Raw genomic sequence first — 538,170 nt, 5'->3', positions numbered from 1 at the left:
CACTCAATTCTGTACTTGCCTGGAGTGATGACTATTTAAGTCTTCCTCTAAACATACTGCCCTGGCCTCTTCCTTCTGTCTTACCACCCACTATTCACCCCTGGAAGCACTTATTACCCTAAATTTTAATTAGTAATCTATAGTTTCTCGGACCACTAGACTGTGAGCTCTGTAAGTGTAAGGATTGAATTTTATTCGCATCTATACTCTCAGAGCCCAGTACAGTACAGGGCACACAGTAATTGTTCAATACATTTCCCAGTTGAATTGAGCTATTACATGACATTGGGAAATGCTAGCTAAGGAAACAAAAAAGGAATGGGAGTTAAGGAGGAAAATTAGGTTAGAGTTGCAGGTGCCCAGTAACTAGAACAGGCCAGAAATTTTTTAGGGTAGAGCCATCAGTATATACGCCTATAAGGACATAAACAACAGAAGAAAAGGGTTTTCAGTAATGTCAATTGCTCCAGAGGACCAAAGCCAGAAAAAAACTATTTGGATTAGACAAACAAGAAAGGCCTTTCAAGAGAGAAGTTTCAAGTGGAATGTAGAAGATGCATAAGAGGGAAAAAGGTGAGGGAAAAATGGTCAACCAATGTTTCTCACTTACAAGGGGTCAACCAGTGTTTCTCATACTTAATATACATCACAGTCTGATGAGAGCTTGTTCAAAATGTATATTCCAAGGCTCTACTCCCAGAAATTCTGATTCAACCCAGCTGGAGGTACAGGTCTAGGGATCTGCATTTTATTTATATTTTTAATTTTTGTATTTATGTATGTATGTATGTATGTATATATTTGAGAGCGTGGGGGAGATGCAGAGAGAGAGAGGAGAGAGAGAGAGAGAGAGAGAGAGAGAGAGAGAGAGAGAGAGAATGCCAAGCAGGGTCCATGCTCAGTGCAGAGCCTGATGTGGAACTTAAACTCAATAACCATAAGATCATGACCTGAGCAAAAATCAAGAGTTGGATGCTTAACCAACTGAGCCACCCAGACACCCCAGGATCTGCATTTTAAAAAGAATTCTCATGCAGTTAGTCACTTTGAGAAATACTTAAATGTTGTAGTTAGATACTGAATATACACTACATTTTGGGGGCTCCTGGGTGACTCAGTCAGTTAAGTGTCTGCCTTTGGCTCAGGTTATGATCTCTCATGGCTCATGGGTTCAAGCCCACATCGGGCTCTATGCTGAGAGCACAGAGCCTGCTTGGGATTCTCTCTCTCCTCTCTCTCCTCTCTTCTCTCTTTGCTCCTATCCTGCTTGTGCTCTCTCTCTCAAGATAAACAAATAAACTTAAAAAACTTTAAACTACATTCTGGAGAATATCAAGATGAAAGAAAGGAATAATGTGGGTAGCATATAATTTGAAGGGTGTTAGATTAAAAATGTCAAGAGATGAGTATCAGTGAGATTCAACTACTAGGAGATGCACATGCACACACACACACACACACACACACACACAATCCATAGGGTAAACAGAGGGAAGGTGGATATAAACAGGAATAGATCAAGAGCAGTCTGGCATCAACAAACATGAGCTAGAGCCCTGCAAGTCTGGACAGAAACCTGTGTCGGTTCTCATTGCCTCTGGTCCTAGTAGTGTGGGTGTCCTGCAAAAGCTGGAGCCTTCCTCATGAGCTCCGTACATACACCTGGCCCAGGAATCAGAGTGCAGAAGGAAGGTACAGGGGAAGGTAGAACAATTGCAGACCGGTCTGCTGCCTCACAGCCACTGGGTGAGTCACTAGATAAATGACAACGTGTGTGAGCTAAAACATGACTGCTGCTTCACTTCTACCCTCCAAATCTCCCACAAGAATCTCCCTATGGCCCACCCTAACTAGATATATACAAGAAAGGGAATTCTGGGGAATGTTACTCATCCTAGCCAAGTCAACACATTCAAAACCACCACAAGGTGTCGTGTGTGTGTGTGTGTGTGTGTGTGTGCGCGTGCGCGCGCACACGTTAAAAAAAGACAAGGATCACCAGATGGAAAAGTTGAAGGGTCAATTAAGAGGGACAGTTGACAGAAAAATATCCCAACAAAAGAAGGAAGGAAACAGGCCTCAGTTTTGATGTTTGAAAGGAGGGACATTCTTTCCTTTAGCATAAATAGAAAGAAGCAGAGTAAAGAAGAGAAGGACAGGGGTGGAGTGGATGTGTAATTTGCATCAAAACACACTTGTTGGAAGAAAGGGAAATGAGACAGATCACTTGAGGCCACACTTAAGGGAAGGTGGCCTCTCTCAAAGACAAAAAACTAACTTATCTCACACATTTATTCTGAAGGTCCTCACAAAAGGAAACATCCAAGAGCAACCAACTAAAAGATAATCTACAGTCTTCTCATTGTGAATATGGGATGGATTGATGCTCTTCCAAAACCCAAAATTGTGACATAATTTTAAAATATGGTTATTAAGCACCTGCTTGTTCATCACTATGAATTTAAGGACATTTACAGAGGTCACATCTTAGCATATGGTCTGCTTCTTCCTCGTTGAAGTTGTTGGCAGCAAAGCTGCTCACAGCTTGGTGTGCTGTGCTAGCACCAGCATGACAATTTAAGGAATGGCACGCTGTGCCAGCCAGTCCATCTGAGATTTCTGGCAGAGCGAGGCCCTAAGGGGAACTTGGTAGGAAGACAGAGTTGTTCTTTAAAACTTAAAATCACAAGTTAAGGATGTACCCAAATACATACAAAACCCTAACCTGAGTCTACCATGAATGAACAACCTAAACTACCTTCCGCTAGTTTATATTTTCAGTTTTACTTCTTCTTGGGGCAGTCAACCTTAGTTGACTTTCTTTCAAAATAGAACAATTCCTCTTTATGTTAACTTTAATTCTTCTGGTTTCAATCTTCAAAGAAGCCCCCAGTTCTTAAAGGCAAGGTTTGATAAGTATTACCAGTTCAGACTATTCTTACTTGATTTTATGAACTTTAGGTCATGTCTCCATGGCCCTTCATTTTCTATACTAAAAATGTTTTAGTTTTCTCCTGTAACAGAATCCATGTGGAGAGAAGAATTAGACTTGAATTCCAGTTTTTCTACTTGCTTGGGTGAATTAATCTCTGAATCTGTTTCTTCTATAGATGTGGATACTAACAAATACCTCACATAATAAGTATTATAAGGATTAAATAAAATAATACACGTCATAGTCAGGGTATAGACCAAATTGCTATAACAAAGAAACCATGAAATATAGGGGCTTAAATAAGATAAAAATAGTTTTCTTATATAATATTCCAGAAGCAGTGGCTCATAGGTACCCCTGCATGCCCAAAATATGGATTCCATTTTTGAATGGGTCATCTCCCAGCCAGTGGTGTGGAGGAAAGATAATGGTGGCAGAGTGCTTGCTTTTAAGAAAGCTTCCTTTTAATCTGTGACCCAAAAACCATACACATCACTATTGTTTATATACCATCAGCCAGAATGCAGTCATGTGGCCACATCCAACAGCAAAGGAGGCTGGGAAATGTCATTTCTATTTAGATGGACATACACCCAGTTAAAATTGTGGGGGAAGTTGTTTATTATTAAAAGGAAGAAGGATAGAATGAACACTTTATATTAGCTACACTCTCACATAGATTACATATATAATCACAAAAATTACATAGATTGCTATTATGGTAAAAAAAAATCACCTAGCATCTTATTTCTTTTTTTTATTTTTAAAAAGTTCTATTTATTTATTTTGAGAGAGAGAGAACACGCACGAATGGGAGAGGGACAGAGAGGGAGAGAAAGAATACCAGGCTCTGCACTGACAGTGCATAGCCCAACATGGGACTCGAACTCATGAACCATGAGATCATGACTTGAGCCAAAATCAAGAGTCAGACATTTAACCTACTGAGCCACCTAGCCACCCCCTGACATTTTATTTCTGGTCCCCCTTACCACTAATAAAGAATTCCACACAGCCAGCACCTCCAAGGACTAAAAGATGAGGGTTTTTTTTTAAGGCAGAGAATTATGTCTTATTCACCTCCACAGCTTCCAAGCCTAACATAGAAATATTCTTAATAAATGTTTATCAAAATAGATAATCACTCCAAGAGCCCTTATCTGGGTTAAACCCCTTTAGCAACATGTGGATTGCAGACTTTCCATTTTTAATGAGTAGTACTATATCATATATATGACACTGTTGGCTTTACATACCATATGACCCAATTGGTTACATGCTGAAGCACTTCAGTATATTCTTACTGTTTGATATTTTTGAGGAGAAAGGAGTAAAACTCTTTTAAAAAGACTCTCAAAGCATGCTCAGGTTCTCTCAAGTTGACTATTTAAATCAAACACATGAGGAACTTGTGAAGATGGCAGAGTAGGAGGATCCTAAGCTTCCCCCATCCTATGTTTACAACTAGATATCACTCACATCCATGTAAGTAAACTAGAAAGGGACCCAAAGATTGTCAGAACAAACTCCACAACTAAATGTAGACAAGAAGTCACATCTAAGAGCATAGGAAGGGCAGAAATGGTGGTTGAGAGCTCCTTGCAGGAGGGAGGGAGCTGCAGGTGTAGAGAGGGGAAAGTATCAGGAAGCCCAAACTGGGAAGATGGATCCCCAAAATGTCTGGCCTTGAAAACCAGAGAGGCTGAATTTTATGAGTCTGTATAAGCAGTGGGGACTTGGAGCCTGGAACTTTAAAAGTTAGCTGACTCAGCACAGGCAAGCTGGAGAGGAAGTGATAGCTGGGTTACTGCCCTTAAAGTAACAACAACCCACTGAGAGGCAACATAGAAGTGACAGTTTACAAAATGCCTGGGGCAAATAGGAGTGAGATCTATTTACACAAATTTCTGAGCATGTTGGGGGATTTCTCTGGGAACAAAAAACTGGCAAGCATCATTTTCCTCCCCTGCCCCCCAGCATAGATCCACCTGTGGGGGTGGTGCTGCACAGACACTTACTACCTAACCCACTAGCAGTGCACCCCACTCAGGAGTTCTCATGAGGACTAGACCACTCTAAGTCTGCTGGCCTCAGTTCTCGGCACAGACCAAATTTTCTTAACTCAGCACATGGCCCTGCCCAGCCACCATAGGCACAGACACTGCACCACACAGCCACTCCATGACTCACCCCTGGGGGGTTACCATGCTTGGGGGATCCAATCTAGGACTAGTGGCTTAGTACAAATTTTGCTAACACCATTGTCCCATCTCTGAACCCTCCTGCAGTCATGCCCCTTTAGAGCTGGCCTGTGAGGGTCTCATTAACACCACAGAGACCAAGCACAGCTCACAACAGGTAGAGTCAAGGCAGACATCTGGACTGAAAGAAAAAGTGATTCAGACACAACAGCAAGATACAAACAACACACATAGGAGACTCCCCTGAAGTGCCAGGTTCTGGTAAACAGTGGGCACTGCACTGTAGGTCACTATAAGACCTCTTCTTCATAAAGCCAAGAGCAGAAGATGTAGCTGACTTTCCTAATACAGAGAAATAGACACAGAGTGATACACAAAATGGGGAGATAGAGGAATATGTTCCAAATGAAAGAACAGGAGAAAAATCACAGTAGGAGATCTAAGTGAAACAGAAACAAGTAATGGGCCTGATAGAGAATTTAAAGTAAGGATCATAAAGACACTCACTAGACTTCAGAAAAGTGTGGAGGACATCAGTGAGAACCTAGATCAAGAGATAAAAACTAATACATCAGAGATGAAAAACTCAATAAATGAAACTAAGAATACAATATATGAAATAAATAGTAGGCTACGGGAAGCAGAGGAATGTATCAGTGATCTGGAGGACAGAGCAATGGAAAGCAATCAAACTGAACAGCTGAGAAATAAACAAATACTACATAATGAGAATAGACTTAGAGATTCAGTAACACTATCAAGCATAATAACAGTCACATTATAGGGACCCCAGAAGTAGAAAAGAGAGTAAGGAGGCCATAAAATGTATTTAAAGAAATAATAGCTAAAAACTTCCTGAATCTGGGAGGGGAAACACAGATCCAGATTCAGGAGGCACAGAAATCTCCAAACAAATTCAACCCAAGGAGATCCACACCAAGACACAAAGTAATTAAAATGGCAAATAAATAAATAAATAAATAAATAAATAAATAGTGATAAAGAAAGAATTTTAAAGTTTGCAAGAGACGGGTGCCTGTGTGGCTCAGTCGGTTAAGCATCCGACTTCGGCTCAGGTCATGATCTCGCAGTCCATGAGTTCGAGCCCCATGTTGGGCTCTGTGCTGACAGCTCAGAGCCTGGAGCCTGTTTCAGATTCTGTGTCTCCCTCTTTCTCTCTCCTCCCCCACTCATGCTCTGTCTCTCTCTTCTCAAAAATAAGTAAACGTTAAAAAAATTTGTTTAAAAGTTGCAAGAGAAAAGAAGACCATTACATACAAAGGAAACCCCATAAGGCTATGAGCTAATTTTTCAGCAGAAACCTTGTAGGCCAGAAGGGGTTGGCATGATGTATTCAAAGTGCAGAAAGGGAAAAATCTGCAGCCAAGAATACTCTGTCCAGCAAGGCTATCATTCAGAATAGAAGGAGAGGTAAAGAGTTTCCCAGATAAACAAAAGTTAAAAGAATTCATGACCACTAACCCAGCCCTACAAGCAGTGTTAAGGGGGACTCTGTGAGTAGAAACAAAAACCACAAATAAGAGTAAAAAAAACAAAAACCAAGAAGTACACACACAAAAAAGATGTATCTATAAAAATCAGTCAAGAGAAGCACAAAATAAAAAGATTTAAAATATGTTACCAAAATGTGGAGGGGAGAGGAGGAAAGAATGAGTTCAAAATTAGGCAACCATCAGCTTACTAATGACTGCTATAAGCAGAAGATAGTATATATAAACTGAATGATAACCACAAATCAAAAAAAAACAGTAACAGATATGCAAAAAATAAAGAGTAAGGAATCTGAGTATATCACTAAAGAAAACCAGCAAACAATAAAAGAAAGAAAGAGAAGGAAGGATCAGAGAAAAACTATAAAAACAACTACAAAATAAGTAACAAAATGGCAATAAATACATTTATATCAATAATTACTTTGAATGCAAATGGACTAAATGCTCCAATCAAAAGACATAGTGTGACAGAGTGGATAAAACAAAACAAAACAAAACAAAACAAAACAAAACAAAACAAAAAAATGCCATCTATATTCTGCCTACAAGGAAGTCATTTCAGACTTAAAGACATCTGCAGATTGAAAGTGAAGGGATGGAGAAATGTTTATCATGCTTATGGATGTCAAAAGGAAGCCAGAGTGGCAATATTTATATTGGACAAAATGGATTTTAAAACAAAGTCTGTAAAAAGAGACAAAGATTGACACTATATAATAATGAAGGGGACAACATAACAGGGGATATAACAATTGTAAATATATATGTACCCAATATGAGAGCACCTAAGTACATGAAACAGTTAATAACAAACATAAAGGAATGCATTTGTTGTGATGAGCACTGGGTGATGTAAGGAATTGATAAATCTCCATATTGTACACCTGAAATTAATGCTACACTGTATGCTAACTATACTAGAATTAAAATTTTTTAAAAATTTAAAATGTGGTATATCAAATAAATACATAAATATCAAACGTGATACCATTGACTTAAAAAATGCTTATCATCCATTTTCTTGGCAGTCAGAGAAAACTAGTGCAGAAGTAGCCATTGGGAACCATAGCCTGGTACGCTATGTGGTATATATTTTGTACACCATATTTCTTTGTAATTAGTCCCAGAATGAGACTGTTTTGCCTGAGGTTGGGCAAACCAAGTGAAAGTTTTCACACTCTCTCACATCTCATATTCTCCAACTTATCTATGGTTGCACGAGGTGAATAGTCAAGGAAAAACTGACTTAACAGCCAACAGGAAAGAAAACTAGCTGAAGAAGAGAAAGGAATGTAACAGATTGGGTATCTATCCTGTGTCTGACACTGTGCTAAAGTCATTTAAACACATTATCTAATTTAGTTCTGATAACAACCCTAAATGAGATAGGCATTGTTATAGGAAACTTCTTTTAGGGTCAAAGAAGTTGAATAACTTATAAAAGATCACTGTTGCACCTTGGTCCCCAGAAAGCAGACTCTGAGATGAAGATTTGTGTTCAGAGAATTTGTATTCTGAAGATCAATACCTGGAGGAGAAGGGAAGAAAGCAGCGTTGGGCTTCAATAGAGTCTCAGCGAGGCCTCAGCTAATCCCATAGGGAGTTCTAGAGCTGTAATGGCCATTAAGAGTTGTCCTAAGTTGGGATGTGTGGGCCAGGATTTTACACGTCCATGAAAACCAGTTGGACACAATCTACAGCACTAGCAGCAGCTGAGGAAAATAAATTCTTCAGTACCGAATAGAGATCCGAGCAACACATGACAGCATCTGCTACAGTCAACCAACCTGGAAGTAACAAAAGCCAGAATGTGAATATAGCTCTGAAACCAAAGCCCATGCACTCTTCCACTGCACTTGCCCCAATAGGCAGTCAGCTGGTTGGGTATCTATATGTTTTACCATTTTACAAAATTTATAAAGGAAAATAATTTATAGCTGGTTCTGGATATATAGCCTTGGTGTCTTGAGATCATGAGAATTTTCCATATTTTATGTAGATAATTCAACCTTGGTTCTATTATTATTTTTTATGATTAACACTTCTTCTAAGGTTATCCACAAAAATTTCCTTACATCTTAAGTAGATTCAACCAAAACACTAAGTATGGTAAAAACTTAAAACATATTCTATCTAGGTGAATTCGTTAGGTAACTTCCAAATGCTTCATCATAGAATTCTCATAGAATTCAGGAATAATTGAGTGACACAAATTGAGCATAATTTGTGTCAGATGTGTGGCATTCATTTTTAAATATATTTGATCACCTAAGGTTAAGGATGGATATTGATTCAGAACTCCCAGGGGAAAAAGATATACAAAAAACTCAGAAAGTCTTAATGAAATTCATAAGCCTCTCACTTTAATATGAAAGTCTGAAAAGTATAGCTACAATTTATCAGCCATGTTTTTCAATTTGACAGTTACATGACTGAGGCTAAGTAAAACCCATGGCAGATATAGCATTTATCCTGGTGCACCTGGGTGGCTCAGTCAGTTGAGCCTCCGACTTCAGCTCAGGTCATGATCTCACAGTTCATGGGTTTGAGCCCCGCATCAGGCTCTGTGCTGACAGCTCAGAGCCTGGAGCCTGCTTCGGATTCTGTGTCTCCCTCTCTCTCCGCCTCTTCCCTGCTTGCACTCTGTCTCTCTCTCTCATAAATAAACATTTTGAAAAATTAACAAAAAATATATAGGATTCATCCATTCAACAAATATTTCCAGAGGACTTATGGTATGCAAGGATCAGCACTATATACTCTAAGCACCCTGGCCATGACTTAGCTCTTCCAGAGAAATCTGATCGGCTTTCTAGCTGAGTGATCAGAGTGATCATCTTCTTGCTGCCTTGTTTTAGAAGAAACAGCCACTCTATGTAACAAGTGAAACCAAATATCCTTGTCAAATATTTTCCTTTATATATATGTGTACTTATATATAAGCACACATGTATATAAGCACATATATAAACCTAATGTTCAATAGTAATCTTTTATAAGTTATTTAACTTCTTTGACCTTAAAATAAGTTTCCTATAACTATAACCTTAAAAGAAGTTTCCTGTAACTGTGAATAACTACAGTTACACACACACACACACACACACACACACACACAGAATACAAACTATCTGGACAGTATGAAGTTCTGCAATGTACGTTTAAGAAAATTTAAAAAATGGACATTTTTGTTATTTTCTCCATTCAAGCCACAAGAGAAAGAGCAAGTTAGGTATTGCAAGTTGTACACTAAAAAAAGTTAAGGATAAGGATTAAGTCTATCTGGAAAAAATTTTCATTTGTATATGGCATTATATTATAATTTAGGCCTTTCCTCCACCATATTATCCTTTTCCCAGGCACTGAAATGTTCTCTTGCCTCTAGTGTGGTTCCGGAACCAGCAGACATCAGCATCACTTGGGAACTTGTTAGAAATGCAAATTATTGGATCCCTCCTCAGATCTACTAAATGAGAACCTTTGGAAGTAGTCCAACAACCTGTGTATTAATAAACCCTCCAGGTGATTCTGATACGTGCTTGTTTCAGAGCCATGGTTGTAAGATTATACATTAAACTGTGTTTCTAATTTCCACTCAATAGATGTTTATTTGGGGTCATGTAATAAGTGCTATACATTTTTCAGCCTTTGTTAATGGCACTTGTGCATCGTGTACAGTGATTCATGTAATATATATATATATATATATATATATCACTGTACACGATGCACAAGTGCCATTAACAATATATATATATTTACATGACATTATGTATTATATATGCTGGACACAACTGTGTTTTACAAGCTCCCCCAGGAGATTCTGCATGCTCAAATCTGAGAGCACTGCTCTAACTTATTATCCATTAGTCTTACCCTAAAAAGAAACCTTGTATGATCCATAGCAATAAATATAAATGTTGCATTTGTCTTTAAAGAACAAGAGGCAAAGATCTAAGAATTCTTGGCAGCACAGAGCATCTTTTTGCATTTCCAAGCAATACAGTGCATCAGCCAGAGTAGCAAATTCTGCATAAAAACACTTGGGTTTGAGTTTCTGTTCTTTTACCTCTTGGCTATAGCTTCTTAAGAAATCACTGAATATTCAAAATGATTTGTTTCCTCATCTATAAAAGGAGGTCCTTTCCTTGTGGATCTTTACAATGACTTCTACCTCTTTAAGTTCTGTGATTCAAAGCATCTCAGTCAATATGTATATTGTTATCATTTTGGAAATACCCATATTACCACTTTTTCCATTTCATTCTATTACTCAAAAGCATATCAAGACTGTATTATAACTCAATAATTAGAATATAACCCAATCAAAAAGTAAGCAAAGGATCTGAATAGATATTCCTCTAAAGAAGATATACACATGGCAAATAAGCACACAAAAAGATGCCATCAGCCAAATGCAACTCAAAACCACAATGATACTACTTCACACCATTAGAATGACTATAATAAAAATGATAATAGCAAGTGTTGGTGAAAAGGTAGAGAAATCAGAACCCTGATACACTGCTGGTGGGAATGCAAAATAGCGCAGCTGTTTTGAAAAACAGTTTGGTGGTTCTTCAAAATGTTAAACATCGACTTCCCGTGTGACCCAACAATTCTACTCTTAGATATATACCAAGAGAATTGAAAACATAGGTCTATGCAAGAAGCTATGTACAGATGTTCACAAATCATCACAGCATTATGCATAATAGCCAAAGAAGTAGAAACAACCCAAACATTTACCAATGATGAATGGATAAAGTGTGGTATGTCCACATACTGGAATATTCTTCAACAATAAAAAGCAATTAAGTATGAATACATGTTATAATATGGATGAACCTCAAAACATTAAACTAATTGAAAGAAGATAGTCACAAAAGACTACATAGTGTATGATTTCTTTCATTTGAAATGTTCAGCATAGGCATATCCATAAAAATCCATGAAAAGAGAAAATGGATTCATAGATACCTAGAGCTGGAAAGACTGAAGGGAAATGGGAGCATGGGGGTGGGATGGGGGGGCAGTAGGGACTGTTAAAGGGGAAACAGCTTCTTTGCGGATAATGCAAATGTTCTGAAATTGATTGTGGTGATGTTTGCACAGCTCCATGAATAAACTGAAAACAATGAGTTGTGCACTTTAAATGAGTGGGTTGTATGATATATGAATTATATCTCAATAAACTTGTTAAAAAAAGTAAAAGCATATCAGAACCTCCTCTCCTTCTCCATTTCTCCCCCAGTCATAACAGATGACAACCAACGAGATACTAAACTAATGCATTTATGACTATGGTAGTCTGGAATGGAGTGCCATCCTACTGTATCTCATTCATTATTTTAATATTCAAGAAGTTTGGATGCAGTGTAGATTGGCCAACACACGATTCTATGTTACCTTAAAAATTTTTTTTAATGTTTATTTATTTTTGAGAGAGAGAGACAGAGTGCAAGTGGGGGAGGGGCAGAGAGAGAGAGGGAGACACAGAATCTGAAGTAGGCTCCAGGCTCTGAGCTCTCAGCACAGAGCCCGGTGCGAGGCTGGAACTCACAAGCTGTGAGATCATCACCTGAGCTGAAGTTGGATGCTTAACCGAATGAGTCACCCAGAAGCCTCCACAATTCTTTGTTACTTTTGTTCAAACCCAAATGCCTAACAAAAAGCATTTACCAAGATGAATGCTAGAAGCTGCTCTTTTTATTATTATTATTATTATTATTATTATTATGATCATCATTATCATATTGGAAATGACCACCACAAACTAATGACATGCTTTGAATTGGGCACAAACAGGATATCCAGAGAATGAGCAAAATTTCTCAATTCTTTCTTTAGTCCTTGAATTCATTCATTCATTCATTCATTCAGTGTGAATTCTCAAAGTGAATGTGAGGGGTTTGTATAAAGGAAACTTTATCTCTTCTGAAGCTCACTAGCTTTTTAAGTCACAGACACATACAAATGGTGCTTTGAAAACTTTTGCTAAATTATACACATGAACATAACAATCTAGGAAGCAAGCTCCCAAAAACCTGCAATGATGAGGCTAGTTACAAACATAAATTGGGCCTTACAGAGCATGCTGAATAGGCGATTATTTCCTACCTGTTCTATTTCCTCAAGTTCAAGGTAGACCAAAAGACATTCCTTGTATAAGTCTCCATGACTAATTTTTCCTTAATCAAATCAGGACTGCAAATGTCCTTTTCTAATAGCACAGGACCAGAGAACATGATTTTCATTATAGAAAGGACTGTGTATACAAGAGGATATTTTAGAAATCTGGGCCAAATGGTATTTTAAGACATTAAGAGCTAGTAAGAATTTGTGTTATGTTTAACTGCATGTTACAGTAAAACAAAATCTTTAAGATGTAGGAATATAAATAGTTGATTGCTGCTAGTTAATTATGGCTTAGGCTATCAGACTGATTTTAAAAATCACATCTTTAGAAACTGCTTTTTCTATGATTGTTAGCATTTTGAGGGAATGAAGGGCTACTTTAAGAAGCTGCAACGTATAGATCTTATTCTCATGAAAATGTAAGTGGGCATAAATTTTTGCATACAGCTTCATGAGCATACCCCAGGGCAGTTCCACAGATAGCAGTTTAAGATTCCAAGAAAACTTGGAAGAAGAAAAAAAAACAAACTAAAGATACCATGACACACCCATGGCTGTCCTGAAAAAAAGTCTGACAACACCAAATGGCAACAAGGATATGGAAAAACTATAATTCTCATACACTTTGGGAAATTATTTGGCAGTTTCTTAAAAAGTTACACATGCGTCTGTACTGTGACCAGCAATGTCACTCTGAGGTATTTGCCCAAAAGAAGTGAAAACGTGTCTGCTCAAGGTCTTGTATAAGACTTTCCTTAGCCTTATTCTTAACAGCCAAAATCTAGAAACAATTCAAATGGCCATTAATAGGAATATAAATAAATTGTGGCATATTTATACAATGGAATTCTATGCAGAAAACAATAAAATAATGTGCTACTTACATCTGCCATAATATACAGCTAAATTTCAAAAACATTATGCTGAATGGAAGAAGCCAAGCACAAGAAAGTATGAAGTTCTACAACAGGCGAAATGAACATACTTCAGTAGAAATCAGAACAATAGCTGCCTCTGAAGGGTGTGATAGACTAGAAGAAGCCTCATGGGATTTTTCTGGCATGCTATAAATTTTCTACGTCTTGATGGAAGTATGGATTACACAGGTGTATCCACTTGTCAAAATTCGTTGAACTGTGTACTTAATATCTATGTGTTTTGCTTTTTACAAAATATGTCAATAAAACATTTTGTAGAAAACAGATAAATTGGAAATCTATAAGTATCAGTATAGTAAGAGAATTTAGATTTTTACCTATATATTCAAGCAAGTATTAATATAATTACTGGAAGAGATGGAGTTGCTTCTTTAAATCGTATAGACATTACATATGAATGTGAAGCTGTAGATAGAAAGGATGACACCTCTAGAAGAAATATGACTTTGTACTTTTATACGGCTTATTTAGCATTTTTCCTACATCTTTTGTTTGAGTCTCATGGAAACTCTGTGAGAAGCAAGTATGATTGCTACCCCCTTATGTGCAGATGAGGAAAGTGAGGGTTCCACCAAGGCCACAGAGTCCATTTGTGGCAGAACTAAGACCAGAACCCTTATTTTCTTCTTTTTTTTAAGTTTATTAATTTATTTTTGGAGAGAGACAGAGACAGCACGAGTGTGGGAGGGGCAGAGAGAGAGGGGGAGAGAGAATCCCAAGCAGGCTCCTTACTACCATTGCAGAGCCCCACACAGGGCTCGAACTCACGAAGCTGTGAGATCATGACCTGAGATGAAATCGAGCCAGATGCTTCACTGACTGAGCCACCCAGGTGCCCTAGAACCCTTATTTTCTAAAGGAAGTTTAGTGCTTATTTTACCTCTATTCCTTTAGAGAAAGGAAAATTACAATAGCCAGAGAAACACATAAGTTTAGATTCCAGAACATGAATTTTATTTAGTGAATTAAAAATCCAAAGTATCTGATACATACCCTTTAGAGCCTCTAGAGCCCTCCTGTATTTAGGTCTCAATAATACTTTGCTCACTGGAAAAGCATGGCTGGACCATACCAACAACACTCTGGGTTAGTTTGAGCTTCTCTGTTACTCAGCATCAAGCTTCAGTAGTAATTTTAAGGATACATGTAATTAAGAGCATGGGCAAAGCCAGGAGAGGTCCAGGACATGGATGGTAGCTGCCCAGATCCTTTTGTCCTGCATCAGACATGTACTCTCTAGCCCAGAGCAATAATAGGGCCTCCAAAGAGATTTGTGGATTACCTCACACAGCAAGGAGATTTTAGGTTATGAATCATCTCCATTTTATACCCAGATCATTATGTGACTGACATGAAATCCACCAAGGAGCCATGCCAATCCATAGACTCTAAATTAGTTTACCATAAGCAATCCTAATCCAGGGTCATTCCTGCTTAAAGCATTCCATATGTGGATACTCTCCTCCTAGTCAATCTCAATTTATTTACCAGGAGACCAATTATCAGCATGTTTATCAGGAGATTACATCAGATCACTTGCTTTCTTTGTCTCCCAAAAGTGTCCTCCTGGTAGCAGGAGAGAAATACTTGTAGGCCAGCTGATTAATTTTCTCCTCCTCAGGACTGAAATCCAAGTGCTACCTCATGGACCACAATCTAACCCTGCCACACCTTAGTTCTCTGATTCTCTATTAGGAGGCTTCTCTTGAGCAAACTGGAGGGCATGGAGCTAGTGAGGCACCTTTGAGCAGAGCCATCTCAAGGACCAGGTAATTGGGTCATGATGGTGGCAGTGATTTAGGGAATAGTGTGAAGAGGGAAAAAGTGCCACCTAAACAAAGAAATTAAATATTGGGGTCCATTTATTGAAGGCTCACTACTACAAGGTTAGAAGGGAGTATCACCTTGGGGCACCTGGGTGGCTCTGTCAGTTAAGCATCCGACTTCAGCTCAGGTCATGATCTCACACCCTGTGAGTTCAAGCCCCGCGTCGGGCTCTGTGCTGACAGAGCCTGGAGCCTGTTTCAGATTCTGTGTCTCCCTCTCTCCCTGCCCCTCCCCTGCTCATGCTCTGCCTCTCTCTGTCTCAAAAATAAATAAAAACATGTAAAAAATGTTTTTAAATTAAAAAAAGAAGGGAGTATTACCTTGATTTTACTGATGTAGAGCTGAGGCTCAGAGAGGTTAACTAACTTGCCCAAGGTCACACAACAAGTGGGGGACAAAATCAAGATTTAAACACAAAATAGTTTGAGACCAAATTTCAACCTCAAAGTGCTCCCCACCCCCTTCTTCACCGTGCTTATGATGCTAGAGCTTGCAATCTGCAAACCACATTTTGGTTTTTCCAGCTGCTCATTGCTAGGCATTGCCACCAGGGACACTAAAGGAAGACTGCAAGGCTGATGGAGAGAGAAGGGATATGCTTTCTCCTGTTTACTTCCTGTTCCTAAAAGCGTCACACCCGAAACGCCTCTTCACCTCAACATTAGCAGGGTCCTCCTAGAGTAGCAGCTAAATCCAGTTTTTAGTTTCACAGATGCTTGTAAAACCAGCCTCAGAAACCCCTGCAACAGCCAGCTCCTCCTCAAAGCTCTGAGTCCCAGACTCCAGGACCATTTTCTGAGTTTCCAAGTTTTAATAATTCTAACCTCTTCTATCTCTTCCCTCAAACCTAGGGGTGGTAGCTGCATCCTGCAATTGCTACCTCTCTGATATCTCTGTATACTCTTTTTGCTCTTTTCAATTATGTAGCTAACAGTCCTTTAAATTCCCTCAGCTCAAATACCTAGTATGATGTCTATCATCTACCATACATTCTTGCTCTCCACTGCCCATTCATGTCTTCCATTTGTCTCCATATGGCAAAGTGGGTAGGAGTGTCCCTCTCGCTTACACATATCCTGCTTATGTTAGCTTTAACTTTAGTGGGGATGTAAGGGTCCTAGGAAGGAAACTGAAGTTTATGTAACCAGTGCCCTCTACACCTTTTCAGTCAAGTCCAAGCCAATGAGTATGCTTAATTTGATATATATTATTTTTCACCCCTTTACTGAAGTATAATTTATGGAAAATGAACTGCATCCCTTCAAGAGGTACAATTTGCATTTTGAGACATGTATGCGTCTGGAAACCATTGACACTTCAAGATACAGAACATTTCCTTCCCCTACCCAAGTTTTCCCCATCTCCCTTTTCAGTCAGTCCCTCCCTCTACTCAGACAATCAACCAACCAATTTACTTCTGTTGCTATAAATTCATTTTCATTTTCTAGGAGTTTATATCAATGTAATCATATAATATGTAGTCTTTTTTCTCTGGCTTCTTTCACTCAATGTAATGATTTTGAGATTTATCCATGTTGTTGTATTTATCAGTCATTCAATTCTTTTTATTGCTGAAAAAAGCCGGTTGTATGAATGGACTATAGTTTGTTCATTCATTCAAATGTTGATTAACATTTGGGTAATTTCCAGTCTGGGGTTATCATGACTAAAGCCACTATGAATATTTATGTATAAATCTCTCTGTGGTAAATACCTAGGAGGAAAGATGTTACTTTTAAATTTAGGTGTAACATACAAAAAGTGCACAAATCATAAATATACATATTGATCATTGCTTATATTCATATGCACCTGTGCAACACAATCCAGATTAAGATTTAGAACATTTTTAATACTTAGAAGGTGCCCCTTCCTAGTCAGCAGACTCCTGCAGAGATCATTACTATTCTTTTTTTTTAATGATTAATAGAAGATTTATTTAAACAATAATACATAAAGTCATCATTGCCAGACTTAATATGAAATGTTAAATGTTCAATCCAATTTTCTTTCCTGGATCAGTTTTTCTTTCCTATCTCTGTCAGTTTTGAAAACATAATACCAGAAGAAGAGGGGCCCAATTCCAAACAGAGCTCCTAAGAATAAGGTCTTGGGAGTAGGTCTGTAATTCGGATAGATATTTGCTGATCTTGCATAGGTCCCACGATTCAAGGCAGGATCTTCGATGAGCCCTCAGCGGCTGGGGTCATTGTATTGAAGCAGGTACTCCCGTTTAAGTCGGGTTCTTGTGGTCAAACGCTTGGCTTGTTCCTTCCAGAGATATGTTGTATTCGGCTGGGTCGAGGGTGGAGGATAGGGTGGCCAGGCGCGATGGCTGGTACTTGGGGAAAGACATCTTGGCAATCCAGCACACAAGTGCCGATCATCACTATTCTGACTTCTGTCTCCATTGATTAGTTTTGCTTGTTTTGGGACATCATATAAAGGGAATTATAAAGTGTATATGCATCCTTTTGTGTCTGGCTTCTCTTGCTCAACAACTTTCTATGAGATTCACTCATGGTGTTCTGCGGGATTGGAGTCCATTCTTTTTATTGTAGTGCCATTGCATTGTATAAATTGTGTACATTGCATTGTATAAATACACCACATTTACTTATCCATTCCCTTGTTGATGGACATAAGAGTTGTTCCCAGGTTTCTTTTCTTACAGCTACTATGGACATTCTTGCCCATGACTTTGGTGAACATATAATCGCATTTTTCTTGACCCAATAATGGAATTATGGGCCCACATAAAGGCCATGTTTAGCTTTTCACAGTGGTTTTATCTATTTACATACCTACCACCAATGTATGACAATTCCAATTACTTCATATCCTCATCAATACTTAGTATTGAAGGTCTTTTTAATTTTAGTCATTCTGGGAGATGTGCTGTGTGATCTCATTTTGGTTTTAATTTATATTTCCCTGATGAAAAATTATGTTGGGAACTTTTCATACACTTAATGGTCATTTGAATATACTCTTTGGTGAAGTATCTGTTCAAGGTTTTTTCCATTTTTAATTACATTGTCTTTTTATTATTGATTTGTAGGATTTTTTACATGTGCTGAATATAAACCTTTTGAAATATCTCCTTCTTGTCTGTGGCTTGCATTCTCACTTTTCAGTGTTTTTGATGAATATAATTTTTCTTATTTTAATGAAGTCTAATTTATCAACCATAGCTTTTATGATAATTGCTATTTGTATCTTTACAAAATCTTTGCCTAACCCAAGGTTATTTAATACTAATTTAAGATAATTTACTTATGTGAAATTTCAGGGTTTCAGGGGCCAGGGTTTACATTTTGTCTAATGAATTTTAAATTTTGTGCCCTAGTAGACAGTACTGACATTCACGAGAGAGTGAGGGGGAGTCTCACAAAATAAGGAATAAGGATAGAGACAGAGTTCAAAAGAGAAGGAAAGGTATGAAGGGAGAAGGGGATGAGTGAAAAGACATGATGGAAAGAAACAGGAGGGAAAGAGAAAGAGGGTGAGGAAAACAAGGGACACCTCCCCAGCCTGAGCAAGGAGTGCTTTCAGGAATCTGAGGACTCAGCCCAGGAAGGGAAAAGCCAAGTAGGCAGACCAAAAGTCCCTCCTCCCGTCCTCCCAAGCCTTCCTTCCCTCTCTGTGCTCAGGCCAGCAAGCACTTACCCTTGAAAAGCATTTTTTTAAAGCACTGCCTGCAGGGCACCTGGGTAGCTCAATCCGTTAAGCATCTGACTCAATTTCGGCTCATGTCATGATCTCATGGTTTGTGAGTTCAAGCCCTGTATCAGGCTCTGCACTGACTACAGAGCCTGCTTGGGATTCTGTCTCTCTCTCTCTCTCTCTTTCTCTCTCTCTCTCTCAAAAAAAAACAAAAACAAAAACAAAAAAATTTTTTAAAACATTGGCTGATTTTATTATAAGAAATCTTTATTTCCCAAGAACAAGCTAAGACATCACTAATTAACATGTACCTGAAGACACATCTAGGTTATCACCAATATCTAGAAGTTAACCCTGACAAAATGTGTAGTACTTGTAAATGTGGGTTTTAGAGCCACATAAACCTAGGTGCCATTACTTACCCACTCCTGTCCTTGGGTAAGTTAATCAGCTTCTGTGAAGCTCAGTTTCTTCATGTATAAAATAAGTATTCATTCATTCATTCATTCATTCATTCATCAAATAATTTGTTGAGTACCTGTTATGTGCCAGGGACTGTTTTAAGCACAGTGAGTTTATACATAAAGTGAAAAAATTCTTTACCCTCATGAAGCTTTCCTTCTAACAGGGAAAGCAGACACTAAACAAGATGAAATAGTATAATGCCTCATATGTTATATAGTGATAAGTAGGGAGTAGTGAAAAGTGATAATATTCTGGGTGTATTTTGAAGGTAGAAGCAACATAATTTATTTCTGGACCCAGTGTGTAGTACAAAAGAGACATAAGGAATGTTAGGAGAAGTTAAGAAGGACACTAAGATTTGTGGCCTGAGCAATTGGAAGAATGGAGTTAACCATTACCCAAGATGGAGAAAATTGCAGGAGATACTGGATGAGCTCACTTTGGGGTACTTTACATTTTAGATGCTCTTAGACATCCAGAAGATCTCAAGTTGGCAGTTGTATGTACAAGTTCAGAGAAGAAGCGCAGATACATTTGGAAGTCATCAATGAATTAATAGTATTCAGAGTCATAAAACTGGATGAGATCATCCAAAGAGTGATTATGAAGAAAGAATATATAAATGTTGTTCCATTCATAGGGTTGTTGGTGGTAATGTGTGTGTCGTGTGTGTGTGTGTGTGTGTGGCGTGTGTGTGTGTGTGTGGTTTAGTTGGATTAATGCTAAGAGTTTTATTTATTGAGTTTTTTGTGTATGCCAGATAATAAGATAAGAGCTTAGATCCCTTAACTGATTTAATTTTCTAGGAAACAGGTGATAGTGTTTTCTCCACTTTTAAGATTATTTTCTGAGAAAGTTTATATTTACCCAATGTCATAGGATTAGTAAGTGATAAAACCAAGATTTGAAACCAGAACCCATGTTCTTAACCTATATACTCTCTACCATGTTCTTAACCTATATACTCTATATAAAAATTTAATGTCTGTTGGTCTGTTGGTCATTCTACTACATGATAAGCACTTAATTAAATGCCTCTCCCCACCACTATATACCAGCTTGTACCTTGGACGATAACTGGTTTGACCATGGCTTTGAGATCCTCATTTTCAAATGTGCATATTAATAATCATAATGACTCCTCTACCCAACTAATAGAGCCATTATGAAGGCCAAATGAGGTAATGTCTAAAAATGTGGATCACAGATGGCTCCATACTTGTTAGAGCGCATTATCACTATCATTTCAAAAGAAGCCTGAGTTTTGTGATTATGATAGAATCAGATCAATGAGTTCTGCTCATGAAATATGCACTCCAACTACTCAGAAGTATTGTACTTTAGAGAAATGTTATTCTTTGTCTGAGATGTTTGACCTTGACTTGGGACTAATATTTCAACATCTGACTGCTCATAAACTGGAACATAAACTGAAATACTTACTTGCAGAAATAAAAATAGAAAATTCCCATGATGGCAAGAATTTTTTTAAATCAAGGCTTTGGATTTTTTTTTCAGTTATACTACTGGAATTTCTCAACATTCAATTATCTTTGTAAGTTTATGGACTAACATGCCTATTAGTTGGGTGAGAAGTATTTGTATCGCTCATTAGAAAATGTTTAGGAAACATTAGAAAATGTTTCTATACATATTCTCATAGCTGGAGGAAATTTGACCCAGTACTCAAAATTCCCAGTCTGTGCTTTTTAAGGAGTAAATAAACAGATGGACAAAGTTCTGACACACTGGCAAAACCTTTACATAATAGGCTTTTCAAATGCTCAGCCTAAATAGTTTTCTTCTCTTCATAGCATCTGCCCATAGATATGACAGAGTGTAAGACTCAAACAGGGAACCTCTCTGGTTATGGGTTACTTTCGTGACCACCAATCAGCAGAGTCTTGTCAGAAACTCCAGAAACTTTTCAGTCAAAACAATACAAGATAGAAAAAACAGAGCTACAATCAACTAAAATCTACTGACCTCTGATTATACACTGATCTTTGTACCCTATATTCTAAGGAGATTTAAAATTAAATAAATAAAAGTTTGCCCCCTCCTCTAGCAGGCACAATCTATGATCAAAACCACACATAGATGAAAAGCAATTTTAAATAATTATAAACATTTGAACAAAAATCAACAATATAAGAATGACCATGATTTTTAATATGTGAAGGGGACTCAAAATGAGGAAAAAGTATTAATGGAATGAGTCATCATGAAAGAGTTCATGGAGGTTGACTAGAGGTAGTTGTATCCATTTGAAACATTTTATTTCCTACCAGATAATTTATTATTTTCTTCAGCCATAGATATTGGATGATCTTTAATAGTATTTAACTGCTCTGTGACTCAGTTTCCCCATACAGCAAACAGAAAAACCATGCTCTTCATCTCTTATATAATTCCCAGTGATATTTGGAAAACACCAAGAAGTATCTCATTTTCTTATTGCAGGTATATTTGAGATAAAATGCAGATAAATTATATTATATGTCAAGGAAACTTATATCTATGATAATTAAAAGTTGACACAGTAAGCCAACTTATCTCTGCAGCCTAAACTTAAGGTAGATAAAAATAAAAATCTTATGACAAAGTAGATTCACACAGAATTGTGAATGAAGCTTACAGGTTTTTAAACATTTCAGTCAGCATTTTTAATGACCAGGAGTGGGATGTTGAGAAATAAATCAGTAAGGCGCTTTTGGCAAATGAATAAGTGTTTTTTGTCTTTCGTGGGGGATTTTTGAGAATTAAGTTTTTGAAAAATCAGGTCAAAATTAATTAACTCTATTGCCACCGAGAGCATCTGAACAATTTATTTTCCCTGTGTTAATTGGACACCAGAGATTTCTTTAGTCAATTCCTAAATAAAAGATGTACAAGGAATTCTTCCATCTAATTCAAACTCTGAGAACAGGCCCAGGAAATCTTTGTTAAATAAGTGAATCAGTAAATCAATCAATCATTAAAAATAGACATTTATATACTGAAAATGATCCTGCTCTTTTGGGAAGGAATGATCTGTAATTATTATTATATTTTTCAAGTATTTTTCTATCTAAAGTTGAAGTTACAGGATTCTAGAATTCTCTTTAAGGTAGTTACCTGGGTGCCAAGTTATCAAACAGAACTATGTAAAGTAAGCAAGCTCAAGACCTATCAATATTCTTTGTTCTACCCATAAACTGAAAACTATAGAAATTCCTGACAAGAAACAGGAATTTACCATGGGTTTTAACAAGTTGTTCCAGCTAAAACAGAACGAGACAAAAAGTTTGTGCTAGAGGCAGCTGGGAAGCAAGCAGAACTGATAGACCCCTTGGAATAGGGCTCACCACTAAAGTCCCCTCAAAGAGGTTCATATTCACAGGTGAATAGATAAATAGAACCACACCTAATAACCTGCTGGTGAGTACAGTTCCGACACAATGGAAAGAAATGGACTTGAGATGAAGAAACTACTTCCAGGAGTCACTTCCACCTGTAGCTCAAGGCAGAGGAAAGAAGATACTATGCTACCTGGCTGAGGCTCAAGATAGTTCTGTGTGGGGAGGAAGGCCTATTGTAACAGGCTTCACAGACCAGTGCAACTTCTTCGAGGAGGCCAGGGCCAGAGAATGCAGGTCTAGGGTCTAAACCCAAGGCAGGTTCCTACTAAAGTTTGTTAAGGGAATTAAAATATGCCCCCGACATAGTGGTAACCTATGGGGGGAAGCCCTGGGTAGACACCAATACCCAAAAGCTTACTTGAGAGCCCTTCTCAGCACCCTCAGATAAAGTTCAAACTCAGCATAACAAACACAAAAACCTCATGATCATTTCCTGAAAAACAGGTCTTTCACCTTTTATTGCTCCCTAACTCAGCAAGTGGCATGCCCAGCTCTACAGTCTTCTAATTCAGAAAGCTAGGCCTCCCTCTCTCCCACCCTCCACATCCAAGTCTTCTTAAACATGGCCACTCCTCTCCATGTCCTCCATGTTGTAGTTCAAGCCACTATCATTTTTATGTGTGTGCATTTATAAGTAGCCTTCTAAAGAATATCCCCTGAACCACTTTTGTCCCCTATAATCCATTCTGTACCCACAGCCAGAATGGGCATCTTTTCAAAATGCAAATCTGATCATGTCATACCACTTAGTCAAAACCCTCTAAAGGCTTCTCATTACTTTGGGGATAAAGAGAGAAACTCTTCAGGGCTCCTGGGTGGCTCAGTCAGTTAATTGTCTGACTCTTGATTTCAGCTCAGGTCATGATCTCACAGTTCATGGGATCAAGCCCCACATTGGGCTCTGCACTGACAGCATGAAGCCTGCTTGGGATTATCTTTCTCCCTCTCTCTCTGCCCCTCCCCTGTTTGCACGCTCTCTCTCTCAAAACAAACTTTAAAAAATCTATTCAGGGCATCTGGGTGTCTCAGTCAGTTCAATGTCCAACTTCATCTCAGGTCATGATCTCACAGCTCGTGGGTTGGAGCCCCATGTCAGGCTCTGTGCTGAGAGCTCACAGCCTGAAGCCTGCTTCGGATTCTGCGTCTCCCTCTCTCTCTCTGCCCCTCCTCCACTCACACTCTGTCTCTTTCTCTCAAAAATAAACAAACATTAAACAAATTTTTTTTAATCTGTTTAAAAAAAGAGGGAAACCCTTCAACACAGTCTATAAAGCCTGCAATGCTCTGGCTTCTGCCCACTTCTCCAGCCTTTTCTAGTTACACATTGTTCCTCAACAATTGAGCCACTGCTTCCTTCTCTCAAGCCTTTCACACTCACTAAATTCCATCTTACCAAAAGGCCTTTCCATCTTGGAATTCCATCTCATCCTTTCAGGCTTCAGTTCAAATGGCTTCTCCCCAAGAAAGCTTTCCTGACTTCCCTGGCCAGGTTAAGTCTCCCTTGTCTAGGTTCTCATTATATCAGGAGTCCTTCTCATGTAACTCTTCTCATGCCTACAATTTTACATTGACTCACACAATTTGTATTATTACTACTAGTATGCTCCCTAGACTCCAAATGCCCAGAGTATCCAGTGAGAGACTGTTTTTGTCACCACTGGACCTCAAGCTCCCAGCAAATAGCAAATAGGCCACATATTGCTTAAAACCTAAATGAATGAATGGCACATAAATGGAAGCCAAAAAGACCCAGAGACCATCTGAGTATCTATCTTCCTGTTTCTGGTCTCCTTTATGTGTGACCAAGAATAATTCTAAAACAAAGCGTATTTTGTTACAACTTGCTCCCCTAGCCCAAAACCCCTTGATGAATGAAGATTTGACTGTAGGAGGGTGAGGTCCTTGTTATAATTCCATCAAGAGACAAGGCTTTGGTCACTGCCAAGCTAGCATCTTTAAATCTTGTTGATAAAATAAAGAATTTTGCACCCCAATGTTTATAGCAGCACTACTGACAATAGCCAAAGTATGGAAAGAGCCCAAATGTCTATCAAAAGTTGAATGGATAAAGATGTGATGTATTCACACACACACACACACACACACACACACACACACACACACACATGCACACACAGTGGAGTATTACTCAGCAATCAAAAAGAATGAAATCTTGCCAGGGTGCCTGGGCGGCTCAGTCAGTTGAGTGTCCGACTTTGGCTCAGGTCATGACCTCAGGGTTTGTGGGTTCGAATCCCACATCAGGCTCTGTGATGACACCTTAGAGCCTAGAGCCTGCTTCAGATTCTGTGTCTTCCCCTCTCTCTCTGCCCATCCCCCACTCACGGTGTGTGTCTCAAAAATGAATAAACGTTAATAAAATGTTTTTAATAAAAAAATGAATGCAATCTTGCCATTTGCAACGATGTGGATGGAACTAGAATGTATTATGCTAAGCAAAATTAGTTAGAGAAAGATAAATATATGACTTCACTCATGGAATTTAAGATACAAAACAGATGAACATAAGGGAAGGGAAGCAAAAATAACATAAAAACAGGGAGGGATACAAAACATGAGAGACTCTTAAATACAGAGAACAAACTGAGGGTTGCTGGAGGGGGTGTGGCTGGCAGATGGGCTAAATGGGCAAAGGGCATTAAGGAAGACACTTGTTTGGATGAGTACTGTGTGTTATACATAAGGGATGAATCACTGGATTCTACTCCTGCAATCATTATTGCACTATATGATAACTAACTTGGATGTAAATTAAAAAAAAAAAAAAAAAAAAAGAATTTTTTTTTACCTGTAATGTAAGTGCAACTTTAATGAAGGTCATTTTTGAAATGTGTAGAGTACAAAAATTGTTAAACCTAGGACAATGGAAAAATATTTTCATAATAATGTTTATCAAGGTTCTTTTTTTTTTAAGTTTATTTATTTTTGAGAAAGAGGGCACTAGTTGGGGAGGGGCAGAGAGAGGGAGACAGAGGATCCAAAGTGGGCTCTGCACACTCACAAACCATGATACCATGACCTGAGCCAAACTGGATGTTTAACCAATTGAGGCAAACAGGTGCCCCTATTCATCAAGGTTCTGATTCAAGATGGTGACTTAGCCAGATCCTAAACTCACCTCTTCCCATTGACACCCCAAATTTACAGCTATCTACAGAAAAAAATTCCTCCAAAAAAAACCCTCTAGAAACTGTGAATAGCCCTTTCATATTGAGCAAATGAGATGAAAACCACATTGAAGCAGGTAGAAGCCGAGACACAATCGCCATAAACCCTGCCCCCACAACCCAAAGGGAACTCAAAACCTGAAGAGGAAAGGGTTTGTACCCCACATCAGGTTCCCCAACTTTAAAAATTTTTTTTATTTTTACATTTATTTATTTTTTGAGAGATAGAGAGGGAGGGAGACACAGAATCGGAAGCAGGCTCCAGGCGCCAAGCTGTCAGCACAGAGCCCAATGCAGGGCTCGAACCCACGAGAACTATGAGATCATGACCTGGGCCAAAGTCAGACGCTTAACTGACTGAGCCACCCAGGTGCCCCCAGGTACCCCAACTTTTAAGACTGACACCTGAAAGATGAGCCTCCAAACATCTGGCTTTGAAGACCAACAAGGCTTGTGTCCTTAAGACCCACAGGACTGTGGTGAACTGAGGAATGTCTCTTACAGAGCCCACATGTAGACTCACCCACCCCAAGGCCCCACACAGAAGCAGCCCTTTGAAAAGTGCCCAGACTTTATGTGAAAGATTCATTTCCTAACTTTAAAGCACTGGGCAGGGGCCTGATAGGATACTCTCCAAGATCAGAGGCCAGTGGGCACTATTTTCATGTTCTCCCTCTGCCTTGCTAAAGCTAACAGGCACCATCTTTTTTTATACCTTTCCTTCAGGGGCCACCTTTATGCTCCATCTGGTGGACCGATACCATATGTCCTCTTCCTCTGCCTTGGTAAAGCCAAGGGTCATCAGCTTTTTTAAAAAATTTCCTTTTCCCCTTTTTCTTTTTTTTTCCTTTCCTCCCCACCCCCAATTTTTTAGGTAGATGCCATCTTTGCACTCTCCTTCTGCCACACTTCAGAGTGCCAGTATCTTCCAGATATACACAACTGGTCCCTGGGGTTTACATCTGGTGACCCAGCTTTTGCAGCTGCCACACAGGGGCTATCCCTTGATTGCCTGGATCTGGAGGACAGGGGGCTTACATTTCTGGGCCCCATGGGGCTTATACTCATGGGTCACACAGAATTGTAACCAATGAGGAAGGCACTCATAAACAGCTACCCGCCCAGGGCTGAATAAGAGACAACAGACTAAGGAGCTCAATTTTTCTGTGAAAGAAGCCAATTGGCTCATCATCATAGCTGCAGCATGAAGGGCAGCTTTTAATTAAACACACATCTAAGGGCTGACTCTAAACTTTTCCTGAGATCTCTGAGGTCTCAGGTCACTTATAAAGCTAGTAGGAAGGTTAAAAGACAAAAGTACTAAAAATAACTATGATTACAATAATTAGTTAAGGGATACACAAGATAAAAATGTATAAAATGTGCCATCAAAAACAAAGCATGGTGGAGGGAGTAAAAATGGTGAGCTTTAGAATGGATCAAACTTAAGTTGTTATCAACCGAAGATAGACTGTCTATAAATAAGTTGCTATATATGAGCCACTTGGTAACCACAAAGCAAAAACCTACAGTAAATACACAAAAGTTAAAGAGAAAGAAATAAAAGCATAACACTAAAGAAAATCATCAAACTATAAAAGGAGTAAGAAAAAAAAGAAAGGCACAGAGAGAAACTACAAAAATAGCTAGAAAACAATTAACAAAATGGCAGTAAGCATACACCTATCAATAACTACTTTAATGTAAATGGACTCCATTCTCCAATCTAAAGACATAAAGTGGCTGAAATGATTTTAAAAAAAGACCCATCTATATGCAGCCTATAAGAGACTCACTTCAGATGTAAGGACACACAGAATGAACGTGAAGTGATGGGGAAAGATATTACATGCAAAAGGAAACCAAAACAAAAGCTGGGGTAGCTATAATTACAGCAGACAAATAGATTTTGAAACAAAGAGTGTAATAAGGAGACAAAGAAGGGTATCACATAATGGTAAAGGGGTCAATCCAACATTTGTAAATATCTGTGCACCACCCATTAGAAACACCTAAATGCACAAAGGAAATATTAATAGAACTAAAGGGAGAAATAGCAATACAGTAGTAAGGGGCTTTAATACCCCATGCACATGAATGGATAGATCATACTGACAAAAGTCAATCAGAAATCATCAGCTTTTTTTTTAATGTTTTTTTCTTTATTTTTGAGAGAGTGCAAGCAGGGGAGAGGCAGAGAGAAGGAGACAGAGGATCCAAAGCAGGCTCTGTGCTGACAGAAGAGAGCTAGTTCTGGGCTCAAATTCATGAACTGTGAGATCCATGACCTGAGCTGAAGTCCAATGCTCAACCAACTGAACCGTCCAGGTGCCGTGAAAACATCAGCTTTAAATGACACATTAGACCAGATGGACTTAACAAATATATACAGAACATTCCATCCAAAAACAGCAGAATGCACATTCTTCTCAAGTCCACATGGAACATTATCCAGAACAGATCCTATGTTAGGCTACAAAATAAATCTTAACAAATTTAAAAAGACTCACTTCAAGCATCTTTTCTGACAACATGGGTATGAAACTAGAAAACAATTTCCAGAAGAAAACAGGAAAATTCACAAATATGTGTGGACTAAACAACATGCTATTATCAAACAACCAGTGGGTCAATGAAGAAATCAAAAGTGAAAGCAAAGAATACCCTGAGACAAACAAGAAGGGAAATACAACATGCTAGACTTATGGGACACAGAAAAAGCAGTTCTAGGAGGAAAGTTCATAGTGATCTGATGTACCTCAAGAAACAAGAAAAATCTCAAACAACCTAACTTTACACCTAAAATAACTAGAAAAAGAACAATGCCCAAAGTTAGTAGAAGGCAGGAACTAACAAAGACCAGGGCAGAAATAAATTAAATATATACTAAAAGGACAATAGAAAAGATCAATAAAATCAAGACCTGGTTTTTTGAAAAGATAAATTTACAAACCTTTAGCTAGACTCACCAAGAAATAGAGAGAGCTGAAATAAACAAAATCAGAAATTAAAGGGGAATTTCCAACTGATGCCACAGCAATACAAAGGATCATGAGAGACTACTACAAACATTTATATGCCAACAAATTGGACAATCTAGAAGAAATGGGTAAATTCCTAGAGACATACAACCTTCCAAGACTGAACCACGATAAACAGAAAAGCAGAATAGACCAAACTAGTAAGGAGATGGTATCAGTAATTTAAAAATTTCCTACAAACCAAAGTCCAGAACCAGACAGCTTCACTGGTAAATTCTATCAAACATTCAAAGAATAATGAACACCAATCCTTTTCAAATTCTTTCAAAAAAGAGGAGAGAAAACTTCCAAACTCATTTTATGAGGCATTACCTTGACATCAAAACGAGACAAAGACACCACAAGAAAGGTAAATTACAGGCCAGTATCTCTGGTGAGTACAGATGCAAAAATCTTCAAAAAAATATTAGCCAACTGAATTCAAGAAAACTTTAAAAGGATCATATGTCATAATCAAGTGGGATTTATTTCAGAGATGCAAGGATGGTTCAACATCCACAAATCAATCAATGTGATACACATAATAAACAACATGAAAGATAAAAAATTATATAATCATCTCCATATAAGCAGAAAAAGCATCTGACAAAATTCAACATTCATTCTTTATAAAATATATCCATAAAGTGAGTATAAAGGGAACATACCTCAACATAATAAAGACCATATATGAAAGGCTCACAGCTAACATCTACTCAAAAGCTGGAAGTTTTACCTCTAAGATCAGAAACAAGATAAGTATGTCCATTCTTGTCAGTTTTATTCAACATAGTACTGGAAGTCCTAGCAAGAAAAGGAAATAAAAGGCATCCAAATTGGAAAAGAAGTAAAAGTGTTACTATCTGCATATGACATGATACTATATATATAAAACCCTAAAGAATCCACCAAAAAACTAGTAGAACTAATAAATGAATTCAGTAAAGCTGCAAGATACAAATAAATATACAGAAATCTGTTGCATTTCTATACACTAATAACAAACTATCAGAAACAGAAATTAAGAAAGCAATCCCATTTAAAATGGTATCAGAAAGAATAAAAACCTAAGAATAAATTTAACCAAGGAGGTGAAAGACCAGTAAACTGAAAATTATAAGACATGGATAAATGAAACTAAAATAAAGACAAAAATGGAAAAATATCTCATGCCCATAGACTGAAATAATTAATATTGTCAATATGTCCATATGACCCAAAGCAAGCTACAGAGTGAATGCAATTCTTATCAAAATTCCAATGGCATTTTTCACATTTTCACAATGGCAATTTCACAAATTCTAAAATATGTATGGAACCAACAAAATATCCTAAATATCCAAAGTAAGCTTGAGGAAAAAAGAGCAAATCCAGAACAAAGGCATCACACTTCTTGATTTCAAACTATATTACAAATCTATAGTAATCAAAACAGTATGGTATTGACATTAAAACATTCACATAGATCAATGAAACAGAATAAAGAACCCAGATATAAACTCATGCATACATGGTCAACTAATTTATGACAAAGGGCCAAGAATATGCAATGGGGAAAGGACAGTCTTTTTGATAAATAATGTGAGGAGGAGCACATTGTGGCATAGTCAGTTAAGCATCTGACTCTCAGTTTCAGCTCAGGTCATGATCTCATGACAGTGAGATCAAGCCCCACATTAGGCTTCATACTGAGCGTGGAGCCTACTTAGGATTCTCTCTCTCCCTCTCTCTCTGCCCCTTTCTCACTCATGCACATGTTCTCTCTTACTCAAAATAAATAAACATTTTTTTAAAACAGCATGGGGAAAACTGGATGGCTACATGCAAAAGAATGAAACTAGATCACTGTCTTACACCATTCACAAAAATTAATTCAAAGTAGATTAATTACTTGAATATAAGACCCAAAATCAAAAAGCTCCCAGAGGGGTGCCTGGGTGGCTCAGTAGGTTAAGTGTCCGACTTCAACTCAGGTCATGATCTCACAGTTCTTGGGTTCGAGCCCCACGTCGGGCTCTTTGCTGACAGCTCAGGAGCCTGGACCCTGCTTAGATTCTGTGTCTCTCTCTCTCTCTCTGCCCCTCCTCTGCTCACACTCTGTCTCTCTCTCTCTCAAAAATAAATAAACATTAAAAAAATTTTTTTTAACAAAAAGCTCCCAGAAAAAAATACGTGGTAAGCTCCTTGACATTGTTATTGGTGATGTTTTTTTTTTTTTATTTCACACCAGAAGCATAGGCAACAAAAACAAAAATAAACAAGTGGGACTTCATGAAACTGAAAAGTTTCTGCACAGCAAAGGAAATCATCAACAAACTGAAAAGGCAATCTACTGAATGAGAGATTATATTTGTGAATCACATATCTGAATTGGGGTCAATAAAATATATAAAAATATTTTTTAAAAACTCATACAACTCAATAGGAAAAAAACAATTTGATTAAAAAACAGGCAGAGGATCTGAATAGACACTTTTCCAGAGAAGACATACATATGGCTAAGAGGTACATGAAGACATGCTCAACATCACTAATAATCTGGGAAATACAAATCAAAACCACAACAAGATATCACCTTAAACCTGTTAGAATGGCTAGTATCAAAAAGACAAGAAATGACAGTGTCAGAGAATATGTGGAGAAAAGGGAACTCTTGTGCACTGTATTTAGAAATGTAAATTGGTGGGGCACCTGGGTGGCTCAGTCAGTTAAGTGTCTGACTTTGGTTTAGGTCATAATCTCACAATTTGTAAGTTCAAGCCCCGTATTGGGCTCTGTGCTGATAGCTGAGACCCTAAGCCTGCTTTGGTTTCTGTGTCTCCCTGTCTCTCTGCCCCTCTCCCACTCATGCTCTGTCTCTCTCTCTCTCTCTCTCAATCTCTCTGTCTCTCAAAAATGAATAAACATGTAAAAATTAAAAACAAAAAAGAAATGTAAATTGGTGCAGCCAATATGGAAAACAGCATGGATGTTCCTCAAAAAGTTAAAAATAGAACTGCTCAACGATCCAGCAATTGTACTACTAGGTATTTACCCAAAGAATACAAAAACACTAATTTAAAGGGATTCATGCAGCACAATATTTATAGCAGCATTATCTACAATAGTAGATAGAATTTAGAATCACGATAATAAGAATACTAGCTAGGGTCGAAAATAGATTAGAATCTCTTTCTGAGGAGATAAAAGAAGTAAAAGCTAGTCAGGATGAAACAAAAAATGCTATAATTGAACTGCAATCTCAAATGGATGACATGGTGGCAAGGAGGGATGAGGCAGAGCAGCAAATCAGCAGTATACAGGATTAATTTATGGAGAATAATGAAGCAAAAAGAAAAAAAGAGGGAGATTAAGGCAAAAGAGCACAATTTAAGAATTAGAAAAATCAGTGACTCATTAAAAATAACAACATCAGAATCATAGGGGGTCCCAGAAGATGAAGAGAGAGAAATAGGGGTAGAAGGGTTATGTGAGCAAATCATAGTGGAAAACTTTCCTAACCTGGGAAAAGACACAAACATCAAAATCTAGGAAGCACAGAGGACTCCCATTAGATTCAACAAAATCAACCATCAACAAGGCATATCACAAAATACTCAGGCAATGAGAGAATCATGAAAGCAGCAAAAGAACAAAAGTCCTTAAGCTACAAGGGAAGACAGATCAGGTTTGCATCAGACCTATCCACAGAAACATGGCAGGCTGGAAAGGAGTGGCAGGATATATTCAATGTGCTGAATCGGAAAAATATGCAGCCAAGAATTCTTTATCCACCAAGGCTATCATTCAAAATAGAAGGAGAGATTAAGAGTTTCCCAGACAAAAAGATATTTGCAAATGACATATAGGACAAAGGGCTAGTATCCAAAATCTATAAAGAGCTCACCAAACTCCACACCTGAAAAACAAATAATCCAGTGAAGAAATGGGCAGAAAACATGAATAGACACTTCTCTAAAGAAGACATTCGGATGGCCAACAGGCACATGAAAAGATGCTCAACGTCACTCCTCATCAGGGAAATACAAATCAAAACCACACTCAGATATCACCTCACGCCAGTCAGAGTGGCCAAAATGAACAAATCAGGAGACTATAGATGCTGGAGAGGATGTGGAGAAACGGGAACCCTCTTGCACTGTTGGTGGGAATGCAAAGTGGTGCAGCCACTCTGGAAAACAGTGTGGAGGTTCCTCAAAAAATTAAAAATAGACCTACCCTATGACCCAGCAGTAGCACTGCTAGGAATTTACCCAAGGGATACAGGAGTACTGATGCATAGGGGCACTTGTACCCCAATGTTTATAGCAGCACTCTCAACAATAGCCAAATGATGGAAAGAGCCTAAATGTTCATCAACTGATGAATGGATAAAGAAATTGTGGTTTATATACACAATGGAGTACTACACGGCAATGAGAAAGAATGAAATATGGCCCTTTGTAGCAACGTGGATGGAACTGGAGAGTGTTATGCTAAGTGAAATAAGCCATACAGAGAAAGACAGATACCATATGGTTTCACTCTTATGTGGATCCTGAGAAACTTAACAGGAACCCATGGGGGAGGGGAAGGAAAAAAAAAAAAGAGGTTAGAGTGGGAGAGAGCCAAAGCATAAGAGACTCTTAAAAACTGAGAACAAACTGAGGGTTGATGGGGGGTGGGAGGGAGGGGAGGGTGGGTGATGGGTATTGAGGAGGGCACCTTTTGGGATGAGCACTGGGTATTGTATGGAAACCAAATTGACAATAAATTTCATGTATTTAAAAAAAAAAGTTTCCCAGACCAAAAAAAAAAAAAAATTAAAGGAGTTTGTGACCACTAAACTAGCCCTGCATGAAATTTTAACAGGGATTCTCTGAGGGGAGAAAAGATGGAAAAAAAAAAAAAGACCAAAAGCAACAAAGACTAGCAATGATGCTACCAGAAAATCCAATTCTACAATAAATTCTTATCTTTTCGTACTCACTCTAAACATCAATGGACTAAATGGTCCAATCAAAAGACATAGGGTAACAGAAGGGATAAGAAAACAAGATCCATCTATATGCTGTTATAAGAGACCCACTTTAGACCTAAAGACACCTTCAGATTGAAAATAAGGGGATGGAGAATCATCTATCATGCTAATCATTAAGAAAAGAAAGCTGGAGTAGCCATACTTATATCAGATAATCTAGACATTAAAATAAAGACAAGACATGAAGAAGGGCATTATATCATAATTAAGGGGTCTATCCACCAAGAAGACCTAACAATTGTAAACATTTACACTCCAAATGTGAAAGCACCCAAATATATAAATCAATTAATCACAAACAAAGAAACTCATTGATAATAACACCATAATAGTAGGGGACTTCAACACCCCATTTACAACAGTGGACAATCATCTAAACAGAAAATCAACAAGGTAACAGTGGCTTTGAACGACACAATGGAGCAGTGGCTTTGAATGACACGATGGAGCAGATGGACTTAACAGGTATATTCAGAACATTTCATCCTAAAGCAGCAGAATATGCATTCTTCTCCAGTGCACATGGAACGTTCTCCAGAATATCACATACTGGGACACAAATCAGACCTCAACAAGTACAAAAAGATGGAGATCTTACAGTGCATATTTTCAGACCACAACGCTATGAAACTTGAAATTAACCACAAGAAAAAATTTGGAGAGGTAAATACTTGGAGACTAAAGAACACCTATTAAAGAATGAATGGCCTAACCCAGAAGTTAAAAAGGAAATTTAAAAATTCATGGAAGCCAATGAAAATGATAATACCACAGCCCAAAACCTCTGGGACACAGCAAAAGCAGTCATAAGAGGAAAGTATACAGCAATCCAGGCCTTCCTAAAGAAGGAAGAAAGGTCTCAGATACACAACCTAACCTTACACCTTAAAGAGCTGGAAAAAGAACAGCAAATAAAACCCAATACCAGCAACAGACAGGAAATAATAACAATTAGAGCAGAAATCAATACTATTGAAACAAACAAACAAACAAAAAAACAGTAGAACAGATCAATGAAACCAGAAGCTGGTTCTTTGAAAGAATTAACAAAATTGATAAACCACTAGCCAGTTTGATCAAAAAGAAAAAGGAAAGGACCCAAATAAATAAAATCAAGAGTGAAAGAGGAGAGATCACAACCAACACAGCAGAAATACAAATAGTAATAAGAGAATATTATGAGCAATTATATGCCAATAAATTGGGCTATCTGGAAGAAAAGGACAAATTCCTAGAAACATATAAACTACCAAAACTAAAACAGAAAGAAATAGAAAATTTGAACAGACTCATAACCCATAAAGAAATCGAATTAGTAATCAAAAATCTCCCCCAAACACAAGAGTCCAGGGCCAGATGGCTTTCCAGGGGAATTCTACCAAACATTTAAGGAAGAATTAACACCTATTAACTCTTTCTATGAAGCCAGCATTACCTTGATTCCAAAACCAGACAAAGACTCTACTAAAAAGGAAAACTATAAACCAATTTTCCTGATGAACATGGATGTAAAAATCCTCAACAAGGTATTAGCCAACCGGATCCAACAATACATTAAAAAAATTACTCACCACAACCAAGTGGGATTTATACCTGAGATGCAGGGCTGGTTCAATATCTGCAAAACAATCAATGTGATTCATCACATGAATAAAAGTAAGGACAAGAACCACATGATCCTCTCAATAGATGCAGAGAAAGCATTTGATGAAATACAGCATCCTTTCCTAATAAAAACTCTCAGGAAAGTAGGGATAGAAGGATCATACCTCTATATCATAAAAGCCATGTATGAAAGACCCAACACTAATATCATCCTCAATGGGGAAAAACTGAGAGCTTTCCCCCTAAGGTCAGGAACAAGACAAAGATACCCACTCTTGCCACTGTTATTCAACATAGTATTGGAAGTCTTAGCCTCAGCAATCAGACAACACAAAGAAATAAAAAGGTATCCAAATCGGCCAGGAGGAGGTCAAACTTTCACTCTTCGCAGATGACATGATACTGTATATGGAAAACCCAAAACTTTCCACCAAAAAGCTACTAGAACTGACCCATGAATTTAGCAAAGTCTCAGGTTATAAAATCAAGGCACAGAAATCGGTTGCATTTCTATACACTAACAATAAAGCAACAGAAAGAAAAATCAAGGAATCGATCCCATTTTCAATTGCACCCAAACCCATAAAATACCTAGGAATAAATCTAACCAAAGAGATGAAAAATCTATACACTAAAAACTAAGGAATTAACATAATATATATATAATATATATAGAATTAAAATATATATTATATATATAGAATATATACAGACTACATAGAATATATATATATAGAATATGTATATAGAATTATATATATAGAAAGAAAGATGAATGGATAAAGAAAACGTGATATACACACACAGGAATATTATGCGGTTGTAAAGACAAGAATGAAATCTTGCCATTTGCAACAACATGGATGCAACTTGAAGGCACTATGCTATGTGAAGTAAGTCAAAGAAAGACACACACTGTATGATCTTACTTCTATGCTGAACCTAAATACAAAACCAAGTTCATAGATACAGAGAACAGACTGGTGGTTGCCACAGGTAGGGTGTGGGAAATGGGTGATGGTTGTCAAATGGTACAAACTTCCAGTTTTAAAATGAATAAGTCATGAAGATATAATGTACAGCATGGTGACTACACCAATAATGAAGCAGCAGAAAAAGAAATCAAGGAATTGATCCCATTCACAATTGCACCAAAACCATAAAATACCTAGGAATAAACCTTATCAAACAGGTAAAAGATCTGTACTCTGAACACTAGAGAAGACATATGAAAGGAATTGAAATGACACAAAGAAATGGAAAACCATTCTATCTATGCTCATGGATCAGAAGAACAAGTATTGTCTCTACTACCAAAAGCAATCTACACATTCAATGCAATCCCCATCAAAATTACACCAGCATTTTTCACAGAGCTAAAACAAACAATCCTAAAATATGTATGGAACCACAAAAGACCCCAAACAGCCAAAGCAATCTTGAAAAAGAAAAGCAGGGGCGCCTGGGTGGCGCAGTCGGTTAAGTGTCCGACTTCAGCCAGGTCACGATCTCGCGGTCCTTGAGTTCGAGCCCCGCGTCAGGCTCTGGGCTGATGGCTCGGAGCCTGGAGCCTGTTTCCGATTCTGTGTCTCCCTCTCTCTCTGCCCCTCCCCCGTTCATGCTCTGTCTCTCTCTGTCCCAAAAATAAATAAACGTTGAAAAAAATAATAATAAAAAAAAATAGAACTACCCAGCAATTGCACTACTAGGCATTACCAAAGGATACAAAAGCACTGATTCAAATGGGCACATGCACCCCAATGTTTATAGCAGCATTATCACCAATTGTCAAATTATGGAAGGAGCCCAAATGTCCATCAACTGATGAATGTATAAAGAAGATGTGGGGTGTGTGTGTGTGGGTGTGTGTGTGTATCTATATCTATATCTATATCTATCTATATCTATATCTATATCTATATCTATATCTATACCTATACCTATATCTATATCTATCTATATATAATGGAATACTAGTTATAAAAAATAATGAAATGTTACCATTTGTAATGACGTGGATCGAGCTAGAGTATATTATGCTCTCTATATATGTAGCATAATACAAAATAAGTCAGCCAGAGAAAAATACTATATGATTTCATTCATATGTGGAATTTAAGAAGCAAAACAGATGAACATAGGGGAAAAAAAAAAGAGAGAGAGAGAGAGAGAGAGAGAGAGAGAGAAACCGTAAAAGAGACTCTTAACTATAGAGAACGAACAGAGGGTTGCTGGAAGGGTGGTGGGTGGGGGGATGGGCTACCTGGGTGATGGGCATTAAGGAGGGCACTTGGTGGGATGAGCACTGGGTGTTATATGTAAGTGATGAATCACTAAATTCTAGTCCTGAAATTAATATCACATTATATGTTAACTCACTCAAATTTAAATAAAACTTGAAACAAACAACAAATAAAAACTGTATTTATTACATACTTGAAAGTTCCTAAGAGAATAAATCTTAAAATTTTTCAACACAAGAAAAAAATCCATAACTATGGATGATGATAGATGTTAACTAGACTTATTGTGGTGATCATGTCACAAAATATGCAAATTTTGAATCATTACATTGTATCTGAAACTACATCTGAAACTAATATAATGTTATATAGGTCAATTATACCGCAATAAAAGGAATTAAAAAAAAATTTTTTTTTAACATTTATTTATTTTTAAGACAGAGACAGAGCTTGAGGCGGGGAGCGGCAGAGAGAGAGAGGAAGACACAGAATCCAAAGCAGGCTCCAGGCTCTGAGCTGTCAGCAGAGAGCCTGACACGGGGCTCGAACTCACAGACCACGAGATCATGACCTGAGCCAAAGTTGGCCGCTTACCTGGCTGAGCCACCCAGGCGCCCCTAAAAGGAATATTTTTTAAATGGTGTTTATCATTTGAGGCTAGAAATTTTTTTAAAAAGGTATTTTTGAAGACCTTACTAATGCGATAATATAGAAGAACGTTTTAGAAAAGAGAATTTTTATTCTTTTTTAAGATTTTATTCTTAAGTAATCTCTATACCCAAAGTGGGGCTTGAACTTACAACCCCAAGATCAAGAGTCACATGCTCCACCACCTAAGCTAGCCAGGCACTACAGAAAAATAATTTTTAAATCCAATGTAATATCTATACATATTTTCTGTTGGAGAAGAAACTCTCCTTCAAAGGTTTCCATATTAAGAACTCATTAAAAATAGAACAGGTATAGAGTCATATATTCTAGCTGCTTTAGTTGACCTCTATTCATGTTTTGGAGCAGGGCTTTTTTTATTTAAAAAATTTTTTTATTTATATCTGAGAGAGAGAGAGAGAGCACAAACAGGGGAGGAACAGAGGGAGAGGGAGACAGAATCCAAAGCAGGCTTCAGGCTCCAAGCTGTCAGCACAAAGCCCAACGTGGGGCTCAAACTCATGAGCCATGAGATAATGATGTGAGCCAAAGTTGGATGCTTAACAGACTGAGCCACCCAGGTACCCCCAAACCAAAATTTTTAATAGAAGTTCTCACATTGTTATTTTCAAATAATCCACGCTAAATATTCATAATATGCTTCCATACTACTGTAATTCTAAAGACAATGTTTGTTCAGTGAAGTCTGTTCCTTATGTGTTTTTAGAAATTCCAAAAGGTTTTGTTTTAAAGCACCAAACCTAAGGAAAAATAGACAAACAAGTTTTTGTAGGCAAAACACACATACACTCAAATGTGTGCACGCACGCATGCACAAACACACACACACACATCCTCAGTTTTACTACATCATTAATAATACCAATATAATTCATTTATTGAATGTTTATTATGTGCCAGTCCTGTGTTTAACACTTCATGGATACTATCTCCTACCACCCAGTACAACTTTGTGAGACCAACTATATTTCTGTTACTATTTTATCATCCCTTTTATAACTGAAAAAATTCTAAAGCTTCATAGGGTTAAACAAATTGCTCAATATTATACATATCCATTAAGGGTAATAATACTAACCTTGGTTAAATAAAGCATTAGTCTTAAATGGAACAATTACTACAGGAAAAAACTAAACTGTTAATTATTGATTGAATTTAACGTGAGTTGAGGGTTTGGCTTTACCATACCCACATATGCATGGTGACCTAAAACACGGACTCAAAGAAGGAAATAACTGTAGAACAAATCAGATGTTGACTAATATATCATCCTTTCTATCCCAAATAAAGATTTCTATTTATTTCATACATATATGTATGTATGTATGTATGTGTGTGTGTATGTGTGTATATATATATATATATATATATATATATATATATATAATTAAAAAGCTCAAAAAAGTAATCCTGTAGAAAATATCAATTAATAGTTTGCTGTGAATAAATGTTTGACTTGGTCTGTGATTAATGTTCTAGAAATGATTAGAGCTGGATCCAATGGAGTGGTCTTTCCTGGTTGCTGTATTTCAAGGAGCACAAATCTCCTTCAGCATGAAATCTCCTTCAACATGAACTTCAACATGAATAGACATAATCATCAGGAAACTGGGTGACAGTCACCACTCTGAATAATCATTGTCATCCTGCTTGTGTTTCTATTTCTCACTGGAGTTTTAGTTAAATTCTTAAGCAGTTTCATGTTTGGATATTTTATCTTTTCTTGTTTAACAAGAAGCTCCATTCAGAGGCAAAAATTGCAAAGTAATTACCATGTAGCGGTCACATTATTTCAATATTTGTCAGGGACCATCTTTATCCCCACAGAGCATATGTGCCCTCATTCCACCCTACGGCTCTATGCCAGCAAGACCCTTGATGCTGCTCTCGACACAGTCAACACCAATCTTTCCTTTAAGCATCATAGAGCATATTGCCAAAAACTAATTCTGCAGCACCGACTCTACCGACCTAAGTGAGACACATGTCAAGTTAATACCAAAGCTTGTTAGAATAGGAGCAGCATTTCTTCACTCTAATCATTAGTTAAGCAATCCCACTTCTGATTTTATAATTCCTTTTGGGAGTTGTGATGCATACTTCAAAATCTCCTGAGCGCTGTTGGAATATTTCTTTTTGACCTAGAAAGGGGAAACTATAATAGATTCCCTGCTGAGTTAAATCCCCAAAAAAAGAACTGTTTGGTAAATGTAGTTATTTAACAACATCTCTATTTCCATTTTCATTAAGAAAAATGTGACAAAATGAAAACACCAAGTTTTACCTTTGCCCAGTGCTTCTACAGATGGAACTCTTTCTTAGCATAGGTTCAGAGAGCTCTGAACCTGGCACCAGAAACTGAATTCTAGAGGTCCAGCACTTTACCATCAGCCCTTGCAACCTGCTAAGAAGCTCAATACTCTTCCTCCAGAGCCAAGCTTATTCACTTCTGAAATGGGCTTACACTTAAAAAGCCTACACCAAATCATTGGTACAGTCACTGGTTCAAGTTTTCAAAACACACACAATAGACACTTAATTCAGTAAAACAGAATAAGTGACTCCAAGTATAGGAACTGAAGTTTACTCTGGGAACATCTAATTAAAATACTTTAATGTTCTGTAGAAGAGTGTGACAGGAAAAAATGGGCAACTTTGCTGAGCTGGGCCCACCAAGTTAAATATATTGACTGTACATCAAAAATCCCATCTTCAAAAAAACAATTGGGCCCCTGGGTGGCTCAGTTGGTTAAGTGTCTGACTCTTGGTTTTGGCTCAGGTCATGATCTCATGGTTTGTAAGATCGAGCCCTGTGTTGGTTCAGCACTGAAGGCACAGACCCTGCTTGGGATTCTCTCTCACTCTGCCCCTCCCCGCCCCCTCTCAAAATAAATATATAAACATTTTTTAAATCCTGTATTCAAGGGGCACCTGGGTGGCTCAGTCAGTTAAGCATCCAACTCTTGATTTCAGTTCAGGTCAGGTTCTCTCCTCAGTTCATAGGTTTGAGCCCCACCTGAGGCTCTGTGCTGACAGCAGGGAACCTGCTTCGGATTCTCTCTCTCCCTTTGTCTCTGCCCGTCCTCTGCTAGGGCAATAAACAAACAAACAAACAAACTTTAAAAAATCCTATATTGCGGCTCCTGGGTGTCTCAGTCGGTTGAGCATCTGACTTCGGCTCAGGTCATGATCTCACAGTTCTGTGAGCTCGGGCCCCAAAACAGGCTCTGTGCTGACAGCTCGGAGCCTGGAGCCTGCTTCAGATTCTGTGTCTCCTGCTCTCTCTGCCCCTAACCTACTCGCATTCTGTCTCTGTCTCGCTCAAAAATAAATAGACATTAAAAAGAAATCCTGTATTCAATATCTTACTTTCTGATTAATTTTCAGAAATATTCTCAAAAAGCTTCAGACTCCCTTGTCTTCCAGGATGTCCATATAGATACTCATGTGCACATGAAATATGTTTGTAAGGGAAGTAACTAAATGAATAGCATCTAGTTGGGTCCGTTTTTTACTGATAACTACTAGAACTACATTTTGTCCAAACAACAGTCCATCTAACTTAAAATAAATCTAGGTAATAACAAGCTTTCCGCATAGCCTACAGAAAGGAGTTCATTCTGCAAAGGTCAGGGGATCAGTTCCATTTGTCATGCTCTGCAGTAGTTAACAAGAGTGTAGATAGCATGTTTATCACTGTAACACTAGAATGTTTTTTTTTTTTTAATTCATCATTTCAACTACTTAGTTTGCCACAACAAAGCACTGGTTTAAAGCACAGCATTGAGCTTTCCTTCTGATTTAAAAGCCGTATGCATCTCTGACAGTTCTGAGCAATGCTTTTTATGGCTTTGTTTACCTTGTTCTAAAATGAAATGACAATTCATTTTTCACAAATAAGTTGAAGAGTCTTCGCAGCAGATATTTTTTCCTCTGAAGTAAATTTAAAAGAGGTTTTCAGAGGTAGACATTTTTCTTAAGCAGCAAATGGAAAATACTTCCAAAAAATTTGCTTTCTGACATCTGGGAGTGAGCCTTATAAAGCAGAATCCATTCTATAAGCAAAGGGCAAACTGTCTGAAAGTCATAATTTGCACCTCTTTCTTTAAGTAGGCTCTACACCCTACCATGGGGCTTGAACTCACAACCCCAAGATCAAGAGCCCCATGTTCTTACCAACTGAGCCAGCCAGGCACCCCTTTGCATCTCTTTTCAGACACATTATCTTCTACATGTTGAGTTTGGTAGTTTCTTTCCTATTATATTAGAACATAATAAAATCATTGCTTTAGAACGAGAAAACAAGTGGCTCTTGGACAAGTGAATCTTAAGCTAAAAAGTACAAATTTTTCAATGCCCTATTTTTTCATTTTGAGGTAGCTGTACTTTTAAAAATTTACTTACTGGAACACCTGGATGGCTCAGTTGGTTGAGCACCGGATCTGGGTTTTGGCTCAGGTCATGATCTCACAGCTTTGTGGGTTCAAGCCCCATGTCAGGCTCTGCATTGGCAGTGTGGGGCCCACTTGGGATTCTCTCTCAACCTCTCTTCTCTGCTCCTCCCCAACTTGCACTGTCTCTCAAAATAAACACATTTTAAAAAAAAACTTAAAAATTTACTTACTAACTTCCTTTACTCAATATAGAGTTATGGAAAACTCCAGAGTAGAAGCAAAAGATTTTAGGTCTCATCTAGGCTCTAGCTTTAGTTTTTAGGAAATACTAGTTCTTGAGAAAATACTAAAACTCCTTAGTCCTCAGTTCTTACAACAATAAAACTAGACAAGATAGTCTTCCAATCTTCCAGGTCTGTAACTCCATGAGACTATAATTACATAATATAAAGGAGGCAATTGGATATAAATAAGATGGTTTGAATCCATAATGAATATCAGTGAATTCTGGTATTACCTAACAAGGGGAGTAGCTGCACATGGTAAGACATCAGAAAGCAGAGCTGTGTCTGATGCAAACCATGTCTTTAGAATGCATTCTCTTCATTAAGACTTTTCTTTCTTCCTCAATTTTCCTAGGGTATTACATATAATGGTAATTGAATCTTCTACCAACGACACATCTTTCCTTTTAGGGAGCTGTTTATCTTAAATATAATAAATTTACTTTTGTCATAAAAGTGAAATGATACATGCATTTTTATGACATTTTTATCTCCTACAAATATATGAAAAAAAGAAAATGGGTCTCTACTTAGCACACAATATGCAAGCTAAAATAGCTTATAGGCGTAATACTTTGCATTTAATTATCCTGTGCAATCATCCAGAACTCACATAAATTTTTAGTATTAACTCATAAGGTATGTAGTGTTAGCTGTATTTTATACATGGGGAAACAAGCAGAAGATAAACATGGGACCTATTCATGTATACCTAGTAATCTCTGAATGTGTCAAATATGAAAGTCCTTACTTTGCCATCCCAGTGAAAGCCACTATGCTTAGCTCACTCCTACTACCTTCCCCCGCCTCTGAAATTTAAAAAAAAAATTTTTTAATGTTTATTTATTTTAGAGAAGGAGAGAGAGACACAAAGTACATGCAGGGGTGGGGCAGACACACACACACACACACACACACACACACACACACACACACACAGAATCTGAAGCAGGAGCTGTCAGCACAGAGCCTGACGTGGGGCTTGAACTAATGAACCACAAGACCATGACCTGAGACTAAGTCGGACACCCAACAACTGAGCCACCCAGGTGCCCCTGAAATTTTTTAATTGGTATATTCCTAAATATCTTTATAGTACTGACAATAATTTTGGCTAGAATCACTAACAATATCAAAAATCATAAGCAAAATTCTCAAGTAAAAACTGACAATAATATGAGCATACAGTAAAATAAAACAAAAGATTAACAGGTTTAATACATACATTTCTGTTACAAACTGATAGAAAATAAAGGTAGAGGCTGTATAGATAAATCATAAATAAGTGAGCATAGAATATGAATTGAGTATTCAAAATTAAGGAAAACAAGTCTAATCTATTTTTTACTGGGTTTTTTAAAATTTAAATCCAAGTTAGTTAACATGTAGTGTAATAATGGTTTCAGGAGTAGAATTTAGTGATTCATCACTTATTTGTAACACCCAGTGCTCATCCCAACAAGTGCCCTCCTTAATGCCCATCACCCATTTAGCCCATCCCCCTACTCAATGCTCAAACTCGTTTTAAGAGTAAACCTATCACGATGAGCACTGAGTAATGTATAGAATTGACAAATCACTATATTGTACACCTGAAATTAACATAACACTGCACGTTAACTATACTGGAATTAAAATAAGGAAACTTAAAATTTAAAAAAAACATTCAAACTCATTAATAAAAAAATACAAATTGACACTATCTTCCTTAACATGTCAAAGGAAAAGATTTACAGTACTCCATGAGAGGCTATGGTGAGATAGCTATCCTCATATGCTGTCGGAGGGGATTTAAGTTGTCACATTCTTTCCCAGAAAGCATTTTGGGAATATAATATGCATTAAGAGTCTTAAAGATATTCTGTACTGCTGGGCCCAGTAATTCCCCTTCTAGGAATGCACGCAAAGAAAGATTACCAAAATGCACATAGATATGCAAAAAGCCTACCTTTTCCATTACAAATATTATTTATAACAGAAAAAAAGAGAACAACCTAAATGTTCAAACATAAGTAGTTAAATAAATTATGGAACACCCACAATACAGAAAATTATATAGCCCCTAACATTATTCATAAAGTATTTTGAATGATCTATGAAAAGTTGATGAAATACAAGGAGGGGGACAAGTTAAAACGTAAATATACAGTGTGACCTCAAGTGTGTTAATAAAGGGAAACAAACCACAAGAGACTCTTAACAATAGAGAACAAACTGAGAGTTGATGGAGGGAGGTGAATGGCAGAGGGGCTAGATGGGTGATGGGTAGTAAGGAGAGCACTTGTTGTGACGTGGGTGCTGTTTGTAAGTGATGAGTCACTGAATTCTACTCCTGAAACCAATATTGCACTGTATATTAACTAAAATATAAATAAATAAATAAATAAATAAGACCTAAAAAAAGATAGATCATACACCACAACATAAAAATAAAACCATAAACCTTTCCAAGAAACATAGGAGAATATTTTCACAACCTGAGAGTGGACAAAGATTTCTTAGGCAGAATGCAAAAGGTGATATCTACTGAAGAAAATGTTGATGAATTAGACTTCATCAAAATTTAAAACTTGTGCTCATCAAAAGATAATATTAAGAAAACAAATAGGCAAATAACTATAAATCCTATCATTGACAAAGAACTTATATCTAGAACATATAATGAATTATGACAACAACAAAATAATAATAGTAAATGATTAAAAAAGGCAAATATACAGAAGATACTTCACAAAGGAAAATATACAAATGGCCAATGAGTACATGAGAAAAGTGTTCCACATTATTAATCATTAGGGATGTGTAAACCAAAATCCCAATGAGATACCACTACATATACACGAGAATGGCTAAAATTAAAAAGACTGAAAACACCAAATGCTGACAAAGATGGAGGGCAACCAGACTCTTAAGCATCCCTAGTAGGAACATAAAATGGTAACAACCACTTTGGGAAAAGGTTTGGCAGTTTCTTATGAAGTGAAACACACACTTACTCTTTAACTCAGCGATTCCATGCCTAAGCATTTATCTGAGAAAAATCAAAACTTATGTCCATAAAAAGGCTTGTATAAGAATGCACATAGCAGCTCTATTCACAATAGCCAAAAATGGGTATCAACTCAAATGTCCATCATCATGAGAACAGATAAACTGTGCTATATTCATGCAATCAAATCCTACTGAACAATGAGAAGGAATGAACTACATATTCACACAACACCGATGAGTCTCACAGACATAATATTGAGCAAAAAACCCCCAAAAGACAACATTCTGAATTATTTCATTTATATGAATTTCCTAAGCAGACAAAATAAATATAAGGTTAAAAAAATCAAGGGCACTTGGTGGTTCAGTTGGTTAAGCATCCAATTCTTGGTTTCAGCTCAGGTGATGATCTCATGGGATTCTCTTGGGATCCTTTGTCACTTCTCTCTGCCCCTCTCCCACTCACACTGTCTCTGTCTCTCTCAAAAATAAATAAGTTTTAAAAAAAAATAAAACCGCTGGGGCGCCTGCCTGGCTCAGTCAGTTGAGTGTCCAACTCTTGATTTCGGCTCAAGTCATGATCCCGGGGTCATGGGAATGAGCCCTACATCGGGCTCCATACTAAGGAGCCTGCTTAAGATTATCTCTCCCTCTGCTGCTCTCCCCTGCTTGCATTTTCTCTCTCCAAAATAAAAAAAATTAAATTAAATTAAAATTAAAAAAAATCAAAATAGTGGTTGTCTCAACAGTAGGAAGAAGAGCATCAGGGATAGTCTGGAAAGAAAGATGAGGAAATTTTCTGGGTAGATAAGAATGTTCTCTGTCATTCTAGGGTATGTGTTGGTCTGCTAGGGCTGTCATGAGAAAATACCATACATTGGGAGGCTTAAACAACAAAAATGTATTTCTCACAGTTCTGGGAGCTGAAGTCCAAGATCAAGGTGCTTGCCAGTTAGGTCTCATTCTGAAGCCTCTTCTCTTGGCTTATAGGTGGCTACCATCTGGCTGTGTGCTCATACGGCCCTTCCTTTTTGTGTGCAAAGAGACATCTCTGTGTCTCTTCCTCTTACTGTATAAGGACACCCTGTCAGATTAAGGCCCCAGCCTGATGCTCTCACTTAACCTTTACTATCTCCTCATGGGCCCCGTCTCCAAATACAGTTACATTGGGGGTTAGGGCTTCAAACTGAATCTTAAGGAAACACAATTCAGTCCATAACAGTACAGTTACATGAGCGGATCTACTTGCCAACATTGTACAGTTAGATTTTTCTTTTCAACGTTTGTAAATTCTACCTCAAAAATTTTGTGAAAAAAATTGTAAATTGAGGGTTGGTGAGTAGGTAATCCAATGAAATAATAATTACACAAAATAATAATTAGAATGTTGAACAATTTTGAACTTTGATGATATTTTCATGGGATTCATTACTTTGCATATATAAATATTCCATTTACTGTACATATGTTTTAAATTTTTATAATAAAAAGTCTAGTAAACAAAGGAATATATGTCAATGGAAGATACTTTATAGAGATGATGATTCTGTGACATTCTGCTGAACTGAGCTCCATTTTAGCCATGCTTGCATAATGGTTCCTGGGCAGGTCATCTGGGCTTGATTTACTCATCCAGAGAATACATTCATTAGATAGACTTACTGAGTGTTCATTAGGTGTGAGACATTAGACACTATGGTGGGTTTTGCTGACATTATCACTAAAGTGTTATTCAGCATTTAAATTCTATAACCATTTTGTGTCATAAATGCAGCTCATCCTCTCTTTTGTTATATATAATTCTCATTGCTTTTTAACCTTTCTATCTTGTGTTTAGTGTTCCCTCTTGTAGAAATGAGATTTAATAGGCCAGGACAGCAGTCATCCTTCAGCAGATTTATTTCCTACCAAACTCTTTTGGTCTAGTGGGTTTTCTAGAAGACTAATAGGTTCAAGAAAATAGATGACATTATGGAGACTTTTATAAAAGGACTGGACTCTACCTGAAGGAGTTAAGATTCTAGTAGAAATAAGCAAAAACAACTAAATGAATAAATATGACAATAGATGATTCTAAAGGCAGATTAAATTCAGTATTTGTGAAGATCAGTAAAAGTTTTCAGTATAAAATATCCAGAATGAAGAACAGGGAGCATTTAAAAAAATGGAAAATGCAGGGGTGCCTGGGTGGCTCAGTCGGTTAAGCATCTGACTTCGGCTCAGGTCATGATCTCGCAGTTCTCGTGGGTTCAAGCCCCACATCGGGCTCTGTACTGACAGCTCAGAGCCTGGAGCCTGTTTCAGATTCTGTGTCTCCCTCTCTCTCTGCCCCTTCCCCGCTCGTGCTCTCTGTCTCTCAAAAATAAATAAACATTAAAAATTTTTTTTTTAAAAATGGGGTGCCTGGGTGGCTCAGTCGGTTAAGTGTCTGACTTCAGCTCAGGTCATAATCTCACAGTTCATGAGTTTGAGCCCCACGTCGGGCTCTGTGTTGACAGCCCAGAGCCTGGAACTTGCTTCAGATTCTGTGTCTCCCTCTCTCTCTGCCCCTTCCCTGCTCACACTCTGTCTCTCTCTGTCTCTCAACAATAAATAAATGTTTAAAAAAATGTTTTAATGGACAATGCAGAAAACAGATAAAAGACATATAAGATAAGGTCAAAAGGTCAAATATATATTTAATCAAAGAACCAGAATAAAAAGAGAGAGAGAAAGAGATTTGGAAACAAACAAACAAACAACATTTGATTTGTTTAAAACAATATTTGAATCAAAGAATGACTGGCTGGGAATTTATAAAACTGATCACCATCAAGATTTAGGCTCAAGAAACTCTAAAATCCCAAGCAGTGTGCAAAAAAAACCACAGCCAAACTGCTGAAAGTGAAAAATAAAGAGAAAATAAAAAATCAGCCATGTGGGGCAGACACAGGGTAGGCATTATCTTCAAAGGCTCAGTAATGAGTCTTATATTTGACTACCAAACATATGCAATGAAAGTAGAAATCAATGGAAAGAAACAAAATTTAAGATGCTGAAAGAAAAAGCTTCCAGCCCATCATCCAATAAATACAGTATACTCAATAAACTATATAAAAATATAATGCAATAAAAATATCCTTCAAAAAAGAGAATGAAATAAAGATGTCTTAAGACAAACAAAAATGGAGAAATCTGTCACCAGCAGACCTTCCCTAAAAGAAAACACTAAAGGGAGTTTTTCAAGAGAATAAAAATGACCCCAGATGGAAGCAGAGAATGTAGCAAGGGATGAAGAGCAACAGAAAGGGTAAATGTGGCATAAATATGAATAAATATCGGGGTGCCTGGGTGGCTCAGTGGGTTAAGCATCGGACTTCAGCTCAGGTCATGACCTCACTGTATGTAAGTTTGAGCCCTGCGTCAGGCTCTGTGTTGACAGCTCAGAGCCTGGAGCGTGCTTCAGATTCTGTGTCTCCCTCTATCTCTGCCCCTCCCCACTTGTACTCTGTCTCTCTATCTCTCTCTCAAAAAATAAATAAACATTAAAAAAATATATGAATAAATATCCACTATATAAAAATAATTCAGAGGATTTTAAATATACATATAAATAAAATGCATATCAAAAACACAAAAGTTGAAGGAGAGTAAATGAAGTTTATGTTTTCAAATACTTGCATTATCTGAGAAGTGCTCAAAGTTCTAATTCATGATAAACTTTAATAAACCAACAATGGGGCGCCTGGGTGGCGCAGTCGGTTAAGCGTCCGACTTCAGCCAGGTCACGATCTCGCGCTCCGTGAGTTCGAGCCCCGCGTCAGGCTCTGGGCTGATGGCTCAGAGCCTGGAGCCTGTTTCCCATTCTGTGTCTCCCTCTCTCTCTGCCCCTCCCCCGTTCATGCTCTGTCTCTCTCTGTCCCAAAAATAAATAAACGTTGAAAAAAAAAATTTAAAAAAAAAAAATAAATAAACCAACAATACATGTTGAAATGTTTAGAGCAACCACTAAAAGATTAATACATAAATATACATCTAACAAGCTCATATGGAGAGATGGAATAAGTTTAAAATACAGTACCTGATTAATGCAAATAAAGGTAAGATAGGTATATATTTCCCCTTTTAAATAGAAGTAGAACTCCAGCATCTGCTGGATATAGGTCTTTGGTTTATTTTGATGAAAAAAGAAAACTAAGAGGAAAAATTTTTTAATTAAGTCATGAGTATTGACAAAAAATATTGTCAATTTATACGTGGCATTTGAATCTATTATGTTTAAGTCTATGAAGTTGCTAAAGAAAAATTACCCAGGATAGAAACTTTGTGATAGAGTTCAATAATGTATAGAAATTACTTCTACGAAAAGAAATTTCAAAAACACAGGTAGTTCTGGGGAAGCCAATTCACTCTAAGAAGCTGAAATATTCAGTATAATTTAATGTAGAGGTAAGAGTGACAAAAATCACTTTTTAGGAGATGATGGGAACCTGAAATTTTATTGAAGAAGGATCTAATTTACTCAAAGGATGTTTGTTCATAATCTAAGGAAATAGTATTTGATAGATGTGGTTTTGTCCCTTGAGACCTTACTGCAGCAATGTTCTGTGAAACCATAACAGAATTAAAAATTTTTATACTCTTAGAAATTGCATCTCCTAAACTAGAGTTCAGAGGAGATGCCTTTACATGAATATATTATAACAAAATATTATACAGAGAATTATATGTTTGTATGCGCGCGCACGCGCACACACACACACGAATAGAAGTAACTGACATCACAGACACTCCACGTATAAAATTTCAAGATAATCGGGAGCTTCGGAGTTGGTGAACGCATGGAGATTTCGGGAGAGTGGTGTGCCTAGCAAAGGCATGGAAACTGCATTGTTTCCCACATACCTTGCCTTTTGCATCTCTATCACCTCGCTATTCCTGAGTTATATACTTTTATAATAAACCACTGATCTAGAATCACAAAGAGAATACTTTGATATGGGAAAAAAAAATCTCAGAAAATTTGTCATTTTTGTAAGAGACTTATCTCCTGAATATTTCTCCAAGCTACCCAGACACTAGTCCAATCTAAATAGGGAGGCATCTTAAGAAATTCCTCACAAACATCCCCAAAAATCATAAAATAAGGGTCTATGATTTTTGCCTATGTAAACAAATAATGTTCAAATCTTTCCACTGACCAAAGAATGAAAATCTTACCAAAAAATAGTTTCAGAGAGATTGGAGCAGGAAACAGATTCAGTAGAACTCTCAGATTGTGTATTCCTTGTATTACATGAATACAGTTATTTAAAATAAAATGTTGGTTAATGGGGAGGCTGGGTGAACAGTTCAGTCATTCAAGCATTTGACTCTTGATTTGGACTCAGGTCATGATCTCACAGTTCACAGGTTCGAGCCCCACATGGGGATCTGCTCTGACAGTGCAGAGCCTGCTTGGAATTCTCTCTCTCCCTTTGTCTCTGCTCCTCCCCCATTCATTCTCTTTCTCCTGCTCTCTCTCTCAAAATAAATAAACAAAAGGGGCACCTGGATGGCTCAGTCAGCTGAGTATCCAGCTCTTGGTCTCATCTCAGGTCATGATCTCATGGTTCGGAGATCCTGCCCATACCAGGATTCTGTCTTGGGATTCTCTCTCTTGGGATTGTCTTTCTTCCTCTCTCTCTGTCCCTCCCTCCTCTCACACTCTCTCTCTCAAAATAAATAAACATTTTTTTTAAATAGTGAATTTATAAAAAAATAAATAAAAACATTTTTAAAAATAAATTTAAAAATGTTAGTTAAAAAGAAGAAAAAAATAATAAAATTAAATGTTGATATTATTTTTAATGTTTTTTTAATATATGAAATTTATTGTCAAATTGGTTTCCATACAACACCGAGTGCTCATCCCAAAAGATGTCCTTTTCAATACCCATCACCCACCCTCCCCTCCCTCCCACCCCCCATCAACCCTCAGTTTGTTCTCAGTTTTTAAGAGTCTCTTATGCTTTGGCTCATATTTTTTTAATATTTTATTTATTTTTGAGAGAGAGAAATACAGAGTGTGATCAGGGGAGGGGCAGAGAGAGAGGGAGACACAGAATCTGAAGCAGGTTCCAGGCTCTGAGCTGTCAGCACAGAGCCTGATGCAGGGCTCGAACCCATGGACCATGAGATCATGACCTGAGCTGAAGTCAGAGTCTTAACCAGCTGAGCCATCCAGGTGCCCCTAAAATGTTGGTATTATTATAACATGAAAAAATTTCAAGATAATTGAAATTTCTTGATGAAGGGCCACGAATATCTTTTTTAAGAAAACATATTAACTACTTAGCATCGAAATTTTAAAAAATTTATTACATACTTACTAATATATTTAAACTAACAAAAAACAACATAATATATGCTTTTAATGACAATTAAGGAACCATTATGGACATTGACTATTATACTATCCTGCAATGCTCTCAGGGACTACAGGAGTGCTAAAATAAACGCTTTAAAAAAAACTTGACAGTTGTTGGAGGGGGGCTGGTGGTTACACAAGTTGGCAGAGCAGCACAGAAGTTCTCAGTTTGTCTTATCCCTGAAATGCAGCTAGATCAGCACCATTTTGCACACCTGAGAAATTGATCAGAGGATTAACACAACAATCTGCATAATTTGAGCCACAGAACTTGGCAGGTATGCAGTGCAGAGAGGTGAACTGGGAGGTGGAGGGTAGGGAGCTGTTTTTGCAGAGAGAGGACAGAGAAAGTGGGGGGACAGTGTGGCACACTGGGAGAATAAAAGGAAAAGCACTCCCTCGAAAATAGCTGGAGAGAAAGAGAAAGAGTGAAAACACTCACAAGGGACTAAACAAGAAATCTGTTCCCCAAAACCACTGACAGGGAGAAAAGAGAGGGTTTCAATACCATTAGGATTCTATAAGCAGGGGAGGACAGAGTTGGAAGTTCTGGAGCTCAGTGCCTGGCAGTGCTCTGGTGAGGAAGTAGGGTGAACCACCAGAGGCAGCCAGCGGGGTCTGTGGCATCCATGTGCCACAAGGGAAGAAGTGGTTCCCCTGCTTGGAGAGTATTTGGTAGAGGCCATACAGCCTTCCCACAGGCAAAGGTCCCAGCAGACCCCAGAGAGGAGCCATATTTGCTGGTATTGGGACAAAGATTCCAGATTGCCGTGAAACATGGCACCATCTGTGTGTTGCGATGTGCCATAATCTCTGAACCTCTGCCACTGTGCAATCGCAAGAACGTTTTCTGGGGCAAGCTGGTACCCAGCCACTGCTCAATGAGACCCTATACTAGAGGGTTGGTGTGGGTCCAAGCCACGGGGTTCTCTGAAGTGAGGAATTTTGTAATGCAGACCCATCTGAGAAAAAACTCCGGAGCAAGGTGTCGCCTGGCAGGCTGATGGCATGGACACAGACAGGGTAGAGGCGGGGAGTAGACAGAAGCCTGAGACAAAGGAGGGGTGCTTGATTGTGGGTCGGTGAGAGTGCAAAGTTCCAGTGCCAGAGACCAGGAAGCTGGGTAAAGCCATTTCCACCTCTCCTGCACATGCGCGCGCACACACACACACACACACACACGCATTATTGTCACACTGATCCACCTCAGTAAGCCAAGCGGCGCCACCTAGTGGAGAACTGAGCCATTATACCAAGCCCCACCCAACTGTGCCCTCCAAGCACATCTGCTAGACCAGCACAAGTCTCTCTGCCTGCTCAGTGTATGGGCTATAGAGTGCTTCATAGTTTGAGTTCTAAGGGAAACTGGATGTAACTTCATTCAGGTTTCATTCTGTTTGCTGGTTCCTATATTCGGTTTTTTTTTCTTCAGTCTTTAAATTGTTTTTTCTTTTTTTTTCATCCTTTCTTTTCTTTTTCTTAGATACAGAAAGAAAAACTTTTATTTTCAATTTTTATTTTGTTTTTAATTTTTAAAAATTTTTTACTATGTGGTTTTGTAAATTTTTTATTCTATTTCACTTTCTTTATTTCATTTTATTCTATTTTATTATATACTTTTTTCTAATTTTTAAATTTTTTAATACCTTTTGAATGAATCAGAAAAAAAGAGGGAAACAAAGGCAAAAAGAGCATGATACAAGACTTAGAGAATTCATTGACTTATTAAAAAGTAATAACATCCATATCATAGAAGTCCCAGAAGATGAAAAGAGAGAAAAAGGAGAAGGTTTATATGAACAAATTATAGCAGAAAACTTTTGTAATCTGGGGAAGGCCACAGACATCAAAATCCAATCACAGAGAACTTCCATTAGATTCAACAAAAACTGACCATCAACAAGGCCTATCATAGGCAAATTCACCAAATACACAGAGAAGGCAAGAATTATGAAAGCAGCAAGGGAAAAAAAAAGTCCTTAACCTACGAGGGAAGACATATCAGGTTCACAACAGACGTATCCACAGAAACATGGCAGGCCAGAAAAGAGTGGCAGGATATATTCAATGTGCTGAATTGGAAAAATATGCAGCCAAGAATTCTTTATCCAGCAAGGCTGTCATTCAAAATAGAAGGAGATATAAAGAGTTTCCCAGACAAAAAAAATTAAAGGAGTTTGTGACCACTAAACCAGCCCTCCAAGAAATTTTAAGGGGGGCTCTTTGAGTGGAGAAAACATGAAACAAAACAAAACAAAAAGACCAAAAGCAACAAAGACTGGAAAGGACCAGAGAACATCACCAGAAACTGCAACTCCATAGGTAACACAATGGCACGAACTTCGTATCATTCAGTACTCACTCTAAATGTCAATGGACTAAACACTCCAATCAAAAGACGTAGTGTATCAGAATGGATAAGAAAACAAGACCCATCTCTATGCTGCTTACAAGACATCCATTTTTTACCTAATTACACCTACAGATTAAAAGTAAGGGGATGGAGAATCATCTATCATGCTAATGGTCACCAAAAGAAAGCTGATGTAGCCATACTTCTATCAGATAACTACATTTTAAAATAAAGACTGTAATAAGAAATGAAGAAGGGTATTATATCATAGTCATGGGGTCTATCCATCAAAAGAGCTAACAATTATAAATATTTATACCCTCAATGTGGAAGCATCAGTTAATCACAGACATAAAGAAACTCATTGATAATAATACCATAGTAGTAGGGGACTTCAATACTCTACTCAAAGCAATAGACAGATAATCTAAGTATAAAATAGACAAGGAAACAATGGCTTTGAGTGACACACTGGACCAAATGGACTTAGCAGATATATTCAGAACATTTCATCCTAAAGCAGCAGAATACACATTCTTCTTGAGCGCACATGGAATGTTCTCCAGGATAGATCACATACTGGGACACAAAGTAGCCCGCAACAAGTACAAAAAGAATGAGATCATACCTTGCATATTTTCAGACAACAACACTATGAAACTTAAAATCAACCACAAGAAAAATTTGGGAAAGACCATGAATAATTGGAGTCTAAAGAACATCCTACTAAAGAATGAATGGGTTAACCAAGAAATTCAAGAGGAAACTAGAAAGCACATGGAAGCCAATGAAAATGAAAACACGACAGCCCAAAACTTCTGGGATACAGCAAAGGCAGTCATAAAAGGGAAGTATATAGCAATCCAGGACTTCTTAAAGAAGTAAGGAAAGTCTCAAATATACAACCTAACCTTACACCTTAAAGATCTGGAAAAAGAACAGCAAATAAAACCCAAACCAGCAGAAGATGGGAAATAATAAAGATTAGAGCAGAAATCAATGCTATTGAAATAAATAAATTTAAAAAAAAACAGTAGAACAGACCAATGAAACCAGATGTTTCTTGGAAAGAATTAACAAAACTGATAAACCTCTAGCCAGATTTATCAAAAAGAAAAAGGAAAGGACCCAATAAATAACATCAAGAATGAACGAGGAGAGATCGCAACCAACACTGCAGAAATACAAACAATAGCAAGAGAATATTACAAGCAATTATATGCCAATAAATTGAGCAATCTGGAAGAAATGGACAAATTCATAGAAACATAAACTACCAAAACTGAAACAGGAAGAAATAGAATATTTGAACAGACCCATAACCAGTAAAGAAATTGAATCAGTAATCAAAAATCTCCCAACAAACAAGAGTCCAGGTCTGGATGGCTTTCCAGGGGAATTCTACCAAACATTTAAGGAAGAGTTAACACCTATTCTTTTGAAGCTGTTCCAAAAAATAGAAATGGAAGGAAAACTTCCAAACTCATTCTACAAGGCCAGCATTACCTTGATTCTAAAACCAGACAAAGACCCCACTAAAAAGAACGACAGACCAATTTTCCTGATTAACAAGGATGCAAAAATTCTCAACAAGACACTAGCAAGCCGGATCCAATAATACATTAAAAGAACTATTCACCACAACCAAGTGGGATTTATACCTGAGATGCAGGGCTGGTTCAATATCTGCAAAACAATCAATGTGACACATCACATCAATAAAAGAAAGGACAAGAATCACATGATCCTCTCAATAAATGCAGAGAGAGCATTTGACAAAATACAGCATTCTTTCTTGATAAAAACCCTAAGAAAGTAGGGATATAAGATCATACCTCAAGATCATAAAAGCCATATATGAACGACCCAGCGCTAATATCATCTTCATTTGGGGAAAACTGAGCTTTCCCCTTAAGGTCAGGAACATGACAGGGATGTCCACTCTCACCACTGTCATTCGACATAGTGTTGGAAGTTCTAACCTCAGCATCCAGACAACACAAAGAAATAAAAGGCATCCAAATCAGTAAGGAGGAAGTCAAACTTTCACTCTTCGCAGATGACATGATATTCTATGTGGAAAACCCAAAGACTCCACCAAAAACCTGCTAGAACTGATCCACGAATTCAGCAAAGTCTCAGAGATAAAACCAATGTACAGAAATCAGTTGCATTTCTATACACCAATAATGAAGCAGCAGAAAGAGAAATCAAGGAATCAATCCCATTTACAATTGCATCAAATCATAAAGTACCTAGGAATAAACCTAACCAAAGAGGTGAAAAACCTACACATTGAATACTATAGAAAGCTTATGAAAGAAATTGAAGAAGACACACCAAAAAAATGGAAAAACATCCCATGCTCATGGATTGGAAGAACAAATATTGTTAAAATGTCAATACTACCCAAAGCAATCTACATATTCAATGCAATTCCTATCAAAATAACACGTGTTCTTTTTTTTTAATATGAAATTTTCGTCAAATTGGTTTCCATACAACACCCAGTGCTCATCCCAACAAACACCAGTGTTCTTCACAGAGCTATAACATAAAATTCTAAAACATGTATGGAACCAGAAATGATCCAAATAGCCAAAGCAATCCTGAAAAAGAAAACCAAAGCAGGAGGCATCACAATTCCAGACTTCAAGCTGTATTACAAAGCTGTAATCATCAAGACAGTATGGGACTGGCACAAAAACAGACACATAGATCAATGGAACAGAATACAGAACCCAGGAATGAACCCACAAACATATGGCCAACTAGTCTTTGGCAAAGCAGGAAAGAATATCCAGTGGAATAAAGACAGTCTCTTCAGCAAGTGGTGTTGGGAAAACTGGACAGCGACATGCAGAAGAATGAACCTGGACCACTTTCTTACACCATACACAAAAATAAACTCAAAATGGATGAAAGGCCTAAATGTAAGACAGGAAACTATCAAAATCCTCGAGGAGAAAGCAGGCAAAAACCTCTTTGACCTTGGCTGCAGCAACTTACTCAACACATCTCCAGAGTCAAGGGAAACAATAGCAAAAGCAAAGTATTGGGACCTCATCAAGATAAAAAAACAAAGAATCCAGTGAAGAAATGGGAAGAAGACATGAATAGACACTTTTCCAAAGAAGACATCCAGATGGCTAACAGACACTGGAAAAAATGCTCAACATCATTCATCATCAGGGAAATACAAATCAAAACCACAATGAGATACCACCTCACCCCTGTCAGAATGGCTAAAATTGACAACTCGGGCAACAACAGATGTGTGTGAAGATGCAGAGAAAGAGGATCTCTTTTGCACTGCTGATGGGAATGCAAACTGGTGAAGCCACTTTGGAAAACAGTATGGAGGTTCCTCAAAAAGGTAAAAATAGAACTACCCTATGATCCAGCAATTGCACTACTAGGTATTTATCCAAGGGATACAGATGTGGTGTTTCGAAGGGGCACATGCACCCCAATATTTATAGCAGTGCTATCGATAATAGCCAATGTGTATATATACACATACACACACTGTGGAGTATTAATTGGCAATCAAAAAGAATGAAATCTTTTGCCATTTGCAACAACGTGGATGGAACCAGAGGATATCATGTTAAGTGAAATTAGTCAGAGAAAGACAAATATCATATGACTGCATCATATGTAGAATTTAAGATAAAAACAGATGAACATAAGGGAAGGGAAGCAAAAATAATATAAAAACAGGGATGGGGACAAAACATAAGAGACTCTTTAAATATAGAAACAAACAGTGTTGCTGGAGGGGTTCTGGGAGGGGGGATGGGCTAAATGGGTAAGGGGCATTAAGGAAGACACTTGTTGGGATGAATACTGGGAGTTATACATAGGGGATAAATCACTAGAATCTACTCCTGAAATCATCATTGCACTATATGCTAACTAACTTGGATGTAATAAAAAAATAATTAATAATAAATAAATAAATGTAAAATAAAATAAAATTGGAAATGAATATCCAACATAATAATACATAGGATCTTCATAGAGACCTTAGATGCTTTCCTGTGAGTCAAGTGAATGTTGGCCATGCAAAGCTTAAGGACTTTGGAGACACCACTTTCCTCCTTTTGCATTTATGTTGTTTGTGTGGTATTCCCCATAGCTGAGGTTTCTCTATAAATGAATTTTTCGGAAGTGACAATTACATGTTTGGTTTTTTTTATTAACAATGCATATAATGTCAGAACCTACTTCTGTCTGAACTTCAGCCCTTTAATTCTTTTAGGAAATTGGTTCATTTAGTTCCCAGATGCAAGGGGGTGCAGAGGTGAAGGAGAAAGGAGCTACCACTGACTGAGAAAGGGAACGTGCTAGATAAAGCTCGGTCACCACTGTGAAACCAAATTTAATTCTTATAGCCAGTCTATGAAGCAATTTCATTTTATTATTAAGGAAAAAAAAAAGACTAACAGAAAAAAGGTTCAGAGAGGTAAAGTAACTTGTCAAAAGTCACACTGCTAGAAAATGGCAGAGCTGGGATTCAAACCCTGGCATGGCTCATTACCTCCTATTATTCCTTCCACTAAGCCAAAGCTTTGGAAAGTCTCAGGGATTAACTGGAAAAGACTAATGCTGGAGCGTGTACTATGGTGAAAACATAGCTCCATTATTCTGGGCAATATTATTGTGGCTCGAAAACCACAAAGATGAAAAAGATAGCATAAAAATCTAAAATCCTCTAATGAAAAAGTGAATAATCCTAAGTAATGAATAGTATATAATGGAGAAAGACAAGAATGGATTTTAAGTGAATCTGAAGTTTCTTCTTAGGTGGTATTTTTAAACTTCTCTAAAGGGAAATTATGACCCAGCAATTGCAGTACTAGGCATTTATCCAAGGGATACAGGTGTGCTGTTGTGAAGGGACACATGCACCCCCATGTTTATAGTAGCACTATCAACAATAGCCAAAGTATGGAAGGAGCCCAAATGTCCATCAATGGATGACTGGATAAAGAAAATGTGGTGTGTGTGTGTGTGTGTGTGTGTGTGTGTGTGTGTGTGTATATATATATATATATATATATATATATATATATATATATAATGGAATATTACTCGGCAATCAAAAAGAATGAAATCTTGCTATTTGCAACTACATGGATGGCACTGAAAGGTATGATGCTAAGTAAAATTAGTCAGAGAAAGACAAAAATCATATGACTTCTCTCATATGAGGACTTTAAGAGACAAAACAGATGAACATAAGGGAAGGGAAATAAAAATAATATAAAAACAGGGAGGGGACAAAATAAAAGAGACTCATAAATATGGAGAACAAACTGAGGGTTGCTGGAGGGGTTGTGGGAGGGGGGATGGGCTAAATGGGTAAGGGGCATTAAGGAATCTACTCCTGAAATCATTGCTTCACTATATGCTAATTTGGATGTAAATTTTAAAAAATTAAAAATAAAGTTAAGTCATTTAAAAAAAGGTATAAAAAAATAAAGGGAAATTATGGATAACCACCAAGGATAAAAGTTAACCCATAGAACGCGTAGGATAAGGCAAGGGCAGTGAACCTGAATCTCTGGAAACTTCCTAGTGACTGAGAATCATGTAAATTTGCATAACTGGCTTTGTGAAAGTGGTGAGACCTTATTGGTAGGTCACAAATGTTACTTAATTGCCTGATTTGAAGATTAAATGGTGTAAGAAAAAAGACTGTGGCTGCTACCCTTTGCTGGAAAAGATTAGAAGATGGGCTTTCCCCAGGTAGATTTGAATTGCAAATAAGCATCCAGCGGAAGTACACTTGACAAAAGGTAATACAAAAATGGACAGAGAGGAGTTCAAGAGTGAAAGGGTGGATTTAAATGTCATTTGTACACAGAATGCAGCTGACCTTGTAGCTGAGGATGGGGCCACTCAAAACCTAAATACACTGGAAGAAAAGCCAAAGACAGTTTTGTGGAGACTCCGTGAGTCCAATAGGAGTGCAGAAAACATTAATTACAGGTAATAAAAAGTGATTAGGCAAGCTATTCCCTATTTGCTATAGTCTGTAATTTTGTGCTACCAAATAATGATGTGTCAAGACAAAAATTGTATTCTCTTCTGGTTATGTTTCTTCCTCCATGAAAAACAATGCTTTCTGCCATCCTCAGGGGAGTGTGTTTTGTGGATTTTGGTTTGATTTGGTTCAATTTGATTTGTGAATCTGTTGCCATCTTAAAAACTGATATATGGAAGACATCTCAGATGCTGCTAAAAAGAAGTCTGACATTTCCTGCTTCTTGACCTCAGAATCTAACAGACCATCTTCTTGGAATAATTTGATTGGCTCAAAATGGAACAGCCACAAAAGCAGTCAAGAGATACTGTTTTTAGGACAGTGGTGATGTGTGCATAAGGATGCAGATACGCCAGTGCTTTCTCTGTCACAGAGAGGCCGAGTCTTGGTCTGTCAATCCAAGTAGGCTTCAGAGAATGAATATATCTGTCAGGCTTGTCAAACTTCCTTTGCGCGACCCTACTAAGTTACTTAAAGAAGAGAATTAAGCTAAATTAGGTAGTGTGTTTCTGGATTCCCTGAGGAACAAAATATAATGAATTCCAATACTTCTAGACTACTCATTTGGCTGTCCACAGCTGCTATGAGGTGAATTTCTATCATCTTCATTTTCAAAAAAAAAAAAAATTATGTTTATTTACTTTTGAGAGCAAGGAAGACACAGCACAAGCAGGGGAGGGGCAGAGAGAGAGGGAGACACAGAATTCAAAGCAGGCTCCAGGTTCTGCACTGTCAGCACAGAGCCTGACATGGGGCTCAAACCCACAGACCGCGAGATCATGACCAGAGCCTAAGTCGGATGCTTAACCGACTGACCACCCAGGCACCCCATATCATCTTCATTTTCAAATGAGGAAACAGAAGTGCGAGAAGTCAAATAATTTGCACAAGATCTTGCTAGAATCTAAACAATGGAAACTATATAACAACTTGTTCCCTTTCCCCTCTTCCAGATCCCCTCCCTGCTGGAGCATGTTTCAGACCAGTGGGATGTGCCCACTTTGACCTGTGGCTATAGGTGTCCTCTTTTTTTCTTTTTAAGAGTGAATTTTATTTATTAAAATAAATAAGACATACAGAAAAGTACACCAATCTTAAGTGTAAATCTTGGCTAATTTTTATAAAGTGAATAACTCATGTTATTGCCTTCCAGATCAAAGAAGAGATCAAAGATAGAACACAACCAGTACCCAAGAAGCTCCCAGTCTCTCTCTCTCTCTCTCTCTCTCTCTCTCTCTCTCTCTCTCTCTCTCTCACCAAAGGAAGCTACTGTACCCTCCCATCATCAGTTACTTTTGCCTGCTTTGGAACATACTATAAATGGCATCATGAAACATTATCTCCTTTGTGTCTGCTTCTTTTGTCCAATATTTGGGAAATGTAACCATGTTACTACCTGTTGACATAATTTATTCATTTCATTATTGTGTAGTATTTGTCTGTGACCATATACCACCATATATTTGTCCATTTTACTGTTGATGGGAACTTGGGTAGAAGAGTAATAGTACTCTTCACATTCTCGTATGTGGCTTTCGTGCATTTGTGTAAGGATTATGCCTAGGACTAGGATAGGTAGGATATGCAGCTTTAAGAGATACTATGAACAATTTTCCAAAGTGTTTATGTTAATTTATATTCTCAGTGCACAGAGTTGCAGTTTCTCCAAATTTTTATCCTTCTGACACTTAGAAATCATCTTTTTTCTTTTTCCTCTAGCTATGTGGATGAGTATATAGAGGAATCTTTTTTTCCAGATTTATTGAGATATAACTGACAAATAACATTGTGTAAGTTTAAGGTGTACAATGTGATGATATGATATATATATATATATATATATATATATATATATATATAGTGAAACGACTACCACAAGAAGGTTAGTATATACACACCCATCACCTCATATAGTTACCATTTCTGTGTGTGTGGTAAGAACATTTAAGATCTATTCTCTTAGAAAATTTCAAGTATACAATATTCTTAACCATAGTCACAGGGCTGTACATGCTGTGCATCAGATCCCCAGAACTTACTCATGTTATAACAAAGTTTGTCCCCTTTGACCAACATCTCCCCATTTCCTCTACCTCCCTACCCCTGGTAACCACTATTCTACTCTCTGCTTCTATCAATTTGACTTTTTTAGATTCTGCATATAAGTGAGATCATGCAGTATTTGTCTTTCTTCGTCTAGGTTATTTCTCTTAGTATAATGCCCTCAGGGTTCATCTGTGTTGTCACAAATGGCAGGACTTCCTTTTAAGGCTGCATAATATTCCACAGGGTATGTATACCACAGTTTCTTTATTCATTCATCCACCAGCATCCATCCATTTAGGTTGTTTCCATGTTGTGGCTATTACGAATAACACTGCAATGAACACAAGGTGCAGATTATCTCTTTGAGATGGTGACTTCATTTCTTGCAGGTGTATACCCACAAGTGGGATTGCTGGTACTTCTATTAATTTTTTGAGGAAACTCCATACCATTTTCCATAATGCCACCAACAGTGGGGCAAAAGGTTTCCCTTTTCTCCCTACCCTTGCCAACACCTATTACCTCTTGTCTTTATGATAATAGCTATTTTAACAAGTGTGAGGTGGTATCTCATTGTGGTCTTGATTTACATTTCTCTATGATTAGTGGTATTGAATACTTTTTTGTGTACCTGTTGACCATTTGTATGTCTTTGGAAAATTACCTATTCAGGTCCTTTGCCCATTTAAAAATTAGATTATTTGATGCTTTTAATATTGAGTTGTCTAAGTTCCATGTATATGTAGTTCTTTATATATTCTGGATACTAACCCCTTATCAGATATACAATTTGTAAATATTTTCCCTCATTCCCTAGGGTGTTAATTTATTTTGAGAGAAACAGAGCACATGCAAGTGAGGGGAGGAGCAGAGAGAGAGAGAGACAGACAGACAGACAGAGACAGAGAATCCTAAGCAAGCTCCACACTATGCTCATAGAGCCCAACGCAGGGCTCAATCTTACAAACTATGAGATCATGACCTGAGCCGAAATCAAGAGTCAGATGCTTAACTGACTGAGTCACCCAGGTGCCTATTTCCCTTTTCATTTTGTTGGTTTTGTTTTGTTTTGTTCTTGCTGTACAGAAGCATTTTCATTTAATGTAATCCCACTTGTTCATTTTTTATTTTGTTGCTTGTGATTTTGGTGTCATATCCAAAAAAATCACTGCCAAGACCAATGTCAAGGAGCTTTTTCTCTGTTTTCTTTGAATCTTCCTTTTTTCTCAAGTCTAGCTAAAATTTTGTCAATGCTGTTTATCTTTTCAAAAACCAGCCGGCCATTCATTTTGTTGATCTTTTCTATTGTTTTTCCATTCTATTTCATTTATTTCCACTCTACTCTATTATTGCCTTCTGTAGTTATCTTCTTCATGGAGACCAACAGGCCACAAATATGAGCAGAGGTGATATCTAAGATTTTACAACCCAAAGATGGATGTGTTCCTAGATAATCTGAGTTAATATGCTGAAAGCATGGCTCTATAGATGACATGTTACAATGGCATCTGAATTATTTTTATTCTGCACTTACCATAAATAGTATTCTGTGTGCTGAGATGAAACAATAACCATCTTATCTAATATTGTTTCTTGAGAAAATATGCTTCAAATACTAAATATCAGATTATTAAATTAATCATTGGAATACAACTCACAGATTGAGGCAATAACTCAAATAACTCCCATCAGTTTTATAAGAGTTAGTAAAATTTCATAACCATGAATAAATCATATCTAAAAGATAAACTCTTATATATTTTAAACTCTGAAAGTTAAAACCTGCTGTTTTTATTCACATATTACTTGTGAAGAAACAAAAATTTCTTCTTACAACTACCGATCTCAGCTGACTCTCCTCAGTGCCTGACTTAAGTCAGAAAAGGCACATCCTTTTTCACATTTACATTTATACAGTAGAGAAAACACTTCATTTCTCCTTTGTGGGAGCTGATTAAATCTGGCTCCTTGCCTGCTTCCTGCCATGTGGGTCATGGGTGTGGGTAAGAAGTGACAGTCACTAATGACAGCCTAAAGTGGACATTGGCTGCCAGATTTGAAATGGGTGGCTCAATTTAAAAAAAAAATTAAGGTTATATTCAACTTCAAAAGAACAAAAAAGGTTATATTCAACTTCACAGCTGAATGTGAGTAGGAGGGGGGAAGAAAAATGCTGAACTTGAGAAACAAAGGGACATTTTTCAGCAAGCAAGAAATAAATGGTTTCCTGCACCTCCGAGGCTGCTTCTGCTCTGGAAAAACAGAATCGCTTTATTTGTTAAATAAGTGTCCAAAATGTGCGATCTGTTTTAGGACCACTAGTAAATATATTTGCTATCATATTCTTAAGAAAACCCATTGCAACTCTTTTTAGAGCATGTCTTTCTACATACCCATATGTTTATTTAATCCAAGGTAAAAAGCCCAGGGCAACCCTATCTTCAGAGAACACACATCATGAAGAATGGATACTCCATACATAAAATATTCTTACCCAACTTCCCTGCCCACTACATCTGTGTTGCCTTTGTTTCACCTTTGTACTCATCCAGGCATTAAACTCCTCTCCTTCCCCAATTTCTTAAAAAAAAATAAAAAATAAAAAATTCAATCACAGCCACCTTTTTTGTAAATTTTGTAGATTTATTGAAGATTTAGGACATTTTGGAGAGATCCCGCACAACATTCCACCATCTCACTAAACTCTTCTTTCTCCTTTTTCCATTTTCTTCAGTCTCCTCCCCTTCCCTGTTCAAACTAATTCCGTATGCCCCTCTACCAGTCAGGATGGGCTAACATGTGCTGTGGTACAAAACAACCCCAAACCATGCACACAATACAAACATTTACACAGAAATGAGGCCTTCACTGGTGCACTTTGATAGCACCCATAGGATAATCTAACCCTAAACTCCACATATATATCTTTTACAATGTATTCAGATACTAAAAATATCATAAAATGCCAAGGAGGACCTTACAATTCCCAAAAAGGGCAGTTAACTTTATTTTGGCCTAATGGTTACTAAATTCATATTTGTTGCAGGGTCACATGGGGACTTAAAAAAATTTAGATGCCAGGGCCTGGTCCACAGTAGATTTGATGTGGGGTTCAAGACTCTACATTTTTAACAAGCTCCCCAGGTACTTCTGAAAATTTTCCAGGTTTGAAAATTGCCCCTGTAGTTCAGGGGTCAGCAAACTACAGCCCTCAAGCCAAATATGCCCTGCCATCTGTTTTTGTAAACCAAGTGGAATTGGAATGCAGACATGCCCATTCATTGATGTCTGTGTATGGCTTTTTTCATGCTATAATGGCAGAGTTGAGTAATTGAGACAGGGATCAAATGGCCCACAGAGAGTTAAATATTTACTATCTGGTCCTTTACAGAAAAAAACTTTGCCAAACTATGCTCTTGTCTGTTTCAGGACTAATTTCCAGACAAGTGTTATTGTGATGGGAACTAAGTAAGGCAATGTAGATGATCACTATTGATAACAACACTTGGACTAAATTCTTTAAAATGGTATCTTCAAAAAAATAAAATGTTATCTTCATATGAGGATTCTTTTTTGTATATACAAATTACCAGCCAAATTAATTTTTCCTGAGTTATACTGCCCCCTAATGGTAGAAATGTTAAATCACAGATGCTTAATCAGATTAGATGTTGCCCATTGTTTACTAATCTTGAAATCCGAGTCATACATATAGACTTTGTAGCAAGGGACTTCAGGAATCAGAATTCCTGATTCTGATTATGAATGGTATAATGGAGCAGGACTAAATGGCCTGGGAGAACATTGGCAGTTTTAATGAGAATTAGAATCCCTTCCTTCTGTAAAGTTGCTTGCTCTCCAAGCACTATTACCCCATGCAGCATTTCCAATCAGATTTTTGGGGGGATATAGTGACCACTTGGAATGCCATGTCTATTTCTAAAAGTGAAGCACAATAATAACAATATGGTCAAAATCGCATGTGCACTCACTATGATGAACTGAGATTAAAGGAAAGAAACCTTCAATAGGAAGCTAGATATATGCAAACATATGCCAAGACAGTTACCAAGGTGGATTGCACACATGTTGGAAATAATGAGACAGCAGAGGATGAAGCCATTGGTATTCCCCCTTGACTGCTGATTAAAATCCTCTGAGGAGCTTTTAAAAAATAATGATGGCCAGATCCCCACCTCTGGAGATTTTGATCTAATTGTTCTGGGGAGAGACCCAGGCAGCAGTATTTTTTTTTTTTTAAGTTCTCCAAGTGATGGTGATGTGCAACCAACATTAAAAACATTGTTCTATAGTAGCTTCTCAAATTTTAAGGTATATACAAATCACCTGAAGATCTTCTTACTCTGCATGTGATTCAGTACATCTGTGACGGTACCAGAGCCTCTGACTCCTAACAAGCTGTAAGGTGATGCTGATGCTCCTGTCCGTAGATCACACTTTGAGTAGCAAGGAATTAGGTCATCCCTAGCCACAATTTTTATGCAATTTCACTGGTTCTGAGAGCTTAAACTACATAAGTGTCACCTGGGAGCTAATGAAACCTGCAAATTTGCAAGCTCCAGTCTCAGAAATTAAAATTCAGTGGATCTTAATTTTTAACAGGTGTCCCAAATGATTCTGAGATTCATAGTCTGAGAACCAAATACACAGTCACCACCACAAATGCTATTTATTCTACAAATCACATTTTTAAAAAGGTGGTAGCATTAATTTTACAAGCTACTTTCACCAAATGCGGGGAAATCTTTCTCCCAGATGTGAGAAGAAATTACCTCAAATTCAGTGGCTTAAACTAACAACAATTTTATTATATCTCATGATTTTGTTGGATTAGGAATTTGGGTAGAGATCATCTGAGTGATTCTTCTGTTCTCCCCGTGGTGTTAACTAAAGTCACTTAGTAGTATCCAGCTAGCAAATAGTCTGGTCCAGAGAGTCCAAGATGGTTTCACTTCCCATGATTGTTGCCTGGAATGTCCACACATAACCTTTCCAGTCTGGCAGTCCCATGTGAGGTAGTAGGTTTCCTTACATAGTGGCTGAAGTCTCCCAGACAGACTGTTCCACGACACAGGAAGTGGAAGCTGCCATTCTCGCAAGTCCCAGACTCAGAAACTCGCACAGTGTCATATCTGCTGTAGTCTACTGGTTAAAGCAGTCACAGAGCCCAACCAGATTCAAGGGGAGGAGTCATAAACAGGTGGGAGTCATGGTTGTGCAACCCATGAAGAACCCCAAGTGCTCAACACAAAAGGGCTCTGTGCTTGTGGTTTAATGCTCTGTTGCCATCTTGAGATTCTTTACAATTTTTGAACAAAGGGCAACACGTTTTCATTTTACACTGGGTCCCACAAATTATATAGCCTGTCCTCATAAACTTCACTTTACAATAAAAGGAGTAATTAAAAATTTTGTAGCCATCTTTCATTAGTCATAAGCTGTTTGCCGGAGACTTTATTCCTCACCATACGTCTGTATTCAAAGTTATACTTTCTTAAATTATTTTTAAAATTTTTTTAATGTTTATATATTTTGGAGAGGGAGAGAGAGCAAGCAGGGGGAGGGGAGGAGAGAGAAGGGACACAGAATCCAAAGTAGGCTCTAGGCTCCCTGACATGGGCTTCAAACTCATGAACAGTCAGATCATGACCTCAGACAAAGTCGGATGCTTAACCGACTGAGCCACCCAGGCACCCCCAAAGTTATCCTTTCAAAATTCAAACTGAGGTATGTAGGTTAAATTCAGCATAAAGAAGAAAAACAAATTATGATGTTGAAAATTAGACTTAACATTAGACTAAATTCTGTGATGTTTTACAATTAAGAAATATGTTGAAAACCAACCACGCTATTATGCTGAGTACCTGCTAGTACTCTAGATCTGATCACCTCTGGGCTCACCCAGTTAGGTGGCTTAGGCATTAACCAACAGTTATCCAAGGTCAGTATGCATGCAGTATACACAGTGTCCTTGATGAGAAAGGCAGCTAGTAATTACTATATGGGGAAAGGAAAAGTCTCCATGATCTCAGCAAACTTGGATTTGTGTTTTGGGGCATCTGCCGAAACTATTTAAAGGTTATCAAGGAAGGCAGAGACAACTCGCATGCTTTTTGAGAACTCAGCCACATTTAACATCTCTTTGGGTCATCAGTCATTTGTGCTACATTATGTTTCCAGCAGGAGCTCAATAAGGGTTGCTGGGATGAATTTAAGCAACAAATGGCATACCAACAATAACAAAAACAACTACTGAAAGACCAAGATTGATAGACACAATGAATGAAGAACAAGGTCAGGAAAAGTTAAGTGTAGCACTTTGCACATGGGGGGCAAGGATTACGGAGTTGAAACTACTGATATGATCAACTCAAAAGGTATAATTATCCAGGGCAAGTTTCTGAGGGAAATAAGGTAGATGTTGAAAGAGATGGAACTTGGCAGACAGTACTGAAAGGAAACAGAAACCCTATTGGCTTGAGGAGAAGAAAATTAGCCCGACTAGGATAGAGTAACGTGGGTAGAGGGATGTTACTGGATAGATGAGAAGTGAAGAAAGGAGAGACTCATTGCTTCAGGCACTCAGTACCAGGATGCAGAATCTGAATTCACTCCACAAGCTGTGGGAAGTTTACTGCAGTTTGTTTGTTACTGGTTTAAAGGGGATGGGTGATGGCTTTTTATTTTATATGCAAGAATAATAATGGAAGTCTTCAACTGAGCTACATTCCAAAGAAGGTGCAAGATTAAGATGCAGAATTTTTCAGAGGAGGTGGTCAGAAACCTAGTGAATGATCCTTAAAGCACGGATCCACATTGAGGGTACCAGGATTGGAAATTAGAGATCAGAAGGGACTTTAAAAGGAGAGAGTTCCTGAGGTACTGGGATGGTAGCAATGATTCCCTTAATCTCAGGAGACAACTTGAAGACTTAATATGTGTCTCCTGGAGTTTGAAGAACCGTAATGGCCTGGTGTCTGATTCCCTCCTGATGAAAATCTAAAGGGTAAGAGAAAGGATGACCAGCTACTTTGGTGGAGAATTGGCTTGCACTCCCAGAGTTCTTCAGGGAAAAGATTGCGTTTCCTACTGTGGTAGATGTTGTGATGACTGAAAGACTTGTTCCTCCAGCCACTGGAAATGATACCTGCAGAGAGCCCTCAACTATGACTCTCCATGGGGATTGCTTTGGCTGGAGAGAGCTTGCTGATGACTGGCTGGTATGAGGGTATAAAGTCCCAGCCCTGCACCCCAATTTAGGACCACTCTACAGGGCCATTCCAGCATCAGAACTCTCTGAGGACTGACTGAGGCCTCCACTGAGATGCAGCAAAGCTCAACTTCTGCTGCTGTGCAAACGTGCTTCTTTCCCTTACTTTCCATAGGTGTTGATCCCAAGGACACTCCCTAATAGCTGTCTCCATCTCAGAGTCAGCTTCCCAGGAAACCTGACCTGTAACACCTGTGGATCAGATGTGGGCCTCTGGGTCAAGTGAACCAGTGGATTATCTTGGATCTGAACAAACATCAGCAGAGAGGATGTTTAATGTATCACTGGATTCCAGCTGGGGAAAGAGTGGGCAACAGCTTGAATAGAGCCACACCAGCCTGGGTCAAGGTTTTTAATTATGAGGGGGAGAGGGGTCTTTGAAAAACCTAACAAAAGTACCCGTGAGGAAAAAAGGCCAACTTTTAACAGTTTACCAAGTCCAAAGAGTACCAACATACAGTTCACAGGAGTGTCAGTCAAATACTTTCTTGTCCTCTCTCCCAGGCCTCCCAACCTGGAGAGGTTAGAAGCCCGAGTTAGCAGGCGCAGGGGCAAGAACCCAAGATAGGGTAAAAGACGTCAACCCTACCCCTTCCCTGACTTTATTTAAAACAGTTCCCCCATCTTCTGAAAATTTTCATATCACCTAGAGCCCACCCTTGCCCCAAATACCGTAATACTCTTATCTTTCCCTTTATTTGGTGATATGCCCCACAGCTCCTTTGATGTGCAGTCTCTAAAATCCGTACAAAAAGTCAAAAAACCTCACCTTGTCTAAAGATTGTCCCTGGTGGTCTCAGGCTGTAAAGTCTAAAAGCTTTTTCTTGTGTGGTACTATGTCTTGCTGGCCATTCCAACTACTTGCATACCGTGAAACACAGAGTGACAGGTACACAGCAGGCGCTCAGTACGTTTCTCAGATTTCCCAACTGCCTTTGGAGAGGAGTGCTGGGTCTCCCACGGCGGCAGAACAGGAACAGCAGCCGCTAAGGTAGAGCAACCCGGGACCCTGCCAGCTGTGAGGCACGCCCTCGTCAGGGGGCCCGGGACCGAGAAGACCCTGCTGAGAGGAGCCATGCACGCGCTGCTCCGTATCCCCCGATAGGTCCCGCACGCGCGGCCGTCCATCTTTCTTTCTGCCCCGCCCCGCCCTCCTGCCACGCCCCATCCATCCCGCCCCGCCCGCCTTGAGCTCTGCCCCGCCCCGTCCTGCTGCCCCTCCCCACCCGTATCACACCGCCCGCCCCGCACGCCTTGCGCTCCGCCCCTCCCCGTCCTTCTGCCACGCCCCATCCCGTTCGCCCCGCCCCTTCGCCCTGACCTGCCCCTTCTTGCTGCCCCGCCCCGTCTCTTTTGCCGCGTCCCGCCCCCTTCTGGTACCCCGCTGGCTGGTAGGGGCGGCCTCAGGCGTAATGGGGACCGCCTCGTCGCTTGTGAGCCCCGCTGGCGGGGAAGTGATAGAGGACACGTATGGGGCGGGCGGCGGCGAGGCCTGCGAGATCCCGGTGGAGGTGAAGCCCAAGGCCCGCCTGCTGCGCAGCTCGTTCCGCCGCGGCGCTGCAGCAGCGGCGGCAGGGGCCGGGCCCGGGTCGCTGCCCCGTGGAGCGGGCGGCGGCGGGCTGCTGGGAGCTAGCTTCAAGTCTACCGGCTCGTCCGTGCCGGAGCTGGAGTACGCGGCGGCCGAGTACGAGCGGCTGAAGAAGGAATACGAGATCTTCCGGGTCAGCAAGAATCAGGAGTTGTTGTCTATGGGCCGCCGCGAGGCCAAGCTGGACACGGAGAACAAGCGGCTGCGGGCGGAGCTGCAGGTAACGCCCGGCCCGCGTGCGCGGCGGGGGCAGTCGGGACGTTCCCCCCCACACACACACCCCGCCCCGCCCGCGCCCTGCCAGGCTGGGCTTTGGACGCCTAACTCCGTCCTTCGTCCATCCTGCCCCCTCTCTAAACCAAGTAGTTTTGAAAGTTGGCTAGGAACCGCTCTGCATTTTAATTTGAGAGACACATTCTCTTGGGGTCTAAACTGATTTCCTTAACTAATCCGCCCCTTTTCTATTTCTGGTTCATTCATTCAGACACCTTGAAACAATTAGCCTGAAAGTGTCCTGAAGCAGCAAATGCCAATCTGCAGGGGGCTCCAGGGAAGTAGGTTAACCCAGGGCTCACAGACACACAAAAGATTTTGGTGACATCTGTTGAAGCCAACTCATCAAATTCCCTAGGAGTTTTTAACTGCACTCCCCGCCCCCTTAAATATATCTCTCAGTTTCTTCGTGTGGAGCTCTTGAGTTTTAATGATCTTGAAGTGAATTTTTCTGGAAACCTGATTTTCACCATCCTAACTGCTTTGATTGAAAACATTCCCTAGGTGTAGTCAAATGCTCTTAATGCACTTGACTAATTTACTCAGAAAAACAATTATTGCATGGTCTCCCTCTAGTAGATGTGTTTTGACTCATTAAAATGGTATGTAAAGCAAGAGGTTGCTTTTCTGTGAGCAAAGTTGTCAGACTTTGTGTCATCTGTTTTAGGCCTCTCTGAGGGTTGTGGTTTTACTCTTTTTTTTTTTTTTTTTTTAACTGTGGAAGAAACTTCTAGACAGCCCAAGTGTTTCTGGGCTCATCACAGTAGGAATTGAATAAATACCTCACACTGATTTTTCTGAGAAGAGCCTTCTTCAGGGGCACCTGGGTGGCTCAGTTGGGTAAGCGGCCAGCTTTGGCTTTGGTCATGTTCTCAAGGTTCATGAGTTCCAGCCTGGCATCCAGCTCAATGCTGACAGCTCAGAGCCTGGAGCCTGTTTTCAGATTCTGTGTCTACCTCTGCCTCTCTCTCTTCCTCGCCGCCCCCAAACATAAACAAACATTAAAAAAAAAAAAAAAAATCCTCCTTCCTTCTAGACTAGGCACCTTTCCTAGTAGCTGTTGTAAAATTAGACTGTTATCTGGGAAGAATTACTTACCAGTCTATCTGTTGACTGCCCAGTTTTCCTACTGGGCAGTCTTAATGCTCTTGCATTGTATAAAATGGACTTAACGCATTTCAGATACCTGATTTCATGCATCGAAGCTATTGTCTAATGGACGCTGCACATTGGAAATGGCTGTGAGATGGGGGGTAGAAAAGAAGGCTGGACCAACCAGGGCAGAGTGCAGTAAGGGCTGACAAATGCCAGTCTCAGGTTCCTCCTGTTACCATATGTAGTAGTTCTGAAAGTTGAGTAGAATTCACTATGCATTTTAGTATTATCTTGAGGTCTAAACTGATTCCTTAACTAACCCACCCATTTTTTTATGCAGCCTTTTTGATTCCTTTCTCATATATCTAGGCATTAAAAAAAAACCTCTTCCATATTTATTTAACCCATTCAGTCATACACTTACTGGGGGCCTTCAATGTGACAGGCACCAAGGGGGCTCTGGGGATAGCAAAATGAGAAAGACATGGAGCCAGGAAGTGCATGGTCACACAGAATTAATTATCCTTCAAGTTAAGACTTACAAACTATATACTTTTTTTTTTAATTTTTTTTAACGTTTTATTTATTTTTGAGACAGAGAGAGACAGAGCATGAACGGGGGAGGGGCAGAGAGAGAGGGAGACACAGAATCGGAAACAGACTCCGGGATCTGAGCCATCAGCCCAGAGCCTGACGCGGGGCTGGAACTCACGGACCGCGAGATCGTGACCTGAGCTGAGGTCGGACGCCCAACCGACTGAGCCACCCAGGCGCCCCATATACTTTTTGTTATTTTACAGATGGGAATACTGTGCCATAGGGAAAATTAAGAGTTTGACACAGTATTTCAATTTCAATTCACAGTACTAATTTCCATTAAAAGCTTAACATTGAAGTGTCTTCATTTATTATAGTTAAGCATGTTTGCATTTTTTTTCATGATTCATTATGTGTTTGAATAAAATGGCAATATGTAGTCCTTGATAACTGGTAAAATAGTAAGTAGATTGGTACAGTTCTAAGGTATGCATGTAATATATATGTAAGATATTGAAAAATTTGAGAGGAATATTATTTTTGTTAGAAATAACAAGGTCAGTTATTTCAGGCGCTTCAAAAAACGTATCAGAAGATACTTCGGGAAAAGGAAAGTGCTTTAGAAGCAAAATACCAAGCAATGGAGAGAGCAGCAACATTTGAACATGACAGAGATAAAGTGAAAAGGCAATTCAAGGTAAATGCCTTATGTTTTTACCTGCAGAGTGATGCAGAATAACAACATATTTTAAAAGTTTCTATAATGCTGCATGAATAAGTAGATGTAGTCCTGAAGGTTCTAAGAACTAGAGTAGAGCACTTTTTACATTTTTGAGATGGACCTAGTAAACGTGAGATCATTTCAAGGAAAAAATAAAAAAGTGAGCACTGCAACAGGGATTTGGGGAAAAGACAGTCTTTCCACATGGGGGTAAGGCATTTGGAAATATTTGGGGATGTTTTGTATGGCAGGGCATTACTGGCATCTAGTGGGAGGGAGACAAATTTGCTAAACGTCAGCAGTGCAGAAAACAGCCCCACGGCACAGACAGGCCTCCTGCCCAAATTCCAGTGGGTTCCAGTTACAAAACAGTAGAGTTACTTTAGTTATTCATCCTACAGGTCAGGACCGAACTGAATATTGGTTTCATGAGTGAAAGATTTTTTGGTTAAGAGTTGATGACACAATCTTTTGATTATGGGAGAGGTTTCAAAATTAACATCTGTCTTTTAAAGATTTTTAGGGAGACCAAGGAGAATGAAATTCAGGACTTACTGAGGGCTAAGCGAGAGTTGGAAAGTAAACTTCAGAGGCTCCAGGCTCAGGGAATCCAAGTATTTGATCCTGGAGAGTCTGATTCAGATGACAACTGTACAGATGTTACTGGTAAATTTACTTCCTATTTATAATATTTTAAGTTTTCACTGTAGGTGTAATGATATTGTAGAGCCAACGTTGAATCCTTTTAGTTGTGAGTGGTTGCTGTTATAAATAGAATTGCACTTTCTGCCTCTTTCTCAGGTGTTATGACAGCAATTTTCCATGAAGTCCATGACATTGTTAAGAGCCATGTTTTCTTCTGACTTGCATTGCCAACCTCACCCCATAGATTTTTTCTCTCTGGTCTCAGCTCCTTCAAGGTCTCACCATGATATCGCCATTTTGGCTGGGGGAAGAGGGAAGGGAATTCATTCCTCTCCTTGAAAGCACAATCTGAAAGGGGCCCCTGGGTGGCTCAGTTGGTTAAGCGTCCAATTCCTGATTTGGGCCCAGTCTTGATCTCCTGGTTTGTGGGTTCGAGCCCTGCATCTAGCAGCAGTGCTGGTAGTGTGGAGCCTGCTTGGGATTCTCTCTCAAAGTAAAGAAATAAACTTAAAAAAAAAAAGGAAGGAAGAAAGAAAGAAAAAGAAAGAGAAAGAAAGAAAGAAAGAAAGAAAGAAAGAAAGAAAGAAAGAAAGAAAGAAAAGAAAGAAAGAAGAAAGAAAGAAGCACAATCTGATACCGCATTGGCCAGCACTACACTCAGGAAGATTGAAGAGTGTAATCATTAGTAGGAGAGTCATGTATCCACGTAAAGTTGGAAACTCTGTTACTAAAGGAAGAAGGGGAGAATGGATATTGGAGGATAGTTGGTAGTCTCTGTTACATTATTTTTCCACGTAATGATAAATTCTTTGCAACCATCCATTAGAATATCTGCATGATATTCCACTAAATGTTTCCAGGACAGTCCTGTAAGCTATTCAAAAAGTTTATATTCTATAATTAAACATATAAAATATGTTTTTCTAGAAATAAAGCTTGGAGCCATAGAAGGCAAGGGTCTACCATGTTCTAAGAAAATAATAATAAACTGTGACTGATACTGAAAAATGAAAAATATTCTATTGGTAAATGCAGTAGAAAAATGTAGTCACTCTCTCATTTACAGGAACCTGCATTTTATTCTTACAAACTGATTTGGGAGTGAAATATGGCAACTTGACAATTCCCTCTTAGTTTACATTTTAGAGCCATTGGAATCTGACCAGCATTCTGGGATTTTTATTACTAACTTTTGAAGGGGAAAAAAATGAAGTGATTCTTAATGGCTTTGAGTGACTAAGAGGATCCTCTTGTTGACCCCACATTAGTCTTAGTGGTTATTTCAGTGTTGACATGTTTTAAAATGTGCAGTGTTTCAAAACTATTATATCGTAATTACCTTGGCAAGTTAATAAGAACAAGTTAGTATTTCCTCCTAGGTCTTTCTTCATATTTTGATTTGAACATAAAGAAAGGATACTGAGGGAACATCATTCATTTCACATTCAAAGACCTACAAATAATGATCTCATTTTTGCCAGATATTGAGTCCAAATACTAGTGTATGCATATTTAGTCAAAGATGCTGTGTTCATAAGCACCAACTGATTCAGACATTAATTTTATTTCTCTGGAAGTTTAAAAAGGGGGCACTCTTTACATCCTTAGCTTACATCCTAATGAATTACCAATGATAATTACAGGTGTGCTAGTAATAGTCTTCCTTTTAAATTCTTTCCTTCAAATTTTACACTGATGCCTTAACTATATGGTTAGAAATCTTGTTTAGAATTTTTGTATGGGGATATTTTTAACTTCTCACAGTTGTTACAGTTCCTTTGGTTACTATATCGTTTATTTCTTTTCATCTTTCTCTCTTTAGTCCCCTCTTTGAGTTTGAGATGACAACCAGAATTATGCTAACCAGCACCTTAGAAGTTGCCAAAAGTTGGTGACAAAGTACTTTCAAAATCATTAAAGATTGAATATTTGGGTATTTGTTGTATATAATATTATAGTTGTTTTTTTTTAATTAGAAATCCTGTGTAGTACATGTGATAAGTTTTTGAACATTCAGTAATTTGGTTTTCACAAGATAAAATCTCTTGCATTTATAGCTGCTGGAACCCAGTGTGAATACTGGACTGGAGGAGCTTTGGGAAGTGAACCTTCCATAGGGAGTATGATCCAGCTTCAGCAGTCCTTCAGGGGTCCTGAGTTTGCCCATAGTTCTATAGATGTGGAAGGACCCTTTGCAAATGTCAACAGAGGTAACACAAGCCATTTGCCAATTACTTTGGCTAATGGTAATGACTGTTCCTATGCTGTAATCTTGTGTGCTGGGAAAACAACCATCAACCAGGCATGAGATTTTTATTCTGGGTGTCTTCCACTGTCAAACCAGCATGTACTTACCAGTGCTGTCACTGAGCAGGGCTAAGTAAGTTCTGTAATTCACATCAGGATCAGATGGTGTTCCCTGGCCAGACTGACAAATCAGGTTCTAAAAACTTCGCTTCTGGTCTGAATTCTCAGGGGTTTCAGTTGATCACTGAGAGTGTAATATAGATTAACTGAGAAACAGTAGTTTTTAGTCTTTCCCTCTGTGTTTTTGATGCTTTTAAAGGTTAGAGAAGGCTGCAGAATAGAGTACAAAGTTATGCAATGTAGTATCCTTAGTCAGAAGAATATTTTCATTATTTTTATAAAATTTGGTGTCCAAAACAGCTCTGAGATCTGTTCAGAATTTCAATGCCAGTGCAGATCTGAGATGTTATAAGTAGCTCTATTTTTTTTTCTTAAACTATAAGATTATCAGCAAAATGAAAAGTGTTTAATTATGCCTTTTGAATTAGCCAAATATGTCTTAAAATGTTCTTTTTCACTAAATAGCATTTCATTTTATGCCATTCTTAAAGTTTCTTTTTGACTTAATATACCTCAAGAATAATAAGTAGGTAAAAGTATAGGCCAGCCTGCAAATGTAGGCCCTCCTACAGTTGCAAACTAATTAAACAGCTCAAGTAACGTAGGTTCATGATATTGACTGGAACCACTGGTACCTCAGCAAGGACCCTGGGTGACATTGATTACTTTATGCCCAAGGATAGAATTTGAGGTTAAAGAACTGTTTGCCTTCTAATATATTATTCCAGAAGGTGTGTCATTATTAACGAGTAAGATCAGATTGCATTCTATGTTGCCTGTTGTGTTTTTGCAGACTTTTAAAAGACTTTTAAACATGTTGTCAAATGTTTTTTGATGATTTTTTTTCATGAACTCATGATAAATTTTATTTTTAGATGACTGGGATGTTGCTGTAGCTAGTTTATTACAAGTTACTCCATTGTTTTCACATTCTCTGTGGAGTAACACTGTCAGATGTTACCTCATTTATACAGATGAAACCCAGCCTGAAGTGGATCTTTTCCTTAAGGTGAGGATATTTATAAATTCTTTATTCACTGATTTAAAATACAAGTTAATATTGTGTCCTATTTATGACACTACTACATCTAAACCAAGCAGTTTACTACCTATCAGATTATATGTCTTAAAGAGCAAGAAGAATTTGGGCTTTTTTTAAGAGAAAATCTTGCTCAGTTTTATCAGTGTATTCAAATAAAGGCTTTGGAACTTAATTCTTATGAATGCTTTATTGTACATTGTGCACAGCGTTTAAGACCCTTGTTGATAGCACCTGCTTTAGGTAATATCTGCCAGCCCTAGCCTTGAATCTGTTTCAGGTTATAACAAAATTTAATCTTTATCATGGTTTTTAATTTTTCAAGGCAGTCATTGGGGTTAAGCTGAGGGAGAGGGCAGGCATACTCCAGCCTGTGGGCCAGATCTGGCCTGCAGCCTGTCTTTATAGGACCGAAAGCTAAAATTGCTTTTTACCTTTTCACATGGTTGGAAAAAAAATGAAAAGATGAATGTTTTATGACATGTGAAAATTATATTAAATTCAAATTTTATTGTCTATAAATAAGGTTTTACTGGAACACAGCTAGTGTTCATTTACACACTATTAAGCTGAACACAGCTTATTCATTTACACACTGTCTATGTCTGCTTCATACTACAATGGCGGAATAAATCACGAGAGACTAAATGGACCCCAAGGACCTCTGCTAAAATATCGAGTCATTAAGCTATTACTAACTTGTAAGAGTACTTGCCGTTTACAGAAAAAGTTTGCCTATTACTGTTCTAACTGAATTTTAAATAAATCTGCATGTCACATGCTATACCTGCTATATTAACATTATTGATTAAAAGATTGTTGATTAATGAATTTATTTAGCTTTGCTTATTGATATTGTTCAACTTGGGTTGAGAGATAAAATATTTTGAAAACCAAAGTTTCTACTCACTAACTGAATATAGGTTATTACCAAACTGATGTTGAGGGAATTACTCATTTATTGCATAATAATGCTCATCATTACTTAGTAACTTCATTTGTTATAGACCAACATAATTTTTTTATTTATATCTGTTTGCTTTAATGTTCTAATATATCATGGTGGACACTTTTTACAATATAGATTCATGGATTTGGGTTTTCTACTCTTTATAACAATAAAGCAGAAATCATTTATAATAATAATAATAATAACAAAAATAAATACCAAAGGAAATTATCCCAATATTTTTCTTCCATTGTTTTAGGTTTTATTATGAAATAAATTATTTTCTGAGCTAGGAAACAGCCAAGTTACTAAGCTTATATATTTTTGTTTTAAGGGAAACTTGCCTTTTCTCTTAAAGATTTTCTTTAAAATATGATTATACTTTTAAGTTTTAAATTAAAAAAATCTTCAACATAACCTGTTCTAAAGCATGCTTTTTTATTTTAAGTAGTATGAAGCTGACTAGATCTTTAGTTATATAAGCTGTGCTTTTATTATGTTTTAATTTCTTGTGTTTTGTTTTGTTTTAATTTCTTTTTAGGACTATTCACCTAAACTTAAAAGAATGTGTGAGACAATGGGATATTTTTTCCACGCTGTATATTTTCCAATAGATCTTGAAAATCAATACCTTGCTGTTAGAAAATGGGAAATTGAGAAGAGTTCATTAGTTATTTTATTCATTCATTTAACCTTACCAAGGTAAGCTGAAAATTCTGTCCTTTATTACAGGAGTTGTATAGAATTGATCACTTCTTGGCCTTTTGACTAAGATCAAGTGTAGGAGTTGTATAGAATTGAGACTGCCACAAAAAGAATGAAATCTTACCATTTGCAACTACTTGGATGGAACTGGAGGGTATGATGCTAAGTGAAATTAGTCAGTCAGAGAAAGACAGAAATCATATGACTTCACTCATATGAGGACTTTAAGAGACAAAACAGATGAACATAAGGGAAGGGAAACAAAAATAATATAAAAAAAGGGAGGGGGACAAAACAGAAGAGACTCATAAATATGGAGAACAAACTAAGGGTTGCTGGAGGGATTGAGGGAGGGGGATGGGCTAAATGGGTAAGGGGCATTAAGGAATCTACTCCTGAAATCATTGCTTCACTATATGCTAACTAATTTGGATGTAAATTTTAAAAAATAACATTTTAAATAAATAATAAATAAATAAAAGAATTGAGATTGCCAAATGAACTTCAAAGATAAGTTCTAATTGCATCCTTATAATCAAAAACAATCCACAAAATTCAATAAATGTTTTGGCTTTTCATACAGAAACAAAGAATTAAGAACTTTACACTGTTTGCATTAACAGGTCCTAATGTTGGCATCATTAATGCAAAGATCATTTTAATCAGGGGTAGCTAACTATGGCCTTCAGGCCAAATCCAGTCAGCCACCTGCTTTTATAAATAAAATTTTATTGGAACATAGTTATATTCATTTATTTATGTATTTTTACAGCTGCTTTCATACTACAAGAGCAGAGTTAAGTACTGCGGTTACAACAAAGACTGTGTAGCTCATGAAGCCTAAAATGTATACTCACTGGCCCTAATAGAACAAGTTGGCAACTCCTGATTTCAATAATCTGCATTAACTTTCATTATTTTCTTTCTTCAGATACAAATTGAGAGCTACTTGAACACTTATATAGATGTTAAATCAAGTTTTTAATTCTCTGAGGAGCTTACTACTTAATTCCAGTAAAGTGAGCAATTTTCTTATAATGTGAATATAATTAACACCAATGAGTTAGTCTGCAAATAAGGATTTTTTTTTAACCAACTAGATACATAGATAGAAGACAAAATATATTTAATAAGAGGTTTTCTTCTACATTTGCTGTCTGATTGGATTTAACCCTTCCAGAGCATTTTTCCTTTCATTGAGGACCAACTCTGACCTCAACTGTGTGCAGAAGTATGTGGAGCCCTAGGCTTTACCAGAGACCCTGCAGTGTGATCCATCATTGCTCCTTAAGACTGCCCAGTGGCCAAGGAACCACTTGGTCAATGAGCCTCCACCCAAACAAGTTTTAAGGATTCTTTCCGCTTGATTCCCTTTTAGTTGGGGTTCTTTTCCTCCCTTGCCCCTTTTCTTTTCCTGTTATTTTTTTGTATTTATTAAGGATATATTCTGTTTTATTATTTAATATCTGGGTAGTATTTTATCTCAGGTGGTAATATGTCATTTGTTGTTTTTCTCTTATTCTCTAATCCTTTAAACCATCTTGTTTTTTCTTTACCTTTTATCCATGTTTAGTTAATAAAATATTGCACATTATTTTTACATTTTTAACGTTTATTTCTATCTTTCTCATATTAAATCCCTCTTAATCTTTTACTCTTCATCTTTTACCCTTTATCCTTCATTTCTTTCATGTTTTATTACTTTGCTTGGCAGATTTCAGCTTATCTTCTTTAACTAAAATTTTATTTATTTTACATTTTAAAAACTTTATTCTTAAAGAATAAGAATTTTAATTTCTAAAATTTAATCATTTCTTCACCTATGCTTTGCCTTTATTTTGCTTTAATTTTTCATATTCCATCTGCTGATTATTTTACTTCCTTAATGTTTATTTCATGGCTGTCAAGAAATATGGCAGTAATTGTAGGCTTCACACCGTAAACAAGGGTTCATAGAACTTTTATTTTTCTCAGGTTGTTCCTTCACCTCTCATGATGATTCCCCCATTCTTCTCAAAAGATGACTCTAGAATCATGTCCCCTGAGCAGTACCCAGTAGCCCCATATTCTTCCCTCGCACCAAAGAATTTGAAGTAAATCCCAGATGTCATATCATTTCATGTGAGCCCCACGTGTCAATTTTGTAGGGAGTGATTTTGAAATAGCAACATGTGCCTGAACGGTGGCCCATTCTTTAGTATTCACATGTACCACAGACTTTTTTCCCAAAGTAATAACAAAAGAACCAAAATCCAAAAATTATATAGAACATGGTCAGAATGATTTGAACAAGGAAAAATTCCTTGGTTTGGTTTGATTGGATTGGCACAGAGACGTATGATAGAACATTACTCTGTTTTGTATTGGGGCTAGTATTTTAATATATTATGTAAATTTTGAATCATGTAATAGCTCTCCCTTGCATACACACACTAATTTGCTTCTCTAGACAATCTTTCAATTAATGCTTTTTAGAAAGGGGAATTGGTTGTAATTTTCCTTGCCATGTAGAAAACACTGGTAGGTTATTTTAAGATTTTTCTAGAATTTAAATAGGAATAATAAAAACTGTCATTATGGTACCCTGTAGCAAAGTTAGAATTTTTTTTTTTAACCCTGTACTTCAACTAAGATTTTACTAGCCATCTGACCTCCCCCATCTGCCTCTGGATCTTTCTCATACTGTATCTTGGGTATAAAGATTCAGGTTGTTCATTGGATGAGCAAGGCTAACAGACTAGAGAAGAGAAAAATCTTGAAGCACTGGGTTTCATAATAATTGTATTTTAATTTGGAAATTATTTATTTCTAAGTGGAATTAGGTTTCCATTTATTTGCAAAGTCTCATGAGTCTGGTCCATTATTTTGAGCCATGTTTACAGTATTTTTTGAGAGGTTTTTTTGTTGTTGTTAGATTTGAAAAATTAAAGTTATGTATGCTTTGAGATTCAATTTAATGCAGAATTTATTGTACTTGTTCTGTCTGCTAATGAATGCATTATATTTTCTGGCTAAGCTGGAACAGAGCTATGAAACATCCATTTTTGGAAAGGTGCACTTGTTCTGTCCCTGGGCTTCTTCTGGCCCCTTGTCATTGCTTTAAACTGCCATTATTGACACTTAGGTTGATTGTTTGCTGCCATAGTGCAGTGTAGGACAAGAAATACTGATTTCCAATCTAGCCTTTTATTGGAAGACTGCGAAGAAGCTTTTCTGAAAAACCCTGAAGGCAAACCACGATTAATTTATCATCGCTTAGAGGATGGGAAAGTCAGTTCCAACTCCATCCAGCAATTGATTGATCAAGTTTCTAACCTGAACAAGACCAACAAAGCCAAGGTAAAATTCAGAAGGTTATTTTTTTAAGAACCTGGTTGCCCAAGGGAAGTGTTAGAGCAAAGGCCATGAGGTGGGAGTGAGTAAGGGGAGATTAATAGGACAGGTGACTGGGAGCTAAGGGTAAAGAACCTTGGAGATCACTATAGAAACCTTGTTTTTTTTACTGCGAGTGAGATTTTTTTTTTTTTTTAATCTGGGGGTTTTTACTGGAGTCATTGGAAGACTTTAAGCAGCAGCAGAAGAAATACGATTCTGACAAGGATGTTCTTGGGCTGCCGTGTAGTGGAGGAAGGCAGAGTTGGAGAGCTCTTGCAGTCACCAGGTGAAAGATGCTGGTGGCTTGGACCAGGGTGGAGGTAGAGGAAGTGATGAGAAACAGGAATCGGTAAATTTTGACAGTAGAGCCAATAGACTTAGTTGTCGACTATGAGAAAAAGAAAGGGATAAATAGCAATACACAGCTACAAAGGGTATGATCTATGAGTGGAAAAATCAGATTTTTTTCCTGTGCTTTTCTCCCCAAGTGCAGAGTCCTTTTGTCTACCGTTGACCAAGGATCAGTGTAAGAAAGAGCCTTTTCATAGCAACCTCTTCTAAGGGCATTGGGAAAAGCAAAGCAGTGAATAAGAGTATGAGAGATTTGACCATTCTTAGATGCATGGTGGGATAATATTTAGAATAGAGATTACAGGCTTTGCCTTACTGCACACTGAGATAACTTAAAAATTCTTACAGTTGTGTTAAGAATACAGTTAAGGGGCACCTGGCAGGCTCAGTCAGTAGAGCATGCAACTCTTGATCTCAGGGTTGTGAATTCAAGCCCCACAATGGGTATAAAGATTACTTAAAAATAAAGTCTTAAAAAAAAAAAAAGAATACAGTTGAAAACAACTTGGATTTTGATATTGTTTTTCTCTGTGCCCATTCAAGAAATAAGATCGAATGTGAACACAAGCATTTTTTTTACATCATTTAGTATTGAAAAAGCTTGAGCCCAATGTAATATTAAAGAGCCCAACACAAAATAGTGTATTTTGTTATAATCTCCAGAACCATTTCATTATTTGCTTTAATTACATTAGTATGAGCTTAGTCCACTAGATCCTAAGAGGAAAGATACTGACTTTTCTTTCAGATCTCTATTCTATTTGTAAATTGATTTTTAAAATTAATACACTAGAGGGATGAATTTATTTTATAAAATAGGAGTAAAATAAGATCTGTTTACCATGATTATAAATGGAAACATAGGATAAACTTCCATTCTGGTTCACTTGATGTGCTTTGTAAAACCATTGCCCTACTCTAATTTTATCCAATAATCATTTACTAGCAACACACATGTTCTTTATAGGTAGGGCATTCTTCTTTCAGAAAACTCAGAAGACTACTGTTTTACATAGCAGAATACCATTTTGCTTTTTTGTTTTATAGAATTATAGTCTTATTATAAAAATTGATTTTGATGTATTTTGAAGGTTATATATATTGAGTGGTATGGATGTATATAAGACAGAATTTGGATAAGTAAGTGAAAAAAGTGTATTTTTTGTTTTATTGCAACACTGTTCCCATTGTTCACAATAAATCCCCTTGTGTGACCTCCAACAGTTTGCATAACTTGCCTCTGTTTCCTCTTCTGTGAAATTGAGGTATTAACAATACCACCTGGTGGCTCAGTCAGTTAAGTGTCCAAGTCTTGATTTCAGCTCAGGTCATGATCTCACATGATTGAGCTCCATGTAGGGCTCTGCCCTAAGCATGGAGCCTGCTTGAGATTCTGTCCCTCCCTCTTCTTTGCCCCTCCCCCTCTTGGGCACACACTTTCTCTTAAAAAAAAAAAATTAAAAGTAATTGTGTCTGAAGATAGTGGACCACCATGGAGACCCTGAGTTTGTCTTATCCCTGAATTGCAGCTAGATCAGCACCAAACCCTTTTGAACACCTAGGAAATTGATCTGAGGATGTCCACTCTCACCACTGATATTCAACATAGTGTTGGAGGTCCTAGCCTCAGCAGTCAGACAACACAAAGAAATAAAAGGCATCCAAATCAGCAAGGAGGAAGTCAAACTTTCGCTCTTTGCAGACAGTGATACTCTATGTGGAAAACCCAAAAGACTCCACAAAAAACCTGGTAGAATTGATACACGAATTTAGCAAAGATGCAGGATATAAAATCACTGTGCAGAAATTGGTTGCATTTCTTTTTTTTAAGTTTGTTTATTTATTTTGGGAGAGACAGCACAAGTGGGGGAGGGGCAGAGGTAGAGGGCCACAGAGGATCTGAAGCGGGCTTTGTGCTAACATCAGCAGCCTGATGCCAACCTTGAACCCACGAACCATGAGATCATGACCTGAGCTGAAGTCAGACGCTCAGCCGACTGAGCCACCCAGGTGCCCCATGGTTGCATTTCTATACACCAATAATGAAGCAGCAGAAAGAGAAACCTAGGAATCAATCCCATTTACGATTGCACCAAAACCATAAAATACCTAGGAATAAACCTAACCAAAGGGTGAAAAATCTATACATTGAAAACTATAGAAAGTTTGTGAAAGAAATTAAAGAAGACACACACACACAAAAAATGGAAAAACATTCCGTGCTCGTGGATTGGAAGAACAAATATTGTTAAAATGTCAATACTACCCAAAGCAATCTACATATTCGATGCAATTCCTATCAAAATAACAAGCGTTCTTTGCAGAGCTAGAACAAACAATCCTAAAATTTGTATGGAACCAGAAAAGACCCCCTAATAGCTAAAGCAAGGATGTAGAGAAAAAGGAACCCTTTTGCACAAACTTGTGCAACCACTCTGGAAAACAGTAAGGAGGTTCCTCAAAAAATTAAAAATAGAAACTACCCTATGACCCAGCAATTGCACACTAGTAGGTAAATACCTTATCTAGAGGATACAGGAGTGCTGATTTGAAGGGGTACATGCACCCCAATATTTATAGCAGCAGTACTGACAGTAGCCCAAATGTCCATCAACTGATGAATGGATAAAGAAGATGTGGTATATATGTATATATATAATGGGATATTACTCCGTGATCAAAAAATTAAATCTTGCATCTGTTTGCAACAATGTGGATGGAGCTAGAGTGTATTATGCTAAGCAAAATAAGTCCGTCAGAGAAAGACAAAATACCCTATGATTTCACTCATATGTGGAATTTAAGATACAAAACAGATGAACATAAGGGAAGGGTAGCAAAAATAATATAAAAACAGGGAAACAAACCATAAGAGATTCTGAAGTACAGAGAACAATTTGAGAGTTGCTGGCAGGGTGTTGGGTGGGGGAAAGGGCTAAAGGGGTGAGGGGTAATGAGGTTGCAATGAGCACTGTGTTATGTGAGTGATGAATCGCTAAATTCTGTTCTTGAAAAAAAAATGTAATAGTGTCTCTCTCATTGGATTGTTGTGAGGACAGATGAACTAATATGTAAAGTACTTAGGATAATCCCTGACATATAACTTCTATAGAAATATTTACCATCACCACCTCCTCCTGTTATTGTTTTTTTCATGTTGTTGTTGAACTTTTTTCTTTTTTCCAGATCATTGATCACTCTGGAGATCCTACAGAAGGAGTATATAAAATTTATATTTATGTGGAAAAGATTATTAAACAGGTAAAAATATGCATTCCTTGTAAAATTTCATCTAAAATATTCTAAGGAGCGCCTGGCTTGCTTGCTCAGAAGAGCATGCAACTCTTGATCTCAGAATTGTGGGTTGGAGTCCCATGTTGGGTGTAGAGCCTAGTTAAAAAAATTTTTTCTTTCTAAGACTGTTTTCCATAAAGTTGGGTCTTCCAATGAAAACAACTTCTTTGTGTTTTTGAAAATTTTTTTTTTGCAACGTTTATTTATTTTTGGGACAGAGAGAGACAGAGCATGAACGGGGGAGGGGCAGAGAGAGAGGGAGACACAGAATAGGAAACAGGCTCCAGGCTCCGAGCCATCAGCCCAGAGCCCGACGCGGGGCTCGAACCCGCGGACCGCGAGATCGTGACCTGGCTGAAGTCGGACGCTTAACCGACTGCGCCACCCAGGCGCCCCTTATTTGTGTTTTTGAAAATAATACCTGGGGGTTGGGGGGGGGAGAAAATAATACCTGGGAAAGTGTCACTGTTTCTGGTGGTTGTCTATCCTGTGGTATTGTCATCGTATTACTAGTACTATGTATTTTTTTAAATTATTGTTTTAAGTTTATTTATTTATTTTGATAGAGAGAGCACATGAGCAGGGGAGGGGCAGAGAGAGAGAATCCCAAGCAGGCTCTGCACTGCCAGTACAGAGCGCAATGTAGAGCTCAAACCCACGAACTGCGAGATCATGACCTGAGCCAAAACCAAGAGTCAGATGCTTAATCGACTGAGCCACCCAGGCGCCCCAAGTACCATGTATCTTTATCTGTCATTTGTTTCACAAAGCTATTGGATGCCTCAATACCTGATAAGTGTAAAGTAGATTGGAAAAGTGCCATGTAAAAAGTATAAGTATTTGAGGGAAGATGTTTATCTTATTCAAGGTTTTGTGTGCACCTTGAACTTTTATAAATTAGAAAAACCTTTTTCAAATTTATCCACTACATTATCCCTACAACACAGAGGGGTGAAATCATATCTCTAAGAGTCTGAGGTCATGGATCATAGTAAGTGTCTCGGGCTGAAAGTGTCTGTGATATCTCAAGTATTATCTTGTAAATTTATGTGAGTTCTATATTCTGCTTAATGTTATACCTGTGTTTATTTTTAATATAAAAAATTATTTTAAATTATATATCCTCTAAAATGCTAGTAATGAGGGGCACCTGGGTGGCTCAGTTGGTTAAGTGTCCGACTTCAGCTCAGGTCATGATCTCTCAGTTCATGAGTTCGAACCCCACGTTGGGCTCTGTGCTGACAGCTCAGTCTAGAGACTGCTTCAGGTTCTATGTCTCTGTCTCTCTCTGCTCCTCCCCTGCTCATGCTCTCTCTCTCTCTCAAAAATAAATAAACATTAAAAATAAATAAATAAATAAATGCAATGCTAGTAATGATAATAAGAAGAAAAAGAACCCTTAAAGAACCCACACCCTTAAAGTAAAATGGGCGCAATAGAAAGAAGTACCATGTTTAGCCTGCAGTTGCCCATACCTGCGGACACCCCTGCAGGGTACCTGGGATTCTATTTGGGAAGTTAGGGATTAGATTACTTTTTCTAATTAATTTGTATTAAAAGTATGGAGATTTGTTATCAGAGAAAAAGAATGAGCTCGAGAATATAGTGATATGACTTCTGGCAACACATTTTGTACAGTGTTCTTTAGTATAAAAATTAACATCAATTTTTACCTTCTCAACAATCTTGTGAATTTTAGGACCACAGTTAAATAAAATTAATTTAGCAGAATAAATGGCAGCAAAGGAAAGTGGACATATTTGCCATCTTTACTGTTTGAGGAACAACATATTTTCAGTGATATAAAGACTATAAATCACAACACAAATATTTGATATCAAGAAACCCAATCTTAGGAATTAAATTCTTACAAAAATGTAAAGCAGCATATTTTTAAGCATTATCACAATTTTTAAAATTGTTTTCCAGATAGATATAAATGAATATTATGTAACATTTTTCAGAAAATCCCTGAGGAGTCAAATGCTCTGCTTTTTTTTTTTTTTTTTTTTTTTTTGTAGAGAGCATGCACTACCAGGGTGGAGGAGGGAGGGACAGAGGGAGAAAGAGAATCTTAAGAAGCCTCCACACTCAGTCTGGAGCCTGACACAGGGCTCAATCCCACAACCCTAAGATCATGACCTGAGCTGAAGTCAAGAGTCAGAGGCCCACTTGACTGAGCCATCCAGGTGTCCAGTTATTTTTTAATGTAAGCTCTGCACCCAGTGTGGGGCTTGAACCCATGACCCCAGAATCAAGAGTCATATGCTCTACTGACTGAGCCAGTTGGGGGCCCCAAATGCCCTTCTATTTTTAATAAAAGAGAAAGATCTTTGTGTTTATCATTTTAATATTTCTTTATTTTTAAACTCACGTTTTTTTATGGTTTTATATTTATTCTTGTTTGTAGTATACGAAGACCATAGGTTTGGACTTGTCCCCCTCAGTAAGTGAAGGCCACCTTAGGCCTGTGTGCTAACACTGCTACAAGATGTTTAAGTTCTTTATTCACTTTCGTGTGCTTGCTCTTGGTGTTCAGGACATCCTGGGCTTTGAGAACACAGACATGGAGACTAAGGATTTGGGCAGTGAAGATTCTATTCCAGAAGAAGATGATTTTGGTGATGTTCTGTGGGACATACATGATGAACAAGAACAAATGGAAACTTTCCAACAGGCTTCAAATTCAGCCCACGAATTGGGATTTGACAAAGTGAGCATTTGGAGTATTGTTCCAACAAAGATCAGTCACCACTTAAGACTCTATTATGATTGTGGTTTTACCTAAATATAGTCAAGGATAATTGTTAGTTTTTGTCCTCATGGCTTGATTATCCATATTGAGGCATATGCTTAACTTTGTATCATATGAAAGAAAAGTGAGGTTCAACTATATTTATGAACATCAAACATTTTTAGTTACAGATGAGGACTTATCAACTACATGTTCTTTATGCTACCATCTGAAGTTCACCAAACCAAGCTTAGGATAGCTAAGAAACTTGATAAAACTCGTAAGGCTCTCTATTCTTCCAAGGCTTGGAGGAATCAAAATGTCAAACATTCAGGAAACAGCACAGTAGTTAATGCAATAGGCTGATCAGTTCATTAGCATCCTCAGATATCTAAACAAATTAATGGAACTTGAAGTACACAATCTATGTCCAAATTCAAAAAAAAATAATAATATTTAAAAATTAGTGTAAGAATGAATGTTTTAAAGAATATTATCCTAGCTGTCACTATCAGCAGGATTTGCATAGAAATTTTATAATTGAGACTGTCTGTGTTTATGTCCTGTTTCCACCATTTCCTAACTCTGGATTGTGATCATTACTAAGCTATGACCTTTGACTTCCTTGTCTGTAAAATGAGATTTAGTAGTTTACCTACCTGACAGGGTTGTTGGGAGGACTCAGCCAGGTAAAGCACATCGACCACTTGGCACAGTACCTGGCACATGATGAATGTAACTATATAGCATATAAAAATATGCTATTTTGTAAGAGAGGTATTGCTATCATTATTTCATAATTGAAGAACCTAAAGTTTGTGTTCCAGTTTGCCTAAGAGAGCACACATGGAGTAGACTGCAGATCTGGGATTTGAACCTAGATCTTCTGGCTCCTAATCCTATGCTCTTTCTTCTATGGCAAGTAGTCTGAACTTGGGAACTATGGTTTTATAAATGGGCTTTCTGTGGGAACATGAACTAAGTTGTTAGGATTTACAGGGTTCTAAATCAATGAAGTCTTTTGCTTTTTGAGACGCACCATTGCTATCAGAATAATTTGAGTTCCTGGGGAATATATTCTGTGTTCATAATATGGCAAACAAAAATTGATTGAAAAACTATACCAAATAGTAACTTATTGTAGTTGTTAGGAATTTCTGCTTCCCTAAAGCTAACCACAAGCTACTTATTACAAATTCTTTTAATTCCTTATCTGCTGTCATTTAGACCACTGGTACATTTAATAACATCTCAACCCCCAAGATAACTTTGCCAAGTCCCCAGTAAATACTGAGGTATTTTGGTTTTCTGAGTGTGGCCTTTTTATCTCTGAACAACTTTTTAGTGTCTGGGGAAAGCCTGAGATAGATGGCTTCTTGGACTTTGCCGAGAGCTCACTTAATTTCAGAAAGATCTCAGGTAGGCAGTCTGTCCTAACCTGATTCTCCGTGGCAGGTTGGGAGACTCAGATAAAGGGCCCACGCAAAACTGCTCTTGTTCAGACCCATTTTGAGAAATCCCTGGAAACTGTGGGGGTGTGTAGGATGGTGTTCTTCTGACCAGCAGACTGAGGATGCCTGCTGACGCCCTCAAAGCCTTCTGTGATACTTTCTGTGGTTTAGGGAATACAGGATAAAACATTGGCCTTCCTGCAGCATTCTGCAAAATCTGAATGTTGTAAAACCCAATGGGGATCTTAAGTGTTGTCTCTCATCCGTTAATTTATAGCAGCACTATGTGTAGAAAAAATTGGGACTCATTCTTAGTTTACTATTTTGGGCATATTTAACCAGCCATAAAAATAAGCAATTATGAGGATGCTGTTGACTAAAAGTAGATTTCATTTTCTCATGCAGCTTCTCTCTAATGATTTCAGAGGATGATCAGAAGTTGACTCTAGTATTTATAAGAGGTGTATGCTTCCTTGCAATTTAAATTCATTTTTGTTTCTAGTATTACCAACGGCTTAATGATCTAGTGGCGGCACCAGCACCAATTCCACCCCTTCTTGTATCTGGAGGACCAGGTTCTGGAAAGTCCCTTCTTTTATCAAAATGGTATGATGCAGTCCAATTACATTGTTACCATTGTCATCATTCGAATTACTGAACTCATTCAACAAAATGTATTATTGCCTGCCTGCCTTCCTGCATGGTCTGTACTAAACATTAAAAAAAGCAAAAACGTATAAAATCATAGGTTCATGCCCCGAAGTGTGTACAATTTGGATGTTAGAATACAGAATGAGAAAGGAATTGGAAATTTGAGCATTTGTGATTGTTTATATTAATTATGTGGGTCACAGCCAAGCACGTGCTGTGTGAGGGAGTGGTCAGTGTGGAATAAGGTGAATTCTACAGGGGATGTGCCTTTGTTTTCAGTTATCAGCTTCATCTTAAAAGTTTCATTGGGATTTTAATATTTGAAATAAGACAAAGACAGACTGTTTAGAGTGAAATAAGTCATAAAGTACATCAAAATAAAGGATGACTTGGGGTGCCTGGGTGGCTCAGTCGGTTAAGCGTCCGACTTCAGCTCAGGTCACGATCTTGCGGTCTGTGAGTTCGAGCCCCGCGTCGGGCTCTGGGCTGATGGCTCAGAGCCCGGAGCCTGCTTCCGATTCTGTGTCTCCCTCTCTCTCTGCCCCTCCCCCGTTCATGCTCTGTCTCTCTCTGTCCCAAAAATAAATAAACGTTAAAAAAAAAAACAAAGGATGACTTGTATTATGAATGTAAAGTCATTCTTCAAATTAGGGACTAAGGGTTATAGACGCTTGATGAACTCTTTTTTACTTTCATTTTAGTTCCTATTAGTTAAAAACAATTAGAATATTTTCTTTCATAATTATGATTTACATTGAAGAATTAGCATGTGTTGTTTCCTTTTTACTGCCCTTTCATTTAGTGGAAAATAAAATTTTTTTTTTTTTCAAAAAAAATTTTTTTTTTCAACGTTTATTTATTTTTGGGACAGAGAGAGAGACAGAGCATGAACGGGGGAGGGGCAGAGAGAGAGGGAGACACAGAATCGGAAACAGGCTCCAGGCTCCGAGCCATCAGCCCAGAGCCTGACGCGGGGCTCGAACTCACGGACCGGGAGATCGTGACCTGGCTGAAGTCGGACGCTTAACCGACTGCGCCACCCAGGCGCCCCGGAAAATAAAATTTTTTTAGAAAATAATATTTTTCTACCTAGCAAAGAAACTTCCTTTTTTCCTCTAATATATTTTTAGTTAAAGGTTAATGCTCATTTCACTAATACTTGAACTTCAAGTGTACACTATGTTGGTTTCCATTATTTAATATCAATTTTTAATTAAAATGAACCTATAATTTTTAAAGGTTTATTTAAAACAATCTAAAAGTGGAATAAAGATGGAAATCTCCCATGTTTATTCAAAAGTGCTGATAGGTTATTGCTGAGAGCTAGGTAGCATTTGATGTTTAATGCATTGTGAATTCTTTTTTGTATTGATAACATATGAGTTTTATCAGTCTTATAAAAGGTCTTTTTCTTTCAGGATTCAGTTGCAACAGAAGAATTCCCCTAACACGCTAATTCTTTCTCATTTTGTGGGAAGGCCCATGTCAACCAGCTCAGAGCCTTCATTGATTATTAAACGGCTAACTCTAAAGGTATAATATGGCATGATTTGGAATTACCAGAATTTTTTTGATGTTTATTTATTTATTTTGAGAGAGAGAGGGAGAAAGAGAAACCCAGGCAGGCTCCATGCTATCAGCCCAGAGCCTGACATGCAGCTTGATCTCGTGAACAGAAGCATAAGGCCATAACCTGAGCCAAAATCAGGAGATGATACTCAACTGACTGAGCCACCCAGGCGCCCCACAGAACTATCAGAATTTTTATTTAGGATCAGAAATCGTTGGGGCCAAGTACCCAATAATTTTCAATTTTCAATATTACCCATTTGTTTTGGATTTGTAGAAAGTTAAAAATAGTACTTGATGCAGTTGGGTACTCTTGGTTACTCAAGTTTGGTTTAAAAAGTAGGGATAGAAATTTCCCACCAACTGTGATAACATGCAACTACTTTAATTTGTATGTGTTTTCATCTTGTAGTTGATGCAGCACTCTTGGTCAGTATCTGCTCTGACACTGGATCCTGCTAAGCTTCTAGAAGAATTTCCACGTTGGCTAGAAAAACTCTCTGCCCGTCATCAAGGCAGTATTATCATCATTATTGATTCTATAGATCAAGTTCAGGTACTGTTTTCACTTTGTAACCTAATGATACTCTCAGAAAGAAACAAAAATATCAGTAATGGCTATAGCAGGCATTTAAATATGTTTATGAGAAGAAAATGTTGATGTTGGTTCTGTTATTTCTGCTTAATTTCTAGGGAGGAAGCATGTGGATAAAAAATGTTCTGTATGCCAGTAGACACTAGTATTTTATTGGGAAAGACCAATTGAATTCACCAATTAACAAATTTGTTTGTTTTGACATACTTTTAGGGCCTGGACATTTCCTTAAGTGTCCAGAACTTGTGTCAGTAATAATAGTATTTTGCCACTTGTCTTTTAATATTCTGAGATAAATCATCCAAAAAAAAAAGATTTTATCCTCGATAATAATGAAAGATGTAATGAGAATTTCATTTTACTTGGGGAGCTATTATTGGGTTGTTTTGAAATATTTTGAATTAATAGAATGAATTTTGTTTTTATATTTTAAGCAAGTGGAAAAACACATGAAATGGCTGATAGATCCACTGCCAGTGAATGTAAGAGTAATTGTTTCAGTGAATGTGGAAACATGCCCTCCAGCATGGAGGTATGACCTAACTTTAGCTCTTTCAGATTACTGAAGTGTTTTAAGTACAAACAAGGAAAGGTTTTAAAAGATACGTGTTTGTGTTTTTATGTTTTTCATATAAGTGGCAGTGAGGATAGGGAGAAGTGGATGAATTCAAGAGAAAGATACAATCTATAGGATTTGGTAGGAGGCTAGATCTGGGATGTCAAGGAGGGGAAAGCTGAATGGCCCCCAAGTTTCTGACTTGGGAAATTAAGTAAATTGTGGCTCTGTGAACTGAAATGGGGAACAAAAAGGATGGGAAGGTTTGTGGAGGAAAGGTTAGAAGTTTCATTTTTGGACATGGTTGATTTGAGTTGCCAGGTGTAGCTCCAAGCAGGCAGTTAAATTTACAGATGAGAAAATTGAGAATGCATGTTGCATTGAGAATGCATGTTGCAGGATGATTAAATTCCAATTGGATTACGAGTAATTTGTGGACAAACGCTATCTTGTACTATCTTCATAGGCACGAATACAATACCTATGTTTAGTTTTATTAATAGTATAGAACATAGAGCTGGAAATGTTCTGCCACTTTGCTGCCTAATGTATACACTATTTAAAAGTCTTGTTGGGGTCGCCTGGGTGGTTCAGTCGGTTAAGCGTCCGACTTCAGCTCGGGTCATTATCTCATGGTTCATGAGCTCGAGCCCCACATCGGGCTCCATACTCACAGCTCAGAGCCTGGAGCCTGCTTTGGATTCTGTGTCTCCCTCTCTCTCTGTACCTCCTCTGCTTGCGCTCTGCCTCTCTTCTCTCTCTCTCAAAAATAAACATGAAAACAATAATAATAATTAAAAAATAGAAGTCTTTGTTGGGATTAATTGCTGAAACTAATGATACACATGTTAGAAAAGAATTAGATTAACTGAGATTAGTTTTGCTGGTATTACAAAGGCAATATAAAAAATTAACTCTTGGGCGCCTGGGTGGCTCAGTCGGTTAAGCATCCGACTTCGGCTCAGGTCATGATCTCGCGGTCCGTGAGTTCAAGCCCCACGTCGGGCTCTGTGCTGACAGCTCAGAGCCTGGAGCCTGTTTCAGATTCTGTGTCTTCCTCTCTCTCTGACCCTCCCCCGTTCATGCTGTCTCTCCCTGTCTCAAAAAAAAATAAATAAACGTTAACAAAAAAAAAAGTTAAAATCAATCTTCTAAAAAATAAAATAAAAATAAAAATAAATTAAAAAAATTAATTCTTGTAATGGATTTTGACTTGTGTTTGGGTAGATTACAGCTTTAGTTGTATTAGAAAAGAATTTCATTTTTTTTCCTTTAAATAAAAGGTTGTGGCCTACACTTCATCTTGATCCTCTAAATCCAAAAGATGCAAAATCTATTATAATTGCAGAATGCCACTCTATGGACATTAAATTGAGTAAAGAGCAGGTAAGTGTTTTTAATTTTACTGCACTTTTACTCTCTATCGACTGTCCTATAAGACACCTTATATGAGACTTAAAATTCAACGTAGGAACTCTCTATTGTGTTAAGAGAAATTGGAGTCTAATAATTGTTAAATGCATTTGCTCTTAAACTAACAAATATAGAAGGATCAATAAAAACCTTTTGGGGCTTAAGTTTTACTTTATTAACCAGGTGTTTTTAAAGGCAGAAGAACATATGCATTCCAACCGCATCTGCGGTCCCCCACCATATGGCAATGATGCCACTGATGGCAGGAGCCATGTCATTTCTGCCAGGGATATTTGTTGATGGCTCCATAGTAAAGACCGCTTAATTCCAGGGTGGTTTTGTTTTTGTTTGTCTGTTTTGTGTTTTGGTAAACTGGTACAGGAGAAGAAGCTAGAGCGACACTGTCGTTCTGCTACAACCTGCAATGCCCTTTATGTCACCCTTTTCGGCAAAGTGATGGCGCGGTAAGTGGTGGCGAGCTTACATGAACTGCATGTCTTGTGTTTGCCGCAGACTGCTTCCTTGTCTTGGGAAACCGAGAGCTGATCACTGCGACAATCTCTTGTGCCACTCATATCAGATTCTGTTGATTCTAACAGTGACACTAACACCCTGTGAGAATGTGACTCGCGACTGCAGATTGATGATAGCCCATGAATTATAATAACTTGTTGGATATAGTTGCCTAATTTTCATCACGCTTACCGTATCCCTACTGGGGGTTGCCACAGAAGGCCATCTTTGCTCTTATTTGGGGTCCATGAGTGTTTCTTGTCACTTCCTTGAGGCCCCTAGCTTTGGGAAAATGACAGGCAGCTGAGGCAAACAAATGTTATTTCAGGTATCCTTAAATATTAGTAGGTAGGTATGTAGGAATTTTTCATTGTCTGTGTTCTAAAATCCTGATAAACCTTTCATCCTAAAATGGATTCTTCTATATCAGATATTCATTAGTTGAAGCACCTGGGTGGCTCAGTCAGTTATGCGTCCGACTTTGGCTCAGGTCATGATCTCACAGCTCATGAGTTCAGGCCCCGTGTCAGGCTTTGTGCTGACAGCTCAGAGCCTGGAGCCTGCTTTGGATTCTGTGACTCCCTCTCTCTGCCCTTCCCCGGCTCATGCTCTGTTTCTCTCTCTCTCTCTCTCTCTCTCTCTCTCTCTCTCTCTCTCTCTCTCTGTCTTTGTCTCTGTCTCTATCTCTCAAACTTAAATAAACATTAAAAAAAAATTTTTAAAAACAGATATCCATGATATCCATTAGTCATTTCCCTTTAGGTAAGCCTTACAAAGTGTAACTACATTTCTTCTTCAGTACAGTCTCAACTTACTTCGACTCTTCACAACCAGAGGTAAAAAAGATGAATATGGTTCTGATGATCATCACAATAGATGGTAATCCCAGTATAACTCATATTCGAGACACTGAATCTAGTACTCTTGTCTCTCTCTTTTTTTTAATGTTTATTTGAGAGAGAGAAAGCATGGGTGGGAGAGGGGCAGCGAGAGAGGGTGAGAGAGAGAGGTTCGCAAGGAGGCTCCATGCTCCACAAGGAGCCCAGTGTGGTGCTCGAACTCACACACCATGAGATCATGACCTGAGCCAAAGTCAGATGCTTAACTGAGCCACCCAGGTGCACCTAGTACTCATGTCTCTTAATTCCACATTCCCATCTTGAGCACCAAATTGGAAACGAAAACATCTTCTAAAATTTTGAATTGCCCGTGATATTCCCACTGTTTTCAGTTTTGGCAGTCCATCTGGCCACTGTGAACATCAACAGCTTGCAGAAGTATGGTTCAAGAGTGTGAGTCCCTTTCCACACATTTCATAACATTTATTGAATTTAGCTATTTTAAGAGTGTTGACACAAGATGAACAAACCTTTTAGAATCTCTTAAAGTTTAACATTTATTTATTTTTGAGAGAGAGAGAACAAGTTGGGGAGGGACAGAGAGAGAGAGATAGAGGATCCAAAGCAGGCTCCTCGCTCTGAGCACAGAACCTGATGTGGGGCTCGAACTCATGAACCACTCACGAACCATGAGTCATAACCTGAGCCGAAATCAAGAGCCCGGCACTTAACCAACTGAGCCACCTAGGTGCCCGAAGAGAGTTTTATTCGAGCCCGCAGTAGGACACCTTCCCTAGGAAACATGATCTTCACAGGAAAGAAAGTGCTCTGAAGAATGAACAGTTTTTACAGGGTTATATACTGTTTTTGCATATTGTGAAAGCTCAAAAAATTATGGATTAACATAGGCAGGAATCATGAGTTTTAATGTCAGAATGCAGAGTGTAGGAGCATTGATTGACATCTTAAGGACAAGATGGCTTTCCTTTAGGCTACTTGTTTATAAGGCAAGGTACAATGAATATTTTGTGAGCCATAAATCAGGCTTTTGGTTTAAGCAAAGTTTATGTACAGTCATGCTGACTTAGAAATCTCAAATGGCTTCATGCTGACTTAGAAAGAAATCTCAAATTAGACCTTTAGAAGGTCTAATTATACTCTAGACCTTTTTTTTCTTCTTCTCTCTCTATATCTTCATATTGAAAAAAGAAACTATTGGTAAATATTGTGTAATATTTTATTTTTTATTTATTTTTTATTTTTTTTATTTTTTTTTTCAACGTTTATTTATTTTTGGGACAGAGAGAGACAGAGCATGAACGGGGGAGGGGCAGAGAGAGAGGGAGACACAGAATCGGAAGCAGGCTCCAGGCTCTGAGCCATCAGCCCAGAGCCTGACGCGGGGCTCGAACTCACGGACGCGAGATCGTGACCTGGCTGAAGTCGGACGCTTAACCGACTGCGCCACCCAGGCGCCCCTGTGTAATGTTTTAAAACCACCCTATTTTACGATTTTCTTAGCCTGATATTTTCTGAATCCTGGCTCTAAACAAATTTAATTTGCATCGCTAACTAATAACACTTACTTATAATTCTTTTCCTGCTTCCTGTATGTCGGTAGCCTGTCTTACTCATTTCTGTGTTCCATAATGTGCAGTAATTGCTTGACATATAGTAAGTCCCCAGCACATGTTTACTGCATCGAGTTAAACTGTATACTAAAATAAACTTGATGATGCTGGCAGCCCCATAAAACTACCATTTTCCTATATCATGTTTTATTGAATTTCTGTTAATCAGTTGAAGTATAAAAAATAGAGACCACGTTGTTTTTATCTACCCTAGATTTTTCACAGATGTTGGCTGTCTGTAAGAAATTAAACCTATTCTCAATTCCAACAGTGCTGGGAGAGCAGGCAATTTAGATAAAATCCTTCATCAGTGTTTCCAGTGTCAAGATACTATTTCATTATACAGACTTGCTCTGCGATCTATCCAGGAGTCCCTGGCAAATGATATGGATAAAGAACTCATGAAACAGGTAAAGGGTAATAAACTCATAGAAGTTTGCATTTATGTGTGAATTGAAGTAAATAGTAATTATTTTTAAATGTGTGCTTAAATATGTTTCAAGCATCTACAGGAATGCTGGCTACCATAGTGTGCTTGTGGCCAGAAGTGGTATCTCAAGAAACTTGCATTTTCCTCATGATCATTGAGATTTTTCATCTGTTCATGTTTATTAGTGATTCCTGTCTCCTTTTATGTGGTTTGCTGATCCAAGCCTTTTTACTTGAGTTTTAATTGAGTCGCTAAATACAAATCCTCTTTTTTGCAGAGTTTGTAAATTAATTCTTCTTCCTATTTGTTTCTTGTCTTAACTTTTTGGTATCATTCATTGTACAAAGTTTTATTTTGATGAAGTCAGATTTATCAACAGTTTATTTTATGGCCTATGCCTGTTATATCTTATTTTAAAAATCTTTTATTGTCAAAAAAAACTTGTTATCATAAAAATGTTCTCCTGTGTATTTTTTTTCCCTTTAAAATATTTTACAGTGTTGTTCTTCCTGTGTAAGTCCTTATCTTGAGGATTTATTTTTGTTTATTGTGTGAGGAAGGAATCTACTTTTTAATCTTTTATCATATGGTTAGCTAACTTTTCATTTTTTTTTTAATGTTTATTTTTTTTTTTTTTATTTTAAAAAAATTTTTTTTTTTTTCAACGTTTATTTATTTTTGGGACAGAGAGAGACAGAGCATGAACGGGGGAGGGGCAGAGAGAGAGGGAGACACAGAATCGGAAACGGGCTCCAGGCTCTGAGCCATCAGCCCAGAGCCTGACGCGGGGCTCGAACTCACGGACTGTGAGATCGTGACCTGGCTGATGTCGGACGCTTAACCGGCTGCGCCACCCAGGCGCCCCTTTAATGTTTATTTTTGAAAGAGAGAGGCAGAGCATGGGTGGGGGAGGGACAGAGAGAGAGGGAGACACAGAATCCAAAGCAGGCTCCAGGCTCCAAGCTGTCAGCACAGAGCCCCACGAGGGGCTCGAACTCTCAGACTGCGAAATCATGACCTGAGCTGAACTTGGACGCTTAACTGACTGAGCCATCCAGGCGCCCCTCATTTTTCTGAAGAGTACATCTTTTCTGCTAATTTGGATATCACACTCACAAATTAACATGACTTTGTTTTCTGAGCTCTTCTGTTCCAGTTTTCCTCATTCCTTGCCAATACCATGGTGTCTTAACTATTAGAGCTTTAAAGTAAGCTTTCATATATGGTTGGTCTGTGGGATGATGTTTTCTCATGCACCCCTTCACTGAGGGTACAGCTCTTGGATCCCTGGTGCTGGCAAGCTTTCTAGTTCCAACTCCTCCCCTTACTGGGTTTAAGGGCTCACCTTCCATCCCCACTGTGGGTGTGAAAACCCAAGCATTTGAGTTACTGCGAAGGTTGCCTGTCCTGGATCCCCACATCCCCCAGGGACAGCAGCTCCAGCCCTTAGCCCTCTGATGTTCTTTCCTATTCACTTCTGGCACCTGGGGGATTTCTTTTTCGTAGGTTCAGCTGTACTTTTAGAGATGTTTTGTTATATGTTGTCTTCTATTAACAGGCATCTATAGTAAAAGAACTATTTTCTTCTACCATTGTCCCAAAATTGGAACTTTGTCATTAGTTTTAATCTGTTTCCTGAGGCTTTAATTGTCCTCAAACTTTTTTCTGTGTGTTATTTTTGGCATGCTAGATTTACTATATACACTATCTTATTCTTGATTAATGGCTTTTGGAAAGTATGTTTTATTCTAAGAAATCTGTTTCTTTATTAAATCATTTGAACAATAAGTTTGAATAAGAAGTTAATAACCTTTTAATGGCTTTTTGTTACTTACAGAGGTGGCTTATGATCATTGTTAATTCACTTCTCTACCTAGATTCTCTGCCTCATAAATGTTAGTCACAATGGTGTGAGTGAATCAGAATTGATGGAACTCTACCCTGAGCTGTCCTGGGCTGTCTTGACCTCCCTCATTCACAGTTTACACAAAATGTGCTTGTTGACTTATGGTTGTGGCTTGCTCAAGTTTCAGCATCTACAGGTAGATGTTATTGTAATAAGGTTTTTTAACTATAAATGTCAACATCCCATGCTATTTTAAGTGTTTCCATTATAAGACAAAGTTGAAATTTTAAATTTGGCATTACAAAATTGCTTTTGCAATGATTTTAGGTTAAGTGTAAAATTTGGCTAATATTATTCTTACAAAGTACCTTTATGAAATGGCTATTACAACAGCCCCCCCTTATCTGTAGGAGACACATTCCAAGAACCCCAGAGAATGCCTAAAACCAGTATAGTACAGAGCCTTATATAAACTATGTTTTTTCCCTTACACGTGCCTACCCATGATAAAGTTTAATTTATAATTTAGGGACAGTATGAGATTAACAACAATAACTAATAATAAAACAAAACAATTATAACAATGTACTGTACTAAAAATTATGGGAATGTTGTCTCTTTCTCTCTCAAAATGTCTTATTATACTGCACTCACCCTTCTTGAGATTATAAAATGTCTACATGATGAGATGGAGTGAGGTGAATGGCATAGGCACTGGGACCTAACGTTGGGCTACTACTGACCTTCTGACCATAATATCAGAAGGGTGTCTGCTTTTAAACCCCATTTGGCCATGGGTAACTGAAATTGCAGAAAGTGAACCTGGGGATAAAGAGGAACTACAGTACTTTACAAAGTAGTTTCTTTCCAAAAGAGAAAAAATATATTTTTTTTTTCAATTTTATGTTCCGTTGATTGCTAGTGTAATTATTTACGCTTCAGGAGCTTGGACTCAGTAAGTCAGTATGCCTCAGTTCACAATCCAGCTCTTCACAGTTTAGCAGCTGTGTAACCTTGGGTAAATTCGGTAAGCTGTGGGTAGATTTTTCCAGCTTACTACAGGGTATGTGAAGAGAATTTGTTGAGATGGTCCTTGACCCTAATGAGGTCCTAGACATGATGTCTAGCACATAGTAGTGAATGTTTAGGAAATACTGACTAGTATAATTGTTATCATCTGCAATGCCATGGTTGATTTATGTGTATACAAATGCAAGTTAAGTCTTTCATATGAGTATGCTGCATTGTATTTGTAGGTGTGAAATGTTTGTGATCTCATAGGCTCATCTTTCTCTTTTATTGTGTATTGCTTAAATAAATTCCTTTTTAGTACTTTTTCACTCCACGTTTCTGCACTAACTAGAAATTTGAATTAAATTGTGTTTTAGGTGCCTCCAGGAGATTTTTATTCTCATGTCAGTTTATCACATAAATGTATGCTGAATTTTAAAATATTTTTATGTCATCTGTATTATACAACTATAAAATTGAAATAATTATAAATTCCTATTTATAAATTAATTTTTAGATATTCAGTGACTAACAGAAAATAGACTACAGTATTTTTTATTTTTTTTCCAGGCTTGGGAAACAGTGAGACTGGAATACATGGAAGATCCCACCATTATTTCTTCATACAGGCAAAAGCTAATCAACTATTTTACCATGCAGTTAAGGTATTATAAATATCCATATAGTTCTTCTGTAACACATTTTATCTTTGTGTCTTTATTTCTCTTCCTAAGCTTATAACTTAATGTATAAAAATTTAATTATTAAAAGGTAATAATAAGTTGGCTCAGTTGATTGAATGTCTGGCTTTTGATTTTGGCTCAGGTCATGATCTCACAGTTCATGGGATCAAGCCCTGCGTTGTACTCCACACTGAGCAGGGAGCCTGCTTGTGATCCTCTCTCTTTCCCTCTGCCCCTTTTCCCCCATTCATGTTCACTCACTCACTCTCTCTCTCTGAAATAAAAAAAAATTTTTTTAAATTATTACAAAAAACATTAAATATTCTCCCTATTCTGGTAATGTCAAAAGAACTATAAAGATTATTATGTAAGTCAGTCTTTTAATATTATGCTAAAGATTTAAATTGATTTACATGAAATCAGTGTAGGGTTATTTTATTATTATCATTTTATTCCAGTTTAGTAGTTTAAAAATGTGTGTCTGTGTATATCCATGTGTGTATATTTGGGTTGATTGAGAGTTTTTTAAATAGTTCAATTTTAAGAAAATACCTTGAGAGTTTGATTGATGGTCCTAATATCACTTTATTTATTTTCTTAGTTACATTGACAGAGTTTCTGATTTTGACATAATTTTCTCAGTATTAGATTATATTTAGGGGCACCTGGGTGGCTCAGGCAGTTGAGTGTCCAACTCAATTTTGGCTCAGGTCACAGTCGCAGAGTCATGGGATCTGGCCCCATGTCAGGCTCTTTGCTGAGCATGGAGCCTGCTTAAGATTCTCTCTCTCTCCCTCTGCCTCTCTCCTGCTCACATGTTCTCTCTCTCTCTCTCTCTCTCTCTCTCAAACTAAAAAAAAAAAAAAAAAATTTTTTTAATTACACTTAAAGAGTCAGAGAATACATTTTTATTCCTTCACCATTTGCCTTTTGAGGCAATATCATTGTTGGAAGGTATTATTGAGTGTTGTCTCTTCCCTTCTAACAGTCGGGACCGAGTGACTTGGAGAAGTGCAGATGAACTCCCTTGGCTTTTTCAGCAGCAGGGAAGTAAACAGAAGTTACATGATTGCCTTCTCAATCTCTTTGTGTCTCAAAACCTTTATAAAAGGTAAGAAACTTATTTGTAGAACATCTTTCCCCAGAAAAACAGATTTAAACAATTGATCGGTGTAACAAAGAAAAATGGCATTTTTAATTTAGCTTTAAGACCTTAAGCCATAAAACTCCTAGAAAACATAGTATGTAACTGCTTGACGCCAGTCTTGGTGGTGATTTCTTGAATCTGACATAAAAAGCAAAAGCATCAAAAACAAAATAAACCAGTGGAACTAAATCAAACTAAAAAAGCTTCTGCACCGCAAAGGAAATCATAAACAAAATGAAAAGGCAACCTACTGAATGAGAGAAAATATTTGCAAATCATACATATGCAAAGGAATTAACATTCAAAATATTTAAGAACTCGTACAACTCAATAACAACAAGAATCTGATTAAAACATGGGCAGAGGATCTGAATAGACATTTTTCAAAAAAAGAGATACATGTAGCCAACGGGCATATGAAAAGATGCTCAACATCAGTAATCATTGGGTGAATTCAAATTAAAACCACACTGAGCTATCACCTCACACCTATAGAATGACTGTTATCAAGAAGACAAAAGATAACAAATGCTGGCGAGGATATAGAGAAAAGGGAACCCTGGTGCACTGTTGGTGGGAATGTAAAATGATGCAGCCACTGTGGAAAACAGTATGAGGTTCCTCAAAAAATTAAAAATAGAACTGTGATATGATCTAGCAATTTCATTTCTGGGTATATATCTGAAGAAAACAAAAACAACAATTTGAAAAGATATGTGCACCATTGCAACATTATTTACAATAGCCAAGATATGGAAACAACCTAAGTGTCCATTGATAGATGAATGGATAAAGAAAATGTGTGTGTGTGTGTGTGTGTGTGCATTCATATACATATATACAATGGAATGTTACTCAGCCATAAAAAAGAATGAAATCTTGCCATCTGCAACAACACTGACAGATCTTTAGGGCATTTTGCTAAATGAAAGAAGTCAGAAAGACAAATACTGTGTGATCTCACTTATATCTGGAATCTACAAAAAAAAAAAAAAAAAACCCAAACATGCCCTTGATACAGAGAAGAAATTGGTGGTTGCCAGAGGCAGAGGGTAGGGAAGGGGTTAAAGTGGGTGAAAGGAGTCAAAAGGCACAGACTTTCAGTTATTAAATAACTAAGTCATGGGGAGGTAATGTACAGCATGACGACTATATAGTTAATAATACTATACTGCATCTTTAAAAGTTGCTAAAGAAGTAGGTCTTAAAAGTTCTCATGACAAGAAAAGAAATTCTGTAACCATGCAATAGGGACAGATGTTAATTAGACTTATTGTGGTGATCATTTTGCAATACCCCCTTTCCATGGGGGATATGTTCCAAGACCCCCAGTGGATGCCTGAAGTCACAGATAGTACCAAGCCCTATATATATTATGTTTTTTCCTGCACATACATACCTATGGTTAATTTTAATTTTAATTAAGTTTAATTTATAAGTTAGGCATAGTAAGATATTAACAGCAATAACTAATAATAAAATAGAACAATTATAACAGTTATACTATACTATACTACTATACTATACTAAAAGTTATGTGAATGTGGTCCCTCTCTCTCTCTCAAAATATCTTCCTGGACTGACTGACCCTTCTTGTGATGATGTGAGATGATACAATGCCCACATGATATGAGATGAAGTGAGGTGAATAGAGTAGGCTTGTGATGTAGCCTTAGGCTACTATTGACCTCCTGATGATATGTCAGAAGGAGGATCATCTACTTCTGGACTGTGGTTGATCACTGGTAACTGAAACTGCCGAAAGTGAAACTGGGGATAGGGGGAACTCTGTATATACATATTTCAAATCAGTAGCTGTACACCTGAAATTAATAGTTGTTTATCAGCTATGCCTTGAAAAATAAATAAATTACAAAAAAAAGATAATGCTGTAATAAAAGTGGGATTTAGAGAAGAAAGCAGCTGGCAAAGAGGAACATCTGAGCGGGCCTGGAAAGATGGATGAAATTGGATTCTGCTGTAGAATTTAGATGAGCAGAAAGAAGGCTGTGTGTATTATGGGCTGAGCTCTGCTGATAAGCACATTACATTAACCTAACAAGTACTTATTGTATCCCCAAGTGCTAGGGATAAAACATAGCACAATTAAAAATAATAATGAAAAAAAAACCTATAAAAACAAGTCCAGATTCAGTGGTACCTGAAATTTTAAAAAACTGGGAGAAATTTTAAGACAATTTGCAAATTGCCACGAGATCTTTTCCCAAGAGGTAAAGTAAAAATGAATATTGCGGTTTTTAAAAAATCAGAACTGAAATGATCTTGAGATACCTTTCTATCTTACCCTTGCATTTAAGCAGGTTTAAATCCAAACCACCCATGGAGGTGGTTCATGACATCTGCCTTTCATGGCCTTCAGGTATCTCAAAGTATAGCCCTGAAACCAGATTCTGGGCCGGCTCGCCACAAAATCCGACTGGTGTTAAATTTAAAGAAAGGATTACCCCTTTTCAGAAATTGTATTGTCTCTTCTGGTTATGTTTGAATTTGCCAGTGGCCAGACCACCTTTTCACGATCAAGCTTCTGACCTCTAAGCCTCATGGGAGTTTACGTTACTGTCTTACCTAGAAACTCAGACATTTCTCTTAACATAGCTACATAATTTGTTTTGCTCCTAAGTGAACTTTTCAAATTTCTTTGTTATACCTCCTAAATTATTTCTGATCTCCATTTCAACCTTTGAAATCATGATTCCTTTGAAATCAGATTTACTCTTTAGTTTGCCAGCTCTCCCATCCTACTAATGTCATCTCCAGATGAATACGCTTACTTTTGTATTTCTATTCTGACAGTTGCCTGTGTTTCATTAGTTTCTTTTGTTCTAATTTCCATCATTTAAAATAATGATCTGGGTGAATTTAGCAGTTGACTGCATATCACGAAATGTCTAGAAAGGATTCTGGTAGATTTCCACTGGTGAGTAACCATAATGATAGTAATGATAACAGCCGGCACTATGGAGTACTTGCTGTGTGCTATAATCTGCTTATAGTAACACCTTAGGCAGGTAGTGTCAGTGACCCCTTTCTGCAGATAAGGATGACAGAGTATAAGAGGTCAGACAACCTGCTCAAGACCACACAGCTAGGAAGCGGTGGACTCAGCAGGTTGGAGTCTACAGTTTTCCCTCTCTCTCTACTACACTTGCCTACTAATAAAGCGTCAGTAGCTTGTATGAATTCTGGCACTTTCACTCAACAGTGGGTTTTAATGTTTGATTTTCATTAAGTTACTGTTTTTGTTGAAACAGAGGACACTTTGCTGAATTGCTGAGTTATTGGCAGTTTGTTGGCAAAGACAAAAGCGCAATGGCAGCAGAGTACTTTGATTCATTGAAGCAGCACGAGAAAAACTGGGAAGGCGAGGAGAACATGATTTGCCTGGCGGATCTTTATGAAACCCTGGGGCGATTTCTCAGGGATCTAGGCCTCCTTAGTCAGGTATGCTCAGCAAGGAATCACAGACTGTGTGGGTTTTTCCTGTGTGCTCTTCTCTCCTCCCTAGGAGTTAGTGCAGCTTTCATTTGTTGTGCTGATCACATCGCAGCTCTTAACGGTATTTCACTCACTTTACCTGGCCTTGAACCCTTTTTTTTCCTAGGCTGTGGTGCCTTTGCAGAGGTCTCTAGAAATTCGAGAAACAGCTTTAGATCCAGATCACCCAAGAGTGGCTCAGTCCCTCCACCAACTAGCGAGTGTGTACGTGCAGTGGAAGAAGTTTGGCAATGCAGAACAGTTGTATAAACAAGCATTAGAAATCGCAGAAAATGCTTATGGCGCGGAGCATCCACATATTGCTCGTGAACTTGAGGCACTTGCAACTTTGTACCAGAAACAAAATAAGTAAGATTTAAATGAGTAATACTCTGGTTTTATGATGGGGAGTCACAGTTCTTGATGTACTTACGTGTTAAGCTTTGTTTTGTGGCTATGTACTTTTCCTTATCCTATATTCTTTTCAGTCCACCATGTTCAAATATTATTCTCAGTCTTGGGTGTTTGTGTCGTAAACAGAAAACTAGCACCACAAGATTCATCTCTATTTGAAGATGCGTGCAGGCTAGAGCATGGACTTTGGAGTTGTATAGTCGGGTTTCAATCTGGGCCCATTCATTGACTGGCTTTGTAATATTAAGTGCATTACTAACACAGGGCAGCAAACGATTGCCCACAGGCCAAATCCAAAAGGCCCCTTGTTTTGTAAATAAGGTTGTATTGGAACATAGGCACATTTTATGTGACTGCTTCCATAAACTTCCACACGGCTGCTTCCATGATTCACTAACAGATTTTTATATTTGTAACAGACCACATGGCCCATAAAACCTAAAATATTTACTATCTAGCCCTTTACAGAAAAAGTTTACCAGTCCCTGGTGTAATAAAAAGTCTCATATCTATTAGGCACCCACTGAATGTCATCGTTTCCTCTATCAGAAATCATTTTCTTTGCACCATCGTAAATGATACATATTGGAATTTTTTCTTTTAATTTCTAGAAGTATTGTTTCACACAATTTTTTTGTGAATTTCACATTTATATTTGACCAGAAATTAGCACGTACAGAAGAAGGTGGTAGAACAAACTAAAATTTTAGATTTTCATTTAGTTAGGTCATCCTTTAGAGATTTGAAGTGAGTTAAGTCCGTTAAAAATCTATTAAATGTCAGCTACTTGGAGAGCTAGGTTTGTTTTGTTAGATTATGTTTTATGAAGTTTTTTGTTAAAGATTTTTAATTCTGTGTGACTGTCATCTTTAGAAATTATGCTATATTTAAGAGCCAAAAACAAAACAAAAACTTTACACTAGGTAAGGAATGCTTTCATTTGCCTGAAATATGATAAATTGGACATGTGTTTCTTTTGTTTGACTTTATTTTTTTTTTTAAGATATGAACAAGCTGAACATTTTAGGAAAAAATCCTTTAAAATTCGTCAGAAAGCTACAAGGAGAAAAGGCAACTCGGTAATGAGAGATTTCTTTTGTGTTGTGCTTTGAAGCAGAAGAAAAGAGCATGTCTGAATATCATAATATAGATGCATACACCTCACCTATTTAAGAACTTTAGATATTAAAGTGACTTCTATAAAAGTACTAATTAACATTTTCCTTATATGTATAATACCTGTGTAAGTATTAGAATTACTGGAAAGTACAACTTAGCAGGCTTTTAAAAAGTGGAACTAGGGGCACCTGGGTGGCTCAGTCTGTTGTGTGTCTGACTTCGGTTCAGGTCACGATCTCACAGTTCATGAGTTCAAGCCTCCACATTGGGCTTGCTACTGTCAATGCAGAGCCCTCTTCAGATCTTCTGTCCCCTCTGTCTCTGCCCCTCCCCTGCTTGTGCTCTCTCTCTCAAAAAAAAAAAAAAAAGAAAAGTAACACTTAAAAAAAGTGGAACTATATATTACAGTATATTGCAGTATATACATATTTCATATCATCATGTTGTATACCTTAAACTCACACAATGTTTTATGGCAATTATATCTCAATAAACATTGAAAATAATTTTTTTTTACTTTTTTTAAAAGTGTAACTATAAAGTTCATTTGAAAGTTAGACTTTGGAAGATGGACTTAAAAGCTGCTTCTTTTCTTTAAAGGAAAAAAAAGATATTTTTAATATATTATGCTAAATGCAAATGCATAGAAATTCTTACCCTTGAGCACACACACAAAAAAATATTTTCATTTTTCTAAGCTGCTGATAAAATCTAAATATAGCCTGTTTATTTTAACTTCAAATGCTATGTACATTTTTAATTAAATATTTTTGACATATAACACTGTAAATTTAAGGTTGTACATGTTAATTTGATACATTATATATTGTAATATTATTGCTATTGTAGTGATAGCACCTCTATCCTATCACGTAATTATCATTTCTTTTTTGTGGTGGGAATAATTAAGATCTAATCTCTTAGCAAGTTTGATGATTATAATACAGGATTATTGTCTGTATTCACTATACTGTGCATTTGATTTCCAGGATTTATTTGTTTACTACTTGCAAGTGGTATATACGGTTTAAGTACCTGATGTTTAAGTGTTTAGCAGTGGGATTGGTAAATATCTGCAGGTTAACTTTGTGTCCTGACCTTTTTGAAACTTTGTGTTTATTTCAGTATGGATTCGCCCTTTTACGTAGACGAGCCCTACAGTTAGAAGAGCTCACGTTAGGTAAGGACACCCCTGACAATGCTCGGACCCTCAATGAACTGGGAGTTCTCTACTATCTTCAGAATAACCTGGAGTGAGTACCATGATGTTAATTATGAAAACAAGTGTCCGTTTTTTCTCTTAGATGAAAAGCTAGTTTATGTTTCTATCAAGTCAAGCTAGAATAAATTGATAGAAACCATGCCAGATTTCATGTACAGTATGTTCTGAACATAGCCACACTTAACAAAGACCATGGCATAGTCTCTACTGTTTCTGTCACTTTGTTTCTTTAGTAACTAAAAAGTTACTAAAAAGAGTATCTGTAGCATCCCTAGTATGTTTTATGTTTATGAAGTGTTTTGTGTCAGTATTGTATGTGAGACTTCACAAAAGAAACTGGCACCAAGGGATATTAAAGAATAGAATATAGATGGCTGCTAGTTTTGGTCTTCAGTTTATTTGTACTTAAAGGACTCAAAAAGGCATTAATATTTACACTCTGAAAAAAGAAGTGTTTTTGGACTAACTTGGATTTCAGAAAACTGTAACAAATTTGATACTTTGGATATGGGGAAAGTATAACAAATCCTTAGTCTCCTTCACAAGGGGTTCTTGAATTAAAAATTATTTAGTACTAACATCAAAGGAAGGAAGAATGAATACCAAAATCTTTTGAGTTAGGTCTAATAGTTTTAAAGGTATCAGAAGTTTGTCCTGGAAAATATTTATGGGTTTGATTTTTAGAAGTCAGGTGGAGAACTGAGGCAATCATTCCAGATACTTAAGGCCCTCACACTATCAGGAAATAATTTTTAATTTTTGGAAAAGCGCAGGAAGGGATGAGGGGTAGGAAAGAGGGGGAGAGGACTTTAACCGAATGCTTTTTATTAACTATCTTGGATTTAATAATTAAAATGCTTCAGTTCTCCACCTGACTTAGGGTTAAGGATTCTTACTTCTAGCAAATACGTTATTTAAACCATTTTGGGGTTTTATTCATAGAACAGCCGACCAGTTTCTGAAGCGGTCCTTAGAAATGAGAGAGCGAGTTCTAGGACCAGATCACCCAGACTGTGCCCAGTCTTTAAATAATCTGGCAGCTCTGTGCAATGAAAAGAAACAGTATGATAAAGCAGAAGAGCTTTACGAAAGAGCTTTAGACATTCGGAGACGAGCATTAGCTCCTGATCACCCTTCTTTGGCCTATACAGTGAAGCACCTTGCAATCTTATATAAGAAAATGGTAAGTAATCCTTGACATGCTTACATGTGTTTTATAACATACCAATTAAGCCATAATTACTGGCAGCAAAATAATTTGTCTCCTGATGGATAGATTATTTTCTCTGAGCTTTTCAATCATGATTAATTTTTTTTAACAAATAGCTGAGTAAAACATTAAAAAATATTATATCAGACTTAACTAAATTAAGATACCAGTCTGTTTTGTTAAAATACATTCCAAATACAAATGCATTTATCAGCATTCTAATTGGATGGAACTTACATTTCAGAAGTTCTAAAATTCAACCATGATTAAGTTTCCTGTGTTAAGCAGCCATAAACATAACAAATCACCCAGTTGTCAGAGGTGAAGGAGGAATCTTTGTAGGTGATTAAGTGACCATTTAAATTTCACTGTTTCTTTTCTTTGCCTGCAATGAAATGTAACCATTTTTTGCCATAGGAATCTAGCCTGAGATACTTGGGAGTTTTTGTAGCTGTTCCCCCCCCCCAAAAAAAAAAGCCAAAGAGGTCCACTTTCACTTTATTTAGTGCAGGTATAGAGCTGTGTATACAAGGTCTTTAGACCTTGTGGGACCCTTGCTGGTCAACCTGGCACTGAAGTTGATGATTTAGTAAGAACGATGATGCATTGTTGCTATTTCTGCGCAACTTTCAAGTGAAAAAGAAACAATTAGGAAAACCTGGAAGGGAGTTGGTGGAAAATGAGATTTTATTTTGATGCCAAATCTAAATTATATACAGTAGCAAACATATTTTCCCGGTATTTTTACGTCACCAGGAACTTAGTGGTAATGGGTGATCTTTCTAAAAGGGCTTTTTGAATTATCAGAGAAAATGTTTTTATATTCAGTGTGGCTTTACTTCATTAGATTTCAGTTATCTATCTATGAACTTAACCATTAAAGTGGGAGAAAATGCTTCTGAAATTTTTTTTCCCTCAAAATTACTTAATAGAAAATTTTATTTATGGAAAAAGCTCTGATCAGATAGTATTTATTGTTTTAATATTTTTGTTAGATTTCACTTTTGTTTCTTAGGGGAAACTTGACAAAGCTGTACCTCTGTATGAGCTAGCTGTTGAAATTCGACAGAAATCTTTTGGCCCAAAGCACCCTAGTGTAGCTACTGCCCTGGTGAACTTAGCTGTTCTCTATAGCCAAATGGTAAGTTCCTACATATTAACTCTTTATGAATGGTTTTAAGGTATGAAATATAGATAAATATGAATTAGCTGTGACACAGTAGCAGTAATTAAAGGAAATTTAAGATTGCTAATGCTTCCTTTAGGGACGCCTAGGTGGCTCAGTTGATTAAACATCTGACTCTTGATTTCAACTCAGGTCATAATCTCACAGTTTGTGAGTTCAAGCCCCACATTGGGCTCTGCGCTTACAGTGAGAAGCCTGCTAGGGATTCTCTCTCTCCCTCTCTCTCTGTCCCCTCTCCCACTCATGCACTCTCTGCCAAAATAAATAAACTTAAAAAAAAAAGATTACTAATGCTTTCTTTAGTACTTGGGAAATTATTGAAGTTATGTTTGTAAAAACAGTCCCTTCCTCTTAGCGTAAAACACCTACTGAGTGCTTAGTTCATTGCATAAGCTTGGTTTTTAAATTCTGGAGATTCTGTACATCTCTATATCTAATATTGTCTTTAAGCTGTGGCATTTGTCTATGATAGGTGAAAAGCTGGTGTTGTACCCACAGGGCAATAAATAGGTTTTTGCTTATATTTTTGGATTCAGGTCAATGGTCACCAAGACAGGTCTAAAACTTAGGTTTCTGACTTTCTAGTATACTACTTCTACCATTATGTTTAATAAATCTTTTCTATCCACATCCTGTGGGAGGTTATTAACCTTTTTAGAGGTGCTTACCCAAGTATATCAGCTTAGTCTAGAATATGTTAATAGTAAGTTCAGCAATTCCATGTGTTCAAGTGAGTGTTGTTACTTTTTTTTAATAAGAAAAAACATATCGAAGCCTTGCCATTATATGAAAGAGCATTAAAGATTTATGAAGACAGCCTGGGTCGGATGCATCCTCGAGTTGGAGAAACATTAAAAAATTTAGCTGTGCTTAGGTAAGAATTTTTTCAGCTTCCTGATAACAGCCAAACTCCATTTTAGAACAGCTTTGAGTCATCATAGAACAAAACAGAATATTTGGTGCTGATTGTTTTTCCTTGGACTCAAGGGGGTAAAGGGGCTGTTTGGGGTTGATTTACTTCAAGATACTAAAGTAAAGTAGTATCCAGAAGTGAAATGAAGGCTGCATAATCTCTGTTGTAGACGAATGTATCAGGTAAGTAGTGAAAGATGGTTTACATTTGCAGCTAACAAGCTCTGGGGGTAATATAGGCAATTTGCTGTCCTCAAAACTAATTTACCATTAAGTGCATGTTGATTTTGCTTTTTCTGTGTTTGTGTATCTCAAGATGCGGAGACTTCCCTTAGCAATTTCACTGCATCCATTACAACATGGTCTCTCTGGTGTCTATATGAGGCACTGAGATATACTTTAGCAGTTCAGATAGAAAGGAGAGTTTGGGTATTGTTTTACTAGTCAGCCTGAGCGCATGCACTGGAAATAGAAGGGAGAAAGGAATTATTCACAGCTTGTTATTCTGTATCCTGTAAGGTCATTTCAAGTTGTTAAGAGGTTATATTCTCATTTCAACAATTTTTTCTCACAAAGCTATGAAGAAGGGGATTTTGAAAAAGCTGCTGAACTATACAAAAGGGCGATGGAAATAAAAGAAGCAGAAACATCACTTTTGGGTGGAAAAGCTCCTTCCCGACATTCATCAAGTGGAGACACATTTAGCTTAAAAACAACCCATTCTCCTAATGTTTTCCTTCATCAGGGACCAAGGTAATGGAAATTACAATTCATTGCAAATGCACTTTTGGACAAAATAATTAAGAAACATTTGGAACATTAGAATTTAAAACATTAAAAAAATGTTAATTTATTTTTACTTTGTGTAATTTGATATTTGCATGAAATTGCATTGGACTACATTGAGGTTTCAGTCATGATTGTGTCAGTGTATGCTGTTTAAAATAACTGACTTTCCTATCGTATGGGACCAATGGATGTGGACACCTTAGAATCCTAAAATGATATGAAGAATTGATCATGAAGAGTGGACTGGTCTGTTCAACAAGAGCTGGAAGAGCAGTAAAGACAAGGAGTTCAATTCCATAATTCTTTCATCTCTCAGAGCTGCTCTGGCCTCACCATTCCTGGTCATGCTTTTCAGCAGTAGCCTGGCCTGATTCTCTACCTCGAAGAAGTTTCAAAGAATAAAGGGACAATGTTTATGAAAGGTTTGAATTATCTTCTGTAAAATGAACTGGTAACAGTTGTCTCTGCTACCTTTTTAAAAATTCTACCTTTTCCATGAGCAGACTGGGCCAGGCCTAGTCTACATTGTTCTGCTGTGTTACATGTACCTGCATAATCTGAAGCCATTAATGCAGTAACAAGTCAAGCTCTTACCATTCCTTGACCTTCCCCAAGATAGAGACATGACAGTCTCTTCTTTCTTAAATGGCCTAAATTGATCTCATTTATCTCAAACTCAGATTAGTCTGTTCTGTATTGAAAAATGAAATATTTTACAGGTTTTATAAATGTTGCCACATTTTGGTTAAAACCATTTATGTATTTATATATAATAAAATCTTTAATTTTAATACTTGTAAGATTCCAGCATATTAATTATAAAGGTGAAAGATGTAATAGCTATACTTCACTGTTTTAAAATAAAAGTGCAGGGCACCTGGGTGGCTCAGTTGGTTGAGTGTCTGACTCTTGATTTCAGCTTAGGTCATGATCTCCTCAGTTCATGAGTTCAAGCCCCACATTGGGTCCATGCACTGACATTGCAGAGCCTGCTTGGGATTCTCTTTCTCCCTGCCCCTCCTATGCACAGAGGGCTCTCTCTCTCTCTCTCTCTCTCTCAAACTTTTTTTTTTTTTTTAAGGGAAATTTAAAAATAAAAGTACAATTTCAAGTTTTCTTTTTACCACTCCATTTTATACCAAATTGAGTTTTGGTGACTTTATAAGGTTTTGGTTAATGTTCTTAAGGCTTGGCTATGCACAGGATGGTCCATGAACCAGAATCATCAGTACTAGCTGGGAGCTGATGAAAAATTAAGACTCTAGAGGTTCTCCTCAGACCTACTGAATCAAAATCTGCAGTTTGGCTAGATCCCCAGGTGATTCATATGCACCTAAGTTTGACAAGCAATGGTCTGATTCTAAGTCACCATAGCTGTGATTTAGAAGAAATTGGGCAGGATCTTATAATGAGCCTCTTTCTCCCCCTTTTGTGAGAAGTTCAAAAGGAAAAAAGATAAAACACGACCATAACACATCTTAATTAAATTCACAAATTACCATACACTCATTTCAGAATTAAGCTGTTAGAGTTTAAAATTTGATTATCTTGGGGCACCTGGATGGCTCAGTTGGTTAAGTGTCAGACTCCTGATTTCTACTCAGGTCATGGTCTCATGGTTCATGGTCTCAAGCCCTGTGTCAGGCTCTGTGCTGGGAGTATGGAGCCTGCTTGGGATTCTCTCTCTGCCTTTCCCTGCTCTTTCTCTCTCTCTCTCAAAATTAAATTTTTTTTAATCTATAAAAAAATAAAATGTAATTATCTAATAGCTAGTAATTTAAAACATTATAAGTAGTAATATTAAGTTTAATGCCTTAAAAAAACTACTTTGTGGGATACCTGAGTGGCTCAGTTGGCTAAGTGTCTGACTTCAGCTCATGTCATGATCTCAAGGTTTGTGGGTTCAAGCCCCATATTGGGGCCTGCTTCAGATTCTGTGTGTCCCTGCTCTCTGCCCCTCCCCTACTCACGGTCTCTCTCAAAAATGAATAAACATTAAAAAAATTTTTTTAAACTGCTTTTGGAAATAATCTGAGATTAATATTCTAGAAGAACCATGAAAAAAGTAAAAACCAGCAAAAGAATGATATGCATTTATTCTTTGTTCCTACATAATTTGGACTTGAAAACCTTAAGTGGAAACATAATTTATTAAAAGTGACTTGTGGTAAAAATTCATTAATTACAGTTGGGGCTTGAGGACTCCATATATTTCAAGAGATTTCAGTTTAAATATACTTTTGAAAGCTGTATTTTGATCTTACTACTTCTTGTACTGCCAATTCAAATGTTTCTATGTAAAATGCCTACTTAAGATAAAAATTTGCTGAAACAGACATCTATTTGAGGTTCTCAAATAGAACTATTATGTTTACATTGATATACACCTTCACAATGAAAAAGGTAGCTTTGAAACAACTCAATTATACATCTGAATTGGTAGGAACCAAATAATGGTGGTTATAGTTTTCATTAATACTTCACAGAAAAAAATATGGAAAAAATGTGATTGGGGAGGGTTAAATCTTAATATTCTTAAATGGTTACCACCTTTTTGTGTTGTGTCTGTAGGTATTCAAGGAGTATTTTTATGTGAGGAAACCATAATACATATTTTTTTTTACTAAATAAAACATACAAGTAGTACATAAATTAGCTCCCCATTAACAATGGGGAAGATAGCTGAATATAATTCTTTTACTATAATTTAAAGCCCTTGTGCTAAGGCAATTTTGGAAGTGTGTTTCCTTCTTTCACGTTTCTAGAAACAGTCGTTTTTAGAAATCTGATCAAACACTGGTTTTATTTAGTAATGTAAAACTCAGTGTTGATTAATTTCTCATTATCAGCTCCTGTAAGTTTTCATGGCAAACAGATTATCAAAAGAGCACTCCACATAGCAAAAGGTACCTGTTACCAGATTTTTTTCTGGTAAAGTAATCCAGTAACTATTTTTTAATGGAATATATTAAAGAATTATAACTTAGATCTAAGATTTGATGCAGTATAAAACACCAGCAGTATGAAATCCTATGTTAAGAGCAGAATAAAAGTATGTTCTTGCTATTATACTCTATCAAACTATACCATTTTTAAATTATAAGCAAAGCCTTCCCAAATCAGTGTACCAGAGGTTCCAAAGGAATGGGATTATTTTAGAAAGACTTTTCTTTTTTGAAATTCAAAACATCTTGAGTAACTAGAAAAAAACTATTTTACACATGAATTCACTGATTTTTTTTGAATTGCAAATGACCTACCAAGGCAACATAAATAAGTTTCAAAGCTAGAAGAACTATCCCCCTACTTTCCAAACTTCACTCTAAACATAAGAATTACTATATGATTCTAGAATCTCAAAACAAATATATTGAACATATTTGATATTTGGGGGTTTCTGAAATCAGTTTTTAGAACTTTATTTTACAAGGGAATACTGCATTTTTCATTTTGTACTAATGTTCTTCCCTAGAAATACAATTTAGATATTACTATCTTCAAAACAAAAAATCATCAAAATAGGTTAGCATAGCATAGTAACATCCTACTGATAATGGTTACACATGCACGCATATATATATATAATTTTTTTTTTTTTTTTTTTTGGTCTCCAAACCATTGGGAATTTATTTATCCAAGGCTCTCTGAACTTTCATTATTTGTATGCAACTCCAAAGAAAACCAGTTTATCAATTTATAACTTAGTGATCATAATCAGGGTAACTGATTCTCTCCCACTGAATAAGTACACATCAGTCATTACAGAGGTTTTTTACGTCTCTCTCATGCCCACAATACAGGATAACTAATTATCTAGAGAATCAAATTTAAATGAAGTATTCCGAAGGTAGCCCATACAATGGGTATAATCTAAAGGATCTTAGCTTAAATTCATTCCTTGCTGCTCAAAATAAAGTACAGTGACTCCAGATATATATGTTCCACAGATGCTATGATTCCTTTTCCTTGGTCAGTGCAGAAATATAATAACTTGTACTTCCTGAAAGTACCTTTTATCTGTTTATCCGTGAAGAAAGTTTCCTTTTATTTGCCTTTGTCTTGTTTTTAATATATAACTTACAGGTTTACAAACTTTTCCAATGACTACATTTCAGCTTGTATTTCATCAGGTAACATTTGAGAGGATATTTTTATTTTATAGGCTAATTATTTTAAATTCACTGTTGGCCAAGTTAATGGTAGTAGTTTTCTTGTAGAGAGTGATTCTAAACACAATGAGTGGAGGCCTGCTAGCTCTAACCAATAGGTGGTACCCCTGCCCTGTCTACATTTGAGAACCACATACTACTTTATTGTCCATGGCCTCAGACAACACACCACAAAGAATTACTGGAAAGAAAAGAAACATAGCATATTATTGGTCCATCCTTCCCATCCCTCTCCAAAGGCCAAAACATTTCAGTGGCTAAGTTTTCAAGTTTTCTTAACAGGAATGAAACAGAAGTTTTAGGAGAGTTATTGATTTAGTTGAAGGGAGAAAGTGATAAATGATACAGTACTTTCAAAAAGTGTAACAATTCTGTGAAGATTATGTATCAATGTTGCCCTAAGCTTTGTAAGTTTTTAAGTGATTTTTTTTTTAATTGCAAGGACATTTGCTTAAACTCAGGAAATAAAATGTAGGTCAGTCCATTGTCTACATATTCTTCATCTTGGCCATGAGGTCTTCCAAGCTTTCGCCAGAATCTTCCACAGTTACTTCAGCTACAGAATCTTCTTGCTATCAAATAAGGGAAACATAGCGAAAAAATAACCGTCTAAAATTCTTGATGCTTAGGAATATATAATAACTAAGTTTACTATGTTCAACTAGTTTATAAAGTAAACTTTCTTTAATAAATATACCTTCTAATTTTTAGGAGAGACAAAGTCTTTTACTTTCCCCACCAATATTTTGATTTACAAGGCAGTAATTTCAGTATTCTTAAGATCTCTACTGAAGTGGTATTTTTAAATGGCATTATGGCTAAAATTCTCAATATAAAAAATGATATCTTCATTTAATTAAAACCTACTTGCTCCATTAATGAGTCAATATCACTATTTTAGGTCTATGTTTCAAACAGGTGAAAATGTACTGTATATTTCCACATTAACACTGAATACCTCTCTCATACATCTTAACTGCTATAGCATAAAATATCCAAATTAGGAAATACTGTATTGGCATTATAAACTAGGATGAAGAGAAAGAAGGTAAGTAGACATTTTCTCTTATCTGACACTTATGGTAAATCAGCTTTTAGGTGTACCTTTTCAGGAATTGTATATGCCACTGTAATTCCTTCAGGTAAGTCAGGAACTGGACCTGAAGAATTCTTCAGTTCCTCTTCTGAAACCTCAGACACCAACTCAATACCTATAGAGTTAAATGTGATATTATAGTAGTTTTCAAGGAAATTTAATAAGCAGTAATTATTCAAAGTTTGTATAATTTAATTATATTTTCTCCCATAAGAGATTATGTTTCATGCTGCCATTTCAATTTATGAAAGAATTCCTACCCCACTCATTGTCTTCATGTATTATCTCTTCCTCTTCTTGAACAACCTCTGGTTTGGGCAGTGCTGCTACCTTTTTCTGTAGAAATCAAACAGTATCAAAGTATTCTTACTCATTCTCAGGCCTCTGAAGCATTAATCAAAAATTCAGACAGGCTTTTTATTTTACCAAAGTAAAAAAGGACTTCAAACAAATTTCTTCTCTTTGGTAGCATAGTGAATTTAATTTCTTACTAACATTTACCCCCTAGAGATACAATAAATAAAAATCCAGAATCCATTTATCTTATTTTTCAAATCTAAGTAATTGTTCTAAAATACTATCCAAACAGTATGACCTCTCATACATTCTGACCAAGTGATGTATACCTTGTATTCTTCCTGCTGCTTCCTGCAATTTCTGTCATCACACTGAGGATTTGGCTTCATGGACATAGTAGGGAAAAAGTCCTGCATTGCATTATATCCAAGGTAAAAACTAACAGTACCAAAATTTAACAAAAACCTAGAAAAGCAAATCAAAGTACACTTAGATAAAGAAACAAACCATAAAAGAACTGAATTTTTAAAAATTGATCTTTAAGTACTTAATGGTTTTTGTGATAAGCAACAGTATTTTAAGTACTGTTGTCAGATTAAAATGTGGAGAAGAATCCCTGAGACTGGTACTACATCTAACTACTTTTTAAAAGTTTTTATATATAACTTACTATAAGGTTAACAATCTTAAATGTACAGCTCAATGAAATTTTCCAAAAGTCTTTACCCATATAATTACTACCAGATCAAAATATAGAACATTTCCAATATGCCTTAAAGTTCCCTTGTGTTCCCTAACAGTTCTGATTCCTTTTAGAAGCTTATAAAGAGAGGAAAAATCACATACAAAATATAAACAACAAAAGGAAACACATTTGCACTGTGTACAAGACAAAAATTGAGCCAATGATATGAAGCAGACAATTCACAGAAAAATGTAAGTGCTCACCCCTTTTCATAAGTAACTGAAAATTAAAATGAAATACCCGTTTTTTACCTATCATACTGACAAAGATTAAAAAGTTTGATAACACCCAATGTTATGAACTGGTATGGGCAAAGCAGGTATTCCTACCCTGTGATAGAAATACACAATCCTTCTGAAGGAGAAATTTAGTAGTATCTGTCAAAATAAATATTGCATAAACTCAGAAATTCCACTTCTAAAAATTCATATCTACAAAAACCTAACTTAGAGATATATGTAAGGTGCTATTTGCAGCATTGTTAATAGCAGCAAAAAAATCTGTAAGTAGCTTAAATGTCCATCCATAGGGGGCTGGCTAAATAGGACACGTCCTTAAGAAAATAGTTTGTAGCTATGATTTTTTTTTTTTTTTTTGGAGCATACTATAAAATATTTTGTTTGGATAGGGCCTACTGAAGTTTGTACAAGCTATTGCTCTTACATAAAATAGCCCTCGACAGTTGCCTTGGAAGTTCTTAGGTATGCTTTTTGCAATTTCTCTGCTGGTAGCTGACACTTCTGATATCAGGATACCTCCCTGTATCATGTTGCAATTTGTTCTTATACCGGAAGGCATGGAAACATAACTAAGCTTATTAAAGTTGTAAAGTGAGAAAAAAATGGTCTGAGGAAAGGAACACCTAAAGGCTTTCTCCTTTTAATAAAATGTGAATTGACATTAATAAAACTCTTTTACATTCATTTTAGCTGCAAAGAAACCTTTGTCCTTTTTCACTATAGTTTAGATGGTGTGGTTGTGAATATCTTTTTTTTCAGAGAGCAGAGGTATTATCCTTTTAATGTTTAATCACATTCATATTATTTTTAGTAAGAGTTAAGTAATGTGTTTATGTTCTTTGGTCAAACCTGCAGAGATTTAAATCATTTGGTTAATATTTCATAAACAAACACACCAGTACTACTGTACCATTTAACAAGAGCTATTCTAAATGCACAGAGTAACACACATGTATGTATATTATTAATATGTATGTTTATATTTAAATTAGATATACTAATATATGTAAATTCAAAGTATATATATGTATTATACATATATAAAAACCATATGCTGGGTTTTAAGAAACTATATACTTACATGGTAATTCCAATATTTGAAATGCTTTATGAAATATATTTCTATCAAAAGCAAACAAAACTATTCAGAAAAATTCGCCCTCACTCACTTCAACACATTTTGTACCAAGATCCCAGCAACCACTCCCATAGTGGTAGGAAGACTGGCTGCACAAACACCTTCTCGTTTCAGAGTCTTTTCATCAATATTTGCAGCAACCACAAGTGGGGGAGCACACTACATGAAAAAGAAAGAAAATATATTTCAAAATGAAAGGGAAAAAGTAAGCAGGTTCAAAATAGTATTCCATCACGTTCAAAGTTTTTATTCCTTGAATTATAATACGTTTTCAATGCAAAGTACATTTTCAATACTTTAGTCAATAAGCCAAAATGAATCATGCATACCGCAAAACAAGCAGATTCTCCAGGAATTATGAGCTGTATATGCCCTGAAACTGCATTTTCACTGACCCCAGACTCCATCCATGTTTGTCCAAGTTCATTACAAGCCTTAGTAGAAACAGATGAAAACAACAAAAAAAGCAAGAATTAATTTATCAAAAGTTATTTCATGAAAAACTGGAGCTTAACTAAATGATTACCAAAGGGTGTTTTAAATTTTCAAAAGAGGAAAGTTATCAATAATGGAATTCCTTGGCAACTGCCATTCTCTATTTAAAAAGTAAACTGGGGACACCTTGATTCCTCAGTGGGTTGAGCATCCAACTCTTGGTTTCAGTTCAGGTCATGATTCCAGGGTCGTGGGATTGAGCTCCATCTCAGGCTTCATGCTGAGCACTGAATGGAGCCTTCTTAAGATATTCTCTCTCTTTCTCTCTCTCTTTCTCTCTCTCTCTCTCTCTCTCTCTCTCTCCCCCACCCCTTTGCCCACCCCACCTCCACTCTAAATTTTTTAAACATTTTTTTAAAAAGTAAACTGACAGCATTCAAGTAAACAGCCAATAAATATTTAATTAAATTGAGTGATTAAGTTTATTGTATTTCTGATTGTAAAAATTCATATTTCTAAAATAATTTCAGCAACAAAAAACTGCAAAATACCTTCTGAAAAGCTGAAACCACAGTAATTCCAAAGAATTGTTTTATTTCTGAGAAATAAGGTTTGTAAGCAATGTATACACATTTATATCTTAAAAAATAAAGTAAAATATTAAAACCAATGCTAACATAGAATAACACATTTTAAGATAGTCATTTATTTTAAAAATTGTACATCAGAAGTATCTACTATTTATAGTTTCCTCTATTGGCATAATAAAGAATAGGATACTGAAACATAAGCCACACCAGCAAAGCTAGAGAGGCCCCACAACTATTAGAATAAAACTTTTTTAAATGTCTATTTTATTTTCAGAGAGAGAGAGAGAGGACGAGCAAAGGAGGGGCAGAGGATGCTAAGCAGACTTCACTGTCAGCATGGAGTCTGACGTGGGGCTCAAACTCATACACCGCGAGATCATGACCTGAGCTGAAATCGAGAGTGGACACTCAACCAACTGAGCCACCTAGGCATACTAGAATAAATTTTAAAAGTAGGCTAAGAGAACATTAAAAATTAATGAAACACATTATAAAAGGGTTTAAATACAGAACTATACAAGAAAACAGATGAATGAGTATAACATCTTATACAATAGGAATACTCACTGTATTTATTGTCATTCGAGCTTCAAAATTGTCCACACAGCTAAGAACTAGGTCAACGGGTTTTCCCTCTTCTAATCCACCATTACTAGGTAAAGAAAATAAATTTTATTTGGGGAGGAAAAAGAAATCAGGACACAAAATACCCTCTAATTTGTTTAGTCATACATTTATGCTTTCAGTAAATGTTTGAGTACAGTTAAGGCATAGTATTTAATGTTAAAGATCCAGTATGTATTGAGTAACTAATACGTATATAACATCATGATACTACAGTGCTTCTCACAGAAGACACAAGAAGTATAAAGTCTGTTCACAAAAGTTACCATTTCCCCATCAGCTTTCATAGACTTTTATTCCTTTTTCACTCCAAATGTAAATGTAATAAAAATTGAATACAATTCAGTATCTCAGTGTTGTTACAATCTGGAGAAAACCACCTTCACATAGAAATATAATCTAGAACACAGAACTTATAGTTGAGGATCCCTTGTTATAACACCATAACAACAGAGTTTTTGATTTTTGGTTTTTGATTGTTGTTACTATTGTCTTTGGACAGTATTTACTTTTTACTGAGTTACTAACACACAAAAATTAACTACTTTAAAAACAAAAATATATACCAAATCTACCAACTCGCTGAATTAAACATCAGATTTTTTTTATTAAAAAACTTTTTTTTAATGTTTACTTATTTTTGAAAGACAGAACCCAAGCAGGGGAGGGGCAAAGAGAGAGCAAGACACAGAATCTGAAAGAGGCTCCAGGCTCTGAGCTGTCAGCACAGAACCCCACATGGGGCTCGAACTTATGAACCATGAGATCATGACCTGAGCCAAAGTCAGATGCTTAATTAACTGAGCCTCTCAGGTGCCCCAACATCAGTAGTTTTCTAATAATACTTGTTTAACTGAGCTGGACACTGTGCAAAATATTCATAGTAAAATTTTACCTTATTCTATCCATGAAATGTTGAAAGTTTTCTACTGTGGTTATATTGTAGTTGTGTACTTCAAAAAGAACATCTGGATTAATGTTCCTAAGAGGGAAAAAGGGAATGATTATAAAAACTACTAGTAGGAATATTAAGAGAAAACAGGAAAAAGAACTGAAAAAGCTAAAGATCATGCAACAGAGGTAAGAAAAATGGAATTCAAGCTATTCAAAGAAAATCTAAAGTCCTCTTCTACCTCTTGTGCCCCACCCCAAGGAGAAGACGACATTCAAAACATGTTGACTGCAGGATTACAGAAATGTTCCCACCATCTATGTGCTGGGAATTAAGCCTTTAACACCTAGGTGAGCTATAGCCTAGCCTGACAAAAGAACTTCTTTGTTCCTTATTTCAAAGAAACTTACTAGAATAAGGATTGGCAAAGTATGGCCCTGGGGCCAAGTATGACCTGCCACCTGTTTTTGTTTTTCCGAGGTCTGCAAGCTAAGAACGGTTTTTACATTTTTAAATGGTGGCAGGAGAAAAAGAACAGAACAATATTTCATAACATGCTAAAATTATACGGAATTTAAACTTAAGAGTCCATAAACAAAGTTTTATTGGAGCACAGCCATGTTCATTCATTTTTGTATTGCCTATAGCAGCTATCACACTACAACTACATGACATGAGGGCAGTTTCATAGTGGGCCCTCAAAGCCTAAAATATTTACTATCTAGCCCTATCTGAAAAAGGTTGCCAACACAATATCAAGAGGTAAGAGAATTGATGTGAAACCCGCATTTCTGTAAAGAAAAATTCATGCATTAGGTTAACTTATACAAAATATGCAAACTAAGATGTCACTAAAGATGTCTTTAATCACTATTCCATTTACCTCAAAGTATATTCTGCTGCTTGAACTTTACTTAATCCTGCTTGATGAGGTTGGAAGAAAAGTCTATTCATATTGGCCAGTTCCACCTTGTCATAGTCAAAGAGTAGCAACTAAAATGAAAATAGTGGTATTTTGATGAAAAACATACCAAGAAATAAACTACAAATAACAAAGAATAAATTAGTGGACTTTACATTTGATGGGTTTAACAGAAATAATACCAGCTAACCCTAAAATACTAGGTGCCATATATTAACTCATTTAATGCTCCCATGACTTAAGTATATGGGGACTTTAATTCTCCTTTATAAATGAAACAACTACAGCACATGTTCAAAAACCTCATTCAGCTAATATATGCAGAAATGCAATTCAAATTCAGGCATTCTCAATCCAGCATCTGCACCCTAACATTTACTGCCTCTCCAAATGATCCACTGAGAAATTAATGTTTATTCCATTTCACTCCAATTGTTTACTAAAGGCCAAGAACACATTCGATGAATGAAATTTTAAAATAAGATAAAAACAGGCGCCTGGGTGGCTCAGTCGGTTGAGTGTCTGACTTTGGCTCAGGTCATGATCTCACAGTCTGTGAGTTAGAGCCCAATGTCGGGCTCTGCGCTGACAGCTTAGAGCCTGGAGCCTGCTTCGGATTCTGTATCTCCCTCTTTCTCTGCCCCTCCCCTGCTCATGCTCTGTCAAAAATAAATAAAACATTAAAAAAATAAAATAAAATAAAATAAAATAAGGTAAAAACAAATGCCATAACTTAAAACTATAGTATAACATGACTCCTTTTGTGACTATGACACCATACATACCCACAGCTAAAACATTACTCCAAAGTATATTTAGGCATGACAACATTTCACATACATACATACACACACACACACACACACACACACACACACACACACACACACACACCTTTTTAAAGATCCCATTTCCTATCAGTAAGAACAGGTTGCACCCAAAGATTTCTAAGGACCCTTTCTTAATCTAAAATCCTGTGACTTCTTACTACAATTCTCAGCATCCTAAATTTAATAACAAAAACAAAAATGGGGAGAAGGGCAGGGCAAGCATAGATGCAAGGGCTACAGCAGTGGCTAAGGGGGACTGTGGCTTGTGGTGCAACTGTCCTATGCATGGCTAAAATTACAAAAAAAAAAAAAGAAGGGGGGGATCTTATTAACAACAAAATTAACTCATCCCGCAGAACATCTAGGTAACCCTTAGTATCTTGCTAGAAAATATAACACCTCTGTCCCCTGTGGTAATTTTCTGACCCGACTTAAGAGTCTCCAAAATAAAGTTTATTTTAGCTCATTCAACAATATTTATTCGGTCAGGCCAAGTATTAAATTTTACTCTTCAGCCTTGTAGCTGGTTTATAAGGTGCAGGAAATCCCAAATTTGGAGTTAGGAGGTGTGAGTTGTAGCTCTGTCACTAATAAACTCTTATCATGGATAAGTCACTCACATTTTAGGCCTGTATCTTCAATAAAGCAGCTAATCTAGATCTGATGGTCCAAGGCACCACAAAGTATTCCAGAAACTTTCAGGGGTGAGAAGTGGGCTCTAAGTCTCCAATTCTCCACTTCCCTACTTAACCCCACAAATTAGCTTCTTGTTTATCTGTTTTACATACTGAAAAAAGAGTTCTGAAACTTACGTACGTACATCCTTAACTTACAAACTTGAGTGTACACTGACATCATTTAAAAAATACTGATGTCTGGGTCCCATCCCCAGAAATTCTGATTCTATTCCAGTTTGAACGTCAAAATTTTGAACTTCCCAGGGGATTCCAATTACAGCAATATTTGATAACTACTGTTCTAGATCCTGGCTACTCAAAACGTGGCCTGTGCAAGCAGCATCAGCAGCACCTGGAGCTCGTCAGAAATACAGGAGCACTGTCCCAACTTTAACATGCATGTGGATCATCTGGAGATTTGTTAAAATAACAGATTCTGATTCATCACATCTGGAAGGGTCTGGAAGTCTTCTTTTCTAACAAACTCCCAGGTGATGCTGATGCTACTAATTTTTTTTTTAATATAAGAAATTTATTGTCAAATTGGTTTCCATACAACACCCAGTGCTCATCCCAAAAGGTGCTCTCCCCATCACCCACCCTCCCCTCCCTCCCACCCCCCATCAACCCTCAGTTTGTTCTCAGTTTTTAACAGTCTCTTATGCTTTGGCTCTCTCCCACTCTAACCTCTTTTTTTCTTTTTTTCCTTCCCCTCCCCCATGGGTTTCTGTTAAGTTTCTCAGGATCCACATAAGAGTGAAACCATATGGTATCTGTCTTTCTCTGTATGGCTTATTTCACTTAGCATCACACTCTCCAGTTCCATCCACGTTGCTACAAAAGGCCATATTTCATTCTTTCTCATTGCCACGTAGTATTCCATTGTGTACATAAACCACAATTTCTTTATCCATTCATCAGTTGATGGAGGCTCTTTCCATCATTTGGCTATTGTTGACAGTGCTGCTATAAACATTGGGGTACAAGTGCCCCTATGCATCAGTACTCCTGTATCCCTTGGATAAATTCCTAGCAGTGCTATTGCTGGGTCATAGGGTAGGTCTATTTTTAATTTTCTGAGGAACCTCCACACTGCTTTCCAGAGCGGCTGCACCAATTTGCATTCCCACCAACAGTGCAAGAGGGTTCCCGTTTCTCCACATCCTCGCCAACATCTATAGTCTCCTGATTTGTTCATTTTGGCCACTCTGACTGGCGTGAGGTGATATCTGAGTGTGGTTTTGATTTGTATTTCCCTGATGAGGAGCGACGTTGAACATCTTTTCATGTGCCTGTTGGCCATCCGGATGTCTTCTTTAGAGAAGTGTCTATTCATGTTTTCTGCCCATTTCTTCACTGGGTTATTTGTTTTTCGGGTATGGAGTTTGGTGAGCTCTTTATAGATTTTGGATACTAGCCCTTTGTCCGATATGTCATTTGCAAATATCTTTTCCCATTCCGTTGGTTGCCTTTTAGTTTTGTTGGTTGTTTCCTTTGCTGTGCAGAAGCTTTTTATCTTCATAAGGTCCCAGTAATTCACTTTTGCTTTTAATTCCCTTGCCTTTGGGGATGTGTCGAGTAAGAGATTGCTACGGCTGAGGTCAGAGAGGTCTTTTCCTGCTTTCTCCTCTAAGGTTTTGATGGTTTCCTGTCTCACATTCAGGTCCTTTATCCATTTTGAGTTTATTTTTGTGAATGGTGTCAGAAAGTGGTCTAGTTTCAACTGTCTGCATGTTGCTGTCCAGTTCTCCCAGCACCATTTGTTAAAGAGACTGTCTTTTTTCCATTGGATGTTCTTTCCTGCTTTGTCAAAGATGAGTTGGCCATACATTTGTGGGTCTAGTTCTGGGGTTTCTATTCTATTCCATTGGTCTATGTGTCTGTTTTTGTGCCAATACCATGCTGTCTTGATGATTACAGCTTTGCAGAAGAGGCTAAAGTCTGGGATTGTGATGCCTCCTGCTTTGGTCTTCTTCTTCAAAATTACTTTGGCTATTTGGGGCCTTTTGTGGTTCCATATGAATTTTAGGATTGCTTGTTCTAGTTTCGAGAAGAATGCTGATGCCATTTTGATTGGGATTGCATTGAATGTGTAGATAGCTTTGGGTAGTATTGACATTTTGACAATATTTATTCTTCCAATCCATGAGCATAGAATGTTTTTCCATTTCTTTAAATCTTCTTCAATTTCCTTCATAAGCTTTCTATAGTTTTCAGCATACAGATCTTTTACATCTTTGGTTAGATTTATTCCTAGGTATTTTATGCTTCTTGGTGCAATTGTGAATGGGATCAGTTTCTTTATTTGTCTTTCTGTTGCTTCGTTGTTAGTGTATAAGAATGCAACTGATTTCTGTACATTGATTTTGTATCCTGCAACTTTGCTGAATTCATGTATCAGTTCTAGCAGACTTTTGGTGGAGTCTATCGGATTTTCCATGTATAATATCATGTCATCTGCAAAAAGCGAAAGCTTGACTTCATCTTTGCCAATTTTGATGCCTTTGATTTCCTTTTGTTGTCTGATTGCTGATGCTAGAACTTCCAGCACTATGTTAAACAACAGCGGTGAGAGTGGGCATCCCTGTCGTGTTCCTGATCTCAGGGAAAAAGCTCTCAGTTTTTCCCCGTTGAGGATGATGTTAGCTGTGGGCTTTTCATAAATGGCTTTTATGATCTTTAAGTATGTTCCTTCTATCCCGACTTTCTCAAGGGTTTTTATTAAGAAAGGGTGGTGGATTTTGTCAAAGGCCTTTTCTGCATCGATTGACAGGATCATATGGTTCTTCTCTTTTTTTTTGTTAATGTGATGTATCACGTTGATTGATTTGCGAATGTTGAACCAGCCCTGCATCCCAGGAATGAATCCCACTTGGTCATGGTGAATAATTCTTTTTATATGCCGTTGAATTCGATTTGCTGGTATCTTATTGAGAATTTTTGCATCCATATTCATCAGGGATATTGGCCTGTAGTTCTCTTTTTTTACTGGGTCTCTGTCTGGTTTAGGAATCAAAGTAATACTGGCTTCATAGAATGAGTCTGGAAGTTTTCCTTCCCCTTCTATTTCTTGGAATAGCTTGAGAAGGATAGGTATTACCTGTGCTTTAAACGTCTGGTAGAACTCCCCTGGGAAGCCATCTGGTCCTGGACTCTTATTTGTTGGGAGATTTTTGATGACTGATTCAATTTCTTCGCTGGGTTATGGGTCTGTTCAAGCTTTCTATTTCCTCCTGATTGAGTTTTGGAAGAGTGTGGGTGTTTAGGAATTTGTCCATTTCTTCCAGGTTGTCCAATTTGTTGGCATATAATTTTTCATAGTATTCCCTGATAATTGTTTGTATCTCTGAGGGATTGGTTGTAAATAATTCCATTTTCATTCATGATTTTATCTATTTGGGTCATCTCCCTTTTCTTTTTGAGAAGCCTGGCTAGAGGTTTGTCAATTTTGTTTATTTTTTCAAAAAACCAACTCTTGGTTTCGTTGATCTGCTCTACAGTTTTTTTAGATTCTATATTGTTTATTTCTGCTCTGATCTTTATTATTTCTCTTCTTCTGCTGGGTTTAGGCTGCCTTTGCTGTTCTGCTTCTATTTCCTTTAGGTGTGCTGTTAGATTTTGTATTTGGGATTTTTCTTCTTTCTTGAGATAGGCCTGGATTGCAATGTATTTTCCTCTCAGGACTGCCTTCGCTGCGTCCCAAAGCGTTTGGATTGTTGTATTTCCATTTTCGTTTGTTTCCATATATTTTTTAATTTCTTCTCTAATTGCCTGGTTGACCCACTCATTCGTTAGTAGGGTGTTCTTTAACCTCCATGCTTTTGGAGGTTTTCCAGACTTTTTCCTGTGGTTGATTTCAAGCTTCATAGCATTGTGGTCTGAAAGTATGCATGGTATAATTTCAATTCTTGTAAACTTATGAAGGGCTGTTTTGTGACCCAGTATATGATCTATCTTGGAGAATGTTCCATGTGCACTCGAGAAGAAAGTATATTCTGTTGCTTTGGGATGCAGACTTCTAAATATATCTGTCAAGTCCATCTGATCCAATGTCTCATTCAGGGCCCTTGTTTCTTTATTGACCGTGTGTCTAGATGATCTATCCATTTCTGTAAGTGGGGTGTTAAAGTCCTCTGCAATTACCACATTCTTATCAATAAGGTTGCTTATGTTTATGAGTAATTGTTTTATATATTTGGGGGCTCCGGTATTCAGCGCATAGACATTTATAATTGTTAGCTCTTCCTGATGGATAGACCCTGTAATTATTATATAATGCCCTTCTTCATCTCTTATATCAGACAAACTAGACTTTAAATTAAAGGCTGTAACAAGTATGGCTACTCCAGCTTTCTTTTGGCTTCCAGTAGCATGATAAATAGTTCTCCATCCCCTCACTCTCAATCCAAAGGTGTCCTCAGGTCTAAAATGAGTCTCTTGTAGACAGCAAATAGATGGGTCTTGTTTTTTTATCCATTCTGATACCCTATGTCTTTTGGTTGGCGCATTTAATCCATTTACATTCGGTGTTATTATAGAAAGATACGGGTTTAGAGTCATTGTGATGTCTGTATGTTTTATGCTTGTAGTGATGTCTCTGGTACTTTGTCTCACAGGGTCCCCCTTAGGATCTCTTGTAGGGCTGGTTTAATGGTGACAAATTCCTTCAGTTTTTGTTTGTTTGGGAAGACCTTTATCTCTCCTATTCTAAATGACAGACTTGCTGGATAAAGGATTCTTGGCTGCTGATGCTACTAATTTGGACATCAGACTGAGTAGCAAGGATCTAGCAGTTCTTTTTTTTTTTTTTTTTAAGTTTGTTTATTACAAGAGAGAGAGAGCACAGCATGAGCCAGGGAGCCAGGGAGGGGCAGAGGGGTGGGCGGCGGGGGAGAGACAGAATCCCAAGCAGGCTCTGTGCTGTCAGCACACAGAGCCCAACTCAGGGCTCAATCTCACAAACTGTGAGATCATGACTTGAGCCAAAATCAAGAGTCAAATGCTAACTGAGCCACCCAGATGCGCCAAGGATCTAGCAATTCTTAAAGTCTGTCCTTCCCCTACCCCCACTAGGAACATCAGAATCACCTGGGAATTTGTTTGAAATTCCAATCGAAACCTAAAGAATCAAAACCACCAGGGTAGGGTCTGGCAATCTATGTTTTAAGAAGCCTTCCAAGTGATTCTGATGCACACTCAAACCTGAGAAACTCAATTTCTAGGATATCTATTATCCTAGGTCAATCAGCCAGGGTTCTTATGTCAGTTCTAAGCAATTGGTGGCTGGCTTTTGTAAACCTCTTGAAAAGCTTTAAAAGGTTAATAAACATTTTCAGTATTTTTGTATTGCCTTTTCTATATTGATAAATGAATGCCAACTTTGAAACTACTTTAAGAATTTGGGGCATGGCAGGGGGAGGGGGGCACCTAGGTGGCCCTATCAGGTAAGCATCTGACTCTTGATTTTGGCTCAAGTTCACAGTCTTATGGTTCTTGAGATCCAGCCCCACCTCACCTCTGCTCTGCACCTGACTACTCAAAGCTTGCTTGTGATTCTCTCTCTCCCCCTCTCTCTCTGCCCCTCCCCCTGCTCACTCGAATACTCCCTCTCTTTTTCTCTCTCAAATAAATTTGAATGCATACATAAACTTTAAAAAAATAATTTGGGGTATGGGATGGACCAACATATTAAAAAGCACTGATAAACTTCGTGGGGAAAATATTTGCTTTACCAAAATGACAAAGGGGTGAAAATTAATTGTGGAAAGTTTTGGTATTCAACCACTAGGAATGTAACATCATGGACTTTGGCTTTACAAATCTGAAATTGGTAGGTATACTAATTTCTAGTATAAGATTACCTCTTTTTCCTACCTACAACCTACATCAATTTTAGGAAAAAAGTAAAAAAAAGAAAGTATAAGTTAAAAAAAAATGTACAGGTTAAAAAAATCTAAAGGGATACCTAGCTGGCTCAGTCGGTAAACTGTGGAACTCCTAATTTCCGGGTTGTGAGTTCTAGCCCCATGTTGGGTGTAGACATTACTTAAAAATAAAATCTTAAATTAAAACAAAACAAACATACATACAAAAAACAACCTAGAGCATTTTCCAGTTCAATTTCAAGAGTAAGAGAGGTATTTATTTTATAACTGGAAGTTTTTCTATCTTAATCCTCCTCACCTATCTCACCCATCCTCCCAACCCACTTCCCCTCTGGCAACCACCAGTTCTCTGTATTTAACAGACTTTGTTTGTTTATTAGATTACACGTAGAAGTGAAATCATATAGTATTTGTCTTCCTCTGAATTATTTCACTTAGCATAATACCCTCTAGGTCCATCAATGTTGTCATAAATGGCAAGATTTCATAAGGCTAACATTCCATTTTACACTCACAGACCCTACATCTTCTTTATCCATTCATCTATCTAGGGACACTTGGGCTGGCTGCTTCCATATCTTGACTATTGTAAATAAGGCTGCTGTAAACACAGGGGTACATATATCTTTTCAAATTATTTTTCTTTGGGTAAAAATAAGACCTGGAGTTGAAAAGTACAGCATAGAGAATATAGTTAATAATATTGGAATAACATTGTATGGTGACAGCTGGTGACTATACTTATGATAAGCAATCAGTAATGTATAAAACTGTTGGATTACTATGTTGTACACCTGAAACTAATACAACCCTGTCAACTAAAAGGTTTAAAAGTATTTCTGAATAAGTTAATAAAAGGCCACTATTCTTAGGGGAAAAAAAGTAAGAAAGGTACATGCTTTCTAGTTCATCTTGTATAAAGCATGTTTAAAAAATATTTGTTAGGGGCGCCTGGGTGGCTCAGTTGGTTGAGCATCCAACTTCGTCTCAGGTCATGCTCTCGTGCTTGGTGAGTTCAAGCCTCTTACTGGGTTCTGTGCTGACAGCTCAGAGTCTGGAGCCTGCTTCGGATTCTGTGTCTCCTTCTCTCTCTGCCCGTCACCCACTCACACACTATCTCTCTCTCTCAAAAATAAATAAATAAAATTTGTTAGGAGGACCTGGGTGGCTCAGTCAGTTGAGCGTGCAACTCTTAATTTCAGCTCAGGTCATGATCTCATGGTTTTTAGGATCGAGCCCCACATGAAGCTCTGTGCTGACAGTATGGGGCTTACTTGGGATTCTCTCTGTCCCCCTCTCTCTCCCTGCCTTTCCCCTGTTCAGATGGTCACACGTGCTCTCTCTCTCAAAATAAATAACCTTAAAAAAAATTATGTTACATGTTTTTGTTTCACACGTTATTAACTGCCTTCTTCTCAAAGCTCTATATTTAAAACACTTAAGTCCAAATTGTAATCTATTACCCCAAACAAAAAATTCCTGAAGACAATTTAGATATTCCTTGTTTTATCAGCATTAATATCACCTTCCATTTGGGTGGTATTATGTCTTTTTTTTAAAGTTTATCTATTCTTTTTTTTGAGAGGAGAGAGAGAGTGAGCAGGGGAGGGGCAGAGAGACAGAGAAAGAGAGAGAGAGAATCCCAGGCAGGCTCCACATCGTCAGAGAGGATCCCAATGTGGAGCTCAAACCCACAAACTGTGAGATCATGACCTGAACTGAAATCAAGAGTCAGACACTTAACCGACTGAGCCACCCAGGTGCCCCTGGATATGGTTACGTCTTAACTCCTTTGGGTAGAAAGAACAATCCGAATAAATACACCACAAATCAATAAACCATTAGTAATGAGGAAAAAATTCCTAATTTGTACCTGATTCACTCCATAAGTGAGTAGTTCCCTACATGACAAGGAGAGAAATGTTTTTACCTTACCAATGCCACATCTTGTCAGCATTTCAGCAGTCACACTACCAACTCCACCAACACCTACTATTGCTATAGCAAAGGTACGGATTTTCTGTGAAATGCAAAATTATACATTTGTTGGTTAACTTTTCATCAAAAATGTCAGAAATTATTTTCATTTACTGAAATCATCTTCGAAAACTTGGAAAGGTTTATCATACCTCATAGTCATTTACAATCCCCATTCGTTTCAATGCCATCAGGCGGCTTAAAACAAAAAAATGTTTTAAATTACAATCTTTTAATATGTGATATAAACATACATCATCCCAGAAAAACACAAACTCAATCACTACTAATGCTTTAAAAGAAATCTTTCAGCCTGCCTTTACCAGGTGAGACTAAATCACCTGGGAAACTTTAAAAACACCCATGCCTGAAGATCCTTCCAAGTGTAGCCTGTGCAACAAGATATTTTAAAAATGCACCTCAGATGTTCTAATGGGCAGCCAAGGTCAAAAACAATTGACTTAAATGTTAAGTGTCTAGATGAGGCAGGTCAAAGTAAAATTTCAACATTTTCCCATGCTTTCTTAGCATATGTATTTAACATTTAACACTCAGATTAATGTTTAACATCAGTTGTATCTGCCCAAAACGGATGACGTCTACTTTTAGTAAGCACCTACTGTATGCCAAGGACTCTAAGAAGTACTTTACCTAGTTAGTCTGCTCTGTTATCTTGAGTTCAATATGTGTGTGTGTGTGTGTGTGTGTGTGTGTGTGTGTGTGTGTATTTAAACCCATATACATAAAATTCCCATTCGTTTACACTTTAAAGAGTCAAATACTTCTACCAGGCTTGCTAAAATTCTGCAAGCTCCTGGCCCCCACGTCCCTTTTCCTCTCCTTCCTCATTTTCAACTGTTACTAACACATCTCTAAATAGCATGCTAACGTTGTTACTTCTGGATTTTCAGTTTTAGGTATTATTTGAACATTTCACTCGTACCATTCGTCCCTACTAAACACATATTTCCCATGGTTGCTCAGCTACTAAGAGTTGGGATTTGAATCGAATCAATCTGGTTCTAGAGACCTTCCTCTTAATCCCCGCACTGTATCGAGCCAGCTGACAGTATTGGTAAAGTCAAACAGCTTTAAAACTAAAACTAATTGTGCTTTCCCACCACGCCCCCAATTTTGAAATTTTGAGAAGCCTTTATGAAACTCGAAGTCTATGCTTAGCGGGTTTTATATTTAATATCTTCTGAAAGTTATTACTATCAGTTTTATGCACAACGAGGCAGACTAAAAACAGAGGGAGGAGCGTTAGGAAACCGGCCGCGTGTCCTCAGCCGGCCCGTGAGCAGCACCATATGGCTGATTCGCTCGGGTTTTGTTTCTTAAGAATACCGAGTAGTACTGAGACTTGGCCCCGGGCGTTTGGGAACAGGACTCAAGAAGAGGAAGGTGGGCGGCGGTGTGAGCTGCACAGGAAGGGAGCGCCTCACTCCTGACCACCCGGAGCCCTTGACCTCGCCCCCTCGCCGGCCTCCCACCCGCAACGCAGATCACCTGTAAGGATTGGAGTCCACCACCTCCGGGCTCATCTTCTCGATGCGGACCCGGCCGCCGCCTCCGTCGCCGCCCCCCAAGGCCCGCCGACTCCTCTCCTGTGCCAGTTCCCGCTCCAGCTCCTCCACCCGCTGCTGCAGCCGCTCCACAGACTCGGCCATGGCTGGGACGCCGGCCGCCAACGTTCCCAGCCCCGGCCTTCGCCGTCGCCTCCGCCCCACGCTGCTAGGCCTGCTGGCCCCGCGAGGGGTAAGCGAGAAGGCACCTAGCCGCGGCCTTCCTAGCCCAGAACCCTGGGGAAGGGTTCCCACCGCCTCACGAACTACACGTCGCCGCCGCTCCCGGGGTCCGGCCGCTGTACCGCTTCCGGTGCGTTGCTGTCACCGCTCCCCCTCAGAAAAAAACCCGCTCCTCTTTGCTTCCTTCTTCGCCCGGTCCTAACAGACCCGGCCGCACCAGGGCCAGAGTTCTTAGCGACCGGAGCCGGCGGCCTCTGATGGTGCCTTTCCAGCCGGGCGGTTAGGAGAAACACCCAGGATCTTTTATTCCTGGGCCCAAGGTCTCGACGGGCCCATTTCTGAACCGGACCCAGTAGGTCTTTTCCGCCTGTCGGTTCGTGAAACTTGGAGGTAGAAGAGGCCTCTTCATATTAGGAGCGATTAACGTGGCTTTGCCTTCTTCAGAATAGCGGCCTCCAACTGCGAGGCTGACTGAAATTGTTAAATGCGAGCACATGGAGGTCATCTCCCACAACCCGACTAAAGCCTGAATGACCAGATTCAGGGACCAATATTGTTCAACCACGGTGCCCAGGGATGTGTGTGATTGGCAGGAGAGGCGGGGCCACCTCCACCCCGTCGCGTCGGGGCCACTCCCGCCCCGTCGCGTTGGGACCTCGCCCCCAAGCCGTGGAGTAGCATTCCTCAGGCCAGAGGTCTCAGCGCGGAAGACCTGTGGATTCTGCATCTAGGCGGCCGGCAGAGGCAGTCATGGAGGGCGGTGCTACCCTCGAGCCCGAGACCACCGAAGTGCTGCCCCAGCACAAGTTCGACACCGGGTCCCTGGAGGCCTATCTAAACCAGCACTTGCCTGGCTTTGGGGCCGAGCCAGAGGCCCACCTGACCGTTGCTCAATACAGGTATCGACGCCGGCCTTCTCCTCCAGCGGAAACAAATCTGTACAGTGTGCTTTTCTTTCTTTGGCCCACGGTGGGTTCGCAATTTCCCTCGTCCCCGCTTCTTTTCCTGCACCGACTCGCTCTGTAGGTGGGGGCTGCCGTCAGTGGTCCCCTGCATTTCATCCTGGGTATTTCCAATTCGAGGACAATAATGGAAGCACCACAACATTCGTGAGTCCAGCTATGAGAAGGAATCTTTGTTGAAGGATGCAATCCTGTAACTGGAAGATTCACTGAGGCAATTAAGGTTGGAAGCTTTGTGGGATAATATAAAGAGGTTTTCTCTCAACTTCTGTTATGTGACCGTTAGATCTTTTTTTTTTTTTTTTTTTTCTGAGAAGCAGGTGCAGTTCCGTTGTAATTGGCAATGTTCTCGAAGGTTGAGTTAATGGCACCAGCTGGTGGGCCTGAATTCTAATCCTAGATCTTACACTTAGCAAATCACAGCACTACTTTGGGCTTTAGTTCTTTTTGAAGTGAGGGAATGGAACTGGATGACGCTCCTGACAATACTGTTCTCCACCATGAATCTGGCTCTGGTCTGTTTTATAATAAACAAATTTTAAAAAAATTTATTCTAAAAGTAGTATTGTGATAAAGGCAGAACTATAGAAACAGTGCTGGCTTCCAGGAAATTCTATCTGCCACTTAATGACTGGGAATGTAAATGTTATATAAACTCCCTGAGAATTAGTTTCCTGATCTGCAATAAGTACTTGCTCCTTTTAATAATTAAATTGCATAATAGTAGGTGAAAGGTCTTAAACACTGTTTACAACACAAGGCTTCTAGGCTGTGAACCTAAGCTGTTTTTTATTACACTTACTTCAGCCTCCAGTATCTATTGGGATGTACCTTTTAATTCTATACCACAAAACTCTCTGATCCATCTCCTTTACCACTATTTTTATTTTCACATAAATCACTAGTCATGGAATACAAATGCCAGTGATAAGTGCCAGAGGCATATGATATTGCATATTGTTGCAGGGAGTATGGCTGGAGTCGCAAAAGATGAGTCCGCAAAGTGCAGTTAAGTGAAGGTCCTCATACTCGAGTCGGAATGAGGCCCTGACTCCAGAATGAAGCTTCTTTTTATTAGGATAATTGCGGAAGACTATGTGCATAAAGTCAGCTAAGCAAGTGTGTTCATCAATCTAATGGTTTAGCTTTTCAAGGTTGAATTTGAGGTTAATTGGTTTCTATAACACTAGGAAGGGTCAGGTGTGAAGGAGGATCTGACCCTGGACAACGTTAATGGCTCTAGGCAATCCTTACAAGCCACAGCACAGCCAGCTGTGTTCAGCTGTGTAAACATGCTAAGGCCTTATACCTTCTCCAGCCCTTCCCTTTTGAAGTCTTTTCCTTTGATACTTCTCTCCTGCATCTCCCACAGCATGTGATACTGACTATGTTTCTTTCTCCAGCTGGGTTCAGCTATATGAGTATAGGCAAAGAGTTGGACTTAAACTAGAATGGGTGGAGTATGGGGGCGGCAGTTGCCTGGGTGGCTCAGTTGGTTATGCAACTGACTTTTGATTTTGGCTCAGGTCAATGATCTTCCTGAGAACCAGCCCCACCAGTTTCATGTTTCACGCTTAGCAGGAATTTGCTTGGGATTTTATCTCTCCTCTCTCTCTGCCCCTCCTTCTCCCCACCCACCCTGTGCATTTACGCTCCCTCTCAGAATAAATAAACATTAAGGGGGAAAAAAACAGAATGGGGGAAGCCAAGCAAATAATCTGGAGAGGGGTTTAATAAGTATATTAAAGATGCATTCAAGAGGGTGGTTATGTAATTTACCATCAAATTTAAACGAGTGAAGGAAGGATGTAGGGGAAGAGAAGCTGAAGGATGCTAAAAGATAGTATGATTAATGAATGGTAGTTTCCAGGATTGAAGGATTGTTGGAATCAAAGTACCAACCAGCAGGAGTGAGTGAAAAGATAATGGTCAGAGATAGAAATGCTTAACGAGGATGGATTATGCAGTGCTTGAATTGGTGTGTAAGATGTGTCCCCTAGAGTAGGTGACTGAAGTAGTATAATGGAAAATATCACCGGAGTAGAAGAATTCAAGGAGCTGACACAGTCCTGAGTGTTAGAATGAACATCTGAGTAGATTTTGAAATTATTAATGAAGATAGGAGTAGTGTAAATAAGAGCAATAGTGAATCAATAGGCAATGAGGGGGAGTGATTTAAGAGCAGTTGGTTGCAACAAGAAAGGGTAGAGTGCAGTAGTCTCATAACATGAGATTCAAAGCTGGATTGAAGGGTTTAGGCAGGAGGGAGGGCAAAAAAGTTTGCAAGTGGCGATGAGTATCAAGAGGGACGTAGACTCCATCTCCAGGCCTACAGGATAGGTGATGTGGGGGAGGGGGGTGGAATCTACTGTGTAATAAGCCTGCAAAGGAAACAGGGGCCTCATGGAACATTCAAGCTTTAGTCACAGCAAGAAGGTGAAGTGTCCATTCAGAGAGTGAAGCTGTTTGTGATTATGCTGAAAGACAGTTCCAGGGGCAAAGAGAAAAGATATCAAGAGTTGGGGGAGGGGAGGGTGGGAGAAGAAGACAAAACAGGGCCTGTGCAGAGCCTTATGGGAATTAGAGTATAGTAGGTAAGTGGTGATATGGGAATCTGGGACTTTTGTTGATGACCTAAACAAGGATAAAGAGCATAAGGGGCATCTGCCTAGCTCAGTCAGTAGAGCATGAGACTGTTGATCTCATAATGGTGGGTTAAAGCCCCACATTGGGCATAGAGCTTACTTAAAAACAAAAAAACAAAACATGATGAGACCAGTCCTGGGGGGTTCATGACAGTAGTGATATAAGTGATGGGAAATAAGAAAAGTGAAGTGTTTGGGACTACAGAGGGGCAGTCTTATACTAAGTGCTCTGGGCTCCAACCCCCCCCCCCAACAAATGATGCCAATTTAAAAATAACTTTGTTCAGGGTGCCTGGATGGCTCAGCTAGTTAAGTGTCCAACTCTTGATTTTGGCTCAGGTCATGATCTCACTGTTGTGAGATCAAGCCCCATGTCATTTTTCCATGCTGGGCATGGAGCCTGCTTAAGATTCTCTTTCTTCCTCTCCCACCCTCTCTCTCTCTCTCAAAAACAAACAAACAAACAAACAAACAAACAAAAAAAACAAACTTTGTTCTCTAAAATGAATAGCACTTTCCATTTATTTCTCATATGAATAGAATGAACCTGTATTCTCTTCCCCTGTGTGTATTCAAGTATTCAAAATGTCTAGTAATAGCTCAAATATGATTTTTAAAAACTGTCACTGATCTCTCTACAAATTAGGATCTTTCAGACTTCATAACTCTGTGGAATGTGTTATGTTGTTTTGGTCAGCTTGGTCTATTTCTGCATTCATGGTTCCACAACAGGCATCTTCTGTTTGACTTCATCTTTGATTCTGCTTTGATGTGTCTCATCTTCCACCATGGCCTTACTGTTGAAAATATAGGATCAGAGCATGTCCTTAGGGGATATTTTGCCTCTCTGCTTCTAATCTCTAGCTTTGTACTTCTAAGCCTCTTGTACTGGATACTCAATGTTTTCCATGCTCAAACACCATGACAGTGGTCTTTTAATCTTTAATTTTCTTGATCTCTTATCTAGAGCAAATACATTTAAAATGCTGTTAGCATCTGGGGCGACTGGGTGGCGCAGTCAGTTAAGCGTCCGACTTCAGCCAGGTCACGATCTCGCGGTCCATGAGTTCGAGCCCCGCGTCAGGCTCTGGGCTGATGGCTCAGAGCCTGGAGCCTGTTTCCGATTCTGTGTCTCCCTCTCTCTCTGCCCTTCCCCCGTTCATGCTCCGTCTCTCTCTGTCCCAAAAAAATAAATAAACGTTGAAAAAAAAAATTTAAAATGCTGTTAGCATCAACATCAATAGTTACTTTAGGGGCACCTGGGTGGCTTAGTCGATTTGAATGTCTGACTTCAGCTCAGGTCATGATCTCATGGCTTGTGGGTTTGAGCCCCGTATTGGGCTCTGTGCTGACAGCTCAGAGCCTGGAGCCTGCTTCAGAGTCTGTGTCACCCTCTCTCTCTGCCCCTCCCCTGCTCGTGCTGTGTCTTTCTCAAAAATAATCATTTAAAAAATTAATGAAAAAAAGTTCAATTGTACAACTCTAAAGTGTGCAGGAGGGATGTTTATTAGTTCAAATTTTCCAAACTACTTGTTATCCTGTATCATTGCTCAATTTCATGAATCTGAATGAACACACTAAACTGATTGTCAGAGTAGATAGTGAAGGTCAAAGTCCATTTGGTATGATCTGTGGTATTGCACGTAATCAGAACAGTCATTACTCCACCAGTGGTTTCAATACCAAAGGAGATGGAATGATATCAAAGAGCAGTGAATTTTGAATAGTTTCAGATTTATCCCTGGACAAGAGACAAGATGGCTGCCTACATAGCTGCAAACATAAGTAACACCCTTGTCAGGATTGATGCTTTTTTCTAATTTCTTGCTTTTGAAAGAAAATTCCTATAGATATTTCTAAGTTTCTGAAGCTTGGGGATGCAGCTGAAACCACCCAGTAGGATGACCTTGTGGGCCTGAGACTTATCTAGCAAGATGTGAAGAAAGGCTTAAAGAACCTTTTCTCCTTCTCTATGGACAAATTAAGTTAACTTTCTAGCTTTGTTACTCTAGTAACTCCTTAAAGGTGGCATGTCAGCTGTGTTTCTAGGCAACATTACTTCCGGTAAAAATAATATGTAATTGATAAACTGTAATCTAAACTAGAAGTCCTGGAAATGAACTCTAAGTATCTGGTGGGGTACTTTGGGCTTCCCTAAGTGTACCAAGTTCTTGTACCTGCTCATGTCCCTTGCCAGGAAGCTGGGAGCTGTGTCCAGAAGAATGTTACTAGAGACAATAGCTCCTGTGGAACATGAGGCTTCTAAGCCAGGGTGGAACCTATGTGGTCCCATTTCTTAGAACCTGAGCCATCACCAAAGGGACACAGGGGTCACAGAGTAGATCCTAGAATGCTGCATGGATTACTGTGATGCCCCTGCTGTAGAAGTTCATCTGATGTTGCCCTGCTGCAAAACTGCATTTCCTGACTTCATATGCTTCCTCTTCTTCTTCTTTTTTTTAAGTTTATTTATTTATTTTGAGGGGGAAAGAGGGACAGAGAGAGAGGGAGAGAGAATCCCAAGCAAGCTCTGTGCTGTCAGCATTGAGCCCTTATGCAGGGCTCAAGCTCACAAACCATGTGATCATGACCTGAGCTAATATCAAGAGTCAGCCACTTAACGACAGCCACCCAGACACCCCTGACTTTGTATGTTTCCAAGTGAACTAGTGCAGAGGGTAGTCAATTAGGTTTTGTGAGACTGATTGTCTAATCAAAGTCTTCTCCAGCCGAGTGAATTTCCCTAACTGCATACTTAAATACGAAGATTCCATCTTTGTTAACTAAGATTTGGAATCAAAAATACCACCTCTTTGGTTATAGCAACACATTTCTTTCAGCACCAAATATCTTGTCCAACTCCTAAACAATAGCTATGGCTATTGGCTTATTGATGATTCTTATCATATTGGTACCATCAGTGTTTTCTGGATTATATGGCAACCTGATGTTTAGAGTGATTAAAGTTAGCCATTACTATGTGCACAGTGTTGGTGATGATCTTCCCAAAGTGGGCTTCTGCATTTTTGGGGGTTCTTTTTAGGAACCATGGTATATATGTACACAGAGGAGAAGATTTTAATTTGGTGAGATTTTAACAGAAATATGTATTTTTTAATTTATTTTTCTGTTGAAGTATAGTGTCACTGGGATTTTTTTGAGACAAAATTTATCTTACATAACATTTAAAATTTGAACTATTTTTAAATATACAACTTAGTGGGTTTTAGTATATTCACAATGTTTTGTCACCAGCACCTCTATTTCCAGAACATTTCCATCAACCTAGAAAGAAATCCTTACCTACCAATTCTGCCCTCCTCCCATCCCTTAGCAGCCACTAATCCACTTTCTGTCCCTATGGATTTACATACTCTGGACATTTCAAAGAAGTGGAATCATACAATACATGGTCTTTTGTAACTGGCTTTTTTTCACTTAGCGTCATGTTTTCAAAGCCCATTCTTGTTGCAGCATGTGTCAGAACTTTATTCCTTCTATGGCTAACAGTCCATTATATGGCTGTGTTACATTCTGTTTATACATCTGTCTATTAATGGACATTTGGGTTATTTCCATTTTGGGGCTGTTGTGAATAGTTCTGCTATGAACATTCACGGACAAGGTTTTATACAAATGTGTTTTCGGTTCCCTTAGATCTATACCTAGGAGTGGAATTGCTGGGTCATATGGTAACTCTATCTTCAATAAAAAGCTTTTTGTTTTTTCTTTTTTTTTTTTTTTTCCAACATTTATTTATTTTTGGGACAGAGAGAGACAGAGCATGAACGGGGGAGGGGCAGAGAGAGAGGGAGACACAGAATCGGAAACAGGCTCCAGGCTCCGAGCCATCAGCCCAGAGCCTGACGCGGGGCTCGAACTCACGGACCGCGAGATGGTGACCTGGCTGAAGTCGGACGCTTAACCGACTGCGCCACCCAGGCGGCCCTTGTTTTTTCTTTATATTTCACTTACGTCATTTACTATCTTGAAAGGCTGGTACTTCATATATGATTGCATCATCAAAAAATGCATCAATCAGACTTTTGGCATTAAAAAAAATGTTGTAAGTTTCATTGCAACTTGACTCTTTGTAGCATCACAAATAAATTTTCCCATGTCCCAATAATCAACATAGCTTGAGGTGATCCCATTCTTGACCACTGGCAATGATCTCTATTTTTCCATGTTAAAAGGCACCCACACAGGTTTAGATGGTGCCAAAATCAGTGTTCTTAGATATGATTCCTGGGAAGGATGGGTCTGGCTTGTAGAAGAAAGATGTAGACAATGGAGCTGCTACTGCATTCAATCTGGACTAGTTTTGTCCTTTGCAGATAGAAGCTAAAGGCCTAGGGAGAAACTTCAAAGATTTTTTTTTCACTTCCTATTACCTGTTACCTCAGAGACTGATTCTTTTAATTATTTGTTTAAGGCCTCTCTTTCATGCTTTTGGAATCTTCAAAAGCTGGGTAATTCTAAACTGCTATATTGTGAATGAAGGTGTAAATTGAATAGTTTTGATATCTGGAGGATATTTTTAGTCCATGTGAGAATTTTTGCTCTCCTTTCAGGGAAAGCCAATGCCCTGGTATCTATGAGTTCCTTGGGGCACTGTTGTATCTCCCTGGCCCAGATGTTCACCCTGGTCCAGACACTTCTCTCTTACCAGAATTCCCATTGTGGAGAGCTATACTTAGGTGCTAGCCTTGGTGAAGCATCTGGGGGTTATATCTCTAACAGCAGATGAGGGGCCATTTACCCACCTATTCCAGCATCCTTTAATTAATTTTCTGACTGATCACATACAATCTCTTTTCCCAGCCTTCATTTACTTAGATCTAGGCATTATTCTAGGGGTACTACTGATAAAATTCATGATTTACAGGCAGGGAGTGAGGTCCTCTCTTCTACCTATGTGGATTACAGATTCTCCAGCTGCCACTGTGTTATCATCTGCTTTATATCATCCAAAAACTAGTGTTTTGAGCTGCTGGTAGCACCTCTGTTGATTTCCCAGCACTGAAATTTATTTATTTTCATTTTGTGCTTCTTTTGACATCTTGGTAGCATTTGGGGAAGGAAAATATATCTTTGTAATAGGCCTTTTCTCTACTCTTACCCAGATCAGGACAGTCCAATCCAACCTTTTATCTCCAGAAGGGCTATCAAGCATATGTACTCAGAAAAAAACCATCTGGATCACTTCTTCCTAAAGCACATAAGGTATGGTGTACAAATGCAATAATTCTTTTTTAAGTTTACTTATTTTAGAAAGAGAGCAGGGGAGAGGCAGAGGGAGAGGGAGAGAGAGAATCCCAAGCAGGTTCCTGGCTGATGGCATGGAACCCAACGCAGGGCTCAAACTCATGAAATGTGAGATCATGACCTGAGCCAAAATCGAGAATCAGACATTCAACTGCCACCCAGGAACCCCCCCTTTTTTTAAATTTTAGAGTACATGAGCAGGGGAGAGGAGCGGGAATCGGGGGAGAGAGGGAGAGAGAGAGAAAGAGAGAGAGAATCCCAAGCAGGCTCCACACTTGGTGTGGAGTCCAACACCGGGTTCGATCCCATGACCCTGGGATCATGACCTAAGCCGAAATCAGGGGTTGGACACTCAACCAACTGAGCCATACAGACACCTCTACAAATGCAAGAATTCTTTGTTGACAAATAAATGCTTTTTATGCACACACACAAAAAAAACATTTTAAATTGCTTTTATTTATTTTTTATTTTTTAAAATGTTTATTTTTGAGAGAAAGCACTCACAAGTGGGGGAAGGGCAGAGAGAGAGGGAAAAAGAGAATCCGAAGCAAGGCCCAAGCTGTCAGCACAGAGCTCAGTGTGGGCTTCAAACTCATGAACTGTGAGATCGTGACCTGAGGCGAAGTCTGACATTTAACCCAACGAGTTACCCAGGCGCCCCTAAATTGCTTTAAAAGTCATCTCATGTTATTAAATAATAATGTATTTTATTTATCAGATGAAAATTTCACTTGAATTTTATCCCTTTTTGTTTTTAAAAAGGACTTGAGGAGGGGTACCTGGGTGGTTCAGTTGGCTAAGCATTGGACTTAAGCTCAGGTCATCATTCCAGCACCAGGGTGCTTACAAACACTTCTGTCACAGCCTATGGCTCTGCTGGCTTCTCTCACCTTGGTCATTGTTTAGTCATGTCCCTGCTCTAGTTAATCTTTATCAACTGCTGCTTTATTACAGCTGTCAAAGTGAGCTGCGTGGTTTCTCCTCCTTAGAAGTCATCAGTCACCGCTGAGTCTGGGGCCAGATGAGTCAGCATCACAGCTCTGCTGTGAGCCATGTCCTGAGGTCCTGAGTGATAGGCTCATATATCTGTCCTGGTTGAGGAGACCCTTTTATCATATTTGGGTTCCTGTTTCAGTGTTAGCTTACGTGTCTTTGCCTCCTTTCCCCATGGTTATCTTGAACTCCATGGCAGCCTTGGATACCAGGAAGGATTCCCATCCTCTGCTTTAGAAACAAATACCTCTTTAGATCTCCAGAAAAGCTAGTGCTTTTCCCTTCTACCAACACTCACTGGCCTCCCCCAGCACCATGTAGCTGACTGTGCTCAGAGCCTTAGAATAGAGACTTGCCTGAGCCCCCTTGAGAGACAGAAAAAGAGAGAAAGAGTAAACGAGAGCGAGCCAGTGAGCCGTGAATTGCTGAGAACATCTCTTCGTGAAATATTATGAAATTTGTGAAATATTGTGGTCAGGAACTGTTGCCTTCATATGAGCAGAGCCAGGATGAAGCCCCATTCATGTGCTATCCTTTAGCCTAATTAAATTTCTTTCTTTCTTTTTTTTTTTTTTTTTAGTGCTGGCCTAATTTATAATTGTAATAATTGCTATGACTACATGACTACTTTTAAGGAAAATATTACCCCCCAGGTCATTTGTTGATACTGTTTTAAAATTGATTTGTAGGGGTGCCTGGGTGGCTCAGTTGGTTAAGCGTCCGACTTTGGCTCAGGTCATGATTTCACGGTCTGTAAGTTCAAGCCCCATGTCAGGCTCTGGGCTAACAGCTCAGAGCCTGGAGCCTGCTTCGGATTCTATGTCTCCCTCTCTCTCTGCCTCTCCCCTACTCGTACTCTGTCTGTTTCTCTCTCTGTCTCTCTCTCTCTCTCTGTCCCTCTCAAAAATAAATAATAAACATTAAAAATTTAAAAAAAATTTACATATTTATTTTTGAGAGAGAGAGAGAGAGAGAGAGACATAGTGCAAGCAGGAGAGGGGCAGAGAGAAAGGGAGACACAGAATCTGAAGCAAGCTCCAGGCTCTGAGCTGTCAGCAGAGCCCAATGCAGGGCTTAAATCCACGAAATGTGAGATCATGACCCAAACTGACGAAGCCACTGACTGAGCCACCCAGGCAGCCTAATATTTAAAAATTTTCTAAATAAAATTGATTTCTAGCATTAATGTAAGGTCACAATCGTTATTAAATTTCTGTGTTTCTAGGGTACCTGGCTGGCTCAGTTGGAAGAGCACATGACTCTTTATCTTAGGGTCAGGAGTTCAAGCCCCACACTGGGCGTAAAGATTACTTAAAAAAAAATTAATTAAAACTTAAATTGGGGCACCTGGGTGGCTCAGTCAGTTGAGCCTCTGACTTCAGCTCAGGTCATGATCTTGCAGTTCGTGGGTTTGAGCCCCACATTAGGCTCTGTGCTGACAGCTCAGAGCCTGGAGCCCACTTTGGATTCTGTGTCTCCCTCTCTATCTCTCTCAGCTCCTCCCCTGCTCATATTCTGTCTTTCTCTCTCAAAAATAAACATCAAAAAAAATTTTTTTTAACTTAAATTTCTGTGTTTCTGATTTTTAATAATCCATCATCCTATTTAGATTGATAGAGAATTTGAAGTCCAGAAAGCTTTGTTTTCAATTGGATTCCCCGTTCCCAAGCCTTTACTGTACTGCAGTGATGCTTCTATCATTGGAACAGAATTTTACATGATGGAACATGTGCAGGTAAATTAACACTTAATCTTTATTGTTGCTTTTATTTTTAATCGTGAAAATTAGATGTTAATAAATAATAGTTTATTAGTTAACATTTTAGGTAATTTGCTTTGCAAGGGCTTAAACTTTCATTTGAATTTGAGCACAGGCAGTGTAGGAGGGATGAAATAGACTAGGAACAAATTTAGTAATTAGCAGGTGTTGACTTATTCTCAAATTTTCCTCTAGATGGCAATAAAGAGCTATATGTAGTGGCAATAACCAAACCCTCCAGATGGTGGACAGAAAAATACTACTCCAAAGAGAATATCAATCCCTTAAGAACAATAAATTCAAAGTGTTTAAAAAAAATTATTTTGTAAACTGTAACTTGAGAGTAGTTTTGTCCATTAAGTTCATTTTGGAATATCGTTGTATATTCCCTTTGGCATACATAATCTATTAAACATGTTTCCTAAGTGAATGTTTTTCTAGCATATTCTACAAAGAATTGTTTTTGTTGGAAAACTGTTATCCTGACTTTTTTTTGTGTGGACAATGGGGGATTATGACACTACAAGTAATTGGAGTGAAAAAATGTATTTTGTTTTAAATTATCTATTGTAATTGTTTCTATAGGGTCGAATCTTTCGTGATTTTACAATTCCTGGAGTTAGCCCAGCAGAACGCTCAGCCATATATGTGGCCATGATAGAAACCTTGGCTCGGTTACATTCCTTGAATGTACAGTCGTTGCAGCTGGAAGGATATGGTAGAGGTGCTGGGTACTGCAAAAGACAGGTAATGCGTCCACATGAAGAGCTCCTTTTCTCAAGTTCTTGGAAATAATATCCTTGATTAGTCAAAATAAAAACCCATTATACTTTCCCGAAACTTGGGTATAACTTTTAATATCAACCTTTCTATTGGCTTTTTGTTAGCAGAAAATAATTTTATATTTTTAGATCAGGTTTGTTCAGCCTAAGCTTCTGTAACTAACAACATGTACATGGATGCAAATTTAAAGCTTTTCTTCCTCTTCACTTAATTTATCAATATGTTTTCTATACAGTTTTCCTTTTGAAGTTAACATTTATTAAGCACAATTGTGTGTGTTTAATACTTCCTTAATACACTGTTAAATATCAAGAAAATAGAAATAAGTTCTTCCCCTAAAGGAACATTTTTTTTTGAGAGACCTATACATGAATCTCATTTATGTGAAACTTGAAAATAGAATAAAGGAGTATATAATCTAGTAGTAAATTGTTTGGTACCCATCATGAGAGCTGTTCTCTTTAGAGGGTGCATATCAGTGTGCCCTTACTTGGGTGGGGAAAGGTTTGTGGGAGAGATCTGTCTTGCACTGTGTATTTAAGTAAAGAGAAAATCTAGAGTGATAGGGAAGAGATGGTGAGCATTTCAAACCAAAGAGACAGCAAGATCAGATGTGTATGGGACTATTTGCCTATGTCTGTCTGTCTGTCTGTCTTTTTGAGGGGGGCTAAGGGAAGAGAGAAGGGAATAAGATTTAGAGAGTACTCACACTATGCCAGGCCCCATGGTAGGTAGGTTGCTTTTAAAATCTTCGTAATAATCCTAAGACATAGGTATTATTACCCTCATTTTGCACATGAGGAATCTAAGGCTACTGCGTATCAAATAATACGTGAATAAGTGGCTTAGGCATTATTTATACTTGAGTCTGTATGATTCCACAGATGAAGGTCTTTACTGCACTAAGTTGACCAGAGATACCTTGGGCAATGGAGAGAGAACTATGAGCTGATGAATAATATGGTTTCAATTGATGGAGGACTTTGAGTATAATTTGATTTGTTTGTATTTGATTCTAAGAACAATAAAAAGTCTTTGCACTCCTTATACCTGAAATATATTTAGAAGATTCTGTAGGTAATAAGAAAAAGTATTAAAATGAAAAGTAAAAGTCTCCCTTCTTCTCCCAGCCCCCGTATTTCCTTTTTCAGAGATTACTTGTTTCTTGTGACCCTTCCAGAAATCTGCTATACCTTTTATTTGTGTATATATGTGTTTGTGTACATTCTTTTATTCTTTCACAAAATAGTTGCAGAATAGAGGCTAGAACCCACATTTCTTGATCCCTGTGCCAGTATTTTTTTTCCTGATAAAAATCTAAGTTAGTAAAAGGGAACTAGATGGAAGAGAGATTTAAATGTTTTAGGTTCATGTGAACGTCACTTAGAGGGATTTGTCTGGAGCGTTGAGGAATGAAACCAAATTTGATATGATTGAATTTTGTTTAAATTTAGAACCTAAGTTCTATGTTCAACTTTACAATTTTTCTTATTTATATATCTTTAGGTATCAACCTGGATAGAGCAATATAAAGCTGTAGCTCATCAGGACATCCTTGCCATGAACCAGCTATTTCACTGGCTAATGAAAAACTTGCCAGATAATGACAATGAAGAAAATTTGATTCATGGAGACTACAAACCAGATAACATAGTTTTCCACCCTACAGAGGTATTTAAGCTGTATTTATAATAAATTAATTAGGTCTTAGCACTTTTGACTTGGGACACAAGTACTAGCTAGATATTCCCTTCAGAGCTCCAATGGAGGCCAACCCAACCCAACCTCACTCTTCCTCTTTGGTACTGTCTTCACCACTCAAAAGTTTCAGGAATGAGTCCTACAGATTTTATGGCATAGGTAACTGCCTACTTTTTTTTTTTTTTTTTTTTTTTTTTAGCGTTTCAAGTATTTTTATTTTTTTTTTATTTTTTTTTATATGAAGTTTATTGACAAATTGGTTTCCATACAACACCCAGTGCTCATCCCAAAAGGTGCCCTCCTCAATACCCATCACCCACCCTCCCCTCCCTCCCACCCCCCCCTCCCTCCCACCCCCCATCAACCCTCAGTTTGTTCTCAGTTTTTAACAGTCTCTTATGCTTTGGCTCTCTCCCACTCTAACGTCCTTTTTTTTTTTTTTTTTACCTTCCCCTCCCCCATGGGTTCCTGTTAAGTTTCTCAGGATCCACATAAGAGTGAAACCATATGGTATCTGTCTTTCTCTGTATGGCTTATTTCACTTAGCATCACACTCTCCAGTTCCATCCACGTTGCTACAAAAGGCCATATTTCATTTTTTCTCATTGCCACGTAGTATTCCATTGTGTATATAAACCACAATTTCTTTATCCATTCATCAGTTGATGGATATTTAGGCTCTTTCCATAATTTGGCTATTGTTGAGAGTGCTGCTATGAACATTGGGGTACAAGTGCCCCTATGCATCAGTACTCCTGTATCCCTTGGGTAGATTCCTAGCAGTGCTATTGCTGGGTCATAGGGTAGGTCTATTTTTAATTTTCTGAGGAACCTCCACACTGCTTTCCAGAGCGGCTGCACCAATTTGCATTCCCACCAACAGTGCAAGAGGGTTCCCGTTTCTCCACATCCTCGCCAGCATCTATAGTCTCCTGATTTGTTCATTTTGGCCACTCTGACTGGCGTGAGGTGATACCTGAGTGTGGTTTTGATTTGTATTTCCCTGATAAGGAGCGACGCTGAACATCTTTTCATGTGCCTGTTGGCCATCTGGATGTCTTCTTTAGAGAAGTGTCTATTCATGTTTTCTGCCCATTTCTTCACTGGGTTATTTGTTTTTCGGGTGTGGAGTTTGGTGAGCTCTTTATAGATTTTGGATACCAGCCCTTTGTCCGATATGTCATTTGCAAATATCTTTTCCCATTCCGTTGGTTGCCTTTTAGTTTTGTTGATTGTGTCCTTTGCTGTGCAGAAGCTTTTTATCTTCATGAGGTCCCAATAGTTCATTTTTGCTTTTAATTCCCTTGCCTTTGGGGATGTGTCAAGTAAGAAATTGCTACGGCTGAGGTCAGAGAGGTCTTTTCCTGTTTTCTCCTCTAGGGTTTTGATGGTTTCCTGTCTCACATTCAGGTCCTTTATCCATTTTGAGTTTATTTTTGTGAATGGTGTCAGAAAGTGGTCTAGTTTCAACCTTCTGCATGTTACTGTCCAGTTCTCCCAGCACCATTTGTTAAAGAGACTGTCTTTTTTCCATTGGATATTCTTTCCTGCTTTGTCAAAGATGAGTTGGCCATACGTTTGTGGGTCTAGTTCTGGGGTTTCTATTCTATTCCATTGGTCTATGTGTCTGTTTTTGCGCCAATACCATGCTGTCTTGATGATGACAGCTTTGTAGTAGAGGCTAAAGTCTGGGATTGTGATTCCTCCTGCTTTGGTCTTCTTCTTCAAAATTACTTTGGCTATTTGGGGCCTTTTGTGGTTCCATGTGAATTTTAGGATTGCTTGTTCTAGCTTCGAGAAGAATGCTGGTGCAATTTTGATTGGGATTGCATTGAATGTGTAGATAGCTTTGGGTAGTATTGACGTTTTGACAATATTCTTGAAAACCACTTCTTATAGGATTAAAGTTGTCAAACAGGTGTCAACTTCCTTTAGATAAGCAGAATATTCAGTAGTTCTTCCAACTATTTTTTAAAAAAGAAACAACTTCTAGAGGCACAGCATGAAGCTATTTCTCTGCAATACCAATTTGTGACATGTATCTTTTATTAGAGTTATATGGTATCTAGTAAAATTTCTTCTACTTTATACCCAATAATCTCATATTTATTAGTTAAATTTAATCAATTTCTGCCTCCTATTTAAATATTGTAGCTAATTTTTTATGGAAGTAACATATGGTTGGCAGAGTACAAGTCAACTAGCATTTATTTATTACCAACTATTTGCTCTGAAAGATGGAGTTGGAAACGCAGTACAGCTCTTAATGAGGTCGAAACACAACTGTAGAGAAAAATATATAACAGCAGAGAACAATATATATCCAAGTGCTAAAGTATGTCCTACAAAATGAACTGTAAGAGCAGTCAGAGGGAAAGATACACTGTGCCTGCATTGAAAGCTGTGAAATAGCTTAATAGTTTATCTTTTCCACCTCATTTTTTATTTTTATTTACTTATTTTTTAATGCCCTTCTTATTTATTTTCTTAAGTGAACTCTACCCCCAGTGTGGGGCTTGAACTCATGATCCCAAGATCAAGAGTTGCATGCTTTAGCCACTGAGCCAGCCTGGCACCCCTCCACCTCGCTTTTTTAGATTTCATAAGTAAATGGGAAAATATTAGATATGCTTTTTTTGTGAAGGCACTCCACAAATCAGAAAATCAATCCTTGGACTATAGCGAGCTGAATATGTGTATGTATGTGCTCACCTGTATATATTCCTAACACTATGATTGAAGGCTTTTTATTTTTTTCTTTGAGGATAAGGATTATGTCTTAATTTTTTTTTATCTTCGTCTCTAGAGTCTATATGGATGCTCAATAAATGGGGACATGCTACTCTATTACCTCCTTTAAAGCAATGACTGTAGCATTTATGAAGCAGGTGTTTATGTTTCTGAATCAATCTAAGTTGAAAGAATTGATTTTAATTAATCACTATTTCTATATCCTATGTTTCTGCTTAATTTTTATTCTCTGACAGTGTGACCTTAAAGCAAATAATTTAACCTCTCTTTGTGCTTCAGTTTTTATTTTAATTTGTTTTTATTGATGCCTAATTGATATTTAACATTATATTAGTTTAGGTGTACAATATAATGATTTGATACTTTCATATACTATGAAACAGTCACCACAATAAGTATTGTTTCTCCCTTCACCATATGTAGTCACATAATATACAATATAATGTTGTTGACTCTAGACTCTAGTACATTGTATCCTCATGACTTACTTATTTTATGGGGAAGTTTGTACCTCTTAGCCCCTTCTCCCATTTCACCCACACCATATACCTTCTTACCTCTGGCAACTATGAGTCTGCTCTCTACATGTTATGTATGAGTTTGGTTATATTTGTTTTGCTTGTTCGTTGGTTTTGTTTTTTTAGATTCCACATATAAGTGAAATCATATGGTATTTGTCTTCCTTTGTCTAACTCACTTCACTTAGCATTATACCCTCAAAGTCCATTCATGTTGTCACAAATGGCAAGCTTTCATTCTTTTTTATGGCTGAATAGCATTCCAATGTGTGTGTGTGTGTGTGTGTGTGTGTGTGTGTGTATCTCACATCTTTTTCCATTCACCAATGGATGCTTTAGTTGTTTTACTATCTTTGCTATTGTGAATAATACTGCAGTGAACGTAGGGGTGCATATATCTTTTCTAATTAACGTCTACATTTTCTTCATATAAATATACAGAAGTAGAGTTGCTGGATCATGTGGTAGTTCTCTTTTCTTTTAAGGAAATTTCATACTGTTTTTCATAGTGGCTGCATCGATCTGCATTCCCACCAGTGATGCACAAAGGTTGCCTTTTCTCCATATCCTCACTAGCACTTGCTATTTCCCATCTTTTTGAATATAGCCATTACGACAGGTGAGAGATGATATCTCATTGTGGTTTTGATTTGTATTTCCCTGATGATTAGTGTTGTTGAGCATTTTTTTCATGTGACTGTTGGCCATCTGCATGCCTTCTTTGGAAAAGTGTCTATTTAGATCTTCTGCCTGTCATTTAATCAGATTGTTTTTTTGTTATTGAATTATATGAGTTCTTTATCTATTTTGGCTATTAACCCCTTATGAATATATGACTTGCAGATGTCTCATTCAGGAGGTTGCCTTTTTATTTTATTGAGTTTCCTTTCAATTTTATTTTATTTAGTTTATTGAGTTTCCTTTCAATAAAGGAGGTTTGTAGAGGTTTGTAGAGCTGTGTAGAGGTTTTTAGTCTGATGTAGTTCCATTTGTTTATTTTTGCATTTGTTGCCTTTGCCTGGAATCAGTTACATATATGTATACATATATGTATATATATACTGCCAAGAGCAACGTCAAGTAGCCTACTGCCTATGTTTTCTTCTAGGAATTTTGTGGTTTCTGGTCTTATATTCAAGTCTTTAATCCAGTTTGATTTAATTTATGTATGGTGAAAGATAGAGGTTCAGTTTCATTCTTTTGCATGTGGCTGTCCAATTTTCCCCAATACCATTTATTAAAGAGACTGTCTTTTCCCCATTGTATATTCTTGCCTCCTTTGTCACAAATTAATTGACCATATGTGGGTGGGGTTTTTCCTGGGCTCTTTATTCTGTTTGATTTATCTTTATGTCTATTTTGTGCCAATACTGTTTTGATTATTATAGCATTGTAATTGAAATCAGGAAGCATGATGCTTCCAGCTTTATTCTTTCTCAAGGTGGCTTTGGCTATATGGGATCTCATGTGCTTCCATACAAATTTTAAGATTCTTTGTTCTTTTTCTGTGGAAAATTCTACTGGAATTTTGATAGGAATTGCACTGAATCTATAGATTGCTTTGGATAATATGGATATTTTAATAATATTCTTCAATCTATGAGCATGGGATATCTTTCCGTTTGTGTGTTCTTCAGTTTCTTTCATCAGTGTTGTATAGTTTTCATTATACAGATCTTTTACCTGCTTGGTTAAACTTAGTCCTAGGTATTTTATTCTTTTTGGTGCAGTTGTAAGTGGAACTGTTTTCTTAATTTTTCTTTCTGATAGTTTGTGGTTACAGCATAAAAACACAACAGTGTTGTATGTTGATTATGTATCCAGCAACTTTACTGAATTTGTTTATCGTAATACTTTTTTTTGGTGGAGTCTTGTAGAATTTGCTATGTGTAGAATCATATTGTCCACAAATGGTGACAGTTTCCCTTCTTCCTTTCCAATTTAGATGCATTTTAATTTCGGTTTCTCACGTAATTGCTCTGGACTTCCAATACTATGTTAAATGAAAGTATCAAGAGTGGGCATTCATGTCTTGTTCCTGATTGTTAGAGGAAAAGTTTTCAGCTTTTTACCATTGAGTATGTTTGCTGTGGGCTTATCATATGTGGGCCTTTTTAGGTTGAGGTACATTCACTATAATAGCTTTGTTGAGAGTTTTTATCGTAAATGGATATTGAATTTTGTCAAATGTTTTTTTCCACATCTACTTAGGTGATCACATGATTGTTAGCCTTCATTTTCTTAATGTGGTATGTAACATTGATTTATTTGCACATGTTGAAACATCCTTGCATCTCTGGAATAAATTCCACTTCATCATGTTGTATGATCTTTTCAATGTATTGTTGAATTTGTTTGCTAATATTTTGTTGAAGATCTTTGCATCTATGTTCATCGGGGATATTGGCCTGTAATTTTCTTGTTTTTCTGGTGTCTTGCCTCTCTTTGGTATCGAGGTAATGCTGGCTTATAAAATGAGTTTGGAAGCATTCCATTCTCTTCAGTTTTTTGGAAGAGTTTGAGAAGGATAGATATTAAATCTTAGTAAAAGTTGGATAGAATTCACCAGTAAAGCTGTCTGGTCCTGGACTCCTGCATCTGCAACTCTGTTTCCTTCCCTAAGTTAGGGAGATTTTCAGTCATTATTTCTTCAAATAAGTTTTCTGTTCCTTTCTCTCTCTCTCTTCTCTTGGACCCCTATAACACAAATGTCATTCCACTTGATGTTTCATAGGTCCCTTAAACTATTGTCACTGTTTAAATTTTTTTTCTTTTTGCTGTTAGATTTTGGTGAGTTTCACTCCCCCATTTTCTAGGTCACTGATCCTTTCTTCAGCTTCATCTAGTCTGTTGTTGAACCCCTCTTGTGTATCTTTCAGTTCCGTAGCTGCATTCTTCAGCTTTCTAATTTCTGTTCGGTACTTCCTTATATTTTCAATCTCTTTGTTGAAGCTCTTGCTGTGTTCATCTACTCTTCTGAAATCGGTAAGCATCTTTATGACCATTACTTTGAACTCTTTATCAGGTAAATTATTTATCTCCATTTCATTAAGATTTTTTCTGGAGTTTTATCTTGTTCTTTTGTTTGGAACCTATTCCCTTTACCTCATTTTGCTTGATTCTCTCTTTGTTTCTATGTATTAAGCACAACAGCTATCTCTCCAAGTCTTAAAGGAGAGGTCACAAGAAGGTAGAATGTATTTCAATCTGCTCTCTGTGCAGTCCCCTGAGGGTGGTAGCCTGCCAAGGACTGTCTCTCTGATCATTTCAGCCACCATGGGGCCCAGAAATGCAAACCCCCTGGCCACCAGAGCCAGGCACTCAAGAGGTATCCCTTCTGTGGACAGCATACACCTGCCAGCTTTGGTGGGGCCATAGGGAGGGTTGGGTCAGGACAGTACCATCCATTGGATTTACTGGGGTGAGGCCTCAAGGGAGCACCCAGCTGGGTAGCCTATTTGCTGAGGTCAGTGAGGCAGAGCCATTTGGTAGCACAGGGCCAGGGCAAGCAGCACTAGCAAGATAGAGAATGCAAAAATGGCACCTGCCATCATCTTTATCCCCAGAGAGAGTTCGAATAGACCCCTGCCTCTCCCACAGATGATTTAAGATTAGCCAGTAAATCTTTTCATATATGATCTAAGTTCTTTCCAACCTGCTGCTTTTGTGCTGGGATCCAAGATGGGTAAGTCTGTGCATGAGCCCTTTAAGAGTGGAGTCTCCATTTCCTGGAGGCTTTTGGTTCTTCTGGTGTTTTGGTTTTCAAAGCCAGACATTTTGGAGGCTCATCTCCCTGGTGCAGTTCACAAGGATGGGAATACCTCATATGGGGCTTGAACCCCACACTCCTCAGGGATATAGTCCATATTTGTGGGATCCCTCCTGCTTGTGGGTTGCCACACTGGAGTGTGGGGTTTTGGTGAGACTACATCTCTACCTCTCCTACCCATCTTGATGTACCCCCCCCCTTTTTTAATATTTTATTTTTAAGTTATCTCCACACCCAACATGGGGCTCAAACTCACAACCCCAAGATCAAGAGTTGCATGCTTCACTGACTGAGCCAGCCAGGTGCCCTTGATGTAGCCTTTTTATCCTTTATTGTGGTGGAGCTGTTCAGCTAGTTTTCAGGTCTTTTTCAGAGACAGTTGTTCTATATGGAGCTGAAGATATGGTGTTTGTGGAAGAGTTGAGTTCAAGGTTTTCCTATGCTACTATTTGAACCACTCGCTTAATTTTTTATTTTAAAATAATTATGGACTCACAAGAAGTTGTAAAATGAGTACAGAGGGGTCTTGTATACCTGTCATCCAAATTTCCCAAATGGATCTCACACAACTGTAGTAAATTTCAAAGCCAGGGAATTGACATTGTGTGCCTTTTAAGTTGGATAAAGAAATACCAAAATTTCAGGGTTGCTGGGAAGCTAAAATGAAATAATCAGTTTGGAGCAAGTAGCTAGTACCTGGCATAGCTGTGCTCAACTTGTTTCAATTCTTTTTTCTTTTCCATTTTTTTCCTCTATTTCTCTATTTTACTTTTCTAAAATTGCCTATCAAGCTCTATTCTTCATAAAACTAGTAAGGTAAAAGTAAGTATTTCATAATATGTACTAAAACTTAAGCAGTGGTTGTAAGGGATCAAAGTATAGGAGACTTATAAGTTGTACTTTTCTGTAATATGTAAGGTTTGAGGTTTTATCATTTTGTGTTTTTTCCAAAGAATAGCATGTTTTATTTATCTTTTTTTTTTAATTTTTTTTTTCAACGTTTATTTATTTTTGCGACAGAGAGAGACAGAGCATGAACGGGGGAGGGGCAGAGAGAGAGGGAGACACAGAATCGGAAACAGGTTCCAGGCTCTGAGCCGTCAGCCCAGAGCCCGACGCGGGGCTCGAACTCACGGACCGCGAGATCGTGACCTGGCTGAAGTCGGACGCTTAACCGACTGCGCCACCCAGGCGCCCCTAGCATGTTTTATTTTTGTCATCAGAAAACATAAGAAAGAAGACAAAAACAAATCTAAATGATAAACCTTCCAGGAATGTGTGTGGTAAGCCAGTAAAGGATTACTAAAAAGGGTATGGCAAAACCAAAGCTTATTACTCAGTTTTGCAATCCCTATTTTCCATTTACTTATATGTAAAGTATTTGAAGCATGTTTGAGCGAGTATTTCAGTAGTACAACATACTTACTGCAATGTTTAAAAGAAATCCAGTTTTCCTGAAAAATACTGTTAATTTTTTTTTTTTTTTTTTTTTTTTTTTTTAGAGAGAGAGAAAGAGTGCAAGCAGGGGAAAGATGCAGAGGGAGTAGAGAGTATCCTAAGCAGGCTCCACACTCAATGCAGAGCCCAACACAGGGCTTAATCCCACTACCCTGGGATCATGACCTGAGCTGAAATCAAGAGTCAGATGTTCAACCACCTAAGCCACCCAGGTGCCCCCTTGTTAATTTTTTAAACAAGATCTTACCTATTTGGCAGAGAAATGTTTAAGGAGTTTAGTGTGCATTTCAACTTGAAAAACAAGTATATTTAACTAAAACCAGATAAACCTTTTCATCCGTATTCATTAATTAGTAGTCAGATATATTTCAGATAACATTAACAGATAACTTCTTCTGAAGTCCTCTATCTTAAAGCCTTCTATATATTAATTTATGAAGAAAAAAGATTTGATATGCAAACAAAACTTGTATTTAATGGCTTTTTCTTTTTAATTTTCTCCGTTATCTCTTAAATGTTAGTGTAGTTGAGGAGAGGCATAGTTATAAAATTTAATTTTATTGCTAGAAAAGATGTGGCATTTGGGTTTTTTTCAACCCCTTTACATTACAGATATTTTAAAAATACTCTTTAGTAAGTGCTCAGTGGTAGTAAAGCCAGGTTTTGAACTCAGGCCTATAGACTTGCAATGTTGTATAATTTTTTCTACATCATACTGCTTTTCCCCCCTATTGGAAGTTGTCAACTTCATTGGTATAGAAATTGAAACCCCTTGGGTTGCCTGGGTGGCGCAGTCTGTTGGGCGTCTGACTTCAGCTCAGGTCATGATCTCGTGGTCCGTGAGTTCAAGCCCCGCGTCGGGCTCTGTGCTGACAGCTCAGAGCCTGGAGCCTGCTTCGGATTCTGTGTCTCCCTCTCTCTCTGCCCCTCTCCCATTCACACTCTGTCTGTCTGTCTGTCTGTCTGTCTCTCTCTCTCTCTCTCTCTCTCACTCAAAAGTAAAGATTAAAAAAAAAATTAAAAGTAAAAAAGAAATTGAAACCCCTTGTCTTTGACCACACCCTCTTTACCCTCTATTTCTCTCTCGTTTTTAATCTTTAATTTTTTTTTAACATTTATTTATTTTTGAGAGACAGAGCACAAGCAAAGGAGAGGGGGAAACACAGAATCTGTAGGCTCCAAGCTCTGAGCTGTCAGCACAGAGCCCAATGTGGGGCTTGAACTCAAAACTGTGAGATCATGAGCTGAAGTCACATGCTTAACCGACTGAGCTACCCAGGTGCCTCTGCCTATCTCTCTCTCTCTCTCTCTCTCTCTCTCTCTCTCTCTCTCTCTTTCTTTAAAAGAGAGAGAAAGCACACGAGTGGGGAGAGGGACAGAGGGAGAGAGAGAATCTTAAGCAGGCTTCATGCTTGACATGACCCTGGGATCGTGAGCTGAGCCCAAATCCAGAGTCAGACACTGAACTGACTGAGCCACCCAGGCACCCCTCTTATTTCTTTATACCTCCCCAAGATGCTACAAATTTGATTGCTCGCTCTTCAGAATCCATGAACCCCTTATGACTCTATTTGACTTCTTATCCTGCCTGGCCCATGTGGGCATGGATCAGTTATTTCAAAAACTATTTTCTTTATTATCAATTGAATTAATTCTTTGACTGTGGATATTTACAAGTAATATAAGAGTTATAAAGTTTCCTGACCTTATATTTTTTTAATCTTCCAGATTCTTCTCACCTCTTGACTTTATAATAGTCTCTAACCCTAATCTTGCATCATTTTATTTTTGCTTCAGAATAAAGTCATGAATCACGTTAACAGAATCTGGGACATATGTATGTTGCTTAATTTCATCTAGGCTGTAACCTCATCTTTTCATAAAATCTCTGACTTTTATACACGTTTTGTTTTTTTTTTTTTTTCAGATCTTTTCTGTTCTTTGCAAACTATGAAGTTGCTTTTCTCATTTAGATTCCCACTCTCAGTGTATTGTCTTGCCTTCTGCTTAGTTCATTTTTGTCCTTGTAGTCACTTTCTGGCACAAGCTGCTTTCTGGGGATCACAGGCTCCTTGAAGTCCTCTTTACATTGTTGAAGACATTTTAGCACTCTATACAGTCTTTCTCTTTTTTTAAGTTTATTTATATATTTTGAGAGACAGTGCACATGTGAGTTGGGGAGGGGCAGAGGTTGAGAGGGAGAGAATTCCAAGCTGGCTCTGCACTGCCAGCATAGAGTCCAGTGTGGGGCTCGAACTCAAAAACCATGAGATCATGACCTGAGCCAAAATCAAGAATCAGTCACTTAACAGACCAAGCCACCCAGGAGCCCCAACAAATATCTGTTTCATGCAGGTTGATGGGTCAGATTTTTCTTAAGCTTCATTGCCAAGAAAAGTGGTCACTCTGAAGCAGCTGATTTATTTTTAATCTGTATATGCTGTAAACATTTTGACTGGTCATGCTTCTCACTTTATTTTGCCCATTGAAAACTTGAAGCGATGTTTAACTGTCCACACTAACAAAATAACCTTACCTCTAGTTTCATCTTTTTATTTGAAATTCTATTAACATCTTCTTCCCTGCCTTCTTCATCTCCTGTGTGTAATGTTGGATCGCATGTGTTTCTTTTGTTTTGAAAAGGTAATACACACACACACACACACACACACACACACACACACATTTTAATAAAATCCAGTAGTACAGAAAGCACACTTGGAAAAATAAAACTCAGTGTAGAGGATAATCAGCAAAATGAAAAGAAATTTGTTGTGCTGAGGTTTCAGAAAAACTGTCAGAAGTCATTTTATTAGTAAGTTTGTTAGCAGGAAGATGAACTAGTAAATGTTCATTTTAACCACTAGGACTTAGACTGAGTTTGTTACAGCTCTGTACACAAACAGGTGTAGATGGTGTTCTCATAAACTATTGCTGCTTTACACTAATTTATAAAGTTTGATGAACCATCAACGTTTCTTACTAGCCATTGTTTTATAGCTTTGTGTAAATAACCTAAAAATGTTTTAGATAAATTTAACTACAGAGAAGATTCCCAGGCTTCATTGAAAAAAAGGTAAACATTTACAGCATAAGCAAGTATCTCATCTCCTTTCCCTGGATGGTAAGAGCATAGAAACAAATAAATTAATATACAGAAAAATGCACCCAATCCTTTTTTTTGTTTTCTTAACAAATCTAGCTCATATAGTAATTTACAATACACTATAACCACAACAATAAAAGGTCTTATTAAGTCAAATCATGGAGGAGGGGGTAATCAATTTTTCCTTTAGTTATAATAGAAATTTTTTGAATGCCCACTATATGCCAGGCTCTGTACTTATTGAATATTGGCCACCTATTATGTGACAGTTACTTTGCTAGGAACTGGTAAACACCACATGCTACTTGCCCTCATTTAATCTGCCCACTAAGTCTATGCAAGAGGTATATTATGGCTGAGAAAATTTGAGGCTCAGAGAGGTTAACTAGATGGTTCAGAGTCACACAGTCATTCAGTGGTGGAGGTATGATTTGAATATAGGTCTGTCTTATTCCAAAATTTGTGCCCTCCCACAAAGTTACAATATGAGTGTGCCAGAGGGGCAGGGGGAGTACAAGCACATACAAAGTCATATAAAGGCATGGAACCCAGTAACCTGCATTGCCTAGCTGAGCCTGCTGTTTTATCTGGCTTAGATAATCTTGTCTAGATGATTGGTGTAGCCTCCTCACTGGCCCCTCTATAGTCTATAGCAGCCAGAGTGACCCTCCTAAAATATGAACCGTATCATGTCACTCCTCTGTACAGAAACCTCCAGTGGAGGTTCCCCCCTCTATACCCCCATTCCTTTCCTCCTGCCTCCATACCTTGAAATAACCACAGCCATTGCCATTAGTTTGTTGTATATCCTTTCAACTTTGGGTATTGGTTTATAACCTTTTTATTTAAACAAAAATAGGATAAACTATATACATTCTACATATTCTGCAAATTGCTTTTTCTCTTATATTTACAGTTGAATAGCCTATTTTTTTATTAAGTTCATTTATTTTGAGGGAGACAGAGACAACACAAGTGGGGTAGGGGCAGAGAGCAGGAGACAGAATCACAAGCAGGATCCACACTGTCAGCACAGAGCCCGACACGGAGTTTGAACTCATGAAATCGTGAGATCATGATCTGAACTGAAACCAAGAGTCAGACACTTAACTGACTGAGCCACCCAAGCACCCCAAATAGCCTGTGTTACAAAGCAGAATGAGGAAAGTTTTCTGTTTTATTGGTTCCAAATTACATGACTATTTTATGATACTGCCATATAATTGTGAATTTTAGCTACATAAAACAAATAACATCTTTTAAACAATTATATTTTTGTATCTACAACATGAAATAACTCATTTTAAAAATTACTGTTGCCCTAAGAGTGTAATGTTTGCTGTGCAGAAAGATTTTTCACCAGAGCAAACTCTTTAACTATACATGACTTGGCATAGATGCTTGAATTATAAGTAATTATTACAGTTTCTTTAAGAAAAATTTTTTTGATGTTTGTTTATTTTTGAAAGAGTGTAGGTGGGGGAGGGGCAGAGACACAGAATCTGAATCAGGCTCCAGGCTCTGAGCTGTCAGTCCAGAGCCCGACGTGGGGCTCGAACTCGCAAACTGCGAGATGATGACCTGAGCCCAAGTCAGACTCTTAACTGACTGAGCCACTCAGACACCCCAGTAATTACTACAGTTTCTTCTTCACTGTAGTTAACTCCCAGTTGAGCAATTTCAACTGCTTTTGCCTCCACTCATTAGTAGAGATAGTAAGGGTATATAAAGTAAAATGTAGGAGAACTGAGGGCCAATAATGGAGCCAGAGGACTTGGCTCTACATGATCAAGGCTAATGAGTTATTTGATAAATGCAATGTGCCATTGTAGGTGAAGACTGCAAACTATGGCCTCAGATTTGCTTTTGATGAAAAACAGGATTTCATTTATTTCCTTGTTTTAGTTTTGTATTAAATATGTTAAAACCTTGGGGCGCCTGGGTGGCGCAGTCGGTTAAGCGTCCGACTTCAGCCAGGTCACGATCTCGCGGTCTGTGAGTTCGAGCCCCGCGTCGGGCTCTGGGCTGATGGCTCAGAGCCTGGAGCCTGTTTCCGATTCTGTGTCTCCCTGTCTCTCTGCCCCTCTCTGTCTCTCTCTGTCCCAAAAATAAAATAAAAAAACGTTGAAAAAAAAATTTTTTTTTTAAATAAATATGTTAAAACCTTTTCATTTTTAATTGCAGTCTCGAGTTATAGCTGTACTGGATTGGGAGCTTTCAACCATTGGTCATCCTTTGTCAGACTTAGCTCATCTCTCCGGGTTCTACTTTTGGCCAAGGACAGTTCCAATGCTAAATCAAAGTTCTTATTTTCAAGAAAACATAGGTATGAAACCATCACGTTGCCTAAATTGCTATTAATATAAAATTATATTTATTATTCTTCATAATTAAAAGGTAAGATTATATAGCAATTTTAGTTAAGAACTTTTAATTACTTTCTTGAAATGTTTCTAAATCATTTTGTTCTTGATTTTTCTGAACATAGCATTTCACTTTTAGCAATTTATGATACAATACAGCTTTTTTATATACATCATTCTTTTTAGAAGTCAACATTCAGAACATGTTTGTTATTCGAATTAATGGTTATTATATTCAGTTTTATATGCATATGCAATTTTATTACAGTTTGAAATATTCACCATGATATCTTTCATTAAATTTTACAGTATGTGCTATTTTTATAGGGATACCATCAATGGAAGAAATGATTTCAATATATTGCCGCTGCAGAGGAATTAATTCTATTCTTCCTAACTGGAATTTCTTTATTGCCCTGGCATATTTTAAAATGGCTAGCATAGCACAGGTAAAACTATTTTTAACCTGTGTTTCACTTTTATTTATTAATGTAATGTTCACAATATTTTCTGGTCTTCAGGAGTTTTATATTCTTTGTCCTTAGATCATTTTGCTTTTGATAATGACAAATACCAGATATGGTTGAATATGAATCCAGAATTTACAGAATAGGAACTTGGAAGGGAAAAAACCAAGTAGCAAAACGTGTTATCACTTTTGGGGGAGGGGAGGGGAGAAAGACATAAAGAGAAAAAGAGAAAGCCATGTGAAGATTCAGTATTACCTGAATATCCATTTTAAGAAAGAGCTAAAATTTTTAATGATGTTTGCTTCAAATATAAAACCATTTATTAACAAGGGCCATGATAAAGAAAGAAATAATTTTTGCATGTCCCAAAGCCTCGCATAGTACCTAGAATATAGTTGCCTCTTAATATGTGTTTTTGAGAGATTAGATGAGTAAAATTTTCCATTTTCTAACAAGGTCATATTTATGTGATTAATTTTGAGAGGAAATTGAGCATACATTTAGTTTTTTATATTATGGCTTCATCTGAAATGTATTCGTATTTATACTGATTTAGTTTCCATGTGCTTTGAATCTCGGGTGTTTATTTAAGAAACTGAGATGCTTTATCAGTGGCAAAGGGCTAGGGCTTGGTGGAATAAGTAAATAAGAGATTTCAGAAACAAAAAAGAATGGGAAAAGAATTAAGGTTTTTTTCCCCTTGTCTCCAGAGTCCATGCTATCCATGAACAACTGAAATGTCTTCCAGGATATAGTTGTATTACATTTCATCCTGTGTTTTAGAATCATGTTAATTACGTTGATTGGATGGGTTTCTCAAAATAGGGATTATGGTATGTTTTTTATATTTGTCAGCTTCCACGAATAGGCTTTGAATTTAAAATAGATTTTCTTTTCAAACAAAAGTTTGACGTGGGTTATGTTGAAATTAATATGTATGTCATACATTATATGTGGTAACCTTAGAGATGATCATAAACATTCTATTCTAACTATAAATATGAAATTGGAAATGATGGAAAAACTGTTAGGGTATATTATTGCATAAAGAATTACGTGAAGAAATAAAACTAAGGAGATTCAGTTGATTGTGTTTGGGTGGAAGAAGCAAGGGAGAGGAGAGTGTGCTATGTTGAAAGCATAGAGGATGGAGAAGAGAGGCACCTGGGTGGCTCAGTTGGTTAAGCGTCCCACTCTTGGTTTCGATTCAGGTCATGATCTCCTGGTTCCTGAGTTCAAACCCCATGTTGAGCTCTGCATTGACAGCAGAGCCTGCTTGGGATTCTCTCTCTCTCTCTCTCTCTCTCTCTCTCTCTCTCTCTCTCTGCCTCTCCCCTGCATGTGTGCTCTGTCTCTCTCTCTCTAAAAATAAATGAACTTTAAAAAAAAGAACATGGAGAAGAAAGAAAAACTAATTAGAATTCAACTAACACTGGTCAAGGAGACAGTTAAGTAATCTAGGAGTCCAAAAAAAATGAGGGAAAATTTTCTTAGAGATCATGTCATTGCCTTCTCTTTAGTTTAATAGTTGTTTTGTTTGTTTTTTTTTTAACTTTATTTTTGTGTCTGTAGATTTTCCTCCAGTATGAAGGGAAAATAGTGATCTTTAGAGGTGATATAATTTGCCAATTTGGTATCTTTGTTAGCTTCTGAACTCATTTTCAAGTTTGATTTCATTTCCAGTTATAATTCTGTTAGGATAAGAGTGTGTCAACCAAATTATGCATGTATAACTCTTTAATTTAAGAAGGTATAATTATCCTTGCGTGTAAATAAGTAGAATTGGTGATCTGATTTACATTTTGATACCTTGTGAGTTTAGGGACTCACATAGCTGGGAAACTGGAAAGACTGAATAGCTGAAGAACAGTTTTTAATGAATCTTAATTGCTCTATGTTAATTTATTTATAGGGAGTATATCGTAGATATCTTCAGGGAAATAATGCATCTGAGAATAGCTTTATGTTTGCCAAGATTGTGCAACCTCTGGCAGAAACTGGATTACAACTCTCAAAACGGTAAGCAAAATGAATTCCTTGGATACCTCAAATTAGAGCCTTTATTAGATATATGTAAACTTTGGGATAGGGACTGTTTTTATTGATTACACCAGGATTGCTGCTGCCAATCACAGTAGTTTTTTGGTAACTCTCTTATATGCCTGAAAATAAAAAGAACTTCAATATAAAAAAAAATTATAATCCATATTCATGATTAAAAGTAATTTTTTTTTGCCAACTTGAGTATATAAACTTTTAAAGAGATAAAACTCTCAAATGTTTCATTTCAATAATAAGTTACTTACATATACCTATTTAAAATTACATATTACAGGGACACCTGGGTGGCTCAGTTGTTTGAGCATCCGACTCTTGATTTTGGTTCAGGTCATGATCCCAGAGTCGTGGGATTGAGCTCCGTGTGGGGCTCTACACTGTGTGAAGCCTGCTTAGGATTCTCCCCAGCCCCTCTCCCCCACTCACACACTGTCTCTGAAAAATAAAATAAAGTAACATAAAAGATGATTTATTAACTTTAGCAGTATTGCTCTTTTCCATCATATTTCATGAAATTTTATTCAGTCACGTCATAAGTGTCTCTGAAATCCATATCTCCATCAGTGGAGCACTTTTCAAGGCATCTAATTCACTTGCCAACCATACACTCCCATCTAAGTGCTGTGATCTATAGTACTTACTGAGTGCGTGGATGATGGTGTCCCTGGAAATTCTGTCCAAGCCGTAAGTTCCCATGGCATAACATTAGGACAGTTATGTCTTACAATTCATTTATAGATGGATATTTGTGTTCTCCTCAACATAACAGCTGTGTTGCTCTTCATAAAGATCTTTAAAGTTCTTGTTTATAATGACAGCCAAAAGTTGTACTTGTGAGGAATATACTAAGAATAATTACTAAATTTGTTCAATTTCTTCACTTGCTTTTTTTTAGAGATTGTGATAAGTGGCTTTAATAAAGATTCAAAACTACCACTGATTAAGGTCAGGCCAGGCTTATGTTTTACCAAGTAGTGCTTTCAGCATTAGCGTTTAATGTTCAAAGTAAAGGGATTCTGCATTCATTCCATAATATGAAAAACTTAAGAAATTACAAAATATGGCTATTCCTGAGGTATATTTTGGGGGAGTTGGGGAAGTCTTCACATTATATTCAGAAGTATAGAATAATGATTTTGGACACCTTAACTTTTTTTTAATAAAGGACTTTTGGTACTACGCCACCACAGATTGATACTTCCCAGCAGTTTTTTGTACAGAGTAAGACAGGCCAGGAAGTTCTTATTAGGATGAAGCATTTCATGAAACAACACATCCTTCCAGCTGAAAAAGTAAGTACCATACAAACAAATAGAATGTATTTGTGCTCAAGGACTGTTGATGAAAGACGTCTGTTATCTCTGTTTCTAGGAGTACCATGGTATCCTATCCTATCCTTACCTCATTCCACTCTTCCCCTTAGCACTGAGCTACTGCAGAAGCTGATAAGCTTCTAAAATATGTCAAGGGAATGCTACAGATAAATGATTGGAATTAAAATTCAGTCAAAGGGAATTAACTGTTGTAAAGTTGAGATCCTAAATATATTAGAGTAAAACATTACTTTAGGGCCTTTGCCTAAGGCTTTTTTTTATCTTTATAGACTCCTTTGAGAATTAAGAAAACTGCAGAGTAAATAAGATGGACATAACCAGAAAATTTTGCATATCATTTCAATCTATTCACAGATATACTACCTCTCTCCCCATAAGTTACTATTTTAAGGTGTTAAGTAAATAACCGTAAGTTCACTGAGGGTAGAGAAGTAACATGGTACATTCAGTCATTTAGTTAACATGTAAGTATTAGGTACCCTAATAATGGGTTAGGCATCTGGAGAACTATTGAAAGAAAAAGAAAGAACAAGACAGAGCTAATGCTTCCACAGAGCTTACACTTTAGCACAAAAGAAAGATATTAAATAAGGAAGATAAATGCTGTGAAGAAAAGATAAAAGCTATTATGAAAATAGATAAGGCGGGTGGGGCCAGGTATGTGTGTGAGTTGAACACTGGTGTAGAAATTATAATGGTTTGATTCTAGTCCATTCCTTCTACAAGTTAGATGGTCATGGGCAAATAACTTTAATTCTCAGTACCTCAGTCTTTTCATCTGTGATGTGAATAGATATGAGTAGATATACAATAAATTCTCATTTTAATTTTCCATGATTCTGAGAAGTCTAGAGCTGGACTGACAAAATCAAATAGGAAACTGAAAAAGCCCAAAATTCTTTCAATAAAAATATTGAGTTGATATGTGTTTATAAGGCAGTTACTATTGTTGCTTGAATTACATAAATATTGTTGCTTGAATTACATTGTTAGTAAAGATCTGGCATGAGATTAATTTTGCTGACCAAGTAGGGTATAGTTTTTATTTTTTGTCTTTTGTTTTTTAAAGAAAATACTACTTAAATATGAGGAAGTTCTTTCTAAAATAGTCACCTCTTACATGTGTTCAGTGATTAAGATATCACTTTGGAAACTTTATGAACTAATTAGTACATATACAATTTTGAGTTTTAAAATTCTGAACTTTTGGGTGTTAAAAAGGAAATGCAACACTTTTGGTTCAAAATGGCAGTCTGAATTCAGCATTTATCTCCTTTCCCTCAAATAAAATCCCATTAACAATAAAGAAATTTGTTTAAAGAAATAGCATAAATTGCTAAAAGCTCAAAAACAGAAATGGGACACATCAGAGGACTAAAGGTTTTGAAAAGAGAATGGAAATTGGATTTGGAAAGCAGAATGGATCATACCAAAGAATAACCTTTAACAGAAAAAGCCACATCTTAAAATCATTTTGAAATAAGAGAAGGCTGTAGCACAGGCGGTAACTTTTTTCTTTTTTTTTTTTTTAATTTTTAATGGAGTCTCCTGTGATTGGCTGGTATGGAGAGCAAGAGTGAGAAGGAAAAGAGAAATCAAGTTGTTTGACTAATTAACCTGCAAGTGGGCCATGGGGTTAGGTCTCTAACACTCCTGAATAGTAGTGGCATTTGCTTCAAATGAAAGGCTGTAAGAGTACTTTAAAAAAGTAAATGATCAGCTTAGACTTATCATGGTGATCATTTCATAATGTGTATAAATGTCAAATCACTATGTTGTACATCAAAAGCTAATGTAATACTGCATGCTAACTATACTCCAATTTAAAAAAAGACAAAACAAAAAACAAAATGAGGAAATTGAGGCCAGAGAAATTCAGCAAGTTGCCTAAATCAAAGAGAGAAGGAAGCCAATGTGGAACAGTGTGGAAAACCTGGATCTTAGAGTTAGAGCATGGGTTTTGATTCAGACTTTGTCTAAATTCTACCTTCAGTAAAAAACTTACTTCAAACATTTGACAAACACTGAGCACCTCTGTATGCTGATCACTGTGCTAGATGGTGGGGACATGGTGATATTAAATCTTATTAAGCATGACAATATTAAGCAAAGTTGATAACTTCACAGTCAAATGCAAGAGGAAGACAAACAGTGAATCAACAGTAACAACACTAGTTAATATGCATTAAGAACTTACTCCTCTGCCAGATACTGTACCAACAACTCATGTACATGTACACTGACTCATGTATTACTCTGGCTTGAAAATGAGTCAGAGAACATTTAAGCTATGAGTAATACATTTAGAACTCGAAAGAAAGAAAGAAAGAAAGAAAGAAAGAAAGAAAGAAAGAAAGAAAGAAAGAAAGAAAGAAAGAAGGGAAGGGAGGAATGAAGGAAGGAAAAGAAAGGGATGGAGGGAGGAAGGAAGAGGAGGGAAGGAGGAAGGAAGAGAGGACAAACTGAAAAGAAAGACAAGAAAGAAAGAAAGAGAAAAAGAAAGAAGAAAGAAAAACTAAAAAGAAAGAAAGAAAGGAAGGAAATGAAAAAGACAATAACAGCAACAACAAATTATCCGTTTCAAAGAAGCCAGGGCTTCAACATGAGGGTTGGTCCTCTAGAGTCCTCCATTTTTGGCTTTTTTCTTTCTTTTTTTTAGTGGGGGTATGGTGTAGACCCCCAGCTTGCCTGTCAGTTTGCCTGATTCCTATCTACTCACCCTAAAATGAAGCATATTTGTTGACATGCTTGTGCTTGGAACCAGCTGATTATTCGAAAGAGAGGCCACAATTGGCAGAAGAAACCAAGTAGCCTTGCTCTTTCATTTATAGATGTGAATGGGAATCAAAGGAAACATGCAGCACAGAAAAGAAGTATCACAAATTGGCTTGTGATACATCTGCTGAACTTAATAGCATGCAGCTATGAAAATATTTACAAAGAATTTTCAATGTAAAAGAAAATGCTTTCTTATAAGTAAAAAGCAGTCTATAGCTTTAAAGGGAAGATTGTCAATATTTTGTGTGGCAAGGAAAGCAACAATCATTTTTTCGTTGCAGATTGTTCAGATCTAGAATACATCCACACATAATAATGTGAACTTTTTCTTCCATTAAAAATCTTAAACTGGGATGCCTGGTTGACACAGTCAGTGGAGCATGTGACTCTTGATTTCAGAGTTGTGGGTTTGAGTCCCATGTTGGGTGTAGAGATTGCTTGAAAATAAAATCTTTGAAAAAAAATCTTAAACTGACATCTGTAAAAATGTTTTATCCTGTAGAATGATTCTGAACAATACTAATCCCTGTCTGTGAACATTGACATTTGAAATGATATCTGGAGAAAAGTAATTAGCTTTCTCAAAATGGGAGGGAGAAAAGTCTATAAAATTCTATCCAATATTATTATAACTAAGTTTGTAAAAATTAAAAATCATGTCTAGAAAAAAAATGTCTAGAAAGCAAGATTATGTCACATAATGCACCAGTTTTTTAGCAATACACATCTTTAGTAAGACTCTTAATGAATTTTTCATAATACTTTTACATATTTTTCCAAATTTTTATAATGGGGAAAAAATAAGCTTCATTTAAACTATTCAAATGACCATGGAAATTCCTTGGATATCTTAAAGTGAGAACATAAGAACCCATTACTTATGAAAATGTTAAAAGGCAGTTCTTCCTAATTAATATGGATAAGGAGTCCTGAAAAATAGCATGTAAAACAGGAACTAGCAACATGTTCTTGAGAACACACTTTTAACGTAATGATAACATTAGCCATATTTTCCTACTCAGTGTAATAATGTACTGGTAAAGAACTATTGTTGCTTCTTTCTAATAGACTTAAGTTTAAAGTGAAAAGCATATTATATGGAAAATTATTTGTAGGCTCAGATTTAAGATTCTGAACCAACATACTTCAAAGCCGCATCTCAATCAGTGAATGAGGAAGTTAGATGTTAAAGGTGTTATTCGGGGAGAATTGATCAGGCACCAAACTTATTTTCTGCTTCCTTCTGTTTTTCATACTCTAAGAACTAAAGAGAACTTCATTCTGATGAGATATTTTAATTCTGACTCCTGCCATACCACAAATAGATTTTGCAGATCTCTTGAATGGATAGACTTTAGAAAAGGAATTTTTAAATCACACAAGTTTTTAAATAATTATATAAACATTGGCATATTTTAACTTCTCAGAACTGTAGTATCATAAACTGTAGTATCATAACTTCTCACAAACTGTAGTCAGAGATGAGGAATTTGTAAACGTATTGCATAATATATTTCTTATCAAACACAGTAACATTGACTATTTCCACGGCAATACGAGGGATGGAAATAATAAACAACCCTAAACAGGAAATCTCCAATTTAACTGACTTCCTGACACAAATGACAAATGCTGTTTATCCTATTGGCTTTGAAAGAGCTGTCCTTTGTCTTCTTGAAGTTTTCACTAAATACATCAGTACCCTGGGCTGCCATGCTTTAATAAAAAGAACATTTCTGGGGGTGCCTGGGTGGCTCAGTTGGTTAAGCGTCTGACTTCGGCTCAGGTCATGATCTTGCAGTCCGTGAGTTCGAGCCCCACGTTGGGCTCTCTGCTGACAGCTCAGAGCCTGGAACCTGTTTCAGATTCTGTGTCTTCCTCTCTCTCTGACCCTCCCCCGTTCACGCTCTGTCTCTCCCTGTCTCAAAAATAAATAAATGTTAAAAAAATAAAAAAAAAATTTCTGAATATTATATGACTGTAAAGTGATAGAACAATTTTAGAAAATGATTTTGTAATGTGGGCTTGTGACAATATTCATAGCCTTTAATCTAGTAATTGTACTAGCCTAAGTGTAAAAAAAATAAGTACAGAGATGAATAATAGCAAATATTGGAGAATGCCATCATAGACCGTATTTTAGTTCATCTTGATTCTTTTAGTTGCACAAATTAGAGATTATTGTTACTGTTTTATGTAGCTAGTTTTTTAAAACTTTTTTAAAGTTTACTTATTTATTTTGAGAGAGATAGAGACAGCATGAGTCGGGGAGGGGCAGAGGGAGAGGGAGAGAGAATCCCAGGCAGGATCTGCAGCACCATCAGCACAGAGCCTGACGTGGGCTCGAACCCATGAAACTGCGAGACCATGACCTGAGCCAAGACCAAGAGTAGGACACTTAACCAACTGAGCCACGCAGGTGCCCCATACATAGCTAGCTTTTAATTTAGATTTACCCATATATTTATCACTTTATTTACTGTGTCTTCTTGCAACTCAGATGTTTCTTTAACGATCAACTTTCTTTAATGAGAATCTGCTAGTAACCTTTTATTTGATAGTTCTTTTTATTCCTTTTTTTTTTTTTTTTTGCTCAGGAGAGGGAACTAACCATTCAGATTCCTTGTCTCTCTGTTTCTTTATTTCTAATGCCTTTATTTTGTCCTAATTCTTGAAAGATTGTTTTATTGGATATAGAATTCTAGGTTGACAGTTACTTTCTCTCAGCAAATGAAGGCGTTGTCCCACTGATTTCTGGCTTCATTTGTTGCTCTGGGAAGTCAGTTCTCAGTCTTACTTGTTTATCTGTGATCTGTCCTCCCCTCCTCTTTCTCCTCTTAAGAGCTTTTATTTTTCTTTGGTGTTGTATAGTTTGTGCTTTGGCTTTACTTTGTTTTCTGAATTTGAAGATTGGTATCTTTGATCAGTTCTAAAAACTCAGAAGTAAATTTTTCCAGTATCCCCTCTTGTTATACTCTTGATCTTGGGCCCTAGTTAGACTGATGTGAGAACATTTCTCTATTTCCATCATATCTCTTACTCATTCATATTTTCCTTCTATTGAATTTCTGTGCCTCATTCATAGAAAGGAGTAATTTCTTCATGCTTTTTCTTCCAAATTATTTTTTTTCTGCTATATCTAATCTACTTTTCAACCATCCATAGAACAGTGGTTCTCTCAAAAGTTGGAGAGTGTCAGAATTGCCAAAGCTAGTAAAGAATACAGAAGCCCTAGGCTCATTGAAGTAAAATAGGTCATGGATTCTTGTCTTTTCACCAAGTGCCCCAGGTGATTCTGATACCAATGGTGTTTGAGAACAACTGCCATTGAATTTTTAATTACCATGGTTTTTCTTTTCCCAAGTTGCATTTGGTTCTTTTCTTTTTTTTTTTTTTTTTGGTTCTTTTTCAAATTTGGCTTATTCTGATAACCCTTGTCATACTTTTAATTCCTTCCTTTATTCCTGAAATCTATTGGACACAAATACTTTATATTCTGTATCTGATCATTAGTTTGTAGTCTTTGGAGAGTGTGAGTCTGTTAAACTATTGGTTTTGCTAATTTTTGGTAATGGTGGCTTGAAACAAGTACTTTAACAACACTTGAAAACTCAGGCTTCTTTATTTCTGACCTTTGAGAAATTTCCTTATTTTTCTTCTGACACAGCTATTCATTACTACATGTATTTTTTAAATTATTTTAAATATTTTCTCTGGCATTTTTAGTTGTTCTGCTTTAAGAGGGGTTCTTGTGACCATCCAGTGTGCTGTGTTGCTAAAATTGGAACATTCAAATCTTAGTACAAGATTTTGTAAGGCTGTCATCTAATATTGAGGCAGCATAATTTTGTGAGCAGCAAACCTCTAGAATTTTTTATACTCCTATATCTGGCTTCAGAAAGAAATATTACTGATCAAATAGCAGCTTTAAAAACCTCTTCATCTAAATATGTTTACTTTGGATATTAGCAGCTTATGGCATTATTTACTTTGTATTAACTTTAGCTAATGAACTTTTTTCTTGTTATTACTTTAAGGAGGTAATTGAGTTCTATGTTCAAAATGAAAATTCAGTGGACAGATGGAAAAAACCTTTAGTGATTGATAAACTCAAGGTAAGAAAATAAGAAAACCTTTAATAATGGAAAATTTATATACAGGTTTTGTTTTTTTTTTTTTAATGCAGGTGTTTTTCATTTGTTTTTTGAGACCTCAGTTTGTTATTTGCTGTTGTTCTGTATGCAGTGAATAAATACATCAATAACGTTTTAAAAAGAAAATATAGAATATGTAGTATGCAAATTAGGCTACATAGTGTTTTGTGTATGGTATGTGATGAAGACAGAGACAGCCTCTTAGAGCTGTTCAAAGAAAAAATATGATCAACACCACTCACTACCATCTGTCACTCAATTGAGACAGAAGTCAAGCAAGACATTTGTCCCACCTGGGCTCAATCTAAATTTGATGTTTTTAAATCTTAACCACCACACACGTAAGAAACTGAACTGTGCAAAATAGTATGTGTGGCATAATTATGCTCAAATGTGGGAGATTCTGTAAGAATTCTGTAAGATTCTGTAATCATAATTCTGTGATTCAGTAAGAAGTACCCAAGAAAGCAAATTTAGTTTTTCAGCCAAATCTAGGGAAACTTGGAGGAAAAGGCATTTCTTTAATGCCTTTTGATTGTTGTTTTATAATGACTTAATAACTATTCGGTTTCACACACTGTAGGATAAATGAAATAAATAATTTCATAAGTGTTTTTAAATTGCAAAAAGTATAAATAACAATATCTTTTAAAAATAAACTATTTTAGTTCATGGTAAATTATGATCACACTGGCGTATTCATCACCTTGACAGGAAATGGCGAAAGCAGAAGGCCTCTGGAACTTGTTTTTGCCAGCTGTAAGCGGTCTCAGCCAGGTGGACTATGCCTTGATTGCTGAAGAAACAGGAAAATGCTTTTTTGCTCCAGATGTCTTTAACTGCCAAGCACCAGGTTACTGCATTATTTAAAAACAAAACTTTCTCAGATATTTTGAGGAGTGTTTGAAGTTTGTCTATTTTATGACAGGAAGTTTTTCTACACAAAATCATGGATTTATAAACTTGTCTGTAGTTTTACTTTTCACTTACTTTGATTTAAATATTAAAAAATGGATCCAGTGTCCTCATTGGATTATTCTTTGGTTAAATATCATTACATGAAGAGTATTAGTGAATAGAGATCACCACCAAAGGGATTGCAGTATAAGGATTGCAGTTTCATGATTGGGTATTGGATATTTCTATGGCTAGTTGGAATGGCTAGGGAGTTCTAACTCTTTTGGTTAGCCTGTCTCTCCATCTATTCACTAATTACTTAGTGTTCTAGATCCTTGGGATATATCAAGGAGAAAAATACACAAAAATTCCTGCCCTCATGGAGCTGATATCCTAATGGAGGGAAACAGAAATAAATAATAAATATAGGGGCACTTGGTGGCTCAGTCAGTTAGGCATCCAACTCTTGATTTTGGTTCAGGTCATGGTTTCACGGTTTATGGGATCGAGCCCTGTCAGGGTCTGAGCTGACAGTGCGGAGCCTGCTTGGGATTCTCTCTCTCCTTTCTTTTTGCCCCTCCCCTGCACTCTCTGTCTCTCTCAAAATAAATAAATAAACATTAAAATAATAATAATAATAGGGGCACCTGGGTGTCTCAGTCAGTTAAGCATCTGACTTCAGCCTAGGTCATGATCTCACAGTTTCTGAGTTTGAGCCCCACATTGGGCTCTGTGCTAACAGCTTGAGCCTGGAGCCTGCTTCAGATTCTGTGTCTCCCTCTCTCTCTCTCTGCCCCTCCCCCACTTGCACTCTGTGTGTGTGTGTGTGTGTGTGTGTGTCTCAAAAATAAATAAACATTAAAAATAAATAATATAATAAGTAAGTAAATTATGTAGTAAGATTGAAGATGAAAAGTGCTTTGGGAATAAAAAACTTAGGGTGGGGGGGAGTGCTGGAATGCTAGGGAACAAGAAATGCAAATTACAATTTAACATGGAATGGTCAGGATCAGCCTTACTGAGAAAATGACATTCGATAAAGACTTAAAGAAGATGAGAGAGTTAGCCATGCTGATATCTGGGAGAAGAATTTTCATAGCAGAGGAAACAGAAAATGCAAAGACCCTAAGACAAGAGTGTGATTGGTGTATAGCCAAGGAGGCCAGCGTAGTAGGGAGACTAGTAAGAGAAGATAGCAGAGAGGAAAGGGCATTATAGGGTAGGTAATGGCTTCTACCTTCTGTGAAATGGGAAGCCATGGGAGATTTGAGCAGAAGAGTGACAAGATTAACTTCAGCTTTAAAAGAATCACTTTGACTACTATGTTGAGAATTAACAAAACGAGGGAAGGAAGGAAGCAGGGAGTCTCTTGTAATAATCCTAGTTAGAGATGATGGGGATTTGTTTGTTCTGGTATCAGTGGAATAGAAGTGGAAAGATTCTAAATATATTTTGAAGGAAGAGCAAAGAGGATTTCCTGATTGGATATGAGGGAGTCAAGGATACCTCCAAAGGATGCCATTAAAAATTGGAAGGATAAGGAAAGAAGGCCAGTTTTTCTTTAAAAAGGTAATATGGAAGGTATAAACCCAGAATGTAGTCTGTAGAAGATGTTTTCAAACCTGAATTTGCCAAAAAACCGGCTAAGGAACTTAAAAAACAAATTCGCAGGCTCCATTCCTGAAGATTTGATTCAGTAGGTCTAGGGTAGACCCTGTAAATGTCTTTTGTTTTTTCCCCCCAAGTTACTTTAGTTATTCTGTTGCTACTAGTCAAGGAATAACATTTCACTTGTTGTAGAAGGATGATGGTATGATATCCTATGTTGTCACTGCACAAGTTAGACCTTGATACTGCCTATTGTGCTTATTGTATGGCCCTAGTGCTAAAGCTCTCTCAAAAAGGGTTAATGAAGGATGGAACTACCAAAAAGAAGAATACTGGATGTCTGAGAGAAAACACAATATGGTTGCATAGCACAGTGTTTGCACCCTGGACTTTAACTCTCATTTATTTCCAACTATTAAGATAGTTCATGGACTTCTGATGATGGTTGAACTTATCCCTGACATGGTAAGTGGAAGGAAATCCTCTTCAAAACACCAGTTTATCAAATTACTGCTGCACTACATTTTAATCTAATAATGAGGCTATTGTAAAAATCAAGAAATCTATCCTAGAATTTCTAAAGATTTCATCTCATTTGTGTGAAGCTATTATGTTATGCTACAAAGGGGGCATAATTTCATGGAAGGATTACTGGTAGTCTTTTATTTAGAACTTTTTTTATTGCTACTCATAGTAAGAAATATATTTCATATTGTGACCCAGTATGTAGCCTATGTAGTTTTATGTGTATATTCGTGGATGGATGGATTGTACAAGGCGGGGGGCGGGGGGGAAGACTGAAAAAGAGTTTCGTGAAATAATAGTTTCCCTTATTGCATGCAACATATTCAGATATTTTCCACTGAGTCTCATCTAATGTATTCTATTTTGATCTATTTCATTTTTTAAAGAATGTTAGCCATATTCCATTAAATTTATTTCATGACCTACTAATGGGTCATAATATGAAAAATAATGCCACAGAAGACTTCCTCTGTAGACACTGCTCTGCCACTATTTCTTCATTTGACCCGTGAACTCACTTTTCACTGGAAGGTCTTTTTTCTAGCATTAAAATTTCTAGTATTAAAGTTTCATGAGTCTATTAGTTGTATTATCTAAATGACATCACCGTTCTGCTGAAATTTTTAAATTGGCCAGGAAAATACATTTTCTTTGACCAAAGTTTGATCAGCAACTCTCCTTAGCAAACAAAGATGTGTAAAACTGTAAGTAGAACACTAGGCGTTTACCCTTTGTGGTGGAGCTATCTTCATGAAGCCCTTGGGGATTGGGTTTTGGAGCATTTCCAGAGCAGATGAAGAAGGGAATGTAACTGATGTCAGTTAAATACTTTGGGAGTTTTCTTAAGTATAAAAGATGAATTTCTACTCAAGCTTCTCAAATAGTTCTAAAACCTTATGGGAACCATATGTAGCTTTCCAATTTGTCTTTTGTTTTTTTGCCCTTCATTAAATCATACAGTATTATATATTGGGATATTGAAAATAGGAATTTTTTAGAAATGTTTATTGATTCATTTTGAGATAGAAAGAGCACCAGCGGGGGAGGTGCAGAGAGAGGGAAAGAGAGAGAATCCCAAGCAGGCTCTGTGCCATCAGTGCAGAGCCCCACATGGAGCTTGAACTCACAAACTATGAGATCATGACCCGAGCCGAAATCAAGAGTTGGACGATTAACCGACTGAGCACCCCAGGTGCCCCTGAAAATAGCAATTTTTAATTCTAAAGCTCTTACTAGAAAATTTAGGGGTCTTTGGGCTGATTTTGGGGCTGGTGATTTTTTTGTAGAAATAATTTATCTAGGCTTTTTCCCATCCTGTAAAATATAACTTTGTTTTGCCAGCTTCTCAGAATAAACTGATAATTTTTGGAAAGATCTAATTCAGTATTTACTTCATTTGAACTATAACAAGAAACAATTTAAAATAAGCAAAGAAAATGATGAGTTTCATTAATTATAACTGAGGACTCATTTTTTCCCTCATTCAAAAAGCTTTTAAGCTTTAACAAATTTTAAGAATTTGTTCATCTATACGAATTTTGGGCATTTTAGTATAACTTTGGCTCTGTTAGTAGTGTCTAACCAGAGTGCAAACATATTTTAAGAGACTTAACATGTTAAGAGGCTTAACTCAGTTTTCATAGGCATTTCAGTGACTATCCATAATGTCATTTTAAGAGGTGATATTGAAAAATGCTTCCTCAAAATTTTGAGTAATCAGTTTTCAAAGGAAGGGTTTCAGATAACATTTTTTGAAGTTTGATAGGAGTGAATATCAGAGGAAAGCCTCTAGAGCATTTTGCTCCATAGCAGACATGAAGTATTCTTTTTCTTATATGAGAATGATACTAGTGTATCAGTCACTGAACAACACCCTCTGATGTGTTGGAAAGGGTCTTTGAAGTTATCTGCCGTCACTTTCTATCAGGGATTCCGTGTTTAGCATTCTCGAGATTCGACCTGGTACTTTTCTAGATGGTAGGGGGCACACAGAAGTAAGAGCATTGGTAGAGGTAGAGACAATTACTCTGTGAGTTCAGAGGAAGGAGATATTTCTGACTGGGTAATCAGAGATTCTTCACAATGCAAGTGGCTCAGAAGCAGGAATTTACTTAGGAATGATGGGTAGATTTGTACTTGAGAGAAGGCTTGGCACAAGCAAATGTATGAAAGTTAGAAAGCACAGTGTATGCTTGAGGAACAGGAGTCTCAGTGCTGGATTCTCAATAGAACATGTAATGATAATGGTTTTCCAGGAGCCATCACCCCTAGCAGAGCATATTTGCAAGAGAGCCGGGAAAGATTAAGCCAGTAAATTGTTTCCCTTAGTCCTAATTGAGTCAGCCTTCATTAGAGCCATGCTTTATTGAGATGAAGCAGACAAGTGTGTGTAATTCACAAGTTGAATAAATGTGCGCCAAATGCCATATACTTATAATAACTATTTATGGAATATCTTCATTATAAATTATATTTACATTTCATGTTTCAAAATATTTTTGTTAGCAAATACTTAAAAGGTACATGTGTATGTTGTCAACATAAGTTTGGATTTCGTATTGATAAATTTTTAAATGTAAAAGAAATGTTTTTTCTTATGTATAGACACAGGGAACATGGAGGTGCTCCACCTATATGGAAGTGAAAAGCAGAAGCAGCAGTGGCTTGAGCCTCTTCTTCAAGGAAACATTACGTCCTGCTTCTGTATGACAGGTAAAAGCAAATCACGGTTCTTCCCTTGTGCAGAGAGTTATCCTGGAGCTATTATGGATGAGCTGAAGAAAGGAGGGAGGTGCCTCTGTGTTTCAGGCAAATTCACCCATGGCTAGAAATGTAAATATGATTGTTTTGAGTGCAGTTTCAAATTTTTGGATTTTTAAATGTGCAGAATAAAATTGCCCTCCCATTTGGGAGGATACCACAGCTGATGTTTTCTGGCTGTCTACTTTAGCCATTTAGCGCAGAGTAAACCTAACTTCATAATCTTTTGACTAGCATTTCAAAAATTGTTATCTCTGGATATTTAATATCTTTTTTGCCCTTATGATGAAATACTCATATTTGTGATAATTTTATGTTGATACAAAATATTTAACCCTGCCATAAACCTAGAAAAATAGAACATTCACCAATGCTAGTCACATTGTTCAAATTATGTTCATTAGGGAAGTAAAATTAGGGGCATGTTAATGAAAAAGGGTTTGGTACCATTTGTACATAGGAAACAGCAATAACGAATTCTTCAAAGGAAAAAGTCTTTCTATAGTTGAGTTTAGAATTAAACTATATGTCATCTGGCCATAATTCTGGCCAGATTTTAAACTCTTCTATAATATTGCATATGTTTATAATAGCAAAACTGATCTTCATTTAAAATCAGTAAGAGGCATTTATTGAACACCTGTAGTATGATGTGTTTTCTACAAAGCACTAATTGGAGGTTACAGAGCAAGTACACCGCTCCGTCTAAAGGAACTGGGTCTCTAGTTTTAGAAATAGAATACACAAAATATCTGAAGGACCCATTTTAAAAAGCAGGATATTAACAAGTGCACATTACTATGATTGAGGGCTAGCCTTTACATTCTGAAATGCCATATAATAAAGCAGTTGTGTAAGGGTGTCCCATGAAAAACTTTCTGAAGACATTGTGTTGAGCATGCAGAATAAATTGGTGAGATGGAATTCTCAAGGCATAGTTAGAAATTGTCTAAAATAGTAAATTATATGGAAATCTGACTTGTAAGTATTTAGTATATTTCCACTGTGGGAAATAAAGAACAACATTTTATTCTAGTTTTGATGTTTGGAGAACGGATTCCATGAGTTATCTCAAATCATGTACCAGTGAGGGAGCCAAGAACACAATTCAGATTGCTGATCCCAGTGTTCGAAATTCATTCTTCCAATGTACACTTTTTGAATACCTGCTATGTGTAGGTTATGGGAGGTCCAGGGTAGGATGGGGGGAAGGGAAGGAACATGCCTCTATCCTCAAAGAGTTCACATTTCCTTATTCAAAGTCTCTTTTGTAAGTAGATGATGTCTGCCTGCCCATAAATTCAACCTTTGCTTATTTATAGAGCCCGATGTAGCTTCAAGTGATGCCACAAATATTGAATGTAGCATCCAACAAGACGGAGATAGCTGTGTAATTAATGGCAAGAAATGGTGGAGCAGTGGTGAGTATTCAGATCCATCCTTTGTGCCAGGTGCTGTGCTAGAATAACGTGATACATAGTTATTAGTTTTGTGATCACAGTTCCTTAAATTCTGCCTTTAAAAGCATATTGAAATTTAGAAATATTTGCTAAAAAGAAAAGTAATTTTAAAATAACATATCTTGATTCGGTGATATTTAAGAGCAGAAAACATGTCTTTTTTTCAGTTTTACAATTCACAATTTTTTAAGGTTTATGAGAGAAAATTCATATCCACGCACACTATTTGTGATCATGGTAATTTCTATCAAAATTAAATTTTAATAGGGATATATTAAATGAAATATAATTTATAAATAATTGTATTTAAAGAGATAAGATGTACATGTTATTAGAAATCATTTATTGTGTCACGTTTCTTCATTGCTTAAAAATACAAGTGCTTAAGCAAAAAAATAAGAATCTACAAGAATACATGAGAAAATGTATTCTTAACCCTCGGTAATAGACTCACATAAATGGATGAGCCCTTTAGGAAGTCGTAAAGTTGGAACCTGGGTAAATATGATTATCTAAAGATTTCTTCTAGAGTATACATGTAAATCTAATAAGATAACCAAGTTATTATTAAAGAAAGTTGACATCATGGAAGCAAATTATGTGTTCAGAAATTTAGCAGGGATAAAAAGAAAAAGAAAAAGAAAAAAAAAGAAAAAAATTTACCAGGGATGTATTAAAAGGGCCATTAAAGCTTTTTATGTATTTTTTTATTGTTAAATTGTTATTCTGTCTGGGGTCTTACGAAATCACAAACTACGAAATGGGAAAAAAGGATTAAATTTTGCTGTATAGTTATTCAAGTACTGACATTATGCAGTGAAGTCATTCTTATATTAAAATTTAGATCATTTAAAATAATTATAAATGCTCCTTTATATAAGCCTCTGTATTAATCTGTTTCAGATGGCCTAATTTATAGCATAGTGTTTTCATTATTAATATCTGTTAATACTATTTTCCTATATTGTTAATGTTAAGTTCATGTTTTGTGCACTTGTGATTTCATTTCCTCTTCTTCCTGGCTGCTACATTCTCCCATCCTCCCCCACCTTTTGATTGTTATAAGTTGGCACCACAGTGTTTAACATTTAAGTTTCAGAATAAAGCAGATGTTTTCTCTGGGGAGAAGCATCATTCATGTGAATCGAAGCAAGAGACAGTTTTACATTTAAATGCTAAAAGTACTGGTTGGCTCTGTAGGATCTTCTGAGTCAAAAGGAATCTCGTCCACGTTTTGTCTTTGTCTTCTCCAGGACCCATATTTCTTGGCAACTTTCATGATGTAGTTTTTAAACGATGCTCCCATAAAAACATACAGGACTGGGTTGAGGCAGCTGTGAAAGAGTGCGATGCTCTCTGTGATTTGGATGGCAACATCCATGCGTTTGCTCATGTCACAGTCAGTGATCAGGGAGTAGATGATGTCTATGACTTGGCAGAACCTGACAATGTTATAAGGCAGCTGAGTGACAATGAAAACTATAACCACCGTGAGCAGAACTTTGAGGGGTCGAGATTTTTTAATGTTGGGCATCCTGATGAGTGTCCTTGCTGTGACAAAGTAGCATACTCCCATAATAAGAAAGGGTATTACAAATCCAATGCAGATTTCCAACATTTGAATTGATGCTTTCACTGATGTTCCTAGGTGATATGGAAAGATGGGAATGCACCTAGCCTTGTGATTTACTGTATAAAAAACCAGCTGTGGTATACTCAGCAAGATGGCAACCATCCAGACAAAGAAACAGATAAGCCAGCATCGTTTCCCCACTCCTGATTGACTTGGGGCTTTCGTTACTGCCCAATATCTGTCTATGCTGATACAAGCCAGAAACTGCATTCCAGAGACGAAATTGACAGTGTACAAGGCTGAAGTGACTTTGCACATGATTCTCCCTAAAACCCACCCATGAACTGCATTAACTGCCCAAAAAGGCAGAGTAAATAGAAGGAGTAAATCTGCCACTGCCAAATTCAGGATGTACACATCTGTTTTGGTTCTCTGTTTCTTGTAATAGGCATAAATCGCCACTACTATGGAATTGCCTGCAATTCCAATGATGAAAGCTATTGTGAAGAAGGCAGGCAGGAAGACTTTTGCAAATTTTCTGACTTCTTCTTTTATACAGATCACTTCATACTGACTATAGTCATGAGTGCCATTCACTTCATTTTCCTCATAATAGTAATCTGTTGACTGGTTGTGTTCCAAAGCCATGGCTCCAATCTAAATGTCAAAAGGAATACAGAATATTCATTTTAATATTGTTTAAAAGGAAACAATTTTTGATCTAGCATATATTCTTTTACTCAAGAATAGATTATTGGGGCACCTGGGTGGCTCTATCAGTTAGCATCCGACTCTTGATTTCGGCTCAAGTTATGATCTCACAGGCACAGGAGTCAGGCTCCATGCTGATTGTGGAACCTGCTTGTGATTCTCTCTGTCCCTCCCCACTTATGCATACACACTCACTCTCTCTCTCTCTCTCTCTCTCTCTCTCTCAAAAATAAATAAATACTAAAAACAACAACAAAAACTAGAGAATAGATTGTTGCCATAACATAGGTGAGACTGAATCTGCCACTCTTTGAAATTTGAAACCTTTTAATGGAAACCACTTAGGAATATATCCCCAAGGTTATTTTTTCATCCTTTGGTTTTACAAGTCTGTGTGTAAGAGCTAGGATTTAAACATGAAAGATAAAATTAATACCCTGAGGAATTTTCTTAGTCATTATACCCTAAATGAAAGTAATGACTTTTATGTAAAAATAGTTGGGTTTTTTTTTAAGGTTTTACCTTTTTTAAGTAATCTCTACACCCAATATGGGGCTTGAACCCACAACCCCAAGATCAAGAGTCACATCCTCTACCAACTGAGCCAGTCAGGTACCCACAAAGTAGTTTTTAACATATGAAAAATTAGATTTCAGCAAAAGGAATAACAATGTTATTATTTTTTACATATACAACTTTGTGATTCTTATGCAGGATATTGTCAGTAAATTAAATTGTTCATCTAAAATAAAATTATTTTCAGGGAGCCAGGTGGCTCAGTCAGTTGAGTGTCCGACTTCGGCTCAGGTCATGATCTCACCATTCATGGGTTTGAGCCCCACCTTGGGCTCTGAGCTGTCAGCACAGAGCTGCTTCGGAGTCTGCTTTGGATTCTGTGTCTCCCTCTCTCTCTGCCCCTCCCCCGCTCACACTTTGTGTCTGTGTGTGTCTCTCTCTCTCAAAAATAAATAAACATTAAAAAAGACAGAACATTGTTCAAAAAATTAAACATCAAAAAAATAAAATATTTTTCTGGGGTGCCTGGCTGGCTCCATCAGTTAAGCATCCAACTCTTGACTTCAGCTCAGGTTATGATACTACCGTTCGTGAGTTCGAGCCGTGTCAGGCTGCGCACTGACAGGCAGAGTCTGCTTGGGATTCTCTCTCTCTACCCCCCCTTTTCTCTACCCCTCCCCTGCTTATGTGCACACACATTTTCTCTGAATAATAAATTAAAAAAAAATTTTTTCTTACTGCCACCAGAGCTCTATCTCTAAAATGTCAATCTGTCACTCTTCTGCTTAGCTCTCCCCTAAAAGACACATTTCTTCACCTGAAAGATAGAATCCAAGCTCCTTAGCATTATGCCCAAGACTCCCTCCCTAATGTGGTCCTACCCATGGTTCCTGCTACATTTCTCTACTATGTGCCTTACGCTGTAGACAGTAATAGTACTCATCTGAAGCACTTTGCTGGCATACACATGCTGCAGCACATATCTTCATCATTACTCATTCTGTTCCTTTATCTGATAGACTCTTTCCTGCTCTTCCCTTAAAGGGCCACTTCCTCCTCAGTTAACCTGGATCTCGCCTTGCCAGAAGACTTTCCTGATCCAATAGCTATATCTACATACATACCTACATTCACTCTTAGAGAATGGACCCCATCCTTTGGAAAAGATGGGTTTCCTAGACTACCTTTTCCCTCTGTGCTTAAGTTCCCTAAGAGTGTGACTTATTGGGTTTATGTTTCTAATTAATACCTTGGAGAGTGCCTGGCACACACTAGGTGCTCAGTAAATATTTGTTAAACTGAAGGTTTTACCAGCAGAGGTATAAAGCTATTACTCTAGAATGGATAGATGATGTGCCAGGAATCTTCTTGTCTCATCACTAGTTATTTTACTATATTGGTTATTAACACCCTATAGAAGTAAGATAAGCTTGCACAGAATTCACAAGTTTTTAAAAGTATATAAAAATTACTTTCGGTGTTTTTATTTTAGTGCTGAGTTTTGTTTTGCTCCTTCCTTACCCGTTCTGTTTCCCTTTGATTGCTTTTGTACTTGGAAGAATCTCTAACATTCTTATGGAATCATTAATGAAACTACTATTTTTAAAACAGTGTACCAACTTGTACATTTTCAAAAGAATGTTCTTATTCTTACTAAGCCTTTTTGGATAGTAAAGCAAAGAAGGCCCCCCAAGGAAATATGCCACATAGAAGAACTTCTTTCGTTATGTAAAAACCAGGTGCTAACAATCTAAAATGACTAGTTTTATCCTTAAGGTTATTTGAAAAGTTACAATCTGGAAGACCATTCTGATCATCATTTTCTTATGTGTTAATTATTAACACAGTATGCACTTTGTTCTTTCTTTCTCATTCATCACAAATCTTGGACCTGGTGATAAGGAATAACATGCCCAAATAATACAAGACATTAAGGAAATATATTTTTAAATAAGAATCTTATTAAAAATATGAGTAAGTAAAACAAGGACTGGAAATTATTTGCAGACATGATCCTTTGGCAGATATATAGGAATACATTTTAGATGTCTTTATAATTATTACCAGAACAAAAAAAAAAGATAGCATTTATAAAACAAAGTAGAAAAAAAAGGTAGAGCAAAACTTATTTTCTCATTAACAAAGCTGTATAGGCAAGTAATGGTATTAAAATAATACCAGAAATAAAATATTTTCACCCTGCTATTTTCAGATTTAAGTTTTAAGATTAAAGTGTATAGCTGCTTTTAAATAGCTCTTTTTTGCACATATAAACGTTCAGACTTTTATGCATCAAGACTCCCTCTACATAGGTAAATATACAAAGTCTTTGGGCTTTAAAAAACAATCTTATCCAAGTTAGAATGAGAAAAAGAAAAAACTAACCTGTTTCAGTGGGCAGAGAGGAGCAGTCTTGAGTGAAGACTAAAATCAAATGACCTCTTTAACTCAAGCTACTTTTGTTTTCGTTTTACACCCCGCCTTTGTCTTGCATCCAAGAGGGCTTTCCTGAAATTTAACCTTGTGAGCACTTGATCTTTTACTTTTTGTATAACCATCCTGGAAGTCAAATCCAAGTTCTTAAGTGTCCTAAGATACAAACTTGAAAGAATTCCATCTTGTTTCAAAAACTACATAATTTTCAAAGTTTCCACTTAGATGAAGGGAACAAGAACGTGTCTGCAGCTGAGGAACCAATCGCCAAACTGAAAGAATTCACCCTGAGAGTCAAGGCAGCTAATGAGCGCTCATAGGTAGCATCTAGAGAAATAACTTGTAAAAGTTATTTTGTCTAGAAAAGAAAAATGACTTTACCTCAGAAAGTTATCTTTTTGAAGACTGAATTATTGCAGACTAAATTCTGAGTAGCAACTAGGCATTTATAGAACTTAATATTTTTATGCCACATCATTTAATATTTTACTTAAACTATTAAAGTACTCTTAGCTTTGCTATATTTCTTCTTTGTCCTTGACGCCAGAGTTAAGTCTTTCCCCATGACTTTAAACTCTCTTGCCTTCTTGTAACCTTTTTCTTCAAAGACCAGCATACAAACCTTCAAAATCCTTTTATCTGGGGACATTGTTTTTCCCATGCTAACAAACAAATGAAAATGAGAGAAGAAATGCATGCAGATTAAGCCCTTGGGGGTCTATTTGAGCTTGACTTTCCTTACATTTGCATTAATAATTCCCTTTATTTCCTTTCTCCTGCAAGACTAGATAGGCTCAGTCTCCACCTGCAGAAGTCCTTTTAGAGGAATGTCAATTTTTCTGCAAGCAGTTGATCAAAGTCTCTTGTTAATTCACAGAAAAGAGGCTCTAAGTCACTGGGCCTTCATCTTCCTTCATCTTCCCACAGTATAAGTCTGAGAGTACTGCCAGTTTCTCCTTGTAATCCACCACTCTTTTAGAAAGTCATTTGCATGCAGCTAAACCAGCTCGGGGATGCCCGCGCGCGCACACACACGCACACAGTGCCTGGATTTGTGGTGTTTGTCATTTTCCAATGTGTAAATACTCCCACCCTGGCCAATTTTAAGGTATCAATGTGAAGTCACTGAAGGCAAGGTTGCTAAGAGGGGAGCATTAATTATAAGCTCTCCTGAGCAGGCTCTAGCACACTTATTCAGAAAGAGGCATCTCTTCTTACCATGGCTGATCATTAGTCTCTTGCTGACAGACACTGCACTTAATGTTATCCTGCCTGTCTAGACTATCTGGTTTTTCTCCTCCTCTTACCTCTTGTTTTTTTGTTTTGTTTTTGTACAAATATAAATATTTATTTAAAATGAGAGATGCAGGGCGCCTGGGTGGCTCATTTGTGCAAGCATCTAACCTTGGCTCAGATCACGATCTCGCAGTTCATGAGTTTGAGCTCAGAATCGGCTCTCTGCTGTTTGCACAGAGCCTGCTTCAGATCCTCTGTCCCCTTCTCTCTGCCCCTCCCCTGCTTGTGCTCTCTCTCAAAAATAAACATTAAAAAAAATAGTTTTTGATGAGAAATATATCACAACAAGCTATAAAACTTAAGAGGCCAACAAACACCAAAACTTAAAGAAAAATCCTCAAGAAAATATTTTAGGGCTCCTGGATGGTTCAGTCGGTTAAGTGTCCAACTTCAGCTCAGATTATGATCTTACAGTTCCTGAGTTCCAGTCCCGTGTTGGGCTCTCTGCTGTTCTCATAGAGACTGCTTTAGATCCTCTGTCTCCCTCTCTCTCTCTCTCTGCCCATCCCCTGCATGTTCTTTCTCTCTCTCTCTCTACAATAAAATAAGCATTAAAAAAGAAAATGTATTAATAAACTGCCTGACACATCTCAATAGTACTATTTTTCCAGAATTTTTCAGCTACACATACTTTTCCTCCAACTTTAGATATAGTTGACAATTAAAAATTGTTTATATTTAAGGTGTACAAGTTGATAATTTGATACATGTATACATTGTAAAATATTGACCCCAATCAAGGAAATTAACATTGTCCATCACCTCACATAGTTACTTTTTTGGGGGTGATGGGTAAAAAACTTAAGATCTCCCCTCTTAGCAAATTTCAAGTATACAATATAATATTGTTAACTATAGTTACATGATTGTACCTTGGATGTCCAGAATTGACTTCTCTTGCATAACTGAAACTTTTTGCCCCTTGAACCGCATCTTCCCATATGCCCCTAGTTGCATACCCTTTGATCACTTCTTCAGTTTTGTAATTTTGTCATCTGTTTTCCATGAGAATAGAAATATACTTCACAGGCAGGTGAACTTGCTGTTTGTGTTACTACTGCAGGTTTTTGCCCTCATGAACATAAACGTTCATATCCATTCTATTTCGTGTGATTTCTTCCAAAAATGTATGGTGCATTTTGTTTTTTGTTTTATTTTTTAAATTTTTTCCAGTAAAGTTAACATAGTGTTATATTAGTTTCAGGTGTACAGTATAGTGATTCATCAATTCCATACATCACCTGATGCTTATAACAATTGCAATCCTTAATCCCCATCACCTATTTGACCCAACCCTCCCATCTCCCCTCTAGTAACCATCACTTTGTTCTCTATAATTAAGATTCTGTTTCTTTCTTTTTTTTTTTTTTTATTCTCAATTTATTTAACATACAGTGTAGTCTTGGCTTTAGGAGTAGAATCCAGTGATGCATCACTTACGTATAACACCCAGTGCTCATCCCAACAAGTGCCCTCCTTAATGCCCATCACCCATTTTTCTCACCCCCTTACTCCCATCACCTCTCAGTTCTCTGTATTTAAGAATCTCTTATGATTTGCCTCCTTCTCTGTTTTTATCTTATTTTTCCTTCTCTTCCCCTACGATCATCTGTTAAGTTTTTCAAATTTCACACGAGTGAAATCATATGATACCTATCTTTCTCTGACGTATTTCACTCAGTGTAATACCCTCCAGTTCCATCCATGTTGTTGCAAATGGCAAGATTTCATTCTTTTTCATCGCCGAGTAGTATTCCTTTGTAAGTATATACCACATCTTCTTAATGAATTCATCAGTTGATGGACATTTGGGCACTTTCCATAATTTGGCTGTTGTTGATAGCACTGCTATAAACACTGGGGTTCATGTGCCCCTTCAAATCGGTACTCATGTATCTAATTCCTGTTGGATAAATTCCTAGTAGTGCAATTGCTGGGTCATAGGGTAATTATACTTTTATTTTTTATTTGTTTAATTTATTTTCTTAATGTTTATTTTTGAGAGACAGGGAGAGACAGAGCATGAGTGGGGAAGGGCAGAGAAAGAGGGAGACACAGAATTCTAAGCAGGCTCCATGCTCTGAGCTGTTAGCACAGAGCCCAATGCAGGGCTCAAACCCACAAACCACAAGATCATGACCTGAGCCAAAATCAGTCACTTAACCTATTGAGCCACCCAGGTGCCCCAGGGTAATTCTGTTTTTAATTTTTTGAGAAACCTCCATACTGTTTTCCAGAGTGGCTGCACCAGTTTGCATTCCCACAAACATAAGATTCCGTTTCTTGATTTGCCTCTCCCTCTCTTTTTTTTTCTCTTTGCTCATTTTTTTAATTATTATATTATTTTCAAAAATTTTTTTATATTTATTCATTTTTGAAAGAGAGAGACAGAGCACAAGCAGGGGTGGGGCAGAGAGAAAGGGGGACACAGAATCTGAAGCAGGCTCCAGGCTCTGAGCTGTCAGCACAGAGCCCGACACAGGGTTTGAACTCACGAACCGCAAGATCATGGCCGAAGTCAGACGCTCAACAACTGAGCCACCCAGGTGCCCCATATTATTATTATTTAAAGTTTATTTATTTGAGAGAGTGAGTGTATGAGCCAGAGAGGGGTAGAGAGAGATGGAGACGGAATCCCAAGCAGGTTCCACATTGTCAGTACAGAACCCCACATGGGGTTCAAACTCACAAACTATGAGATCATGACCTGAGCCAAGATCAAGAGTTGGATGCTTAACCAACTGAGCCACCCAGATGCCCCTCATTTGTTTCATTTCTTAAATGCCACATTTGAGTGAAATCATATGGTATTTGTCTTTTTCCAAGTGATTTATTTCACTTACTGTTGTACTCTCTAGCTCCATCCATGTTGTTGCAAATGGCAAGCTTTCATTCTTTTTTATGGCTGAATAATATTCCACTGTATACATATATAGGACTTCTTTATCCATTCATCAATCAGTAGACACTTGGGCTGCTTTCATATCTTGGCTATTATAAATAATGCCGCTCTATTGGGGCACCTGGGTGGCTCAGTCGGTTGAGCGTCCGACTTCAGCTCAGGTCATGATCTCACAGTCTGTGAGTTCGAGCCCCGCATCGGGCTCTGTACTGATGGCTCAGAGCCTGGAGCCTGCTTCCAATTCTGTGTGTGTGTGTCTCTCTCTCTGCCCCTTCCCTGCTCATGCTCTGTCTCTCTCTGTCTCAAAAATAAATAAAAACATTAAGAAAAAAAATTAAAAAAAAAATAATGCCGTTATAAACACATAGGTACATGTATCCCTTTGAATTAGTGATTTTGTATTCTTTGGGTAAATAACCAGAAGTGCAGTTGCTGGACTGTATGATAGTTCTATTTTTAACTTTTTTGGGAACATCCATACTATTTTCCATAGCAACTCCATCAGTTTGCATTCCCATCAACAGTGCAAGAGGGTTCCTTTTTCTTCACATCCTCACCAGCACCTGTTGTTTTTTGTGGTGTTTTTAGTCATTGACAGGTATGACGTGATATCTCATTGTAGTTTTCATTTGCTTTTCCCTGATGGTAAGTGATGACAAACATTTTTCATGTGTCTGTTGGCCATCAGTATGTCTACTTTGAAGAAATTTCTGTTCAAGTTTTCTGCCCATTTTTAACTGGATTATTTGTTTTTTGGGTGTGAGGTTTCTTGTTTTGTTTTTTAAGTAGGCTCTGTACCCAGCACACAGCCCAACGTGGAGCTTGAACTCACAACCCTAAGACCAAGACCTTAGCTGAGATCAAGAGTTGGATCCTCAACCAACTGAGCCACCCAGGTGCCTGGGTGTTGAGTTTTATTAATTTTTTATAGATTTTGGATATTAACCCTTTATCAGATATGTCATTTGCAAATATCTTCTCCCGTTCTATAGGTTGCCTTTTAGTTTTGTTGATTGTTTCCTTCACTGTGTAAAAGCTTTTTAGTTTGAAATAGTCCCAATAGTTCATATTTGCTTTTTGTTTTCCTTGCCTCAGAAGACATCTAGAAAGAAGTTGGTATGGCCAAAGTCAAAGAAGTTACTGCCTGTGTTCTCTTCTAGGATTTTGATAGTTTCAGGTCTCACATTTTAGGTCTTTCATCCATTCTGAATTTCTTTTTGTGTATGGTATAAGAAAGTAGTCCAGTTTCATTCTTCTGCATATAGCTGTCAAGCTTTCCCAACATCATTTGTTGAAGAGACTGTCTTTTTTCCATTGGATATTCTTCCTGCTTTGTTGAAGATTAGTTGACCATATAGTTGTGGGTCCATTTTGGGGTTTTCTAGTCTGTTCCATTGATCTATGTGTCTGTTTTTGTGCCAATACTGTACTGTCTTGATGACTACAGCTTTGTAATATAGCTTGAAATCTGGAATTGTGATGCCTCTAGCTTTTTCTTTTCAAGATTGCTTTGGCTATTCAGGGTCTTTTGTAGTTCTGTACAAATTTTAGGATTGTTTTTTCGAGTTCTGTGAAAAATGCTGGTGGTATTTTGATAGGGATTGCATTGAATGTGTAGATTGCTTTGAGTAGTATAGACATTTTAACAATATTTGTTCTTCAATCCATGCGCATGCAATATTTTTCCATTTCTTTGTGTCCTCTTCAATTTCTCTCCTAAGTATTCTATAGTTTTCAGAGTACAGATCTTTTACCTCTTTGGTTAGGTTTATTCCTAGGTATCTTATTATTTTTGGTGCAATTGTAAATGGGATTGTTTTCTTAATTTCTCTTTCTGCTACTTCATTATTAGTGTATAGAAATGCAACAGACTTCTGCATATCAATTTTGTATCCTGCAACTTTACTGAATTAATTTATCAGTTTTGGTGGAAGCTGTAAGGGTTTTCTGTGTGTAATATCACGTCATCTGCAAATAGTGAAAGTTTTACTTCTTCCTTACCAATTTGGATGCCTTTTATTTCTTTTTGTTGTCTGATTGCTATGGCTAGCACTTCCAGTAATATGCTGAATAAAAGTGATAAGGATGGACATCCTTGTCTTTTTCCTGACCTTAGGGGGAAAGCTCTAGGTTTTTCCACATTGAGTATGATGTTTGCTGTGGGATTTTTATATATGACCTTTATTATGTTGAAATATGTTCCCTCTAAACCTACTTTGTTTGAATGTATGTTGTACTTTTGTCAAATGCTTTTCCTGCATCTATTGAAATGATCATATGGTTTTTATCCTTTCTCTTATTGATGTGATGTATCACAATTTTTTTGTGAATATTGAACCACCCTTGCATCCTGGGAATAAATCCCACTTGATTATGGTGAATGATTTTTTTTAACCTGTTGTTGAATTTGGTTTGCTAGTATTTTCTTTAGGATTTTAGCATCTATATTTATCAGAGATATTGACCTGTAGTTCTCTTTTTTTTTTTTTTTTTTTGTGGTATCTTTATTTGGCTTTGGTTTCAGGGTGATATTGGCCTCATAAAATGAATTTGGAAGTTTTCCTTCTTCTTTTTTTTGGAATAGTTTGTGTAGAATAGGTATTAACTCTTCTTTAACCGTTTGGAAGAATTTGCCTCTGAAGCCATCTGGTATTGGGCTTTGTTTGACTGATTCAGTCTCCTTGCTGGTAATCAGTCTGTTCAAGTTTTCTGTTTCTTCCTGCCTCAGTTTTGGTTGGTTATATGTTTCTAAGAATTTGTCCATTTCTTCTAGGTTGTCCAATTTGTTTGCATATAATTTTTCATAATATTCTCTTATAGTTGTTTGTATTTCTGTGATGTTTCTTGTTATTTCTCCTCTTCCATTTGTGATTTTGAGAACTTTTTCTTTTCTTTTCTTTTTTTTTTTTAATATTTTTAATGTTTATTTATTTTTGAGACAGAGAGAGACAGAGCACAAGCAGGGTAGGGACAGAGAGAGAGAAAGGGAGACACAGAATCCAAAGCAGGCTCCAGGCTCTGAGCTGTCAGTATAGGGCCCAATGCAGGGCTCAAACTCATGGACCATGAAATCATGACCTGAGCCAAAGTCGGATGTTTAACCGACTGAGCCATCCAGGTGCCCCATCTTTTCTTTCTTTTTTTAATGAGTCTAGTAGACGTTTATCAATTTTGTTGATCTTTTGAAAGAATTAGTTCCTGGTTTCATTCTTCTGTTCTATTTTTTAGTTTCTATATCATATATTTCTGCTCTAATATTTATTATTTCCTTCCTTTTCCTGGTTTTAGGTTTTGTTTGTTCTTTTTCTAGCTCCTCTAGGTGGTAAGGTTAGTTTGTTTACTTGAGATTTTTCTTCTTCAGGTAGGCCTATATTGCTATTAATTTACCTCTTTTTGCTGCATCCCAAAGGTTTTGTACTCTTGTGTTTTCATTTTTCTTCGTTTCCGTGTCCTTTTTGATTTCTTCTTTGATTTATTGGCTGCCACATTCATTGTTTAGTAGCATGTTATTTAACCTCCATGTATTTGTGGTCTTTCCAGATTTTTTCTTGGGGTTGACTTTTAGTTTCATAGCGTTGTGGTCCAGAAAGACGCATGGTATGACTATGATATTTTTTAATTTGTTCAGGTTTGTTTTGTGGCCTAAATGTTATCTGTTCTGGAGAATGTTCACGTACACTTGAAAAGAATGTGTATTCTGCTGTTTAAGGATGGAATGTCCATCTGGTCCAGTGTGTCATTCAGAGCCACTGCTTCCTTGTTTATTTTCTGTTCGGATGATCTGTCCATTGATGTAAGTCAGGTGTTACAATCCCCTACTGTTACTATATTACTGTCAATTAGTTCCTTTGTGTTATTAACACTTTTATCTATTTGGGTGTTCCATGTTGGGAGCATATATATTTACAATTGTTGTATATTCTTGTTGGATTGTCCCCTTTAGTATTGTCCTTCTTCGTATACTTTGTATACTTTAGTATACTGTCCTTCTTTACCTCTTTTTACAGACTTTGTTTTAAACTCTATTTTGTCTCATATAAGTGTTGCTACTCTAGCTTTCTTTTGACCTCCATTTGCATGATAAATGTTTCTCTAGCCCCTCACTTTCAATGTGCAGTTATCTTTACATCTGAAACAAGTCTCTTCTAGACAGCACATAAATGGGTCTTGTTTCTTTATCCACTCTGTTACCCTATGTCTTTTTATTGGAGTGTTTAGTCCATTTACATTCAAATAATTATTGATAAATATTATTGTTATTTTGTTACTTGTTTTGTGGTTGAAGTTTTTCTCTGATCTTCTCTTTCTCTCATGGTTTGTTGGTTTTCTTTAGTGATATACTTGGATTGCTTACACTATATATTTTTTTTGTGTATCTATTACTGCTTTTTGAATTGTGGTTACCATTTGGTTTATATATAACATCTTCTGCATATAGAAGTCTATATTTAAGCTGATAGTCACTTAATTTGAATTCATTCTTTATTCCTCTCCCTTCCATGTTTCAGATATTTGGTATCATATTTTAAATCCTTTTATTTTGTGTTTCTCTTGAGTGGTTTTTAGACATATATATATACGTCTATATATATATATATATAAATATTTTTTTTTTTGCTTTCGTGCTTCCTATTTTTTAATTCTTGCTTATGGTTTTTGTTTTCCACTCAGAGTCCCCCTTAACACTTCTTATAGGACTGGTTTAGTGGTCATGAATTCTTTTAACTTTTGTTTGTCTGGGAAACTACCTCTCCTTCTATTCTGAATGGTAGCCTTGCTGGATAGAGTATTCTTGGCTGCAGATTTTTCCCTTTCAATATTTTGAATACATCATGCCACTTCCTTTTGGCCTGCAAGGTTTCTGCTAAAAAAATCAACTGATAGCCTATTAAGGTTTCCTTTTTATGTAACTCTCTTGTTTTCTCTTTATCACTATTTTTTTTTCTTTTTCTTTTTTTCTTTTTTGCCATTTTAATTACTGTGTCTTGGTGTGGACCTCCTTGGGTTGAATTTGTTGGGGATTCCTGTGCCTCTTGAATCTAGATCTGTGTTTCCCTTCCCAGATTTGGGAAGTTTTTAGCTAATACATTTTCTGTCCCCCTTTCTCTCCTTTCTACTTCTGGGATCCCTATATTGTGAATGTTATTATGCTCGATGGTGTCACTGAGTTCCCCTAAGTATATTCTCATTATGCAGTATTTGTTTGTTTCTCACCTGTTCAGGTTGATTGCTTTCCATGACTCTACCCTGCAGGTCACTGATACATTCCTCTCCTTCCTGTAGCCTACTATTTACTTCATCTATTGTATTTTTAATTTCATTTTTTGAGTTTTTCATCTCTGATATGTTAGTTTTTATCTCTTGGTCAAGGGTGTCACTGATATCATCTGCCCTTTTCTGAAGTCCAGTGAATATCTTCATGATCATTACTTTATTTATTTTTATTTTTATTTATTTATTTTTTTTTGAGAGAGAGAGAGGGTACAAGTGAGCAAGGGGCAGAGAGAGAGAGAGAGAGTCCCAGGAGGAGCAGAGAGAGAGAGAAGCAGGGCTCACCCAAAGCAGGGCTCACCCAAAGCAGGGCTCATACTCATCTGAAGTGGGGCTCGAGCTCACCCAATGTGGGGCTCGAGCTCACCCAGTGCAGGGCTCAAGCTCACCCAATGTGGGACTCAAACTCATGAACTGTGAGATCATGACCTGAGCCAAAGTCAGGTGCTTAATGACTGAGCCACCCAGGCACCCTGTGATCATGATTTTAAATTGTTTATATCATTACTTATTTCTGTTTCATTTAGATCTCCTGCTGTTATCCTGTTCTTTCATTTAGGACATATTTGTCTGTCTCCTCATTTTGTGAACCTCTCTGTATCTGCTTCTGTGTGTGAGGAAAGTCAGCTATTTCTTTGACTGTGAAAGTAGTGGCTTTATGAAGAAAAGGTCCTATAGTTCCCTGCAGTGCAGTGGCCCCTGTTCACAAGAACCTGGCACTTCCGGGGAGTCTCCTGTGTGTGTAGCTTGCATTCTGCTACTGTGTCCAAGTTGTTTTTCCTTTCAGTCATGACTCTCAGCCTGTTGTGGGCTGTGCTTGCTCTCTGTGATGTTAGTGAGACCTAGGAAGGCTCGTTCTGAGGGGGCATATTATAGAAGGGCTTGGGGGCAGGATATTGGTGTTAGCAAAATTTGCGCTAAGCCACTAGTCCTAGGCTGGATCCTCTGAAATGTGGAGGCATTAACAAAACTTGCACTGAGCCCAGGGCTGAAGACAACAGGCTTGGGGTGTGCAAGTCTTTAGGAGAACTTGTCTGTGGGGTGCACTGCTAGCAGGTTAGGTAGCAGGTGTCTGTAGCTCTGTGTTTATGCTGGGGGGATGGGAGAGGAAAATGGCGCTTACTAGTTCTTTTGTACCCAGAGAAATCCCCCAGTACACTCTGAATCAGTATAAACAGATCTTCCTCCCATTATGTAAACTGTCACTTCTATGTTGCCTCTCTGTGGGCTGTTGTCTCTTTAACAGTTGAAGCCCAGCTATCACTCCCATCCCTGATTGCTCAGTGCTGACTCAGCTGATTTTTAAAGCTCCAGGCTCCAGGCTCCAGGTCCCACTGGTTATACAAACTCATGGAATGCAGCCCCTCTGGTTTTCAAGGCCAGATTTGTTTTTCCCCTTGTGGGCTCCCTGATGCTTTCCCCTCTTTGCACCCACAGCTCCCTCCTTCCTTCAGGCACCTCCCAACCACCTTTTCTATTCTTCCTAACCTCTTTGATGTGACTTCTTTTCTGTATTTAGTTGTCAGTTTGTTCTGCCAGTCTTCAAATAGCTGTCTGGTCTATGCACTTGGATGTGATTCATATCTAGTTTTAGACATGGGATGAGGGGCCTCCTACTCTGCCATCTTTCCAAACCTCCTCTCTTACTTCTTGTTCTTGATCTAAATACATAGGAGCAGGAAGAAGTGAACAAGCAACACTCCCCTAAATTCTCAGACTGGCTTACAAAATCCCACAAGGTCTGTCTCCATCCCTCATTGCTTTTCTGTCCTATTTCCTACTACTTTCTCCTTTGCTTATTTGGTCGGCCACACCAACTTCCTTGTGCTGTTTTGGAATGTACCAGGCACATTCCTTCTTGGGGCTTTTGTACTGACTCTTCTGTCTGCCTGGAATGTGCTTCCTCTTAATATTTGCAAGGCTCACTCCCTCATCTCTCAAGGCTTTGTCCAATCACCACCTCCTCACTGAGGCAGTCCCTAATTACTCTATTTAAAATACCCCTCACCTGCCTATATTCCAATCTACCTTAAACATAGCACTTATCTTCTGCTAATGAACTATATCATTTTGTTTTATGTTTACTATTATTTCTCATCCTGTATTAGAATATAAGCTTCCTCAGAGCAGGGACTTTTATTTGCTTTGTTCATTGATACATCCCAAGTGCCTAGGATAGTGCCTGGCACATAGTAGGTACCCAGGGATATTTTGAATTAATAAATAATTCTACTTTCCCTTCTGATTCTTATCCCATTTTACTTTACCTTGATGCTATACTTCTTTAATGACTCATTTATAACTGCAGCCTGCATAATTAACAATTATATAATCTCTTCAGTCCATCTGTAGGTACACTACTAGGGGTACCTGGGTGGCTCAGTCGGTTGAACATCCGACTTCGGCTCAGGTCATGATCTCGCAGTCTGTGGGTTCAAGCCCCGCGTCGGGCTCTGTGCTGACAGCTCAGAGCCTGGAGCCTGCTTCAGATTGTGTGTCTCCCTCTCTCTCTGCCCCTCCCCCGCTCATGCTCTGTCTCTCTCTCTCTGTCAAAAATAAATAAACATTAAAAAAAAAAAGTTTGTAGATCCACTACTATACAATACTGAATTGTGGGCCTTTGCTTGTGCTATTACTCCTATCTAGACTACTCCTCCCACTCCCTAACTTTAGCTCCCTAACTCCTATTTAGGATCAGATTCAGGTCTGAACTTACCATTACTTAATTCAGGAAACCTTCCTTTAACCCTCCCAGATTAGATGTATGTACTCTTTACTCCTAGAGTACTCTCTCACTCTGTTGTTAGTAAAATCTTTTATCTTCCATAACAATCACATATCCTGCTATATCCTCAACATTTAGTTGGGTGCCTTAGTTATGGTACCAGTTTACTGAGTAATAATTAAATACATGAATGAATGAATGAATGAATGAATGAATGAATGAATCAGTTTCACTTATCCTCCACAGACTTACAAGTTTACCAGTGGAGCTGGAATTTTGGATCCAATCTTTAATCTTAGACTATTTTCACTTTATCATACTATCTCTTATAACATTTTTGTTATTCCATTATGTCATCTATTATAGAATCTTGGTACTTTTATAAAGATATTTAAAAGTATCTATCCTGGGGCACCTGGGTGGCTCAGTGGGTTAAGCGTCCGACTTTGGCTCAGGTCATGATCTCACGGCTCGTGAGTTCGAGCCCCGCGTCAGGCTCTGTGCTGACGGCTCAGAGCCTGGTGCCTGTTTCAGATTCTGTGTCTCCCTCTCTCTCTCTCTCTGACCCTCCCCCGTTCATGGTCTGTCTCTCTCTGTCTCAAAAGTAAATAAACGTTAAAAATATGTAAAAATAAATAAATAAATAAATAAATAAATAAATAAATAAATGTATCTATCCTTTTCCTTTGTTTTACACCCCCAATAATCACATGTTTTCTTATAAATAGGATTCCCTTCTTGTAAATTAGTTATAATACTATAATCTTAATCTTTACATCTTTCTAATTTGGACAACATATTTTGCTAACTCACACACATACCCATGCCCTGGGGCATAAAGGATCTCAGAATCAAGCCTCTTCTGGTAGTATATACCATATGAAATATGGTGAAACTAGTTTGTTGCCTGGCCTTTTCCTATATTTTCCTCCTCCCCAGACAGATTAGAAGAGATAGTGTTGATGGGGAAGACTTGACAAAATATGAAGGGCAATCATGTAGCTTGGAGATTAAGGAAAAGTATCACTTACCATAAGCAACTTTTCAAAGTGCTAACTTGATGTTCTTTTAGTGCCCCCCCCCTTTTGTACTTGTCTCCTACTTCTCATTTCCCTAAGAACAGAGTCTTCATGATTCCAACTGGCTGCTCGCCATAAATTGTCTCTCACCCTTCCTGCCTTAACATAGCAATGTCCCTTGTTCCTGAAGAATCTCTCTCACCACACCCATTTATCAGCCTTCCTCTTGTAGCGGTATTTACTACAGATATTTGTAATAGATGTTTGGAAAGCAATCTGACTAAACTAAATATTGTATTATCACTGAAAATATCATGGATATTGAGATATCTATTGAACATTTAGATAATCTCATGACTTCTCTTTAAGTTCATATTGTATATGAGTTTTTTACTTAGCATTTTTGCTGAAGCATTTTTATGTTATTCCAAATTCACTCTGTTGTTTTCATAACTAAATAATATTTTGTTGTGTGGATCATAATTTGCCTTTCCGTTCAGCTATTATATGACTTACAGAAGATTTCTAGTGTTTTGCTATTACAAATGATGTTACAAAAAGCATCTTTGTAGATAATGTGGGAAACTAAATTTAATCGGAGAAGTGAAGAATGATTAACCATGTATAATTGTCTCTTTCTTACACAAAAGATAGCATTCTTGCTCTTCTAACCAAAGGATAATCAGAGAGTTCGTTCAGATAAGTGCATAGAAAGGTTCCTTATTCTTTTTTGGGAGGGTTCCATTATATGGACACAGCACAGCATATTTCAATAGTCTCCTATTGATGGATATTGGTTTATGTCCCAATTCTTTGCAAATACAAACAATACTACTGCAGTGAATAATCTCGTGCATCTGTCTTTTCATTCAGGAACAGTTATATCTGTAGGACAAATCCCAGAAGTTGGATTGATGGAACAAAGAGTAATTGAATCTGTAATTTTGATGGATATTGCCAAATTGTAATGCCTAGGGATATTACCTTGTACACCCATCAATAATGCATGTGTCTATTTCCACAGAACTTTGCCAGTAGAATGTGTTGACTACCATTTTGCTTTCTAATGACTTGTAACAGATTCGGTACTCTTCCCATCTTCTTGCCAGCCATGTGTGAAATATTTTCTCCCAATTGTTTTATTTTGCTTTTTAATTTTGTTTTTTAATGTGCAATAGTTTTATATAAACAAATCAATTGATCTTTCTTTTTATTTCATTTGTCATTTTTAAGTTTTAAAATTTCTTTCCCATCCATCAATTTAATAAATATTAAGTTATTTTTTCTTATAGTTTTTTATGGCTTGATTATTTAAATGTTTAAAATTTTTCAGGACACCTGGGGGGCTCAGTCAGTTAAGCATTTGACTTTGGCTCAGGTCATGATCTCAAGGTTCCAGAGTTCAAGCCCCACAGCCGGCTCTGTGCTGGTAGTTCAGAGCCTGGAGTCTGCTTCATATTCTGTGTCTCCCTCTCTCCCTGCCCCTCCCCTGCTCACACTCTGTCTGTCTGTCTGTCTGTCTCTCTCTCAAAAATAAGTAAACACTAAAAAAAATTTAAGAATTTTCGACTCTGATATATTTGAAATTGATTTTGATCCAGCCATATTCTGTAATGATGACAGCAGTAGTGCAGCATTTAACAATAATTGCATAATTACTATGTATAAACCTTTCTAGTGGTGGAATAAGTGAATTTCAAAGGGTGTTTCCCCCATTAAAAATAACACACACTCCAAGAGAACACATTAAATTGGGTTTTTTTTTCTTAAATGTGGTTGTATGATCAACATTTTTTTTAACAAATGGAAATTTCATTGTAAAATGGTATTGAACTCGTAACAGTTTTTATTCCAATTTGAATTAAAGCTAAGTGTTAGTATTAAAGCTAAGACCAACTGAAGTTTAAGTATTTCACCTCAGAAATTCAATGTTGGTAGAAGAAATAGCTTTGAGACTCTGTGGACTGCTCACTGTGCTTCATGCTATATATTATTTACATCATTTTCTTTATTGTTACCACATCCATACCTAATGGCCATGTTTTTTCTCCACCTGCCACCTTTTTTTGTGTTAGAGACTGATTTTGTTTGATAAACCATATGGTTTGTAAACGCCTAAAAAATTAAAACTCACCAGCAAATTTCAGAGAGATGTCATTTTCAGCCTGACTTAATCCTGGCACTTGAACAATCTTGAAATACCACAGAGTCTGAATTAAAAACAACATTATTTTATCTGTGCCATCTGTTTTCATTCATGAAGGGCTGTGACACAACAGATATTTTTCAATGTTTTCTGGCCTATTCAGATTTCCTCTAATATATTTCATTTACGACATTTGGTATCCTGTTCATTAAAATAATAAGAAAAGAGCAAAAGCTCTTTTTAGAAGAAGGTTATGTTTCAGCTGTTGCACCTGCCAAATTCTGCATGTAGCTGAGTTGAGATGATATATTTGTGAGGGGTTTTTCCCAGTTTCTGAAACATCAAGGTTAAATCAAAATATCTCAAAATTTACAAACTATGCATTCACCCTTATTTCCTCTACTTAATGACCCCAAAAGAAGAGCCAGTTTAGAAGTTTTATTTTTTAGAATCTGAATTGTTTTCCATATTAGATTGAATGAGCAGAAGCAAAGAATTATTTGCCTTGTTTCTTGAGTTTCTTCAAAATTTACCTGATGTCTGTAATCTATTAAGCACGTATATAAAGTTATGGCAACAATTTTTCATGATAGAGCAAGGCAAGAAATGCTATTGGGAAATATTAGAGAAAGATATATTCTGAATATTAGAAAAAGACCCTGGCTTTCATCTAGGCTTGAGGGAATTGTAGAAAAGATTTTGCTTTTGAAGGATTCAGCTTGTGGTCATCTAAGGTTGGATGAAAGATTTATCCAAGATGTCCTTGATTACTAGGATAGCCAGTAGAGAAAGAAAAGATCTCTAATGAAAATGAACCCCAGATTGTGCCATTATATTCTAATCTGATTTTCTGAAGTATGTCCACATGGAAATCATATGTGCTAAATGAAGCAAGTGGCCTGACCCTTTCAGGCTGTGGGCCGCAAGGCTTCCTACAACTAAAACTTCAAAAACTCAAAGTAGAAAAAATACTTGAAAAATGAAAAGTGAGCCTCTCTGGAAAAAAATTTTTTCTCTAATTTCCAACTAAGAATCAAAGCACAATTGCATATTATTGCACAGCCAAGACCACTCAAGTGTAAAAAAATTCCCCAGTCCACTATTTTCGAGAAGAAATTTCAGTTAAGATCCACAATACACTATGGGTGTGTGTGTGTGTGTGTGTGTGTGTGTGTGTGTATATATATATATATATATATATATATGTGTGTGTGTGTGTATATATATATATATATATATGTGTGTGTGTGTGTGTGTGTGTGTGTATACAATCATCCTAATGTTTTTCAGATTCTCTCAGATTCTCAGATTAGTGGAATTCATTTTTTATCTATTAGCACCTATAAAAATCAGAAGGACACAGTCTTATAGAACAGTGATGCACAGTTTGGAAATTCAAACATGATTAAATAAGTGGGTTAAGTGGACTCACCATCAGAGGTATAACATCTGAGATTTTTTTAACTTAATTTTGAAATATGTGAATGGGGAGATCTTTTCTCATTAAAATTTGGCAGATGCCAGTTGAAAGAAACATCCTTCTTTTAAAGAGAGCCCTGTGAGAATTGATTGAAAAGGAAATTCCATTAAATATGAAAGAACCCAAATTGTTTTAAAACAATTATATTTTAGGGGCACCTGGGTGGCTTAGTCGGTTAAGCAACTAACTCCTCATTTTGGCTCAGGTCATGATCTCACAGTTCCTGAGATCAAGGCCCACACTGGGCTCTGTAACACAGCACCTGAAAGCCTGCTTGGAATTCTCTCTCTCTGCCCCTGCCCCACTTGTGCTCATGCATGAGCTTTCTCTCTCTCTCAAAATAAATAAATAAACTTTAAAAATTCTTTTAAAACTGTAATAAAACAATTATATTTTAACCTTAAATATATTTTACTTTACATGTATGATTCACAATACAGAGTAGAGGGGATTAGAATTTTAAACTTTTGGTTCTTTGTACTGTAACTCCCTGCCCTTTCCTAATTAGATATTTATTTTATTGTTTTACATTTTTGATTACTTTTTAAGCCTTGAAATGACTTCTAAATCTCTCCTCTACATCCTCATCTGACAGAATCTCTTCAAGCTCTGTTTTATAACATAAGAATATGAGTACTCTTACTGCTGTCTCTACCTTTTATCCCTCCCTTCCGTATTGTACCCTATGTCAGCCACAGCGTCTATTTTTACATTTTCAAGATTACTAAATTTATGTTCCTTCTTGCAATATCATGATTGACCACAGGATGACTATAAACATTGAAAACCAACAAGAGCACTTGCCTTATAGGACTATGTAAATAGAAGTTTTCTTTCTTTCTTCCTTCCTTCCTTCCTTCCTTCCTTCCTTCCTTTCTTTCTTTCTTTCAAGTAGGCTTCATGCCCAGTGTGAAGTCCAATGTGGGGCTTGAACTCATGACCCTGAGATCAAGACCTGAACTGAGATCAAGAGTTGGATGTTTAACCAACTGAGCTGCCCAGGCTCCCCAATTTTCCTGGAGTTTCTAATTGCCATTTTTCTTTCACTGCATTTTTTACTTGTATCATATTATATTCCCACCTATACCCCTTTACACATACACACTTGTGCCTTTAAATTGTACCTGTGAGGGGCGCCTGGGTGGCGCAGTCGGTTGAGCGTCCGACTTCAGCCAGGTCACGATCTCGCGGTCCGTGAGTTCGAGCCCCGCGTCGGGCTCTGGGCTGATGGCTCAGAGCCTGGAGCCTGTTTCCGATTCTGTGTCTCCCTCTCTCTCTGCCCCTCCCCCGTTCATGCTCTGTCTCTCTCTGTCCCAAAAATAAATAAACGTTGAAAAAAAAAAAAAAATTTAAAAAAAAAAAAAAATAAATAAATTGTACCTGTGATTCTAGTGAGTTTTCCCCTTTCTGGAGACCTTTCTCTTAGAGTCGTCATTCAATCCTGTTCCAATCTGGACTGAACATCTTCTGGGCATATTTCAGTACAATTATCCTGGATATCCATAGATTACTTTTCTAGCATCTACCATCTTTTGGATCCTATATCTTCCTTTGCTTAGGTACATTCTTAACTTTTTGAGGAAAAAATGCATAATAAGTCAAATTATCTGAGATCTTATGTGTCTGGATAGGTATTTATTTTGCCTTAACGGAGATTGACACTATGGTATCAATAGTATCAATCAACAGATGGAACTCTTCATTCTATGTAGCATCTCTTGTTGCTGATGAGAAATCTGATGCAAGTCTAATCCTCATTCCTTTAGAGGTTGCTTGTTTTTTCTTTTTGAAACCCTTTAGGATTTTCTCTTTATTGTTGATGTTTTGAAACATCACAAGCATGTGTCTAGAGATAGATTCTTCTTGCCAGTCAGTGGTCCTTTTAATTTGAAGGGTTGTTTTTTTTTTTCAGTTTTAGAAAACTTTCTTCTTTAAGTTTCTTTGATAAATTCTTCCCTTCATCTTTCTCCCTTTTTTGGGGGGGAGGGACTGTTTTCTCTTTATTTGGCGTCTTACTGTGATGTTAGGACTCCATATTTTTGCTCTAAGTGTCTCTGATCTTTGCTCTCCTATTTTCAGTCTCTGACTTTTTCCTTTGCTCATGGGAAATTTACTTGATTTGATTTTTAGTGCTTCTGTTAAACTTTATAGGTTTTTAGCCACCATATGTTAATCTCTAAGAGTTTTTGTTTTGTTCTCTGGTTGTTCCTGTTTCATAACATCCTCTTCTGGTTTTATGGCTGCAATACATTCAAATCTGTCTGATTACATCAACTAGAGTTTTTGTTGTTTGCTTTGGCTCATTTTGTTTTGTTTAGGTTCTCTCTTGTTTTATTTTGTTACTCTATAGTGAAATTTACAGTTTATTTATCTTAGGCATTCATTGTCTTTAATGCTGCAGGCAGGCTCTCTTCACATACTACAGATCTTTGGTTTTCTGTTCATACTTAAGAGAAAAGGAAGCGTAGGTGGTAGAGTTTTTCCCCTTTATTAACACAGAGATTTTTTCCAGCCATGTTCCTCTCCTGGGTGGGAATTACATAAGGAAACTTTTGGTGGTGCAGTGCTGGGACTCAGTTTAGAGTCAGCTGATTGGAAGCTAGCTTTCAAGCTATAGCCTCCAAGTCTCAGAATAACTTTATCCAGTTTTTTGGTAACATTCTACACACTTCTGTTTTTCAGGTTACATATGTGCCTGTAGAAGTGCTACCTGGTACATCTGCCAATCTTGAACTTATTCCCCTTTTGTAGCCTTGCTTCTCAGTCATACCTTCTGACTCTGGGGCCAGAACCCTCTCCCTTTACAGTTTCATACATCATTTTCTGGACTGACTTCTCTGCCCATTTCATTGGTCAACTTGCCTTTATCTTTTTCCTAGATATTTATTGAAATCTCTCATCCGTTGGTCACCACCAACACCCCCAGTTCTATCCCTCACCTTCTCTACTTCCTTTTCTGTTATGGTAATCCCTTCATTGTACTTTAATATTTTTATTTCAGTGGAATCTCAGGAGCAATGGGGGACAAACATACATTTATGCCATCTTGAATCTCTCCAAGTTGGTTTTAGAAAAGCTACCAATTCAGTTTCCATTCTGAACTCTAGCAAATTTTAGATTGTTTCCACTGTATGGTTTTTTATTTATTTCGTATCTCCTCAGATAGAATGAAAACACAAGAGCCATAACTGTACATTCTATTTCATTTGTTTCTTCTATAGAGCCAGATACTCAACTGTAAGGAATTTTAAAATTTCAAATGTGAGTGTTGGGGTTTAAAGTAAACCCCTTTTCTCTAACTTTACTCTTGACTTTAATCCTTCTGTTTCTTTATCTCTGCTTGCCTTGGTCCCTACTTCTTGCCTAATCAACAACATTCACAAACTTTTGTTATAGTACGTTGTTTTAATTGTTCTATTTTATTGTTAGTTGTAGTTGTTTATCTCTTACTATGCCTAATTTATAAATTAAACAATATTCATGCATATTTCAAATAACACAGATCTCAGCACATACATCTCCTAGTATGATCACAAACTACAAGAAAATAAAGGGGCACCTGGATGGCTCAGTTGGTTAAGCATCTGACTCTTGATTTCAGCTCAGGTCATAATCCCGGGGTCGTGGGATTGAGCATGGAGCCTGCTCAAGATTCTCTCTGTCTCTCTGGGGCACCTGGCTGGCTCAGTCAGTTGAGCATCTGACTCTTGAGTTCAGGTCATGATCCCAGGGTTGTGGGATCAAGCCTTGCATTGGGCTCTGTGCTAAATATGGAGCCTGCTTAAGATTCTCTTTCTCTCCCTCTTGCACCGTTCCTCCACTCCCCCGTTTGTGTGCTCTCTCTCTCCCTCTCTCTCTCAAAAAAAATTGCTCTCTCCTTCTGCCCCTTACCCACACTAGTGCACTCACTCTCACTCTCTCTCTCTCTCTCAAAAAAATAATAAATAATAATAAAATGAAAATAACTTTATATTTCAAATTCCTAACCTTTGATAAATAAAACATGAGAACCTACGCCTACTGATGGTCGAATGAGAGCCTTATATATGTGGACAACCTTATATATGTGGTAAACCATCTTCAGCTTCTCCTTAGTGTATCTAGACCAGATGGCGTAGTCTGGATAGGTACTGAGATCCTCAGACCAATGAACCTTCACCCAAATTCATGCCTGGGGAAATGATATCTTTCTCAGCCACTGGTTGGGTAGTTAATATCATATGAGTTTGAGTACTTTCTTGTCCAGGGTCGCCTGGGTAACTCCAACTCTTGATTTTGGCTCAGGTCATGATCTCACAGTTCATGAATCTGAGCCCTACATGGGGCTAATAGGGCAGAGCCTGCTTGGGATTCTCGCTCTCCCTCCCTCTCTTTGACCCTCACTTTTTGTCACTCTCTCTCCAAATAAATAAACTGAAAAAATTTTTTTCTTGTCCATATGTCAGAAAATATGAGATCTAAACAGGACGAGATACACTAGAAGAATTTCACAACCTTTCTAACAGGCCACGATAGTATGAATGGGGCAGCCGTCCTTAAGGGTTGCAGCCGTTTCGGGGCTTTGACTTCTGATTATTTTTGTGCATCAGCTTTCATTAATGAAGTCCATTCTTGGCTTTGCCTGATCATTTTTCTTGGGTGATGTACAGTTTTATACATAAGCATTTTTTAATGAATCAAGGATTTTCTTCCTATTTTTTTGCAAGATAAACTTGGAAGGATTAGAACTTCTAGGGTGAAATGTCAGACTAAAAATTTCTTTTTATCATGTATTCTGCTTATTTTCTCCCTGATTTTAGGAGCTGGGAATCCAAAGTGCACAATTGCAATTGTTTTGGGAAGAACTAAAAATACCTCTGCAGCCAGGTAATAAAATAATTGTGATTGAAAAATTTATTTGGCAATAAGAACTACTCTTTCTACCCATATAATTTACTTAAAATGCACCATTTAGAATTACAAATCATAATAATATAAAGCATATTATGAGATTAATGTTACATTTGTGTTTCACAATTGTTTTGCTGTAAGATTATATCTAGGAACATTTTAGGGAGTGTTTCTATGCATTCTTCAGTGTGGAATTTCTTGTATTAAAAAGTGTTGCTGAATCCTCAAATCTGTTTGGGTCAGATTATGAGACCTATAGAAATTTTCAGAACTGTCTGTAAGTAATTAAGTGATTAGATCAAAGGCGATAGTCTTGCAACATTTGATACTGTATATCAGTTCCTAGTTTCCACTCTGAGCAACGAGAAGCCTCAATCAAATAACTTTAACTTATTTTCAACTTATCACTGTTATTGTTCCCAAATACAGCCTGCATCCAACTGTGCCTGATGTATGCGTTTTACACAATTCCCATTCCAGACATCATTGCTTACATGATTACGTGGTAACAAAAAAAAAAAAAAAAAAAAAAAAAAAAAATGACAATTGCAACTCCACCTAGCATCTGTTTTATTTTTCCACATAGCAAGCTTTTCCTAACATCTGCTTTTCTTTAACCAGATACAAACAACACACCATGGTTCTTGTTCCTATCAACACACCTGGAGTAGAAATAATAAGGCCTTTGTCAGTTTTTGGCTATATGGGTAAGTACTCAACCAAGATAAGCATGCATTAGCTAGCAGGAAGACAGGAATATGCAGTAACACTGAAGGTAACAGCATTATAATATAGGAAATGTGTTCTTAGAAATCCTTTGGTGCTGACAACTATCTTAATATAAATGCCAGTGGTGGGGGGGGGGGGAAATATATATGTGTGTGTGTGTGTGTGTGTATACACATACACACACATACATACATACATAAATGTCAGTGGAACTCAGAATAGAGCAAATAAAGAAAGCTTATACAGCACTGGACCTCACTTTGTTTACTTTTGAGAAAGGGTAGATTGTATTCAAGGAACAGTAACTCTGGCTGCTATTCATCCCTTTGTCATCCAGCAAAATGGATTAACGAAATAGACTTAGAAAAATTAAATCTACATAATCCACAATGAAATTCACTTTTATCTTCAAGTTTAGCTTTCTTAACCAATCAAACTGCAAGGGCTATTAATAAGCAATGAGTTCTGGAACACCTGGGTGGCTCAGTCAGTTAACCGTCTGACTTGTTTTCATCTCAGGTCATGATTTCACAGTTCGTGGGTTCAAGTCCTGCATTGGGCTCTGCACTGGCAGCGTGGAGCCTGCTTGGGATTCCCTGTCTCCCCTCACCCTCACAAAATAAACAAATAAACATTTTTTTTAATCTTTTTTTTTTTTTTTAATATTTTTTGGCATTTTTCTGAGAGACAGAGAAAGACAGAGCATGAGCATGGGAGGGGCAGAGAGAGGAGATACAGAATCAGAAGCAGGTTCCAGACTCTGAGCTGTCAGCACGGAGCCCGACGCGGGGCTTGAACTCACAAACCGTGAGATCATGACCAGAGCCAAAGTCAGATGCTTAACCAACTGAGCCACCCAGGCACCCCTAAAATGTACTTTAAAAAATAAGCAATGAGTTATGATTGATTTGAATGCAAAACTTTTCCATTCTTCTGTGCTTGGGTAGAATTTCTAAGAAGCAAGGATACTTTTGTTTCTGGCCACCCAGCTCAAGCTCATGTTCGTTGTTGCCTTGCTGCTCAGGTAATTCACTCAGCAAGTATTTATTGAGGGCTGACCACTGTTCTAGGTGCTTAGAATACATTAGTGAACACAATAGGTTAGGATCTCTGACCTCATAGAGCTTACATGATAGGGGAAAGAGACAGGTGATAACTACAAACATGTAAATAAGTAAATTATAGCAAGTTAGCAGGTAATAAATGCTATGGAAAAGTTTATTGAACCTCAGGCTCTGTGGTGACCCTGGCTTTCTCTTTATTGTTGAATATGGCTAATAAAAATGTTCAAGTAGCAGATGAAAGACTTAGAGTTTTAGAGAACATTTGGCATCACCTTCCATAGGATGCACCCACAGATTAAGTGTCGTTTGCAAGAAGGTGATGAACAAGTTCACTGGAGCAAATTGTGAATGGGAATTGGTTGGGTTGCAGAGCAATAGCCTGAAGACCCCCCAAAATGGATTTATAATTTAGGTTGCCTGGAAATAACCTCCACTTCAGAGCCTGTGTTTGAATTTGCAGTGAGACAAATTCACCAGCACCTCTCCAACTCCCCATGCCCAAGGCCAAAAGAAACAATTGTAGAGAAGGTTGATTATTAATGTCTATTCTGACAGGAAAAGGGTGTGGAGTTAGCATGAGATTATCTCCAGAACCAGGGGTTGGGGAGGCAGTAAGGAAGGGTGGGCGGTGTGACGTAGACCAGAGTGTGAATGTGTTCCCATTCTCTGTCAAATGCCAGCATTTCCCAGAGGCAAACACATAGTGAACAAGCCTGGACTGGGAGAACACATACCTCAAGGCCCAGTCTGTGCTGAGCCTGTTCTGTCCCTTTGAGCAGGCTCTTTGCATGTCCGGGCATTGGTTTACACAATGATAAAATAAGAAACCTGAATCACATTACTCACTTTCGACTTTTGAACTATTGGAAGCTTTTTTTTTTTTTTTCCAAGCATAATTTTCTGTGGAAGGCCATACATAAAAAAAGTCTCAGAAAAGAAGCAATAATCAAACAATAATGATCTGATTAGATGTATGAAAATGCCTTCCCTTCTAGTAACTCTACAACTTCAGAGAATGAGTTTGAAAACCTCTGGATCAAATGATTTCTAAAATCTCTTCGAAGTGGAACAGTTGAGTTTTCTGGGTTCTAGGGTGCTAGGGGTTCAGAGCTCAAGATCTACCTAGGAATATCTGTGACATATGAGGCTTTTAACTTGGACTTCTTTTGAGTAATTATTAATTACATACGAGTATTTTTTGGTCAACCCATTTTGATCTTCAAAATTATATTTTCTATTTTATAGATTATTTACATGGAGGACATTTTGAGATCCATTTTAATCAAGTACGAGTTCCTGCCACCAATATAATATTAGGTGAGATAACTTTGGAAAAATGACTCTCCAGTACTGTGTACTAAAATATTTTCAGGTCTAAATCTGGAAAAGATATGAAGTCTACCTTAATTTAGGTATTTTTCCCTCTTAGATACCTTTCCCTCTTACCCCATTTGTAAGAGAACATTTTTCCATTTGGTGGATTTTCTTACATGGAATAATGTTTTATTTAAGTGTTTGATATGGTTTTATATATCACATTAATTGAAAACCTAGCTAAATACAAAAAATACACAATTCAGAGCGACACACTGTTTCCTAAAATATGATCTTCAGGCCTCTACTTGTTTTAAGAAAACCTCACAGTACTTTCTGAATTTAAGTCTTACATACAAACACATTAGAATCATAAATAACTTTGCATACTGAATACCTGGAATGACTTGACCCTCTTGCTTATTGGAATCCTACCCAACCTTCAGAGAACATCTCAAGTGGTACCTCTTTCAGAAAGGTTTTTGTTTTCTTCACCCCATCCACTCAATAAACCCCTGCTGCCTGCCAAGTCCTGAGGATACAAGCTCTCTTTCTTTTGCCTTTCTTTGTTCTCCTCCATATCCCTTATCCTTAGCATCCTTGCCCCCGCTTCTAGATTCCAAACTCCTAGTGAAGGGACTTGGTTTAAAAAACATAGAGATCAGAGGGGCACATGCACCCCAATGTTTATAGCAGCACTATCAACAATAGCCAAATTATGAAAAGAACCCAAATGTCCATCGACTGATGAATGGGTAAAGAAGATGTTGTACCTATATACAGTGGATTATTACTCAGCAATCAAAAAGAATGAAATCTCAACATTTGCAACAACATGGATGGAACTAGAGTGTATTATGCTAATGAAGTAAGGCAAAGAAAGACAAATATATGATTTCACTCATAGGTGGAATTTAAGAAACACAACAAATGAACATAGGGGAAAGGAAGGAAAAATTAAAAAAAAACAACAAAACAGGGAGGCAAGCCATAAGAGACTCTTAAATACAGAAAACAAACTGACAGTTGTTGGCAGGGAGAAGGGTGGGAGTATGGGCCAAATGGGTGATGGGCGTTAAGGAGGGCACTTGTTGGGATGAGCACTGGCTGTTATATGTAAGTGACGAACTACTAAATTCTACTGAAACCAATACTACACTATATGTTAACTAACTTGGATTTAAATTAAAAACAAAAAAAAGATTTTCTAGTCCCCCTCTCCCCACAAAAAAAAGTTCTACAAATAATGAACATTATTACAGAACTGACTTTTTTCCTACCAGAATGCCATTTTCATTGAGGGCAGTTCATCATTTTCTCAACATTTATTTAAATAACAAAGTAAATAGCTGTGGTCACTTTCATGTTCTTTCTTTCTTATAGGTGTAGGCAGGGGATTTGAAATCGCCCAAGGCCGCCTTGGACCTGGTAGAATCCACCACTGTATGAGAATAGTAGGTCTGGCAGAACGTGCTTTGCAGATCATGTGTGAACGGGCAACAAAAAGGGTGGCCTTTAACAAGAAACTGTTTTCACATGTAAGGATGATTACTTACTTGAGTTTATTGTAGCCCCGTGCGCTACTGACCTTGAAACAAAATAGCATTACTTGGTCATAGAGAGATCTCCTCTACATAAATAAGATGGGTTTTTCCCCCATAAAGTATATTTATGTCTGTACTTAAATATAGTCTGATGGAGATCTTTAGCTTTGTGAAAGATTAAATAATTCCTAAAGTGCTTCAACACCTCAGTGTAAACAGTATGGACAATCCCTTCAACTTTCTCAGATTCTTGCTCTCTAGAGAACCTGGTACATTAACACTTCTCTGTGGAGAAGGCTGTCATAAAGAAGAAGGATTGGCCTTGTTCTTTGGCTTTCTGGAGGGAGTAAGTGAGGAAATATAGGAAAATAACCTAAAGCTCAGTAAAAGGAGAGAGATCAAAACATGGAATGGACTGCCATTCTTTGCCTTTCTTTGTTCTCCTCCATATCCCTTATCCTTAGCATCCTTGCCCCCACTTCTAGATTCCGAACTCCTAGGAAGTCTAGGAAGTGAGTTCCCTGTCACTGGAAAACTGCAAGTAGAAATGGGATCAGTATTTGGTGGGATGTTCATGATTTTTTGAATTCCCAACTATAAATTATGTACTGCTAAGTCTGTTGTTTACAAAGCAGAGTAAACAATATAGTTACATGTGAGCAGTATAGTCAGAATTAGAGAATATTTATCAAGAGGGAAAAGAAACTGTCATTCCAACTTCCTTGGAAAACTTTATAAGAGAAGTGGGATATTCAAATCATCTCCCAAAAACCCTTGTAACTTTTAAGGCAAGAAAAATTATTTTTACATATTCAGTACTTAGGATGCTAACGGTTTAGTGGGGTGGTAGAATTGTGTTTGTGTTTGCTGGACACGTGTGTTTTAGTACTTTGGTCCCCTTGTCAAGTACATTTGTGAGCATCTTTTAAAATTTCGTAGTATATTTTTTATTTTAAATTCCTGTAGGCTATGTTTGCTTTTTGTGATATTATTCAGCATATCTGTAATTTAGTTGTAACACAGTTTTATGGGAAAATACAGCCTATCTTATGGTGCACACCTGGGAGTAATCTGTGGGGAACCCTTTTAATATATGGTGAGGGCAAGGGTTCAGCTGTTGGATGGACACCGTAGGAGAAAGTAAGGTATGAACTTTTGGGGTTGTGGATACAACTCCGTGCTGCTCTGTGTATGAGCTAAAGAGTTGCTCGTGGCATCAATATCACTTCCTACATACACTTTTCTCTTTTCAAGATTGCCACCCAAACCCCGGCGCAGGATGAAGGGCGGGCACAGAGAGGTTGCCCCACAGACCTCTTAAACACATAAAAGCACTCTGCTTAAGTTTCATGAGAGATGTTTTTAACACTGTATCAGAGGGAGATTTCCCTCCTGCTTTTTGTAAGTTAATGTATCAAGCAGAACAAGCCCCAGCTTTTCAAAAATATGCCTCCCTTCACTGGAAACTTCTTGCACTTGGCACAAAGAAAATAATCTGGCAGAAGCAAAAGAGATGTGGAGGCATATCATAAACAAAAATCTGAGCCAGATTTTTTTTCAATTTATGAAAGTAACATTCCATTTCCATGAATTTGGAGATTCTTTCCAGCTGCCTTCTAAATTATTCCAGGCACTAAAGCAAAAAGTTCTGTATCAAAATTCTGTTTTAGTAAATAAATCTGACAACTCCTTAGAGCACTCAGTTTCTATCCACTTAATGCTTTTAAGCAAATCTAGGGTCTATAGAGACCCAGCTGAGAACACTTTCCTTTATTCCAAAGCTAAGAAATAAATGTATTTGTAGTCTGTTCATGAAGTTATAATCACCCAGCTTTACAGCCATCAAAAATATACTCACTTACCCCTGGGCCTTGTTTGAAATTGTTAATGCAGAGCCTGGTTTCAACCTCTAGGGAGTCATCCGATAGAAATATACTGGTGACACACAAATGTAATTTAAAATTTTCTATCAACTACATTTTTTAAAAGTAAAAAGAAACAGAAGAAACTGATATTTGTAATATATCTTATTTAACTCACTATATCCAAAATGTTATCATTTCAACATGAAATATAAAAGTATTATTAATAAGATATTTTACTTTCTTTTTAAAAAAATACCCATTTTTCTAAATTGGTTGTAGATTTCACACTTGTAATGCATCTCAATTCAGACTAGGCATATTTCAAATGCTCATAGCCACATGTGGTTAGTAGCAGCTACCATATTGAACATCTCTGTTTTAGGGAAACTGATCAAATAGCCACTGTTTAAGAAATGTACTAGCACAAACATAACCAAGCATAAAAATGACTGTGGAAGGTTAACGTGGCTCAAATAATTGTACTGTAATTGGCTGCTGGTCAAACTTGACAAATATGGTTCTCTACTGTAAATAGCAGTTCTATGACTAGGATTGGGAACAACAACAAAAACCCCTACGGTTAACCAGAAGCATTTGTTATTGTCTACTGAGTTTCAGTGCTGAATTCTCAATGTTTGCTTGCTTGTGGGATTTATGATAAGTTTTGGTCCCCCTATTCTCCACTTACCTCCCACTTCTCTTCGAAGTTTTTACCAATGGAGAAAACTTACTAAGACAATTAAGAAACAAGTACCAACTTTTTTTAATCAAAATTTTTATTTTGAGGTCATCATAGATTCACATACAGATGTAAGAAATAATACAGAGAGATCCCTTATTCCCTTTCCTAAGTTTCCCCCAATGGTAACCTCTTGCCAAACTAGACTACAAAGTCAGAACCAGGATATTGTCATTGATATAGTCCAGATCTAGAACATTTCCATCATTGGGGCACCTGCGTGGCTTAGTCGGTTGAGAATCCAACTCTTGATCTTGGCTCTGGCCATGGTCTCACAGTTCATGAGTTCAAGCCCCACATCAAGCTCTGTACTGACAGTGTGGATCCTTCTTGGGATTCTCTCTCTGCCCCTCTGTGCGCGCTCTCTGTAAATAACTTAAAAAAAAATTTACATTGCCATAAGGATCCCTCATCTTGTCCTTTCATGGCCATACCCACTTCCTCATTTCTTATCCTCACCTCCTCATTAACCCCTGACAACCTTTAATCTCTTATTCATTTTTATAATTCTATCATTTCAAGAATGGAATCATATAGTATATAAACTTTTGGGGTTGGTTTTTTTTCACTCTAATAATTCTTGGAGATTCATCCAGGTTATGTGTATCAATAGTTGGTTCCTTTTTATGTCTGGGTAGTATTCTTTGGTATGGATTCTCACAGTTTAGCTGTTTACCTGATGAGGCACATCTGGGTTGTTTCCCATCTGTGGCTGATACAATTAGAGCAGCTATAAACATTCATGTACAGGTGTTTGTGTGAACATAAGTCTTTTTTTTCTCTGGGATCAATGCCCAAGAATGCTGGGTCATGTGGTAGTAGCATGTTTCGTTTTTAAAGAAACCAGCAAACTCTTTTCCAGAGTGACTATACTGTTTTTCATTTTCACCAGCTGTGTAGTAATGATCCAGTTTTTCCACATCCCCACCAGCATATGGTGTTGTCACTGTTTTGTTTTTAATTTTCTTTTAGCCATCCAATAGGTTTATAGTAATAACTCATTGTGGTTTTAATTTATATTTTCCTAATGGCTAGTCATGTTTGAACATCTTTCATGTGACTATTTTCCATCTTCTATCCTCGTTGATTCATGTCTTATGCTCATGCTCTTCCTGGCTTTTGTGTGTGTGTGTTTTGCTTTTTAATTGCTGAATTTGGAGAGTTCTTCATATTTTCTAGCTAATTCCATCGCTAAATATTGACTTGCAAATATTTTCTCTGTCTCTGTAGCTTATCTTTTCATCTTTTCATCCCCTTAACAGGGTCTTTCATAGACCAAAATTGTTTCATTCTGATGAGCTCTAATTTGTCAGTTTTCCTTTTATGGATCGTGTTTTTAGTCTCAAGTCTAGGAACACTTTGCCTCGCCCTAGATCCTGACGATTTTCTTCTATAATTTTTTCTATGAGTCTGCAATCTATTTTGAGTTAATTTTTGTATAAGGTATATGAGAATTAGGTCAAGGTTTATTTCTTTGCCTATGGATGTCCACGTGCTCAGCGCCATTTGTTGAAAAGGCTAGCTTTCCTTAATGGAATTGTTTTACATCATTCTCAAAAATTAGGCATATTTGTGTGGGTCTATTTCTGGTTCTCTGGTGTATTCTTTTATCTATGTCTGCCCCTCTGCCAATACCATGCAGTCTTGATTACCATAGTTACATAATTAATCTTAAAATCAGGATGGCTAATTCATCTCACTTTATTCTCTTCAAAATTCTAGTTCCTTTGCCTTTCCATATGAACTTAGAATAATCTTGTCTATGGCTTCAAAAAATCCTCCTGAGATTTTGATAGGAATTGTGTTAAACCTATATATCAGTTTAGGAAGAAATGACATCTTTATTATGTTGTGTCTTCTAATCTGTGAACACAGTATGTCTCTCCACTTTATTTAGCTTTTCTTTGATTCTTGCTATCATCTACGTGTAGCTTTTAGCATACAAATCCTATACATTTTGTTATATTTACATCTAAGTATTTTAGTTTTTTGAGTGATTATAAATGATACTGTGCTTTTAATTTTGGTGTCCATGTGTTCATTAATGGTATATATAAATATAATTGATTTGTGTATGTTTATCTTAAAATTCAGTGACCTTTCCAAACTCACTTATTAGTTTTGTAGATTGGGTGGGTTTTTTGTTTGTTTTTTTGTAGACCATGGTGTCATCTCCAAGTACGAGAAAGTTTTAATTCTTCCTTTCAGATACGTATATATTTTATTTCCTTTTCTGGCTTCATATCACTGGCTAGAACCTCTAACACTTTATTGAATAAGAAAGGAGAGAGTGTATATCCTTGCCTTGTTCTCAATCTTAGGGGAACATTAAGTAATAATGTTAGCTATAGGTTTTTTTAATGTTTATTTTTGACAGAGAGAGAGACAGAGCACGAGTAGGGGAGAGTCAGAGAGAGAGGGAGACACAGAATCCGAAGCAGGCTCCAGGCTCCGAGCTGGCAGCACAGAGCCCGACGCGGGGCTCTAACCCACGGACCGCGTCATGACCTGAGCCAAAGTGGGATGCTTACCGACTGAGCCATCCAGGCGCTCCAAGCCATAGGTTTTTTTTTTTAGATATTCTTCATTGAGTTCCCCTCTGTAATTAGTTTTCTGAGGATTTTTATCTTTTATCATGAATGAATGGAATTTTGTGAAATGATTTTTCTGCATTGATTTATATGATCATGTGATTTTTCTGCTTTAGCCTTTTTAAGATGGTAGAGTGTATTAATTGATTTTCAAATACTGAACCAGCTTTGCATCTTTGAAATAATCCCAACTTTGTCATGGTGTATAATTCTTTTTTATATATTGCTGAATTCTACTTGCTAATGTTTTGTTAAGGATTTCTGAATGTGGAGTCATGAGGGATATTGGTCAGTAGTTTTTTGTTTTGTTTTTGTACTGTCTTTATCTGATTTTGATATTAGGATAATACTGTGTTTACAAAGTGATGTGGGAAGTTTTCCCATCTCTTTTACTTTCTGGAAGAGATTGTCTCGATTGGTGTTAATTCATCTTTAAACATTTGGTAAGAGTTCTCTAATGAACCCATTGGGCCTGGAGATTTGGGTCCAGGAGGTAGCTTTTTTGAAGATTGATTTCCTTAATAGTTATAGGGCTATTCAACTTATCTGTTTTATATTGAATGAATTGTGGGTGGTTGTGTTTTTTGAAGAAGCGGTCCATTTTATCTAAGCTGTCAAGTTTGTTGTTTAGAGACGTTCATAATATTCTCGTTACCCTATTGATGTCTGCAGGGTCTTTAGTGACATATCCCCCGTTTCATTCCTAACATTGGTAATTTGTGCCTACTTTTTCCTTTGTCAGTCTTGTTAGAGGCCTGTTGCTCTTAATGATCTTTTCAAAGAATATAAAATATATTATTAATACATAAAACTATCCAATATAATTGTTATATTAGGGTTTAACATTAACAGGATCTTTGTTTTATTGATTTTTCTTTTTTTCAATTTTACTGATTTCTGCTCTTTATTATATACTTTCTTTTGCTTTCTTTGGATTTATTTTGCTCTTTTATTTTGGTTCTTGAGGCCATAGCATGGATTATTAATTTGAGACTTTTCCTCTTTTCTAATGTATGTTTTTAGTGCTATAAATTTCCCTCAGTGCTGCTTTACCTGTGTCCCACAGATTGTGATATATTGTGTTTTCATGTCAATTCAGCTCAGTGTCTTTTTCAATTTCCTTTGAGACTCTTCTTTAACACATGAATTTTTCCAGCGTTTGGAGATTTTCCTGTTCCTCTGTTAATTTCTAGTTTGATCCCATTGTGGTTATAAACAAAGTCTGTATTATTCCATTTCTTTCAGATTTGTTGAGATTTGTCTTATGGCTCAGGATATGGTTTATCTTATTATATGTTTGAGGACACTTGAAAAGAATGTGTACTCTGTTGTTGGGTGGAACATTGCTTGGTAGTGTTGTTAAATTGCTGTATATTCTTGCGGATTTTCTGTCTAGTTGTTCTCAGTAGTTGAGAGAGGGGTGTTAAAGTCTCCAACAAGGATTGTGGATTGGTTTACTGCTCCTTTGGTTTCTATCAGGTTTTTGTTTTATATATACATATTCAGCAGCTCCACTGTTTGATGCATATACATTTACAATTTGCCCTTTTATCATTGTATAATAACCCTCTACATCTTTGGTGATTTTCTTTGTTCAGAGTCTGCTTTATATGATATTAATATAGCTGTTTCTACTTTCATTTGATTGTTTCTATACTATATATTTTTTATTCTTATTTTTGCTTTCATCTTGCTTATATCATTATATTTGAAGTGAATTTCTTCTAGATGGCATTTAGGTGGGTCATGTTTTTCAATCCACTCTATCAGTCTTTGTCTTAAGTCTGCCATTTAATTTTTTTGTTTTGTGTTGGTTCTGTTTTTCATTTCTGTTTTCTTTTTCCTGATTCCTTTAGATTAGGTTACCATTTTTAGAATTCCATTTTGATTTATCTGTAGTGTTTCTGAGTGTACCCACACAATGAGGCATGTGTGCAGAGCACATAAACAACTTGACTGAGTTCTCAAAAGCCATAAACTACTGAAACTCACTGAAGGTGAGATAGATAACCATAGTATTCTGCAACTAGTAAAGCAGTTGAATTCATAGTTTAAACTCTGCTGAAATAAGAAATCATCAGGCCCAGATGGTATCACTGGTAAATGCTACTGAACAGGTAAAGAAGAAATAACACCAATTCTCTGCAGTCTTTTCCAGAAAGTAGAAGCAGAGGACACTTGCCAACTCATTTCGAGCCCAGAATTGCCCTAATCCAAAACCAGATAAGAACAAACTAGACTAATATAGATGCAAAAACCTATTAGGAAATAAAGTCCAGCAATATATAAAAAGAATAGTATACCACAACCAAGTAAGGTTTATCCCAGGAATGCAAGGCTGATTCATACTCAGTAATTCCTAAGAAAAAAATTATTGTAATCTGCCATGTTAGCCTGAAAAATAAAAAGCACATAATCATGTCAACTGATCCAGAAAAGCACTTGACAGAATTCAGCATGTATTCATGATGTAAACTCTCAGCAAACTAGAAATAGAAAGGAATTTATTCAGCCCAGTGCAGAGCATCTGAAAAATTAATGATGGAAGACTAAATGCTTTTCCCCCAAGATTGGGAACAAAGCAAGGATGTTTACTCTCACTACTCATATTTATCATCATAGAGGAAGTCCTAGCCAATGCAGTGAGTCCAAAAAAAAAAAAAAAAAAAAAAGCATATAGTTAAGGGAAACAAAGAGGTAAAACTGCCCATATTCACAAACAACATGATTATTAGAAAATCCCGAGGGATCTACCAAACAAAACAACCTTCCTAGAACTGTGTTGAGCAAAGTCATGAGATATAAGATCAATACATAAAATCCATTTTTTGAACAACTGGAATGAACAACTAGAAACTGAAATTCAAAAAATACTATTTACAATAGACTTTTAAAACACAGATCTAAAAAACAAATATAGTATCCAAATGCTAAAAATTATAAAATTGATAAAAGAAATCAAAGGAAACCTAAATATAGAGAAATACTGTGTCCATGCACTGTTAAACTAATAGTACAGACGTCAGCTGTCTTCAAATTGATCTATAGATTTAATGTAATCCTAATCTGAATCCCAGCAGGACTTTTTTTGTAGATATCAGCAACTGGTCCTAAAAATTACACAAAATGCAAAGAAACTAACCAAAACAATTTGAAAAAGAAGAAGAAAGTTGGAGGAATACGGTCACTACCTGATCTAAAAACTTACTGTAAACTACAACAACCATGACTGTGTGGTATTAGCAGGGGGAAAGACACATAGATCTTTGGAACAGAACTGAGTTCAGAAATAATCTCATAAAAATATGGGTCAAATGATTTTTTATATAGGTGCAAAGGTAGTTCATGGGGAAAGGTTAATCTTTACAGTAAATGGTATTGGAAAGGTTGAACATTTATAGGCAAAAAAAAAAAAAAAATGAACCTTGTCCTAAAGCTCATACCTCACATAAAATTTAACTCTAAATATATTATCGATCTAAATGTAAAAGGTAAAACTAGAACACTTCTATTTAAAAAAAAAAAAAAAAAAAAACCTTTGTGTCCTGGGATTAGGCAAAATGTTTTTAGACATGCACCAAAAGAGCAACCATAAGAGAAAAAAATTGACAAATTGGACATCATTTAAATTAATCACATTTGTCCTTTGAAAAGTTACTATTAAGAAAATGAAAATGCTACAGACTGGGAGAAGATATTTGCAAACTGCCCATCTGACAACTGACTTGTATCCTTAATAAAGAACTTAATAAAGAATAGGGGCGCCTGGGTGGCGCAGTCGGTTAAGCGTCCGACTTCAGCCAGGTCACGATCTCGCGGTCCGTGAGTTCGAGCCCCGCGTCGGGCTCTGGGCTGATGGCTCAGAGCCTGGAGCCTGTTTCCGATTCTGTGTCTCCCTCTCTCTCGGCCCCTCCCTCGTTCATGCTCCGTCTCTCTCTGTCCCAAAAATAAATAAACGTTGAAAAAAAAAATTAAAAAAAAAAACTTAATAAAGAATAAACAGCAGTAAGAAAACAATCCAATTTTAGTGGGCAAATGACATGGACATGCCATCAAAGCAGATATATAGATGGCAAATAAGCACATCAAGAGGTGATCCACATTATTAGTCATAGAGAAATGCAAACTTAAACTACCATGTAAGAGCTCTGCTCACTGTTAAAATGACTAATGTTAAAAAAAAAAAAAGTGCTGATGGTTTTGAGAGCAGTTGGAACTATTATTAACTGCTGGTGGGAATGCAAAATGGTACAGCTGGTCTGGAAAACTGACAGCTTCCTATAAGCATTTACCAGATGATCTAATAATTCCATTCTCTACATCTGCTTTAAAAAATGCAAAGTATAGTCTTACAAAAACCTGTATGCACATGGTTATAGAAGCTCTGCTAATAATCACCAAAAACTAGAAACCACCCAAATATCCGTCAGCAGGTGAATGGTTAAACAAACTGGTACATCCCTGCAATGGAATACTACTCATTCATAAAAAGGAATGAACAGTTGGTACACAGAACTTGGTCAATGACACTCAAAAGCATTATGCGGAATGAAAGTAGCCAGTCTCTAAAGAATACATGCTACATGATTCCATTTGTATGACATTCTGAAAAAGCCAAAACTATAATAACTGAGAATTGATCAGTGGTTGTGAGAGTTTAGGGGTTGGGGAGGGTGTGACTAAAGAAGGGCATCGGCTTTAAGGGGAGATGGAATTGTTCTAGATCTTGATTGTGGCTACACCAATCTATAGGTGGGGTACAACTGATAGAACTGTTCACCAAAGGTAAAGGTCATTGTTACTAAATAACAACACAACCAAGGACTATTATTGCACCTTCCCCACACTGAAATTGTCCTGGGAATTATCTCGATTATAATCTGGTCCACCATCAGACATTATCCAAGTTTCAATGAGATTATGAGATTAGCATTCAGGAGGGCCAGTGAGGAGTGTTTTAGCAATAAGACGGTTGCTCAATTCAGCCATCTTGACTTTAGACATCAAGATATCCAAAATAAATTATTTTTCTGAGCAAATAAAATTTCTTTCTAAAATCTAACAATGTTAATTGTAGCATTCCACAAGTATGTGGTTGCCTGGTATATATCAAGTAAGTCAACTCTTCCATTAAAAAATAATGGAAGGGAAACAAAAATATAAAAACAGGGAAGGGGACAAAACCTAAGAGACTCTTAAATATGAAGAACAAACAGGTTGTGGGAGGGGATGGGCTAAGTGGGTAAAAGGCATTAAGGAATCTACTCCTGAAATCATTGTTGTACTATATGCTAATTTAGATGTAAATTTTAAAAAAAATTAAAAATAAAGTAAAATAAAAATAGAGTAAGGCTTGGGAACAGTCAATAGCCTGGAGTATTTTACCAAACTACAAAGTTCTATTGGATGTGGACTCACAACTTATCCACTCCTCCTTTTTGTTGCCCTTTGCTCCCCCCTGCAGGAGGTTGTGGCTCACTGGATTGCTAAAAGCCGCATTGCCATTGAGAAGATACGTTTGTTGACCCTGAAAGCCGCCCACAGCATTGACACTGTCGGCAGCGCTGGTGCTAAGAAGGAGGTGAGGCCCCTTGGACCACCATCTGCCAAGGCTTCTTCAGTTTCTTTCACCCACTGGGCATTTCAGGTTTCGTGGTACCCTGATGGCACTCAGAATATTGGAAGTTTCCATGTGATTTTGGTTTTCAAGATTATAGATACAGGTCACTTGCTAGTTTTCCTTTCATTTGCCTGTTTTAGGGAATGATTTTCAGGGTGCAGAATATCTTCAGTATTCTTGAGATGCAACAAGGAAGAGGGAAATGCTAGACTACACAGACTTGGAATTGTACGCAGTATGTCACTTTCTGCTAGCCATGTGGCCTTGGGCAAAGTATCTGATCTTTCTGCCTGTGGCCTAGGGTTTAGCGAAGAATGGCAAAGATGACATAGAATGTGTAGCACTTTGCTACCACATAGTGAATGTTTCATAAGAGACTCCTTTCATTCCCTGCTTTATGTTTCTGGCTTACATGGAGTAAGAACATGATCGTTTAATTCTAAAAGCCAATAAAATTGGTAAAAGAGAACTCATTAGTGAAGGCTCTTGAATTCTTTTTTTTTTTTAAGTAGGCTCCACACCCAACATGGGGCTTGAACTCACAACCCTGAGATTAAGAGTTGCATGCTCTGAGCCAAGCAGGTGCCCCTTGAATTCTTTTTTATGATCCCTAAGGTGATGAATGTGATTTATCAGCTGCCTTAAATCCTTTTGGAAACAATCAAGTTGTAAATAATAAAATATGATTTGGAAAAGATCTCTCATTCCAGAATGTATTGATTGCAATATGGCCATTAGTGGCATTACAACGGATCTCTTTGATGGATGCCAACAAAGATCCTGTTTCAGTGATGAATTAATGTGGGAAAGTTCCCTTGTCTCATTTCACAAAGAAAATACAGATTATATAAAATTCTGCCACATTGTATATTGTCGAAGAGAGAAACCTTATATCTTGCTTATGCAGATTGCAATGATTAAAGTGGCTGCCCCTCGGGCCGTCTGCAAAATTATTGACCGGGCGATCCAAGTGTGTGGAGGCGCAGGTGTTTCCCAGGACTACCCTCTGGCTACCATGTGAGTAGATGTCACTTAGTAATCGTCTTCATCTGACAGGCTTGGAATGGGACTAGAAATCTATAGCTGCCTCGACACTGTTTAAGAAGAAAATACAGACACTAAAAGTATAGTTCAAAGCTAAATGAGGTAATATAGGTGCAATAAATGGTTGCTCTTAGGATCACAATTATTTCACTGGGCACATTGGGGCTCGTGGACTAGCGAGGAAATGGCATAGGGGTTCACCCTGAAACCAGTAGGATCACACAGGATCACAGATGGCAAAGGGAGCCCAGAGCTGGGCGTAAGTATGTCCTTAGGTCTGTTTGCCACGTCTGCAGGGATGCCTCAGGCCAGCGACCATCTCAGGTCCAGATTCTGGTGGCTGGGAGCCGAGGAACACTCTCCATTGCCTTGCACCTCACAGCCCCCTGCCACCTTCTCTTGCACACTGGAGAATCTGGTGCCCCACCAGTTTTTCCCAGAAATCTTTAACCATAAGAAAGAACTAAATATATAGTACTACATATAGAAGTGGTACATATTTAACTTCACTGCCTGTGGCTTACCTGAGGTATCTCTTAGGTCTAGCAACTTCTAGAACCCTAAAGCAAACCAAGACTGAGATTAAGCCCATTGCACTGGGCCACTTAAGATTCCTCTTCCCAGTGCGAGAACTTTAAATGGCATTTCCAAGCCCTTGGGCTTACTTTCCTTGATTTTCTTTGTGCTTTTTCTCATCACCGTCTTGGCAAGATTTCAAAAATGAATAGTCCTGGCTTAGAATCAGAGTGACTGACATTAAAGTAGGTTTCTCTTTGATAACTCCTGCCATCCCTGCACTTTTTGTTTTTCCAGGTATGCCCTAACACGAGCTCTGCGCATAGCAGATGGGCCCGATGAAGTCCACCTCTCCTCGATCGCGGCACTGGAGCTGCAGGACCAGGCCAGAGACATGAGGTCCAAGGTGTAGGAGGCAGCGGCATCTCACCTCCAGACAGACTTCTCGAGCACCAGCATTTGCACCTCATTCTGTTTTTGCACCAGTTTGAGCACAGGATTAACTGCTCGTTTTCAGTAAAGATTTGAGCATCTGTTTTGATCAGTGGGTCTTATCATTTTAAGGGTCACACGGGTTTAAGTTAAATAAGAAATTGTATAGCTGCCATCATTCAGTCTATCACCTAAGCATTCAGCATTTATTTTTAAAACATTCAGCTTGTAAAGAGATAATGAAGTAAACTGCATAGGCATAAAAATATTTTCACCTTTGGATTCTCAGAAATTGTTCCATTTAGATAAATATCCAAGGAGTCACTGTTCTGTAAAAAACATATTGGTGTCCTTTTTAACACTGGGTTTAGGGATTGGGTTAACACTTTTAGTATTACAGTGTTTGCACTGGAGAAAGCTGCAGGAGTCATTTAATGCAGATAAGCCTCTTCATAATTCAACAGAAAACATTTATACATAAAATCCGAATGCAGTTTAAACCTTACTACAAAACATGGCATATTATAAGAAAATGTAATTAACAAAATTTTTAATTCTGTTGATGAGAACAGTGGATAGGTGAAGCTACAAGAAAGTAAGTTAGTTTTGAGAGATTAAAAACCGTCTGCTCTGAATGCCATTCTGTTAATATCAAATCCTAAGCAAACATTCTTGCAGCTTTTTAAATCAGTGTTGCCCAATATAACGGCCCTGGCCACATGGACCTCTTGAGCACTTGAATTATGCTGAGTGCCACTGAGGAACTTTAGGTTTTTTAAAGTTTAATTAACTATTGATTCTTAGTTACTGGAAAACTTTTAAGTACGCCTATAATAACTTGGGTATGTGAATTTACTTTTTCAAATGTAAATTTTATGAAATCTAAACACGGAGGAAGTATTTTAGTTGAAAATTTAGAATCCAAAGTAGGAAACAGAGTCACTGTAAAATACCAAATTTTAAAGACTTACTATGAAAAAAAAAAAGGTAAAATCCCTCATTAATACTTTTTAAGTTGTGATTACATATTGAAATGATAAAATTTAGATATAAGGCATACCTTGTTTAATCGTGCTTCACTTTTTACACTTCTTAAATTTGCAGGTTTGTGGCAGCCCTGTGGTCAAGCAAGTCAGTCGGCACCATTTTTCCAACAGCATTTGCTCACTTTGTGTCTCTGCCACATTTTGGTAATTCTCACAATATTACAGATGTTTTCATTATTATTATATTGAACTGCAATCTCATGATAAAATTTGGATGAGGACTCGCTTCTTATGGATGAGCAAAGAAAGTGGTTTCTTGAGATGGAATCTACTCCTGGGGAAGATTTTTGAAATGATAAAAAAAAAAAAAAAAAGACTTAAAATATCACATAAACTTAGTTGATAAAGCAGCAGCAGGATTTCAAAGATTTGACTCCAATTCTAAAGGAAGTTCCGCAGGTAAAATGCTACCAAATAGCATCACAGACTACAGAGAAATAGTTCATGAGAAAAATGCAGCAAATTTCACTGTGTTGTCTTACTTTAAGGAATTTCCCAGCCACCCCAACCTTCAGCAATCCCCATCCCAAGCAGTTAACAGCCACCAACATAGAGGCAAGAATCTCCTCCAGCAAAAATATTGTGACTCGGTGAAAGCTCAGATGATGGTTAGCATTTTTTAGCAATTAAGTATTTTTTTTTAAAGATTTTGCTTTTCAGTAATCCCTACATCCATTGTCAGGCTCGAACTCACATCCCTGAGATCAAGAGTCACGTGCTCCACCGACTGAGCCACTCAGGTGCCCCCCTAAAATATTTTTAATAAAGGTGTGTCCACTGATTTTTAGACAATGCCATTGCATACTTAATGGAGTACAGTATAGTGTACATGCCCTGGGAAACCAGAAAATTCCTTTGACTTGCTTTATTGTCACATTCACTTTATTGCGGTCTGCAACCAGTCCCACCGTATCTCTAAGGTATGCCTGTGACTGAAGTAAAATGTTATTAAAATCAATTTCACCTGTTTCTTGTTACCTTTTGATGCCACTGGAATATTGGTAAAATTTTAAATTTTCAAATGAAAGTATTTTTATTTCTAAAAACTTTAAAACTCTGTTATATGAGCATACACATCACAAACATTTATTGATGTCCAGAGATTATTTAAATGCCTTCTTGGAGTGGGGAGCAGGCATTTAACAAAGACCTGGCTCTGATTCTTGTGTGTCACATGGGCCTCCCAAACATTTGCCTTTGAGCCTTAACCTCTCTACACCTCAGTTTTTCTTTCTGTGCAGGGGATTAACTTCAATCCTTGCCTTCTGAGCATTCATTGTGACCATCACTAAAGCCATGTAGAAGCACTTGGATATTCTGAACCACAATATTTTATAAGATATCCTCATGTGAAGGAGATAAAATAACCCAAGCTATCGAATCTTATTTCTAGTTTTAAATGTCACTTAGAAGAAATCAGGATTGGGGTGCCTGGGTGGCTCGGTCAGTTAAGCATCTGACTTTTGATTTTGGCTCAGGTCATGATCTCAGGGTTTGTGAGATCGAGCCCTGTGGTGGGCTCTGTGCTGACAGTGCAGACAGAGCCTGCTTGGGATTCTCCGTCCGCCCCATGTGCACACGTGCGCTCTCACTCTCTCAAAATAAATACACTTAAAAAAAATTAAAGGTTTATGTCTGATACTTACAATTTTGTGATAATTTTTTCCTATGCCTTTGAAGAAAATGGTCTCAATTGGTGGTTGACTTAGTTCATCTATTTTTACTTATGTCTGTCATGAACACAACCATCCCTAAGCCAAGTCACTCCATGTGATCGATATTCACGTCTCTCCCCTACCATTTATTTAGATAAAGTATTATAAAGAATGGTAAGGGTTGTTTTGAAAAGGAAAATTACAGTCTCCAAAGAATGAAAAGATCGAGGGATACTTTGCCTCAGCCATGGTGACTCAGCATGGAAACTCAGAGCCATTTCTAGGACGTCCTCAGGCTGTCCCTGGGAGTTGCCTTGTGGCCGTATGCCCAGGGGCAGTCAGCCAGCTTTGCCATCCACGGTGTTCGGTGTTCGAAATGAGAAGTTGCCCTCCATAATAACCACATGGCAGGGAAGGAGGAGCGCTCACCAGGCAGTGCCGGACGTCATGACCTCTCCAAGATCTGCATGTGGTCAGCCGCGGGGAGGAGGGACCTCGGGGACAGCCTGCCAGGGAAGTTCCCAGGAGGCTCCATACAAAAGTGGTCACGGAAGGTGTATCAGTGCTTGTCCAGGGGAGTGGCCAGTTAAGGATCTCTTTGGTGTTGATATTTTACCTTCAAAACATACAGCAGAAAGTCTGTGAACAAGTAGATTTCTTCATCAAACTGCGATTACTTACGGAGGCTTCCCCGAAGTCTGCATCACCCCAGCTCTTTCCATACTCACTTTCTGTCCAAGAGAACTAAAGTGGGTGAAAACAGCAAAGTCCACAGTGGCATGTAGATACTTTAATAGGTTGATAGGGCTTGCAAAAAAGCCAAAACAAAACAACCACGTTTTTCGTCCTTTTGTGAATTAAGCTACAACAGTTTCTGAGAAGTTCAGAAGGCAGGCATTTTTTTACCCAGGCTTCTGAAGGTATTCAAATTAGTAAAGGTCTTAAAGGATATTATAAAGTGAAATGTATTTAAGAAAATGTCTGGAAAAAAAAAAAAAAGAAAAGAAAATGTCTGCTATGGGGCACCTGGGTGGCTCAGTCAAACGTCCAACTTGGGTTCAGAGCATGATCTCACAGTTTTTGAGTTCAAGCCCCACGTCTGGCTCTGTGCTGACAGCTCAGAGCCTGGATCCTGCTTTGGATTCTGTGCCTCCCTCTCTCTCTGCCCCTCCCCCACTCATACTATCTCTCTCTCTTCCTCAGACATTTGATGATCCCTCCGCAAGGAGCAGAATACAGGGGGTGCAGACCAATCAGCAGGCTCCTTCCTATTAGCGCTCTGGGCCAGTGTTTGTTGCATGTCTTTTTCCACCATTTCTTTTGCCTGAATTACTGTGGTAGCCTCCTGATTGGGCTTCTAGTTTGTTCTCACAGCAGCCAGCATGACCCTCTCAAAATTTTTCAGTGGCTTTGCATCTCACTTAGAATAAAATCTAGAGTCCTTGCCATGACCTACAAGGTCTCATCTGAGCTCGTCCCCTGACACCATTTGAACTCATCCTCTAGGCTCCCTCCCTCCATCATGGCCTCCTATCTGCTATTCCAACATGCAACCCCTGCCAGACCTCTGACGCTTGATTCTTACTGTTTTCTCTGCCTGAAAAGTTCTACTCTGAGATTTCCAGATGCCTATTCAAAAGTCACCCTAGCAAACAAGTTAGCAGCACCTGCTTTGTCATTCTCCACCTCTCTGCCGCTCTCTTCTCACAGGACCTAACACCTAACATATTTCGTGTCTACTTATTTATGACATGCTCGCACACATGTAACCCCAGTTTTCCCCTCCTATAGTCACTTATTTCACCTATTTTATACACTGGGGTTCCCCTCAGTCCCTAGAACCATGCCTGGCCTCCATTAAGTACTCAAAAGTATGAATGAATGAATGAATGAATGAGCACGGATGATCCCTGATTTGCAACTGATGATAGGGCAAAACATTTATTTATAGATCTGCAAACAGATCAGAGCAGAAATTTAAGCTCCGGCCCATGAACACAGCCCCAGAATGGGTTATGGGTAGCTGGAGAGGACATCGGTGCCCCAGCAGTGGGCGGTGCACAGCTGTTTGGGCAAATCAGGCGATGAAATAATGTTTGATGAGTATTTGACAATCCAAAGGAATGCACACACTTAACTTCTTAAGTTTTCCTGCTTTCTAATCCAATCTAATCAGCCAGAGTGCTGTGACCAACTCTCAGTTCAAAGGGAAGTCGGGAGTCCTAAGAAAAATAAAACCACTGTTGGTGATCACTAGAATTTCCAAGTTTCCAGATAAACAGGATTCTGGGAAGTATCCTCACTTAATTCAGGGCAAAGAGCATTTAGGGTCTGTGATCCTGCCACAATATTTTTATTTCTCTTTTTTTCAGTATTTCTCATTGTCATGAAGAAAATCCACACACATTCTAGTCTAAGTGTCTGGTTGTCATAAGCTCCATGAAATAAGGACTTTTCTCTACCTTATCTTCACCAAAACTACCTGAATAAACAAAGGGTGATTATCCAAATAAAGGGTGATTATCCCAGAGTTCTGCCTCTCTCTCAGGACAGTACTTTAGCAGCAAGCACCCTTTCACCCACTGGGCTGATGGCTGATACCACCTGGGTGAAAAGTCATGTTTCACTTTTTAAATGGGAGAAGATGGAGACTGCAGATGCCTCTTCCCCCCAAGCCCTTACCTCTGACTTCAGTTGCTACCATTTTTTCCCTTACCCCACACCAGGCTCATTGGCCTTCTGCTGTTTCTCCAGTATCCTAGATTTTTTGAAGTTAGAAATATTTGTTTCTTATTATAGGGTCCTCTCATGAGAAAAGAGTGTGGAAAAAGAGGCTTCCTGGGTTTTCTCCCATTCAAAACTTTCCTCCTGGTGTAGGAGGGAAAGTTCTCCATCTACTCCTGGGAAATTAGGCTACTCTAGTTTTATTTTTGATCACTTGCATGCATTAAGAAAAAAACCCAACTATTAGCAGGCTATCTGTCCCTTGGTACATATGCCCAGTCCACTTGGACAGACAGACAGGTGTGGACCTCAACTGCCCATCTCCACATGCTGCCCAGAGTTAGATGGTACATTGGAAATAAGGTGCTCCTGGTTAGGGATCAAAGCCACCCTAGCTCCTGCATAGTGCCTCCAGTGAGACTCTTAGATTCCCTCTTCAGCAAGGAGGACTCTGGGTATATGTAGTAGGGCAGCCCTCTGGCCACAGGCAGTATCTGCTATAGAAGCTTGCTTACTTCTCCAAATTCTCTCTAGATTCCTTAAATTGACAAGAGTGAATGCAAATTCTGAAATGACACACCAAGTTACACAAGGTAGAAAAAGTCATTAAGGCCACAGTCTCTCCAACTCCATGCACAGAACTCTGACCCCACCATTCCCCTCCTTTCATCCTTTGGGACCACCTAGTGCTGCCCACCCATTCTCCTCAGTGGCGGCTTCCAGCACCCAGAAATCTTGAGCAGCCTCAGCCTCACAGGCTGGGAGTAGCCCAATTCAGGAACTCGAGGTCATCTTCAAGCCCAAGGTTCTACCTCAAGGTCTTTGCACTTGCTTCTCTATTTACCTAGAAAGCGCTTCCCCAGCCCACATTGTCAAGGCTTGCTCTTTTCCTGAAAACATGACATTCTTCGTTTTCCTTCTGTGATCATCCCATCTAAATTTCTTTTTTTTTTTTTTAAGTTCATTTTTATTTATTTTGACAGAGGGAGAGAGCAAGCAGCGGAGGGGCAGAGAGAGAGAGAGGGAGACAGAATCCCAAGCAGGCTCCATGCTGCCAGCACAGAGTCTGATACAGGGCTCAAACTCAAGAACTGTGAGATCATGACCTGAGCCGAAGTCAAGAGTCGGACGCAATGGACTGAGCCACCTTGGCACCACATCCCATCTAAATTTCTAAGCCCTTCCAACACACACACACACACACACACACACACACACACACACTCCTTATCCCCTTCCCTGGTTGGTTGGGTTTTCTTCTTAGAACTTTCACCACATAATGTTTCTTTCTTTTCTTTTTTTTTTTAATTTGGCTTATTGTCCCTGCTTCCCCCACTAAATAGTATGCTTTAGCAGAGAGAGGTTTTTGTCTGTTTTGCTCACTGCTCTATCCTTATTGTGTAGGACAATGCTTGGAGCATGCATAGCAGGTCCTCAATGAATACTTGTTAAATGCACGGAATTCTTCCAGCTGCAGGAGGGCAGGGATCCCAGGCAGTTCCTTTAACCTCTAAATCAGAACTGTGATAACATAGGCTCATGGTTGCTCCCTGGCCATACAGATGCTTTTTAAAAGACCTAAAGCCAAGCTTCTCAACTCTAGCTAAGCATCAGAATCCCCTGCAGAGCTTGATAAAGACTCAACTGCCCAGCAATTGCGTGACTTCGGTGGTAACAAGATACACCAGGGACCGCTTCCTGATCAAGTCCGTTAGGGTGTTTGACTGTAAACACCAGGAAGAGACTGGCTAATGCAAGCAAAAAGGGAACCTATTCGGTGGGTGTGGACCTGGGAGACTGAGACATCTGGAGGAGCACCCCAGCTGTGGCTTCCCTTCCTCTGACCTTCCTCTGTCCTGGCTGTGCTTGCTTGGGCACAGGGGAGACTCTGGTTGGCCAAACTCAGGTTACACTTCCACCCGCAGCCTATCCTCAAAAAGGAAGAGGGAAGAGAAACAGAATTCAAGCCACATGATTAAAAATTTTCTAGTGCCACATTAAAAAAAGTAAAAAGTTGGGGCACCTGGGTGGCTCAGTCGGTTGAGTATCCAACTCTTGGTTTTGGCTCAGGTCATGATCCCGTGGTTGTGAGATCGAGCCCCCTCTGCCCTCTCTCAACTGAGAGAAGATTCCTCTCCTCCTTGGCTACAGACTTCATGCCGGCTGTCAGGTCATCATATCGCTCGGCCTGCTCGGCCAGAATGGCCTTCTGCAGCAGGTCATTTGTATCCATGACCGGATGTGCCGTGTCCAGAGTGGGTGCGACAGATGGAGAGGGGCTCAGACTCAGCAGTCTCTGGGCAGCAGTGGCCAGGCTGAGACTCTGTCCCTAGATCTCGCTGTCCACAGGCTATAGCCGTGCGACAGATATGGGGTTTCCTCCTAGGACTGTTTCAGTTGGCCTTTTGTTCACAGTTTTAATTTTCTGTAGCTTTCAAATCTGGTTGAGGAAGTCCTTAGCCATTTCTTTCACATATTTCTACAGTTTTCTTACAAATAGGCCATCAAATCATTTTGTTGGGACTTGGAGACTGCATTAAGTTTACTTTAGGGACAAGTGACACTTCTACACTCATCAATCATCCTACTAGGAAGAAGATGTGTCTTTCTGTTCAAGAATTCCTTTACACGCTTCAGTAGAGGGTCAGACAGACATCAGGTAAATCTAGCACATCTCCTGTTAAGGCTGTGCCTAAATATTTAGTGTTTCTTTTTGTTGTGGCAGACAGTATTTTTTCTACCATTGTTTGTATGTACAAAAGCTGCTTTTATAAAGTTTTGGTTTTGCTGATTTTAAAGTTTCCCTTAATATGCATTGATATTTTTAAATTCGGCCTTCTTTTTTGTTTTTGTTTTTTTGATTTGGGAGAGAGAGTTTGAGCACATGAGCCAAGGAAGGGAAGAGAGGGAGAGAATCTTAAGCAGGCTTCACACCCAGTGCAGAACCTGACGTAGGCCTTGATCCCATGACCCTAGGATCATGACCTAAGCCGAAATCATGAATCAGACATTCAACCAATTGAGCCACCCAGTCACCCCTAAAATTCAGGTTTTAATAAAAGGTGTGTATATCAGAGTTAAAGAGTCAAATCAGGGGCACCTGGGTGGCTCAGCTGGTTAGGCGCCCAACTTCAGCTCAGGTCATGATCTCGAAGTTTGTGAGTTCGAGCCCTGCATCAGGCACTGTGCTGACAGTGAGGAGCCTGCTTCAGATTCTCTCTATCTGCCTCTCCCTTGTTTGTACTCTCTCTCTCTCTGAAAAATAAACGAACGTTTAAAAAAAAAAAAAATGAAATCCCCATTCAAAGCTAGTCATGAAGCACAGCACTCTCTCCTTCCCATGCTCCAATACGCTCATCTCCTAATCCCATGCACAACCACTTAAAAACTTTTTTTTAAATTTTTTTGATGTTTATTTATTTTTGAGACAGAGAGAGACAGAGCATGAGTAGGCGGGAGGCAGACAGAGAGAGGGAGACACAGAACCTGAGGCAGGCTCCAGCCTGCGAGCCATCAGCACAGAGCCCAATGCGGGGCTCCAACTCGTCAACCACAAGATCATGATCAGAGCCGCAGTCGGACACTCAACCGACTGAGCCACCCAAGCGCCCCTTAAAAACTTTTAATTGATAAGCATAGCTATCTTCTTCTAAGTAATGCAATTGTACTAATACTGATGTCCCAGGTTTTTTGAAAACATCTCACATCTTGAGAAAATTTATGGAGCATGTTGCACATCCATATACCACACCTAGATTCACGCCTGCTTTCTTCTCTCTCCGCTGTTTGAGTTAGTTGCAGACATCATGGCACTTATCTGTATAATGATTACACTCGGGAAACATGACCTTGATAAAACACTACTATTCGTATACAGTCTGTTATATTGCTACTCCTTCATTTTCTTGTTTTTTTGCTTTAGCCATCATCTATTGACTTCTGAATTTAGAAGATTCAATTGTCTTTCATCTTCTCTTCCCACCAAACATACATACACTCTCACACACATCCATTCTCTCATTCTCTAATACACTCATATTGGTATCATCATTATGGAAGTACCAGTCAGAACCTTACCTCACCATGTCTCACCACAGAGATTTTTCTGCTGTTCACCTCCTCCAATCTCCTTCCTCTCAGTATGTTCAAGCACAGAGACTTCATCTTCTTGAAGAATTTGTTCCCAGAGTCTCTGACCTGCTCAGGGCTGGGTTGGGCTTGGCTGGTTGTACTCTAACTCAGCTGCCAGCTCTTGTCTTGATTCAGCATCTCTTTTCACGACCTTTCAGAGAATCCCTCCTTTCCTTTCTTGGTTATCCCACTCTGGGGGAGAACATCTTTTAGGACCTTCTTACAAAACTTTCCTGGGAAGTAAATCTGAGAGCTGGTATGTTTGATAATGTCTAAATGACGTCCCCTCACTTAACTGGGAGTTTGGCTGGCTTTAGAATCCTAGGCGAGAAAATCACTTTTCCCTTAGATTTTTGAAGGCATCACCCCTTTGTCTTTTTTTAGTGTTATTGAGAAATCCAGTGCTATTCTGATTCTTGCTCCTTTCTAAGAAATGTTCTTTCCTTCTCCTGCAATACCTGGATGTTTATAAGAACTTCTTGTTTCCTATCATAAAATTTCACAATGATGTGCATTTGTAAGGGTTTATTTTCATCTGTTAGACTGGATACTCAGTGGCACACTCTTCCTTTCTGGGGACGCTTTTGAGTTTTTTATTTTGTCCTCCACCCACCTTACTCAGCTCAAGCTTCTATAACAAAATACCATAAACTGGGTGGCTTAATTTTCAGTTTTGGAAGCTGGAAGTCTAAGATCAAGGGATCAGCAGATTCAGCAGTGAGGGAGGACCCTGCTTCTGGTTTCCAGATGCTGCTTTCTCACTGTGTTCTCACGTGGCAGAAAGAGCTCCAGGGAGCTCTCTGGGGTCCCTTTATAAGGTCACCACCTTCAAGACCTTGTCCTCTCCAAAGGCACCACCTCCTCATACCATTATTTTGGGGGTTAGGATTTCATCATAGGAATTTTGGTGGGACACAAATCTCCTTTTCAAAACTACTATTGCTTTCTGGATCTTTTTTTTTTTTTTTTTTTTTTCTTTTTTTTTGATAATGGGCCTCCTGGACTGGCCATCCCCTACTTTAACTTTGTGTCCTTTATTTCCATCTGTTTCTGCTTATTCTGCTTCTTAAGGAAATTTCTGCAACATTATCTCTCAGGGGCTTCCATTGTTTCTCATTTCTGCTGTTTGGGTTTTTGGTTTTTTGTTGTTGTTGTTGTTTTGTAACACAGGATTTTTCTCTGGGAAAAAAATGTTTTTTACAGTGGCTTCCTTTTGTTTTGTGCATGTAATGTTTATCTCTAAGGGTATTAAATATGATAGCTTTCTTTTCCAATGTTCTCTTCTTTCTCCACTGTTTTCTCCAAATTACCTTTTTCTTTCCTGTTTTGGCCTCACTCCTGCTTAAAATCCTGCCTTGGGGGATGTACTTATTGGCACTTAATCTAAGGTCTGACCAAGCTGAGCCCCTTAAGAGTGAAGGGTGTGGTGTCTACAGCTCTGTAGCACCTGATAACGTTTCCTGCTCTAAACACAGGAGGTACATAAATATTCTGAACTCATCTTGATCATTTCAGGGTTGACAACGATGTCTGTCTGGACAACTCCCACATTTAAAGCCAGGAAAGACGCTCCCATTTCCTGTCTTGGAAATTGGATAAATGTACATGGAGGGCTGTTCTCAGTCCTGCAAAATATTTAAGGGTGAGAGTGGGGTTTGAGTTTAAGCTCTAATTCTCCAAATTTATGCATAAGTAGGTATTTGCAGAATTACTTGCTTATGACTTTTCTTTTTAAAGACAAATGACTCATTCCTTCACTGACTCAAGTCACATTTTCATAGAATTTTCCCTGAAATAAAGAAAGTGAGGGCATGGGGTTCTTATTTTCCTGCTCACAGACATCACCACTTGGCAAGGGCCAGGGAGTGAGGCGAACGTTCCTCGCAGACTGGAGAATAACTGAAAACTCTTCACACACAGTAACCACATAATCTTGTTAGACAAACCATATACCTTTTCAATGTTAAAAAAAAATGTAAGCTTAAACATTGATTCTTATTTGTATAAGGAACTGAGACTTCCATTAACAATTCTGGTACTTTCTCTTCTCTTACTAAATTATTTCCCTAAATTGGGGCTTTGTAAAAATGATGAAAATGTGCACATCTTTGGTAAGCTTGGTGGAAAAACAAACTTTTTATTTTTTAAAATACGGTGTTCTTTAAAAAAAATTTTTAGTGTTCATTTATTTTTGAGAGAGAGACAGAGTGTGAGTTGGGGAGGGGCAGAAAGAGAGGGAGACACAGAATCAGAAGCAAGCTCTGGGCTGTGAGCTGTCAGTACGGAGCCCGACTTGGGGTTCAAACACACGAACCGTGAGATCATGACCTGAAGTTGGACCCGTAACTAACTGAGCCACCCAGGCACCCGGAGAAACAAACTTTTTAAACTGGCCACCCCTACTTACTGTATTTATGGGGCCCTGGATCCCACAGTAAACTGGCCTCACCTTTTATTCCTTCAATCTGGACGTTAGTGGACGGTCAACTTCAGATGTGAAGTTTTTTTTTGCTTTAAATGCTGAGTAACATATTAAACACACGTAGTAAAAAACTAGTAATAGGAAAGCGCTGATGACTAGGACAGATTCCATAGTAGAGGACAAAGACAGTCTGTGTCATGATAAGCCCAGTTACTTGTAAGAAACAATATCATACATAATTCTTAGAAGCTATCCAGCTCTGGGCTTTTTATCCGGGGTTAGAGTGGGACTGAGTTCTCTAATATTTAAAAAATATGTCCTTTTGTACATTTTTGTAAAGAGGGCTTATATTACCTTTCATTAGATTCCTAAGAGTGAAATATCTCCTGACGGACCAACCCAGGCAATTTAGAGAGGAAACTGATGCTCAGGGTCAGAAATCTAACTAGGGCAGATTGGGTCTGCAAGCTGGTGTTTTCTCCCAACACCACCACCCCATCTAAGAGGCTGGCACTATATCAGGTGTTTACATCCATTATCTCTTAGCTACAGAACAGCACTGTAAGGGAAGTGTTAAGGATGAGAGATCACACAGTGAGGGCCAGGACTGCAGCCTAGATGGCCCTGATGTGGTTCTGGATTGGTGAGGGGGGAGGGGGAGGTTTAGAGCTGATGGCCAAGAAAGAATTCTTGAGGCGTCTTTGGTGCAAAAATGGTGATTTTATTAAAGCACAGGGACAGGACCCGTGGGCAGAAAGAGCTGCACCGGGGTAGTAAAGAGTACCTGGTTATATCCAATGGAGTTGGGGGGGGGGGGCGGGTAAAAGACAAAAGGCAGGCTTCTAGAATGACTTTGATATGCTAAAAAGGACTCTTAAGATACCTGAGGCCTTGCTATTGTCAAGCTAAGGTTGTTTTTCCTCTAGTGTGGCATTAACATTAGGACCAGTAGGGAGTTCCTGGAGAAATGTCAGACTCTGTATTTGACTCAAGTATTTGTCAATGGGCTGCAGGTTATAAGGAAATTTAATTTTATCCGCCATTTCCTTCTTGCCTTTGTTCCCTACATCATTGTGGAGGAGAGGGTGATATTAGGGCTCCAGGAAGCTGAGTCTGTAAGTTTTTGGAGATTAGGCTGTTGATAAGATTGCCTTTTTCTTGTAATTTACTAAGATATTTGTGAACTGATGGAGACTCCTGTCCTGCAGGACTCTGATCTCTATCAGCTAACCATCTGTTTTTCCCTTTCCTTTGTTCTTGGGCAGCCAAGAGTACCTGAGGAATGTCACACATATTCCCCCCTTTTGGGGGGACGGGGGTGTGCTAGCCTGTAGTTTGCCCTCAGCTTGCCTTATGGTCTCTCATCAATATGACAATGAGATTGGCTTGACTGTGTAAATGGTCAGTATTTCAGTTCACAAACAACTCTTCATGCCACTCTGTTGTCCGGCATTCTTCTCAACTTGGAAGCAAATTTTTAAGTCATTCTCTAGGTCTGGCCTCTTGGACCTCATCTGCTGGCAAACGAGCCACGGCTCAGGGACAAATGTATTCTTACTGTGGGAAACCGATGATCTTGCCGACTGAAGACCGTAAAACAGCATCCCTGATATGGGAGCCACGGTAGCTGCTTTTTAGTTAGGGCTTACCTAGCAACAGAACTACTTCCAAAAACTAATAAAAAATTACAAATGATTTTATGTAGACCTTAAAGTCGTTGGAATTTGTTTTACCCCATTCCTGATCCTAAATAGAATGAGAAAAATTGTTATTTATAATTGCTGACTTGGGTACTTACGATTATTACCACCATCGATATGCCTCAAGGTTCCCAGAGTCTTTTCACAGACATATTTTCAGTCCTCACGACAGCCCTGTGAAGGATGGATTAAGAATTATCAACATTATTTTATAGATAAGTAAACAAGCTCAAAGGAGTCTTTGCATTCTGTGCTCACACTTCCTCTGGTCAAAGGTAAGTGCTATATACTTTTTTAGTAATTTCTGCACCCAATGTGGGGCTCAAACTCATGACCCTGAGACAAGAGTCACATGTTCTAGACACTGAGCCAGCCAGGTGCCCTGAAGTGTTTATACCATATAGGAGGCCATGTGTTCCTGAAAACTCAAGTAGGCCATTAAATTCCTAGTCAATAGGTTGCCAGAAACAGACTAATTTTATCTGCATTTTTTTTCCAGTGTGCCTGGGTGGCTCAGTTTGTTGAGCCTCCAGCTCTTGGTTTCTGCTCACATCATGATCCCTGGGTCGTGGGATTGAGCCCTGCGTTGGGCTCCACGCTGAGCAGTTGTGGGATTGAGCCCTGTGTTGGGCTCCACGCTGAGCATGGAGACTGCGTGGGATTGTCTCTCCTTCTGCCACTCCACCGCTCCCACACGGGCATGTGTGCTTTCTAAAAATAAATAAATAAATAAATAAATAAATAAATAAATAAATAAAATATTTATTAGTAAAACCTAGGTATTTAGGGACATTCCATCATATAATGGAATTTAAGATCAGAAAAGGGAATCACAGCATTTCTGGACTGAAAGGGATTCTCCAGCCACCTGGTGATAATCCTCAGGTTTACTAAAAGGGCTCATTCCCTGTGTATTTCCTTGATTAGTGACTCAGCACATTTTTGTGTATGTATTGGCCATTTCTATGCCTTGCTTGGAGAAATGTCTATTTAAGAACTTTGCCCATTTTATTTATTTTTTTTTTCAACGTTTATTTATCTTTGGGACAGAGAGAGACAGAGCATGAACGGGGGAGGGGCAGAGAGAGAGGGAGACACAGAATCGGAAACAGGCTCCAGGCTCTGAGCCATCAGCCCAGAGCCCGACGCGGGGCTCGAACTCACGGACCGCGAGATCGTGACCTGGCTGAAGTCGGACGCTTAACCGACTGCGCCACCCAGGCGCCCCGCTTTGCCCATTTTAAAATCAAGTTGTTCATGGTGGCATTATTTGCAATAGCTAAAATATGGAAACCTAAACGTCCATTGATAGAGAGATGGATGAAGAAAATGTGGCATGGGCATACAAGGGATTATTATTCAGCTTCTTAAAAAGGAAGGAAATTCTGACATATGCTACATGAACAAATCTTAAAGATACTATGCTAAATGAAATAAGCCCTTCACAAAAATTTAAACACTATATGATGCCACTTGAGATACTTAGAATAGTCAAACTCGGGGCATCTGGGCGGCTCAGTCGGTTAAGCGTCTGACTTCAGCTCAGGTCATGATCTTGAGGTCTGTGGGTTCGTGCTCCGCGTTCGGCTCTGTGCTGACAGCTCAGAGCCTGGAGCCTGCTTCTGATTCTGTGTCTCCCTCTCTTTCTGCCCCTCCCCCACCTCTCAAAAATAAACATTAAAAAAAATTTTTTTTAAAGAATAGTCAAACTCACAGAGACAGAAAGTAGAATGGTGGTTGCCAGGGGCTGGGGGGAGGAGGAATTATCAGTTAATGAGTATAAACTTCCAGTTTTAGAAGGTGATAAGAGTTCTGGAGATGGATGGTGGTTTGTTTTACCCCATTCCTGATCCTAAATAGAATGAGAAAAATTGTTATTTATAATTGCTGACTTGGGTACTTACGATTATTACCACCATCGATTGCACATTATCAATAGATCTAATAATACTTATCTATATACTTAAAATGGTTAAGATAGTAAGTTTTATGTTATGTGTACTCTACCACATTAAGGGGGGAAAAAAACGAAAGAAAAGGGGACTCAAGGAACCAGGCTGAAGAAGCTTCCACTGGCAAAGACAGGACATTTACAACTTCAATAAAGATATAGGCATACCTTGGAGATATTATGGGGTTCAGTCCCAGAGCACTGCAATAAAGTGAACATCACAACAAAATGAGTCAAATGAATTTTTTGGTTTCCTAGTGTATATAAAAATTATGTTTACATTATACTATATATAATATATATAGTATATATAACATATATATAGTAATATATAATAATAAACTGTAATATCAAGTTTGCAACAGCATTATGTAAAAATAAATTTACACACCTTAATTAAGAAATATCTTATTGCTGGGGCACCTGGGTGGCTCAGTCCGTTAAGCGTCCAAATTTGGCCCATGTCATGATCCTGCCCTTCGTAGGTTCAGAGCCCCGCGTCGGGCTCTGTGCTGACAACTAGGAGCCTGGAGCCTGCTACAGATTGTGTGTGTGTGTGTGTGTGTGTGTGTGTGTGTGTGTGTGTGTGTGTCTCTGCCCCTCCCCTGCTTGCACTCTGTCTCCTAAAAATATATATAAAACGTTAAAAAAAATTAAAAAAAAGAAATACCTCATTGCTGAAAAGTACTAACCATTATCTGAGCTTTCAGCAAGTTGTACTCTTTTCGCTGGTGGGGGGCTATGCCTCAATGTTGATGGCTGCTGACTGATCGGGGTGGTATAGCTGAAGGCTGGGGTGACTGTGCTAACTCTTAAAATAAGACACAATGGGGGTGCCTGGGTGGCTTGGTCGGTTAAGCGGCCCATTTCAGCTCAGGTCATGATCTTGTGGTTCACAAGTTTGAGCCCCATGTTAGGCTCTGGGCTGACAGCTCAGAGCCTGGAACGTGCTTCAGATTCTGTGTCTCCATTTCTCTCTGCCCCTCCCCTGCTCACACTGTCTCTCTTTCTCTCAAAAATAAATGTAAAAACAATTAAAAAAAAAAAAAGGACAACAATGAACTTCGCCACATTGGTTGACTCTTCCTTCCACAAACGATTTCTCTACAGCACGAGATGTTGTTTGACGGTAGTTTACCTGTAGTAGAACTTCTCTCAAAATTATAGTCAATGCTCTCAAACATTGCTGCTGCTTCATCAACTAAATTTATGAGATATTCTAAATCCTTTGTTGTCATTTGAACAATGTTCACAGCATCTTCACCAGCAGATTAATCTCAACAAAACCACTTTCTTTACTCATCCTGAAGAAGCAAGTCCTCATCCATTCAAGTTCATCATGAGATGCAACAAGTCAGTCACATCTTCGGGTTTCACTTCAAATTCTAGCTCTCTGGCTCTTTCTACCACATCAGCAGTTACTTCTCCCACCAAAGTCATGAACCCCTCAGTCATCCATGAGTGCTGGAATCAACTTCTTTCACTCTTGTTGATGTTGATTTTGACCTTTCCCCAGGAATTGTAAGTGTTCTTAATGGCATCTAGAATGGTAAATCCTTTTCAGAACGTTTTTACTTTTCCCAGATCCATCAGAGGAATCACTATCTATGGCAGCTAGAGCCTTAAAAAATGTATTTCCTTTTGTTTAAAATTTATTTTTTTTGAGAGAGAGAGAGAGAGAGAGAGAGAGAGAGAGAATGTGGGCTGGGGAGGGGCAAAGAGAGAGAGGGAGAGAGAGAATCCCAACCAGGCTATGCGCTGTCAACTCAGAGCCTAATGCGGGGCTCAATCCCATGAAGCATATCATAACCTGAGCCCAAATCAACAGTCGAAAGCTTAACTGACTGAGCCACCCAGGCTCCCCACAAAATAAATATATTTCTTAAGTAATCAGACTTGAAAGTCAAAATTACTCCATGACCCACAGGCTGCAAAATGAATGTTGTGTTAGCAGGCATGAAAACATTAATCTCATTGTCTATCTCCACCAGAGCTCTTGGATGAACAGATGCATTGTCAATGAGCAGTAATACTTTGAAGGAAATCTTTTTTTCTGAGCAGGAGGTCTCGACAGCGGGCTTAAAATATTCAGTAAACCATTTTGCAAACAGATGTGCTGCCATCCAGATTTTATTTCATTTACAGACCACAGAGTAGATTTATCGTAATTCTTAAGGGCTTTCCAAATGGTAAATGAGCATTGGCTTCAACTTAAAAGTCACCAGCTGCACTGGTCCCTAACCGAGTCAGCCTGTCTTTTGGAGCTCTGAAGCCAGGCATTGACTTCTGTCTATAAAGTCCTAGATGGCCTCGTCTTCCAACATAAGGCTGTTTTGCTTACATTCGAAATCTGTTGCTTAGTGCAGCCACCTTCATTCGCGGTCTCAGCCATACCTTCTGGGTCACTGGCTGCAGCTGCTCCATCGGCACCTGCTGCTTCACCTTCTTATGGAGACGGCCGCTTCCTTAAACCTCACGAACCAACCTTTGCTGGCTTCAAACTTTTCCTCACCTCTCAGCCCTCACAGAGTCGAAGAGTTAGGGTCTTGCTCTGGGTTAGGCTTTGGTTTAAGGGAATATTGCAGCTGGTTTGATTTTCTATCAAGACCACTAACACTTTGTCTATATCAGCAATAATGTTGTTTCTTTCTCAGCATTCATGTACTTACTGGAGCAGCACTTTTAATTTCCTTTAAGAATTTTCCTTTGCAGTCACAATTTGGCTAACTGTGGTGCCAGAGGTCTAACTTTCCACCCATCTCAGATTTCATCATGCCTTCCTCACTAAGCTTAATCATTTCTAATTCCTAACTGAAAGTGAGAGACATGTGACTATTCTTTTCACTTGAACACTTAGAGGCCACAGTGGGTTATTAACTGGCCTAATTTTAATAAAGCTGTGTCTCAGGGAATTGGGAGGCCCCAGGACCGACTGGGGAACAGCCAATCAGTGGAGCAGCCAGAACACACACATTTTATTAAGTTTGCCATCTTACATAGTAAGAGTTCATGTTTCCCCCAAAATAATTACAATAGTAACAGCAAAGATCAGTGATCACAGTTACAAAGAAATATAATAATAAAGTTTGAAATATTGCAATAATTACCATAATGTGACAGAGACATAAAGTGAGCAAACAACATCGGAAAAATAGTGCCAAGAGTTTCTTGACACAGGGTTGCCAAAACTCTCAATTTGGGGAAAAAATAAATAAATAAATAAATAAATAAATAAATAAATATGCCGTATCTGTGAAGCATAATAAAGCAAAGTACAATGAAACAAGGTATGTCTATAACAGCAAAGGATTGAAGAACAGCAAATATGTTTAAATCTATGATACTAAAAAATGCTTCAATAATGGTGTTAGTAAAAAAAACAAACAAAATTGGTCACCTTCAGAAGATGACAGGGAAGAGATTCATTATCTTGAAAGCTGATGAGTAAAGGAAATGAATTAAGCCTTCATCCTGCCTTTCCCATATGACGTGTGCCACTGGGTGACAAAGCACATAAAGGAAAGCATTTTTTTTTTGTTCTTTTATTGAGGTAAAATTGTTATATTACATTAGATTAGTTTCAGTTATACAACATACTAATTCAGTATTTGTAGAAACTACAAAGTGATTACCACAGTAAGTCTGGTTACCATCCATCATCATACAATTAACACTTTACCCATTTTGCCTACCCATAATCCTTCCCTTCTGATAACCACCAATCTGGGCTCCATGTCTATGAGTTTTGTGTTATTCATTTGTTTTAGATTCCACATATAAGTGAAATCTTCGGGTATTTGTCTGACTTCCATGACTTAAGGTAATACCCTCAAGGTCCATCTGTGTTGTCATAAATCGCAAGATCTCATTTTTTTTTTCTTACGCCTAAGTAATATTCCACTGTATATAAACACCTCATCCCCTCTATCCCTTTATCCACTGATGGACACTTAGGTTGTTTCCATACTGTAGCTATTGTAAATACCACCGCAAAGAACACAGTGCATGTATCTTTTTCAATTAGTGTTTTCATTTCCTTCAGATAGATACCCATGAGTGGAATAGCTGGATCATATGTTAGTTCTATTTTTAATTTTTTGAGGAAGCTCTCTGCTGTTTTCCACAGTGCCTGCACCAATTTACATTTCCATCAACAGTGCACAAGGATTTTCCTTTTCTTCACATCCTCTCCAACATTTGTTATTTCTTGCCCTTTTGATACTAGACATTCTGACAGGTGTGAGGTGATAGCTCACGGTGGTTTTGATTTGTATTTCCCTGATGATTGGTGATGTTGAACATCTTTTCAATGTACCAGTTGGCCATCTACAGGTCTTCTCTGGACATGTCTATATAGACCCTCTGCCCATTTTTTAATCGGATTTTTTGCTGAGTTCTCCACATTATTTTGGACATTAACTCCTTATTGAATATATGATTTACAGGTATTTTCCACCGTTCAGTAGGTTGCCTTTTTATGTTTTCTTTGTTGTGTTGAAACTTTGGTTTGATGTAGTCCCACTTAACATATTTGCTTTTTTTTTTTTTTTTTTTGCAAGAAAGCATTTCTTTATAAAAGCATTCCAGTTACTAAGTGGAATAGCAGCATTTTATAACTCCCAGTATATGAATGGATCTAGTCACACTGAGATTCCCTTATTGTTAATATCACATGTCTTACAGGCATGATGTGCTTCTAAGAAAACAAAAAAAAACCAAGCCCCCCCTCTAGTCTTGCCAAAGGAATGGAACCAGAGTTTGATCAAGCCTCTACATGCAAAGAGCAGAGGAATAAGTTGAATTGCACTAGGAATGTGTGATCAGTAACCTCAAGACTGGGAAAACCAACCAACGGCCTCAGGGCCTTCAACAAAGTTATAGGGAAAAGGCAGATGGAAAGGGAGCCACAAGATTTAAAAAGACTCAAAAATATATTAACAGAAGGAAAAATGCAAGACCAAACCCTAGGAATGTACACTTGGGTGATAAACTACAAAGGAACACAAGGAAGTATAAGACAAGTGGTCCTTTTTTTTTGTTTTGTTTTTTAAAGTGGTCACTTTCAAGAAGAAGGGAGTGGCTGTGATTTTGATGGGGGCACATGAAGGGGCTTCTGGAGAGGCTGGCAAAGTTCTTGACATAGATGGTAGTTTCAAGGGTGATTTGCTTTTTAACGACGAATTTGTTCAGCGAGATTTTCTGTAGTTGTGTTTTGGTTTACAATAAAAAATGTTTAAAAACAAAACAAAACAAAAAACCACCTCTCAGTTTTCCTAGTTACATACTGCTTCAGATTGCTGCTGTGTTAGGATCATGGCTCAGGACAGACTTTGGTGTCAGGTCTAAGTAGTTTTGATTTCTTACTCTGTTACTTACTAGTTGTGTGACTTTTGCTAAGTTGCTTTTCCTCTCTGAGCCCATGTTCTTCACCTGGAAGATAAGAATTTTATCAGTATCAAGCCCATAGGTTTGTTCTGAGAATTAAATGAGACTAGGTATGTATGAGTTTACAGGATGTTTGGCATACAGCCAATGTTCAGTAAGAATGAGCTATTACTTAACTATCAGTGATTGTGAATTAATTTAAATAGCCCTTTAAATATCATAAATACTCACAATATTTATGTTCTCCTAGTACTTAAAGGAAATATATTAATTTGTGCTCTTCCATACCACATACTCCTAAGTTAGCTGTTACAATTTCTTTTAGTGAACATATTTTTATGACAAGTATTGCCTAGAAACTAAAACCACAGTTGTATATTAAAATATGTGCATGGGTATATTACTCTATAACCTTTGAGAGATGATGCAAAAGTCTGAATTAGAGACTTATCGGGGGAGTAAGTCTCCATTACACTCTGCTGTTACACATCAACTATGGAATAAACTTGGCTCTTGCTTTCAAAAGCAATGTGGAGGTGTGGGTATTTCGTCATTCTTTAAGAAGTGTTTGTATTCTTTACAGGTTTTCATTTTCTTGTAGTTTATGATCATACTAGGAGACCTATGTGCTGAGATCTGTATTATTTGAAATATGCTCTCACTTTAAATTTCTCTCGCTTTAAAAAACGTTGAAATTAATGTGTCTCACCCATTAGAGTAATACTAGCCTCGCCCATTCCTGAATTATTAAATAGAAAATAAATGAAATGCTACTTTCTGGAAATTTAGATGTGGCTGAAATATTACCAAAGGGCATTGGGAATGATCAGATGTGTCAACGTAGTTGTCTGGATGAGGAGCTGTGAACGCGAGGGAGCGTTTGTGTTTATTCCTAATACTAGATCTGTCTTAGAAAAAAGCAGGAGATCCTCAAAGGGAAACATTAAATTAGAACAAATATATCTCATTAACAAAGCAGTCAATTCCCTTTATTTTTAAAATTTTATGTACACATATGAATGATCTGTATAATGTACATTCAATATAGAAAGCTTTATATATTTGATACTGTATAGAACATTTCACAATTACACTAATCTCTTACATAACATCTTGACATCCGTTTTTAAATTTTTTTGCACAAGCTCCTTTCTCATTCAATTTGGTAAAGTCAGTTATACATACCGACATGTACTGTGAGCTCTCAGAAGGTTAATGATTGGGGAGAGGATACCGGGGAACAGGCACGAGGATGAAGCCTACTAGTGTTGGACGGTGGAGGGGGACAGCCACAGGGACTCGATGCAGGAGAGGGAAACATTGTCTTCCGGGGACAAGTGACCTAGTCCAATTTCTGTAGATTGCAGTTCAACCCCACAGTCACGCTAATTCAAAAAAAACATTATAAAAACTAGGAAGAAAGTTTTGTCTTTTTGATTCACAGTCTTGTAAACAGATACAAAGGAACAGAATGTGCTTACATACATCAAGAAAAAAAACTTGTGTACCCACTTAGGCTGATCCACAGAGTGCTTTCTTACAACGTGATACAATTAGAATCACTGACTTTTTTTCCTAAATAAAAATATATTTATAGAAAAAGGAATAACACTGTCATGAAACCAGGAGAAAGGCAGTAAGTTTGTTTCAACGTATCAGCTGGAGGAATGTGGACTGGGCACTGGCCTGTCAGCATTTACTGTCTCTCACAAAGGTGTCAACTCTGATAGCCAAGGTCGCCTGCCTCGTGGTCTACGGGAGGCGGCAGGTTGGACATGACTGACGAGGATGTCCCTGCAGTAAGGTAGCCAGCAACTCCAGGTCCTGCAAGAGAGAAAGGAAAACACACACCGTCTAGAGAGCAGAGTCGTGTGAAAACACCTTTATAAGAAGGTCAGAAGCTAGTCAAGTACCTGATCACACACTTTAACAGACAACTACCCAGTGCCATTTTCAAGGTATGTCTTTACTATATGACAAAGTTAAAAATCATTTCAAAATTGATACTGGACAGCAACACTGGTGTGAAAACATGGAAAATTGGCCCTTCTCAATTCTGGGAATTCAATGCTTCAAAAAATTCTGGGCACTGAAGGATAGCTATGCCAAATGGAAAATAAAAAAAAAAAAAAGAACAAGTAGAGGAAGGAAACTCCATACTAAGCCCATCCAAAAGTCATACTTGATAAAATGCCCAAGAAAAACCTTTATCAACATTCAAGTTAACCTACTTTCATTTGGTGCAAAGAAATGCTGTTATAGGGGCACCTGGGTGGCTCAGTCGGTTAAGTGTCCGACTTTGGCTCAGGTCATGATCTCATGGTTCACTAGTTCAAGCCCTGCATCGGGCTCTGTGCTGACAGCTCGGAGCCTGGAGCCTGCTTCCGATTCTGTCTCCCTGTCTCTCTGACCCTCCCCCCATTCATGCTCTCTGTCTCAAAAGTAAATAAACGTTAAAAAAAAAAAAAAAGAAATGCTGTTATAGCTAGTAACACCAAATGAACAAGGGCTGCTACACTGACAGCTCTACAAAAGGAAGGCTCTGGACATTTGTCACAGGTCAAAACAAGAATGCTATGGGAAAATATATCAATATTTTCATTTTATAGGTCTTCCTTGATTCTAAGAGTCTCTACTGCATAGAAATGCTACATATGCCAGCATTTATCAAGATGTGTCCTACAAGCATTGTAGATAATGGCTTTAGCCCTCCAGTTTATCGTAAACATTGCACAGACCATTACATCCCAGAAGCACTGCACAAACTGTACAGAGTACTTGCAAGAGACATTGTAGCATAATACCACAAACTGAGCAATACTGTTAGCTGAAACCATAGGAAATAAGGCAAACAGCTAAGGAACATCAAGGGTTAGAACTAGAAAGGCAGTGGGAGCGGCATGCATTTAGCAAAATGATTCTCTACCTGCTTCAGAGAGCTACACAGAAGTTAGCAAGCTGCCTGGCAGAGCGGATCTAAAGCCCGCTCCTGAGGTGAAGGGGGCTGCTGCCAGTTAGAAGGGAAGGAGAGACACCTGAGGGGAAAAAAGAAATATAAGCAGCAAGGGAAGTTATAAGGAAATGCAAACAGCAGAGCAGTTTGATGAAGGCTGAGGCGTAACAGGGACTAATGTAGGACAAATGGGGCACAATTCAGATTGGTCTTGTGTTTCACCTTACAAGCACTTGTATCCAGGACGTGAAATGGCTTACACCACTGAGTGAACACTGCATCTCATATGTAATTATACAGCCAGAGACAGTTCCACCTATGTGAGCTGTAACACGCACACTCAGAACCTTGAACTTATAAACGTTGGAAAAAGGATCTTCCCTTTTTAAGGCACTGTAAGGCCTGCATCTACCAATCCTGCCTTCTGCCAAGCAGGGTGCCAGGCCTTCCACAGACAGCTCAGAAGACCACCGGCTCAACCTACCCCCTCTGACAAGGCAGCTGGGAGCTACAGCACCACACTGTTAACATCACTTCCCACCAACCTATCAACCTTTGAACCCTAGGCTGCGGCAGGATTACCACAGATCGATTAAGTGGGTCTCACCAAAGACAGAAGCTGTAAGAATAACCCCCCAAACACCCTGGACTGGTAAATTTCCCAAGCACTTCCAATGTTGGACTCATCTTGGCCACATCAAATGAGGAGATGATGAGACCAAATATGAATGCTACATATAGAAAACAGACTAAGGCTATTGTTCTTCAACTGCGTGCGGAGGCACCTTGGGACAAACTCACAGGGGTGCTGCTAGATATTTTACATCGGAGAGAACACAGCAACATCTGCTGGATGCCACATAGCCACTTTCAAGTTGTTTGGACCTAATACTTCAACTTAACTATTAGGTTATTTCTTTTGGCCTAGCGGTAGATGAAAAAATCATTAAGACATTAAAGGCATTGTGAACTGAGAAAAGTTTGGGAACTTCTGGGCTAAAATTAAATTGAGACATGATAGGCTTAGAAGAATCATCCACAATAGACCAAATTCCAGCCCCACCATTTGCCACTTTAGGAAAAGACAAACAAATTCCTGGGTATTTCTGTAAATAAGTCTGAAATGCTCTTTCTCTCACACCTCTGGCTTCTCTTTTAGAAGGTGTCTGGTTAGGATGAGGACAGAGCAGTTGTGTTCTCCAGAGAAAAGTGGGAGGAGAGAGCAGGAGCTGCCAGAAATGGGGCACGTGGCAATAACGTGCAAGGCTGCCAGACTTGAGAATGAGAAAAGACGGAAAATTAACAAAGAACCCCGCAAAATGGAATTGCCTGCAACGATGGAGCAGTGGAAAGAGCATGGGCTTTGTTAAAAATGAACGTGAGAGTCTCAGCAGGGAAAACAAAAGCAGGAAGCTCTGCCTCAGCGTCAGTGTCCTATAGTAAACTGATGAGCTCAGGGAATCTTTCCCAACATCACTCACATCATATAGTCTTGGGACAGGTGGACAAAGAACAACACAAGGTGGAAAAAAAATCCTAACTCATAGAGAACTGATGGACCTGTATGAAGAGAGACCTTAGAATTGCGCCCACCCCCCTTTAATGACCTTAGGAAGCCAAATTAACTATGTGACATGCCTCTAATATAAATATATACAGGGGTGTGTGTGTGTGTATGAAGTTCATCTCCATATTCCAATTAAGTGTGTGTGTGTGTGTGTGTGTGTGTACACAAAGCTCTTCGTCATCAATTCCCACTCCTACAACCATGTTTCCCTTGCCCTGCTTCTCTTCCTTTCCCTCTTGTTCCTTCTTTCTCTATACTGATTTTCTAGGTGAGGTAATTGGAGGATTTTCCCTGCTAAAATTGTTTTTACAGGGCCTTGAACTTCTCAGCAACATGCCCTTCTAGAACCTAACAAATAGCTAAGTAACTAAGGCCCAGGTCAATGAAAACATAGCTTGTCTGCATTGTAGGTAAAACTGCATTAGACAGTTAAGTTTTTATCATAAAACAAAACAAGTGTGCCAGGCCAAAGAACCTATGGAACCAGGTGGCCTCTTCTCAATTCATCCACAAGCAGCAATCTCGCCTAGGACATTTTATCCATACCCCAATCCTGAGATGTGACTGAATGATATCTGCTCAGCAGCCAGGGTAAAGAAAATAATTATCGTATTTTTGGTCATTCTTATCCTACTTTGAAAGAGTAATTAACTTTCCTCTATCTTTCACCATCTCCTAAACAAAATCTACTTGCCAAACTTACCATCGGTATTTTAGAAAAATGGCTAGTCAAGTGTGTTTTCACAGCACCTTATTTCATTTGAACATTGGGCACAATTAGAATCTCCTCCAGGCTGAGCACAGGGTGGGGTAAATCCTAATCAATTAAAGTTCCAACTCAATACAACATTGTATACATTCCAAGGAGTTCCGCTAATGTGACTTTACCATTAGAATAACTTGTACCTTTTATCAAACACATGACACACAATACAAAGCATCAATGGAACAGCTCAAACACAAAAAAGAAAACATTTGACAACCTAAACAATGAGTAGACAATTCAACAGGTAGTGCTCTCTTTAAACAGTCCTTTCAAAACAAGGAGAGCTGATGGGAAAATCTTCTCAAACAACTAACATCTCAACAAAAGAACATCCCAGATTGATGTGCTAAGAACTAGACAATTTCCGGGCCAACAGATCTCAGGGCTAGTCCAGACTGTCCCACGTAGTCATGCCTACAGGCTTCAGGGGGGCCTGCAGAACAGCCAGAGCAACACCAGGATGTGTCCAAGTTGGGACTTATACCATCTCCCCTTTGACCAGCTTTGTACAGAACCTGCTGCCCTGAGTGGGCCCAAAGGAGGATGTAAAGAAATTTGTAAATCCCAGCTTTTCTTCTTCCCCGACCCTCTTCCATCCCCTACAGCTCATCACAGCTGCTTCTCACAACTCCTTCAGAAGCTACCCCAGGGATCCAAGTAAAAGGAAAGGCACAGACAGGAACCCTTCAAATCCCTGTACATTTTTCTATAGTTATTAGCAAATATGGATGGGGTGAGGACCTAAAGATTTCTGAAGGAAATTAGTCTCTAAAGATAAATCCCTATCTCTTCTGTATTCTAACCACAGACTTTGTGACCCACATCCCATTACTAAGTCAAGGACCATCTAAAGTCTTCTATTGCATCAAGTCAATGAACACTAAGCACAATGCAGAACACAACAAATTAGAAAGGTGTCCCTGTAGAAAAGCTTATAATCTACATCTTTCTATTCTTCAAGGCCAAACTTTTAAGTAAGTAGCTATTCTTAGCTGGAAAAAAAATAAGGCAGATTTCCCAGTCACAACATCCTTACACAAGGTAATTAACGTAATGCCACAAAAAGGTGGCATTACATCAACTTCTGGAAAACGAGTCTAAAGAAGTTTTTAGTATGCCTATTATAGAACATACTCTTATTTAGAAGCTACTGCTTCACCTCAAATTTCAAAGAGAGATACGAGATAGCCAAAGACCATTTTCTAGGTATTTCTTTCCATAGAAATCACAGGACAGGCACATGGGAAAGTTAGAAGGGAACCGTAGGACACTGCTCTTAATGTACATGCAGGGATGGGCAATCAAAGCACCGTGTGTTTACAAATGTTAGGGCTCTGCTGTATGCTAATTTGGATGTAAATTTAAAAAAATGAAAACAGTTAAAAAAAAAAAAAACAAATGTTAGGGCTCTGCTTATAAATTTTAGTGGATTAATATTAAATGGTCACAGTGAGGAAGCAAGCAGTAGTGCCACAACAGACTAAAATTAAAACCAGGCAAAATATTCTCTGAAGTCCCCATTTTTAAGTACTCAAGATTTATAAACTTTAGTTTTAAAGTTATACTAAAGTACAAACTTTAGTCTTCATGATTTATAAACTTCTACACCAGCAATCGGGATTACTCAAAAAGTTACACTGGCATAAAATCCAGTGGGTACTATTTTTTTCTCTCAATTTACCTACATCAGCTCTGGTAAGAGGATGCAGAGCTGATTTTTGTTTACATATATACCATACTCAGGCAGATGGCAAAAACCACCTGTTATTCTTAAGGTTAATTTCAAACTGAAAACTTTTATACCAGAGACTATATTTCATCTTCAGATATACCAAAAGAATGGTAAGACTTTCTTTTTAAATAGAAGCCAATATGAAAATATTGGAAAATTATTATGTAATTAGTGTGTCAAATGGACACATGTCCTGAGCTTCAAAAACATACTATCTTTTGAACCCTAGACACTAAAATGTCCTTTCCCTTTATGGTACATACTTCTTCCTACAAAAGGACAAATTGTATATGTTTTATAAAACTACAGATTAATTACTGGAAACTTAGAAGAAAAATATTTCACAGATGAATGTACCTATTTGGAGTTCCAATCTGTTATTTTGACAGAAATGGAAAATATCATTTGCTATCATGTTTCTAATACTGATATTTCTGAATAGGTATTTCTCTAATCTTTTTACACGTTCAAGATAAACATTTCAACAGTCATGCTCCAAATATAACCTATGACACCATCAATTCATTGGGTCAAAACCGAGCAAAGTTCACGTTTCAGTCAGCACACATTCAACACATTAGCAGTTGACGTTTGCCCAGGGCTAACCCCAGAGGTCCACCACATGCTCACAGAACCTCCAAGACAGGTGGCTAGTAGCCTAGGAAGACACTGTAAATGCTATTTCAGTTTAATCAGGGCAACAGGAAGGTGGCTTCTGCCATATGTTTCAGAGTAACCAATTAGGTGTGGATTACCTGTGAGGTATCCTGCTGTTTGTGACTCAGAAATAAACAAATCGTGTTTCTGATCTTTGAAGGCACTCCAGACTGAAGAACGAGACAAGATTTCATTCACCTAGGGAAGTAAAACAAACTCTTTGAACATAATGAATTTAAGTTAGCCTCATTACTGAGGACTGGGTGTTGGAAGAAGAACCAAAGAGAAAAAGCAAACTTCCAAGACAAAAGCAAAGTCAGCCGAGGAAAGATCCAAAGACGGAGCAAGACCTAGCATTCCTTAAATGCTCTATGCCAGGCACAGGGACAGAGACATCTCATGAAACCAGATCCGAAGAAGGCTCTAAGTCAGGCTTCCTTTTAAAATTGGACACTATTATTTGAACTTATAATTTACTGGCTTGTTATTTGGGCAGAAAGATTTTCTTGTGATAGTAACAACTGGCTGACAGTGTGGCATGACCTCATGAAGTTATTTCCAAGGAAGGGGTCTAGGGAGAAGATGCTATAAACTCAAGCTAAAACTTAAAGCAGTCTTGGGGCGCCTAGGTGGCTTAGTCGGTTGAGCGACTGACTCTTGATTTTGGCTTGGGTCATGATATTGCAGTTTCTGAGTTCGAGCTCTGCGCTGGGCTCTGTGCTAACACTGTGGAGCCCGCTTGTAGTTCTCCTTCCCTCTCTCTCTGCCCCTACCCAACTTGTGCATGTGCACTCTCCTCTCAAAATAAACTTTAAAAAAATAAAATAAATTTTAAAAAATTATGGGTTGTGACCTATTAGAAGTTTACAAAATCGATGAAGAGGGTTTAATCAGCATGCCTGAGGAAATAGGTTAATATAAAAAGCATCAGAATTCACATGTAAAATGGGTAAACACTCATATTTGATGTATACACATGTAAGTACAAATAACGTGTGGGTAAAGTATACTGGACTAAGACCAAAGACATTTTTGTGTGATACAGATTTAAAAAAGTTTAGGAAATTCCAACTTAGAGGCTTTCACATATCAACATTCAGATCAAATATTGACTGGGTACCTCATGTGGAGGCATAATGGGACACAAAGATGTGAGATGGTCTCTGTCTCTGAAGCGCTCACAGTCTAGTCTAGCAGGGGAAGACACTGCCAGATAATTTGGTGGCAGGCATTAAAGATACATGTGGGGCCACACAAGCCCAGGAGGCTCCCTGTTGTAACCTTGGAATCACTACTGGAAGTAATTACTTGTGAAGGTGGTGGGGGATCTGCTAGTTTGGAAACTATCACACCTGTTTCCTCCCCTTGAAATCGGAAGATGGATGTCAGGGTTACTTGCCTAATTTCATCAAGAGGAATCCTGAAGCAGGTTGAGGATAAGACAACTGCCTGCCTAGAGTACCTCTGCTTGGCAAGTTCAGAACACCCACAGAAAAGCCCCCAAATGCTTCAAATATCCTCAATAATCCTCAATACTTCAAATCTCAATAATATTAAATTGTTCAAATGGTGGTACTCATAGAATGGGCAATGGCATAAAAATGTTTCTTTAGTTAGACTTTACACAAAGACAATGGAATCACTAAAAGAAAACTTTAAGTCAATTTAAACCTATGAACGAACATGAGTAGGTAGTAACACTCCAAGTGTCTATCACTGAATGAATATATAAATTGTGGCATATACATACAGGAATACTTCAGCCATAAAAAGGAATGAAGCACTGATACATGCTCTAACATGATGAACCTCGAAAACATGCTAAGTGACAGAAGCCAGACACAAAAGGTCATGTATTGTATGATTCCATTTATATGAAATATTCAGAATAAGTGAATTCACAGACAACAAAGTGGTGGCTGCCAGAGGCTGAGGAAAGGGACAAATGGGAAGTAATTGATTAATGGGTACAGAGGTTTCTTCTGGGGTGATAAAAATGTTTTGGAACAGATAAGGTGGTGGTTGCACGACATTGTTAATATACTAAACACAAATTAATCGTTCACTTTAAAATGGTTAATTTTATGTTGTGTAAATTTCACCTTAATTAAATAAACACAGAGCAAGAGAGCATTAGATAATGCTGGACAGTAACAATGAATGAGGAACTCCTCAGAAGCAACAAGAATAAAACCAAAGAGGAAAATTGAATTACTGGGCTGTCTTGAAATCAGCATACGTATGTAGCTGACACACATTGTTAAGTGTTAATAAATAAAGGTGATAAAACTAAAACAATGTTCCAAAATGGCATAATGGGATTGTTAATAAATGTGGTTATCACTATCCAGCAACACATGCTAGAACTGAACATTAACCTTAACCAGCTTTAAATGCTCATTGAATATTCTTCTATGCTTAAGAATTTCAGCATTTTTCTTCCTGAAATGTATGACATACCATCAGCATTCAAAAAAAGAATCCCCCCAAGTCACTACTTGAGTCTATGAGGAGAGGTGCAGAGATCACCCATGGCCAAGACCCTTGGTTTGGAGAATACCCTGTCATAGCCAGCAAATCAAAGTCACCCCTGTGTAGACTCACCTGTTCTCCATGCTGCAGGCTTCGAGTCATGGCCTTGAGAGCTTTAACAATCTGAGCTTTAGTGGCTGCTGGGCTGTCAAGATTTTCAAGACCAATGCCTTCGAGTAATTTTAAGAGGTATGGGACCAGATCTACTTTCAGGGCCTAGAAGAAAATATAAAGCATACCATAAACATGCCGAAAAAAATGTAAACCATACACTGAAGAAACAATTTCACTCCCAGAACCATACCTGGAAGACAACCTCCTGTCTTTCATTTTAACATAGATGAAGATTTCTTTTACAGATCTAATAATAATGACACTTTCTTTTTTAACTTTTTTTTTTAATGTTTATTTATTTTTGACAGAGAGAGAGAGACAGAGCATGAGGAGGGGAGGGGCAGAGACAGAGGGAGACTCAGAATCCCAAGCAGGCTCCAGGCTCTGAGCTGTCAGCACAGAGCCTGACGTGGGGTTCGAACTCACAGACGCGAGATCATGACATGAGCCGAAGTCAGATGCTCAACCGACTGAGCCACCCAGGTGCCCCAATGACACTCTTATTTAAGGAGATTTTATTTCATGCCATCAACTGTTCTAAATGTTACAGACTAGAAACATCTAGTTGTTGTCATTACACATCACAACATGTAATGACATAGGCACTACTATTATTACTGATGGAAAAATCAATGCACAGAGGGTGAAACCTGTTGACAGGTAACAGGCAGCAATGCAATCTCTATCTGGAACTACAAAGTGCAGAACATGAGCTTTTAGCCACTATACTAGGCTGTCTCTTCTATGATACTATAGTAATGGGCACAAAATTTAAAGTATCTTAATATTTTTTTCACATTTTTTTAAAACATCAACTTTTGCATTTACCATACATTTCCTGTCAGTCTTAAAAAGGCTAGTTAACATTCTGGTATCACACAATTTTCAATACCCACGCTAAAACTCAGAGGGAAGAGATGGAAGTAACTAACATTCAGTGAGTATACCTCCCTTTATAGATACCGTTCTCCTAACAACCCTGTGAGGGAGTTAGAATTTTACTTCCCAGATGAAGAATCTGAATGGAAGTTTGTGAGTCATGCCTGAGGTCACAGAGCCATCAAGTGGTAGCACTAGCTCAAGCTGTTTCTAATACAACTCCTCTCCCCAGCCAATTATAAGTCTGAACTTCAGGGCATCCAAATACCTCCTTGAGATGTACCCAGTACTTCTGAACTGCCTAAATGAGGGATGGGAATAGGAGACGGGGGAGGAAAAGGGGCTGGGAGAATAGGAGGACCAGATACAAAAATGCACGGCCTTGTACTGAGGCTAAGGGTGTCAGCTGTCACTTTGTTATCTGGTGGTAATGGGAAACCAACGAAGGGTTTTTAAAATGAACAGTAACCCAGTTAGAGTTATATTTTAGGAAGATCACTTTTGTGATAGTTTTTGTTCCTTCAGTGTCTGTCTACACTACATTCGTACCCACCAAGTCTTATTTTCATTAGGTGGGTAGTCTCTGAGAAAAAAAAAAAAAAAACAAAAAAAAAAACAGTAGAAATCTTGGCATGTTCTTAAACATGACTTCAGAATCAAGGAACCACTAAACAAAGTGAATCTTTACAAAGATAATGAAACAAATTTGACAAAGCAAGCTAAGAATAAATGCTTAGCAGAAAACCAAAATTCAAAACTTAAATATCACAAAAGTACTCTGAAGTTGGTTAAGATTCCTGACAGCTGGCCCACCTTTCTCACTGTGTGTGTGTGTGTGTGTGTATGCATGCATGCATATATATATAGGCATGTGCCTGTTTGTATATAAAATATAAAATCATGCATGCATTAACCCACAAATGATCTCTTTACCAAACCTATGTCAGAGAAACCAAATCAGTGCTAAACAAGTGAAAATCTATTTGCCTGGTATGTTTGTTTTCCTGAAATAGTACTGAATCTAGAAAGTCACTTACTTGTGCTACTAATTCATTCTGCTCCTTCTGAAACATTCGATTAATTGCTTCACAGGCTAAACCAACAGTATCTGGTCGTTTTTTCATCCCATTCATCAGTGGGCCAATGGTGTCCAAAGATGCCATGGCTCGAACACACAGCTAAGTGTCCGAAAAAAGAAGTAAATACAATAAACACAGTAAATACAATAATAAAATATATGAAAAACCTACATTCAGCTCAAGTTTAATAATGAATTCAAATTCAGTCTCCTGTTAATTACATCATTTAAACTAGTTTAAGAGTTGCTACAATACCACTGGTTCACATGCAGAAAGGCACATGGTAGGAAGCGGATGTGTACTGCAATGTATATTAATCACAAAGAGGAAACATAAATAAATTCCAAATTTATAAGCTACTAACTGGATTTATCACTACCTCATTTTCAGACAGGGCATGGATAATGCGGATGGCACTCTTAGGAATGGCATTGTTCCTATGATTCATTGCCTGGATCACTTTGGGGAGGTGGCCCAATGGTGGGACCTGGTCAGCCAGCTGAGGCTGTGCACTGAAGAGACATACTGTTGCCATTGTCAAAGTTTCCAAAGTTTCTCCCTAGAGGGTATAAAACAAAGAAACAAACTATAAAATACTGACAAAGTTAAGTCCTAAACATCCTTGGAAACTATTTGGTGTTCTACCCTAGAGATCTACAAGTTCTACGTGCTGATTTTTTAAAACTGATTCACAAATCCTAAGAAAACAACTATCTTCCCATCTTGAAAAAAGGCATGAATTCAAAGTCAAAGGACTTTAAGAATGTGATCTTTTTTTAATGTTTATTTATTTTTGAGAGAGAGAGAGAGAGAGCGAGCGCGCGTGCAGGAGAGGGGCAGACAGAGAGAGAGGGAGACACAGAATCTAAAGCAACCTCCAGTCTCCGAGCTGTCAGGACAGAACCCCACACAGGGCTCAAACCCACAAACCGTGAGATCATGACCTGAGCTGAAGTCAGATGCTTAACTGACTGAGCCACCCAGGCGACCCAAGAATGTGATCTCTTAATTAATCTAAGCAGTCTTTCACTGGGCCAGGTCACATCTCATTTCTGTTGCAGGTTTAAGAGAGAATCTCCCAAAAGTTATTACCAGAAAGTTTTAGTCAGTGTTATAAAAATGTCAGTATCAGGGAACATCAATAGTTCATGAGAATGCAGAAGTCATGAAATGGGTATCCTAGTTCTATTAAAAATTCTATTGAAAAAAAATCCTATTGAACCGGTTTGGCTGCCATAATGCACTTTTTTTTTTTTTTTATATATATGAAATTTATTGACAAATTGGTTTCCATACAACACCCAGTGCTCATCCCAAAAGGTGCCCTCCTCAATACCCATCACCCACCCTCCCCTCCCTCCCACCCCCCATCAACCCTCAGTTTGTTCTCAGTTTTTAACAGTCTCTTATGCTTTGGCTCTCTCCCACTCTAACCTCTTTTTTTTTTTTTTTCCTTCCCCTCCCCCATGGGTTCCTGTTAAGTTTCTCAGGATCCACATAAGAGCGAAAACATATGGTATCTGTCTTTCTCTGTATGGCTTATTTCACTTAGCATCACACTCTCCAGTTCCATCCACGTTGCTACAAAAGGCCATATTCTTTCTCATTGCCACGTAGTACTCCATTGTGTATATAAACCACAATTTCTTTATCCATTCATCAGTTGATGGACATTTAGGCTCTTTCCATAATTTGGCTATTGTTGAGAGTGCTGCTATGAACATTGGGGTACAAGTGCCCCTATCTATTGTGGATTGCAAAAAACCTGTAACTTATCCCATTTTATCAGACGTGTACACCCACAGCATCTGGAACAAACATGGAAATTGGGATGGGCCCCAAAGCCAAGGTGATAGGGGAGGAAAATGCTGTGTTTTCCCCTAAGTTTCTGCTTTTTGAAGATTTTTTTTTTTAGGAATCTATTTATGTAGCAAAAATCCTAGTAAACAGAAAATGAGACTGAAAAGTTATGTACGTAAATATTTGGCAAAATAATAATACTTTTTTTTTAAGTTGTGCTAAGCTAATGATAGTAACTAGTAATTTCTAGGTACTTGACATGTGCCAGACATTATTCTAAGTACTCTCCATGTCAAAACTCACTAAAACCTCAGCCTTAGGGACAGGTGTCGTGATCCTTCCATAAATGAGGCAGACCACGAAGTACTGTTCAAGGTTACAGAGCCAGTCAGTGGTGAAGCTGGTACTGGGATCCAGGACCATCTAATAACACAGCTTGGGCTCTTTATCACCTTGTTCCATAATCAGCCTGTTTAATACAGCCAACAGTCACGTACCTCAATTATTTTTACTCTAAAGGTTTAAATAACAAAACCTTATATAGTATAAGGGTACTTTCTCACTCCTGCTTACCTTGTAGCCTCTGCCTTTGAACACAGATACTAGGTTCACTCTCCTATCACTCTCCTATCAATGTCTTTCACAAGGGTCACATATGGAAAGCTGAGTGAAGTACACTAGCAGGACACACTTCTAGGGGAGCACCGAATGTTTGTGTTTTTCCTTAAACTATAATATAACCATTGGAGATGAAGTTGCAGATACTTTCTTTTAGAGCCTCTATACTTGCCAGAGATAGCAATTTGTCAATATAGACATCTCCAACTTTGGTTCAGAAATAACCATGTTCACTTTTGAACATGCTCCAAAAATAAGATGAATGGGCATATCTGAATTTGAACCTGGCTGCTGTATTGAAAAAAGTAACCAGTTCTTAATGTATGGGCCATGAGGATGGTGTTTTAACAGAAACCCCATCAGTATATTTAGCAAACTACTGGAAATGTTTTGCTGATGGCTGAAGCTTACATGAGGATTGTTCTTCTCCAGGAGCTCAGTTAATTTTTCTAATAGTGCAATAAGGAATTCTCTAGGCTTTCTTAGAACCCACGCTGGCTGTGCAATAAAGATTCTCAAGAAAACTCCTCCAACAGCAAGTTCACCCTCTGCTTCTCCAAACACCACAGCAAAATCTTCAGGCAACTTTAAAGAAAGAAAGAATCATAATCAAGTCACCTTAGTCACACATGACACAAAAAAATGCAAATCCCATTAAATAGTCATTAATATAATCAAATTATATACTTTTATATAATCCCTTAATAAATTTCAAAAAAGGTACTTTGATTACTTACTTAAAAAGTGAATATTCCTAAATTTAAAACGTGACTTCCCAGGGGAATTCTTAAGTGTCTTAATGACAAAGTGTCTAACAGTTATCAAACTGACGCAGTAGGAATTAAAAAACAACAGCAAACAGCAAACTAAAAATACAATAAAATGTAGAATTCCTTCCTCTGAATAAAAGTATATTTTACCTTCCAATTTACATCAGGGTTATCTCGCTGATTTTTAAAGTGCCTTGGGGAAAAAAAAAAGTGAGAGGGTAGAATATCAAACTTCAGTCACAAAATGCACATTCATCAATTGTTAGAATAAATATTAGAGAGGTGATGGACAAATAGGAAACATTTGTCCTTTTTGGCGATTTACCTGAAGGCGTTACTTACTCTAGCATCATTTCTCTAACTGTTGTAGACACTTTATCTCTGGAGCTATCATTCCAAATTAACTCAGGATTTTCATGAGTTCCTTCAAAAATATGTACAGCAGCTTCAGGGTTGTCTCTCATGGCATCCATGAAAACGCTTGGTAGAAATTTCATTAGCGTAATGCGGACCTACAGCAGGGGAGTTGAGAGAGAAAAGAGATCTACTGGTGTTGGGTGTGTTCTGTATTTCTCTAGGATGTGATAACTGTTGTATTTTGTGGTGTGGCTGATCTGAGCCGTAACTATTATCCAAAGTTCTAGAGTGGGAGAAGGGATCCACCCTAGTTTATGCAAGGGTAACTTTAACAAGACTTCCTACTTACCTATCCAGTTTCACTCATCTCGGTCTCACATTTGAGATACCTGAAGAAATTCAATACTGCTGACGCATGTAGTGTCTAGGGCACACCTTGCTGGATTATGCCTTGTACATACTGTTCCTTCTTCCCAGAATACCCTTATTCTGGTATTCCAGGCCTGTCCCCCCAACCCTGCCCCATGCTCCCTGCCTTTGCAAACACATTTTTCTCACAAAGTGGCCTTTGTGTCTTTCAAGTCTTTTTTAGTGTATTTATTTTGCTATATACTATGTTTTTATATTATACTGTGCCTTTTTTCCGAAAAGGACTTAAAATGCAGCTTTAAAAATAATACAGGGGTGCCTGGCTGGCTCAGTTCATAGAGCATGCACCTGTTGATCTCAGGGTCATAAGTTCGAGTCTCACATTGGGTGTAGTGATTACGTTAAAAAAAGCAGTAAAAATAATACATCCAAAACACACACACACACACACAAACTGAAAATTACACTGAGGCATTATAATAGAGGGAAAAGGAAGGTTGGGAAGTTTTCTGCTGAGGTCTTCACTTGGTTTTCTCTCCTTTATATCACTCAAGCCTGTGCTCAAACTCATCCTCTGGAAAGTTTCCCTGACCTGGTCTGTCTCATTCATTGCTTGTATTCTCAGGCCCTGGCATGAGAGTCAAAAACTTATTTAAATGAAGACTAATATAAAGCCAGCCACAAAGGAAATAAAATAATTTTCTATAATTGACAGTGATATACTACACATTCAGTGTAGTAAATTTATACTACAAATTTAGTTCTGAACTTACTAGGCACCCAAGAACTAAAGGAAACTATCAGTTACATATTAGAGAACATCCACCAGGAATTATTTCACTTTTCTTTTTTTTTTTTAAGGAATAAGTTTATTTTTAAAAAAAAAATAAAAAGTAGATTTTCAACTTACTAAATTTTAAGAAGTATCTATAGAACCAAATGTCTTGGCAATGCAGGATACTAATTGTCCTTCAATGTCTTTTATTTATTTTACTTTCTATAATTTATTTTTTTATAATTTACAACCAAGTTAGTCAGCATATGGTGTAAGAATTATTCCAGAGTAGATTCCTTAACGCCCCTTACCCATTTAGCCCATCCCCCCCTCCCACAATCCCTATAGCAACCCTGTTTGTTCTCTACATTTAAGAGTCTCTTATGTTTTGTCCCGTTTTTATATGACTTTTTCTTCCTTTCCCTTATGTTCATCTGTTTTGTACCTTAAAGTCCTCATGAGTGAAGTTATACGCTATTTGTCTTTCTCTGACTAATTTCGCTTAGCATAATACCCTCCAGTTCCATCCACATAGTTGCAAGGCAAGATTTCATTCTTTTTGATTGCCGAGTCATACTCCATTGTGTGTGTGTGCACATATATATATATATATACACATATATACACGCGCACACACACACGTTATACATACATACCACACCTTCTTTATCTATTCATCCATCGTTGGACATCTGGGCTCTTTCAATAATTTGGCTACTGTCAATGGCGCTGCTATAAAATACTGGAGTGCATGAGTTCCTTCAAAACAGCACAACTGTATCCCTTGGATAAATACCTAGTAGTGCAATTGCTGGGTCATAGAGTAGTTTTATTTTTAATTTTTTGAGAACTTCCATGCTGTTTTCCAGAGTGGCTGTACCAGTTTGCAATCCCACCGGCAGTGCAAGAGGGTACCCGTTTCTCTACATCCTCTCCAGCATACATAGTCTCCTGATTTGTTCATTTTAGCCACTCTGACCAGTGTGAGGTGGTATGTAAGTGTGGCTTTGGTTTGTATTTCCCTGATGAAGAGTGACATTGAGCATCGTTTCATGTGTCTGTTGGCCATCTGGATGTCTTCTTTGGAAAAGTGTCTATTCATGTCTTCTGCTCATTTCTTTACTGGATTATCTGTTTTTTGGGTGTTAAGTTTGATACGTTCTTTATAGATTTTGGATACTAACCCTTTATCTGATATGTTGTTTGCAAATATCTTCTTCTTCCGTCGGTTGCCTTTTTAGTTTTGCTGATTATTTCTTTCACTGTGCAGAAGATTTTTATTTTGATGAGGTCCCAATAGTTCATTTTTGCTTTGGTTTCCCTTGCCTCCAGAGATGTGTTGAGTAAGAAGCTGCTGCAGCCAAGGTCAGAGAGGTTTTTGCCTGCTTTCTCCTCGAGGATTTTGATGGCTTCCTGTCTTACGTTTAGGTCTTTCATGCATTTTGAGTTTATTTTTGTGTATGGTGTAAAAAAGTGGTCCAGGTTCATTCTTCTGCATGTCACTGTGCAGTTTTTCCAACACCATTGACTGAAGAGACTGTCTTTATTGCATTGGATATTCTTTCCTGCTTTGTCAAAGATTAACTGGCCATAAGTTTGTGGGTCCATTTCTGGGTTCTCTATTCTGTTCCATTGATCTGAGTGTCTGTTTTTGTGCCATATTTCACTCTTCTTGATCATGACAGAATTCAATTAGAAAGCAACCACTCACTGATATTAAACATGTAAGTAAAACAATTTCCGTAATGCAAATTCTTTGACTATAAGCCTTCAAAGTTATGTCCAAGTTACTTAGTTATTTGGCACACAAATTAGGGTTGGCACACAAAAGCCAAATTTGGCCTGCCACTGTTTTTATATGTAAAGGTTTACTGAAACACTGACACAACCATTTACACAGTTACTATCTATGGCTGCTTTCCTGTTACAAGGGCACAGCTGAGTATTTGTGAAAGAAATCGGATGACCCAAAAAGGATAAAATATTTTTTAAGTGGTCCTTTACAGAAAAGTTTACTGGTCCCACCCCTACCTCACACCATGTACAAAAATTAATTCAAATGGATCTAGGATATAAATCCAAGAACTAAAACTATAAAACTCTAGTAGGAGGAAACACAGCCATAAATATTTATAACTTTGGAATAGGCAATGATTTCTTAGATATAAGATCAAAAGCACAAGCTACAGGGGGCACATGGATGGCTCAGCTGGTTAAGCAACTGAGTCCTGATTTCCATTCAGGTCATGATCTCATTCATGGTTTGTGAGTTTGAGCCCTGTGTCAGGCTCTGTGCTGGCAGCGCGGAGCCTCCTTGAGATTCTCTTCTCTCTCCCTCTGTCTCTGCTCTTTTCCCACTTGCTCACACACCCTCTTCTCTCTCAAAATAAATACACTTAAAAAAAAGAGAGAGACTGGACTTTACCAAAATTGAAAACTTTTGTACTTCAACAAAAGGCACCATGAAGAAAAACAGAATGACATTCATGGAATGAGAGAATATTTGCATATCATATATCTGGTAAGGACTACATCCACAATATATAAAGAACAATTATAACTCAATAGTAAAAAGACAAATGACCCAATTAAGGGATAAGCAAAAGATGTGAACCAACAGACATTTCTCTAAAAAAGATGTACAAACAGCCAATAAGCACATGAAAAGATACTCAACATCATTAGTCACCAGAGAAATGCAAATCAAAATCATGACATACCATTTCACACCCACTAGGATGGCTGTAATCAAAAAAGGTATCTAAAAACAAATGTTAGATAAGATGTAGAGAAATGAGAACCCTCATAACTGCTGGTGGGAATGTAAAATGGTGCAGCCATTTTGGAAAACAGTTTGACAATTCATCGAAAAATTAAATAAATGTTACCCTTTGATCCACAAATTCCACTCTCAGAGACATAAAAATACATACCCACATGAACACTCCTACACAAATGTTCACAGTCACATTATTCAGAACAACCAAAAGGTAGGAACAATTCACGTCTATCAACTGATACATGGAAAAGCAAAGTGGTATACCTATACGATGGAATATTATTTGGCAATAAAGTACTGATACTTGCAATAATGTTATAAATTTGAAAACATGCTAAGTGATAGAACCCAGTCACGGAAGAACACATATTGTCAGATTTCATTTACATGAGATGCAAATGCTCAGAATAGACAAATCTAGAATGTAAGTTAGCAGTTGCCAGGTGCTAGGAAGAGTGACTGCTAAAGGCAACAGGTTTTCTTCCTGGGTTAATGAAAACTGACTGTGGTTACCCAATCTGTAAATATAATACAACCATTGAATTGTACACTTTACATGGGTGAACTGTATGGTATATCAATTCTATCTCAATAAAGCTGCTAACCAAAAGGGAAAAAAATTTACTGACCCCAGTTCTAAAATATCTTCCTGCAAATCATTCAATTAAGGAGCTGTTACTTGTATTGTTCCCATACAAAAAGTTTAAGTATAAATATATTCACTTGATAAAATTTGTCCCTCATATAGTTGAATTTTTTTTTTTAATGTTTGTTCATTTTTGAGAGAGACAGAGGTGAGGGCTCAAACCCATGAACTATGAGATCATGACCTGAGCCAAAGTTGGGTGTTCAACGGATCAAGCCACGCAGGCGCCCCTGTCCCTCATGTATTTCAAAGGTCAAAAGATACTGAACAGCTCAAAGTCAACTTCAGTATTTATTTTAAACACCTAAAATGTTATCTAAAACACTGTACTACACAACTCTAGCTTTAAGAAAGCTCAAGTATTAGGGGCGCCTGGCTGGCTCAGTAGGTGGAGCATGCATCTACTGATCTCAGGGTAAGCCCCATCTTGGGTACAGAGATTACTTAAAAATAAAATCTTAAAATTAATTAATTAATTTAAAAAGAGGGTGCCTTGGTGGCTCAGTCATTTAAGTGTCCGACTCTTGATTTCAGCTCAGGTCATGACCTCACAGTTTGGTTTGTGAGTTTGAGCCCCACATTGGGCTCTGTGCTGATGGCAAGAAGCCTGCTTGGGATTCTCTGTCTCCCTCTTTCTCTGCCCCTCCTTGCCCCTGCTTGTGCGCCCTCTCTCAAAAGTAAATAAACACTAAAAAAAGATTCTCTCTCTCCCTCCACTCCTCCCCCCGTGAGCATGCTCTTTCTCTCTCAAAACAAATTAACTATCAATACTCATACTTTTGTGGGCCCTTTCAATAGACATCCAAATGTAATCCCCCTCAGTTCATCAACCCTTGTGATGACAGACTATTAACTTTATTCCCAAAGTAAAGCTGTTTCAGGCCCTGTGACACATTCTCAACATCTAGAGAGGAGACACCACCCACCCACACACACACACACGCACACACACACACACACACACACACACACACACTAAATCCAGATTACTTCACTGATGCAAAATCAGACTCCGGAAGTGAGGGCTCAGGAGCCTTTATTTCAAGACACATTTCACTGAGGTGCTGCTTCATGGGCCGGCACAGACAACGCTTCAGTGAGCACTACTTCTTTTCAAACTAAGTTAATAATAGAAGAAGACTGACTACACCTATGTCTGGACAAATTCTATTTAGAAGTACTGTTTTAACAGGTTCCTGCTCCACAAACTGGACCATGATTCCAAAAATCATCTAGTCACCTCCAGACTGTGGATGAAAAGATCTCCCTGCAGAGTGGAGAGGCTGTTACACTCACATGCCTGTATGGACTTACTTCCCGAGGGCTGTGTATCCTTACTAACACAGATGTGGTGGAGCGGGTAAGAACACAGATCACCATCTCCCCTTCACTAGCTACTGCTACACAGACCAATCCTGACAGTGTCAAAGTCTAACTTAATTATCTTATCTTCAAGGAAGTTAAACAGTTTATCACCATAATCCAACACACTCTTAAGACTTCTCATTTCCAATTCAGACTTCTCCAACTGTAACTCTTCTCAAAGTAGTAATACAGAGCAACAATTCCAAGTATGCCAATCCTCCAACTTTCATATCAAATCATATCCTCATCTTCAACGTCATACTTTGGTAAACTTCATGAAATCGGTATCAACGTAACAGATTTAACAATCAATTTCTTTCTAAAGACCCATTTTGTGCTCACCTTTGGACCTATTAGTTTGTCTGCGGTCATTTTAGCAAAAAGTTCTGCTGTTTGGGCTCGAACCTGTGGATGTGTTGAATTGCAGAACATATCTAATAAGTAAATCAAAGCTCCTATGAAGGAAAAAAAAAGGATTAGCATTTATACTATAAAGAATAGGACTTGTCTGATTAGTTGAATTCATTTTCAACTTCATTTCAACTTAATGCAGTTTGATTTTTTTTTTTTAATTGTAAGCCCTCCAAAGCATTCTTCTAGTTTATCAGACTACACATAACAGTTCAAAATAAGCTTCATCATCACTGAGCAGGACTAGATGAGAAAGCCCTCATACAGTACCTTTTGCCATTGCTTCTTTGATTATTTTTGTACTTGAGGTCAAAGCATAAAGAGTTTCCAGAACAAGCTGACGACCTGCAGGGTAAGAGACATTTCAAGGAATGCATTATCATCACATTAGCTGACCTTTACTGGGCATCAATTCTGTGCCAGGCACTGACCCAAGTGTTCTACAGAGGGTATCATACTTAAAGCTCCACAATAATCAGCGACTTCACACAATGTAAAATTACAATGAATAAAGACTGTTACAGAATTCATAGTTTGAAAGTGTAATTTTATATTTTTATCTCATTTAATCTTACAGTTAAAGTAGCTGACACCTAGAAATCTCAGCCTACTCTGCTGTCATTTCTATTTTGGACTTAATTATCTGTCTTCCACTGTTTACTAAGGGACTTTAAATACATGAAATGTTTACTTAGCCTCCCTCTGTCCCCTCCAAAGACTTGTTTTCCTTTGAAACTATGTTTAAACAGGGGTGCATTTTCAATGATGTATTGTTGCTTCTCTTAGGAACCCCCTTCTGAATGTTTGTTCTCCTGTATGTGAACACAGCCCAGCCCAGTGACCAGCTTTTATTGTTGCTTCAGTGTCAGCCTCACCCTTTGCAGCCTCCACCCTCCTTGCCAGCTCTTTACGCCCCTTTGGGCACCTGTCTATCATTGCTATTTGACTCTAGAGAGTGAAATCTAATAGCCCCTAGAGTCAAAAAGCAATAAAAAAAAGAAAAACCGACTACAAATAACCTACAAATGACTTTCAAAAGCTGTCATTTTAGAGAACTATTTCAAATGTCACTTATTAAAACAAAATTATTCAATCGAAATTCGACTCCATTCAAGTCACTGAACATAAAAGAAACACCTAAAGTGTGCAAGATACCAAGGCATCCATTAAATGAATGAGACAGGTTCTTGCTCTCACAGAGGAAGACAGGTATGAGCCAAGAGTGACATGGGTTCCAAGAGGCTGGCAAAGAACTGAGTAATGTTCTGTTAGTGGTGATGTTGGAGTCATAGTGCAATGGTCTTTGAAAAGCAGTCTCAAGGTTGATTCAAGCACAAATACACACAATGTTAGACAACGGCACAATTTAAGAGGAGCCTATATTAGTGCAGGCTGTGTTGAAGAAATAAGATAGGTATATTTTTAAAAACTAATCTCATACAGGAATGCAGGACTGAACTCTAAGCTGAAAACAAGGTAATGTTCATCTTAAGCACTTTTTTCCTGTCATCCAAGACCTATGATGTTTCTTTATAAACCATGCGTCAATTCTCAATTACTTACATATATATCATCCTCAGAAAACTGAAAAACCCAGTTATTTTTCTTTACTTTTTGACCTCTCTCGCTTCCAACTTTCAAAATGGAAAATACAAAACAGTTTTATTATTTATGTATAACATAGTTAGGAAGACAACTTTAATATAAAAAATACCACTTAAGAGATTCCAAAGTAAACATGGCTGTGTTTTGTCAGAAGTTTTATATTATCTATGTAACTGCTCCCTCTACAGGTTGGCCATGCTGTGGTTTTCAAAATTCCATTCATGAATATATATACATACTTGATGGCAATGAATGTAGAAGAGCCAATAAATTGGACAAAACCATTGATTCAGCAATATTGTTGACACAATCTTGGTTAGATGTCACTATATTCACAACCTGAAAATTAAATCAACAGGATATTAAGAGTTTGGGAAATAATTTTGGACCTAAATCAAATGAAGTCAGACCTAAATAAATTTGAGGCTTCACAAAAGTGAAAAAAATGTTTAGAGGACAAAATAGTTAATTTTCTTTTCCTGGTTATTTATTTTGAAGAAGAGAGAGAGAGCACAAGCAGGGGAGGGGCAGAGAGAGAGAGAGAGAGAGAGAGAGGGAATGAATCCCAAGCAGGCTCTGCAATGTCAGTGCAAAGCCCAATGCAGGGCTTGAACTCACAAACTGAGAAAATGACCTGAGCTGAGCTGAAATCAAGAGTCGGAGCCTTAACCGACTGAGCCACCCAGGTAACCCGCAAAATATTTTTTAACAGTTTGATTTTAAAAGAATGTCTTTATTACTTTGATCTTTTGAGAAATAACTTAAAATGTTAATGCTCGTATATATATTATGTACTTTAGCTTCCTATTAATTTAGAAATAAATATTGAACAAAAGAAATATTTTAGCACCAATTCAAAATCTTGAGGTTATTAAGAAGTCTTTGATGCTATACTGGTTCATGCAATGTTTTCCAATCACAAAACTGGGGAGGGGAGTGGTTAGAAAGATAACAATCCTCACTAAATAAACATTAAAAAAAATAAAAAAAAAAAAGGATGAACTCTCAAGTCTAACTTCTATAGTAAAGATCAATTTTGCTTCACTTGAACCATGTGGTCAACCAACAGATCTTAGATTTAATAATGTTCATTTAAAAAGTTACAAGGTACATGGAGGAATTAAGTAGAGGAACATGCTTAAGATTTTTTGACCAATTCAACTTGTATTATTTTATTAAAAATCTTTAAACCAAAATGCAATCTAAGAACACGTTTTACAAATAATTTAGAAACTGCTCATAAACCTGTTACAGCAGTGTTCTTTACAAGTTGTGTTACAAAATGATCCTGGGAGCTTACTCTGGGTTGCCTAGACCATAAGCCCCCTACAGCTAGGGACTTCCTGCTTCTCCCAGAGGAAAAGGCTGCACCAGGCTTCCCATGGGACCAGTGCTTTGATCTCCTAAAGGAGGGGTTTCCAAGTTCTCTTGGACCTCCAAGGCTCATAGGTTCTGGGCAACTGGCTTTCCTAGCCAGCTCCTGTAAAGAGTGTTAACACCCCAGTTGTCTGTCTGTAACCCTCACTGAAAAGGCTGCTTTTGTACTAATCCACAAAAAGGGATAGCAACTGAAGGGAAGGGGCGAGGGGGGGGGGGGGGAATCTGTCCTCTGAACACAAACCTACAGTGTGTAGCCAGCAATATGCCCTGGTCTCTGGGGACACTGGGAGATCAAGGAAACCCTACCCCCTATTCTTGTCATCTGTGTCTTCCAAGCTTCTCCAGTAAAGCCCAATCCCTAACCCACACTGCATGACACTATACAATGCATCCCAAGTTCTGATGCATGACAGACAATGACCACACAGGGAAGCACCTTGAGTAACACTGTGCAGTTTGCTCTTCAAAATGAATACGCTAATTCAAATTTTAAGACCATATTTACTTGGCTTAATAAGCAAAATGAAAAAATAAAAACATAACACACATGGAAACTTCCAAATTCAGATGGTGATTAATTAAGGCCTAAACCACATACGGTACTGGTAGGAAAGGCAACATGCTTTAATATAAAATTCTTTTACCTCTAAAGCCAACTGCTGCACTTGACCAGCTCCATGGACTCGGAGAAGAGAAAATATTAACTTAAAGTGCCCAATGCATTCACTTTCAGAGCCTAGGGAATAAGAATAAAAATGTTTATCTTTTATTTCTAAGCAATGTTCTAAATGACAGACCTTCAGAAGACCAACACACACTGTTGTTTACTGGCAATTCTAAGTCTCTGATCATCTTTCCTCAACATTTCTATCATTAAGTGAGTGAAGTTCCTCTAAACAGAAGTAAATCTTAAGAGGCAAAGAATAAGACAGAATTTCTTAGGTTTGTTTTGTTTTCATTTCCATCCACACCCCTAGCCCTCAGGCTAAAAACAATGTATCAAATACACACTCCAAATACAAGTTTAAAAATAAGGGTGTAAGGTGGTATTTTTACTCTTTACCTCTAGATCTTACAGCTACCCCCTCTGCCTAATTATATTTTGGGAGTATGTGACATCATTTGCCTTTTAGTTTTTAGACTGAATTGGAACTGCTGGTTGAGGACTACATCATAGACACCTGCATGCATATACAAAGGACTACTTGCGAAAATACATAAAACTGAATGGTATTTCTTTCATTTCTCACCCACCTCAAACCCCAACCCCATATACTTACTACCATCTTGTTGTTAACAGAAAACATTAAACATTAAAATTTTGTTCAGTGTATTTTTCCTTTTACTATATGGTAGTAAGAACACATATGGCGTAATCTGTAATTTTTTGAGACTTCAGAAGAAAATTCACTAAGACTCCTTGAATTAAAAGAGTCTGAAAATATTCCATTCATAGGTTGCTTTTAAATTCATTTTCAAATCACTATATCATCACAATATATACTGAAAAGAGCAAAAGAGTACCTGAAAGTTAATAAAAATTAATAAAAAGGATTTGGGGTCTTCAAGTAACTTACGTTGAATCTGTATTGTTTTAGGTTTTATATTCCATATCTGTTATCAAAGTTAGAAAACTTTGATACTTTCAGATTTTCACGCATGCATCTCCCTGGAGTCAGGCAAGACATTTTTGGAAATGTCCTCTTAAGGTCATTTAAAAATGAAAACTCTCACTTTTTTATTTCAATTTTTATATACCAAAAGCTTCAGTCAGTTTCTCAAAACTATGTGTCAGGTAGCAGAGAAGGCAAATTAGATCACCTAATTAATAAATCTAATTTAAGCACTAATATGTCAACTTATGTCATCAATGTGAAATTTTACACCATCAAAGTTATTCTACCTTTTCAACTCATTAAGACTTATTTTCTCTTAGAGATATGAATACTTCTAAACATGATGCCTTGACCTCTCTTTCCATCCTACTGTTTATAGGTAAAAATATGAGCTCAATTCTTGTTATGTTATACCAAGTAAACGTTATAACCAAGTATATTATTTTCTTTGAGTTTCTCCGATAAAATTGGGAATTTTTAGGGCCCTTCTATTTTAAGGATCTTACTGATCAAGGGTACAGTCACACACCTGGATTATATTTTATGACATTTCTCAGAGCCTCCAAAGCCATTTCCACTCTTGGCAAGCGGTCTCCGTGTTGCTCTGACTCCACTTTTGCAGCATGTGTGATAGCCATGAATGTGTGGAGGTACTGGGCCTGGGAGCCTATATAATCCAAAAGACTTGCGGCAAATGCTTTTGGAACCTAAATTGAGTGGAGAAATGTTTACAAAACATGTGTGCCCCCAGAAATAATCATTAAAAAACTCCAGAGCAACACCTTCCCCCACCCACCCTCCGGCAAAACCTTCAAGCTATGGAATGATTAAATTATACATACACATGAACATCTATGAATTGGGGGTTGTGGGGACAACACCCAGTTGCATTAGAAAGTGTTTCAGTTAAGCATCTGACTCCTGATTTCAGCTCAGGTCATGATCTTAAAATTCATGAGATCAAGCCCCGCATCAGGCTCCGCAATGATAGCAAGGAGCCTGCTTGGGATTCTCTCTCCATCCCTCTCTGCTCCTCTCCCGCTTGCAGTGTGCACACTCTTTTCTCAAAATAAACAAACTTAAAAAAAAAAAAAGTGTCCTTTAACTTCTGTCCTAATACATTAGAGATCTAATATACTCCCATTAGGACCTTAGTATAACAATTCTGAATTAGAGTATCTCTTCCCTTTACAAATCAAAGTAATTGATAGTACAATATGTAACTTCTATAGTTTGGTTATATTTTTATATTTTAAAAAATATATACTTAGAGTATCAATTCAAGGGACAGTTTTCAAAGAGACTTCACAAATAAATGAACTAATTCTGCTTAACAGCTATTTATATATATTATCATGATAAATAATATATATTATGGTTTAGTAAATTCCTTTTTTTTCCAAGCACAAACTTTAAAACAGTCTCCCTTCTTCCCTCCTTACATGGCAACCAACCACAAAATCCTCCTTGTCACTTTCCAAGAAAGTAACTTGTGCTGTCATTGTGACACTCACTTGCTTCTCAAAGTGATTAGGGATCACCACAAGAAATGACATGGTTTGACCTCATTTTCTAAAAAATCTCTTTGCTTTCCACGGGTATTTCCTTATTGTCCTCTAATAATTGGCCAGAGAAGTACTTCTATCTGGTGGATGATGGAGTGAATGTGTAAATGACCTTGCACTTCCAGGCAAGACTAGTAAGTTGAAGGCATATGCACATGACACAGCTGGGAAGCATTATGCATAAAATATAAAAAATAGCTGGGCGAGGAATAACTTCTTATTCATGAATCCACAAAATCAAATTCTTCAACACGCAAAATAAAGAGGCCTGTAATGGTACCCCGTCACATACCCAGGTTAGTATGAAGCATTAGGCAAGGGACAGGTATTTATTATTTCTGAATACCACACCGAGAAGTGAATAAACTAGCAGCTTTCAATAACAAATGACTGAAGGTATCACACGAAACTAAAAGCACAGAGCTTACCTCTAGTTGGAAAGTAGGGACTTCATTATACACCCTAACAAAAATCTCCCCTACAATAAGTTCTTTGGCATGATCGCTATAGACAAATTCTGATCCATAAGTTTTGTCACAATCACCCTTTTTAAAAAAGAAAACAAGCTGTTAGTTGTAAATCAAAATCATTACTGTCTGGTTTACAAATCTAACCCTATTCAATTTAATAACAGATAAATAGCTTAAAAGATCCATTCCTTTTCTAGAGGAAAAACAGGGTAGGAAACCAATCATAGCACTCAATACAATATTAATGTTTATAATAATATGAACTCTGAAATAGGCATGGAGTTATGTTATTTTTCAGTTCAAAGATTAATACTATAACCCATTTTAAGATTTCAAAAGATCACAGAAGTCAGCCAATGAAGCGTCTTAGAGCTAGTGTTTATAAAGCAAGTATACGACACTTGGTTCTTCTCATTCCACTCAGCAGACATTTGGCCTAGTCAGCTATAGAGTGATGGAGCTCAGAAATGAACACATTTGGACTGGCCTTTAAAAAGTAACACGCTGAATGAAAGTGCTGGAAAACAGAGTCTCTGAATAAAAAAAAAGACAGGGTACTGTTACAGAGATTGCCAAACAGAAGAGTTTCCACTTAAGGAAAAGGAAAAAGACAGAAAAGAGGAATGGGAGAGAAACAGTCCCAATGAAGATTCAAGTTGAAATTACACAGAATTTAAGTTGGACTGAAATCATATGTAAAAGTATACAATAAATTGTGAAGTATTAAACAAAGAGAAGATGCTATTATGTCCCTTCTGGTAAAAGGAGAGATGAATAAAAACGTGAGATCTATTCTCCCCAGCTCTGCAATTTTCAAGACTTCTATCTATGTAGAGTTCTGAGTGACTATCATGAAATGAGTTAAATAGTTCAGGACATAACAGTGGTGTTTATTGCATAATAACTTCTAAACACACAAACATAAGTGTCTGCTAACTCATCAAGTCTCAACAATCTAGTATGTGGATTATACAAGCCTTATCCTTATTGGGCACAGTACAAGCTTTTGGGGTTTTTTGTTTGTTTTTTCATAGCTTAACAGATTCTCCACCAGAAGATGGCAAGACAAGAGAAATCATTCAATTCTGATACCAGAAAGCAACTCTGATATACTAAAAAAAAGAGGCTGAAGAGTGCTTTTAGGTAGAAAAATTCGTTACAATGGGAAGCAGCTACATGTAAACTAAACAGTAACAACCACAAATACAAATGTATCATTAAATACAAGAACACTGTTCTTACATGGACCACATATTAGATGGCAAAAACCTATAGGCTTAATTAACACCAAATGGAGACACAATAAATACGTTTCTGTTTTGCCAGTACTAAGTTATGTTTCCAGAGAATATTTATAAAAGTTACCCAAAAAATTTATGAAACGATAACATACTTTTTTAATCATGTTTTCTTGTTGGGATTCAAGAAACTCAAGTAGTTCTGCTCTTGTAGAATTGTTCCATATCAAATAGGGGCTCTCTGTGTTGCTGTTAAGCATCTTCAGAATCTAGGGCACAGAATATTACTATTTTGTAACATTTGGAAAAAAATAATTCAACTTATCATTTACTGAAACTGCTGATCACATGCCAAGCACTGTAACAAGTGCCTTAGATACAATGGACCTCAATAATTCTAACAAGTTTGCTGATATCATCCATTTTGCAACTGAGAAAAATCAAAGCTGAGAGTAATCCAGGGATTTGTCCCAGGTCACACAGGCCTTAAGTGGGGAAACTAGGACACAAATTGGAGTTGGTATGACTTCACATCGTAACATCTGCTCTGCTATGGTGAAAATTACATGAGATAGTTATGTTGAAACATTTAGTAAACAGTAAACATAAGCTTAAAAAGAATCATACCATACGGCCTTTACATAAACAAATCAGAAAACAAAATCTGTCTTTCTGAAGCATACTGCTATGAAGGGAAATAAAACTGAGGAGCAGAGAGTCACTTTAGATTTCCTTGGCGAAACCCGGACTCAAGGCTGCATGAAGCAGTTTTGAAGACACAGCTTCTGACTGCTTAGCCATCCAGTGTGCTTTCCCACTGTTTATTTAGCTCTCCTCGATTAGCAGTGTTATAGAAAGACTTGAGACTCTCTAATACAAACTTCTTAATTCTACATTTACAGAGCTCTATACTAGGAGGAGAGTAGCAGGCTATAACCTTCCTCTTATACAAAGCCATCTAACATGTTTTTAAAACGTTATAACTACTAGTTAAATAAAATGATTGAAAAAATACATTCTTAGGAAAATTATAAAACTTTGAGAAATGGCAGTTTAAAATAAGCATTTTGAAAAATCCACATGGAGTTTAGGCCAAGATTCTGAAATGCTACTTTTCTCCCCCCACCACCCCACCCGACAGTTTATCAACAACCTGTCAGCATTTCTGAAAAGAATGTTTTCAATCAGCAAAATGCATCATGTATACTTTGCATAGAGAAAGTACAAACATCGGGAGCAGTATCTAAAGCTCTTCCCTCTTGCTCAGAGGGCACCGAAAAGCAATGGTCTACACTAAAAAAAGAATCAGGTTGAATTAAAAAACAAATGTTTAATAAATTCTAAGAATACTTTACATTTGGAACACTGAGGACTTTTTCCCTTACAAAAGTACTGGATGATCATCAGAGAAAACATAAAAATAGACTATAATTCAGCCATTCAGGGAGAAGTACAGTTAACATCCACCCATTTAATACCAAAAATGGGATTTTTAGTCTTTTCACTTAAAATACTTTAAACATCTTTTTTTTTAATTTTTTTTATATTTATTTATTTTTTGAGACACATAGAGAGTCAGAGCACAAGTTGGGGAGGGGTAGAGAGAGAAGGAGACACAGAATCCGAAGCAGGCTCCAGGCTCCAAGCTATCAGCACAGAGCCTGACGTGGGGCACGAACTAACAAACAATGAGATCATGACCAGAGCCGAAGTCAGACGCTCAACCAGCTGAGCCACCCAGGTGCCCCTAAGCATGTTTTAATGTCTTTAAATATACCTTTCAGGTTTCATAGTATCCTACTCAGTGGGTTTTTATACTTTAATTCTTTAATGCTACATTCTTAGATTGTTTCTCAATGATCCTCACAAAAGAGGCCAAAGAGGCCAAAGAGGTTGGGAGAGCTGTCAAAGTCATGCTTGACTTTTGTCATGAATCCATGTATGTGTATGTATTAGCTTTTAGGATTTCAACTCTGAGTGTAAGTAAGTTAGAGCTTGTAAAACCAGACTCTGGGTCTCCTAACTCCCAGTTCTGTGCCCAGTGTGAAACACCATTCCAAGTTCACGCCCTTGTCCTGTCTCTTCATGACTCAAGGTTGGGAAGAATTATGGTGGGCTCCAGAGCAGAGAAACCTGAAGTTAATCTACCCTTGCAGAAAGGGTGGACTTGTAGAACCGTTACCATCAATCCGCAATAAACTGAATTTCCTGGCTGAGAGAACAAAGGTGAACAGTTTCAATTTTTAGGTTTCCTACAGCAATAAACATTGCTGTGTTCCCCTCCCATTTAAAGGATCTTGCAATATTCATCAAAACCCAGGCTATCTCTGAAGCACATACCTCAGTAGCACTAACTACAGCAAGTTTTCTAGCAACATAGGGTGTCAGCATGCCAGCTAAACTTTTTCTTATGGTTGGATTTTCTGGGGTCGCTTGTTCTTCAGGCAGGTATCCTCCAAGGCGACTCAGAGCACGGACACTCAATTTAGCAAGGCTGTTGGCTACTTCCTGTTACAAAAAATATTAACACATTGAAGTAGGTATGTCATCTTACATAGGTAACACGGTGCCTTTATAAAATCAAAACTGTATGGACCGTATTTAAGGCGCAGAAAGGAAGTTCCCAACACTGATGTCAGAGAGTTCATGCATTAGAATGTACTCTTCCATTTACACAAAAGAACATCAGAATATACATACTCAGTTATAACCATTACACCATCTTATAGATAACTGGAAGAAGTACATTTGGGGGTAGGGTGGGGAGTACAGTAGAGGCAGACAGACTTGCCTGCTAGAGGAACACACTAACAACGTGAGTAATGAAGGTGAGTGACTAAAAAAGGAGACAGAAAAAATATTCAAGGAAATGAGGTTAAGTATTCAAGTGCCTGAGGGAGCTAGCCCCAACAGCACCATTGTATTTCTCTGTGATACACAACCATAATTTTGCAATCATAAAAATGATTCTAGGTAATAGAAAATATTAAGTTATGTGCAGTATATGCTACTATAAATTCCCTCCCCTTGAATCCTCATAGCATAAATGGTTAAAATAAGTTCTGGGACTTAAAGAGCTATAAATTTAGTTATCCAGAAAAACAGTTCATGTCTGGGGCTCTGTATAGCTAGACCTTTGCTTTACATTATTCAGCATTAACCTATGGTTTGGGTTTAAATTCAAGAGTAAAGCAGTGTGAAGGTTACCTGCTGATTTGTTTCTTCGCTTTTCTGAATGCCACTCTCTTCTAGCGTGTAGTCATAATTAAATAGATAACCAAGCAGATGCCACAAAATTCCAGCCTGAAATAGGTGTGTCTGTAGCCAGAAATCAACAGCAAAGGAACTGACACATTCTACTCCAAGAGCGGCCACCCGTGGAATACTCTGAGAGATTAAGAATAATGAAATTAAAAAAAAAAAAAAAAGCTCCCAAGAGAAATTGGTTATGAATGTACGTCAAGCTAGCAATCTTACTGCGCAAAATGTTCACCTCTCTTGTATTTTCAATTCAATTTAAATCTGAATCCAATATCCTTTAAAGTCTAAAATTAAAAGTGACCCTGTGATAAGACACTGAATTGTTTTTGAGGCTAGTGCTCAAAGATTCGGAAATATAGTTTTCTCCATTTTTGTATTCTAATTTTTAAAAATAGTCATAAGGCATTACAACTCACATGCTAGGGTCTTAACTGTATCAGAAATATCTTTAGTGCAGGTGTATGGATCTCCTTCTTTATATCAGAGTTTGTATTCTCATTAAACACTTCGAAGGACATCATGTAAATATACTTAAGAGATTTTCATCAGATTTATTAACTCTAGATAACTTAGTCCAGGATCGGCACCCCAATCCTATTCAATTCCAACAGAACTCACTCCATCCAGTTATCTAAGAAAGCTCTCTCTCCTTCCCAGTCACCTACTCCACCTACCCCAGTTTGAGGCTAATTTGCCTCAGCAGTACAGGATTTGGAGGAAATATTAACTTCTCAGCAACCCAAAGCCCTGCCCACCAGTGACTTGATTGTTACAGGTTTCACATGGTCCTTTACTTGCATTAGATTCATTTACTCTAGTCTCTCATTTCTTCTCTGCCTCTCTTCCAATGTTCAGATGAGACCTACTTCCCTTTACATGTCACTTCAGTCTTATTTCTTATGGGCCACCATAGGAACTAAAGCCTCCATTTACACCAAGGGTTCTGTGAAAAATGATTTTAGAGATCCAAATAATGCACATAAAAACAATTTTGGGAAAACAGCTTATGTATAAATTGGGGACTGGCTATGTGACAAGAACACCCATTGCCTACTGCATCTAGAAAGCATTAAAGATGAACTCTACCTTGCCAAAATATAGCACCCGACAGAGATCCTTGATGATGCCAGGCATTTCCGTGATCTTCTCTCGGCATTCTTCAAACTGAGCAGCCACACTGTAGCATTTGCTTATGTGTCCACACACCTGCATGCAACACAACAGAGCAAAAACAAAAAACAGAAAAAGGTTCACATGCACATTCCTTACTTCAGACACCAGAAATCAAGTCAGCAGAGATTCATGAATAATGCTTAATCCTATGTATGATGCTCCAAATTTAAAAAGAACATTTCTACTGAATCACTAGTAATTCTGGCTAAGATTTCCTCTATATGCAGGGTGGGCAAACCATGGCTACTGCAGTGCATGGGCCAAATTGGCCCTGGTTCATTTTTGTATGGCCAGGGAGCTAAGAATGGTTTTTACTTTTTCTCAAAAAAAAAAAAAAAGAGTATAAGTGGGGTAGGGGCAGATAAAGAGGGGAGAGAGAGAACCCCCAATCAGGCTCTGCACTGCCATGTCGGCACAGAGCCCGGTATGGGGCTTGAACTCATGAACCATGAGATTATGACCTGAACCAAAACCAAGAGCTGGATGTATAACTGACTGAGCCACCCAGGCACCCCAGTTTTACATTTTTAAAGGTTGTTAACACACACACACACATGCAAGAGAGACTGTAAATAGCCTGACAAAAATATTTATTTACTCTCTGGCCCTTTATAAAAAGATGTCCGCCAACCTCCAGTTAAGGTATTTTTGTCCAACTTATTAACATTGCAGAACTAACAATTCTACTTATTTACCACACTTCAAAATAAAGTATGAAACTAAAAAGCTTGTACTCATTTAAGTGTTTATATTTATTTTTGAGAGAGAGAGAGAGAGAGAGAGAGAGAGAAAGAATCAGATGTGAATGGGGGAGGGGCTGAGAGAGAAGGGGACACAGAATCTGAAGCAGGCTCTGGGGTCTGAGCTGTTAGCACAGAGCCCAACATGGGGCTCAAACCCACCAACCACGAGATCATGACCTGAGCCGAAGTCAGACGCTTAATCAACTGAGCCACCACCCAGGCACCCTGTACTTGTTTGTTTTATATTCTAAAATTTGCTAGCATAAAAAGGACCACACAAAAAGATGCATTCTACAATGATCTTAATGAATTCCTGATGGATTTTTCTCTCAATAAGTTCAATTATAACCTTAACAGAAAAAAAAAAAAAAAAACTATAGTGATGGATTGTTATATCTAAGATGACAAATGTTAGGTGAACCTGTGGTAATCATTTCATAGTATATGTAAATCAAAGCATCATGCAATATGCCTTAAATTAATACAATGATGTATGCCAACTGCTTCTCAATACAACTGGAAAAACATGACTAGAGATGGGAGAGGGAGGTAGAGAAGGAAATTACGGAAGGAGCAGATGATAAGTGAAAAAAGAATGGCAAAATGACAAATGTTTGTAAGTGGATGGTGGGGATATAAGAGTTCATCATACTATTCTCTAAGGAAAAAAAAAATCAAGCACTAGATTCCACGTGATTTAGTGTAGTACTTAAGTGTGATAAAGAAACCAATAGCCTCAGTATCACCTGAGAATTTGTTAAAAGCATATTCAGTCCTCTACCCCAGAACCAATGAATCAGAAACTATGGGCAGCAGCCCAAGTAGGGGTCAGCCACCCACGTTTTCATGAGCCCTCCAAGTGATTCTCATAGAAGTTCAAGTTTCAATTACTACTGGTCTAGTGTAACTGTCTTGGAACCACACATTTTAGCCTCACCTGTACTGACATGTCACTTGGTTTACTAGAACGATTCAAGACAGCCACACAGCGACTAAATGCCTCCTGTAACACCTGAAGAGAAAGAAGTTATCCATTAATCCCCCATTTTGACTTGAAGTCTGAAAAGTCTTTTCTGGTAGGAATAAAATATTGACCTTTTAATGTTAGATACTTGGTAAATAAATGTTTGCTCAATTAACATTTGTTAAACAAGTAAAAGATCCCTAGAAGTTTTTTGTTTTTTTTTTAACATTCCCAATAAGCTATTTTGTGAGCAGTTAAGGTTATCAATTTTGAATCAAATACTTTCCATTTCACATTATGAAATAAAGCTCCATTTCTACCTTTAATTTTAATGCTAGAATATGGAGAATATAACATGTTATTTGGTGGAATAAATTAAGGTAAGAAATTCCATCAATTGTACTTGGTGAATTCTCTATTGCCAAAAGTCATGCAATGTGCCTCAACTAGCTTGAAGAGAAAGAAGGACAGAGGTTATCCCATATTACCTCAATTCCATTCTCCCTCCTGAGCTCTTCAGCATTGAGGGCCGAGCAGTTGACAGTATGGAAAGCTAGCTCTGTAGCAGCAGGCAACAATGGTGATTCTTTTGAGAACAGGAGGTCATCTGAAGTTTCCATTGTTATAGTCCTAATTAGCATGGGGTATCCTGCATATTTATAAGGCTGTAAATCTGAAATAATCAAAAGTTAGTGTTGGGAAAACAGTAAGCAAAACAAAAATTGATTGTCATGGTTTTAAGTTAATTCTGACACTATGTTCAATTGTGTTCCCTTAAAAAAAATGACAAAATATTTAACATCTTAAAGGTCTCCTAATTCTAGTTCATAAAAAGAAATTAAACCTAGTATAAATCCCTTGGATCTTTCCTTTTCTAGCATACTTGTTTGGCTGATTTCTCTAAAATTTTTCTGCCCCCAAAAAGATTATTTTCTGGTAGATTAAACTTTACTAAACTTAAGTATGTAGTGGTTTTGATCCTTTGCAAAATATCTACTTTCTGCATTGTCCACGGAATCTTTGTAACTTTTCATGTGACCGCAGACAACACAGACAGATCAGGACCCCACACCAGAACTTATTTATAAATCCCCTTTGGGAAAAGTGGGAGGTGCAGCCTGAAAAAACATTATGACCTTGATAATAAACCAATGGTGAGCCACAAGTGCGACTCTAATATAGTTATTAGCCATTAAAATGTAACCAATGGTTTGAAAAAGACTTGTTTAAAGTCATTTTGATTAGTGGTAAATGCCATATAACTAAATGCTTTACAAATGTGTTCTGTTCAATTCATAATCAAAAGTGAATCAATTAGTCACTGCTCTCAAACTGCTAGATCCCCATGCTGTCCCGTGTAATACTAAAACTGCAATCCCACTTGTCTTCAATTACCCAACAGTCCTGCTTATCTCAAATCCCCACTGTCCTCTCTTCCTTCTCTCCCAACATCATCCTACAGAGCAAATGGGTCTCTTACTCTTGGCTTCAAGCCAAGTTCAGTTCCAAAGCCAAAGGACACCTGCAGTCTTGAAACTAACTTCCCATCCCCAACAAAGCCTTTAAAGTTTTCACTTTCCTGGGTTTCTGGTTATGGTTAACAGCAAATGGCACTGCAAACATGCTGGAAATTCCCAATAACCTTGTACTGTGAAATCATACCTATTTCTTCTACAATCATGGTTTGCAAAGTATCCCATAGGATCAGAGGGTTTTGAGAGCTACCATAGGAAATGAGAAGTATGATTAAAGTATATGATCACATGAAAAGTTTCTATTGGTTTTAAACACCAGACCATTCTTTAGAAGCTTTTAAAGTTATGAACAGGCACAAAAAGCTAACGTCCTTCCAGAAGGAGTAACAAAAACTTACTGGAAATGCAAAATACTAAAAAACATAGGTAAGAAGTGGAAAGTATAAAAACAAACAACATTTTGGCCCTTCCAATAGAAAACTGCTCTTTTACTCTAAAATGCAATTCTAAGAATCTTACGCAATAATAACTCTAAATCTATTAAAATATACTGTAGAAACAAGTAACATGGTAGATATCAGCTGGAAGGTAAATTAGAATTTGAAAATAACACATGCCTTACCTTCTTTATGACGGTTGAAGAGGATGCTCTGTGTTTTCAAAATTAAAATTATGTTCTCTGGATCTGGCCCATCCACTATTTTTGCTGATTTGGTACATAAAAATTCATATGCTTTATTTACTTTTTCAAACATATCCTGTATATGACCAAACGTAATTAACTTTTAGTGTGGAAGATCTCAAACCAAACAGCTGGTCTGTATTTTACCAAAAACTTCTTAGTTATTATTTTGTTTTTTACATTAAGGAATTCATTCCAATTGTAATCTAGCTGGTACACTCAAGGTGAAACCTACCCGCCCCGCCCCGCCGCCAAATAGCTGTTTACTGACCTTAATACCATTACTAAAAAATTTTTCTTCACTTGGTTTATACCATATATATCATATTGAACTCATAAAGACAGTTTCTGAGCTATTATAAAAATAGTAAGAGCTGTTTATGGAGTATTGCAGCAGGCATTGTACTAAATATGCATTACAAACTATCTCATTTAATCCTCCAAACGTCCATATGAAGTGTGAACAGTTATATCCTCATCTAGGGTCACAAAGTCAACTGGTGATGGGCTAAGACTTACACCCAGGTCTGACTCCTAAATCCATGTCTTAATTACAACACCATATTATGTTCCTTGATCTACATGCTGATTCTTGTGTGTCACATTGTTTTACTACCATAGCTTTATAGAGTATTTCAACATCTGGTATTAAGTCTAGCAATTTAATACTGATGTAAAAATTTCTTCCTACCTTGACTGTTTTCTCTCCCAGATGAATCTGAATTGCTACACATTTCTCAAAAAATCCCAGGCTTTTGATTTAAAATGTCTTAAACATATAAAAGCAGTATCTTTTCTTTTAAAAAAAATTTTTTTTAAATGTTTGTTTATTTTTGAGAGCAAGAGAGAGAGAGAGACAGACAGACAGACAGACACAGAGTGTGAGGAGGGGAGGGGGAACCAGAGAGGTAGACACAGAATTAGAAGCAGGCTCAGGCTCCGAGCTGCCAGCACAGAGCATGATGGGAGGCTTGAACCCATGAACCGTGAGATCATGACCCGAGCTGAAGTCAGATGCTCAACCGACTGAGCCACCCAGGCATCCCAGCAGTATCTTTTCAATACCAAGTCTTCCCATTCAGGAGTAATGTCTGTCTTTAATTAAAAAAATGTTAACCTTGAAATCAGTGGAAATTACTCCAAGTTTCTATCAATAAGCTATCAGTCGTAGTTATAGAAGTCATACTGTGTGATTTCATCTTTTATATAATCTTTCTTGGCATTTTAGTAGGAAGCTGAAGAGGCAGGATCAGGGAATACCACCACCAGGTAACTTTTAAGTCTGATCCAAATTTTCTATTTTTTCAGTTAGAACAATATGAAGTTGAATGTCATTAGAAAAAAAAAAATCCCCCAAAGCAATTCAGATGGCCATAACTTCACCTACAAATTAATTACATTCATCCACATTCTTAACATTCAATTATTCATGTGACTGCCCATTAGACTTAATTCTTAGACATGAAAAAATATCCACTAGTTACTACTATAAGGGCAGTCCTTCTGGTAAACTGAGGGAGGACCATTCATGCACAAACCAGGGGCATATGGGCCACAGGTTAATGTAACATACACTGGGCATTACGAGGCGAGCACGAGCACAGAGAGTGAATATACCTTTTCTCCACCTAAAACATTAATAGAGCAAAAGGAAGTCAACCCAACAGTCCTAATTCCAAAGGTAGTACATACCCTCCCTTCTGGATTCTTATCAGGGTGGTACTTCTGTGCAAGTCTGAAGTAAGCTTTTCTAATCTTGCTCTCATCATGCCTGTTAAATAGCAAAATTATTTTATGAACAGAGTAAGGTACAAGAAAAAAATTTATATAATCACTTAAAATGATACTGTAAGAATCTTACTTTTATTATATATGATCACATATTAGGCATCAAATTAAACCCAGTAAGATTCAAGTAAGAATTTTTTTTTAATGTTTATTTATTTTGGGGAGAGAGGAAGAGGGACAGCACGTGTGCGCAAAAAGTGGAGGGGGAGAACGAAGAGGCAGAAGATCCAAAGTGGGCTCTGTGCTGACAGCAGGGAGCCCAATGAGGGGCTTGAACTCATGAACTGCAAGATCACAACCTGAGCTGAAACTGGACATTCAACTGACTGAGCCACCAAGACGCCCGAAGAGTATTCTTTACATACAAAAGATAAAACCTCAATGTTCCCTATGGAAGGTTATCATTCACTTCAAATCACAAAACTGTATTTGAAGAACTAAGAAAATTTTTTTCCAATTTTTCAAACTGTCACTTCAAACTCTGTAATTTTAAGTAATATTGACTATCAGCCTTGCCAAAAATGTATAAAATGTATAAAATCAGACTTAAGAAAATGTCTTTTAAACCACTTTTCTCTAATATTATCTATTCTACTATAAAAACTTCACTTATATATTAACGAAGTAAATGCACACTCTTTCCTATACATCTTAGCGTCCTAGATATGTTGCTACCAAATCTATTCCTCACGTGTAACACAAATAGTAGGAGGAAGGGGGAAGGTGAGTATATGAGTGACGACCATGTGGCAGGTACAGTGCCAGGTGTTTTACATTATTTCAGTTAATAGAGAGCAAAACCTGTACCAGCAAGACAGAAAAATGTTAATTCTAACAAATTTGTAATAAATGATAATCACATGGATACAGTTCCATATGGTTATTCCCACAGGTGTATACATATCAAAGAATAGGCAAAAAAAAAATGTAAAAGCCGTTGTTTAATAACTCAGTCTTTGATATTAATATTCTAAGGCAAGTAGGGGCGCCTGGGTGGCTCAGTCGGTTAAGCATCCGACTTCGGCTCAGGTCATGATCTCACGGTCCGTGAGTTCGAGCCCCGTGTCGGGCTCTGTGCTGACAGCTCAGAGCCTGGAGCCCATTTCAGATTCTGTGTCTCCCTCTCTCTCTGCCCCTCCCCTGTTCATACTCTGTCTCTCTCTGTCTCAAAAATAAAATAAAACGTTAAAAAAAAAATTTAAAAAAAAATATTCTAAGGCAAGGCAAACTTTTAGTATTACAATACTGAAAATAACTCACGGGCCCTGTCCTTGAGGGAGATTAAGCACTTCATAAGCATCATCTATTGACATTGTAGGAGGCTTCTTTTCAACTTCCTTCTTCCAGGCATCAAGAGTATCTTTTAGAAGCTTAACCTTAAAGACAGAGGATTAAAATTTCTATCTTTAATGAAAGTAAAACGATTTCAGAATGTAATTATAAATTACAGAATTCTTGTGCTGTATTTAAACTGACATTTCTGGGCTATCCAACTATTACGGTTTTCTGAAATACACATAACCAAAGTCACTGCTAAATAAGTAGCAGGGTATCTGCTACAGGGCTACATTCCTCTCTTTTTCTTATGTGGTATTTTTATTCTCTGACAATTTCTGTCTTTACTTTTAATTGTTAAAGAAATGTTCAGAAAGCACCGAAAATTTTGAAATTAGTGGATACATTGCAGTAGGAAAGAAAGCAGTATATGGTTACATGCTTCTCAAAGTGATCTAATGTAATTACCAGTAAGCTGACATTCAAACAAATCTAAGAGACAGTAAGTAAAACCAAGAGAGTCTGGGTAGCAGGTCAGAAGAAGAAAGCCAATATTTACTGCATGCATTTATGCCAAGGAGCTAGATGCTTTACAGACTGTAGCAGACTTAATTCTTGTACAAAATTTCGTTAATACATGAAACCATTCAGATTCTTTGAGATAGCACCATGTTTCCCACTTAGTAAGTGGTAGAACTGGATTCAAAAATAGTCTGACTAAAAAGCCCATACTTTTCTATTGCATGCTGAATCCATAACAGGTAGCAGAGATAGCGGTCTTTATCTGGTCACAATAAAGAGGCAATGCCTAAGACGGCAACTGTTCTGAAATCTTTTGATGATAAGGATAATGGTATAACCACTGCTACACCAAAAAACCAACAGGGGCACCCAGGCCCACTTTATTCCAGGCTTCCAGCAGATATCCAAGGGCTCAAGTTGGAGGGTTCCCAAGGGCACTGTGGACAGGCTACTATATAAAATAGTAGGTCCCATTTACTGCCTCCTATGTGTGCCAGGAATCATGCTATTTTTCATATGAATTCTCAATCTTCCCAACCACATGAGATAGTTGCTATTAGTAGTAGTAGTACTGTTACTGTAACGGAGGCTTAGAGAAATCAAGCAATGTTAAATACACCTACTAATGGCCAAACTGAGACTCAATCCCAGACTGCCTAATTCCAATATCTGCGAGCTTACTCAATATGCTATAAAGACAAGCTTCTATATTTGGGATTTATCCAAATATATTACATTACACTCAGAGGTACACAGTCCTTAAATAAGAGGGAACATTTAAGGAAGCTATTATCCTTATCAGAGAAGAAATAAATACCCAAGAGTGATTAGAAGCTATTTTTACAGTTTGAGAAGGCACAAATTAACCTACTGACTTACCGGATCTTTAATGGGCCAATCTGGAAACCGGAGTGTATCGCAAAGTTGTTTGAGGTAATAAATATTACAAAATAGTTCATTTTCTAGTTGTGGATAGTTGATTACTGGGATGGGACAATATTGATAAAGTGCTCTTGTGTTACTCTGAAGACGTGGTGTGAAATCAGCAAGATGGGCAGCAATCTTCTCTATCATGAGGCGTCTACAATTAGAAAACTCTCCGAGCATTATGAAAGGATTATTTTATTAAAAAAAAAAAAAGGTTAAGACAGGTAATCATGCACAATATTTACGTGGATCTTCTTTAGAGTAACTCAATTATTGGCCTAAAATGTGTGTTTATAAGAATGTTACTGAGAATATTCCATACTTGTTATGTAAAAAGTCTCAATGGATATAAACTTATTTATAATACTTATCTATAAGGACAAGCATAGAGCAAAAGGCTGATATTCCCAGTCCTTCCAAAAATCAGTCATTAGAAGGTCAAATGGTATTGAATTTGCATACTTCATGCAACACATGAGGGCATAACCAGGGGACTAAATTTACTAGCACCTCAAAGAAGCTCACTACACAGTATTTATTATAATTAACAATCTGGTGTCTGGCCCTCAGTTCAGCAGAAATTTGATCGGATTAGTATACAGACAACTATATCTTTTAGACAGGGACTTATATTAACCAATCTCAGGAGAAAAATATTCCATAGAAAAGTTGTATTGTAAACTTCTTTATATTCCTATACATTTGTTCCCAATGAAAAGCATGTTTGTCACACAGAATACATTGTTGGCTAGCACATGCCAAGTCTACGGGTCAACCTACCTGACAAGCCAAATGATAATCAGCAAGTGGCACTGTGAGTGTGAAGTCAGCCAAGGGAGGGAATAACAGACTCAGATCAACCGCCATCCAACTAAGAGGACTGAGGGGTTCTCCACAATAGTGGTGGCCTTGACACTGGACCTATGAAGTGTGCAGTCTTTTTCTAGACACAGCCTGTCTGGATGCTGACGTCTGCTTCTGTGCCTCTACTTTCTCTTGTTTTCCAAGGCTTTTCCTCCTCAAGGGCATTCTTTAGGAAAGCTAATTTCCACATTAAGGTCAAAATGTGCTAAGGGCCTCATTCTAAAATGAATTGGGGTATCTCTGGTATGATCCATTCTATGTGGGCACAGTCTTTAGTGGGGGGACAGCTCTGTTTCCAAATACCAAGGAGGCGTGTCTTGATTTTATCCCTATATATTCCTTACATACACTGCCTAAAATTCTACCAGTTCCATAGACTGACTTAAGCATCACCAGTGGTAATAGGATCAACCTTATGTAAAGCTCTATTAAGGTAACAGTAACTCTGTCAAATCATGTTAGATTAGAAAAAAGCTCATGGCCTCGTCAAACTCATCCCTTGATTTGGCACCAATGATTACTGTAGCTTGGATTGTGTAACTAGTGAAAACAGTTCTTTTAACAGAAGTCAAACCAGGTGGCAAGAGGCAAGGATTCTGAGTATACAATACAATACAATCAGTTGGCTATTTACCTCATTTCACTGCTCCAGATTGCTTCTGGAGTATCAAATTCTCCCAGAAAAATCTCAGAAAACTTTTCAGGCTCATAATTTTCTAAGTAACAAACCATTGCTTCTGGTAGGATGTGTCCAAGTATACTTCTCTGAAAAATATCTTGTCCTTTTGTCTTTAAAACAAAACACAAAAACACTAAAGTTACCCTTCAATTTTCTAATAAGTGAATGAGGGTTAGGGAATATTTTAAGAAAACAACCAGAACAAATTGCTTTTATGTTCTGTGAAGGGGAAGATGTCTGGTATTAACTGGCTTTGGCATGAGGTTCAAGGTAGAATTAACACTATCTGGGCCTCCAGCAGAGTCTTAAGCTCGTCAGATGTCAGGGGCTGCCGACATTATTTAGGATGATCTGCTTGGACCACATGTAATAGTAAAGGACAGCACAAGGAGAGATGCCACCAAGACTTATATCAATTTTCCTGTGTTACATTGTTGGTTGCAGTTTTCACCTAGAACTGCTTCTGTTTTCAAAAACAAGTTAAGTCCAGAAAATCAACATCTTAAAAAGCCTGTCCTCAGGAAGTGTGGCTATTTAGATGGAAAGTATCTATTCATGGTAATTATAATTAACTGTATTAAGAACTTCATATTCTCTGGCTGGCAAATGGGAGTCAGGAGAATGATCATACTTTATCATACTAAATTTTAAAACTCATTTCTTTACCTGATGGAAATAAAATCCTAAGGACTATAAATACTTTTCTTTTTTCCTTCTAGGCAAAGTGAGAATGTTTTATTCCTCTAGGATCTGACAAAGAGACAGAAGAAAAAACCCAGACACGGTTTTACCACGTAGTGCCAAGACAAATTAGATGATAAATACTTTCAGGCTTTTTTGCTAAATTCACTATCCGTTAAATTTTGGGACAAAGAATTGGTGGTTTTGTTCTTTAGAATACCATTATTTGGGGGGCGCCGGGTGGCTCAGTTGGTTAAGCATCTAACTTTGGCTTAGGTTCATGGGTTTGAGCCCCATGTCGAGCTCTATGCTGACAGTTCAGAGCCTGGAGCCTACTTCATATTCTGTGTGTCCCTCTATCTCTGCCCCTCCCCTGCTCGTGTTCAGTCTGTCTCAAAAATAAACATTAAAAATAAAATAAAATAAAATAAACCATTATTTGGTTAGTTTTTGCATCTAGAGTTCTGTTACAAACACAGTTTTGCTGTAGTTATTCAAAATACTGTTAGGTGAAATGATATATCATTTTTGTTATAAAAATTTGAAAAAAAGATTCCATATGCATAACTGCACAGAAAAAAAGGGGAAAAAAAGAAATGCCAAAAAATGCCTAATGTTATACTGTGGTGATCGCATTAATTTTTTTAAAACTCTTTTTATATTCTCATTTTCTATTTGTATAAAGCTGCAGAAATTATACTGCCATGGGCATCACTTTAATATTATTAGATTATTTTCCAGGCCCTCCCTGGATGCTCTAGAAAACATGACATTATACCACATTGTCAAAGAGGTGTAACATTCCTTGGTTAGTGTCCTCAGCAGTGGACTGCTGTCGGTTTATTATTCTGCTCACAATAAAATCTGAAAATCAATGCTCTGTGAAAACTCTAACAAAATTTGAATCATCTTTCAGTTATATTTTGATAATAAATACCTCTGTAAAATATAGGTATAAAGTTTCAGGTTGTCAAAGCTATCTGGATGAACCTTAGCTTTTTTTGGATTCCTGTTTTTCTTCCCCAGTTAAATGGCAAGGATACTTGAGAGCACCTGAAGAATTAAATAGCTTCAAAAAGGAAATTGGCACTTCTGCCACCTAAGGATCTGAACAAAAAGAAGGATGAAGTCTTTACTGAATTTTAGCTGAGTGTGAGATTCAGATATATACTGAGGTATTTATGGAAGTTATTAATCCAGGTTTTACACAACGGGAACAAGTTATATTCACAGCAGGGTCATGTTATAATTCCTATCTGCAATTTCTAATGGGCTACATTTATTTTCATTAAAAAATATTAGCTTAGACTTTATCTGTACAAGGTACCACAAGGAATGTGAAAGAGGAGTAAAACAGTACCTGCCCTCAAGTGCTTATAATCTAATAAACATACACAGCTCAGGACAGTTTAGTGCCAAACAGCTTATGCAGAGTCAAGTTACATGAATTAATCTGGCTTACCTCCTCAGACTTGAAAGCCTGTTTGGTATGTGTATACTTCAAAAATCTAGAAAAAGAAATTACCTGTCAGACATAGGAACTGATTTAAATTAAGTAATCTTAGTTTTCTAAAGATCAGATTTTTTTATACTTAAATAAAAGCCATGAAAGGCAACTTGTAAAAATACATACTCCCAAATTGTTTAATTTCTAATTAAGGCAAGAACTTAAATGAATTAGAAAGATTTTTAAATGATGGTCATATTAAGAATATATAATACGAAAAATTACCTAATTTGAAGAAAAAAGCAAAATGTCAAACTGTACGTGCAATATGAACATAGTGATGTTAAATACATATTAAAACTGTATAAAAGATGGTGATAAATTCTCATGTTAGATGTGGTAAAGTGGTATAATTATTTTCCCCATTCTAATTTCCAAATTCTCAGACATATAGTTAAACAGCTGTCCATGTACATTTGAAATAATTTTAAATAGATTACCATTAAAGTTCTTACCGAGCAACAGGAAGCACATTGGAACCTGTATACATCATGATAAAGAAAAATACTCCACTAAGATAAAGACGAGGTAACTGTGGGTTATCTTGCATGATATGGTATAACAAAATCGCAACCTTCTCAACAAGTATAGGGTCAAAGGTCAGCAGTAGCTAAAAAAATAAAATGTTTTTGTTACTGGATTATAAAAAAACTTGCAATAACATCATTTACTTCACGCTTATGTACTTCATGTGCTGAGGTTACACTTTCTTATATGTAATAAGTTACAAAATAAAAATCTGTGGGATTTAGTAAGCTACTGTCTACCAGACTCATCAGATTTGAAAATTAATTCATTTAACAACATTTAATGCAGAGATAGTAAAATATTGAGAACTGTTCAAAACTTATTCAGAAAAGACCCAAAGATGCCTGAAACTATGCTGTCATGATTACAGATAAAACCATTTCTAAAAAAAATAAAAATAAAAAAATAAAAAATAAAAAATACAAAAAAAAAACGTTTCTTATGCAGGAATCTTCTTAGGTGGCCTTTGTTAATGACAAAATAAAAAAGAAAAAGGTAGGTATGCTTTGGGTTAGTTTCAGGATGTGAAGAATTCCCTGGAGACTACTTGAGAACTCAAGGAGCAGAGAAAAACTATCAGTGCACACTAACAGTACTAAAAAATGAATCTACAAGTACAAGTAGAAGGAACGTGGGTGACCAAATACTAGTGGTACGTTTACTGCTGGCCGAAAGTACTAAGAGACGTGATCTCTAAAAAAAATTTGAGCTAGTAATACTTAAGGGAATATCCGGGGCCACCAAAAGGAGTCTGGGCTTTTGAAAATCATATAGAGTTGCTATGAATAAACATTTGATCAAGAAATTTTCTAAGTCTTATCTTAACACAAGTGGCACTTCACTTTTCTATAAACATTTCCAAAGAATCCCCAGTGTTGGGTCAAATGCCACTAGTACAAAAAAATAACAAGAGTAAATACTAGCTCACACTAGGAGGTCAAAGTTCCAGACTCAGGAGACTAAACTGGTGTATGTCTTGCCTTTTAGTAAACTAGATTTCTCTGTGTTCTGGTGTCTTATCTGTTCCTCAAGGTATTTTGATGTAGTATTTAGTACTATGAGATATTTTACAAAGGAAAAACAGATACAGTAACAGGATTTTCCCTAGTGTTAGTAGCAGTCGTAGCTCAAGACTTGACATCATTTTAATTAAAATATGGGAATAAGCAGGCAAAAACTCAGAATATTTGAAATTATGACTATACCAGAAAACCTAGGACATTCACTCACTGTATCTTAGACACACTCTAAAAATTCCAAAGCTGTATCAAAAGGTAAAACCGGTGTGCTCTTAAAGTCAAACGAAGTACAGAAATCTGTACCAACCGATGTAGATAATGTGTTCCTGAAAACTACTATAGCTGCCTGTGTTTAGCAAGAGTAAGGTCTCCCAGAATACAGGAAATTAAAGAAAAATAAAATATGTTCTAAAAGTATTTTTTGAACTCAGTATATACAAAATATATACACTATTAAGAGCAGTTAGAGTTAAAAATTAAATTCTTCTCCTGAGTCATTTTAATTGTTCAGCTATTACTAGAGATTTTTTAGTTAATTTAAACGGACTCTTCCCCTCGAAAGCTTCATGTTATGCCAACCACATCTTTTTTTTTTTTTCCCAGTCATTCTTTCCTGGCCTGAAATTCAACAATGTTCGCATTCACTTCTTTCTTTCCAGCTCCCTGATTCTTGAAAATAATGCTTGGGAGAGGTAGATTTTCTAGGCCTTTATCTACATGTCCAGAAGAGAAGGCAAATCCCTCTTTTCATTCTACCTCACATAAGCAGCCACACAGTGCTCTAGGCTGGGGTGGGTGGCAGGTTACAAGAAAGAACTGCAGTGTTCTTTCATGTAAGCACTGAAACAGAACGGTCCACAACAGAAAAGCATACAAATTTTGCAATGCTGATATACGCTTAAGTAACAGAAGTCAGTGGGGGGTGGGGTGGGTAGTCAATAGGGTACTAGCACTGTATTTCAGAACTCTTTTTCATTATCAGTGACTTGCATAGGCACTTACTTACCTATCCATGAATGTAAAAATATACAAACTAAGTAATTCTCCTTTCCCATTTCACATCAATGTTTAAGTGATATGTACAAACAGCAAAGTTACTGGCATATATATACTTTAAAGTCACATCATGTGTGGTTAATATAAAAAATGATTGTGCTCGCTTCAGCAGCACATATACTAATATAAAAAATGAGATTTAACAATAGGACACTCCATAGACAGGAGGGAAGCACTGACCTGAAATCTCTGGGACCTGACTTATTTGGATTTAATGCTAATCTGGAGATACCTTAATTCCAGAACAGCAGAATAATGAGGGGGAAAAAAAAGAAGAAAAGATACTTTAGTATATCCTGCATAATTCCAACTGAACGTACCGGATCAGCTGCTGTCCATGGAAACATTTAACTGAAAAGAGTCAAAACACTGAGGCAAACTGGCAAGACAGCTGTGATTATTTCTTGAGACACAGCCCAGCACATGTCCATTTCTGGCCCACTAGTGTGCTTCCCAAGAGTCCTAACTTCAATGGTGTGATTTTAAGAATGAATAAAGAAAACCTTTTGAAAATAATTCTGGAGTCTGGGGGCTTCCCATGTTTAGGCTCTTGGATACACAATCTTCCACAGTTTATTCAGAATATCAACTCAATTAGAAGTAAACTAAATGTAAATCAAAGTTGAGGCTTTTTGGAAATGGAATAGACTACAATAAAAAAAAAAAGACTAGGGTTCATAATAAAATTGAACAAGGGAGAATGATTCTTAAAATACTGTTTCTAATTTGATAACATAAAGGTAACTCACCTGAATGATATGGGGTAGGCAAGCGCTGTCTGATAGCAGTCTTTTCACTCTGGGTAGAGGCCGAATGATGGCATTATCTTGATCCCTAGAAAATATTTTCTAAGGTCGGCATTTAATATATCTATTAAAATTTGTATGTGCAGAGCATAGGACATTCTACTAGGCATGAAGCATGTTACCTTACTTTTTTGTTAATGAAGACTAAGCTCTCATACAGCTGGGAACATGATTAGGTATTTTGGTTTAAATCTATTTGGCTGCTTAATATGACTTCATTTCCTTCCATAAGATTTCCTTGAAAAACAGTACCCTAGAAGAGCCAAAGACTCTTATTTATTATTTAATTGATTAAACTTGGTGTTGTCCAACACACTGTCAGAGGATATTTCCCCCCAAAGGGCATATCAAACGTTGTTACATAAATTTAAACTTTAGTTTAACTACTCTATTTTCCACGTATAGCTTTAATTTTAATGCTACATTTTTTCTAAATGCTAATTGTATGCTTTCAAGTGTGATCTGAATTTTAAAGAGAATTGGAACCATGAAAGCTTCAAGTGTTATAAAATTGATAGTCCCTCTGTAGTTTCCATCACAAAATATCTTTAGTACAGTAATAAACAAAATGATGCATATGCAAATATTTTATAAAGATAGAAAAATTCCCTGCAACAGTTATAATTATCACTGTATAACAAACTCTCACCTTTACTGATAAAGTGGAACAAGACCTGGGGCAAGATGTGGGCTTAGGCTCAAGTTCTATACCAGGAGTGGCTAACGTGACAGATGAAGAGCTGCTGGTGGCACTCACCGCTGTCTAGGACTACAGTGTATTTATTTCAAATGTTCATGCCTGCTTCCTATGAATGTGACAATTGTTACTGTTGCCAGAGTGTAGCTAGTAAGCCTCAATTTGGTAGCTTCAGAGAAGTCTCCCAGAGAAAGTTACCTTCTAGCTACTTTATCAATATAATTTGCAAGTTATTTCTTCTGTTTCAAAAGCTCCAAAACTCAGCAGCATTCTCTCAAGGTCACAAAAGGAATATCTTTGCTCTAAATCACCAGACCAATCCCATGTTGTTACTGAGGAAGCACCCATTGGGAGAGAACAAGATATTTCAGAGTACCTCTTAACCATGGAAATGTTCAATTACATTTTACCTGCTTGGAAAATATCCACACATTGTGATCAACATGTTCAATATAAGGGTAGCAAGGTCAGTTTCATTTAGTACAGCCTGTCCACTGGCTAACAGACACCACTTAAGCTGAGGTATTGCCTGAAGTGGTCGCCATCCATCCATGCCTTGAGCCCAGCATCTGGTTTTTGCATTTAACATTCCTTTGGTCCACAATTCTTGCATCTAAATGAATGGAAGGCACCATTATTACAAACATGAATGAAGCAAAATGAAGTTTGCTAATGTCTTGTATTCTGTGATAAATACATGAACTATGGGAATTTACATGCAAGTGTACAATCAAAAAAACAGTAACAAACTTTTGTTGACAAGCCTTCAGGAACCTGAATTAGGTTACTGATGTAGGAAAATTACCATACAGTTGGCCAACCTGCAGAGCATAAAGAACACTGGAAAGAATGCAAACAGTAGGCAGATGGTAAAATGATCAAGATATAAACAAGCTAAAGGCTTGGTCTTCTATAAAACTATGTTTGGCTAAATTCCAACTGAGCCTGGGAGGGCAAGATCAAGTATCAGCAAACGTTAAGATGGAAATTATACCTGGATTGCACAGGCAACTTTCAATAATTTCAGACTTCATATTAAAGTTTACCTGGTTCATTCCATAATAGAAGTGTTACAGTTTAAAAAGCTTATTAATACTCATAAGATTATATAATACCTTATAACTATTAAGGTAGCAACTATTATTATTTTAAAATTCATTAAAAATCTGAATGCTACCTCCATAGCAAGGGCCCATAAACAGTAAGGTTTGAAGACACAACTGTGTCTGCATGTCTGTGTGTATGTGTATGTGTGGTTCTTTAGAACTGCAAGCCATCTAATCCTTCATATGGAAAATGAATGGCAGAGCCGTTGGAGCTAATGATAGTAATTCAAACCATAGTTTAACAATCTTCAACACCCCTACGTTTGCTAAGCAGCAGGGCATAAGAAAGACTAAGACCATCACAAAAAGTTCTTCTAAGACACAAACCTCATGAAATCCATATGGGCCGCTCCTCTCTTTGTCTGCATTGCCAAAGTACCATTCCTTTTCACTCTCTCTTTTCATATCTGGAGCAGCTTCAATTACATTGCTCTAAGTTTTAAAAAGATTTAGTTATTTTCCAAGGCAGAAATCTAAGGGGCCAGATATCATAAAAAGTAACACAGTACTAATTTCCTGGGTTTACATTCCTTTAGAAAATCACCTTTCACATGACTTTTTCAGAGTTAAGAATCAAACGTCTGACCTAGTAGTTCAAAAAAGCTATTTCCTTATTAATATGCATTTGAAATAAATGGTTTCCTAAATTCACTTGGCAATCGAAGTTAAATTCAAAGACATTTACATTCCCTATGGTCATTAATAAATTCTTAGTACAATAACATTTTAGTAGCAAAGAATATTACAAATAACTATATAAATAAACACGTTAACCTTAAACCACAATGCTGAAAATCCTTAAATTCTTTTGAGGGAAAAAACTCATCCAACTAAAAGTTTCAATAAGCATCCAAGATCAAAGAGTTAAAATACCAAAAATTTTTAATACTATTAAACACTTTCAATTTACTACCCTCACTACAGATACTTATAATTTTATAGGTCAATGTTTATGAGAACCTAAGAGAAAAATTTTATGTAGTTAGTGTATTTTATTAAAACAAGGTTTTAACTACCCTATTAACTTTTGGTTTGATTCATATAGAGAGGCACAGCAAAGTAGTCAAGAGCAAAGACTTCCAGATTCTAACTCTGGCTCTGTTTCTTAATGCATGACTTTGGACAATACACTTGGCTTCTCTGTCCCACAATTTCTTCATCTGTAAAATGGGAGGGCTGTCATGGAATTTAAAGAGTTGATACATCATTGGGGCGCCTGGGTGGCTCAGTCGGTTGAGCATCCAACTTCGGATCAGGTCATGATCTCACGGTCTGGGGGTTCGAGCCCCGCAACGGGCTCTGTGCTGACAGCTCAGAGCCTGGAGCCTGCTTTGGATTCTGTGTCTCCCTCTCTCTCTGCCTGTCCCCTGCTCGTGCTCTCTCAAAAATAAACATTAAAAATTTTTTTAAAGAGTTGATATATCACGTATACAAGAATAGTACCTGGTATACTGTAATGCTATACATGCATTACAATTACTAGCATTTATCCCTGATAATAGAAAATGCCATATTCTAAATATTCATCAAATAGCACTTTTGTACACAATTCAGCCAAAAACTAAGAATATCTCAAACCAGATTAAACAAAAACAAACCACCACAAAAATCACCAAGCTAGGTATAGGTCTCTTGTACAAGTTAGGTGTCAGAAAAGACCTTTTAGTAAAGACTTGCAGCTCTACCCTCTTACTGGCTGGTTTCAATAAGGGCTCCAGATTGCTAAAGACAAAGTATATTCTCAGTGGCTAGAACTAAAAGTTCTAGTTCCATAACTGATAGTCAGTTTAAATCTTAAAGATCACATTGCCTCAAAATAAGCCACATTAGAAATACCGTTACTTTAAAAGACAAGAGACACAAGAAAAATAAAACTGGATCAACACTGTCCATTTTAGACTGCTCTTATGGTTATTTTAACTTTTTGTGTGTGACCTAATCTCTTGGGCATTAGTTCTATCGTAATTATTGGATATCTTAATTATTGGCTATATTCATGGCCATGTATACTGACATGTTTTCATGCCAAATTTTTATGATTCTTTTGATCCTAAATTGTACTCGAAGACCATTAAACTTGTAAAATCTAGATAAGCATACATACTTGCAGTGGTACTGTAGCTCGGCTTACGTGGAGATGTGCAAGGGTAAGCAAGTCCACGAGGATCCTAATTCCATTTGAATCCATGAGATCCTTAACATTTCTCTGGAAGACAAAGACACCTTTACATAATTGAAAATGTTTCTTCCAAATAGGTACTATTACCTACAAGACTCCCAAAGAAGAAAATATTTAGAATCTTGTTGGAAAGACTGACCTACAACTGATATTACTTAGTATTCAAGGAACATGAATTCGAGGAACATGAATTTAGATAAATGTGAAAAGAGCCAAGAGATCGCATAAGAATTTTTACTTAAACATATTCTGAGAAAATTAAAATAAAAATAAAGCCTAGCAGGAATAACACCCACGATAAACTCTCTGGTTCTCCAAGTATCCTGCATTTTCCTAGGTTATTTTTGTTAATAAACAGATTATAATCAGAAATAAAATATGGTATATTAAAAAACCTTTTAACGTTCCAGTTTGTTTTTGTAAACTTAAGGCAAAACTGGTAATTTCTTATAAGTTAGAAATATACAATTTAAATTTCCTTAAGACTTATTAATTACACTTCATTTTAAAACGTGCATCATCTTCTAAAGATGAGACTGAAACTAAACAAATTAAAATATAAAGATCTGCTCAGATTTCATTGCAACACCATATAATTGTGAACTGATGCTATATTTACAACTATAAATTCTTGTTGGAAACAGTATGAGCCTATTAAAATGTCTTAAAAAGAAAATGTGAAGAGCTAAACGGAGTCTTCAGTTTATGTCTTCAAATTAATTATCATCAAAATATACACTGAATAAATTAGAAACTTTCCATTTTATGTCAAACATTTGTCTTACTAAAAGTCCAATCTTAAAGAGTCCCTAAAGAATAATCGGATAATGATTTCATCCCTCATTATTCTTCATTCAGAATTTGATTAGTCTTAATTTATTTAGTATCTGTAAGAGTAGGACAGAATGTGCAGAGAATATCTGACAAAAAATTTTCACTCAGGTAGAGCACACTCCTTTCAACTAAAAGGAGAAAATAAGAAAAGAATCACATCTGGATAATTAACCCAAACTGTAATAATTTATTTTTTGTTATATACTTATGTGATTTATTTGAAAACAATTGCTTATTTAGGCAAAGATACCGCACCTTATTAAGGATCAACTTGTTAAGGAAGAGGATCAACCGATCTCGTTCAAGTTTGTCTGTGCACTAATGAAATAAATGAGAATTTAGTCAGAAGTGAGAGAAACACAAATGAAGATTATCATCATCACTGGACAAAATCAACAACAGTCAATAAGAAATAGTGTCATCTTTTTTTTTTTTTTTTTTTAAAGTAGGTTCTACATGTAGCATGGAGCCCAACGCAGGGCTTTAAATCATGATCCTGAGATCAAAGCCTAAGCTGAGATCAAGATGCTTTGGCTAACTGAGCAACCCAGGTGCCCCAAAATAAGATCTTTTAAACATCAAGAAAATGAGAGAAGACTGTAATTCATCAATGACTTGCATTCTCTGCAATTTTATATAACTTATCCAATTTCCCTAGGAAGGCATTTATTTTATTTTATTTTTTCAATATATGAAGTTTATTGTCAAATTAGTTTCCATACGACACCCAGTGCTCATCCCAAAAGGTGCCCTCCTCAATACCCATCACCCACCCTCCCCTCCCTCCCCCCCATCAACCCTCAGTTTGTTCTCAGTTTTTAAAAAATATGGAACACTTCACGAGTTTGCGTGTCATCCTTGCACAGGGGCCATGCTAATCTTCTCTGTATCGTTCCAATTTTAGTAGATGTGCTGCCGAAGCGAGCATGGAAGGCATTTATTTTAAAAGTCAAAAACAGATATATAGCTTTAAGAATGTATATAAAAATGAAATAAATAAAAGAATTGGCCCAAATGATGTGAATGCAAACTGGTGCAGCCACTCTGGAAAACAGTATGGAGGTTCCTCAAAAAACTAAAAATAGAACTACCCTACGACCCAGCAATTGCACTACTGGGGCATTTATCCACGGGATACAGGTGTGCTGTTTCGAAGGGACACATGCACCCCAATGTTTATAGCAGCACAATCAACAATAGCCAAAGTATGGAAAGAGCCCAAATGTCCATCAATGAATAAATGGATAAAGAAGATGTGGTATATATATACAATAGAGTATTACTTGGCAATCAAAAAGAATGAAATCTTGCCATTTGCAACTACATGGATGGAACTAAAGGGTATTACGCTAAGTGAAATTAGAGAAAGACAAGTATATGACTTCACTCATGTGAGGACTTTAAGAGACAAAACAGATGAACATAAGGGAGGGGACACAAAAATAATATAAAAACAGGGAGGGGTACAAAATATGACACTCATAAATATGGAGAACTGAGGGTTACTGGAGGGGTTGTGGGAGGGAGGGGATGGGCTAAATGGGTAAGGGCAGTAAGGAATCTACTCCTGAAATCATTGTTTCACTATATGCTAACTAGTTTGGATGTAAACTAAAAAAAAAAAAAAAGAATTGGCCCAAATGATACTTCTCAAGTAAATATTCTAAAGAATGATTAATGATGTTTCACATAAATCACATCATGATGAACACAAAACAAGAAGGAAAAATATATCTACCTAAAAATTACAAATGGTATGCCACAAATACTCAGGTTCACTGGAGTAACAGTGAATTGGAATTCAATAGTACAAACTGGTATAACAGCAAAGAAAGATTTTTCATCTGGTTATGTTATTTCCTAGGTACATTTTGTAACCTTATCCAGAATCAGTTTCTTAATGTACAAAGCATGACTGACACATAAGGTAACTATAACAAGCACTGATTATAAAAACCATTTAAAAATTGGTGAAATAGGGGCACGCGGGCGGCTAAACGTCTGACTTCCACTCAGGTCATGATTTCACAGTTCATGGGTTTGAGCCCCACATCAGGCTCTGTGCTGACAGCTCAGAGCCTGGAGCCTATTTCAGATCCTGCGCCTCCCTCTCTCTCTGCCCCTCCCCAATTTATGCTCTCTCATTCTCTCTCAAAAAATGAATAAACATTAAAAATTTTTAAATAAAAATTGGTAAAATGGTGCAAAGGCAGTTCACTGAAATTTAAATGGTTAAATGTAAAAGAAACAGAAGCACAAATGAAAGAACAAAGTGTATATACTGCAATAAGTAGGTAACACTCAAATTTGGGCTGCACTAGATGAATGGATCAGTATGTTCTTTCCCCCAGCCAAACTCAAGTGTCAAATGACAAACTTTCTAAAATGTGCTAACTCAAGGTTCCCTTTTTTTGGTTACCACTGTAGTTCTAAAAAGTTTTACTATCTTCACACTTAGAAATTTAGTATGCTAGCATCATTTAAGACTTTTTCCAAAGTGGAAAACCAAATATACACACAAATCTAAGAGTCACTATTTCTTTTACACACCTGTCCAGCTCATCCATACTTCACTGACATGGACAAACACTAACCCATTTATTAGTCATTTTCCTATTCATCTAACTTATATTTAAGTGAGTATTAAGTAAATTACACAAAAATTCATGCAGAAAGTTATGGTAACAATGTAATCAAACAGAATTTAGTTTTAAAAATGTAACAAGTACCCCAAATGCACTACCACACAGCAATTTCCTTAAATGATATCCTTACCCTCTCTAACATTCCAATGATATATCTCGTATCTGTAAAGGGTCCTATTTCTTCATGACATCTGCCATAAACAATAGCAAGGGCTTGTAAACATAAACACTTCATGTTTACTTTTGGGGTGAGAAGGAAACGATGATAGAGCTCATTGAAAAACTCATACCTAGATTAAAAAAAAAAAGTTCACAATAGAATTAGCCATGAAACTACTAGTGAAAACAAATACAACAAGATATGAAGAGTAGCTTACGATCTCTTAATTGATCCACTTTCTTCATTCTCATCTTCCTCCAATAGTAACCTCAGGTAATAGTCTCCTATTTTGATTTCCTCTGCGAGGCACTCATATTTAACCTTTATTAATAAATGCAAATTAGATTATTTTAGTTTACAGGAAGTTTTTGACAGTTTCCACATAATCATTTCTCAAATTCTGTTCAGAGCTTTTTTCTTTTCTTGTTAAGATCACCTTTAACAGAAAAAAAAAGTCATCATTTCTTAAAATATCTGGTAATTATGATTAATATGACCTACTATTTTATTTAAGTGTTAAAGAGCAGGAATTACATACCAATTTTATGAATATGAAACTTGCTGATAAAAACTTCCACAGGACTATATGGTATTAATGAGGTTTAAGGGAAGGAAAACTCAAAACACTGTTAACAGATTATCTGCTTCATTCCCTTCTCAGTTTGCCATGACCAACTACAGAGTAAATGATCCGGCATCATACACGGCTTGTGCAATTCACACAAGGAACCTCAGGTTTCCCTCATCTCCCAACATATCAACTACATTTTATGGTGTAATTTTTGTTTTGTTTTGTTTTGTTTTGTTTTGAGAGAGAGAGAGAGAGAGAGAGAGAGAGAGAGAGAGAGAGAGAGAGAGAGATAGAATATGAACAGAGGAGAGGGAGAGAGAGAATCCCAAGCAGGGTCCATGCTCAGTGCAGAGCCCAAAGTGGGGCTTGATCCTAGGACCCTGGAATCATAACCTGAGCTGAAATCAAGAGCCAAACAATCAAGTGACTGAGCCACCCAGACGACCCTATTGTATATTTTTATTTACTCATTCTCTGTATGTCAAATTACCCCAGATTACAAAAGAGGTGATACATGAAGGAGGAGCCCATGATCAGGAGCTAAGGCAGCACCATAACCCTTGTACTCAGACTATTACAAAAAGGAATTCCTTGACCAGATTATTAAATTCTTTTTCCAAAGCCTAAAATAACTGATTTCTAAAAATATAAATTATATAAAATCATGCATGCACACACACACATTTCACTTTCTGTAAATTCTGAGCATTCAATTCATTCGACTTCTATCTATTAAGCATATAATACTGTGTGTGCCATGCACTGTTCTAGTCATCAGGGATACAGCAATAAACAAACATAAAAATTACTGTCCTTATAGAAGCAGCAGATAAAAAAGTAAAATATGGGGGCACCTGGGTAGCTCAGTCGGTTAAGTGTCTGACTCTTGGTTTCGGCTCAGGTCATGATCTCATGGTTTGTGAGATCAAGCCCCCTGTCAGGCTTGCTAACAGTGCCAGAGCCTGCCTGGAATTCGCTCTCTTCTCTCTGTGCCCCTCTCATTGTGCACATGTATATATGCTCTCAAAATAAATAAATATTTTAAAAAGTAAAGTATAATTAACAGTTGGGTGACAGTGCTATGGTGAAATAAGGCAGGGAAAAAGGACAGTGTGTGTGCTTATGCGGGGGGGGGGGGGCAGGGGGAGGGATATTCATGTACAAAAAGGGCTGCATGTTTAAACAGACTGGCCAGGAAGGGTCTATTCAGATGATGATATGCAGGAAAAGACCTGAAGGAGAAAACAAGTTGAGGCTATCCAGGAAAAATAATATTTTAGTTAAGCAGGAATACCAAGTAGAAAGACCTTGAGTCAAGAACATGAATTTGGTGTTTCCAGGGAAGTCAGTGTTGCTGGAGCAAAAGTGAAAGGCTCAGTAGTAGAACATGAGAACAAAGAAACAATGCTGCGGGTCGGGGGGTGCACAGATCCTGTAAGTCATTTCAAGGACCCAGGCTTTGACAAAGTAAGATGGGAAATGACAGTGACAGAAGCACCAGAGGGCTCTGGTGAGCACAGGAGAGACATGATCTACTTACATTTTAACAAGATCATAATGCTGCTATGTTGATAACATTACAGGGAGGCAAGAGTGGAAGCAGATATACTGATATAATCCCATAGAAAATGGTTGGGTTCTGGATCAATTTGGAGGATGCACTGAATAGGATTTGCTGATAAATTAGGTTTGGGGTATAAGAGAAAAGAGGACTTCAAGGGTTTTGACTAGAAAATAAGGAGGAGCCATTATCTAAGATCAAAAAGACTACAAGGAAAGTAGGTTTAGGGAAAGAATAAGAGCACAGTTTAAGAGCTATACTCTAGAAGCTTACTGGATATCCAATTAGAAGATAAAAGTATGAGGTTGGGGCGTCTGGGTGGCTCAGTCGGTAGAGCATCCAACTTAGGCTCAGGTCATGATCTCACGGCTTGTGGGTTCGAGCTCCACGTCCGGCTCTGTGTGACAGTTCAGAGCCTGGAGCCTGCTTCTGATTCTGTGTCCCTCTCTCTCTCTGCTCCTCCCTGGCTTGTGGTCTCTCTCTCTCTCTCTCTCTCTCAAGAATATTAAAAAATTGTTTCTAAAGATAAAAGTATGAGGTCAAGAAAAAGAAAACCTGAGCTAAAAATATGGAAGCCACCAGCAAATAAAAAATACTGGAAGCCACAAGAATGGTGAAGATCACTGAGACAATGAATATAAGTAAGAGGTCCAAGCACTGGTCCTCTGGGACAATTTAGCAGTTGGGGAAATAAGACAAATGAACAAAGAAGGAGGAATGCACCGTGAAGGAGGAGAAAATCCAGGAGAACACAGGGTCCCAAAACCAAGTAAAGGAAGTTTTTCAAGGAGGAGAGAATGAGCACAAATTGTTTTATTTTGGAAATGCAGTTGAATTCAAGATCAAAGCCTGTGGGGTCATGAGTAGGTTCATATTTACAGCTGTTATGAGAGTTTACATTATACACACAAATAAGATTATCTACCACCACCATTGTTTTTTTTACCAACATGTTTCTTGATCTTGTTTTGTTGTTCTTCACATCAATATTTTAATAGAAAAGCAAAATATGGCCACATTCACAAAACTACCACAAAAAAATTAAACAAGGTACAAATAGAAGAAAAAAGGGAGAACAGGCTATGTTTTAATGGAGAAAAAAAAAATCTAAGGAGAAAAAAAACAAGCAAAGAACAGATCTGGAAAGTATAGGATCCAATTCATTAACCCTCTACATGGTTTTCAGGCACAAAGCTGAGTTACTTAACGTAAGTAATTTTAAGTTTTTGTCTCAGGCAAATGTTAAAATTTTCTTTTAACATTTTAACATTTCTTTAACATATTTTCCCCACAAAATTAAGAAGGTAAAAATGTTATATAACCACAAATCTTAAAAAAAAAAAACCTCCAAAAATAACATGTGCTTTAAAAAAAAAATTAATATTACAAAGTTAAACTTTACCTCAAATTCATGGTGGTTCCAAGAGATCACATTAGCACTACCAAGCTCTCTATCAATATTAAATGCTCTCATTTCAGATTCAAGACTATCTCTCAGTTCTTCTCGTGTTTTGAAATTCCAAATTAGGTTTGACTTGGCATGATCCTGACCAAACCTATGCATATAATCAGAAAATAGTAGTAAACGATAAACTTTTTAAAAATCTATAAATACCCCTTATTACATTTTATAGTAAAAAAAACAGTGGAATTAATAAACTCCAAAAAGTATAATGAAGAAAATAAAATCTCTGTAAAGTACAGTACAATATAGAGTCTTGGTGACAGGTATCAGATACACACTGTAAAATTCTTTGACCTTTTTTGTATCTTTTCAAGCTTTCATAATAAAATGCTAGCGGAAAAAAATGAACCTAAACTGTAAAACAAATCTGTGTAGATTTCAAACCAAGGAACTGTTATTTCAATTTCAGTATTTATTACTGGTATAAATTCCAGTCATAAAATAATTATAATCAAAAATCAAATTTCACGTTGGAGATAAGAATTTCTGAACTATGGAGTGTGAAGTGTGTAGGATGAGCAACATTCTAGATAAGAACGTTACAAACTACCTAAGGAAGAATATGACTAAACTGCCAAACTCAGATTGGTATTTACAAAATATCTTCCTTTTGTTCCTGGAATAATTTAACTTGTGATAAACTTGGACCCAGGTCTGAACTGGAGGTAGAGGGGCATCATATCCTTTTCACTTTCATTCTGCAACCCTTCTAGAAAGTCTAATGTCAGAATTCCAAGACAGTTCTAGGGAAGACAACATAAAAGAATTCCTGAGGAAGAAACCAATATTCTTAAGGCCATACTATATACTGTATCTATACTATATGCTTTAAAAGTATATTTTGGGAAGTATATTATATATAAAAGTATATGTGGGAAGTTTCCAAAGCAAAGCAGTATTTTCCTTTATTAGCCAAGGTATAATCAATGTCAGCTTCCAGAATAAGTACAGTAAGTTATCCCCAAAAGTTTAGCAAATCCCCAAAATGTTCCTAAGTCTTTCAATGTGTATATATCTGTGTGTGTTTGGGGTGGAGGAACAGGAGGCAGGAGCAGTGGATGGAGAGAAGGGGTCAATAGATCAGAAAGGCTGGACAAGCATAAAAAGGCCAGCTAAGCTGGATACCCATTTACCTCAAGTCTCATGTTTTCATCCATCTACCTCTTTTAAGACCCCATTTCTAACAAGGCTTAAAGGTTGTAATGCTTAAACTGATTACCTCAAAGCCTTAATAAAATTTTAAAAGTGACTTTAGCTCCTCAGACAACCAACACTCTATAAAAGACATTAATTTTATGGAAGCATCATTAATCATACCGATCTTAACAGTTACAGTTTTTTAACTTAATGCTGTAAAAGTACTCATCGCATAAGTACTAATTTCATGCATGAAAAACCTATGATGATTCCTCTAATGGCAATGCCAAACTTTATCTGTTGGAAGAGAGGCTTTAAGTTTACCTGTAATAGAAGAGATCCCAATTTGCTTCTATTTTTATTCTTTGTCTTCTCTTTCGAAGAACAACTGGCTTTTGATTTATATTCTGGAAAAACAAAAACAAAAACAAAAAACTTCATAGTGCTCAATCTGGGACTAGCAAATAGGCTCAGTCAGAAAATCATCACTTTTTAAGTGATGAGAGACATTTCCTACATCAAATTTTGGCAGAAACAAGTTAATGAAGCAAAATCTATAAAATATGAAGATAAAATATTAGATTATTTCACAAAATACTATTGTGCTAGCAGGTATTTCCACAGTGTTGTTGAAATATTTTCCATTGTAGCCTAGTTGTTCCAACACCAAACTGTTACAGTTTACAGTGATGACTGATAAAATTTATGAGTCAAAAACAGTGACTTGTTTTAAACATTTACATGCAGTTAATACACAAGTCATGGGAAAATAATAAATGCAAAAGATTATAGGTTATTAAACTGCCACCAAAGCCATAATGCGCAAGTATAAAATTGAAATAGCTAACAGACAAGAAATAAGAATCTACATTCAGACACGTGAGGTGAGACTTGAATTTAATTTATTAGACAAAGAATCTCAAAGACAACTCCACATGCCAGGCAGTTTAATGCATTTCACACATGTAGCAGGGACTTAAACTCACCATATTGTTTCTGTCCTGAATTTAATTGTAAAAAGGAAAAAATAAAAGTTTTAAAGAAAATAAAAATAACAGAGTGAGCGTGAGTTAAGCTGTATCTATCACACAAATTCCATGAGGATGTCACCAATACAAATTACCTCCACCTTAAGACACCTGCTTCTCTAAGTCTGTGACTCAGATTTTAGGCAGTCATAAACCCATTTGAGAATTCAAAGAAAGCAATGGCCTCCTATTCCAGAGAAAGACATACATAAGGTTTATAACCGGAGGGTAAGATTTCAAGGATTTCTTAAAGTCTATATATGGGCTGGCAGTTAGGTATCTCTGCTCCAAGTAAAACCTGTAGATACGGCAGATGTTAAAATTGTAGTCCTTAATGTGACAGAACCAAAAAGTAGAAAGTATTATAAATTAAAACATGAAAGTCTGTAACTTCATTAAAGTGGCAAATTACCTAAAATAAAGCAAGAAAACAGACCAGATGACATAAAAAGAATAAAGGCTAAATGAGTAATGAATTTTAAAAAGTAAATGCTGTTTGAAAAATAAAATCTATTGGTTATATAAGGAAATGTCTCCTACAAAGTTGTAATTCTGTGCACTCTCATGAAAACTCACGTAAAGTGACTTGAATAAAGCAATAAATAATTCAAAAATTTAGTTTATTGATAAACCTTTCTCTAAATTAGAGAATTAAACCTTTCTCTAATTAGAGAATTAAGGAGCACTTTCTTCAATTTCCCCTGCTCTCAGGACAAAAAGCTGGGGGTCTAGAGTAGTGAAAACGTAAATGCTATACATAAAAAATACAACCAGCTCTCCATAAACAGAGCTCATGGACTCAGAAACTTAGGCTAAAACCCTTAACTAGCTAAACAAATTCCTCAACTAAAAAAAAAAAAAAAAAAATTTTAAATAGAAGTAATTTTATACATTAGCCAAAGATTATTAATTGGACACAGAACATTAGCTACAAATGAAATTGACTTACTAAACGTTCTGATTATATAAGAAATGCAGTTCATTTCAAGGCTAGCCAGTTAATCTTGACAATGGTTAGTTTTCAGACTAGCTAAAGCACATGATCATTCCATATATGGGTGTTAATATTTCTACAAAGAAAATAGTCACAAAGATTATTCACTGTTTTCTAAAGAAATTAATGTTAAAAATAGTACCATGGCAAAAATAATCCATTTGCTACCAAAACAGTTTCTTGACCAGCATATATACTGGGCATCATTTTTTGCTCAACATTTCAGATAACACTCGTAAATGAAACCAACAGACCAATAAAACATTATTTATGTTAAAAAATATATTCTTTTCCTTCTGAATTGTTCTCTTTAAATAACAAATGCTTCAGGGCACCTGGGTGGCTCAGTCGGTTAAGCATCTGACCTCAGCTCAGGTCATGATCTCGTGAGTTCGAGCCCTGCGTGGGCTCTGTGCATACAGCTCTGAGTCTGGAGCCTGCTTCAGATTCTGTGTCTCCTCCTCTCTCTGACCCTCCCATGCTCATGCTCATGCTCAGTCTCTCAATAATAAATAAATGTTAAAAAAATTTTTTTTAAATAACAAATGCTATCCACATTTAGAACTAAAATAAAGTAACTTTGTGCTAAAACTTATGCTGGATAAATGTTACGTAAGAAAGCTGATTCCAATAACTTATTTTCAGTTAGATAATTATATCCAACAGCTTGAGTAACTATTATTTTAGAAATGGGCTTAACTACGTGAAGTCAGCTCCTAATTTTTTATTAACTGAAAATCATTCATATCCCTATTTATAGATTTTTGACTTTCCAAATGTAACAGCAATATTATCATGACAGATATGTATAGTGTTTCTATTGTTACTTTTTATAATAAAAAAGCAAAGCAACACTACAGAACAGAGAAGGGAGATACTGTTATTCTGATTTTATGAAAGAGGAAAGTAATGTTCTGAAAACCCGTAACTTATGTTTGGGGTTAATAAATGATAAAACTAGGGGTGCTTGGGTGGCTCAGTCAGTTAAGTATTTGATTCTTGATTTTAGCTCAGGTCATGATTTCACATGATTTCACTCACAGTTTGTGAGTTTGAGCCCCACAGGGGGCTCTGCACTGACAGTGTGGAGCCTGCTTAGGATATTCATATTGTCTCTCTCTCTCTCTCTCTCCCTCTCTCTGTCCTTTCCACAGTCTCTTCCCCCATGCCCAAAATAAATGAATAAACTTAATCAGAAAGCCTATCTAGTGATTCTTTATATTGCATATGCCACTCATACAAATCAGCACGAACGCATTTATGCTCAAGCTCTAAAGAACTGAATTTTGGTCTCATTTTCACATAGACACACAAGACTGTTATGTTCTGCTACACCTGATGCCTTATGTTTGGAAGTTCTGGAAATTCATAAGAAACCTGTTTAGCAAGATATTTATATTATTTTCTCTGTATAAAGAAATAGCTACCATAAGCGAAAAGATGCTCAAAAGCAAAGAATCTCAGTGTGGTTAACAAAAACTGTGAGACCAAGTCAACTTTTATAGTTGACTTAACCACTGCACATTACATCCTAGAGAGAAGAGTGTATTACTGAAATTAGGTTCTACTGATTATATATACTACATGCTGAAGAATCAGACCTGACCTGATTTGAGGAGCTAATATTGAAATTTAAGTGCATACAGTAAGTTTAATTTAAAAATATGAAACTTATGGGGTGCCTGTGTGGCTCAGTCGGTTGAGCAACTGACTTTGGCTCAGGTCATGATCTCACAGCTTGTGGGTTTGAGCTCTGCATCAGGCTGTGTGCTGTCAGTTTGGAGCCCGGAGCCTGCTTCAGATTCTGTGTCTCCCTCTCTCTCAGTCTCTCTCAAATCAGTCTCTCTCAAAAATAAATAAACTTTAAAAAAATGTTTTGTTTTGTTTTAATTTTTTTTTCAACGTTTATTTATTTTTGGGACAGAGAGAGACAGAGCATGAACGGGGGAGGGGCAGAGAGAGAGGGAGACACAGAATCGGAAACAGGCTCCAGGCTCTGAGCCATCAGCCCAGAGCCTGATGTGGGGCTCGAACTCACAGACCACGAGATCGTGACCTGGCTGAAGTCGGAGGCTTAACCGACTGCGTCACCCAGGTGCCCCTAAAAAAATGTTTTTTAATAAATAAGTAAATATATATATTTGTATGTGAATATATATATATATATTCGTGAAACTTATTACCAAAACACTGGTCTGGCTAGGTCTGAATAAAAATGCTAAACAAGAAGAGCACCTTTACTTTTATAGCCATAAAATAAAATTTCAGAGGGGTGCCTGGGTCACTCAGTTGTTAAGCATCTGACTTTGGCTCAGGTCATGATCTCACAGTTTGTGAGCTCAAGCCCCACTTTGGGTACAAATGAGCCCTACTTCTCTCCTTCTTTCTCTGCCCCTCCTGGGATTCTCTCTCTCTGTCCCTCACACAATTGCACGCATGTGCTCTCCCTCAAAAAATAAATTAAGTTAAAATAAAAGTAAAATTCAGAGAAGGAAGAAAAAGAGATACATATGGATAAAGAAGTATAGGAACTGAAAATCATGGAAGAAAACTTAAGAGTGAAATTTTACATTCAATTTAATATAAAATACCTAAGTAAAAACCTAATCACAGATTCTTAAAACTATGAATTAAGAAAAACTTATATAAAAATATGAATCAATTAGGTGACACTTCTTCGTATGTTCAATCAGAAATACTGGACTACCATCTCTGTGAACAGGAACAATGAAAGTAAGCCTGGGATATACAGAAGTGCTAGAAGTTTGGATGCAGATTTTATTTTTACCTCTTTTTGTGCAATGCCCATTCTATCCCTCCAGTGCATCAACACAAGATCTACTTTTTCTTTGGCAAATTTTTCAACTTCCTTAGCAGCTTTCCCAGCTAGTCTTTGCCATTCTGGAACTTTATTAAATTTTCCATACTGATCCTGTAAAATAATGTTAAAATCCATTACAGTCCTGTTTGTAAACTTATTTTTAAAATCCAAGTAAAGCTGAGTCACACTATTTGTTTTACATGATAAAATACATACTGGATGTTGGGGGCTCAGTGAAGAAACAAAGTGAAAATTTCTACAATAAATTACACTTTTGTCCAAGAAATCTTAACTTTTCTGCTTAAGTTTCAAGATGATTCCTATGTGAGGGGTGGTGGGATGTGAATGGGAGATGGGTGCAAATAGAAAAATGGGATGAGGAAAGGAAAAGAACACATACAAGACATTATTACAACAGTGTATCTTGAAAGATGTTTAAGTAAATTTTCTCAGAGATAGCCCAACCTTAATAATAAAGATAGCTTTTGTAAGAAAAAAGTCCTACCTAAGTTAATTTTTTCACTGTTGGCCCCTTTCACCAACAACATTTATCAATCACATATTACGTGCAAAATATCACATTATACATTTGAAACTTTAAAAAAAATCCATTCCTGAATGTGGCAATAAGCTGAGTGAAGGGAAACAAAACATACAAGATTACTACTATTCGTAATATTAGACTGCGGTGACAGTTTTACAACTCTATAAATATAAAAAAAATTACTGAATTGTATACTTATAACAAGAGAATATTATGGGATGTAAATTTTACCTCAATAAAGTGGTTTTAATGATACAAAAAAGTACTATTATTCAATTCCGTGAATTCTTAGTTTATCTCTAAAAATTTTATTGTGTTTCAGAGAAGAGTGTTCTTTTCAACCTGAAAAGACACTTAGGACAATCATATTTACCATTGCTATTTTCACATTATCTCTAACATGCATGCGATCAGCATCCTTCTCAGGAACTGGATCTGAGCTGTCCAAGTATGCCAGCAAGCCTGGCGGCTAAAAGTAAACAAAAACAAAACATAAAATCCATTTGCAAAACAACCGCACAGAAGAAAATTTAGCTTCCAAACTCAAATAAATACTATGACTTAAGCTATTGAGGTTAGCATTTATTATGTGACAACTTCTACAATAAACATCTTTTAAATAAAAAACAAACTAAAAATATCCTTTAACAGTATAAATAAACTTACTCAATTAAATTTTATTGGACAAGAATGCATAAATCTTCTTGGTCATTCAACAGACTTACCAAAATGCGTTTCAACAGGTTTGTCGCAGTTACGTTATCAGCTGTCCAGAGTCCCACTAAATGTCTACTTAGCTGTCTGAAAAAAGCAGACGTTGAGAAAGGTTTGCTGCTTTATCTCAGCTAGAATAGAAAGGAATTTTTAAGAACAAAATATCATATAAGCAATATGGCTACAGGAAAAAAAATCATTCTGACATTAATATTTAAAGTTAGTACTTCAATGCGGAGAGGTGCATCAGATAGTAATTCAAAATGTTGCTAATGTTTTAGAATTTTCTCCAATCAAAATGCTTCCCTGATCAACTCCCTGATTTTCAATGGACCTGAACATGAAGTAGGTTCTTACCTCATTTAAAGACAGGGACAATAAATAAAGCAATTAGACTGGATGATACAATTAGTTTGTATAATCAGTCTCAAAACAGTGATCATATAGCATTCTGGCATTCCTTGGAAATCTCAACATGAGCAAAAGTCAGTAACTATGTTCTAATATAACCTTTTTAGCAAGGTCAGGGATAGAAAATATTTTCAGTTTTGGAGCCTAGACAAAGACTCAAAGCACTTAGAGCAAATTATTCTACTCTTGCCACTTTAATTTTTTTACGTTTATTTTTGAGAGAGACACAGAGCGCAAGTGGGGGAGGGGCAGAGAGGGACAGACACAGAATCCAAGCAGGCTCCAGCCTCTGATTTGTCGTCAGCACAGAGCCCGACATGGGGCTCAAACTCACAAGCTGTGAGCTCAGGACCTGAGCCAAAGTCAGACACTTAACTGACTGAGCCACCCAGGCACCCTTAATCATGCCACCTTCGAGGTAAAAACATATTTTGGTTCAAAGTGGAAATCTAAGATCCATGTTGACTTATGACTTAATCATTTATTAATCTTAACCCTCGTGATAACATCTGTCTCCTAGGCTAATAAGCTCCTCATAAGCAGAAAATATATTTCATTGTTGACCCTTCTGTGCTTCCGTAGGGATTCAAATTGCCATGTGCTTCAAGAATAGGCATGAAACCTGTGAGTGAAATAACCAAACCTATAGACATATATATTTATAATAGGTTACATTCCCAGAAGAAAAAAGCTTAAAAACCCAAACTGCACTTTGTAATGTTACCAAAAGAAATGAACACCACTAAAACGTTCATTTCTGGGGCACCTGTGGGCTCAGTTAGTTAAGTGTCTGACATTTTGTTTCAGCTCAGGTCACGCATGATCTTGTGATCATGGGATCGAGTCATGTCAGGCTCTGTGCTGACAGTGTGGAGCCTGCTTGGGATTCTCTCTCTCTCTCCCTTTCTTTCTGCCCCTTCCCTGTTCATGCTCTCTCAAAAAGAAATAAACTTAAAAAAAACACAAACAAACCTGTTCATTTCTGTGCCTATTTGGAAATTACTAATGAAGTAATTACACTTATTTTTTCCTTCACTTGCATCGGGTAGGTATCATTATCAGTGATTCCTTAAAGAAGGCTTTAATCAGGGATAAACAGGATAACATTTTATAATAGCAAAGATATAATAAAAAATAAAGTAATGCAAATAACAAGTGGTACCTATATTATAAATTGATAGCTTTTCATTAGTGTAACTGATCACAGTAGGGAATGTAATTGATTAATAAGAGGAACACAAGAAGCAAACATCTAACACAGGGGTTTAATAGAATAAGACATCAAATAGTGTCTATTTTAATGAAAGATGGTATCTAGCATCGCTAAAAAGGCAGTATGCCAAGGAAATAATCTTTCTTTTAGATCTTTTTGTCCTCTCAGGCAACATAAAAGACTACTTTTGGGGCTAACATTTGTAAGTTGAGGGATGCAGACAGCTTCTTATAATACCAACAGCAGAAAACTACTGGCAAGGCAGCATATCAAAGCATCCAATAACTGAATATAGGTGACAAAAAAGGGAAATTTATGGTATCATAAAGTAAACCTAAGTGAAAATTTATGCTATCATTTAAAAAGTCAAAAAGAACATAATCAAAAACATCTTTTTTTAAACTAATGAATCATGAGTCATAATATAGTATGCTAAGGTTATCTGAAGAGTCACACATCAGGAATCATAAAGAAAGATTAAAAGGGATGGAATTCACATGGCCTGGAACAAATGAATAGGTTTATATGCTTCCTTATATTTAAATGATTATTATAAAAAAAGAATTTGCCAAAGTGGAAACTGTTTAACTCCAACAGATTTAGGATAGGCCTACACTAGGCTGATTAGATAATGTTTTCTTTAAAAAACATTTTTTAATGTTTATTTTTGACAGAGAGAGAGAGAGAGAGAGAGAGAGAAAGAAACAGACAGACAGACTGTGAGCCAGGGGAGGGGCAGAGAGAGAGGGAGACACAGAATACAAAGGAGAACCGTGAGATCATGACCTGAGCTAAAGTCAGATGCCTAACTGAAGGAGCCACCCAGGAGCCCCACTGTTTTCTTTATTCTTAAAGTAGAGTACCTAACTAAAGATATTTACAAATTGACATCATGGCCAGAAGGAAATACAAAGAGAAAAGGCCTGGATATGTGGTTCTAGTTCCATAAGCTTCTAGGCACTATTTTTCATATTCTACTCCCTTGACTATGGGCCCTTGACTATGGGTCCCTCCCAAGTTATCCAGGGGCAGGGACAATGATCATCTGGGCACAATCTTTCTAGAAGGGAAGGAAAAGGAGAACTAGGTGAATCAAAAGAAAATGAATCATTCATGTAATCCAAATACTTATTCAGTCTGTTTTATGTAATATCTGAATCCATTTTCTAAGCAGCAGTTAATTTACAGCAAATTAAATTTAACCTACCTATTTGTAAGCATCCTCTGATCTGAGCTTATTGTAAACATCGCAGTATGCAAGTGTCGAGGTAAGGCACCTTCACTTAGGGCAAGCTCCTGCATTTTTGTAGCAATTTCTTTGTCACCTTCCTTTGGAAAAAGGGTAAGATGATCCCTAAAGCAGCAATCTAGAATAAGCTATCCTAATTTTATAAAACTAATTTTACATCTCTAAGTAAAATTATACAGTATACAATGTAATAAAAATTTTAAATGCAACTTTACCCAAAAACAACACAGGTGATACAAGTAATTTAAAAAATATTATTTGACTGTGGTGTTTTAAATGTTTACAAGTACATTTATCCAATGAATTATGCTTTGCTTAATTTAATATTAAAGTTAGGTTCATTCTCTGAGTATTTATCAGCCAATGAAAGGGAAATGCAACTCAGGGAAATCAGCAATTCCTGGTCTACAAACCAGGCTTGCTTTTATTATTGACAATACATACATTTTCATGGTGAACACAGTTATTTTTTTTTAAAGAATGATTGATAATTGGGGTAGTTCTTTTTATTCTTAGATTTTACTTTGCTTATATGGGCTCATTTTGGCAACAGAGTATGACAGGACAGGACTATTGACCAAAGGTAATCACAGAACTATGAATTAAGTAAGCAGTGTGATATTTAAGACAATCTGTTGAAAAGCATGAATGCTCACAATGTTAGTGAAAAAAAGTACAAGTATATAGTACAACTGAGTATGTAGTATGTATACAAATATTCACATAGTGTGAATATATATGTACATGTATCATTCTGACAGCACTTTCAATACAAATATATACAGTACATGGTTTGTATATGTACACATATAATTCTGAATACTACAGTCTGAGAGAAAACTTACCAAAATGCTAAGAGTAGTTACCTCAGGATGATAAAAATAGAAACTATTTGTTCCTTGAATTTTTTTCTATTAACTCCAATGTTTCTTCAAAAATCATATATTGCTTTACAATCAGAAAAAATAATTTAAGATACTTGCCAGGATTTCAGTGTAAATAAAGAAGGTGTTATAGATACCTCCAGCTCCAGTCACTGACTATGAAACGGACATGTGTAGCTTATATTGAAGCCCTAAGTCCACATTTTGGTTATACATGGCCCTCAATAAGTATTTCCGAATGAATGGCAACATATTGGTGGATGATTGTTTGGTCTCATGTTCTTAACCGTCCTTGGCTATTGTCAGCTCTGTGAGAGATACTTACTTTGGAAACAACCCATTAACTAGAGGAAGAAAATCAGCCTTTATATACCCACTAAAAATGAAAACAACCTTTGATGTATAACACCTATATAGAATTTTTTAACATCTACTTAGAGGTATACTAATTATGTGCATTTTATCTAGCAACATGTTATATTTATGAGTTACAATCACTGAGAGTTTTTGATAAAAGGGGCACTCTTACATTTTATCCAAACCACTACTATGACGACAAAAAAGTAAGAATTCAAAGCCACTTATACTGATGTTATTGTAAACATCAGTATGCAAGTTGATATTCATAGCCATGATTTTGTTTACTAAAAAACACAGAAAGCTAAAGAAATTATCTTGGGGAAACAATATCTTGTGTCTGTCCAATAACATATACTAATCTCTAGAGCTCACTTACAAATGCACTTTAGCCTGAGGAACTTATTTTTGTTACCATTCTTATTTAACACCACTCTGCTATGAACTAACTCCATTAACAGATTTCCATGTAACCTCAGTACCTAAAGATTTCAGTAGCATCAATACCATCATCTCCCATGCCCCCCCAAAAAAAGAGCAAGAGAGGAAGAATGCTAACTTTTAATTCTCTTAAACACACACAACACAAATAATATAGGAACAAGAAAGATTTATTTGCCCTAAACCCACTTACCTCAGAACTTTCAAACTCTTAGTTTAATATTGAGGATTGTTTCTGTAGTTTAAAACTAACTTCTGAATAAAGATTTAAAATTACTTTTCTTACCCAGAAAAAGTGCATGTTTCCCATAACAGGCTGAAAGGTAATTTTGTCAGCTTCAATGAAAACAGCCAATCAACATTCAAGTAAGTTTCAAATTTCCAAGCTGTTCTCACCTCTATTATTGCCTTCATAACCAATCCAGCTCCCTTGATAATTGCCATGGAAGGATGCTTTAACATGGGGAGAAAAAAGAATCACAGAATGAAAGAATTTCATTCCAACATGGCTAGCTGTTGCTTTTAAGGAGGATATACAATTTTATTCAAGGTATAAGTCATAAAATTAGTAAAGGATACATCTGAAAGTCAGATCACAGTTTGGTTAAAAATTTTAGGTATCCTTACAACATAGCTTTAAAGAAAATCAAAGCATCAGCAGGAAACAGCTGGTACTTATTTGAATAAATATCAAATGTAATGATACACACTGACATTATACAAATTAATATGAAATAAAAATATAAGTATATAGAAACATCACATTTTTGTAATACTGTAATATTATATGAAATAACAATGTTTGCAGCTATTTATGAACAGCTCTACTAAAACTGATCCTATCATTTGGTAATTTATAAAGAAAAGGGTACTCTGGGCCTATCATAGAAAAAAAATGCACTTCTCACTCCTGAGATGGAGAAGATGGGCAACAGGGTCAAAACAGTGGTCAAAAGCCATTGATAGAGCTCTACATCAAACACCAAGAAATCTGTAGAATTTAAATATCCTTAATAGGATAACATACTAGGCTGTGTTTGCTTATCAACATGATTACAGAAGCACACATCCATTATTTTAAAACCAAACTCTAAGTGGTTCTCTTAGAGTAGCTGTTAGCTGATAAAGAAGATAACAAACTCTCTCACCTGAAAGAGTTTGAAGAGGGTTCTTCCATTGGATGCTACCATCTCTAAGAGCATATCAAACTGCTGTCCTTCTGTTGTCTCACTATATGGAGCACAGAGGGCAAAAGTAAGGAAGTCCAAGAGTGAACTAATAACTAGGGCACCAGTCCCATGATCCTGAAACAAGTAACATATTACCATGACTTAGGGCAGAATTTCAAGCAAAACAGCAGTAACATGCTTCTGCTAGTCTATATGTTAAAAGTATTCCTCAACATGAGGTTTAAAGTTTGACTAAGGAGTATTTGTTTTACTAATGCAATAAATCCACTGCTTACCATATTTCAAAAGGAAAATAATTAAAACTTGGTCAAATTTCAACAGAATAACCAAGACTCCTCAAACACGTATAATAAAGGTTAACATGTATAGAATTCATATGAAAAGTAATCTTTGACAAAATTTATAAAACTCTGAAAATTTGTTCCTTCGAAATGTTACAGACTGCCCATCTCCAAAACTGTTACCAGTGACTGAAGAGTAAGGATGTCACTAATTTTTAAGAGCAGCTTATTTCATAATGACATTATTAAAGAACAACAAAAAAACCCTGGAATATGACTGCAAAAATCTAAAGTCTTTCCAACTTACTCTTTTAGGATGAATGGATGCAGTCCTAAAACAGAGTATTTTACTATTAGTGAGTGACCAAGCTGACCAAACTGTGTATGACCAACTGACCAAAGCTGGGAGCTCCAATTAAATAAAAACTGTCCAGGTCACCTGGGTGGCTGAATCAGTTAAGCGTACGACTCTTGATTCGGCTCAGGTCATGATCTCACGGTTCATGGGTTCAAGCCCCCTGCTTGGGATCCTCTCTCTCTCTCCCTCTCTGCCACACCCATGTATGCACTCTCTCTCCCTCTCTCTCAAAATAAAAAAAAATAAAAAAAAAACAAAAAACTGTCCAAACTGCACTTCTGGAACACCTTTCAATAAGGTATGGTATTTCTCATTAAGACAAATTTAATTACAACTTACCACATGGGAATTAAATTTCTCCAGTAAGTTTTCCAGAAACTTCTTTGAAGAGAGAAGAGAAGCTTTGTTCAGCTGTTCTTGCCTTAAGTCATAGTCATCATGCATGGGCTATTGATTAAAAACAGTGATAATTCATGAGCAACCCCATATGCCAGCATCACACGGAAGTCATTTATAGAGAGTATTCATTAAATACTAAAAAAAATTAAAAACCATAGCCTTTAAGGTTGAAGGCAGAAAGGAAACTCGTGATAAGACAAACAGGCAAAAGTGATGATTTCCCCCAGGGTCTGATGAGGCTGTGCAGATAATGAATCCGAGTATCTGTAGCGAGTACTATATAAGGCACTCTCTCAAAAGTCCAGGTCTCCTCCTTAAAGGCATATGACATCCATTTCTTCTCCCCCAATTTTATAATTTAAATTTGAAATGGTAAAACTTAGCATTTATTTACCTATATTTTTAAACAGCATTTAAAAGCAGGTACTAAAAGAGCAGCAAATACTTCTTTGTCCCTTTGACTGGTGGAATAAAGGAGAATGGAAAACGGATTCTAACATGAGGGTTAGGAGTAAAGATCCAATCCTAACTTTGCTACTGACTACAGCTGACCTTAGGCAAGGTTAATTGCTGTAACTCCAAGTTTCCCTTTCCTCAGCCATCAAGTAGGATTAATGGCACTCAGCTCACAGGACTACTATGAAGCTTAAATGAGATAATTCATGTAAGATACACAGCCAAAACCTAATATGTAATGAAGGCTCAAGGTGTTTCACACTACCACAGTTTATTTTCTAGGTATCCCACTAACTCTTTTAATGGAGTTATCCGGAGTAGTAAAGATAGTAAAATTCACTTTGGAGAATAAATGTAAGACTTTATGTAAGTGATTACTTAGGTTTATTCTATACCACTGAGCTTGCCTACAGCACTTTATATGAAACATAAAAGTCCCACTGCTATATACAACATTGAAGTTAATCAGGAACTTCAAGTTACACTGAACAATTCATTGCTTCTCCTCCCAAAGAAACCGTCACCAAGTTAGACCTTTGCGCTCAGCCTTCAAATGTGCCTTCTTTAGCCCCAATCTACTCCATCTTATTTCTTACGTATTTAGTCTGCCTCTAACCTTACCTCTAATACAGTCTCCACATACCATCAATCAGCTTTCAGAGGTCCAAACCTAATGTTATACTCCCTTGCTGAAAAACCTTTCAGGTTGTTCCTTACTAAAGAATATAAATCTAGCTTCTTTGATATAAAAGGCTTTTTGATAACTGTCTCTGCAATACATCTCTAACTTTAACTCCTAATTCCACACACCTCCATACATGCTTTATGACCCAGCCATTTCAATTATGTGCTTCATCCTAAACATGCCTTTGTATATGCTATCCCGTTTCTCAGGAAAGACGCTCACAGAGGGAAAATACCTGTCTATCCTTTAAGATTGAGTTCAAGTGTAACACCTTCCAGAAAGATTGGCCTAGAATCTTTTATGTTTTCCTCACCACAAAACCAAAACTGAGTGCTGCTTTTTAGGGATCAGGTAACCTCTACTACTTTAGACTATACATACAAGCTTACCTTACTAGACTGTTAGCCATTTCAAGAAAGGAAGGAATTCTATTTCTAGTAGATAGCACAGTGCCAGTTTATAAGATATGCTAAAAAAAAAAAAACAAAACAAAAAAACCACACACACACACACACACACACACACACACACACACACAACCCACACAAAAAAATCACATTTATTTGAATAAATAGAGGGCTATGAGAACAATCTAGGAAATCTAGGTTTGTGGAAATTTAAACCATCAATCAACTTAAGAAAAACCAGTAAAATGACATTAAGTAGACGGATTTTAAAAAATACTACTTACACACATGAGGGCACAGAGCATATCAACAGCTGCATGGATTACTCCATTGTTGCTCCTCTTGAGTGCTTTTACTACCTTCACTCCTAGACGTTCCCGAAACCTTGTGGAACAACAACAAAAAACTCCCAAGCATATAATAGCAATATCAGAGCATTATTTTATCATTAAAATGTGACATAATAAGTCTTTGTAAGTTTCTATTGCATTCAGCAAGTACATATTTTGAGAGAGAAAGAGACAGAGTGGGGAAGGGGCAGGGAGAGTATCCCATGCAGGCTCCGTGATGTTAGCACAGAGCCTGATGCAGGGATTGATCCCACTAACCATGAAATCATGACCTGAGCCAAGCTCAAGAGTCAGATGCTCAACCAACTGAGCCACCCAGGCACCCCAGCAAGTATATATTTATTTCTTTAAGTTTATTTATTTATTTTGAGAGAGAGTGTGAGCGGGGGAGGGGCAGAGAGAGAGGGAGAGAGAGAATCTCAAGTAGGCTCTGCACTGTCAGCACATAGTCCGATGCAGGGCTTAAACTTACAAACCACCAGATCAAGGCCTGAGCCTAAATCAAGAGTTGGATGCTTAACCAGCTAAACCACCCAGGTGCCCTAAGTACTTATTTTAAATTCCACTTCCAGAACACATCCACTCCCGTAAGTTTTGTTCTTTGCGGGGGGAAGATTTTTTAACTAATTAAAACTAAAATGGATTTCACTTCCTGTTCAAATTCACTAAAATAAGAGTCAGTAATATTACAGGTATGTATGAGGACAATATCCACCCCCTTTAGTACCACTCCCCTTTCCTTTTTAATTTCTCATGATTAAAAACTCCCATATCATCATATGAAAAAGTTTCAGGTTTAGACAGATATAAAGACACAAACTTGATCATTTGCTATTTTGACTTGTCCGTATACTCTATAAGAAGTTCAAAGCAACTTACTTTGGAAGCTGAGTGAAGGCCAGAAAACCAGCTTTGGAAGCTACAAGCCTCCTCACAGCCTGGAACTGACTCTCAAGTTCTGCATTTGAAGCAACAACATCTCCCTCTTGAGACAATAATGCTGTTATGGCATTATTGATCAGTTTTTCTTTGTTTTCTGAGAAGAGACCCTAGGTAAAGGAAGAATGTTTCAAAAAAGTTTCCATACCAAAAGTTAGTGACTATGAACAAATTAAAATACGATTCATCTTACATCCTGTGTTACTGCATGCAGAACTCCACTATATGAAATATTAGCGTTGAACCTGAATACAGCATCTGCAAAGTTGCCATCTGTAAGATGAAAAGGTTCAAAAAGATTTAGAGGTTTGCATTCTTAACTTTTAAATTATTAAGCAGATGGATGGAAATGCAATTACACTTAAATCAATACTTACTCGGAGGTGTGGCCAAAAATCTGAGATGAAGGCTCTCTACTTCCTCATCGACAGGCATGCTGAGTAACCCCCATCGCTGACCTTTATGAGTTGGTGTCATTTTTACACAAACATCTCTGTTACCAGAGGCTCTTACTCCATCCAACAAACTTGCTAATAAGGAATCTCTAAGCAAGGTAAAAAATAAAAAGATTTTAGGACTGATAATTAAGGGGAATTTTGACTCAGAACACAGCATAGGCCCTTCAGCAGGTAACCTGTTCAGGGAGGGCACTCAAGTAGAAGAAGAAGCACGAAAGAAATGGGGCTTTACGAAAGAGCCTAGAGTGCCAGTGCTAGCTCTGCACTTTGCGGTCACATACCTTGTACAAGTTACTAAAGCGCTGTAAATGTAACATTTTTGTTCTGTTTTAAGATTTTTAAAAACAGTTTCACTGAGATACAACTTACAAATCAAAAATTCACCCAATTACAATGTACAGTTTAAGAATTCTTAGTAAAGGGCACCTGGGTGGCTCAGTCGTTAAGCATCTGACTTTGGCTCAGGTCATGATCTCACAGTTCATGAGTTCAAGACCCGCATCAGGTGAGCTCAAGCCCATTCTAAGTGAGTAAAGCCCCAATTTGGGTAAAACAGGAGTCCTGCTTTGAGTAAAACACAAGCCCCACTTCTCTCTCTCTCTGTCCCTTGTGGGATTCTCTTTCTCTGCCCCTTGCTCACTTGTGCCCTTTCTCTCAAAATAAATAAATAAATAAATAAAATCTTAGCAAGTTTTTTCAATTGTGCAACTATCCATCTGTGGCATACTTCCATCACCCCAAAAAGTTTTCATGTACCCATCTGCAAAAGACTCCTCAGCATCAGGCAACTCCTTATTTTCTATCTCTGTAGTTTTGACTTTTCAAATAACTTCATCAAGAGAATGAAAAGGAAAGCCACAGGCTGGGAAAAAATATTTATAAAAGCCCTATCTGATAAAGGTCCATTATCCAAAATATACAAAGACCTCTTAAAAGTCAACAATAAGACCAAGAACTCAATTAAAAAATGATCCAAAGTCCTTAACAGACACGTACCCCACCAAAAACAATACACAGATGGCAAATAAATATATGAAAAGATACTCAACACATATGTCATCAGGGAAATGCAAACTCAAACAGCGAGATACCACCAGGCACTTACTAGAATGGCCAAAACTGAACACTGACAATACCAAATGCTGGTGAGGATATGGAGCAACAGGAACTCTCATTCACTGCTGATTGGAATATAAAATTCACAGCCACTTTTGAAAGACAGTTTGGCAGTTTCTTACAAAACTCAACATCCTCTTATCCTATGACGCAGTGATCATACTCCTTAGTATTTACACAAAGGATGAAAACTTACGTTCACACAAAACCAGCACTCGGATTTTTACAACAGCTTTAATGGAAGCAACAAGAGGTCCTTCAGTAAGCAAATGGATAAATAAACCATGGTATGTCCAGACAATGGATTATTAAGTGTTAAAAAGAAATGAGCTATCCAGGAATGAAAAGACATGGAGAAAATGAAAGAAGCCAATCTGAAAAGGCTACATACTGCACAATTCCAACTATGACACTATGGAAAAAGCAAAACTTTGGACACAGTAAAACGATGAGTGGCTGTCAAGATTTAGGAGGGAGGGAGAGATGAAATTAGTGGAGCATTAGGATTAGGATTTCCTCATCCAAAGTATTTTTACTGCTAGAGAGGATCTGTGGACATTTTTAGGGTGGTGAAAAGTCTGTATGATACTATAACAGTAGATAAATGTCATTATACATTTGTTCCAATTATACAATTGTAGGTTAGTCAATTTTAACGTATGTATCTTTCTGGTAGGGGATGCTGGTAATGGGGGAGGCTCTGCCAGGAAGTATATGAGAAATCTCTGTACCTTCTGCTCAATTTTGCTATAAACCTCAAAGTGCTCTAAAAAATAGTCTCTTAAAAATGCAAATAAACAGAATAATATGTAGTCTTATGTGTCTTGCTTATTTTACATAAATTTTTAAGGTTCAGTCCTTTCTATTGATGAATAGTTTTTCACCATGTGGATACTCAACATGTTTGCCTATTCATTCACCAGGTAATATATATATCAATTGTTTCTAGTCTTAGCTGTTAGGAGTAATGTTATTGTAAACATTCACACACAAGTTTTTATGCAGGCATATGTTTTCATTTCTCTTGAGGTAGACACCTAAGAATAGAATCATTGGGTCATATGATAACTTTATGTTTAAGAAACTGCCAAACTATTTTTCAAAAGTTTATGACTTTATGTTCTCCCACCAGCAATGTAGGAGAATCCACATGCTTGCCAACAATCGGCATTGCCAGTTTTTTCGATATTACCCATTTTACTGTATATGTAGTGGTTTTACTTTTCCTTAATGAATCACGGTCTTTTTATGTGTTTATTTACCATTCACATATTTTCCCTGGTGAGATGTCTATCTGAATATTTTGCCTACTTATTTTTTGGGTTTTTAATTTTTTTACTATTGAGTTAAAAGAGTTCTTTATATATTCTAAAAGCAAGTCTTTTACTACCTATATGTGTTTTCCAAATATATTCTTGCTGTCTGTGGCTTGTCTTGTCCTTTTCTTAATGGGGTCAAAGTTTTAAATTTTAACAAAGTCTAATTAATCAGACTTTCATGAATTATGTATTTGGAACTATATCTAAAAACCTTTTCCTAGAGCACCTGGATGGTTCAGTTGGTTAAGCGTCAGACTCTTGGTTTCAGCTCAGGTCATGATCTCATGATTCATAAGACTGAGACCTGTATTGGGCTCTGTGCTGACAGCATGGAGCCTGGTTGGGATTTTCTCTCTCATCTCTCTGTGCCCCTCCCCCATTTGCATGCACTTGCACTTACGCCCTCTCACTCTCAAAATAAACATTTAGAAATAACAGAAAGAAAGAAACCTTGTCCTAATCCAAAGTCACAAAGAAACTGTTTTACTTTTTGCATATAAACTTGATTGGGAATAATGGCATCTTCTTCCTAGGGATCAAGATCAAACAATGTATGTACATAAAGCACATGACAAACTGTAACTGTTGAGATCCCTCCCCTGATTAGAACATGTGCAGTTTTTTTCCCCCCCAGAAGTTCTCTTCCTTGAATTCAGGACAGGAAAAAATACCACCTTTTTGCTTAAAATGTCATTTTTGTTGAACTTAGATCAAAAGCTTTCCAAGGTAAGAAAGAGTTACTGGTCATACTACAGGAAGTGACAGGACTTCAATAAGGCTGCATTCTGAACAGTGGCAAAATGTGCCAGAACCATTTCAACTATGCTTTAAAAACAGATTCAGTCTCAATCTTTTTAAACAGCACAGAAGAACTGCCTGGAATGTAAAAGCTGCCAATACCATGACAATGGCTTAGTATATGAAGAGAGTTCTAGTCATTCACAGGATAGCATTCAAGTTCTTTACCTCACAGGAGTTGATGAGCTATAGCATCTCACAGCTTTTCACATCAACAGTCAAGTCACAGTGATATAAAAATAATCAGGCTCATTCCACTGGAAAATTAGTAACTAGACTAATGAAACTAACTTATAAAAACCTAACTTAAAAGTATATCTAAAGTAACTTGCTGCTGTTATTCAAACAAGTTAACAATGAAAAGTGAAAGGTGCTATTTTAAAATGCTTTATTTAAAAGCATAAGTTACAGAAACACACCTTATTTTCATCATTTCATTTAAAATCAAATCACCATTTTTATTTTTTAGAAATTTGAAAACGGGATCTTTATTTTTTTAACATTTATTCATTTTTGAGAGATGAAGAGAGACAGAGAATGAGTGGGGGAGGGGCAGAGAGAGGGGGAGACAGAGAATCTGAAACAGGCTCCAGGCTCTGAGCTGTCAGCACAGAGCCCAATGTGGGGCTTGAACTCACGAACCATGAGATCATGACCTGAGCCAAAGTCGGACACTTAACCGACTGAGCCACCCAGGCACCCCAGTGAATGGTCATTTTATTTTATTTTTTATTTTTATTATTTTTTTTTCAATATATGAAATTGTCAAATTGGTTTCCATACAACACCCAGTGCTCATCCCAAAAGGTGCCCTCCTCCATACCCATCACCCACCCTCCCCTCCCTCCCACCCCCCATCAACCCTCAGTTTGTTCTCAGTTTTTAACAGTCTCTTATGCTTTGGCTTTCTCCCACTCTAACCTTTTTTTTTTTTTTTTTCCTTCTCCTCCCCCATGGGTTTCTGTTAAGTTTCTCAGGCTCCACATAAGAGTGAAAACATATGGTATCCGTCTTTCTCTGTATGGCTTATTTCACTTAGCATCACACTCTCCAGTTCCATCCACGTTGCTACAAAGGGCCATATTTCATTCTTTCTCATTGCCACGTAGTACTCCATTGTGTATATAAACCACAATTTCTTTATCGTGAATGGTCATTTTAAATCTGCACCAAAATAATGCTGCCTTTCCTAAGTTATAGGATTTTAAAGATCTAGATCATAACTTTGTTTTTCCTTTGATGGAACATTTTGCCTTGCACATACTAGGATATTAAAAGCTGGATGAATTAAAAAAAAATACCTCTCTGTTGAAGAATATTTCCGTATTTGCCCTTTTATAAATTCAATGGTAAAAAGTTGTGGATTTTCTGAATCACAAACCAATGCAAATACCTAGTGAAAACAAAAAACAAGTTCAACAAATGGTATTTAGTTTTATGACATTTCCTTAGAACTATAGACTACCCTTTTAGCTTACAAAAGTCAGTATTTAAAAATTGTTTACAGGATCAGAATTTAAGAGCTGCTTTAAAGTCTCAAATTGTCATACCATTACTGAATAAAAAGTTTCACTCGTTGTATACTTGGAAAACAAATTTTGTAACAGTCACTGCTCTAAGTACAATAAATATAATAATGTGAAGAATTAAATAGATTCTCCTTATTTTCCATTTGTTGGGACATGAAAAATTACTAAAATAGAATATTATCCTATATTATCAACAGGAATAAACCTCATTAAAGCTAATAATGTCAAACTTACTTCTCCTAAAGGCTTCAAAGTTGCAATATTGTATGTCGCTGGATCACGTTCCACTAAACATGTTTCTGTAAGCGCTAGAACTCGTTTTACAGGCTCCTTCAAACAAAATTTAAACATATTAAAAAGTTATTAAAAAATACGTCAAAATCAGATGAACAAATTATCATTTTTAATATAGAGTCTTACCGAATGTCTAGGTGATATTTTTTGGACTATAAACTCTGCTAACGATGTGATGGATTCATCAGTGCTGTATTTTCCAAAGCGAAGATTCAAATACTGCTCAAATTCTAAAGGTTCTTTTCTGATGCGCAATGAAATACCTATGTAGTTGCCAGCATGATCTATTGCACTTTTGATAATTTCTTCTCTTTGCTCTGAAGCAAATAAATGCTGCACAGATTTTAAAATTTGAAAAATCAGGATTGAAACAACTAAAATGTGACCATTTTGAATCAATTCACAAGAAAGAGACTGAAGTAGCAATTCTAAAGAAAAAAAAAGATAGTGGATCTTATCAAAGGTAAATAAGCAGTGTGTTATATTTGAACCACTAAATTAAAATCCCAAAGTCTGGGATATAGAACCTTGCAAATAACTAACTGAATGGAAATTATTTCATAACTTCTCAGGGTCTGGTTCCCATCATCATGTGGAAAAAGGAATGCTGGGGCTTCCCAAAGTGGTTCCCGGGACCCCAGCCAAGTCCAGTAGGGGTAGTGGGTACTACGTGGGTAGGATTCCCAGTTTCAACGAAAGTAGCTCTGATTTAATGTTTTTATATAGTGGGCTTTCTTGCAAGATCACCTTGAGGAATGTTTATGTTTACAAGTCATTGGCTGATGGATATTACAAATCAACCTCCAAGAGTGTACTTTACAAAGGTAAGGATAAGGTACTGCTATCTGCATTTGAGTCCTGGAAGCCAAAAATGCTAAATGGGCTGCAAAGGACAGGGCAGGAGAGTGCCATGCAATAATAAGAACTGTCCTGTCCATATGCCAATACCTCCCCTGCTGGCTGAGTAACACTGATTGAGATCACGTTTTAAAACCTGATTTTAGGGGCACCTGGTTGGCTCAGTCGGTTGAGTGGGCAACTCTTGATCTCGGGGTTGTGAGTTCAAGTCCCACACTGGGTGCAGAGATTACTTAAAATAAACAAACAAATAAAATCTTAAAACCTGATTTTATTCCCAGCTGCTTATAACAGTTGCTGTATATGCAGAAGGTACCAGATAAAGGTTTGCTAAATGAATCTGTCATGGTATCATATTTGCAGTGAATTGACTCATTTTAGCTAGCATCTTTTAAAAGGCACAGTATGCTTAGAAAATGGATGATTAAAATTATAACTACTTGATGCCATGAAAGCAATAAAAACTGTTGGTAACTGAGGAGTATCAGATAATTCTCATCCTTAATGTTTACCTCAGGCACTGTAAGGCTTAGTTGAATTACTGTGATATAGTTGTCCCGTTAAGGTCTGCAAGGCTGCACTCCTGTAATTAGGTATGGTTTCCACCAAGGGGTTAATCATTACAAATTTCCACTGTCCATGGAAGAGATAAGATAAGCCTTTGGATGGCACTTCAACAACAGGCTTTAGGCTGCTCTAGGGTGGGAAAGGAACCTAATTTTCTCTTTGGGCCTAGATCTTTTGGGTCTAGACTCAAAGGTAACAAAATGTCTAGATATGTGTTCCTAGAGGAGGGACACCAGAATTGTACCCATCACCAAGGCAAAGGTGAAATCCAAGACGGAAAAAGGCCTCTAACTCCATATTTTGTAAATCAAATAGTTCAGCACCCCTCCCCCATCATCATTCCCTTCTGCTACCCTATCCTCTTGTGTTATCGAAAAGTTCCAGGCTAAGGGGCGCCTGGGTGGCGCAGTCGGTTAAGCGTCCGACTTCAGCCAGGTCACGATCTCGCGGTCCGTGAGTTCGAGCCCCGCGTCGGGCTCTGGGCTGATGGCTCAGAGCCTGGAGCCTGTTTCCGACTCTGTGTCTCCCTCTCTCTCTGCCCCTCCCCCGTTCATGCTCTGTCTCTCGCTGTCCCAAAAATAAATAAACGTTGAAAAAAAAATTAAAAAAAAAAAAAAAAAAAAAAAAAAAAAAGAAAAGTTCCAGGCTTGCCCTGGCTCTACTACCAACAGAAGGATAATTTATCCATAGAACACTAAATCATAAAGTAGCGGTTCCCAGGCCACTAAGATATCTACAGAAATTAAAATTCTCAAGAGAAAGGAAACTTGAGAGTAAGCTCAACTGAGCCTTTCCTTGTGGAAACTCTCCAGTGCTCATCTTGAAGAGGTGAGATTTCATTAAGGAAGGCAAAATGTTTCTTATAAAAAAAGATGGTCATCATTTAGAGTTCAGCTTCTATTACCAATTAACAAACGGTCTGAGCATCTTAAGTGGCTTTTGCTATACCTCACAATTCACATATAATTCAGAATTTCAAGATAAAAACATGCAATGAACTCCAAATTTGAAGTTTCAATGGATACTCAGACTTCAGATTACAAACAGCTGGGGAAAGGAGGAAAGACTATAAAAATAAAAGATCTTAAATTACTTTTTCAAAGAAAGCTTAGAATCTTTCAGTTAAGACACTGATATAATGAAAATAACAACTGTAACCCCCATTTACTGAATACTAAGACACATATTATGCTAAGCATTTCACATAAATTATCTCATAGAACCCTAAAACAAAAACCTATGACATACATATTACTCTTGTCACTTTAGAGAGCTCCACGTTGAGATTCAAGCTCAGGTCTCTTTGATAACAAAGCACGTACTCTTTAATACCATACTTCCTTCCACAAGACAAATGTGAAATGTGAAATAGAAGTGTAAAAAAACCCCGCTTTCCTTCAAATGGTTATGTCTCTTTTTAAATGACTTTTTAAAAATACTACTTACCAATCTACTAAATCCTCCATAAAGTATACAAAATCCCCCTTGATAATCGGAGAGATCTACAAAGCCTTCAATATTTCTATAGTCATAGGAACAGAGGACTTTGTTGGTTGCAGGATTAATTTGGTCAAAGCCTCCAGGAGTGACTTCTAAAACAACAGGTTTTCTTGTATCACTCCAGTGGTGCTTATAGCAGTTATACCTCTATAGAGAGACAAACAGTATTACTTTTAGGTTCATATTTAAGCTTACCATAAAATAAAATCACATTTAATCTATCAGTCACTGCTAAAACAACCAGAAATCCAAATATTATAATTATTTACAGCTACTATCCAATCGGTTTTGTTTATTGAGAGTGAGAGCCAGTGTGTGAGCAGGAGTGGGGGAGGGGGCGTCAGAGAGGGAGGGGGAGAGAAAGAGGGAGAGGGGGAGAGAGAGGGGGAGGGAGAGGGGGAGGGAGAGGGAGAGAGAGAGAGAATGAATGAATATATCTTAAGTAGGCTCCACACTCAGCTCAGAGCCCTACTTGGGGCTTGATCCATGAACTGTTAGATCATGACCTGAGGTGAAAAGAAGAGTCGGACACTTAACCGACTCAGACACCCAGGCACCCCTACTAGTCAAATTGTTAAACATATTAATTTTAACTATTTGGAGATTTGTATTTAAGTAAGAATGTTCACTCAAACTGAAGAAACGATGTCCTTTTTTTAAATTAACAAAAGTTCGGGTTACAATATTTTGTGAAACAATTTTAAGTAGGTCTTATGCAAATCTATTTTTTAAAAAAAGGAAATCCTAAAAGAATACTCTGAAATTTTTGCCGGGGAAAAAAAGATTTCAACTTTTGTTGATGGATTCTTTTAATCCAACTTACATATGGAAAAAAGCTAAGTCACATTTTGGGGAAGTTACAGTATTCAATGTAAACAACCTGAGCTGGTTCAGTACACTAATACAGATTTTCTTCCTATACACACAAAAAATGCTGAAGCCTCAGTCTGACCTTACAGTTTTCTAATCACACCAAAGGTATAAATCTGATCACATTAGTAAGTAAAATTCCATTTAGATAATGACATTCCTTTATAAAGTACCTACTATCACAATGATTAGAGGGGTGCCTGGATGGGTCCAGAAGTTAAGTGTTTGACTCCTGATTTCAGCTCAAGCCATCTCAAGGTTTGAGAGATCAAGCCCTGAATTCCACTCTGCACTGACAGCAGGGATCCTGCTTAGGATTCTCTCCAACCCCCTCTCTCTCTCTGCCCCTCCCCCACTAGCATGTGCATGTACTCTCTCTCTAAATAAACATTTTTTAAAAAAATTTAAAAAGTGATTAGAATGGTTAACATCCATTTACTACCCAGTTTTATTCTTAAAAAGAAAAAGGGCTTCAGTGAGGCTGCTAACCAAAATGATATAAGAGAAAATAATTCAAAATAAAGACAAAATGAGGCAAGAGAAAATAAAAATAATCAAGTGTCAGATGTGAAATGAATCTCCCCTCACCCACCCACTTCCCTACCCGACAATATAAAGAGGAACACACAGTCAGTTACATGACTCTGAAGGTAAAAGTAAATTGGATGCTCAAGAATACAACTATTTCTCGGGTGCCTGGGTGGCTTAGTCAGCTAAGCATCTGACTTCGGCTCAGGTCACGGTCTCTCAGATCATGAGTTCGAGCCCCGTGTCAGGCTCTGTGCTGACAGCTCGGAGCCTGGAACCTGCTTCAGATTCTGTCTCCCTACCTGCCCCTCCCCCACTCACACTCTGTCTCTCTCTCAAAAATAAATAAACATTAAAAAAAATTTAAAAAGAAAACAGTACAACTATTTCTAATACTGAAATGAGAGAAATTCTCTTGTAGGTGTTTAGAAAAGCGAGAAGGGCATTAATAAACACCTCTACAACACCCCAAACACTGAACCTAGCAATGAGCCTCAGTTTGGCTCAGGATCATATGACATCAAGTCCCCTTAGCACTACTACTGATCGATGACATAATGCACATTATAGTTCCATAAAAGGAATTCTGCAGAACAAAGGGCCTGCATTAACCCAAGAATATGCTTAGAACCTTGACTCTGAACTAAAGGATGGAGCAGTGCCACTCCTCTCCAGAAGGGAAGCCACGAAAATGGTGGTGCTTTTCCAAACTATGCTTGTTCATGTGCCCCAACCCACTCTGCAGGACAGTCTCTATTCCTCCCACGTGATAATCAATGGCCATAATGAGATGTGCTGATGGAAACACATCATTATCCCTCAGGATTGCAGAGGCTGAGAGAGACTCAGAGACCTAATTTAGGTATATCTCAATTGAAGGCCTGAGTGTCAAATTCAATTTATGCAAGAGTGTTCAGCAGCAGAGAATCTGGGGGAGGAGAAGGTACCATTTATTCCTGATATAAAATTAAGTGGACTGTCTTTAGAGACACTGTTTCTACCTCAAAGTTCTGAAACATACTAAGTTGCTGAAGTTAACTGATATAAAGGGAAACTTATAAACAAAATCTAAAGTATGCTTTTGGAAGCAGTTTTCCAAACAGATGAGGAATATGGAAAACTCAACTGCCAACATGAAAGAAATTGTAATTTATAGAAATGTGACTGTGGCTCATGAGGAACAAGAAACAAGCAGCTTGCCAACAGCCATTAATCTATTTTAAATGGCTCCTGAGCAGTCACTTGCTTGACTTGAGATCAGTGAAGCTTCTGGGAGGCTAAAACTAGCAGAACATCCACAGAAAGAATGAGGGCTTAAAAGGCAGGGAGACGGTGCTGCCAGCTTCTCAGAATTCAATTCCTGCCTTTTACCAGAAGAGCCAGAGTTCTGAACAGTGCTATCAGTTTAGGCATCATTCTGCCCCCTTGCCCGTTATAAATCCAATACCTTCTCATGGAAAGAAATTCAGTATTTCAAGGGAGTGAAAAAAAAGCACGGACTCCCATTTTCCCCCCTCAGAAGTCTCCAATTTAGTTTAAACGCTGTTGTAACATGATTACAGAATGCGTGAGAAAGTTAGGAAGATTCTAATGAGCAACCATGACTTCCCCAAAGCTGTCAGTGCACCATGCAAAGCCTAACTAGCAGCCAGATCCAGTGCAGGCACATATAATAAGACAGTTCTGATATACCCCAAACTTCTTAAAACCTTAATGCTTCTGAAATAGAAAAATCCTACACAAAACAACTGCTGCAGGTTCCAACAGGTATCATCCACAGTGTTGCTTACGATTGCTGTTTAGAATACTGAATAAAAAGTACCTGAGTGGTAACAGCATTGTTTTTATTGCTCCATAGTTCTGCCTGAAGACTTTTTTCCCTGTCATAAGCATTAAGTCATAAATCTAATTCCTCATATCTGAGTTTCCTGGTAAACTACATTCATCCATCACATAGTGCCAGACAACATTTAATGATGATTCCTTTTTTCCCTTCAGCTTTGCCATAAAAGGAACACAGAGACCACAGAAGCATTTCTATATAATAATGGGCAACATTAGAACAAATAAAAATAGATATTAATAAATGCTAAATACTTGCCCTTCCTGTGATTTTTCCTTCTGAAAAATCAGTTCTAAATCTCTGAAAGAGAAAACATAATCACAACTTATGACAACAGACTAGTAAGGAAGATTTGCAGTTCAGTTCCTTCTATCCAAAACATGTAAAACCCCAACTTGATAACCTTGATATTAAAAAAATGTTACTGAAGATATAGTTTAAGGCTGTTCAATACAAAATGTGAGGAACTTCACTGAAAAACAAGATAGATTAAACACACGACTGCTTTGCTCTATATATGTGCTTAAAAAGACTAAACACTATCAAACATATCTGGATTTTCCAGACTTTCCATTAGAGAAAGTGAAAGTTTCACAGAATCAAGTTAACAGTCAATAAGAAAAAACACTGTGGTCACAGAGACTCAAAACATTAATATCTGTACTGTAACGTAACTGTTTAATTTAAAAAAAAAAAAAAAGAGGAGAAATTTAGCTTATTAACACGGAACTGTTCTTACCAATGCTTCTGTAAGAAGTTCTGTTCTGTGCTCTGTAGAAAATTTTAAAGTTTCTGACTTCTTTCCACTGCCTTTACGAAATGTGAGGTTGAATTCTGTTCCTTGTCCTTTCCCAACGGGACTGATGCTGCAAATGTCTCCATAAGGCCACTAACAAAAAGAAATTCTCTCAAATGATGCTATAATATGGTGAAATACAATATTGTTTTTCCTGCTTTAATTTCACAATAACCAATTAAATTACAAAATAATACAGAGGTCTAGAAGGTGTCACATCTTATAGTAATTCTGTAACACAAATTCTTTTTAAGGTTTTCGGTTATCAGGGACAACAATTAAAAAATCCCATCTGTGTTCCAACTTTAATGATTACTGAACATTAATCCAAAGCAATTACAATACATACAAGTGAAAAGAAGTGAGGAATAAAATTTTATGATTACCTGCAGATCTGCTAAAACAACAAAAAGGAATCTGTAAAACATGTCTAATTAAGAATTAAAAATAAACTAGATTATAAATATTTTTACTTATCCATATTCAAGCTAGTCTTGCCTTTATAAACAGTAATCCTACTTCCATGACAAGTATTTTCCATTTACTGCACTGCAACTTCTGTATACCTTTATTACAATATTAATACCGCCTTTAGAACTATAATGAACGTACCAATTTCACATAAAAGAGATGGCAATCAAAAGTAACATATCAAAAAGTTATACTCCTTAGAGCCTAGAAATAAACACATTCTTCACCACCCGCTTTTATTTATTTATTTTTGGTACTGAGTACCAAGCATTATATAAGCATATCAATCTCCTTCAAAGTTGACATTTCTAACCTAAAGTACAGATTTCAAGAAAGGGAAATCATGGGTCATATCCTGGCTTTTAAAATTCAAATGGAGTTCAAAACATGCCTAACAGTTTCTAACATGATTACCTGATTTGTTACTTCTAAGGTATTGGGATTATATGTAGTAATCGCATGGGTTCCAACTGAAAAGACACGCTTATACCTACAAAGAAAGACAAGTACTTAAATTTAGTCTTAAATAAAAGAAACATTTTATAATAAAATATGATACTAACACAAAAAGAATATTTCAATAAACATAAAAATTTAACAATTAATACTAACTAAATAGAGCTTAGTTTTATATTCCCACATTTTTTGATGTTCTAAAGTGTTATCGGGGAGGGTGGGTGCCGTCTGGATACTGTTCACAGGCTCTGCTTTGCTCTCCATGCATAAGTCCATAGACAGACATGAATGGGTAACAACTGAAAAGGGTACTGGGACAGTGGAATCAACAATTTTGTATGGGAAACTTAGGGAGATGTTTACTGTAGTCTGTCTGAAGCTGGGACAAAACTAAACAAGCAAGATGAAATGTGCGAAAGCTGCTAGAGCTCTATTCTCCTCTACCAGGAGAAATAACTGAAATTAATGAACTCTTGAAGAAAATCCAGAACTTGAACAAATTTTATCAAGAAGATGGTTGGCTGGTCAAGATAACTCAGTAATCCTCAGAACTGGATGAATTAATGAGTGAAGAAGCATATGAGAAAAACATAAAATCTACTCAGGACTGAAAATGGAACTCCTAAATAACCTAGTATAAAACAAAATGACCAAAAAAAGAAAGTATTATTGGTATTAAAACCCACCGACCAGGGTACCTGGGTGACTCAGTCACTAGAGTGAATTTGGCTCAGGTCATGATCTCACAGTTTGTGAGTTCGAGCCACATATGGGGGCTCTGTGCTGACAGCTCAGAGACTGAAGCCTGCTTCAGATTCTGTGTCTCCCTCTCTCTCTGCCCCTCCCCTGTTTGCACTTCATCTCTCTCTCTCAAAAATAAAGATTAAAAAAAAAAAAAAACCCACCTACCACTCAGTTTACGTGAACCAGGGAGATCCTTAAGTAGAGAAATATGACCTATGCAAGCAAGCTTGTGTTGACTTACTATACATGAAGTTTAAAAGATACCACCCGAGGATACCAAGATTCTAAATGGGAAATTTTATTAAACAACAACAACAACACTGCACACTACTAATTCTTTCAAAATACCCTTTCAACAAAACCATGACGCAAAGGAAGGAAAAGCTATGGCCTGTAACTGATCAGTCACAACAATATTCTGGAATCTTAATAATTTCTATTTAAGCAACTACCTATTATAGTTAAGTGTTGCAACTCTATAGAAATAGGAAGCTTATACACAGACAAGCCCCCAAGTTTCACTTCCCACTTTACTTCCTTCACTTGAAGTACCATATCTAAGGAAAAAAATCACTTGGATATCATAATCCTTTAGGATAGAGAGGAATTCATAATGATAAAGAACCTGAATAGAAAAACTTACTCAAAAATAAAGAATTAGTTCTTTAAAAATAAAATAAATACAGGGGCGCCTGGGTGGCTCAGTCGGTTAGACGTCCAACTTAAGCTCAGGTCATTATCTCATCGTTTGTGGGTTCAAGCCCCACGTCAGGCTCTGTGCTGACAATTCAGAGCCTGGAGCCTGCTTCAGATTCTGTGTCTCCCTCCCTCTCTGCCCTCCCCCGCTTGCACTCTGTCTCCAAAAATAAAAATGTTAAAAATAAAATACATAAAACATTAGCTAGTCTAAAAAAACAAAATTAAGAATGTAAGAATTCATAATCATACAGAAGACATAAAGATGTGTGTAACTCTATGCAGATAACTTTGAAAATTATGAATAAACCAACCCCTATATAGAAGAGTTTAAGATAGCTGTAAACAATTACAACCTACAAAATAACCATGGCTCCAACAAGGAGGTGAATGCTTTAAAGGAACAGATAAATACCATGCTTCTTAAACTGTTCCAGGAAACAGACCAAGGACAGTTTCTAAATTCTTTTAGGGATACTAAAATCTGGTAAGACAACACACACATTAAAAAAAAAAAAAGATACACCAATCTATTTTTAAAATAAGTATTAACAATAGGGGTGCCTGGGTAGCTCAGTTGGTTGAAGCACTCGACTTTGGCTTAGGTCATGATTGATCTCACAGGTTGTGAGTGCAAGCCTCTCGCATCCGGCTCTCTGCTGTCAGCATAGAGCCTGCTTCAGATCCTCTGTCTCCCTCTCTCTCTGCCCCTCCCCAGCTCATGCGCATGATCTCAAAAATAAACATTAAAAAAATAAACAAGTATTAGAAAGAAGAATCAAGTAACATATTAAAATAGCAGTATACTATGACCAAAGAAGGTTCATGTTAGGAAAACAGATTTCAATGTAAGAAAAATCTATTAATATGATCGGTCGTATTTTATCTACTAGTATTTTAGTTAAGAGATTTTTAAATTACTAAAAATGGATGTTAAATACAATCAAATGCTTTTTTGATATTTATGGAGATCACAGTTTTCTGCTTTAAGCTACTAATACAGTAAAAAGACATACATACCTTAAACAGCAGCCATTATCAGACTGGACAGTAAAACACTAGAAGGATTTCCATTGAGATAGAGAGGGCTTTCACAATTTTTCTATTGCCTGTTTTTTTTTTTCTAATTAGTATATTATATAATAAAAATGATAGTTATTTCCATTTGGGAAAAAAAGAAAAAGATTTTATTGATCTTTACCATGTATTTATTTACAAAGTATTGCCATGTTACAAATATCTTTTCCCTAATTTCACATGTCTAAAATGGAGTGGGATGGGCACCTGGGTGGCTCAGTCAGTTAAGTGTCCGACTCTTGATTTCACCTCAGGTCATGACCTCACAATTCTTGAGTTTGAGCTCCACATCTGGCTCCGTGCTAATAGTGCGGAGCCTGCTTGGGATTCTCTCTCTCCCTCTCTTGCTGCCCCTCCCTCACTCATGCTCTCTCTCCCTCTCTCTCAAAATAAATAAATAAACTTAAAAAATAAAATAAAAGGGAGTGGGAAATGATCCAAAGAGAGACTACCTCCTAATATAAAAACATTCATTTGCTGCTTTCTAAAGCTGAGTGAGGATTGAGAGATTGGCAAAGTATATAAGGATTAACCTAAACAGTGAAAAAGTCTCAAAACTTCAGAGGCTTTAACAATTTACAAGAACAAATAAGATCTTATTAAACCACTATCTGCCTTAAAAGATTACCCAATGAAATCAAATGTATGATAGAAATGTGAATTCACAATTCTAACTTTCAGAATCATCTTGAGAGCCAAACATGTCAATTTTTATAGTCTTGAAGTGAAACTACAGAATTTATTTTACTTTGGGAGCAAAAGAAAGAATTAAAGAAGAATTAAATGCCTGAAATGTTTCCAAAGTCAACTCGTGTTGTCACATTCAACACCGGCTAGGAAGATATTCTTTTCAATCATGTACTAATTTCCTCCACACAACCAAACCCCTTTTGACATCTTTCTCATTAACTTTGTTGTCTAGATTAGTGCCATACAAAAGAACTTTCCAAGAAAATGGAAACGTTCTTTATCTACGCTGTCTAATGAGGCAATCATGAGCCACATGTAGCTATTAAGCACCTGAAATGTGGCTAATGCAAATGAATTTTACATTTATATGTGATTAAATTTAAACAGCCACAGGTGGTTAGTGACTGCCATATGGCAGAGAGCACATTCTAGATACTTCAGCAAAAGGATCCTAGAGTTAAGTGTCATTAGGCCCAAAGCACTGTTATGACTAGCAAACTCAGAGCTATCTTTCAGATAAATACTGATCTCTACAGCCTCCATAAGAAAAAAGTTACAAGGAAACAGATTTCTCTTTCATTCTTCTCTCTTCCCCCTTCTCTTATTCCATGAGCACTCCCCCTGTTTCAGTCCTCTAGAATGGCTGCTGCACTTCCTTGAAGTATAGAATAAATACTTCTAGGTCATTAAAAACACCTTAATAAGCAGCCCTAAACCTTCAAAGATTACCTATAAAGCCTCCATTGATACCAGATTTAGAAATTAAAATCTGAATGATCTCACATGTATGGTATGTTAGTCACAGTACTTGCAAACTTAAGATTTTTTTCCTATCTTTTACTAAGTCATTAGTACCCTAAGTCATGAAGAATAGACAAAGATTCCCTAAGTTCAGGGAGGTACAGGTCTTCATTGTCTTTGAAACTAACTTCTCACATAAGACCCAGGACTGCATACAGCACATGCTCAGTGTTTACCAAACAGCTAAATAGGCCAATCCATCTAATAATAAACATGCATTCAAATCTATGACCTAATTTACTCTTGCCTTTAAAACAGAATAGCAACTACTTTCACACCAGGTTTTACTCATTTCATAATCACTATAATATCAGGAAATGACTAAGGTCTTTATTTTTATGAAAGAAAATATTCCCATTTTATTTGCTATCTGCAAAAAATACCATTTATAAATTATAACTTAATTTGCTATTCTTATGGGTTTAAGATGAATTTGTTGGCTAATTCCTTAAAATTATTATAAAGCTCCTATAAAAAGTTATATAAAATCAAATAAAAAAAGGAATAAAGACTAAAATAAAAGGTATGAGAAATTTATGAAAGATGCCATATGTATATGAAGAAATGTGAAAGCAAACATCTTTCCCCCCAATTGAGAAATTAATATTCATTATTGATTTTATTTACTGCACTTGTTTCCATTTTATTCAGGAAGTGAAGGTATACACATGATTAAATGTCTATAGGGAATAGGCATTTTTTCCCCTCAAGTTTTCATAACTCATTTATTCTAATAGGACAGCTTAATAATAAATATAATTTACATTACCCATTAACTCTAATGTTATTTAGAATCAAGAAACTGATGCTATTCAAATAAATAAAAACATGTTTGAGGCAACTGCCTTATCTATGGTTCTTTTTGCTCCCATAACTGTTGGTGATAAAAATAAGAACAAGTAAAAAGGTGCTAATGACCATGCTGACTGGAGATAAGAAAGATAATTTGTAACAAAGAAAGACCACCGAAGCAAAAGTTAGGGATGTAATCTGGTTTTGGATTGGACAGGTGATGTTCAGGTTTTTTTAACAGACTAAACTTATATTAACTTACATTAAAATAAACACTCCTGTATTACTTAATTCCTGCAGATTAAAATGTTATTCCATTCTTAAACATTCTAGTCCTTATAAATATTGTTTTCCTCTTTGAATAACTTTTTATAACATGATTTTTTCCTTAGGGCAAGTTTTTTCTTAGCAAAAAAACCTGTTAGATCAGATACTGTATTAAGTATTCACATGGACTGACCAAATATTAAATGAGCACAAATCAGTGCTGTGTACAAGGACATGGCAGTGAATGAGGGAGTCAGCCCCTCAAAGACCCACTTTCCTCCCAATATTTTATGTATTATTAATTCAGACATCTGAAATGAACTGCAAAGTAGTTAAGAGCTAAGATACTTGTCAGTCATTGTTTCAAAGTTAATTCCAGACTTGAATACTCCTAACTGGCATGTATCACTTTTGTGTAAAATTTAGGCATTTTAGGCAAACTGTGTAAAAATTAGGCATATACAATAGTGTCAACAGAAAGAGACTGCAAAAATACTGGCCACCATCATAATACTCTTCTGCACAAAAATTGATTATCATTCAACTATCTCAAACTAGAGAAAATTCAACAGTACTTTGTTTTAGTAGAGAAAAAGCTTATGTTTACTATAAAATAATGGTTGTCAAATTTCTCAAGGTCATAAAACCTTTGTGTGTTACTTTTAAAGTTAAGATCTTCGGGGCACCTGCGTGGCTCAGTCAGCTGAGCGACCAACTTCAGCTCAGGTCATGATCTCATGGTTTGTGGGTTTGAACCTCGCTCTCTGCCCCTCCCCCACTCATGCTCTGTCTCTGTCTCAGAAATAAACAAACAAACATAAATAAATAAAGTTAAGATCTTCAATCCTTTCAGTAGATAGCCTATGCAATGTGCCTCAAATAAGCCAAACAGATCTAATCAGAGTTGGAAGACAGGCTTTATGTTTTGGAGCCTAGTCACCATAACATACAGCTTGAACATTTACAGTACTCTGGGCAAAGTTGGCTAGTTTTAATTGTTCATTACTCGTGCAAGGGAACTAACTAACCTTCCTTAAAAGTAATTCTATTTCGCGGTGCCTGTGTGACTCAGTCTGTTAAGTGGCTGACTCTTGATCTCAGCTCAGGTCTTGATCTCAGGGTCATGAGTTCAAGCCCAGCATTGTGTTCCACGCTGGGCATGGAGCCTACTTAAAAAAAAAAAGAAAAAAAAAAAGTAATTCTATTTATTTTCCAGTACTGCAGATACTGCCCATTGTTCCTTAGAATTAAGCCAATATAGACTTCCCCACAAATTTCACCCTCTGGTCCAAGTTCTGTCTTTCAGCTTCACAAAGGTATAATAATTTTTGTGCCAACCAGACTTTCACTTTGAATCCTCTTCCTAAGCTGAACACCCTAGTTCCTTCGACCATTTTAAAATAAGTTTTGGCTACCAATTTCTAGGAAGCCATTAGGACACACACAGAACATAGGGTTTTTCCTTTTATTATTAAAAGCTTGAAAATCCAGTTAATTGAATTAGAATTTTAGTTCATCAAATAGTGAAACTAAGGATAACTGAAATACAACGTTTCTCAAAGAGTTAGGAGATCAATGTTAAGCACTGCTAAAGGAGGAACTACAGCTTAACAGTTAAAGCCCACCAATTCTGGAGCCACAACTGCCTGAGTTCGAACACTGTCTGGATTATTCACTTTCTATGTATCCTCTGATAATCTGCTTAACCTAAGCTTCAGTTTCTCTATCTGAAAGATGTGGACAGTATATATACCTATCTCATAATATGAGAAGTAAAAGAAATAATCCTTGTGGAGTACTTGTCACTTGCTATTTATAATTGATAAATATTAGCTATTTTAACGTTTATTCTTGAGAGAGAGAAAGATACAGCATGAGCAGGGGAGGGGCAGAGAGAGGGGGAGACCCAGAATCTGAAGCAGGCTCCAGGCTCTGAACTGTCAGCACAGAGCCCAATGCAGGGCTCAAACTCGTAAACAGAGATCATGAACTGAGCCAAGTTCAGACATTTAACCGATGAAGCCACCCAGGTGCCCCAATGTTAGCTATTCTTATTGGTCTTATTCTGTTAAAATAACAGGGAGGAGGGGCTCAAAACTCCAGTAGAGTCACCGAATTAGTTATAATTAGTATCATTATGTTTCCAGTAACCATGACTGCTAAATTCATAATACATAGGACAAAAATAACAGGCAAAGTGATCATTCCTATGCCTATATTACCAGTATACTCCGATTCTGGTCAAACTCCACCTGTAGGATTAAGTTCACATGAGATGGCTCATTCATATCAGAAGCTGTACTCCTCAGAAAAGAGCGAGAGGGAATGTCTCTGCAAAACCTATCCCAATAACTAAGAAACCATCCCATTTCTTTCAGAGGAAATAAAGGGCATCCCATGAAATGTAAAGATTTACGTTTCATCATGCAAGGTATTTTTTCCATTTCAGATAGAGCTATTTTTTTTAAATACTTTAATTTTTAGAGCAGTTTTAGGTTCACAGAAAGATTAAGCAGAATGTACAGAGATTTCCCAAATACTTCCTGTCCCTACCCATGCACAGCCTCCCTTGTTATCAACATCCTCCACCCACAGGAGTAGGTATATTTGTTACAATTGCTGAACCTACACTGAAACATCATTATCAACCCAAGTCCAGTTTACATTAGGGTTCCCTCTTGGTTTGTACATTCTACGGGTCTGATGAATGTATATGACACGTATCCACCATTACAGCATCATAGAGTAGTTTCACGGCCCTAAAAACCTCCTGTGCTCCACCTTTTATCCCTCCTTACCCCCTAAACCTTAACAGCCACTCATCTTTTTACTGTCTCCAAAATTCTGCCTTTACTGAATGTCATACAGTTAGAATTAAACAGTAGACAACCTTTTCAGACTGGCTTCTTTCACTTAAGTTTCTTCATGTCTTTCCTGGCTTGATGGCTTATTTCATTTTCACACTGAGTAATATTCATTGTCTGCATATACTACAGTTTATCCATCCTTTCACTTACCGAAGGACATCTTGGTTATTTCCAATTTCTGATAATTATGAATAAAATTGCTAGGAACATCTGTGTGCAGGCTTTTGTGTGGACATGTTTTCAACTCTTTTGAGTAAATAACTACAGAGTGTGATTGCTGAATCATATGGTAAGAGGATGCGGAGTTTTTTGGAGCATTTACTCCACTGACTTTAGAGTGAGTACTGAAAGATATGAATTTATTGCCATCATGTTGCTTGTAGAGTTGGAGTTTCTGGTGGTGGTCTCTGGTCCTTTCTAATCTTTGTTGCTTTTGATATTCATTCATGTATTCATTCATTCATTCATTCATTCATTCATTCATCTTTTCTCCCCTCAGAGAGTTCCCCTTCAAATTTCTTGCAGGGCTGGTTTAGTGGTCACAAACTCCTTTAATTTTTGTTTGTCTGGGCAACTTTTTATCTCTCCTTCTGTTTTCAATGACAGCCTTGCTGGATAAAGAATTCTTGGCTGCATATTTCTCTGATTCAACACACTGAATATATCCTGCCACTCTTTTCTGGCCTGCCAACTTTCTGTGGATAGGTCTGCTGCAAACCTGATCTGTATTCCCTTGTAGGTTAAGGACTTCATTTCCCTTGCTGCTTTCATGATTCTCTCCTTGCCTGAGTATTTTGTGATATGCCTTGTTGATGGTCGGTTTTTGTTGAATCTAATGGGAGTCCTCTGTGCTTCCTGGATTTTGAGGTCTGTGTCTTTCCCCAGATTAGGAAAGCTTTCCGCTATGATTTGTTCACATAACTGTTCTACCCCTATTTCTCTCTCTTACTCTTCTGGGACCCCTATAATTCTGATGTTGTTCTTTTTAACGAGTCACTGATTTCTCAAATTCTTAAATCGTGCTCTTTTGCCTTAATCTCCCTCTTTTTTTCTGCTTCATTATTCTAATTTGTCCTCTATATCGCTGATTCTCTGTTCTGCCTCAGCCATCCTTGTGGCCGCAGCACCCATTTGAGATTGCAGCTCACTTATAGCATTTTTTATTTCATCCTGACTAGCTTTTACTTCTTTTATCTCCACAGAAAGAGATTCTAATCTATTTTCGACTCCAGCTAGTATTCTTATTATCGTGATTCTAAATTCTGGTTCAGACATCTTGCTTGTATCTGTGTTAAGTCCCTGGCTGTCGTTTCTTCCTGTTCTTTTGGGGTGAATTCCTTCGTTTCGTCATTTTGAAGGGAGAAAAGGAATTAATAAGGTAGGAAATATTAAAATTAAAAAAATTAAAATTAAAAAAATATTAAAATTTAAAAATTAAACACACACACACACACACACAAAATAATCGAATAAATGATGTTAGATCCTAGGTGTGTTTTGGTCTGGGTGTTGAAAGTGGCTTGACAGATTAGAGAAAAAAGGGGGAAAAAAGAAAAAAAAAAGGAAATCATCTGAAAATTTGAAAAAATGAATACACTGAAGTAGACGAAAATGAAATGATGGAAGTAAAACAATTTGAAAACATTTACAGAAAAGTAAAAAATAAAGAAAAAAATTAAAAATATTTTTAATAAAAATTTAAAATAAAAATGAAGTTTTTCTCTCTCTGTATTCAAGAAAAAGAAAACAAAAAAGAGAAAAAAAAAAAAGGAAAGAAAGAAAATTGAATAGTTGGACCAGGTAATAGACTGAAATACAACTGAAATTACTTCGTTTTCCCCTAAAAGTCAAACTATGAAGCGCTTTATAATCCGTAAGTTAAGCAAGTGGTGAGACTTGTGTTCTTGAAGAGGGAGGTTGGCTCAGTTAGGCAGGGCTTAGTGTAAAGGCTCCATTCTCCACTAGATAGCGCTGCTAGCCTACGGGGGTGGATTGTTGTGGCACTTGTAGGTGCGTATATGCATGCTCAGGAGCGGTGAAAATGGGGTCACCCAGATACCCAGTCTCTAGTATCGGAACTCTGTTCTCCCCGATTAGCAATCACGCACCTATCCTTCGTCTTCAGCTTCCGTCCACTCGCCGTTTCCTCGCCGTCCATGACCAGGCCCCAGGCAGCACCTCCCTCCCGAGTTTTGTCTCAGATGCAGCTGCCTTCCCCAGCCCCCCACTTCTGAGGGACTGTGGCTTTGACCCGCTCCACCCCTCTGTGAAGGGTCTCACTGAGCAACCACCGGGTGCCAGCCCGCCCCAGAAAAAGTTCACAAGACTGTAGCAGCAGCGTCTCAGGGATTATGAAAATCACAACACACATCTGGTTTCACCCCCAACAACCTTGTTCCAGCACCAGCGAATGTGGCCGTTCTCTGGGGTCTGCTGGGCCCAGGTGGCCTTACAGCCTCTACCAAATGTCCTTCCAGCAGTGGAACCGCTTCTCTCCATGTGGCCCGAGAACCTCCCAAAGAGGATTTGGAGTTTTTTAAGAAACCACCAAACCATCTTCCAAAGTGGCTGCACCATTTTGCATTCCCACCAGCACTGGATGAGAGTTCCCTTTGCTTCATATCCTCATCAGCATTTGGTGTTCAGTGCTCTGGATTTTGGCCAATCCAATAGTTTTATAGTGGTATCTCTACATTTGCATTTCCCTGATGACTTATGATATGAAGCATTTTTTCGTATGTTTATCTGCCAACTGTATATCTCTTTGGTGAGATCCCTATTAAGTCTTTGGTTCATTTTTTTTAATTAGGTTGTTTACTTATTGTTGAATTTTAAGGATTCTTTGTGTACTTTGGATAATAGTCTTTTTTTAAATGTCTTCTACAAATATTTTCTCCCAGCTTGTCTTCACATTCTCTTGACAGGGTTTTTCACAAAGCAGAAACTTTTAATTTTAATGAAGCCCAGCCTATCAACTCATTTTTTTGAATGTATTGTCACATCTTTGGTGCTGTATCTAAAAAGTCATCACCAAACACAAGAGTCATCTAGATTTTCTCCCATGTTATCTTCTAAGAGTTCTGTGTTTCACATTTAGGTCAGTGATACATTTTGGGTTAATTTTTGTGAGACGTATAAAGTGTGTACTTAGATCCTTCCCCTCCGCCTCCTTTTTGCATGTTCATGTCCACATGAACAGCATCATTTGTTAAAAAGACTATCTTCTGCTCCTTGAAGCTAGCTTTTAATGCAACACTGTGTGTAAAATATGAAAATCTTATAAAGCAGATACATTCCTATTTGCACTTCTGGGTGAAAAATGTTCAAATCCCAGACTAATATTAAGCACAAAGAATTATATGAAGAATACACAAAAAGTGTTCAGGATGAACTCATCTGAGGTTTAGAGACTGGCAGCGTCAAGAGCCAAGATCAATAAATCAAGGGAAAAAACCCTCGAGATTTCTAGGATTATCAGAGTTGGTGACGTGTGTTAATACCAGGCAGCTAAAGAGTACCTCTTCTTTTCTAGGATTCCAATTTCTACACATAAGGTATCAGAAATTTGCGATCTTCACTTTGAGTCGCCTTTCCTATTTCCTGTATCTAGTCACTGCACTGACTGTATATGAATGTCATAAGGATCTGCCATTTAATCTCATGGACTGATTACCATATATCCCAATGTATTAAAATCCCTTTCAGATACTAAAATGCCACCCTTAAATTCAGAGCATTTGCTACAATTAATATATGCAAATATCAAAGTGACCCAGAAGTAAATGCCCACGTTTACTTGTGATTTCCATCCAGAAAAAACAAAGAACCATATTCTGAATATCACCCTCAAGTTTCCCAAAGTGAAATCGCACTTCTGCTTTAACTGAAACATATGCATCTTCCTTCCTATCGGAAATGATGTGCTTAGGCCAAAAAGGAAACTTTGCTCTTTCATGAAAGTGCTTGTTACTCCTGAAAGCTACTCCCTCTTCCTGCTCCTTCCAGAGCAAGCATAGAATTATGTACTTTCCAAGTGGGAAAATGACAAGTGTAGGAGAAAAGGTTACTTTGCTAGCCAGGGAGACTATACTGAGTGAACAGACCTGAAGTGGTAACAACATGAGTAGTGGCTGCAAAATGAAACACATGAAAACTATTACAAAGGTAACATGAAACGGGAACAAGGGAAATATGTTAAGAGGTAAAGATGGTAATTTAGGCATATCTTAAGAAAGAAAAATATTTATTCATCTTTACTGCTTACAGCTGCCTTTTTTGTAAAAGTGACTAGCTGACTCTAAAATTCATATGGAAATGCAAGAGACCCAGAATAGCCAAATGTTGTAAGTGAAAAAAGTTGGGACCTCAAACTTCCTAGTTTTAAAACTTAATACAAAGCCACGGTAATCAAGACAGTATAGTGTTGGCATAAGGACAAGCATATAGATCAATGGAACAAAATTGGCAATTCATAAATAAACCTTTACATTTATGGCCAATTATTTTTGACAAGAGTGCCAAAACAATTCAATGAGGAAAGAATAATCTCTTCAACAAATGATGCTGGGACAACTGGATATCTACATGCAAAAGAATGAAGTTGGATCCCTTTTTCACACTATATACAAAAATTAACCCAAAATCAATGCTATAAAATTCTTAGGATATAGGATATGTCTTTGAGACATGGGTTAAATAATGGCTTCTTAGGACAACAAAAGCACAAACAGCAAAAGAAAAAAGATAAACTGGATCTCATCAAAATCAAAACCCTGTGCTTCAGTGGATGACTATCAAGAAAGTGAAAAGACAACCCACAAAATGAGAGAAAATACCTGCAAATCATGTATCTGATAGCAACTTGTACTCAGAACACATAATGAGCATTTATAACCCAATTAAAATGGGTAAATGATTTGAAAAGACATCTTATGAAAGATATACAAATGGCCAACAAACATGCAAAAAAGGTATTCAATACTTTAGTCATCAGGGAAATGCAAATTAAAACCCTAACAAGAGGGGCACCTGGGTGGCTCAGCTGGTTGAGCGTCTGAGACTCTTGATTTTGGCTCAGATCATGATCCTAGGGTCAGGGGATCAAGCCCTGTGTCGGGTTCCATGCTAAGCATGGAGCCTGCTTAAGATTTTCTCTTTCCCCCTCCTCTACTCCTCCTTTGTGCACATGCATGCATGCACACACGCTTTCCTCTCTCTAAAATAAAAATTAAAAACCTTAAAAAGTAAATTAAAAAAATAAAACCACAATAAGACACCAGTTCTCCATTAGGATTGCTAAAATAAAAAAAAGACAATGACGAATGTCGGTGAGGAAGTGGAGAAACTGGATTCCTTATACACTGATAAAATTGTAAAATGTTTCAGCCACTTTGGAAAAGCTTGGCTGTTCCTCAAAAAGTTAAATACAGAATTACCATCTAGCTTTATATAACTCCATACAACACCAATTCCACTCCTAGGTATGTACCCAAGAGAACAGGAAGTACACATTCACCCATAAGGTTACACATAAACATTTATAGCAGCATTATCCATAACAGTAAAAAAGTAGAAACAAATGTCCATCAATTGATGAATGGATAAACAAAATGTGATAAATCCATACAATTGGCACAAAAAAAAAAAAAAGGAATGAACTACTCACACAAGTTACAATATGGATGAACCTTGAAAATATTATGCTAAGTGAAAAACAAAAGAAAATATTATGCTAAGTAAAAGAAGACCATCACAAAAGACCACATAATTTATGATGCTATTCATACAACACATGCCAAATAAGCAAATCCTATGACAGAAAGTAGATTAGTGGCTGCCAGATGCTGGAAAGATGGGAAAAGAGGAGCAACTGCTATTACAGAAGATTTTGGGGGAGGTGATGAAAGTGTTCTAAAAATGGTTAGTGGTGATGGTTCACAACTCTATTAAATATACTAAAAACCGTGGAGTGGTACACTTTTTTTTTTTATTATTTATTTTTGAGAGAGAGAGAGAGAGAGAGAATGAGAGAGCACACAAGAGAGCACAGAGGGAGGGACAGAGGGAGGGAGGGACAGAGGTTGAGGGAGAGGGAGAGAAGAGGAGAGAGATCCCACAAACCATGAGATCATGACCGGACGCTTAACCGACTGAGCCACCCAGGTACCCCTGAATGGGTACACTTTAAAAAGGTGAATTTGGGGCGCCTGGGTGGCGCAGTCAGTTAAGCGTCCGACTTCAGCCAGGTCACGATCTCGCGGTCCGTGAGTTCGAGCCCCGCGTCAGGCTCTGGGCTGACGGCTCAGAGCCTGGAGCCTGTTTCCGACTCTGTGTCTCCCTCTCTCTCTGCCCCTCCCCCGTTCATGCTCTGTCTCTCTCTGTCCCAAAAATAAATAAAAAAACGAAAAATAAAATAAAATAAAATAAAAAGGTGAATTTTATGTTATGTAAATTATATCTTAATAAAACTGTTATAAAAACAAAGTTTCAAGGTGTCAATGATGGAAGCAAGGAAACGTACTGACAACACATAAACAGTTCTCCAAATTATTACAAAAGAAAAAAAATATCTTAAGACTTAGTCACAACTTTCCTAGAACATCAAAAAAAGTTTTTTCCAGATGATCACATTTACTGACAAGCAAAGCAAGAAGTATTACAGTAAGCTTGTTCTTTAGAATACATCAGTATGGTATAATTGTATTAAAAATAGAAGTTATATTATGATGACCAGAGCAATCTACCACTTGAGGAAAAAATAAAAGTCATCCCAATATACAATTTTTTTAAGGCTAATTCAAAGAATTAAAGAGACTCACACTACCTTGGATATCTCAATTTTCTACCTTTGCTCAATGAAATTAAATGAAGAGAAAATTTCAAGACAAATATTCTACAAGTGTAACCGTTATGCTCCCTAATTTAGGAGTTCCTACAATTGAACTACTAAAAGGAAACAAAATTAAACATTCTAATCTTTCAAAATTAGTCAGTTTGCTAATGCAAACCAGAAACACTACAGAATCACATGTTGCACCACTCTAAGTTACTACACTATTACCTAAAAAATGAAAAGTTCAGAAAAAGAACTAAAGGTATTGGCTTTGTGAACATGGCACGTTTTATGAGGCCTGATTTGAAATAACGTGGTCACCTATTCGTCACAGTGTGGGACACTCATTATACTTATTACTACTTAAAAGGGCTAGAAAGGAAACTTTTTTGGTGATGGTCAACAGGTGCCATTCACTGAATACTCAATTTATTTAAGTCATAATTTTAAAACCTTCACACCCTCCATGTCACTTCATTTAATCCTTACAGCAATGTGAGGGGTAGGAATTACCACTCATTTCACAAAAAAGAAACAGAAACATCAACATCTTGGTTTGACCAGGCAAGCTACTAAAAAATGTCACTGCCTCTCTCAAGGAAAAGGTAAGATCAAATCCAATTTTCAAAATTCATTATAGGCCTAAAGAAAGGTTACAAAAAGCACTACTAGCATATTCTCTCTTGACAGTCAAATGGACATGAAAATAGAGCGATCACACACAGGCTATAAAGTTGTGAAGTTAATACTCTGCCACTACCATATAATTAACTGACAGCATCTAAGGAGGTAGATAGATGGTCTGTTTTCCTTTTAACTGGTACTTTTAATTCTTACCAATTTCTTCCCAACACAGAAGCAGAAAACCAGATATGTCAAGAGAAAAAAAGAACAATAATGTATTCTAAGTGTAGCATTTGCATTTAAAATATGCACATATATTTTTCAGAAGAGAAGGACTAAATGGCGTAACTGAGCTGTGTGGTACTACTCAAGATATTGAAAGTTATGTTTAAAATGATACTTCATAGATGCACAGAAAAATAAAACCAAAAGAAATACTTACTTTCCTCTCCATGAATGTTTTGTTGTGTAGAAACATGCCAAATCCTTATTTTCCCTAATCATGTTCATTTTGTGCTGAAACCTAGAAGATAAAAATATGGCTGAATTTAGTACGGTTATCCCTCGAGTTTTTCCTGAATCTCACATACCATACTGTCAAAGCCTGCCATATGGTACTAATTTTAAGGCACAACTTATTCTACAAGTCCATAAGGTTTAAAGGGACAGGTACTGGTCTGTTCCCCTCTCTGTCACACACTTTAGCACACCATATTGTGACTGTCTGCTCCCCTCCACTACACTGGGTTTCTTAAGGACAAAAATTGCCCTCAACATCCCAAGAATAGAGAATCTAATAAAAAATGTTAAAGTACATGAATCTTTAAATCTCACATTACCAAACAATGCCTTGGCACAATACAAGCACCTAAAAATGTGTGCCAGGTGTCCAATCAATTCCAAAAAGTTTTTGCTGAGCTAAGTGCCAGCCATTCTGCTATCATTGTCACTTTAAAGGAGACCCACTCTAAATACGATTTAAGTTAAAAATAACATTTTCATTAAAGAAGTAATCCATGCCCATAGTAAAAACAAACAAAAAAAAAACCTAAAGTGCTCACAAAGTAAATCCTAGCATCCAAAGCTAATCATCCTAGCCTCCCTTCTAATTAGAATAGGGTTTTTTAAACAAAATTGTGATTGTCAATTGTACTGCTTAAGCCTGTTTTCACACAATATTAACCTTCTTCTATGGAATTAAAATTTTTAAAGTCTACATGCTATTCAATTGTATGAATTTAGTATAACAATGCTACTCAAAGTGTAACTGCAAACATCAAGCCAATTACAGAAACTGACAGTTAAGGGTTTAGAAACTTTTATAGCAATTTGGTGTGTGGACTCCTCTGGCTGAAGAGTTACATAGACCAAACAGTTCAGGACTCTCAAACTTGTGTGATAAACCACACGGTAATAGCTTCCTACCAGCCATATGCACAGGGACCATGTTACATGCAATATTTAAAAATTAGTTTATTGACCATAAGCCAGAAGTATATAAAATCCAGACTCTACTTATTTCATGAGAAAATTTAAATTTAGCTAATTGTACAGGATAAGTCAGTAGAATTGTTAACTAATGAAAGGCTGATAAATTTTGAAAATGCTACATAATTTGCTTCATATTGCATAAAAGTTAAAAATGAACATGGTCAGGCACCTCGATGGCTTGGTCAGTTAAGCGTCTGGCTCTTGATTTCGGCTCTGGTCATGATCTCACAGTTTGTGGGTTTGAGCTCCATGTCGGGCTCTGAGCTGACAGTGGGGAGCCTGTAGGATTCTCCCTCCCTCTCTCTCTGCTCCCCTCTGCTTGCTCTCTCTCAAAATAAATAAATAAACTTTTAAAAAAATGAATATGGTCATTTATTTCATCTTTTGTGACTTGAGTATCTCTCCTTACCTTTAATTAGAAACACATTTTTAAACAAATTAAAAATACTGGATACATACCAAAGTGTCAATGCACACTGAATCATTAGAATCATGGTTCACTTCAACTCTCTTTATATCTTTATACACTGGTCTAATGTGTTTTTTTTTTAATCAGCAAGTATTATTTTCATAATTTTAACAAAACCGTTTTCATTCAAAAACATTTTTGCAATAGCTTTTTGAGATATAATTCACACACCATAAAATTCACCCTTTTTAAGTGTACAAGTCAGGGGTTTTTAGTATATTCAGAGTTCTACAACCAAGGCTGTTTTTAGAACATTTTTATCACCCCAAAAAGAAACCCTGTTAGCAGTTAGCAGTCACTTCTCATTTCCACTCACTCCCAGCACCTGGCAACCACTAATCTACCTTTTGTCACTATGACTTTGCCTATTTTAAACATCTCATATAAATGTAACCATACAAAATGCAGTCTCTGTGACTGCCTTCTTTCATCTAGCATGACATTTTCAAAGTTCATCCACATTCTGGCATGGATTAGTTTCCTTCTATTGTAGAGATATACCACATTTTGTTTATTCATCAGATTATGGACAGTTGTGTTGTTTCTACTTTTTGACTATTATGAATCATGCTGCTATGAACATTTGTGTGAACAGTTATTTCTCTTGAGTACATATACCTGCAGGGCAAAAACATTTTAAAAGACACCTCTATTTTGAAACTGCTTTCTTCACTCCTACTACTTGCTTTTGTATTAGCAAACTGGCAAGGTCCTCTACATTCTATGTAGGACACTCTGCCTCTAGATACCTATATGGCTCACACCTCCTTCCAATCTGTGTGCTAATGTCAGTTTTGTTTTGCTTTTTTTTTTTTTTTTTAAGAGAGAGAGGGTGTGCACACCTGCATGCAAGCAGGGCAGAGGCAGAAGGAGAGGAAGGGAGAGACAGAGAGAAAAATCTCAAGTAAGCTCCACACCCAGCACAGGGCTCTATCTCATGACCATGAGGATCATGACCGGAATTGAAATCAAGAGTTGGATGCTCAACTGACTGAGCCACCCAGGCGCCCCAGATGTCAATTCTGTAATAAAGCCTACCCTAACCATCCTGTTATAAATTATAATCATTCTCCTCATTTCACACTTTAAATCCTTCTGATTCCTGTTCATTTTTCCTCTATGGCAACTTTAATAGTCTAATATGCAACTTATTAAATTTATTATTTAATCCTGCTACCATATCCAGACAGAAGCGTTTTTGTGTGTTAAGCTCATTATACACACACACATATACACACATACACATATGTGTGTGTGTGTATATGTATGTCTATATATGTGTGTATATATATGTGTGTGTGTATATATATATATATAAACCTCAGAGCCTATAAGAGTGCCTGACACAAAACAGGTTCTCATTAAGTATTTGAGTCAATGAATGACATACAGCAACCCAGTGGGAAACTCTGATATCCATTTCAAGTTGATGTTCTAACAAGTACTCCTAAATAAAGTTTTGCCAAACCTGCAAAAGCATCAACTCATGCTCTGAGGAATCAGAGAATCACAAGTAACAGCAAGGTTAGGGAAACCTTTACTGTTACCAGAGAGGAAATTACAGTCAACTGACATCTTCCTACTAGTGTGTATGGAGACAGCTAAATATAGTCCTGACAGTTGGTGTGTTTTGTTGGTTTTTTCCTGCATCGTGTATCTGGGATGAAACAGCCAACGAAGACTTACTAAACCAGCAAACATTTCCTCAGCCTTCTAAATCATTTGCAGTAAATGATACTGATGAAAAGAAATTCAGATAGGATCTCAGATAAAGTACCAAAATAGTGAAAAATACAGGTCTAGAGATATTCTCTTTCCCTTATACACTACGACTGAAGACTGGAATAAGGAAATAAAAAAGAAGACAGAAAACATGATGGCTGATATTAAAGAGCGGAGTTTGGATTCCTAGAGTCCTAAGTTAAGATATCTGAATGTCAGACTCTGTACCAAGGGCCTACCTTAGGAAAAGTGACAAAAGAAAATGTATTTGAGTGAAGGGTGACTGATATCATTAAGGGACTTTAAATTTAAAATGGAAGTGAGAGAAAAATAATAGACTTTAAAATGATAACCCCCAATGCCTGGGTGGCTCAGTTGGTTAAGCATCCAACTTTGGCTCAAGTCAAGATCTCATGATTTGTGAATTCGAACCTCGCATCGGGCTCTGTGCTGACAGCTTGGAGCCTGAAGCCTGGAGCCTGCTTCGGATTCTGTGTCTCCCTCACTCTCTGCCCCTCCCCCACTCATTCTTTCTTTCTCTCTCAAAAATAAACACTAAAAAAATTTTAATGAAAGGGGTGCCTAGGTGGCTCAGTAAGTTGAGCATCCAACTTTGGCTGAAGTCATAATCTCATGGCTCATGAAGTTTGAGCCCCACGTGGGCCTGTGCTGACAGCTTGGGGCCTAGATAGAGCCTAGAGCCTAGAGCCTGCTTTGGATTCTGTGTATGTCTCTCTCTCTGTGCCTCCCCCACTCGTGCTCTGTCTCTCAAAAATAAATAAAAACATAAAAATTTTTAATTTAATAAAAAAAAAATGACAGCCCCCCCCCCCAAAAAAAACTCAGAGCATGACCCAGAAAAAAAAAAAAGCAACAAAAAAAACCTTAAGAATGATTTCATAAGTATTGCTGACTTGGGGGGAATATGTAACTCAAACAGATCTTTTAGGAGAGGAATTAAAACAAGTTTACATCAAGAAGGTTTATCTACAACTTTCTGGAGACATATGAACTTGATAGTGATGAAAGTGATGAGATACCTAAGTAGTCACCTCAATCCAGAGAGTTCTTAGGTTAGGATAGATGAAAGGAAAAAGGGAGAGAAGACCTAACATATTAATATAAAAGTAAACTACTGGAAGATATACAAATGGCCAACAGGTATATGAAAAGATGTTCAATGTCACTATCAGAGAAATGCAACTCAAAAGTATGAGATTTCAACTCACACCTGTTACAATGGCTATTATCAGAACAAACTCCAAAGACAATTTTAGCAAGAATGTAAAGAAACTGAACGTTTATACACTGTTGGTGGAAATGTAAAATGGTGTAGGCAGTATGAAAAATAGTATGGAAGTTTCTAAAAAATTAAAAATAGAACTACCAAAGGATCCATGATTCAAACTTCCAGGTATTTATCCAAAAGAACTGAAATTAAAATTAGCATCTTGAAGAGCCAACACTCCCATGTTCATTGTAGCATTACTTGTAAAAGCCAAGATGTGGAAACAACCTTAAGTCTATCAACAGGTGAATGGATTAAGAAAATGTGGCATACACAAACAATGGGATATTATTCAGCCTTGAAAAAGAAGGAAATCCTGCAATATATGACATGAGTGAATTCTGGGGGACATTATGCTAAGTGAAGTCAGTCACAGCAGGACAAATACTGCATGACTCCATGCAGTATCATGAGTTATCTAAACTAGTCAAATTCTTAGACACAACCAGGAAATGGAGTGTGGGAGAAATGGGGAGGTGCTAATCAATGGGTATAAAGTTTCAGTTATGCGAGATGATTAAATTCTAGAGATCTGCTGTACAGCATGGTGCCTACAGTTAACATGTACCATACACTTAGAAATCTGTTATGAGGACAGATCTCATGTTAAGTGTTCTTACCACGATAAAATTTAAGAAAATTTTAAACTACTGATCACCTGACCTGACAGAAGAAATACTGATGTAGATAACTATGCTGACAGAAAAATACAATGTAAGATTTTAAAAGTACTCATCTCTCTGGACGTCAGAAGTTCCTATGGCCAAAATCAGCACACCTGACCATTATCTCTAATATTTTAGGAAGCAATAAGTGATAACTGCTTTAATCCTGAGTAACAACCACCAAAAAAGGCTAGTAAAATGAAGTGCCCTTTATAAAAGATAATTACTCTTTCTCTCTAAAAAGCTTGCTTTAGCCATGTTAAATATATATAGGCAGAGGTATATCTGAGAGGTAAGAGAGGGAGGAGACACTCACCTAAGTAGCCAAGTCAACCCCAGAAATAATGGAATAATTCAATGCTATTTATTACTAGTGTCTGCATAGCCTCATAATGGAAATCAGGATAATGCTTTTCTGAGCCCTCAGTAAAGATTATACTGAAATTGGGGAGGCATGGTGACCCTAATAAAAAGATTTAGAACACGTCCTGAAATTATGCAAAACCTGGGTTTACTGTGTATTCCTTATGCTTTAGTGAGCCAGGCCCTATGCATTTATCTACCTCATTTTGTCCTCTACCATGGTACAGGTAGGATGATCCCCATTTTATTGACAAGAAAACTGAGTTAGAGAATTTATATCACTTCTCCAAGGTCACACAGCTGGTAAATAAGTAGTTAGGCCAGACTTTGGACTCAATCTGCTTAACTCTACACTCCATGTATTTAACCTCAATAATAATACCTTCCCTCAAGTTTAGGAAATCAAAATAAATTCATTCTGACCATGTAATTACAGATTTATCATTTGACAGCACATTCCAGGATTAACTTAGAATGAGTTCCAATTATTATCTTCACACAATTTCAAACAATAAAGCAAACTACCATACTCAACACAGGACAAAATAAACAAAAGAAAAAGGAAGGCTCCAAGGCTGAAATACTCTACCATCTAAAAATAAACTTTCAAAAATTTCTGCCTATAGATAAGCTTTAAAAACACTTTTTAAACAAAGGGTTCAAGACGAACATAAGATGACAGAAATCTGCTACCAATATATGATTCCACGATAGTCTTTAAGGAGCTCAAAAATATTCTTTAACACTGAACTTTTAAAATAGCCAGATTAGGGGCACCTGGGTGGCTCAGCCGGTTGGGCGTCTGACTTCAGCTCAGGTCATATTCTCATGGTTCTTGGTTTGAGCCCCGTGTTGGGCTCTGTGCTGACAGCTCAGAGCCTGGAGCCTGCTTCGGATTCTGTCTCCCTCTCTCTGGCCCTCCCCCACTCACGCTCTCTCTCTCTCTCTCTAAAATAAATAAACATTAAAAAAAATATAGCCAGATTAATGAGATCTGAGGCTAGGACCTACTTTCCAACAGCATAATATTAATCTCCAAATTTTCAAGTCAACCTATTTTATATTCTCCATAAAGCCTCAATCACTTTGTGACACAGTCATTTCATCTAATGAAGGCAACTGGTCTGGAAACAGCACTGTTTCAGACCATGAGGATACTTCTAGACACACAGATAACTCATTAGTAGACAATGGCAATACACAAATATCAGGAAAATGCAGAAGAAACAGGATAAGAAATTCTGTATTATGTATCATTCAAAGTGAGACTTGGAACACCTTCAAGAGAACCACTAGAAAATGAGTGAGTGCAAGTCTTGGGGTCTTCCGAGTACAGTGTTCAAGTGATGATTTAATCTGGTAACACAAACTCCAAATACTTCCCTGTAGCACAGATACCAGACCACAATCAACATAACTAATGGCTAGCACAAGAAGCTACATTAATATACACACTAGTTTTCTTTTTTAATGTTTTTTAATATTTATTTTTGAGAGAGATAGAGTGTGCACTGTGCACGCACGAGCAGGGGCGGGGCAGAAAGAAAGGGAGACACAGAATCAGAAGCAGGCTCCAGGCTCTGAGCTGCCAGCACAGAGCCTGAGAGGGGACTCGAGCCGACGAACTGCAAGATCATGACCTGAGCCAAAAAGCTGAAGGTTTAACAGACTGAGCCACCCAGGCACCCCTGTATACACACTAGTTTTAATACTTAATCTATCACCAAGGTATGTAAGGGTGGTGAATTTTTAAAATACTACTTATAGCTAAAGACATATTAGTAGTAACTGCCATTTACAGGCTGCATAACTTTGAAAAAAGCTTCCTAACTTCTGGGAATCAAGGTTCATCTATGAAAGGGAGAGAAAAGCATCGTTAATGAAGAGCTTTGGTGCAGACTAAATTAGATAACTCAAATAAAGGGGAGAATGTGATGGTTGGCTCAGAATAAGCACTCAAAAATATTAACTGCAATCATAATAGTTACTACTGCACTTTAAATAATAGTACTGTACTGTACTAGATATGAAATATTTATCTTTCTAGAATTCTCTTTCAGGCTTCCAGGGTCCTGTATCTCTTAAGGTGTTATTAAATTACTTGATCCTAAGTCTTTTCTCTATTAATTTCAATCCTTGTACTATTTAATGTATATTACCAACAAATATCAGTTGGAATTGTTATTTTCAAAAGTACAGTGTTTTACTGTCTTAATCAATTAGTATTCACCCGCCCATTCAAAATTAACTACAGCAACAGGGACACCTGGGTGGCTCAGTCAGTTGAGCATCTGACTCTTGACTTTGGCTCAAGTCATGATCCCAGGGAGATGGGATGGAGCCCTTTGTGGGCCTCAGCACTGAGCCTGGAGCCTGCATAAGATTCTCTCTCTTCTTCTGTCCCTCCCCCATTTGCACATGTGCACACATGCTCTCGTTCGCAAATTTTTAAAAAAAATTGTTTTTTAAGGAATATATATTTCTTAATCTGGATGGAGTATGAGGGTGTCATTTTATTATCCATTGTTATTTTACTCTTCCAATTTATCTTACCTAAAAGGGTTTTTAAAAAAGAAAAAAATATATGACAGGTCCAGATAATCATGATAGATGAATTTTTTTTTTAACTTTTTTTAAAAATTTATTTTTGAGAGACAGGGTATGAGCAGGGGAGGGGCAGAGAGAGAGGGAGACACAGATGGGGGGTGGATGGGCTCGAACCCACCAACCAAAAGATCATGACATGAGCTGAAGTCAACACTTAAGTGAGACATGCACCCCACAATAGATGAAATTTTTAAAAATTACTAAGTCAACTATAACCTAACATTTAGCTTTTCTTTATTGCAACTTTAGTCCTATAAAATACTACCATTTTGCAAGTCAATGATACTTATTACATTATAAATACCCCCTCCTACTTAGGTATTTGGAATTTCACTGGTTAGAAATTTTAGATGAAACCAACATAGTATTTTTATTTTTAAACTATTTTTTACATATTTATTTTTAGAGAGAGAGAGAGAGAGAGAGAGAGAGAGCGCGCACACGCGTAGGGGAAGGGCAGAGAGGGAGACAAGAGGATCCAAAGCAGGCTCTACACTGACAGCAGAGAGCCTACTGCGAGGCTCGAACTCACAAACCACGAAATTGTGACCCAAGCCGAAGTCCGACATTTAACCAACTCTTGATTTCAGCTCAGGTCATGATCTCATGGGTTCATGGGTTCGAGTCCCACATCAGATTCCCTACAGAGCCTGTTTGGGATTCTCTGTCCCTCTCTCCTCTACCCCTCCCCTTCCCTCCCCCCACCATCACTCAAAATGAATAAAAACTTAAAAAAAATAAATTTATGTTTGATATTTACAAGTTAACTATGATTTAAGAAACTTTTGGAAAAAAGAACTTCACTCCCTAAAAATAATTTATGCTGCATTTAATATTTACATATTTCTCCATTAATATTTACAGATTCTTTAATAAGCTCTAAAAGTGGTTCTAAAATTATTGCTCACAGGCAAAAACTCATAAGCAACCATAATTCCCATTAACAGTCATGAAAATCTGCAACAATTTTTGTTTATTTACTTTTGAGAGACAGAGCGTGCATGGGAGGGACAGAGAGAGGGCGACAGAAGATCAGAAGTGGACTCTGTGCTGAGAAGAGGGCCAGATGCAGGCTCAAACTCACAAAGGTGAGATCATGACCTGAGCCAAAGCCAGATGCTTAACTGACTGAATCACCCAAGCCCCCCATAATCTGCAACATTTCTAATATCAAGTCCCTCAAGCATCAACCAGGTAATAGCAGTAACAGTCACTTATAAGCACATTCTCTAAATAGCATTGAGGTATCCAACTAAGAACATGTAAAAAATTGTTAGATGAGATCTTGGTAGCAGCTGCATCATCAGCACTTGCTACCCTGCCAGTTGCTGAGATGCTACTCAAGTTAGCAATAATATATTGTTCAAACTAATTATTGCTTAAATTTCATCTCCTTCATTCCTGCAATAGTGTCCCTCTTCAAATTCTTAAAGACCTACCCTTTTTTTGATGAGAAAACACAAGCTTCCATTTCCTTTGTAACTTAATCACATTGGAAGCGTCTCCAATGTTTGCAAGTTGGCTTCACCTGTTTTCATTCCAAATCTTAATATTACACCACCAACAGAGCTTTTTTGCAACTTTGCATTTTGTTATTTTGAAAGAAGTGTTCTTCCAGGGGTTAAAAAGTCAAATTCAGGACAACACAGGCATTTTGGCTAGATTCACCCTATTCATGAGTTCCCTTGCTTCATGCTTTCCAACAACATTTAATGTTCTTAACATTCTCTAATTTATTACTGGCAGCAAAAACTGGCAATCCATTTAAGATCATTTATGAATAAAATAAGATCATTCAGAAGATACAATTGTGACACAAAACCACAGGATCTGAGAGTCTACACTGAGCAGGAGCCTACATCAAATTGATACTAAGAACAAAGAGCAGGTTAAACCGCCTGGATACCACAGCACCCAAGCAGACAGATTACAGCCAAGCTAGAAGCAAAAGAATTTGCACACATAGCAAAATTAAACGTTTATGTGCAAGTCTTAAGTAAAAACAGAGCCTTCACTTAGCCAGACATGTATGAGTATAGTCAGAAAAATAGTTGTGCCTTGACTTCATATGGAGTTACATCCTGATAAGCCCATAATCTGCTGAAAATGCATTTAATACAGCTAACTTACCGAACATCATAGCTTAGCCTAGCCTACCTTACATGTACTCAGAACACTTGTATTAGCCTACAGTTGGGCAAAATCATCTAATACAAAACCTATTTTATATTAAGTGTTGAATATCTCAATGTAATTTATTGAATACCATACTGAAAATGAAGAACAGAATGGTTGTAAGCGTATCAGTTGTTCACCCTGTGACTGTGTGGCTGACTGGGAGCTGTGGCTCACTGCCACTGCCCAGCATCATGAGACTATGCTACCACATAGTGCTAGCCTGAAGAAAGTACCAAAATTCAAAGTATGATTTCAACTGAAGGTATACCACTTTCACGCCATCATAAAGTTGAAAAATTTTAGGTCAAACTATTGTTAAGTTGGGGATTCTTATTGATACACTAGTGAATAAATTAAGGAAATGGCTTTAATAAAGGCTATCTGCCTTTAAAGCACACATTTTGCATGACCAACAGAGTAATTTTTACGCAATTACAACTTGGGAGAGAGCTGGTAAGATACTAATTTTTCCACTTCGAGTCTGTAAAATGAAGAATTAACTCTGCTTTCAAGTAATGAATTAAAAACACGAGTTTGTTTGAAATGCATTAAAAAATAAGATGGATAGAAATATGATAAAGTACAGTAATGTTAATGTGAAAATCTTGGGAGACAAGTATATGAATATGTAATGTAACGTTCTTTCAACTTGGCTATAGATGAAAAATTTATTTGGGGGGGGGACTGCATTTACCTTTATTTTCTGACCAAATTCTCCTATAAGAGAAATATTTTTCTGCTACATTGTAACACTACACCAGAAAATATGGTATATAGTCACATGATAGGAACTAATTTATCAACTTAATATTTCCTCATACAGCTATATCCTATTAAAAATGCAGGGGGAAGGAGAACCACTGCTAAGGCAAAAGCTAATAATCTTGAGTAATAACCAAAAAGAGAACCCCTTAATACTAGCTTCTTAAAGGCCTAGTTTTATTTGTAACTGAATTCAAAATATGAGTGGCTAGTTCAGTTTCAAAAAAAGGTAAAAATGTTTAACATTCCAATTTTAGTAGATGTGCTGCCAAAGCAAACACAAAATATAGTTAACAGAACATTAATTTTTACCCAGATTAAAAAGCTACAACTAGATTGTCTTAGAATGTTCTGTGTATGGGGGAAAACAGATATGAACTTGAATCTTTAATTTTCAGCTTCATGTTTTAATACAGAACACAAGTATAAGTAAAAGCATTTCCTTGTAAATAAACAACAAAGCAGTAAATGTAACTTATATAATACCTACTGTATAGGGATCTTTACTAAACAGATCACAAAATAAGGTTTGAATACATCCTACCTCAGCTTTCTAAACTTGAAGAACCCACTAACTCCAGAGATAAACGTGGTTAGCAAAGAAAGCCAGTGGTATTATCAAATTTCAGCTGACCAACAGATCTCCAAATAATTGCCCCAAAGTTACAATACTGAAACCTTTGCACTGATGTATCAAAACGAGCTTTTAAATACTTCCAAAATAATCTAAGATCCACCTACCCATTTTAAAAAAAACCCATTCCTTTCCAATTAGAAACCAGACATATACTCATGAAATAAAAGGGCAAGAGAAACTCAAAAGCAAACACTAAATCTAAAAGAACACTTTTAATATTATCTTAATCAGGGGAAGGGCAAGCATAAATATTACAGCAGTTAATTTTGTTGGCCTTTCCTATTCAATATAAATCAAACATTGAAAAAAATTGCTGTCTGTATTTTAATCACATGTATGCTGATTTCATCTGAGCGAATAATTCTTACTTTTCACAAAACAGACCTCTATCTGTTGTAACAAAAAAAGTTTTTTTCCAAGAAAGACACATGATTATGACTCTCCTTTCCAAAACTTAAAAATGCCCTGAATATTCACCTAAAAACTGCAAACATGTCCACTTCAGCAAATACTGTGAAATCAATGTCACTGATCATTTACAGATTTTTAGTTTGTACACATTCTTGAAAATTTTTAGACATAATTTCTATCTTTGAAGCTAACCTGGCTTTTGCAAGAACAAAACATACTAGTTCAATAAGCTCTTCTTCAGCTCACAAACAGGTACTTAATAGTCTTGCTGTTACACTAAGTAGACCCTAATGGGTAAAAGAGACTTTCAATTGCCATGTTTAACTTGTTGCTGTTTTTTCTATCATTACAGTAAATGCATAATAGGGGTTTAATTACCTAAGCATATTACAAATACATCTTAGAGGAAGTTTAATAGTAAGCATCCTAATATGCAAATACACTATTAAAAGACAAGGAGTTGGGGCACCTGGGTGGCTCAGGTCATGATCTCTTGGTTGGTGAAATTGAGCCTTGCATTGGGCTCTGCACTGACAGTGCAGAGCCTGCTTGGGATTCCCTCTGCCCCATTCCTGCTTGTGCTCTCCCTCTCTCACAAAATAAATATACAAACTTAAAAAAAAAAAAAAAGACACATTTAGGCTGCTGTAATTTCCCTTTCACCCAACACAAAATAGCAACAACATTTAGGTCTTTTTTTTAGCTCTTTCTGAAATTTCCCTATTATTCCTAACTCTCCCATAGTTCTACACATTTTACAGAACACTCCCAAATCTATCAGTGAACTAAAAAAAAGAAAGAAAAAAAAAAAAGGAAAATTCCACTTTTAAAATTAAACCCAGCAGATCTAACGCTGGGGGCGAGGGAATGGCTTTAACTACTCTCAGATTTGATAAACATCCAAAATACATTCTGCATCTCAAGTAGAAGTTTGAGGGAAAGAAAAACCTAGCACTAGATGACTAAGGAATACATGTCTGAAAAACATGTAAAAAAATGTAAATATTATAATATAGGAGGGAATCTAATGGGGGAATCTCCTATATTCATAACCTTATCAATCCTTCCATTGTGTTCTGGCAACTTTCTTGACAAAATCAAAACATATAAGTAATTATTTTAGATTGCTTTGGGATTTTATTTTTGATGTGTTCATCAAAATATCAAATTTTGGGGTACATGGGTGGCTCAGTTCGTTAGGTAGTCGACTCTGGATTTCAGCTCAGGTCATGATCTCACGGTCTATGATTGTGAGCTCCACATCAGGCTCTGTGCTAACAGTGCAAAGCCTGCTTAGGATTCTCTCCTTCTCTCTCTATCCCCTCCCCTGCTGGTGCCTACACGTACTCATGCTTGCTCTCTCAAAATAAATTTAAAAAATATGTATCACATTTTTACTCATCAACTGCACAGAGGTATTACCAACGACCATGTGCTAAATATGTGAACACTGCTTAGGCAGTGTGGTCACTTCTAAGGGCAACTTATAATGCTTCAACTATAAAATCCCAATGAATTAACTTTGTTGTTTTAGAGATCACTCTTCTTTATAAGCAGTTCATAAAAGTACAAGTAAAACTCAAATATGCAGGCTGTTGAATAAAGTTAGGAGCATGTGAAAAGAGCTACTAGCAAATTATGTTTATCTTTATTGATAAACATCTTAGTGAACCATACTTAACTGTACTTTGCAAATGTAACTGTGTCTAAGTTAGCAAAGATGATCACAACCATGCTGGCTTAAGTTACTTACTACAAAAATATCCCTAAATCACTGACTCTCAAAGGAGTATCCACAATTAGGAATCATTCCATACTGCAAGAGATGTTACTGATTGGCATGTGCTGAGCATGTGAAAACTGCTGAAGCAGAAAAATGTATTGAGAACTACTGGCTACAATTTTACAGTAATGGTTGGGGCAGGATGCTGCCCCATGAGACACTATGATTAGAAACACTACAGTAGTCCCCCTGCCCCTTACCCATAGGAAATGTGTTCCAAGACCCCTAGTAGATGCCTGAAACTACATAGTATCCAATCCTATATAGACTATGTCTTTATACATATTTACCTATAATAAAGTTTAATTTAGAAGTTAGGCACAGTAACAGATTAACAACAATAACTAATAATAAGACAGAACAATTATAACAACATGCTGCAATAAGTTATAGGACTATGGTCCCTCAAAATATCTTACTGTACTGTCAGCCTCCTCCTGATTTGAGATAAAATACCTATGTGATGAGATTACATGAGGGGAATGACACAGGCACTGTAACATAGCATTAGCTATTACTGACCTTCTGACATCAGGAGGATCATCTGATTCTGGACTGCTATTGACCTTGAGTAATTCAAACTGTGAAAAGTGAATAAAGGGGGATGGGGGAACTACGGTACTATGATTCAGTGAATGGAGCTAGATACCCCTCAATGTATAAGACAGTCCTATGGGTTGAAGAACTACCCTTAGTTGACTTTCAAATATCCAAGTGGGCATTCACATCCATAAAAACCTACTTATAACTAATGCCAATTTTAATTCTGTATTAAATATAAATCACAAAGTACATTTTGCAGAGTTTAATATGAGTATAATTTTCTAGGAATGCAACTATCATGTAAATGGAAAGATTATACTTTGAGTCCTCTTGGCTTTTGTTTCAGAATGTCTGTATTTTGTCTTCATTGTTGAAAAATATTTTTGCTTTTTTTCTTCCAGTACTTTAAAGTTGTCACTCAATTGTCTTTTTGATTGCATGGTCTCTCTATTTTAACTCTTTGTTTCTCTGTACAGGTCTCTCTTGGGCTACCTTCAAGATTTTCTTTCTCCTTTGTTTACATCAATTTAAATATGATGTCAAGGAGTATTTTGAGTTTTTGGGGGGCATGGGTATTTTTCTTGGTGTTCTCTAAGATTCCGGATCTGTGGTTTGATGTCTGACATTAATTTTGGAAAATTTTCTATTATTTCCTCAAACATTTCAGTATTTCTTCTGCTCTGTTCTCTCTTCTTCTGTGATTTCAGTCATTATATATTAAAATGTTCGATACTATCCCCAAGCTCTTGGGTGTTTTTTTTTTTTAACTTCATGTTTCAGTTGGGTAATTTCTTCTATCATCTGTAAGTTTACAGACTCCTTCCTTGGCTATGTCAATTCTGATAAGCCCCAAAGCATTCTTCATTTCTTTACTGTGTATTAATGCTTCTAGTATTTCTTTTGATTCTTTCTTATAGTTTCTACCAGGTGAAACCACCCATCTCATCTTGCACACTGTCCACTTTTCTGTTCAACATTTAACATTATAGTCATTTTACACTGCCTATCAGATAATAGCATCTATGTTAATCTAAGTGTACTTCTGATAATTGCTTTCTCTTGAGAAAAAAATTTGTCCATTTAGCATGCCTCGTAATTTTTGGTTGGAAGCTGAACATGTATAGAACAAGAGAGACTGAGGCAAATAAATTTGGTAACTGAAAATGGGCTTGTCTTTGCTAGGTCTTTAGTGCAGTGTTTGTGACCTGTTTAGAAGTTAGGCTGGGTTTGATGTGTTGTTGCTGTGGTTATTCTCAGTGTTCGACAGGCTTCAAATGTGCAGAATAGCTGGTGCCCATGGTGAGGACAGTTTACTAAAGCAATGTCCATTTGATCCTTTGTGCTGTACTCTTTGCATAATCTAGTTCCTCACCTAATAATACTCTGCATTTACTTGTTACTCAAAACTTCTTATGATGGTAGGGGGTTGGAGATAGTCTTTGTGGTTCAATTAAGGTTCAGTCTTAGGCATACACTAGATCTCTGGATCTCAGGGGTATGATCTTATTCATGCTGGCAGCAATTTTAAGCTCAGTACCCCTCCCTGAGAAGATTCTTTCCCCTTTTCTGGTCTTCCCCCAGCTCAATGAATGCTCACCAACAAGATATCTCACCAGCAGAGATATCCTTCCCTCCACAGATTAAGGTTTTTGCTCCATAAAAGAAGCAAAGAGAAAGAATCAGAGCTTTGTGCCCCTCCTGAAAACTGCTATTTTCCTCCTCTAAGTCAGCACCAACAACAGACATTCCCCAAGGTTCTTTCCAATCTTTTCTAGGAATGCCCAGTGAGTTTGTGGAGAAAAAGCGTGGAAAAAGGTATACTCAGCTTTCATCAATTTGTCAGCTCTTCTAGCTCAACGCTTCTTGCCAATACCCAGCAGTGTCCAATGAAGATCTACTCTGTCTCCTTAAATTCTGGGCTAGTAGTCTGCTCTGTGACCTCAGTTTCTTAACAGATTTCCAAAAAAAAAAAAAAAAAGTCATGAATTTAAAGTTAGTCCCATTCTTTTCTGGTGCAACAGTGAGAGCAAAGCTTCTTTTTATCCCAGGACCAAAGCCAGAGGTGGCTGTATTATTTAAAAACTATCTTGGGACAATAAAGCAGGTGTTAAAAATTATTTGGAATAAAAAGGGAGTCTTTATTAGGTTTAATGAAATTGAGAAACTGTCTTAAAAGATTTCTTTCAAAACACCTCCCCTTTAACCCCTGCTAGACATTACAGTCAACATTTAGGCCTAAAACTATTAGCAACCAAATTTTTGTTAGTTTATCTGCACAGTCTTGCATCTAATTTACTCATTTTAAGTACCTCAATCAGAGAAGCAGGGGAAAAGTGCAATGGAAATCTCAAAAAAACCTGTGTAAACAGAACTGGTTAAGGAACTGAGCCAAATTAAGTTAAAACAGGTCCTTTTCTTTTCAACTGTAATTTAGTATCTATTGAGAACCAGATTCAACTATCAACCTTTCTACAAATTTAATAAAGCCAGCATTGTTACATCCAACTTAGCAACCAGCTTCAATTTATTTGTGGGTAAAGTTAAATTCTTACAAATAACTCCTGCTTTCCATCATTCCATAACTTTTGCACTGAAAGTGCTCATATATTTTATAGACTATTTACTACTGCCACTTTAGAAAAAGAGGAATATCCATTGCCTCCCAGTGGAATAGAAATGCTGGTATTTTCCACGAACCGGACTATAAGTTTAAGGTTCTTGACATTCCTATCTCTTAATAACCCTCTGACTCCTCTTTTCCTCCCTTAATATGTTCTATTTCCTGTTTTCAAGCTAGGAATACAGTGTAACATTTTCTAAACAGGACTTATGTCCCATTGTAATATTAATAGCAAAAGCCAAGTTTGAGATACAGCTGTTTAAATACTGTTTCATATTACATTTAAAATGTTAACAAGGTTTTAGGTTATATACTACATTCAGTTTAAACACTAAAGCACTTTCCAGAAACCAAAGAAACACGAATCAAGTCGTTTTCAGATACGGAGTTTCTGACAAGCAGTTTTCTAAATACATAAATAAATAAATAAATTTTTTTAGGGCAAGTCCTATTTCATATCCCTATAGACTCAGAGTACTGATAATATACTACAAAACCTAACCACTGTAATTTCCTCAAACTCTGCAGACAGTATTTTCAAACCTAGAAATCCATCAGCCCTATAAAGTAAAAAAAAAAAAAAAAAAATACAGTGAGACAATCACTAGGGTAGATCCTGAAGAAATATTCTGAATTTTTTCCCCCGAAGACATTACACTCCAAGAGGCTCAAAATAACCCTATATAGTGTAAAGTCCTTAATAGAGAACGTAAAAACATCAGGCAGAGAGACCCTCCTTTTTTAGGGGAATCACGGCAGGGTAAAAGGGAAAGCAGAGAAGGGAAATTATCACTTTGGGAAACCATGGCCACATTAGGGGGAGATTTTTTTACTGTCCCCCCCCCAACAACTGATAAAGGATACAATCTCAAGACATCAACTGATAAAACAATCTCAACACAAGAGTGGTTAACTGAACACCCTACAACAACGCAGTTTGAGGGAAGACACTCTTCAGGGTAGTCAAATTTGCGTTCAACTGCTAGTTCACTGAGCGTTTCAGTCCTACTTCACCTAATCCAAAGGCCACATTCAAAGGCAAAAACCACGGCAGTGAAGGAAAAGACCACTGAAAATAAGCTTCCCTGCAGGAAAAGGAAAAACCTTAGAGGATAAACTTGATTTTGGAAAAAGGAGAGACTGGAGGAAAAAAAAAAACAAACGCGGGTGCTCCCCATCTCCTAACAAAACGAAACAAAGCTAAGCAAAGAAAGTCCAAAAGTCTATACCGGACGTGGGGGGAAAAGGGGGTCGCCGACCCCAGGAAACGAGAGTTGCCGGCATCCAGCAGAAAGTGTGTTCAGACTAGAGGGCTGGAAGGGAATCCCGAGGGCGGAGTCCAGAGGGGAGTCAGGGGTGTGTGGGGGTAAGGCTGTAAAGAGCGGATCTGGGGGGCCACGGTGGGTAGAAAACGAAAAAACAAGCCAAAAAAGAGGGGTGGGGTTGAACAAGGCAGCACCCTGGGAGACTGTCACTTAGACACCGGGGATCCGACGGGAGGAACCCGACCAGCAGCCTTGGGGGAGGGTAATCTGCTTTCCTTAACAGCTGAAGGCCAAGACACCACCCCTCTTTTTCCTGTCCTCGGCCCCTCAAGTATCCGTGGCGTGAGAAGGGGGTAAGAAAGAGCCCCCAGAGGCCGGTGCCCAGAGCGGTTTACCTTCGCGGAAGGCTGGAGAGGCTCCAGCCCGAGCTCCTCCCGCCGCCGGCTCCGCGTCCGGAGTGAGATGAGGTGCACCCCAGCCTCCTCCGCCTCACCACTTCCCCTTTCCCCGGTCGGGGCCCTGTAGCTCCGCTGCCGCGGGTTCCTGGTGCCGCGGCGGCGCGGCCTCCCCGCCCCCTCCGCCTCCTCCCTCTGCCTCTCAGAGGCTCACTCTGGAGGCCGCCATCTTCACTCAGGCTTTCAGCGACCGTGCTCCAATACGCCTGCGTCGCCACCGCCCAGGCTGTCACGAGACCCGGTCAGCTGATTTCAACTCTTCCGCCTTCTGTCCCGCCCTCCCGCAGGCATTTCTCGGCTCTCCCCATCCCATTCGCCCCCTTTTCCCAGAAATTCCGCGTTCTACGACCCGCCCGCCCCCCAAAAGTTACACATGCGCAAAGTGACGAGGCCAGCTGTAGGAGCCGGAGTCCACGCAGCGCGTGAGGGGGATCCGCCCCTTGGTGCGTGCCGAGAAGCACCCACCCCGGAGCGCGCGCGCCCTCGCGGGCAGAGCCACGCCCCTCCGGCGTGTTCTCCTAAGGTCACGCCCTTCGGCGTGTGGTTCTGAGTCCTGCCGGGTGTTGTGCGGTCCGGATATTTACGCTGTTAAGTCCCAGATGTCCTGTTTTAAATCCTTTCCGCAGCTTCGCGCTGGACTTCAAGTGCGGTGAAATATCCACGAGGCAATCCGAAGGGTCAGCCTACTACGCGGTTTGGCTGGATAGCGAGTCAGCAGGTTCACCACTATTAAAACTTCCAGAACGACAGTTTGAGGGCTTAAAGTTTTGCTGGTCTGGGGGGGTCGCCAAGACTAAAACTTAGGTGTTGCCTCCGGCTTTCCGTCGTAGGGCCGAGAAGATAATACTGATAGCTCCACTTATTGTCGGCTGATCACGTGTCAAGGGTTTTATTTGCGTTAGTTAATCCTCAACTCTGAAGTAGGAATTGTCCTTGTTTTGCAGAGAAATTAAGGCCCCTTCCCACAGTAACGGACTTGGTATTTGAGCCCTAGCAGTCTGACTCCATGGTCAGTGCCCTCAATAGCCTCTCCCCTGAGCATACAAGGGAGCTGGAGGCGGGGCGTCAAGTTAGAGGAAAGAAGGGATATTATGTGTTCACCTGTGAGCAAAAGTTAAAGGAACTTCAGTCTCCCCTCCCAGACCTGAACCCTAAAGACCGCAGTTCAAAAACAAACTATGCTGCTGCAAACTTCAAAAGATGAATGGGGGTGACTTGCATGGATACATTATTTCATGTGGGTTAAAGGTGTCTGATGAAGGGTTTAATATTCTGCAGAGCAATGCTGAAATTGATTTATCAGAGTCTTTTTCAGCGGTTGACTTGTTTTTAGAGATGGTGATTGCAGGATGAAAAATGTAGACAGTGACTTTTACAGGTTTTGCTTCTTGACTCTGTTGACCCTTTGCCCTACCTTGGGGCAGAAAAGACTGCATTTAAGCTCAGAGTAGTCTTTCCTGTACTGCAGCAGTAAGATAAGGTGCATCTAAGGGGTGGGGTCAGGAATAGCTGGGTGTGGACAGCACCCTAAACAGAGTAGAAGGGTAGAAGAAAAAAGAAACTTGAGGGCTTAGTTAAGGAGCCTTCTTGTCTTATCCCATGGAAACAGAAACGGGTTTATGTGGCATTTTATAGGTTGCAAAACCTGCCAATAATTACAGAAGTCAGTATGGAGTGTATTATTTTCATTTTTTAGAGGAAGCAAAGAGAGTCCAAGTGACTTGCCCAAGGTGACCTAACTCCTAAAGGTTAAGCAGAGATATAGTCACAGAACTTGTAACATCAAAGCCAGTGACGTAGTAAACCTCCACACAGACTCTCTGTTCAATATTTGGGACAAATATCGGTTCTCAGAGTTGGGAGAAGACAGGCATACTGCAATGCCCCCATCCCCAATAGTGGAAAATCTCCTGCCTTCCAAGATATTTTTCTTAATGTTTAGAAACTATCTTATTTGTATTCAGCCAACTTGACCTCTCTTTCATGAGCATTTTGGTTTTTTGTTTTGCCTGTGTGTGGCATTCCTTTAAGTATTTGCCTATACAGCTAATCACCTATGTCACTCTCTCTCTTCTGTTTATCACTGACTACCCCAGCCACAGCTTCCCATCTTCAGAAACCGTATTCCTCATGGTTTCCGCTACTGCTTACAGGATGTGGTTTCAAGCCTTTTCACAATCGCCTTGGTTGCTCTTAATTTGATTTGTACAAGTTTGTCAGTGTCCTTCTTAAAACACTAGAGCTAAACACAAGAGTCAGGAAGGACAGGAGGACTTGTCCCTTATTTCCCTTTTCTTCTGTTAAATCCGTACCCCCCCCCCCCCCACACACACACTCTTTTTAAAAAGGGCAACAAATACAAGGCAGGCCTCTCAGACTTCTCTTTCTGGATTTGTCTTTTTACTCAAAATTTAAATTTGCATTAGCTTTCCTAACACGTTCATAGTGTACACAAATCAGATTTAGTTAGGAAAGGGGAACACAGAAGATGCCATTCTAAACTGTGTGGTATATATACTGACAATATTTCACAGCTGTTTACTTTCATCAGTGGTGTAAGTTAGTTTACAAAGCAGGAGAGGTTTTAGATTTTAGGGAACCCACAAGATGGTCAAACACCTGATTAAACTCCCTGTTGCAGTTAAATTGTCCTTCCTGGGGTGCCTGGGTGGCTCATTGAACTCACAGTTTGTGAGTTCAAGCCCCAGGTCAGGCTCTGCCCTATCAGTGTAGAGACTGCCTGGGACTCTCTCTCTCTCTTTCTCTCTCTCTCTCTCTTAAAATAATAAACTTAAAAAAATTTTTAAAAATAAATAAATTGTCCTTCCTAGTTGTATCAATGTCCAGATCCAAAATAAATCCCTAGGAACTCTGTGTAATTCAACAAGGTTTGACCTGTTTTCTGTACAGTAGCCACTAACCCCATGTACCTCCTGAATACTTGAAATAAAGCTAAAATACCAGATTTAATAGTAAAATATTGCATTAATAATTTTTATGTTGATTACATGTTGAAAGAATATTTTGGATCTATATTTGGTTAAATAAAATACATTATTTAATTTTACTTGTTTTCTTTTTTTTCAAATGTAGCTACTAGAAAATGTAAAATTTTATAGGTGGCTCCTATTATCTTTTCCTCTGACACTGCTGGCTTAGAAAGTCTTGTACAGACATACAGTCAGAAAATACTTTCCAGTTAACAAGCTTGAAGCTCCCACAGAATCACCTTCCACTGGACTTCATTTTAATTTTCTATGTGGTTGTTTTTTGTTTGTTTTTCTTAAGGTTTATCTTGCCACATATAGCTTGTTATGTTCCTCTATGATACTCAAATAATTGTATAGACTTGAAAATATTACCAACATGTGACAAATGATGATAGCACATGGATTCCTTGATGTATGTGCATATGCATGTACACATAAATAGTATTCACAATTAAAAAATAAATAAATAAATCATAGGGGTGCCTGAGTGGCTCAGTTGGTTAATCATTTGACTCTTGATTTCTGCTTAGAGGTCTTGACCTCAGGCATGAATTCTAGCCCCGAGTTGGGCTCTGAGCTGGGCATGGAGCATACTTGAAACCAGCCAACCAATCAATCAATCAATTCAACCAATCAATCATAGCCTGGCTTCACCTGTTCAATTAATCCTATCCCAGGAACTCTTATTCATATGAATGAAAATGTATTTTTAAAAAGTATAATTATGTTCACATAGGAAGGATTTTGAACTTCTATTACCCAAAACATGCTTTCATTTAATTACAGAAAATTATTGAGTTCTGACCTTATTTTCAGGGTTGGATCAAGAGGGAAAATGAAATACCTGGTGTGTGGTTTAACAATTTGAAACCATTATTGAAATACTATTTTATTAAGGAAAAGGCCTTCTGTGTTCTTTTATTAACCCCAACTGCTTGTTTTTTTTCTTTTCTTTTTCTTTTTTTTGCAGTCTATGCATTGCTGAGGATTTTCCAGTTCAAACATTCCTACTAGTTAATGCAAACACTTTCAGTATTACCAGCTTTGAGGAAAAATCAAGAGGCTTATGTATGCTTTTCCATAAAGGATTTTGCAGTAAAGATTTCCAATCTGCTATGAAATTATTACAGACATTTTTACTCATCAGCCCTTCAAGGAAATATAAGGTGGTAAAACATCACAAGCAAGTCTCTGATCCTCTTTGAGCTTCAGTTCCCTCATCTGTAAACTAGGGATATTGATAACTTGAGAGACAGTAGTGAGAGTTAAAATAACTTATGTGGATGGAGCACCTGCCTACTAAGCACTCGATACCTGCTAATTTCCTCACTATAGTTAATCTCAGGGTCTCCAACTGGTTTATATATAATCCTTGTGCTTGAGTTCCCTCTGTCTGGCCAAGACAAGATAAACAGACATTTAAACTATTAATTCACAAAACAGGGAAGTTCAAGTGTTCATTCTTGACAACTGTATCTGAGTACTCTTATCATGAAAAATCATAAAATAGTTCATGCCAAAAAGGTGTCATTATTTTTTTATTTCTTGCAAGAGAACACAGTCGACTTGCTAAAGTCATACATGAATGTTAACGATGTGTAAAGACCTAGATGTGTGCGGTGTTCATCTGTACAATATTTGAGTAATGAGCCAAAATTTGATCATGAAGTTATTAGAATGCCAATGGCCCATTCACTAGGAATCAAGGTGAGAAAACATCCTCTAAAATTAGGTGCACAGAAGCTTCTACTTCCCATTGATTTCATCAAAATTCACCACAACTATGAGGAAAAGATTAGATTTGTTGATATTGGATAATGACTTGTTCATATTATGTTCATCTAAGAACATAACACTTAATTACACAATTAAATTCTTGCTGACTTTGTACGTATAAAGATATGACTGCCATTTCTGTATAAAACTTAATTTTGCCAAAAAAAAACCATGACTATCTTTTTTTTTTCCTTCTGAGCAACAGTAATCAGGTGGCAGCCACTTAGCATAAAGCAAAATAAAACTAATATATAGGAAGTAGTATTTCAAGCTCAGCTACTGGTTCTCAAATCTATACTGTGGATATTTTGCAAAAAATAAATAGTAAATGAATGTAAAGCAAAATAAAAGGTACCTATTAATCAATGCAATTTCAAAAAAATCTTACTAATATGAAAGTCACTCACACAGTCATTGCAGCCACGCAATTTCAAAAACTGGTACAGTTACAGTGGGTCTATTACACTTCTGCCTATCAAACAAACCTTTGACAGTGGAAAGCAGTGTACTCTACTCAAAAGAAACAATGGTTTAATTACAGCAAGTAGGGTCCCCTTTTTTTCCCATTTGTGATTATCTTCTGACGAATGTATTCACTTACTTGGGGAGATATGTATGTACGTATGTTTTTCTTACCTTTCCTTTATCTTGTAAATGTTCAAATCCCAGTTCTACCAGTTATTAGCTACTTAACCTTTGGACCTCAATTTCCTTATCAAAGAAAGGAAGGTAATATACATATCAACTACAGTTGTTTTGAGGATTAAGAGTCAAGACACACTATCTGATAATGATGGACCAATATTATTTAATATTATAAATGTACATAATAGAAGAATAAAAATCATAAACTTAAAAATGGGATAAGGGAGAGGGAGATAGTCTAAATGTGCCAAGTCCTTATCTTTCATAATAGGGAATAAATTAATACTGTCTAAATGTTAAAAACCAAGAAGGAAGGGCAAAAGAAGACTTTTATGGAGCATTTAGTAAGCACCACTCATGTTTCCTAAGTGTTAACTTCCTCTTTTCCTTATATACCTTTTGTTCTCTTTCTCTGTAATTCTAGAAGAAAATAATGCAATATTTGGGGCAGTGCTGGATTACACAGTAGGCAGTTTAAGCAAGTGCTTAGGGTACCAGCAAAGCAAAGACCCCAAAGATGAAAGAAACCTAAAAAGGATTTGCTATTTAATGTTTTATTAAAAGCATCAAAATAATAATCATGAGAAAAATCAGAATTTTGTTGAGTTCCCTTCACTTATTTCATGGGTGTAGAATTGAGGACCTCTAATGACCTAAATCCCGTTCTGAGTTGGGGAGATTTGTTTTTTAATCTGTGAATACATATTCATGGAATAGGAGACTTTATATTACTATGTTGAAAATGGAAGTTGAAAAAAAGAGGTTAAAGTGGGAGAGAGCCAAAGCATAAGAGACTCTTAAAAACTGAGAACAAACTGAGTGTTGATGGGGGGTGGGAGGGAGGGGAGGGTGGGTGATGGGTATTGAGGAGGGCACCTTTTGGGATGAGCACTGGGTGTTGTATGGAAACCAATTTGACAATAAATTTCATATATTGAAAAAAAAAATGGAAGTTGAAGACAGGCATGACAGAGCAAAGAAGAGTTGTAAGGGAGGGGTATTACTGTGCACTAAAAGTTTACCCTACACCCTAACATGTTGTTACCTGTTTTGTATAGATGAGAAAGTCTCCAAGGTTCAGAGGGCTTATGGGACCTGCCCAAAGTCCCCCAGTTAACTAAATGCCAGAGTTAGAATTTAAATCCACATCCACCAAGGGTACCTGGGTGGCTCAGTCAGTTAAGCATCAGACTTCCAGCTCAGGTCTTGATCTCACAGCTGGTGAGTTCAAGGCCCATATCCAGCTGTGAACTGACAGTTTGGGGCCTGCTTTAGATTCTGTGTCTTCTCTTTCTGCCCCTCCCCTGCTTGCTCTCTCTCTCTCTCTCTCTCTCTCTGTCTCTCTCTCTCAAAAATAAACATTAATTTTTTTTTTTAAATATCCACATCCACCTGGTTCCAAAGCCTAGGATTTTCCAAGAGTAATTTGATGACTGTTTTTAATTACAGGCGAAATGATACAGTTTGAACAGTTAGAATAGACAACTTAGATCTTCTTCTAGTCCTTCCTCTGTACTCTCTAGAAACTTAAAGATTTTCTGCTATGACCAGAACACAAATTCTGTGGTGATTATTATTACCATCAGTAGGTAGAGGAAAAGATGCCTAAGGGAGTCCCAGATGGTTTTAGGAGAATTACCAAATAATAAACACTGAGAATTTCCACCAGAGAGAAAATGTATGCAGTAATAGCTAGTTAGAAGTTCAGGGGTTAAATTTTTCATGAGGGTCATTAATATTTCTAAACTAAGGAATTTCCAACATATAGTCTTATATATAGGCTGAGTTTATCATTTATGGTCTGATAACAGAATCTTTCGAAAATCATATGGATAGCTTAGACTAAGGAACACTTTAAAAGTTCACCAAATCGGGATGCCTGGGTGGCGCAGTTGGTTGAGTGGCTCAGGTCATGATCTCAGTTTGTGAGTTTGAGCCCCATGTCGGGCTCTGTGCTGACAGCTAAATAATGTCAGCATTATTTATGTCGGGGAGGTGCTAAATAATGATTTACCACATTTTGCTTGTTTCAGACCTAAAGCACCATGGGGCCACCATCTATTTAAATATCTCACTGTATTATTCATTGGGGACATTTTTGCAAAACTCGGACTTATTCATGTTTTAGAACTAATTTGGTTGTTGACAGAAATTTAAATTGAGAAATAAAAACTATTTTGTTTTAATATTTGCAAACAATCTTAAATTATTTAACATATATAGAGACATCTTATGGCAAACATAGTTTTCTAATAGTTACATAGTTTTTCAAGTAATCCATATTTACACACAGACACATAGGTTAATGAAATCCACATTAGAGAAAATATGTCTTCTAATATTATATAGAAAAACAGAATAATCAAACTTGGTGATCTGGTGAACTTACAAAAAATTTTTTTTAATGTTTATAATTTTTGAGAGAGAGAGCAAGCAGGGGAGGGGCAGAGTGAGAGAGGGAGACACAGAATCCAAAGCAGGCTCCAGGCTCTGAGCTGTCAGTACAGAGCCTGACACAGGGCTTGAACCCACAGACCGTGAGATCATGACCTGAGCTGCAATTGGCCCCTTAACCGACTGAGCCACCCAGGTGCCCCAGTGATTTGGTGAGCTTTTTTTTTTTTTATTTTTTTATTTTTTCAATGTTTATTTTTGAGAGAGATTGAGACAGAGTGTGAGCAGGGGAGGGGCAGAGAGAGAGGGAGACACAGAATCTGAAGCAGGCTCCAGGCTCCCAGCTGTCAGGACAGAGCCTGATGTGGGGCTCCAATCCATGGGCCATGAGATCATGACCTGAGCTGAAGTTGGATGCTTAACTAACTGAGCCACCCGGGTGCCCCTATGCTATGAGCTTTAATACATCATCTGATTTAATTTTCATTGCAATCCTGCAATGAAAGGAAAATGCTATTATTATCCCCGTTTACTAGGTGAGGAACCCAAGACTTTAGAGAAGGTATTTAGCATTCCCAATGTCTTATCACTAAAAGTTACAGAGCCTTTCCAACCAGGTCCCTTGTATTTCAAAATCCGTGCTCTAAACCGATTACTTTCATTTAAGACATTAGCTCTAATAGCCATGATTTCCTCTTTCCTTGATCATTACCAGTCACTTCTTTTTGTAATTCCACTAAAAATTTATGTTGGAGGTTTGTAAATAAAGGAAAACTCTTCCACACTTTTTTTATGGTGTGTTTTCTCAAAATAACATGGCAGAACTACATTTGTACCTTATTCTTATCAACATCATTCATAATACTGTGTTATCTTGTATTAAAATTTGACCTATGGGTAAATGAACTCCCCAAAAATATTGTCTGTAATTTTAAATAACAGAAAATAGAACTTACTCTCATCTGCAGTCTTCCTCATTTCCAACCCATTGATAGCCTAAATTAGGAGTAACAAATAGAAAGTAAATAGTCCGTTTCTAGTGAAATTAAATAAATGACAAGGGGGAAGTGAAACTGAAAAATAATCAAAAACCAACTGAAATTAAACTGCATAGGATCAAAGCTGGTGGATTAAAGGGGATATTTTCATACTTTTTTAAAAAAAAGTAAAATGACTGTACATTAGCATTTTAGTTGTTTTATTACATTATCTGTTGCCTTGCACCCAGAGTCCACATCTATGTGGCATCAGGTGTATTAAGAAATTAGGTCCTGGAAGCTGTTGGTTATTTTCTTTGTTTCCCTTAGTGGTACTCCTTAACTCATTCACCTGTTCTTCCATTTGGCAAAAGGTGTCTTGGGAAAAGGAGGACTATTTCAACACTGGGAACACTCTCCCAATATTTTAAGAAGTGAGCAGATGAATATATTACCACAGCCCTTAATGGTGGTAACAACCCACAAAGGATGAGCAAGGAAACCTGGTTTTATCTTCAAACATACATAGTTGACCTTTCTATTTTTCTCTCTCCACCTGCATTTTTTTTGTCTTCACTTTTTTTTTTTTTTTTTTGAGGTAAAGAGTTGGCGGGGGGCACAGAGGGAGCCTGAGAGAGAGAATCTTAAGCAGGCTCCATGCCCCACTCAGAGCCTGACTGGCGGGGGGGGGGGGGGCTGGGGGTGGGGGTAGGGGTGTTGGGGGGCTTGATTCCACAACCCTGAGACCATGACCCGAGCTGAAATCAAGAGTTGGATGCTTAAGTGACTGAACCACCCGGGAACTCCTTTACTTCACTTTTTAATCACTCCCCCCAACTTCACTCAAGGGGACTTTTACATAAAAAATGACCAAAAGGTCTTCAACCATCAACAGAGTTGAAGAGTCCTCCTACATGGTCCATTTACTCAGGCAACAATTGATTACAAAAACACCCTGATTAACATTGTAAGAATCTGCACTGACTTAGGTGGCATTTGATTACACAGTTGGAGATTATTAAGAGTGTTTTCAGTTGAAAAAGGCAACTAATCATTCCTTGCTGCTGCTGTCCCTTTGTGACTGTGGTATTGAAACTCTCTTCCACTGCAGGAGTCCTGGGTGATGGCAAATCCAGTGCCACAAACTGGGCAGTAGGGAGTGGTGGCTCGAGTGTCTGAAAAGAAAGCCTGACTTCCTCTGGCTCAGAATGCCATAAACATTACTACATGTCACCACTGTGAACTCATAGCCCTGGGGGCTCACTCAAGCCTCTAACAATTTGGACTGTGAGAGATGATCTCCCGTTCTGCCAGGGGTAGGGCCGGAGTGAACCGTGTAGCACCCCCAGACCCTAACAAGCCTCTGGATTGGAGGTTGCTTATCTCGTTTTGCATTAACCTTTGATTCTGTCTGTCAGATAGTGTTAACACAGTTTTAGCAACGGATAATAAAAAAAAATCAATATATGAAAATTCTCAGAGAAGTCATGAAGATCACAACAGGATTTGTTGAAAATAGTTAAATGTGCTCAGTTGAATGAGGATAGAGATTTTATAAAACATTAATTTTTACCATGGCACACAAAATAACTACAAAACATATGTAGTAGGAAGCTAATAAATAATTCCAGTTCTGCCTCTCTGAGGAACTGTTTTGAGATCAGTCCAAATAGCCTTCAAAGCATGAATTTGGTCTCTGTCCCATTCTGCTTTCTGTTATCCCTCTTTCCTCTTTGTGACCCAGTACATGACAAGAACAGAAACTGTCTAGGATCATTAAAGCAAGCTGTTGCAGAAGCAGGGATGTTGATTCAGCATTTGGCTAAAGAATAGAAGGGCTGTTCAGTGAAAGCCTTGATTTCATTTTTGTTAGGCCAGCAAACAATAGCAGCACACTGGCTTTGCTGATAAAAAGAACAAAGAAAACAAACCAATACCTTTTGCTGACATTTCTCTTTCTAATGCAAAGAAGGGAGGTGTTTTCTCCCTTTTCCACCCTTTTCTGGCATCCAGAAGTCTACAGGAGCCAGACCGAGACTATGGTCCATTCTCTGATATTAAAGGCTCAAAAACAAAATCCATAAATATAAATAAATAATATCAATGGTTGTTTTTCTCCCAGCTCTTCACTTCTGACCCTGTTCTGCTCTACTCTCTTCTCTTCCCACGGTGTTCCACGTTGTTATTTGCTGAACACAATTCTTTTTATAAGTGAGACTAGTTAGAGAGGAAAGATGTTTACTGCTTTGTAAACTTCCTGCTGCCACAAGCAGCGTCCTGGCTTATAGTTCTGAGCTGGCGTTGCTGAGAAAAGGCCTTCCACGATCGAGTCAGGATGCCCTGTCAGTATGTTTGGCTAAAGTGTTAATGCTGTGTATTTCACAAGCACAGGTTTCTATAGGGGAAGGAGTTTAAATCCAAAGACAAAGGACAGAAGTCTCCGTCTGCTTTTGTATTAACTCGAATAAAACCTCCGATACCCGGGGCAAGGGGTTTGTTCCAGAGAATAAAGAGGTTGTCAAATTGCTGTCTTTGGGTACAATGTTTTGATACTCTCTCATAAGATACACAGTGTCAGCACTAGCATATATTATAATTTTCAGAATTATGCCAGTTCTGAGCCAGCTCTGTCCTTACTAGAAGTAGAAGGCTACGAAACAATTTGGCTTGAATAGGTTTTTTTTCCTTACTGCTTGCCTTTAGGAGCTATCATGGTTTTCCTTCGCCATCTCCTGTTTCTTCAGTTGCTCCGTATTGTCTGTTGTCCCCAGTGCCCTCGCCTGGGGATTTTTGCTGCAATTTCCCCTCACTAGGAAGTTTTCTTAGACTTCTTTAAAAGGAGCACTAGCTTTCCTAAAATACATTATACAAAGAAGAAAGGGGCTTTTCTGGTAGAAATTACTAGATAGGTAACTGGTGATATTACCTGTATTGAGATTATAAAAACCTTGTCTACCTTAAGTATTTTAGAATTAATAGAATGTCATTTTTCTTCAACTTTTTTTTTTTTTAATTTATTTTTGGGACAGAGAGAGACAGAGCATGAACGGGGGAGGGGCAGAGAGAGAGGGAGACACAGAATCGGAAACAGGCTCCAGGCTCCGAGCCATCAGCCCAGAGCCCGACGCGGGGCTCGAACGCGAGATCGTGACCTGGCTGAAGTCGGACGCTTAACCGACTGCGCCACCCAGGCGCCCCTTTGTCATTTTTCTTACACATGTTAAGACATTTCACATATGTTCATCTCTCAGTATTCACTAAAGTTGTCTGAGGTAGGGTGGGGCAGGCATTTCAAGTACTGTGTTCAGAGTGACCCAGGAATTCATTCTGGCAGCGGTCTGCTGAAATCAGAGATCTTTGATGATAAAAATGTTACTGGAAGGGCACCTGGGTGGCTCAGTCAGTTAAGTGTCCGACTTTGGCTCAGGTCATGATCTCATGGTTCGTGAGTTCAAGTCCTGTGTCGGGCTCTGTGCTGACAGCTCAGAGCCTGGAGCCTGCTTCAGATTCTGTGTCTCCCTCTCTCTGCCCCTCCCCTGCTCATGCTCTTTCTGTGTCTCTCAAAAATAAACGTTAAAAAAAATTTTTTTTTAATGTTACTGGCTGTCCCTCCTCTTTGATCAATGAAGAACATGGTCACAGTCCACACTTCACTTTTGAGAGGGAGTTAGACAAGTTACCTAGTCTCTCTGCCTCGGTTTCCTCATTTAAAAAAAAAACATTTTTTTAAAATGTTTATTCATTTTTGAGAGACAGAGCTCAAGCAGGGGTGGGGCAGAGAGAGAGGCAGACACAGAATCCAAAGTAGGCTCCAGGCTCTGAGCTGTGAGCACGGAGCCCGATGTGGGGCTTGAACTGAAGAGCCATGAGATCATTAACTGAGCCTAAGACAGAAACCTAACCGACTGAGCCACCCAGGTGCCTCTCCTTATCTTAAAATGAATAAAAAGAACACATATTTCACAGAGTTATAGTGAAGGTCCGTACATATGTGCACTATGTATAGTGCGCGGAAAAGTGCCTGGAAAGTGCCAGGAACAGAGCAAGAGCACAGTAAATACCGCTCTACTACCTAGTACTACAATTGGAATTATAATTTGTTTCATTGAAGCACCAGAAAGGCTAAACTCAGCTCCCTAAAAAGATGACACTTAAAAAGCTGATAGCATTTCAATTTTTCAGGATGTCTTTTTAAAATCCAAGCTATTCCAGGATGTTACAAGAATGAGAACTAGAAAGCATCAGGACCATTCCATGATTCTGAGTATCTTACATGCATACATCGATGTATATATGTATAATGGATACATATGTGTGTATATGTATATATACATGTTATATAACACATATATAACAAATATAACTATATTACATGTATACAGTTAATTTTTACAAAAATGGTAGCAAACCACACCCAGTTCAGTAGCTTACATTTTTGATTAATAATATATCCCCAGAATTGGTTTCATTGTCTCATTCTTTGTGAAGGCTGAAAATTATTCCAATGGACAGATGAACCATAATTCAATTTTTCTCCTATTGATGGACTTTTAAGTTGTTTCCAGTCTTTTGCTTTTATAAACAAGGCTGGAATGAACATTATTAGACATAGGTCATTTCAAAAGATGTGGAAGAATATCTCTTGACTTTTTTATTATTAAGTTTAGTACAATTCTTCCTCACTCTGCAATAAATTGTAGCCTTCCTGTAGCTTAGAATATTCCTATCTAGTTATTTTATTTTTGTAAGATGTACACACAATATTTTTAACACATGTAATATGTTATATATTACATATGCCAAGCTTGTAGCAAAAATAAAGTACATGAACACATGGGTAATGTCTGCAAAGATTTCCTGTAAACAACCACTCTCAGTTCTGGTATTGATTCTCTTTAGTTTCAATCCTGTGATCTAAGTGTCCTATCCCTTTAATGACTTCAGCCTCCAGTCATGTTTTGTCCTAGATCTTCTTTGAGTCAGACTCACTTGCTAGATCCCTTGATCATCTTTCATACCCTATATTTTATTGCTTTTATTTCCAGAAATGAAGATGGTGAAATGTGTTTTTTTTTTTCTTTTAGCTATCTCCAAAGGCAAGGAAGTTCTTCTAAACATACTGAAGACCAAGGAATTTCCAATGGCAGTAAAGCAATTCTGAGGAATTCAATATGAATAATCAGGGTTGAAAACACAAATATGAAGTCCCATTTCAAAAAGGGTTATATTCAACTGCATTAAAAAAGAGCATGATATAGGTTGAGAACTACCAGTAAGTTCAGCCATGAGCATTAAGTTCATGATGGGCATAGCTAAGACTCAGTTTTATACCTAACCATTGAATAGTCCCAAATAATAATAACAGTAGCTGATGTTTATTGAGTACTTAATGTTTTCAGGCACTGTCCTAATAATACTATACATGCATTATGTTATTTAATCCTTCAGAAACTTATAAGAGAAATGGAATTATTAGTTCTTATTTGGTAGCTAAGAAAATGTGTCCCAAATCATATATATAGGTAGAGTTAGTATTCAGTCCTAATACTTTTAACCATTTCACTTTATAAAGAAAATATATATTTTTTGAAGTTTCAATTTTTAACTCTAAATGACTACTGGCTTTTTACTTCCTCGTTTCTTTCCTTTTGAATGCAGCTATTTCTGAATTCAACAAACAGATAAAGAATAATAAGAAGTTGAAACACATGTGGTTTAAACTGATTTCTAATTACTGAGTTTCTACTGCGATTGTGGAAACTGTATATTCCTGAATAAAATTAGATTGCCATACTTCCATTTTGCTTAGTTTTGAAGTATTACCTATCAATTTCTTCCATTATAGGTTTATATGCTTAATTGGTTTACCAAAAACAATTTATCTGAACAAAATAGAATGTAGCAACAGGAAAAATCAACAACTGACATTGAAATTTGGCAGTAAAGCCATCTATAAACGCCAGCTGATCTATACACAGCAATAGCCAAGTTCATTGAAGAGATCAGATGTGATTATTATGATTATTATCTGCTTCCACATTTAGGAAAGAAATCAGCTCTGTGGTTTTATTTCATACCAAGTCTATTATATCAACATGAAGAATTTGGCTGAGTATGAGGACAGGAAGAGGGACTAAACCAAGAGTTTCAGTTTGAAATTGCAAATTAATTTTTGTTCATTGTAACTAGTCTAGTGATACAGAGATATATCAAAACAAAACCAATAGAGATATACCAAAATAAAATCAATACAGATATATCACCCACATTTCTCCAAATCCAGCAACTTGAGGTTATAAACATTCTGTTTATCCTTCCAAACTTTCCCATACTTTTACAAACACCTACATACATCTAGACATATATAGTTTTATTTTTTACAAAAGTTGGATGATACTATATGCATTCCTCTAAATCTTGCTTTTCCCCCAACACAGACATTCCTCCAGCTCAATGCATATAAATCTAACTCGGGAATTTTGAGAGTTCCACATTATTCTCAATAAGTTGTACCATAATTCTATTTCCTTATTGATGGATATTCAGGTCATTTCCAGGTTCTTGCCATTGCAAACAGTGCTGTCAGATACTTTCTTATTTCCAATATTTGAAGAAGTATATATACACACATAAATTTTTGAAGAACTTGGTCTAAAGTTTGTGTACTCAAAATTGGTCCTAAATAGTGTACTAAAATAGTGTACTAAAAATTGGTCCTCTTGCTAGCTATGAACATAGTTCAGACACATGGTCAGGTGATGGGCAAATGCAGTTCTCCCACTGTTTATAGCACCATACGAGATATGCTTTTAGTAAGCTTACATTTTGCATTGTCCTGTTTGATTGAATTTTTCCAATCCATTCAGGTGTAGTAAGTGCTTTTACTTTGTTATAAGAAAATTCATTTCTGTTTAAGCATTTTTTAATTATCAGCTACTTTTCAGGATTCTTACCATTGTTTACAGGTATAAGCTGAAACAAAAGGTAACTTTGATTTGATATTATCACAATTTCTTGTATATGGGATTTATTTTCTCCTGCATCTAAATTTGTCATTGGAGTAAATTGGGTACTTTGTACTTTGGGGACCAGTAATGGACAGGAATTTGTTGAGTCTCAGCCTTCCCTGATCCAATTTAAACACTCCCAGCATTGTCAGTCTTTATTACAGTTTTTATTTTCCAGCCCACAAAGTGTCCCCTGCCCCCATTAGCTTTTTAACAGCTTTATTAATGTACAATTTACATATAAAAAAATTCACCCATCTTAAGTGCACAGTTCAATGTATTTTAGTAAACTCATACGGTTGTGCAACCATCACCACAATCTGGTTTGGGAACCTTTCAATCCCTCCAAAAAGTTTTTTTATTTCCATTTACGGTAATTCCCTGCTCCCACTTTGAGCCTCAAGCTAACTCTGATTTGCTCTCTGTCTCTGTGGATTTGCGTTTTCTAGAATTTCATATAAATGGAATCATACAACATGCAATCTTCTGTGTCTGGCTTCTTTAACATGTCTTAAAAGTTTACCCACACTGTTGCATATGTCAGCAATTAATTCCTTTCTCTTTCCTGGAAGTATTTCATCAAATAGATGTACCACAACTTATTGGTTCTTTTACTAGCTCATGGACACTTGTATTGTTTCCTGTTTTTGGTGACTACGAATAAAGCTGCAGTGAACATTATTGTACAAATCTTTAGTTGGGCATGTTTTAATTTTTCTTGGGTAGATACCTAGGTGTGGAATTGCTCCATTGTATGGTAAAGTGACAAAAATTATGTCTTAAGTCAATGTTATTGTTTGCATATAATTTTTACATATTATCCACCTATAATAGATATACTTTATTTACACCACCCATAAATCATTATATATTATCTCCTTTTTCCTTCTTTGTTGTTCTGGGCCTTTTTAAGCTTTAAAGGTAATACTTCCAGGCTTAGAGATAATATTCTAAAAAGGAAGGGATCTATGACTGTGCTTGCCCTCATGTCCTTAACAAAGCATTTATTTCCTCATGTGCATTTAATTCACTTCTCAAAACAGCACTTTCATTTAATATCCTATTACATTTCTCCACTGAAGTAGCTATTGTATCCGTTTTCACACATTACTGAACTCATCACAAGACTACAAACTGTAACATTGCTTCTCAGAAATTGTCTGAAAACAGGACAGGAATTACATTATGCAGTCCTTGTTAATAATAGATATTAGTTGCTATTTATTGTGTTTTCCATGTGCCAGGTACTTTGCTAGTTGCCTTGCAGACATCGACTCATTTAATCTTCAACAAATTCTATGAAATAGATAATGTTATCATTCACATTTTACAGATAAAGAGACTGAGATTAGAGAGCTTATTCAGAAGTTGAGACAGCTAGAAAGTAATTTTTGTAGCTACACTAAGAACAGTAAAAAAGTTTTGAAGAACATGGCTTTTAACTAGCTGGTCAGAAGAATTCCTGCTTTTTACTTGTTGCTATAGAAAGCAACAAGATTGCTACATGATTAAAGTAACAAAGTAACCCAAGTACTAGACATGCCTTAATAGGAACCTGCATGTCTCTGTTAAATATTCCTTGCTTCACTCTTTGATCAGAGTTTAGTGGCTTATAATACGAGCACTGAGAATGGGAGAAATTCTTTGTGGCTGAAAGCATAACTAGATAAAATGAACATAATTCTTGCCTTCGTAACAAGGAGCCAATTCATAAAGTCATATTACGGCAACTTGGGCTTTTGTTGGTGGGAATTAGATCAATGTCTTCTAGGAACATGCCTCTTTGCTCAGATGTATCCTAAAGGATGCAATTTGTAAAGAGATCTTAGGCCAGCCTGGAGCAGCTCTTGGTCAGCTCACCCTGACTTCCAGTGAGTCTTTTCAAACACTATTTGCCAAGATCCTTTAATAAGAGTATATCAATTTTTTATTTTAAAAATAGATACGAATGGAAGAATGACAAGAAGCAAATACATTAAACTCGGTTAACATTCGGTAGTGGTACTATAAGAAATGTTTCTCAACTTCATTGTGCTTTTCTACATTTTCCAAATTTTTGATCCTGAGCAAAATGAAACAGCAAGAAATATATTTTTCAGAATATTATCCTTTCCTAGGTACTGCATAGCGCAGGTACAATTGGAAGGACCACAAGGGAGAAAATCAACAAAGTCCCAAAGGTCATCAACCAATGTCATCATTTCATTTGGGGCTAAGTGCTAGGATTAGGACTGACTTTGCTGTCACCACAAAGAAGACAATACTTTATAGGATCAACTAGTAGGGAGGGGAAATACTACATTATACTTTAGTGTACCCAAATTCACTAGGTTCTCACAATTTGCATCAGAAATTGGAGTAATGTCTGGTCAGGATCAGGAACCTCTTCAGTCAGAGTGGAAATGTCCACAAGTGCAATTTGTTTCCTTCTTAAATGAACTTAGCAAAATGTGCCTCCCCAGACCAAATGAATCAGCATCACCTGGGAACTAAACAAGAGGCAAATTCTAGGATCTTACCCTGTACCTACTGAATTAGAGTCTCTGGGTGGGGCCCAACAATCTGGTGTAACAAGCTTTTTAGGTGGTTCTGATTTTTACTCAACTTTGAGAATTCCTGGCCCACAACATGGTTGTAGTTTAAATCATGAAATTTGGAATCAGACTACACAGATGAGAATCCCGTATCTATCATTAAATTGTTCTTTAAGAAAGGTGAATTTAGGCAAGTTATTAAACCTCTGTATCTCAGGCTCCTCAACTGAAAAATGAGGCTAGTTATTTTTTCATGTTTGTTGAAACTATAAACCAGTTAATTTTTGTGATAAACTTAGAGAAGTATTTGGCACATGATAAATACAGTAAAACCTTGGTTTCCAAGCATAATTCATTCCAGAAACATGCTTGTAATCCAAACCAATTTTGTATCAAAGTGAATTTCCCCATAAGAAATAATGGAAACTCAGATGATTCATTCCACAACACAAAAATATTCATATAAAAATGATTACAATACTGTAATATAATACAAAATAATAAAGAAATACAAAATATAAAGAAAAATGAACAATTAACCTGCACTTGCCTTTGAAAACCTTTGTGGCTGGTGTGAGGGAGACAAGAGAGGAGGGTTATTGTGTAGGACGACTTTCACTATCACTAACGGAATCACTGCTATCCATTGGCTCAACGGAATCTTTTTCTTTTCCTACAACTTTGACAAGGAACCTATTCAATGACTTAGAATGAAGCAAAGCATTCCTAAACTTGCTCCTGGAAAAGGAAAAGCAAAGGACTGTCCATAGGTGCTTTGAAGTGATAAAAAAAATACCCTAGTGCCAGTCGTGGGCACCTTCCAACATTCTGAAAAACCACTAATTTCTGCCAAACACCGCAGCCTGAGACCAAGCATCTGAGCATGGGAGACGATCACCCATAAGCGTGCGCGCGCGCACACACACACACACACACACACACACACACATATACAGAGAGAGAGAGAGAGAAAGAGAGAGAGAGCGCCACTGACTCAGTTGTAATCATGTGACATTCAGTGTCATGTACTACTCGTATGGCAAGACATCGCTTGTTTATCAAGTTAAAATATTAGAAACATTAGAAATGTTTGCTTGTCTTGCGGAACACTCGCAGAACAAGTTACTCACAATCCAAGGTTTTACTGTACTTGGAAAGTGTTTCCTACTATTATTTTTCTGGAATTGTAGCAATATCCCATTTAATGTTGTTGGAATCAACAAACTCCAATAGAGGAGCAAACAAATATCTCACATCGAACAAATATCATATTCATTTATGCATTCATTCATCAAATACTGAAAATTAATTATTAAGCTTAAGGCATGATTTTATGTTCTGCACACTTTCAAGTACCAACTCATAATCTTAGAAGACACATTTAAGGGGTGCCTGGGTGGCTCAGTCGCTTAAACATCTGACTTCAGCCTAGGTCATGATCTCGCCGTTCCCGAGTTCAAGCCCTGTGTCGGGTCAGCTCAGAGCCTGGAGCCTGTTTCAGATTCTGTGTCTCCCCCTCTCTTTCTGCCCCTCCCCACTCACGCTCTGTCTTTCTCTCTCAAAAATAAATAAACATTAAAAAAAAAGACACATTTAAGAGTGCAGTATTGGTTAGCAGACCACATGATGGTACCTGGAAAAGGATGGAATGCTAAAAATGATACCACTAAGCAAAAAAAACCCCAACAGCCCTACATTAAAGAAAAGAGTATCTGTTTAACAAAAAGCTGAATGGAAAATATACATACCATCCCTCATCAGTGAGGATTCCTAACTTTGTTCTGACTTTATTCCTAACTGTAATATTTTGTAGCTGACAATTGTGGACTCATTAGCGTATATTCTAATTTAATTTTGATGAAAAACAATTTTATTTTATTTATTTAAAATTTTTTAATGTTTATTTTTGAGAGAGAGAGAGAGAGAGAGAGAGAGAGTGTGTGTGTGTGTGTGTGTGTGTGTGTGTGTGAGTGGGGGAGGGACAAAGAGAGAGGGAGACCCAGAATCCAAAGCAGGCTCCAGGCTCTGAGTTGTCAGCACAGGGCCCAACACAGGGTTGGAACTCATGAACCGTGAGATCATGACCTGAGCCAAAGTTGGACACTTAACCGACTGAGCCACCCAGGTGCCCCTAAAAACACTTTTATTTTAAAGGATATAATTCTACCAACTGATCTTGCTGTCTCCATTTTATTTCCACTTAACCACTTGCCTAGAAATCTCCATGAAACTTTGCCTCTGTGGATCAAAAGCTATCTCAAGTATTGAGTTGTAGGTTTCTCTTTTGTTTGTTTGCCATTTTTACCTGTCCTGCACAGACCCAGTTACCATCATCTGGTCTCCTAACTAATGTAATTCACTCTAAACTATGGCTCTTACATGAAAAGATGCTCAACGTCGCTCCTCATCAGGGAAATACAAATCAAAACCACACTCAGATATCACCTCACACCAGTCAGAGTGGCCAAAATGAAGAAATCAGGAGACTATAGACGCTGGCGAGGATGTGGAGAAACGGGAACCCTCTTGCACTGTTGGTGGGAATGCAAATTGGTGCAGCCACTCTGGAAAGCAGTGTGGAGGTTCCTCAGAAAATTAAAAATAGACCTACCCTATGACCCAGCAATAGCACTGCTGGGAATTTACCCAAGGGATACAGGAGTACTGATGCATAGGGGCACTTGTACCCCAATGTTTATAGCAGCACTCTCAACAATAGCCAAATTATGGAAAGAGCCTAAATGTCCATCAACTGATGAATGGATAAAGAAATTGTGGTCTGTATACACAATGGAGTACTATGTGGCAATGAGAAAGAATGACATATGGCCCTTTGTAGCAACATGGATGGAACTGGAGAGTGTGATGCTAAGTGAAATAAGCCATACAGAGAAAGACAGATACCATATGTTTTCATTCTTATGTGGATCCTGAGAAACTTAACCGAAACCCATGGGGGAGGGGAAGGAAAAAAAAAAGAGGTTAGAGTGGGAGAGAGCCAAAGCATAAGAGACTGTTAAAAACTGAGAACAAACTGAGGGTTGATGGGGGGTGGGAGGGAGGGGAGGGTGGGTGATGGGTATGGAGGAGAACACCTTTTGGGATGAGCACTGGGTGTTGTATGGAAACCAATTTGACAATAAATTTCATATATTGAAAAAAAATAAACTATGGCTCTTAAGATTATTCTGTAATACCTGTAACTATGCTGCATAATGTCTTAAGCCTAGGATATTTTCAATAAATATTTGCTGAATGAATGCACAAAAAAATGATGTGATACTTGCTTGAAATGGGATATGTATTTGCCCCCCTGTTTGGATTATGTATATCTTTTCCATCATTTTACTTTTGATCCACGTGTATCATATTTAAATTGAGTTTCTTACAGATGGCAGAGTTGGGTCACATTGTTTAATCCATCTCCACATTTCCTGTTTTTAAATTAGTATGTTTAGATAATTTACATTTATGTTATTATTGATATCATTAACAGATACACTGAAACATATTAAAAATTTTAAGAGTTTATTTGAGCAAAAATGGATTCAAATCAGGGCATTGTCCAATCTAGCCAAAAGAAAGAAGCTCTAAAGAACTGTATAAAATTAAAGACTACTCAGGGCGCCTGGGTGGCTCAGTTGGTTGAGCGTCTGACTTCAGTTCAGGTCATGATCTCACGGTTTGTGAGTTTGAGCCCCATGTCAGGCTCTGTGCTGACAGCTTGGAGCCTGGAGCCTGCTTCAGATTCTGTGTCTCCCTCTGTCTCTGCTCCCCCCCCCCCCCAGCTCATGCTCGCACTCTGTCTCTGTCAAAAATAAATGAACTTAAAAAAAATTTTTTTTGGTTAAAAATTAAAGACTACTATAGCCAGAAGAGAGTAGGAACAAGAAGGTTATAGTAGGCAACAAAGCAAGTTGATTATTACAAAGTTACTTTTCCTTACGGGATGGGTCTATCAGGCAGATTGCCTAACTAGTACCATCCAGGGAACTGCTGATTGACTGGTTTAAGATTCCACTTCTGGGAGAGCTGAAACTGTGATTAAGTCTAAGTTTAGTGATGGGGGCTTAGTGTAAGTGATGCCATTTGGGGCCTGTCATCTTGTTTTTGACAATCTGGATTTAGATTGATAGTACTCCAAATTCTGGTGTTTCCCACTCCCCTCCCCCAACCTGCCTGTTGCTACTTACTTTCCAGAGTCTTCACAAAGGTGTTCTGTGCATTCTCCCCAGGCTCTCTGGCTATATTCAGTGGGAGGCAATAAATGAAGCATGCTGACTCCATCTACTTACAATCAGAACTTTGGGGATAATTATTTTCAGAGTTCCCGTTAAGTCTGAGGGTCAGATTTCAAGTTTCTGATGGTTACATTAATGTTCCTGTCAAGTCACAGAATCTCAAATTTGCCACAATCCAACCAACTTACAGAAATATCTTCCTTCAGCGATTAAAACAAACAAAAACAACTCTTCAGGACTTTCAGGATGAGCTGCTTATAAAACTTTCCCAGCTCTGCCTCAGACTCAAGTTTTCCAGAGTTAGGACATGCTTCAGGTGAGTATGCGTAATAGACTTATCCAAGACCAAATCAGACAGAATCTCTAAGCTAGCAGATGGATAATGTCACAAAATGTTTGTTCCTGTTTTTTTTTTTCCCAACAAATATTGTGGGTCAGATCCTGTTCTGAGTATTTGGGATATAGCAGTCAATAAGAAAATGGCCCTTACCTCTAGTGGGTGTTGGGGTAGGGAAGGAAGAAAGACAAGAGACACACTGACAAATAAATGAATCAAATAATTTCAGTTAGTGAAAGTGTTGAGAAGAAATAAAAACAGGGTAATGGGCTACAGAGTGAAGGGGGTGGAGGGTATAGTGGCTACTTTACCCAGGAAGTTGGGAAAAGCTCTCCAAGAAGCATTTGAATTGCCATCTGAATGTTGGCAAGGAGGAAAACAGGAAGATGTGGGAGCAGAAGTATTCAGGAAAAGAGAAATGAAATGGTCAAAGTGCAGTCTACCCTTTTTCTATCTCCTTTCTACATTCCTGACCACAGAGTTTAAATCTAGATGAAGAACAGTTGTTGTTATTGTTGTTGTTTTTCTCAAGCAGCTGGAGACCTTCATCGAACCTTAAACTATGCACAGGCAATAAACCACCCCAGAATGTGACTGATAGAACCCACTCCCTTAATAATGTTTTTTCTGCACATTAATGAAAGCCCAAGTTCTGGCCCAATATTAAGGGAAGAAGGATGGTGAATTTTAGCTGGATATGGTATTTAGAATGAAGGAGGCAGATCATTAGATTCTGGATAAAAAGAATCCAGATTGTCTCATTCATTCATTCATTCATTCATAAGAAATAGTGAAACATTTAATTTGCATTTTGAATCCTATTTTTTAAACTATGAAAGCAAGCATACAAATACCATTTTTGGGCAGTAGGTGGCTGACTACACCTACAAACTAATGGTTAAGTCCTCTGCAACCTTACAAATATTTGGGAAAGGAGCTGGCCCCAGCTTCTTGAATCACAAAGATTAGGCCATTCAAAGGGTATATATCAAGGATACATACAAATGTTGGAATAATAGGAAATTTCTGTATTCTGATACCACTGAAAGTGCCCCCTCACATAAATACACATTCAAGAGGTGCTGGGCCCTGGGAAAGAATGTTTCAGTGACTGAAACATCCTAGCCTCAGTCCTATAGGATCTAAGTTACCATATGTAGAGCTTACAGACATGGACACTTGTCTTAAATTAGGAATTTTGAAAGAAGGTAGGTGGAGTGGGGGTGTCTTTGAAGCCCTTAACACACTCTAGATTTAAAGGCAATAGGTAGTGTACTTAAGCAGTATGGTAGGAAAAGGCAATAAAGCCTTCAAAAATGGCACTTTTATACATGGCATGATTTTGTGACATCAGCCATCTGCCAGCCTAGAGATTCTGTTTGGTTTGTTCTTAAAAAAGGCTACAACATCATGGATGTTCATCCCAAGCATCTCTGAGCTAAGGGGAACTTCTGAGTCCGGAGGGATTCATTTCTAGCAGCCCTTCCTAGGAGTCCTGAGAATTTTGTTCTGTTTTTTAACTGCTGAAGGAAAATAATTATATAAGTATGTTGGATTAATGGCAAATTTGAGATTCTGTGATCTGACAGGAACTTCAACATGACAGCAGAAACTTGGAACCTAATCCCCAGATTAAGGCAACCTCTAAAAACAATTATTCCCAGAGTTGCAGTTACAAATAAGATGGAGTAATCACACTTCATAGCTTCTCTCTCACTGAGCATAACTACAAAACCCAGACAGACTGCATGGCACAAGTACCTTAAGACCCTGGAAAGTAAATAACAATACACAGATTGGGGAAGAACACCAGAATTTGGAACACCATGAGTCAAAATCCAAACATATCAACAATAACATTAATAAAAATGATTTGAACATTCCAATTTAAAAACAAAAATTCTCAGGCTGGGTAAAGAAACATTGTCCAACTCTATGCCATCTACAAGAAACCTAGTTCGAACGTAATGATATAGATAGGTTAAAGTAAAAGAACGGAAGAAAATATACCATGCACACAGTAATCAAGAGAGCTGTATTGATGTCAGACCTACCTGACTTCAGAGAAAAGAAAATTACTAGTGATAAAAGGGTTAGCTCACCAACAAGCCATAACAACCCTAAAGTGTATGCAACAACAGAGTGTCAAAATTAGTGAAGGAAAAACTGACAGAATTGGAAGGAAAAGGACAAATCTATAATTAGAGTTGGAGACATCAACACTCCTTTCTCAGTAATAGAGCTAATAGAATATCAAGGATATAGAGTAACTGAACGATACCATCAACCAACTGATATTTGAAAATAGTCCACCTAAAAACAGAAGAAAATACATTCTTTTCAGTGCACATGGAACATTTATAAAGAAAGACCATACTCCAAATCATAAAACAAACTTTAACAAATTTTTAAAAATTCAAAATATACAAAGTATACCCTCAAACCATAAATGAAATTAAACTATAAATCAATAAAAGAAATATAACAGAACAATCGCTAAGCACTTGAGTTAATCAACACACTTCCAAATAATCCATGGCTGAAAAAAGGAAGTTTCAGGATAAATTATAAAATATTTTGAATGAAATGAAAATGAGGGGTGCCTGGGTGGCTCAGTTGATTAAGCATCTGATTTAAGCTCAGGTCATGTTCTCACAGTTCATGAGTTTGAGCCCCACATCAGGCTCTGTGCTGACAGCTCAGAGCCTGGAACCTGCTTTGGATTCTATGTCTCCCTCACTCTCTGCCCCTCCCCCACTCACATGCTGTCTCTCTCTCAAAAATAAATAAACATTAAAAAAAGAAATGAAAATGAATATAACATCAAAATTTGTGAGATGCAGCTAAAGGAGTGCTTAGAGGAAAACTTATAGCATCAAAATGCTTATGTTAGAAAAGAAGAAAGTAATCAAATCAGTTACTTGCTTTACCTTAAGAGACCAGAAAAAACAAAACCAAACTAAACTGAAAACAAGGATGACAAAGGAGAATGAAATCAGACCACAAATTAATAAAATTTAAAACAGAAAATAGAGAAAATGAATTAAAGTAAAGGCTGGTTTTTGAGGGCAATAAGCTTGAGTAACTTCTTTATTTTTATTTTTATTTTTTTTATTTTAGAGACAGAGAGAGCATGTGTGATCAGGGGAGAGGGGCAGAGGGAGAAACAGACAGAATCTTAAGCAGGGTCTGCACTCAGCATGGAGCCCAATGTGGGGCTTGATCCTAGGACACTGGGATCATGATCTGGAGACAAAATCAAAAGTCAAATGCTCAACTGACTGAGCTACCCAGGTGCCCCAAACCTGAGTAACTTCTAGTAAGACTGACAAAGAAAAACAGAAGGTACAAGTTACCAATATCAGACTCTGTAGATATTAAAATGCTAATAAGAGGATATTATTAATAACTCTATGCATGTAAATCCAATGCTTTAGATGAAATGGACCAATTTCAGCTCAACCAAGATAAAATATATAACTTGAGTTGTCCTATAACTATTATAGACATTAAATTTGTAGTTAAAAACCTTCCAAAAATGAATTGCCTAACCCTGAAGTTTCCACAGATGAATTCTAGGAACACTTAAAGGAGAAATGGCACCAATTCTATCCAATAACCTCCATGAAATAGAAAAAGGGGGAATATGTCCCAAGTTATTTTATGAGGCTAGTATTACTCTGATACCAAAAGTAGACAAAGAAAAGTAAGAAAAGAAAAATAACTATGGACCTATATTTCTCATGAGCATGGATGTAAAAATGTTTAACAAAATATTATCAAATTGAATTGAGGGATATATAAAAAGAATAATACAACATAGTAAGTAGAGTTTATCCCAGGACCTAAGGGTCAACATTCAGATATCAATCAATGTATCCACCATTTCAACAATATAAAGAAGAAAATCTTTATGAGCATTATCAGTTGATGCAGAAAAGCATTAGATAAAATTTAAAGATCATTCTGAACAAAAACTTGCAGCAAACTAGGATTAGAGGGGGAATTTCTTCAACCTGCTAAAGAGTATATACAAAAAAAAAAAAAAACTATAGCAAATATCATGCTTAGTAATGGTGAAATGCTTTCCCCTAAACTCAGGAATAAGTTAAGGATGTTCACTCTCAACATTCTTATTCCGCATTGTACTGAAAATTTTAACCAGAGCAATAAGGCAAGAAAAAAAACCCCACACAGATTGAAAGGAAAAAAACAAAACTGTTCCTATTCTCAGATCTCAGATAACATGATTCTGTAAGTAGAAAATCTCAAGCAATCTATAAAAGAACTCCTGAAACTAATAAGTGTTTAGCAGAGTTGCAACATATAGTCAATACTCAAAAACCAATTATGCACTAGCAATGTACAACCAGAAAGCAAAATATTTAAAAATACAATTTACAATAGCTCAAAAATTAAATACTTTGGTTTAGGTCTAACAAAACATGCTGATAAAAGAAATCAAATGAGACATATTTATGAAAAAAAAATACCACATTCTTGGATTGGAAGACTCAACAAAGCAAAGATATTTTCTCCCCAAATTGAACTATAGACTTAATACAATACCAAACCCAAGAGAAGCAGGACTTTTGGTTGATATAGACACACTGATTCTAACATTTATATGAAAAAGTAAAGAAACTAGAAGAGGTAAAATAATTTTTTTAAAGGAAGAATAAATTTGGAGCAGTCTGTAGAAAGAACATTTTGTACTTCAACAAAAAACTATGAATTGTCTATAATATACTTCTCTACTTTATCAGATTCTGATTCTAAGGGAGCTATTTTATAATTCTATAAGACAGATGGGCATTCTGTTTCATTTGGTAGAGGTTCAAATGTAGTCCCTCACACTCTGGAAAGACCAATTTCTTCTCCATATGTAATTCATTTCAATATTCCTTTACTCCATGTAAATATGTACTCTTTTGACCTTTCCTTTGAATGATTTATAACATCTGCTTGGTTCACTTATTAGCAAGTAAAATAAAACTTAACCTGTGTTCGATTTTGGATCTGTATGAGCTTTTACCTTTTTCTGAAAAATTGTTTTTTTTTTTTTTAATTTTTTTTTCAATGTTTATTTATTTTTGGGACAGAGAGAGACAGAGCATGAACGGGGGAGGGGCAGAGAGAGAGGGAGACACAGAATCGGAAACAGGCTCCAGGCTCTGGGCCATCAGCCCAGAGCCCCTGAAAAATTGTTTTTTAACAAATCACACTACCTCATTTCAAAACTCAGTAGAAAGCTACAGTAATCAAGACAGTGTGGTATTGAAAGGATAGACACAGATCGGTGAAACAGAATGGGAAGTCCAGAAATAGACTCACATATATAATTTATAACTTTGACAAAGATGCAAAAGCCACTTAAAGTATTAAAAATAGTCTTGGGGGGTGCCTGGCTGGCTCAGTCAGTAGAGCATGTGACTCTTGATCTCAGAGTCATGAATTTGAGCCCCACTTTAGGCATAGAGAGTACTTTAAATCAATCAATCAATCAATCAACCAACCAATCAATCAAATAGTGTTTTCAACAAATGCTGTTGGAACAAGTGAACATCCATGGGTTAAAAAAAAGAGAGAGAAGGGGCACCTGAGTGGCTCAGTTGGTTGAACATTAGACTTCAGCTCAGGTCATCATCTTGCGGTTGGTGAGTTTGAGCTCTGCATCAGGCTCTGTGCTGACAGCTCGGAGCCTGGAGCCAGCTTCGAATTCTGTTTGTCTCTCTCTCTGCCTCTCACCTGTTCACTCTCTCTCTCTCTCTCTCTCTCTCTCAAAAATAAATATTTTTTTAAAAAAAGAGACAGAAGCACTTCAACCATAACCTTATACAATACACAGAAATTAATTGAAAGTAGACCGGAAACCCAAATATAAAATATCAAACTGTACAGTTTCTAGAAAAAAACATAGAAGACTTTGGATTTAGTGATGACTTCTTACTTATGGCACCAAAAGTATAATCTTTAAAAATATGTAAAGTTGATAAATTGAGATTTGTCATAATAAAAAAACTTTTGCTCCGCTAAAGACCCAGGGCACCTGGGTGGCTTAGTCAGTTAAACATCTGACTCTTAATCTTGGCCTAGGTCATGATCTCATGAGTTGGAGCCCACACTGGGGTCTGTGCTGACAGCACGGAGCCTGCTTGGGATTCTCTCTTTCTCCCTTTCTCCCATTCTCTCTCTCTCTCTCTCTCTCTTTCTCTCTCTCTCTCTCTCTTGGCCCTTCCACCACTACACTCTCTCTCTCTCTGTTCCTCTCTCTCAAAATAAATAAACTTAAAAAAAGACTCTGAAGACCCAACAATAAGTAAACAAACTCTCCATTAAAAATCTGCCAAAGACATGAGTGGACACTTCACCAAAGAGATAAAATGGATAGCAAATAGACACATGAAAAAAATGTTCAACATCATAAGCTATTAGGGAAACTCCAGTAATCAATGAGTTACCATTACATTTTGGAGTGGTGAAAATAAGAATTACTGACAACATCAGGTGCTACTGAAGTTGTGGAGCAACCAGAACTCTTATACACTGCTGCTGGTGGGAATGCAAAATGGTACAGCCACTCTGAAAAATGGATAGCTTCTTAGAAACTTATAAACATAAACTTACTGCATGACCCCCAAATTCCACTCCTGGTACCTGCTTTGAGAAATGAAAGGGTATCCACAAAAAAACCTGTACACAAATATTTATCATAGTTCTGTTTGTAATTGCCTGCATTTGGAAACAACACAAATTCCCTTCAACGGCTAAATAGAAACCAAGTGTGGTAAATCTGTACTAAGGAATATTACCCAGCAGTAAAAAGTAACAAATTCTTGATACACACAACATCTTGGATGAATGTTAAAAGCATGCTGAGTGCAAGAAGTCAGTCTCTAATGTCCCTTTCTTTTATCTTATTTTTTTTTAAGTTTATTTATTTTGAAAGAGAGAGAGCACACATGCACGCAATGGGGAGGGGCAAAGAGAGAGGGAGCACAGGGATGGATATGGGGCTCAAACCCATGAATGGTGAGCTCATGACCTGAGCTGAGATCAAGAGTTGGACACTTAACCGACTGAGCCACCTGGGCACTCCTGTCCCTTTCTTTTAAAAGCCCTTAAAGAGAAGGAGGGTGTTGGATCTAAATTCCATACTCCTCAATCAGAATTATCAAGTTTTGCTCAGTTCTCTATCTTGTTCCACCAAAAAGACAGATATTGAGTGAGCCTAAGACAAAAGTCTTTTGTGGATACATAGTTGAATACTATAGTCTTATGCTTTTAAAAAAAGGATTATTGTTGAGCTGTGAAGTGGTATTTATCTGTATCATATACAATTGAGACCATGAACTAGGTCTATCACACAAAAATATAACTGCAATTTATCAAAAACTTAACTGATTAATTTAATAACAATTTCATTAATGATTTATATGAGTATATAGACCTCTATTCCACTAATCTATTTATCTATATAACTTTAAATTGTAACTACATTTCACTGAAAGACATGCTCTTTTTAAGTTTCCATTAGTGCATTTTATATCAAGTTGGTGAAGTGACCAATAAAACAATTTTGAGCTGTATTTTCCTGTCTGATATTAATAAACCATATTTCCCTAAAATTATTCAATATTCAATGACTCATTTCATTTTACTCATTGGATTTGTTATCTATCTGTGTGTGTGTGTGTGTGTGTGTGTGTGTGTGTGTGTGTGTACAGAATGAACTAATTCAGTGTTGGGGATAAGGAACCAGTTCCAGAATCTAGAATTTCTAGCACAGAATGGTGGCATGACCTAACAGGTCTCTTAGTCTTCCTTCCAGTATTCCACCTCCCAAATGAAAATGAAAATGTGAGATGTGATTAATTTCATGTATTTCTTCTCTGCTCCTAGGAGTCCGTAATAAGGCTGATTATGCTTATTATAATGTTGGCTACCACTGAACTAGGCTATTTACATATGTCATCTCATTGGATTGTCACAACAGCTTTATGAAACAGATATTGTATGTAGATCTGTTAATTATTAGAAAACTTGAGATTCTTCAATGCATTTCCAGCTCTGGCATCCTAGACACCATGACCTTGCAACCCCCAGGGTCCTCACTCCTGCTGGGCTCCCAGCAAGTATGCCTTCAGGTATGCATGCTAATAGTTGCCTTCTCTATGTCTCCTGCTGGCCATTCTGACAATGTGAGCTGTTGGGTCTCAGTCTCATGCTTCTCAGCTCCTTCTATCATCCTATAGCCTTCCGGTAGTGTTGTAGATGGTCCATCTGAAACTATTTTTAATTTTTAAAAAATGTTTTCTTTATTCTTGAGAGAGAAAGCATGAGTGAGGGAGGGGCAGAGCAAGAGAGAGACACAGAATCCGAAGCAGGCTCCAGGCTCTGAGCTGTCAGCACAGAGCCTGACACGAGGCTCAAACTCACAAGCCATGAGATCATGACCTGAGCCGAAGTCGGACGCTCAACTGACTAAGCCACCCAGGCGCCCCCTCCGTCTGAAATATTAATCTTGCTCAAATTCAATTCCAATGACTACTTTCTCTCCAGTTCAGTTACCCACTGAATGGGTCACATTTTCTTTGTGGGAATTTGAGCCATCCTAGAAATCAAAGTCTAAAGTCCTTCTATACTTCTAGGTCTTTCCTGCCCGCATCATTCAGCCTCATAAAAACCTCAGATCCCCGCCATCTCTCATATTCCTTTTGGCACAGACTCCACATTCTTCCCTCTTCCCTTTGCCCAGCTTGAAATTCACAGTTCACCACTTGACTTTCTTAACACTAGCCCCTCTTTTTTATAGCTTGAAATGTTTCTTGGGCTGATTCCTTCTTCCCTTGATGTAGTGACCTCCAGTCTTGTTCTGTTCCCTCCCATTTTTTCTCTTTACATTCTTTACTTTTTCTTCCTTACACCCCATGAGTTCATCATCCCACTGATTGTCCTTTATCCTGCCAAGTCATTAGAAGTGCTTTCAGGAGGGTTGTTAATGTTGGTTCAATAGCCAAATCTAACGTAAACAAAATTGCTTAACTCCCTAGACAGTTTGCTGCATTTCAAACTGCATATCATTCAGTAAGGTTTCCCTTTGAAAATGATTTGCATTTTCTTTTTTGGTGTATTGTCCTTTGTCAGTTTTTCAATTGGATTGTTGGCCTTCCGCTTATTAATTTCTAAGAGCTCCTTCCCTGAAAAGGAAAGGAAAAAAGCCCACTATCATTTATATTTCCCCTTTCTAGGGGCGCCTGGGTGGCGCAGTCGGTTAAGCGTCTGACTTCAGCCAGGTCACGATCTCGCGGTCCGTGAGTTCGAGCCCCGCGTCAGGCTCTGGGCGGATGGCTCAGAGCCTGGAGCCTGTTTCCGATTCTGTGTCTCCCTCTCTCTCTGCCCCTCCCCCGTTCATGCTCTGTCTCTCTCTGTCCCAAAAATAAATAAAAACGTTGAAAAAAAATATATTTCCCCTTTCTATCCAGGTTTGTCATTTGTCGTTTGTTAACTTGGTTTATGCTATTTTGTTCCATGCTCTAATTTTTAATATGTATGTAGTTTTATTTATTAAGCTCATAGATTATCACTTCTAAGTTTTAAAAAGTTTTTGAAAAGCTTTTCCTATTCCCAGATTTTATATATATATATATATATATATATAAAATCTGTATAATCTTACGTGCTTTCTTGGTATACTATATCTGATTTCCTTAAAAAATATAAATGTATAATTTGTCTGAAAATTATTTTTCATATGCTTTCTAAATAGCTAGCCAGTTTCTCAGCCCTGTCTTTTCACTGAAATACCACCTGTTTCATATATTGATTTATATCATTTGTGCATACTTCTGGAATTTATACTTTCCCCCTCATTGGGCTGTCTATTCACAAACCTGTACAAACTGATTTAATTCCTCTAGAGTTATAAAAATCACCATTGTCATATACATACCCACTTTTATGCCATTATACCTCTGGTAGATATATTATGGTTTCTAGAAATTATATATATAAATCTCCTATTCTCTAGATCCATCACAAAGTATCTCTTGTACCTTTTTGACTTTCCATGAAGTAAGAAGCAACAGATGATAACAAGTTAGGTACTCCTTTGTGCTTCAGTTTCCTCATTGTGGAAAATTAGATGAATTAATTCATGTTTATCTCTTGGAATGAGCTCACAGTAAGTACTCAGTGTTTTAGCTATTGTTAATAACATGAGTAACTTAGGACTCCTATTCTTCCTTTTGCCTCTTTTTCCACTTTTCTATCTGTAACCTGCTCCAAACTTGGGAACATTCATCATCTCATCTGTAATCATAATTCATCCTTGTATGCTTTGTTTGTTGGTCGGATCTAAAATTGGTAATATTGGGCGCCTGGGTGGCTCAGTCAGTTAAGCATCTGTTAATTTCAGCTCAGGTCATGGTCTCAGTTTGTGAGTTTGAGCCTCAAGTCAGTCTCTGCGTTGACAGTGCAAAGCCTGCTTGGGATTCTCTGTCTCCTGTTTCTCTGCCCCTCCTCCGCATGTGTGCTCTCTCTCTCTCTCTCAAAACTAAATCAGTAAACGTTTAAAAAATAAAAAATAATCAAATTGGTAATATCAATATACAGTATTTCCATTATTGAGATTAGTTAATATTGCTCATTATTCAATGATTTCAGTACCCTTATTTTTACATTTTTTTGGTCGTTTTTATGTCTTCATCAAGTCAGTCAGATCCTCTGTCTTCTTAAAACATATCCATGGTAAAAGATACAACGTAATTATTGAAGATATATTTTGCAGCACCTTCTGCCTTCTTTTTTCAATCTGGACCAGCTACTCTCTGGGCTGGATGCCAGCCTCATCCTGATTTCCTTTTACCCTGATCTTGGGTTGAAGCCAGTGTTCTTGGATCTCAAATCTTTACCTTTCTTGGATTTTATTCTTGTTTTAGCTGAGAATATCTTCCAGTAATTTTCTTGAAAGCGTGCATCAGAAATAAACCTTTCGAAATTTTACATGTCTGAAGTGATTTATTTTGCCTCTCGATTGACATGTTTACTAGGTATAGAATGTAAAGTTTCATAATTATTTTTCTCAGAGAGTTGAAGCTACTGCATGCAGGGATTCTAAGATGAAATCACATTCTTGTTCCCTTGTAGGACATATTTTTCCCTCTCTGGAAACTTAGGATATTCTCTATACACTAGGAGTTAAGAAATTTCTTGAAGATCTGCTGCTGTTTGGGTTGTTTTTTAATGTTTATTTATTTATTTTTGGAGACAGAGACAGAGCATGGGTGGGGGAGGAGCACAGAGAGAGAGGGAGACACAGAATCCAAAGCAGGCTCCAGGCTCTGAGCTCTCAGCACAGAGCCCTGACAGCTCAATGTGGGGCTCGAATGCATGAACCATGAGATCATGACCTGAGTTGAAGCTGACTCAACTGACTGAGTCACTCAGGTGTCCCATGTTCTGTTTGAATTCCTCTTGTATCATGATTATATGAGTATATACAACTGTCAAAAATCATCAAAAAACATGGTGTCTTGAATCAGATTGAAGCATCAGGAGGAAGAAATCCTGTAATACTTAAAGCCTGTGCTACAACATTCAACATTAGATGATACCATTATGTAGGGTTTCTCTAATTAGTTTGCATTTATATATTTAATGTTTTGATCTTCATCTAAGGTAGGAAATCTTGAACTTTCTTTTGGGTCATGAAACTTCTGGCTTTCTGGTACAGTCTAGACTGCTTTCCAGAATAATGTTTTTAAATGTTTAAAATAAAATATGTAAGATTATAAAAGAGACTTTTAAAATTGAACTGTAGTTACCAAAATGCTAAAAAACACAATTGTAATAGAGTAATATATTGCTTCTTTATGAACACCTTAAGTAAGATTTAGTGGAGGATTTTATATCTACTATAATTTCAAAACAGTGATGTGTATAAATGATATTTTGAGATATCTGTAACAACTGAATGTGCTATAAAAACATATATGATTTATTTTGATAACAAAATCGCATGTGTTTCTATAAACACTTGAGTTTGTGCTTATATTCAAAATGGAGAAAAAATGCTAAAGTTTAGTTAGAGACTAGGGAGAATAAAAATATAATTTTTCCTTCTAAGTTCAAAGACCTCCTGAGTTTTATGCAGGGACTCCTATTTATGAATCCCTGACTTAGAGTAAAAGCTCTTTCAGATGTGGTGGACTGTGTGTTCCCAAGATGGTGGCAGCAGTATTTCCCACCCCCACACGCTCTTCCAGTCTATGACCTTGACATTCCCTCTTCAAGAGGGAGATATTTCTGCACTCCCTTGAATCTGCCTGTGACAGTGTTGACCAACAGACTATGTTAGAAGTGGTGCTATACCAGTCTGAGCATGGGCCTTAACTGCTCTGTCAGCTTCTGCTTTGCTCCTCATAGAGGTAAGACACCATGTAAGACGTGCGATTAACCTAGACCACCATGCTATGAAAAACCTAAGCCCTATGAAGAGGCCCTGGAGGATGAAACACCATGTGGAGAGAAAAAGTGACCAAGGAACACTGAAGCATCAGACACTTGAGTGAAGAAGCCATGTTGGAATGGGATCCTTTACTCTAAGCCACCCTACTTGATGCCATGTGGATCAAAGGTGAATTGATCCTCTGAGCTATTCCAGAATTCCTGACCTATAAAATTGTGAGCAAAATAAAATGCCTGTTTCAAGCCACTAAAATCTGGGGTCGTTTGTTAGGGAGTAACAGATGGAATAGAGGACCATGACCATGTTCCATGTGTCCTTTGTATCCTTCACGTTCATTAGCAAATTGACAGGCATAAAAAGGGGACTCAGGAACTGTTGACATATTGAGGCTTGCATAGCATTTTGCTGTTGTTAAAGAACCACAGCAAGTAACATCATGGGATCAAAGTATATTGTCCAATAAATGACCTCAGGTTCTAAGGTACCCAACCTGCTTTCTGAGATCTCAGATTAGCCCCAGGATCCTCCCCAAATGCTGACTCCTGGCTTGGTTTCCAAAGATTCTCAGAGGTTACACTCGCTCCAGGGAGGAGTATAAGAGGATTAGAGAGAGGATAATGGAAATGACAATTCAAATGGTGTAGTTGTGCTGGAAGCAATCTCTGGTGCATACAAACACTTGGACTGGGCCTGGTGACAGGCTCAGAGGGGCGATATTACATCATGGTTGTGAGCACTGGCTCTGAAGTCAACATGTCATAAGTGAGATCTGGCTCCACCACAGGGCTTGCTATGTGACGAAGACATGTGACTTAATCTCTCTGTGCCTCAGTTTACACATCTGTGAACTAGGAATAAAATAGCATTCCCCTGCCTGCCTCATAGGAGTATAATGAGATTTTGATGAATTAATACATTTGAAACATTGTTTGGCACACAGATGTCCTACTGAGGACCAAACGGATCTCTCTTGAATTACTTTCAGTGACTCTTGAATTATTTAAGTGGTTCCTAAAATACCTATGTGCCACATGTGATTTCAGATAGTGCATATATCAACTTCCTATGACTATGGTAGTTTATATTTGGCTTAATGTATATTAGGATATTGATAGCCAGCATTTCTGGGCTCACACATAGGATAGTATGATATTTTACAAGGGGTTAGTTGAAAGATACATGAAGCCATAAATGGGAATAGCAATGGCCCAAATGGTGAGGATGGAACTAAAAGGCCTGAAATGGACATGCAAGCATTGCAAATCCAGCAGTGTACAAAGGAGACAGGAATACAGATATGGGGTCATTTATTCATATTCACTCAATCAGCATCCAATACCAGCAATTCTTTGAGTTAATTTATTTTATTTTGTGTTTGACCACTCTAAAATAGGCAACACCATTTAGAATCTACATGTGCCTTCCAAAAGGGCAATGCGTCTTCAATGGGGCAAGAAGTAAGATTTTTATTTCAGCATGTTTCCCTGAAAAGGATCATTAATTATGGTCTACAAAACACTGGTCTACAAAATTAATGTGTTACTTTGGTAAAAGTAAATTCTCATTAGGTTGACTAACTTTATTGTCACGTGCTCTGGTTTCTGGAAACTTGTCCTTATTGGTTTTGTGTGTGTGTGTGTGTGTGTGTGTGTGTGTGTGTGTGTGGGTGGGTGTTGATGCCGAGGTTGATCACTTTTTGAGGAGCTTACAATGGACTTTCAATACTACGCAGTTATTCAGTTGTGATGACATGATTTGGCAGTGACTTTGCAGCATGGAAACTAAGGGGAGATCTAGTTTCCAGACTAGAGTCTGGAACTCCAACTTGGAGTTTTCAGCACTAAGTTTTTGTTAGGTGGGGCTAAGGGAGATCTGAGTCATTAATAAACACCTGATTATTTTTATCAACATATTAAATTGTTGACGTGAATATCTGAGCCCCAATATGTCATTCATAAAATCGTGAGAGTATCAAATCTTACCTTCATATCTGACTGCACCTACGTGTCTATGTAATTGTGGCAGGTCAAATTTAGTCAAGAGAATTACATATTTTGTGAGAGTTACTTCCCAAATCTTTCAGGGATTTTGAAATGGCCAGATAGGAATATTATTTTCCTATAAAAGTGTAAAAACATAAACAAAAACAAAACAACCCCAGGTTAATTTATTCAAGAGATATCAAGTTTGAAATTATCAAAATAAAATGATATTCTACTAGAGTAGGACTCACATATCATCTTAGCAGTCATTTTCCTTTAGGCATTGATACCACACAAGTGAGATATCTTGGATAGAAGTAAAACAATTAAATAAGAATGAGATGTGATTTTCTGAGAATCTTACCTGAGTGCTTTTCCTCAAAGGAAGGCAAGTGTAGTGTAGCAGTTTAAATGTGCAGTGTCTAGAATAAGACACTGTGGGCTCAGATCCCATCCTTGCCACGTTCCAGTTCTGTGACTGTAGGCCGATTACTTAGCCTCAGTCTCCCCATCTGTAAAATGGGCATGGTGTTATTATTAGTACCTACCTCACAGGACTAGCACATAGTAAGTGGTGCCATATAAGTGTTTGTTAAATGAATGTAAAAAATTTATTTGTTGACCACAGGGATGTTTCATCCATTGCTTTAATGAAACTAAGGTATTCCAAGGTCTCATATTACCATCCATATGGGTACTTTTCCACCTTTTAACAAAGAGTAACTTCTTTGGAATTATATATATAACTCATATATATGAAATTCATATATATATAATTCATACATATAATTCATATATATACATATATATATGAAATGTTTAAATTATGAAAATAACAGCTTCTTAATGTCTTATGTTTGGAAACGTCATTGCATTAAAAGCATTATAAATGCTTTTCGCATCTCCATTTGTTCCTGTCAGTCTTTCAGAAAACCAAGGGAGGTAATTTTGCACATGAATGTCACCCTCAAGAGGCCAGGAAGATGATCTGGGTAGAAAGGAAAAGAAGATGAACAAAGTGGCTGTTTAAGTAACTTGGATAATTTCCTAGTCCACTGTACCCAGGATTCACATGCTGTGGGAAAGGGCCATTCATGGTTTTCTGCTGGCCTATCAGAGAGAGAAGACAAATGCCACCTGGAAAAGCTGGTCCATAGTCTGATCATGGGGATGACTGGACCCCGCTTGAAATCATCCAGTTACTGAAGGACCCCCATTCACCAGCAGCCTGCTCAGTGTTGGAGCAATGGTCATGTCTGCTCCATTGAGGTCAATAAAGCCCAGGCACAGAGGAGATAACTGACTTCTATAATTATAAGAAAGAACTTAAGTCATAGCCAGAGATTAAAGAAAGACATCTACCACCTACACTCAATATTAGTCTACTTGAAATTATTCTATTTTATCATTAACAAGATAACACATTTTTAGAAAACCATTTGCTTGTGTTCTGTTTGTTTACAATGCTTATCTTCACAATGAATTGGTAATAACTTAAGCCGGCTTCCCTGTGGAATCTTTCTTCATGCTTTAATGGCTTTTCTTTTCTTGGCATTCTATTACAATTGACCTTGCGCTAATGTCTAGTTGCTTTGATTTTTCCGGAGAATATTAAGAGTATTACGTTCTCTCAGAAATAAATCCTCAACCAAAGTAACATTTTTAATAAGATCTCAAGTTTTCTTATTTCTCCACCAGATGAAACTTCCATCATTTTAATAATAGCTGTCACTTCAAGATGTGGTATAATAAGACTGAAAAAAAAACCATGCTTCTGAGAATATACAGAGAGCTAATGAAAAACGACATCTCATGGTTATTTCTTTTTACTTTATAAAATTCAAAATGATAATGTTTTTAGATGGAAATGATAAATTCCTGTCTTTTCATTCCATATTTTATTTAACAAACCCTCTTTATGTTGTTTACTATGTGCCAGGCACTGTTCCTGGCACTTTACAAATATTAACCTGTTTATTCCTATAACAATCCTCTGAGGTAGGTACTATAATTATTGCCATTTTACAGATGAGGCATCTGAGGCACAGGAACGTTAAATAACTTGCCCAGGGTCATATGGCTAGTAAGTAGCAGAGCATGGATATGAAACCCATGAAATCTGGCTCCACTATTTTATTCTTTTTGTCTCCCATGTTTGATAATGGTATTGAATAAAATTCCTCTTGAGTTACTTCACTAAGAATGGTAACTTCTAACAATAAGCACTTGGCAAAAATTTGGCTTAAAAGACTCGGCTCCTCTTCTATAAAAACTTAAAATAATTTAATTATACGTAGATCAGACATAGATGTGAGAAGACAGGGACAGAAAAGGGGAAGAAAGGAAAAAAAATAAAAACACACTTCTAAAGATTGAAGGAGAGACATACATGTTTTATTTTCCTCCATCCATCTTATTTATTTCAAGTATGATTTGCTTTGTACAACATATGTAAGGGGGTGGAAGATAAACAGGAAGTAGTTCTAGAAGATGTAACAACAATGAGTTACATATTAAAGTTTGACTTTAAATTTTCTTCGGTATGTTACTTACCTTGGCAAGATTACGACTTGTCCCAGGCTTTTCAGGGAAGTTATTGTTTCAAATATTTTATTGCATTGTAAATTTATTTTTCCTGTTTGGGCCTGGAAAATATGATCACTGTAAGCATATTTCTATTTGTTTAGTAATAAAATGAGTTAATTTGTAAACCACAGATTGAGAATGGCTGACTTTTTTTTTGAGAGCATGAACAGGGAAGGGGCAAAGAGAAGGAGACAGAGGCTTGAGAATCAGAAGGGGGCTCTGTGCTGACAGCAGCAAGACTGAACTCAGGAACCCTGTGAGATCATGACCCGAAGACCTGAGCTGATCAGATGCTTAACCGACTGAGCCACCCAGGTGCCCTGAGAATGGCTGACCTTTTTGAGGAGGCATCGTTCTTTGTTCTCAAGACCACAATTTTAATTGTAAATTAATAGGCCTTAATTCTTTAATTTCTTCTATTCTTCAGGCAAGACTTATTAAAACTATGTTTCAGAATGTGAGCTTGTGTCCAATTTCTTCTTTGATTCTTATTTTGAAAGTACTACTTAATTTCAATAGTCTATTTTCAATGTCTATTTAATGAAGGCACTGTTTTAGACCTCTGAGTTACTTCACAGATGAAGTAGATAAACCTGAAGTAACAGGTGAGTATCCTGCTCACCCTGAGGGGGTCTTGCATAGTTTAGAGCAGGGTTTCTCCAAAGAAGGTCAGGAACTGCCTACAGCACAATCAGGTGTGATAACCTGCTAAAAAGGCAGATTTCTGGATTTACTAAATCAGCATTTCTAGGAGTGAGGACTGGGAATCTGAATCCTTGTAGATTCTTCAGCACACTGAAGTTTAAGAACTGCTAGTTTAGTTACACTTCGGGAATGTCCCTATAATCAATGAATTTGAGGCGGGGCTTCATGAATCCCCTCCGGCTTGAAATTGATCAAACGTGATACAGTCAGTACCAACAGTAATATTGGTTGGGTCAATCAACAAGTATTTATAGAGAACCTAGTTTGAATCAAACCAATGTATATTCTTGAATAAGGGGCAGAAAAGAATCTTAAGAATACAGGCATTCCTCATTTTATTGTGCTTTGTAGATACTGTTTTTTAACAGTATCAATTTTTTTTAAAAAATTGAAAGTTTGTGGCAACCCTGCATTGAACAAATCGCCGGTGCTGTCTTTCCAACATCATTTGCTTACTCCATGTCTCTGTGTCACATTTTGGTAATTCTCACAATATTTCAAACCTTTTCAGTATTATTATATTTGTTACGGTGATCTGTGAACAGTGGTTATGACTCACTGACATCTCAGATGATGGTTAGCATTTTTCAACAATCAAGTATTCCAACCAAGTACGTTGGTTTTTCTTTTTTTTAGACATAATGCTATTGCACACTTAATAGACTGCGGTATAGTGTAAATATAACTTTTATATGCCTTGGGAAACCAAAAAATTAAATCGACTCACTTTAATACCATATTTGCTTTGTTACAGGTACTGGAACGGAACCTCAATATCTCTGAGGTATGCCTGTATATGCATTTGTGTTGGTTAGGACTTGGAATCAGGCACATACCTTGTACTCCCAACAGCACACTCCCATGAGACCTGGCCTCTCCAGACACTTGCCCTCTTCCAGGTCTGGCCCTGGCTACACTGACCTGGGGGGCACAGTACGCAGCCCATCAGCCTGCTTTGGGAATACTGAGCCCTCTGGGCCTGTGGATTCCAGCCAATCCAGAATCATCCACCTAGCTTCCAGGGCAGAGGGAGCACACCACCCCAAATTCTTTCTGAAGAGGCAGTTTAGATTGCCCACAGGCAGTCCCCATTTGGGCGCTGCCTGATAGGGTCCAGGGCATACCAATAATCAAGGCTCTCAGGTGTCTCTCACTAAAGGCTAGCTCCAGGCCTCATATTGGCAAGGCAGTCCAGATTCTTCCAGCTTTACCTTCAGGGAGAATATGTGCATTTGTGTGGGTTAAGACTGGAATTAGGATGATACCAGATACCCTAAACAGCCCTCTCTTTTGAGCCAGCCTACTGCTACACCTGCCCTGTTCCAGGTCCCTGGCTACCTTGACCTGCATGGTGTGTGCATGTGTAAACACACCTTGTCATTTGGCTTTAGACTGCAGGGGGCACTCCAGGCCTGGTGAGCCCTGGAATGAGCCCCACCACCTGCCTGGCCTACGGGGAGGAGGAAGGCCAACTCCCCCAAATCTTTCTGAGTCTACAACTTTAAGTTGGCAATAGCCCCAATTTGGACTAGCTGCTTGGTGGAGTATCAACGTCCCCAGCCATCAAGTGTCTCTTTTTAGAGGGTGCTCTGACCACCCTGCACACCCCCACTCTGGCTAGCCAGTCCAGATTTCTCCAGCTCTGCTTTCAGGGGGAATACGTGCATTTGTGGAGGTGATGGCTTGGGCAAGGCAGATGCATGTACTCCCAATTACCCCCTCCTGTGACCCTACCTTTCCCTATAGATGTCCTGTTCCAGGTCCCTGGCTACACTGACATGTGCAGCTCATACATGAGGAACAGCTCCCCAGGGGGAGCCAGGGCACTCCAGGCCTGTGGGGCTTGAGTCAGTCCTGAACCATCTGCATAACCTCTGGGGTGGAGGGAACCCACCTCCCAAAACGCTTTCTGAGGCAGCAGCTTTAAGCTGGAGACACCCATCAGTCCCTATTGGGTGTGGTTGCCTATGGAGTCCTTCATTTACCAGTTATCAAGTCTCCCAGGTTTCTCCTACTGATGATACCCTGGAAGCCTACCAGGCCCCTTCTTGGCAAGGCAGTCCAGATTCCTTAAGGGGGAATATGTATGTTTTATGCAAAATTAACTGGAAGGAGGAGGAGACCGTGTGGTTTAAAACCAGACATATGCTCGAGGGCAAAATTTGGTGACGGCACTATATAGGAAAGGCCAAGTCCTTGAGGCACTCTAAAGGAAAAACGATATAAGCTAGTAAAAACAGAAAAGCCCAGTTAGAGAAATTATTTAGCTGTGAGCTTTATAAAGGCAGGGTCTATAAATAATTCAGTACTGTATTCCCTATGTCAAATCATGGCACAATGGTACTTAACCTTTCCTTGAGTTAAGATTCCCTTTGAAAAATATGAGAGCGACTAGGGACCCTACTTCATTCTAAGAGCAGGCACTTAGCAAATGTCGGTGAGATTAAATTGTGTACATAGTGTTAAGTCTTTTTTTTTTTCCTTCACTGAATGGCTTGGCTCACTTCCTTAACTTTGACAGACACAATTATAGACTCCTTTGCTAAAAAAACAAACTTAGAGTTTCCTGTTTAGGGGAAAAAAATCCATTGCATCTGACTTCCCTTCCTCCCAAAGTTGTACTGAAGTCATATAAAAGATGTTAAAAATAAGAATGAAATCATAACAGTGCTATAGAGAGTGCCAGTGGCAGGTCAGATATTTTAAGAAATTCTTCAAAGATAGGCAGATATGATTGAACTGATGAAGAAGTCACCACAGGGAAATTATAGTCAGACCCACAAGAGATGAACATGGTTCTTTCTGAGGGAGCCACAGAGAAGGTGGGAGCTTGGCTCGTCTCATAGATCACTAGGGAACTGTGAAGTACTTGTCCAAGTAGCTAAGGAACACATTCTCTATCAGCTGCACATCCCACTCCTTTCTCATATATAGGGTGACTGCCCCCCCCCGATAAAATCTTGGAGGAGTGCTGTCTTTGGAAAGAGGGTGCTCATTTGGGAGGACACCTTGTGTGGCTGCTGTGCCCAGAAAGAGAAACAGAGTAGATGTTGAGATAACTCAGGACTTACATCACAGACGTGGAGTGAAATTTTAATTTATTTTCTTTTATTATTTTATTTTATTTATTTTTAATTTATTATTATGTTTTAAATAGAATTTATTGTCAAATTGGCTTCCAAACAACACCCAGTGCTCATCCCAACAAGTGCCCTCCTCAATGCCATCACCCACTTTCCCCTCTCCCCGAACCCCTCATCAACCCTCAGTTTGTTCTCTGTATTTAAGAGTCTCTTATGGTTTGCCTCCCTCCCTCTCTGTTTATAACTTTTTTCCTCCCTTCACTTCCCCCACGGTTTTCTGTTAAGTTTTTCAAGATCCACATATGAGTGAAAACACATGGTATCTGCCTTTCTCTGACTTATTTCACTTAGCATACTACCCTCCAGTTCCATCCACATTGCTGCAAAGATTTCATTCTTTCTCATTGTCAAGTAGTATTCCATTGTATATATAAACCACATCTTCTTTCTCCATTCATCAGTTGATGGACATTTAGGCTCTTTCCATAATTTGGCTATTTGCTATAAACATTGGGGTACATGTGCCCCTATGTATCAGTACTCCTGTATCCCTTGGGTAAATTCCTAGCAGTGCGATTGCTGGGTCATAGGGTAGTTCTATTTTTAACTTTTGGAGGAACCTTCACACTGTGTTCTAGAGTGGCTGCGCCAGTTTGCATTCCTACCAACAGTGCAAGAGGGTTCCCGTTTCTCTACATCCTCGCCAGCATATATAGTCTCCTGATTTGTTCATTTTAGCCACTCTGACCCGTGTGAGGTGGTTATCTAACTGTGGCTTTGATTTGTATTTCCCTGATGATAACTGACATTGAGCATTGTTTCATGTGTCTGTTGGCCATCTGTATGTCTTCTTTGGAAAAACGTCTTCAGTCTTCATGTCTTCATGTCTTCTGCCCATTTCTTCACTGGATTATTTGTTTTTCAGGTGTGGAGTTTGGTGAGTTCTTTATAGATTTTGGATACTAGCCCTTTAAACGATATGTCATTTGCAAATATCTTTTCCCATTCCGTCAGTTGTCTTTTAGTTTTGTTGATTGTTTCCTTTGCAGTGCAGCTTTTTATCTTGATGAGGTCCCAATAGTTCATTTTTGCTTTTGATTCCCTTGCCTTTGGAGATCTGTCGAGTAAGAATTTGCTGCGGCTGAGGTCAAAGAGGTTGTTGCCTGCTTTTTCCTCTAGGGTTTTGATGGTTTCCTGTCTCACATTCAGGTCTTTCATCCATTTTGAGTTTATTTTGGTGTATGGTATAAGAAAGTGGTCTAGTTTCATTCTTCTGCATGTTGCTGTCCAGTTCTCCCAGCACCATTTGTTAAAGAGACTGTCTTTTTTTCCATTGGATACTCTTTCCTGCTTTTGTTTTATTTTATTTTATTTTATTTTATTTTATTTTATTTTATTTTATTTTATTTTATTTTATTTTATTTTATTTTATTTTATTTTATTTTATTTTATTTTAGAGAGCGAAAGAGTGCAAGCATGCATGCACAAGCAGAGGAATGGCAAAGGGAGAGAGAATCCCAAGCAGGCTTCATGCTGAGTGTGGAGTCGGACACAGGGCTTGATCTCACAACTTTGGGACCATGACCTGAGCCAAAATCCAGAGTTGGCCACTTAACCAACTGAGGCACCCAGGTCCCCTTTATAAAATATTATTTTATTTTATGGGGCACCTGTGTGGCTCAGACAGTTAAGCATCCGACTTCGGCTCAGGTCATGATCTCACAGCTCTTGAGTTTGAGCCCCATGTCGGGCTCTGTGCTAACAGCTCAGAGCCTGGAGCCTGCTTCTGATTGTGTCTCCTTCTCTCTCTGCCCCTAACCCACTCACATTCTGTCTCTGTCTCTCTGGAAAATAAATAAACATTTAAAACAAATTTAAAAAAAATTTATTTTATTTTAAAGAGAGAGTGGAGGGAAAATTTTTTAAAGTTAAGGCCATTCCACCCAGGAGATACATACACAGAAACAGTCACCCCAGCAAAGAGTAAAGTCTTAATTTTTTGATATGTCATTAGCTGACACGCCACTTTCCTGCCCACAGACACTACTGGGCACCTATGCTATAGCTCTTGACCTCCCACAGAAATTCAGATCAGGCCTTCCCATTCAAATGAGAGCATTCACTTCCATCTGTGGTTATGTACCTCTTATCAAGGTAATTTCCACAGATAACAACTATAAACTCTTAGGGAAAAATATAAAATACAACTAACTAAATGTACTTGGGAGCAATCAAAACCAGGCAGATTCTGGAGGGGAATCAGCATTTGGAAAAAGGGAATAGCTGCTAGGCTAGTTTTATTTTGTTATGGCCTTTAGTCCAAGTGCAGCCTCAAGTTCATGCCATGCAGGGGCAGAGTGTGGGGATGGAATGGTTAAAATACAAGGAAAACAAAACAAAACAAAACATAATCTTACCCACTTGAACCACCAGAGGACAGAGTTGGGGGGGTGGGCACCCATAGTCTCTTAAAAGTGAGAAGGAAATTCCCCCCAATTGAAAGCCAGAGAGGAGAAGCCCCAAGTTCTGTGTATAAACTCTGCCCCAACTCTATGGCTGACCCCATAGCTTAACTATCTATAGACAGGGAAGACTCCAAGCAGCCTTATTTAGGCTAAAAGAACTGAGCTGAGATTTGAGCTGCTGTCCATTGTAGGGGAGACTGTAGTTTGATTTTAGTCAATTTAACTGACAGCTCGAGGAACACGATGAAATCCAGAGTCTCTATAATATATCATTCACAATGTCTAAGACACTATCCAAAATTATATTCAAAGCAACAGGAAAACATAACCCATACATGGGAGAAAAGACAATCAATTAAGACGGGTCCAGAGATGACAAGGATGTTGCAACTAGCAAATGAAAATTTTAAAGCAGTTATTTAAGTAGACATTTGTTGGGGAAAGAGATATTCATGACTAAAAGGGAAACCAAGACCAGCCATCCCTATTAATCCACAGAGTTCTTTATTTGTGGATTGTGATTCATGAGTATGTGAGAAAACCCCAGAGCCTAAAAGAAGGTCCAGAATCAATACGTTTAAACAACAGAGCCCAGAGAAACAGAGATAATATAGGGAGCAGAGGAGAATTTGAAAAAAATTCCAAGTAGGATTCTTAAAGATATTCAAGAATAGATTGCATTCATAAAATAAGTGGCCATTATGAAAAAGGAACAACCAATGAATAGGAAAGTATTCTTAAAATAATAATTAAAAAAAGAAGAAGAACAGATTTCCTGAAGACTGAGTGTTCTGGAAATAAAATTTCCTAGAAATAAAAGAAAAATCTGGAAAATATGTGAGAAAAGTTGAAGCATGGAGGATAGATCCAGAAAATTCAAATTCCAGATACTTTTTTTTTTAAGTCAAAGACCTGTATAAGCCAGATAGAATTAGATAGAAAAACAAATACCCATGCCTAAATACATCCTAGTGAAATTTCAGAACTCCTTGGATAAAACAAATACCTTTAAAAATTTCAGAAAAAAATGGAAGAAAAGGAAAAAAGAAAGGAAAGGAAAGGAAATAATATCAGATTACTTACATTGGGTGAGAATGATACCAATCAGACTTCTCATCAGCAGGCCTGTGTGTTAAGAAGACAACAGAATACTACATTCACATTCTGGGGGAAAATGATTTTCAACCTGAAAATGTATACCTTGCTGACTGATAGGTAAGTGGGAGGGTAAAATACACACGTACTTGGACATATCAGAATCAGAAAGCTTAGTGCTCAAGTGCCCTTAAAAAATTACTTAAAGAAAATGAAAAAAAATAATACAAGAAAGAAGACACCATGGGAAAGATGTGAAAATTTAGAAAATCTAGGTATAAGTAAAGTTCATAAAATTCATGCTAGTCACTAGAAGAACTAAAACCAGATATCGTTGACAGGATTGTCTCTGATGATTAGAAATGGGTAGAAAGACATTTTTTATTGTATTTTATACTCTTCTATATCATCTGAATTTATTTTTGTTTTAAAAACAATTACTTATGATAAAAAATTTCATAAAAATTTTAAAACGTACCCTTTCCCCAATCTTGCAGTAGTTTTAAAGGGTGTTGTCAGATTCCTTCTTCAGACATTTTATAAGAAGAAATAGTTCATTTAGTATAGGATAGTGTTGGAAAATTTTGGGGTGTTGCTGTGAAGACAGGTCTACAAATAAAATATTTCAGAGAAAACCTTGATCAATTCAGCAAACACACACACATAGTAAGATGTAGGCACATAAAAAAGATGACTTTCATTTCTTCACCATAACCTGAAAGTGAATCTTGCAAATTAAAACACACACACACACACACACACACACACACACACACACACACACACAAAACATTCTTTCTGCTTAAAAAGTTTGTCATTGGTAGAAAGTATAACTGTCCCATATGGTAGCCACCAGCCACATATAGCTTCTGAAACTTGACATGTACCTAGTCCAGATGGAGATGTGCTAGAAGGGTAAAATACACGTCAGATTTCAAATACTTACTATTAAAAAAACCTGAAAAATATCTCGATAAAAATTAATAATGTGTTGAAATGATTTTTTCAGTGCACTGGGTGACATAAATTTTATTAGAATTAATTTTGTGTCTATTTTTACCTTTTTATAAAGTGGCTCTTAGAAAATTTTAAATCCCATGTGTGGGACTTATTCATGGCTTGCATTATGTTTCTATTGGAGAGCCCTGGTCCAAAGCACCAAAACGTAGCACACATTCATTGCTGCTCCAGTGGGGTTTCTATAAAGAGAGTTTTGAAGGAGAAAACTAACATTTTGGCTTTCACTTACCAAGAAACTCCTCTGGCTATGAAGACACAATCAATGCTAGCGATATTAGAAGACAGAAAGAAAGAGACAGAAAGAGAATAGGAAGTTGGGAAAATAGAGACCATGACTGAATTCAGGGAGAAGAAATGCCAGTTTTCATATAAAAAGATTTCTTGGTTGAATGACGTCCAGTAAAATGTTTGCCTCTGTCTTATACTCTTCTAATATCATAAATTCTTCTTTTTATAATCATATTTTCTTAATACTTTCCTTACACAATGCCATTCTAGCTAGGAATACTAGCTAGACTAGTCAAGTGAATCCTCTACCTTGACTTTTATAGAACTTTTCTACATGTATATTGATCATATTTTTTATGGTAGGCTATTTCCCTACATCCATGTGGTAATTACTACTTTATTCTAATCCTGTTCGAAGGTGTCTATAGCAGCTCAGATGTGGGGAATACACTGCAGAGCAGAAGTTATCTCAATCCTAGCAATTATCTTGCAAGCAATGTTTCTCCTCATGTCAGCTGAGCTTCTCTGACTCATCTGAAAAAGTCACTTTTATCAGTAGAGAGAATTTGTATTTTTCTGTTGAAGTTGGATGATTAGCTTTTTTCCTGGGGAATGTGAGAGCGCATCTGTGCTCTCTGCTTTATCGCCATAGATCATTTGTCACTTGTGATTTTTCACTCTGCCTTGAACTATGAAAAGCAATTACAGTGTTTGTCAACAGAGTAGCTCCGTGGAAGGGAAAAGAAACAACTCAGTTGGGAATGACAGCTTTCTTTGCAATAATCAAGAGATAGGAGAAGGAAGAGAAATGAGAGAGATTAACCTCCCCCTGCTGAAACAATAGAAAGTATTAAACATTGACACTGTTAGAAGATGATATTAGGGAAAGCTTGTGAAGGTTTTTACTTTCACATTCTACCAGCCCTGTATAAGGCTGTTGTTGGGGTCAAACACCTTACTAATCACATTAGGGATGGACAATTTAGCATGTAGGCCAGCGATTAGCTAACAGTAGGTCCTCTAACAATGTTAAATATGTGAGAAGATCCTTGGCTTGTGGTTCTGTTTTCTACTTCTATTTTAAAGTCTCATAACTTATTAGCATAAGATATTATGTCCCATTACTAATATGACTGGCTACTTTATAGAGACAGTAATTTGTCATTTGTTTTTCCTGCTATAGATGTTTTACCTCTTCCCAAGTTGAGGATGAAGCCAGATCTTTCATTTATTTTCCTACATGCCTTTTTTGTTACTGGAGAAAGCAGCAGTTGCCAGGCAAGAGAACACAACTCCTTCTCAAGATTTTTTTTTTTTGCATAGCCTTAGCTCAGTGAAAATTACATAGAAAGTGAGGGTGATAGAGGTAAGTGCTTGAAGTTTAACAGGAGAAAGCCATGGAATCCAAGGGGCGAAGAAGATTCCTGAGACTCAGAGATGGGGTGGGGTTCTAGGAGGGTTTCTGGTTCATAGGTATCACCCCAGGTAGGGGACCGGACAATGCCAGGATGGTGAAGTCCAAGTGTGTGGTCTTGGGAGCCATGCATAGATGTCCTCTGCCTACCTTCAGGCGACCATGTGGGAATAGACAGTGTGTTTATTGGAGACCAGTGTAGATAGCAGTCTAAAGGACCCTCATCCAACTCTTCCCACAACATTCCAGGACCGTTAGTAATACCTGAGAAGGTGAAGAACTCTACCAATGAATGAGATTGAATTTCCCACCAATTGGATGGTTAAAAGCTCAGGATGGGTTAAGACTGTTTAGAATACATATCAGCCTTACTGTAATGGTACCATTTATGAACATGCTTTCTTGGACAATGACCAATCCATGAATGAAATGAAAAGAAAAATAAATTGTTCACAGAATATGAGAACTAGATGTGACTTCCATGTTTATCTAGTCCACTCTTCTTTTTTAGATAATTAAACCAAGGTTTAAAAGACTTAAAAGAACTTGTTCCAAGTTGTTGTCCTAAAGCCAGTGCAGAGCTGTGGCATAGGGTCATCAACCTTCATCCCATTTTTCTTTCTACTTCACCACTTGGGAAATGTAGATCTATTTGTGGTAATTAAATATATTATTATCTCATAGTGGCCATGAAAAGTTCTCATGAAAGTAAGTCTCTTACTTTTAAAATGAAATGAAGAAATTGGAACTATAAAAATATAGTCTCAAATTGTGGTTTATATACACAATGGAGTACTACATGACAATGAGAAAGAATGAAATATGGCCCTTTGTAGCAACATGGATGGAACTGGAGAGTGTGATGCTAAGTGAAATAAGCCATACAGAGAAAGACAGACACCATATGGTTTCACTCTTATGTGGATCCTGAGAAACTTAACATAAACCCATGGGGAGGGGAAGGAAAAAAAAAGAGGTTAGAGTGGAAGAGAGCCAAAGCATAAGAGACTCTTAAAAACTGAGAACAAACTGAGGGTTGATGGGAGGGGGAGGGAGGGGAGGGTGGGTGATGGGTATTGAGGAGGGCACCTTTTGGGATGAGCACTGGGTGTTGTATGGAAACCAATTTGACAATAAACTTCATGTATTGAAAAAAAAATAAAATAAAAATATAGTCTCATGGTAGAGGTAGAAAAAAGAAACATGACTGCATGGACTTCCTGGTTATTCCCCATTATAGAAATTGTGGGGAAAATGACCTGAGCAACAATTACAATAGTTGATATTACAGTTTCTGAGAATTAAATACCTCTCTCTAAGGCAGTTTCAATACAGCTATGTGTTTGTATGTGTTAGTATATATACACATACAGAAATCTGTTAGCTATCAAACACTGGGTAGGAGTTTCTTTTCAGGAGTGTATACATGTTTGTATTCAACCTACTTAACAGCTAAAAAAAAAGATTTATTTACACCTTCTGGTTGGGTCTTATTTCTTAAGAATCATCCTACATGATACTATTTCTAGTGTAGTTATTGTCATTATCCAGTCTTCTTTAATCTATGTTGTCACACGTTGTAACCATTTGCTCTTTGAAGGCAAAAGGCTGGTTGGAGTTTAACTTCTTTCTTTCTTTCTGGACATCCATGCCAGAGAATACAACTATCCTTGGCAGAAGAACTTCCTTCTAGCTGCATGAGAAGCTTGCACTATGATGAGGAGACCTAACCATCAGGAGACCTAACCAAGTAACTTGGGGTTCATTCATCAGTCCCTGGGTGAGTTCAGACCCTGCTCTAGCCAGGCTCAAAGGGAAGGGTGTGGGCAGGGTGATGTCCACATGGTGAAAGCCAGTCCTTTCCATGAGGCATCACTGAGAGGTGCTGCATCCCAGGAGGTTGGTGGTTGGTGTGGTGTGTCCGCCCTTATTCAGCCATCTGTTCAGATATTCCGATAGGGGTCTCTGTGCCAGCAGGGCCCATGGCGGATGAGGGTAAGCAGCAACACCACGAGGACACCAGACACCAGGCAAAAGGCAACAGCAAGGACGACCCTTAGAACTGTGGAAAAATTGGAAGACCCATAATGTAAAATTAATGGATTAGGAAAATATGAAGATTATAAAATGAGGAAAATAGGAAGATCACACATCAGTGTTGATTTCTGCCTTAATTGTAAAAATTCAGTGGTGTTTCTGAAGCAACCCTGAAACCAGTAGCGTGTGCTGAAAAGACACTAGACTAGGAGTCAGGAAATGACCTAGGTTAGTTCTGGCATGACCTTTGACCTCTGAGTCTCGGCTCCTCCACCATAAAGGGAGGGTGATTGACTTAAGTATTTCTTTTTCCTTTCCTTTCCTTTTCTTTTCTTTTCTCCTCCTCCTCCTCTTCTTCTTCTTCTTCTTCTTCTTCTTCTTCTTCTTCTTCTTCTATTTTTTTTTTTGACTGAAGTATTTCTAAGGTCCTTTCCAGCATTAACTTCATGCATTTTTATACAGTTAAAATGATCAATTGTTCATGGTCTCAGTGTCAACAGAAATACTATCATTAATTGGGTCTAAAAGAAATGGAATATCATCTTTTAGTTTCTGAATTTGTTTTTCAGTAAATACATTTTAGAGAAGAAACCTTGAGCACATGTTAACAATCACAAGCATTTTTAAGATAACTGTGTACTATTGCTAATCTGCACCTTTATTTACACATAGCCCTTTGATAGCTGACCAGTCATGGGGAGATATACGGGGTCATTTTTTATGAGATGCTATTCATTATTGTATATAGGAAGTTACCCTCCACACACACACACACACACACACACACACACACACACATACACACACACGCACGCACACCCTGGTACACTGTAGTATATCCATCATAAATATCAATTTGTACCATTTCTAAATGGATGTCTGATCTTCATTGTAAAACTAAAGACTAAAGGATTGGTGGTTGGTTTAGGCAGTGGGAGAGCGAACATCTCTCTGACCTGGCAGCTCTGTCTACAGAAGCCCTCATGCTCCATGGAACACAGTTGAAAATCACTTATTTAACCTAACCTTATCATTGTAGACATGAAAAAAAAAAAAGAAGTAGAGAGATTAGATAATTTGGCTAAGGATAAGCAGATAATTGTATTTGGGTTGGAATATATAGGTTTATCAGTTTCATGATTCACTAATGACTCAGTTCACTAATGACTTCCAAATTTAAATCTTCTGCAAACTCAAGACTCATATATCCAACTGTGTACTTGACATATTCCCTTGGACATTGAATAGTCATTTCAATCTCAGCAAGTCCAAAACTGAATTCCCAATCCTTTCATGCCTTCCTCTGCCCTGAACTCTGTTCTTCCTGCAGTCTTCCTCATATCAGTTGATGGAAAATTCCTTCTTCTGTCTCAGCCCCATACTCTTGAAATCTCCTCTGATTTCCTCTATTTCTCTCACATCCTATAATCAATCTGTCAGTAAGTCCTGTTGTTCTTCCAAAAACTATATCTAGAAACCAATGATTTCTCTCCTTCTCTCCACTACCCAGGATTATTACAACATCCTCCTGACTTGTTCCCTAGCTTCTATACTATGATCTATTTTCAACACAGCAGCCAAATGACTTCAATTCAAATCATGACACTCTTCTACCTAAAACAAAGTCTGCAATGAATGCTTATCTCACTCAGAATGAAAACCAAAGTCTTAACGATAACAGTTTATAAGGCTCTATATCATCAGGACTGATTAACATAGATTTTGTCTCCTACCACCTTCCCTTCGCTTACTCTCTTTTGGCCACACAGGTCTTGTTGCTCCTCAGACATGCCAGGCACACACCCATTTACAACTTTTGCTATAGTTACTACTATTGCCTAGATGCTCTTCTCATGAATCTCTGCATCAGGTAACTCTATTGCTTTCTTTGCTCAAATCTCATCTTCTCAATGAGGACTTTCTACTTAAAGGTGCAACCAATATGCCCTTTCCCCATTCCCACCCCCAGCTTGGCACTTGGGATCCTCACCTTCCAAAGTACTTATTTATTATATTTGTTACTCATTATCCAACCCTCTCTCCCTCTAATAGAATGTAAGCTTCATGAAGGCAGAAAACTTTGTCTTTTTGTTCATGAATGTATCCCTGGCAGTTAGAACAATACCTGGCACATAGGAGATGTTCAATAAATATTTGTGGAAAGAATGAATGACTTAGAACTCACAGGTTCTCAATTCTTAGTTCAGTGCTTTTCTCACAATGTCAGGATGCCTCTTAGCATCACGAGAATATTAATATTAATAAAGTTAGGTCGTGGTGGATGGGTGCCATTACCCCTGTGAATGGAATTTATATAAAGGTGGAGGAAACTGAAGAGAATTGAGGAAGGAAGGAAGGAAAGAGCTAAATAAAATGGGGGAAGAAGGCAGAGACTAATGATTCTTCAAAGTTAATGTTCATGGATGACTATCTGTATTTGGAAATGTATTTTCAATTATTTTTATTGGCTACATTGTCATAATAGTCCCATGGAACATACATCCCCAATATTTTCCCTTCCTTCAGTCTTTCCTAGACATGCAGTGGGCACACACCATACGCTAGGTCAGTTGGGTTCTGGGGTTCCATGATCCCTGATTTTGAGATCACCAATATCTAGTGGGAGAACCAGATAGACAATTATGAGATCATGTGATAAATAGTAAAATAGAAGTATAAAAGACATGCCATTGGAGTAGAGAAAAAGTTGCAATTAATACAAAGCTTTCTATCTAGAAGAGAACGAGGTTGGAAAGTCTTCTGAGAAAATGATAAGATTTGAGCAGAACTTTGAGGTAAATAAGACTTTTCCATGAGACAGAATGAGCTGCACAAGAGTGTGTTTGGGAAATAATGAGCAGTTGCACGTGGCTGGAGTATAGCTTCTGGTGAGTTAAGACTAGATAGGTAGGTTGAGGCCTAGGTTTTAGGTCTGGTTTGTCGTGGGTACATGGAAATCATCAGCAATTATGACACATGGAAGTGACATGGCCCAATTTGTATTTAAAAAAAGAAGACAACTACAGAGAAAGATAGGGTGGTGGAGACACTCTAGGCCTGATGGCTATTAAAATGCCTTTGACAAGATACTTAGGGTTCAGCACTGGAAGTGTGGTCGACATTGCAGATGAAGGAATTCTAGGATACTCTTGCAGTAGAATTGACAGGTTCTGTGATGGATTACAATGTACTGGTAAAGGAGAAGTGGAGTCACGGCCACCCATGGGTTCTAGCTTGGGTGAAGAAGATGATTAGGCTATGAACGGAGATTGGAAGTCCATTAAAAAGGATCAGTTTGGAGTGGAGGAGATAATACATTTTATTTCAAATGTAGGATTGAGATGGGTTAATATCCTCATAGAAATGATCAGTAGGCAGCTGAAAAAAACAGATCTAGAATTCTATATGCAGATGTGGAAATAAGAATTGTAGACGTAAGAAGATGGAGGCCTGGGTCATGCTGGCTCATGGCGAGGGTAGAATGACGGAACCAAGGACAAGCCAGTAGGATGTTATCATTTAGGGGGTTGGAGGAAGATAAGAGTCTAAGAACGTAGAAAAGACTCAGGAGAGACTCTTTCTCCCTCTCCTAAATTAAAAAAATTTTTTTTAAATGTTTTTAGTTATTTTTGAGACAGAGAGAAAGCACAAGCTGGGGAGGGGCAGAGATAGAGGGAGACAGGAACCCAAGAGGGCTCCATGCCGACAGCACAGAGCCCGATGTGGGGCTCAAACTCATGAGCTGTGAGATCATGACCTGAGCCGAATTTGGATGCTTAGCGGACTGAGCCACCCAGGTGCCCCATATCTCCTCAATTTTTAAAAATTTATGCTCCCTTGTATTGAGAAGCATTTTGTGAGTTTGATGGAGTAATGTTCTAGGGTCTGAGAAAGAAAGCGATCAGTTGCATCTTACTGCGAAGAGGTAGGACCGGTAACGACGGACAAGCTCTCCTACCGCACAGGAACACATGAAAGCCACTGAAGGCAGTGTGAATCAGCACTGCTCTTCTGAGATCTATTTTGGCAACGTGTATCAAAAAGCCTCTTCCTCTCGCCATTACTCCTGAAGTCCTGTATACTCTTCCTCTTTCCTGTTTGAATAAGTCTGTCCGCATCCTCGTCCTTGGATTACTGCAACAGTCTCCCAGCTGTGCTCCCTGCTCTCAGTCCCACTGCTCTCCGATCCTCTCTCCCCACTGAGGACAGAGGTCTTTCTAAAACAAGAAGCCCATCCCATCATCTGTCCTCTGCCGAAAACCTCTTAATGACTAGAGCTATTCAACTTGACCTGAGACACTTAATGTCCGCCTTCCCAGTGTTTGCACTATGACCGGACATACTCCTTCCTGTTCCTAAAATGCCCCATGTTGTCTTTAGCCTCTGGGCTTCTACACATTTTCTTTTGTCTGTAATACTCTCCTCTCTCCTCACCTCCACTCACCCTGTTAATTCCTTCTTTCCTTCAGGCTTTGGTTTATTTTTTTTAATTTAAAAAAATGTTTATTTATTTTGAGAGAGAGAGAGAGAAAGAGTGAGTAGGGGAGGGACAGACAGAGAGGGAGAGAGAGAATCTCTAGCAGGCTCCGCACTGACAGTGCAGAGCCTGATGCAGGGCTCAAACCCCCAAACCGTAAAATCATGACCTGAGCCAAAATCAAGTGTTGGACGCTAAACTAAGCCACCCAGGTGCTCCCAGACTTTGGTTTAAACAGTACCCCCTTTGAGAAGCCTTCTCTGACCCCTTAGATTTAAGCTAGTTTCCTTTCCCCTATATCCTTTATTATAGTATTACCATACTTAACTATTAGGGCTTATTTAATTTTTTATCCTCCTGTCCTCCCTGCCAAGGGGTCCAGGTCACATGGGACAATTTTCTTGTATTGCTGCTACTTTCTCAACAAACTTAACACCTGCTACATAGACACATATTGGGTACATGAGAGGTACTCAAAAAATACCTGTTATTAAATATTCATTAAAAAGTTTTTTTTAATGTTTTTACTTATTTTTGAGACAGAGAGAGACAGAGGTTGAGCAGGGGAGAGGCAGAGAGAGGGGGAGACACAGAATCCGAAGCAGGCTCCAGGCTCTGAGCTGTCAGCACAGAGCCCGACGCAGGGCTCGAACTCATGGAGTGTGAGATCATGACCTGAGCTGAAGTTGGATGCTTAACCAACTGAGCCACCCAGGCACCCCATTAAATATTCATATACTTTGACCCACTAATTCAAGTTTTGGGCATTTGTCCCAAGGGAATAGTCAACAAGACAGTGTGGGATGGAAAGGGAAGATGATATAGTAGAAACATGGTGTTAGAGACTGTGAGGCTTGAACCCTGACCCTAACACTTGTGGCATGTTGTTTTCTGAGGCTATTTTCTTCTCTGTAAAGTGGGGATATGTCCTATTGACAGGAAAACAAAAACAGGTCACTGAGCTAGGTGCTGTGACTTTCAAAAGGGAAGTTTCCAAAAAGAGATGGAAGGAAGAACATCATTTTACGGAATAGTTCAGGAGTGAGCGAGGAGGAAATACAGAATACAAACGATTAGTTCAAGAAAATTGGGATTGAAGAGAGTGAGATGGAGCAGGCACTTGAGATGTCCTTTGATGAGAGATGTAGGCATTTCCTAGAAGGAAGCCAACGCCGAGGAAGAAAAAGAAGCTAAGCTTCACTGAGGTCCCAGGAAATGAGGGGTGGGATCATACACATGAGGAATGGATATTCAGGGAGTAACATGTTTTCTTGAGGAGTAGCAGTAGAGTCAAGTTAAGGCTACTAAGATATTTGGCGTTAGTGACAGGAAAATCTAAAAGACTTGCTCTTCTAAGGACATCTCACTAGAATTAAACAAGCCAAGATGAACTTGAAAGTTTGGGGGAAAATAACAAGGCCTTCCTGTAGAACTCAGGAAAAGGGTCCAGGAAGGGTGAATACTTTGGCCAAACAACACTGAAAGAACCAGCTGGGGTTGAAGTAGAAATTTCAATATTCATAATTTGAAATGGTAACAATAGGCTTCTGTTCCAACTTAGCAGATCAGAATGCCGACACTGTGTGGTTGGTTTAACCAAGGGTTGGATATCATTGTGGTGGGCAGGGTATAGGATGGGCCACTATTATGTCAGAATTGCCGAGGCTGAGGACAGGAGGGGGAGTGAGGAGTGAGCTGGCATATATACCAGAGCAAGTTCCCAATGCCATTAATGAATGATGACACATGTCCTGGGAAACTGATGATAGTAGCAACAAGAATGAGAAACAGGTGCTATAACTGGCTTCATCTCTGAGGGAGGAGGGGTGCTGGAAGGGGTATCAATGAACAGTGGCTCCAAAAAGCAATAGGAAGAACAAAAGCATGCCAAGCTGACAATGCTGAAAACAGGCCAAATAATACAGTCATATTGGTATATACATATATGTATGTAGTTGGTGACTAGGTCTTTATAGTACACTCCCATTTGAGGCTCATTCATAGCTTCTCTCCCCTATTTATTGAACAAGTGAGTTCTAAGCTCCTGATACCTGGGTCCAGCCATGAAGAAGCCAGGCTAAGTGTGAAGGGCTGAACATTTATTCAATTAGCAAATACTGACTGAAGGTACCAGGTTCTAGGCATTGTCTGAAGATTTAAGGAGGGAAAGGGTAATGATCTTGCCTTTAGGAAGCTCATGGTTGAATCTTGGGCATGTGTATATTTGCTGAAGATTTACAAAGCTTTTTATAAGGAGAAACTTGAACTTCCCACCATTAATTCTCCTTCCCACTAAGTATGTGGTGCTGGAGATTGAGGGAGAGGGGTGGGAGAGTGCTAGCAATGAAAGTCTGACTGTGTTAGTAAAATTTTGGAATTAAGAAAGCATTTTCTAAAAAGGGATTTTATTTTCAAGTAACATAGTATGGAACTGAGACTTATCATGAATTCCCCAGCAAAGAGTCTGCTTACTTTAATTGATATGACAGTGATATTAATTGGGTCTACTAACGCTAGTGAATAACACTGCTTACAGGTATGGGTAGGATTTCATGGGTGGCAGAGTAGCCAGGCATTCTGCACATACACGATGTGTCCTGTATTTAATGGTTTGTCCTGCTTCATGTATTGGCTTTCTCAGGACACCCTAAATGTTCTGTAGCCATTTTTTTCTGAGTAAATTATAAAAATGCAGCAGTGAAAGCTATTATTCAAATTGATTTGGGCACCCTATTTGCTAAATTTTGTGCCCTACTAAGGAATCATTCAATGCCTATACGCCTCCATGCTCTGGCGTGCTTCATGGTGTCTCTGGCAAGGCAAATAGGATTTCCTGTCCCAGGAATTGCCCAACACTGAAAACAGTCTGTCTTCCTGAAATTTTTACCTGATACCCCAAGCAGCACTCTTTGAGACCATATAGAACAAATCACATCCCTTTTCCTTAAAGAACTTCAGATATTGAATTTGCTTTGTTGGAGACCACCTCATGTTATAAACTCTTAAGTTTTCTATGAGCTCAATCCACTGGTGTGCTAGTAAACTGGATCAAAACCACAAAAGACAAAACCCTGGTTTGTGGCATATGCTGATTTCTGTGATGAAGACGCTCCAGCCATGACACCATGACCAATTTCATGCTGCCAAAGTCAAGTGATTGAACTCAGAGTTGGGAAGGGCTGTGCACATTCCACTCTCGAGGTTGGTATGTGTTGGCTCCAGCACACCGATGCTTCAGTTTTTGTTTTATTAACATACTTTGCTAATTGGTTTCACTCCATTTGAATACCCAATTGATACTGGTGTCTTGAGGAAAAGAATTTTATAAATACTCTACAGGAAGATTTGTGAAGAGGAGGTGACATATTGGCTATGGAGGATAAAGGAAAGGATGGGCTCAAAAATACCCCCCAGGTTAGCAAGTATCACTGCTGATCAAGATAGAGACGGTATGTTCAAGGAGGAAAGGTAAGTGATCTATATATCCATTGGGCAAATATTTAGTGAGCACTAATTCATGTCAGGCACAGGTATTTCTGAGACAGATATAAGAGAGAACACAGCAGATAAAAACCCTTGCTCTTGTGTCGTTGATATTTGATCTTATTAGAATTGGACCCTTGAAGGAAACCTGTGGGAATCTCATTGGACCCAGAACCTTCTGCTGAGTAAGTCCTCTACCCTTTCCAGCTTCAAGCCACTAAGAGATTTGATAAATGGCTTTCTAGTACCTTGTGCTGTACCATTAGAAACTTCCATCCAAACTGACTTCACATGGTGCAATTGTTACCTCTTACAGGTAGCCCTTCCTGACATTCCTTACTGCCTCCCTCCCTCTGAATCCAGTTAACTCTTGTTCCATAGCAACCCTTGTGGTGGTAAGATATAACCCTTGTTATTCTGTGTAATATGTATCTTTTTGCTTTCCCACTGGGTTGTAAATTTCCCAAGGGTGTTTTCTTTCAAGTTCCATCTTAATAGATAAAGCAGAGCCATCCATCAGCTTAACCTTTTTCTGAAGTAGTAAAGACCGAACTAAACTCATTTTCAATGTAAAATATTCACCTAAGCCAGTCAAGATCATTTTTACTTTACATTAATATTTTCCCTCCTGTTACATTAAAAATAAAATCCCCAAACAAAAATGTAGCCCCTAAAATCTGCCCTTCACGTATTTTATTCTAATTAAACACACACACACTTTTCAAAAATCATTTTGAAAGTAACGTTTTTGAACTCCCTACTAATGACTTTATTCACTAGTTTACATTTGTCTTATTGTGGAGGAAAGTTACATGCATGGGGGAGGAAGAGTAATCAGAGAGCAGCCCTGAGGACAAATATTGCCTTGGAAAAAAATAATGCAAATAAATATATGAATCAGTGTCTCAAGTCAGTCGTTCAATGAATCACTGGGAGAGGGAATGGTTTTTCCTCTGGACTCTGGCACCCAGCGGAAACCATCTCTAGAAAACATTTCATCTTTTTCTACAATGGTAATGTAGCACAGTGTTCTCTAGGCGTGTTACATCTGCCACATGGCAAATCTACAAGACTCTAAAGAGTGCCATTTGAATATGATTTCTTCTTGTATAGTGAGTAGTTTCAGCAGGGCCAGGAGTTTGCTTAGGTTTTCTGAAGATAATCAGGATCAAAACCTTACACGTTCCTTTCGTCCTCAGAACAGCTATCACAGCCATACTTTTCAACATTCCGGTAAGTTTTGATCTTGAAGGCATTCAGGAACGCTCTTACATTTCTAATTTTGTTCCAGTTTGATATGTATCATACTTCCTCTCCCAAATCAACTCCACATTCAACATGTCTTACCATCTTCCAAGAGAAACCACTCATGCAGGGTACTCATCTCTGATGGTTGTGCCTAAATATTGTGCTCTCACCAAATTACTTATTTGCCAGGATGTCTGCTCTCCAAGAGCTGCCATATATATTATATACAGCAAAGTTTTCTGGCAAATTTGCTTTTGGTTTCTTCAAAAGTAACATGGATTTTCCAGGGCTAAAGGATACAAAGAGGTGTTTATTTTTCAGCTTTTCTACCCAATTAGTTTTAACACAAATATATAAAGATAGTACCAGTGTCCCGGTGGAGGTGATTTCTCCGGATTGTTCCACTGTATCCATTTATCTGCCTCTCCTTGTGTGAAGGCTGGAACTAACAGTTCCAAAGCTGGTCCTCTGCCCATTTGCCTAGGATGAACTTCTTCCCTTCCTTGCTCTCACCCTAGATTGTGGATTTTGTTTGAAATCTGTTCCACTTCAGACACTTCAAGAGCAACCTCATTAATCCTGCTCAAATGAAATCTGGAAGTCCTTAAAAAAAACCAAAAGGCTCTATGTGGCCAGTTCATGGCAACCCCAAGAACTTTGATTTAAGTTTTGCCTCTGATTATATTTTGACATGATGCTTTTTTTCCGTAAGCACTGAAAAAACCAAGTCAAGGTTTAGGCAAGTAGGGGCAGGGCCTCATGGAGAGGTTGGAGTTGCCTGAAGTTGGGGGGGGGGTCCCCAGAACACACAGTTATCACCTCAAACCTATTTCCCTCAAAGCTGGGAGTGATGGCTGAGTGATATTCTCAAAGCACCACCTGTCTGGAGAAAGGGTATTCTGCCTTCTCTACAGAGCTCTGCATGTACACTAACCCATAACATCCTCAGTAAGTACCTTGGTTGTTGCTTGTGGTCATACACTCCATGGACCAGTCTTGGGGGATCACAGGGGCAACCAGCTCAGCAAACTTGGTCAGAGGACAGCTGGGAGTGCAGCCTGGCAGTGTGAGGGGATATGGTTCGTGCTGCGTCTCATTCCGATAGTACATCTCTATGAAATACTCCCTGGTGGAAGAAGGTAGAAGAGAGAGCTGTTAGTTCTGTGTTGTTGAACTGCCATTGAATATTTTCCCATCTGGCCTGTAACATGTCAGCTGTAGGACTAGGGGAAGAATATACAGGAATGAGTAGATATGAGCTAACTTAGGTGTGGGAATAGGGAGATTGGGGCCAGTGGGTCAGATCCAGAGGGTAGAAATGGGAGGACTGGTTTGTTAGATAACCAGGGGCAAAGGAGGTAGGGACCAGGAAGCTTAATCAGAGAGGGAGCTACCAGGTGGTGGTTGGGGGAGTTGGGGATGATTTGATGAGCCTTTGAGTAAGAAGTGGGGATCAGGTGGGGTGTTGGGTTTTCTTTCTCCTATTCTCTCCCCTTTATGATCCCCATTTGCTTCATTTTCTTTTCCTCTCTCAGTATTTCTTGTAGCCTTTCCCCTGAATGAAGTTGTCTCTCTTCTCCTTAGCCAGGCAATAACTTGGAAACATATGCGCTTAAATATACATCAAGATTTTATCAAAATTACATCTCAGAAAGAGGGTGTGGGTGTATACCTAGGTAATTTATACTCCCTCATCCTCAATACTTTACTTGAAAAAACAAGGTGTTGTTTCAGGAAAAACCACTGGCCTTTGCCAACCTTGTAAAACTAGTACGAGGGGCTTATGGAAGTCTTTTGCCAAACATGCAGGAGAGAAATTCAAGTAGGATTTAGTGATCATTCTTGCCGTAGTAACCTCACAACTGCCACTGTTGGTTGTTGTTATAAACAAGCCTTTAAAACATCACTTTGAAAGCCACATAAACAGTATTAACCGCAAATATTCACTTAGAGAAATGTTTTTAAAAACTTCCCAATATTATGTGAATGAGTGCTTATACCCCGGGATAATTTTCCAGTGACAGCATCTTTTATCTCAAGATGATATGGCAAACATAACTAACAGTCAATCAAAATTCGTGATTCTCTTTCTACTGAATAGAGTTATGGCTGAAAATGGACTACATTTCCCAGACTCCCTTGTACCTAGGTGGGACCAAGTGACTACAGGTATTCCTTGGAGATGTTGTGGGTTTAGTTTCAGACTACTTCAAGAAAGCAAATATCACAATAAAGTGATTGAAAGGAATTATTTGATTTCCTAGTGCATGTAAAAGTCATGTATATTCGTTATAGTAGTCTACTGTGTAACAGCATATGTCTAAAAAATGTGTATAACCTAATGAAAAATACTTTATTGCTAAAAAATGCTAACCATCATCAGAGTTTTCAGTCAATTGTAATCTTTTTGCTGGTGGAGGGTCATGCCTCTGTATTGGTGACTGCTGACTCCAGGGTGGTGGTTGCTGAAGGTGAGGGTGACTGTGGCAATTTCTTAAAATAAGACGACAGTGAAATTTGCCACATCAGTTAGTTGACTCTTCCTTTCCTGAACAATTTCTCTGCAGCATGTGATGCTGTTTGACAGTATTTTACCCACAGAAGAACTTCCTTCAAAAGTGGAGTCAATCCTCTCTAACCCTGCCACTGCTTTATTAACTAAGTTCATGTGATATTCTAAATCCTTTGTTGTCACCTCAACAGTCTTCTCAGCATCTGCAGCAGAAGTAGGTTCATCTCAAGAAACCACTTTCTTTGCTCATCCATTCAAATTTTGTCATGAGATTGCAGCAATTCAGTCCCGTCTTCAGGCTCCACTTCTAATTCTAGTTCTCTTGCTGTTTCTACCACATCTGCACTGAAGTCTTAAACCCCAATCATCCATGAGGGTTTTGGAATCAACTTCTTCCAAACTTCTGTTAATGTTGATATTTTGACTTCTTCCCGTGAATCATGAATGTTCTTAATGGCATCTAGAACAGTGAATCCTTTCAATTTGCTTGGCCCCAATCCATCAGAGAGGAATCACTAGTGTATCTATGGCAGCTACAGCCTTCCAAAAGGTGTTTGTCAAATCATAAGATTTGAAAATCAAAACTGCTCCTTGATCCATGGGCTGCAGAATGAATGTTGTGTTCTCAGGCATGAAAACATTAATCTCATTGTACATCTCCATTAGAGCTCTTGGGTGACCAGGTGCATTGTCAATAAACAGTAATATTTTAAAAGGATATTTTTTCTGAGCAGGTCTCAAAAGTAGGCTTTTGTAAAATACTATTTCAGTAAACCATGTTATAAACAGATGTGCAGTCATCCAGTTTTGTTGTTCCATTTACAGAGCGCAGGTACATTAGATTTAGCATACTTCTTAAGGGTCTTAGGATTTCCCAAGTGGTAAATGAGCACTGGCTTCAACTTAAAGTCACCAGCTGCATTAGACCCTAACGAGGGAGGCAGCCTGTACTTTGAAGCTTTGAAGTCAGGCATTGACTTCTCTCTAGCTGTGAAAGTCCTAGATGGCCTCTTCTTCCAGTAGAAGGTTGGTTCATCTACAATGAAAATGTGTTGTTTACTGCAGCCACCTTCATTAATGATCTCAGCTAGATCTTCTTCTGGGTCACTTGCTGCAGCCTCTCCATTGGCATTTGCTGCTTCATCTTGCACTTTTATGTTATGGAGACGGCTTCTTTTCCTAGACCTCATGAACCAATCAATCTCTGCTGGCTTCCAGCTTTTCCTCTGCAGCTTCCTCCCTCTCTCAGCCCTCACAGAATTGAAGAGAGTCTGGGCTTGCTCTGGATTCGACTTTGGCTTAAAGGAATGTTGTGGCTGGTTTGATCTTTTATGGAGACCATTAAGACTTTCTCCATATAAGCAATAGACTGTTTTGTTTCCTTATCATTTATGTACTCTCTGGAGCAGCACTTTTAATTTCCTTCAAGAATTTTTCCTTTGCATTCACAACTTGGCTACCTGTGTGGCACTAAAGGTCTAGCTTTCGGCCTATCTCAGCTTTCAACATTCCTCCCTCACTAAGCTTAATCATTTCTAGTTTTTGATTTAAAGTTTGACACATGCAACTCTTCTCTTTACTTGAACACTTAGAGGCTGTTGTAGGGTTATTAACTGGCCTGATTTCAATATTGTTGTGTCTCAGGGAGTAGAGAAGCCCGAGGAGAGGGAAAGACAGAGAGAGTGAGAGTAAGAGTGAGAGTGAGAGAAAGAGAGAGCGAGAGACAGCAAGAGAGAGAGAAAATGGCCGGTTGGTGGAACAGTCAGAACACACACATTTATCTACTAAGTTCACGGTCTTATATTAATGTGGCTCACGGTGCCCCAATACAATTACAATAGTATCACCAAAGATCACTGATCACAGATCACCAAACAAATATAATAATAGTGAAAACTTCGAAATATGGTGAGAATTACCAAAATGTGATACAGAGACACAAAATGAGCAATTGCTGCCAAAAAAAATAGCAGCTGTCAAAAAAATTGCTTGACACAAGTTTGCCACAAACGTTCAATTTGCAAACAATGCAATAACTATGAAGTGCAATAAAGTGAAGTACAATAAAATGAGGTATGCCTATCATTTTAGCCAGTAGAATGCAAGCAGAAGTGATATGTGCCCCTTCTGGGTTAAGGTGGTTGATAAACAGGTTGTCTTCTCTACCCTCTCATTTCTTTCTATAAGTTGCCTGCAGGTGAGCACAGCACTCTTGAAAACTATTGGTCCAAAAGATGGAAGCCTGGGGGTGCCTGGGTGGCTCAGTCGGTTAAGCATCCGACTTCGGCTCAGGTCATGATTCGGTTCGTGAGCTCAAGCCCTGTGCCGAACTCTGTGCTGACAGCTCAGAGCCTGGAGCCTGCTTCGGATTCTGTGTCTCCCTCTCTCTCTCTGCCCCTCTCCCACTTGCGCTCTGTCTCTCAAAAATAAATAAACATTAAAAAAATTAAAAAATAAAAGATGGAAGCCTGGGTCCCCAAATCACGCCATGGGTGAATCAACTCCTATTAGTCAGGGACATCTCTACTAGAGTATTAGATATGTGAGAAAGAAAGTCCATTGGGGTAAACCTCTGAGAATCTGAGGTTCATTTGTACAGCAGCTAAAATTACCCTTATTTGTTAATATATCTGGAAAACAGTTTTTAGGGGACTCAAAATTGACTCTAGTGGTGAAGACACAAGTTAAGATGCATACAAAGAGTTTGGATAAAATTGTTTCATGAAATCTGAAAGTGGAATAAAGCAATATTTTTAACTTAGTGAATTATTTTACATTTTACTTTACTTTACTTTAATTTTATGAGAGAGAGTCCATGAGCAGGGGAGGGATAGAGGGAGAGGGAGAATCTTATGCAGGCTCTACGCCGATGCAGGGCTTGATCTCATGACCATGAATGAGGTCATGATCTGAGCCAAAATCAAGATTCGGATGCTCAGCCAACTGAGCCACCCAGGTGCTCCTTTAGTATTTGATTTTAAATTTATGTACCTAACTGAAAATTAAATATTAAAAAATATTTAAGCTAATAATAATAAAACCTGAGATCAAGTGGTATTGATTGTGAAAAGCACCTTTTAGATACCTACCCATTCTCAAGATACAATTCCATTATGTGGCAGGAAGCATAGGGAGGAAGGATTCCATTGTAAACATCTAGTGCCATCTGCAAGCCAGCCACGGTAGTATCATGCTGTGGGGATTTGAAACAAATCATTTTTGATCTTTACCTCTGGTTCAGATGTACGTTCCATAGGTAGTTTTAAGCACTTGTAGAAAACCATGATGGTTTCCGATCCAATTAAATTTGCCATAACCCCAATGACTCAAGGGGTAGAGAGGGGAAGAACTAATTTTGGTCGAGCATCTGTTGTGTGCTAGGCAGTGAGACTTAACTACATATTATTTCCATTACAAAGATGAGCAAACAGACCCAGAGATATTAAGTAACTTGCTTAATGTCATATAACCCTGAAATGGAAGAAAATAAATTTGAGTCAAGTTTTCTGCTTTTGTCCCTTGCCTTTTTCTAGCGGAACATCTCTGTTTTAGCTGGTTTCACTGATTTGCATTACATTTTAAAATATTTTGGAACACATTAGTGCTAGATTGTATTTCTTCTACAGATTAGAATAATCTGTGATTTTAAAGTTGGGGAAGAATATGTAAGGTTATAAATATCAGGGAAGACAGAAATGTAAGGAAATGGAGAGCACAGCTTAAAAGTAATTGTTAAAGGTTTATCCCAGTGTGGCTGGAAGGCATAGGGGACTGGTTTTTCAGTCTTAGTTTTGCCACTAATTAACTACACAATCTTTGAAAGTCCTCAGCTTCTCTATCGACAAACGGGCATAACATTTGGTTGCCTAAATTATATGGCAGTGTACATATATTAAAAAGGGGTTAGAACTAATTTACTAGAGAAAGAAATAGAATTACAGAATTATGACTTGCCAGAAATCACACAAGTTAGAACTGGAAAGCAGATGGGAAGCTAAAAAAATTGGCAGAATGGACTGGTTTCAGGAAGCCCTTCTCCAGGAAGCACTACACTGTTTCATCCATAAGCTCTTTGTCTTACCCCATTTAGAACCCCTGATCATAAACAAACTTCCTTGTATCTATAGTCACCTCATCCATCTTCCTGCAGAATGGAAACATGGCTTTCTTCAGCCAAACCGCATCTGAGAAATCCTCTATCATGGAGAAGTGGGTGGGAAGCCGAGTCACCATGTTGCGTGTCCTGGTTCACTGATCTTTGCAGACTCAGTCCATGGACGGCCATTTCAGTGCTCAATGCACCCCTCAAATCCCACTCTCCACCCTGCCAACAGTGCCCATTTGCCTGACTCCTGCTCCAAGATGGAGGTCTTCTCTGAGACCTCTCTTTTTCTTCCTGCACCCAGTGTAGCTCTAACTTCAGGCTGCGGTCATTTGCCCCCTTCTCTCCCCTATTCCCCTTGCCACCTGGAGATTTTTATTTGGATGCTCTCTGGTGCTTCAGACCCAATTGTCTAATCATTCCCCTGCCCCAGGAGCACCTCCGTTAATGGCTCCACCCTCCTTTTGGTCTTGGAGGCTTGAAACATGGCCTTCACCTGTGGGTTTACCTCCACGTCATTACTCTCTGCCTACATCTAATTCATGCTCTGCTTTTGGTTTGGAACAGCAATGATGCTTCCCCTCTCTGAGGCAAAGCTTTTACCTGTACTGCATTTCCATACTGCTTTGTATGGTATTTATGTCTTCCTGTCAGTTTTGGACTGTAAACTCAAGGGCCAGAATTAGGTGTTTAATTTTAAAATTAAAAATTTTAAATATAAAAGCAAAATAAAATTAAAAAATGCCAACCACATAGGTGGTCACATATACACATATTCAGGAGACCTGACAAATCAATATTGAAAAGCTTTGAAGAGCTGTCTACTATCTGCTGGGCATTAGGGAAATGATGATGAAGAAAATGAGGCTCCCTCCTTAAAGAGGTCACTTACTGGACAAATGGATATTGATTGGAGATGAAAATACTTACTGCAGAATACATGACAAGTTTTCTGTGGTTTGATGGCCGAGTTGCACTCTTCAGGTGATTGAGGATTTCACCGACCAGGACACCTTAAAGATAGATCAACAAAGGAGCTGAACCAAACGTGGGCTTATGTTTTAGTTCCTAAACTTTGTGTTTACTCTTACTTAGTGATTCTCTCTGCCATGATTCTCAAAACTTGAGAGGAAAAGAACTAACTTTGGTTGAGCATCTATTGTGCTTTATACACATTAGTTTACTGAACCTGACTTCTATCCCCCGTTTACACCAAGGAAGCTGAGGCCTGGCGACATACAGCGAGTTATATACAGGCTGTGCAAACAGAGCTGGATTGGCACACTGGGACCCTACCACCCCCAGGTTTTGTTAAAGCTCAAGACAGGAGGTTGAGGAACTTGAAAGGATTGCAAATGGCATTTTCAGACAGTTGTTAGCGAGTGCTCTTCTCCAGGGCAGCCGTGATGCGATAGCCTGGCACGTATTCTGTCTCCCCCTCTTGCTTCTGTTCTCTTGGTCAAACCTGTGGGAGGCCGTGGGAGAAAGCAGCTCTCTGGATGTCTGTACAAGTCATGGGCTGTTTTCTGTGGCCCATTACTCCAGGTTACCCTGGGTATCACTATTAGGGGGCAGTCCGCATCTTTCATCTAAGGAATCTGTCTGTCTTCAGTAGAGGAGAGCTCTTGCCCTTCATGTTTGTTGCTCCTGAGGTGATGAAGGCGGGTACACAACTCACAGTCTCCATGTCCTTGAAGGCTGAGGGGTACCTTGGAGTGCCAGGCATGGTCTTGAGGGCATCCTGCCCCAGGAACTTCCACAACCATCACCTGAAGACTCCTTATATCTCTGGTGGTTTTTTTACTACACGTGTACTCTCCTGGCTTCCCAGTGATCAGTTCGTTTTTGTCAAGAGCAGGGCATTGAGGTTAACAGATGGAAGGTCATTCTGGACTCTGTGGTCCACTCAGCAAACACACACTGAGCAGCTACCATGGGCCAGATACTATGCTAGGTGAATCAGACTCCTGCCTTCGAAAATCTCTTAAAATAGTACACAGAGACTGTTTATTCATCTATATACCAAGAGGCACAATAAAAGGCTAATTACAAAGGGAGGTGGTCTGTTCTTTCTGTAGATGCTGTGACTCCCTTGACTGGGAACGGAAGAAGCTAGATGCTGCTTCTCCAATGGGTCTACATCACTCTGCTTCAGAGAAGGTTGCTTTCTCAGAGTCCTTTAGGGATAACACCATCACCTACCAGCAACTTGCTCTGCAACAGGTACTTTGAAGCTGCCTTCAGCATTGATAATGGGAGACAATATCAGCTCTTGGTTCTGAGGTGATTGTCCACCTTGCCCCTAGAAGAAACTAGGGGTAACTACCATAGTTATCCCCGGGCTCTGACATGCCTATTATTTTGCTTTATAGGAGGGGAAACTAGGTTCAGAGACACTCAGCAACTTGTCCAAGATTCCACAACTTGTGCACAGGGGGGCTGAACTTCTCTGAACCCAGCATGTCTTAATCACTAGACTCCACTGTAGTGTGCACTAGCTTCTCCGTTCCCTGTTACATCATTTATTAACTGCATAAACCAGACAAAATATCACTGACTGGAAGACATAAACTTCCCTTCCCACACTCTTGAGCTACAGCAGGGGCTGGCAAACTTTCTGCAAAGGACCAGACAGTGGACCATATGGTCTGCCATAACTGTTCACTCTTGGGTGGAAGCCCAAAACAGCCATAGTCCTACCTAAATGAATGAGTGTAGCTGAGTGTCAATAACATTTTATTTATAAAAAATAGGCAGCGGGCTGGATTTGGCTTGCAGGCTATAGTTTACTAACCTGTGGTCTATAGCAAGAAGAGGTTCATATTAATACAGATGTGACCAGCCATATATTCCTAAATGAACCTTAGGGATTTTCTTGGTGTGTGTGTGTGTGTGTGTGTGTGTGTGTGTGTGTGTGTGTGTGTGGCAAAATGTGGGTGGAGTGTGCATATTACCAAATTGTATCATCCCTAACACCAGCTGGTAGAACAAAAGTTTTGGCAAAGATCAGAAGATACCAGTCAAAGTCCTGATGTTCCTGTGTGACTCTGTCACCTAGACAATATGTTTTTTTTTCTGTAGGATTGTGTTCAGCCGCTTCATCATTCAACAAGCACGTAGTTGACAAATCTCTCTTGCCTAGCCAGATCCAAACAATAGGCTGAACTTGGGTTTTGGTAGGAATCATTCAGGAAACTATTCCCTGGTTTATCAATACACTGGACTTCTCCAGAAAACAGGGCAGGTGCGTTCACAGAGAAACCAGTCTTCAAAGTCCAAGACGGAAAGAACCCCTGAGGGAAAGACTCTCACAGACAGAATCTAGATGGGGAAACTGACTAAGCGGGGAAGTTATTTCCCTGAAATGCAATCTCTAGTAGTCAAAGGAAAAAAAGAAGAGGAACAAGCTGTGAGGAAAACCCCCATTTTTTATTCCTGTACAGAGTTCTACATCTATTATTAAACTATTCTCAGCTTCTGCCTAGCTTTCTTTGCCCATTTCTTCACTGTTTCTTGCATCTAGAGAAGTGCTTCTGAACTTTCATGTTTTATGAGGTACCTCAGGATTTCATTATAATGCAGATTCTGATTCATCTGGTCTGGGGTGGGGCCTGAAATTTCTGCATTTCTAACCAGAGGCTTGGTGAGGCTGAGATTACTGCCTCATGGACTGCATTTTGAGTAGTGAGAGGCTGAATTCCTCAGCCCATCATGACTAGGTTGAGGGACCTCAATCAAGAACCCTGTCTCTACCATCTGATGTGGCTTGGGATGGAGTCACACTTCTAAGGCCTGGTGGTTCAGGAATAAGACCCGGTGTATGTGTAGTCAACAAGGCCCAACTTCCACCCTCTGCCTCCTTTCCTGTTTAGCACATCAGATTGGGCTGCTTCCTGGTCTCTGTCCCTACACCCAGCCCTGAATGAACATCTGCCCAGTCTGGTCCAACAACCAGGATGCTTTGCCTCTGTGTATTCTCCTGGGGCTCTGCTGAACTTGTCCTGACCCCGCCAGTGAATAGGGTCTGGCAATGGTTGGAGTCTTGATGTGATTGCCCTTTTTTTCTCAAACTGTCTAGAGTATATGACTTGGAAATTCTAATCCTGTGGCTTAGAATTTCTTCACTGTTATGTCAACCTGCCATAATGGACTATCTTACTCTCCATCCTTACTTTTATTTATTTTGAGAGAGAGAGAGAAGAGAGAGAGAGCGCGCGCGCGCGCGCGAGAGAGAGAGAACAAGCAGGGGAGGGGCAGACAGAAGGAGATAGAATCCCAAGCAGACTATACAATCATTGCAAAGCCCGACATGGGGCTCGAACTCACAAACTGTGAGATCGTGACCTTAGCCAAGATCAAGAGTCAGATGCTTAACTGACTGCGCCACCCAGGCGCCCCTCTCCATCCTTACTTTTAATGCCTATATTAACAACACCTGAATCTGACGCTTCCTTTGGTATCTTGGCTTGGCCACCCAACTGCCCTCAGAAGCATCACATGTATCTCTATCCTGCCTGGTCCTAGCTTCTTTCGTCCACCCACCTATCCTGATTATAAGGATTTGGCATCCTCTTGCCTGGTCTACCTTTGTTATGATAGGATGTCCTACACAATGAAGGGCCAAATCCAGCTGAAAGGAGGCATCACTGAGAAATAAACACCTTCCACCCCCAATGGGAACATTTAAGCTGGGTCATAAACTTGTCAGTTGCAGTATGTGTTAATCTACAGGACACAATTAGCCTGAAAAATATGTTTTATTAACTTAAACAGTGGATACCACCAAGAATTTTGGGAAAATGGGCCCCTTTTGTCATACTTCCCCCTTGAAAAATTCATACTATAGGCCACCAGACACAATTGCTTTTCATGGAGCTCTGATACAAAATCATTGAGGCACCTGGGTAGCTCATTTGGTTAAGCCCTTACTTCAGCTCAGGTCATGATCTTATGGTTCGTGAGTTCAAGCCCTGTGTCAGGCTCTGTGCTGACAGCTGGAGCCTGGAGCTTGCTTTGGATTCTGTGTCTCCCTCTCTCTCTCTGCCCCTCCCCTGCTCATGCTCTTTCTCTCTCAAAAATAAACATTTAAAAAGTTAAAACAACAACAATAAAAGCCTTAATTGTTTGAAAGGATGAAAAGTATCATTTACCTTTATCCCAAAGCTTCCATTTTCCAGATAGGAAAACTAAGGCCCAGAGTGGGCAATGTTAATGAGTATAAAAACACATAATGTTTATTGACAGTGTATTATGTACCAGGTACTATTTGTCCTAAGCTTTTTGAATACATACGTTTATCGAATACATATGTATATATCACTCATCCACAAATCCAATACACTCCTTTCACTTTCTTATATACTTACCCCCCTGCAGTCTAGATTTCTCTTTCTGCTTGTGAATTCCATAGACAGACAGGATGGACAATTCTGATAATTCTTTCAACTTAGTCATGGTGTCCTCTGTGGCCCAGGAGGGTAAAGTGAAATTGTGAACACTCTGTAGCAGAGAAAAAGGGAAGAAAATGTGTATTTTTATTTGTTAACTTTTTTGTCCTCTTTCCACCACAAGAACTCCTGGGTCTAGGCTTTCTTGTCCTGACATTTGTCTCTAGGAAACCTTTCCTTTGTGATAAGTAGTGGTATTAATTTTCAGAAGAAAAATTCACAGGGACTAATTTGCCCCTTCCTACCAAGCCCATAGCTTTTGGCTTAACTGAGGGTCCAAAGGATGATTCCTATTTTGCAAAGTAAGGGTGAGATAGGGTAAAAATGTACCTCATTCCTTTATGAAAGGTTTAGAAATCTATTAACCTGTGGGGAAGGTGACACTGACAGGGTTTGATGATGTTTTCCTCAAAGCTGAATGAACGTCCTGAGAGGATAGCTGGGAGAGGCAATATATTTCTGGAACCTTCAGTACCAGACCCCCACTCCCATTAGCTCCAGTTCACTGACTCCCGAGAAAGTGCACTGCATATACAGTAGACTCTTTGTGAAACTTTTTAAACGGATGAACAAGCTGTATAGCATGGTGGGTAAAGGCTTTGTGCCAATATTTATTACTTGCTATGAAAAATTGATTAAGACTCCCCCAGATTCGAAACAGGAGAGACAGAGAGACAGAGAATTCTTGAAAGAGGAGATCAAAGTGGAGTGGCCCAGAGAGGAAATAAGTGGGAGGGAGGAGAAAAGGAAACCACGCACCACACCCACATTATGGAACAGCTCAAATCAACCCAGGGTAAGGAAGAAAGAAAAGAAATCAAGACTTGAACCAAAATGTGGGCTCTTGTCCCCACTAAGGAGTCTTTTGTAAAGCTAACAAATCTTCCTTGAAACAGGGGCTAATGATAAAGTGAAAATATTGGGAGAGTCGTGTGTACTTTTAGGCAATGAACTCGATCATGAAAGGGGGCAAACTGTGTCATTTGTTACTAAGATGAACTATGAAAGTAATTGCTGTCCCCAGACATTCATGATGGCCTCAAGATCAGAGGTGGCTGTAAATCGTGTGGGTGGTCAGAATTTTGCCCCAGGATTCAGGGAGCCTGGTAGGGAAAACAGGAATATAGAGTACCCCTTTGGGCCAGTAGGTGGTGCATAGTGAGTGAAAAATACCATGGAGGCTTGAAAACCTCAAAGGTCATTGATCCAGCTACAGAGTTTATTTCGTATGCATTGTACCGCAAGGAAGAGATTCCCGATAAACCAATTTCAATAACCTGGTTTCAAGTTAGCTTGCTTATTTCTATATCCAGAAATGAGGTGCCTTTTTTCCCCTGTCTATTCAATAACATTGCTGCTTTCATTAAAATCCATGACAGGAGCCCAGCATTCCTGAGTGACTGAAAAATAAGTACACGGCAAGGCACAGAAGAAAAGCAATTTTGCGTGCAATTTTCTAAAGGGTGAAAACATAAATAATGGAGAGAAAAAGTCAGAATTTTTAAGTTCATATAAAGAAGTCTTGAATTATGTTTCAATGTCAAAGGAAGCATAAGTAACATACATATCTGCCAAAAAGTGAAAGAAAATGTATTCATCTGTCTCAAAATAGGCAGGGGTCATAAAATCAGATTGCAGGTTAATCTTTGATAATTTTTCTTTTACCTCACAAAATAAAGGGTCATAGACTTTAGTCCACATTCCAAAAAGGTCCCGGGTATGGTATCCTGTAAATGTTGGCAAGGTTTCTATAAAATCCTGAAACACATACAGAGGGAGAAAACATTTCTACATTAGAGACTCTTAATTTCAGCATTATGAATATTTGGGGCTAATTTTGTTGTGGGGAGTGCCCTATGTTTTGTAGGACATTTGGCTGTCTCCCTGACCTGTATCTACCAGATGAACAGCATGGTATCATCCCTCATCCCTCAGCTGTGACAACCCAAAGTGTCTCCAAACATTCCCAATGCTCCCTGTGGGGCAAATTTGCCCCCATTGAGAGCTGTGCCGTTCTTCACATGAAAGTGAACCTGGAATATTGGCTGTGGTAATACAAACCTGAAGAATTTTACGAACACTAATTGATTACTTAAAAAAAATTTTTTTTAACATTTATTTATTATTGAGAGACAGAAAGACACAGAGGGTGAGCAGGGGAGGGGCAGAAAGAGGGGGAGACACAGAATCCGAAGCAGCTCCAGGCTCTGAGCTGTCAGCACAGAGCCCGACGCGGGGCTTGAACTCACTAACTGCGAGATCATGACCTGAGCTGAACTCGGCCGCCCAACCAACTGAGCCACCCAGGCACCCCACTAATTGATTAGTTTTAATGATTACATTCAAATGTGGGCACATGCTGGCTTACTGCCACGTGCTCCTGGTTTGTCTTGGAACCAGGCCAAGTGTACTACCTCAAATGTTTTTTTGGAAATAGGTGAAGTATAACTCACATATACAAATGACTGGTCAAGGTGGGAAGGGGAAGCAGGTCTTAGGCCAACACACCTCAGGAATATACAGCAGAAACTGGACCTGATATCTGGCGATCAATCAAATTTGGGAGGGATGCACACATTTCTCTAGATTCTGGATTATTCTTGTATTGTCATGATAATGACACCTACTGTTCAGCTACCTGCCTGATGGATTTGGCAGCAATTTCTGGGAATCCTTTTGAAAGATATTATATGGTGGATAAATTTTCTAGGAAAATATAATTTGCCAATATTAACCTAAACAAATCTTCTTAAAATAAATTAATTATTAAAGATCCCCCCTCTAAATGAAACGAAACCAAACCAAGTAACAGCTCTGGGGCCAGATAACTTTACAGAGGAATTCTACCAAGATTTTCAAGAGTAAGTTATTCTAATGCTGTTTTAACTGTTATAGAGTGTAGAAAAAGAAAAAAAGAACAAACTTCCAAAACATTTTTCTGAGTAAGTGCAACACTGACACTGACAAAAGACTGGCCAGAAAACTATAGTCCAATGGTGCTTTGAATATGAATACAAAAGGTCTAAGTAACATATTAACAAATAATTCAATATCCAAAGAAAGGGCTTGATTCTAGACATGTAAAGATGACTCAATAGTAGCAAATCTATGAAAATAATTAATCTTAGTAATTGATCCAAGGAGTAAAATAACTTAATTATATTTAAATAATGTTAAAAAGACTTTTCAAAAAATTAAACACCACTATTGATTAAAAACAATCAACAAAATAGGAAAGATAGCTAGTTCCTTAACTTGATACAAATATCTTTATTTGGTCCTAAAGCCAACATGCTTAATAGATAAAAAATAAGACAAAGATGTCCTCTGCCAATACTATTATGTCATACCGTACTTTAAGTATTGGCCAGTGCAAATATGCACAAGAAATCAGAGGCATAAATATTGGAAAAATAGAGATAAGCCATATTTGTTTGCAGATGTTATAAGCCTGGAGCAAACTTAACAATAAATGTAAAGACTTAAATGAAGAAAACCTTAAAAAATTCCTAAAGATAAGGGGCGCCTGGGTGACTCAGTTGGCTAAGCATCCAACTCTTGATTTTGGCTCACAGGTTCATGAGTTCGATCCCTGTATCAGGCTCCTGATGCTGATAGTGCAGAGACTGTTTGGGATTCTTTCTCTCTCTCATCTCTGCCCCTCCCGCGCATGCTCTCTCTCTCAAAATAAATAAATAGACTTGAAAAAAAAATCTTGAAGATGAGAACAAATAGGAACATGTACCATGTTCTTAGAAAGGAAGACTCAATATCATAGAATTGCAAATTCTCCGAGTTAATATATAAATTTAATCTGACTCCAATAAAAATACTAAAAAGTGAAAAAAAAAGTGGTTTTGGAACTCAAACAAGTGGACTCTAAAGTTCACAGAGAAAATAAAAACATAGTCATGAAAAACCAGAAAAGTAGAGAGTGAAGGGTGACAAGTCTTTTAAATATTAAAGCCTGTGTAAATGTTACTAAGTGTAACAGCGTAGTTTTGGCTAATGAAACATAAAAATAACTGAATAAAAATTCCAGCTACAGACCACATACACTGGGGAATTTTAATATATATAATAAGAAAAAGGTGGGAAAAAGAGGAACTGTTCAATAAATAGTGACAGGGTGATTAGGGAAATATGGAAAAACTTAAGCAGGTTACAAATTTCGCAGCTCACACCAGCATAAACTATAAATGGGTCCACTATGTAAATGTATGATAGAGTGGAATTAGAAGAAAACATTGAAGACTTCCTTTATTACCTAGGAGTGGGAAAAACTTTTCTAAATATGACTACAGTATACAAACCATTTATGAACGCATCAGCACACTTAAGACTATGCCCTAGCAAAAACACTGTAAACAACGTCAATGGGCAAACAATAGAAATAATGCCCTTTATGGAACAGGAAAAAAATGTCAAAATACAGGGAGAAAGCTCCTAAAATTTATAGAAAAGAGAAAAGCAATAACTCAAAGGATAAATGGTAAAGGGATATGAAGACAACAAGAAATACAAAAGACATTTAACTAGATAAAGATATCCAAAGTTCACTCATCATAAGAGAAAAGTACTATAGCACAATGCTCTATAATGATGATGGTACTGGGCTTCCTTGTCTTGTTCCTGACTTTAGAGGGGATGCTTCTAATGATAACATTTTTTAACATACAGATTGGCAAATCTCCTCAAAGTTGTCTACACATTGTTGGCAAGGCTATAGAGAAACAGGCAATCTTGTGCATTGTTGATAGGGGTAGCCATTAGTATAATCACTTTGGAGGATATTTTGATAATATTTCCAATTGCTCCAGATTTTCTACTTCTGGGATACTATTCCACAGACATTCTTGTGAAATGATTTAGATGCACAAGATACTCATACAGACTGTAAATGACTGGAAATGACTCACTTGTCTATCAATATGAACTGGTTAGAGAAAGTATGGGAGGTCCATGAATTCAAATGCAGTTATAAAAAAATGAGGAAACTCTTTATGTACACATATAGAAATATTTCTAAGATCTATTGTTAATTGAAAAAAACCCAAAGTGTCCAACCTTGTGAATATAGTATACCACTTTTGTGTAGCAAAGAGGAAACCACCAAAATATATTCATATTTATTTGCATATGCATAAAGAAACTGCAAGACTTTATAAGAAAATACTGCCAGCAATTACCTGTGGGGTCTTTAAGAGACTTTCCACTGTATTTAATGTATTAGAGATTCAAAATATTATTTTTTCTTAAAAAATACTTTTTAACGTATATTTAGTTTTGAGAGACAGAGAGAGACAGCGCACAAGTGGGGAAGGGGCAAGGAGAGAGTGAGACATGGAATGCAAAGCTCTGAGCTGTCAGAACAGAGACTGATGCGGGGCTTGAATCCACAAACCATGAGATCATGACCTGAACTGAAGTCGGATGTTTAACCAACTAAACCACCCTGGTGCCCCCAAAATATTTTTAAAAGTATGAAGCATTATATCTATCTTTTGCATAGTATTAAAAAGGGGTATTTTGCAAAGTGGAAACATAAAATAAAAAAGATTATCCTTTATGTATGAAGATAAATGGTCCCAACCCCTCAACGTCAATAAAGCAGATCATTTTAGACTTGCATTTATTCTGACCTAGCTATGCACTTTCATCTGGCTCCTTCAGACACATGGGTATAGGATTAGAAAGGGACTGGCTTCGTTATTAGCTTGTGGTCTCACACAGGGAAGGGGACTGGGTAGAGATGACTGACCCTCACTAAACATTTTAACCCATTGCTATAACCAGCCACTGGCAGACATATTCCTCCCACATGTTTAAGAAGCTGGAGTTTCATCCTTTGTCTTTGGCCCTTTCACTCCTGCACACCACTAAGTGACACAATTTTTTAACCTTATAAGGATGCAGCCTCTTCTGGAATTCCTCCGATTTGAGAGTCTCATCCTTAAGTTCTTTAAACCGAGGGCAGTCCCCGAAAGGCAGGTACAGCAACTGAGGACAAAAGAAAAATCATAAATTCTTTGTTGGAAGAACTTTTCACTAAAGAAGCAGTAGACATATTTTAAGCCTCATTAGGTACAAAGCGACCTGAATAAAAGATTAAAATGTGTTTTCAGCTGAAAGGAAATTCTAAAATTGAGGAAAAGGAGATAAATGGTCTGTAGGTCTTAAAGAGTAGGATATGTACCCAGAACTGAAAAGCTTTTTTTTTCCTTCTTTCATGAATTTGCCTAAGTAGGACTATATCATTGGTAAAAGAGTCACACTTCCTGGTTTTCCATGTTGATATGATTATCTTGCTTCCTACTGGACCTCTTTGATTTCTAGCACAAATTGCACATGTATGTGCACATGCACCCCCTCCCCCCCACCCCACATAAGTATGGAGAAATGAATAAGAGGTTCTGGAAAGAATCTTAAGAGATTGATTAACCATTCATTGACTTGGATTCTTGCAAGTTTGCAGGCTGTTAAAATAAGGGCATATACTAAATATGTAGAAAAATACATTTAAAAACCCATTATGAGGACAAAGGGATGAGTTTAAATTCAACAATCTTTTGTAGTCTTAATATAACCTACAGGTTGGTGACTCTTCAGCTTATTTTGCTGCTCTGACTTTTCATTTGTGGCTGGTCTCGTATTTCCAGCCTTTGGTGGACATCACTACTTGGATGTTTCTTTCTCCTCAAGTTTAACATGTACAAAACTGAACTCAACTTCATTTTTAACCATTTTACTTCTGTAATCTCCTTACTTTTGCAATGGTAACATTTATCATCCTATTTCATAGACTACTCAGTTGTTTACTTTCAAAATATATCCAAAATAGACCCCTCTTCAGTTTATTCATTGTTCCCTCCCAGTCCAAACCACCGTAACCTGTTTCAACTAATGCAAGGGCCTGCTATTTGGTCAGTAGGCATCCACTCTTCTACCTTCACAATTCATTCTCCACACTGCAGTTACCTTAATCCTTTTCACATCATCTATCTATCTATCTATCTATCTATCTCTGAGAGAGACATAGACAGCATGGGCGGAGGAGGGGTAGAAAGCGAGCGAGAGAGAACCGCAAGCAGGATCTGCACTGACAGCACAGAGCCCGATGTAGGGCTCGAACTCATGAAACCATGATTTCACAACCTGAGCCGAAACCAAGAGTTAGACATTTAACTGACTGAGCCACCCCAGGTGTCCCTCGTGTTTCATTTTTATAAACACAAATCTTTCCAAAACATCAATCAGACCACACCATTCTGCAGTTTATAACCTTCACTGGCTTTCATCTTACTTGCTAGAATCCAAACTCAGCTAACTCTAGAGATCTCGTTGCCCTGCTTTCCTGCTACTGCCCCTTCACCCACTCCTCTCCAGCAACACTGTCGGCCTCCTTACTATCCCCTGAGCTCACAGGTTTGGGGGCGCTGCAGACAGTCCCCTGCCTGAGACTGTGCCCCCAGTGACTCTCACCAGCCTCTTCTAGCCATTCTTTCTTGCTTTATCTCCTTCAAAGACCTCATCGCCATTTGAAATCGTTACTATTTTTTACTTCTTTATCATCTGTTTCCTATAAAATACAAACTTGAGGACAGTAGGATCTTGTCTCTCTTGTTCACTGCTGTGTTGACAATGCCTCGAACAGAGCCTGGCATATGAGTAGCTACTCAGGAAACTTGTTTTCTTAATAACTTGCTTCCTGACTTTGTCTCATTTGTCTTACTTTGCTTTCTTTCCTCTAATGTCTTTAGCATCTAATTTCAGACCTTCATCTCCTCATTGCTGAATTGCTTCCCCAGATATTCTCAGATGCTCCAGTATCCTTTGCTTCCCAACCACTGTCAGACAGGTGCCTCAGACCACCACTTATCATGTGTGCACGGTACTGAAGAATGAACGTGCACAGGTTTCTTTTATGTCTGCTGCTTTACATCTTCATTTCCCTGCATGACTTTCTAATTTTTCCACAGAACGAATGACACTGTGAAGGGAAAAGGGACAGGGCTGTTCATTTAAAGGCCTAGGTTTCAATGAATTACTCAACCTTCCTAGTCTTTAGTTTTCTCATCCCACACATTGAAATGAGAGAGGCTGAAAATAAATGGGATAATCACCTAAACATCTGACCAGCATTTTGTAATTAACAAAATTTTTCATTTCTTAACCAACTGGGTTTTCATGAATTGTCATGAAATAGGTGGGTGCTGTTGTTCCCACGTTACAGAAAAGGACACTGATGCGCGGGGGGGCGGTGACTTGAGGTCAAGTGTCTGAAATGGTAGTTGGCTCTCAGACCTAGGTTTCTCCAGCTTTAAATGCAGCCTTCCTTCTTTTTTTCAGTTTATTTATTTGGGAGGAGGGGGCAGTGGGGAGGGGCAGAGAGAGAGGATCCCAAACAGGCTCCATGCTGTCAGCGCAGAGCCCGACATGGGGCTTGATCTCATGAACCATGAGATGATGACCTGAGCTGAAATCAAGAGTCAGACGCTTAACTGATGGAGCCACCCAGGCGCCCCTAATGCAGCCCTCCTATATCACACTGCCACTTAGTCCCAAGATTCCCCCTGGCTATTCAATTTAGATTCTTTAATCTGTGTCCAATATAGTTATTCAGCCATTTTCATTCTTTCTAAATACGAACTCTGGACACAGAATGGCAAGCCCTCTGTATATTCACCCACTGCCATGTTTTGGGGCTGCTTTCTTCTCCTTTCCTTCCTTCCTCCAAGGTCTGGTGCGAGCTCTCACTCCCTCCACGAAGACTCTGTCATTACAGGCTGCCCTGTGGCAGCTCCATGTGTGTGTTTCTCTGGGCTCCTCCAGCACGGGCAGCTTATACTTGGATCATCAACCCACCACTTGTATTGTGGTCTGCACGTGTCACACATGCGAGTCTTTTGTAATCAAGTGGATGATAAATTAGGGAAGGAACCTGGCCTTATATTTCTCTTTGGCACTTAGCACAGCTCCGGGAATAACTGTGTGTTGATTGATTTTGTCAGATTTCTTAGCTGATGTTAGAACTGTTTTCATCTTAGCACGTAGCTGGAAGCCATGATAATCTTGCTTGTTTCTCTCTCCCTCACTCTCCTTGTTTCTCTTTTCCTCTTCTAATAGCTCCTATATTCTCTTTACTACACAATTTAATTACCAGCTTTCAGGATTAAGGGTTAAACAACTACCTTGGTCTGCACCGGCTAAATTTGGTTCTGCTGTCCAGTGTCTATCTTTGCAGAAAAGGCTGTGGCAAATGTGATTTTTTTTTTCTTTTTGGAAGACAATATTCACCAACTCCTAAGAATTCTGATCATCATAATATTTTACTCCTAATTCTGTTGAAGAAAAAGAGGTACAAATAAATCATCCTATCTTTTCAGGAAACATCAGAACGACTGGTTAAAGTAGAGTTACCTGGAGTGATGTTGACAGGCTCAGGCTGTTTCTACAAAGTATTTGGGAAATATTCTTACGTCATTAGGTGCAACAGTTTAGTCAAATGTCTAGGAGTACTGGCAGGGCAAAGAGGACAGTGGCCTGCCCCAGGGGGTCTCTGGGCAACAATCCGGGTGTAGAAGTTGTGCTAAGCCCCAGCTACAGAGAAATGACATGGTCATGCTTACAATGTGACTGCAGGGGAATCATGATGGATTCCTTGTCCCAAACTATTTCCTTCATCTAGTCTTAAATCACGCATCTGGGAGATTAGTTAGATGTATTTAATACTATTAAAATAAAGCAACTCCTCTGAAAATGTTAAAGAGTTCTTGGTCCCTCCTATGCAGTGCAAATAATTTTGAGAGCTTCTCTTATATAGCCTCATTCAGGCAGCTTGGTTTATGGTACTGGTTCTCACACTCAGCTGTCCACTGGAAACATCTAGGGAGATTATTTTAAAAGTACTCATATCTGCGTCCCAACCTCAGATATTCTGATTTGTTGTGGAGAGTGCCCTAGGTGCCAGGATTTAAAACATTCTCAGGTAATTCTAATATAATAACTTTGAGAACCACTATTTTACAGGGAAAGAAATTGCTCTGGAATGACCCAGGCCTGTTTCTAGTCCCAGTTGTGATGCTTACCAGCTTTGTGGCATTGAGCCCATTTTATTTATTTTTCTGAGTACTTATATCCCTGGATATAAAAGGAGAACACTAATATTGTCCATTCAAGATTGTTACAAAAGGTAATATGATGACACGTATAAAGTGCTAGTCACTAACTATGTACTCAAATCTTTCTTTTTTCCCCTACCTTGGAATGAGAGTTTCATGTGGGGATGGGTGTTTTGTAGGGAGAGAGGTCTTAGAGTGTTCTGGAACACTATGTGGGGTGCCAAAAGCCTGGGAATTGAAGGTAGAACAAGGGGAACCCCGTGTGTGTGCATGTGTGTGTGTGTGAAGATGGAAAGGGATGAACTGCCATTCGGTGAAAGAGTAGCACAACAAAGTAGATGATAAAGATCCAAGCTGAGATTCTGTTCCTACTCTCTATTGCCTGGGGCTTTCTGTGTCCTACTTTGTCCCTTGCACCTTTATTAGAAAAGGATTGAGATCGCACAGACCAAGCAGTGTCCAGACCTCCAAGCCCACAAGTTTCCTCCTCCTCAGCCCCAGGGGATGTCCTGGTTATCCCAGAATACTGACCCGATCTTCAGAAAGAGAGATTGTGTGCACCGGGATGGGCTGCCATGGTAGGCTGGGATTCCAGATGCTGATACCCTCTGGGGGAAATAGGCCTGCAAGGTTTGTCATAGCACTCATCAAAGTCCGGTCAACGTCCGTGCTTTGAATGTAAACCTAGAGTGGGGAAAAATCAAAGGAGAATCCAACCAGTTGGAACTGTGGGTTTTCCACTGTGGAGTGAAGAGTATTTTTGAGAAAGGCCAGGACCCTCACACCAAAACATTAGCATCATGATCGTAGTATCTATGGAGATAGAGACAGTATGATGAGAATGCCAGATGGTATGTCAATAGCTGAATTGACAAAAGAGATCAATTAAGTGGTGGCTACTTGCCAAGCCAAAGTATTTGCCAATAGTTATCCATAAATTTTTGAACTTATTCATATTCATAAATTTTTTAGGAATAAAATGTTTGTATAAAGAGGAGTATATTTGTAAATGAGATCTCTGACTTGTATAAGTTCCTTGGAAAACAGGTAAAACACTTTCACAAATGCACCGTTATGTTACATCCTATCAAGGAAAAACGTTTCCACTCTTGGATCCCCAACTTACCTGTTCACGTTTGTAGGACTCATTCAAAAATTTTCTATATCTTTGCCTTATATACCGTCCAAGTTCATAATGCTGTTCCATGCCCAGCTAGGAGAATAAAAGCAAAAATCAGTGAAAGTAAATTCTGGAATCTTATGTGTGAGTCTCATCTCTCCTCACTGAATGAGCGGAGTAAATAACGGTGCACTTCAATAGTTCAACAACAACAACAACAACAACAACATATTTTTAAATGAAAACAAGAAAATCTTTAGCCATGACTTCTGGAGAAAACTCATTCACCTTTATTAGCACTTAACATAGAGCCTTGCACACTTAATAGCTGGTGATTGATCTGATTTAAATAAATGGTTCATCTCTGGTGCGGTAGAACATCACTGGCTCATCTTTGTTGTAGAACATTCAAGAGAGCTGGTTGACCACTTGGTGGAGGTTTTGTGGAAGAAATTCAACCATCTGGTAAGAAGTTGGACTTGATGAATCTGAAGATCACTTTTTTCTCATTGTTGCATTTATTTTTTGAGACAGTTCAAGTGGGGGACATGCAGAGAGAGAGACAGAGGGGTATGGGGTGGGAACAGAGGATCTGAAGTGGGCTCTGAGCTGACAGCAGTGAGCCTGATGTGGGGCTTTGAACTCGGGAACTGCGAGATCATGACCTGAGCCAAAGTCGGATGCTCAACCAACTGAGCCACCCAGGGGCCCCTGAAGATCACTTTTAACTTCTAGGTGTAATGATTTATTATCTGCACAGTTTATTTATGCCTGGTTCATGAGAAACTAGAGCCTCCTACCCAAAATGTGGTCTGGGGATCAGCAGTATTAGCATCACTTGGGAGTATGTTAGAAACCCAATTCTTAGGACTCACCTTGATCTACTGAGCCAGAATCTTCGGGGGGCGGGGCATGGAGCTCAGGAACCTGTTTTTAACAAGCTTACTAAGATTCTGATGGCCAATAACCATTGAGGAGTGTTGCTTTAGTTCAGTGATCCTCAAGCATTACTGTGCATCAGAAGCAAAATTATCTAGGGGTTCTTGTTGAAATGCAGATGACTCAGCACTTCCCCCAGAGATTCCTGCTCATTAGATCCTGGGGTGGCCCTGGAATCTGCATTTCAACAAGTGCCCTGAGTGATTCAGATCCATGTAGTAGAGTGCCATGCTTTGAGAAACACTGCATTCGAGTCCATCTTTAATCCCAAGTTTTACCAGAGCCTCAGGAGTCAGAGAGGATATGGTCACTATAGCTCGGCTTGGTCCCACTTGTTCATTTGCTTCTACTTCTAGATACCATGATCATTACCACCTCCCCAGGATGAGGAAGCAGGTGTGAAAAGAGTCAGGTGTGCTTTAATTTTTGCTAGTTTCCTGGGTGATGCGAGTAGCTAAAGAAGCAGGTACTTTGGACTTAATTTGTTGCATTAACTTACAGCTGAATTTTGAAGAAACAGTCATCTTCTACAGAGCAGGGGATTTCAAACTCAGCATTCCCAGAATCACCTGGAGGATTCATTAAGACAAAAGCTCCCAGAATTGAACCCCATAGTTTCTGGTTCAGTCGGGGAGGGCCAGAGAACTAACATTTATGACAAGTTTTAAGTGATGGTGATGTTGCTCATCCAGAGACCACACTTTGAGAGCCAGTGACCTAGACAGCCATCACTCGGTCATTATGTAGATTGGAAGTGCCTGGCCAAGGGAGGAATTTGAGCTCTAGAACCTTGCTACTTCATGTACCAGCACCATTGGTATCACCTTGGAGTATGTTAGAAATGAAGACTCTTAAGGGCCCATGTCAGACTGGCTGAATTAGAATCTGCATTTTTTCCCCAAGTGTCATTGAGATACAACTGACACATATCATTGTATAAGCTTAAGGTATGCAGCATAATGGTTTGGTTTACATACAATGTGAAATGATCACTGGTATAAATTTAGTTAGCATTTCATACAGATACAATAAAAAGAGAAAGCAAAAAGAAAAAAAATTGTTTTCCCTTGTAATGGGAACTTTCGGGATCTCCTCTCTTAACAACTTTCCTATATATCATAGAATATCATAGAGCAGTTTTACCCATAGTCATTGTGCTGTAAATTATATCCCTAGTACTTATTTACCTTGTAACTAGAAGTTTGTACCTTTTGATCCCCCTTTTCCCAACCTCCCTCCTCCTACTTCCTGCCTCTGGTAACACAAATCTGATCCCTTTTTCTAGGAGTTTGGTTTTTAAAATTTTTTTTTAAATTCCACATATAAATAAGATCATACAGTATTTGTCTTCCTCTGTCTGGCTTATATCACTTTACACAATGCCCTCAGGGTTCATCCATGTTGTCCCAAACACCAGGATCTAATAATTTTAAGGCTAAAAAATATTCCATATATATAATATATACCATCATAATACATATGTGTATGTGTGTATATATAGATATATATGTCTCTCTATATATTTCTTTATCCATTCATTTGTTGAGGGACACTTAGGTTGTTTCCATGTCTTGGCTCTTGTAAATAATGCTGCAATGAACATGGGGGTGCAGGTATCTTTGTGAATTAGTGTTTTCATTTCTTTTGAATATTAGAACCTGCATTTTAACAAGATGATACATTTACACTTGGCACTTGAGAAACACTGCTCTAGGAAAGTCTGATGGCTAGTCAAGAGACACCCAGAGGAGAATCCAGATCCCACAGTCTAAAAGTATTTTATCGTCTTACTGGAAAAGCAAGCAAGGGAACAGGACTCTTCACACCGCCACAGGTATTAAGGACTAGTGCTGGGTTTTTGCTACCGTTCTCTCTTTTAAGGAGCCGCAAGCTGGGTAGGCTATGGTGGGAGGAGCTCAGACCTGGGAGCCAAAAGATACTGACCTCAAATAGCCTCAGTGGGATTTCTCCTCTATGAAGCAACATGGTTGAGTTAGGGAAGTGATTCTCAGCCTTGGCTACACGTTAGAGTCAAATGCTCAACTGAGGAGCTTCTCAAAATCCCAACGTCCAGGCCACATCTTAGATGAATCAAATAAGAACCACCCAGACAGACATCAATATTTTTTAAAGCTCTCCAAATAATCTCAATTTTTAGCCACGATTGAGGTACACTGGTTTAAAAAAAATTTTTTTTTAACATTTATTTTTGAGAGACAGAGAGAGAGCAGAAGCAGGAGAGGGGCAGAGAGAGAGGGAGACACAGAATCTGAAGCAGGCTCCAGGCTCTGAGCTGTCAGCACAGAGCCTGACATGGGGCTCGAATCCACGAACCATGAGATCATGACCTGAGCTGAAGTCAGATGCCTAACCAACTGAGCCAACCAGGCACCCTGAGATCCACTGGTTTAAATGTTCAGTTAAATGTTTAGAGATTTTTGACTCTAAACATTCTATGAGATTTTCTTAATGTATTTAAACTGCTTTGGTCGGGACAGAAGCAACACCTGTGGCCTCATGGCCCCATCCACTCTTGCAAGGGAAGGGGGTGGGGCACTGGAGTGGTGACTACAGACGCCTTTGCCCTCCTCCCCTTCACCTTCTCCTTTGGTGCTCTTCAGGGAGCAGGGCTCCCTATGTTTAACCGACCACTTATCAGGAAGGCTCAATCCCAGTGTACATAGCTGATAAAAAAAAATCAAATTTGGTATGGGCATTTGCAGAGGAATTCTGTTTTCCTAACCCTGCTGATTCAGTTTATCGACTACAAGATTATTTTCTACTTTCTCAGGTGGAGGCTGAGAAACTCGGGGGGCTGGCCTCCAAGCATTTGTTGGCTCTCTTCAGCACCTTTAAGTTCATGTATTCATCTGTGGCCATGCACACCTCTCATGCTTCAATAAAGCCAAACAGGGTAAAAAAAAAAAATCAAAACTGGCTATTTTATACAATTTTCCCACAGTTACTAGTCACTAGGGTGATCTGGTCATAATGAGAAATTACTGAAATTAAACATTATTGCCTCTCCTTCCACAATCAAAACACATTTTAGACTTTTTAGATCCTAAGCAACTGTGCAAAATACTCCTCCAGATCTGAGTAACTAAAGTAGTTGTATGGCTTCAATATATTACAGACCCCACACAGTTTAATTTCCCTTAAGACTTATCGGCAATCTTTAGCTAAAAATTCAACCAACCTGAGTGAGTTGGCCAAATCCTTGTGGCCATGAGGATTCTTTGATGGGGTCATTAGGAAAGGTTTCAATGGGACTTCGGTCTCCATGCCTAAATACCTGAAAAGAGGTCAAGACAATAATGTTAAAAATTTCACTTCGGTGTTTTGCCTCTGCTCATCCTAATAGATTTTCTTTTAAACCACTGGTTCTCAACCTAGGCTGCTCATTGCAATCACCTGGGGCAATTAAAAAAATTCTGAGGACTGGATCCCCCTCCTAGTGATTTTGGTTTAATTAGTTTGGGATGTGGTCAGGACATCAGGATTTTAAAGATCTCCCCAGGTAAATCTCAGGTTATGAACCACTGTTTTTGTTTTTTCTTTCTTTCTTTTTTTTGGTGTTTATTTATTTTTGAGAGGGAAAGAGTGTGAGCAGGGGAGGGGCAGAGGTGGGGGCGGGACACAGAATCCAAAGCAGGATCCAGGCTCTGAGCTGTCAGCACAGAGCCCGATGTGGGGCTTGAACCCACAACCGTGAGATCATGCCCTGAGCTGAAGTCGGACACTTAACAGAATGAACCACCCAGGTGCCTCAAGGACCACTGTTTTAAGCTCACTAATACTTTTCTGTGTTTCAGGTAATGTAGGTAACAAGACGATCACTCATTAGAAAGCAGGCAAGCCACGTGTGGAGATTGGTTTGTATATCAGGGCAAGAAGGAACACAAAGCTTAGAAAAATCACTTTACCGCAGACAAACTCTGATAAGAATTATTCTTCCTTAATTATGGTTACAGTAAAAATGGTGTTAAAAATTTTACATAACATAAAAATAGTGGCTTTTAAATGCCACATACCATTTGTGACTGTCTTGAGCCAATGATTTATTAGTTTTTAGGAGATTAGGAATAAAGGACTTGTGGATAGGAAGATGAGAAAAGCTAAGCATCAATCCTTTAAGAACATACTTCTGGATTCATATGCATGCCATGCTATTTTGATTGCACATTTTATTCTTGGGGGAGAGTAGTCCGGACTTTCAAGACCCTGGTATTTTATGATTCCAATACGCTTCCTGAATAGAATACCAAACCAAACACAAAGCTATTTTATAATCAAAAGATAAGACAAGTAAAACACTCAAGAAACTCAAGATGAAGTCTACACTGAGGCCACCAAACATTTTTAATACAGAGGAGGGCTGCATAATGCCTTGTGGTGTCTGAGATTTCCTGTACTTATCATTTACACTGCCTGGCTAAGATGCTCCAGTAGACGTAGAATAAGGAACAGTCTTAAATTTTGGTCATCTTTCAGATGGGATTCTAAGAAAGTGAGGGAGGCCTCTAGGACCTGGGTTGTGTCTCTGGTGTCTAAAGAAAACTGATCTTTTGGTCCCCTAAACTGCTAAGAAATTAAAGTCCCAGTAGAACAGTTTGCAACAAACAGACAAGGGTATAGTGGGTCTTAAGCAATCATTTTGGTCAGGTAAGAAACTGCGGTCATGAATCGTCCCCTCATGGAAAGAAGAAAGGCTGCACATTCTCAGAAATTATCGAGGCTAATCATTGGTGCTCTATCTTCGAAACACATTTTAGACTTTTTTAGATCCCAGGTAATTGTGCAAAATACTTTCTTACATCAGAGTAACTAAAGTTGTTATATGGTTTCAATAGATTATAAAAGCTACAATGTTTAGTTTCCAGGGTTTCTCAACTTCAGCACTGTTAACATTTGGGGCTGGATGATTCCTTTTGAGGGACTGTCCTGTTCATTGTGGGATGTTTATCAGCATGCTTGGCCTTTGCACACTAGACATCGGTAGCAATCCCTAGTTGTGGCAACCCAAAAGTTCTCCAGACACTGCCAAATGTGCCCTAGGGGGGTACCTGTAGCTGAGAGGCCCTGAGTTAGCCAAAGAGAAGTCAGATGAGAGACACTGTAGTGAAATAAAATTTACAATACTTCCTACCGTACTATAACCACAAGAATTCCTCAAGGTTTTTTTGAATGCTTGTTGTGTCCTAGAAAATGTGGCAAGTGCTTCTCATAATTTAATCCATTCATCAGTTCTACAAAGCATTTACTATTATTATCTTCATTTCACAAACAAGGAAATCGGCCCTATAGTTAAGTGACCTCACAAGGTCACACAGAGTGTAAGTGATATGATAAGGCAGAGATCCAAACACAGACTGTGGGTCTCCAATGCCTGCATTCTCAACCTGTGTAAGAGGCTCATTCCTCTGTGCTAAAACATAGTCCTTAACATCCCACCAGTGGGTGGTCTGGAATCTGGGGTTTCCTCTAAGGTTGGAAGCTGTGTGTGTTGGGGGGGAGGCAGTGTTGCACTAGAGGAAAATAAAACCTTGATATAAGAAACAACCCTGAATACCATTTAAAAAACAAAACTGAGGGGCACCTCGGTGGCTCAGTCAGTTAAGTGGCCGACTTTGGCTCAGGTCATGATCTCATGGTCCATGAGTTTGAGCCCTGCCTGCATCAGACTCACTGCTGTCAGTGCAGAGCCTGCTTCCGATCCTCTGTTCCCCTCTCTCTGCCTGCTCCCCTCCCCACTCTTGCATGCTCTCCCTATTGCTCTCTCTCTCTCTCTCAAAAATAAATAAACATTAAAAAATGTTTTTAAATAAAAAAATAAAACTGAGATTATGCATCTAAATGACAGTATAGCCTGGGGAGAAAATAAGTGTGGTCCCCTTGGAGGAGGGATTGTTAAACAGCAGAGCCATGGAACATAATCATAAGGCTTAAACAAGCTTTCTCACTCTGTCCTTACAGGTCAGGAATAACTCCTCTATATTTCAATAGGTTTTAGGGCTCAAATATGCCATGAGCTCTTCAGAAGGGGTGTCCCGCAGAGACACTTGATAAGCCATCCCCCGCTACCCAGCACTGGAAATCAATATGTGTGTGTGCGTGTGCACACGTGCATATCAGGGAGTGCCCTCAAGTGCACAGGTGGGATTCTTGAGCAACTGGAGTTTCAGCTGGAGCCTTTGGACGTGTCTAGGTCCTCTTTTAAGTCTGTGGAAAGGCAATCTTCTTAACTACTGCTCTGCCAAATTTGTAACCTATGTTCTCAGTCCAGCAGTCATACTCTACGAAATCCTTTAGAAACCTAAAAATAGAGGGTCAGCAGTAGGACTGTTTGCAGTAGTGGTAATTGCAATAGAAGACATCCAGGATAACAACCTCTTGTGTTTGTGCAACCTCCATGGTTTTGTACAGTTCTTTCCCTGCTCTCTCTTTCAATTCTCACAACTCCTGTGAGGCCAGGCTGGCACTGTTACTGTCCTGAACAAAGAAGGAAACCGAGGCTCAAAGAGATTGAATGAGTCGTGTAGATCTCCTTCTTTTCATGATGGCTACCCACTATTTTCCCCACCACGTCACATTCACTTCATCCTTTTAGATCACAGGTAACTTTTTTTTTTTTAATGTTTGTTTATCTTTGAGAGAGAGAGGGAGCAGAGTGGGAGAGGTACACAGGGAGAGAGAGGGACAGAGGATCCTAAGTGGGCTCCACGCTGACAACAGAGAGCCGGATGCAGGGCTTGAACCCACGAACCGTGAGATCATGACCTGAGGCAAGGTTGGACACTCACTGGCTGAGCCACCTGGGTGCCCACAGGTTACTTAAAACAAAAACAGAAACAAACAAAGAAAAAAAACCATGGTTTGGACCCCCATGAATGATCTTTCTCCACTGAGTCTGCTAAGCAGATTTGGCATGTTACATGGGTCCCACAGCACCCTACCTGATCTGGCCTTGCCCACCTGGATGTTATAACTTTATATTCTTACTAAACATGCTTTGCCTCAGAGCCCCTGTGGCACATACACCTAATACATTGTTTATCCTAGCCTCATGGCAGTGATGTTCTGTCGGCCTGGAATGTCCTACTTCGGCTTCTAATCCTGGCAGTCACTAATTTCAGGTCCCACCTGAAAAAAGGCAATCGAGAGAGATCTTCCTTGACCTCCCATACTCACCATGCTTATTATTCTCTCTCTAAAAAGTGAAGAATAATGATTCTCTAAGGGTTTTCTATGGGACACTCTGGAAAAGAAGGAGGTAGATTCTATGGTCAAAGTTTAGGAAATGCAGTTTTATTAAATCCTTTCCTTTAAAGCCACAGCACATATCAGAAAAAGACTGAGGAGTCCTGCCCTTAAAACACCTGAAATGCAGTTTAACCCTTGTTCTGTTCCCAGTGCAGATTTAACTACTGAAACCCATTTTGTTTTTACCAAGCAACTCCTGTTAACAAGTCATCAAACTAGCATTCCATGAGACGAACTTTGATAAACCTGTTTTAAAAGATCATGTGATGACTCTCTTCATGACAGGGAACAAGAACCCGGGACAGTTTCCTGCTCTTTCTGCCAAGAACAGCTTTTTAGAATTGGGGAAGATTTATTTTTCTTGGATCAGAGAGAAACAGCGAGGAAGCCACCTGCTGATTTTGAGTAGGAGTTAAATCTGTACACCTAACCTCCGTGGAAAGATCTCAGCTCCATGTGCTGGCTTAAACACATACAGCAGGAATGGAATATGTTTAGTGATTAAGGGCATGGCCTCTTTGATCATACAGCCTGGATTCAAATCCTGACTGCACCGTGTAACCATGGGCAAACTGCTTAACCTCTTTGTGTCTCAATTTCTTTATCTATAAAATAGAGTTAGTAAGGTTTTTACAAAAACTTTGGGGAACAATTGCCAGATATAGCAAACAAAACTACAGGAGGCCCAGATATTGCATGAAACACCCTTTATACTAAAAATTTATTTGATGTTAATCTGAAATTCAAATTTAACTTGGTATCCTGTGTTTTCCTAGAAACCCTACTTTACAGCGTTTTTGGGAGGATAATGTGACATATTCCATATTGAACTCTCAGAGCAGTGTCTGGCATGTAAAAAAACATTTGAGTCACGATTGGTTATTGTCACTAATGTTACCACTTTAATCAGAGGCAGCTTTCCTTTATTCTGGTTCTAACAATTTTCTCTCTTTTTTTTTTGTAGGCTTCACTGAAATACGTCAGTTAGAGAAAGACAAAAGAAACAAGACAGATGAACACAGGGGAAGGGAGGGAAAAATAAGATAAAAACAGAGAGGGAGGCAAACCATAAGAGACTCTTAAATACAGAGAACAAACTGAGGGTTGCTGGAGGGGTGGTGGGTGGGTGATGGGCATTAAGGGCACTTGTTGGGATGAGCACTGGGTGTTACATGTAAGTGACGAATCACTAAATTTTACTCCTGAAACCATTATTACACTACATGTTAACTAACTTGGATTTAAATAAAATTTTGAACAATAAAAAAAGAAAGCTAAAAAAATAAAATAATGAACACTTATATAGTTTATGATACTAAGCAAGCAATCTAACTTTCTTTGTCTTAGTTTGCACATTTATAACACTGAGACTATAATGCCTAGGGAAAAGGCTTTTTAGAACAATTAAATTATGTTGTTTATGTTAAAAAATAATAATAAAGTAGGCTTCAGGCCCAGCACGGAGCACAATGCTGGGCTTAAACTCACAATCCTGAGATCAAGACCTCAGCTGAGATCAAGAGTTGAATGCTTAACCGACTGAGCCACCCAGGTGCTCCTGGTTCTAATAATTTTGTAAGGATTTGCCTGGGTATATAATTTAACCATGTATAGTCAAATATTCTCTCTAATCAATAAAAACAAGAAAGTAGTATCTTCTTGCTGAAGTCCTTAGATAGATAGAATTAACTTGTGGTCCTTGAATACATGTTAACTGGGAGTGATGGGGGAGAAAGGAAAGCCACAACAGTTTGGTACCAATGGAAGTTAGCCTGGACTCTGGTAAAACAGGCAGAGAATTGGCCACGTGAAGTTAACTGAAACTTCACTGTAATATCTCAGAGAAGATTCCACTCAACCAGCTTGCAACAGGTTTACAGTGTTGACAGTGTAATTTCTGCAGAGTCCCAACACTCACTTAACGAACGTGTTGGCAAGGAATACAAGTAAAAGTCTAACTACGGTGCCTGGGTGGCTCAGGCAGTTAAGCGTCCGACTTCTGCTTAGGTCAGGATTTCGTGGTAGGTGGGTTCCAGCCCCGAAGTCAGGCTCTGTGCTGACAGCTCAGAGCCTGGAGCCTGCTTTGGATTCTGTGTCTCCCTCCCTCTCTGCCCCTCCCCCATCCATGCTCTGTCTCTCTGGCTCTCAAAAATAAATAAACGTTAAAAAAACAAACAAAAAAGTCTAACTTGCATGGATGTCTCTACAGAAGGTACACAATATTACACACTTTTTTTTTTTTTAGCACAGAAGTCTGGCAGCTGGTAAATCATTTGTAAATAAATTGATGATATGTTTCTGATTCTCTGTCTCTCATTTGTTGACTCATGACCTAGTAATGATTTACTGTACTAATAATCATATGGTATGAAATTTTTATTTTCTGTAAGGAAAGAAAGGAGTGCTGAATACTCTGCGCTGAGAAAACAGGAACTTCATGTTTAATTTTTAAGTAAAAGATGACTTCCCTGCAAATTATAGAAATAAATTTTGAGTACTCTTACAGTATGAAAATTTAATTATTTACTAGCATATTTTCACTCTATCAAATAAAAAAAAGTGAGGAAGAGAAAGAGATTGAGAGAGCGGCTGTGAAAGACAAAGAGAGGGTCAGAGGCAGAGGGAGACTGAGTGAAGCAGAACAAGAGAAACAGACATACAAAGAAAATCAAACACAAAGAGAAACCAGGAGACACAGAGGGATTGATTCCAGGACACCCAGGTAAAATGATAAATCCCCTTTACTTTGCAAAGCCCCTTTCTATCTATTTTTAAAATAACACCAACAGTATATTTTCTTTCCTTAACTTCATGCCACCCCTTTTCCCCATAATTTGTCGCATGTTACATTGCGTGGAGAAAAACATTATTTTAATGGTCAACCAAATCTATGCATCAGGAAGTCCTCCTCGAAGTCTCGAGTTTAGTTTCATTTTTACGCTTCAAAGACTGTTTACAAATATATTTTCCAATTTCCTGATAAATAAAAGGGAAGGGGCTACTTAATTCAGAAAAGGACAGTTTTTTGGTTTGCAAACTAATCATCATTAAACTGAATGAAGCCCGATTAAGCTCTAGTGCGAACCGTGGCCAGCTGAGGCCTCCCCCCACTTTGAGGAAGCTCCCCCTTCCTTTGAGGCTGTCAAAAGGAACATGCATTTAGGGCAGTTGTGAAGTAAGTGAATAAAGAACATCGACAAAGGCACATACAACCAAACCAAACACTTTTTGTCAGGACATGTTAAGTATTCGTCAGGAGGAACTTGCGAAACTTGATTATTCACTTTCTGAGTTTGGTCTCTGGGAGACCACAGGAGGCTAATATGAAACCTGACACTTGGTTATCAGCCGCTGCTGGTAACAGTTTTAAGGGAAAAGCAATGAGAAAAGTCTACTCACCAATGTCACAAACTTCAGCTCCTTAGCTACCACACCTCGGTCTACCCAGAAGGAAAGCAGAAACAAGAAGCTAAGAGGAAGACCTGCTGTCCTGGCCGAGGGGAGCGGGACAGCGCTCATGCTGGGGAGAACTGTCTCTGGCAGGAGTTAGGAGGTGCAGTTTCCAAAGCAAAAGCCATTAGAGGGGAAGCTATTTATCAAAGGAATTGAAAGGGAAGGAGTCGCTGGGAGGAGTCAGACTCAGAAATAGTAAGGTCGCCAGGTAGCTTGGGGCGGGGCTTGGCAAGTGACTGGTGAAATAATTTTGGGGCTGGGTGTGAGCGATCACAGTCTTCTGAATTTAAGGTAGAACTGAGGCCCATCGAGGGGAAAGCTGTTGCTTAAGGTCACAAAGAGCATGTTGAGAGACTTTTTTGTAGTTGACAATTCTCTTTTCTTGAGGTGGGGTGTGATACAGTGTTTGCTTTGTGACTGTCACTTGGGAAAGGGATCAATCTTGACTTTGGAAACCTTAGGCCAGGGATTCCTCATCTTTTGGGAATCCAGAGTTATAGGCAGAGATATATGGAAGGAACTGTGGGTTCTGGCATATTTGGGGGTCTATTCCCCACGCCAAATATGGCTCCCTTTGTAAAACTCTCATGTAGCCTAGAGGGGTGTTTTCAAATTGAAGGCAAATAAGAGAAATATTATTTTCAAAATTTTTAGTGACACCTTAAGATATTTGGGGTTCATCTGTGGCATCTCAACACTAGGATTGGAAGGACCTTTCCAAACCTGACACAATTTAAAAAACAATGACAAGGACAAACTTACCTATAGCTCTCTACTGTCAGTCACCAGCTTTGGCCACTAGCCCTACATTCTTCATTCTGGGAGTCACACCACTGCCTCTCCAGCTATGATCTCATCAGGGACGCTATAAAAGAGGATAATCCGGACTAAGGGAACTTAGCTGTCCATTTCCCCCAACCTGTCAGTTCCATCATAGTCTACAACAGGATTTGGGTGCAAAACTCCCTGTCATGATGCTTCTACTCCATCAGCAGAGGGAGAACAGTGGTTTTCCCCACAACCTATTCTCTGGTATATTGCACTTCCCTGTGACAAGAAGGTTCTGTTGTAATGTGATCACAGGATGCCCTAGAATGTGGTGTGTGGGAGAGAGGTTGCTTCTTTTGGTATGGGAAGATGTGTGCGAGGAACAAATGAATGTGTGGTTAGGGTTACACATTTAAGGGGACTTGTGACCTTCTCTTTGCTGCCACATTCTTCACCTGCCACTCCCCACACTCCTCTTCAGTAGGTGGCATTTTGAGGAGATGGGTTCAGGGAAAGGGGGATGGAGATTGGGAGGTTGTCCAGGGCAGACTTGAAATTGCCACTCGGATCTCTGCTGTATGCACCAGGCCACCTGACAAAGAAGCTCCAGCATCTGTTTACCTTCCACAGACTTGGTTCTGACCCACACGCTTTAAATCATGCCAGATCCGTGATTCTGTTGAAAGTCTTGTTTTTTTCAAGGATCAGCCTGGCCCCTTGTTCTCCTGTCTTCTTCTTTGTCTACCTTTGGATTGATGCCTGGCACTATATTGGCTATACCAGTGCTTCCTGATAATGACTCGTTCTCTAACCTACCTATGCCATGTCCTATTAGCTGGGATAAATCCCTTTTCTGGTCCAGACCCAACTTTCTCTGTGTCACCTCTTTTGGGCTCCTTTTAGCCCTCCAAGTAGGAACAATAGTAGCAATAGCAGCAACAACTTCTTCTAGAGAGAACCAGAAAAAGGCTGATTAGAGTGAATACGTCTCAAACTGATTCAAGTTGGAATAAGTGGATGGTTTATACTTCTATTCTCCACCCTAACTTCTACTTTGATCATCCAATTATAAGGAGAGGAGATCATAAATATAGATCTGAACACCATGAAGTTGAGTTTGAAAGCATCTCAACTCAGATAAAATTCATTTAAAAACCTTCTTTGGTCTCTGGAACCTTAAACTCATAAGGCTTTTGTAAAGACTTCAAAGAGTCATCTAAATAAACACACAGATATGGTAGCATTTAAGGTGAGACTTGAAAAAAATATTGGGATGTCATAATTGATATCCCAATGAAGCGTGCCAATAATCTTAGTGTCAGTGATTAGCAGAACTTACTGACTGAATCACTTTTGTTTCTTCATATGGCAAGTGTTCAGCCTCCAATTAACACGATGTTAGGAAGTCCCATAAATGGAGCAGGTTGGGTTCATCGGAAAGCAAACTTCCAGATGGAGATTTGCATGCAGGAAATTTTATTTAGGAATGCTCTCAGGATCAACAACAGACGGGGGAAGAGAAATAAGCAGGGTTGGGCAGAGGGAGAAGGCCTCAGCTGACCCTGCTAGGCATGCTGAAACTGGAAAAGACTTTGGGAGTGGTGCTGAACTGGGGTGAGGGACCCAGGCCTTTTTACCCCTGTGTCAGCCACTCACTGGAGGTAGGCTGCTCCCAGCAGAATGTGACCGCAGGGAAGGTGGCTCTCTTCTGCCATGGCAATTCTGAAAGGAACTGACTGCTGAGTGATGTCAGACAACAAAGTCCCAAGAGCTGGGGGGAATTAATCCTTCAGCTCATGAAGGGACATGTGGGTGGTATAACACAGAACCCATGACAATGAACACACATTCATTGGAAAAGAATTCACGATCCTCAGTGGATCAAGGGTTATGAAAGTACTAAGTGTACTTCTGATAGCAAGAGTCTGGGTTGGAGTTAAGATCCACTAATAGCTATACTGGTTGTTCACCAAGTAGGCAGGCTGTGTTTAAACTCCAGGACTTGCTATACCTTTACAACTGTATTGTTTGACTCTCAGTGACCTATGGACTATTGGGTACTGAATAGTATCGATTGATCAATAGTCATTGTAAAGGCAAATTGTTGCATCAGAACTTGTTTACAATGTTAGCTGTTTTGAGGCAAAATTGAATATAAGATGGGTTTATATAAAAGTTTTCTGGGGTGCCTGGGTGGGTCAGTCAGTTAAGCATCTGACTCTTGATTTTGGCTCAGGTCATGATCTCAAGTTTTTTGGGATTGAGCCCTGGGTTGGGCTCTAAGCTGACTGCGGTGGCTGTTTAGGATTCTCTCTCTTTTCTCTCTACACCCTCTCACTCTCTCAAAATTAATAAACATTAAAAAAAAAAAGAATAGAAAATTTCCTCCCCTCACCTCTACGGATCATTTTGTGTGTTTTCTGTCTGTCTGTAGATCTATTTGCCCTTGGTATGTCTAGTTTATTTTTAATATTTAGGCAAACATCCAATATCCATGTCATTGGTGGAATGGGGGACAGATGGAAGATAAGCAACAATGCCCTGCCAAACCTTATAGGAGCCTGAGGCAAAAGGAAGTAATATAGATCCTGCCTTTATTCTAAACTTTGACATCTTTTTATTTATTTTTTAAAGGTTATTTATTTATTTTAAGAGAGAGCACGTTGAAGAGTATGAGTGGGGGAGGGGCAGAGACAGAGGTGAGAGAGAATCCAAAGCAGGCTCCATGCTGCCAGCGCAGAGCCTGATGCGGGGCTCGAACTCATGAACCATGAGATCATGACCTGAGCCAAAACCAAGAGTTGGACACTTAACCGGCTGAACCACCCAGGTGCCCCAATTTGACATCTTTTTAAATGACAGATTGTTTTACATTAATTTTTGTTTTTAAAAATACTGTGTTAAAATATTATTGATCATCTTTAGGAAGTTTTTGGCACCCCTTTACATCATGAGTGCAAGGTGAGTGCCTTGCTCTCCTCACCTAGTTCCCAGATGTGACTCTGAGAGTTGGAACCTGGGAGAGAACAATTTCTCCGAGTTCCGAGCTCTCAGCACAGAGCCCGATGCAGGGCTCGAACTCACACTGCGAGATCATGACCTGAGCTGAAGTTGGACGTTCAACCAACTGAGCCACCCCGGTGCCCCTTCTTTTGAGATTAAATGATCTGACTTCCTCTGGTTCTGTCTCTGAGGAAATGGAGGCTTCGGTAGGAGAAGGCTCAGTTTGGATGGCTCTACTGAGGCATCAAGAACTAGGGGCGCCTGGATAGTTCAGTCGGTTAAGCGTCCAACTTCGGCTCAGGTCATGATCTCATGGTTCATGGGTTCGAGCCCCGCATTGGGCTCTGTGCTCTCAGCTTGGCCTGCTTTGGATACTGTGATTCTGTCTCTCTCTTCCCCTCACCGTTCATGCTCTGTCTCTCTCTCTCTCTCAAAAATGAATAAAAACAAAAAAGAACTGAAAAGAACAGAGAATTTATCTGTTAGGCTGAACAAAGGTGACCTTCAGCTACCCCTTGGACTGTGATTACCTGCCTAGGGCTGGCCTCCCTCACACTCTTTTGCCCTTGTGATAACGCTGCTTTCCTCACATTCAGAACTAACCACCTGAGAGAAGAGAGGTGACAGTGACTCATAAATGAGTAGAAGCTCTGAAGAACAGAGATGTAGTCTGAAATTGTCACCCAGGAGCGAGTCTCAATTGCTCAGGCACTGGCTGGAGAGACAGGGCAGCTAGGTTTTGTCATGGTCTGTCTACTTTGCGTGTCATTCCAAGGTTCCAGTCACTGGGATAACCAGGCAAATACTGCCCTAGCACTGTTCCACCTCTAACACAGCTGTCCAGATTGAACATTGCATTGGTTCTACTGTATTTAACATGTAAAGGAAAGAACTGACCACTTACAAAAATATTATCTTATCTCATTTTGTGTAATGTGTATTGAAATATGTACATTTTGATGGTGCTTTATTCTGGGTGATGTGATTGTAAAGTGGTTTTACTTTCTTCTTTCTACTCTTATCTACTTTCTAAATTTCTCACAATGAACAGATATTTTTATTAAAATCAGAAAAGAAATTTTTAAATGTCTAATATGAATTGTATGCTATTTCTTACTTCATTACTGGGTGCCCTCAGAGTTATAGAAAGTGGGTCTTAAAGGTCATTGACTTAATTTTTTTAATTAAAAACATTTTTTAATGTTTATTTATATTTGAGAGAGAGAGAGAGAGTGTGAGCAGGGGAGGGGCAGAGAGAGGAAGACAGAATCTGAAGCCGGCTCCAGGCTCCAAGCTGTCAGCACAGAGCCAGACGCGGGGCTTGAATTCATGAACCACGAGACCATGACCTGAGCCAAAGTTGGACGTTTAACCAATTGAGCCCCCAAGGTGCCCTGTGTTACATATTTATTTATTTGTTCGTTTATTGTCTGTCTCCTCCATTAGAATGTAAACTTCATGAGAGTAGAGGACTTTACTGCTGGATCCTCATTGGCTAGAACAATACTTGGCACATAGTAGGGGTCTACTGAATATTTGTTGAATGAATGAATGAATTCTTACTAATCAATTCCTTTATCTAAAAAAACCTCCCAACATGTTTCAAAGCTTTCTTATAATATCTCTAAACTGGTTCTGTTTATTCCATTACCAGAAGGACTTTCCTTTGAATAAATAAAGTCATGTCAATCTTTATCTCTTGATTCTGAGACTTTCAAAGCTTTGTGGTTTCCTAAGTCCTCTTCTCCAGTATTTGACTGCTGATTTTAGGCTATCTGCTAATTTCTGTCAATTGGGATGTATTTTGGGGGAAACAGTCAGATGAAGGAGACATATTTTTGAATTCCATATTTGATGTGAAAAATTAATATAACTTCTTCATTTTATGTGATAATGTCTGCGTTTTTATTTTAATAAAAATATATTTTTTTTTTAAATTTTTTTTTCAACGTTTTTATTCATTTTTGGGACAGACAGAGACAGAGCATGAGCGGGGGAGGGGCAGAGAGAGAGGGAGACACAGAATCGGAAACAGGCTCCAGGCTCTGAGCCATCAGCCCAGAGCCTGACGCGGGGCTCGAACTCACGGACCGCGAGATCGTGACCTGGCTGAAGTCGGACGCTTAACCGACTGCGCCACCCAGGCGCCCCTAATAAAAATATTTTAAATTACTTATCACCTCAAGAAGTTAAAAGTAGAACTACCCTATTATCCAGTAATTGCACTACTGGGTATTTACTCCCAAAATACAAAAACACTAACTCAAAGGGATATATGCACCCCTATGTTTATTGCATCATTATATACAATAACCAAACTATGGAGGCAACCCAAGTGTCCATCAATAGATGAATGGCTAAAGAAGATGTGGCATGTATATACAATGGAATATTATTCATCCAAAAAAAAATAATGAAATATTGGGGCACCTGGGTAGCTATTGGTTAAGTGTCTGACTTCAGCTCAGGTCATGATCTCATGGTTCACAAGTTTGAACCCCACGTCAGGCTCTGTGCTGGAGACTTGGAGCCTGGAGACCACTTTGGATTCTGCGTCTCCCTGTCTCTGACCCTCCCCAACTTGCACTCTGTCTCTTTCTCTCAAAAATAAATAAACATTACAAAAATTTAAAAAAAAAGAATGAAATCTTGCATTTTCAGTGACATGGATGGAGTTAGGGAGTATAATTCTAAGTGAAATAAATCAGTGAGAGAAAGACAAATACCATGTGATCTCACTCATATCTTGAATTTAAGAAACAAAACAAATGAGCAAAGGGGAAAAAGAGAGAGAAACAAACCAAGAAATAGACTCTTACCTATACAGAACAAACTGATGGTTACCAGAGGTGATGTGGGTGAAAGGATGGATTAAAAAAAAAGAAAGAATAAATACCTTATCAGGGTACACACATCCCATGATGATTTTACCCTTTCCAGTCCTGTCACTGTCTCACATACACACACACACACACACACACACACATCCAGGGGCAGTAAGATGGCCCCTGTTATATCATAGTGAGGTTAAGAGTAGGATTCCTAAAACTCTCTAAATATATCCACTTAACCCTATTTCATTCTTCTTCACTTCTCAATAAATTTATTACACTACATTTGTTCAAATAAAATTGAGTCACCTGGAGTTCATACTCTTTGCCTGATACTGGGCATTAGAAATAATGTTGAATACAGAAATATTATCCACAGCATGAGAAAAATTCAAGCTCTTTGGTAACATGATACAATTTTGGATGTCATACAGATATAAGAAACAAAAATATTTTTATAGTTCTAATTTTGGACAAGACAGTATATTCTTACAGGAAATTACTGCACTGATGTGTAGATATTAGTGGATTGGACCAGATTATAAGGCTACATGGCTATTGCATTCAGAAGAGTCTTAAAATTCAAAGGAAACCCACTGAGTCTCCATTCATGTACCCACCCCCCCCCCCGCCTTTTTGTTGTCAAAAGGCCTAACTGAACACTAGGGTCCTTGTTAGCTGAAGGATTTTAAAGTTAAGTGCTGCTACTGGTATTATGGAAAGGTAGTGCAAAAGTCATAAAACATATTCCCAAAGTATCAGTTGCTCAAAAATACAAATTGTCTATATGAAAAAAAAATACCATAGAAACTTCAGAGACGTTCTATCAAAAAATATATTTTGTTGATGTCTTTAGTACCAATGTTATGGCTTTACAAAAATCCCATCTTTTAATTTACAAAACAGTGATTCACATGAAATGGCTGCCAGTTCCACCTCTTCTCAAAGATCCCACTGGGACATAGTTGCTATGCTCAATCCTAAATCATCATCCTTTCTGTCAAATCCATAGTACCTAACCCAGGACAGAGTATTTATTTTTTTCTGAATCAATTTGTTCTGGTGAAGATTTACTCTAAGGCAGTGGTTCTCAAAGTGTGGGTTGGAGACTCTGAGACCCTTCAGGGAGTCCCTGAGATCTTTTCAGAAGATTCCTGAGATCTTTTCTGAGGGCCCATGGAGTCAAAACTACTTTTATAACAATGTTAAGATATTGTTTTCTTTTTCACTCCCTGTCTTTCATGGGTATTCATTGGAGTTTTCCAAAGTCTACAGGACGTGTAATGACATCACTGCTCCAATGGCAAGTTGAATGTGTGCTTGTGTATTCTTGTGTTTTACAATGTCCTCAGTTTTAGGGGTGCCTGGATGACTCAGTCAGTTAAGCATCCGACTTCAGCTCGGGGCATGATCTCATGATTCGTGGGTTCAAGCCCCGGTTCAGGCTTTGTGCTGACAGCTCAGAGCCTGGAGCCTGCTTCAGATTCTGGGTCTCTCTCTCTCTCTCTCTGACACTCCCTCACTCACTGTCCTCAGTTTTGATTTTTTTTTAATGTTTATTTTTGAGAGAGGGACAGAGTGTGAGCAGGGGGAGGGGCAGAAAGAGAGGGAGACACAGAATTTGAAGCAGGCTCCAAGCTCTTGAGCTGTCAGCACAGAGCCTGATGGGGGGCTTGAACTCACGGATGAAATCATGACCTGAGCCGAAGTCAGAGGCTTAACCTACTGATCCACCCAGGTGCCCCTGGTCCTCAGTTTTAATTCTGAACACAGTAAATATCAACAGATAGAAACCACATAAACAAAAGTTGTTAAGCAACCTCAATTATTTTTAAGAGTATAAAGGGGTCCTGAGACCAAATGTTTGAGAATTGTTGCTACTGGCAAGCTAATGATTCAAAAAATTTGTTGAGTGTCTGTTATGATCAGGCCCTGGGAACACCAGGTTTGAGCAGACACAACCCCTTCCTCAAGGAGCATACTATCAATTAGATTGTGATGAAGCTGGTGAACCATGCAGAGAATATTATGGTTACTAAGAAGAGGAACATTGACTTAAGCAAATATTAACCTAGTATTTAGGTCACTAGAAAAGACCTGGAGGCATGAGAGAACGTAATGCATTCTGGGAAACTGAAAGTAGTTGGATTGGTATATCATGAGGGTAAAAAAAGTCTTTTTAAAACTTACCAATGTCTTTAGCTACTTCAGTATACTTGGTGATTATTGCTGGACTGTATACAAAACGATCCATTGACTAGCGTGTTGCAAATGTTTAACAATTGGATCTGAAAAAAAATTCTCATTTGTAGCATTTGCCAATTTCCATGATGCAAATAGTCTCACCACAGCTGATTTCAAGCTACCAACATGATGTCACTGAGCATGCAACTGGGAAGAGATAAACATGCCATTATATAGTATCTCCATCGTACTTATTACACTTACCATGAGTATAAATCACCTCAAGAGAATGGATAATAATACTATGCAGTAAAATAATTTGGAAGTGATGAATTTTGAGTATTTATTATGCTTTTAATATAACCTATTTGATTTTAAGTTTACGTAGTTTAATTTTTAGTAATGGCTGTGTTTAGCAACGAGCTTGCAAAATTCCTGAAAATTTAACAGTTGGTTCTCACAAGCCAGTGTAAACTGGCTCCAGCCCACCACTGGATCCACCATCGCATTAATACTACATTGTTAAGGATGGCGTCACTACAATTTCCTCATCTTGGAGGGGGAGGAATATGGGCCTCCCTGACTGAGAGACAGGTGGGAGATTGTAAAACTCCAGTTATGGGTGTAGTTACATGAAGGCGTGGGTGGCAGACAGGGTGGGCCAGGGAAGTTGTGCAAGAGCTCAAACATAAGGGTAAAGAATAATAATTATAAAGTCAAGGTCAGAGAGTGAACACTAGACGTTGGAAACAGAAGGGCCCCTGAGAGGGCAAAGAGAGGAAGAGAGGGCATTAACATTTACGGAGTGCCTACTGTATGCTGTGAACTCTGCTAGTCACATGGCACATCTTATCTCATGTAATCCCCGCACCAGACTTGAAAGGCAGCTAGCTAAAGAGTCCAGTGTAAGAATGCCAACGTAGGTCTATCGAACTTCAAAATCCCTACTCTTTTCATTTCATCAAGCAAGGACAGAAAAGTTACAGGGTAGTGGACTAGGAATAACTTGAAGCTGAAAGCAAGCAGACAGATGCTGAGGCCAAGGAGGCATCAGTGTGAAAGCAAGACCACAAGGTGCTAGACATGGAAAGGTTAGGGCCACACTGGCGGTCTTCTGGCATTCTGGGGCAGCTTCCTAAGGGGAATGTCTGTGGTCTCCGAAAGACAGAACATACTCTTGTGACGAAAGAAAATTCTTCTCTCCATTTCCAGGAAATGCTGAGAGCTCTGTGCACATATAGCCAGCAACAGAGAGTCAGTGAGGCAGTTAAAGGAATTTGTTATAGGCAGAAGGCAGGAACCCACAGTTAAAAACGTCTGACTCATGGCCATCCATACAAAGCCCCTACAACAGAAGAGCAGGAAAAGATCCCAGGGAGATGGTGCTGAGCTCTGCTTTATTCCCACCACTGCTGCTGTTGCTGGTCGTCTATACCTTCTCTCTCTGTCCTTCCTTCAGTGGAGGATCTGGGCTGCCTACCAAATGCAAGCAGACTGTTGCCCTGAAACTATAAAGTGTGAATGCTCCAGGAGCCTCCCCTCCTCATCCTGCCTGTGTCTCATGCGTTCTTCTGTATATTGGTCTTCAGAGAGCATGAGGGCTGTTGGCCTTGCCCTGCACTTGGTTAATGTGTTGGTTAGGCCCTCTGGGAGGCACATGCCAAGACAGATTAGAAGCACAAGCTCTTTATTGACGATAATGTCTAGTAGAGGGGAAAGGGTAGGCAAGGAGAGCTTCAGACTGTGATTCAGGTCCAATACTTGGGAAAAGGAGCGATGGATGGGACGATTAGCTAGAAAGAGCCTCAAACTGTGGTGCAACCCTGTGAAAATCTCAGGCTGCAACATGGGGACTCCAGTGCGACAGAAGAATCTTGAATTAGGCCAAAATTCAGTATCCCACTATGCTCAGTTGTTGCCTGGGAGCTGCCTGAGAAGAATCTGGCCTCAGCTCAAATGCTACAGTGGATCCCAAAGGTGGCGCAACTGGAGGCTGCTAGCTAATGGCGCTCCTTGGAATTTCTGACAAGTTTGTTCTTGAAGGCAGATCTGAGCCACTGCTACTTTTCCAGCTAGTGAAGGGCGGTTCTCATTGGCTTGGTGCTGAGGGAGAGTGGGGCCTCAGTCAAGGTGCCTGGCTTCTTACCGGGGTTCCCTCCACCCTTGAACATCTGATGTTGGAGCTTCCTTTGGGAGGGCACTGGGAGCTTCTCTGAAGCCTGCAACCCACCTTAGTACTCAAGATTCTTTTGGTGGCAGGCGACAGATTTGTTCATCTCAGGCAAGGAAGAGAATTTTTTGCCTCATGTAACTGAACAAAGGGAAGGGTAAAGATCAGTGGGACTTGGAACAAAAATGCAACTGGGGTTCATCTAATGCATTCTTCTTTTCTCCTCTCTTCATGCGGCTTCCATTTCTCAAACCACACATCCTCCCAACTGAAACTAGAACCAAGGCTGCTCATAGCTTCACCCAAGAAGAAAGGACTCTTCCCCAACTCCAGTGCGAAACTCCCAGGGAAAACTCTAGTTGGCCTGTTTTGGTTACATGCCCGTCATTACAAATTCAAACCAACAAATGTTTATTGGTCATCTGTCTGTGTCAGGCACTGTTCTAGGTCCTTAGAATGCTGGCGTGAACAACACAGGTGAGTTCCCTCTTTAATGAAACTTCTATTTTAGCAGGGGAGGCAGATAAGCAAATAAAGGAATGAACAGGATGATTTCATATAGTGATAATTACTGTTAAGTCCAGTAAAATGACAGTGAGCACATCTGTGGGCGGGGGTGACTTAAGATGAGTGGCCAGGGAGGGTTTCCCTGAGGTGATATTTAAGGTAAGACCTGAATGAAGTGAAGGTGAGCTACAAGGGTCTCTGGAGCAGAGCGGACTGGGCAAAGTGAGGGGCAGGTAAAGACAGAGACAGGAATGAGGTGGTTGTATCAGAGGGAAGACAGGAAGGCCAATGTGGTGGGAGATTAGTGAACATGGGGAAGAGGCAGAGAGGACAAAGTCAGAGAGGTGAGGAGGTGCTAAATCACACAGGGTCTTGTTTGCTGTGGTGAGGAGTTTGGACTCATTCTCAATGCAATGGGAAGACAAATGAAGAATTGGATCAAGGGAGTGATACATGTTCAAAATCACTGTGGCTGGGGTGCCCGAGTTGCTCAGTCAGTTAAGTGTCTGACTCTTGATCTCAGGGTCGTGGGTTCAAGCTCTGTGTTGGGTTTGTGCTGGGCATGAAGCCTACTTAAAAAAAAAAATCACCGTGGCCGATTGTCAAGAATGGATTATTGAGGAGCAAAATGGGAAGCAAAGAGAACAGCCTGGTGGCTATGACACTAGCCCAGGAGACAGATGGGTTGGATCAGGGCAGACATAAGGGAGGTAGAAAGAAGTGGATGGATAGAAAAATACATATTTGGAAGGAAGGGATGACCAGCCTTGGATATGAGATGTGAGGGGTGGGAGTATCAAGAAGCACTCCTAGGTCTTGGGTTTGAGAAAGTGGATGAATAGGTATGTTGTTATTGAGGTCACACATCAGGATGCTTTGGGTTACGAGGGGCTGAAGACCATCTCAATTTTCTTTCTTTTCCTTCCTTTCTTTCTTAATGTTTATTTATTTTTGAGAGAGAGAGAGAGAGAGAGAGAGAACTCAAGCTGGGTATGGGCAGAGAGAGAGGGGACAGAAGATCCGAAGCAGGCTCTCTGCACTGACAGCAGACAGCCCGATGTGAGGCTTGAACTCACAAACCGGGAGATCATGACCTGAGCCAAAGTCGGATGCTCAACCGACTGAGCCATCCAGGTGCCCCAAGATTTGCATTCTTTTAGCATGAAAGAAATATGGGTGGATGTTGTGAGTAAGCAATAAAGGTGTCAGATACAGATTTATGAACATGGGGGAGAGCAGGAAGTTAAGCTTGAGAGAGAGACAGTTTCACTTATTTAATACAAACTTATCTAACTCTTAGACCCTGGTCCTCAACCTTAGCCTCACATGGAAATTACTTGGGAATTAAAAAAATACCTGTCTGGGTATCACCTCCAGAAATTCTAACTTAGTTGATATGGGGTGTAGGCTGGGCATCCAGAACTTTAAAAGCTGTCCTCAGAGATTCTAATATGCTGGAAAATTTGAGAACCACTGATTTACTATACCGAGGATCCTGTTTAAAATGCTTTGTGGATGTAAATTTGTCTAATTCTCTTAACAGTCCTAGGAGATAGGTACTATTCTCAAACTCCATTTTATAGAGTTGGAAATTAAGGCACAGAAAGGTTAAGTTACTTGCCTAAGGTCACATGACTAATAAATGACAAGTCAAGAAGATTCAAATCCTGGATTCTGGCTACAGACACACTCTTAGCCACTATATCATGTGGAATAAACAAGCAACAATCCTGCTTAGAAGTGTTTGAAATGTCTGTTAAAAATCCAAGTAGGGGGGCTCCTGGGTGGCTCAGTCAGTTGAACGTCTGACTCTTGATTTCGGCTCAAGTCATGATCCCAGGCTTGTGGGATTGAGCCCTGCATGAGGCTTTGTGCTGAGCAGGGAGGCTGCTTAACACACACACACTCTCTCTCTCTGTCTCTGTCTCTGTCTCTGTCTCTCCCTCTGGCCCTGTCCCCCACTCATGCTTTCTCTTGCTCTAAAATTAAAAAAAAAAAGTAAATAAACAAAAGTAAAAATCCAAGTAGAGATGTTGAATGTCTATTGAAAATGTGAGTCTGTGTTTGGCAGAGAAGGGACTGTTGACATAAATCTGGTTATCCTGGACATAGAGACAGCATATAATGCCACAGGCATATATGAAATCACCTACAGAAAATGTGTCAAAAGAGAAAAGGAAAAGTGAATCTATATATAGAGCAAGTTGATTTGTAGCCTCCTAGGCTGGGTGTGGGAACCAGAATTAGCTCTAAATGAGCAAGAGAGATCTTACTGGGGCCAGAGAAATGTTCTAAAACTGGATTGTGGTGATGGTTGCACAACTCTGTAAATTTACTAGAAATCGTTGAATGGCACACTTAAAATGGATGAATTTTATGGTATGTAATTATACCTCCATAATGTTAAGAAGAGAAGAGCCCTACGGCACAGCAACATTTAGAGTACAAACAGAAGAGGGCCCTGGAAAGGTGTTTTGAAGACTTGGAAGGGAACAGGGAGTGTAGTCACAGTTGATGGGCAGAGAGAGAGAAATTCACAGAGGTAGTGGCTGACCGTTTCAAAAGCCCTGAGGGTTTGCAGAAGAGAAATTGGGACAGAAGCAGTGACCGCTGGATTTGGCAAGAAGAGGTCATCTTGATTTTGATAAGGAGCAGTGCCAGTGGAGTCGGGGGAGATGGAGGTACAATCAGAACCCACCGAGAAGGGAACAAGAGGCTAGGATGTAGAAGCAGCAACCACCACCAACTCTTTGGAAAAATTTAGCTATGCAAACGAGGGGAAAATGGGAGATAGATGGAAAATCTGAGGAAGAAGATGGGGGCTTTCCCCACTCTGTGTTTGTGAGTGTGTAAGTATTGAGTTTGTATGATGATGCCATCAGGAGTACAGAGGAAAGAGGGACTGGGATCCACAGCACAGCGGAAAGGGTACACAGGAAGTGGACAATTCACGCATTTTAATAGGAGGAGAATTGGTTGTATTCTGAGGACTATTCTCCGCAAAAAAGTAAGAAACATCACCTGGCGAAAAGGAAGCAAGGAGAGTGGAATGTGTCTCAGAGGTTTCAGGAGCAAGGAGTTGGGAACTACATGTCCTGGATAGTAGGGAAATGAACAAGCAATGGAAGGCAGGACAATTACCAGGCAGTGCCAGGGGCCCACGTGAAATCATGGCTATAGTATTTCAACATTCCTTTACTCCCATTGTTTTATCTGTTTATCTTTTATCCAGCACAACATCGTTAAGAAAACCTTTCCGGGTTGTTTTTTTTTTTTTACCCCCTATTTCTCTTTTCTAATTGTAATAGTACTTAAAATGTAATTTTAAATCATACTTGTGCTACGGGGGCATTTTTAGCCCATTTCTAACTTTAAAGGGATTACTAATGTTTCACCATTAGGTAGGAAGCTGGAGTTTTTATTTTATACACACACACACACACACACACACACACAAACACATAAATATGAGCATACGTTCCCCAACTCCACCCCAAGTTTGTAGAATTAAAAATATTCCTCTAGGGGCGCCTGGGTGGCGCAGTCGGTTAAGCGTCCGACTTCAGCCAGGTCACGATCTCGTGGTCCGTGAGTTCGAGCCCCGCGTCGGGCTCTGGGCTGATGGTTCAGAGCCTGGAGCCTGTTTCTGATTCTGTGTCTCCCTCTCTCTCTGCCCCTCCCCTGTTCATGCTCTGTCTCTCTCTGTCCCAAAAATAAATAAACGTTGAAAAAAAAATTTTTTTTTAAAAATTCCTCTATTCCATTCTTAAATGCAGAGAACAAACTGGGGGTTGCTGGAGGGGGGTGTGTGGGGTGGGTTAAATGGGTGACAGGTATTGTTGGAGAAGTGGATAAAGTACACCAAAGATGGCTAATTGGTCCTATACCATCCTCAGTGTCTCAGGCAACATTGGTTCCTCCTCCCACCCTCCAAGTCAAGGAGCAAAATGCACCCCCCCCCCCGACCACCCATTTCAGATATCTCCACTGGTGCCCCAAATGAAAATTGACAATGGGGAAAAATTAATTTACTTTTGGGTGGATGCAGGTGAAACATATTCAATGTTTAAACTAATTTAAGTTTATTGGATCTGTCTTTAAAGTTATCAACAAAGGTCAAATAAGCTCATGTTATCTCTGTTGCAATTTGTTAATGATAATTAATTTTGTCTGTCTCAAAGATTTCATGGGTAATTGTTGAGATAACTTTCAAGGTCCTTGGTAACCTGAAACTTTCCAAATAGGATGGAATGCTAAAGCTTTGATTATTGAACATAGGTTTGTGTTTTTATCTTCTTATTGCTGAGAAATTAAGGCTATTCGGACTTATTGGAAAACATGCTTTGTACTTAATTGGTTCATGAATTTACCATCTAAAAAAATTCTAATGTAAATCCCTCTCAATTGGTTACTAAGCCCTCAAATGGAGACTAAGGTTTCCTAAGAGTTAAAATTCTGCTAAATGTACTTAAGACTGGTGAAAATAAAGAAAGCAACTCTGTATGTAGGAAAATAGGAGGTATATAAGAAAGATATAAGGAATGGAAATACAGTTTCGTTGAGGTAAGGAGAAAGTAATTTTGTCCTAAATGAGACTGGTTATTTGGAAAGAAATGGCTTTGGGACAAAATTTAGAAGCAAAAGAAAGTTATAGAAGGTTGAGATGAATGGAATTTTAAAAGTACACTAGTATAAGGTTGAAATCCTGCTCTTCTCTCTGCTCAAATGACACAGTTTTCTTGAACTGTTGATCTGCTCTTGATAAGACAATGCAAACAAAGGTTTATCCTCCGGGAGAATCAAAGTTTTAGGTCTCATCTCTATCAGGTCTTTGATTATACTTAGTTAAAACTTCTGCATGTTAAAGGAGCTAGGTTTTGATAACAACTGTATAATGCGATACATTCACCTTTGGGATCTTTTGTTGCCACTTTGGTTGAATATATAAAATTGTAAAATTTGTAATGATCTGTAATTCTATTTAGGATGCACTTATGACTTCTGAGGTTTTAACAAACTTCTCAGGATTTAAATGGTAAATGAAGTCTTCTTGACGAATTAGGTCCTTTTATTTGGGATGTTAAGTTATTTGGAAAAGCTCTGTCATACAATGGTAAACCTTAGATTGTATTGCACAGGTAAATGCTATAACTGCCCGAATATATGCAATTCCTAAAATTTTAATGTTTTGATATAAGGTCATCACTTAATATTCTGATTACTTGAGATGTTATGTGTCACAGAAATAACCGAATTTATTTGTCAATTGCATCATAATAAACTCTCATCAGATCTTTAATGATGTCTATTTCCGAGATTTTGCCATTTATAATTGTTCTTATTCTCTCACAAAACGTGTTTCTTCTTCAAGGAGATTTATTAAAAGGACTTTGGGGATAAACATAGGTATTCGACATCTTTAAGATTAATACTAAAATGGGTAAAAAAATTCCAGAACAAAGCTGCATTCCAATTGAACAAGAATTAAGAACATGGGATTAAATGAACTGAGGAAGATTATAGTTTTGTGATTCTTGTTGAAAATATTGCAGGTTTCTTAATGTTCCCTCTTCCAGATTAAGGAAACTTTCTCTTAAGATATCTATGATATACAAAAATGTCATAAAGTATGCATTTGTAAACTGAAGCATTTGTCTTTTCTGTCTACATAATTCCCCTGAAATTCAAAACTCTCAATGAGTATTCTTTCTTTCATGGCAATTACAATTGTTTGCATAAGTTCAATAAGAATCTGTTCATCTTATAACAGGTCACCATTTGCAAATACTGGTTATTTTACCAAGGCTTTGGCCGGAATGTCATATTTGAGGATGACATTCATAGACTCAGATATGACCAGACAACTTTAAGGAATTAGGGTTGGCTTTATAAAACATGGAGCCATAAAGCCCCTTGGAAATGTTGGCCTGGTGCCTTACTTACAGAGTTCCCAGCAGCCTCACCAGATAAGTAAAGAAGGTCACTTCCTGGCAAGTGCAGGAACCTCAGGATATCTCAGGGATCTCATGAAGAAGAATTCACCCAATTCTACAGGTATTGCAGGCCTGTCTGATGGCAAGTATTTGGCTTGGCTTCTGGCCTGGAGTTCAGAAAGTTCAACCCAGAGATTCCTTATAAAAGGTTCCAACAAAGCAAACTTTAAAAGATCCTCATGATCAATCGCTATTCTTGCTGAGCTTATGTAAATAATTAGGCCAGATTTGTTAAGACTGGATTTGTTTTACAAATGTGTTTCTCTCAATTTGGCTATCTCTGGAAAGGGGGGGGGTGTGGTTTAGAGAGAACAACTATGTTTCAACAATGCACCATTATGGATGTTAAATTCTAGTTATGATTGCCTTTAAATGTTTGTTGTTTTCCTAAACTAGACAACTTGAGATAAACTTTAGAAAATTGTCACAGTATTTCATATATAGGCAAAATTCTGTGCTGGTTATACTATGGGGATAATAATAAGACCCCATGGGCATATGATTATTTAAACAACTGGAAAACAGGATGGATCTCTAAATATGCAAACCATATGTTCCCTAAACCTGATCTGACAGTTACCAGAAACCCGCCCCTTTCGAAGACTTGGAGGTGGACTTACAGACATACAACCAAATAGAGGATTCAGTTTCAGGTATCACCCCATGGGTCCATCACTCCAGAGCTAAGAGGGCCAACTCAGAGGAACCCTCAACCTGGTGAAGTGATCCAGATCCAGTCAACCCGCTTAAACTGACCCTCAAAAAGACACTTGAGATCTCCAGCCCTGCTCCAGCCACACCCTGGAAGCTGGCTGGCCTGCGCATGGCAGAAGCTTGAGAAATCAACACGTGGACCGAGCCCAGGGGTTTGGATGCAACTCTGCCAGCCCTTGCCCCTCACTGGTGTCATAGCCCTGATCTTACTGTTGGGCTGATAGAGACTGCACCAACAAGCTGGACATGGGACAAAAGATGCATGCTGGGTCTCACATACCTCCTCTGGATGGGAGGATTATTAAGTATTGCCTGCATATTATGATAACCTCTCTCACCCTCACAACTGCTGCATACCCACTTCACCCTCAGGATTGTTATATGATAATAAGGGAGTCAAGGGCGTTCAGTGCCTTCACCTCCCTCCACAAAGATTGCTACAAGGGAAAAACACGCACTCTCTGTCAGTCACCAGGTGCCCCAAGGACTAAGTATTGGACTGTAGAGATAACCCAAAATGTCAGGAACCCATGTCACAACAAGGGCCTCCAGAGAGGGAAGCGAGGTTGCTACACTTACCTTCCTCAATAGGGGAATCTTGAGCGGGGAAGGGATGCAGGACAGGACCCTTCAAAAAGTTATAAAGGATACCCAGGACAGGGTAATATAAGCCATAAAGGTGACCACTCCCCCGGCAGCCTACCAGAGTTTGAGCCTTTTAGCCCTCAATCAGATGCTTACCAATTCCCCACTCCAACGTTGGACTAACACTACTCCACCATAAAATAGTCCTCCATAAAATAGATAATCACACCCAAACCTGCTGGATGTGCTTCCCCTCAGCCAGAGGGCTTACTTAGCCATTCCTATCCCTTTGACCTGGGAAGCTCCTGAAAATCTCAAAACCAACACTTCTGTCTTAATTGGACCCCTGGCCACTGGGATCCATCTCACAAATGCCAACAATCTAATCTGTACAGTCCCTGAAGATATGAATGGTACCTCTCTATACGGAAGAAATATAACCTTAAAGAGGAATACAACCCTATGTTCAACCCGTGGGGTGTTCTGTCTATATTCTAATTCGGCCTACCAATGTTTAGAGGCCAACTGGACTCAGATATGTTATTCCATCTTCCTAACCCCAGAGATATCCGTATACACTGAAGATCAGTCCCTAACAATCTTTAGCCCCACCTCCTGGGCTAAATGGGCAATCCTGCTACTCCTCTGATAGAAGCAGGAATTGTGACAGGAAGAGGAACTGGAATAGGGGGCATAGGTTCATCCGTCAGACTATACCATAGACTATCTCAAGGGATAAATGAAAACATGGAATAGGTGGCAGATTGTCCGGTAACCTCACAAAGCCAAATAAACTCTCTGGCGGCAGTGACCCTCAAAATAGGTGAGCCCTCGACCTCCTTGTTTCAGAAAAAGGAGGGACTTTCATCTTTCTAGGGGAGGAATGTTGCTATTTCGTAAACCAGTCAGGAATAGTTACAACTAAGGTTAAGCAACTCAAGGAAAGAATTCAATGTAGAAAACAGGAAAACATCAATCAATGGAAAGGATGGGATCTCACAGATTGGGCATCCTGGCTTCCTGCCTGGTGAGGCCCCTCTTCTCCATAATTTTACTTGTATCCATCAGCCCCTGTATACTGAATGCCATGGTACGTTTTATTGAAAACACTGTTGTTTGCCAAACTACTGCATTATATCTTAGCCTTCTGAGAGTACCAACCTGTAAAACTGAAAGGTGATGCCTACTAAAAATTTTTTTTTTAAGTCATCAAAGGGGAGAATGTTGGAGAAGTGGATAAAGTACACCAAAGATGGCTGATCGGACTAAAACAAACTCTGGTCTCTAGCTTAGAGATCCCTCCTCTGGTTTCTTCTTCCTTTGCTGTGCGTGCGAAAATCCCTACAGATATGGAGGCTGTCGGCTATAAATTACCCTCCCCACTTGCATTCTGGGCTCAGACCTTTGGAGAAACAGTCTCGTCTGAGCTCGCCGGTGTAAAATAAATCTCCAATCCACCAAGATCTCCCAGTGCCGCTTGGTTCTTCCGTCAGTGTTCCAGCCTGGTTCCGTAACAGTATTGGGGAGGGCACTTTTAGGGATGAACACTGGGTGTCATATGTAAGAGATGAATCACTTGAAACAAAGACTACACTGCATGTTAACAAACCTGAAGATAAATTAATAAAAAAAAAATCCCTCTATTCCTGCTTTATTAAAAGTCTCCAAAAATTGAGACAAGTATATTGACTAGGTAGGGGATATTTTACAAGTTCCATTTTAACATCCATGGAAAGAATGATCTATTTTTGCTCCTTTGATCTTTAAATACGTTGAATTTTAATATTAAATTTCTGCAGTCAATCCCTTTTGATCATGTTGCATTTTTCTTTTAGTGCACAACTAAATTCCATTTCTATGATTTTATTTTGGGCTTTTAAGCATTATTCTTAAAATATTGGCCTGTAGCTGTCTGTGTTAGTGTTTTCAGGTTTTGGTGTCAAAGTTATACTGGCTTTGTAAACACTGCTTGGATGCCCTTCTTTTCTCTTATGCTTTGGAACTATCTTAATAGCATTGAAAACTTTGCTCCTTGTAAGTTTGAAAGAAAGTGAACGAAATTCCCTGTGAAATTGCCTGGATTTAGTGGTTTTTAAAGGGTAGTTATTTGATAATTTTCTGTTTGTGGTATGTGGTCTCCTTTTTCCCCCATCTCTTTTGATGTCTGTGTTAATCATTTATATTAATATATAATTGGTATCTATATAAATTTGATAATTTATATTAAAAGAACCCATTTCATCTGGTTTTCTCACCATATTTTAAAATTCCCTTTATATGTGTGTGTACGGGCACATTTTTTCTCACTTCTTAATTTGTACACTTCCTATTTAAAAATTGTTTTAGCCAGTGAGCTATGTCATTGTTATTGTTTCAAGATTTGATTTTTGGGTTATTTATTAGCTCTATGTCTCTGTTTTTTTTCTTTTCTGTTCTTTTAATTTCTTGCTTTCTGCTTTTGTCTTCTTTCATGTTGTTTCACTTGACCAAATTAAGAGTTTCAAAATTTTTTGATGACCAGAGTATTAGTTTTTTTATTTTTCTTAATTTTCAAAGGTAAGCTAAAGTCTCCTACTGTAATTGTATTTCTGCTCAGTTCTCATTGCATTTTTTGAAAGTGCTGCCTTATGGATTTACATGCTATGATATCTGCTGTATAACAACTTAGGATAATTAGATCTCTGTTGTGGACTGTATCATTATTTTGATATAGTGCCATCCTTATGCATTTTTTTTTCTATGCCCAAGTGGCAAACTTTCCCCAATTATTACATGGCTGGGCCTTTTCTTCATCTTACAATGTATATTCTAAATTTCCTCCCATTTTGAGCCAGTCCATTATCAAAACAACCCACATGCCATAATAAATAGCCACATGAATTCATAATTTCTATACCCTGATTCATAGCTTCAATTATACTGTTAAGATTCCAGATATCTCTAGATCCTTTCTTAGCAAAAAGAAAAATGTAGAATGTGGTGAATGTATTCCCTATAAAACTAACCAACCAATCAAACATATAGACCTTGTTACTTGGGCAACCCGAGGATCTAGGGTCCAGAAGGCTGCTAGGCCCTACAACTGTTCTGACAGAATCCACCAGGGATGCTGGTAAAAAATGCAGAATCCTGGATTCTACTCCCAGAGATCTTGAATCTCCAGATTTGGAGGGTTGCATGGGGACAGAAATTGGGGTTTCAAATAAGAATTGCAAGCGACGTTGCAGAGCATGGTATTTCAATCTCCCTTTAAAAAACACTGACTTCGGGAAGGACTTGTGCCAAAAAATAAACAGAAATACTGGAGAAGAATAAAAATCATTTGCTCTAGGCTGTTTGCCCACTTGGAACAGTAGGCCTCCCAAAGGAGCATGAGCTAGACTCTGGGATCCTTTTTCCTTTAGTTCCACAACCTCACAGGACATCATGGCCTAGAGCTGGGAAGGGAACAATGCTGTTGCTACTCAGGTTTGATCCCAGATCTCTTGCCCTCTGCAAATGCTAAGCATTCTTTTTCTTTTCTCAATTCATCTCTGAGATAACATTTATCTGTCCCTGAATCTTGCCATTGAAGTCTATTTGTAATGCAGAGGAAGGAAACACAATGTCTTCCCGACAGTCTGCACTGATCCATTATCTTCTCAGGAATGAAACACGTAGGTGACTGTATGAACTATTTTTAGGAAACTTGTGGTTATATTGACTATTTTAACATAACAAATTAGCTTTTTGTGGACATTTTCCTTTTTTCTCCCCAGAGACTCAGTTTACCAGGCTGACAAGAGCTGCTGTCTTTTCTTCTTTCCCTCTTCCCCTTCTTGCACCATGACTAGGTTTTAGGGCTGCTATGACAAAGCACCACAGACTGTGTGGCTTAAACAACAGAAATTATTGTCTTCACTGTTCTGGAGGCTGGAGATCCAAGATTAATGCTATTTAATTAAGGTTGGTTCCTTCTGGGGCTGTAAGGGAGAATCTCTTCCATGCCTGTCCTCTAGCTTCTAGTGGTTTCCTGGTAATATTTGGTGTCTCTCAGCTTGCTTATGCACCACCCCACTCTCTGCCTTCATCTTCCCATGGCATTTTCCCTGTGTGTGTCTATCTGTATGTCCAAATTTCCCCTTTTTAAAAAGTCATGTTCATTAGAGGCACCCTAATGACTTCATTTTAACTTGATCATCTACAAAGATCCTATTTACAAATAAGGTCACATTCACAGGTACTGGGGGTTAGGACTCCAACATGTTTTGGGGAGATACAATGCAACCCATAATCCCCCTCCTCCTTCTCTTCCTGGCGGCACAACTATTGCTTGTAACTGCTGTTACGACTAGCACTGCTTTCTATGTCTTTCCTCTTCCCTTCACTATTTGATTTTGGTTTTTCACTTATGTGTTAGCATTTCTTTCCCAGTGTGGTTGATCAGGCAGTCAATTATTTACTATTATTGACTTGCTAAATATTAGAGCAGTAAAATCTATTCATAATGGATTTATGAAAATAATAAACGATAAAGAAGAAAATAAAAGTAACCCATAGTATCATCAACAAGTGAATAAGAGAAAATAGTATCATAAATCCACAGCATTTTATAGAATCTAAAACAGTTGGTTTGAGGGGTGCCTGGGTGGCTTAGTCGGTTAAGCGTCCGACTTCAGCTCAGGTCTGATCTCATGGTTTATGTGTTCAAGCACTGCGTTAGGCTCTGAGCTAACAGCTCAGAGCCTGGAGCCCCCTTCCAATTCTGTGTCTCCCTCTCTCTCTGACCCTCCCCCACTTACACTGTGTGTCTCTCTCTCTCTCTCTCAAAAATAAATAAACGTTAAAAAAAAATAAAACAGTTGGTTTGAAGTTGATTCTAATTTCAAAATGTGAGAATATACATCTTGTAATCATTAAAATATAGTATATATATGCACATACATATGTATATAACTGGAATCACAAAATTCTATGAAAATCTCTCAAATTCCAAAAACATAATGTTTTGTATTCCCACTATATTTTTCTTAGCATTGGCTTAAGTATTTTCCTAAGATACATATTTTAAAATTATGTTAATGACTGCATTTCTTAATAGTGTAATGGTTTAACAATTGTATTATTTTCATTTTTTTCCTATTTTGAATTATACGAAATGAACATTATTATACATAAATCTTATGGAATTTTTATTATTTCCTCAGGATAGATTCTAAAACTGTAACTACTGAATCAAATGGTGTGAATTTTTATTATTTTTTTAATTTTTAAAAATTTATTTATTTTGAGAGAAAGGGAGAGAGAGAGAGAGAGACTGAAAGAGAGAGAGAGTGCAAGCAGGTGTGGGGCAGAGAGAGAGAGAGAGAGAGAGAGAGAGAGGGAGAATCTCAAGCAGGCTCCATGCTGCCAGCACAGAGCCCGATTCGGGGCTTGAACTCATGAACTGTGAGATCATGACCTGAGCTGAAACCAAGAGTCTGATGCCACTTAGGCGCCCCTCAAAGGGTGTGAATTTTTAAAATGCTGTTCGTAACATTGCCAAATTGTTTTTAGGAAACTTCTTTCAATTTTTATCACCACCAGCCATATATAAAACTCCAGTCGAAAGCATAATATTAATATTTTCTTCCTTCCTTCCCTCCTTCTCTCTCCCTTTCTCTCTCAGTTATTTGATAAGCCACAAATAGCATTTCAATGTTTTGTTAGGTAGCCCTTCAAGTATTGGCCAGCATAAAAGCTTTATTTTAAATTTGTTTGTTTAGCCATTTAAATTTCTTTTTGGTGAATGTTTTGTTAAAATTGTTTACCTTTATAGGGTTTAAACATTTTTTTGTATTGATCTGTTTAACTACTGAATCTGTATTTTATTTATTGCAAATACTTTTCCTAGTTTTTGCTATTTGTTTAAATTTTGTTGACGATATCTCGACATGCCAAAGTATTAAATTCTTACACAGTCTTTTTATCTATTTTTTTCTTTCAACTTTTTATTTATTTATTTATTTATTTATTTATTTATTTATTTTTTATTTCTTTTTCTTTTTCTTTTTTTCTTTTTTTTTTTTCTTTCACCTTTTTAAACCTTGGAGAATGATTAGCCAATTATCTACAAGAGCTCCAACAAGGCTCCTTATAAGGAGGCTAAGCTCAGACAATTAAATGAAAGCACTTTCTAAGGGCCATGCATAGCATTTTCTGAAAGCTTTCTATGGTACCCCATCCTCTCAACACCCCTGAAAGTGTTGGTTCACAACCTGGGGAACTTCCCGAGTGAAACCTGAAACTGGTTCCCACACACAGAGGTCAAGGAGAGACCAAAGAAAGAGGCAGGCCACTCCAGATCGGTAGGTGGCTGGTTTAATAAGTGAAGGAACTTACCCGTGAGGTTTGTCTCCGGCGCTCCAAAATTCAAGTTTCCACACCTGCGGCCAGAATCTTCAAAGTTTATATGGAGGCCTTAATGGATACCTCTAGATGGTGACAACAGCACATTGCTCTCTCAAGGCTTCGTCCTTGAACAAGGCCCCCACTGGGGGAAGGGTGGGCAGAAGTGTGTTTGTTCCAAGGACAAGGGGGGAGGGTGAGGAGCCTCCATGCCCCCGCCCCAGGGCCAGCTTACAGGTCAGCTGGGGGTCATGTCCCCTCCATGACCTCCTCCGACAGAAAGGTAGCTGTTATTGTCAATGTACAGATGAAGAGTTTGGAGTTAACAGATTTCTCAGGACGCAGAACGTTAAGGGCCAGAGTGAAATCCAGGATTTCCTGAATATAAAGCTGGTATTTTTCTTTAATTTTTTAAATGTTTATTTAATTTTGAGAGAGAGAGAGACAGCAGGAGTGGGGGAGGGGCAGAGAGAGAGGGAGATACAGAATCCAAAGCAGGCTCCAGGCTCCTAGCTGTCAGCACAGAGACGGATGTGGGGCTGGAACCCACGAACTGCGACATCGTGACCTGAGCCGAAGTCACCGCTTAACCAACTGAGCCACCCAGGCGCCTCTAAAGCTGGTATTTTTAACCCTTCTGCTGTATCTCTGCTAAAAGGTATGTATGAGCCAGAGGTTTAAAGTTTAAATGACAAAATTTGAAATTATTATCTTGGTATTTAAATTAGCACAAACCAATTTTGCTTTCTATCCTGCATTTATTTAACAAATATTTACTGGAATCTGAATTTTGAGCACTGTGGTCGGTAGATGCTGGTATTGCAGAGATAAACGAAGCATGTTTACTTTTGGGAAGTATTTGAGAGTGAGGCAAGTGGAATCAGATAAACTAATAATTGCCTAACGTGGTGGGCTCAGAGTGCTCAAAAAAGAGGAATTGGCTGTGTATGTGTGCGACATTCTTCCTTTTATTCTCTGAAAACCCAGGTGACGCTTAAGCAAACCTACCCCAGAACTTGGGGTTACCTTCTTCTTTGCATGGTCCCAGCCACCTGTTTCCTATCTTCACATTAACTATTGTTTGCCTCGCCACACCCTCTGGTCTCAATTCAAACTCACGTTTTTGAACAATAAATCTGCTGTGTGTCTTTCAGACAGAACAGAACAGGTTTGGAGTAGAGGATGTTTCTCGGGTTTCCAAATGGATCTTTGTAAGGTCAATCTATGTAGGCCTCAGTGGTGGGGTTGAAACAGTGCTGCCTCTTTTAGACATGTTTCCTCCTTTCCCTCTTGAGTTTCTTAGCGATCTCCTGCTCCGGGAGGAGCTGGCAAACTTAACTTCCTAAGAGTTATAATGTTTTACTTTTTTGCAACATCGTACAGCCTTCTGAGTGTCCTCTTCTTATCACAGACTTGGCAGTAGTCTCACACGCCCATTAATCGAATCACTTGTCTAGTGCAACTCCACAGGCTGGGATGTGGTGGAGGGATTAAGGGCTCTGGTGGAGACTTGACTCCGGATCCCACTACATACAATCTGTGTGTCTCTGCTCAAGCTCCTTGAGTTTATGAAATCTTAGTTTCCTCACCTATAAAATGGGGATGATAATAATAGTGCTTAACTCATAGAATTCTATGGGGCCTGACTCAAATAATATAAATAATATGTATTATTATCCTAGACAACTTTTACAGAGATCTTTTTCAGTTAATAAAAATTTATTGAGCACCTGCTATGTACCCAGACCTGTTTTAAGTGTTAGTGACATAGCAGTGAATGATGGTAATAAAAACATAACAAAACAAAGACCCTGTCTTCCTTGAGATTACATGGGAGTAGAAGAACAGACTATACTCCAATGAACATAAATTTATGGTATTATTTCAGATAGTATTAAATTCTGTGAAAAAAAAATGAAGCAGGATGAGGGAAAGAAATAGGGGATGGTATTAGATAAAGATGTTAGTGAGGTGTCTTTGAACAGGTGACACTCGAACAGAGTGCTGAATAAAGAGAATGAAACATGGTTTTCTGAGAAAGAGCATGGGTCATGAGCAGTTGTGGAGGGGAGATGATCCAGAGAAGAGAAGAAAATACCTGATTTTTCCATTTTGTGTTTCCTGTTGAACTTCATTTCTTTGAGTACAACCATAAATTTAGACTGGACTCCATGGGAGCTTGTTTTGCATGGGTTATTTCATGGGTGAGCTGACTGCGTCGAGTGACTCTAGAAGAAGAGAGGAAATTTGTTCTCTGCCCTCCTTTTTAAAAAAAAATTTAAACTATTTATTTTGAGAGAGAGAAAGAGAAAGAGAGAGAGAGTACAAGTGAGCAGGGGAGGGGCAAAGGGAAAGAGAGACAGAATCCCAGGCAGGCTCTGTGCTGTCAGCACAGAGGCCAACGCAGGGCTCGAAACCCCAAATCGTGGGATCATGTCTGAGCCGAGATCAAGAGTTGGGTGCTTAACCGACTGAGCCACCCAGGCGCCCCTGATCTCTGCTCTCCTTGTATAAGGGAAGCCTACTGTCACTCACTCCAGCAGGCTCTGCAGAGGTTGGGAGCCCAGAATCGGAGTGTGAGTAAGTAATCAGCTGAGCTATGTGGTAATGACAAAGATCTCCAACTACTTGCCAAGATCGAGCCACAAGTTAGAGGCGATAAAAATGCACTGTGTAAAAGTGACCTCCCACAATAGGTAATGACATATTTCCGGCAGAAATTTTTCCTTTCTTTTTTACCATAGGTCTTTCTGATTTTAAAAGTTAAAGGAAATGTTGAGTAAGTGCCTTTTATGTTCAAGGCACTTTATATATGTGTCTCATTTAATCCTCCTAATAATATCAAGAGGTAGGATTTATATCCTCATTTTTCAAATTAAGAAGGCTCAGGGAGGTCAAGTAATTTGTCCAAGATCACACAGAGAGTAAGCAGCAGAACCAGCTTTCGAAACCCAGGTCATTGTGATTCCAAAGCCTATGGGTTTCCACTTACACAATATTGCTAACCTCAGGCAGGGAATTTCCATCATGTTAACCAGTGGGACGTTTTCCTCTGCACATTAAATAACTGCTCGCAAAGGAGTTTCCTCAGATCTTCATGTTGTATTGCGAATTGAAGAATGGATTGTGAGTTAGGAATGGTTGATAGGCAACTGGTTTATAAATTGATTTAGAGGGAAGTTCATGACAATGAAGAGAAGTGCCAGTCCAATAATAATTCTCACATGACAGAGAAGTCCTCTTCTGAAAGATAGAGACTTACCCTGTTTGACGAAATATCTGTCATGCGCTGTTTTCCCATGAGGAACCACAGAGAAGGTCCTATTGAGAAGCTTATTCCTTAGGAGGAACTACCACAGTTTAGTTTCACTATTGGCAGAGTCTGGATTTGAGTAAGCTGATTAAATACAAATATGATTTCGTCCTTTCCCATAATTGCTCTTTCGATTCTTGAAGTACCATCAATGAGTGGTGTCACTTCCTCAGTAGTGGCTTCAACAAGAAACCTTGTTGCTACCCTGGATTTCTTCATCTCCTGAATCCTTTCATATTAAATAGTCAACAAATTCTGCCAAGTATTATGTCTTAGATCCAGAATCTCACTCGAATGTAGTTAATGTGTATCTGGGGTTCGGACCCCAGCTAGTACCTTAGTGAACTTCTCTGTGCTTCCCTTTTGTCTTTAAAGGATGCTGTATTAGTTTCCCATGGCTTCTGTGGCAAATTACAGAAGTTTTCGTTTTGGTAACTGAAAACAACACAAATTTATTAACAGTTTGTTACAGTTCTAGAGGTCAGAGGTCAGAAATAGGTCTCACTGGGCTAAAATCAAGGTGCCGGTAGGGTTGTGTTCCTTCTGGAGGTTCCACGGGGAAACTGCACTTTTCTTGCTTTTCCATTCCTAGAGGCTACGTTTTGTGGTTCATGGCCCTTTCTCCAAAGAGAGAAGCCATTTATGGACCAATAACTCATATAGTAATCAGGACAGTTCCTCATGGCAGAGCTATGGCCAAATCTCTGTTATAATAATGCACCTTGGATCTGTGCTGAGGCAGGCACTGAAAGTGCAAGTTCCAATCCAGGACAACAGTGTTGGTTGTGCCGGGATGAATGGCATGAGACTCCGAAAAGTAGGTCAGCAGATTTCAAGCAATGAGAGAAGAAAAGAAATCTGGAGTAACAGAGTCCCAGTGGTTAAGGACTTTTACCATTTACTTTGTGATGAGAAGTTTGATGTCCATATCAAACCTTTCTCAGTAGATACATTGCTTTTGCTATTAGAGCCGTGTAGTAATCTTTATGTGCTTCTCATTCCATAGTTTGGGTTCGGTCATTCTTAATAAATTGTTTGCTGTTATCATTAAGCCCTGAATTAAACAATACTACAAGTGTTATCAATAGCTATTTAGTTGGCTTGGGTGGACCCGGGTGGCAGGTGCTCAAAGCTGGGAGACCATATCAACACTCCCCCACCCCCTACTGGTTTAACGATGCTTGTTTTTCTCTCAGGGTGCACTTCCGGATACATCTGCACATCCTGTTTTCCACCTAGAATGCACTGTGTCCTGCCTTCAGCCCTATGTCCACTTTCTCACATCCTTTAAGAACTTGTGTAAACGACACTTTCTTAGTCTTTTCTGATTCCCCCAAGGAGTTATGTTGCCACTACCTCCTGTGTCCCACGGCCTTTGTACACATCTCTATTCCAGTATAGTCACTTAGTTACCTCCCCTCCCCCCCAGACCAACTGGGACCTACTTTAGGTACAGACTGCACCTGATCGATTCTCCTTTAATCTCCTCCAGCCTCTCAAGAGTCGCCACCACGTGGCAAATGTCTGCAAACATTGATCTCATCTCTAGGGAGGCAGACGGGCCTGACAAGTTCTTGGAACACCTCAGTGAAGGGACAGTTGACTTGTTGTGGACAAACAACTGTTTAGCTGTATAAACAGACTGTGATTTTCTCTGGTTGGTGGCCTCTATCTTTGTCCAGAACACAACACTCTGCTGATCAATCAGCTTGGTTAGAAGAAAGATAATGCTCTTATTTTTTAAGTCTATTTTTACTTATTTTGAGAAAGAGAGAGCAAGCAGCAGAGGGGCAGAGAGAGAGAGAGAGAGAGAGAGAGAGAGAGAGAGACAGAATCCCAAGCGGGGCTCGAACTCACAAACCATGAGATCATGACCTGGGCCAAAAGCAAGAGTTGGATGCTTAATCGACTGAACCACCCAGCAGCCCATAATGTACTTATTTCATTAATAGGTCATAGTTAATGCCCTCCCAGTAACCTAGCTGCCAACTGCTTTGTATAAACTAATGGTGCTGTAACACAGTGGGTCTTAAAATTTATTGCCATTATTATTAAGAAATCTTTTGAATTTTTATTGCCAGAAGGACTTCATCTGCAATAAAGACTCAACTAAAAGTAAATATAAAATTCTGCCTTAAGAAAGGGTTTCAGTTGAAGTGCCTGGGTGTCTCAGTCGGTTAAGCATCTGACTTGGGCTCAGGTCATGCTCTAACGGTTTGTGAGTTCGAGTCCCACATTGGGCTGTGTGCTGACAGCTCAGAGCCTGGAGTCTGCTTCAGATTCTGTGTCTCCCTCTCTCTCTACCCCTTGCCCACTCACACACACACACTCTCTCTCAAAAATAAATAAACATTACAAAAGTTTAAAAAAAAAGGAAAGGGTTTCAGTTTGGTTATTCTATAAACACGCTATTTGCAAAGTATACATTGAACGAAGGGTATACATTTCCTCCCTCCCTCCCTTTCTCTTCCTCAAATATTTACTGAACACTTACATTTTGACAGGTCCTGTTTTAGGCATAAGAGATACAAAGTGAAGGAGTCATACTCCCTGCTCCTCAGTTGCTTTCTTTCTAGGGATTTTCATTTGCAAAAAGAGAAGAAATTTGTAAAACTTGGAATTTGTAAAAATGAATTGAGAGTAAGAGTTGGCAGCCGATGATTAGCTTTGTGCCAGTTGAAATAGAAAGCACTCAGAAGGGCAAAAGTTCTCATCAGATAGTAAAATTCAGTATTTCATTGTCACAAATTCAGATTGTATTAATTTGTCCTTAGTGCACTGATATTGTATGAAATGAATAGAGGATGTGGCCCCTGACCTCAGGAACTTCATCATTAGAGTGATATAGCTTTTATGAGAACTTCAAGTTCTTTGCCAGTATGGTGAAAAGCTAGCATTATTATGTGTATAAATAAGCTGGAGGAAACAAGGTTCTAAGAAGTTTGACTAGCTTAGACTAGACCAGTAATTCTCAAAGTGTGATCCCCAGACTAGCTGCATTATTGTCACTTGGGAGCTCGCTAAAAAGGCAAATTCTTAGGCCCTAACCGAGAGCTACTGAGTCTGAAACTCTGGGGGTGGCGTAGGACACAATCTATGATTTTGCAGACTCTCTGTGATTTTGATACATGCTCAGGTGTGACTGAGGGCCACCCTCCAGTCCAGATCCTTAATATTCACAGTGTGGGCCATGGACCTGTAGCATCAGCATCCCCTGAGAGCTTGTTAGAAATGTACAGTGTTGGGTCCCACTTCAGATCTTCTGGGTCAGAATCTGGCCTTTCGCAAGATTCTCGGGTGATTTGTATGCACATCACGTTTGTGAAGCACTGCTCTACACCAGGTTGGACATTGAAGGGCATTGAGCCAGGCCCAGACTGGGTCTCCTCCCATCTCAGTCCTCGTACTCGTGATGCACACCCACGGGCTGCTCCGCTCCACTTCCCTCTGCACTGGGATGGTGTTATTATGAACTGGCGTTATGCAAGCTCGGACAGCACCAAGGTTTCTTGCAGAGCAGGCTTAGCTCCTGTCCACAAAGACGGAGGACAGTGTGGCTTGAAGCATAATAAGTTTGCCAGTAGCCAATAGGTCACTATGAAAGTTGTTTGTCAGATTTCCTCTTTCTTAAGATACAATTAAGTTTTTTTGTCTGAGGCAAGGGTAATGCAATTTCCAATATAAGTGAGTCAAGCAGACTGACAAAATGATGAGTAATGAGAAAAATCTGGGACTTCCTGGCCTGTTATTACATTGGCATTAGGAAGGGCTGATAGAGCCAATCAGATTGATAATTCCATAATAGACTGGTAATTAGCTGTTGTCTCCATGCTGCTCCTGGTAACACAGCTCTTCCTTTGGGCTCTCACTAGAGCTCCTCATGACCCAGCACCCAACAATACTCGAAATATCCTTTCCTGGCACATCATGGGCCCCCAGGGCCTTAAATAATGTGGTTTGCATCTTTCCTGATCTGCTGGTGCTCCTGCCCTACCAGTTGTTAGATATGGCTGATCCTTACTGTTTGCAGATTCCGCAGTTGTGAATATGCTTCTTCGCTGAAATCTGCTTGTAATCCCAAATCAATACTCACAGTGCTTCTGCGGTCATTTGTGGACAAATGCAAAGTGGTGAAATAGTTGACATGCTCTAAGGGCATGGTCCCGGCTGAATGAAGTCCAACAAAGAGATGTTCTGCCTTCTTGTTTCAGTTCTCCTATTGCAAACAACTGTCCTTTTTGAGGTCTATTTGGTGGCATGTTTTTTGTATTTTTGTGCTTTTCGTTGGTGACTCCACTGCTTAAAATGCCCCCCCCCCCCCAGTGTAGTGTGCAAGTGCTGTTTGGTGTAAGCACAGAAGTCCCTGAGGGGCGTTTCAGACAAAGTGTATATTAGATAAGCTTCGTGTGGGCATGAGTTCTAGTGCTGTTGGCCATGGATTTAATGTCACTGAATCAACAATACGTATCAGCTAAGGTGTCTTTATTTTTATTTATTTTATTTTTTTTTTTTTCAACTTTTATTTATTTTTTGGGACAGAGAGAGACAGAGCATGAACAGGGGAGGGGCAGAGAGAGAGGGAGACACAGAATCGGAAACAGGCTCCAGGCTCTGAGCCATCAGCCCAGAGCCCGACGCGGGGCTCGAACTCCCGGACCGCGAGATCGTGACCTGGCTGAAGTCGGAGGCTTAACTGACTGCGCCACCCAGGCGCCCCAGCTAAGGTGTCTTTAAACACAGGCACGCATAAAACAAGGTTATATATCCACCCAGTGATGAAGCTCTTGTGATCAGAGGCTTTCAGGAACCTAACCCTGTATTCTCCCTAGAAGCAATGGCTAGGTTTATTTGCTAACTCAGTGTTTGTGGCGGGTGTATACAACATACCCACCATATGTGAAATATCACCCCAGGGGTATGGCTTATTAATGTTTTAATCTAATATTTTTACTCTCAATAGTCTAGCTGAAAATATAAAGAGTGCCATCACCCTACCTCCCATTGGGACTGCCAGTTTCAACATACTTGCTAGGTGGTCATGGAGGATGGAGTAGTTACATGTTGCAAAGATATGTTTTCTGAAAAGAAAGTGCATGAAGGAGTTCAGAAGAAGCCTCCTCAAAATGTGCCAGTTTGGCATCTAGACTATTTTGAGGTGAATGCAATGGAAATGTTTTGGGTTCAGGAGAAAAATTTGCCTCTCCTTTAACTACCTAGAAGAATCTAAATTGGTTGCCTTTCCCAGAATAAGAGTTAATACCAGAGATAGATTTTAACTGAGTGACCCATCTTTGTGGCAGGGCAAACATTTAATTGCCAAACATATGTTCTTTCTACTGTCCTATGAGTCACCCTCCTTGCCTTCAAAGCCACAGCCCCCATCCCATTCCTTAGCTCAGGATGGCATGAAAGCCTCATTTTACCTTTCTGCCTTTGAATTGCTCGTGCATGTGCAGTTCCCAAGTGTACATTTGATTTTCTCCTGCTAATCTGTCTCATGTCAATTTTATTCTTGGACCAGCCAGAAGAGCCTTTGAAAGGTAGAGGAACATTTGTCCCCACACCCAACATGTGTATGTCTTCATTGTATTCCCAAGGTGGCATTTACTAAATGTTTCCTATATGTGGTTAGTTGAATGTGAGCGTTGAAGGGGAAATCCTGTGAGCTGGTGGTGGAACTATGAGGAGGAATAGGGGGTCTAGTTAGACGCCTGGCTAATGGTCCTTGCAAAATGCATGATGCCTTTAGCTAGACAGTGGATGTGAGAGGTCAGCGGCAGACAATGAGCAAGAAAGCGCTGTCCTTGCCTTTAAGAGCACAAAGCCATGAGCAAGACAGACTTGAAAAACAAACAATTCCCACGTGGTAATCACAGCCATATTCAAACTGTTGTAGGAGAAGCTGTGGGAAATTGAAGGAGGAAATGCCTAATTTTTCCAGGTTCCCAGAGAAGGAGACCTTTGAGCAGAGTTTGAAGCAGGGAGAAGAGTTCTTTAGGCAAGCAAGGGGGTGAGACTAACTGGGTTGGGACTGGGGAGAATTCTAGCAAAAGGAGCAGAATTAGCAGAGGCACGAGTGTGTCAGGAATGTGTGTATGTGTGTGTGTGTGTGCAGGGGGTGTGAGTGGAGGGGGTTAGTAGGTAAGGAGGAGACCGAATGTTGGGGATGGGAGAGAGGAGTGGTGAGTGGGCCCCAAGATCAGGGAGTTGGACTTTACAGTGCAGGCCATAGGACAGCAGTGCAGGATTTGAGTTTAGGAAAAGATCGCTTTGGCAGCAGTGGACAAGATGGACAGGAACAGGGTGATCAATACCCAGCTCAACCTGCTTCTGCAGAAAAATCTCTGTACCCTGGCAGCCTCCACAGGTCTATTTCCCTAAATTTAACACTTTCAGACGTGGATGGGCACACAGATCAGTAGGTCTGAGTGCAGTCCAAGTTTCTGCCGTCTGAAGAGCTCCCCAGTAGTGCTGTCAACCTTAAAAATAGCCAGTTCTTTTACTCAGCAAAAGGAGTTTTCAGGAATAGCAGAGGAATTGCAACTTGTGATGAGCAAATTGTGGCAAACAATAGGCAAGGCCTAAGAGACAAAGGGAAGGTCAGCTTTTACCAGGTTATAAGAAGAAATTGGGGAGGATGGTTTCGAACAAGTTTGTTGAAGAATAAGAGTTTGAGGTTGTGGAAGTTGGCTGCAAGCAGTGTTTAGTGCGTTGTGGCTGGGCAGGGAGAGATCTTTCTCCCTCCCACCCTCCCTCTGTTCCTTCCTTTCTTCCTTCCAGAATGATCTTCCTTCTTCCTGCTGCTTTTGCAGGCTGCAATGAGTGGTACTTGCACGAGAGCTCCCTCTTCAGGGCTTCCTGATTCCAATGAATTTTTTTTTTTTTTTAATTTTGAGTATAGATGACACACAATGTTACATTATTTCAGGTGTATAGCATTCAACTTCTCTATACCCTAAGCTCACCACAAATGTGGCCTCCATCTGTCACCATACAACACTGTTACAATATCACTGACCATATTCCCTATACTGTGCCTTTTATTCCTGTGACTTATTCACCCCGTAACCGGAAGCCTGGATCTCCCACTCCCTTTCACCCATTTTGCCCATCCCTCTGCTCCTCTTGCCTCTGGCAACTCTCAATTTGTTCTCTGTATTAATAGCTAACTCCATTTTAAATGAGATTTCCTTACTCATTTCACAATGCCAAAGCTATTGGTCCATAGACATACTTGGAGGAGAAAGGCTTCAACTTGCTTGCACACTGGAATAGCCTAGGTTTTTTGTTTTGTTTTGTTTTGCTTTGTTTTAAAACTGGCTTCTAGTGGCACTCCCGAAACTCATTTAATAGGTATAGGGTGTGGTCTGGACAATGAGAACGTAAAAAGTGCCCCAGGTGAAAGACCAGGTTTTTCTGCTTGTTTTGTTTTAAAATTTTCACTAGAGGATGCTGGAATCTGGAACCACCAGCCATGCAGCTATGCAGGGTGGGAAGTGAGTGGGGATTCAGTGTCCTGGGAGGGAAGGAGTGATTGCTTCACCCTGGGCTAGTGTTGGATGGAGGCTAGAGTGGGCTGAGATGGAATGGGACTCCCCTGCTCATTGTGCTTCAGAGCGTGTGGTCCCTGGAAGGGTGGGGACATCCTAGGGAATCTCTAATAATTGCCTGGTAGGGGTGGCTTCGCCCCTATCATGATTCAACCAAATCATTATGGAAGAGCAAGGAGGGAAACTGTTTTCCTATCTTCTTGGGTCTTCCCCTTAACTCTTCTCTCCTTGGTTTTGTAGGGAAGGAAAAATTCTTCCTCCCCTTCCAGGTCTTCCAGCTGGACTAAGAATTAGATTTATATGAGACAGGTTAACAGGCGGAAAACTCCAAAGCTTGACTATGTGCACATGGAGGCCCCAAAATGAAATTGGGACCTAAGGAAATGGCCGAGGCAAGTAGTTTTTATACTTTTTAGACAAAGGGACGATGAATTTGTGAGGAATTGACAGGATAAAGAAAACAGATGTTTGGGACCTTTAATTAGTAAGGAATTTGGGCTGAGGTGTAGTAGATTAGGAAAAAAGGAACAAGGTTTGTTTCTACGGCTTTCTCAGCATTGTAGTTCCTCTCTGGTGCTAAAGATGTCTTCTTAGTGCAGGGAGAGTACCTTTCATATGGGAGATGTAGTTCCTGCTTCCAGGGGTACAGAGGAGGGTCTGAGTGCCCTTGCACCAGCTGATTCTTGTGTAACTTTTATTTAAAATAAACAAGATGCAAACGTGGCACATTTTGGGACACCCTGCCCTTGGCCCCTACACCTTCAAGGCTTGTGTTATGATACTGGCTTTAAATTTCCTCCATGAGAGCAGCACCAGCTACCTTCTCCCACACTCTATATTGTAACAAGGCTTGTTATTTCCTACATGCTGTTTCTTTCCCATGCCTTCAAATGCTAGCTAGAACCCACAGCACAATGTTGCATAGGAAGTGGTAAAAGAGTTTGACTGTCCTTGAGTTGTTTCTGATTTTGTAAAAAATGATCTTAACGTATTACCATGGTTGCTTTTATTTCTGGAGGGGAAGGGGCTGTTCTTTATTAGGTTAAAGAAATTTATTCTTGATGTTAGGAATTTTTTTTTTTCTTTTTAAAAATCGTGAATATTACCGATGTTCATCAAAGGTTCTTTTTTATCTATTGAGATGATGACACTTTTCTCATAAGGTTTCTTAAGGTGGGGAACCACATTAAAGGATTTTCTTAATTTCTGCTTTTCTGGGTAAAATCCATTTTCTTTATGTTATCTTTTTTTAATTGAAGTAGAGTTGACATACAATGTTTGTGTTAGTTTCAGCTGATTGGACAACTGCTTGGACAGTGTTTGGATAGAGCACAGTGATTGGACAAATCTATACGTTACTCAATGCTTACCATGGTAAGGGTGGTCATTTATATTTTACACATTGTTGGATTGGCTTTGCTAGCAGTTTATCATTTTTGCTCATGTATTAATGAGTGAGATGGTTCTCCTATTTTTCTTATTCATACTTTATCAGTTGGGACATCAAGGTTATGCTAAACTCATTCAATGCTTCCCTGTTTACCTAGTCCCTGAAAGAGTTTGTACAAGACTGGAATTATTTGTTTCATAAATGTCTGACAGAGCTTGATGCTTAAATTTTTGGAGACTGAGGTTTTTAATTTTGGTAGATTTTTAACTAACAACTTAATTCTATACTGGTTGTAGTGTTCACTGGTTTCTATAAACTCCCATCATGGCTAATATCAAGGTGTCATTAACAGTTGGCTCACAAATTTCCTTAATACTTGATAAATGGCTCTAGAATTCCAGTGTTAGATGGCTCCAGGACACTATTTTATAGGGCTATTTATCTTTGGGGACTTTTATTGGAATTGCATTATATTTTTTCTAGAAATTTATCCTTTTCATCCATTTTCAAATTAATTATCATAAAATTATTCCTAATACTGCCCCCGCCCCTGCTCCATGAGACAAATGGTGTGGCAGAGGAGCTGCCCAAAAGAGCTATGACCTTGAGCAGAGCAACGTAGACTCTGCCATCTCCATGGCTCATTAAGGAGGGAGTAGAGAATAAATAATCCCATTTCTCTTCCTACCCTCTGTTGTTGGCCAGTATCACCCATTGAGTAATCCAAAGTAGAAGTGGGGCACCTGGGTGGCTCGGTCGGTTAAGCATTGGACTTCGGCTCAGGTCATGATCTCACGGTCTGTGAGTTGGAGCCCCGCGTCGGGCTCTGTGCTGACCGCTCAGAGCCTGGAGCCTGCTTCAGATTCTGTGTCTCCCTCTCTCCCTGCCCCTCCCCTGTTCATGCTCTGTCTCTCTCTGTCTCAAAAAAAAAAAATAAACGTTAAAAAAAAAACAAAAAAAAAAAAGTAGAAGTCACCTGAAAGGTAGCTGTAGTGATATGTGGTCCTTGGAGGTGGGACTTTTAGGGGCACAAAATAAGGGCAACTGATAGGCGGGTGTCAGAAAGTAATCAGCAGAGAGACTTAGCTCATTTATTTAGTCCCTCTCTGCCCTTGCCAGATCTGTGTATTTAAGGCTATATATTTCCCTCTAAGTACTATTTTAGCTGCATCTCATAAATTGCAAAGTGAGGTATATTCATTATTATTCATTTCTAAATATTTTGTAGATTCTGTTAAGATTTTTTCTTTAATCTTTGAATTATTTAGGTGTATATTTATTTCCAAAAAGCAGGGTTATTGTGGTTTTCATTTTTTATTGAATTTTAATGTAATCACATTGATCTGAGACTGTAGTCCTTTTGACACCAATTCTTGGAAATCTCCCGAGACTTGTTTTCTGGCCTAGTACACGATGTTCTCTGTGTGCTTGAAAAGCTTGTATATTTTGAAGCACTTGGTAGTAGTAGTAAGTAAGTAAGTACTTGGTAGTAGTAGTCTATTTATGTCTATTTGTCCCCATTAGATCAAGTGTCTTTATTCAGATCTTTTATGACCTGACGTTTGTCTTCTTGATCTATCAAGGACTGAGTGAAGTATAGTAAAATCTGTCATTATGATGGGGGATTTTTTTCATTTCTCTTTTGCTTTCAATTTCATAAATACAATTGAAAAATATCTTGTTAGAAAGACAGACTTGGGAGTCATTTCTTCCTGGAGAATTCAACTCTTTATAACATGTCCTGAACTTTTTCATGTGTTACTATTTTTTTATCTAAAAATCAATCTTGCACATGTTGCTCCCTCCCATGGGCACACTATTCTCACTTCTTCCTTCTACGTATGGATTCTGGCTAATCCTTTAAGTCACAGCTCGTCCCAAGGAAGCTTTCTGGACACCTCAGACTAGGTCAGGCTCCTGTCTCTGTGGGCGTCTCTGTAGCATCTTCATTGTCTCTTCTTAGTGATTTCCATAGTTTTTACTTTCACATTTTGAAATTATTATTTGATTTTGTATCTACGTCCCTCAATAGGCCGTCAGATTTATAATGGCAGGGAAAATATTTTTGGTTGTTCACCCTTGTGTCTCTAGAACAGTGTTGGAAATCAATAAGTTCTCAACAAGTATCTGATGAGGGAATAAATCAACAAAACGAAAGCTGATGGTAAAAGCAGTGTATTTGTTAGAGCCACCATAACAAAGTACCACAAACTGGGTGCTAAACAACAGAATTCTATTGTCTGACATTTCTGGAGGTTAGAAGTCCAAAATCAAGGTATTGGCAATGTGGGTTCTTTCTGAGGACTGTGAGGGAGGGAGGGATCTGTTCCAGGCATCTTTTCTTGGCTCCTGGATGGTCCTCTCCTCCTTATTGTCTTTTCCCATTACTTTTCTACGCAGATCTCCATGTCCCAGTTTCCTCTTTTTATAAGGACACCAGTCATATTGGGTTAGGTCCACCCTAATAATCTCATTTTAACCTGAGTACCTCTAAAAGAGAAGCTAGAGGCTGTTTCTAAATAAGGTCACATTCTGAGGTACATGGGATTAGGATTTCAGCACATGAATTTGGGAAGGACAGAATTCAACCCATAACACATGCTTATAGGCTACTTCCTTTACTGGTCAGTGGAGTTTGAGGCTGAGAGGGATCGCAAATTCCTGATGATGTGTCTATATATGGGGGGGTATGTTTTAAGGGAACAGAAGCAGAGGAGGCACCCAGCCAGCAAGTGGTGGATCCAGGACATAAACTCTTTAACTTAGAAGACGTTTGCTTCTTTTCTATATTTGGATGTGTACTTTTGCTTTTGTGCAATAATGTAATACTTTGAACACATGGGGTCTAAAAAATGATATATTACTCTAGGGAAGTTTCCCCCAGTTTCTTAATCTGTGAATAAGAGACATTATGGCAAAACATGTTTAGGAAAATATCTCGGACACCCATCCCCCTCTTGGAGTATTATAAGGCACAGTGACATATTAAAGCCTCTGAGAACTCTTGCGGTAATGTGACCTGATTAATTTTATTGAATGCAATATTTCTTGAACTTATTTTTACCAAGAAAACCCCTCCTTTTTATATTATAATTTACCAATGTACCGTATCATTTGATTAGGTAGGTTTGGGAAATGCTGGCTTCGGTGGATGGGAGAGAGATGCCATCGGTGGTGACTTCCTTTTTGTCTTTCTTCTAATAACAGAGAAATTATCTCTCTCTCTCTCTTCCAGTTTATAGTTCATTAGTGCTTAGGTCTGTTACATTTAGGTTTTTTATAAATGGCAAAGGCTCTGGCTGAGGTTAGTAGTTCAGGTTCCTGTTACAAAAGGGAGCAGACAGTTGTACTTACTGGTTACATTTGTCTACAAGGAGCTTTACAGGAAATTTGTAAAGAAAACTTCCTTCATTCCACTGCTCTTAGAAACTCTACGAGCCAAACATAAGATCTCTAAGTGCCTCAGTGATGATGTAAGTGGTAGTCATGCATCTGTGGCAAGCTCTTCTTTGTGAAGATCCAATTTTAAGAGCATCTACAGTGTAAGTATCACTCCTTAGTGGGAGGTTGATTAAACGCCCAATGAGAGAATGAGATCAAGTTGATGTTCATTCCTTTAGAGCTTATTGCACAGGTTTATATGAGAACTGAGAGCAGGCTCATTCTAAAGCATCTGCTCCTTCCCACATCCCTCCCACTTAAGAGTGGCGAGGAAAACTGCTGAGGAAAACCCCCAGTCAGGCAGCTCCAGCCTTCCTGGAAATGGATAGGTCAAACATTTAGGTGAGTGTGGTTATGGAGCAAGTGAATCACTGCATTTTTGCATCCTTGCTCATCACCATTTGTGACAGATCAACGGTTGTCATTTTCTTTAAGCAGAACCTGGACATGACTGCCTGAGATTATGTGTGGGATAACAAGAAGGTTGAGGAAGGAACTTGAATTCCCCGACCTTCAGCCTGGGGGCTCAGTTTCCCTTTGTTTTAGGTCCAGAAGTACAATTCTGGCTAGAACATCCCTCCAAGGAAATGAGCCTGGTCTAAAGGATGCTGGGAAGGCCAGCATCCAAGGAGACAGCTGAGGATTAGGGAGGCTCTGGGGTGAATTTGATCCAGGAACCAGAGCTGTGAATTTGAGTGAGCAGCCCTAAAGGGTTCTCTTAGGAAATATTCTTTATAGTCGTTTTGGCTTCTGTGTAATTCTACCGTCCTTCAGCTTAGAAATGAAGTCATAAGTAGTAACAACTGCTATAGATTGATTGTTCACTGTGGGTCAAGCACTCTGCTAAGTGCTTTGCATGCATGCTTTAAAAAATTTTTTTTAATGTTTATTTATATTTGAGAGAGAAAGAGAGAGAGAGAGAGAGTGAGTATGAGCAGGGGAGGGGCAGAGAGAGAGAGGGAGACACAGAATCTGAAGCAGACTCCAGGCTCTGAGCTGTTAGCACAGAGCCCGACAGGAGGCTTGAACTCACAGACTGTGAGATCATGACCTTAGCCAAAGTCAGACGCTCAACCGACTGAACCACCCAGGTGCCCCACATGCATGCTTTTTAATGTGTAAAATCACCCTACGATGTGAGTTCTGTAATTATTTTGTAGATGTTGAAACAGAGGATTGGGAAGGTAAAGCCACCTGCCCAAGGTCAAACATACCACCTGGATTTGACACCTGAGCTCCTGCTCTGAACCACCTAACTTCATGTGGTTTAGGTGGCACTTTGTGAATGGAGATGCAATTTTCCCATGCATCTCCCTCCATTCCTGCTATGATTATGTTAGGGCGAGCAGATGGGAGTATTCCCCTCTTGCAGAAGAGGAAACTGAGGCACAGAGAAGCTGACAGAAGACAAGTTCCATAGTAATAAGTGATGGGATCTATATAGTCTCCAAGTTTGGTTTCTTCCCACTGCCATGCTGTTTTCTGGCCCCCCTTCTTCTCTAAGCCTGAAGGCATAGTCAGGGCTTGAGTCAGAACCCATTTCATTACAGAATGAACACCATAACACCCTTAGGATGGAAAGTTATTGCTATTATTTGTTGTTTTTAAACAACGTAAATAAAATTTGTAGATTTAGTTTGAAATACAACTGTTCCACTGACTTGCTTCCTAATGCTTCTCATTAAATAACAAACCTGATGTAATAAGACTAACAAAAGTCTAATTGCCTAAGCAAAATCCATCCTTTTTTTATTAAAGGTTTTTTTAATGTTTTATTTATTTTTGAGAGACAGAGAGAGAGAAAACGAGAATGAGCAGGGGAGGGGCAGAGAGAGAGGGAGACACAGAATCTCAAGGAGGCTCCAGGCTCTGAACTGTCAGCACAGAGCCTGACGTGGGGCTTGAACTCACGAGCCATGAGATCATGACCTGAGCCGAAGTTGGACACTTAACCAACTGAGCCACCAAGGTGCCCCGAAATCCATCCTATTTTGCTTTATAGTCACTTGAGGGGACAGAGAGCAAATGTATGTGCAGAGGTGAGAGAAGCAAGCAGGGAGGGCAGCATGCAGGGAGGTAGTGAAAGTAAAGAGCTAAGACCCTGTGAAATGGAGCAGTAGTCTGAATTACTTTATTTGAAATTTTTTTTTGTGGATTCAACCTTAGAGGCTTAAAAGACAAAAACAAAAATCAAAATCCAGACAGATTGCAAACTGATGAAGCTGCTCATAGTACCTTTACCTTTTATTTATACATATGAAAATATTTACAGATGAAATGATATGATATCCGAGATTTCATTCAAAATAATCTACTGGATAGGGAAGTGGATGGCGTAAGTAAATAAGGCTGGCCACTTGTTCATAATTGTTGACATTGGGGGACAGGTACATGGGGGGTTTGTTATAATATTGTCTTTACTTTGTATATGTTTGAAAATTTTCATAGTAAAAAGTTTTTTATTTTTTAAAAGAAACAATTTCATTATAGCCAACTAGTGCCATCTATGGGTCATTCATGGAAACTGTCCTTTAGGGGAGGAAAACCTGGCGGGCAGAGAGCAAGCTGCAGAATCGCTTAGAAACATGTTCGATTCCCTGGACAACAAAACAATGTTGGCAGAAATGGAATGGGTCATATTGCAAAATTCATGGGGTCTGGGTTCCAAGGTGTTGATGATAACAGCCATTCAGGTAGCATAGTTCAAAAGTTATGATTTTTTCATTTGTAGCATCAAATAACATACATGTCCTTTTTCTTCTCCTTTTTTTTTTTTCTGGAGAGACCTTAGCAAATCAACGAATCGTTTCGAGGAGCATGTAAATTCTAGTGTAAGTGACTTTTGACATTGGAAATTATTTTTCTGAAATTGTCTCTATACTAATGTTTCTTAATATTTCTTAGGTTATTTGGAATCTATAACAACAGATTTCTGGGTTCGAGTGGCTTAGGGGTTGGACTTTTGTTGTATCCTGATTTGACACTTTTCTACCCAAATATAGCCAGTTTGCAGGTTAAGAACCATTTTAATCAGGAAAGGGATGGGAACACAACCATTAGGTGTCTGCTTCCCCCTGCCTCTCTACCTTTTCTTGTTGAATCATCACAAACACCCTTTCATATATATTGTTGTATTTATACTAGTTGCTAGGAGTGCCAGACTGCCAACAAATATCACAGACTGCGTGGCTTAAGCAAAAGAAATTGATTTCCTTAGAGCCCTGGAAGCTAGAAGTCCAAGATCAAGGTGTCTTTGGGGTTCATTTCTACAGAGGCCTCTCTCCTGGGCTTGCAGATGGCGGTCTTCTCACTGTGGCCTCACAGGGCGATTTTCTCTGTGCCTCCATATCTTCCTCTGCTTATAAGGACAACAGTTCTATTGCATTAGGGCCCATTCCAGTGATCTCATTTAACCTTAATTATCTCTTTAAAGACTGTATGTCTGGGGTGCCTGGGTGGCTCAGATAGCTAAGCATCTGATTCTTGGTTTCAGGTCAGTCATGGTCTTGCCTTTTGTGGGTTCGAGCCCACGTCAGACAGTGTGGAACCTGCTTGGGATTCTCTGTCTCTCCCTCTATCTCTGCCCCTCCCCCACTCACTCTCTCGAAATGAATAAACTTAATGAATAAACAATGTACACCTAAAACTAATATAACACTGTGTGTTAATTATACTTCAATTAAAAAAAAGAAAAAGAAAGAAAAAAACCTTGTCTCCAACAGTTACATTCTGAGGAACTGGAGTTAGGATTTTAACACATGAATGGGGTGTGGGAGCACAATTAAGCCCCATTTCAGTGTTCTCATTATTCTGTTTATTGCTAGTGTTGAGCTGAGACTTAGAGAATTTCAGTATCCACTCCCCCCCCCCCCCCAAGATCTCATAACTTGGAAGTAGCACAGTCTGTATCTGAATCTGGATTATTTGCACACTCTCCTCTCTCCTACACTGCATGCTAGTGTCCTGTTTACTCCTCTTTTTGTGCTAACAAACACTTTTCCTGTCTCTGACCTCCTCTGGATGAACTGGACCACATCCTCTCAACTCACCTGGTCTTCGTTGTCTCTGAGAATGAAGATTTTGTTGTTGTTGTTTCATTTTTGTATTAAATGAAGGTTTTTTGGTTCATAGTTTTTAAATTCAGTTGTGTTTATTTCAGTAATTGAAGGTTTTCACTGCTCATTTCCCCAGGTAGTTCAACATGGGATAACCCAAACAGTAAAGTTGGGGGAACAACAAGTTCTTGTCCTAATTTCTCTAGTCTGTGTTCCAATTGCCTTTCTTAGCTGGCTCTTGAGGAACTTTGAACCTCCTTATTTTCTCTTTTACCCTGAACATAAGCTGTTAGATAATCTTCCTCTCCCTTCATTTGCTTCCCCTATCACTCCATCTTCCTCTGATCTATTTCGTCAGGAAGATGTCTGGAGTCAGTCCCTTATTAAAGTTTGAAGGCTCACTTTGAGCAGACCAGTAGTGGTGAATCAGCAGATGATTCAAAAGTCTGCTGACTTCCAAGTGATTTACATCTTAGGGGAGCCCAAAAAATGGGTAGTTTTTATCCATTTGCTGTCTTCTTGGTATAGGAGTTTTTTTCATACCTGTCAATAATACTATCAATAATGAAACTTTATGTTCAAGATGGCTGACTGAGAATGCCTGTTTACCTGTCCTCCCTTTCCAAATCTCATTAGAATGAACAGAGAAATATAAAAATTGAACATAAAAATATGTTTCTACTTACGTTTCTTATGTTTCTACTTTCACACATATTCATTTAATCTTTACAACAAATGTGGGAGGTAGGTAGCAGTACCAGCATTTTCCACAAGGAAGCTAAGTCTCAGAGAAGTCAACTAATTTGCCCAAGGCAAAACAACACAACATATCAGTCGGCAAAGCAACGTGGCGCCTCAGGTGGAGTCCAGAATTGCCTCATTCAGAGCTCTGGTCTGCCCAGGTTATTTGGTTTAGCAAGTCTAACCATCCGATCAGGCAGGATTGACTTCTAATTGCATAAGAATTGCTAATATGGAGAAACCACTTTACATGCAATTTAAAATCCAAAGGTCTGTTTTTATTTGTATTAAGTCTCAGTTTACAATGTAGACTGCATCTGACTTCACCATCCATCCCTCTAGATCATGAGCATTTTTTGTGGTGCTTGGATGAAGCCTGAGGCTCATTAAGTTGGCTATTTTAGGCAGTTCTGTATTTCATTTAGTTTTACAATAGTATCTATATTTTCACTTGGGTCCTGAAATAATAATCCAACTTGATATGTAATTAAAAAAAAAACCTTTTCATCTTATTGAAAAACAATTTCAACTAGGGTTTAGTTGAAAGCAATGCCAACTGTCCAGTTTCCAAAAGTGATAAGCAGAAACAGGTGAAGCAGGTGTCTATAAGGACTCTGCCTTTGTCCCTGAATCCAAAAAGTTTTGAAGATCATGGTTTCAGATCATTCTAAATAAAAATGAAAGATTCAAGAGCAGTTGTATAAAGAAGAAATGCATCCAGTCATGGCCTTACTGATGTCATTAAACAAGTGTTTAATGACCAAAAGCTATTCAGGAGAAAAATCCCTAAACTGGCCCTGAAAACCACTTATTTTTTTTAAATTATTTTTTAACATTTATTTATTTTTGAGACAGAGAGAGACAGAGCATGAATGGGGAAAGGTCAGAGAGAGGGAGACACAGAATCCGAAACAGGCTCCAGGCTCTGAGCTGTCAGCACAGAGCCTGACGCGGGGCCCGAACCCACGGACCGTGAGATTATGACCTGAGCCGAAGTCGGCCGCTCAACCGACTGAGCCACCCAGGCGCCCCAAAAACCACTTAAAACTGAACATAGCCCATATAAGAGTGGATTTTACAAATCAAACAAAACCAAGTCAAACAAACAAAAACCAGTCCCTAAATCTAAGCATTTAAGAGCTGCCAGAGAAGGTGGTAGTAGCTAAGATGTACACAATGACTGAAGGATTTGAATATACTGACATTTAAAAATAATGATTTTTCTTATTTGCGCTATGCTTTTTTTTAAAATATGAAATTTATTGTCAAATTGGTTTCCACACGACACCCAGGGCTCATCGCAGCAGGTGTCTCCCTCAATACCCATTACCCACCCTCCCCGCCCTCTCACCCCCCATCAATCCTCAGTTTGTTCTCAGTTTTTAAGAGTCTCTTATGTTTTGGCTCCCTCCCTCTCTAACCTTTCTTTCTTTTTTTTTTTTTTCCTTCCCCTCCCCCATGGTCTTCTGTTAAGTTTCTCAGGATCCACATAAGAGTGAAAACATATGGTATCTGTCTTTCTCTGTATGACTTATTTCACTTAGCATCACACTCTCCAGTTCCATCCACATTGCTACAAAAGACCATATTTCATTCTTTCTCATTGCCACGTAGTACTCCATTGTGTATATAAACCACAATTTCTTTATCCATTCATCAGTTGATGGACATTTAGGCTCTTTCCATAATTTGGCTATTGTTAAAAGTGCACCTCACGCCAGTCAGAGTGGCCAAAATGAACAAATCAGGAGACTATAGATGCTGGCGAGGATGTGGAGAAACAGGAACCCTCTTGCACTGTTGGTGGGAATGCAAACTGGTGCAGCCACTCTGGAAAACAGTGTGGAGGTTCCTCAAAAAATTAAAAATAGACCTACCCTATGACCCAGCAATAGCACTGCCAGGAATTTACCCAAGGGATACAGGAGTGCTGATGCATAGGGGCACTTGTACCCCAATGCTATATGCTTTTTGTGGAAAGTTTCTTAATTGCTTAAATTCATTGTGTAATTGGAGACATAAAACTGTGATTTCACTGTATGAACATAATAACTGCCATTTAAAAATTTTTTTTAATATTTATTCTTTGAGAGAGAGAGAAAGAGAGAGAGAATGGGTAGGGGAGGGGCAGAGACAGAGGGAGACATAGAATCTGAAGGAGGCTCCAGGCTCTGAGCTGTCAGCACAGAGCCCAATGTGGGGCTCGAACTCACGAACTCCGAGATCATGACCCGAGCCAAAGTTGGATGCTTAACCGACTGAGCCACCCAGGCGCCCAATCACTGCTATTTTTTTAATTGCATTCTCTACTGCTCTGTTTATTTCCTGTTCTCTGAATGTGTATAGATGTACACACATTTACACACATGTACCATGTATACCACATGTATACATATACCCACATACACAATGCAGCTAGTGGCTCTATACACATACAGACACATACATACCTGTGTATATCAGGATTATATTACACATGTTGTTTTATAAGCTTCCCCCCACCCTTAACATATAATGAGTTTATTTCTATGGCAATTAATGGAAATATACATTAAAAAGTGCTTTATTCCCAAGGCCAATTCATAAGTACCCTGGTCCTCAAGGTTTATCCATGTTGGCAGGACCTCCTTCTTTCTTATGGATGAATAATAATCCATTGTGTATGTATACCACATCTTTTCCCACTCATTTTGGCTACTGCGAATAATGCTGCAGTGAACACAGGAGTGCACATATCTCTACAAGATAGTGATTTCGTTGCCTTACGATAAATAACCAAAAGAGGGATTGCTGGATCGTAAGGTAGCTCTATTCTTAATTTTTTGAGCATTCTCCGTATGGCTTTACCAATGTACACCGACAGCATACAATGGTTTCATTTTCTCCACATCGATGCCAACGCTTGTTATTGCTTGCCTTTTTGATGATTGCTTTTCTAACCGGCATGAGGTGATATACTTCATTGTGGTTTTGATTTGCATTTCCCTGATGGTAAGTGATGTTGAGCATCTCTTCATGTACTTATTGTCCATTTGCATACTTCTCTGGGAAAATGTCTATTCAGTGCCTCTGTTCATTTTTAAATCAGATTATTTTCTTATTATTGAGTTGTATGAGTTTTTAAAATACATTTTGGATATTAACCGCTTGTGTGATGCATAGTTTGCAGATATTTTCTCCCACTCCATAGGTTGACTTTTCATTTTGTTGAGGGTTTCTTTTGCTGTGCAGAAGCTTTGTAGTTTTTTTTTTTAAGTTTTTATTTATTTATTTTGAGAGAGATAAAGAGAATGAGTGGGGGAGGAGAAGAGAGAGAGAGAGGGAGAGAAAGAATCCCAAGCTGATAGCACAGAACCCAACACGGGGCTCGAGCTCACATACCATGAGATCATGACCTGATCCAAAGTCAGACACTTAACGGACTGAGCCACTGAGGCACCCAGAAGCTTTTTAGTTTGATGTAGTCCTGCTTGTTGATTTTTGCATTTATTTCTTGTGCTTTCAATGTCATACCCAAAGAATCATTGCCAAGACCCAACGTGAAGGAGCTTTTTCCCTATGTACAGCTTGTATTTTAATACTCTATGCGATACCTTCCTTGCCACTTCTGACTCATTTTCAGCGCAGTCACTTGCAAACCTTTTGTTATCCATCATGTATCAAAATTTTCACTGGCGTGTGATGTGAGGGCAAGACGAAATGCAGTGACTGAAGATAGTACTGTAACAGGGGCAGGGGTGGGAGCAGTTGCCACCCCTGGGTGCTGCCAGGAAGTGGGGGCACTGTCTACAGGGGTTTAAAAATAGCAACGCAACTAAAAGTTGGTCTGCTTTCTATTATCGCCATGAACCAGTGAGTCCAAACAGTGGCGTGATAAAATACTTCTCTGTGCTTCAGCTGACTACTCTTACTACCTCCCTGCCACTCCTCCACTTGGAACACCACTACTCAGCAAACACCGATTGCCAGGCTTTTTCTACAGGGAAGGAAGTGGGTTGATGCATTTGTGCCTTCTGGATGAGAGCATTAAAATAGCATATAGCAGGGGCTTCCGTATGGCTCAGTTCACCAACTTTGGCTCAGGTCATGATCTCATGGTTTGTGGGTTGAAGCCCCGTGTCTCCCCTTGTGCTCTGTCTCTGTCTCTCAAAAATAAATAAATGGACATTGAAAAAAAGTAGCATATAGCAGACCTGCACTGTCTGATAAGGTAGCCATGGCCACATGTGACTATTACATTTAAGTCAATGAAAAATAATATTAAAAGTATTTACTTCCTCAGTCTCACTAGCCGCATTTCAAGAGTTCATCAGCAGCCCTATGTACCTAGTGGCTACTATATTGAATGGCATAAACAGAATATTTCCATCATTAGACAGCATTGTTCTAGGCTCTACCAACTAACCATATGAAAAATATCTATTAACTGTGTACTACTTATAAATATTATATATAATACTATTTATTATATTTAATACTACTTGTTATATGTGTTACACATTATTTATGTATTATGCTATTATTAAATTAAATATATTATTAATAGATAGTACTACATGTATTATATATATCAATATTTCAGAAATGAACAGTGACATAGCAGCTCACCATTTTATGGAACAGCATTAAATAAGATATGTCTCTACCCATAAAAGTTTGAGAATAGTTCAGTTCAATATAAATATTACTGAATGCCTAGTGAGTGCTAGAACTGTGTTAAGTACTGGAGATAACAAAGTAATTAATCAGATTCCTGCCCAGGAGATCATCGTCTAGTACGGGAAACATCCAGTAAATAGATATATTGCAGCATGATACGTAGTGTAATTGAAGTGTGCTTAAAGTAGAGAGTCAGCACAAAGGAAGGTTTAATAACTATCTCAACCTTGAAGGTGGGAGGAAGCTGGTATTTGAAGTATGTGAAGGAAAGGGCAATGTATTAATTAAATTGGAGAAATGAAGATCTAGGATGATTTATTCACAGGGATCAGTTCAGCCCATGCCATTGTAAAAATGAATAAACAAAATGGTTTCTGGTCTTAAGGAAAAATGGTGAGCTGTTTGCCTATGTACTTCAAACATTGCTATTGCTAAATTGGAAGATGAGTTTGGTTGGTGGGATTAGGAATGTCAACTGAGTTAATGTGACAGAATCTGTGTATTTTGGAGGAAACCATTGTTTAGAGAAGATGTTAAGTTTGCTAAGAAGAAAAGGGTAATGTGTTCATTGAATCAGGACATGAAAGAGTGAAGATGTGTTGAATAAGTTGGGGATAATGGCATGCTAAGCTAGGGAAGTGGGGAAGAAGCATATTATAAAGGGCAAAGCATATTAGGAAAAACCAGAGGGACTTTCTTCAATGTAGTGTCGAATTCTATCTAGAATAAAGGTAGAGCTTTTGCCATAATAATGGCAGCATAATTACACAGCAGAGGAACTGGAGTCTCAGAGGGCATGTAGTTTTGTCAACCCCTAACTGCTTTCTAAGTACATTGGTGCCTATTAAACACTTGTGGGATAAATATAAACTACTTATTGTGGTGGATCTCAAAATTTAGTGAGCATAAAGCTCACTAAATGAGTATAAAGTGAGCATAAAGCTCATTTAGTCTTCTAAATGAGCTTGTTAGAAATAAAGACCCCCTGGGAAAGTCCCCACTTCACCCCAGTGGGTTTGGGAGGAGGTCAAGAATTTTTAACAAGCCTCCCAGGTATTTCTGATGAAGGTGGTCTTATTGACCACAGTTTAAGAAGTACAGTTTATCAGAACATTCAAATGGTCAGACTACTGGAAGATTCCCTGGTCATGTGCCTTTCAAGAGAAGAAGAGTTTGCAAAGTGAATATTAGTTTTGATTTCTAATATCCAGAGAAATTTGCATCTAAAGCAAATGGAAAATGGATTCCATAAATTAGCTATTTCATGTGGAAACGGGCTGACCTCACTAAGAATATTAAAAGGGTAATAATCGCTTGCACTTTAAGATTTACTTAATTTGCAATGCACATTTATTAGCAATAAATTTGTTTAGTTCTATAATTGGGCACAAGGGCACAGCTCGGCTAGCTACAACTCTGGGCAAAACGGTAAGCAGAGACTGAGTGGGAATCAAGGTCTTTCTTGCAACCAGTATGTTGCCTCTCTGTTGGTTCTCAAAGACTCTTTCGGGGCACCTGGGTGGCTCAGTCAGTTGAGCTTCTGACTTTGGCTCAGGTCATGATCTCACAATTTGTGAGTTCAAGCCCTGCGTCAGGCTCTGTGTTGACAGGTTGGAGCCTGGAGCTGCTTCAGATTCTGTGTCTCCCTCTCTCTCTGCCCCTTCCCTGCTCAAACTCTGTCTCTCTCTCAAAAGTAAATAAACATAAAAACAACAGACCTTTTTCAAGTTCCCCCTGAAGAATGTTTCCCACTTGAGGTAAGGAGGCAGCTCAATGTCCTCCTAGTTCGCCATTATTGATTTTGCCTAAACTTCCTTTCTGGCCAAAATGAATGGCTCACTATCAGTGGATGGTCAAGGTAGAGTGGTTTTTCTCGACAAGAGAAGGGCAAGGGTGACTAGTGTGGCTTAATGTTATGTATTCTTGGGGATAAAAGAGAGCAGAGAGGGTATCTGGGCTTCTTGGCACAGAACAGGGACAAAGGTGAGGAGAAAGTAATGAGGTGTTTTGAATCTATCTGGTTTCTTTATATTTCATCTTGTACATCCCTTATAAGTCCATTTACTTTAGTTATTAAGTCCTTACAGGAATAGTATTTATTCCTTGTTGGGTGGATGACAAGTTCAACTGGGACCTGGGTAGACAGGAAGTCTTCTAGAGGGTTCTAAGGGGACAAAATTCTAGAAGAGGAATAGAGAGCAGGTTGGCCTCCCAGCAGCCTGCTGGAAGAATGTGTTTAGGCTGAGAAAGATAAAGGTATAACCTCAGGAGAGGTTAGGAAATGAGAATGGCTTTTGTAAGTACTGAAAATCTCACTAAGTCTCATCGTTACTGCCTTTAGGTAGAGTTCCATATTCCTCATTTGCCTGGGACTGATAAGTGTGAGGCTCTCTTCTTCTGGATAGGAAGTAACTACATAACCCAAGAAACTGAAGTCCTGCTGTTAAGTGGTCTCCTCACTACCATGCTCAGGAAAAGAGTATGAAAGGTTTTCTATATCCAGAAGTGAAGTTTTTGGGTGATGATAGGCTGGAAGATTTGGGTGATGATGGATTAGGGAACGCAACTCTGCTGTGACCCAGACTAGGGTTGGCTGGAGGCCGAGGACAGTCTAGGACCGACTAGCGCTCCAGGGCTGATTAGAAGGAAGTGCAGTGGGTGACGGAGGGGGTAGGGGCAGAAATGACCTGGGAGTGGGAAGAGACTGGCTTGGGATACCTGTTCTCAAAGGATCACCTTTGAGAGGCTTTCTCCTCCAAACTCCAGAGCTCCAAATAAGCTGACTGACTCATGATGTGAAAACCCACATCACACAACTGCATGAGCCACAGCAACAACAGAGGCCACTGGCCCTGCAGGACCGCTGCCGATGCAGTTTATGTTCTCGGGGTTTCCAACTTGAGGAGGCTATAACTGTAGAATAGAGCAGAAAGTCTCGATGGGTACTATTTATGCCGCCATGGAAACTCTCTCATTATCTAAGGCATTGGTTCTCAAAGTATGGGCCCTGGACCAACAGTATTAGCATCTGGGAAATGGTTAGGAATGCAGATTCTCAAGACCTCACCTCTGACCTCTGACTCAGTCTGGATCTCATCCCTGAGCCTTAAAGTACTCAACACTTAGGCAATCTGAAAAACACCTCTCCCAAGAGTTCTGTAATCCCTATGCTCCTTAGCTTTAATTGGGTACTGGTTTAGAATTTGGGGGGAATTTTAGGAGTTTGGGTGACATATTTCACCCTCTTACTTGGAGCACACAAAGGAATAGCTAACACATTGAACAAACTTGATTTTCTTTCCTCATGAATTTCCAGAACTCTTAATACATGAAATAAAAATAAAAGACAATTTCATTAGCAAAGAAAATCCATGGCAAATTGGAAAGCTGCAGATATGACATTAAGATCAAGGTCTTGCAAAATGTATATTCTTATGAGATATACAGGTAACTTTATAAGATTAATGGAAAGGGAAGAAGAAAACAGGATGGAGAGGTGTAGGCTCCAGAGAGTCAGCACCCTTTCCTGCTCAGCCTGTGCACATTTCTGGCAGGTGCCCTCATTTCTCAGCCTTAATAATAGCGGTTCTCACCCTGAACACAGTGGCTCTCCCTGCAGGTCTGACTTCCTGCTGCACCATCTGCTTTCTGCTGCCTCACTCACTTGACATATTTTTGACCTCTCCCTCCATTTCCTACTTCTTTCTTTTGGTAGGATTGCCAGTACATTTCTGTCTGTTCTAGATCAAGGTAGAATACATTTGAGCCCTTCCTGCCTTTACTGGCTGTCTGATGACATATCTCTCCCTCATTACTGTAATTGTGGTCCTCATGGGAGAAAGCCCTGCTCGCCTACCAGATAAGTACTTTCCTTTAGCTGAAGACTCACTTCTACTAATGCCTTTCAGGTAGGGTTGCTAGATTACCAAATAAAAAATACAGGCAGTTCTCTTAAAGTTGGATTCTAGATAAACAATGAATCATTTTTTTAGTATAAGTATATCCCATGCAATACTTGCAACACACTTATACTAAAAATTTACTCATTATTTATGTGAGATTTAAATTTAACTAGATGTCTTGAGTTTTTTCTGGTAAGCTTACTTGCAGGCAATAGGGATTCCCATTTCAGTTGCCTAATCGAAGAGAGGCACTTTTTAATTTAATTTAATTTAATTTAATTTAATTTAATTTAATTTAATTTTTTTATTTTTTATTAGAAATTTTTAAGGTTTATTCATCTTTGAGAGATAGAGATAGAGACAAAGTGTGAGTAGGAGTGGGGCAGAAAGAGAGGGAGACACAGAATCTGAAGCAGGCTCCAGGCTCAGAGCTGTCAGCACAGAGCCTGATGCAGGGCTTGAACCCATGAACTGCGAAATCATGACCTGAGCCAAAGTCAGAAGCTCAACTGACTGAGCCACCCAGGCACCCTGAGACACTTTCTTTTAGAAAAGAATATATTTAGTCATAAAAATAAGGACAGGCTATCTGTACATAGCTGTGCAGTCTAATAAATCAGCCGCTAGCCACATATTGTTGTTGAAGACCTGAAATGGGGCTAGTTTGAACTGTGTAAATATGTACCTGATTTAGAAGGCTAAGTATGAAAAAAGAATATAAAATATCTCAATAATTTTTTACATATTGCTTACATATTGAAATGACAATTTAACATATTAGATTAAAAACATTTTGGAAGTTAATTTCACCTGTTTATTGTATTTATTTATTTTTACATTTTATTTAAATCCAAGTTAGTTAACATATAGTGTAATAATGATTGCAGAAGTAGAACCCAGTGATTCATCAGTTATATGTAACACCCAGTATTCATCCCAACAAGTGCTCTCTTTAATACCCATCACCCATTTAGCCCATCCCCTCACCCAACACCCCTTCAACAACCCTCAGTTTGTTTTCTGTATTTAAGAGTCTCATGGTTTGCCTCCCTCTGTTTTTATCTTATTTTTCCTTCCCTTCCCATATGTTCATCTGTTTTGTTTCTTAAATTCCACATATGAGTGAAATCATATGATATTTGTCTTTCTCTGACTGACTTATTTCACTTAGCATAATACACTCTAGTTCCATCCATGTTGTTGCAGATGGCAAGATTTCATTCTTTTTGATTGCTGAGTAATGTGGCGTACTGGAAAATTAAAAGTTGTATATGTACCAATTTTCATTTCCAGCAATGGTGCACGAGGGTTTGCTTTTCTCCACATCCTCACCAACCTTTGGAGGGAATGTAAAATGGTGAAAACACTGTAGAAAATGGTAAGGAGTTTCCTAAAAAAAAAATTAGAGGTAGAAATACCATAACATCCAGTATTTTCACTACTGGGTATTTACCCAAAGAAAATGAAACCTCTTATTTGAAAAGATATATGCATCTCTATATTTATTGCAGCATTATTTACAATAGCCAAGATATGGAAGCAACCTAAGTGTCCATCATTAGAGTAATGGATAAGACGTGGTGTATATATATACAATGGAATATTACTCAGCCATAAAAAGAATGAAATCTTGCCATTTGCAACAACATGGATGGATCTAGAGGATATTATGCAGAGTGAAATCAGAGAAAGACAAATATGATTTCATTTATATGTGAAATCTAAGAAATAAAACATAGGAACAAACAAAAAAAAAGCAGAAACAGACTCATAAATACAGACAACAAACTGGTGGTGTCAGAGTGGTTGAGGGGTTGGGTGAAATAGGTGAAGGGGATTAAGAGGTACATACTTCCAGTTATAAAATAAGTAAGTCATAGACGTGAAAAGTACAGTGACAGAATGTAGTCAATAACATCATAATACTGTTGTTTGGTAATAGATGGTGACCACACTTACTGTGATGAGCACTGAGTAACGTATAGAATTGTTGGATCACTATATTGTACACCTGAAACTAACATAACACTGTATGTCAACTACACTTCAATAAAAAAAAAATTATGTGTGTAGCTCACATTTGAGGTTTGCATTTAATTTCCAGTGGATGGTGCTGTCCTGGAGTGGAAGCCAAGTCAGGCAGACTTCATGGCTATCAGGCCACAAGGCAGAGGCCGGCCCACCCAGAAGGAGTTAGTTCTCATTACAAGCATGTCATGGCCGACGTGGCTGGGGGGTGTACGGAATCTTTGACTGTAATATGTGTTCACAAAGTTTCGTTGTTCTTGTTTTCTTTTTTTTTTAATTTTTTAACGTTTTATTTATTTTTGAGACAGGGAGGGACAGAGCATGAACAGGGGAGGGTCAGAGAGAGGGAGACACAGAATCTGAAACAGGCTCCAGGCTCTGAGCCGTCAGCACAGAGCCCGACGTGGGGCTCGAACTCACGGACCACGAGATCATGACCTGAGCCGAAGTCGGCTGCTTAACTGACTGAGCCACCCATGTACCCCTTGTTGTTCTTGTTTTCTATTCTGATGACAACTTGGTGATTTTTGAATAATTGCAGTCAAATAGAGTCAGGGCTGATGTTTGGTATGATGTGCATTTGGCAGTTGAGTTACGACATTAGATTGAGACATGGTGGGAGACAGGAGGGGGTACTGAAGGAGGGGGTGAGCTGGGAAAGATCCTGGCTCCTGGAAGCTGTGCCAAGTTGTTCTTTTTCACTTCTTTTTCTTTCTTTGGTTTTACGATTGCAAACTGGTGGTGGCAGGACAGCTCTGACTATACTTGTTAGAAGCAGATGTCCGTGTTAATTTAGGATTTCAGAGATTGGAAACTATAGCTAGTGACACTATGAAATATGGAAGAGGCGAATGAAAATTTTGTCAGCCAAGTGAAATCACTGCAAGTCTCCTGACTTCTGAAAAGTGTTTACAGAACTGGGTTCTGAAATTGGGACATCTTTTTATAACTGAAATATTTTACGATTTCAAAGTTTAGATCCAGGACTTAAATTCTCCTTGATCTGCCACTCCCATTCTCCCCCCACTTACCTTCTTCTGAAGTTCCTGGAAAGCAAAGAAACATTAGTGAAAGCAAAGCAAATAAAAAATTTAGACCTTATGGAAGCCAAAGGTTTGCTTGATCTGTGGTAAAATAACCTGACCTTTACAAAGTCTATTTAAAATCCATATGCCAGCCATGTCACATTGAAGAATCAGTTCTTGGCCGCAGGATCTGCCATCTGTCAATTTCCATTTTTTGTTCCTAATCTCACCACCCACACCTGGGGTTGCTGCATTGCCCTCCACAGACGCCTTGTCACCTCATTCTGGGATACGCCATCCAAGAGGTCACACCAGTGAAAAGGGGTTGCTGCCATATTCCTTATCAGCTGGCAATCTAGTAACTCTGGTGGTTATTTCACTGAATCCTGTGGCCCTCTCCCCTGCAGTGGGTCTTCTCATTAGCATTGCTGTCATTAGTTGGGCATGTACTGTGGGGTGGATTTTTCAGTAAGCTGATGCTGGTGGCATTGGCTGGCAGAATGAGGCAGGGAACAGAGACACAGGGGCTGTGTGCCAGATGCCATTTGGGGAGGAGAACATCTCACTTCCTTGAAGCCTTGAGATTTCAGACCCAGAGGAAACTGGGACTGAGTGTGTAGGAGGAGGGGTGGGTGCTGACCAGGAGATTTGACTGTGGGAAAGTATCGCTGCGGCCGCACTCTCTCCCTCACAGGACATCCTGGCTTGCCTAGAGAGGGGTCTGAGGATTGGTACCTGGCGTGGGGCTCTGCCAAGCGAAGCTAGAGATTTTCCAGAAGCCCGTCATCCACTGGTCACTGGTCCTTGTCGTAGACCAAAGGGAAACTTGAGATGTAAGGCAATGCTCTAGATGGAGGTGCCAGGACAGATTAAGAACAAACAAAAAAATTCAGACATGTCAGGCTTTGCTCACCAGACCAAATTCAACTATTAGACTTTGATTTCATTTTCCTTATTTACTGCCTAGTCATGACCATGTTACTCACCATCATGTTTGTACTATCTTGTGTTTCATCCACAAGGCAGTGATCCTGCAAATCAGAATGGGTGAGGGAGGGACAGGGTCTGGATCTTAGCCTCATACGTTGCAATGCTGGTGGGGGATACTCAGTGAGATAGAAAAGGAATAGGATCCAGGGGCACCTGAGTGGCTCAGTTTGTTAAGCCTCTGACTCTTGTTTTTGGCTTGGGTCATCATCTCACAATTTGAGGATTCAAGCCCCAAATCAGGCTCTGTGCTGACAGCACAGAGAGATTCTCTCTCTTCCTCTCTTTCTCTCTACCCCTCCCCTACTCTCTCTCTCTCTCTCTCAAAATAAATAAATAAACAAAAAAAAAAAAAAGAAAGAAAGAAAATGAGCAGGACCCAAAGGCCTTGCAGTCTCCAGTCCTGGCTGAGGCATGGAGTGATAGAATGCCCCAACAACTACAGCAATGATAGGGAATACAGGCAGGTAGTTCCAGTTATGTATTGTTGCCTGATAAACCATCCCAAAGTTAATGGTGCAAAACAACAGCTGTTTATTATACTTAAGAATTCTGTATGTCAGGAATTTGGAAAGGGCACCATGGAGATGGGTTTGTCTCTGCTTTGCATCATCTGAGCCCCTCAGCTGGAAGACTTGAAGGCTGGGGTTGACTTGCCAGCTAGGACTGGAATGATCTAGGCTTGTTCACTCACATGTCTTGTTGTTGGACTTTAGCTGGGGCTGTTGGCCTGAATACCTACACATGTTCTTTCCATGTGGCAGCTTGGGCTTCTTCCCAGCATGGATCCGAGAGTTAGAATCCCGAGAAAAGTAGGTGGAAGCTGCATGTCCATTTCTGACTTAGCCTCAGAAGCCGTACAGCATTACTTCTGCCATACTTTACGGGTTGTAGAAGTCCCAAGCGCTTGGTTAGAATCAAATGGAGGGGACTACTTTCCAATGGGAGAATGAAGCATTTTGAAGTCATGTTTCAAATATGTTTTAAAACAAAATCTATTCTCTGACCACAATTGTTTACATTCTTTCCACATGCAAAATACATTCAGTCCTCCAAAGTCCCTACAAAAGTCTCATCCCATTATGAAATCAGGCTCAGCCTCAAGGTTCAAGTTCAAATGTGGGCCCTTGGGTGTTGCTCCTCAAATCTTTCTCCTTGAGTATGATCCTTCTCAATCTGGAGACCTGTGAACTGAAGAGATTATGTGTCCCACTATGGTGGTACAGGCACAGGCTAGCTGGAATAGACACTTCCATTCAAAAAGAGGGAAAACAGGAGGCAAACAGCAGCCCTTGGTCTATAGAAATTCTAGAATCAAGCAAGACACATGTGTGCCTAATTCCGTTAGGACTCAATGCTACTATCATGATTTTCCATGCCTCTTGACTCTGCCTTCTGGGCTCTTAGTTTTGCCCTCAGAATTACCTGTCCTTGTCTAGAAAAAAATGGACTCAGAGGAAATGCTGGGAGGTTTGGGAAAGGAGGCAGCCAAGTAGTTGGGCCATCTGTCCAGAGAGGGCAGAGCTCTGGCCCCTGGGTTTGGTTCTGCAGCAGACACCTGATCATCACTGGGCAGAGACTGGTGATAAAGTGAGATATACAGTTCACTGTATATCTTCAGGACTCTTCAGAAATTAATGTCTGATGTCCCACACATAAAGTGGGGACCTGGGTCTAGGTATGCATCAGCTCAGGTAGCATGGAGGACCCAGGTTGAAGAGGTAGGTTTCCTAAAAGACAAAGACTAAGGCTCTTTTGATCCATGTGAATTTGGTCAAGTCAGAAAAACTTTATGCTTATTTTTTTTTCCCAAGCTGAACTCACTTCCCAGAAGTCAATCAAGGTCCTTTGAGAACTGTATTCTTCCCAGCAACCTTAAATAATGTATTAACTTGTTGTTCCCAGGTGACATAATCAATGAGTTTTAACCTATAGTAGTTTTCCTTTAGAGCTGCTGAAATATTTTAATATTTCCTTGTAGTTTATATTTCACATACTTCCAAATAGGATTGAGCAATATACATTTAAGAAACAAGATTATCAAAATAAAAAAAAAAGGATCAAAAACCATGTAAATAAGTATGCTAAAAATTAGACTTAATTTAAATTTGGTAACAGTGAGAAAAGGGGACAAGATGATGGAATAGCATGGAAGGTTTTTTTGCTTCTCTCGTCCCTGAAATGCAGCCAGATCAACACTAAACCATTTTGCACACCTAGAAAACTGATTTGAGGATTAAAACAACAATTTGCACACCTGAACCACAGAACTTGGCAGGTACGCAATGTGGAGAGGTGAATGGGGGGAGAGAGAAGCCACGGAGAGCAGGGAGCTGTTTTTGCTTGCGGAGAGAGGACGGAGATGGGGGACAGTATGGGAAAACACCCTGCATCCCTGCAAAAGCAGCTGGAGAGAAAGTGGAAAAGTGGAAACTGCCACAGGGACTGAACAAAAAAGGGAGAAAGGAGAAAGGAGAGGGTTTAAATTCCATTAAGACTTTATAAACAGGGGGAGCATAGAGTCTGAAACTCTGCACTTCAATACCTGACGGTGTTCTGGTGGAAAGGATGAATCCCCAGGAGCAGAGAGCAAGGTCCGAGGGGTCCATGGGCCACACGAGGAGTGGTGGTTCCCCTGCTGGGAGGACATTTGATAGAGGCTGTGCGGTCTCCTCACAGGCAAAGATCCCAGCAGACCATGGAGAACAACCACATTCGCTGGTGTTGGAACAAGGACGTTAAGGGTGAAGCCTGGTGCCAGATGTGTGTTGTGATTTTCCATAATCCCTGAAAAGCTGCTGCCACAAGATCGCACGAACTTTTTCTGGGGTGGACTGGCACCCAGCAGATGTCTCTGGGCATCGGCAGCAGTGCTGTCTTGAGAAGGTTCCTGGGGGTGAACCCGCACCTGGCCGTTGCTCAGCGAGACCCTCCCTCCGCCAGGGGATCTGAGCCGGTCAAAGCCGCTATCCCTCAGAAGTGAGGGGTTGGGAAACACAGTTGCATTTGAGATTAAACTCAGGAGGGAGGTGCTGCCTGGCTGTCTGATGACTTGGTCACAGACAGTGTAGAAGTGGGGAGTGGATAGAAGCTTGAGACAAAGGAGGGATGCTTGATTGCTGGTCGTGGAGAGCAGAGAATTCTGACATTAGAGACTGGGTAGCTGGGTGACACCGATTTCACCCCTCTTGAGCATGCGCATGCACATACACGCCTACATGCCCCACAGCAATCCACCCCAGTAAGCTAAGCAGTGCCATCTAGTGGAAAATGGAACCATGACACTAAGCCCTGCCCAACTGGGCCAATACCACTTTTGACAGACACAAGTCTCTCTGCCTGCTTAGTTTATGGACTATAAAGTGCTTTATAGCTTAACTTCTACAGGAAACCAGATGTAATTTCAATCGTACTTCATTTTGTTCTCTGGTCCTTTTATTACATTTTTTTATTTTATCTTCTCATTCTTGAATACAGACAGAAAAAAATTATTTTTATTTTTCATTTTTATTAACAAGATTTTTCTTTAATTTTTCTATGTATTTTTTAACTTTTTTATAATTTTTTAAATTCTGTTTTACTCTCATCATTTTATTCTATTTTATTGTATTCATTTTTTCAAATTTTCAAACATTTTCCTTTTTTCCCTTTTCTTTCCTTTTTTCTTTTCTTATAGTTCCCTTTTTTCTCTAATCTATCAAGCTTCTTTCAACAACCAGACCAAAACACACCTAGGATCTAGCATTCTTTTTTTTATTTTTATTTTTTTTAAATGTTTATTTATTTTTGAGAGAAAGAGAGACAGAATGTGAGCTGGGGAGGGGCAGAGAGAGAGGGAGACACAGAATCTGAAGCAGGTTCCAGGCTCCAGGCTCTGAGCTGTCAGCACAGAGCCCGATGCAGGGCTCAAACTCATGAACCACAAGATAATGACCTGAGCCGAAGTCGGAGGCTTAACCGACTGAGCCACCCAGGTGCCCCTAGGATCTATCATTCTTTATTTGATTTCTTTGTGTTATTTTAAATTTTTTAATTTTCAGCTTTTTTTTTTTTACTTTATTAATTCCTTTTCTTCCTTCAAAATGACTAAATGAAGGAATTCATCCCAAAAGAAAGAACAGTAAGAAATGACAGCCAGGAACTTAATCAACACAGATACAAGCAAGATGTCTGAATGAGAATTTAGAATCATGATAATAAGAATATTAGCTGGTGTTGAAAATAGACTAGAATCCCTTTCTGTGGAGATAAAAGAAGTAAAAGCTAGTCAGGATGAAATAAAAATTGCTAAACTGAACTGCAATCTCGAATAGATTCCATGGCAGCAAGGATGGATGAGGCAGAGCAGCAAATCAGTGATATAGAGGACAAATTTATGGAGAATAATGAAGAAGAAAAAAATAGGGAGACTAAGGCAAAAACCATGAAATAAAAATTAGAGAACTCAACTCATTAAAAAGGGATAACATCAGGGCGCCTAGGTGGGTCAGTCAGTTGGGCATCTGATTTTGGCTCAGGTCATGATCTTGTGACTTGTGAGTTCAGGCCTGTGTCAGGCTCTGTGCTGACAGCTCAGAGCCTGGAGCCTGCTTCAGATTCTGTGTCCCTCTCTCGCTCTGCCCCTCTCCCTCTCATGCTCTCTTTCTTTCTCTCTCTCTCTCAAGAATAAATAAACATAAAAAAAGAAAAAAAGGAATAACATCAGAATCAGAGGGTACCCAGAAGATGAAGAGAGAGAAAAAGGAGTAGAAAATTTATGTGAGCAAATCATAGTGGAAAACTTTCCTAACCTGGGGAAAGACACAGACATCAAAATCCAGGAAGCACAGAGGACTCCCATTAGATTCAACAAAAACCGACCATTAGCAAGGTATATCATAGTCAAATTCACAAAATACTCAGACAAGGAAAGAATCATGAAAGCAGCAAGGGGAAAAAGTCCTTAATCTATAAGGGAAGACAGATCAGGTTTACAGCAGACCTATCCACAGAAACTTGGCAGACTAGAAAGGAGTGGCAGGATATATTCAATGTACTGAACTGGAAAAATATGCAGGCAGGAATTCTTTATCCAGCAGGCTGTCATTCAAAATAGAAGGAGAGATGAAAAGTTTCCCAGACAAACAAAAATCAAAGGAATTCTTGACCACTAAACCAGCCCTGCAAGAAATTTTAAGGGGGACTCTCTAAGGGAAGAAAAGACAAAAGAAACAAACAAAAAACCAAAAACCAAAAAACAAACAACTAGAAAGGACCAGAGAACACTACCAGAAACTCCAACTCTACAGGCGACATAATGGCAATAAATTCATATCTTTCAGTACTTACTCTAAACATCAATGGTCTAAACGCTCCAATCAAAAGATATAGGGTAACAGAATGGATAAGAAAACAAGATCCATCTGTATGCTGTTTACAAGAACCCATTTTAAACCTAAAGTCCCCTTTGGATTGAAAATAAGGGGATGGAGAACCATCTATCATGCTAATGGTCAACAAAAGAAAGCCAGAGTAGCTATACTTATATCAGACAATGTAGACTTTAAAATAAAGACTGTAACAAGAGATGAAGAAGGGCATTATATCATAATTAAGGGGACTGTCCACCAAGAAGACCTAACAGTTGTAAACATTTATGCTCCAAATGTGAGAGCACCCCAATATATAAATCAATCAGAAACATAAACTTGTTGATATCATAATAGTAGGGCACTTCAGCACCCCACTAACAGCAATGGACAGGTCACCTAAACAGAAAATCAACAAGGAGACAATGGCTTTGAATGACACGCTGGACCAGATGGACTCACAAATATATTCAGAACATTTCATCGTGAAGCAACAGAATACACATTCTTCTCGAGTGCACATGGAACCTTCTCCAGAATAGATCACATGCTGGGACACAAATCATCCCTCAACAAGTACAAAAAGATTGAGATCACACTGTGCATATTTTCAGACCACAATGCTATGAAACTTGAAATCAACCACAAGAAAAAATGTGGAAAGATAACAAATACTTGGAGACTAAAGAACATCCTACTAAAGAATGAATGGGCTAACCAAGAAATTAAAGAGAAAATTAAAAAGTACATGGAAGCCAATGAAAATGATAACACCACAACCCAAAAACCTCTGGGACACAGCAAAGGCAGGAATAAGGGGAAGTATATAGCAGTCCAGTCCTTCCTAAAGAAGGAAGAAATCTCAGATACACAACCTAACCTTACACCTCAAAGAGCTGGAAAAAGAACAGCAAATAAAACCCGAAACCAGCAGAAGACAGGAAATAATAAAGATTAGAGCAGAAATCAATGCTATTGAAACCAAAAAACAAAACAAAACACACAAACAAAAAAACCCAGTAGAACAGATCAATGAAACCAGGAGCTGGTTCTTTGAAAGAATTAACAAAATTGATAAACCCCTAGCTGGTTTGATCAAAAAGAAAAAGGAAAAGGCTGAAATAAATAATATCAAGAATAAAAGAGGAGAGATCACAACCAGAACAGAAGAAATACAAACAATAATAAGAGAAAATTATGAGCAATTATACTTCTATAAAATGGACAATGTGGAAGAAATGGACAAATTCCTAGAAACATATACACTACCAAAACTGAAACAGAAAGAAATAGAAATTTGGAACAGACCCATAGCCAGTAAAGAAATTGAATTAGTAATCAAAGTCCCCCCCCCAACCCCCCCAAAAACAAAAAAAACACAAGAGTTCAGGGCCAGATGGCTTTACAGAGGAATTCTACCAAATATTTAAAGAAGAGTTGACACCTAATCTCTTGGAGCTGTTCCAAAAAATGGAAATGGAAGGAAAACTTCCAAACTCTTTCTATGAAGCCAGCATTACTTTGATTCCAAAACCAGACAAAGACCTCACTAAAAAGAACTATAGACAAATTTCTCTGATGAACATGGATGCAAAAATTCTCAACAAGATACTAGCCAAGTGGATCCAACAATACATTAAAAGAATTATTCACCACAACCAAGTGGGATTTATACCTGGGATGCAGGTTCAATATCCGCAAAAACAATTAATGTGATATATCACATCAGTAAAAGAAAGGACAAGAACCACATGATCCTCTCAATAGATACAGAGAAAGAATTTGACAAAATACAACATTGTTTCTTGATAAAAACCCTCAAGAAAGTGGGGATAGAGGATCATACCTCAAGATCATAAAAGCCATATATGAAAGACCCACTGCTAATATCATCCTCAGTGGGGAAAAACTGAGAGCTTTCCCTCTACGGTCAGGGATGTCCACTCTGGCCATGGTTATTCAACATAGTATTGGAAGTCTTAGCCTCACCAATCAGACAACATAAAGGAATAAAAGGCATCCAAATCAGCCAGGAGGAGGTCAAACGTTCACTCTTTGCAGATGACATGATATTTTATATGGAAAACCCAAAAGATTCCACCAAAAAACTGCTAGAACTGATCCATGAATTCCACAAAGTTGCAGGATATAAAATTAATGCACAGAAATCGGTTGCGTTCCTTATACACCAATAATAAAGTAACAGAAAGAGAAATCAAGGAATCTATCCCATTTACAATTGCACCAAACCCATAAAATACCTAGGAATAAACCTAACTAAAGAGGTGAAAAATCTATATACTGAATACTACAGAAAGCTTATGAAAGAAATTGAAGAAGACACACCCCAAAAATGGAAAAATATTCCATGCTCTTAGATTGGAAGAACAAACATGGTTAAAATGTCAATACTACCCAAAGCAATCTACATATTCAATGCAATACATATCTAAATAACACCAGCATTCTTCACAGAGTTAGAACAAACAATCCTAAAATTTGTATAGAACCAGAAAAGACCCTGAATATCCAACGCAAACTTGAAAAATAAAACTGAAGCTGGAGGCAGCACACTCCTGGACTTCAAGACATTACAAAGCTGTAATCATCAAGACAGTACTGGCACAGAAACAGACACAGATCAATGGAACAGAATAGAGAACCCAGAAATGGACCCACAGACATATGGCCAACTAATCTTTGACAAAGCAGGAAAGAACATCCAATGGAAGGAATACAGTCTCTCCTGCAAGTGGTACTGTGAAAACTGGATAACAATGTGCAGAAAAATGAACCTGGACCACTTTCTTACACCATACTGAAAAATAAACTCAACAAGGATGAAAGACCTAAACATGAGACAGGAAGCCATCAAAATCCTAGAGGAGAAAGCAAGCAAAAGCCTCTCTGACCTTTGCCACAGCAACTTCTTACTCAGCACATCTCCAGAGGCAAAGGAAACAAAAGCAAAAGTGGAACTATTGGGATCTCATCAAAATAAAAACTTCTGCACAGTGAAGGAAACAGTCAGCAAAACTAAAAGGCAACCAATGGAATGGAAGAAGATATTTGCAAATGACATGTCAGATAAAGGGTCAGTATACAAAATCTATAAAGAACTTATCAAGCCCAACACCCAAAACACGAAGAATCCAGTGAAGAAATGGGCAAAAGACATGAATAGACACTTCTCCAAAGAAGACATCCAGATGGCCAACTGACACATGAAAAAATGCTCCACATCACTCATCATCAGGGGAATACAAATCAAAACCACAATGAGATACCACCTTACACCTGTTAGAATGGCTAAAATGAACAACTCAGGCAGCAACAGATGTTGGCGAGAATGCAGAGAAAGAAGATCTCTTTTGCACTGCTGGTGGGAATGCAAACTGGTGCAGACACTCTGGAAAACAGTATGGAGGTTCCTCAAAAAATTAAAAATAGAACTACCCTATAACCCAGCAATTGCACTATTAGGTATTTATCCAAGGGATACAGGTATGCTGTTTTGAGGGGGCACATGCACCC

General features: G+C 38.2%; 6 protein-coding genes, 1 long non-coding RNA gene, 1 other non-coding gene and 1 pseudogene across 15 annotated transcripts; 2 read left to right on the top strand and 7 right to left on the bottom strand.

Annotated features, from left to right (window-relative positions):
• Positions 1-17,527: 17,527 nt before the first annotated feature.
• LOC124527338 (NADH dehydrogenase [ubiquinone] 1 beta subcomplex subunit 4-like) lies at positions 17,528-17,909 on the bottom strand (annotated as a pseudogene).
• A 54,115-nt stretch (positions 17,910-72,024) lies between these two features.
• On the top strand, positions 72,025-115,775 carry NPHP3 (nephrocystin 3). Its single transcript, XM_047099494.1, has 27 exons — positions 72,025-72,437; positions 74,694-74,819; positions 75,359-75,509; positions 77,546-77,698; positions 78,731-78,864; positions 80,385-80,545; positions 83,731-83,887; positions 87,461-87,535; positions 90,108-90,281; positions 92,256-92,359; positions 93,823-93,937; positions 94,386-94,529; positions 95,003-95,100; positions 96,408-96,510; positions 96,919-97,001; positions 99,792-99,930; positions 101,828-101,992; positions 103,378-103,472; positions 104,479-104,601; positions 107,910-108,099; positions 108,260-108,501; positions 109,550-109,625; positions 110,791-110,918; positions 111,830-112,070; positions 113,113-113,238; positions 114,042-114,157; positions 114,772-115,775. The coding sequence occupies exons 1-27, from the start codon at positions 72,042-72,044 to the stop codon at positions 114,950-114,952; spliced, it is 3,996 nt and encodes a 1,331-aa protein (XP_046955450.1). The 5' UTR covers positions 72,025-72,041; the 3' UTR covers positions 114,953-115,775.
• Positions 115,776-119,031: 3,256 nt separating this feature from the next.
• UBA5 (ubiquitin like modifier activating enzyme 5) lies at positions 119,032-137,589 on the bottom strand. Of its 4 annotated transcripts, XM_047099006.1 has the most exons (12): positions 137,010-137,589; positions 135,653-135,698; positions 135,454-135,543; positions 126,093-126,202; positions 125,213-125,299; positions 124,261-124,345; positions 122,998-123,102; positions 122,700-122,827; positions 120,876-121,011; positions 120,510-120,585; positions 120,258-120,364; positions 119,032-119,725 (listed from the first exon to the last, which is right to left on the bottom strand). In XM_047099006.1, the coding sequence occupies exons 1-12, from the start codon at positions 137,168-137,170 to the stop codon at positions 119,642-119,644; spliced, it is 1,215 nt and encodes a 404-aa protein (XP_046954962.1). In that variant the 5' UTR covers positions 137,171-137,589; the 3' UTR covers positions 119,032-119,641. The 4 variants fall into 4 exon arrangements, with proteins under 4 accessions (XP_046954962.1, XP_046954963.1, XP_046954965.1 ...); XM_047099007.1 differs by lacking the exon at positions 135,653-135,698 and having other exon boundaries at positions 137,010-137,026; XM_047099009.1 differs by lacking the exons at positions 135,454-135,543; positions 135,653-135,698 and having other exon boundaries at positions 137,010-137,071.
• Positions 137,590-137,605: 16 nt separating this feature from the next.
• On the top strand, positions 137,606-228,976 carry ACAD11 (acyl-CoA dehydrogenase family member 11). The gene is made up of 21 exons (XM_047099005.1): positions 137,606-138,147; positions 145,982-146,081; positions 148,729-148,854; positions 149,464-149,625; positions 151,168-151,332; positions 165,149-165,290; positions 165,655-165,776; positions 167,710-167,816; positions 169,021-169,147; positions 176,005-176,082; positions 176,836-176,974; positions 181,756-181,863; positions 183,234-183,332; positions 210,243-210,309; positions 210,955-211,040; positions 213,372-213,443; positions 214,824-214,978; positions 225,644-225,760; positions 226,707-226,816; positions 227,657-227,903; positions 228,896-228,976. Exons 1-20 carry the CDS (start codon positions 137,999-138,001, stop codon positions 227,769-227,771), a joined length of 2,346 nt encoding a protein of 781 aa, XP_046954961.1. The 5' UTR covers positions 137,606-137,998; the 3' UTR covers positions 227,772-227,903; positions 228,896-228,976.
• ACKR4 (atypical chemokine receptor 4) lies at positions 183,700-185,674 on the bottom strand. Its single transcript, XM_047099010.1, has one exon. The coding sequence runs from the start codon at positions 185,590-185,592 to the stop codon at positions 184,540-184,542; it is 1,053 nt and encodes a 350-aa protein (XP_046954966.1). The 5' UTR covers positions 185,593-185,674; the 3' UTR covers positions 183,700-184,539.
• A 94-nt stretch (positions 228,977-229,070) lies between the features above and the next one.
• On the bottom strand, positions 229,071-248,816 carry LOC124526660 (uncharacterized). 4 transcript variants are annotated; one of them, XR_006965715.1, is made up of 6 exons: positions 248,797-248,816; positions 243,589-243,621; positions 241,568-241,643; positions 237,294-238,972; positions 230,922-231,108; positions 229,071-229,111 (listed from the first exon to the last, which is right to left on the bottom strand). It is a non-coding gene; the product is annotated as an uncharacterized LOC124526660 (long non-coding RNA). The 4 variants fall into 4 exon arrangements; XR_006965713.1 differs by lacking the exon at positions 248,797-248,816 and adding an exon at positions 246,818-247,492; XR_006965716.1 differs by lacking the exons at positions 243,589-243,621; positions 248,797-248,816 and adding an exon at positions 243,184-243,217.
• Positions 248,817-249,767: 951 nt separating this feature from the next.
• Positions 249,768-375,193, bottom strand: DNAJC13 (DnaJ heat shock protein family (Hsp40) member C13). The gene is made up of 56 exons (XM_047099768.1): positions 374,867-375,193; positions 356,110-356,190; positions 340,236-340,311; positions 339,294-339,443; positions 338,813-338,854; positions 335,260-335,460; positions 332,515-332,721; positions 332,329-332,424; positions 331,867-331,958; positions 327,252-327,418; positions 327,068-327,147; positions 326,815-326,984; positions 325,870-325,969; positions 323,978-324,085; positions 322,958-323,113; positions 322,206-322,262; positions 320,086-320,207; positions 317,266-317,341; positions 316,914-317,009; positions 315,964-316,107; positions 311,478-311,560; positions 309,954-310,107; positions 306,637-306,740; positions 306,390-306,549; positions 303,870-303,932; positions 302,706-302,807; positions 300,929-301,033; positions 299,906-300,108; positions 298,742-298,826; positions 295,845-295,999; positions 295,345-295,390; positions 293,157-293,311; positions 291,611-291,812; positions 290,195-290,310; positions 288,839-288,917; positions 287,087-287,222; positions 285,478-285,662; positions 284,963-285,037; positions 283,196-283,315; positions 282,056-282,235; positions 281,189-281,356; positions 279,004-279,117; positions 277,569-277,685; positions 276,105-276,282; positions 274,604-274,695; positions 272,819-272,918; positions 271,245-271,319; positions 270,906-271,018; positions 264,615-264,784; positions 264,423-264,465; positions 263,914-264,087; positions 261,464-261,643; positions 261,043-261,183; positions 259,085-259,228; positions 256,579-256,678; positions 249,768-250,629 (listed from the first exon to the last, which is right to left on the bottom strand). The coding sequence occupies exons 2-56, from the start codon at positions 356,175-356,177 to the stop codon at positions 250,523-250,525; spliced, it is 6,732 nt and encodes a 2,243-aa protein (XP_046955724.1). The 5' UTR covers positions 356,178-356,190; positions 374,867-375,193; the 3' UTR covers positions 249,768-250,522.
• On the bottom strand, positions 304,436-304,542 carry LOC124527484 (U6 spliceosomal RNA). The gene has a single exon (XR_006965907.1). It is a non-coding gene; the product is annotated as a U6 spliceosomal RNA (small nuclear RNA).
• Positions 375,194-426,319: 51,126 nt separating the features above from the next.
• Positions 426,320-471,234, bottom strand: ACP3 (acid phosphatase 3). Of its 2 annotated transcripts, none has more exons than XM_047099884.1 (11): positions 471,023-471,234; positions 463,560-463,655; positions 459,428-459,514; positions 458,833-458,985; positions 454,082-454,180; positions 449,846-449,938; positions 448,100-448,232; positions 443,664-443,746; positions 441,721-441,824; positions 437,076-437,245; positions 426,320-426,936 (listed from the first exon to the last, which is right to left on the bottom strand). In XM_047099884.1, exons 1-11 carry the CDS (start codon positions 471,140-471,142, stop codon positions 426,818-426,820), a joined length of 1,257 nt encoding a protein of 418 aa, XP_046955840.1. In that variant the 5' UTR covers positions 471,143-471,234; the 3' UTR covers positions 426,320-426,817. The 2 variants fall into 2 exon arrangements, with proteins under 2 accessions (XP_046955840.1, XP_046955841.1); XM_047099885.1 differs by lacking the exon at positions 471,023-471,234 and adding an exon at positions 467,552-467,607.
• Between the last annotated feature and the right edge of the window lie 66,936 nt (positions 471,235-538,170).

Source organism: Lynx rufus, unplaced genomic scaffold (genome assembly GCF_022079265.1).
Source record: "Lynx rufus isolate CCGP_SWC_20201006 ecotype Redwood Valley unplaced genomic scaffold, mLynRuf1.p SCAF_5, whole genome shotgun sequence".
Lineage (NCBI taxonomy): Eukaryota > Metazoa > Chordata > Mammalia > Carnivora > Felidae > Lynx > Lynx rufus.
This window is presented reverse-complemented; position numbering and strand designations above follow the sequence as displayed.

Bases quoted from the DNA above. Each gene is read 5' to 3' on its own strand.
- NPHP3 (XM_047099494.1), top strand. From the start codon at position 72,042: ATGGGGACCGCCTCGTCGCTTGTGAGCCCCGCTGGCGGGGAAGTGATA. The intron at 104,602-107,909 runs GTAAGAAACTTA...TTGTTGAAACAG, and splicing joins TCTCAAAACCTTTATAAAAG to AGGACACTTTGCTGAATTGC. The intron at 109,626-110,790 runs GTAATGAGAGAT...TGTTTATTTCAG, and splicing joins CAAGGAGAAAAGGCAACTCG to TATGGATTCGCCCTTTTACG.
- UBA5 (XM_047099006.1), bottom strand. From the start codon at position 137,170: ATGGCCGAGTCTGTGGAGCGGCTGCAGCAGCGGGTGGAGGAGCTGGAG. The intron at 135,544-135,652 runs GTATGATAAACC...TGCATTTCACAG, and splicing joins GGATTGTAAATGACTATGAG to AAAATCCGTACCTTTGCTAT. The intron at 119,726-120,257 runs GTACACCTAAAA...CTTATTTGATAG, and splicing joins CATATACAATTCCTGAAAAG to CAAGAAGATTCTGTAGCTGA.
- ACAD11 (XM_047099005.1), top strand. From the start codon at position 137,999: ATGGAGGGCGGTGCTACCCTCGAGCCCGAGACCACCGAAGTGCTGCCC. The intron at 176,083-176,835 runs GTAAGAAAATAA...TCACCTTGACAG, and splicing joins TAGTGATTGATAAACTCAAG to GAAATGGCGAAAGCAGAAGG. The intron at 210,310-210,954 runs GTAATAAAATAA...TTCTTTAACCAG, and splicing joins AAAAATACCTCTGCAGCCAG to ATACAAACAACACACCATGG.
- ACKR4 (XM_047099010.1), bottom strand. From the start codon at position 185,592: ATGGCTTTGGAACACAACCAGTCAACAGATTACTATTATGAGGAAAAT.
- DNAJC13 (XM_047099768.1), bottom strand. From the start codon at position 356,177: ATGAACATGATTAGGGAAAATAAGGATTTGGCATGTTTCTACACAACA. The intron at 324,086-325,869 runs GTAAGTAGTATT...TTTAATCAATAG, and splicing joins TGCTCTGTGCCCTCATGTGT to CCCATGCATGATGACTATGA. The intron at 287,223-288,838 runs GTATGTACTACC...GGTCATATACAG, and splicing joins ATAAGAATCCAGAAGGGAGG to GATATGTTTGAAAAAGTAAA.
- ACP3 (XM_047099884.1), bottom strand. From the start codon at position 471,142: ATGAGCGCTGTCCCGCTCCCCTCGGCCAGGACAGCAGGTCTTCCTCTT. The intron at 463,656-471,022 runs GTGAGTAGACTT...ACCTCTTTTCAG, and splicing joins AGCTGAAGTTTGTGACATTG to GTATTTAGGCATGGAGACCG. The intron at 454,181-458,832 runs GTCAGTATTCTG...TTTTGTCCTCAG, and splicing joins TCTCTCTTTCTGAAGATCGG to TTGCTGTACCTGCCTTTCGG.